This window comes from Pelodiscus sinensis, chromosome 1, assembly GCF_052426305.1.
Source record: "Pelodiscus sinensis isolate ZL-2025 chromosome 1, ASM5242630v1, whole genome shotgun sequence".
Lineage (NCBI taxonomy): Eukaryota > Metazoa > Chordata > Testudines > Trionychidae > Pelodiscus > Pelodiscus sinensis.
This window is the reverse complement of record NC_143052.1, coordinates 325,525,665-326,102,380: the sequence shown is the minus strand read 5'-3', so window position 1 is coordinate 326,102,380 and position 576,716 is coordinate 325,525,665. Positions and strand designations below refer to the sequence as shown.

Genomic DNA, 576,716 nt, shown 5'->3' with positions numbered 1-576,716 from the left:
AAGCGCTCAAGTAAGGAAATCCTTGCTGGGCATGCATACATAACTAACTTACCTGGATAATAAAAAGTAGTTCAGGGTATGTCTACACTACCCCGCTAGTTCGAACTAGAGGGGTAATGTATGCATACCGCACTTGCTAATGAAGCCCGGGATTTGAATTTCCCGGGCTTCATTAGCATAAGCGGGGAGCCGCCATTTTTAAATCCCCGCTGCTTCGAACCCCGTGTAGCGCGGCTACACGGGGCTCGAACTAGGTAGTTCGGACTAGGGTCCTATTCCGAACTACCGTTACTCCTCGTGAAACGAGGTGTACCGGTAGTTCGGAATAGGCACCCTAGTCCGAACTACCTAGTTCGAGCCCCGTGTAGCCGCGCTACACGGGGTTCGAAGCAGCGGGGATTTAAAAATGGCGGCTCCCCGCTTATGCTAATGAAGCCCGGGAAATTCAAATCCCGGGCTTCATTAGCAAGTGCGGTATGCATACATTACCCTCCTAGTTCGAACTAGGAGGGTAGTGTAGACATACCCTCAGTGTGCACAGGCTATCTATAAAGGTGCTAAAGGACTGAGGATAGGCTGCTGCACATTTTCTAAGCTGTGCTGGATGGAAAATCCCCCCGTGCTAAACCTGCAAAAATGTGTAACTCCTAAGTTTCACAAAGGAGAGGTTCTCTGCACCTCCTAATATGCTTCAGATGGGGTGTTCCTTTGAGGTCCAGCCAAAGTATTTCCAAATAGAAGCATTTATATATGGTACTGTCAATAGTCTGCAAACTGGAAGTATTTCAAACTACCGAAGAATGAAGCTCAGCATTATGGGTCAGATCCTTATCTGGCACAAATCAGCATAACTCCACTGGTTTCAGTAGAAGTGCTTTGATTTAGATCTGCTGAAGATGTGGTACTCAATGTCTTGTTTTCCCTTTTAAAGGAACCTAGAAAATTACATTAAAAACCACCATACTGAAAGCACATAAATGCTGAACAACTAAGCACTCAGGAGTTAGAAATTGTTAGATGAAGTTTGCAGCTCAGGATATGGATGTTTATATTATGAATAAAAACTGGACACAGTATCAGACAAACCAATTCTACAGATAAGGCTAAAATAAAAGGGCTAAAAAATTCTGAATTGTGGGGGAGGTTGAACCTTATATTGTATTGAGAGCAACAGCAAAACATGATTAAAGAATACCAGAATAGTAACTGGTCCACTGGCAAGCTTAGAAGCGGGTGTAGAATATAAGGATTCCATTCACAGCAACTTCAAACCCCCAAAGTCACCAGGTCAAACTCTGCTCCTGGTTACACTTGTACAACTTCAGTGACATCAAGAGAAGTGGGCATAGGGCTTGGCTATTTTGATAACATAAATACCCAACTTAAAGATTGCAAGCTATTGCTCACTTGGCATAAAAAAAGCTGGTCTAGAATTAAGTAACCAGCAAGCCAGGTACAGAATTCAACACTGTGATGATAAACAACTAGGCTACGTCTAGACTGGTGTGATTTTCCACAAATGCTTTTAACGGAAAAGTTTTCCATTAAAAACATTTGTGGAAAAGAGTGTCTAGATTGGCATGGACGCTTTTCCGCAAAAGCACTTTTTGCAGAAAAGCGTCCGTGCCAATCTAGATGAGCTTTTCCACAAAAAAGCCCCAATTGTGAAAATGGCAGTCGGGGCTTTTTTGCGCAAAACAAATCTGAACTATATACACTGGCCCTTTCGAGCAAAAGCTTTGCGCAAAAGGACTTTTGCCCGAACTGGAGCAGCATAGTATTTCTGCAAGAAGCACTGATTTCAGACAATAGGAAGTCAGTGTTCTTGTGGAAATTCACGCGGCCGGAGTAGACAGCTGGCAAGTTTTTCCGCAAAAGCAAGTGCTTTTGCGGAAAAACTTGCCAGTCTAGACACAGCGCTAGGGTATGTCTACACTGAAGAGTTTTTCTTATATCCGCAATGCAATTGTGTTCTTTTGACAGAAAGTTGAAAGAATGCAGGAGGGGGTTCTGACAGCGGTAAACTTCTTTCTATGAGGAAGAATCCTTTTTCTGAAAGAGCTCTTTCAGAAAAAGGCATCTGTGGACAGGGAAGAGGATTTGGGGTTATTTTCAAAAGAAGAAGCCTCCAGGAAAAAGTACAGGTGCCCTAGTGGCCACTCTGTCCATAGTAATCACAACTTAAATGCGAGATAGCATCCAATATATATGAACGCTATCTTTCAAAAAAACAGATCGCTTTTTCAATGTACTTTTGCTGTGCGGACGCTCTCTTTTGAAAGAAGTTTTTCCGGAAGATCTCTTCCAGAAAAGTTTCTTCCGAAAGAAGCCTGTAGTCTAGACATAGCCTACTAGAAACATAGGGAGGAGATTCCATTATACGTGATGGTACATACAGTATCCTGAGTGATCCAGAAACCTTTTTCAGAACAAATTACATTTAATCAGGAGAAACTAAAGGCTACTTCATATACCTTCTAAATAAAATTAGTATTTACATTTGTACGCCATGTAAAATATAAAAGAACACTATTTTAAATAAATTAACCATTCTAAAATGTCAGAAGGCTAAAATGTACCCTCTAAGTTAAACATGCAGTGCACTGGTAAAATGGGAAACCTGCTCAAGACAGATTTGCCTTTATTGGTGCCCTGTGCTGGAAAGCTACCAAAAGCCAGGAAAGAATCAAGCCCACTCTCTTTTAAGCTGTAAGCAATTATCTTCATATTGAGAATTCTTCCCTAGTGAGTCATCTAGTGCTTCCCCCTACATGTCAGGAGTAATTTAAGGGTCCCTAAGATGACCCTAAACATCTCTAGGAATGGGGATTCCCCAGGCTTACTTGACAGCTGGTTTAATGATGTAGATACAAATATAAGAACAATCTTTAAGAATATTCATCCTGAATTTTCTCTGATTCATTCTTCTTGTTCTGACCTTACAGACTAAATAGCGTGATTGGTACCCATCCTTTTTTTTGCAATCTCTTCCTCAAGAGATTTTTAAGATCTCTCCCATCTTCTTCGTGAGCCACCTTAAAACTCTCTGGATTAAATGCACTAGAAACACCAAACATATGACTGTGATACATCAGCGATATTTGCATCCTCTGGACAGACAAAATACAATACCTCATAGATTTCCACCACAACTACAACCACCACCACCCATCTCTGGAAAATTTCCACTCAAGCATCAACTTCCTGGACATCAGTATCAGCTTCAATAATAGAACCCTGTAGACAGCTATACACTTACTTTAATAGATCCTGTAACACATCAAAAAATCTGTCATCTATGGCCACACACTAAGGGTATGTCTACACTACAGCGCTATTTCGAATTAACGTTTTTCGAATTAGTCAATTTGAATTAAGGTAATTCGAAATAACACATCTAGACACAAAAACTAAATCGAAATAGCATTTTTCTAATTCGAAATAGCCTGTTCACATTGAGTGGACCCTGAATCGAAGGTAAGGCTGGCCAGAACTACTGCTGGCAGGACATCTGGGTCAGACTTAATGTGTGGGGCTGCTGCCTCTGGCTAGCTGAGGGCTATGCTTAAAGGGACCCCACCCCCACCCCAGAAAGACAGTTCTCAGGTTTCTCTGCTTGCTGGTCTACCTCGCTGAGCAACAGCAAAGCATTTGTGTCTTGGAGTGCTCTGCTTGCCCTCACTCGGGACATCACGGCACTCTGCAACATGGAACCAGACTTGCTCCTGGGGACTGAGCTACATCTCATGGACATGTTGCCAGCAGCCTGGCTGCACTGTCTGCAGGCTGCCATCCGGGAGGACCATCGAGGGACTGTCAGGATCTAGGGGACCCTGCGGGAGAGCTTCCACCCTGGAAAGCGCTAACAGTCTCCCCAGTCTGCCCCACTGGGGGCTTGTGCCTCATTCCTCCCTCTCATCCTTCCACTTACTCTTCCCTAGTTCCCCTTCCTGATGTCAAATAAAATATATGTATTTTCAAAAATAGAAACTGTCTTTATTTAACACAACTGGGGGCGGGGGGATGAACCTCTGGGGAGACTGGGAAAAAGAGGTGGGAGAGGGCAGGAGAAAGGGTAGGAGAGGGAAGGGTGAAAACTTGGAGTAGGGAGCTGGAAGGGGGAAGCAAGGGGAAGGGGGAGCGGAAGCTCAGCACTCAGGGGTGGGGGTCTTGCTGGGCCAACTGCCTCCCAGCACCATGGAGGAGGGGACCTCGGCGTCCCCGGGGGGATATGGAGGAGGGTGTGGAGGTTGAGGTGGGGGGGTGTGGAGATTGAGAAGGAGGGCGTGGAGGTTGAGGAGGAAGAGGTGGGGGGGCAGGAGTGGGAGGAGGAACAGTAGCTGGAGGGGCAGCAGGCGCAGGACCAGCATGGAGCAGCACACTCTGCACTAGGGCCTGCAGATGGTGACAGATGGCATGACCCTGGGCAAGCAGCTCCGGCTGGAACTCCTGGTTGTCCTGCACCCGCTGCTCCATGATCCGGGTCTGGGCTCACAGGTCCTGCAGGTGTTGCTCTCTGTACCCCTGCCGCGTGGTGGTGGTTCTGCTGAGGCCGCGGCTGCGGGAGCAGGAGCATGTCCCAGGTGGGGTGGTGCTCCCTGCATGAGCAACTGGTGCAGCTGTAGAGAAAGAAGAGAAGTGGTCAGTTCTCCCTGGGGACACAGTGGATGATGCCCAGCCCCCGCTGCGAGGTGAGGGTGACCGTACCCTGCACCGTTAGTGCCGATCGGCATGTCCAGCTCTGCTCGGGAGTGGGAGCTGCCCCAAGACTGCACCCAGACCCCTTTGCTGTGTATAGTGTGCCCAGGGCGGGGGGAGATGTCCCCTGCCCCGTGTAGGGGGGGCATGTGAAGGTAGGGCATCCTGCTGTGTCCCGCCCCGAGGTCGGGAGAGTGTCAGGTCTCTTCACACACGTGTGGCTATCGGGCCACGGTCCCTGTGTGGCACACAGCTGGAGCCACCTACCCAAGGGTGGAACAGCACGTGCCCGCACATGCACAGGTGGCTGTGTGCTCTGTGGGAGGCATGGCCCACGCGCGCAGTCCCTAGTCTCCCTCCCTGCCTCCTTGCCCCGAGTAGGGGACAGTGCTGGCACTTACCTGGTATGGCCTCCCCGGATGACCATGCTGACTCCGGTGCTGGGACAGCTGGTGGCGGCCCCTCTGCTGTGCCCAGGTCAGGGCCCTCAGCTCCCAGCTCACTGCCCCCTGGGCTGGTGCGGACTGCCCCACCCCCCAGGATTCGGTCGAGGGCGGGGAAGTAGGGGCAGGTGGCAGCCCCTGCTGCGGTGCCGCCCCTGGTGGTCCTGGCATACACCTGCTGCAGTGCCTTAACTTTCAGGCACACCTGCTCCTGAGTGTGCCTGTGTCCCTTGTGGGCCATGGTGGCCGCTATGTGGCCATAGATGGCGGCATTCCTCCAACTGGTGCGGAGATCATGGACATTGGGAGCATCCCCCCATACCTCAATGAGGTCCATGATCTCTGCACCAGTCCAGGTGGGCATGCACCGTCTACAGCCCCTGGCTGGCCCCTGGGTGCTGGGGGACTGGGCAGGGGATGGCTGGCTGCCACTGGCTGCCTTGTGTGGCCACTGGGTAAGGGTCTGCAGTGTCCAGTGACCCGACTCTACCTCTTTAAGGGCCCCGGGGCTGGGGCAGAGGAGAAGAGTTTTCCTGGCTGTGCCCAGAGTGGCCACTAAGGGAAACTGGGAAGGGCTGGAGGCCCCGTATTTCGAATTAAGTGTCTACACAGCACTTAATTCAAAATAGCTATTTCGAATTTGGTGTTATTCCTCATAGAATGAGGTTTACCAAATTTGAAATAAGCTCTCTGCTATTTTGAATTAAATTGGAAATATCGGTTTGCATGTGTAGACGCTATTGAAGGTAATTTGAAATAACTGCTGTTATTTCAAATTAACTTTGTAGTGTCAACATACCCTTTGATACTACAGAATATGCTCCAGAGAGAAAATCTGGGGTATAAACCTTAACATATTCAAAATTACATTCACCAAAAAGGACAGTCCACCATATAGGTAGATTTCATAATGAATCGGGCCACTCAAATATCTCAAAGTAACCTGCATCAATAAAGAAATAATAAAACCCCTCCAACCACAGGCCCCTACTTGTCACTTCCCATCTCACACTGGAACTCACAAGGAATACCATCAAACAACTATAACCCATACTTTATGGTGATCCCCTCCTGAAAGCAGTCTTTCCTGAACCCCTCTCTTCTGGCTTTCAAACAATGAAGCAACTTCTCCAAGCTCATTAACAGAAGCAAGCTGCCCAGAGTTCAGAACATATCAACTCAAAGTGGCACCCGACTGCCAGAACAACAGATGCAAAATCTGCTGACATCTTCACTGCTATGATGATCAACACCCCCACATGGTCTTATACATGCATATTACAACATGCGGTGTACCTTATCCAGCATGCTGGATGCCCCAAAACCAACAATTTGTGTGAAACTAATCACTATCCTCTCAAATGAACTCACACAGGAGAACGATAAAAGACAAAACCACATATCTCTTGTGGCTGAACACTTCATAAAGTGATCACACTACATCTGACTTCTCAGGCTTCATCAGCAAGGGAAACCTGCATAAAATGAGCCTGGAAGTTTAAATCATAAGTCTGCTAAACACCAAAAATCATGGAATGAACAGAGATACGGGATTTATGGTTTATTGTACCAATCTGTTACCCACCAACTCCTCCCCCTTTTTGTTCCATGACTGCAAGGATATTAATAAGCTGCTTTACCTTCAATGGACCCTTTGTTTAGCATAAGACATTAGCATAGTTTTTTACCATACATTTAGCTGTGACACTCTGGGCAAAACCACACTTAAAATGCTGCATTGGCACAGCTGTACCAGTGCAGCTGCGCCACTGTAGCACTTTAATGAAGATGCTGTAAGCTGAGAGGAGAGAGCTCTCCCATCAGAATAGTTAATCCACCTCCTCAAGAGGCTGTAGCTATGGCAGCGAGGAGAAGTACTGCATACACAAGGGTTAGGTGGGTAAAACTGTTTAGCTGGAAGTGTGTCGATTTTTCACACTCCAGAACAATGTAGTCATACCAATAACATGTTTGTAGTGTAAGTCAGACCGCTTAGTACATTTCTGAGATATAAGGAAGAGCTCTGTGCAGCTCCAAAACCAATGGAAGCTGGTCCAATAAAAGATAGTACCTCCTTCATCTTGTCTCCCTAATACTCTTGGACTGACAGGGCTACAACACTGTATACAATCTCTTCCTTCTGTCTTTTGTCTACATTGAACATGCCCCATTCGCTGAATGTTGTTTAATGCTGCACATTTTCAAATTGTTTATCATGTGTTCTCTTTGAACTCGCTCCAGATTGTTTAACCTGTCTTTTTCAAATCATGGTGCTCAGAGCTGAAGACGATACATTCCACTTTGTGCATGGCAGAATCACAAATATCTGGCATCTTTTCCTTGTAAAGTTCTTAACACTGAACTAATCAGCAAGATGCCTGTACAATGGATTTTCCATCAGTCTTTCTCTATGTATCCCCAAACAGAGCAGATGGAAGATAAAAAGCATAAAAACAAACTTCTGTGTAAACTGTCACAATAATTGAAAAATTACCTAGTGCCTTGCAAGTGAATTTCCATGACAATATATTATTTTGCTTCAGTTACCAGACAAGTTTTTCAGCACAATATAGTCAATTATAGATGTGCTTCTATTCACATAATAGGTAGAGATGGGTTTGAACCCAAACAGTGCATCCAAGCAAGCTTGATTGTGGGATATTACTTGAGAAAATTCTCCAATCTCTACTCTATTTCTGGTTTCTATTCTGAATAAACAAAAATCGCTCTACACTCAGATGAACGGTGCTGATCCTGAGCATGATTCATGAAAACCTTAGATTTCTAAAATGGCATTTGCAAGAAGGTTACTAAGTATGTGCATTAAGGGGTGAGTGAGGCTGTGTCTAGACTACAAAGATAAATTGGAAAAAGAAATGCAATTTGCAGGACACAAATTGTGTATCTTCTGCTTTTTTTTCCAAAACAGACTTTTCCGAAATTTGGCCCATCTACAAGGGACCAAATTTTGGGAAAAAACCCTCTTTCAGAACATCCCTCTTCCTAGTAAAACTAGGTTTGCAGGGATGCCAACAAAACACATCTCTGCTTTTCTGACATTCTTTTCAGAAAAGCGAACGCGTTCCTTGGATGCGGCAGAGCTTTTCCAGGATACCTCTAGTATCCCGGAAAAGCTCTGTAGTCGTACCCACAGAGAGATGACTTAGCTGAACAGCTACCCGCTAGCTGGTCAGAATCCACTCCTAATTGGTCACAATTTGTCAGAGTTGTCAGTCAGAATTCTGAGGTAGTGGTCAAGACTGAACATGTGCCTGTGAGGTAACTGTTTCTGAGAATAGCAAGGAATACAAAGAAAGAGCTACAATGTATCATAAAACGCCATCTGAGAGCAGCACTTTTGGAGTCTGGAGGCTGAGAAAGACAAGTGTGTGGGGAAAATCAAGAAAGCAGCAAAAGAAACAAAAGAAAAACTGCTGTGTAGAGCAAAAAGGAAACTGGAGTGGAACAGAGCAAGGGGAGCCGACAGCCCCAGGAGGGGTGGAGAGAAGGCCAGAAGGGGCAGGACAGAACACCACCCAGACCATGACACCCCCACCCCTTACTGTTGTTTGGAGTATGCCACGTGGTGTCCTTCTCTCTTCAGAAAACTCTCTGAGCTGCATGGAGCACCTCAGTGGTGCTCTGGGAGCAATTTAATGGTCTCCGGGCACTGCCACTGCTGCAGTGGCTGCTGGAGCCCCAGGGCCCTTTGAATCACCAGGCCCTGGGTCAATTGCTCCCTTTGCCTCCCATCCCTCTGTCGGCAAGCCTGAACAGAGCTGAGACCCGGAACTAAATGGCAGCAGCTGTGATTAAAAAAAACATAAGGGATTTACAGTCAGGAGAGGCCCTAGACAAACTGCCGGCAACTGGTGCCCTAGGCGAAATGCGCAGTCAATGCCCCCGCCTCCAAACCCCTCAATGACTGTTTAATTTGGCGCCCTAGGTGACTGCCTAGTTCGCACCTATGGACGGGCCATCAGTATATACAGTAATCTTAATATTCCTTTAAATATAGCTCAGTATTAGTTTAGTATAGGATAGGATTATATATAGACAGATAGATAGAGATAGAGATAGAGATAGAGATATATAGGGTTAGTTTGTGTATACTTGAAATGTGTGTGTGTGCATGTTTTCATTGTGTTTTATCTATGCAGACTTTAAAGCCATTTAAGATCTGCCATCAGCAATTTGTTGCAAATTGGCCACTTCCAACAATTTGCTTCACTTAGAATCATTTAAATTATATTATATTGTACTTTAAATACTATTTAATTTGCAGTAAGGGATTTGTGCCTCAGGGGTTTTATGCCTTGTTTAGGGTCTTTAAATCATATTGTGGTAGGGATTATTAGTTATTTTAATAACTTCCTTGAATTCTTTAGCGTGTCAATTGGCCTTGCTGATATAGTCATCGGCTGTGTCTAGACTGGCAAGTTTTTCCGCAAAATCATCTGCTTTTGTGGAAAAACTTGCCAGCTGTCTACACTGGCCGCTTGAATTTCCGGAAAAGCACTGACGATCTCATGTAAAATCATCAGTGCTTTTCCGGAAAAACTATGCTGCTCCCATTCGGGCAAAAGTCTTTTTCTGAAAGACTTTTGAGCAAAAGGGCCAGTGTAGACAGCATAGTACTGTTTTCTGCAAAAAAGCCCCAATCATGAAAAAGGCGATCGGGGCTTTTTTGCAGAAAACCGCGTCTAGATTGGCCACGGACGCTTTTCCGCAAAAAGTGCTTTTGCAGAAAAGCATCCTGCCAATCTAGACATGCTTTTCTGAAAATGCTTTTAACGGAAAACTTTTCCGTTAAAAGCATTTTCAGAAATTCATGTCAGTGTAGACGTAGCCATCATGTTTGAGAACTATCATGGCCACCCCCCTTTTCTGCTGGTTTTGTCACTCGCTTGAGGCTGCATTCAGGGCCTGTACAGTTATCTTCTTGGGAGTGGAAACATTGTGATGGATGTGATGCTTGCTAAAGATTTCACGTTCAGTTTTTTTCCTGAACCAATCAACATAATGGTGAAGAATGTGATCAGCCATGACAGTAAGCACTATACTTGGTAGTAAGTGCTTACACAGTTGGGTTTTTACATAGTTACATAGCTGAACAGAAACAGTACTAAACCATGAATTCCTTCACAGATGTAATGGTTTGATGACAGCTCTGTTATTCCCAGCTATAGCAGGTTCGACTCACTGTGGTGATGCCTCCTGCCTGCTGTCCTGCGAATTAGCTCTTTCCAGCTCCAGAACGCGTAATCTCACCCGCAATTACTTCTCCCCACCTCATCAATACCTGTGTCCATCTGAAATCCCTTTCTGACAGGGCCCACCCCTGGATTCTTCCCCTTTGGAGAACCAGCTATACCTAGTCCCAACGCTTGCCTCTGTGACCACTGCAGTCCTTAATTTTGCCCCATCCTGGAGGGGCAAACTGCCATCTAAATTGTCTACTGACATCATTGGCAAGGGGGAAATGTCTTCTATCTGCTGCCTATTTCTCCCCTGGCTGTCCCTATGAAGCCCTAGTATCCTCTCAGGCCCCTGTGTCAGGGCCTTAGCCTGGAATTTGGTCCATCTGGAGCTCTCCTGGCATCCGCCCCTCCCCCTCTGAATTTCCTCAGCATTGCTCTGTCCGTGGTACCTCAGTACAGGCAACAAGTCTGCCCTCCAGAGCTGGAGAGAGACTTAACTCCTGCTGCCCAGCAACCCTTCTTGTAGACTCTACCTTAGTCCTGATTGGTTGCCTTCAGCCTCCCACAGCCCTCTCAAGGGGTCTGTTTTAATCCCATATATTCCAGTGCAGGGCAATAGCCCTATCACACCAACATATTCATATATATGATTATATGATTTGATATTACAAGTTTTAAAATTTCTTTGTAAATGTTAAAAAAAACCACTTCCACAAAAAACGAACAGCCCACTCACCTTGAAAACCAAACAACTCCCATAGCTTTTAAAGATCAATTCCCACAGTTTCATCTCCCCAAACATCCCTATTATTGAAAGCATGAATTTCTTCTTAGAATTCTTGTGAATATCATTATTATTATTTGTATTATCATAGCACCTGAGGCTCCTAAATAAGAATCATCATGTCAACGTGACATGCTGAACCTCTTAGCTAGCTTCCAACCAATACATTCCAGCTGATCCAGGGCCCCTCATACATAGCCTGAGTAACAGGCAGTGACCTAGAGGGGACAGGATTTGGAAGCAATTTACAGGTAAGCAAGCAAAAAAGGAGGGGGAAAATTCTGTGGTTTTTATAATTCCTTAACAAACCAGCCAGAACATCGCAGATAATAAATGCACCAATCCTAAAACTAAATGTGAGTTGTATCAGGAAGTAAAACCTGGTACTAGCAGTACCCAACCATTTAAACATTGACTTTCAATCCCTGTGAGCACACTTTTACAATGAAAATGAAAATCAGATTAAAATTTCAGCAGTTACATGTTTACATGCACAGGGTAAGGGGGAGAGACCAGCTTAAAAGCTGGTTTCCCATGTGCACCAGCTCCAATTTTTTATAATAAATATTATTAATTTATATTCAAACTTAACTCCTTCATCTAAGCTTCCATACATTTCTGATAAATGGAAGAACAGAAGGAAGAAGGACGAGACAGAAGATTTGCATGGAAGGTAGCTTTCTGCCTGATTAGTATAGTTTTTAACTATGGGACTTTTGATTATTAATCTCAGGGGGTATGTCTACACTTGCCCCCTAGTTTGGACTAGGGAAGCAAATGAAGTATACCAAAGTTGCTAATGAAGCACGGAATATTTAAATACTCCTCATTGCAGTGGGAGTAACAGTTAATTCGAGGGAAGGGTTTTGGATTGGACTACCGCTTCTACACGCAGCAAGTTAAATCGGGGGACCGGCAATTTAAAATGGCAACCGGCCGTGAATATGCTAATCAAGTGCGGGATAGTTAAATATCCCACGCTTCATTAGCAACTTCGGTATGCTTCATTTGCCTCCCTAGTCCGAACTAGGGGGCAATTGTAGACATACCCAGGGTCTTTTTGACTGCAATTGCTGTTAAGCTGGTGCAACAGTTAGACCTGATTCAGATACAATTTAAATCAACCAAGACAAATTTCACTGAAGTCAATGGAGTTTTGCGAGAATGAAATTGTTGCATGAGCCCAAGGAAACTTATTATCATTTAGGATGCAATAATTTCCTATTGATTGGGGAATCATAAAAGTAGCTAATTTCTTCATTATAGTGATATTTTAAATTAAGATATTGGGGTTTCTTGGGGGGGGGTTCTACTTAATGCTGGGCCCCAGGAAATCATCAAGTGGACTCAGTATGCTCTAGATAAACCACAAAGTTAATACTGGATTGAGAAGAGAAATGCTACTGACAAAAATAGAGTAATGTTGCTTTCCACCTGGTTGAGGGTGTCATGGACAATGGAGTGAAAAAAAATAAATACAGCAGTTAGCTTACATGTTTGTTCTCTCTCTACCTAAAGATATAATCTGTCTGTATCTATTAGAGCTGCTTGGAAAAAACAGATGGAATGTAATAGCTTAAGGGGCAATTTCTAGAAAGACTGGAGCCATGGAATATTAATAACCTAGGCCATTAATAACACTAGGACATTATTTCAAATTTACTAACTTGGACTTATGGACTCCCAAATTAACAAATTCAAACTTGTGTGTCCTCGTTACAGGGAAGCATTGAAATTAGTCCAAGATAGTGTGTCCACATTGAGTGGAGCCTGCCTTGGATTTAGGACCCCTGGAAGCACTCTGGGGAGCATGCCAGGAGAGCAATACTTCCTGTGGCTGCTTGGTCTGGCAAACCGTGATGAGTGCTGACAGGGGCTCCTCTCCATGCCCATGTTTCACAAGGCGCTCCTCCACTGCCTCACCGCTCACGGGACAGAAAAGGGACACAGTGGGAGTATGCCTTGTCATGCTCTGGTTGCCCATGCAGATGCAACAGCACTGCCACCACGGAGCCAGAGCTGCTGCAAAGCAGTGCCATGCTCATGGCCCTCACGCTCATGCAGTACATCAAGAGTGCCCACATGTTGCTCCAACAGGAACAGAATGAGGGTGAAAAGCACGAACCCTGGTGGCAGGCCGTGCTCAGTCAAGTCTTGCTGTTCCTGCTGCTGCGCACACCCCTCAATCCTCTGGACACAGTGGAAAGCCACTTCTGGTGGAGGGAGACGAGTTCAGACTGGTCAGGCTGTAGGGGGAAAGTTTTGGTAATCAACAACACAGGTACTTCATTTTGGAAAAGTCCAAACAACAAGATGGACTCCATCTTGGCCACTGTTCTCCTTCCCACCCTGAGGGCATTTTCCCGCTCTTTTGACATTTTGGCAACACATGACCTATGTTCTTCCCAGCCACAGCAGCTTATTTAAGGGCTGCCTCTTCAGTTCCAAGGGGCTGCCCTTCTGAGCGGCAGAGTCCGGAGCTACTTACAGGGGTATGCCAGCACCACACAGATAGGTTTCGGTTGTGGGAGGGTGAACTTATCTGCATGCAAATGGTGTGTTACCAGCTGCCACCTCTCCTCACCAAGAACATACACACACCCACGATGGCATAAGGAGGGGATTTGGCCGACCATCACCAGAGCAGAGATGACACATCCTGATCGCTCATTACCTGTGATACTATCTGGAGACTAAATATGGAGCTGCATCACCGCCATGAGGGTCTGTCTGCAAGCTGCAGGATATGGTAGTGGTTTCATATCCGTCCATTTTCTTACCTGGGTCCTATCCTGAGGGAAGGGAACTCACCCGAGTTGCAGTTGTGCACCACCTTTGTGTCACTTTCCTTTAGTTGTAGGGATCCTTGTTATAGCTACGTTCTCAACTTTGTTTGAACTGTTAAATAAATAACTGTTAAAACAAAACAAAATAAAAATAAAAACTTCTACTCTTTTCATTAAATGGAATTGGTGCTTTCTAATCAGTCCTAATATCTATAATAGCAACATTTTAATTTGAAATCATACCCATTAATAATTAATCACAAGGCAAATGTATAGCCACAGAACTATTTCCTTAAGACTCAGAGAGATAGACCTCATAGACAGAAACAGCATGTGTGAGACATCAGCCCTGAGATAGAGTGTAAACTATTGCTCTCTTCAAACCAGCCAACGCTGCTGCTGGATCCTCACAAGTAGTGGCTTTTCAAATGAACCACTACAGGGAAAAAGTAGTGGAGTGTTGCTGACTCATGGAAGGAACAGTCATTAGCTGCATGAATCAGGAACTTACAGGATGCAGATACTGAACTGTCTCTTCTGAAGGTCTGATATAGGCACCTAGGGATAGAAATGGGACTATCTCGACTAAGGAAGCCAGTAGGGGCTAAAGAACTGTAACTGAGGCTACATCTAAACTACAGACTTCTTGCACAAGAAGATTTTTCAGAAGAGCTCTTCCAAAAAAACTTGCGAAAGAGAGTGTCCACACTGCAAAAGTGCATCAATAAAGTGATTCACTTTTTGGAAAGTTAGTATCCAGACTACCTAGATGCTGTCTCTCATGCAAGCAGTGATTGCTATAGGCAGAATGGCCATCAGGGGACCTGTACTTTTTCCTCTTCCCTCTGCTTCTGAAAAAACTCCCTCTTTCCCATCCACACACGCCTTTTGTGAAAGAGCTCTTTCACAAAAAGGCTTCTTCCTCGTAGAATGAGGAATACCAATTGTGCAAAAACCCTCTTTTCTTTTGATTTACTGTCAAAATAACATGTTTGCAGTGTGGACATAACTCAAGTTTTGTCAGAAAAACGGCTGTTTTTCTAACAAAACTCTGTAGTCTAGACATAGCTTTGGAAAGCAGGGGTATCAGCACTAGCAGAGAGGAACAGAAGGATGTCACAGGGCAGATAAAGTAAGCACATGAAGAGGACAGAGGATTAAAAATTAACTCCAGAGATGTTAAATAAAAATCCACCAAAACAATTATTGACTTATAGTAGAGGAATAGTGATAACATTTGTCACTGAGGCTGTGTCCAGACTCCATGCCTCCGTCGACGGAGGCATGTAGATTAGCCAGATCGGAAGAGGGAAATGAAGCCGCGATTAAAATAATCGCGGCTTCATTTAAATTTAAATGGCTGCCCCGATCTGCCGATCAGCTGTTTGTCGGCAGATCGGGAGAGTCTGGACGCGATGCCCCGACAAAGAAGCCTTTCTTCATCGACACAGGTAAGCCTCGTGAAACCAGGTTTACCTGTGTCGATGAAGAAAGGCTTCTTTGTCGGGGCATCGCGTCCAGACTCTCCCGATCTGCCGACAAACAGCTGATCGGCAGATCGGGGCAGCCATTTAAATTTAAATGAAGCCGCGATTATTTTAATCGCGGCTTCATTTCCCTCTTCCGATCTGGCTAATCTACATGCCTCCGTCGACGGAGGCATGGAGTCTGGACACAGCCTGAGAGAAAATAGTTCAAGTGACCAAATCTCATGAAAAGGTGTATATACAGGACTTCTATGTTAGATTCACCAAGATGATATTTTCACTAGCCTAAATCACTTCCGCGAATTATTTCTTAAACCTCAGCATTTCCAGTAAGATACTGGAAGCTGATATTTATTCAGTGATGATAATAATTATTTTTCAAATCTTTTAAGACCTGGATATATTTGATTTTAAATCTCTTAAAACTCTTGTTCTTGAAATATTCTTTTCCAAGTCAGCTTTGATAAGCTTGCTGAAGACTTTCATTCAGTGGTGATACAGGGAGAAGAACTAGTTTGTTCATGTAAAAATGTGGTATGCCTATTAAAAGTGGCACATCTTTTAGATACTGTTGGGCTACGTCTACACTGGCCCCTTTTCCGGAAGGGGCATGTAAATTTCACTAGTCGTCGTAGGGAAATGCGCGGGGGATTTAAATATCCCCCGCGGCATTTAAATAAAAATGTCCGCCGCTTTTTTCCGGCTTTTAAAAAAGCCGGAAAAGAGCGTCTAGACTGGCCCCGATCCTCCGGAAAAAGTGCCCTTTTCCGGAGGCTCTTATTCCTACTTCAAAGTAAGAATAAGAGCCTCCGGAAAAGGGCACTTTTTCCGGAGGATCGGGGCCAGTCTAGACGCTCTTTTCCGGCTTTTTTAAAAGCCGGAAAAAAGCGGCGGACATTTTTATTTAAATGCCGCGGGGGATATTTAAATCCCCCGCGGATTTCCCTACGACGACTAGTGAAATTTACATGCCCCTTCCGGAAAAGGGGCCAGTGTAGACGTAGCCTATTAGCTACTGTCCCAGGTTCCAGCAAGTGCCCTTCCTGACCACCGTGAGGAGAATACAAGCCTCTATGCTCTGGGTTCCTTGGGGTGTGGTATGATTTTGGAGCGTAATAGAGTCAAGCCTCGGCCCCATTTCTGGGATCCGTAGGCACACTCTCGGGTTGCAAAGCTTCTATCTGGCAACTCCCTCTCCACCCTCAATGTTGGAACCTGCTGTCCAGCTGTCTTGCCCGTCCTGGTGCAGCACTGAGCCTCCAGACTCCACAGTACTTAAATACATCCATCTCCCAAACTCCATCTCAAAGATGTGATGCCTCTGGTTTTCAGTTTAACTCTCACAGGAGCAAGCAGAAGTTGTAAATCAATCAATACATGCTCTCATATGTTGTGCTCAAGGTCTAACACTTTTCTTATACTTAAATTTACACAGCATCAACAAGGCTACTCAACATGTGGTCCATGGCTGGGATTCTTTGAATATGGCCTCCACTGGGAACATGCTCCACAACAGCGAGGTGTCTCCCAGGTGGGGTGAGCATTGAAAGACGCAGACAGGCTGGCTGGAACACATGGGTACAGGGTGTCAGCGTTTCTAGCCCCCATGAACGAGGTCCTGGGAGCACCGGGGCATTGTAGGAAGAGTTGGCTACTTAGCCTTGTGTGCAGAGCCTCAGAGGTACTGACTGGCTCACACTGGCCATGTTTGGGTCCGGTACGTGGCCAGGCAGCCCTGCTCCGTCCTGCATAGAATGATGGACTCCCATGTGGGGGCGTCAGCTTTGCTGGGTATCCAGGACAGGGCTTCTGGACACCAGTCCTTTTTTGCCTCTCATATACATCCTGATTCGCTCAGCTCCCCCTCTGCCACAGGTTGGAGCACTCCGGATTGGAAATTTTTCTTTTTACAGTAAAATCACTCCAAGAAACACTCAATCTTCACATTGATTGTACTTATGCTCCAGTAAATTCCAGTACTGTATTGGCAGTTTTTGTTTGATTTGTTAAAATTGTGAAGCCAAAATAAAAAAGCAGTCAATATAATGGTCTTCTGTTGATATGCGTTTTTCGTAATAATACTTCACAATAATGTGATAGATATGTTGCTCACTCATAACATTGGCTCACCACTTCATTTTATGTCTGTGTGTACTTCCCTGTATGTAGGGCTTTATATCTATTCACATATTGGATCTCATATTGTTATCTATAGCTCCTACTCTCACCTCTCCAAATTACTTGCAGTTTCTCTCTTCTTTCCCTGGTGTTTGTTAAGCCTCCAATCTTGGTGTAATTTGTAAATTTCAATGTAATTTAATTCATACTTATAAAATAACTTGGGGACATGATGAATCTATGTAGAGTGCAGAAGAATGCTTGATTTCCCTTTTTTAGTGTAGCTGGACCCCTCCTAAAATCAGGGGGACTAGGGTACCACTTGAAACAAATATTGCTTGAAGACTGATGATGCTTTTCCATTGTCTTAGAAGCTGTTCCACAGGTCATTCTCAAGTAATACAAACACTATTGTTTCCACATGGATGTCTAGAGGACTAATCTAAAATACAATACAATTTATTCTAATGTTATTATAGAACTACATTATGCTTTTTTAATCAATGGTTCATTTGGGCTTCAAGAGGAAATGTGTTCAGGCTGTGATTCAAAATCCCTCTTGGAGTTTCCAAGAAGGAATGGGGGGCATGCATGCTGTATCACCCCCTCAGGACCATAAATCACACACTCCCATCCAGGACTGAGCTGGAAATCCAAAGATATGTAGTATCTCAATACCCTTTCTGTTCCATGCTAGCACCTCTGGCTTGACAAGGCCACCTACTGGTCATAAGGAAGCAACATCCCTACTCTGAGGAGCGCACAAAGATTATATAGCTTTGGCTGCCCTGCTGAGAACGTAAGAAAGCTCTTCAGTTGCATCATGCACTTTCCAACACTGCTTCCATATGAGGAACAACAGAAAGCGTCCACTGATGGTTTTGACCATGACTATAGAACACATTGTTATTTTATGTATAAGAAATAAATGTTTATGGTACAGAAGACTCAAACATAAACAACTCAAATCTATCAAGCTAACATATTCAGCATAACATATGAGGAACACGTAATATGGTTACATGGCAACAGTGGTATTTATCCTCCATAATAAAATGCTAGAAAACTATTTTCTATACAGGGCAAAATGTATTCACAGAATTCTAAAATCTAATGTCTGTCAAATATGTTATTTCTGCTTTAAATGCAAATTTACTCTACTGTAATGACAAATGGAAACTTGCTTCCCTCCTTATTCCCTTGCTTTATGATGATGATGATGATGATTACTTGCTCTTTTGAGAAGGTATTTTCCCTTCTCTGAGCTTAGAAAGTGTCAGTCACATGTTGCACATTAATAAAACTTAAATAACAATAATGTGAAATTGTCAGGACTTAATTAAATCAATCAATGATTTATTTTTAAAGAGTACACCCTATTCTCAGATATCATTTGCTATGAGGAGCATAAAGTTTGAGTTCTATCCTGTACAAATTCTGTGTAACTAAGAAATTCCCTTATTCACCATGATATCCACTGACATTTGATATTTTCTGGGATGCTCAATCTAAAATTTTCCAGATATGCATGTTAAGTTCAGGGCATTTGCCATGGAGTGCTCTTCATTCTGAAGCACGTTTCCTCTTTGATCTAACAGAACCCAAAATTGTGGTCCTTCAGAATATGCTACAAGATAATTTTTAGAAGATCTCTGAAATGAAAATATTTAGTTTGTTTGGTATGTGTTTTTGGGGAGTTATTTCTTTTTCATATTTTTCACCAACTGTTTTTGTATGTACATCAAAATCAATAGCATTATTTTAAATAATTTGGGTATTTTAACCAAGAATTCATATGCTTATGTGGTACAAAAGATTAGTTCTGAAAAGAAGACAACATGGTCATGAACCAGCTTCTTTTCTTCACATAGTGCAAGCATATAATGCCATTACAGTGAAATATCATGATTGCTATGATTAGTGCAAATCTGTTGTTATTGTTAATAATATTTGATTTATATATACAGTAGTGAAAATTGTGTTCTAGTGTTGTATAGATGTACAAGAAAAAATATAAATTGGTGGGTTTATAATCTGGCAGCCAATATACATACAAAGATAAAGAATGGAATATAACAATATGAAAGTGACAAGACAGTCAAGGTATATGAAGTAATAGATCTCATTTGTCCAACTTCTGTTGATGAGAGAGGCAAACTTTCAAGCTTATGCTGATCAACATAGCTACAACATGGCAGATGATCAAATAATCATGCTCGGTACAGTGCCTGCTAGTCGTACAGGTACTATTTTAATGATTATTATTGTTTGGTGTTCCATACATTAACAGAAAATGCCTGTGAAATCATTATAAAAATATCGTACAAGCCCAAAATGTGAGGTTCTCCTGTCATTTTTTTAAAAAAATATTCATTAGAATCATGAAATTCTTGCAAAATGTTATTGGTTTTGGATTATAGCAGTAATATTTTAGTGTAAAAATGGTCTACTTTTAAAAAGAAATGGTTGCTTTTTTTAATGAAAACCTTTTTCAAAATTTCAGATTTTAAAATTCTAACTTTCATTTTTAATCAGTGATTTATTTAGAAAGTCCTTTTTCTTTTCCTTTCTTTTTTCTTTTCTTTTTTATCATAAAATAGCCTGAATCTTTCCCTAATCTGTAATTCCCTACATTCAGTATCCCAGCAGCAGTAGTGAGAAAGCATATCACACTGTGAACTGAAGTTTGTGAGGAACTAGCAAGAAACTCTGGAGTGAATCCAGGATGGAGGTGGGACTGTCTGCAACATGGAGAGAGGTGGTGGTTTTGTTTTGGTTTTTTTGTTTGTTTTTGGCAGATGTTAAAAGCAATCTGGGAAGGCTAGGGAGGAGGAAGAGTCCTCTTCTGAGAGAAAGTGGGGGGTAGGAGTGGGAGAGAGAACCCACTGTATGGGAGGCAGAGATTCAGTCAACTCCCTCCTTGCTGTTGTTTTCAGTATTTCTGACCTGATCTTTAGAATAGCACCTCTGAACAGCAACATCTTTTAACTGGTCTCCAATTCTCAATAGCCTTACTACATGTTTCATGTTAACCTTGTTAATGACAACCAATTCTTGATGAATGGGACAAGGCTTGAGAGGCTTGATAAACATGATGAAAGTGGATAAAATAGTAAATTAAAGCATGCACAAAGTGTTTGCAGGATCAAGGCCCTAGATGCAAAACATGAGGGGTGAAATCCTGATCCCCTTGGGTCAATGGCAGTTTTGAAATTGATATTAATAGGGCCAGAATTTCACCAAAGTACCTATGTCTGAATTTGGGAGCCTAAATATTATTGATTTTCAGAAGTGCTGAACATCCACAAAACAAACTGATGTAACTGAATGCTGCAATTACTCAACACCTTTAAATGTCAAGTCTTTTTTCTATAGATGCCTAAATAACATGCAAACTATTGTATACAATATTTTATATAAATTAAAAAGCTAAATAAAAGATTATCCACTCTATTGGGAAGGGAAAAATAGGGAGAATCCAGCAGCATCTAAACCTATGGTATTCTGCCCCTACTAAAGTAAAATGGATCCATAATATTGTATAAAGCCTACTTTACAACATTGCTTCTAGAAACTTGTCCAGTATAAAATCTATGTTAACTATGAGAATATCTGCATACCCTGCCATGTGAATAAATTAATTGGAATGTGTATTTTTTCCCATAAAAGACTGTTCTTCCCCAGTTGGAAGATACTTAAAAATAAGAAAGAATAGTTTTATAGTGTACATAGTAATCATGAAAGACGCTGGATTGTCTGTCCTTGAGGCTGTCCCCCACTTACTTACAGAAAAGTAACAACTTAGACAATAGGGGTATTAGTTTCTCCATGAGTCAATATCATTGTGACTCTCCCCAGGAAAAAGAAGACCCACCTCTAGAGGCAAAGACATAGTTTATTCTCGATATCTTTCAGTGCGTAGTTTCTCTGCTATGACTGCCACCAAGAATGTCATTTAGAGCAAAATATATTAGTGGGATTTGGGTAAAACCTTTAGTCTTATTGGAGCTGAATGAACATCTCCTAGCTAGCAGTGCACATACAGCAGCAAACTTCCATCAGATGGTAACAATCAAAACCAACCTGGGATTTATTTGAAGCTTCAAACTAAAGGGGAACCATTCACGTCCCAATGATTTATAACTGCCCCTCTTATTAGCTCAGATAAAAGATGGACGAAAATATCAAGAGGCAAAGAAGAATCCTCAGTGATAGCCTGCCTGCTCTGTGATTGTGAGATGAACAAAAGATATTTAGAGGGACATGAATGAGAGCCAATGAGTACTTTAAAGTTTTTTTACTTTTCACCATCTTGTGGTGAAATGCATAAATATTTACAAGGCTCTTGGGCCAGAGGTTACATTCATATTGTACTATTAAAGTTTGAAAAGGCATGAAAAAAGAGGGATGGGTGAACTATCACTGCCAGTAATTTAGTACTTCCTTGCTCTTTCCTCCAACCTGTGCATCCTGCCCTCCCATGAGTGTCCAGGAAAAAGTAACATTATTTAAAAAATGGGCAGTGCAGCGTCATAAATGGGAAATCACATAGCAGAAAACCGTGTGGGAAAAAAGGGTTACAAGCCAGAGAAGGAGAATTTAAGAAAAAGTGTAGAGGATGGTGGGATCAGTTGCCAAAGAGGCAGGGATAAAGGGGGAAAGAAGGGAAGAAAGGATGTTGCCAATTTGATCTTGGTGCATATGTCACAAGACCACTAAAATTTTCGACCCAGCTGCCCCTCTTCCTGCTGCAGCAGGAGGAGACCTGCATCTGCTGCCAGGATCCCGTGGGTAGACCAGGGAAGGCGCAGGGTCTTGCCCCTTGTAGGCAAGTCAAGACCTTGCATATGGGAGATCTGCTATTTTTGACACAAGATGTGAGCAGCTCAAACAGGGGCCTGGGAGGAAAAAAGGGAACTGGGGGAGAGTGGGAGAGGCCGGGCCAGGAGGGGCGGAGCTGGAAGCAGCAAGTGGGGGTGGATGGCCAGCTAAGGACTTGGCTGCCTTCTCCCTACACCGGATCGGTGCCTCCGCCCGGGAAACAGCGCCAGGGTTGGTGCCAGCTCCCAGCCGGGGAGGCAGAGCGGGTGCCGCAGGCAGCCAGGCGGGGAGAGGCAGCGCTCAGCCTGGGAAGAGCCCTCCTCGCCCCTTCCGACGGCGGCAGCTGGCGCTGAGCGCTTTCCTGTTCCGCGCCGGGGTCTGCCAGAGGCTGCAGCGGCTCCGCCCGCAGGGGGGACCTCGCCCGCCCGTTGCCTGCACCCGGCCGAGGCGCCTCCCGCCTGCTCGCCACTCGGTGGGAGAGAGATCGCGGGGAGCCGGGGGCGTGCGGACGCCACCGGCGGGGCTGGGGGGCGCGGGCTTGTGCAGTGGGGCCGGGCAGAGGCGAGGCAGCCGGCGGGGGCGCGTTGCGGGAGCTGGCCCCGCTCTCCAGCTAGTTCCACTCTGCGGGGACCTGCGCCTGGCCCGGGCCCTTGTCCCGCGGGGCAGGATGTGAGGGGCGGCCAGTCCCGACTCTGCCCGCGTCTCCCCCCAGCCCGGCGCCCGGCGCGGCTCAGCATGAGCGGAATGAAGGCGACGGACTCGAGGGCGCCTGGCTGTGCCGCGGACAGCTCGGTCCGGCTGCAGGGCCCGGAGCGGGACCCCTTCCGCGGGGGGGCGGGGACCGTGGACATCTCCCTGCACGGGCTGCTCTACCCCAAGAGCAGCGAGGAGGAGGAGGAGGAGGAAGAGCAGCGGGAGCGCCTGGAGAGGGAGGAGAGGGGCCCCTCCTCGCAGCTGGCAGGCGGCGGCTCCCCTGCAGAGAGGGATGCGCTGGACAGCGTCCTAGACACTTTCTTGGCTCCCCCGGCCCATGCCAGCTCGGCCGGCGCCCCCCAGAATTGGTGCCTCTTCGGGGTCGGGATCCCCGAAATCCCCAACGCGCTGATGAGCCACCGCTCCGAGCAGCAGCGGGGAGAAGCCGCCGCCGCCGGCCACCGGAGCAGCCCGGCTGCAATCCCGGGCCCCCTGCCGCCTCCGGACCCCCCTGCCTCCTTTTGGCCGGGCGAGGGGCCCCCGGCAGCCGCTTCCAAGCTGCCGCCGCAACTGGAGGACAAGGGAGCCGCGGAGAGCACGGACGGGCAGTGCAGCGGCCCCGCGGCACTGTCCGAGGAAGATCACGGCTTTGCCTCGGGGGGGGCCGCTGAGCAGGACGCCGGCTCCGGGAGCAGCCTCGCTCTTGCCCCTGCCCACGCCGCTGTCCCGGGGCAGGATTTCCTGCACGTGCCCATCCTGCCCCTCAACTCGGCCTACTTGGCCGCCAGGACCCGGCAGCTGCTGGATGTGGAGGAGTACGGGAGCAGCTGCTTGGACCGTCGGGTATCTCCCACCTCCGCCCCCCGGGACTTCGCGGACTATGGCTACCCCCAGCCCGACTCAAAGGAGGAGCATTACAGCTACGGGGACTTCCAGCCCGCTCTCAAGATCAAGGAGGAAGGGATCAGTGCCGCCGCCGCCCCCTACTTGGGCACCAAGACCACTCCAGCAGCAGTGTGCCCTGCTGAGTACACGCTGGCCCCTCCGCAGCCCAGAGCCAGCCAGGAGCCCTCCTCTCTCGAGTGCATTCTGTACAAAACTGAGTCTCCTGCTCTGGCTGGGTCCTATGGGCCGCCGCACTGTAAAGCCTCGGGGAGCACAAGCTGTATGGTCCAGCGGGACAGTCTTCCCTCCACATCGACAGCCCCTCAGGCGCTTTACCAGCCGCTCAACCTGAACGGCCATCAGCAGCTTGGCTTTCAGACAGCGGTGCTCAAAGACAGCTTGCCCCCGATATACCCTGCCTATCTCAATTACATTAGGTAAGATTTAAGGTCACACGCGTCTGGTCTTCTCCGGCAAATGCGCCTGACCTCTTTCTTTGCAGATGACCGTTAGAGGCGCACATATTACAGCATAATGTGTGGGGTTGATCTTTATTTAAAGGGGATGATAAATTGTGCTAATTTTTACACAGTCTTGGCAAACAGTTAGTGACAGTTTTAAAAGTCTTCTGAAGAAGTGGGCTGTGCCCACGAAAGCTCATGGTACCATCTACATGTTTTGTTAGTCTTTAAAGTGCTACCAGACTAATTGTTGTTTTTTAAGTTTAAAATAAGATGTTACTGGGCTAGAGATTCAATTGGTCAGTGTGCCATAACTTATTTCTGCTTGAAAGAGATGAAATCACAGAAGCTGTGAATAAAGCACAGACGAATGGAAAAATACAGATTTCACCTAAGTTTAATTAAAATGATTTGTACTGAAGGAATATTGCACAGATTAGAATAAGTTTTACGGTAAAAAGGAGAAGTTCTAAAAAAAGTGTGAGGCATTGAAACATGACAAAGAAGGAATCAAGAGAGCTTCACTTGATCACAACTCCAAAGAGCTTTTAAAATAAATACACATAGAAATAAGACACTTACATTTGTATTTGCTACATAGTTTGTGTCAAATTTGAAATCTTAGTTCTTGTCAGAAGAAATACACTTTGTCACATACTCTTCTCACATTGAAATGTTCAATGCTTTTGTAGCAAGTTTGACCTGTGAATCCAACAGCGGCTATATTTTATAAGGGATACAAAGTTGTTTATTATTGTATAATGGACTAACAGGCAATCACTTCTAAACTGTTTAAATGGTGAAAATGTCGTGGTTTACATGCAGGTAACTTCTGTATGAATTATGGCATATTTTACAAACAGATATTGTTTACATGTGCACATTTCTTTAAAATGCACATGCATGATTTTAGCTGGAAATCACTCAATTCAAAACAAAATTTAACATGGCAATATGTCCGAAATTCTGATCAAGCTCATATATTATCAACTCATTAAATAAAATGGCTCAATCTAATCTGATATACAGAAATATTATAACCTGAGAATATTTACTAATATGTTAAAGACACTTCCAATTTTTTGTAAATAGACACTTGTTTGCTAAATATAATTTCTTTAGATGGGCAATAAATGTGGAAACAATTCTTTACTGTTTTTTGTGTTCATTAAAATTGGTTAGAAATAAAAAATCTACCATTGAATTAGGAAATTTAATTTGATATGTATGAACTTTCTGCATAATGTGAAGGCCAGTTACATGTTGCCTAGGGAAAAGGCTGCTGAGTTAAATTAGTTGAAGTTCAAAACAGTTTATTTATTACTATTTTAATTTTAGCAACTAGAGAAACTTGCACAGGAGTGATTTTATTCACGAGTAGTCCCATAGAAGGATCAGGCATCTATTTTGAAGTCTCTTGGAAAGAACCTAGCTCTTTCTTGTCTAGTAGCTAAAACATGTTAAAATACTTGCCCTGTACACTAGAGTTTTAAAATTACCTAAAACATTTTACTTAAGGCGTTTTAAAGATACTTCTTAGCCAAGTCCCAAAGCAAAAACACATTCAGTGCTGCAGTGCCTTTAATCGCTTTTTTCTATCCTTATCAAATTTGCTTTCAGTTTTAAAAGGTAAGCATTAGGATTATCTCTTTTTCTTTAAAACTGACATCACTATAACCCAGTTCAAGTGTGAATCTTCTTCATGAGTCTGTTTCATTCCTGTTGATTTTCTTTCCTTTTAAAGGCCAGATACTGACGTTGGTCAGAGTCCTCAATACAGTTTTGAATCATTACCTCAGAAGATTTGTCTGATCTGCGGTGATGAGGCTTCAGGTTGCCACTATGGAGTGCTTACCTGTGGAAGTTGTAAAGTCTTCTTTAAGAGAGCGATGGAAGGTACGTCAGATGCCTTTGTTTCTAATTATTTGTAATTAGTACATTAAGCACTTTATTTTTATCTGGTTTTAAAATAGATCTTTTAAAATGTTATTGGAGCCATGTTTTGTCCCTGAGACAAAAATTCAGACACTTGCAGTATGTGGTCATTTTTCCTGGGTTATTTAATTTTAATATTATTTGCTTTACTTATAATATTATCAAGCTTGTTTTAGGTTATGGGTTTGGCAGAAGCTTATAAAAATCCAGCAATTCTTAATCTATTACTAACTTCATTAAATTTAATAAATACCAGCTTCATTTTAAAAATAATTAAATGTTGCTGTTTAGCAACAAATGGCCTCTGTATAAAACTACATTCTTTATGCAAATAAAAATTCTCTTGGCTTCCTTCTCTCTTCCTTTTAGTCAGGAATATATGATATATACTTGGTTATGGTATACAGAATTGGGCCCTTTAAATAATAGTTATTTTAAACTATTGGTTTTGTTTTCTATTCAGGACATGTATAAGAAAATCAAATCTCGGGTGCTAATAAAACAATTATTTCTTTTTAACTCTGAAAATAGCTTGGTGCCTAGTTGAGAATGTATGTTTGGTTTCTATAATTAAATCAAATGATATATGTGATTCTCCATTTCTTGTGTACCCAAAATGTGCATTTCTTGTGTACCCACTGAAATAATTGATGTGTACAAAATGTAAGATTAAACTCCATAGTTTTTCTGACACTTCCAAATACTAAATAAAGCAGTGTATTTTCAGTGGTTTAACCTTTTACATGTTTATCCTCATATCATGGCACACTAGTATACCAGAATATATATATAAAATAAACTTGATTATAGTATATTTCTCTAATTTGTATTTGTTTTCTGAAAATCAAAATTGTACAACATGTTTCTCTGGCATTCAATATAGTTTATTGACCTTTATATTGTTTAATCCTCAAGTGAAAGAACATCTGAATGTTGGGAACAAAAATATTAAAGAAAATAGTTTGGTAGATGTAACACTAATTTTTGTTCTATAATTTCTTGTTTAGTGTATGTGTGTATTATTCCGTAAATGTTATATATTTTAAAAGCCATTCATATCATAAAGTTAGTTGTAATTTACTAAGCTAGACTCCAATTTCAGAAAGTCCTAAAAATGTGTCTATATTTAGACATCTTCCTTGACTAAGTTATATAAACTAAGTTTTCTTTGGTTTTAGCAATATACTAAATACACCAAAAACTTTACAACAACAGCTTGAGCAAGTTAGTTTTTAACCTAATCTAATTTAGAAACAAAAAATGTAAAGAAAAAAATTGTTGTCACTGATATTTTTTCTTTGTTTTCTTTCTGAACCACTGGGATCCGCTGGGTACAAACTAGTTTCCAATTGTATTTTCCCAAGTAGCTATATCTACTCATAAATATAATATAAAAGCATTGCTGATAAATGTTATGAACACTTTATGAATAAAATATTAGTATGTATATTTTGGTGAAGTCTTCACAGAGTCATAGATTTTAAGGACAGATGGGAACTCTATGATCCATCAGATCTCTTGAATCATATAGGCCATACAACTTCCTGCTTCAAGTCCAAAAGCTGTGACTGAGTTGGAGCATACTGTTGAGAAAAACATTCAATCTTGATTTAAATATTTCCAATAATGATAAATCTACCACTACCCTTTGTAAATTGTTCCAATGGTTAATATCTCTCGTTAAAGTCACCTATCTCTCATTAAAAAGTCACCTTATTTCCACCTAGTTTAGCTTCCAGTTATTAGATCTTGTACTTTTGTCTGCTGGATTGAAGAAGATTTGTGTTCCCCACGTAGGTATCTGTAGACTGTGACCAAGACATAAGCTCTCATCTTGGACAAACTAAATAGTTTAAGCTCCTTGAGTCTTTTACTGTACGGCATGTTTTCCAGTCCTTTAATCATTTCTTGTGTCTCTTTTCTGAATTCCAATTTTCCAATTTATCGACATTCTTCTTAAAATGTTGATACCAAACCAGACAGTATTCCAGTAGTGATTATGCTAGTGCCAAATACAGAGGTAATATAATTTATGAACATCAGTTTGATATTTCCCTGCTTATATACCCCAGGATGGCATTTGTCCTTTTGTTCACAGTGTTGCACATGGATGGAGTTCATGTTCATATGATTATGCATCATGACCTACAAGTCTTTTTCAGAGTAATTGCTTTCCATATTAGGGTTCCCCCATCCTAGAAGTATGGCCAACATTTTTGTGTTCATAAATGTATGACTTTACAATTGGCTATATTTAACACATACAGTTTGCTAGTACCTAGTTTGCCAAATTGTTCTGAATCAGTTAGGTACCTTCTTCATTAATTACACCTCCCATTCTTTGTGTCATCTGCAAACTTTATCAGTAATTATTTATGTTTTCTTTCAGGTCACTGATAAAAATGTCAAATAGCATAGGGCCAAGAACTGATCCCTTTTGGACCCCTCTAGAATTGAAAATACTCAGTGATTATTTGCTGTTTTCAGGACTCAGAGAGGCACCCATATTAGTCTTCAACAACAAAAAATTGTTGTCACTGATATTTTTTCTTTGTTTTCTTTCTGAACCACTGGGATCCGCTGGGTACAAACTAGTTTCCAATTGTATTTTCCCAAGTAGCTATATCTACTCATAAATATAATATAAAAGCATTGCTGATAAATGTTATGAACACTTTATGAATAAAATATTAGTATGTATATGTTGGTGAAGTCTTCACAGAGTCTTCTTTAAAACCTTAAAACCTTCTTTAAAACCTTCTTTAAAAACCTTAAAAAAGAACAATGGTCCTGTAGCACCTTAGAGATTAATAACAATATATAAATAGTATCACGAGCTTTCATGGTGACTTGTCATCTGAGGAAATGGGTTGTACCCTCAAAAGCTCATGATACTGTTTGTATATTTTTATTAATCTCTAAGTGTGCGTCTAGACTACATTCCTCTTTTGAAAGAGGAATGCAAATGAGGGAAATGGAAAATGCGAATGAAGTGCTGATTTACAACTCTCATGCTTGGTTTACATAATCTCTTCTGATCGCTTTTTTGGAAGAGATTTTTTTTTTTTTAAAAAAAAGCAGTCTAGAGGGGGTTCTTTCAGGAAAAAAAAAACCCTTTTCAGAAGAACCCAGTAAACCTCATTTTTTTTCAGGGATAAGGGTTCTTTTGAAAAAGAGGTTTTTTTTAAAGAACCCCATCTAAACTGCTTTTTTTTTTTCAAAAAATTCTCTTCCGAAAAAGCGATCGGAAGATATTATCCAAATGAAGCGCGATATTTGTAAATCAGTGCTTCATTTGCATTTTCCATTTCCCTCATTTGCATTCCTCTTTCAAAAGAGGAATGTAGTCTAGACTCATCGAAAGGTGCTATAGGACCCTTGATGTTTTTTAAGGTTTTTTTGCTGTTTGCAATAACAGTTTGAGATCTGTCATAGATCCAGTCTTTAAATAACTTAATTTGTACCACATAGATTTTGTTTTGTTCTAGTTTTTTTAATCAAAATGTTTTGTAGTACCATTTCAATACTGTTACCTTTATCAACCAAACTTGTAACTTCATCAAAATTGTAATCTCATCAGAAGAATATCAAGTGAGTTTGGCAAGATTTTTTTCCCTTAAACCCACATTGAATGGCAAGTTAATTATACTACCTTCCTTTAATTCTTTATAAATCAAGTTCCATATCAGCCATTCTTTTATTTCACCCAGTACTGATGTGAGGCTAATCGGACTGTAATAAGCTTGGTTATCCTATTTATGTTTTTAAAATATTGGCATGGTATAACCTTTCTTCAAGTCATCCAGAACTCCTGCAGTGTTCTGAGGCTTACTGAAAATCAATATTAATGATCCAGAAAGCACCTTGGCAAACTCTTAAAAGCAACTTTTAAATCTGCTAATTTTAAAATGTCTAATTTTAGCAAATAAAGTTTTTAATATCTTTCTTAGTCATTGTTGGCATGGAAAGTATTTCACCATCATATGATATGAATGCTCCATTTGGCTTTATTCCAGTTGTAGAATACTTCTGTGATTTCGGTATTATCATTGACAATTCTATTATTTCCATCTAGTAATGGACAAGTAACGGTGTTAGCATATCTGTTGTACCCAATATACTTTAAAACTCCTTCTTTTTGCCCTTAGTCTTGCCAGCCATAAATTTCTACTTTTGTCTTTTTGCTTTCCATATCAGTTGTATACAGTTCATAGTTTCTGATTTGTATTCATTACTATGAACTTCTCTTTTTTCCATTTGTTATATATTTTAAAAATTTTATAGCTACTTTAATTTCTCCTATAAGTCAAGTTGTTGTTTTTAACCAATGTACTCCTTTCTTCATTGTGAATTTTTGGACATTTATCAAAATATTTGTAAACAGTTATCAATTTATCTTTCATATTGTGGATTGGATTTTATTCTGCTTACACGTAATATAATTATGTCATGATCACTGGTACCTAAACGACTGTTAATTGTAGTTCTGTTATCAACTGCTGTTTGCCAGTGTCATGTTTAATATCGTGTTCACTCGTAGAATGTAGTCTTTCCAGATTAAGAGAACTCAATATATATAAAAAAAGAATGAATGTGAAAAATAGGTGTCTGTCCACACTCAGATGAGGACAATGCAATGTATGTTTTATGTGGCATTTTCATATTTGATGGAACAAAATGCTTCATGAGAGCTTTTTTAACGATATTTCAGAGTGCAATGGTTACTCAAAATTGGAATGTTTTAAGTGACAGAAATATTTTGACTACTGAAATTAATGGAGGAGGAAGACAGAAAAGAATCAAAAGATGTATGTGTAAAGTGAACAGAATGGGCAAGTAGCTGGTTACATAGTCTGATATAGGTTGCACATTTATGGTAAGTCTTTAATATTAGGATTAGTCCTGAATTTGATTGAGAGCTGGATAGGCAGTCATTAGAGTTACTGAAGAAGGGAGTAATATGTTCCCATTTATGGGCAAAAGGATAGTACCCTGCTGTCTATGAAGCCTAGACTAAATGATCTATCTCACTAAATTCAGTTGTCATAAACCAGTATAGTAAAATAGTTTGTCAGTAAGAATGAACTTTCTAAATATTTTACTGAAAATACAATAAAAATAATATTTTGCAAGTTCACAAAATGGTAGGCATGTAAGTGGAAAATCCGGTAAGATTTTGGTGTAAAAATATGCTTGTTTCTTCATAGGGGATGTAGAATTATCTCTAATAAGTTTTATGTGCTGTAATACTATTCTAACATGTTATTTTGTTTTTAAAATAACAGTTTGTGAAAATAAAATATTGTTAGAATATTGTTAAAACATTTTTATAATAAATTAATGCATAAGTAGGAATAGGTAGCTTTATTTCACAGCTTTACTTTAGTGATATAACCTGATTGATATATAATGCTTGAAAATACTGTTTTCCTCTACAGAACGTGTGTACATAGCAACTGTATAATGTAGTACAGACATAAGGAAGCCTCTTAGAAAATATGGGTATGACTGTCTCCAGGGTTACTTTGTGTTCTAAAAGTTTCTGACTTAAAATATGTTGATTGCTTCATCTTTAATTATAATTAGAGGTATTTTTCATATACAAATCATCTCCTGCATGCAACATTTTCTTCTGAATCCAATCAATACATTGAAAGTCCTTTAAAAAACTTATATTCACTCATAGAAAATAGAGATCTATCTGTTATCTTCAAAATTCTATCTATTCAATCTTCAGTTAGCCAAAATATGTGTCTTAACATGTCTAAACATCAGTATGAACTATATTCTAGTAAATTTGGATATATAATAATTTTTTTGATGCTAGTGATATTTGCAGCTATATATTTTAGTGTACCCAGCATCTAGATGCATAAAAGTTATAGAAAAATTAAAACTGTATGAAGAGCCATACTGAAAAGACAATATAATGTAAATGTAGAATGAAACTGCTTTGGAAAGTATATAGGCGATGAATTGTTAAAATAAAAGTGATTGCTCTTTTACAGACTTTGAATCTTTTACTGTTTTTCATTTGTCAACTAATGATCCTGAAAGTTGGGCTGCTTTGTAGAATTTGTATGTTTTGTTCTTATCAGAGTTCCGAAGAAGAGTAGTCTAACAGTCATTTTCAAGGTCAGCCAATTAGAAAAAGAATTCCTTTCACAAACAGAAACTTCTTTGCCAGTCTGTGAAATAGTAAATTTTGTCCTGTTTTCATCATTGCCGGTAAGCAAAGTATCAGTCAAGAAACATGTAGCAATAGAACATTTTGTACATCATTTATACGTTACTGTGTCTGGAAGCAGGTATCCAGTTTTGGAAGGAATAATTCTCCTGGGTGAAGTCATATTGTAGTGCACTCCTTTTGGTCCAGCATTCACTGGTTTAAAACCTCCTGAAAATGAAAACTGCAGTTGGGAAAAAAGGTGCAACAGATGGGAACGGCTAGTTCTGATAAGGAGTGGCGAGAGGAGAAAAATATGTAAGGGTAGCCAAGGGTTAGAAGTAAAAAAAAAACCTCTGTAAGTTAAAGATTTTTTTTTCAGTTATTTGCCTAGAAAGGATTGATTCCTAAGATTTTTACTTCTCAGTGTAAAAACTTGTGACAATTTCAAGGGCTCTTAAGAAGTACTTTAAAAATAAAAGCCATAATCCTCCCAGCAGCAAGAAAATCACAACAGCTCAATTGCTTCCTGTCATCTAAGGAATTTTAAATGTAAAAATTGATATAGTGTGTCAGAGTGGCTGAAATGTTCTGCTGGTGAGCTTATAACCAACATATTTATCTTTCACAGTGAATGCTTGGAAAGGAAGTTTTGAATGGTATCATATAACTATGTTTAGGATATTTTCTAAGAAACTTGCAACTGAACAGGGAACTTAAAAGGTACTTGCCAAATGAGCTGGGTCTTTGGTTTGCAGTTGCGTGAAGATAATATTTCTAGTATGGAACAATAAAAACAATAAAGAGCATGTGGGCTAATTTCTTTCTTCAAAAACTTTTCAGGAACTGAATTGCCAAATTGAGACATTAACAATATCTTTAAAAATCTGTCTGCAGGCAGGCTTGCAGAAACCACAGTGATAGTGGAATGGGAAGTGTAGTTGAGACAGATGATTTGGAGAAGAATTAAATGTTTAAAATTTTTTTTGAATCCCAGACTTTATTGGCTGTTCATACATTGTCTCTAGGCAGCTTGCATTCATGCTTTTGAGTTCCAAGTGACCCCTTCCAAATGCATTATGGGTGCAAAGAGCATATGGCAGTGTCTAGACTGGCCAGTTTTTCTGGAAAATCAGCCGCTTTTCTGGAAAAACTTGCCAGCTGTCTACACTGGCCGCTTGAATTTCCACAAAAGCACTGACTTCCTACTGTAAGAAATCAGTGCTTCTTGCGGAAATACTATTCTGCTCCTGTTCAGGCAAAACTCCCTTTTGCACAAAGCTTTTGCGCAAAAGGGCCAGTGTAGACAGCTCAGATTTGTTTTCCGCAAAAAAGCCCCGATCGCGAAAATGGCGATCGGGGCTTTTTTGTGGAAAAACGCATCTAGATTGGCACAGATGCTTTTCCGCAAAAAGTGCTTTTGCGGAAAAGCGTCTGTGCCAATCTAGATGCTCTGTTCCGAAAATGCTTTTAACGGAAAACTTTTCCGTTAAAAGCATTTCTGGAAAATCATGCCAATCTAGATGCAGCCTATAAGTTTAGTTAAACTCCAAATAATATTGCAAGTTCTAGCTTTTCTAAGGTTATATCTAGACTTCAGGCGTCTTTCAGAAGAAGAATTTCTGGAAGATATCTTCTGAAAAAACTTTCGAATGAGAGCGTCCACACAGCAAAAGTGCATCGAAAAACCGATCTGCTTTTTTGAAAGATTGCGTCGATATTGATTGGACACTCTCTCACATTTAAGTTATGATTACTATGGATGGAGTGGCCACCAGGGCACCTGTGCTTTTTCCTGGAGGCCCCTTCTTTCGAAAAAAACTCCTCTTCCTCATCCACACATGGCTTTTTCTGAAAGAGCTCTTTCAGAAAAAGAGCTCTTTCAGAAAAAGGCTTCTTCCTCATAGAAAGAGGTTTACCACTGTCAGCAAAGCCCCTGCATTCTTTTGACTTTCTATTGAAAGAATGCAATTGCAGTGTGGATGTACGAGGAGTAACGGTAGTTCAGAATAGGAAGCCTAATCCAAACTACCTAGTTTGTGCCGCGTGTAGCCGCGGGCACGGAGTCTAAACTAGCGGACATTTAAAAATGGCGGCGCCCGGCAATATGCAAATGAAGCCCGGGAAATTCAAATCCCGGGCTTCATTTGCAACTCCGGTTGCCTACATTAACCACCCTAGTTCGAACTAGGGTGGTAGTGTAGACATACCTTGAGAGTGCTGAAATCTCCATGAACTAAATGCACTGTGCACCTTAAAGAGCAATGGTGCTTGTCATGCAATTGTGCAGTGGGTTTCAAAGTTAGTGTTGTAATTCATATTATTATATTTTGCAAGTGTCCACAAATATTCCAGACTCCTCATGAAAATTCAAATATATTTTAAGATCTGACAGGTTTAAAATCTTTAATTTTAAGTTCTGACAATCCAACCTTCAAATAGTAATCCAACTAAGGATAAAGAATGTCAGGGAAAGGGAGGGAAAGTATGCCAGTAACAAAGATAAAATCAACACTAAGACACAGATATACATCTTGGCAGTGTTGCTAGTTTTGTTGTTTACTTTTCAAACTCCCCAGTTTCTACAAGCAAGATGGCAGAAGTACAATTTGAATCAACAAGGACTTTCAGTTACATCACATTCAGTGTGAAAGTCTGATAGCCAATGTGGCTGACAAAGTTGAAATGCATAGTAGCATTGCATAATCTGAATGCTAATTTATTGCCAAAGGGTGTTACCGGTGTTAGGACTGAAAATAGCATTGATCCTGTTGTGACTGGTTGTTATTGCTGATTGATTGCTAGCTATTAAACGTTTTCCTGGGTCCACTTTGAAGCAGTATATGTAGAAGCAATGTCACCTGTTGTACTGCACATCTTTTTCGGATGGAACAGAAATAATCTTTGGTAGTAAAAAGCAGTTTGGTTTACAGAATTCAGACAGGCAACGCTAGTTAGATAATGACTAGGTTCAGCTAAAGGATAAAATGGCATCTGTCAAGCAAGGCTCACTATTTTTCCTGCAACATTGAGATGATAGTCTCATGATGGATATTCAGATGGTGCTTCCAAAGCTTCTGAATTGCATCTCTTTGCTGTCATATCAGCAGACTGCAGAGACAGCAATACAGATCTCCAGCCTCATGTTGGCTTCTTGACTATGTGTCTGTGTTCACAGTACCTATGCTTTTGCAAACAGTTGTTGCTTAATGCCAGTCAATCTCTCACCACTTACCGGTATACATTTGTCTTTACATTAAGTATTAAGTAGCCAGAAGACAAGCATTTGTTTGAGATCTAGTAGCTATCTGACTTTGATCAGACACAGATAACTACCCTCCCCACCTTCGTATCTGTACTAAAATTTATTTTTTCTGACTGTAATGTGCTGACTGTCAGTGTTATATTCCACCCATAATTTACCTGATGCCTAATGGGCAGAGTGAGTAAACCTGTGCTTCCAAGTCACTCAGGGCCACACAATCCCATGTAGTCTCCCTGAAAGACAGAGGAATTAAATAGTTGTATACTGTAGGGGTACGTCTACACTGGGCCACTTATTCCGGAAAATCAGCCGCTTTTCCGGAATAAGCTGCGAGCTGTCTACACTGGCCCTTGAATTTCCGGAAAAGCATTGACGCTGTACTGTACAAAATTAGCCACTATTCCAGAAACCGTACGCTGCTCCCACTCGGGCATAAGTCCTTTTTCCGGAAAAGCTTTTCCGGAAAAGGGCCAGTGTAGACAGCTTTTCCAAAAAAGCAGAAAAAACGGAAAAAAGCGGTTTGGACGCTGGGAGACCCCGTAGGAGCCGCGGACTTCCTGGTAAGCCCGAGCTGTTAAAGGGCTCTCAGGCTGCTGGGCGCACGTGCCAGGAGCCTGCCTGGGTCAGCTCTGACACTGCTGTGCTGCCCAACACTTCAGGCTCACCGCGCCATAGCAGCTCCTGCCGGAGAGCCACCTGGACCCCCAGCGGAGGAGGCCCCCAGGGGCCGCAAAAGGCGGGCCCCATCCTGGACCCCCAGGGAGCTGGAGACCCTCCTGGAGTTATGGAAGGAGGAGGAGGGTCTCCACGACCTCCATTCCCGGCGCCGGAAGGCCGATCTGTACACCCGGCTTGCGCAGAACCTGGCCCAGCAGGGACCCCCAGCCGCAATTGTGAGCAGGTCCGCTCAAAAGTGAAGGAGCTGCGGCTGGCGTACGTCAGGGCCACTGAGGGCAGGGGGGAGGACCCGACGCCTGCTCATACTTTGAGGAGCTCCACTCCTTTCTGGGCGAGCCCGCCCCACAAGCCCCAGTGGTCCCCGTGGACACCTGCCAGCGGCCACCCATCAACCGTCCCACCGAGCCGGAGGAGGGAGAAGAGAGCGGCAGTGCATCTGGCGAGGAGGCCAGCGTTGCCACCCAGCAGGCCCCCTCCAGCAACTCCTCCGAGGACGGGGAGGAACCCACTGGTGAGTCTGTACAGTTTGCACTCCCAAGGGTGGGGGGCGGAGGGCGGGAGGTGGGGAGCCAGATGCCCGGAGCGGGGAGGGGGAGAGCATGTCACTCAGGCCACGTGAGCTGCATGCTGCGTAGCATGAGGCAGCAAGCAGCAGGTGCAACCACGTGCAGCCTGGTGACCGATCGGCACGTGGCCACGGCAGGCAGCTGCAAGCCATGCCTGGGACCCTGCTGCTCACACACATTCGGCGGGACCAGGGGGAAGGGTGGATGCCGGCTGGAACTGGCCAGGGCCCCAGGGACTCAGCCCAGAGCCTGCAGCTCTGGCAAGGGTGCAGAACAGAGAACGGCACACTGTCCCATGCCTGGCTGTGAGGCACAGCCAGCTTCTAATTGGGTAGACCGCAGCATCACGGTCCTGTGAACGTGGCCCCCACCGAGCCCCTCACCTGCTCCCGGTGCCTTGGCTGGTTCCCCAAGGGAAGTCCCCACTGGGGCCACACATGTTCCTGGGCTACCGGGCTTGCGGGAGGGATCGTGGGAGGGAGAAGGGCCCCTGAGTTGTGCTGCAAGGATGGGACATCCCCCCACCCAGTCACCCTTCTGGTTCCGTCCAGGAGATATCCCACGCGAGGGGATCTGAGAGCCCAGACTGCCTCTGCCAGATGTGCTCCCAGGCACTGCGTGGGGATGCATCTCGCTCCCTGTCAAACAGCAGTGATTAACCCAAAAGCTTTTCACAGTCTCCACCGGCAGGGAGTTCCACAGGTGAACGCTGCACAAGCACCCTCCCACCCTGCACAGGGCCAGGATATAGACCGGTGCTTACAATACCCTGGAGGGAGGACCCTACTCCAGGGGCAGGCAGGAGGGGAACCGAGTGGGCCCAAGCCACACAACTGTGGGGTCACCTGGGCTCAGGGGTGGAGGGCATGCGGTGTGGGGACAGTGGACGGCCTGCCTGACTGACCCATCCTTTCTTCTCTTCCCTGCAGCGGGACCTAGCACCAGACCCTCCACTGCGGCAGCAGCGCCACCCCCAGCAGGCCAACCCCGGAGGCACAGGCTCCGGCAGAGGGAACAGCTGCTTCGGCGCCACGTCAATGCTGTGGAGGCAATCCAGGCCTCCATCGAGGAGCGGGTGCAGGGGGACCTGCAGTGGCGGCAGGATGCCTGGGCTGCCTTCCTGGCCGAATGCAGAGGGATGCGCACCACCATGGACACGCTGACGGCACATATTGTGCATGCCATTCACTATGGCATGGGCGGAGCCCAGGCCCCCGCCATCCCTCCCATAGCACAGGTCATGCCCCCTCCCATCCCAGCTCCTGACCCTGTTCCTGCTCCTGACCCTGTTCCTGGCCGTGCCCCTGTTCCTGGCCGTGCCCCTGCTCCTGGCTGTGCCCCTGTTCCTGGCCGTGCCCCTGTTCCTGGCCGTGCCCCTGCTCCTGGCTGTGCTCCTGCTCCTGGCCACCTCCGCGTGCAGCCTGCCCCGACGCGGTCTGCCCAGCGTGGGCAGGCTGGCCCCCGGAGGAGCATTCGCAGGGGCCGCCCATCCCAGTAACTGCCTCCCCCCGTCCCAGTTGAAGGTCTCCCCCCCTCTCCTGTCCCAGTTGAAGGTCTCCCCCCCCCCCCGTAAATAAACAGATCTCTACTTTGCTGTTCATTCCTGTGTTGGGTATTGTGTAACTCTAGGTAGTGTACGAAATGATGTGAGATGCCAAGTAGCCACTTAAATGTAACATGTTGGCAAACTGTGGAGAACGAAATCTGTACTCTATTCACTGGGGAGGGGGGCCCTTCGTAAGTGGTCAGTAGTTTGTGGTGCAGAAATAAATGCTGACACTTTTCAGTAACATGTAAACCACAAACTATTATTAACATAGATAACAAACTAGCAAGAACGGTTACAAGATGCACACAACAGAGATAATTAAACAAAGTCTAGGCACAGGGAGGACGATTGTGGTGTTGCTGGCCACCTCGATCCTTTGGTCCTTCCGGGCCTCAGGAGAGGAACAGCCAGGAGATCCCTCGACGGACGATGACGGGGTGTTGCTGGCCACCTCGATCCTTTGGTCCTTCCGGGCCTCAGGAGAGGAACAGCCAGGAGATCCCTCGACGGACAATGACGGTGTTGCTGGCCATGTCAGTCCTTTGGGCCTTCCGGGCCTCAGGAGAGGAAGAGCCAGGAGATCCATCAAAGATGTCACTGATGTGAGCCTTCTGCACAAGTCCAAAATCCTGTTGGCTGTTCTTCAGGACGGCGATGGTGGCCTAAACCCTAGCCTAACTTAAAAGAAAAACCCTAACTACGCCCGACGCACCCGACGAACAGACTCAATGACGGCCGCGATGTGCTGTGACCCGACGCTTTACTATACTATTGGGGGGGGGGGGAGGTAAGGAGAGGAGGTGGGGAAGGGTAGGAGCTGGGACAGAATACTCTGGGGTGATCCAAGCGACCCTGCTAGGGGGCTTGGGTAAACATGTCCACCAGGGCCTCTCTAATGCGCACCGCCTCCTGGCGCGCCTGGCGGATGGCAGCTGTGGCGGGCTGGTCCAAGGTCTGTGCCTCAGCTGCCACCCATGCAGAGAGGAAGGCCTCCCCACTGCGCTGCACAATATTGTGGAGCACGCAGCACGCGGCCAGCACTTCCGTTGCATTCTGCTCACCCATGTCGAGACGGGTGAGCAAACAACGGAAGCGGCCTTTTAAGCGTCCAAATGCCAGCTCCACTGGGTTTCGGGCCCGGTTGAGGCGGTCATTGAACCGGGCCCGGTTCTGGTCCAGCTGCCCTGTGTAGGGCCGCATGAACCAGGGCATCAGGGGGCAGACCGCGTCCCCGACGATGCAGATGGGCATCGGCACATCCCCAACAGTCAAGTCCCACCGGGGGAAGTAGGTGCCTGCCTCCAACCTCTGAAACAGTCCAGAGTTCCGGAGGATGCGGGCGTCGTGTGCCCGGCCGGACCAGCCGCCGTAGATGTCCAGGAAGCGGCCCCGGTGATCCACGAGGGCCTGCAGGACGATGGAGCAGTACCCCTTTCTGTTCATAAAGTGGGCTGCTCGATGCTCCGGGGCCCGGATGGCGATGTGGGTGGCGTCCAGGGCTCCCCCGCAGTTGGGGAACCCGAGGGCAGCAAAGCCGGCCATGGTCTCATCGACGTCGCGCAGGCGGATGATTCTCGGCAGCAGGACGTCATTGATGGCGTGGACAACCTGCAGAAGGGTGCAGAGAAACACAAGGGAACACATTACATACAACCAGGGGTGAGTGTGCGCTCCCTTGGGTCCCCCCCTTGATTCCCTCTGTCCACACACACACACACACACACACACACACACACCAGGGCCCCCCATGCTCCCCCCCACCAGTGGGCCTGTGCAAGGGAGGGACGGCCCAAACCCCTGGGCGACCCAGCCTGGAGTCTTGAGTGTCCCTGGGCGTGGAGTGGAGCACCCTCCCCCCATCCCACTCCCCCTGGGAGGGTATGTCTACACTACCCCGCTAGTTCGAACTAGCGGGGTAATGTATGCATACCGCACTTGCTAATGAAGCCCGGGATTTGAATTTCCCGGGCTTCATTAGCATAAGCGGGGAGCCGCCATTTTTAAATCCCCGCTGCTTCGAACCCCGTGTAGCGCGGCTACACGGGGCTCGAACTAGGTAGTTCGGACTAGGGTGCCTATTCCGAACTACCGGTACACCTCGTTTCACGAGGAGTACCGGTAGTTCGGAATAGGACCCTAGTCCGAACTACCTAGTTCGAGCCCCGTGTAGCCGCGCTACACGGGGTTCGAAGCAGCGGGGATTAAAAAATGGCGGCTCCCCGCTTATGCTAATGAAGCCCGGGAAATTCAAATCCCGGGCTTCATTAGCAAGTGCGGTATGCATACATTACCCCGCTAGTTCGAACTAGCGGGGTAGTGTAGACATACCCGGACTTACCTGGATGACGATCACTCCAACGGTGGATCTTCCCACCCCGAACTGGTGTGCCACCGAGCGGTAGCTGTCCGGTGTGGCCAGCTTCCACAGCGCGATGGCAACCCTCTTGTTGACGGGGATGGGTGCCCGCAGCCGGGTGGCGGTTCTCTGCAGAGCGGGGGTGAGCCAGGTGCACAGCGTCAAGAAGGTCCGCTTCCTCATCCGAAAATTCCGGACCCACTGGTGGTCATCCCATAGTCCGAGGGCCACACAGTCCCACCAGTCGGTGCTGATGTCCAAACTCCAGAGTGGCCGGTATACGGTGGGGTGCTGATGAGACAGGGTTGCCAGGGCCCCCCTGGTGAGGGCGTCCAAGGCGATCTCTGCCTCCTGGTCCATGAACAGCATGGCACCGGCCTGCAGCATGAGCTGCAGCCAGCGGAACAGCCCCAAGAGGGGCCCGACCAGGCACATGGCCACCCTTGGCTCCATAGTAGACAGAGCAGGGCAGAAAAAAAAACCACAGGGAAAAGCTGTTGGGGGCCAAAGGGTGGTGTCCCCAAAAGTCAAAGGGCACCCACAGACCTGCGAAGGGTGTCAGTCCCTGGCAGAGGCCCCAAGGCACGGGAGCAGGAGACCAACGGCTGCCCGGCGAGACCCCTTTAAGCATGTGTCTGAACGGCGCTCTGGCCCCGCCCCCGGAAAGGGCTGGTGGCCTTTGCCCTCTTCAAAATGGCTCCGGGCTTCTGCTTTTCCGGAAAAACACACCGCCAATGTAGACGCACTTTTCCGGAAAAGCACTTCGTTATGACGATAACTCCGGGGCCAATGTAGACGCGCTTTTCCGGAAAAACTGAAAACGGAATAGTATTCCGTTTTAAGCATTTCCGGAAAATCATGCCAGTGTAGACGTAGCCTAGCTGTCCTTGATTCTGCCCTGCAATCCACTGGTACAGACCCGGCTAGTTATGCAGAGTCCCCATTGTCTATTGGGCTGTTCTTCTCATCTGGAGTGGGAGCTGTTGTTTTCTGTTTGTTATTCTCTTCTATTTCTGGTGTATATTTTTTAAGTCTTTGTTACTTTCTGACTGAAGCAATCTGTCCCACTTTAGCCCACTAAAATTGCAGGGTGAAATTGTGGGTTATAAAGTTATAAAAAATAAATGAGAGATGGAAGGGTAGGAAAAGAATTAGGGATCCAGTTTTAGTATGAAATGGTTTATTTTAGTAATGTGGTATAATTTAAATATTTGAGATTTTTTTTCTGGGAGTTAGTGTGCACAGAAGTGTATCGGTATGTACATAAAACAGTTTAGATTTGCTGAACACAAACTGTTGATTCCATTGTTTGATGCACTTCGTCACCTTCATTAAAATTCTGTGACTACAGACCACTTACGATGCCACATAAGTGCCCTCTGCAAGTTATGTTGTCATAAAAAGGGCAAGAGAAGTTAAACTTAAGAAGCTAAAATAATATTGTCTCTTCCATTCAGCTGTACAGAAAGGTTTATAATTTTCAGAAGGTTACATTTCTTTGAGATTAGAATCAAGTAAACATCTTAATTCTTTATGAAAGTTTCTGCTTATCCTATTCTGCTTGATGAGACTTTCCGGGACACTGCAGTACTGTCCCACCTCCAGTCTGAGAGCCCCAGTGCTCTTAAGGAGGATGAAAGTCTCAAGGGAACAGAGCATTCAATGGGAGCAGAGGGAAACCATCCCGTAGTTGGGACTCTCCTCCCAGAGGATGTTGTGGTATCCTCTCGCACTGAGGATACCTCTGAGGGGAAGGGAATGCCAGTTAGGAAGAGGCAGGTGTTAGTAGTGGGTGATTCGATCGTTAGAAACATAAATAGTTGGGTTTGTGATGACCGGGAGAACTGTACGATCACTTGCCTGCCTGGTGCGAAGGTTGTGGATCTCTCGAGGCATCTAGATAGACTTATGTGTAGTGCTGGGGAGGAGCCGGTGGTCGTGGTACATGTAGGTATCAATGACATAGGGAAGGGTAGGAGAGATGTCCTGGAGGCCAAATTTAGGCTGCTAGGAAAGAGACTGAAATCCAGGACCTCTATGGTGGCATTCTCGGAAATGCTTCCAGTTCCACGTGCAGGGCCAGGTAGGCAGGCAGAGCTTCAGAGTCTCAATGCGTGGATGAGACGATGGTGTAGGAAAGAGGGGTTTAGATTTATTAGGAACTGGGGACACTTTTGGGAGAGGGGGAGCCTATACAGGAGGGATGGGCTCCACCTAAACCAGGGTGGAACCAGACTGCTGGAACTAAACATTAAAAAGGCAGTAGAGCAGTTTTTAAACTAAGAGATGGGGGAAAGCCGATTGGAGCGGAGATGCACGTAAATCGGAGGGAGACTTCTCTTAGAGGAGAATCCATTGATAGAGATTCTCTAAGCTGTAGTCAGAAAGAGAGGAGGGGAAAGGGCAAACCATGGGCCAGAGCAGACAAACAACCGTACACAAAGGAATCCAATGCATCAGGGAAGAGCAGACAAATAAGCAGTGGCAAATTTTTAAAGTGCTTGTACACAAATGCTAGGAGTCTGACTAATAAGATGGGTGAACTAGAGTACCTCGTATTAAATGAGGAGATGGACATAATAGGCATCACTGAAACCTGGTGGAATGAGGAAAATCTGTGGGACACAATTATACCAGGATATAAAATATATAGAAAGGATAGAGCAGGCTGGGTGGGTGGCGGAGTGGCACTGTATGTGAAAGATAATGTAGAATCAAATGAAATATAAATATTAAGTGAATCAACATGTTCCATAGAATCGCTAGGGATAGTAATTCCATGCTCCAATAATAAGAAATTAGCAGTAGGGATATATTAGCGACCACCTGACCAGGACAGCGATACTGACATTGAAATGCTGAGGGAGATTAGAGAGGCTACCAAAATAGAGAACTCTATAATAATGGGGGATTTTAATTACCCCCATATTGACTGGATACATGTCACCTCAGGAAGAGAAGAGGAGATAAAATTTCTCAATGGCTTAAATGACTGCTTCTTGGAGCAGCTGGTGCAGGAGCCCACAAGGAGAGAGGCAATTCTCAATTTAGTCCTGAGTGGAGTGCAGGATCAGGTCCAGGAAATAACCATTACAGGACCGCTTTAGAATAGTGACCATAATATAATAACATTCAACATTCCTGTAGTGGGAAGAACACCTCAGCAGTCCAGCACCCTGGAATTTAATTTCAAAAAGGGGAATTATACAAAAATGATGAGGTTAGTTAAACAGAAATTAAAAGGCACAGTGACTAGAGCCAAATCCCTGAAAGCTGCATGGAAACTTTTTAAAGACACCATAATAGAGGCCCAACTTAAATGTATACACCAAATTAAAAAACATAGCAAGAGACCTAAAAAAGTGTCACCGCAGCTTAACCACCATGTAAGAGAATTAGTGAGGGACAAAAAGGTATCTTTTAAGAAGTGGAAGTCCAATCCTAGTGAGATAAATAGAAAGGAACATAAACACTGTCAAATCAAGTGTAAAAATGTAATAAGAAAAGCAAAAAAAGATTTTGAGGAACAGTTAGCCAAAAACTCAAAAAGAAATAACAAAATGTTTTTTAAGTACATTAGAAGCAGGAAGCCTGCTAAAAAACCTGTGGGTCCCCTAGATGATCGAGCTATAAAAGGAGCAATCAAGGACGATAAAGCCATTGCAGAGACACTAAATGATTTCTTTGCTTCAGTCTTCATGGCTGAGGACGTTGGGGAGATTCCCGAATCTGCACCGTCATTTGTGGGTGATGAATCTGAGGAACTGTCCCGGATTGAAGTGTCATTAGAGGAGGTTTTGGAACAAATAGAAAAACTTAATGTTAACAAATCTCCGGGACCAGATGTCATTCATCCAAGGGTTCTAAAAGAACTCAAATGGGAAATTGCTGAGCTATTATCTGTGGTTTGTAACCTATCATTTAAATCGGCTTCCGTACCGAATGACTGGAAGGTAGCCAACGTGACACCAATATTTAAAAAGGGCTCTAGAGGCGATCCTGGCAATTACAGACCGGTAAGTCTAACTTCAGTACCGGGCAAATTAGTAGAAACAATACTAAAGAATAAAATTGATAAGCATGTAGAAGATCATAATTTATTGGACAAAAGTCAACATGGTTTCTGTAAAGGGAAATCCTGTCTTACTAATCTATTAGAGTTCTTTGAAGGGGTTAACAAACATGAGGATAAGGGGGATCCAGTAGATATAGTATACTTGGATTTTCAGAAAGCCTTTGACAAGGTCCCTCACCAACGGCTCTTGTGTAAATTACATGGCCATGGGATAAGAGGGAAGGTCCTTTCTTGGATTGAGAACTGGTTAAAAGACAGGAAACAAAGGATAGGGATAAATGGTAAATTTTCAGATTGGAGAGGGGTAACTAGTGGTGTACCCCAAGGGTCAGTCCTGGGATCAATCCTTTTCAACTTATTCATAAATGATCTGGAGAAAGGGGTAAGCAGTGAGGTAGTAAAGTTTGTAGATGATACCTAACTGTTTAGGATAGTCAAGACAGAAGCAGACTGTGAGGGACTCCAAGAAGATCTCACCAAACTGAGTGATTGGGCAACAAAATGGCAAATGAAATGTAATGTGGATAAGTGTAAAGTAATGCACATCGGGAAAAATAACCCCAACTATACGTACAGTATGATGGGGGCTAATTTGGCTACGACAAATAAGGAAAGAGATCTTGGAGTTATCATGGACAGTTCTCTGAAAACTTCCACGCAGTGTGCAGCGGCGGTCAAAAAGGCAAATAGGATGCTGGGAATTATTAGGAAAGGGATAGAAATAAGACCCAGAATATCTTACTGCCCCTATATAAAACTATGATACGCCCACATCTTGAATACTGTGTACAGATGTGGTCTTCTCACCTCAAAAAAGATATTTTGGCCTTGGAAAGGGTTCAGAAAAGGGCAACTAAAATGATTAGGGATTTGGAACGGGTCCCATATGAGGAGAGGTTAAAGCGACTGGGACTTTTCAGTTTAGAAAAGAGGAGACTGAGGTCTATGATAGAGGTCTATAAAATCATGAGTGGTGTGGAGAGGGCCAATAAAGAAAAGTTATTTATTAGTTCCCATAATAGAAGAACTAGAGGACACCAAATGAAATTAATGGAGAGCAGGTTTAAAACTAATAAAAGAAAGCTCTTCTTCACACAGCGTGTAGTCAACCTGTGGAACTCCTTGCCAGAGGAGGCTGTGAAGGCTAGGACTATAATAGAGTTTAAAGAGAAGCTAGATAACCAAACTGGGTGGGGTTGCGACTTCTTTGGAGGATAGGGACATAATTCAAAATGACCTTAGCAAGTTAGAGAAATGGTCAGAGGTAAACAGGATGAGGTTTAATAAAGAGAAATGCAAAGTGCTCCACTTAGGAAGGAACAATCAGTTCCATACATACAAGATGGGAAGCGACTGTCTAGGAAGGAGCATGGCGGAAAGGGATCTAGGGGTCATAGTGGACCACAAGTTGAATATGAGTCAACAGTGTGATGCTGTTGCAAAAAAAGCAAATATGATTCTAGGTTGTATCAACAGATGTGTTGTAAGCAAAACTCGTGAAGTCATTCTGCCGCTCTACTCTGCACTAGTTAGGCCTCAGCTGGAGTACTGTGTCCAGTTCTGGGCGCCACATTTCAAGAAAGATGTGGAGAAATTGGAAAGGGTACAGAGAAGACCGACAAGAATGATTAAAGGTCTAGAGAACATGACCTATGAAGCCAGGCTTCATGAACTGGGCTTGTTTAGTTTGGAAAAAAGAAGATTAAGGGGGGACATGATAGCGGTTTTCAAATATCTAAAAGGGTGTCACAAGGAGGAAGGAGAAAATTTGTTCCTCTTGGTTACTGAGGACAGGACAAGGAGTAATGGGCTTAAAGTGCAGCAGGGGAGGTTTAGATTGGCATTAGGAAAAAATTCCTAACTGTCAGGGTGGTCAAACATTGGAATAAATTGCCAAGGGAGGTGGTGGAATCTCCCTCTCTGGAGATATTTAAGAACAGGTTAGATAGAAATCTGTCAGGGATGGTGTAGGTGGAGCTTGGTCCTGCCTTGAGGGCGGGGGGGCTGGACTCGATGACCTCTTGAGGTCCCTTCCAGTCCTATTATTCTATGATTCTATGATTCTATGATTCATGGAGGTTAGGTCCATAAAAGGCTATTAGCCAGGGGATAAAATGGTGTCCTTGGCCTCTGTTTGTCAGAGGCTGGAGAGAGATGGCAGGAGACAAATCGCTTGATCATTGTCTTCGGTCCACCCTCTCTGCGGCACCTGGTGCTGGCCACTGTCGGCAGACAGGATACTGGGCTAGAAGGACCTTTGGTCTGACCCAGTACGGCCGTTCTTATGTTCTTATCCAATAACCTTTATAATGTTTTAATTTGCTTTTCTCCTTAATTCAATTTATCTACCAAGGTGAATGCTATATTAACTCACATTAGCAGAGTTCTTATTGCAGTTTAGTCTCTCCTTCCTTTCTCTGTACAATGATGAGATTACGCTTTAATTCTTGTACATAATTTCATATTAAATATTATAATTGTTAATTAACTAACTAAACAGTAGTCTAATTCTGAAGTTTTGTTATCTTCTTCCTTTGCCATATTTAATTGATCCTATGACAAATGAGACAAACTCTGGAATGCTTAACCATATTACCCAAAGAACAGCTATAGTTTAGTGCACTTGGAGACTTGGGCATTTAACAGATTCTTGTACATTTTACACACTTTATTTTGGCTAGTGAAAATGAAGGCTCTTGCAGAAGTACTGGAGAAAGTATATGGAGCAAAAGAGGATACTGTAAAGCTAGATGGTTGAAAAGGGAAGTAGAGGAAGACAAAGTCTATGACAGTGGTTCCCAAACTTTTCAGTCTCATGCCCCCTTTTTGATTTTTGAGAAACCCTCACACTGCCTCCACAAAAAAATAGCAGCAAAACTTGTTGAGAGAAAAAAAAAGAAAAAAAAGGAACCAACCGGGGCTGGAAAACAAAAATAGCAAAACTTGGGGGGGCTCTTGATGGGAGGGGAGGTCTGGGTCACCTCGTTCCCCCACTGGAATTTCTTCACGCCCCCCCCCCCCAGTTTGGGAACCCGTGGTCTATGAGATAAGCTGCAGCAAGCCCAGCAAGAGTTTAAAAAACAAAGATTAAAATCTTAACTGTATCCTGAAATGAATGAAGAGCAATAAAAGTGGGTGGGTATGTACGTACGATAAGGCAGGCTATAGCATTCTGATTATACTGGTGTCTGGAGATCTGGGATTTCGGAATGTTACAGATAAAGGAGCTGTGATTATCAAGACAACAAGAGGATATGAAAGTTTCAAGAAATTGGAGCTACGAGAAGGAAAGGAGAACAGAGTCAGGGATGATGCCAAGGTTGTGGACATTAAAGGCAAACTGGATGTTGGAGCCATGAAGAGAGAGAGAGAGAAGTAGTTGCTTCAGAATATTTCTCTTATTCTGGAGAAACCAGTCTTTTTTTGTTTTTACTGGTTGAATTAAGCCTTGAAGGCTTTATAGGAAGTGGCAGTCAGGGGGGAAAGAATATAATCACTTAGTGGCCTTGCAATACATGCTTTTATTATTTAGCCAAGTGTCTGATATCTTAAAGTACTGGGCTTTCATCATTTCCCTTAGTAAATGTTTCTAGTGCCAAATACATCCCCATGTTGGAATTTCCTGATATTCAGTCTGCGTCTTCCTACTGTGATACAAATAATTAATAATTACAGAGAACGCACAGAGTCAAAACAAAACCAAAAAACCATAGGGAAGTCCAACTTTAAATGTTGCAAATAAAATCTACTCAAGTAAATATTTTAGCATACTCACTAATTGCCCATGCAAGCTTTCTAGATGGTTTATCCCCTAATTTAGAATTAGCCAAATATCTTGCATATCTTTCCTTTCCTACTCACATTCTGTCCTTCAGTGAGATTCTGGAATTTAAATATAAAGGTCAAACAACTAGCAACATTTCTCAGTTTCTGTTAACTATAAAAGCACAAATATTAGTGTGAAATGATGATTTGGCATTTGTATCTCAAATTAATGTGTGTGACTGAAATCTGTGTTCTTTGGATAGGTATCAAGTTAGACAAAAGAGAACACATTTTAAGTAATTTGTGTTAACTCCAAATATATCAAATGTTTAGTGAGTTTTTTAGTATATTAATTATAGTAATTTATTGAAATGACCTGTCAAAATCCTGATTCAGGAGTTTATAGAAATACATGTTATAGCGGAATCTGAAATGTTTTCCAGAATGGGAGCAATAGAATCTGAAATTCATGGGTCAGACTTAAAGAACCTGGATGTTATTGGAGTGAAGAAATCTATTGGTACTTAATAGGAGGCTTCACTGAAGTTCCCTGTGTTGGTGTATCCATGTAGAATTCATATAAATTTAGGAAGGAAGGGTGCTCTTCAATCCCAGAACGTGACTGTTGCTTGTTCTGGGGTCTTGAAGATAAGGAAACAAAGGTTTTAAGACTGATATTAGGAAAATGTTATGGATAGTAAGAACCAATTGGGTGTGCAGCTCTAAATGATATGATAAAAATAATACCCAGTCATCAAGCACCAGAAGAAATTTCCCTAAAATTATCAGTGTAGGCAAGATCAAAGTGACTGTCCAATCTATAAAATAGATGTGTAATTTAAATACTATTAGTCCAGCACCTTTCTTTTGCGGAGTTAACACTTTTTCAGTTATGCCTTGTGTTCTACCTGGCAATCGTAGATAAATATGCCTATCCTGTCCTCTGGATACTTTTATCAGACATGAATACAAGACTTTCTCAAATCAGAAACCTCACCTCACTAGCCTCCTAGCCTCTTATAAATGAAGCATACCCCTCATTCTCAATTATATTAACACTGAAATCCCAGAGGATCTCTTTGCCATAGGCATGTCTTCCCTTCTCTATTTTGTTGTTGAAATTTTGGAGGCATAAGGGAAATATCTAATTAATTACATTGATAAAGCTGAAAATAAATGATTTACTATTCACAGCTAACACCCAATGGTAGTTAATGGGTTTTAAATTCTAAATCTACTTAAGCTTGTGAAAATGAAAGGTATTCCAGATGATATGCTGGTCAAATTGTTAGCCCTTATTGACAGCCCTGGAGTGCAAATCCATTCTCAGTGTCTTTTGAGCCACGTCTACAGATAAGATTGAGCCTTGACCCATGTCTACGGATAAGATTGAAGCAGCCGCAGTCGATCTTCTGGGGTTTGAATTAATGGGTCTAGTGAAGGCATGCTAATTCAAACTGAGATGGCGTGCCCGTCGGTGTTGGTACCCCTGCTTCTATGAGGAATAAGGGAAGTCAAAGGGAGAGTAAGCTCCCTTCGACTCCCCACAGTGTGGACGGTGCCAAAATTCAAGTTAAGATGTTTGGACTTAAACTAAGTAATTAAGGTAGCTGAAGTTGCATATCTTAGTTCAAACTTATCCCCTAGTGTAGACCAGGGCTGCGTCTAGACTGGCAAGATTTTGCACAAAAGCGGCTGCTTTTGCATAAAATCTTGCCACCTGCCTACACTGGCTGCGAGTATTTGCACAAGAACACTGACTTTGTACTGTACAAAATCAGTGGTTCTTGCGCAAATACTCCGACACTTCCACTCAGGGATAAGCCTTCTTGTGCAAGAGGGCCAGAGTAGACAGCCAAGTTAATTTCTTGGGCAAGAAAGCCCAATTGCTAAAATGGCCATTGGAGCTTTCTCGCGCAAGAGAGCGTCTGCACTGGCACAGATGCTTTTGCGCAAAAGATGTCTTTTGCACAAAAGCATCCGTGCCAGTGTAGACGCTCTCTTGCGCAAATACTTTTAACAGAAAAACTTTTCTGTTAAAAGAATTTGCGCAAAATCATGCCAGTCTAGACGCAGCCCAGGTGTTGGTGACCTCACATACAGATGGAATAGTAAGGATGGCTAAATAGAGAAACCCAAGAACAAACAAGCAATCTCTGAAAGTGTGTCTTTCTGTAGCAGTTTTCTTGGTACATTTCCATTTAAAAAAATTGGTTCAGCATTACCAACTTGAAGTTTTTGCATGATATGTAGACCAAGTTCTTGACTGCATTATATCAATTTTATGCCTCTGCAACTTAAATTTACATTGTCATTCAGTAGCAATGGAATAGTTTATATAGTGAGGGTGCTGAAACCCATTGAGCAAAACTGTAAACCTCATATATGACATAAACCACCTCAAGCCAGGGGATGTTACCACACCTCCTTCGGCCCTAGTTTTGGCAGACCTTGCTGTCACAAATAGGTTAGATAAATGTCTATCAGGGATGGTCTAAACAGTATTTGGTCCTGCCATGAGGGCAGGGGACTGAACTCGATGACCTCTCGAGGTCACTTCCAGTCCTAGTATTCTATGATTCTATGTAAATTGGGGTAAAATGAAAAGAGAACCTGGTCTACTATCTGTACCATAGTGGAGGATAACATTATGGTGAATTAAAGCCACTTTATTTCTAAGTGAAACCATCCACATAACGGTGCAGATGGAGATTAATGCACTTTAACGTATGTGTACTGGCTTCACACCGTTGCAGGAACTCCTCACTTAACCTTGTAATTATGTTCCTAAAAAATGCTACTTTAAACAAAGTGATGTTAACCAATTTCAATTTCCCCATAGGAATTAATGGAAATGGGGGGTTAGGAGATATAGATATAGATATAGATACAGTGATTTTTTTGTAAAAAAAAAGAAAAAAAGTTCTGGTACTCTGGGGCAAACTTATTGAGCAAAGAAAAAAAAAAGGAAAACTTGTTGAGCCAAACAAAAAAAATTCAATCGCGGCCACTTTAAGAGCCACAGTGCCATGCTGGGAGCTAGAAGAAAATATGGAAGCAGGCTTCTGTCAGGAGCTGAGCCATTCCTGGAAAACAGGTTCCGGTACGTGCAGGGGAAATCCCATTCCCTTTCTGTGGGCTGGGAAAATAGGTGACGGTAGGCTGTTCTGGGCAATACTGTTACAAAAAAACCACTATATATAATATATATATATATACACACAGTATTAACTTTTTAATACTACTCTCATCAATGATGATTGTGAATCTTTGTTGAGACAGGGATTTATGATGTCAGAGTGTGGTTGTCTGGCCCCATGCCACTCCTGGAAACGACTGGCTTGCTGAGAGCATTCATGTGTGGCCCCTAGGGAGAATGGAAGGAGAGGGTCTCCATGTGCTACACTGTTGCCCACACCCAGAAATGCCAACCCAGTCAATGGGAGTTTCTTGAACAGTGCCAGGTCAGCACAGAGCTGCCTCACACCTTTCCAGAGGTTACAGAGATGTACCTGCACTCAGCCAATCGACTGCCTCCAGGAGCAGCATGGGATCAGGCAGGCAGAAGCAGCCTACCTGAGGATCATGATCGACTTGCAGAGGCTCTAGATTCTACCAGTCAATTGCAATCAACATGTTGGTTATCACTGTTGTACTTGATTTGCCTTGACTTTCTTGAATGTTGCCATGTAACTAAACCCTAGATCTCAGACTTCACTTTTTGAATATATAGTCTCCAATTGGAAACATAGGAGGAACTTTACTTTCCCTTGTGCCTTTAATAATTAAAACCCCTCAGAACTGATGCGGTTAAAATGTCAAAAAAATTGCTTTTGGGTTGAGACTTAGCATGGATATTTAGACCGGAAAAGGAATTTAAGGAAGTACAGGTCTGTGATATCATAATCTTTTACAGGCTCTGGTCAGATTTCCCCAGGTAAGTGATGTCAGGCCACAAACTGGCTCAAAAACCCCCAAGGAACACTTACTGAAGATATTGGTAATTTGGTAGGTTGCACTCTTCTCTTTGGGTATACTGTAATTGAACCAGTGTTCTATCTGGCACTACAATCTTATGTATGAGACATGGTAACCGAGGCTTTTCTATCTATGTGGGTATAACATTTCTTTCTTTGAAAGTTATATATGCTAGTAACATGGATACATTTTAAACTTTATTCTGGGAATGTGTACCCAAATATATGCTTACGGCATGCTTGAAAATATAGTAAGATACTATTACAGTTATATAGAATTCTGTTCCTTGAAGTTTAACTTTCTGCTCCATAAAGTTTCATAATATAGCATCAGCATCTGCATTTTCTTGTTTATCTAAAAGACACAGCTTGGTGGCTTAAGGAATGTTGGAGTCCTACCATTGATTTTCTTACATTGGTTTGATCATATTTAGACGTACAGGCAGTCCCCGAGTTACGCGGATCCGACATATGTCGGATCCGCAGTTGCAAACGGGGCTTTTCTCACCCCGGAGGACCAGAGTGGCGGGATGCCCAGATGCATCGCGGTCCCGCCGCCCGCATCCTCCAGGGCGAGAAAAGCTGCTCCGCGTCTCCCTGGTCTGCTGGGGGGAGCCCCCCCCAGCAGACCAGGGAGACGGGGAGCAAAGCCTCAGAGGACACCGGCAGCGGGACAGCCGCAGCGCGTCTGGGCTGTCCTGCTGCCCGCGTGCTCCGCGGCTTTGCTCCGCATCTCCTTGGTCTGCTGGGGAGGAGTTCCCCCCAGCAGACCAGGGAGACGCGGAGCAAAGCCTCGGAGGATGCGGGCGGGACCGCGGCGCGTCTCGGCGGTCCCGCCACCCGCGTCTCCCTGGTCTGCTGGGGGAGGGGGGGCACAGCTAGTGCGCCCCTCCCCCCAGCAGACCAGGCTTTTCTTGCCGACGACGCCTGGGGTAGAGCAGCTGAGGCGCTGCCGGGTTGGTCCCGCAGCACCGCTCCTCGGAGCTACTGGACCAACCCGGCAGCACCCCAGCTGCTCTGCCCCAGGCGTCCCCAAGTCAGCCGCTGCTGAAACTGACCAGCGGCTGACTACAGGAAGCCCGAGGCAGAGTTGCTCTGCCCCGGCTTCCTCTAATCAGCCGCTGATCAGTTTCAGCAGCGGCTGACTTGGGGACACCTGAGGTAGAGCAGCTGGGGTGCTGCCAGATTGGTCCCTCCAGCGCTGAGGTGCGGCGCTACGGGGACCTACCCGGCAGCGCCCCAGCTGCTCTGTCCCAGGTGTCCAAATTCAGCCGCTGGTGAAACTGATCAGTGGCTGATTCCAGGAAGCCCAGGGCAGAGCAACTCTGCCCTGGGCTTCCTGTAGTCAGCCGCTGGTCAGTTTCAGCAGCAGCTGAATCTGGACGCCAGATTTACATACAAATTAAACTTACATACAAATTGACTTAAATACAAATTGACTTACATACAAATTCAACTTAAGAACAAACCTACAGTCCCTATCTTGTACATAACCCGGGGACTGCCTGTAATTGTTTGTCGCGTTTAAGAGCCAGAGGAACAATTATCATTGGTCAATATCAAAGCATTTGAATATCTAAGGAGCAACGTTGCCACAGTGAAAAGTGAGCCTGGAATTGTTTTATTGGTTGAAAGGATTATGGATAATTCTGTAGGTCTAGATCCTTAGTGTTACTTCATATGGCTTATTTATATCTGAGGGTATGTCTACACTACCCCGCTAGTTCGAACTAGCGGGGTAATGTATGCATACCGCACTTGCTAATGAAGCCCGGGATTTGAATTTCCCGGGCTTCATTAGCATAAGCGGGGAGCCGCCATTTTTAAATCCCCGCTGCTTCGAACCCCGTGTAGCGCGGCTACACGGGGCTCGAACTAGGTAGTTCGGACTAGGGTGCCTATTCCGAACTACCGGTACACCTCGTTTCACGAGGAGTACCGGTAGTTCGGAATAGGACCCTAGTCTGAACTACCTAGTTCGAGCCCCGTGTAGCCGCGCTACACGGGGTTCGAAGCAGCGGGGATTTAAAAATGGCGGCTCCCCGCTTATGCTAATGAAGCCCGGGAAATTCAAATCCCGGGCTTCATTAGCAAGTGCGGTATGCATACATTACCCCGCTAGTTCGAACTAGCGGGGTAGTGTAGACATACCCTGAGATTCCTGAAAGTATCAATATTTGAGACAGTAGGTAGGCTCTGAGGTCAGATCTATCGTAGGAGGCAATGCTGAACCAAGGTACAAAATTCCAGCTATGTATCTTAGTTCAAATTACTGCAGCGTCCCAATGTTGGGGGTGAATGGGAGAAACACTCCCATTGACTCTCCTTACTCTTCTTGAGCCGGTGGAGTAACAGAGTGGATGGAGAGTGATCAGTGGTTGATTTAGGGGTCCCTTACAGCACCAATCTCCCAGTAAGTATAGACAAGGCCTGACATATGGCTGCATGTAGCATGGTCCAATAAAATCTTTTCAAAATTAGATACATGCTGAGTATGCACTATTTATTGTCTTAAAGCCTCTGTAGCTTAAAATACTGAGAAGGCTTTCAAAGCTAACTAAGGCAAAGTAGAGGAGAGATCAACTAAATATTGCACAGATTATGTTAGAGAAGGCTATGGTTAAAAATAAGTATTCTACTTACTGGTCTGTTGCCAGAAATATGAAGGATTGGGTTTTTTGGGGGTGTGGGTGGGTTGTTTGCTGTTTGTTTTTTGGTTTTTTAATGTTTCACTGGGAAAATAATATGAATCATGGAGCAGATGTTATTGAAGAAGGCAACAATAACAACCGAGGAAGAGCCCCGTGTAAGCTTTTGTTTCTCACCAACAATACTTGGTCCAATAAAAGATGTTACTTACCCACCTTGCCTCTCTCATATTCTGAGATTGACATGGTTACAACATTGCATGTTAAAAAGGAATGTTGAAGATTCAAAACAAAAATTAGAAACATGCCATTTTGCAAGATTTGGCAGTAACCTTTGGCACCTTGTCAGAAGAAAATGCCATTTTTCTCATGAAGTAGGTAACCATAGCTGTACCTGTTACCTATTGCTGAAAGGACATTGCCAGATTGTCCTTGCTGTACATCTGTAGAACAGGTCTTGGCTCTGGTCTACCCCAAGTCTTTATTCCAAAATAACGCCCCCGCCCCTTCCCCCCACGTTCAAATTTATAAGCAGTGTGTCCACATTACCAAGCCCATTACTTTGAAATAACGGGACACAGAATTCAAACTCTGTGCTCCTGCTTTTCATGAGGAGTAACACTAATTCTGAAATAGTAATTTAGAAATAACAGTAAGGTGGACTTTCTGGTGCCACTAATTCAAATGTATTGGCCTCCGGGAGGCCTCCCGCAACTCGGGTGATTCCTGGGCTTCAGACTAATTTCAGTGCTTCCCCGTAATGAGGACACGATAGTCTGAATTTGTTAAACTGGAGTTCTTAAGTTGAATTTAGTAATTTCAAAATAGTTTCCTAGTGTAGACATGGCCTTGCTGAACACATACTTATTTTACCAAAAGTGGGCAAAGAGAGGGAATATAAAAAATAGCAGCAGAGTTACAAAATGACCATGTCAGACTTGTTTACTACCATGGGCAGTAAATAGCTAAATCAAATTAATACTGCTCTGAACATAATTGAAATGACATTTGCAAGTCCACACCAGATAGGAGACACACAAATGTCACAAGATTGGATGCTATTTAATACATACCTCCTTTGCTCTGCATAATTGGGGTTACAATGTCCAAGTAAGATATTTTTCTTTAGATACTTCCACTTAGAGTCCTGGTCAGAATTAGAAGGCACTGAAACATGGAGTGGGGAAAATTGAAAACAGTTTTAAACATCAAAAAATAAATTTGAGGTTAATTTGGACAGACAGGTAAAAGTTGGGATTGATGATTTTATCTAAACACTAATTCTGTAATTGAAATGACCAATAATACAGTCACAATCATATAATCAAGGGATAGAATTACAATATTTTAGGACATAATCCTTTCCCAGGAAAGTCAGTGGGAGCTTTGCTTTGACTTGAATAAGAAAAGAACTGGGCTATCATTATTATTTGTTGTATTTGACTACAACATTATCTCTTGGCAATGGAATGCTAATAAAATGAGAGCAATGCTGGAATGTAATACACATTAAAATAACATGAAGACAACAAGATTCAATTTAAACACACACAAAGAAAACCCAACATTCCAGTAATTGTACAACTTTTTCAATTTGACTGAAATTCTTTATGGTCAAATTTTAAAAATTTGTTTTTGCTAAGGAAAATCTACTGAAGCAAGAAAGTATGCATAACATGAGGAAGAATAGACAAATCCTAAATTACGGGACCAGTAGAGAGTTTGATTTACCTGCTTCTGCCTTGTTTGTACTAGCGGTTCTTAAGAATCTTCTTTCACTGTCCAAATGTACTTACTATTAAGAACTTTTTCATTATACCTAACTACACCTTTCCTTTCTTCATGTCAGCCTGCTGACGTTTATCTTACTATCTTTAACAGTTTGAATGGTTCCTGTTATTCAAGTATTCTGTTCCCATGTAAGGAATACCAGCATGTGAATAGAAATTGTTTAAAAATGTACAGTACTTGTCACTTGGAGATGATCTCCTTACTAAACACTCTTCACAGGACTGTGGAGCTGCTATAGTCTCTTAGCAAACTCTTGGTGATGCAACAAGTTTGTGCATTGTATAATCAGCTTCTGGCAGTTTCTTGATCATTAAAAAATGTGGTCCCCTGTATCATCAAAGCAGATAATTAAAAAGTTTTATATTTTTAATCTTAGGATATAGACAAGTGGCTGTTATGTTTAAAAAACGGCATTAAATTCACAGCATAAGGAGTATGGGAAATAAGCAAATAAATCAGACATGGAATCAATTTGAATAATGCATGGGATTGTAAAAATTCTGTAAAAGTTTTCCATAATGCATGTAGAGTTGCCAGGTGTCCGGTATTCACCCGGACACCCTAAAATGTCCGGTATTTTCTGAATTTTTCTCCGGCCAGGCGGCAAAAATGCCAGGCACCTGGCAACCCTACAAATACTCAGCACCCAGCCTCCCCCGAACTTCATCCCGGCTCCCAACACCCCCAGCCCTCCGACCCCAGCCTCCATGGTTACCTGGTTCCCCAAGGCTGCCGGCACAAAATGGCTGACGGCCAAAAGACCTAGGGGAAGCAATGCTTTCCCCTGGTTCTTAGTGCTCAATCTTTCTCCTTGTTCCCATCTATGCACTCACTTTTAAAGGGAACATGCTGTTTTAATGCTGTTTTATTTTAATTTTTGGATTTGGGGGCAGGGTAGATTTTTTTTTACTCAACAACTTTGTTTCCCCCCCTCCTTTTTTTCCCCTTCAACAGAATTTTTTCCCCGTTTTTTTGTGGGGGAGGGGGTTCGATATTTTTGTTTCAACCATCTGGCAACCCTAAATGAATGCACGTTATGGTCAGGTCCTATGTGTTCTGCAGCCATAAACCTCAAAGTAATTCCTAAGGGCGTATCTTTTAGAAAAACATCCAGTCTTGGTTTAATAGTAGTCAGTGATGGAGAATTCATTACAGCCCTTTGGTAAGTAATTTCAATGATTTCTTACTCTCATGATTAAAACTTTACACCTTATTTCTCATCTAAATTTGTCTATCTTCACTTTCACCTGGATCATTTTATATCTTTTGCTTCTGTGTTTGAAGAGACCAATATTAAATATTTGTTCCTCATATGGTTGCTTACAGACTGAAATCAAGTCACCTCACAACTTTGTATTGTTGACCTAAATGTAAGGGGACTGTTAGCCCCTTACTAAAACTCAGTGGGAGTTTTTGATTGGCCAGCTCCCAGTACCAAAAGGGGAAGCGTCCATGAGAAATCAGGGTCCTGAGATGGACAGAGCCCAGAGACAATGGAAAGCAGCCAACACTTCAGCTCAGCCTGATTGACAGGTTGTACAGGCCAGTGAGGAAAATCAGAGGCCAGGTCCCATCCTCTGTGTGAGCTGGGATTTTCTGGGTCTCTGAGAAAAGGAGAGAGAGCTAAGAAAGGCAGCAAGAAGAGCAAGCCGTGTGGAGAGACAAACGTGCAGTGCCAGAGCCCAAGGAGCCCAGACCCAGTGCTAAGGGGCAGTCCTGCAGCAGCAGAGCCAGGCACACACAGCCCAAGGAGCACAGACCCTGTGTTGAGCAGCAGACTTGCAGTGACCAGAGAGCCAAAGGGGACAGAGAAGCAACACAAGGAGTTGGAGACTGGCAAAGCAGAACAGTCTGCAGCTGGGTGTGGTGAGCAGCTGGGACCAGCAAAGTGGGGGGAGAGGCTCTGGGAAGGAAGACACCACAAGCCAAGAGGCCCTGCAGGCCAGACTGGGAGAGGGGTCCTGCCACCTAGAGCCTGAGGTCGTGTGGTCACTGCCAGCCTGCAGCCCTCCTAGAGCACAGCCAGGGCCTGAGAGAGAGCCCTGGGACCTATAAGGAACAGTCTGTGAACTGTCCTTACACTCTGCAGACTGTTGTTTGTGATGTCCCCATGCTACAGAGCAGGACTGTGTGTTCTCATTTAACCTTTTGATTTTTTTTATTGTTTTCTCTTCAAACAGTTGATGTTTAATAAATTGTGTTTGCTTTGAGCCATATGAAATGATCACTGGGTCGAGAAAGCATGCAGTATGAAGAGAGCACCCCAGAGTGGGGACATCTTAGACCCTACGCCAAGTGACTACAAGGTCAGGGATTAAGCCCCAGGAAACCTGGGCCCAGCCTTGTTGGGATTTCGAGGACTCTGCTACTCAGGAGAGTGGAAGGGGAGCCCTCAAGGTCAGGGATGCCATAGGGTAAAGGAAGTGGGAGCGGGGACTCAGATTCTTTCGTTGGTTTATTTCACCGGCATAGTATAGAAGCCAGGAAAGTTCCCCACAATAGCGGGACCATTCCCCCGCTTACATAAACAGATTGAGCTTATTGAGTCTGTCACTGTAAGGCAGGTTTTCTAATCATTTAGTCAGTCTCATGAGTCTTCTCTTAACCTTCTCCAAGTTATCATCATTTTTCTTAAACTGTGAGCACCAGAACTGCACACGGTATCTCAGCACTGGTTGACCCACTGCCAAATACAGAGATAAAGTAATCTCTTTTCCTAGCCAAGATTTCCCTGTTTATGCATCCCAGGATCCCATTTGCTCTTTTGGCTGTGACATCACCATCATGTGCCGGAAAAGCAGCCTGCCAATGTAGACACTCTTTTTCCGGAAATACTTATAACAAAAACTATTCTGTTTTAAGCATTTCCGGAAATTCATGCCAGTATAGACACAGCGGCTGTGTCTATAATATAAGTATTTCCGGAAAAGAGCATCTACATTGGCCACAGATGCTTTTCTGGAAAAGCCCTTTTTCCGGAAAAGCATCTGTGGCCAATGTAGACGCGCTTTTCCGGAAAAGAGCCCCGATCATCATTTTTGTGATTGGGGCTTTTTTCCGGAAAAGACTACTGGGCTATCTACACTGGCCCTTTTCCTGAACAGTGTTCCGGAATAAGGACTTATGCCCAAGCGGGAGCAGCGTAGCTTTTCCGGAATAGCGGCTGATTTTGTACAATAGAGCGTTGTTGCTTTTCCAGAAATTCAAGGGCCAATGTAGACAGCTCGCAGCTTATTCCGGAAAAGCGGCTGATTTTCCGGAATAAGTGGCCCAGTGTAGACACAGCAGCCTGTCAGTGGTGGTCATACAAATGTGTTAAAAGTTCATATGCTTTGCTTTCTATTCCCTTTGGATGTCACTAATACATATTTTTCTCTTAGAAAATGTTTGTTGCTACTATTTCTGAACTTTTATAGACAACGTACATATTTTATTTATTTTGTCAGGATTGTGCATTAAGCCTCCCAATATATAATGGGTTTGGTTAGTGTTTAGTTTGTTTGGTTTACAGTGAAACATGTGGGGCTCAAACAGTTTTCTTTTTTACTTTCTTAACTGACATGGCAAGCCAGCAAGTGCTTGAGCTATGAACATCCAAGTCTAGAATTCCAGGGCTCAGTCCTGGTACAAATTAAATACTAGGTTTGATGATGGTATCAGCTGTGAAATTTGAATGTAACAAATAGAATTGAAAATAGAATAGACATTTTCCAAGAGCAGTGAAAGGAATTGCAGGACAAATGTAACATACCAAGAGGGCCCATTCCTGGGATGCTACATGACCCAGCTTCTATGGCCTGAACTGGAAGTTGTGGATACTCATCCCCTTGCAGGAGGGCTGGCCCCTCAAAGGAAAGCACCCTTAATTATCCTGGGGAAAAGAAAAAAATGCTTTAAAAGGAGAGAAATAAAATCCAAGAAAAAAACCAGAAAAGGAGAAATCCCAAATTCTGGCCTATTACCTGGTTTATGCAAGAACTGTCAATTGCACAGTAACACGAACAGCATAGATTGTTCATGCCTATTTTGGAGCTATGGAAGATTGGTGAACCATAAAGAAGCTAAAACAATTACAGGTTGAACCTCTCTAATCCGGCACCGTTGCGACTTAACTGGTGCCAAGCCAGAGAATTTGCCAAACCATGGAAAGTCAATATTGTCTAGCAGCATTACCAACATTTTCACTGCTTACTGGGCTGTTAAAGGACATATAGGCGTAAATTGAAGCTAAATAACAGCAGAGAATACAGAGAGCAAGGACTGGTGGCTGTAAACAAACTTTATGGGGCTGCAGGAAGCTTAGCCATACTCATGATAAGTGGATTTCCAGCTAACTAAAATCATGCTAGTCCACAGATTTTGCCAGACCAGAGAGCGCTGGACTAGAGAGGTTCAACCTGTACTATAATAAAACAGTGTCATATGATAATATCTGAAAGATAATGTTAAAAAACTCTGTAGTGATTCCTGTAATATTTTGTCAGCCTTTGGTTTGAAGTCTCTTTAATTTTTAGATCATCATACACCAGTTCAGATACAGTCTTGACACAATCAGAAACATTGTGCTAACTCTGGTTTTCTCATTTACAGGACAGCATAACTATTTATGTGCTGGAAGGAATGACTGCATAGTTGATAAAATTCGTAGGAAGAATTGTCCAGCATGTCGCTTGAGGAAGTGCTGTCAAGCCGGAATGGTCCTTGGAGGTAAGATTCTTACAAAGCCTGCATTCTGGAAAATAACCACTCAGAATCTTCGCTGCAATACATTAGTGTAAATAATGCTACTTTAGAACTTCAGTGACTTAAAGGAATTTTTTTCTTGAGGGATTGTCTGGGAATTTTAAATAGTTTGTAAATTCAGTTTAAATTCTTCTGAATAGAACACCTTCACATGGAATTTTTTTCTGGAGTAAAGTTTGTCCCGTATTGCATATGTATACACTAATTTGCTCACTGATGAGGGCTGGTCTTGCTGGCTTTGGTTTATATTTATTTTATCATTTTGGAGTTGGAGAACTTGTTTTGGGAAATAAGTGAAATACTCTTTGGCTACGTCTAGACTGGCATGATTTTCCGCAAATGCTTTTAACAGAAAAGTTTTCCATTAAAAGCATTTGCGGAAAAGAGTGTCTAGATTGGCACGGACACTTTTCCTCAAAAGCACTTTTTGTGGAAAAGCGTCCATGACAATCTAGACGCGCTTTTCCGCAAAAAAGCTCCGATCGCCATTTTCGCGATTGGGGCTTTTTTGCACAAAACAAATCTGAACTGTCTACACTGGCCCTTTTGCGCAAAAGCTTTTGCGCAAAAGGATTTTTGCCCAAATGGGAGCAGCATAGTATTTCCACAAGAAGCACTGATTTCTTACATGAGATCGTCAGTGTTCTTGCGAAAATTCAAGCGGCCAGTGTAGACAGCTGGCAAGTTTTTCCGCAAAAGCAGCTGCTTTTGCAGAAAAACTTGCCAGTCTAGACACAGCCTTTGTGTGAAGGGAAATACTCTTGTGTGCTCCCCACCACTGGTCTGGGTGGGGGGCAGCAGCATTCTGTCTCCCCACTTTAGTGAGTTGGGAGCGGGCTTGTTAGTTCTGGCACTACATGGGCTGGATACAGGGGGAGCTGAGAACTAATAGAACTAAGCATTAATAGAACAGAGAAGTTGGTGTAGATTCTGCTTCTTCTGTGTAACCTCAGGCACAGCTAGTGGAAAGTTGAATAATGTGCTTCAACAGATCCATGGCATGGAAGCTACAGCCTTATAGTGAGACAGTTCGGTCACAGGATAAGTTTGGCGTGCTTACATGCAGAAAGAAAAAACCTTATCCTTGTATTTTTTTCAAACTGCTGATGTAGCATTTTAGCATTAACTCCCACTAACCTTGAACATTTAAAATTTATGGCTGTCTCGGAGGGGTAGCCATGTTAATCTGTAACTTTAAAAACAATGAGTAGTCCTGTGGCATCTTAGAGACTAAAAAAAAATAACAAAAATTACTATATATATTTTATTAGTCTCTGAGGTGCCACAGGAATACTTGTTTTTAATAGAAGAGAAGTAAAACAATCATTTCAAAAATACAAAGAAAGAAGAAATGGGATAAACTAGTAGATTTGGAATGGCATTCATTTAGTGGTGTAAACTAGCTTCAGTGTAAAAAAACCCCAAGATTACACACTGAGAGTGATTATAGTCTCTCCCACCTATGTCCTTTCATAATTGAAAGTATTTATGTAAAAATCTAGTTCAGACTAAAATTAGATGTTTATAACTTTGTATGCTTCTAACACCCTTTGGTGCCAGATATTTCTGAACTGAGGGTCAGTGTATTACTCTGTTTTAGCCTTTTTCAGTGATCTAAATGAATACAGATAAAAATTATCATTTTGTTTTTTCTTATGTGGTAAGGTACAACATCTTCCCATCCCTCTTCTTTTCATATTAGATCTTAATGCCCTTGGCACTTTGTTAATATCTTATCTGCACAGCTGGGGAACAGAAGAAATGTTTGTATCTCTTAAAACAATTTCTTACATATATTACATTATACTCTGTCTTCAGATTGTTATTCATGTGAGCAGGATTTTCTTTGGTGTTTGCTTTATGCACTTGGTCTAATCCAGATCAGTCTTGGAGCTGCTTATTGCACCAAAGCATAGAAGAGAAATGCCCACCTCAGTCATGTTTTGATTTGCAAATGCTGTAGCTGACCACAAATGGTAGATATTTAGGACCTAGGATTCCATGTGTCACCTTATACATGCACACGAAGGGGAGTTGGAGTCTGTGCCCACATATGGGGCTTGGGATTTATGGGCATGGAAGGGAAAGCGAGATTGACAGCTTGCTTCCCTATGTCCCATTCCCACTAAAGACCCTTTGGGGTTCAGGCTCTGCAGATGGAGCAGGATGGATGTGAGGGAGGAGCTGGCAGAGTTCCTCGAGATTCTGTTTCTACTCTGTAAAGAAACACCACAAACAAAAAAAGCTAAAATATCCAGGTGGCCTAAGAGACTCTTTTTCTTCTTGGTTTCCTCTTTAGTGGATGGTTGCCCCCTTTCTGTAGGCGAGCTCAGGAGCAGTAGCCATAATGGAAGCCCAAGCATGTGATTTTGGTAGTATGGAGTGGGGGGGGGGGGTGGTAAAAGTATCCACACGGAAACCTCTCACCTCTGGCAAACACCCTGGAATCCTCAGTTTACAGTGTGGATCACACAGCTTCTTCCACAGATGTGGCTGTTACCCAATGTCAAGAGGCACTGTTCATATGCATAAAGTTAAGTATATATTTAAGAGTGTGTAGGCTGGGGTCTAAGGGCTTCTCAACATATGGGCATACTTGGTAATAAATCAAGTGTGGACATACTTATGCTGGCATAAATGTGCCATGTTCCTGTTCAGTTTAACTTACTTTTGAAATACATAAGGGACCAAATGGCTTGTCATGAGCAGGGCAGGGGATAGCAGGAGAGCTTTGTTCAGTGGTCACAGGTGGGGCTGATCTGTCACCCCCAAATCTGATCTACTGAAGGTGCTCCCTATATAGACCACAAGGTGTAGCCATCTCTTGAAGGAGGTTGGCCCATGCTCCAACTGTGGCATCAGTCTGAACAGTTAACGAAGAAAAACGCAATTCAAAATTTGACTGTTAGCACCTTTAAATAAGTGAAACTCAAAGGCAACCACTTAATTTCAGTCATTGAGGACAAGGCCCGCACTGGACTCTGGGGTTCTGGGCTAGCACTGATGAGCTCTTATCCTGCACCTGTTTCACCCAGCACTGCTCCTAGGAGCTGAGAAGAAGCAGACAAGCTTGCTTGCTGGGTTGCTGGCTCTCAATTAGTCACTACCTTTTCCAAACTCTTGTAGCCTGGTCTGAGTGGGTTTCCTTCAGGTAGGGGTGTCCAGACACGAATACCTCCAGCTGAGGCTAGTAAAGTTCTGATAGATCCCATTGCATGGCCCTTTCAGGGCTGTCTAAATTATGTCAAGAACTGGTTTGGGCTTCTGCCTGGATGCAAAGGTGGCTAAAAGACCCTGCAATGTAGCCTCCTTGTACACCGAATTTGGTGTAGCACCGAGCCGCGCCTAAGGTCTTTAACGAGTATGACTGGTCGTGGTCTCTGTTTTTATGTCCTGTGAAGTGTAGACACCTACAGAATTCCACATGGTCCTAATATTGTGATTGGAGTATTGAGTTTGTACTTCTCAGCAAGGAGCCTGCAGCATGGTGAGTCATCAGCACTTAGAATTTCCAAAAAGTTCTCCTGCCTACGTACTCATGGGAACTTGGTTTGTTGCATGAGATCTGTCCGATCATCACAGCTTTAGGTGGTTTAGAAAGTTTTAAATCTGGGGAGCTGACTTTTTTCAGTACTTTGCATGGGTTTGAGGATGCCGGATTAGGGAAACATGCTTGGTTTTCCATTTATCTAATACTAGTGTAAGGATTTGAAGAAAAGAATGAGACATCCGGGCTGCTTGCTGCATATTATAAGAGCAAAGCAAACAGTGCTGAAAAATCATAAATTGTAGATTCTGACACACAGGATCTGGTCAAGAGGCTATGAAATAACAATCGTATCTCAAAATATAAGAAATTATAAACACAATTGAATTACAATAATCATTTTGTTTCCTAAATTGTATTAGATTGCTCAATGGTCACAGCAGCTAGTCATGTTTCATTTCCAGCTGACACTAACACACTTTAGAAGACAACGTATATTCACATTAACAACGAATGGCTTTCATTCCTTCAAGAGATTATGCTGCTGAAAATAAATCAGAGCCAACTGACCAGCTATAAACCTTCCTGCAAATTATTGTGCTTTTAAATCCATATTTAGTTCCCCTCCCCAGGAGAACAAACCCAGTGTTTTCCATTGTAGTAAAAAGAACCTCTTTGAAAATGCATGCTGGTAAATGACTGTTCCGAATACTTTCTGCAAAACATTGAGAAAACAAGTATACCGTTATTTTAAAATATGTAACAATCTTGTAGTTTCTTATGTACTTAAGTAAGTCTGCATGATTTAAACAATCCATATTCTTAGAGCAATAGTCCCTTTATCACTCTGGCATCTGTATCCGTGATGTGCTATTGTCTTCTGCTGAAGATCCATAATTCCCATGATAAAAGTACATTTACATGGTAGCAGTGTATTAGTGTCAAAATTCACCTTATATTGAACAAAAGAGAATGCAGAGACTAAAATGCTCTTTCCACCAAACAAATGCAAATTCACGTTCCCTTTCATGTTCACAACTTACTTCTCTAACTTTTAAACCCCCAGGCTACGTCTACACTGGCCACATAATCCGTAATAGCTATGGAAATGAGAGAAGTCAGAATAGGGAAATGCGTGGGGGATTTAAATATCCCCCACGGATTTAAATAAACATGGCCGCCGCTTTTTACCGGCTTGGGGAAAAGCCGGAAAAGAGCGTCCAGACTGGCGCGATCCTCCGGAATAAAGCCCTATTCCGGAGGATCTCTTATTCCTACTTGCTTTATTCTGGAGGATTGCGCCAGTCTGGACGCTCTTTTCCGGCTTTTCCCCAAGCCGGAAAAAGAGCGGCGCCCATGTTTATTTAAATCCCGTGGGGGATATTTAAATCCCCCGTGCATTTCCCTATTCCAAAGTTCTAAATTAGCATGGCTATTCCGAAGAAGGGCCCAGTGTTGACGTAGCCCTAGTGTATCTCCATCTGCCACAGCAGGATTGTTCCTTACAGTGTGTATTTTCTAGGGCACATCTAAACTACTTTTTTTTTTAAAGAGTCATCTCAATTTCAAAAGAGGCTCTTTCGAAAGTGAAAATAGTCTGGATGCATTTTTTTGGGGAAAAACCCTTTTTCGAAAAAACCGGATAAACCTCCTTTTTGAAGGAAGAGCGTTTTTTTCAAAACAGGATTTGTTTCTGAAAAAAACGCATCCAGACTACTTTCACTTTTGAAAGATCCTCTTTCAAAAGTGATGTCGGAAGAAGATATGCAAATTCCCGCAGAATTTGCATATCCTCTTTCAAAAATTCCATGTAGTCTAGACATAGCCCTAGAGTTTTGGCCATTCCTGTTCTAAATGTGCCAAAATAGCATGTCCCCTCCATTTATTTTAGGAGATTATTCCACATTAGCACAGTTCTCCGAGGTAGGAATTTTGCTTGTTACTGTATTCACAACCTGTGGAGGCACACGACTCAGCAGATCTCTCCTCCCAGGAGCACTCTATAGTCATGTTTCCCACCTGATGTCTTGGGAGAGTGATCCTGTAAGAATGTTTCAATATTCATCAGAAAGGAATATCCAGGAGCACACGGGGGCAGAGGGAAGGCGATATGATCCGGAGACAAGACTCCAGCAATCTCCGCCCCAGATGAAGTAGCTGCACTTTTACAGCTTCCGCAGCCAAATGAGGTCAGCAGTTCCAGATGTGCTGTTTATGGGGGTAGGACATTGCTGAGTGGGGATAGGGAGCAGGCAACTTCACTGCCTACCTGTGTTGTCATTAGAGCATGTCCTCCAAGTCTGATCAATGGAGTTTTAGTCTCTTGCGTCTGGCACCTACGGAGACCAAAGGCTCCCTCTTGTACAGCATGTGCTGCAAGGTTTTAAGAGCAAAGAGGCTTATGAGAAATAGGACTAAAAATCAGAGGGGGTAGCTGTGTTAGTCTGGATCTGCAAAAGCAACAAGGAGTCCTGTGGCACCTTATAGACTAAAAATACATCTATTAGGCTATAAGGTGCCACAGGACTCCTTGTCGCTAGGACTAAAAATGTTATAATATGGGAGTGGATTAAATCTATCAAGAAAGGGGGAAATAAATGAAACAACAGGAAATGAGATCAGCCTTAATATTTTACCAAGGGAAAGAATTGGAGGTTAAACTATTAGGCTACGTCTACACAGGCATGATTTTCCAGAAATGCTTTTAACGGAAAAGTTTTCTGTTAAAATCATTTTCGGAAAAGAGCGTCTAGATTGGCAGGACGCTAAAAGCACTTTTTCCGCAAAAGCACTTTTTGCAGAAAAGCGTCCGTGGCCAATCTAGACACGCTTTTCTGCAAAAAAGCCCCAATCGCTATTTTCGCGATCGGGGTTTTTTTGCGGAAAAGAAATCTCTGCTGTCTACACTTTTGCCCAAACGGGAGCAGCATAGTATTTCCGCAAAAGCACTGACAATCTTACATGATATCGTCAATGCTTTTGTGGAAATTCAAGCGGCCAGTGTAGACAGCTGGCACGTTTTTCCGCAAAAGCAGATGATTTTGTGGAAAAACTTGCCAGTCTAGACACAGCCCTGAAGTGGGCACCCAGTTGAAATACTGCTGCTCCTCGCCCACTGCTGGGCTGGAAGGCCTCCCTCCCTGCCTACTGCAGGTACAGGCTGCTCCAGCATCCCGGTCAGAGCAGTCCCTGTCTCCAGAGCATCCTGGCTCTCCATGGAGGGAGGCTGCTCTGGCCAAGACACCAGAGCAGCCTCTGCTTGCAGGGCGCCCGGCCCGCCACAGGCAGAGGTTGTACTGGAACAGCCCCTCTCTGTGGAGTGCCCCTGTGGAGCTGGAGTAAACTCCTGCCTGTGGCAGGCAGGGAGCTGCTCCAGTCCCACCAGTTAACTGGTAAAATGGTTAAACCTTCACGTCCCTACTTAATCATGCACTGAAATCTTAAATGCAGACACTTACTATTGCTTAACCAACCTGAGACAGGGAGCGAGGCTTTAGAGCTGTGGTGTCAAACCAGTTCTTAAAACAGTAGTCACTCTAGTGGCTATTGCTATAGCGAACTAGCCACACTAAACTGGCCAAATAGCCACATGAAGCTAGTGGCTGGCGTTTTGGACACCACGGCTTTACAGAGTCTGCAGACATTTAATAATTCCCCTTCTTATAGACTGCCATATATGGTTGTCTAGGCATTGGATTAAACTTACCACTGGGAGTAGCTAGCAGCACCTACTTAGCACAGTAATGAATTTGATTCCGTGTATATATTATGCTAACAACATGTTTCCAGAAACTAATTTCTAAGCAATTAAATACACCTGGCTGATTTGAAAATTAATTATGATGTGTTGTAAGTAAATAGGTGTATAGCGTACTCACAAACTCTTCTCTAGAAACACTGCAGCCTAATTTGCATTTGTAGTGCCCTAAGTAATAATTCTTCTTCCTTAATAATTACAAACTTGAAATCCTTGTGGAACTTTATATTCTAGCACATCTCCCCCTGTGAGGTAGTGGGGCATCGTACTAGTCGCTAGGCTTGGGCTGTCCCCTATTGGCCCTGTCTGTGAGAATGGCCCAGCAGGGGGGCCAGACACTGCCTTGACCGGTTCTGACTGGGGGGAGGGAAGGAGGTTGGAACAAAGGAAGTACTACATGGGGGGTGAGGAAGAGTTAGTCTGGGGCTGGAAACATGATTGAGACAGCCAGGGAGGAAGGGGGGCTTGGAGACTAGGAGCTCAGACCACCTGCTTTAAGAGTTCTGGGGCATCCTAGCCCCCCTCCTATTGACACATCACATCTATGCTGTGCTGTATTCTGGAAACTCAATAAACCCCTCTCTACTCTGCTGACTGGTGGAGACTTCTGGCTGCTGTGGGGGTGCAGGATTAGGGGAACCCCAACTGCGTCGTCACACCCCCTGAAGCTGTCACTCTCTCAGGGTATGTCTACATACAAAGTTACACTACAAAGTTAGTTCGAACTAATGGACGTTAGTTCGAACTAACTTTCATAGGCGCTACACTAGCGCTCCGTTAGTTCGAACTTAATTCGAACTAACGGAGCGCTTAGTTCGAACTAGGTAATCCTCATTCCACGAGGATTAAGCCTAGTTCGAATTTACTAGTTCGAATTAAGGGCTGTGTAGACCCTTAATTCGAACTAGTGGGAGGCTAGCCCTCCCCAGCTTTCCCTGGTGGCCACTCTGGCCGACACGAGGGAAACTCGTCTGCCCCCCTCCCGGCCCCGGACCCCTTAAAGGGGCACGGGCTGGCTACGGTGCCCATGCCAGGTGCAAGCCTGCCAGCACCTAGCCAGCAGACCCTGCACCTGGCACGGATCGAGCCACCCACCTGATGCCCCCCAGCCCTCCCCCTCTTCCCGGGACCAGGCTGGCGGCTCCCGGGAGCTTGCCCGGGACCGCAAGAGGTGGGCACCCGCCTGGGCTAGTGCGGACATCGTGGACCTCGTCCACGACCTCCACACTAGGCACAGGAAAGTGGCCAGCTAGGGCAGGAGAGCTGCCAGCCTGGCCACCCAGGAGCAGGTGTGCATGAAAATCAAGGTGGTCCACTGAGACCCCTGACCCTGAGCCCTGAGCTTACAATGGCCGTACTGGGTCAGACCAAAGGTCCATCTAGCCCAGTAGCCTTTCTGCCGACAGCGGCCAACCCTAGGGACCCTGGAGGGGATGGACCGAAGACAGTGACCAAGCCATTTGTCTTGTGCCATCCCTCTCCAGCCTTCCACAAACCTTGGGCAGGGACACCACTCCTACCCCCTGGCTAATAGCACTTCATGGAACCAACCTCCATGACTTGATCTCACGTCCCTTTAAACTCTGTTCTAGTTGTAGCCTTCACAGCCTCCTGCAGCAAGGAGTTCCACAGGTTGACTCTTTGCTTTGTGAAGAACAACTTTCTGTTACTAGTTTGAAGCCTGCTACCCATTCCTTTCCTTTGGTGTCCTCTAGTCCTTCTTTATGGGAACTAATGAAGAACTTTTCTGTATGCACCCTCTCCACCCAACTCCTGCTTTTAGAGACCTCTATCCTGTCCCCCCTCCGTCTCCTCTTTTCTAAGCTGAAAAGTCCCAGTCTCTTTAGCCTTTCTACATAGGGGACCTGTTCCCAACCCCTGATCATTTTAGTTGCCCTCCCCTCTCCCAGCCTCTCTCTTCCCCTCTCCCACCTCCTTTTCCCAGTCTCCCCCAGTTTTGTTCAATAAAGACAGATTCCATTTTTGAACACAATTGTCCTTTATTTTGTACATCAAGAAGAGGGGCTAGGGAAGGGTAAGTGGAAGGAGGTGAGGGAGGAATGGGGTACGTGCCCCGATGGGGAGGACTGGGCTGGCTCTGCGGGCTTCTGGGGGTGGAAGCTCTCCTGCAGCCCCCCAATTGCCCCCTCTCCCCAGATGGCAGCCTGCGGCAAGTGCAGCTGCCCTGATGGCCGAGTGCTGTGATGTGCCCAGTGTGGGTACTCCGGGCAATCCAAGCCAGGACTGCTTTGCAAGCGGGGCACCCCTGAGAACTGTCTTTCCGGGGTGGGGGTCGGGACCCTTTAAGCACAGCCCTCGGCTAGCCTGAGACAGCATCTCCACGCTCTAAGTCCTCCTCTGATGCCCTGCCGGCACTGCTTCCAGCCATCCTTAAGCCTGGTTCAGGGTCCACTTAATGTGGATGCGCTAGTTCGAATTAGCAAAACGCTAATTCGAACTAGTTTTTAGTTCTAGATGCGTTAGTTCGAATTAGCTTAGTTCGAATTAACTAATTCGAATTAAGTTCGAATTAACGTTGTAGTGTAGACGTACCCTCAGTTTTGTCATTAGCTTTCTGGTAATGTTGTTCCGGAACCAAACACTTTAATCTGTCACCTCCCTACACTTCTACATATTTGCCCTTTGTGAATGATACTTCTGCATATGTGATTGGTTTGCCTTGGTTTGTTTCTACACTGCATTGCAAATTGAATATTATCATCTCAGCTTTCTTTGAATGTTACAACTTTCTGGGGTTCTCCCTTTCTGTGCATCTATGTTTCTAATTATTTTTCTAAGCTGAACCTCATTTTATTTTTTCTTGCTGATATTTCCAACCTCTCTTGATCTCTATTATCTCTTTGTCTTTACTGCAGTTCACAGCACACCAGTTTGAAGTAAAATATTCCTAGCCCTTTCTTCCAGATCAGTAGCTATGGGTTTAAAAATGATTATTCTCTAACACTGATTTTTTATTGTGCCACACTGCTGGAAAATCACTTTTCTGTTAGCATTCAGTGCATTTGACAGTGCTGATATGTAATCAAATTTGAATGATTTCCCAGGTAATATTTCCTAAAACAGCAAATGCAGCAAATGTGTTAAAATCAACAAACCTCTACTTTGTTCCCTTAGCTTGTTTACAACCTTCTGAAGTGTATAGGACTTGTTCTGTCATATGGAACCACAGGAGCATAGTGACCTTGGAGTCAAAACCATGGTACTGTGTCAAGAGTAATGAATCATTGATAATTTCACCTACTTACTGGTTGTGGAGAGGGCAAGACATTTGTATCTAATGAGAAGACTATCTAATACAGAATGCCTGATGCACTATGGTGGGTGGTTTTATACACATGCTTAAAGGAAAAATCAAAGTGCAGAATTATGTACCACAGCAACTTCAATCTCACATATGAATGTTAAGCATTTATCATTTAAGTTGTTTTGCTTATGTTGTTGGTTTATGTTCACTAGTTGTACATAGTTCCCATGCCCCATTACTGTCCAATAATGTACAGGAACTGTGGGCACCTTGAAGCTGGCTGGTGTGACTGAACACCCTCGTGACAGACCTGTCCAAGCTTTGCTGGCCGTTAACGTTATGATGGGGGTAGGGCTGAAGTGATATTACCATTATTTATTTAGTATAGGACTAATTTGGGATGTTTGTTCATCTTACAGCAGGAAATAAATTTTAATATTTTGTATAATACAGTTTAAAAAACCAAATATTGTTAACCCTCTATTTTTTTTCCTGGGGCATTAAAATTCCAGCAACAGAGGCTTATTGTGGCATGACTAGCCTGAAGCAGGTACCAAGCTTTGCCACTGCTAATGTGAGTCTGATAGGACTCATATTTGCGGTCCTGTAAAGATCTGCAAATAGTGTGTACATTATATCGGAGGACACTTAACTATATTCCAAAAAACAATTTTCTGAGCACTTCTGTAAATTAGTCTTTATTTTGATGCATTCTAATTTGTTAGAAACGTGTGTCCTCCACTAGTGAAGATTCCTTGTGATTTCAAATCTATAGCATATCAATAAGATGAGTTGGAGTGGAAGTAACAGAATCCAATATATACTGTATATAACAGCAAAAGAGGCACCTATCAGTTGTAGGACCCGAGTTAATGAAGCTAATTCACAAAACGTGTCCAACAAAACAATGAACAAGAGGAAACGTCTGGCTATAAATCCACCTGAAATCACCTCAGGCACAGAGGTCTTTACAAGTGCAGCCACTGTGGAAAAGAAAGAACTAACGTGATAGGGCATGCAGAATCTCAGTTCCAAACTTTTGGGACTGTTTGGGCCTTTGTGTGGAACCAGAACAGATTACATTCCTCATGGTTCCTGAAACTATGGGATGCCATTCTGCAAGTGCCATTATTCAAAAGCCACTTTGCAGGTGAAGGAGGAAGATTTCAGGTAATAGAAACAGTAACAGTTGGATGGATGGATTATGCTTCAGACTTTTTGAAAGCTTTTTTCTTGTGCATTTTCCAATACCTATTTGCCACTGAAATCTGCAAGTGTTAATTTACCCTTTGAAATGGAATCAGTATCCCATACTTTAAGCCAGATGTTAGATCTCTTGGTAGTGGAGCAAATCATTCTGTAAGCAGAGAATTTGTTAATGGAATGTGTCGTTTCACAAAGAATAGGAAGATCTTTCTCCTGCCTCTTTGCCTTATTTTAATTCTGTTTAACGGTCTGTTAGTTAGATTGTTCAGGACCACATTCTTGCCCCCATTGCACACATTTTACCGAAGGGTAATGCCGTTATTTAAAAGTGTTACTCTTGAATCTGGAAGGAAGACACAAAACCTCTGATTTCAAATTACAGGGGATATAGGCAAGTATAATTATAGCTGAACTAAAACACAAAATTAGTTTTATAATCTCCTAAATAAGTTTTTCTAATTCTTCAGTATTATTCTTCCAAAAACTAATGCAGAAATATTTAGTATACCAAAAAAAAAACGTGTACAATTAGAAGTTAGATTAACACATTATCTGTGATCCAGTACAGTTGTTAAGACCATTGGGGAAGCATATTACATATTTTTCAAGAAAAATCATCTGCCAATATCAGAAATATGTAGAGAGGTATTTTCAAAAGAACTCAAGCAGTGATCTAACACTGCTCCTAGGGAAATGCATGGTAAGATTCCAGTGATGTGAGGGGTCAGATAACCATGATTTGTTAGACAAGTGAGACAATGGCTATGGCTACACTACAAAGAAAAGTCGGAAAAAGATACACAAATTGTGAACCGCAATTTGCATATCTTTTTCCACTTTTCTTCCGAAAGAGGTTTTTCCACCATTTGGCTCATCTACACGGGGCCAAATGTCTAGACATACCCAGTGTAGTGGGTAATACATTCTACATCCTAGTGACATAACTAGCCAAGTACCAGGTACTTAAGACTACTTAGAACCCGCTCTATCAGCTTCATTTATCATGGACATTGACATTTTCCCCTCATTTTTTCCCTTCTCTTTCCTTCCCCATCCTCTCTCTTTTTCTGCTATTTATTTTGCAACCTGGACTCCTTAACTCCATTCATCTGAAGAAGTGGGTTGTGCCCACCAAGGCTCATGGTACCATCTACATTCTTTGGTAGTCTCTAGGTGCTGCAGGACTATTAAAAAGAAGAGGCAAGTAGTCCTGGATAGTGACTCCTTAGTGAAGAAAACAGGGCTGGCTACAGACTTTGCCAAACCCTGAGCAATGGGGGGAAGGTTCAGCTCCAGGGTCCCTGAAAGGGGCAGGACCTCAGGCAGAAGGGATGAGTCTAGGGGCCTAGCCTCCTCCTCTCAGTCCTCAGCACCACCCAGACCACGTTGCATGGGGCCCCCTTAGCAATTTAAAGAGCCCAGAGCTCTGGTTGCTGCTGCTGCAGTAGCAGCCGGAGCCCCGGGCCCTTTTAAATCACTGGGCCCTGGAGCAACTGTTCCTTTTGCCTGCTCTCCCATTGGCACCCTGGCAGATACAAACATAACACTCGTACTGGGGTCATCGGTGACCCAGAAAAAGAAAAACAGAATGGTATGCTATTACCTCCAGAGTGAAATGATATCACAATAAAGATGCCTTGTATTGTAAAGCATGCTAGAAATTTCTCACTAATTATAGTCTACCATGTGTGTGGCTAGGGGAACCAGGGAGAAAGAAGGGGGAGAAAAAGCATCAAGATAAGTTTGCTAGTTCAAATATTACTTCATGGGTCTGGGATGAGAACTGAAGACAAGGTCAGCAGAGGTAATAACCCCAGAGATTCTTAAGATGTGGGTTCTGGGAGGGTGCTGTGACCTGGGGCAGTGGAGAGGGTGTGTAGAAGGTTTGGGTGGTGACTTGGGAAGGGAGTTGGGGTGCAGGAGGGTATGGGGTGCTAGATGCAGGCTCTGACCAGGAGGGGTTTACCTAGGCAGCTCCTGATTAGCAGCCCAGCAGGACCTTTAGGCAGGCTCCTTGCCTGCCACAGACCCAAGCTGCTCAAAATGGCTAGCTGCTCCATGTACTTCTGTGCGCCATGCACCAGTGAGAGGATGAGAGACCAGCCAATGGGAACTGTGATGGTTGGGTTGACCCTGCCTGAGGGTCCTGGTGGGGCGGAATATGGGGCAGATCCAAGATCTTAGTGTTCCAGATCCCTTGCCTACCCCTATCTAAGTTCACTTTACTAGGACTAACGTGGACTGTCTGCTTTCATAGTGGAGTTCTGTACATATGTTTACTTTGCTCAGCTTTCTTTGTTTGACATCTAGATCTAACGCTCATTTTCAGAGGGCAATCCTGTAATTTTTGTTTAAATAGCACTCATTGGTCCACCTTCCTAGGCATGGTGCTTAATTGGAAGTGTGGAAGAAGAAAGAAAGGTTATTCACTAATAAATGCAGTTTGTGTTGAGTGTTGTCTCTGTATATTCACACTATCTGACCCCTTCCTCGTATCCTCAGGGTTCTAGTCTCATACTCCATCTGCCTTAGCAGAGGGAACTATATCAGGAGTGAAAGTCAGAGAAGTCAGAAGTCTTTCTGTGTGGAAACGGGAAATAAGGAACTTCTTATTTATACCAGGGAACTATTTATATTTTTCTGAGGTTAGAGGAAAACAATGTCAACAGTATAATTGACTTACATTCAGCAGAAACAGAACTGAAGAATCAATTGGCTCAGCCATCCTCATGTGACAGGATAGTGGGAGGTGAACCAGGAAATACTTCATCAGGTTGCAGTAAGATAGTATATATGGTGGGAAGTTTCATCAGCATATTTTCATGTCTTTCTTTCTTTCCTGGTCCAAACCAGAACAAAGCTTTAAGAATTTCCTGTAAGAGTTTTGAATTATATGTAATTTGGAGCTGTAGAAGAAATAATCCAGGGTTAAAAGTGTAATCTAAGAGATGCTGAAAGAGTTAATCTGCTTTGTGGGAATCTGTTTTTTTATGTTTCATTACATTATTTTTCCTCAGGGCGAAAGTTTAAAAAGTTTAACAAAGTCAAAGTTATGAGGACACTAGATATTGTTGCTCTCCAGCAGCCAGTGACCCTTCCAGATGAAAGCCACGCTGTAACCCAGAGGGTATCCTTTTCGCCAAATCAAGAAATACCATTTGTTCCTTCACTGATCACCATCTTACAGGGCATTGAGCCAGAAGTGGTTTATGCAGGTTATGACAACACACGACCTGAAACCCCAAGTGCTTTGCTGACCAGTCTCAATCAGTTATGTGAACGGCAACTCCTCTGTGTAGTCAAATGGTCTAAATCACTACCAGGTAATAACATCTTTCTCTATATATTAATGCAAATAAGTGTCATCAAAAGTACCTAAAAAGTATTTAGTCCTCCCAGGCCCGCCGACAGGAGGAGGGAGGGAAAAGGTGGCAACTGCCCCGGGCCTGGCCATACAAAAAGGCCCAGAACCCTGGGTCTTTTTAATCATTGCCGGAGCACCAGGCGACTCACTGCAAGCAGCACCGAGGGTTGTCTGGGGGAGGCACGGCACTCTGGAGGATGTTGCTGTGGGCTGCCTAGCCCAGGCTTGCCCTTTCCTCCCCCAGCTGGGTTTCTCCCCTCCCTCACCTTGTCCAGGGGTCCAGCAAAGCTGTCGGCTCTGCTGAGACTGTTTACTTGCTGTGCACTAAAACAAGGCATATACGGAAATGGAATACTTTAATGAATGCATAATAATCCTCAATAAAGGAATGTAATTGAATAAGTAATAAAGCACTAAGTTTGAAAAGGGATAACACTGCCAGCTCACCACAAGAGTATAAAAATGGACTTTCTTTGTACCAGCGATCTATTTTAATCAGACAGTAGGGCCTTCTTAAAGGAATACCTCTAAATGAATACACTTTTAAAAAATATGCTGTATATTCTTTAGGTGTAAGACTATTTAGACTTCTATTATATGTTCATCTTATAGCTTGGATGGTTTTTAAAATAACAATGAAAAACAGAGAGCAACAAAGTTTGGTGTTAGAAGACTAAAGAAGTATTATGTATAAAAAGATTAAACAAATACTCTGATATCACTGAATAAGGAAAGATCCAGTGACTCATGGGCTTTGTCTATACTGTCGGCATTTGCCCGCAGAGAGTATGCAAATAAAATGCTGATTAGCATTTTGTCGTACTTCATTTGCATAATCTATTCAAGCCGGTTTTGCGCAAGGGGTTTTTGCGCAAAAACAAGCAGGGTACGTCTAAACTACATGCCTCCATCGACGGAGGCATGTAGATTAGCCAGATCGGCAGAGGGAAATGAAGCCGCGATTAAAATAATCGCGGCTTCATTTAAATTTAAATGGCTGCTCCACTCTGCCGATCAGCTGATTGTCGGCAGATCGGGGCAGTCTGGACGCGACGCGCCGACAAAGAAGCCTTTCTTGATCGGCACAGGTATGCCTCGTGAAACCAGGTTTACCTGTGCCGATCAAGAAAGGCTTCTTTGTCGGCGTGTCGCGTCCAGACTGCCCCGATCTGCCGACAAACAGCTGATCGGCAGAGCGGGGCAGCCATTTAAATGTAAATGAAGCCGTGATTATTTTAATCGCGGCTTCATTTCCCTCTGCCGATCTGGCTAATCTACATGCCTCCGTCGACGGAGGCATGTAGTCTAGACACACCCCTAGTGTGGACATTTCCTTTTTGTTCAAAACCCCCTTTTTGCGCAAGATCCGTATGCCTCTCCAGAGAGGCATAGGTAATATCTTTTATTACCTATGTGCAAAAATGGCTTGTGCAAAAACGTCTCGAATAGATTATGCAAATGAAGTGCACAAAATGCTAATCAGGTCTTCATTTGCATACTCTCTGCCAGCAAAAGCTGGCAGTGTAGACATAGCCATGGAGTAGAGGTGGATGAACAAATGTGCGACTTGTATCTTTTGCAGAAATTGATTTCATTTAAAAATGCACAAATAGTTTTGTAGCTGTTTTTAATGAAAAATATGTTAAGTGTTTTATGCAGTGTACCTGTGTTAGATGTTACAAAGTGAGTGAGGTAATATTTTTTATTGGACCACCTTCTGTTGGTCAGAGAGACTAGCTTTTGAGCCACACAGAACTCTTCTTCGGGTACTCAAAGCATCCCAACAAAATGCAAGATGGAACAGATTGTTTAGCATAAGTAGTTAGCACATAGTGTAAGGACCATTCAAGGTAGAGTGGCCTAGTAACACCTCTGCAGTCATAGAACTAAAAGAAGGGGCTTTGTGGGTTATAGATTCTTGTAATAAGACATTAATTCAGTGTCTCTGTTTAGTTCATAATTTTTAGTATCTAGCAGAGTAAAGAATTTAAGCTACCAGGCTCATATTCTGAAAGTGTTGTACAGATTTCCTTTGAGGATGAGAACTGTTAGACCAGATATAGAGCGATCACTTTTTCAAACGTGTTCATCCATAGTTGACAGGGTCTTTTTGTCTTTTACAATATTCCTGGATGAGTTCATTCAAGAGCGTAGTGATTGTCTGGGTTCATCCACACAGTTGTTATTATTGGGGCATTTAGTTGATTGGAAGAGGTACACCACATATTGTGATACATATGTGCTGGATCCAAATGTAGCTCGAAAGCTTGTCTCTCTCACCAACAAAAGTTGGTCCAATAAAATATATTCCTTCACCCATCTCGTCTCTTCAGTGTTTTATGTCATTTTTTAAAATTGTTTTCTATGGAGATGTATGAGAATATTTGGTATTTTTGCGAAATGAGCTATTTTGCATTTGTATATTTATCTTGTTTTCTTGTAAGTCTTGTATGCAGCTCTGTTTGGGAATGTAGTATTCTACACATTTGAGGTTGAGAAGTCAACAGCAGTGTATTTGCTCATTTCAGAATGAATTCAATCACAACTTCCTGCTTTTCATCATATTCTCTACTCCCTGCTTCATTTTAAATACATATGTTGATCTCCTGAACTCTCTTATATGTTCTGTCATCATTGGATGTATCTGGTCATTTACATTTTTGTAAGTTGAACGCGCATGAAGGCATAGGTGACTTGAGAGGGGCACAGCTCCCCTTAAGTCCAGTCAAAAAAGATGACAAGAAAAGACAAGCTCAGAGAACATTATGTGGAATAAGAGTCTTTGTGATTTCTACAAAAGAAAACTTAATTAATTGTGGAGCTCAGTACAGGAAAGAAAAATAGAAAAAATTCCTGTTCCTGTTTTTGGAACTAAGGTGGCCTGTGACTGCAATGCCACTTGTGCTGCAACTGTGCAATTCCAATCTAATTGAATGAAAAAAACTAGAGTGGAAAATATGAAAATTAACTCATTTAGGACACTTCCTCCATTTTTTCTATTTTCTTTCCTGTAGTTTAGACACGTTTCCCTATTTTACCAACTTAATATAGTTCCAAGCTTATCTGTAAATTGAAGGATATGAAATTTGTTAAATGTGAATGAGAGGAAACTTTAATAATCCGTTTTCATTCAGCCTATATAAACATCCAAAGTACATTGGTTCACATTAGCTAGGAAGCATTTTTATTGTGATTTTGACCTTATTGTGACTTGTTATAATGTTTTCCTATGCCTAAAATATAATATTAAGATGAATTGCCATCAAATCAAGTAAGTACTTCCTTTATAATATAAAACACTGTGTATGGCATGAGAATCTATTTGGTACACAGGGCAGTAAGTTACTCCAGTACTGCTCCATGCTTTGCATAAATCACTTTTTTCCAACATTCAAAGAATGCCACCAAGTTTTACTAAAACATCCATGCTTTTACAGAATGATGACAGAAAGAATTTAATGGGATTGTACAGACTGGTATCCACACCTTATACTGAAAATTGATTTTAATTTGTCAAACAAACGTTCCTTAGTTATCAATAATTATGGGTAGAAGTAGGAGCTCCTATTTACTTAACTGTTAAAGATTGTGGACCAAATTCAGTTTTGATGAAAATATGGTGTAAATTGTACGTTGAGTGAAATTTTAAGCTTCTAGATTCTATAATGGTAGGCATGATGAAAGTTTGCAGGATTATTGCCTTGCATATACTAAGCTTAGCCAATTACTATCATAAATGGGACTTCGATGTTGGTGTACTCTACTTTGTTTAAACTAATGACTAATTCACCTTGTACTGAATTGGGTCAGAGACTGATGCAGTCCAAGGTTAGAGGGAGTCCAACCTCCCTCCCTAGAAGCAAGCAGAACAGGTTAATAGTTTCAACCAGGCCCTGCTTCAAGTGGGCAACAAGTCCAGGTCTAAGCAGGCAGTACATACACCCCGTTTCTAGCTCAGGGCAGAGTAGCAAACAGTTGAGGTGCTCAGCCTGTGTTCAGGCTGGGCAAACAGTCAATGTGTACTGGTCCTAGCTCAGAGCAGAACAGCAACAGTTGAGGTACGTGGACCAAGTAACAGTCAATATGCCCAGGCCCTAATTCAGGGCAGGGCAGCAAACAGTTCAGGCACTCGGGCCTGTATTCAGGCTGAGTAAACAGCCAATACACCCAGGCTCTAGTTCAGAGTCGGGCAGCATACAGTTTGGGTATTCAGGCCAAGCAACAGTCGATATGCCCAGGTCATAGGGCAGGGCAGCGAACTGTTTGGGGACTCAGGCCTATGCTCAGGCTGAGCAACAGTTGGGTCTCCTAGCTCTGGTGGAGAACCAACAAGCGCAAGCATTTTGTCCAAAACCAGGGGGAGACTGCCACCCATGGATTGAGGTGTAAGGGGTGGAGGAGGGAAAGCAGGCCCATCCATTCCCCTGTGTCCTAGCCCAGGGCCCTTAATAGTGGCAGGTTCTGTCTGCATCACGCTGACTCAGTTCACTGGTATTCCTTCAGCCAGACAAGGGTCAGCTACCCCATTCCACCTCTGGGCATACCTGGCTTGGTAGCCATTCTTCTGGGTCCCTGGAGAGTGGAGCCTCTGTCAGGTCTTCCAGTTATTCTGTGTCTGGGATCTTCAGTGGTTCTGGCTGTCCTCTGCTTCCTAGGGGGTACATGCCAGCCTCCCACCCCATGAGCTCGGGAATAGCTTGGGGCTCAACTGGCTCTCACCTCCATCCTTTTTACTCCTGGCCCTTGCCCTCTGCTTCCTGGGAGCAGGGAAGGATTGGTCTGGCCCTGCCCACCAAGGTCCATTGGGCTGGTTTTCCCCTTCCAGGTTAGAGGAAGGAAAACCTGCCTCACTACTCACCTATTGACTGGTCCAAACACAAGCTTTTACTATTTCATACGAAAATCTATCTTGGCTATTGACCATTATCTTTAAAAACTCGTGGCAATCGGGGGAGGTCCTGGATGATTGGAATAAGGCAAATGTAGCGCCCATGTTTCAAAAAGGGAAGAAGGAGAATAAGAGGCATACAGACCAGTTAGCTTCGCCTCAGTCCCTGGAGAAATCATGGAGCACGTGGTTCTCAAGGAATTCATTTTGAAACACTTGGTGGAGAGGAAGGTGATCAGGAACAGGCAACATGGATTCACCAAGGTCAAGTAATTGCCTTCAGTGATGAGCTAATTAGCTCTGTGGTTACGGGAAAAATGTTGGATGTGATATACCTTGACTTTAGCAAATCTTTTGAGATGATCTCCCATAGTATTATTGGCAGCAAGTTAAGTGAGTGTGGATTGAATGAATGGACTATAAAATGGATAGAAAGCTAGTTTGGTCTTTGGGGTTAACGAACAGTGATCAATGGCTTGGTGTCTAGTTTGCAGCCAGTATCAAGTGGAGTGCCCCAGTATCCTGGAGTCAACAGGGTGCCCTTGTAGCCAAGAAGGCTAACGACATATTGGGTTGCATTAGTAGAAGCATTGTCAGCATGTTGACAGAAGAGAATTATTCAGCACTGGAGAGGCCACATCTGGAGTACTGCATCTGGTTTTGCCTTCCCCCTCCCAAATATAGAAAAGATGTGGACAAATTGGAGAGAATTCAGCGGAGAACAAAGAAAATTGTTAGGGGGTTGGGGCACATGACTGGAGAGGCTGAGGAAAGTGGGCATATTTAGTCTGCAGAAAGGAAGAGGAGGGATTTGATAGCATCCGTCATCTATCTGATTGGGGGGTGGTTGCAAATAGAATGCAGCCAGGTCTTTCTCTATGGTGGCAGATGACAGAATGAGGGGCAATGGACTCAAGTTGCAGTGGGGGAAGTCTGTGTTGGACATTAGGAAAAACTCATGGGTTTCCTAGGGAGGTGTTGGAATCTCTATCCATAGAGGTTTTAAAGGCCTGTCTTGACAGAGCCCTCGTTGTGATGGTTTACTTGGGCTTGGTCCTGCTTTGAGTTGGGCGGTTGGGCTATATGACTTCGTGAGGGCTCATCCAATCCTAATCTTCTATGATTCTTATTAAGTTATAGTTGCAAATTTAATCAGTTAGCCCTGATCTATACGATGGAGTTATTTCAAAATAAATAAGCAGAGCGTCCACACTACCAATCCCGTTATTTCAAAATAGCAACTCCTGCTTTCCATGAGGAATAACACTTATTTTGAAATTGTCATTTTGAAATAGTGTGAGTATAGTGGCTCAGCTGCTGCTATTTCAAAACCATTAGCTTCCAAAGACCTCTCACAGCTGCACTTCTGGCCGCACCTGCTCCCCTTCTCCTGTGGAGCCTTTAATGCAACAGGCTGCAGGAAAAGGGCTTGTAGCATGTGCAGACCTCTGCCAGCCCAGTGTCTCACTGCAGCAGCACAGGAGCCACAGCTGACCCTAACGTTTCCTGTGAGCCCCCCACGGCTGCCAACGCTCCCGCAGAAATTTTGGCTGTCCCTGGCCAGGGATGCAGAAGACCACCAGCCTGGACTGGTGTGGAGATCCTGGATCTCATCAAGGTCTGGGGCAAGGAGACCAACTGCCAGGATCTCTGCACCAGAAAGCACAACACAGAGAGGTCTACAGACAGATGGCCGCCAGCCTGGCCAAGAAGGGACACACATAGACCCTTGAACAGGTCAGCATGAACATTAAAGAGCTCAGGCAGGCCTACAATAAGGCTAGAGGGGTATGTCTATACTACCACCCTCGTTCGAACTAGGGTGGTAATGTAGGCAACCGGAGTTGCAAATGAAGCCCGGGATTTGAATTTCCCGGGCTTCATTTGCATAAAGCTGGGCGCCGCCATTTTTAAATATCCGCTAGTGCGGACTCCATGCCGCGCGGCTACACACAGCACGGACTAGGTAGTTCGGACTAGACTTCCTAGTCCGAACTACCGTTACGAGGAGTAACGGAAGCCTAGTCCGAACTACTTAGTCCGTGCCGCGTGTAGCCACGCGGCACGGAGTCCGCACTAGCGGACATTTAAAAATGGCGGCGCCCAGCTTTATGCAAATGAAGCCCGGGAAATTCAAATCCCGGGCTTCATTTGCAACTCCAGTTGCCTACATTACCACCCTAGTTCGAACGATGGTTGTAGTGTAGACATACCCGAGAGCAGTGAGGATGCTTTGGGGTGACATCATACATGTGCTGCTACTATGAACAGCTCGATGCCAACCTAGGAGTGGGGCCAATCACCTCTACCCCTTACCCTGCCATCATCATTTACTCTGGCCAGGACACGCCTGGCATCAGCCTTCAGGAGGGCGGGGTTGTGGAGGAGGAGGAGGTAATAAAGGAGCAGGTCAGCCAGTCCACCATATCTGCAAGCCAGGAGCTGGTTTCCCCATCACAGGATGTCTCCCAGGTGTCTCACAAACCTGGGGAGGGCACGTCAGGTGAGTTCCATAATTTTCCCTATAAACACATGGGGGTAGGCAGTGGGCTGCGAGAGGCTGGGTGCTCCTTTCTTGGTCTACTCAGCTTGGAAGTTGCACACCAGCCTGCGCACATATGTGTACATGGCATGCCAGTCCAGACCACTCAGCCCCATGATCCTCTCACACAGAAACCCCTTGCTCCTTTGTACAGGGTTCCTGGAGAGGCCTGCCTTAGTCCAGCCTCTGTGGTGGGACACCTTCCCATGACAAGCCACCACTAAGGAGGCTGGGGTCATGGAAACACTTAGCACTTGGGCAGCATCCGCTCCCAGTCAACAGCAGCGATGTGGAGGAGACCGATCCCCTGCATGGGAACTTGCTGGGGGAAGGAAGAGGAGGGAACCCCAGTAGCACTCTCCCTGGCAAGCAGAGCCTGCCAGTCACACACACCTCCCTTTCCTCCAGTGGGCAGAGATACAAGTTCCCTTCCTTCAGGATGCTACCAGTGCCAGATCCAGCATGTGTGGACAGAGAAGGAGGCTGAGCTGCCCTGTAGCCCCCCACCCCACCTGCAGGCACCTGGCCTGGCCAACATCTTCCTATGCCTGTTTGTTCCTGGGACATGGGTATAGCATTACTCCTCTGGGATGTCCGTGCCCCTTCAGGAAAATGCCAGCTGTGTAGGCAAAAGATGGCCGTGCTTGAAGCACATCTCCATCATCTGAACTGAGACCTTCTGTATCAGCTCAGAGATTAAGGCTAGGCTTCATACACAGTGTCTCCTGGGATGACTGCCCTTGTAACTTTTCTTCATAGCTGGGCCAGTTGTGAGCGTGGCATGTCTACCTCCTCCCACGCCATTCTTCCGTTTCTGCAGCATCTGCTGGAGAAAGAGAATCCACAAAGACCTTCTGCAGGAGGTCTGCCCCCAGTTCCTCATCAAAGGACTCAATGACAAGTGCCAGGAGTGGGCTGCTGACTATGAGGAGTGCTGGGCTGATGAAAGCAGAGGAAGGCCATGTGGGACTAGCTGTCAAGCCAGCACGAGGCCAGATGCTCCTCCCTCACCTTGGTGATGGTGCTCATGGCCTCGTGCATGCAGTGGGCCACCAGCCACCTCCCTGTCCCTGCCCTCTGGCTTCTCCTCCTCCCCCCTCCCTCCCCCAAGGGCTGCAGTGGCTCCTGAACATAGGGCAGTGGGACCTCCAGAGCTGCTGAGTCCTCCAGAGCTGACCTAGGTAGGCGCCACTCCCAGCCCCATCCCTGAGCTCCCCTCCCCCTCCTCCCTCCTCCTCTCACTTCCCCAATCCAGGTTCTTTCCCCAGTCCCTCCCCCCCCCCCCTCGTATTTTATAACCCCAAATAAACAGAGCTGTTTATTTTAAAAAGGGGCTTTTTTATTTGCTCTGCAGGGGAGGAAGGAAGGTGGGAAGGGAAGGCAGGGGAAGGGAGAGGTGGGGGAGGAAAGGCACACAGGGGCAATGCAGGTACCCTTGTGGAGAGTACTAGGGGAGAGTCTCACAGGTCGTCTGGGCTGAAACTCTGCCTCAAGACTTCCTGGGTGAGCACAGCCCCTTGATGTTCTCTCCTGAGGGCATTGCTGTCTGGCTGCTCATAAGCCCTGGCCAGCCATTCAGTCTCTACCCCCCACCCTAGCAGGAAATTCTCCCCCTTGCTCTCACAAAGGTTGTGGAGCACACAGCAGGATGCCGTCACAAAGGGGATATTTCACTTGCTGGGGTCCAGGCGGGTGAGAAGACTCCTGAACCTTCCCTTCAAACAGCCAAATGGGAAGTAAGGGGAAGGTAGTGTCGTCCAGGATGCACATGGGCATGTTCATGACCCTCACCCTGATGGTGCGGTCAGGGAAAAAAGTGTCAGCATGCATCCTCTGGAACAGGCTTGGGTTCCAGAATATGCAGGCATCTAGCACCTTGTGGTCCATGAGGGCCTGCAGCACCATTTAAAGTACCCCTTCCTGTTGATATAGTCTGAGGCATAGTGATCGGGGGCCATGATGGGTATATGAGTGCTGTCTATGCCCCCCACTTCTCTGAGGTTGAGGAAGCTCATGGTGGCAAAGCCATCAATCATGTTGTCAACATTGCACAGAGTAATGACCCTTCGCAGCAGGATATTGTTGATGGCCTTGGCTACCTGCAAGTTCATGGCCACAACTGTGGATTTCCCCATGTCGAACTGGTTCGTCATGGAGCAGCAGCTGCTTGACATGGCAAGCTTCCAGAGGGCAATGGCGACGTACTTCTGCAGGGGACTCATGGGTCACAGTCAGGTGTCCTGACACCTGAGGGCAAGAGCTAACCACTTGCAGAGCTCCCAAAAGGCCTTCCACATGCAGAAGTTCTTGAGCTGCTGCTGGTCATCCCATCGCTGCAGGATGATGTGGTCCTACCAGTCAGAAATGGTCTCCCTCCGCCAGAAGCAGCATTTGATGGTGTTCAATGTGTTTAGGGGCTTTTGCAGCAGCAGGAGTGCCACGACCTAGGTGGAGGGGTCCTCCAGTTGGGGCTGGTTGTTGTCCTGCTGGAGCAGCATGCGGGCAGTGTGGACGAACTGAGCCATGAGGTGCAGTAGGAGGTCTGTGAGCATGGCACTGCTTTGTAGCAGTTCCAACTCCATGATGTGAGTGCTTTGGCATCTGCAAGGGCAACCAGAGCACACAGCATTGGTTTGGTGTTCCACAAGGGTGGAGGCAGTGGACGAGTGGCATATGAGATGTAGCCATAGAGAGGAGCCCCTGAAAGCACGTCACAGCTTGCCTGAATAGCAGTCACAGGAAGTGTTCACCTTCCTGGTGCCCTCCCTGGAGTGCTTCCAGGGGTTCTAAATGCGAGGCAGGCTCCAATCAGTGTGGACGCTATTTCAAAATAATTCGATGCTATTTCGATGCTGCCTTCTAGTGTGGATGCGCTATTTTGATTTTGTTATTTCCGGAGTTGTTATTTTGATTTTACTTATTTTGAAATTATTTCCTAGTGTAGATATGCCCTAGTGGTCTAGAAATGTCAAAGTTAACATGGCATGTAACTGTTCTAAATGTGAGGTTCTAAATGTGAGGCAGGCTCCAATCAGTGTGGACGCTATTTCAAAATAATTCAATGCTATTTCGATGCTGCTTTCTAGTGTGGATGCGCTATTTTGATTTTGTTATTTCTGGAGTTGTTATTTTGATTTTACTTATTTTGAAATTATTTCCTAGTGCAGATATGCCTCTAGTGGTCTAGAAATGTCAAAGTTAACATGGCATGTAACTGTGGAAATGTAATGTGAAGGCATAACCTAGGAAAGATAAAGACCTAATGGCTAAAAGGAGAAAAAGGAAATAGCAAGATAATGCGGAGAACGTCCATCATCAAACAGCTGGGCCCAGCTGAGAAACAAAAGCTCAGACTGGGAGGCCAGAGGTACTCAGTGGGGATGGCATGTCTTTTTAGCCTGTCTTTTGTCTGTGTACTGATCACATACACATCTTAATCTTGTGCCAAAGTGATGGATGAAACATGAGACTTTAGACAGATAGAAATACTGGTCACGAAAAGACTCCCAATTGCCCTATGGAAATCCCAGCAGAAAATGGTATCAAAATTATTTAAAATCTGTTCTCTGCAGTAAAGACCAATGACATAAATAAAAGCACTTATGTATATTTCCAGTGAAGAATCATTTATCATTTCACATTTTTAGAATAACAGAAATGACTCATCAAGTCATCGCAACTTATTTTGGAAAAAAACTGACTGAACGTTTGATTATCCGGAAATGAAAAATTATTCATGTTGTATAATTTTGAAGAGTAATTGTTAGTTAAGAAATGCAGTCCTCTTTCTTAGATAACTTTATCTGAGTAAAAGAAATGCCATGATAGGGAGACATTACTGAAATTAAATTGTTGCAGTATCAGCTTTTTTATAAATTAATTGTTGTGATCCAAATATTTTACCCCTTTTGAAAAATAAAATTGTACTGGATGGAACGAGGATTTGGACAGATAGATATTTATTGGTGACTGTAGGTAAGGCACATCACCTTCCTGTGTGTCAGTTTCCCCATCTATAAAATGGGAATGATAATGACCTCCTTTGTAAAGAGCTTTGAGATCAACTGAGGCCTGTTAGTTTGACATCTGTAATATGTAAGATCCTGGAAAAAAATTTGAAGGAGAAAGTAGTTAGAGACATTGAGGCTAATGGCAATTGGGACAAATTACAACATGGTTTTACAAAAGGCAGATCATGCCAAACCAACCTGATCTCCTTTTTTGAGAAAGTAACAGATTTTTTAGATAAAGGAAATGCAGTGGATCTAATCTACCTCGACTTTAGTAAGGCATTTGATACAGTACCACATGGGGAATTATTGGTTAAATTGGAAAAGATAGGGATTAATATGAAAGTTGAGAGGTGGATAAGCAACTGGTTAAAGGGGAGACTACAGTGGGTCATACTGAAAGGTGAACTGTCAGGTTGGAGGAAGGTTACTAGCGGAGTTCCTCAGGGATCAGTTTTGGGGCCAATTTTATTTAATCTTTTTATTGCTGATCTTGGCACCAAAAGTGGAAGTGTCCTAATAAAATTTGAGGATGACACAAAGTTGGGAGCTATTGCCAATTCAGAAAAGGATCGGGATATCATACAGGAAGATCTGGATGATCTTGTAAATTGGAGTGATAGCAATAGGATGACATTTAATAGAGAGAAGTGTAAGGTTATGCATTTAGGGATTAATAACAAGAATTTTAGTTATAAGCTGGGGACACATCAGTTGGAAGTAACGGAGGAGGAGAAGGACCTCGGAGTCCTGGTTGATTATAGAATGACTATGAGCCGCCATTGTGACATGGCCATGAAAAAGGCTAATATGATCTTGGGATGTATTAGGCGAGGTATTTCCAGTAGGGATAAGGATGTGTTAGTGCCATTATACAAGGCATTGGTGAGACCCCATTTGGAATACTGTGTGCAGTTCTGGTCTCCCATGTTTAAGAAGGATGAATTCAAACTGGAACAGGTACAAAGAAGGGCCACTAGGATGATCCGAGGAATGGAAAACCTGTCTTAGGAAAGGAGACTCAAGGAGCTTGGCTTGTTTACTTTAACCAAAAGAAGGCTGAGGGGGGACATGATTGCACTTTTTAAATATATTATAGGGATAAATACCAGGGAGGGAGAGGAATTATTTAAGTTTAATACCAATGTGGACACAAAAACAAATGGATATAAGCTGGCTAGTAGGAAGTTTAGACTTGAGATTAGACGAAGGTTTCTAACCATTAGAGGAGTGAGGTTCTGGAACGGCCTTCCAAGGGAAGTAGTGGGGGCAAAAGATCTATCTGGTTTCAAGATTAAAATAGATGGGTTTATGAAGGGGATGGTTTGATGAGATAACATGATGTTGATAACTAATTGACCATTCATTATGGCTGTGTCTACACTGGGCCACTTATTCTGGAAAATCAGCCGCTTTTCCGGAATAAGCTGCGAGCTGTCTACACTGGCCCTTGAATTTCCAGAAAAGCAATGATGCTCTACTGTACAAAATCAGCCACTATTCTGGAAAAACTATTCTGCTCCCGCTTGGGCATAAGTCCTTATTCCGGAACAATGTTCCGGAAAAGGGCCAGTGTAGACAGCCCAGTAGTCTTTTCCGGAAAAAAGCCCCGATCACAAAAATGGCGATTGGGGCTCTTTTCCGGAAAAGTGCGTCTACATTGGCCACGGACGCTTTTCCGGGAAAAGGGCTTTTCCGGAAAAGCAGCCTGCCAATGTAGATGCTCCTTTTCCGGAAAAACTGAAAACGGAATAGTATTCTGTTTTAAGCATTTCCGGAAATTAATGCCAGTGTAGACACAGCCTATCAGTGGGAAATAGGTCAATGGAGGGATGATAGGAGTTACTATAGAGAACTTTCTGGGTGTCTGGCTGATGAGTCTTGCCCACATGCTCAGGGGCGAGGGGGGGCTGGATAGAAGGAGAGGGGGCAAGAAGCAGAGCTGGTGGGGGGGGATGCAGCCACTGGCCGCAGCTGGAATCCAACAGGCTGCGCCCGCGGCAAGCACTCCCTCCAGTTGCTAGTAGAAGCCGGGCAGGGGCGGGGGGAGTGGCTGGGAGCCACTCCCTCCGCCTGGCTTCTGCACGCAACCAGAGGCTCCCAGCTGGGAGGCGTGGCCACAATTGGCACTGGGAGCCTGTGGTTGTGTGCAGAAGCCGGATGGGGGGAGCGTCTGGGAGTCCCAGCCACTGCCCCTGCTCCTGCCCCACCCGGCTTTTGCACGCGACGAGAGGTCTCCCCGCACCAATTGTAGCCCCGCCTCCCAGTCACTCCCCCACCCCTGCCAGGCTTCTGTCCAGCGCCCAGCTGGAAATTCAGAAAATACCAGACATGTATTTTCTGAATGTTTCTACCGGACAGAGAGCACAAATACCAGACTGTCCGGTAGAAAATCGGACAGCTGGCAACCCTAGTATGTAAATACACATCTCTGCTACTTCTCCCCCCAAAACCTCTATTTAGTAGTATGAATGCCTATATAATGAATAGTAATAGCCATACAATGAATATAATTATACCCATCCCTTTTTACTGCACTTTTAGCTTACTCATGCAGTCTTTGCAGCATAAAGTCCCAAAGTCAGCAACTTACAGGGAGGGGAGGGAGAGAAAGAGCCACAACCCTCAACAAATATTATGTATCTGGGAAGGGAAACGGATGGGGGAAGATAATATTACTTTTACACATAAAGTATTCATTAGAAAGTTACAATCCTTATATCACTGCACACTCTTATCTACGCTAACAAACAGGAAGAGAAAGGGTAGCAAACTTTATCAAGCCTAAGAAATAGTTCTGTCTTTGCCATTCTTCCCTATACCAGGTCATTACTTAAACCTTACATACACCAACACTCCCCCACTCTCTTCAAAGAAGGGCCCAGGCGCTCCTTCCCGCGTACTTGCTGGCAGGGCCAGTTAGGCTATGTCTAAACTACATTCCTCTGTCGAAAGAGGAATGTAAATGAGCCTGACTGAAAATGCAAATGAAGCATGGATTTAAAAATCCCGTGCTTCATTTGCATAATCACGAGAGCACTTTTTCGAAAAAGGGTTTTTCGAAAAAGAAACTGCAGTCTAGATGGTGTTCTTTCAAAAAAAACAGCCACCCTTTTGTGAAAGACCCCATACTGCTGAAAAAATGAGTATAGATTCTTTTGAAAAAAAGGTGTTTTTTTTCTAAAGAACCCTATCTAGACTGCCGGGGGGGGGGGGGGGGGGGGGCGATTCAAAAGAAAAGTAATCCTGTTGATTACTCTCTAATGATGTAAAAAATTGCTAAATTATCCAATAAAGTTAGATACATTTGAATTGTCAAGTCAACGCTACCACCTACTGGAAGTTGTTACAATATTAGAAATGTAGATGTTTGCTATTTAATTAGTTGATCCAGGATTTTTAAAGAAAAATACAAAGTTCTACTCAGTGATCAAGAGAGGTTCAACAATTAAAATTAATGCCAATTTTTGTAATAGTAATGTAATTTTCAGTGGATGTTTCATAGGATTCTGTTTGATGATGTTACTACTCAGATCTTATTTTAAACATGCACAAAGTATGAAAGGAGACTGAATAGATAAGACACTGAAATACTACATATTTAATTTGATCTAAAAATAATGGATAGTTTGTCTGATACAACATCAAGAAGAAGTTACAAATATAAATTTCTTATTTTGAAAAATGTTTTATAGAGAAGTATTTGAGTTCTTTTAATTCTTCATATGATTTTCAGGATTCCGGAATTTACATATCGATGATCAGATAACCCTTATCCAGTATTCTTGGATGAGTCTAATGGTGTTTGCAATGGGATGGAGGTCATATAAGCATGTCAGTGGTCAGATGCTATACTTTGCACCTGATCTGATACTAAATGAGTAAGTAGACAATTACTGCTATTTACTAACCCTAAATCATGTCCCCGCTGACGTCAATGGAAATTTTGTTAGTGACTTGACTGGAGCCAGGATTTTGCCCAATGATTCTACTTTGTTGTTTCATAAAATAGTGTAAAATTAAGATAAAAGGAAAATGCTCTGGTAGTACTTTAGATCAGTTTCCTGAGAAGGATTGCATAAGAGTCCAAAGTATTCCATTGACATTGTCATGTGTAGAGTCATAGCAAAAGAGTTTTGGTGGTGGTTTTGTTTATCTGATGGAACATTTAAAAAAAGAATTATGTTATCACCACATTAGTGACAATGTAAAGTTCAGAGTGAAGGGTTAATCCCAAATCCTTGTAGCACGATACACGGGCAATCATATATACTTTTCCCCTTCTCCTTTTATAATTTATCCTTGGAAAGACAGGTTTGCCAAAACCTATACAAGGCACGATGAAAATTAAATTATCATTCAATTTAATACACAAGTAAGGGCTAGATCTCTGATTCTACTTCAGGATCTCAATTCACAGATCCTCTTGTCCTTGTGGAGTACTCTTGAAATCAGTGGAATGCCACACCGTCACAAGGGTCATACATTGGGCTCCCAGGGCACCCCATGGAAGTCAGTGGCAACATTCTAATTGATTTCAGTGGAACCATGATTTCAACTTCGTATGTTTATATTAAACACTGGGCATTAGAAAACAAAAGCTGAGTCATTGGTACAATAAAATACATCAGAGAGGTTAAGTATTCAGGAAAATACTCTGAAAATAATTTGTATTAAATTAACAGCTATCTCTGGTCTTTTTCTATCCCATTATTTAATAATTATTTTAGAACTGACTTGCCACTTAGACTTGATTTATCCAGAATTAAGTCCAAGTGCAGCTGGATATGCCTGCTATATCTGCATATAGCAGCACCAGCCTCAAACTAGCAAATGAGTAAAGAGCTGTTAATTTCCAGATGAATTCACAGGTTGTTTTTAAAATCACTGTAGGTATTTATCTACACCTGATATCTTCAAATATGGCTAAGGGTGAGATCCATAAAGGGACTTAGGAGTTGTAATCATCCTTCCATTGGTGCCTTGTCATCCAGTGGAATCCACTGTTCCAAATTAGGCACCCTATGCTCTCTATATAAGGAATGGGATGAATTAAGTGTCTATAAATGGGTCCCACAAAAGTCATCTCACTTAATGGGGAGTCGCCTAAGCTAGCCAGTAGGAGATATCAAGGAAAGGATCATGGCTTTGCACCTCAAAGGGATTTCGATATGCAAGCCCAGATTGTAGGGAACTGCATAGCTCTACTTTGGATTTTTAGTCATCAGACCTGCTCCTAAATTAGGTGCCTAAGCCTTTTCTTGAAAAACACGCCAGAAGGCAAGGTGGAGACCCCCACCCCACTTACAATTTTCTCCCAGAGATTAGGGCATTCACCTACCAGGTGGGAAACCCAGGTTCCAGTCCCCTGCCCCAATGTCCTAATAGTTACGTATAGCGTTTTCAACAAGAGAAATTGAATTGGGTCTTAAAATCCACTTAAAACAATAAAATAGTGATCTCTGTTCATTGAGAGAAAGAGCTTTTGGTCATACCAAATATATTTTGTTGATGATAGTACATTCAGCCAGACTGGAATAATAATTTAAATCACCTGGGTGGAAATCGTGTCTCCATTGAAGTCAGTATTAAAAATCTTGTTGACTTCAGTAGAAGCAAAATTACACCCCTGATTTTTTTAACTCACTGATTTAAATTAAATTGAGGCTTTGTAGAAATAATCTGAACTTTAAATTCAGTGTATAAAGAGCTAACAAATAATGGGCTTAAAATGTATATCTTAACTATATTTTTGTAAACTCCTGTAAGTAAACTCCTACCCCCCAAATATTGACAACGAAGACCCTGTTCCCGCAACCATTTCTGCAGTTATTTAAATTTACTGACATGATTAGTCTCATTGACTTTAATGGCACTTTTCACAGAATCATCAGACTCTAACATTTATTAAAAAAAAATTCTCCTTGTAAAATAATTTTCATCACTTTAAAACTATGCTTCACTGTTAATTATCAAAAGTGTTAGGTTATTAATTTCTGTTGAAATCAACAGAAGTTGGGATCTTAAATACTTTTGAAGATTTGGCCCTAAGTGACTTAGGAACGTAAGTTCCATTGACATCAAATTGCCTGGTTACAAGTATAGCACAGTCTCTTCATTAGTTTTATGCTCGTTATTTTCTGTTGTTTTCACAGTACAGATATTAATGAGCCTCCTATATCATACCTAACTATTTAATGTGTAAGTTCTTAGAAAAAATCTATATGTAAAATATGAAATTCCACTAACAATTAGAAAGCAAATTAAAGAAGCACTTGCAAAACATCTACTCTGCCAGTATAAGATTATAAATGGGAAGAAAGTAAAGAACTAGCAACATTTAAATTGAAAAAAAAATTTTTTTTAATTGTTGGGTTTCTTTAAAAAAAATCATGTTTTTTATTCACCTGTCATTTATGTCTTCTCAGTCTCTAAAATGCCTGTGTATACTGAGACACCACCTGAGGGCAATTAATTTACCTTTAGCATTCCAATCAAATGTCTAGTTATGATTTATGTGAAATCAAATGGATACACAAAAATTTCAGAAAATTGTTTTACTTCACATAGTTCTCATCTTAAATTCAAAAATATAGTAATTAATGAAACAGCAAGGCATGGACTGCAAAAATGTAGTGTCTGAGTCTTTTTTATCTTTACCTTTTTGGGGTGTAAGACAGAGGATGAAAGAATCATCGTTTTATTCATTGTGCCTATCCATGTGGCAGATCCCACAGGAACTTGTCAAACTTCAAGTTAGTCAAGAGGAGTTCCTCTGTATGAAATCATTATTACTGCTCAGTACAAGTAAGTAGAAAATTGATGTTTTTGTCTTTATAGCATTGTTTGTTATGTACCTCAAATATTAAAACAGTATAATGTTGCAGAGTTTCCCCCAGTGTTGCTTATAATGAACATTGTAGGCTGTATGCCTTGAAAAAGAGGAAAAGTCCCTTTAAGCAAAAATATTTCAGCATTCAAAACACTAAAATACTATTTATTTTTGTTACAGGGAATAAAATCAATGATATACATGTGAATATAAGTTGGCAGAGAGCCACAATTAAGCTGTACATTTTCAAAACAATTGTGCCAGGTTTCAGCCATACAACACTGAATTACTTTAATAGCAATACACAGATAAAGCCTCATGCAAAGCTAGGGAATTTATCACTAAATAACAAATACAAAAAACAATCGTTTAATAAAATGTCCAGTCTGTTGACGTAGGGGCCACACCCTGCTTCCGTGAATGTTTTGCTCATTGAAGCAGGGAAGAATGGACATGGCTGACATACCATGTCAGGTTACTAATATTAAAGGTTATTCAGGTATTTTTTCCTGGACAAAGATGGGCAAGTTTAGCCCAGGTGTAAGTTGAGGCAACTCCATTGACTTCAGCTGTCTGTTCCAGAACTAAATTTGGCCCACCACCTCTAATCTGATCCCAGCTCCATAGCACCCTTCCAAGTTCCAGTTTGTTCATTGGTCTTCCACTTTCCAGGTAGGTGGGGGTCTGGATGATTTTTTTGCCTATCTGTACTAAGAAATTAACCTGTAGCTGACCATAGTTGCCAGTAATGAATTCCCTAATCCAGTAATGAAAAGGACTGAGCTGCTAACATAGAACAAAAACTATCTTCAGATCTCTTACTGAAAGTATTCCTGAGCCTTGATTCCCCAGGAGCAGTACACCTACACTGAACAGTTGAGGTGACAGAATAGGCTCCTGTCACAAATTGCTTGGTTTCTCCAAGTGTCAAGAAAAATGTTAATTGAAAGCTTATTCCATCATGTGCTTTGCTTGTGACTCCTAAACTCAGCATGTGATATTTGTGTTCAACTTGACTAACTCATGTATAAACATAGATTAAATAAATAATTTCTTAGCACTAGAATACTGTATATTTTAATAGAAGTTAAGAATTCAGAGGACATCCATATTAGTATTGCCAGAAAGAGTTACATGAGTGAAAACAACAGCTTCTTGATAATAGTTATCTTCCTACAACTTTATATTTTGTATTTTTATGCAAAATTTAAATATCCATTTTAGAAGCGTTTTTTGTCTTGTACAGAGAATATTGCTGCCCTGTTAACACAGTTTTGCTGAAAAGTCTGTCCAGTTAAACAATAGCTGCATAGAATTAAGAGACAAAAAAGACCTATTGGGTCATCTAGACCAATGTTCCCTCTAATCTTTTCCAGCCATTTGCAGATTTTTTCCATCCATGTGTGGAATAAATGTATGTGCACTGAGGCAAAAGATCTAACTATGGGTGCTCTGCTCATCAGCTGGGTAGCATTTGAAACTCTCCTCAGTGGTCGCACAATGACGTAGCTTACAGGGAACACTGATCTAGACTGAGACATCTATCCCATGTGTGCTCTCCCCCACCACATTCCATCGACACCTTTATGGTGTGACCATCAAAGATTAAATGCTGACATATCAGTGTTGAATTTTTTTTTTTTTTAAAATAGCCATCTAAGAAACACAAATTCAGCTAGAGTCAACCATTGGGCAAAATTCATCTCTAGTGTATCTCCAGTTGCTCTAATGGAGTTTTATAAGGGATGAATTTGGCTTCTTTTTACGTTTTGATAATATGCAACTATTTATTTTCTTTCAGTATGACACAGTGATTATATACTTGTTTACAGTCAAAGAAAACATGTCTACATGCAACAGCTCTTTCAAAAACTGTACTTCCAAAACTCAGAAGTAGCTGATGTTTTGGCTTATAATTTTTATTGCATGTTAGGAAGGTGGGAGGGTAAAAACAATTGCCCTATTGGGAATTTTTGCTCATTTTCTATTTTGTGTATTTGTCTCCTGGAACATACTGAATAAGATTTGTGTATTATACCTTCATGAAATACCACTTCAGATATGCTAAATCATTGCCTCTCTTCTTTGCCTTGCCTCTGCTCCCTGCCCACATACTCACAGATGACTGTCACAGAGGTAAGATTTCAGTCATATGGTATCACATTCACCACCACCTCTGGCAGATTTTCCATAGCAGTGATCCCATGCCAGCATATCTGAAACCAGCATAACTGGTTGAATAGGACATGTGTATTCAAATGGCTATGTCAAATTACCATTTCTGCTCTTCAGTGACTAACTGGAAGATCACAGGCCAAGACAAAATGATTAACCAAACAGTACAGTGTAAAATTACCATATAAATTCTTTCTTGGTTGTCTTCATAATATAATGCAACGATCAAGAGTATTGCTTTCTCTTTAGTTCCTTTGGAAGGTCTGAGAAGTCAAAGCCAGTTTGATGAGATGAGAGCAAGCTATATTAGAGAACTGGTCAAGGCAGTTGGTTTGCGTCAGAAAGGAGTTGTGGCCAGTTCACAACGTTTCTATCAACTTACAAAATTTATGGACTCCTTGCATGATGTAAGTTTGTTTCTCTGGGGTGGGGATTATGCCAAAACAAGAACCATTCTTTAAAGTTAATTTTTAAAAAAATGCATATATTGAGGTGTTTGTGTTGTCCAAGCAGAATTGGACATCTCTCTAGGGAAACAATCAATGCACAGTCAACCAAATGTTCACATTTTTATTTATAGAGGATTCAACTTTATGGGAATCATATATTTGAAAATATATTTTTTATATTTCTGTTAATATTAGTTCAGAGCTGTTGTATATTGTATATATTACAGAGCAAAAAAAGCATAGTAAGAATATTATAAAAGTGTCAAAAGCAAGTACTCAAACAATGGCAAATGCCTAAATTAAGATTGTTTGTGAGAGCTACCTTAATTTGGCCTCATTGTGCATATGTATTACAATGCATTCTTTAATTACATGGTCACATACACGTTTTTCGAGAGGCCTTCTGCCTTAATTTTTATATTTCCTCATTTTTGCAGTGTTTGACTTTCAACACTTACAGTGTTTTTAAACATAGTTATATGTGTGTAGTTTCCCAAATTTTCAAAATGCTAGCTGGGAAAAAACAAATCCCACCATAATATTATTGACACCCACATTGTTCATCAGCAAGGTTGGAATTTTTATTCCCACCACAGAAACCTCTCCCATTTAGGCTAAGTGACATACTCTGTGGACCAGCACTAGAAGAGGATAGGGCTCATACTTTGCCAGTGAGTTTCACAGATACTTGTTTACAGCAGAACAATGAACAGACTCAACAGTTTTGGGTTCCAGTCCAGTCTTCGAGGGGAGAGTGTCTAGTGGATACAGATTCTTATGTTCATCCCTCCTCCCACCATTCCCATCTAACCTATCTGTGTCTCTAACCCTCTCCTAGCTTCCAATCCCAGTCTCCTTACCCATAAAATCCCCAGTGCACATCTGCTTGTCCAGCCACTCCCAGTTTTTCCTCCCCAAGTTCCTTGTTCCCTGTCTCTCATTGCCTAGTAGCCTCTCTTAATCCCACCACCAACTCCTTGTTCAAACTAGTTCTCGCTATACCATCCTCATTCCCTATCCCCCAGCTTCCAGTCCATCTCCTTCCCAGTCCAGTCTTCCCCAAACCTAACATTAGTCCCAGTTTCCCTCTTCCTCACCTGTCAGTCCCAGTGTCCACCTCTGCCGCTCCTTGTCCCAAGCCAGGGAGAGGGCCAGCTGGGTCTCAAAAAGGGTTGGGTGCAATCGGAAACTGAGGCTAGTTGGGCAAGGAGCCTAAGCTAGGAAGAGTGAGGAGACTAGGACTGGGAACCATTGAGGAAAAAGAGAAGGAGGATGGAGGATTGGGAACCAGTTAAATGAGGGGAAAAGAGTGAGCTCATATGAGGAGCTGGGAGGGAGATTGGAATTAGTCAAGGAGACTGGGACTAAACCAATAGAAGGGAATAGTGGTCAGGGGCAGAGGAAACAATTGACAAGGAGTGGGAGATGGAGAACTGCAACTAGCCTGGTGAAAAGGCTGCGATAACGAGCCAGTGAGAGTATGTGTGGGATGACTGCAATTGGGTGAGGAGTCTGGGAAGGGAGATGAAGACTGGGAGCAAGTGAAAAGGCACAGGAGTGACTGATCAGATGGGAACCCAGAGGGAGAATTGAGGCTGATTGGGAGACAACAGGGACTGAACATGAGGAGAGGGAGAAACAGGGATAAATGGGAAATTGGGGATCTGGCAGTGAGCCAAATGGGGAAACATACACAAATCCATGGGTCCGGACTTAATGCTTCCGAGGGTACTGAGGGAGTTGGCAAATGTCATTTAGGAGCCTTTGGCCATTATCTTTGAAAAGTCGTGGCGATCGGGAGAGATCCCTGATGATTGGAAAAAGGCAAATGTAGTGCCCATCTACAAAAAAGGGAAGAAGGACGATCCTGGGAACTATAGGCTGGTCAGTCTTACCTCGGTTCCTGGAAAAATCATGGAAGGGATCCTTAAGGAATCCATTTTGAGGCACTTGGCAGAGAAGAAAGTGATTAGGAATAGTCAGCATGGATTCACAAAGGGCAAGTCGTGCCTAACCAAACTGATTAGCTTCTGGCTCTGTGGACATGGGAAAGTCAGTGGATGTGATATACCTTGAATTTAGCAAGGCTTTTGATACAGTCTCCCACAATATTCTTGCCAGCAAGTTAAGGGAATATGGATTGGATAAATGGACGGTAAGATGGCTAGAAAGCTGGCTAGAAGGCCGGGCCCAGTGGGTTGTGATCAACGGCTCAATGTCAGGATGGCAGTCGGTTTCTAGTGGAGTGCCCCAAGGTTCAGTTCTTGGACCGGTTTTGTTCCATATCTTTATTAATGACCTGGATGAGGGGATGGATTGCACCCTCAACAAGTTTGCAGATGACACTAAGCTAGGGGGAGAGGTAGATACGCTTGAGGGCAGAGATAGGGTCCAGAGTGACTTAGACAAATCGGAGGATTGGGCCACAAGGAGGACACCAAGGACATTGTTCAAAAGGACAAGGGCAGAGTCCTGCACTTGGGACGGAAGAATCCCAAGCATTGTTACAGGCTGGGGACCAACCAGCTAAGTTGTAGTTCTGCAGAAAAGGACCTGGGAGTTACAGTGGATGAGAAGCTGGAGATGAGTCAAAAGTGTGCTCTTGTAGCCAAGAAGGCTAATGGCATATTAGGTTGCATTAAGAGGAGCATTGCCAGCAGATCCAGAGATGTCATTATTCCCCTTTATTTGGCTCTGGTGAGGCCACATCTGGATCGTTGTGTCCAGTTCTGGTCCCCCCACTACAAAAAGGATGTGGACGCATTGGCGAGGGTCCAGTGAAGGGCAACCAAAATGATTAGGGGGCTGGAGCATATGACCTATGAGGAGAGGCTGAGGGAGTTGGGTCTGTTTAGTCTGCAGAAGCGAAGAGTGAGGGGAGATTTGATAGCAGCCTTCAACTTCCTGAAGGGAGCTTCCAAAGAGGATGGGGAAAGGCTCTTCTCAGTGGTGACAGATGGCAGAACAAGGAGCAATGGTCTCAAGTTGCGGTGGGAGAGGTCCAAGTTGGATATTAGGAAAAACTATTTCACTAGGAGAGTGGTGAAGCACTGGAACGGGTTACCTAGGGAAGTAGTGGAGTCTCCATCCCTAGAGGTGTTTAAGTCTCGGCTTGAGAAAGCCCTGGCTGGGTTGATTTAGTTGGGATTGGTCCTGCCTAGAGCAAGGGGCTGGACTTGATGACCTTCTGAGGTCTCTTCCAGCTCTATGGTTCTATGATTGGCTAAGCAAGGAGATAGAATTCAGATGAGAAGTCTCCGGAGTGAGATTGGGACCGAATAGGCAGCTAAAATGAGACAAGGATGGACAGGGACGAGAAAAGACTGGGACGGACACAGCTGGCGGAGATGGGGCAGCAATGGCAAAGCTTACAGAAAGTGGTCAGACAAGTCAGTGCCCAGTAGCGTACACTCCCATTGAAAGCTTGGAATGGAACCCAAGATTGTCACTATTCTTTAGCTGTCAACAACAATCAGTGAAACTCACTCAAGAGCAGGGCTGACTCTAGGAGGTGTGGGGCCCAGGATGCCCCCCTCTTTACCTTGCCTCACCTATTCCCACCCTGCTCCATTCCCTCCCCACCCCCATTCCACCCCTTCCAGCAAGCCCTCTTTGCCTCCCCACCCCTTTCCAGATTCTGCCTCCTGCTCCCGAGTAATGCTGGGAGCTAGTGGGGCAAAGCACAGCAGGCTAGGGCCAGATTCCCTGCTAATCTCCCCAGGCTGCCCTGTACCTCCTGTCCCCCTTAACTGTGGGAACCCTCCAAAGCACAGGGCCTGGGGTGGTTGCCCCCTCTGTCCTTTGAATGGGATGGCTCTCACTAACAGTGTCCATACCCCTCTTATGCTTGTCCACATATAGGATGACAACCTGCTACTGCTATTACTTAGTCATTTAGCTCGAGGGGCAGACATCTGTGCTGTGGATCTAAACATTTCACCCATGCAAAATGAACCATGTTGCTGTCAATGTGATGCCTCATGATGAAATTTCCATATTTTCATTTTGCTGTTTTTAAAACCTAGGAAGTTGATTTAACACAAAAACATTAAAAGAACATTATTCTTAAGGTCAGAAAGTCAAGAATGCCAAAGTTAGGAAATACCAGAATTGCAGCTGCCTGTGCTGGTGTGCACATAGACTCATAGATTTTTAAAGTCAGAAGGGACCATCATGATTGCTTAGTGTGACCTACTGCACATTGCAGTCCACTGAACCTCACCCATTCCTGAAATAGATCCCTAATCTCTGTGGGTTTGTCTACACTACAGAAACGATCGAAGCTGCTGCAGTCGATCTTCCAGGGTTCGAATGAGCGGGTCTAGTAAAAACACACTAATTCAAATTGAGAGGGTGCTGTAGTCAATGCCAGTAGTCCTGCTCCTATGAGCAATAAGGGAAGTTGAAGGGAGAGTCGTGGGCAGGTCTTGCCCACGTATTCCTGGTCTAACGGATCGCCAAAATGTGATTTAAGATATTTCGACTCCAGTTACGTAACTAACATGATGGAGTTGTGTATCTTCATTTGAACTTATCCCGTAGTGTAGGTCTAGCCTGTCTGAGTTACTGAAGTCCTCAAATCATGGTTTAAGGGCTTCAGGTTAGAGAGAATTCATCATTTGCACTAGTTTTAACCTGAAAGTGACCAGTGACCAGGCTGCAAAGGTAGGTGAAAGCCCCGCAGGGTCTCTACCAGTCTCACCTGGAGAGAATATCTGTATCAGCCACAAATATGGTGATCTGTTAGACCAGGAATATGTAGGCAAGACCCACCCACAACCGTTTAAAGACATTTTTCTCTAGCAACTCAGAGCCCTCCCTGTCCACTGTCCTGTCTCCAGCAGTTGGGGTTTTTTTCTACTAGAGTTACCAATGAGCCATATGCTATCATAGGCAGCGCCATCTTACTGTCCCCTGCATAAACTTACCCAGCCCAGTCTTGAAGCCAGTAAGGTTTTTTGCTCCCTCTGCTTCCCGTGGGAGGCTGTTTTAGAACTTCACTCTTCTGATGGTTAGAAACCTTCCAGCCTAAACTTGTTGATGGCCAGTTTATAACCATTTGTTCTCATGTCTAAATTGGTGCTCAATTTAAATAATTCCTCCTGCTATGTATCCGTCCGATGTATTTATAGAAACATGCCTCCCCTCAACCTTGTTTTGGTTAGGCCAAACAAGCCAAGTTCTTTTGAGTCTCCTTTCATAGGCAAGGTTTTCTATTCCTCTGATCATCTTTGTAGCCCTTCAATGCACCTGTTCCAGTTTGAATTCATCTTTTGTTAATCATAGGAAACCAGAATTGCACATGACTTCCAGGTGAGGTCTTACCAATGCCTTGTTGTATAACATTACTAATACTTCCCTGTCTCACCTGGTGCAGCATAGGATTGCATTAGCCTATTTTTTTATAGCCGAATCACACTGACAGCTGATAGTCATCCTGTTATCCACCAATATACCCAGATCTTTCTCTTCCACTGTCGCTTCCAATTGGTAAGTCCCTAGCTTATCGCAGAAATTCTTCTTGTTGGTCCCTAAATGCCCAACTTTGCCCTTTGCACTATTTAATTTAATCCCATTTCTATTACTGCCGTTCACAAAGTTATCCAGATCTCTTTGTATGATAGACTCATAGACTTTAAAGTCAGAAGGGACCATTATGATCATTTAGTCTGACCCCCTGCACAATGCAGGCCACAGAATCTCACCCACCCCTCTTAGAATAATCCTCTCACATATATCTCAGATATTGAACTCGTCAAATGTTTTATTAGCATACTTTCACTTTTTGTGCTAAGGCCAGGATCAGGGGATCCTTGAGGAGCAACCTGTCTCTCCTTCATCTCACTTGCCTGGGCTGTCTCTTACAGTGCCTTACTAGTGACAAAAAGCAAACTCCTCTTATGCCCTAGCACAACCACATGAGTCTAAAACAAGTTTATTGACTACAAAAGATAGCTTTTAAGTGACTGTAAGTGAAAGGCAAAAAGTCAGAGTGATTACCAAAATAAAATAATATATAAACACACAGTCTAAATGTTCAAGCCTATTAGACTAGTAACAACTAGAGCAGAGGTCACCAACCAGTAGAGCAGGATCTACCGGTAGATCTTGGAGCCTCTGAAAGGGGATCCTGACTGTTTGGCTGGGAAGCTATCAAGCACTGGCAATTTAATTACCCCTCCACCCACTGTCATGCTGCTCCTGCCCTCTGCCTTGGAGCTGCCTCCCCCCCCCTTGGAGTCTCCTGCTTGCTGTGCAGGATGTGGGAAGAGAAGAGGGGGACACTGATGTCAGGGTAGCCCTCTAACCCCCTCTTCTGTACTCTATCCCCACACAGAGAGAAGGGGATGGAGGGAGCTTGGCAGTGAAAATCTCTGTCAGTCTCACACACTGTGCATCTCTATCATTCTCACAAACACACACTGTCCTTCACTGTCATCTCCCAACCCAACATGTTTGTGGGGGGTTGTTGTTACTTCCTTCACTGCTTGCAAAGTGTGTTGTTTGTGGTTTTTACCTGGTCTGTGCATTTCATCATTTTCATTTCTCTCTTACACTTAAATTTAATTCTTTGAGGAGTGAGTTCTCAAATCCTAACCTGTCGTGGCTGGAGTAGTTATCCCTATGGTAACTGCTGCTCCTGGAAGTGGCTGGCATGTCCCTGCAGCCCCTGAGAAAGACAGAACAGGGGGGCTTCACATTGATCAATAACAGGAAGCCATGGCCAGTAGAAGCTGTGGGTTCAGTGCCTGTAGATGAGGGGCAGCACATGACACCATGGAGCCATTGTTGCACATGCCAGCTGCTTCCAGGAGTGGTGCAAAGCTAGCTCAGCAGTAAGCCTTCCTTAACCCCGCTGCTTCACCACCCAGAAGCTGTCTCAGTTAAGTGGTGCCCATCCAGAGCCTGCATCCTGAACCCCTTTCTCAGACCTGAACCCCCTCCTGCACCCAGCCTCCTGCCCCTGACGTGAGTCCCCCTGCACCTAAATTCCTTTCCAGAGCTTACACACTGAAACCCCTCTTGGACCCTGATCCCCCACCCTGGGCTAAGCCTGGAGCCCTTCCCACACTCTGAACTCTTTGGCCCAAGTCCAGAACCTTCACCCCAACCTGTACCTCAGCCTGGTGAAAGTGAATGAGGATGGGGGAGGAAGGAGGATGAAGCAAGCAGGGTGAGGCCTCAAAGGAGGGGCGGGAAGGAAGCAGGTAAAGGTATTTGGGTTTGAGGTAGATCTTGCATTGCTCTTAAATTGAAAAAATGATTTCATGGTTAAAAAGGTTGGAGACCTCTCAACTACATTAAGCAGTTTCTCTCACCCCACTGGATTTTGCAGTCCCTAATATACAGGTTTGTCCCTTAAAACTGAGCCAGTCTCCTCTGTTGGAATCTTCAGTCTTCTCAGTGTCCTTGTTTGCAGCATAGGTGGGCCAGAGAAAGGTCCTGCCTGTGGCCACTGCGTTCTTTTTATCCCTTAGGCCCACATTATGCAGAGTACAGGCTCAGGCATGTCAGGGGGCATCGTTGAGTCCCCAGGCAAGATTGAACAATTCCCCTGGTGTGGCCTCATGCAGGTGAGTCATTGAATTGTAGCTCCCTTGTTGGACAGTGACTGTCCTTGGGTTGTTTGACACGCCACCTGGGTGTTAATTACTTTCCTTGCTGTTGCCTCTGCAGAGCTTATATCTTTCTGATTCCCCAATTTACGGCATGTTTTAGAGTCAGCCATACAACACAATTATCATAACTTCATATGCAGTAAAGATAAACATATTTAGATAAGGATTTCAGCAGTTCCCCTGATAACCTTACATGGTATGTTTTATATACAAGATCACAATTAAATACAAAATGGGATATATCAGGGGCTATAGGGTGTTTCCCTAAGATATACAGTGTCACAGTCAGCAATAAAAATGTTAAACAAGCTTGGTCCCATGACTGATCCCTGAGTAACTGAGGGTATGTCTAGACCACATAGCTCCATGTTGACGGAGCCATGTAGATGAGTGCACTAGACATAGGAAAATGAAGTGGCAATTTAAATAATCACCGCTTCATTTACATCAAAATGGCCACCGCGCTGTGCTAACCAGCTGTTTGGCGGCACAGCATGGTAGTCTGGACTCTCTGCGGTTGACAATGAAAGCCTTTGTCGACTGCTCCGGTAAACCTCACTCCACGAGGCATAGCAGAGCGGTCGACAAAGGCTTCTGTTGTCGATCACGGAGCGTCCAGACTACTGCGCTGTGCCACCAAACAGCTGATTTTCCTATGTCTAGTAAACTCATCTACGTGGCTCCATCAACCATGTAGTCTATACATACCCTGAATGAGTAACTTCCCTCCAGCCTGACAGTTCACCTTTCAGTCTGACCTGTTGTAGTCACCAATTTAACCAATTCCTTATCCACCTTCCAACTCTTATAATAATCCGAAACTATATCAAATGTCCTCCTGAACTCCAGGTTGATTAAAACTACTGTATTTCCTTTGTCTAAAATATTAGGTATCTTCTTAAAGAAGGAGAACAGGTTGGTGAGGCATGATCTACCTTTTGTAAAATCATGTATGTATTCCAAAAACCTTTCACCTTCATGTCATTAAATACTTTCTCTTTCAAAATTTGTTCCAAGTCCTTGTATACAATTGAGGTTAAACTAACAGGCTTGTAGTTTTCTGGATCACTTTTCTCCCTTTCTTAAAAACTATATTGGCGTCCTCTAGTCAAAGTGTATAAACCCCTGAGTTCACAGATAAATTAATAATTATTGCTGTCGTGCTTACAATTTCATATGTCAATTCCTTCAATAGTCTTTGATGAAGATTAACCCCCGTTCTCTAGTTACGTTCCATTAGATGTTGGAGTTTGACTTCTACTTCAGATTGGTAATTTGTATAACTCCATGTCCTCACTTCCATTAGCTACCCAGCCACTATCACAAAGATGTTCATTAGCCTCATTAAAATCTAAGGCAAAATATGCCTAGATAATCTTTCATCTCTACCTCATCCCTCAGTGCTTAGTGATCCCACTTTTTCTTTTTTATGTATGTGGCTATAGAATCTTATATTATTGGTTTTAATTGCCTTTGCGAGGTTCAATCCTGCTTGGCATTTGGCAGTTCTCACTTCATTCCTATCTTTTCTGACAGCCAAGTAGTAGTTTTAGTTGCTAATCCCTCCCATCTGCCATTCCTTGTAGACTTCCTCTTAATAACCTGTTGGAGATTCTTGTTCATCCAACTTGTTCTGTAACCCTCCCTGTGAATTTTTTCTCCTTGCTTGACATGCAAGCTTTGGATAGCTGCTGCAATTTTGACAGAGTAATTCCAAGCCTCCTCCACATTCAGAGCCTTGAATTCTTGAGTCCAGTCCACTTCCCTAATTCCTTTAATTTGTTATGTGATGAATCACATTCTGACTGTGTTTTCTATAGGATACAGAAAATGGATTCAGTGCACAAAATCGATCTGCTCTGGGAATGAACCAGGATAGTATATTAAAGGAGGTCCCTGTCTGCCTTGTTTAGTGCAAAAGTTGGAAGCAGAGTAGTGCAAAATCATTAGATCAAGATTATTTTTTGGTGAAAATGTAGATTTGGTGACACCAACATTTTTGTGAATTCATATAGATTTTGTTCGGTTGATCTGGTCAAACACAATCTAAAAAAAGCTAGTAAAATAGAAACATTTAGTTTTGAAAAATTTTAAACAAAATATTTAAAAGTTATTAATTAGAAATTACTTTTATTTTAAAAACATTCAGAATGCTCACATTCTAAACAAAATGTTTGGACCTGAAATTAATTTTTTCCATTTTTTGGAAATGCTAGAAAACCAAAAAAATAAATCCATTATTCGCCCAGCTGTAGTTTGAAGGTGTGCAATGAAAGAGTCAGAGGATTCCAGATTAAAAAAAGGATGGTCTTTGGATTAAGGCAGGTGGATGATGCCCTGGAGAAGTAGTGTCTATTCCTGCCTCTGTCTCAGAATTTCTTTGTGATTCTGGGCAATCCAGACTTTACACAGATGGTCACTAATTGTGTGTTCCTCATTTTCTGGCTGCCCAATTTGATGCCTTAGGATCTAATCTGCAGAAGTGCTGAGCACTTACTGCTGCAACTGAAGTTAGTGGGAGCTGTGTGCACTGATCATAGAAAGCCTCTTTGCAATGCTGCAGTGTAGCATTTGAAAAATCATGTTCTGAGTCCCTCAAATAAGATGCACAAAATTATTGTGCACTTTCCCCCTTAATCTCTGTGCCTCAGTTCCCTATCTGTAGTCTGAGGAATAATGCCACATGCTCACCTCACAGGGGTTTTGTGAAGATAAACTGGTATTAGTAAAGGATTCAGTTACAATACTGGTGAGCCACATAGAAAAGCCAATGAGGAAACTGATAATTCTATTTTCAGAACAGGCTTGTGTAACATGCAGTGAATAAATCACTGGACCACCTGTTGCACAATGAAAATAAAAACAGATTAAATAAGTATTGCTTTGTGCTGTCCACTGAATGAAGCTGGAGGTATTTGACAATGGAGGTAGCGAATTACCCCATTCTTTGTACAATGAAGTGTTCACTTAGGTATCTTTATGACTTCTGAAGTGAAAAGACCTTTTGGTTTGCAAGACAAGACTGATGTGATTTCATGGTGACAGTCAGATAGGCACCAACCCTGTGGGTGCTCTGGGGCTAGAGCAGCCACCAGCAGTCAGCGCCTCCCCCCCCCCCCCCCAACTACCTTCCTCAGTGCCTCTTGCCCACCAGCAGCCCCACTGATCAACTCCTCCCTCCCTGCCCCAGCTCCTTGTGCCTACTGCAAACATCTGTTTTGTGGAGCCAGGGGGCTCTTGGAGGGAGGAGAAGAAGTGGGGATGGGATGCACTGGGGGGAGAGGCAGAGTGGAGGTGGAACAGGGGCAGGAAGAGGCGTGGGTTGGAGCCTGCGATGAGGAGGGAGTCAAGCATGGGAGATGTAGGCTCCTATGGATAGACATGTAGACATTGAGTTAGGCATTTAAAATAAACAATCTGGTCATGTTTAGATAATATAGCATGTATTATCAGCCATCTAAATTCTCCCATTTGTATTTCATTAAAACCAGCTAGTGAAACAACTCCACCTGTTCTGTTTGAACACATTTCTTCAGTCCCGGGCACTGAGTGTCGAATTCCCAGAAATGATGTCAGAAGTGATTGCTGCTCAGCTACCCAAGATCCTGGCAGGGATGGTGAAACCTCTCCTCTTTCACAAAAAATGAAAATTTTTTTTTTCTTCCTGAAGAGACAGGCTTTTTTTATTTTGTGCCTTTTTTATTTCTTTGTTTTGATCAGGATTTCGCAGCATCAGGACTTTAGGATATTTGTTCTGTTTACCACACCTACCACCTTACTGTGTAAGTTTGATGTCCATGTTGTATGCTCCTGATTTATTTTACTGTTAAAATCACACCTGCTATTTGTCATAAGAAAAGTTTTGTAAGCCAAAATAGGTTGCTCCTTAGAACTTCACAAGAACAATACTTAACAAGGGAAATCTTTAGTAGTCTAAGAAGTTATCTTGTACATTTTTTCTTTCATATTCTTCCTTGAAAACTTCTGCTGTGACATGGAGTGTAATGGATGGGAGGGTCAGTGTGCATATGTATAAATATTAAAGGTCTGAGGACATTAAAATGTATATTAGACACATTTTCTTATGGAAATTTCCCCTTTTATTTTATTAACCTGCCTCTCTAAAGTAGCATTTCAAAGTACATTATCCAGGTTTAGGTTGATAGTGGTACAGTATCTTCACAAGTAGTTAGAATAGTGGCAACAAAATGCACATTTTGTGAGAGAGAGAGAGAGAGTGTGTGTGTGTCCATGCCAAAGAAAAACCGAAGCAATTCTCTGCGAAAATTAGGGACCTGTCAGTGTTTGCCTCCCACTGAAATCAATGAATACACACAGACACATCCTGCTGTTATTAGTCTCCCTAACAATATGACACTTATCTGTAAGCTAAACTACTTAACTCTAATTTTAAACTTGGAGATTTTAATTTTTTTCATTAGCCCCTACGGTATAGTTTAGACACTTTAAATACATTCTAGTTACATATCTCTCTTTAACATTCAGTAATATTTAATGACTACTTTGGTGATCTTAATGTGCTACTGGATTAACTCAGACACCCAATAAAATCAAATTAGAGAGAGATCAAATACAAAAAGAAATGGAAAGAATGATTACATAAGCTTTGATACACAGCAGTCTCGTTATAATGTCATTCAGTGGACCTAAGCATTGTGAGGTTTATAAAGACAAGTTGCTATAATTGGAATGATTATAATGGAGGTTAATGTGGGCTGTGAGTACAAGTAAAGTACCCTTATGTGATCAAAGAGAATGACTTAAATTTTATAATGGGAGTGAAAGGTTTTACTGAAGAATTGCTGTAATACTTTATATGAAATAGATATGAAACACCTCACATGCTTCCTTCAGGCACATTCAAGCTAGAGAGACATAGGTCAAGGGGAAACAAGACTCACTATTAGGCTACAAAATCATTACACGAATTAGTGGTTTTTATCTGCCCTTGTAAGCATGTCCTATTTCTCCAAAATCCCCCCCCAAATGCCTTCCCCAGGGGTTACCAACTAGTTACACAAACAGAACCAGCAGGATGAAGAGAAATGTTCCTAGGTAAGCTGGAACAATGCTACTTTGTTTTTTACCAGATTTGAAATTGTAACTTTCCATGGGCAAGTGATTTTGATTCTCTTTCCACCACAACCTGACTTTAACTCGGATTCATAAAGCATTTATATTTTAATAAATTACAGGTTTACACTGTAGAAAGAGTTCTTTGGTTTTGCATTACCAGAGTGCTGGTGGGGTGTTTTTATAAGTAATATTTGCTTTCACTATTTAAATTTGTACCTAGGCTACATGATTCCCACCCCCACCCCCCCATGTGCTCACTAATCCATGGTATAATACCATTTCTTCAAACTCATTGGGAAGGTGAACATTGCTGCATGTCCTGAAAAACTGGTGAGATTTATCCTTCACTAAATGCATGGCCAGTGAGTGACCTATTAAAACAAACATTCTTGCCATGCCATAAAATCACCCTAAACATCCCACTTTTGAATTTGGAACATGGAACAGTGAATATGAGTGCCTTAAGAATGCCCCTAAATTCAGGCTGTATAAATCTCTGTCTCTCTTTCTGCAGTATGTTCCAGGTGGTACCATTTTAATAATAATTTTCTATTGCTGCCTTCAGTGCTCTGGCAACACACTTTATATGACAGGTACCTCCAAAATAGCTTACACTTGCTTCAGGGGTGTCATCAGCAAGTGCCTAAGCCATCTTTTTGGAAATAAATGGTAAATAAAAAAAATCCAAACTAATGAACTTTTTAAGATCTTAGGGTATGTCTACATTACAAAGTTAATTGGAACTAACAGACGTTAGTTCGAATTAACTTTGATAGGCGCTACACAGGCAAACTGCTAGTTCAAACTTAATTCGAACTAGCGGAGCGCTTAATTCGAACTAGGTAAACCTCATTCTACGAGGACTAATGCCTAGTTCGAATTAAGTAGTTCAAATTAAGGGCTGTGTAGCCACTTAATTCGAACTAGTGGGAGGCTAGCCCTCCCCAGCTTGCCCTGGTGGCCACTCTGGGCACCATCAGGGAAACTCGCCTGCCCCCCTCCCGGCCCCGGAGCCCTTAAAGGCACCCAGCCAGCAGATTCTGCACCTGGCACGGCACGAACCAGCCACCCGCTGCCACCCAGCCCTCCGCCTCTTCCTGGGACCAGGCTGGAGGCTCCCGGGAGCCTGCCCAGGTCCGCAAGAGGCGGGCGCCCACCTGGTCTAGTGCGGAGATCGTGGACCTCATCCACGATCTCTGCACTAGGCACAGGAAAGCGGCCGTCTAGGGCAGGATAGCTGCCAGCCTGGACACCCAGGAGCAGGTTTGCATGAAAATCAGGGTGGTCCAGTGAAACCCCCGACCCTGAGCTTAGAATGGCCATACTGGGTCAGACCAAAGGTCCATCTAGCCCAGTAGCCTGTCTGCCGACAGCAGCCAACACTAGGGATCCTGGAGAGGATGGACCGAAGACAATGACAAAGCCATTTGTCTCGTGCCATCCATCTCCAGCCTTCCACAAACAGAGGCCAGGGACACCATTTCTACCCCCTGGCTAATAGCACTCCATGGACCCAACCTCCAAGACTTTATCTAACTTCTCTTTAAACTCTGTTCTAGTTCTAGCCTTTACAGCCTCCTGCAGCAAGGAGTTCCACAGGTTAACTATTTGATTTGTGAAGAACAACTTTCTCTTACTAGTTTGAAGCCTGCTACCCCTTCATTTCATTTGGTGTCCTCTAGTCCTTCTATTATGGGAACTAATGAAGAACTTTTCTTTATGCATTCTCTCCACACCACTCGTGCTTTTATAGACCTCTATCTTATCCCCCCTCAATCTCCCAGTCTCTTTAGCGTCTCTTCATATGGGACCTGTTCCAAACCCCTGATCATTTTAGTTGCCCTCCCCTCTCCCAGCCTCTCTCTTCCCCTCTCCCACCTCCTTTTCCCAGTCTCCCTGAGTTTTGTTCAATAAAGAGAGTTTATTTTTGAACACACGTGTTCTTTATTTTGTACATCAGGAGGGGGGGGCTAAAGAGGGGTAAGTGGAAGGAGGTGAGGGAGGAATGGGGTACAAGCCCCTAATCAGGAGGACTGTGGTGGCTCTGCAGGCTCCTCGGGGTAGAAACTCTCCTGCAGCCCCCCGATTGAACCCCTCCCCCTTACGGCAGCCTGCGGCAAGTGCAGCCGGGCTGATGGCCGAGTGGTGTGATGTGCCGAGTGTGGGCACTCAGGGCACTCCAAGCCAGGACTGCTTTGCAAGCGGGGCACCCCTGAGAACTGTCTGTCTGGGGTGGGGGTCGGGTCTCTTTAAGCACAGCCCTCAGCTAGCCTGAGACAGCAGCTCCACGCTCCAAGTCCTCATCTGATGCCCTGCCGGCACTGCTTTTGGCCATCCTTAACCTCGGTTCAGGGTCCACTCAATGTGGACATGCTAGTTCGAATTAGCAAAATGCTAATTCGAACTAGTTTTTAGTTCTAGATGCGTTAGTTCGAATTAGCTTAGTTCGAATTAACTAATTCGAATTAAGTTCGTTCAAATTAGTGCTGTAGTGTAGACATACCCTTGGTCTCAGAAAAGATCATCCATAGCAGTATGCTCACAGTTGTATATTTTGCAGGATATCATCACCTGATAAGTCAGTTGAAATTTGGTTTTCATGCCATTTGAAAATCCCTTATTCACTGCTGCATCATCTACATTTAGACAAAACAGCTTTGAGCTTTTCCTGTCCCAATCCCCATGTAATTTCTCAAGCTGTTTTTCCTTCCTGGTTTGAAACTATCATCTGTCTTTGATACCAACTGTTTTGTATCAGTAAGCAAAACACAGGTTTTTCCATAATGGACAGGTGTAATGTGCAGCAACTCTTGAGTGGCTAGAAATGTGTCCAGGAATCCAGCAGTAAGCACAGTAATAACCTTAGCTTTCTGGAGGATTTCTGTCTATATAAAGTTTTTCATTGCATGGATGGTTAAGATTAAGGTCATTTTTTACCCGCAAGCTGCAAGTATCTCTAAAACTGTCACTTTAATGATTGTGTAAGTGGTGTTAAACAAGGTCTCACAATTCTGGATCTCCTCATGCTGAATTTCAGCACAGTCTAGCAATAGGAGAGTCTTATGGGCAAAATGAGCTGTAGAACAACCACATACATGAATAAGCTACATTTAAAAAATCTTGCCTTCTTATGAGAAGACTGTACTAATTAAAAAATTTCTCATTCTATCTGCAAATTGCATGGCTCTTTTTCTCTTTCTACCATAATGCTACTGATTATTTAGTTTTCTGCAAAATTAGGAAAGTGAGTTTAGTCCATAACACTTACAGTTATTGGCATGCTGTTCTGTCTGCTTTATATTTTCTTGTCCCAAAGATTTTTTTTATTATCCTCTGCTGCTTCAGCCTGATCTTTACAACAAAAAAACAACTCAAAACAAAATCAACCTTCCCGGATCATTTTACCGTTACTGAAATTTTTCATCTTTTTTTAAGAGCTGCCATGTGTATTGGTTTGTACATGTGTATACATAATGCTTTTCAAATATATAATGATTTGCAAATTAAACTGCTCGGCTCCAGCAGAGAGAGAGAAAATAAGCATCCCAGGAAAGTTAGTCTGTGTGAGAACGAGAAGTCCTGTGGCACCTTACAGACTAAAAGATATATTGGAGCATAAGCTTTCGTGGGCAAAGACCCACTTTGTCAGATGCAGTCTTTGCCCACGAAAGCTTATGCTCCAATATATCTGTTAGGGTATGTCTATACTTGCGGCCTATTTCGGAATAGGGCTGCAAATGTAGGCATTCAGAATTGCAAATCAGGCCCGGGATTTAAATATCCCATGGTTGATTTGCATCTTCCCGGCTGGGCGCCATTTTTTGAAATTTACAAGCCCGGAATAACTGCCCATGTCTACACACTGCAGTGAAACGGGTGTTCGAAATAAAGCCCTAATTTGAACTACCTGTTAAACCTCATTACAGGAGGAATAACAGGTAATTTGAAATAGGGCTTTATTTCGAACGCCCATTTCACTGCCGCATGTAGACGCGGGCAGTTATTCCGGGCTTGTAAATTTCAAAAAATGGTGCCCGGCCGGGAAGATGCAAATCAAGCATGGGATATTTAAATCCCGGGCCTGATTTGCAATTCCAAATGCCTACATTTGCAGCCCTATTCTGAAATAGGCCGCAAGTATAGACATACCCTTAGTCTATAAGGTACCACAAGACTTCTTCTTGTTCTTGCAGATTCAGACTAACACAGCTACCCTCTGATACTTAGGGTACGTCTAGACTACAGGGTTTTGTCGACGGAAGTTTTGTCGACAGTATCTGTCGACAAAACTTCTGTCGACATAGAGCGTCTAGACACATTCAGTTCTGTCGACAAAGCAAGCGGCTTTGTTGACAAAACCCTGTAGTCTAGACGCAACCCTACAGGCAATAACACCTTCTGTCAACAGAACTCTGTCGACAGAAGGTGTTATGCCTCGTAAAATGAGGTTTACCAGCGTCGACAAAACTGCTGAGTTCTGTCGACGTTATGTCAACAGAACTCAGCGGTAGTGTAGACGCAGGTATAGTTTTGTCGACAAAAGTACACTTTTGTCGACAAAACTCAATAGTCTAGATACACCCTTAGTCTGTGTTCTGTATCTGGACTGGATCCAGAGCTGACTGAAGTCAGTGGCTATCTTTTCCTTGATTTCAGTGGGCTTTGGACCAGGCCTGCTGTTCTAACATCACACACTCAAGCCTATTTGGGTTATGTGGCTGTTCCTGGATCTCTTTTGCAAGCATATTTTCTAGTGCCATGGCTAAAAAAAGTTAAGGACTGAGTCTGTCATTTTAAAGAGCAGGAGACTGAGCAAAGTCCTATATAACTGAGGGGTGTCTCTGCCCTCCTTTGAACAGTTGAAACAAACCTGCCAAGTTAATACAGTTGGATAAAACAGATAAACCTCTCTACATCCCCCCCCCCAAAAAAAACCTTGTTGGGGCCGAAATCCAAGCTGCTGGTGGTGGGACAAAGCTCAACAATTTAACTTCATAGTTTTCAGCTTGAGCCTAATCTAAAAAACTTGTACCAGATGGAGAGCTTGTGGCATCAAAAGGTCAGTTAAGATCTTTTGACTGTTTAGTGGCTCTCATGTGTCCTAATCCAAAAGCATAGAAATGACTCAGCTGAGGATATAAACCAATGGCAGGAAAAAAATATTGTGAATAGTGAATCCCCTACTGCCCCAGGAAGCAAAAGTGATTGAGAGTGGGGGAGAGGAGACTTGCTGGTACAGTAGGTACCTGTGGGGGAGGGATGGGGCACATTCACAGCTTTAAGGGAAAGGCATGAGTTAGTGGTGGAGTCATTGTAGACCCTAGGATGGGATCACTGGAGATGTAAGCGCTGGAGGTTTGTGGGGACAGATCCTTTGCTGGGGTAAGGTGGTACTGGTTGAATTTCTCTAGTCTGGCACTCTGGTCCAGCAACATCCATGGTCTGGATGTCCTCTTATCATGGGTGTGGCCAAGTTGTCTACAGCCCCATAAAGTTTGTTTATAGCCACCAGTCCTGGCTCTCAGTGTTCTTTGCTATTATTTAGCTCTAATTTACCCCTAAATGTCTTCTAAGAGCCCACTAAGCAGTGGAAGTGTTAGTAATGCTGCTAGACAATATTGACCTCCCATGGTTCAGCAAATTCTCTGTCTCGGCACTAGTCAGGTCCCAAGGGTGCCAGACTAGAGAGATTCAACCTGTATATGAAAACAAATGAACAAGCATCCATTTACAGCAACTAAAGATCTGTCTCCCAATGTGCTGAATCTGTGTATTGAAAGCTTTATACTTGTAGGTGTATGTTGTAAGTAATGTCCGTTGGTAATACAACTGGGATAGGAGCCAGACACATAAATAAATACCTATTAGACTGAGCCAGATCCATCTACTCCCAAATCTTGCAAAAGAGAGTGGCTCCCAAAGGTTAACACAACCCCAAAGCTAGAGGATACAGGAAGTATGCTTACATTAACTCTCCTTTCTCTACACCTCGTAATAGATCTGAACAACATTAATTCTTCTTCCTCTTTGCCCCTTGGGCAGAAGGCTGACCCTTCTGTCCGCTGGAGAAGTCAGCCTGCTGCTGCAGAGTCAATACCCAAAGCCTTCCCAATTTTGCACGTCTCAGAAGCCTGCGGATATACTGGCAGACCCAGCCTAGACTGTCAGCCTTATTAGATTTACTGACTTGAGCTGCTTTGTGTCACAGTGACCTGAGTGCTGAATGTAGGGTTTGCTTTTAAGTTTTTCCCCTTCAAAGATAAAAGCGGGGAGGGAATATTTCTTTTGTGATGATTAAAAAAGCATATTATTCACTTGATAGCTCAGTTTCTCTGATTAATGTGTTGTGAATGTAACTGGTTTGTTTTGACATGCTATTCACTCAGTAGGTTGAAATGAGTAACATACAAAGTAGGAATAGTCCAATAGTAGTTAGACAGCTACCTATAAGAAAAAGGTAGAAAGAAAGTAACATATCAGTCATTAGAGGAACACTAAGGGACAGGTCCACTCTGAATTAATACTACTCATCTAGTAAAGCACATGCAAACCTTGTTCTACTATGACTCTAATCCTCTACTGTGACTCTAATCCAAGACACATAGCTGCAAGGCACGTCACTAAAATAAACAAGGCTCCAAACAGACAAAGGCACTTTCCCTTGCTGGATAGCTTGTGAACATGGACATGCTTGGATTCAATCATAATTGATTGTATTAGAAACCAAAGACTTTAAATCCCAGTTTACTAAACTGTCATCATTTAGCAGTTTTAATAGGCTATATGTGACATGCGTTTTTGTAAAATCCTTAGTTTTATAGTTGTAAAGTCTCTAAATGTCAATTGAGTGTTTAATTCTCATGAGGAAATCTAACTCAAAAAGTGTCACCTTATGGTTTTGATTTATTTTTAAAGCTTTATAAAAATCTTTAGAAGCCATAATCTATTTAAAAATGTTCTCAATTTCAGCTATTACTAAGAGTATCCAAATGCAAGATTAAAGCCCTCTCTGTGGGTAATGGAATTTCATGCAGTACTTGTTCTGAAAGATATGAAACACAAAGCTTGCATAATTGAAATATTTACTTGTTTTTATTTTAAAATTTCTCTCTCATACTCATTCTTGATACATAGATGTAGATACAATAGAATAGATGGTTCCCTTACACAATTCACACAGTTTTAGACTGCAGTTTATTTTGCCAGCAAAAATTAAATCAGGTACAGATTAGATGTCTTATCTTCATGTGCAGAAGTAAGTGCATGGTACAAGATCTCACCACCATCATTCATTTAACTCATGCAATGATACCTTTCAATTGCACTTTCAGTCCTAGGATGAGATTTCATCTGTACCTAACATGCACTTGGGATCACAACTTTAATCTTTCAGAATGGAAAGTGACATTTCAATGACAGATGTTAACATTTATATTGTGGTCTTTTTAATAATAAAACAGAGAAACTTTTTGTTTTCTATAAAGGTATATTTTAATTTGGCTCTTATGGGTTATGTAAAAATGTAATGTATTAGGACATAATGAGGTTCTTTTAAAGTCTCACCCTCATTAAAAGCTCTATGTGCACATTTACACAAGTTGAGTAAACAGGCACACCCCACCCCACTTACATTTCTTTTAACTCACAATTTACTGCTTACAATTATAGAGCCTACTTTTCCTTTTGCTCCAGCTTAACACACGTGCAACTTCACTGACTTCAATAGCTGCACTGTATTTGCAGTGGGAGGAAAGAAGGCTTGGCTCTGTTCAATTCTAATGGCATTTCTTTGAGCCAGATTCTGATCCCTTTACTCAGATTGAACAGCCCAAGCTACAGTGGCATTTATTGGACTGCCTATGAAGTAACTAAAAGCTTCAGAGGCCTTATAGACAAGTTAGTCTAAGAGGAAAACTTAAAAAACAACAAACAGTCTAGTAGCACTTTAAAGACTAACAAAACATGTAGATGGTATCGTGAGCTTTCATGGGCACAACCCACTTCACTCTGGGTAAGGTTATCAGAATCTAGCCTTTTATAAATGGAGCATCAAGGAAATTCTGAATGCATTGCAACATATTCTAGTATATATAGGAAGTCTTTACATTTGAAACATCCTGAATTTCTTTATACATAATAATAAAAAACATTGCCTCTGAGAAAAGAAGCACAATCTACTAATTGAAGTACAGACCTAAGAGTCATGAAATACTCCATTTACTTCCTGATCTCCATGTCACTGTAAACATTGTTTGTCATTTTCACTTCCGTAAAATGAAGATAATAATCCTTCCTTCCTTGTCTCACAAGATTGTTGGGAAGCTCAATGCACTAGCACTCGATGAGTGCTTTGAGATCCTGAATGGAAAACACTACAGAAGTGCTAAATATTTATATTTCATTTGAAACGACATTTAGATTGGTGTTAATAATTCTCTGTATTGAACAATCAGGAGTGTAAGTGATGGCCACAAATTTCCACTCTGTTCCTGTTATTTTTATAAAAATGCTGATCTAAGACTTGTATAAGATTTCTGTATTTTCCAGTGAAGAGAACTGATGTCTATATATTTGTAAGTCTAAAATAGAACTCAAGTATTTTTGTAAAATGTGTTGCCTAGCTAATGTTGTGTCATGTCCAATAAACTAGAGATGTGCATGTGCTTAACATGCAGGAATACGAGAGGTGTTTAAATCCCTGATTACAAGGGAATTGGGAGGTAACATGAACTATGTAGTATTGTGAGGTCATTGAACATTAATTTGTGACCACCAACATCATTCTTCCTATAAGGTATTAGCTGAGTCTGCAGCCATGGTGTCTAATTTCAACTTGATTGACCCTGTCGGGTCCAGTATAGCTGATAAAATGAACAGCTTCCTGACTGAAGAAATTCATTCACTGCTATAGTAGCCAGTGTTTTTCTTTGGTTCAGAGCTTGCATAAGTGTTGATAGAGTGGAAGCCACACATAATTTTGGCTTATTTGGATTCATGGGAAAACCCAGGGATATGACATGCTGGTAGTGATTTAATAAAATATCCTCACTGTCAAATAGTAGAATTTTTTTTTATCCAGCTCAGAATTTATTTAAAAGTTGAAGAAATCAAATGAAAAATGGTCAGCATTGTGGTTTCATGCATTTATCTGAGATTGAGGTCCTCATTATTTATATATGATGCTTGCAAAATTTGATTTTAATCAGCTTTTATACCCCTATTATGTTATAACTTATCTACTAGCAGGTGAGGCCCGTTGTTGACTGAGTAAAGTCATTTTTTGTAGATTACACTTAAAGGAAAGTTCAAGAAATTAAAGATACGTGATAGAATATTTTATTAATGTGCTTGCAAAAAGGAAGTAAAAGAAGTTTTAAATTTGTAGGATTTCAACTTCAAACATTATTCATTTTATTGAATAATTACTATAAACAGTAAATTTGAATCAGAAACTCAAAGTTTCCATTACACTTTCCGTAACAAATTTGAATTATTTTGTGATTTGTAATAGTAAACATTTTCTTTGCACTAAAATGACAGTTGAATAGGTGACTCGATTTTAATTTTGTAAGCAAATATTTTTTATTAACTCTCATCATAATAGTCATGACTTTTTTTTCTGATGAACAACAAGCGTACTGATGTAAGCCTTACACCCAGCATATTCTGGTGTAAAAAGTAGTGCATTCAGCTAATTTAAGTGGCAGGATTGTTTATGCAAAATGTGGTATTTCTAGGTAATTGCAAAGTATGACTTAATTTTGCCCAAAGAAATCCACAAGCTCTTGAAAATATATAATAGATATATAACAAATGCACATGTGTGGATGAAAAGCACTATATAAGAGCTAGGTATTATTGTTACTTTTTTTTTTTAGCAGAAGGGGCGAAGAGAGTTAAAAATTTAACGTCCATGATTTGAGCTGAAGAAGTTAAATCAATTGAGTTTGAAGCCTCTGGTTAAATCAATGGCTGATAAAAGGCCACATAATTGAAATCCTCATTATGTGTGACAGGACTATCAGACCCTGTAACACAAAAGCTGCTATGGATATTGACTTGGTTATCTTTTTGCATGAAGCAGATATCTGTTCACTTGATCATCTAGATGAACTGATATAAAGACAGACAGATATAAAGACGGAAAATCCCAGAAATCAGGAGTAAGTAGAAGAAATATAATCTTTTGTCTAAAACTCTCTCTCTAAAAAAAATCTGTAAACAGAATGGAGGAGATAAAGATGGAACACAAGAAACTGACCAAATGCAAGATAAGCTGTATAATCATTCTGTACTTATGTTGGCATTGTAGCATATACAGCATGACTGTTATGCTTTTGCTTTCTGTGCACTGCACCTTTAAATTATAGCAAGCCTTCTTTGTCTACAGTGATGGCAGAAACTTTTTTCTCATCATTGCTGCTGCCTATATTGGAGAAGAGACACATATGAATGTATTTCCCTGTACTGATTCAGTAAATCTTTCTCCCATGGAGGATTTACTTGTGCTCTTTCCTGGTGATATTTCTTTTATCTAAACTGATATTGTACACTGGGAATATGTGGGGCATCCTTCTGCTTTGAATTATTATTGGTGTGAGAACACCTCATACCCTTACACTGGCTCAGCTCCCAACTTTCCTCTCAATCTAACCCTAGCTGTGAAAGGAAACTTCCTTAGGCATTTGAATGGGAGACTAAGCCTTCCTCAAGGCCCTGGAGTGTGGGGGCTAATAAGAAATACTACATACACAAGGAGTTACGAGCACAATAGCCAAACAGACCAAGGCACTGTGTAGTCACCTGATGGCATCCAGGGAGAAAGGACGCAGAGCAGATTTTTGTGCTGGAAGGTGTTGGTGGCTGCCAGCCAGCATATCTTCAATCTGTGGGAAATCACAGACCAAGTTAGAGCTGATGGACTTTCATTCAGGCTAAACGTAAGGAGTGATTAAGCTCGTTCATGGATAATTGAACCAGAAACAATAGAAGCTACAAGGCCAGATGGAAAGCGCTGTGCAAGAATGCATGGAGAATAAGACGTGTTTCCAAAAGATGCATTGCAAATGCTGGGACTGGGACACTGACTGCTGGAAGTCCATGTCAAAAACAGACAGGAACAAGGAGAAAGCAAAAGCAACAAGTGGTCGATTGTCTCCGAGAGGCTGCAGAGACAGTTCCTTGGGCCATAAGACTGGCTGGAAAGGAGCTAGGATTTCTGAACAAGGAAACTGCCTGTTAGTTGTTTCTACTGTGTTCAGGGACATGGGATTTTGTGTCGTTTCTTTGTAAATAGGATTGCATCAAGGATGTGTACTACTCGTGTCCTCAGTTTCTCCTCCTAATAAAAACAACCTGGCCAGGCCATGAGTTTTAACAAAACAATTTCTTGAGCTAACTGGGCCAACAACATTCACTGGAGTGCCCCCTGCTCACTCAGTAACACATAGGCTACGTCTAGACTGGCCACAAATTCCGGAAAAGGGATGCAAATCAGGTAAGTCAGCATAGGGAAATCCGCAGGGGATTTAAATATCCCCCGCGGATTTAAATAAACATGTCCGCCGCTTTTTTTCCGGCTTGGGGAAAAGCCGGAAAAAAAGCATCTAGACTGGCGCGATCCTCTGGAATAAAGCCCTTTTCCAGAGGATCTCTTATTCCTACTTGACTTACCTGATTTGCATCCCTTTTCCGGAATTTGTGGCCAGTCTAGACGTAGCCATATATCCTGGAGATTTTGCTTCAGCGTTAATTCAGCCAGGATACATTTATTCCCTCACTAGCGAAAGTTACCCAGCATTGCTCAGGAAAGTGGAGGAACAAAATTTAGAAAAACTGTAGTCCACTATCGTTTTTTGAATGGTAGAAAAGTTGTACTGAGTTCTATAGGGATTAAAAAATATTTTAAAAAAGTATAAAACAACCAATTTTACATGTTATCAAAAACTTTATTGTAAACTATATTTTTTGTTTCATTATTCTTAACAAATATGTACAAATGTTTTCCACTTCCAACTCTTGAACACACAACATAGAGTTGTCTATGTGAAAAGCAAGATGTCTCCAAATCAATTTCAACTACTTTAAGTGACTGCACTTTGTCAGTATACATTGTTGAAATATAAGTTGACAGTTGATATAACCGAGGTGAGGAGCCTGAGGGGAGGGAGGGGGAAGGGAGCCAGCCTTAGTGAGTGACTGCCCTCACCGCTTCCCCCGGGAAGCCGCTCCTCCCTGCACTGCCAATCTCCGTGCAGCCCAGAGGAGAGGCGTCAGTCTCTCATCTCTTCCCTCCCACAGTACCTTAAAACCTTCTCCTGGATAAAAAGTTATCCCATGCAAAGTTTGGTTACGGTAGCTCTTATAGTGTCCAAGTTATTAGCGCACAAACATACAAACATTCTCCTTTATATATTAGATTATCAGGAACTAACTCCAATGAGAACGTAAAGAGTGAAATATGCTGGAGGGGGGGTTATCAACAGTGTAATGCTGACAATCCTCTCAGAACTTGATTCTTTCTGTGAAAGCCAGATATTACCAGGAGTATAAAAATAATAGGTATTGTTTAGCTAGTGGAAAAACATATTATGTATGACAATCAATTGATATATTGAGACAGACTAAGCAAAGGGCCCCAATTTCCAAATGAAGGCCTGCATGGGAAGGATGGGGTAAAATTTTAACAAGGCCTCTGTACTGCTAAAGAAAGATGCAAGCCATTTACAGTTTAAGTCAAATGGCATGTAAAATAGGCCTTTGAATTGGTAATTAAAAAAAACAAAACCAAGGTGACTTGCCTGCCATAGATTACAGAATATTAAAGGTGAAAGCGGCAGAAACCACCCCCTGCTGGTGTCATTTTTTTAAATGGTAGGATTTACTGAGCCTAAGAAAATGATGTGGGAACCAAAAAACAAAGGGCCCACGTCCCTGGGGTTGTGAACTGAAAGACTGAAGCCAAGTTTACGTCTCCACCTGTTTGGGAGGCAGTCAGGACTTTATGCCAGACCCAATCTTGCTCTGTCATTATGTGCTGCTTGCACCTTGCTAGATCTGGGCCTAAGTGAGGAATTGGCAGCAGGGAAAGGTGAGGCATAGTGGGAGGCCAAGCTAGGAGGGGAAAAGGACTGACTGGCCAAGGAAAAGAAGAACCTGTTTGCACTGTCCTTTAGATAAGTCAGCCCAGTAGCTAGAAATGCTCTCCTTTTTCCTGCCTGAGTGACACCTAATGGTTCTAAACAATACTTAGGAACTGAGCAATTTCCAAAGCCTTAAAAACATAGGGCCACTGGTGTAAATCAGTGTTGCTCCTCTGAAGCCAATGGAGTAATGCACATTTACACAAGCTGAGTACCTGGCTATGAAGATTGTAATTATTTGTATCGTGTCAGCACCTAGGACCAGGACCCTAGGTACTGTATATAAAAAAGTCTGGCCTAAAGACCTTACAGGCAAATCAGTTTAACCAGTACCACAAAGCCAGGACCACAGAGAGGAGGAGGAGAATGACTCAGAAAATGGTTTCACATCTTAACTTCCCCTGTTCACTGTGGTTCGTGTGAGATGGATGTTTCAGTGAGAGCCCTCTCCCTCCACTCACCATATGGCTACCAGGTAAGCCAGACTCTTGTGATTAATAATAATGCCTGTTTCTTATGCACTGCTTTTTGCCTGGAGATGTCAAAGCCTTCACCACCTGTTGTAATGCATGTATTCTCACCCTGCCCTGCAGGGGTAGGACAGTGCTCTTATCCCCATTTCACAGATGGGGGACTAAGACACCGAGCAACTAAGTAACTTTTCCCTGGTCGCATAGGAAATCCAGGAGACAACAGGGAAAGGAATGCAGGTTTCCTGGGTCTTAAACCAGAACCCTACGGATTGCATCAGTCTTCCCCTTATTGCATCGCTTGCTCTATAAAAATAATGGCACAGGTGCCAGCATTTGAAGGTTTCCAGGGACAATTCCCCAACCTGAGATTGGGTTGCTGCTTGACTTGCTCTTTCGTCTTCTCCTGCAGCAGCCTCACCATTTTGGATAAATGCTGAGAAGTTCAACTATTTATCTAAATGTATAGTGCCCTCACCCTGGGATTTTCCATTCATTCCAGTATATTCGCTTGAGTAATGGCTGTGCATGACATTCCTATCGGCCTGAGCCATCATGCTAGTTGTTCATGCTACAGCTTGTTTTCCCAGATCCCACACAATCAGAAGAAGGGCCGTTATCGTTACCCCCCTGAACTGGCTGGGTTTTTTTTTAAATGCCCAGCTTTCACATGATTCTATAGTAAATATTTATACGGAAGCCACCTGAAAACAGGCAGAGCTGGAAAAAAGAGACAAGGGCTTTTTTTGGTTGTCTGATTGTGCTGATGCTGTCTTTATTGTGGTGTGGTAGCTGGTTCATTACACTGATTCTTACGTTCACTTCTCAGATGTACCTCCCTGCATGGCTGGGAATGCGGAGGGCAGGCACAAGGAGAGGCATATTTGCTGAACTGTTTTTGAAACTAACTACAGCTAAGATAAGCAATTTTTTTCCATTTGGATCTGACAAAACCAGACTGTTTATTGCAGGAAGGAAACAGAAGCAACAACAAAAATAGATGGCCAATGTTTCTCACTTGGACTGGACTCTAATCCCTTATAAGGCTACACCAGATCCATGTCAGTAATGACAAGTGAAATATACTGCAGCTAAGTAAATCTAGCCAATCAACTTCTCAGTTATGCTGGCAAAAGCATTTACCAAAGCATTTTCAAGTGAATAAAGACTCCTTTCTTTACTGGCTATGTAGCTTACTGTATGCTTCTATGAAGCCTTGCATGTTTATATTAAAAAACACACCATGATCTTTGGCAAAGGCTGTGGCAGTAGGTTAGTTATGCATTTCAATTTGTTACTGTAAGTACAATGGAAAGCCAGTGGACTTTACATCATTGCTAAGGAATGTAAAGATATATTTCAATACCCATTCTTTCAAAAACCCCAAACAAGTTGCTACGTCTAGACTGGCATGATTTTCTGCAAATGCTTTTAATGGAAAAGTTTTTCTGTTAAAATCATTTGCGGAAAAGAGCGTCTAGATTGGCATGGACGCTTTTGCGCAAAAGCACTTCTTGCGGAAAAGCGTCCATGCCAATTTAGATGCAGTTTTGCGCAAGAAAGTCCCAATAGCCATTTTCACCATCGGGGCTTTTTTGCGCAAAACAATTTTTAGCTGTCTACACTGGCCCTCTTGCGCAAATACATTTGCGCAAGAGGGCTTTTTCCTGAACGGGAGCAGCATAGTATTTGCGGAAGAACTTGCCAGTCTAGATGCAGCTGATAAGTTGGAAGCACAAGCATCTTCGTCCTCATCTCAAATAAGCAGGGGTGATGTCTAAATTCTGCCACATACTTTCCATGTGCAGAATGACTTATGTGATACATCACCTCTATATTGGTGCACATAATGAAAGTCAGTTCTGCCTGTCCACAGACAAGCAAGATTAGAGCAGTTTCTTGTCCCCAGGTGCTAAGTTTCTTCTTGTTTCCCTTCTCCAGGTGATAAGCTGGGTGTTAACTTATCACAGTGTCACCATATCAGCTTTAGTTCCCTCTGTGTTGGTCTTTGGCTGCTTGGTCATGCCTAATTATCAGAGCAGGAGTCAGCCTCTGTGGTGAGAGCAGTGGTTCTCAAAGTGCAGCTCGTGGACCACTAGTGGTCTGCAGTTGCCTTGCAGATCGGCCGTGGCTTGAGGCTCAGCCTCCTGGCCCCTACAGCAGGAAAGCCCATGCTGGGGCTCCAGCCACGCTTTCCCCCCTGAAAGTTTGGAGCGCCAGCACCAGCTTCCTGCTGCATGTGTGGGAGCCCTGAGCCTCGCAGGCTGGATCTGATCTGCAAAGGGAGCAAGCAGCTCCACGTGCTTCCGTTCCTCCTTCCCCCCCATCTGGGGAAATGACAGCGCAGGGAAGGGCTGCCTGGAGCTTTCCCCACTGCTTCCATTGGCCAGAATCACAGCCAATGGGAGCAGTGGGAGGCTGTGCTTGGGATGCAGAACCATCCCCATCCTCTCCTTGCCCAGATCCCGGACCCCCATCTCCCGGATCCCCATCTCCCTCACACTTCTTCTCTGATGAGATCTCACACTCCTATGCCACTTCTGCACCTCCCTCCCACCCAGACCCTCTACCCTCAGCCTGCTCCCGCACCTACTGAGGCTGACAGCAAGAGGCAGGATGTGGTGGAGTGGGGGCAAAGCAGGAGTCTGAAAAGGTGAGGCATAGGTGGGGCCTTGGGTAGAGCAGGGGTTGAGCACCCTTTGCAATATAGAAGAGAGTAATTATGTAGCAGAGCAGAAGCCTGCCAAATGTATGTCACCCTTATGCAACAAATGCATTTGAATTTATTTTTTTGAACAAGTCTTCTGAATTATGACTGTATTTTTCAGACACAGATATAAATATATATGTTCAACCAATCACTTCTGTTTTTTAATCCTGTCAAGCAAAAGGTGCTGAAGGAAAAAGAACCTAGTAGCATTTCCCTGGAGCAAATAAGACAGACCAGCTCTTTGTAAAGGAGTAAGGTTAGTAAACTAAAACTTCAACTAATTGTGTGTTGAACTACATCCTTACAGTACAAGACAGGCTCTTCTTTTAGCTTTAGACGTAAACAAAGACCGAATTTTCATGCAAAACTGTGCCCTGCTGATTCCTGTATTTTTGCTGCCGAGGATGTGTTTACTTTACTTTGTGACTTACCCCTTTAAGCTTATGTTTAGTTTGAGATGCAGAAAAAGAGAGGCGATTGTGTAAGAATCTTATTTTGGTTAGAAAGGGGCTTTAGGGGCACGTCTACACAGCAATTAAACACCAGTGACTGGCCCACGCCAGCGGGCTTTCTCTTGTGAGGCTCAGGCTGTGGGGCTGTTTAAATTGCTGTATAGACTTCCAGGGTCAGGCTGGACGCTAAGTTTTAGGAACCTGTTATGTGGGAAGGCCCCAGATCTTGGGCTACAGCCTGAACCACTACACTGCAATAAAACAGCCCCCAGGTTGAGTCAGCTGGCAAAAGGTAGTCACAGCTGTGCTATGTAAATGTAGCCTAATAGTCTATCCTCTTGCAGGATTGATCTTATGCAAATCATCCTTCCTGGATAGGTATCTAGTGTAACCTCGAGCATCTCAAATGACTACAGCTCTTTTTCCAAACATACTATAGTTCTACTGACCTTCTCTTCTCAACTTATTACCCCATACAGAGCTTTGATCTACTACATCTCTGTCTTCTAGACTGAGAATTGTATCATCTCCTCATGAAGCTTTGTAACCTCTCTATCATCTGCACACTAGACTCACTATGTCCAGTTCTAAGATCTTATTGAAACAGCACTATTGTTGCTCTCCTCTGAACTCTTTGTGACCAATGTGATCAAACAAGACCTAAACAAGGTCTTGAACTTCAGTTTACCTTCCACACTCATTTTACATCAGATACTGCCTTTTTGTGAGAGCCTAGTAACACGGCTGACTCATCCATTATAAGATCTGCTAAAACCACCAGCTGTGACAATACTTTCTAGAAAATAACCCTTCAAAGGATATCAACAGCCAAGACGCATATTCTTGCAACACATATCTGTGATGTACTTCATGATATACAATCACTTCCCACTCCTTCATTGCTGGGATTTGAAGAGGGATTTGGTAGGAACAACCTCACTAGTTTGCATTTTAAATACCCATTTTAGTACTTCATCAAAAAAATGTCTTTTCACAGACATAAGATACTGGAGCCCAATTCTCCTCTCAGTTACACTGGTATAAATCAGGAGCAACTGTACTCAAACCAACACCAGAGGTTCATCAGAGCACAGATTCTCTGCACTCTACTTCCCGCAAAACTCAACTCACTCCTCATTTCTACTATTTCACTCTTCCACTGGAATTCACTTTCCTCTGCTAATGCTTCTAGGGTGTTAATTTAGGTGCTGAAAGCACCATCAATTCAAAATCCAAATTCTCACTGACTTTAGTCAATGCGAAGATGGCATCAAGGCCAAATACCCTTGTGAAAATTTTGAGGCATGTGAGCCCCCAAGTTGTTATATGACTTGCTCCTCTATAGGAACTTCAGCTAGTACCAGGTCACCAAACACCTACATGCCTATAATCATGAGAGACACTAAGATTTCATTTGCATTATTACTTGTTATGTGCCAATGCTGTGCTTCTCTGTTATGTGAACTGCCATTTTTCTCGTGTTCACTTTAGTCACAGCTTACAGATTTCTTAGTTAAATTCTATAGTCAAAAAGATACTTGCTGAACTATGAATACAGAATTTTACATAGGTCCATTGCTTAACAGTCTGAACACGTTTGTAAATGGCCACCTATGTCAAATGGCTACATAAATAATATTTACGCAATGTTCAGTCATTGTGGTATCTAGGCAAGAACAAAATAGCATTCCAACATACAATACAAATAAATGGAATGAATAGCAATAAGAAATGGAATAAAATAAGAGACTAAATAGGAATATAAATGCAAAAATAATATAGAAAAGTGTGTGTAGACAGGCTTTTTATTTTTAAAAATATTTCTTAATTTCATGAAATATATGTAAAGTACAGCACAGGTACGATATCAAGTCAGTTTACAGGTAACATGCCAATTATTTACATGTGATATATGTACAGAGTGCAGATAACTGAAATCCCACTACAAAATAAACAAAAAGTTCAATATGATAATTTACTACTAGTAACTTTTTAAATATATTTTACTTTCTCATGTTATTGATTGCATATAAATTCCTGGTATTAAAACACAGTATAATATCTAAGAATTCTATAAACTCTAGTATCATCAAAATAATCATCATAAATATCTTTCAGAATTGAAATAATAAATGTATGATCTGCCAAACGACCTTTACATTTGCTGCAGTCCAAACCCTCAGAAGGCTGGGAGCAAATCCTGACCACCAGTGCCAGAATATTAATGCTGATTCCCAGCATTACCTTTACAAGAAGCTCAGATACACAAGGACTTTAAAATAAAGTATCCAAAGAGGAAATCACCATTTAAAGCAACAAAGACACTCAAATAACCCATGATATGATGCCACGTACAGAACAACAAATACTATATTATGATCTTTAATGGCTGAAATACAGAGGATCCAACATATTTTGATTATCCTGGTTAATAGTTTGGTCAACAGTCTCAAGCCATGTCTTCACTGAGTGGAAGATCGATGCTGCCACGATCGATATTCTGGAGTCTGATTTAGCAAGTCTAGTTAAGACACACTATTTCAGACTCAGAGGATGCTTCCATCAGTGGCTGGTGGCAAAAGCTCCCATCGGCCTCCCACAGTGGGGATGGCAGGGAAACCTGAATTACAGGACATCAACTCCAGCTACGTAATTAACGTAGCTGGAGTTGTCTGTCTTGATTCGACTTTCCCCTTTAGTGTAGGCCCATCCTCAGTTTTGCATAAGCAATACCGAGAGGGGTGTTACAGCAACAATCACTAGAGCTGTGTGGTCTGGAGGAAAATGACAATGCCCTGTGTTTGATCCCTGATGGGTGGGGTGATTTACAAGGGGATCCTTTACTAGAGAAAACAAATGTTAGAAACTTTAAAGATAATATTGGGCTATATCAAACCTTCTCCTTTTAGGCAGAACACCTATTGATTTCAATGGACACTTCCTTTAAATACTGAGGGGCAGATCTTCAGCTGGTGTAAATTGTCAGCCCTTCATGTTTATGTCAGTGGAATGATGACAATTCACACCAGCCGAGGATTTGCCTTATGATTATATGATAAGGTCTTTGATTAGGAGAGTCGTCTTCTTGTCCCTTACCCAATAAGTGCTTGAATTGGTTTTTAACACAAGAAACATTCAGATTAACGTGTTTTTTTAATATCACTATTTATTCTGATGCAATATTACTAAATAGAAAGTAAAACAGGCCCCAGTGCACAAGTATACAAATTATTCCTGTGTTATAATGCTTTTTTGCTGTTGAATTACTCACTCTGTTCTGCACGCTTAAATTTTACTCTCACCCCTGCTAAGATTACTTTCCTAAAGGAAATCAAAACAAAACCCTGATTCCAATTACAGACAATAAATAGGGAGTTTGAAGGGAAAATAAAAGGAATGACGTGTTACTTATTACTACCAAGAATTAGCTCGTGAGTAATTCTCTGTATAATTTTCTCCAGAAATAATTCAACAATGCACTTGTGGGTTAGTTACATTATTATAAACAGCACCTGGGAGAATAGAAAAATTTATCAGGGCCCAAAACTATCATTTAATTTAAAAGCCATCTCACATAGTATTCAAAACTCCAAAATGTGGCAAGAACATTTTAATGCTGAACTTGTAGAAATGATCATGAAAACTAATTTTTCATTCTGACCAACTTTAATAAAAAGTTTGGCTATAGAATACTTTACAGATTTATCATAAACTATAAACAACCTTTCAACAAATTTATTTGTGCATGTTTGATTGCGATAAGTAACAAACGGTTTAACAAAGAAATACACACAAATAATTAAACTGTATACACAGACACGGTTTTCACAAGTCACTAACATCATTTTGAATATGCTAGCAAATGTGATTCTTACCCAGATACATTTGCAAACTGTGGTATGCTTGAGAAAATTGCTACATCTTTTCTAGCGGGATAATACAGAAGGCTTACCATAAGCCTGTAGTGCTTGTAGACTGAATCCAGGGCTGATCTTAAAAAAATAATACAGGGATCCACTCAATCAATATTTTAATTGACTAATTTCCTGATAGAGCAGCCTTCACACACTGTCTTTAAAAATCCTTAAAACAAACAAAAGACAAAAAGGAAAAAAAATAATACAAATCATTTAAAGAACCCAAGCCCCAAAACACCTGGAAAGGTTTTCTGCTCTGGGAAGCAGTGGGCGTACCACTACCAAAAAGCTCAGGTCCAACACTCTCTCCTGCATTCATGTGTCCCTAGGTACATGGCTTCCTGATGTCTCTTCAGTGCCAGTTTTGCTACTTTGGCTACTGGTGAGTACCTTCTTGCAACGCTTGAAGCTGGATGTGCACCATCAGCACAACAGAGAAACTGACTGCACTGGAAGTGCTCACTCAATGCACCATGTAATAGAGAGAGGAATAAAAAATTAACAAATATCTTTCATCTCTTTCAGCTCAGGTAATGTGAGAGTCACTTGTAGCAAACCACAGGAATCACATTTTCAGATGGAAATGTGAATTAAAAGGAGGCATTGTCCCTTTAAAATTATATGCAGGATGCAGAGTGGCTGATTGACAGATTCCGTATGTACCCCATCCATGCACTACTGAGGAAAAGAAGGAAAATGCTCACACAGTATATAGGCTTAAGTTTAAAAAAAAAAAAAAAAAAAAAAGCAGCACTGATCTTCCTCTTCAGAGTTCCAAGACTGTAACTCACCCAAAGGGCTCTAAGGAATTGTTCGACTCCACGGGATTCACAAAAAGAGCCAGACTGTGATTGCCCTGATGGAGAAATCAGGGTGGGGGAAGGATAACTCAAATAAGCGTTTTGCCCCCGCCCACTGCACCCCTGTGCAGAGGCCAGATAGTATGTCTCAGGATACTACTTCACAGTAGGGTCACTGATAGTTCTAGGCTTCTGAGCAGGGTCTTGCCTCTTTCTGCACTCACTACCACCAGGAGTACAGATAGCGCCTCTCCTTGGATTGTTGTGAGGAGGCAAAAGCTTTGTTACCCCACCATCTTAGGATGGAGCCGTCAAGCACAGCCCAAACATCGGCAACCAACAATATGTTAACGCAGCACGAGATAAGAGAAGTTAAAATCGCAGAATTAATTACATAGCTCTTGACTCAGAGGAAGTGCCCATTGAAGTCAACATGAGTTTTATCAAATTTAAGAACTCCAAGCTTTGAGCAGCTGAGGAGCCTCCTTCCTATTTTACTTCGTCTCTATTGGATATTTGTCTTGACAATTCAAGAGGACCAGCTTTGGAATTATCCATCACAATGTACCGAGGGAATGCTCTTCATGACACACGGGGGGGGGGGGGAGGTATCACCTACTGATAGTGAACAAGGAGAGTATGAAGCTGTTGATAGTGAAGTAGAATTAAGAGCCCAAATTATTGTGAGTCACTTAATTATGCAGTCATGGATCTCATGGTCTATCCTCCAGTACCTGGTTCCAATCTGCCTCTTACTAGCTTACTTGAAACTGGTGAGAAGCCTCTATCTGTGTCATACAAAGGATTCCAAGAGTCTTCTAGCTGAGCTCCATCTGGTGCCCTCATCACCGCAGAGATGGCTCTTGCCACCAGCCTAAATTTCAGCACTAAAATTACTTTGAAGAAATGACTCATTATTAGCAACTCCCACTGCGTTGTCCAGCAGGCTGATTCAGAAGCTGAGAGAAGTACACTACTTTTGAAAGATGGCATATATTGGCTATACTTAGCCTACTAAGACCACCAAGGAAAGTATCAGAAAATTTGGCAGTGATAAATAGGTTTGTAAAGTTTTCAGCCTTGGGAAAAACTCTTATTTAACTCACTGGAAAGCGGTGCCCACTGTTTCAGTAAATAAAGGTTTAATATATTTAGCAGAGCTGGTAGGAAAAATGCTCAGAAAAACGTGTTGCTGGAATATGTGGCTTTGTCAAAATCAAATTGTTACATAGAGAGAGTTTCATTTCAACAAAAGTCTGACGGAACCTTGCCTGGTGGGCTTCCAAGGGCTGCAGCGCCAGGACAGCACGGCAGGTGTTGTGCCTCAGAGCTGAGGACCCCTGGGCTTCCAGGGTCTGTAGCTCTGGGACAGCCCATGAGGCAGTACGCGCTGGAGGAGAGTGCCATACCATTTTGCAGAAAATGTCAAAGTTTGGGGTTTTCTTTCTGAATCAGAACAAAACCAAATTTAGAAATATCTAAATCTGTGGCACAATGGAATTTCCTTGTCTTGCCCACCTATAATTTTAATACTGTTGCTGGAGAAACAGCTAACAAGCAAAAGAGTTTGTGTGCGAGGCAATTCTTCCCATAGCATTAACACAGGCCAGCCAATGGAGAGCTGGGGGAGTGCAGCGCGGAGGACAAAGAGGACAGTTGCCCCAGGAGCACAGCAATTCAAAAGGGCCCCAGCCACCATAGAGTGGTGTGGCTGGAGCTTTGGACCCTTTACATTGCCACCAGAGGGCCTCGCAGCATGCTCCAGGTGACTCTTTGGGCCACCTGGGAAAGTGGGGGAAGGGTGCGCTGCCTTCCAGTCAGCACTGGCTGCCCTCAGCCCTGCCCCTTCTGGGAGTGTGGAGCCAGCCTCCCCTCCACTTTGCCCAGGAGCCCAGCAAGTCTGTTCCCTTCCCCGTCCCCCCGGCACTAACAGCACTGAGCTCTGCTGGCAAGGTTTGAATGTGGTGCTGAAATGGTTTTGCTTTGAATCATACATGATGACTAGCCATGCAGTTACTGCAATTTTACTGGAGCAATTCAGTAAAGAGCTACACCCTGATTGAGTGCGTTGCTTAAGCACATGTGAGATTCTGTTGACATCAGTGTAGAATTTTGAGGCCACTATGTATTGACTCTCAAGAATGGATTCACCAGGTTAGCAGCTCTGTTGATTAACTAACTTGGGATGTCCAAATTCAAGGGGAGTTTTGCCAATAAAGCCTTCAGGCCTGGGCCTTTGGTAGTTCTTTAAGCAAGCCCAGTGTTTACCTTGGACATATACTCACTGTTTACTTGGTTTCTGATATTTGTATTTTGTTCTCTCTGTAAAGGATTGTTATTCCATTATAAAGTGCCAGTGCCCTCACTGTTTATTACAGTCTTTTATCAATACAAGCCACTGAACTTTGATGGGAAAACTTACACAGAATTTAATGCCAGTAGTTACAAAATGACTGCATTTTAGTTGCAGCTGTTATTTGTAAATATCTACACCAAGCAGTTTTATTATCATGTTTTGGAATGGATGTCAAATTGTTCAATGAAATTCTAAGGAAACGATATTTCAAAAATTACCAAAATAATTACATTTTGTCTACTTCGGGTATTTTTTTATAGCTAAAAGGCGCCTTTAGAATTCATAGCTTATAAAACTAGGTACTTCATAGATAATTTATCTTGCAGCAGTGGAAAATCTGAAAAACAATTAGATGTCTGATGGCACTGTGTGACTCTGCTGGGTTTTTTTCAGGTTTTTAGATATCTTTTCATTCTTTGTTGCTAACTTCACATATTTTCCCATCATTTTAGTTTCAGGATTTCTTTTGTTTGTTATGGTCATTTTTGTGAGACAAGCTGAGAATCCCTTAGAAAAGATGGGTGCTAGAAATATAATTTATTATTAATATTAATTATATTGATAAAACAAACTGATGAAATATATGAGGAAATAAAATAAAGCTGTACAATATGTGAATTAAAAGTTGATTTTAAAAATATCACATTTTAAAAGAGAACTTCTTGCTTAAACAGTGTACAACCTAATTTGGTTATCAATTATATAAATTACATACATTACTGCATCTGTATATTGTGATCTCATTGCATAACAAGAGGTTCAAAACTTTGCTTCATGGCAGATTAACTTCTTCCTTGAAATGACTGGGACCAGTCTCACAATCAAGTTTTCTAATCCAGAAGACAGCTCATAGAAATATATTTTGCTTTATGAACTAATATATAATTTTTACATGTAAAACAATATAATTGTAAGCATTGTCAGAGTGCATTGCTGTAAATTTCACACCAGTTGAGCAATATCTCAGGTGTCATATGTTTAACAACTAATTTTCTGATTTTATTGCTCAAATGTTCCTTAACTGTAAAAGAAGTATGCAACATGCTTGTGTTATAAACAATGGAAATTATTTAAACAGAGTACCATCTGCAGTACAAAAAACTGTGAACTATTTCATTACATCCTGTTCCATTTATAGGGAGCTACCTAATTTGCCCTTACAGAATTTGAAGAAAAACTAACATTCTCTGCTAGTGGGCTGATCCCCATATCTGTGTCAGATAAAATCATAGTGCTTATTATTTGTTACCATGGATACCATGAAGATACTGCTGTCCACTAAAGATTACTAGAGGAAGACAACGTAATTCTCAGGAACGAGTCCTGTTTTGCCTTCATAAGTTGCTTTTAACCAGCCTGGTTCCACTGATGGGTACACTGCAAAAAATTATATATAAAATATATACATTAAATTTGTTTTAGTTAAATTTAACTCTTATCCTATATAATTACATTGTCTGATTTTAAAAGAGCAATACCGTTATAAAAGAACAGCATAAGATTGATGGAGATGTAAAATCTTAAATTGAAGTGAAAATCTCTTGACTTCATCTCAAAGATGCAGTTACATTTAAATATTGTGTATAAAGGTAGACACTCTACTACAGCTTACCATTTGAAAATATTGCCCCCTGTGGGAAGGAGAGCTCATGACTGTGCTCAGCTTTACAGGAATACATGGCTTTGGCTTGTCTGAAAGAGATAAACAAGAAAAGGGGGAAGAAAATGTATTTACAAATCTGAGAAGCAGTCTGATGAGCACTGAGCTAGGAACCAGGAAACCTTGACAAAGTTCTAGAGAAAATGCAGGAATCCATTCTAAATTAACTTCAGATTTGCACATGATGTTCTGTAAGCCCTTGGGCAAGTCATTTATCTTCTTTGTACTTCATTTTCCCTAGCTTTAAGTATAGATATAGAAATTTACAGGCACCATACCACCACACTGAGGTTAGGCGAGGATACATTTGTTCAAGGAATATATTAAGTAAAAGTATTGCAGTTGTAATGCAACTGGAGATTATCAGTACCAATTTCTTCCCAATCAGGATGTTAATCTGATCTAATATACCATCTATGGTAGATTTTAATTTTTCAGCATATTATTTTATGTATAGTACATAACTCTCCCTGACTTCCCTCCTATGAAATAAAATTAGTGAACTCAACCTATTACATTAAGATGGACAAAATTTGCACACTAAGGACCTCTCCACTTTACCCTGTGTGCTAGTGCTGCCATGAAGAATGATGAAGAAGGTTGGTTCAGTCATTCCCTTTCCTTCTCCACACCCACTTTTGGAGCTCCATTCCATACACTCCTGTAGGCATTAAGCGGGAATGGAACCGCCCCACCCCAATGGGGTTCCAAATAAAATACAATGTATGGGTGGTAGTTGCTGATATTATGGTGGAAATCTGAGCGTTTAAGCAGTCTGTCTAGAGCATCGGTTCCCCAATTGGTGGGCATGAAGAAATTCCAAGGGGGGCACGAGGCGACCCAGCCCCCCGTCATTCCACCCCACCCTAAGAAAGAGTCCGCATTGGTGCTACCTCCTGCAAAAATGGAGGTAGCACCGGCTTCCTGCGGCATGGGCGGAGGGGGGAGGGAGGGAAAGTCCCGCAGCTGCACACCAGGTCCAGGTCTCACGAAGAACATGAGCTGCTTTCCCCCTCCCCAAACAGCTGGCGCGTTTCCTGAAATGCCGGGTCTATTATGCCGCCAGGGATTTCCTTCCCCCTGTTTCCTGCCTGCGTGGGGGGAGGGGTGGAGGGCGTAGGAGTCCTGGGACTGTACCAGCTCCAACTGCTCAGGCAGCACACACTTTTTGTTCCACTATTTCTTATGTTAAATTACATTTATATTAAATTTTTGTGCCAAGAAAAACTATTTGTGTTTATTTTTAATTTTAAATAAAAATGTTTATACCAAGATTTTGTGTTTATTTTTAATTTGAAATTACGAATTGAATTTGTATTAAAAGTGGGGGTTGGATGATGGTAAAGAGGAGGTGGGCAGGCGTGAGCATTTCTCAAAAATCAAAAAGGGAATGTGATGCTGAAAAGGTTGGAAACCACTGGTCTAGAGGATTCATGTATTATCAATGTGCCTTAGATACATCATTGGTTTCACAGTGCATTTGTCCAGAAATTCTTCTTCAAGGTGGTTCATGAAGAGGTTGGCATATTTGGGAGACATTTTAGTACCCATGGCTGTTTCCATGGTTTGGGCAAAGTGCTCGTTGTTGAATGTAAAAATGTTACAGGTGAGGATGAAATGGATTAGTCTGACAATGTGTTCATGGGGAACAACTGAGGATTATCCACTGTCTTGTAAACATTTGAGGTAGGAAACTATCATGTCATTGTGAGAGACATTGGTGCATAGTGAAGTGACATCCATGGTAGTGAGGCTGATGTACTGAGGGAGGATGCTAATCTCACGGAGTTTATGGAGGAAGTTGGTTGGGTCTTGGAGGTTATGTCTTGGCCCTTTGTCTGGTGAGTGGTTTGAGGATGGTTTCTGTGAGCCCTGATGTTAGTTTATGGTACTCTTGCTCTCAGGAACACTCCTACACTAGCAAGAACTTTCTAAAAACCATAATCAGCTCCAGTAATGGAGGCTTATAGACAACTGTGTATCAGAAATCCATTGATCATCACATGGACTTTCACAGACCCAGAAATTACCCCAAACAAACCAAGAAATCTGTTATCTACAGCCATGCAATCAGATACCACAGAACATGCTGAGGAGAAAGTCTGAGATATTCATTAATGCAGGGTTTTTCAAACTTTGTGATACTACGACCCCCATAAATGCTAAATTAATTTGTGTGATCCCTCCCCACCCTCACTGCCCTGGGTTGCTTCCTCCCCCCTTCTCACCAGACTCCTTGCCCTCCTGGGGTTCCTTGAAGGCATTTGCAGTCCTCAACGCCCTTGCCCCCTGCAGGTCCCTTCCCCCCCGTCTCTTTCTTCTCTATGCCTCTTTTCCGCTCCGCATCCCTCTGGTTCCTCTTTTCTCCTCTCCGGTGTCTCCTCTGCCTCCTCTTCTGACCCCCACATGCCCTTAGGGTACATCTACACTAGCTCATTAGTTCATAGGGTAACGGTAGTTCAAATTAGGATCTTTAATTCGAACTACCTACTCCATGCCGCATATAGCCACGGGCACGGAGTTCAGACTAAGGGGGATTTAAAAATGGTGGCGCCTGGGAACATGCAAATGAAGCCCGGGATATTTAAATCCCGGGCTTCATTTGCAACTCTGTTTGCCCTAATTACCCTAACTAGCTCGAACTAATGAGCTAGTGTAGACGTATCCTTATTTACCTCCGGGTTCTCTGCCCTGACCCAATCCCCCTCAGGCAGCAGGCTGGGAGCCCACCCCCTCCCAACTTGGGAAGAGTTCGGTCGCCCGGCAACCGTGCCCCAGCTGGCCCCTTGCACATCCGCTCCTGCGCCGGCGCTGGCATCACTCTCCCACCACCTTCCCTCCTGCTGCATCCGAGCCTTACTCTAGGAGACCCGTGGCCCTGGCCATGCTGCGCAGCTTGCCGGCGGCTGCCTTCTGCCGTCCTGTCTCTCTTCGTGGCTTGGGGGAGAGGGGTCGCAAGTGAAAAACCAAATCCAGCTGCGACCCCCCTCTAAGTTGCTTGTCACCCCCCTGAGGGTCATGACCCACAGTTTGAGAAATGCTGCGTTAATGAACTTAAAAGTATCTTCACCAAATAAGGACTCTCCAGAGAAGTAGATTGCACCATGAAAAGGGACACTGAAATACCCCCAGGAGAACCTGCTACAATACAGAAGTAGAACCTCTTCTGCCCACACATTGGAACTAGGGATGTAAGCAACTAGTTGACTACCCAATAAGCATAGGCTTATTGGGTAGTCGAGTCACTACTCAACTAGTCGCTCCCCCCAGCTTACTGCCTCTGTATCAGAGGCAGCAAGGGGTTGGAGCAGGAGCCAGTGCTGGGGGAAGCTGGCTTAAAAGCCGGTTCTCCCCAGCACCTTCTCTGCAGGGGAGAATTATTTCAAAATAAGGTGCTATTCTGAAATGTCCCTTATGCCTCATGCAATGAGGTTTACAGGAACATTGGAATAGTGAGCTTGTTATATTGAAATTATAAGACGCGGAATAGCTTAAGACGTGGAATAGCTATTTCGGGATACCGGAGATAGATGTAGTCTTCCAGAACAGCAAATGCAAAACCCAGACATATTTCCAACAATATAATGGTCAACACACACTGCAACATAACTTTCAATATCTATGGATCCCATGCACTCCTATCACCACTATGTGGGTGAAACCAGACAATTACTACAATCTCAAATCAACTCACACAGGAAAAGGATAAATGACAAAAATGTCCTATCACCTGTGGTCGCATGAACACTTTTGATAATGCAATCACATAATATCTGACCTATCAATCCTCCTGAGCAAAGGGAATCCACACAACACACACAAAATGCAAGCCTCGGAGCTTAAATTCATAACTCCACTAGACACTGAAAACCATGAACTTAACAGAGATACTGGATTTATGGTTTATTTACAATAATCTGTAGTCCACCCTTCTTTTTGTCCTATGATTGCAGAGATGTTAATGAGCCACTTTCCCTTGAATTTCCCTTTGAATATATGTGAATTACTTATGTTAAATAATCCATTCTACCTTGCATTTAGATGTGATGCTCGGAGTACCTGAAGAAGAGGTCTTTTTTGTGTCTCAAAAGCTTGTCTCTTGCACCAACAGAAGCTGGTCCAATTGAAGATATTGCCTCATCTACCTTATCTCTCTAATAAACTCCAGTCAACACAGGCTTAGATTTTCACAAGGCTCATACTTCAGTTTTTGGGTCTCCTCTTAAACATACCTTAAAGTGGCCAGATTTTCAAATTTTTCTGATAATTGAGCCCTTTTAAGGGGACTCAAGATGGATACCCAATAGCACTAGATACCTTTGAAAAGCGTGACCAAGCGTATTTTGTGTGGTGGTGGCAGTGTTCCGAAGGACAGCTCACCACTCCAGGAATTTATTATTTCTAGCTGGGAACAGAAATCCTGAACCCAATCCCAAGTAAGTAGACGGTGCTTCCCTATTGATGCTACTAGTATGTGGTGTTCTAGTAGCACTTAGCAGAGCCAACTTTGATTGGTGTTTCCAAACGTGACAGGCACAATAAAGAGACATAACAGGCGACTGTAAGCCCCTCAGGGCAGCGACTATCTAATCAGACATTTTGTTACCCCCTTGTATAACTGGAGAATTAATGGAAAGAGAAATTAGATTGCCTGTCTAAAGTTACACAGGAAGTCTGGGACCAGAGACCGAACCCTTACCTACTGAGTCTCAGTCTGGTGTCTTAGCCCCAACCTCCCTCTTTAATTTCCTATGATAAAAAGCTCTATAATCATTTACAATAAGTATGCCGACATAACCACAAAATATCTATTTGCCCTATTACTTAACCATAAACCCACAAAATATCTAATTCCCCATCACTTAACCATAAAACTATACATAATACATGAGACACAAACCCAACAGATAATACAAAGTATTCTGTACTGAATTTAGTAAACCACAGAGATGATTATAAACAGATGGTTAACATATAGTACCCCTTGCTATTCAGTAAGCTTGTACAGTCAGGCTGTGTTCTAAATCAAGGTTGAGAGCTGAAATGCTAGTGATAAGCGGACACTAACACCGCAGAGAGAAGAAATGATTTTGTGTGTGTGTGTGTGTGTGTGTGTGTGTGTTTTATTAATATCATTAAAATCAGATAAGAGGAATAAATGCAATTCTTTCTTCTTCTAGCACTTTCTTAAATTCAGCGAAATATACCAATTTCAGCTGACTGGTGGCTATTTATCACCAAAAATGAAATACATTTGAAGAAAAATAAGGTCTCGGTCTTTCATTCTCTAATTAAGAGAAAGTTTGTAAAGACCAGAATCTTTAAGCCATTGCACCTATGAGTGAACGAAATGCAGTGATTAACTGTCTGCACAGCAATATACATGCTCTCCAGTTTGCTAGAATTAACAGTTTCTTCAAGTGATCTTCTCATTACTTTAATTTGTTGTTACTGTTCTTGACATACAGAATAATTATACCCCACTGACTAACATTATGTACAAATAAAACGGTGTGCGTGTAACAGACCTATTCTAAGAATATACGCTCATGACTTTTTGTCTCATTTTCAGGTTCCTAATTATTCCCTCCATCTCCATCTGCCTTTGTGATTTTTAAGATATAATTTTCCTAGGTTGGTACTGTCCAGCCACAAGTGTTATCAAGTTTTCGCAGCTCAAGGCAATCTTATTGTGTGCAACTGTGCAGAGGGACATTTTCTCTTGCGGTGCTAATGCTTTCTTTCAACCAATGCTGCCAGTAGAAGAGGGTGTGAAATAGCACTATCATCTATTGTGAGGCTCTTAAAATGACTAACATTATTTTGAAGAAGAGAATTACTCATGCCATTCAGAACACAGTAGAGTTAGATAATGGCACCTAAAAGCTCAGTCTTTCTTTAACTTTTGATGAATTGGTTACTTCTCATGACAGGGTGGCTGGCCTCAGTAATGAAATAGGTCAGCTCCCCTGTGCCACAGCAGATGCTCCCATTTAGCTAATGAAGAAGGCAGGGCAGCACCTGAAAGATAAAGAATCAGAGCAGAGCAAGTGAGAGGAAGTCTCAGGAAGTCCCAGCAGGTTGGTTCGGTTAGAAATGGAGGTAGCCTCTGTCAAAGACCATAGGGCTGGAGTGTGGAGTGGTCCTGGAGGGAAGCAGAAGATGGCTCCTGGGTGAAGGCTGAAGTCAGGAGAGCAGCAAAAGTGGCTTCCTGGCTGGCATCCCCAAATCAAAGAACCAGGGCCAGAGACCTGGAGAGGGCTGATGGCAGGAGTTGCAGCAAAGGGCGTTGCCTCTTGGCTCTAAGTTGGAGAGCTACAGCCAAGGTAGAAGAAATAAAGGAAGGAGAGCAATGGAGGAGCTTGAGTTTTGATGTCTCCAGGGTCAATGAGCTGGACCCATAAGACACATGAGGCAGCCAGGGTACTGCGGGATATGCCCTTGGCAAGGATGCTCCCACAAGAAAGGCTGTGGAGATTCCCGATTGGAAGAGCGGACAGCTGTCCTGGTATGAGAACTAGAGAATCCACCACGGCCAAAGGCATATGTGGCATGTGAAGCAACAAGGCATGGAGGAGGTGTCTTGAGTTTCAATGAACACTTGTGCTCTGGTGAAAAACTGGAGAGAATTAGTGGGTTACCTGGGAGGTAAAACTGAAACAAATGTACCTGTCATGCAATGGCCTGCCACAGGAGAGTACCCTAGGACACAACCTATTCTCAGGCCTAGTTTTACATTTTTCCAGAATCCCCAATTATGAGCTTATGATTGTTAGCATCAAAACATTTGGGTGATTATCTAAATTTCAGCAGATGATCAAATATTATTGATTACTGCATGGAGTCAATAATGTGCCAGGCACTTCAGATAAGACTCCCAGCCTCTCCAAGTTCACTATCAAAAGCAAGCCCTCCACAGAACAGGTCTCGCCAACTGAAAAGGGCACCAGACTCTAGCAGAACAACAAATGTAAAACCCACAACCTATCTCCACTGCTCCAATGACCAACACCTTTCAAGATCCATTGGTTTTAAATATGTCTACCATAACATGTGGTGTACCTCCCTCAGTGCATTGAATTTCCCAACAACTATGTGAGTGAAACCAGACAATCACAATGTTCTCAAATAAGTTCACAAGAAAAATAATGAAAGACCCTCTGGGTAAACAAAGCAATCACTTTCTATCTGATTTCTCAGTCCTCATCTGCCAAGGAAACCTGCACAACTCCTTCAAGAGAAGCTTGAGAGCTTACATACATAACTTTGGCTGACACTAAAAAAAAATGGAATCAACAGACACACTGAATTCATTGCTTATTACAAAAATCTAACAACCAAAGCTGCCTCCCCTCCCTTTCTTTTACTTACTTATGCTAAACAATCTGTTCCACCTTGTAATTCTCTGACACACTGAATAACCTTCCCATACCTTAAGGAGAGCTTTGTGTGACTTGAAAGCTTTTGTTTCACCAAGAGTAGCTGGTCTAATAAAAGCTGTTAGCTCACCCATTTTGTCTCTCTAGACCCTTTATAGGCATCCTGAAGGTTAGATTCCTGCTCTAAAGAATGTAGTCTCGATAGCCAACGTACAAATGAAAGAAAGGAATGGGATGCAATTGTTAGTGCCAGAGAATTTGTTTGGATTCTTGTAAAGTTTTATGCTTTGTATATGGTGGTCAGACAACTGGTTAGGTAACACTCCTCTGCATGGATTTATAGACCTTGAGGTTCAGTGAAGATGGCACTTGAAGGAGAACAGAGGATTCCAAGGGTACATCCAGACTATATTCTTTTTTTGAAAGGAGATTTGCAAATTTGGTGCTAATTTGCATATCTTCTTCTGACCGCTTTTTTGAAAGTGTTTTTTTTTTAAAAAAGAAAGCAACTTAGACACGGTTCTTTCGGAAAAAAAAAACCCTTTTTCAAAAGAACCCTACACACCTCATTTTTTGAGGAAGAAGGGTTCTTTTGAAAAAGGGTTTTCCTCCCCAAAAGAACCACGTCTAAACTGCTTTCTTTTTTGAAAAAGCAACCAGAAGATATGCAAGTTAGCACTGAATTTGCATATCTCCTTTCGAAAACAGAATATAGTCTAGATGTACCCCAAGGCTGTGTCTACATTGGCACCCCTTTCCGGAAAAGGGATGCTAATGAGACCAGTCGGAATTGCAAATGCCGCGGGGGATTTAAATATCCCCGCGGCATTTGCATGAACATGGCTGCTGCTTTTTTCCGGCTCGGGGTTTTGCCCGAGAAAAGCGCCAGTCTAGACGGGATCTTGCAGAAAATAAGCCCTTTTCCGGAAGATCCCTTATTCCTACTTGAAAGTAGGAATAAGGGTTCTTGCGGAAAAGGGCTTATTTTCCGCAAGATCCCGTCTAGACTGGCGCTTTTCTCCGGCAAAACCCCGAGCCGGAAAAAAGCAGCAGCCATGTTCATGCAAATGCCGCGGGGATATTTAAATCCCCCGCGGCATTTGCAATTCCGAAGTGTCTCATTAGCATCCCTTTTATGGAAAAGGGTGCCAATGTAGACACAGCCCAAGTGTATAAGGACATGTGCAATAAGACACAGAAGCAAGAGGAGAAAGATGACCAGATGGATATGTTTAATCACATAGTCCGGGGAGGAGTCGGGGGGAAAGAGGGGAGCAAGAAGGAAGCAAAGGGAATGTAAGACATCCATCCTCCCCTATACATTATAGTATCAACCCCCATGGATTCAAATCCTGAGCCTATTTCTCTGGGACCTCTCTGTCAACATAGATGAAATCATGGTCCCTTGTTTATTCTTTTGTGCTGTTCCCTTAACTCTGGTAGCCTCTGCTATGGTGTTCACTCCAGTCAGTGCTTCCCATTTATCTCAGCCCCCAAGAGCTGTATGCCCTTAATGGAATACCAGAGATCAGGAAACCTCATGTTTCTCAAACTGTAAGCTCTTTAGGGCAGGGCTATTTTCCGTGTGTTTCTGTACAACATCTATCACCATGAATCCCCACTGGAGTTGCTGGGCAGTAGAGCAATATCTGCATAAAGAAATAATTATGCTACTCTGTTGTGGGTGTTATCCATGAGTGACAGGGAATCCAATCCAGTGAGAAGCAAGGGGATATATGATGTCTTTTGGCTTGAGAGAAAGGAAAAAGCAGTGAGGAGATGGGGAGGCAAAAATGACACTGGGATTGGAATGAGAGAAAAAGCATGATCAAAATCTGAGTAAAGATCTGGCAACGGGCATAAATTCTGGTCTAACCTTTTCTGCCTAACAAGATGCACAAATTTAAAACACTGATTTTGTTCTTTTCTGAATAAAGAGATCAAATCTAACTTAGACCACTTCAGATAGGGTGAACAGATAACAAGTGTGAAAAATCGGGACATTTTATTTTTCCGGTGTGGGACGAATAGTTGCATATAAAAGACAAAGCCCCTAATATTGAGACAATTCCAACAATATTGGGGCATCTGGTCACCCTCGCTGCATAAGACTCACATTCATGTACAACTGAAAACAGCACACAGGTTTAAGATAAAGGAAACACGAAACAAAGAGGTTCGTGGATGGGAGTACATAATAACTGACTAAACTAAGAAGAGGTGAAAAAGACTTTTATACAGAGGGCATTAAGTATGTCCAGCTCAGAAATGTGATAATTTTAAGACAATCTCTAGACAGCTGTTAGAAATGAAAGTTAGGTGCTTTTGAAAATGCCACCCATAGTGTAAATAACAATGTTTCATTTCAGGTGGTAGAATCTACAAATCGCAACCTAACTATTTAGAGGCTAGATTCTGAATAGAGAAAAAGCAGTTGAAAATCTGAAAGCAAGGGACACTGGTGGTTTCAGGGATTAGTAATAGAATAGAGGCCTTCCTCCAGGATGCTGGCTCTATCTCAGCAGGACCAAAAGCTCTTACTATCTGACAACTGTTTGTTGGCTTATGTGAAGTGAGTTGTCAGGAACTGTCCAACTTCTTCCTTCGGTGCTCAATGACCATAGAGATTGAACTATTCTATCAGCTGGGAAACTCTGCAGAATACAGACTTAATTCTCTTGGGCTACCGCAACCTGGTGCTATGCACAAACACTAAATTCAACACCGTGTTATTTCTCATAGCCAAAAGCACTTCTATTTGTTTGAACTTTGCAGCAACGGTGAGGAAATGGAAAAAATCCTTGTTTTAGATCCTGATCTTGGAAGCTGAGAACACTTCCCATGAGCCCCACTGCCTTGCCAAAGAATTGAGGTCTATCTGGGAAGAGCAGCATGAAGGGCCAAAATCTCACGGTGTAACATATTTGGCGTAGTTTTAGTTGGCAGACAGAGATGTCAGAAATGGAATTACACACTGTACTGCAGCTTAATTTATAACAAGAGTGAACCGTGCCACTCTAACACTGCAACATTTACGTGTGTGAGCTAACTACATGGGTTCCGCTAATAGAAGGGCATCAGATCTCAAAGCTCAGATACCAAGAAATAGACACTCCAGAAATAGCTTATATAGATGAATGGATGAAAGTGGCAGCAATACAGTAAAGTTAGTGTTACCATACTTTTACTATTGGACTTTCCTGCATATATATATGAGCGAGAGAGAGAGAGAGTATTTCTCTCCATCTCTGTTAACATTTACAGGTTAAACCTCTCTAGTCCGGCAACATCAGTGGTCCAGCATGATTTTAATTAGCTGGATGTCCACTTAATCATGGGTATGGCCAAGTTTCCTGCAGCCTCATAAAGTTTTACAGACACCAGTCCTGGCTCCCAGTGTTCTGCGATGTTATTTAGCTCTAAATTACCCTTAAATGTCTTCTAAAAGCCCAGTAAGCAGTGGAAGTGTTGGTAATGTTGCTAGACAATATTGACCTCCTGTGGTTTGGCAAATTCTCTGGTTTGGCAATGGTCAGGTCCTGAGGGTGCCAGACTAGAGAGGTTCAACCTGTATTTGTATTTTTATGAATATACATACCCTTTCTAATAGGCTATTGTGGAGAGATAAAAAAAAATCACTTTGTGGAATGAGACTGGTCACATTTACATTAATTTCAATGGAGTAAAGGACAGAGGAATGCTTAAAGGGCTCGGACTGGCCCTCTTGTGCATGTATGCTGGCTAAGCAAGAATTGACAACGACTGCTCCCTTGCTGCAAAAGCTGGCCTGACTCACACTGCCCTGCAAAAACACCTGAGCCACCTTTTGTCTCTTCTATCTTCAGTCTGTCTGCAGACCCTTTCCTTCTTGTTACTGTCACTATTCTGCTTTCTTATGAAGACTGCACAGAGGAGCTATTAAGCCTGTCAAGCCTTTCCTCCTTTGCCATTTATCATCTGCTCTTCATCCCCATTGTGAAGCAGTACAGCTACTTTCTTCTTTGTCAGACTCTTGCATCATATGTGTTTTTTATATACAAGTGCAACAGAATGGGTGCTGAGAAGGAGGAAGGGGCGCATCAGACTGTGGGAAGGAAGAGGAACAGAGTATGGAGGGGGAATCGAGCCAAAGAACAGGAGAGGGGTCTCTATCCACACTCCCGCAGCTTATGTGCCACATAAAACAAGCTATGTGCCCCCTCGTCTCAGACATGCTGCTGCCTCCTCCCTCTCTCATGTAACATCATAAGGTCCTGGCATCTCCAACTGATCAGCTTTCTCTTGACCTAGACTGAGAGTTAGGAAGCATGTTTGTGCCTGCCTGCTTCCCAGTTTCATAACAGCCCCAGTGGTTCCATGGATTATTGTTATTATTAGAGGTTATATGTCTGTTACTCTATTACTTAGAGGCCCTATTTGACTCAGGTTCTTGCTGTTATTTAAGCTGAATGGATCGAGTGCTTGGAGTCTCACTATCTGAAAGTTCTTACAACAGTAAGCCTCTTGTGCAGGAGCAGCTGCTAGCCCCGTGTATTTTTAGTAAAAGTCAGGGACAGGTCTCCGACTTCTGTGAATCTGTGTTTTTTGCCACGACCTGACCGTGACTTTTACTAAAAATAACCATGACAAAATCTTAGCCATTTTTTGACTGTGCTTGAACACTCTTCTGGTGCAACTACTTATTTGCCTTTAATCTAGCTTTTTGCTGGGAAACGTACGGAAGCCCACAATGAAATATGTTTGAAAGAAAAATAAAGCAGAATGGAAGGAAGAAGAGGCTGGACAACATAAAGATAGTTCCACTTTCTAGAGGAACTCCATCCAGCAAATGGATGTTTGTACTACTACAGTTCAAGTGACAAGACAAAAACAAATCCCAATGATTGTGTAAACAACTAAATGGCCTGTGGGAAGATCACAGAATTCCCCATATGGGAACTGAAGCAAAGGAGACATAGTGGGAAGAATAGTAACAATCCTGAATATCATTAAAGTAGCCGTGTTAGTCTGTTTCAGCAAAGACAACAAGGAGTCCAGTGTCACTTTTAAAGACTATCAAATGTATTAGGATATTAGGGCATAAGCATTTGTAAGCTACAACTCACTTCATCAGATTGTGATGTTCTCACATTACAATAAGTAATTTCCCATCAGGTACTCTCACCTTCTCATCACTGCTGGAAATGAGCTACATCCACTCTAATTTAATTAACACTGATATCACACTCCCATCTCTGTATCCTTTTTCTTTCTGTCTTCTTTAGATGCTGATGAAGAAAGAAAAAAAGAAAGAAAAAAAAAGGATACAGAGATGGGAGTGTGGTATCAGTGCTAATTAAATCAGAGTGGATGTGGCTCATTTCCAGCAGTGATGAGAAGGTGAGAGTACCTGATGGGAAATAACCTACTGTCATGTGAGAACCCTCAGGCTATGTCTACACTGCCCTCTCTTGCAAAAGAAAATATGCAAATGAGGCAAAGCGATGAATATTGCCACACCTCATTTGCATACTTAATAAGCCACTATTTTTGCCATCTATACAGCTCCTTTTTGCGCAAAAGCCCCTCTTGCGCAAAAGCTGTTCTTCCTGAAAAAAAGCGGCAGAATGGCTCTTGCACAAGAGGGGGTTTTTGCACAAAAGCCCCTTGCGCAAAATGGTGGCTCATTAAATATGCAAATGAAGCACAGTAATATTCACCACTTTACCTCATTTGCATATTTTCTTGCGCAAGGGAGGGCAGTGTAGATGTAGCCTCAATTTGTCTATTTAAACCTTGGTTTAAAGTGTCAAATTTGCATATAAATTCTAGATCAGCATTTTCTCATTGCAGTCTGTTTTAGATCGTTTTTTTTGCCTGAGAATGGCAACTTACAAGTCAGAAACTGTGTGTCCAGGGAGGTTAAAGTGCTCCCCCATAGGTTTTTGAATGTTGCCATTCTTAATGTCTGATTTGTGTCCATTTATTCTTTGGCATCGAAACAGTCTGATCTGTCCGATATACATGGCAGAATGGCACTGCTGACACATGATGGCTTTGATGGGATGGCTGATATGGTAAGGCCCTGTGATGGTGTCACTAGAGTAGACATGTGGACAGAACTACCAACAAGGTTTGATGAAGGGATAGGTTTTTGTATTCTGTGTGGGGGGAGAAGTTGGTGGTGAATAGTATTTGTATCTAAAGCCAAATTTTGGAAAGGGCAATTTCACTAATGCTACACTATACAGCTTTTAGTGACAAGGCTGTGTTGGCACAGCCCTGTCACTAGAAGTCAATGCATGTGAATACAGTTTGTTGGTACTTTTGCTGACAAAATACTTCTAGCCCCCAAAAGTGGCTTTTGTTTTGTCGGCAGGAGAGCACTCCTAGAGACAAAGCAGTGTTCACACTTGTGCTTGCTGCACCAAAACTTTAGTTGATAAAAGTGTTGCTGATCAATTGCAAGCATAGACAACATCTAAGAGGCAACCTATTGTCATCAGCTTCTATACAGGTACTGTCACAGCTGATGGATGAGAAAATCAATAGTCTAAAGCTCCCTCTGAGAAATGTATAGAAAGGATGAACCTGACAAATGGTGGCATGTTTGCATGGAAAGGGATACTTCTTTGGACGGTACAAATCATTGTTTCCCACTCCTCCTGTAAATCTTTGAAAGCACATGGCTTTAATTTTAACTAAAATAAATAGTGTAGGGTACTTACCGTCCTGAAGAAGTTTGCTTAAGTGAACCAGCACTTTCGAACAACTGGGCTCTTGCAGCCACTCTGAAAATTAAGTTAAGAGGCATCTGGTATTAAACATGTTCCTTTCAATGAACTGCAGAGTTATGCTGGTGTTAATAAACTAAGGTTTTTTTCAGTTATATAGACTTGAAAATATAATTTTTTATTTTATTTTTTTATTTGATTCTTAAATTGTCGATGCTCTTTTTTTAACCTGAAAAATGTAGGAGCAGTGCAAGAAACGAAGAAGCAAGTAATGCTTAGCTTAGGTCTCAGTTCAGCAAGAAATTTACATATGTGCTAAATCTGAAGGAGCCCTGCTGAAAATGTAACACAAACATTTGCATATTTTGTAATTCGTATTAATGTCTTGCTCCTGAATAAACCTAAAATGAGGGATATATAGTGTCTGGAGAGGGAAAATGAATGTTATCATTTCTGGGTTCTAATCCCAATGATCTCACTCATCTCCAGTTCTGGGCTATAAATACTAGACAATATTTTTAACCCAAATCTTATATGAAATTATTTCCATCCCGAGAAATAACTAGCTACAAAGAAATTATCTAATAGTGTGTGCAATGGAACACATCAATTTCAGAGAAGAATTGCATTTGTCTTGTTCTGATTCTGATGGTCAGGAAAAAGAGGTGATGAATAATAACACTTTATTTTTGACATATTGCCTGGTCAGTACATGGCATTCATATCTCTTAAGATAAATAAACACAGAAGAAGCAGAGACACAATGTTAAAGCTGGCTGAATAGTATTAATCAAATAATTTATTTCACAGATTTTCTCTGTTCATTACTGGCTTAATCCAAAGCCCAGTGAAACTACTATGACTAGAGATGGGTGAAATTTTTCAGGTGAAACTTTTCCATCAATAAGTGAAGATTTCGACTGATCAAAAACATTTAAAGAATGAATACTTGTCAATTTCAGCAAACTGTTTTGGCCAAAACAAAAAAAGAAAGTGTTTGGAAATGTCAAAGCAGACCTTATGAACATTGTCACAATGAGACATTTTGATTTTTCAGGCTACTATCACAAAAGGATTTAGGCATAATTTACAAGCTAGTAGAGGAGGAGGTCATGGCAGTTGTGTTGCCCCATCTTATAATGTTTAGCCCAGTGGTCTCCAACCTTTTTACACCCAAGATCACTTTTTAAATGTCAGGGCAAGACAACATTATCCGACCCCTTCCTTAAGACCCCACCCCTTCCTTGAAGCACCACCCTCTCCGTTTCCCCTCCTCTCCATTACTTGCTGTCCCCAGCCCTTACTCGCTCTCACTGGCTTGAGGCAGGAGGTGTGGGCTCTGGGGTGGGAATGAGGGATTTGGGTGTGGGAAGGGGTAAGAGGTGCAAGCTCTGGGGGGGAATCTGGATACAGGAGGAGGTGGAAAAGGGGATGCTGGTTCATGGTGGGGACTCCAGGCTGGAGAGTGTTGGGGTCAGGTGGAGGTCTGAGCAAGGCGCAAGCTTGTGGATGTGAGGGTGCAGGAGTTTGCGTTGGAGTGTATGAAGGGCAGGGGATTGGGAGTATGATGGGCTCAGGGCACAGATTTTAAGTGTGTGGATGGTGTAGTAGTGTTGTGGCAGAAGACTGGGGATGTGAGGGTGCAGGAGTTGGGGATGCGAGGGGCTCAGGACAGATGGGCTCAGGGTTGGGGCCTGTGGGAGTGCAGGAGTGTTATGATGCTGCAGCCAGATGGGGGCTTGGCCCTAATTAGGGGCTAGTTGGCCAGGCTTCATTTTTAAATGAAATAATATGTCCAAAACAAAATGTTTCAGAATTGTCTTTATTTATGGGAGGGGCAGGGAACCTGTTTTGGGTCAGAGGTCACTGACCCACAGAAAAAAATCAGTCAAAACCACACAAGTGAGATTTAAAAAAAAAAAAAAAAAAAAAAACCACACAACCCTCCAGAAAACCCCAAAACTCAATGATTTTGTGGCCCCAACTGAGACATGTTATTCCTCTGGCATTCTAGCCCCATGGGCAGGGAGCGAAGGAGGGAGCAAGGAATAGGGTAGGTAGGACTGAGGTTCAAGGCATCCAGCCAGATTAACTTTTCTGGGGTTCTACGGTCAGTAGAATTTGTGGGACCCACTACAATCTCAGATGGGGTCAAAAACGAGGGATTCAGTGTGTGGGACAGGGCTGCCAGTGAGTGGGATAGAGATGGGAGGGGCAGAATCTGGGTGGAAAATAGAGTACAGGAGCAAGCTGGGGGTAGGATGTCCAGCCAGGAGGGAGGGGGCAGGAGCAGGGTGCTGGTGGGTGTCTGGCCAGGAGGCAGGAACAGGGTGCTGGATGGGGGTCTGGTTACGGGATAGGAGCAGGGTGCTGGTGGGTGTCTGGCCAGAAGGCGGGACAGGGTGCTGGTGGGTGTCTGGCCAGGGAACAGGGTGCTGGATGATGTCTGGCCAGGGGGCAGGAACAGGGTGCTGGTGGAGGTCTGGGCAGGGGGAGGGGGCAGGGTGCTGTTGGGGGGCGGGTCTGGGCAGGGGGCAGGGGCAGAAACAGCTCGGCCATACCTAGGGATCCCATGGCATGCGTGGCTCCTCCCCTCCTCCAAACAGCCGGTGTGCTTTCTGAAAAGTCGGGGACTTCCTTCCCCCTGCTGCCTACCTTCCTGCGTGGGTGGTGAGGGAGGGGAAGTCCTGGGCTGCGCAATGAAGCCGGCATCTCAGGAAGCACGTGGGCTACTCCTTTCCTCTCCCAAATAGATGGCGTGCTTCCTGAGAAGTTGGATCTGGCGCATAGCTGGGGACTTCCTTCCGAATGCTGCCTGCCTTCCTGAGCCAGCTATTTGGGGGAGGGAGCAGCCTGTGTGCTTCCTGAGACATTGCATCTGGAGCGCAACTGCGTGACTTCTCTCCCCACGCCACAGGAAGCTGATGCTACCTCCATTTTTCCAGGAGGTAGCACCAGCACGGGCTACTTCTTGGGGGTGGGGGTGAATGTGGGGTGGCAGTGGGAGCTGGAATGCCTCGTGATTGACTGATCGTGCACTCAAAATCGATCAGTCGATAGTGATTGATGGGTTGGTGACCACTGCATTAGCCTATAAGTTAGGGGCCTTCCTTTTGGTGTTGGAAACTCGGGCTTAAATCCCTGCTTTGGAGGAGGGGTTTGAACCCAGGTCAGCCCCTCCAAAGTGATTATCCTTGCCACCAAGAATAGGGTATTTTACAGTGGGCATCTCTCAGTCTCTCCAACTGAAAGCATATTATTTTGTGCAAAATACTTGAAGAGCCATTGGAAGAAAGAGAATGGTGTTATAGCCAGTGGCTTGGGCATTCCCTTAAGAGGGATGATACCCAGGTTCCAGTCCCTACTGATGACTTCTTAATTATTTAGACAAAATGGAACAGCTTCAAATGGAGAGACTGAGACACCACCGTGCTAGAGTACTCTATAGTCTGGTGGTTAGCACACTTCCTTGGAAGGGGAAAATTTGCATATAAATCACTAGTCCAACATTCAATACTGGGTCTTTCAAATCCCATTAGCGAGTAATAATTATAAGGAAGGTATCAGTTACTTGTCCTGTTCCTGTGAATCTAGCTCTTCAATTCTTTTGCTTTTATTAACAACACATGAAATGAAATGTCTTTGTTTAATTCAAACCAATTAGCCAAAAATTAAACAAAAAAAAATTGATGTCAATTCAACTTACATCTCATTTTTTATTTATTTTTCAGAACTTCCAGTAAATTGTTCTGAGAGTTCTGCTATTAAGTTCAAGACACTTTAGGGAAGCCCCCATCTGCCTAGTTTTCAGAGCTTATGAAGATTAATGAATAATTCACAAATATGACAATTTCATCTGATTTATCTCATCAAATATTCATGAATACTTTTTCCATCATTCAGCCCACTGTATAGGATAGTTTATGTGGGCACATAACGCAACAAATCAACTCTCTGCTAAGTCTGGATGACTTACACAGATCCTGGTCTCTGATAGCCATTACTCGAAGCCGTATCCAATCTTAATCTCCTGCGCATTTTGGGAGGCAGTTCTGGATTTGGTAGAGCCTTTGGTGTGTCTTTGGCATCAACTGAGGCTAAGCTCTGTACAGATCCACTGCGGCTTTTGTTACCTATAAGGAACAATCAGAGTGCGTGGACTATAATAAGATTTCAGTGTGCCTTAATAACATTTCTGTCATACATAACAAAGCAGGATTTTAAAAAAGAAATAAAATAGCTATAGCCAATAAAAAAGACTGCCTATCAAAGATAGCTAGGAAATTATTGCTACCAAAAATTGAGAGAATTATACTAGAACTCTGAAGACAGCAGACTGTTATGTTGCACTGATGATTAGAACATGTTCTCTGAACACTGATGATACTAAAACTTCATTAATAAAATACTACACAAGCCAGTCTCCTGTGCTATGCAAACTAATAGCCTCCCCCCTAAAAATCAGAACAAACAAACAAAATCAGGTTTATGCAGTTTATGCAGATGAAAATTAAAACTTGTTTAAATGACTATTCTGTTACCATATCTTCTTAAAATAAAACAAACTGTGCACAACTTGGATTTTATCTGTCAGAAACAGAAGGCCCTAATGTAATATTATAAAAATATTTAGTAATAACATCCAGGAAGCCTTCACAAAAGATCTGTCCATGTACTGCTCTATTCTTATATATGACTTCCACATGTTTCTAATAGGATTGATGATAATAATAGAATGGTTGGCATTTTCAGAGCACTGTATAAAATCTAATGTATTTCATACATTTCTTGCAAGACAGGTAGACTGTACTTTAATAGGACCCCAATTTTTAGATGGAAAACAATTACCCACGTTGATCTATTTATTTGTACTGAAGCAGCACTTAGGCATGCTAGACCACAATCCCATTGTGCTAGGCACTATACAAATTTACATAGCAGATCAGTGGCAGAACTAGAGGTAGAACTTGGGTCCATGGTTCTCAATCTCATGCTCAGTCCATTAGAATGTACATCTCAGTGACTGTGTAACCTTAGTAATTCACAATCTTATATATAAAATGGACTTCTTTTGGTACTAATTTTTAAGGGCAATGCTGAGTCAATTATCAAGGTATTACGAAAATCATCTCAATAGCTTCCTGGATTCAGTTTCTGGATTCTAAAACAAGAGAAGTGGCAAGAAATCTCGTCTTTCATCCCATGTGTGCACACAGACATGTTCAGCCACACCTACCTACTGGCTAAACTATATGCTATACTTGGGTTCACTCAAAAGAAAAGCCATCTTCTAAATAAGACACGCTGACTAGCGCACATTACAATAGCATTTATTTAGCCTTCTGCACCATTTGCTAATTTACCTTGCCGTTCAAGGTATTGTTCGTCTTTACAAAAATCCTACATGATCCATTTATTGTAGAAATAGTCTCAATCTTTTATGAGATGCAGCTAAAAAAAAAAAGCCAGCACATAGCCTGATGAAAGCGAGGGTGCCGGGAACTGGCTGTCTAAGTCTTATGTTCAGTCATGGTGCAAGACTAGCCTCAGAGAGAATGCTGAACCTTGGCTAGCTACTCCAACCTTTCATGTAATTAAGCAGTGCTGGAAGGTAAGACAATTGTTTCAAATTATGAGGAAGCTTGATGCCTTAAAAGCAATGCAAAGGGCACAAAGGAAAGGCACCTTCAAAATATTGCTCAAAAATGTCTGAACGAATGAACACGTTGGAAAGATTGGAAGTAAATTAACAAAATCAAGGAATTTCAATAGCCTTTTGAATGGACTTACATTTTTCGGGTGCATCATGTTAAACTAGTAGTGCCCTGATAGAACAAATTAATACAACACATAGGACCTACCTTCTGCTGAAGTGATTGATCTGAGGGATGGAGCTGCAGATCTTGTCAGCCCAGACAGACCATAAACACTTTTTTTGGTCAGATCTACTGGTGGAGATGTATTCTCTGGGCTAGTGACAGAAGCCACACTTTGACAGTCTGACTCCACATCTGTTTTTGTAGCATCCTCCTTAGAGGAGGATTCTGGACTTGTGGTCCAGAGGCCAGAGCTCTTCTGTCCATTGGAAGACGGTGGAGAGGCAATCCATGGAATTCCTCCTGATTTCTCCCTGGGTTGGGATGAAGCAGACTTTGTGGTGCTGTTTTGTTCTGACGAATGAGAAGAGAGTGATTCTATGCTGCCCATAGGAGTGCTGTCTGGGCTACTACTGTATGAATCACCTGAAGAGGAGGGGGAAAAGAAGAAAAAATGATCTTTTGTGTGTAAATTACACTTTCTGAAAGTGTCCATTTTCCTAATACACGTGTGGTCTCTGGGGCCTTCAAAAATCATCACAATCATAAGTATGTGGCTTTTGCAGATAACAATTTTCAAGGGAGACTGGGTATTTGGTTAATTTGCATATCAACTGTTTTATGCCCCTCTTATGTGAAGGATGCAGTCACAAATTCCTCTGATGACTGCTCCAACTATAGGCTACCATGACAATGCATGTGCCTCATAGTGATGCCAAAGTCCCTGGTTTTATTGTTTCACAGCTATTCTGTCCTTTATTTTGTTTTAATTTGAATTTTCAGTCTCTTTGCTGATTGCATCCCTGGAAACCTTCTACTTCTGGCTCCCTGTTCTCCAATCCCACTGGTGAAGATTGAGGGGATATAGCTTTTGGATCGTAGGGTTAACAGGAGGTGCACCTTTGCCTCTGTAGATTCAGTTCTCAGAATGCTTTACTACTTAACCTGAAAATGATCCTGGAATTAGGCCTCATTAAAACAAGTTAAATAATCTTTATTGGGCACAACGGGTTGATTTTATATATGGTCGAATACTGATGCTAATTATGGCATTGTTTTAAGGATCAGAAGGGACCTCTCGCAGTAACAAAATTTGTGCTATTTCTTTACACAAGGGGTGAGATGGCAGAAGTCCATGGGCAGCCTGATCATGGAGAACAATTCCCTATAGCTTTGCTGTGTGGAACAGAGACCACCTAATTCTTTTTTAAACAAAGGACACTGAAATTACTTTAGCCAGTATGCTGGAGTAACAACTAAGAAGTTCCATATGTTAGAGGTGGTTCCTAACTAGCACTTAACTTGCCATCTGTGCATGCAGACACTCAATTGGAGTGCACGTTAGGAACACATAAGCATTTGCATGTTTGGAAAGTTGAGGCTTAGGTACCCAAGACCTCCTATTCTTTGGAGACATGTACAACAACTAGACACAATAGATACATTTATTTACAGATTTAAGTATGAATTTACTTTTTTTTTTTGCAGTATCGTAAAGGCTCCTACATTAGCAGATTAAATTTAACCTTGGCTACAATTTGAACTGAAACCCAATCACTCTTAATGGTAATATTAGAAAACAAAAACGTGAGCGATAATGACTCAAGTGGGACCTTTTATTCTAGTATTTATATGAAAATGATGAATAACTTTAGGTGGCAATTTACTGCTAATAAAACCCTCTACTTTTAATTATAAATCCATATACAGGACTAGAATAAAGTTCTGTCTCCATGCCATCCAGTGCTTGGCCTTTTTGTTAAGACTGCCAACATGGGTATCAATCAACGACAGCTGTGTAGTGGTTTTGGAGGTATAGATAGTTGTCTACTGGAACCCTGACAGAGACCACACAATTTATTTCACACACATGGAAGCGCTGCCTAATGGTAACAACTTTTGGCCAAGACAAACCACAACTGGATTGACCTTATTATGGATGAGGTGAAATGCTCTATTATACCATTTCTAATCTTAAAGATCTTATTAAAAGCAAACAAGGTGAAACTTGTACTCTTTGTAGTATTTTACAGTCTGGAGAAGGTCATTTCAAATCACTTAGTGGTTACTTTGGAATAACAAATAAACCACAATGTATTTTCAAACACTTTATGCTGCACAAGAGCTGCTTGACAAAGCATGCTGTGAAAGGAGCAAGGAAAGCACTAATTAAACACCACTGACATCTGATCTCTTTATTGTTTCCTCTAATAGAACCACTGCAAATAAGCACCCAATGTGCTTGGAGCACAACAAGTACCACTGCTTACCAATTAACAACCAGAGAACTAAAGAAAAAGACATGAACAGAGGTAAATAGCCATTAGTATGAATAAACTTACTATCAGGGTCTGCCAGACAGGGGGTGTATCTGCCTTTGGGTTTGCGTGAGCCTGTTGAGAGGCAAATTGCTCTTGTTCTCCTGGAAGCTGAACGGGATTGAGGCTGGGGAAGAGGAATGTTGGGGTCTGGAGCGGTGTGAAATATCTGTAAGTACAAAAAATTACCATAAATAACTTCCATTTTCTTCAAAGCTATGATTAACAATCACCCACTTACAGTTGCACCTGACAGGTTTGTTGTAAAAACATGTAATCATGTTAATAGGAATTTTTTGCAATGAAACTAAAATGAAAGTTGACAGAAGAAAGATTTTTGTTTTGATTTGATTTTGCCACCTAATAACTACAGCACTGGATTAGTGCATCACAACATGCAAGTGAAACTGACAGATACAAGACTATAAAAGAAATTAACTGAAATAGTTTACTTTCAATGTTCCTATTAAGAGAAATAAAGTAAACAGAGCACAAATAGTAGAAAATACTACAGCTGATTAACATGACATCCATTCCAATAACCCAACATACTATTAGTAACAAAGTAAGAGCTGGGATTTCAAAAATCTTGATTTTTCATCTGAAAACATCATTTGGTATAATGGATGGTGTGGGAAAAGAGTTGGGGGCAAGGCCATCATAGCCTGTGTTCATTCTGCCTGCTTCTAACCAAAAGGAGGGACTACATTTCCCAATACGAGTCTGGACAGCCTCTGCACAGAGCGGGTTGGCTGCGGCTTGTGCGTACACCTTTCATTTCCCATATGCTAGGCCACATATGGCCCGTAGCTTTGATAAAGAAGGAAACATTCTGTCTGAAGCTGGTCTTCTATAACTGCAGCAGCCTCTTTTCTTATTTGTAGGAATTTGCTGAATGTAGTGAATAGGAGATCCGGTAGCATGTTTAATTCCAGTTGCATCACAAATTAGATTAAAGTAAAAGGTCCCGGATAAAGGTTTTTTTGTTGTTGTTTTTTTTTACCTTTTCATAATGTTCTATCAAAATTTCAACTACAATATTCTGAAACTTAATGTTCATCATTGCAGCCACCGTTTCCTCCTGAGCTCTCATCAGAGTTGGTCCAAAGATAACACCAAGATTGGAGACGGTCATGAGATTTTGCTGACTGTGCAATGATACCCTGCAAAGGAAAGTTTAAAAAAAGGCAAATTAACCATTCCCTAAATAGCGTGCTTATCTCCCATTCCAATAAGGCATACGACACCATAGGAGTGGACTTATTTTTTCTCCGTAGCTCAAGAGTCCCTTTCAAGCCTGTCAATGAAAAATTGGCCCCAAAAGTTAGAAAATGCTCTTTTTTTCTTACTGCAAAGCATAATCACCTCACAAATAGCACACAAATGATTCACACAGTAGAGATGATGGGGACAGGCAAATGCAGACCACATCAGCAGGTGGAAAAAGATGATTATGCAGGACAGAGATTAAAACTTGGTCTGCACATCCAAGAGAAAACTATCAAATATGAAATTGCAGAACTGCTAACTGTGGCATGTAACGTATCACTTATAACAGCCTTTGTAGTAGATTGCTCTTATAATGCCTGTTCTTTAAAAAAGGCTCCAGAGGCAATCCTTGCAACTACAGGCCAGTAAGCCTAACTTAATTACCAGGCAAATTGGTTGAAACTAAACTAAATAACAGAGTTATCACACAGATGAACATGATGTGTTGAGGAAGAATCAACACAGCCCTTTGTACATAAGAATGGCCATACTGGGTCAGACCAAAAGTTCACTTAGTCCGCAGTGGCCAATGCCAGATGCCCCAGAAGAAATTAACAGAACAGGTAATCATCAAGTGATCATCCCATCACCCATACCTAGCTTTGGTAAATCATGTCTCACCAATCTATTAGAACGATTTGAGGGTGTCACCAAGTACCTAGAGAAAAGTGATTTAATGGAGGCAGGGTATCTGGACTTGAAATTCCGAAAGCCTTTGACAAGGCTCCTCACCAAAGCTCTCAAGCAAACTAAGCAGTGCAGAGCTTGCCCTCCCTCTGTGCACAAACACACCAAAATGAGTGCTTGTATTGGAAAAGCATGTGGAAATCAGTGTGTGGAATCTGGCAATTTTAGATTGCTACAAGTCAGACACAAATCAGTTTGGAGTTGGGAAGTCGATCGTTGGGGCTGCAATTATGCAAGTGTGCAGGGCCATTAATCATGTCCTGCTATGAGCGACTGTGACTCTAAGCAATGTGCAGAAAATAAGTGGATGGCTCTGCAGTAAATAGTTCTGTAAGTGCATCAGGCCAACAGATGACATGCACAATATCGCATTGGGGTATATTAGGAGGAGCACTTCCAGCAGATCCAGAGATGTCATTATTCCCCTTTATTCGGCTTTGGTGAGGCCACATCTGGAGTATTGTGTCCAGTTCTGGGCCCCCCACTACAGAAAGGATCTGGACGTATTGGAGAGGGTCCAGCGGAGGGCAACCAAAATGATTATTTTTTTAAGAAGCACAAGTTACTATTCTGCACAAAAAGTTTTAAAATCTTTTAAGCAAACTACATCATCTCAAAATACAGACTACAGAACACAAAAAAGTAATGTTTGCCTTATACTTGGGTTTCCATGGTGATAAATTGGTACATTTAAGCTAATAAACAGAATGCTGTTATTTAATATTATTCTGACAACAAATGACTAGGCAGAAATTTGGCTATCGCATCAAAGGGTCACTCTGTTGCAAAAGGAAAAAAATTGCTGTTCAGAATGCTTATAATATGGAACATTTTGATAACCAATTTTCTCTTCACTAGTCCTACTTTTGCTGGGGTACTGAATAGATACAGACCCATGTAATCATACATTTCAGGTGGCTGCCTGTCTCATTCATCTAGGCACAATTGCTTTCTCTGGAAATCTCACTCTTTAGTGTATCACAGGTGACAGTTAAATTCGGATATTGCCACTTTGGAGACTCCTGGCTACTTGTATCATGGGAGTGTAGCGTTACTATATCACATTATGAAATGATTTAACTCTCAAGGAGGCAAATATGTAATTTCCATGGGAAGTTTTTCAAAGAGGAAAATACACGTTTTTTTGTTTTTTGCAAATGTCATGTCTCTATGTTTAAGTGTCTGCTAATGCATTATGTATTTGCACAGCATTGTAACTTTGCCTGCTCTTTTTCAGAGGGTATCTTAAAAAAAGTCTGTCCCAAAAGGTATGAAATCTGGGATTATACAAATATCTGAAGACAGATACAGGGAAGAGGGCTACAAAAAGAAAGCACAGAATTGGACTGGTTACAAACCAGGGAATCTCAATGCCGTGCGGCTCCATAACCACCCTGTCTCTTCCTCCAAGCATCCCCCTTGTCCCTGCGCCTCCCCATCACTCCGTGTGTTCGATCTCTGCAAATGAACTATTTGGGGTTCTGGGAAGGAGGGGGAAGAGTTGCTGAGCATGGGGCCTGATTTTTCCCCACGGGAATCCATGGGAATGCTGGATCACAGATGTTGTCAGACTATTGAAGGTCTGGACTACAGAGGTCCAACCTGTACCAGAATGAAAACAAATTAAAATAGCATGACTTATATTACATAGCCAGCAAATCACAGTGTGGGTTTTTTTAAACAAAAGCAAGAGAAGAATAGACAGCACAAGAATGGATTTAATGGTCAAATCAAGACAAAGGAAATGCATTTTGAGGAGGAATTTGAAAGCGGAAGTGAAGACATTAAGGTAGTTATTTTCAAAGGCACAAGCTGACTTTTAATAAGAGCTGAGAACTTCTAACTGCCAGGGCCATGGGTACCTAGAGGGAACTACCAGCAGTTTTCTTGGGGGGGGGGGGGAGGGCAAAAACTTTGCACTTTCTCCCACTCCCAGGCCAATCAGGCTTTGTGGGTGGGGAAGCACGGAAGTGTCCTGGCCCAGCCCATTCCACCTGAGGCCCTGTCCCTTGTGGTATGGCCCAGGACCACTTCAAACATTTCTGAAGTGGCCCCTGGTCAAAAATTATTGCCCACCTCTGGCATAGATCCAGCGGGGAGGCTCGCATGCCACTTATGGGATGCATGCCATAGGTTGCTGACCCCTGGTCTACCGCATCTTAGTTTAAAAATAGCTTTAAAACTATATCGTTCCCCATCCCGGCTTCCATTGGACATAGGGGCACTAGTTTATTAATACTGCATAGGGTCCCATAAATCCTAAGGACATTCCTGCATTTGCGCTTTTGAAAATCTCTACCCCAACCTGAAACAGCAAAACCCACAAGCATGTGTTTCAACTTGAAACAGATGAACAGTTCCATTCAAGTCAATGGGTCTTTGAATCTTACTGCACAGAAAGGGGGATGTAACTTCTGATCCAGACAACCTCTTGTAAAATGACACTAGGTAGGAGGATGAGGATGACCATGCAATTTGTGAAACCAATAAAAAGGAGCATAAATTACAGCAGACAAGATATGAGAGGTGACATTAAAAGGTTCCAAATAGATTTTTGATGAGCAAATAACTAATAGTGTAAAATTAAAAAGGCAAGATTATTTAAGTAAATAGAAGCAGGAAGCTTGCAAAAGAACTATTAGGACTGCTGGGTTCTCAGGAGTTAAAGGGAACAGTTAAGGATGACAAAATTATGTCATAACAAAATTATGACTGTGCATCAATCTTTACTGCAGAGGATGCTGGGGACAGAGACCTGTTCTTTTCTAGTAGTAAATATGTGGTGTTACTAGAGTTTGAACAGTCAGAAGAACAGTTGGAACAAACAGACCACATAAAAAAGCAGTGAGGTCAGTAAGTCCAGATGCTATATGCCCAAGAGTTCTGAAGGAAACTATATAGGAAGCTTCTGAATTACTAACAAAAAAAGGTAATTTCTCATTAAAAATAGCTATTTTTTCCAGGACACTGGAGGGTAGCAAATGTTGTACCTTTATTTAAAAGCTCCTACAGTTGATCAGGAAAATTAAAGACAAAATAAGCCTTCCAGCTGAATCTAGCATACGGACTGAAATGATAACTTACAACAGGCTAAAGAACACCTGAAGATCATGATATGATACAGCAGAGGTCAGCAGCCTTTCTAAGAGGAACCATTTTTTGTTTTTGTCTTTGACCAAAATAATTTGAGAGTCACAGCACAAACAGAATAGGTGATGGAATAAACTGGTCTCTGGGAGGGAGTCTTGGTGCAGGAGGGCACTCTGGACTGGTGCAGAATATTGGCGAGCATGAGAGATGTAGGCTCTAGGGTGAAGTTTGGTGCAAGAGTCCAGACTGAGGCAGGGATTTAGGGTGTGGGAGGGGATGCAAAGGTGCAGTCTCTGGCCAGGCAGGGTGTACCACAGGTAGGCTCCTGGCCAGCGACACAGCATGGCTCAGGCAGACTGCATGCCTGCTATGGTTCAAAACCATGTCCCCTCGCTGCTTTTGGAAGCATCTGGCTGCTGGCATGTGTCCACTGGAAGGAGGGGAGCAGGGGATCTCCGTGTGCTGCCTGCACAGGCAAATGCTGCTCCCACAGTTCCCGCTGAAGGAGAACTGGCCAAAAACATCCTGTGAGGATGGTGCTCTGGGCAAGTTCAGTGCACGAAGCTAGCTCACCGCTGCCAGGAGTGCACAGAGACCCACCAGCATCCAGGAGCAACACAGGGCCACATCAGGCAGACAGCGTGTATGAGCCCAGTTTGCTGCTGGACTTTGAGTGGCCTGAAGATCTCGATTCACTGGCAAAGGCTCCAGTTGGCCATGAATGATGGGTTGGCGACCATCGCTTTAGTGTGCAAAACAGTAAATACAGTAAATTCAGGTTCATTTTCAAAAAACAGCTGCCTGCTAGGGGCAGCTAAAGAGCCACATGCAGCAGCTCCGGAGCTGTGGCTGCTGAGCCCTGTGACTGTGTTTAATTAGCATGGTTTCTGCATGTATAAGGACTTCAAAAGAGGCTTTTGCCAAGATCCTGCCCACAAGGCTACTAAAGAAGCAAAGTAGCCCTGGGGTGAAACACAAAGAATTGCACTGCATCAAAAATTGGTTAGAACACAGAAAGCAAAAAGAAGGAACAAACAGTCAATTTTCATCCTAGTAAAGGGTTAACAATGAGTGCCTCAGGGTCCTGTGTGTGGTCTTGTGATGCGTAGCATATTTGTTAATGATCTGGAAAGGGTGAATGAACTGAGGGGTAAACAAAAATGTGCATAGAGCAGTTATTCACATTAGTCAGGACCAGAGAGGATCCTTAGGAACTTCAAGGGGGCATAAACAAGGCTGCGGAACAGGCAACACAACAGCAAATGAAATAATGCACTTTGGGGGAAAAAATTAAATTACTCATTTATCTTCCCATGTTCTAACTTAAGTATCAACTCAGGAAAGGGAGGCTGGGTATCACTATGGATGGTTCAATAGAAATCTCTGCTCAGTATGCAGCTGAGGTGAAAAAACAAAGATGATATTTGGATGCATAAAAATGGGATGGAAAATAATCAAATGTTTTATATAAAGCAATGGTATTGCCTCAGCTGGAATACTATGTGCAGTACTCATCACCTTGTGCTGGTGTTAAGAGAAAAGCAACATGGAAAAACTATCATCTAGAAAGAGATTGAAAAGATTGGGATTATGAAATTAATATGCAGCAGGTTTAAAACAAACCAAAGGAAGTTATTCTTCACTTAGCACACAGTCAACCTGTGGAACTCCTTGCCAGAGGATGTTATGAAGACTAAGACTTTAACAGGGTTCAAAAAGCAGCTAGATAGATTCATGGAGGTTAGGTCCATCAATGGCTATTAGCCAGGATGGGTAGGAATGGTGTCCCTTGTCTCTGTCTGGAAATGGATGACAGGAGAGGGATCACGTGATGATTACCGATTAAGTTCTCTCCCTCTGGGGCATATGGTATTGGCAGTTGTCGGCAGACAGGATACTGGGCTAGATGGACCTTTGGTCTGACCCAGTATGGCCGTTCTTATATTCTTATATGAAATTGCTGATGACAAGCATCTAGCAAGGCCCAGGAAGAGACTTAGAATTTATATGATTATCAAGAATACCCAGACTTATCCTAATTAATGATACATATTTTGGAAAGGATATAAAAATTCATTCTTCAGAGTAAAGCCAGTGTCTATCCATTAGAGTCCAGAGTGAGAATTCATTTAGGTATGAGAGAAGGAAGGATATGCACATATATTTTGTATCTGCTACGGCAGGGTTCTTAAACCTTTTCTCTGAAGAATCTGATACTGCTCATTGGGACAAGATTAAGGACTAAATTGCTCTCAGGTCACAAGTTATGGATCAGTTTGATTTATTATATGAACATTCTGGGAACTGTACTTATTAACTCAACTTGCATTGAGTGAAATCATAAGGATGGCTTTTATCATCAATTCATTTTTTGGTGTTCATTCATGTACTGAGAGTTGGATTGAGAACAGCTTTACGAATCAGTCACATTTAATAAATATAATCACTTCCTGGGAACTTCAGGGCTCTGAGTTATGATTCTTTTACTGCTTAGTCGTAATTTAGTTACAAATTTTTGTCCTGCATTTTGCAAGTGTGATGTAATTTACAAGAATTTACATTCTCAGGTAAATCCAAACCAAACTAACCCTTGAACAGCCAAAACTGAGCAACAAAAAGGGGAAAAATAAGCCCACATACATGTCCACCCCCCCAAAAACCAAATAGACAAAAGTAATGTTGGAATTACTTGACCAAATGCTTGATTAGGATGTCCAGCATCTCTCTGTTTTTCTCTGGTAATTTATGAACAAGTGCATGCACTGCCTCAACCCTGTAGTTTTGGTCATCAGATTCTGTTAAATAAAAATAAGGAGAATGTTACTAAATTAAGGTGCACCCACAGATGTGTGTACGGTTGGTATCACTAATACTACATCAGGGCACACTACACACCGCAAGGCAAACTATCTGTTGTTAAAATAGCCTTTCAAAAATCTGAGAGCAATATAGGTATGCTGATCATATGAGCATTCTGGGAATTGTAATACATTCAGTTAAAACATAATGACCTAAGTCAGGATTTGACCCAATGATCCTTTAAGCATCTAACCTCGCCCTGCTTTTTATTTATTCTTATGGTGCTTTGAGGCGGGATGGGGATAATTAGCACTTTATGCTTTGTAAGTATCAGAAAAAAAATAAAAAAATTAAGGTTGCACAAGCACAGAGCCTTGATTCTAGCATTTATTAACTTTCATGTGCTTAACTTTGCAATCTTGACATTCTTTTCACAGACATTGTTAATGTGAGTGTGGAGGAGGAGCGAGAGAGTGAGAATATCGTGTCAATACATACTTTGATTTTTAGTTCCTTGGGGCCAGGAACTGTCTTTTTGTTATGTTAGTAAAGAAACCAGCACAGTGAGCCCAGGGTTTCTGACTGGGCCTGTTGGTTCGACAAATACAAAATAATGTCTCTGTAAGTATAATGTCATATCTCTTGAAATACAGCAACTTAAATCATTGTCTGAGTCATTTGAAACAAAAGTAGGCAGGACAAAGGAAGAATCATGGTAGGGAAAGTTCTCTAGAAACAATGGGTAAGAGATGGATCAAAAAGAGTGTTACTTTCCAGAAGATTTACTAATTTCTTTAGTGGTTTACTTACTAACAGCAATAATGAAATCCTTGTGCAACTTGAAGGTCATCAGTGGTTCTGTAAGACACCTGGTTATAAAATTAAATATATATATATATATTTAAAAATGCATTACTTATTAAAATCCTCTCTCATGTTTTAATGCTGTTACTACTATTTCAATATGCTTTTATATGATGCCCAGCACCTTAGCGTCACGGTACCAGATAGTTATGTCCAATGAAAAAATTCACTGTCTATGGACATAGCATCACATAATCACATGCAAGGTCTGATGAAAACTTTCTCTAGCTAAATCCATCTCCACTCTGAGAGTAACTTAAAGAGGAATATTAGTACAGAACAAGGGCCTGACTGACTGCATTTTCACTGTAAGATCAGGAATAACTCAAGTCATCAGCAGTTTTGCTGAAGGAGCAAAAATCAGGGGACAATTAGGCTTTATGTTTCAGCATATGAAATCCAAATATATCATAAAGACCCTGGTCTGGCATTGAAATCCTGATGTGTAGTGAACTGGAGAGACTCTTCATTCTAAAGGTAATTTATGAAATGTCTGCAGTCATAAAATATCATCATTACTTCCATTTCTTATTTTAAAATAGTAGAAGTAACAACAATCCTGTCAACCTTACTGTAACCAAGACTTTCAAAGGGATTAGTGATGTTAATGCTTCCATTTCTGGACAATCAACTTTACTGAGTTTAGGAGCTTTGGGTTTTTAGGCTGAATACCTCATCTCTGCAAGCTTGAGCCCTTTACAGTATCACAAAATGTCCCTCCCCCAAAATTGAGGACCCCCAAATCATGAATCATCTCTTGAAAATCATAATCTTTATTTTGAAAGGGTTTCTAAACTGCTGAAGGTTTAGTATGAATTTGCTAATTCTTCGGGGGATATGTTTATTCACAATTCCTGTAAAGTGATATGTATCGCAGGATAGGAAATGAGAATTAACATTTATGCAGGGAGTCATGATTTTACTCTGCTCTGACAATAAATTAGTGAAGTATCATGCTGGGAAATTTAATAAAGGGTTTAACAAATGTGAAAAATATGTCTCATAGTGTGAAGTTCAGATAAATAATTTAAAGATCAACAAATGCAATTAATTTATCCCACTCCAAATGTAGGATTTTATAGAGTGCAACTGATTCAATAGTGAGGCAGACAAAATAAATAAAATATAAATAATTACTGCAATATTATTATGCTAGCCAATATCTCTATATATTTAGTGTTTAAGGGTATGAAAGAGTCAATACAATATTGATAAATAAGGATAAATGGGACATGAAATGAATTCCATACAGAGCAATATACTCACCTGAGGTAGTTTTTTAGTCCACTTGTTATTGTTTTATTGTCCCAAAGGTCCATATCAATATCCATATCAGGAGGAGATTTAGGAGCTGGTAGAAAAGTGAATTAGGAATGTGTTATACTTTGACTATCAGACTAGTTCAGAAAACAGCATAGTACTTAAATTAGACATACAGATTTGGTGTTAATTTCTTATTGCTACTTTATTACTCGCTTAACTAACAATTTGAGCGTACGTTGAAAACATTTCATTTTTGGATAATATCAGAAAAATGAACTAGCATCTAGTATATGGACATTTCAACTATGTGCCCAACTACAAAGAACAAACTAACTCCAAGGTGATACAGGGGTTGCCAGTTCCTTTGGTTCTGATGTACAGCAGTTTTGGTTATATCAAGATTAGCAATAAAAGCAAAACCCTATGCTCCAGAAAGAAACATGTCATAAATAAACTGAGCACTGAATTTAAATTAAGAAAGGGATTATGCATTTAAATAATCCCATCTTCCCTGCTCCAAAATCGAAACAAATCCAATGGATATCATTTTTCTCAACTGTCTGCCTGTGCCACCTTTTCTCTATAATTTGCATTGACTGCCCATTTTGTTTTGGAATTGAATTTAAGGTATTGTTTTGACTGGTATAGCCTGAAAGGTCTTGGGGTGTTCTAACGGAGGACACTACCTCTCTCCTTGCGTCAAGTCACCTTAGTCAATAAATATACTCCAGGTCGATTCCCCTTAAGAGAGAGGATTATTACCAGAATGTTATCACATCAAGACCCAGTTTTGCTGAAGTGGCCTGGATTTTTTGCCCAGTAGGGTACAATGCAGTGTACATCCATTTATAATGGCTGCTGCAGGATTAGTGTTTGATTAAATGGGAGAAGCTCAGAATTCTGTATTTCATAGAGGACTAAGTCCTGTTGATAATTGGAAGGTAAAACTTTTTTCACCTTGTAATTTGTGACAGGACTGTTGATAGCCCTTGACGGATGTCCTGTTTTGTTTTTGAATAATTCAAATAAATAAATTAAATGTGAAAAATGCATATCTATCCATAGTCTGGGTATACAATGTCAGTGATTTTCTTAATGCACTGAGTAACAATGTATGCAAGTAGCCAGTTATATACATAGCCAGGGCTTGGCGAATGGCGGCAAAAACCACTCGCCAGCTCCGTACTGCGCATGCGCAAGAGCCGCATTTCGCATGCGTGCGCCGCAGATAAACAGGGCGCGCGGCCTATGGCGAGTAGATTGTATTGTTTGTCGAGCCCTGTACACAGCTAATTATTTGCATGCTTACTCACTTTATTTGCCATCTGTGCAAATGCAAGTGCAAACTAAACTTACTATTGTACGCACATTTTTGAGCAGAGACAGTGAAAGAAATCATATCCATAATGTCCTTGGTGGCTATTAGAGCTTTTCATGCAAAATATTCCAAAACTTACAAAAGATGGTATTCATCAGCTTTTGCACCTTGGAATTTACACCTCCTATTCTGTACAGCCCCAAGATTGTGATACCTAGGTGGAAAAAATAGAGGATAACGAATTGAATTAGGGCACCAAAAACAGAACATGTTCATATAAATGGACACATAGGGAGACATTTGAGTGCAAATTTTCTAAATGGTTTATGAGGGTTTAATCATCCATTAATTTACAGGAAGTTATGCAAGTAATTCCTGTACAACATTTTGGATGCGTTAATTGCATTTTGAGAAATTACCAGATATAATTCATTGAAATTATACCATATTATAAACAAACAAATAAATAAATCTAAGCTACATGTTAATAATTGGAACCCTTCCACCCCCAAAAAGCCCACCATTTTGTCTGACTGATTCACGGACAAGTGCCATGACAGCAGACACTAGAATGATGTCTGAGAGGTGAAGAGTAAGACTCAGAAGCACTCTAGAGGCATGTCCTCAGTTCTTAGCCCTCTTCTTGCTTAATGGGAAATTTAAACTTGTGTAGCATAGTGTTTCTGAAAACGTTCCGCAAAATCACTTTGAGAAACACATTAACTGGCTGCCCCGGTTTGTTTATTTACTGGTACTGCAGCCATGGAGCCTCGCGGCTCCCATTGGCTCCGTTTTGTCCTTTGTGTTTCTCAAAGTGATTTTGTGGAACACTTTCAGAAACACTGGTGTAGCACAAGAGCCTTCAATGGAGCTGTTCTGCATTTTACACAGTGCAAATGAGAACAGAGTAAGATTCTCCATATCCAAATGTGGCTGACAACTACAACAATTACTTTTGTACAAAATTTATTGACAAAGCAAAGAATTCTACTTAAAATTAATGCACAATCTAATGTTTTCCTTGTTTATCTGCAGTACTACAGCTACTTTGTCAATGATGAATGATAGCATTGTTTTAATTTGTAGAGCTCCAAAACCTGATAAAGCAACAGCCTTAGGTACTAATTGCCCACAAATGATTGAGAAAGGGATAGCCCAATAAAAAAAATATTTGTTATTGCTTCTAGATAATATTATTATTATATTTTAACATTCAAATGATGGGAATTTTATGAACTGTAGCCCAATTTTCAGAGTAATACTGAGCTGTGGTAAAAAAATCAAGTTAGAAACAAATCTTGATTTAATCTCTTTTTTTTATCCTTAGCACCTTTAACTATACAGAGATGGCAAAATTCTTTTCTGAGGATGCTTGAGGAAAAAAAAAAGATAATTTATCACAATTTCAAAAGCCTAAACAGAAGCATGCTTCCTAATTTCAGCCAATGTAAATTAAATTTCATCTATTTGTCATATCAAGTTTTACCATTTAAAATACTTGTATTATTGTTGCCCATTTAAACATAATGGTCCAAATTCTGTATATCAGCAGTAGCTGGACTTGTATTTTGTTGTTTTCCCATACAGAGCCTATATTTCTTACTATTGAATTTCAGTTATTAAATACAAACAATGAATATACATTGGGTGAAATGTAGCTTAAGGGAGTATGCTAGGGATAGGATAAATTTGTCCCAAGGTGCATTAATTATAACTGAGCATTAAATTGACTAATAACAGAAAAGTGTTATTTTTTTTAAACAAGTCGCTATTATAATTTACACTTAAAAGATAAATCAAAGAGACAATCTTCACGAAAATTTTGGCAACAGTATTTCAGATATTAAAAGCTGTGAAAAATACAAGTTGAGTGACACATCGATTCCAAACTGCACTTAGAAAATATTTGCTGTTTAAGAATTGTAAAATAACCTGCCAGAGAAAAATATATGCAAACTATGTAATATATAGAATGTAATGTAATACATACCCCTTGTCTCTACAGCATGAATACATTTCCTCACAAAGTTAAAACCTGCTTCATTTAAGAACACTATAAATTGAAGAAAAATACATTATTTATTTTAATCTGATTTTGTGGTTAGCTCCATATGCATGGTAGGATCAGATGTGCGCGCTATAACATTTGTCCATAAAAGTATAGCACCTAGAGGTAGTAACAATTGTTTAAGTTATTGTTTAACTACATCTTTAGTCAAAATCATGCAATCAAATGTTATGCTCATTAGTATGTTCATGTATATTTGCATGTATTTTTCAAAACCAGAATTCTTTAACATCTGATAGAAATAAAAGTGTGGCATACTAGCACCACGCTATGCATGGCAAAAATAAGCCCCAGTATAAAGAATGCACATTCTAAGTATACAAAAACAAAACACTAAGGCTGTGTCTACACTGCACCCCTTTTCCGGAAAAGGAATGCAGATTAGACACTTCAGAATTGCAAATCTGCGGGGGATTTAAATATCCCCCGCGGCATTTGCATTTACATAGCGGCCGCTTTTTTCCGGCTTGCGGATAAGCCGGAGAAAAGCGCCAGTCTAGACGCGATTCTCCGGAAAATAAACCCTTTTCCGGAGGATTTCTTATTCCTACTTTCAAGTAGGGGGGAGAAGGGAGGTGGCTTTCACTAATACAGCAGTGTAGGAGACAGTATGGACAGAAAAAGAAAAGGGGGCACAGTGATTCCACAGTCCAGACTGCACCCAGGGGCATGTCACAACGTAAAACAATATAAACATGGAATTACAAATGCAGCTGAACAAGCATTGGGCTATGAGGCCCAAAGAGACCAATGTGGATAACTAATGAAGTGCTGCAGCTGTGGAACAAACATAGAAAGCTGAAGGATAATAAAAAATAAGACTAAAGTCTTAGAGCTAAGTCCAATGGGCTGCTTAGAGAGAATAGCACACAACAAACGACAAACAGTTGGATAAGCGAACAACTAAGACAGAATACGCAAAATATGGCACAGGAGTTGAATGGCAAGATGAGAGCACCAAGTGGGACATATGAGTCGTAGATGTTGGCAGTGAAATACAAATATGGAGAAATAAATGATCAAGAACAAGCAAACAATAAGCCATGGAAATAATATTTTGAAGAGCTGCACAGTGCAGAAGACAGTAGATGAAACTATTCGAGAAAAGCTTCTTAACACAAATGGGGGAGAAAATATGCAGTAAATTTTTAGACAAAGAAATAAATTTTTGATAGGAAGCTAGAAAAAGAAATAGGCAACATGTAGTGACAATGCAACTGCACAGCCACTGCAAGCAGGGAAGGAACACTTGCTAAACATAACGCACAAACTATTCCACAAGATTTATAAACATAAGCAAGTGCCCAGCAAATGGGGGAAAGCAATAATAGTACTGCTCTATAAAAAAAGGAGACTGAAGTGAGAATAAGAAATTAGAGGGATCAGCTTATTCAGTGTGCCATCATTCACCAAAATGTTGCGGAGGAGAATGAAGAGGTATACGGAAGAATTAGCTGGGTTTAGTCCAACAGGAAGTATAATAGATGATGTATGTGTGATAAGATGTTCAGAGAAGTACACACAGAATATAACTGAACTTGTTACAATGAATTTATAAACTTCAAGTGGGCTTTTGATAGCATTTACCAGGCAGTTTTGAGACTGTATGGTATCCACAAGATCAATCAAGTTTATAGAAAACATCTACAGCAAGTCAATGAGTGTGGTGAGAGTAAACAATATGCTAAGAGAAAGATACAGGATAACTGTAGGAATATGACAAGGATGCAAGTTATTTGCCAGTTTTTTTCAGCTTAGTACTGGAAGCAGCAATGGCTACATGACTGAGAGGTGAAATGGGAGGAGTCACATTACATTATAGCAGGGGTGGGTAATAATTTTTGATGGGGGCCCACTCCAAGAATTTGATAAATGGTTGAGGGATCCAGTATTAATGGAGGGGGTGCAGGGTCTACCAGGGGGTGCAGGTTGAGTGCAGAAGGAGATTGGGGGGCAGAAGAGTGTGTGAGGTCTGGCAGAGAGTTTGGGTAAAAGGAGGGGGTTGTGACCTGAGGCAGGAAATTGGGGTGCAGGATAGAGTGCAGAGTCTGGGAGGGGTTGTGATATGGGGCAGGGGTGCAGGAGGGGAGGCCGAGATTTGGTTTGTGACCTGGGGCAGGGAATTGGGGTGCTGGGCCTGGGAGGGAATATGGGTACAGGAGTAGGGGTGCAGTGGGATATGGGTGTAGGGGAGCTGAGGGTTGGAGGGAGGGATATGGGGTGCCAGAGGCAGGCTCTGCTTACCTAGGTGGCTTCTAGCCAGCAGCCCAGGAAGCCCCTCAGGTAGGCTCTGACTTCCACCCTCCCTCCCACACATACCGCTCAAAGTGCCCACCTCTGCACTACAGGATGTTTAGGATAAAAAATGACATACAAATGGTTTAAATATAAAAGAAACTGAAGCTAGATAGAAAGTATTGGATAGACTTCACTTGACCCATTATCACTGCTGAGCAGATGGGTGGGAATAATAATACTAATGAGAGACCTGCACAGATGCAAAGAATATGGAGTATCTGCAGGATAATGCCATATTTGCCTATCACCACAATAAAAGCTATAATGTCCATATGTCTGAAGACCATGAGCATGTTATCACATGTAGGGATATTATGTCAGAGTGCAGGCAGTCCATTTTATTGCATTTATATATAGAACTATGACTATATTGACTGTTATCTAGAGTGACATTATGCATAGTGCACAGTTTTGGAACCAGGTTAGCCACAAGCATGACTTATTTTATTTTCCCCCAGTTTATATTTCATTATAATACAAACATCGAAGCCTTTTTCACATCTGATGTAGTGACCCTTAAAACAGGGTACACATTCTTGCAACTTGACAGAAAAGGTAATTCTTGGCAATGCATGAATATACAATAATGTAATGAAAACAATCCAGGCATATTTAATAATTTTACATAATATAAAAACTTACTTTCTTCCTTCTTGCTAATAATGGCTGGCAAAGTATAAATCTGAAAAAGAAAACACTTCAATAAGAATGCTTGTTGCTCCAGTGTTAGATGTCCTAGTGCCAGGCAAATTGAGAGCGCTCAAGCCAGTGCAAAGACATTTTGCATTAGCAAGTTGCTTTTGGCAAGCCTTGCTCCTGCTTTTTCTTTAGTCATTGTACATGAAGTTAACAAGCAATGATGTTAATATGTGGCTTCTAGCAGGCAGTCTCTCTTACGTGTGTTCAATTCAAGTATGCATTTGGGTACCTGAAAGATGTTAGTGAGTACCCAGAATTGTAGACTTCATATGGTTGTATGTGAACCAGTTCAGTGAGATTGTCTGACATCCAGCTCACAATTCTGATCATTTTCATCCTTTTCAGTCTACATGTGGTGCTGTGTCATTTGTAGTTAACGGAAACCTCAAGTGCAGGTTAAAGATACGATTAAATCTCAAATGAGCTTTGCTCATGATCACTTATCAGGTCCCAGCAATCCCTTTTTCCCTGAAGCACCTTTAAGGTGGTGATACTACTCCTCAAAGGCATTAGTACTGAGATGACTTGCTGTCTCCAGCACAAATTTGCAAGTTGTGCCTTTGCACATGTACCCTGTATGCCAACAAATTATGATGTTAGCTGGACTATCAAAATCCCAATTAACGTAAGTGACTCAGAAAGTGAATATAGATTGAGATAGACTATTTTTTCTGCTTCACTATTATTTTAATGATTATCTTATCATTCATGTTGATCGTATAATAGCTTTGTCCATACAGCACGTGAAATACACATGCATTGAGTTGTCAAAGTTGGTGTAAATTGTTTCTCTGACTTGAGAGATATTTTGAGATGCACAGTAATTTGTTCTTTTCACTTCTGTATATAAGACACCTGAATGCATAATAAATAATATAACAAATTTCCTTACTGGTTCCTTTCCGTCCATAGCTTCCAGCCAAAGTTTCCTGTTGGACTCTGAAAAAGCTTGGAGTGTTATGATTCCATGTCTATTAAAACAAAATATATATTATTTAAAACACATTAATTATTTTTTCCAACCAATGATATTTAAGGTCATTTTTAACAGGAACTAGTCTAAACATAATTATTTACTTTTTTTTTGTAGTGTTAGGCATGTATCTTGACCTTTCTGTGTCTGTTTTTTGTCTCTGTGAAACTACGATAATAAAACTTAGGACTTGTCTACACTGGCAAGTTTTGTCACCAAAAAGGGGATTTTGGTGACAAAACCTGGAGAATGTCCACATTGCAATGTGATAAAAGTTGCGAAAAATGCCCAGTTTTGGCAACAAAAAAATTGTACCTCCGTGAAGGACTTTTCCCCTTCCCATACCTTTACTGTCGACAATCATGCAGTGTGTACTTCAGGAGGCTTTTTTTTTTGGGGGGGGGGGGGGGGGGGAGTCTATTCAACTCCAGGATGTTTCCTACAATGCCCAAGTAGCCACTCTGGCCAGCACTCTGAACTTGTCTGATCTGCAGCCAGGTAAACAGAAATGTGTCTCTCCCCTTTGCAAGCCCCAGGAACTTTAAAATCCATTTCCTGAAGGCTGGTTCAGCGTGGAGTGCTCCTCATGGTGGCCTCTCAGGGAAACAGGGGTGGCTATTGTTCAAGACACTCTCCTGCTTGAAGAACCCGAGAGATTTTGGATCTTATCAGTATGAGGTGAAGAATCGGTGCAACCACAACTGTGTGACCAACCCCTGGGCACATTTCTCGATCCGTGTGAGCAGGAATATGAACAAGACACCCTGAAATGCAAAGCCAAGATAAAGGAATCCAGCAGTCGAACCAAAAGGTGAAGGAGGCAAATTGCTGTCTTGGTGATGCACCCAATACATGCTATTTTTATAAACAACTGGACACAGTCTTAGGTGGGGACCCCACATCCGCAGGCAAGGACCCTGTGGATACTTCCCATGGCACAGAGTTAGCAGAAACAGGATTTAACCTGGAGAAAAAAGGTGCTGATGAAGAGGTGGAAGTGGACAAGGAGCAGAGGCTCACTGCAGGGTCATCTGGTGTGGCAAGAGGCCAGGAACTGCTCTCAAGTCCTGAGGCTCATGGTGAGTCTCAGCAGCTGGACATGGAGCATGAAGCAAGAGAAGAGATGAGCATAAGTTGGTCTCTTGTAGTGGGAAGGGGGCAGGAAGGTGCTCTATTGCAATGGCAGTGTGGGAGACAGTGTAGGGTGACTAAAGGCTGTTTTTCTGTGAGCTGGCTAAGCCCTGCCCAAGACTGCATTATCTCGAAACAGGGCATTGATGCACACAGAGATATCAAAAGACTCTTGCAGGAGATGGTGTCAAAGCTTTTCTTGAGGCAGCAGCCTCAGCCTCAGAATCCTGTTTACTTGGTTAGCTGGTTAAATGTTTAACCAGTTAACTGATTAATTAGGACATAAGTCGGATCCGCGTAACTCGGGGACTGCCTGTAGTGTTCTTTCAACTTTTTTAGTCTATGCTTTCAGAAAACATTTAGTCGTACGCTTTATGCATTTCAACTTAAGTCAAAATGAACAAGTTTTACTTCAAAAGCGCATAACTCCTTTTAAAGAGAACTGAAAGAATTTAAGATCTTTTTAAATAATTTGAGGACAAAACTCACTTTTAACTATCTTACAGTAGTTCTTCAACAAAACCAGAATAAGAACATCTCAGTTTTGCCCATATTTCTGAAACTGAAGGGCACCAAATATTGAGTAATTTATCCCAACAAATTCCCACACCAAAGTTGCAGTGCTAATAATGGCATTTTAACTATTCTATTAATAGAGTAGTTCAGATTACAGAAATATTTATATTTCACAAGCACAAAAGTCACTACAATACAAAATTACCATGTTATACAATAGTGACACTTCTGTGAATACTCTACTACTATTACTGTAGTCATAAAAATATTTCTAAGAGAAAGACCAGGAAAGATTTTTATTTATAGTGTGAATTTACTACAGGTTGCACGTCTGTGTTCCAGGACTCTCTGGTCTGGCAACATCCATGGTCCAACAGGATAACGGATGTTGCAGGACTAGAGGGCCCTAGCATAGAGGCTGTCGATGGCTGGGCGCAGAGCCAGACTGTGGGGCCAATGGGACCTATGGGGCAACAAAGCCTGCAAGTGGTGGGGGCACTGGAGCCTGTGGGGAGCAGTACAGCTCGCAAAGGCAGGGCCGCCAGAGTCCTTGGGGAAGAGGGGCTACAGAGCCTGCAGCCAGAGTGGCTGGGGTTGGCGGGTGGGAATCTAGAACCCATAGCTGGCGTGGCTGTGAGTGCTGGCAGGGTTGTTGAGGCCACGAGTGCCTATAGGGCTTCTGCCAGAGCTCATGGGGCCGCAGAGCCCGCAGGGCTACCACAGCCAGGGGGCCAAGGGCAGTGGTAGCTAGGGAGAGGAGGTCAATAGAGAGGCTGGATGTCTTTCTCTCACAACCTTCCCTAGTCCAGAAAATTCCCTTGTCTGGGACGAGTCAGGTCTCAAGGGAGCTGGACCAGGAAGGTCCAACCTATAATTCTGTTTATTTCATCATGATTTTAAAGCAGACGTTCACCTACTGTATCTCTCATGTCCATTAGCCCAAAATTGTTAAAAAATTACAAAATTTCACTCAGTATTTGCATTTGGCTCCCAAAATATAGCAAAACTGTTTCTATTTATTTAATAAAATTCCATATTTTCAGTGGTGCCTGCAGAAACACTTAAAAGGCATTTTAGCATATGGGAAAATACTCTCTTTACATTAACTTGAATAAGCAAATCATTCACGTACAGAATGGAGTATAGCTATGAGAGAGAATGTATTTTTTTAGACATTATATGAGTCAATATTCTAATATCAGCTTCCTCGATTGCACTATAAGTTTTCAACAACCTCCCCCCCTTCATATATACCTATTCAATATGGTTAATTATGCAAAGATAAAAAAAAGTATCATGCTATTTATATTGTGGTCAGAAAAATAATTTTTAAGCAATTAGAAGCATACTTTTAAAAGTCTGGCCTACATGCAGTTAGTTATTATGTAAACATATTTACAAACACCTTTTTAAATAATAAAATATTTTGAAAAGAAAAATTCAAACCTTTCATATACTTCAATATCAAAACAGAAACGCTTGTCAATTGAATCAGTTTTTCTCCGGATGCAAGATTTTAGCTTGAATATTTCTGGTGAGCTTGTGACAAGGCCATTCTGTAACACATGCGAAAAAAACATCAGGATGAAGAAACTACAGTGTTATAAGGAGGCCTGTGAATATTTATGCACGTGTTTTAACCCCTCTACTCTGCTTAAATTTAAGCACATTGGTAATCACTACAAACCCTATTTAAATGTAAGCATGTGTGTAAGTGTTTGCAAGCACATTTCACAATGATCTCTTTATGTCAGATTTGTGTGTGTGTGTGTATATATGTATATATAGTAAGAGACAACATTGCTAAATGTATTTTCTCTCACACATAATTGTTTACCTTTCTTGCAATAGTTCCACATATATAATAAAATGTCTAATTGTGAAAGTTTACTTTGAAAAATGTGTCTACATAAAACTAATGGTATTTATCAAGTCTGAAAATGGCCCAACATCTACATCTGTAGATATGATATGATTAAATGTCAGTCAACTTTTAATCAAGGAAAAAGGAACATACCTACCTCATATTTCTGTGCAAAGTGCTGTAGGTTTTTTTTGCATATTCTGAGATGCCATAGAAAATGATAATATTGTATTTACAACATAAATTAGTTATGGAAAAAGTAGATATTTTCATTTCAAACTGTTAATATGACTTTTATTTTCATAAGTAAAAAATATGTGCTAATCATTTTGTGGATCCATGAAAACAAAGGTCATTTTGTTTACCATACATTATTTTCCCCCATAAATATGCTGAGTGGATAATATAAAATAGGCAAGCCAAATCTCATGTATATACTAAGAGATCTGTCAAGATAATACTCACAACTTTCCCACCAGACTTTGTTTCAGCTGCACTCATTGTAAATGTTTTTGTCCCTTTATCGTAAGTACAGTAATGTTTTATCCAGGTAAATCCAAGAGGTCCTAGATTAAAGAAATGTAACTGAAAAAAAAAATCTCTGGACATTTTATCATGTTAGAGATACATTAAGTGGTCTTGTGTAAATGAGCACAGGACTGGGAATCAAACTTCACTTTTCTACTTCAGGCTATAACACTTGACTCATTCCTGAAACTTAGTCATGTCATTTATGTCTAATTTTCAAGTGCCTCAATTTTGGGCTACCCAATTAAAACTTGAGGGGTTGGACTTTCCCTTTTGGCTGGATGGAGAGAGTAAAGAGCCTAACAAGTTACTCTTCTCCATGGTATGTGTAAGCAAAGACACTTGACCCTCTCTTCCTTGGGTATCAGTAAAGATTTTTACCACTGGAGAAAGAGAGGCAGTATTCATTCCATTCAAACTCAGAATGGTCCTTATCTGCTTAAAAGATGGTTGAAGACCCAATGACTTGAACACATGACTCAAAGTCAGGGCATAGTTCCTTAGAGCTCCTTTCTCAGCTCTCAAGAGTGTTGGTCCAACATACTGCTTGGGAATTGAGAATACAGATTGAATCTCTCTAGTCCAGAACTCTCTGGTCAGGCAACATCCATGGTCCAGCATGATTTTAGTTAGCCAGTCGTCCACTTATGTGTGTGGAACTTATCATGGGTTTCCCAGGTTCCATAAAGTTTGTTTACTGCCACAAGTCCTGGCTCTCAGTGTTCTGTGCTGTTATTTATCTCTAATTTACCCCTAAAAGTCTTCTAACAATCCAGTAAGCAGTGGAAATGTTGGTAATGTTGCTAAATAATACTGACATCCAGTGGTTCAACAAATTCTCCGGTTCGGCATCAGTCAGATCCCAAGGGTGCTGGACCAGAGAGGTTCAACCTATATCATAAAATATCAATCTGCAAGAAAAGTTGCCATGACAAACTTAACTCTAGTAGCTGGTTTACTTTTCAGGGATGTCTTTGCAAAGAAAGGGGTTAGAAATATTCTTCTTTGTAAAAGGAAAGCATAAATTAGTATGGCATATACAGGGAAAACTGCCAAATTGTCCGCTAATTGATAACTACATATATTCAAACAGAACCACTAAGCAATGGCCTGAGGGCCTCACAGACATATTGTTTAGTACTGCTATGTATGTCTTCCCAATAATGGGCCTGAGGCACTGGTTCATTACTGACTCAGGGGACTTCTTCATACTGCAGAGATAATCTAGCCTCTTGTTCAAGTTGTTCAAACACCTCCAAAACACCTCACACACTGCTCCATACAAATAAATCCTTTTACAACAGTTAGTGATGCTCCTGTAGGATCCACATGAACTTCTGACACCTCTCATCAAAATATTGTGCTTGATGGGGATTGCAAAATCTAGTGGGACGAAGGACAAGGAGCTTCAGGTTTGCTCATGCACAGATTATTAAGGGAACTAGAAAATAGGAACAGATTGGATGGCATCCTGGAGCAACATATGCAATTCCAATTAATTTCAGTGAAAATTGCTGAGGCACAAGGAGGGCAGAATATGACCCTTTGTTTTTTAAATTCAATGTGCATCAGGATACATGCTTTTGTTTTTAAATTAGGGTAATTACTGAAGTAAAAATGTGATTGTTTTAACAGAAAAAACCTAACTGCTGAAATCATAGATATTAAAAGAAAAAAACAGTAATTTTATTCTGATTACCATAGATTTGTCTTGAAAATGTGGCCATCCACAAATGCAGCAATATTTTCCCGCAATATTTTCTGTGACTCTTGTACATTTCAAAGGCAGAGGCATAGTGGAGAACTGGAGCCAACGGGAACTGAAGCAGTCCCAACACGAGCGGGATCCCAACTGCTGTGCCTCTCCCTTTCAAATGTACAAGAGACATGGGCAGTGCTTATACATTTCAGAGGGAGAGGCACAACAATTAGGACCCCACGCAAGTGGAGACTGCTTTGGACCCCACTCACACTGTTTCCCCACTGTGCCTCTGCCTCCCCAGCACCCCTGTGAAGACGGTTCTGGCGGGAATAGCTTTTAAGCAGGTTCTGTCCCCCCCAGCACTGGCTCCTGCTCCCCCCACTTAGTGCCTCTGATACAGAGGCAGTGGGAGAGAGTGACTAGTCGAGTAGTGACTCGACTATCCAATAAGCCGAGGCTTATCAAGTAGTTGACTAGTCACTTACATCCCTAGTGGGAAGCTAAAACCATCATGAAGAAATAAATAATTAGTACCTCTATCTCTGAGGCAGAGATTATAGACCTTCTGACTTTTCCCCAAAATAAACTACTGACCAAATCCTTTTTCAATGATAGAATGTCACGTTGGCCTCTCACTACTTAATGAATCACTTCATGTGCCTGACATTTCACTCCTTTCTTGTTCTCTCATTAATAATGCCCAGTGTAGTTTCCACTTAACACTGGTTATTATTATTAGTATTATTCGATTAAGGGGTACATGCTCTGCTCAAACCTCATCAATGCTATTGCTGCTGGTGCTAAAAACCAGCAAGGTTAACTGAGAACAGAACATTGGCTCTTCTTTTTACTCATATACCGTAACAGGAATTAAGGCCAAGATTTCAGTGGGAAAATCAATTAGCTACAACATTCTACAGTCTCTGGAGAGGGTTCAGGGAAGGTAGATATCCTCATGCTCGAATCTATGCTAGTCTTTGCATGAGACCAGGTATGATACAGGAGATTCTACTGCCAGATTCTATGTTTCTGAATGTTAGACTCAGAAATTAGGAATTGGTCAAAACTGAATTTGTATTCAAATAAATACGAGCATTTTATCATTATTGGTATTCGTTAGAACACCACATTTGCACACAAACAAGGTGTCCCTATTTCTACAAATTGAGCCAGACCCTCAGAGCACTGTGTAGCTCATAGCATTGAAACTCTTTTAACAATAAACTTGGTGCAACTCACTCAGCCTAGTTATTTACATTTAATTAGCTTTGAACAGTGTGATTTGATACCGCAGATCTCACAGAGTTTTTAATGTCTCTTCTGTCCTCAGTATTTGGTATTCAGGACTTTGCACTCTTTCAGTTTGGGTCAAACTGCTCTATGGTTCATTTCTCCTTCCCATTGATATGTATTCGTTGGTTCCTCCCGGTGTTCTTTGTTAAATCTATTTACTTTTCATTCTATTTACTTAACTTATTTAGAACCTGCTTAATTCCAATGGCTTTTCTTATCACTTGTGTATAGTTGAGCTATAAATCTATAACTCTTTATCTGGGTTCTCCAATTCCCTTTGCTTTTGCCTATCATATTGTTTCTTTTACATATTTGCTTCTAAGTCTCTATATCCTATATATAGGAGTGACACTGGCCCATTTGGGAGCATGTGGCTGCTGATATTCAAGCAACAGAAGTGGTGGCAGGGAGTTGCTGAGACACATGAAACTGCTAAGAGGCCAATCTGTCAGTTTTAAAGAAACAGCCTCTAACAAATTCGGAAGCTTTTTTCCAGCTTGTGATTAGCTGGGGCCAGATATCTCCTAGGGCAGGCATGTCCAAAGTCCGGCCCGCGGGCCAATTGCGGCCCGTGTTCCAGTTTAATACGGCCCCACAGGTAATTTGGCAATATCTATCTTTAATGGCCCCCAACGAATCCAAATGTATTGAGATGAATACATTGTAAAATCTCAGTTAATGTCAGTTGGTCTAAATCAGTTATAAATATATTTGGACACAACATATATACTTGGTGTTATGTTCCTGTTCATATTTTTTGAACTTAAAAGTTGACAGACAACCTTTATTACCAATAATATGTAATGTACTTTACAATGTTCCTGACATATATTTCAGCTTCCTGGATTTTTTTTTCATCTGGCCTTCAGATATGAAAGGCAGAGTGATTTAACACCTGTTTAGATTTGTCATCCATGTGACGAAATGAAAAGTATGCTGTTTGCAATAAACTTTGCATAAAATAGTTAATTTGCATTTAATTTTAATGGTTCAAAGAATGTCAGGCAAAATGGTCGGCCCTCACGCATGTTCACTTCATCAAATCTGGCCCTCTTTGAAAAAAGTTTGGACACCCCTGTCCTAGGGGAATTTCCAGCATCCCTGTGGGCCAGTCTGACCTTAAACATAAGCAAACAAAACAGACATGAAACCTGCCTTACAATTCACCCTGAACAATTTATTGGCATCTCCTAAAAGCTGAAATGCAATAAAGCAATCTTCAAATACTGCCTGTACACAGATGTATTACTCACGTTTCTCTTGCACATATAGATAGCCTTCCATTGTCCATTGACTTGGTGGCTGGTAATCCTGGCTGGCAGATTTCATTCTCTGCATCAGTCTCTCTACTTCCTGCCTGGTACTTTCAAAATTATTTCGTGTCTAAGGAAAATAAAAAGAGCAAAACCACAACAGGAACTGACTACCTCTAAGTACACATATTATTACTATCGCTTCTATTGCATTAGATTATGCTAGTACATTCTCATTTAAACAAACAGGGATGCAGATCCAAAATAAGTTATTAGCTCTTGATGTACCCTAATCTCATTACTATACTTTTAAAACTGCCATCGGAGTACTGAAAGTCTTGAATTAAAACTAGAAAAGTCAAGGAAATTTAGAAGGTCACTAACCGCAGAAAGAACCTTATTTCATCTCTCAGTCAGCCCCATTGCTCTCCCATCCACACTTAGGCTTCGTTTAAACTGCAGTGCTATTTCGAGATACCGGAGTATCCCAAAAAATTATCCTATGTCTTCACAGCAAACCCGTTATTTTGAAATATAGTGGGCTCGCTATTTTGACGGCCCTGAAAACTTCATTCCATGAGAAGTAAGGGATGTTTCAGAATAACAGGTTATTTTGAAATTTGGTGCTGTGTAGACAGTGCCAAAGTACAAAATAAGCTATTCCAAAATAAGATTGATATAAGATATCCAATTTTCATAGCTCAAATTGCTTATCTTATTTTGAGCTATGATACATTGTAGATGCACCTTTACTGACCAAGAATATTTTATTCTGAAAACTCCATTGATAGGACTATATTAACAGTAGAACTAGGTAAAATGTATTTATTTAAACACGGATAAAGCCAAGTTTACTGTGGTAGAATTGTGTCAAGAGAACATGTGGTCCAACTGCAAGGATCTGTGCATACATCCTAGCATCTGTTCATAAAACTGCACAGTTTATGGGGCACTTGCATTCAAATGCATATTTTTGCCATTGAAATTGATGGGGTCAAGGTTTGTTCCCCACATATCTAGTTTGTGTTATTTAGCAGTTCTAAATTATGCTAGCTTGCTGCCTATACTGGCCTGCTACTACTAGGAGTTAAGCGCCCTCCCTTGCACTAGACCAATGGCTCTCAACCTTTCTAGACTACTGTATCTCTTTCAGGAGTCTGATTTGTCTTGCATATCCCCATATTTACCTCACATAAAAACGTACACAATCAGACATCAAAATACAGAAGGGCCACAGTACACTATTACTAAGAAATTGCTTTCTCAATTTTACCGTATAATTATAAAACAAATAATAGGAAAATAAATATAATTCTCATATTTCAGTGTATAGTATATTAGAGCTGTAAGAAGAACTCGTCCGTATAAAATTTTTGTTTGCACTGATTTAGCTAGGGCTTTTAATGTAGTTTGTTGTAAAACTAGGTAACTGTCTAGATCAGGGGTTCCCAAACTTTTTGACACGGGGACCAGTAAATCCATTCATGAACTTCTGGAGGACCGGTAACATTCATTTGCATATTCATTAATCAAATGATGAATATTCAAATAAGTTGTTTCTGGTCCTCCCAAAACCCCCAGTGCCAGCTTCAGCAAAGCTTTTGATACGGTTACCCACAATATTCTTGCCAGCAAGTTAAGGAATATGGATTGGATAAACAGACTGTAAGACAGACAGAAAGCTGGTTAGACCAGGGTTTCCCAAACTTTTTACTTTAGTTGGAACCCTTTTTTTTCCGTACTGTTTTTTGCAGCCCCAAAATATAAACACATAAAAAACAAACTGAGAAAATACCAGACATATGATATGTCTGGTATTTTCTCATTAGGTACGTTTTATTATATCTAGATGTATCCGTTTGTAGTTTCGAACTGCCTGGCTGGTAAATGTGCTCAGGCACATGAGGGGATGGGGGGTGGGGGAAACAATAGAATCCCCAGGCCGGACTAACTCGTGCTTTGTGGGGGGGGCAGGGGAGGAGAGGGAGGAGAGGAAGCGTCCCGAGATCTGCATATGGCCAGGTCAGTCCCGCTCCCAGCCGGCCAATTCACTCCTCCCCACCCCCGCTGCGCCGCTGGCCAGCCCCACTTCCCCCAACTCTCTCCTGGAAAGCCAGTTGTCCCCCCGCTTCTCCTCCCAATCTCCTTTGGCCAGTCCTGCTGCCCGTGTCCAGCCCTGCTTCTGGCAGCCACTTCTTCCCCACCCCTCTCATCTCCCCGGCCTGATCAAAATACACAATCAGATATTTGGAAATTTGTGAAAATTAACCTTTGTTCTGCAGAAAATTTTAAAAGCTCAGTAAAAACAATCCCAATACTTAACAGTTAATAATATAGCTTTATATTTTCATGTAATGACATTAACTAATTAATCCTCATAGGGTCCCTATGAAGTAGGAATAGTATATACAAAACTTAAAAAAAAATAAAAATTAGTAGCCCATGTCTGTACTAAGGATGTTAAAATGTGATTACTTTCCTAATCAAGTAGTCGATAGATTATTTATTAATTAGTTGATTACCTGATAAGGATCGGCAGTTACAAAGCTTAGTGTGGCTCGTGCCGGGTGCAAGCATAACCTCCCCCCACTGCTGCTCTGCATTACAAAGAACAGGGGAGCTGGTACATGAAGACACTGGTCCCAGGTCTCTCAGGAGTCAGCATTAATGCCCCCGCTTTCCCACTGCCACTCCACATTACAAGGGACAGGGGACTTGGCATGTGAAGACACTGGCTCAGTCCCTGGTCCTGGGGAGATGTGACTAGTTGCTAGTGCTAACCAATAAGCAGAGCTAACTGATAAGCAAAGTTGACTAGTCGTTTAGGGTACATCTACATGCACAGCTATTTCAGGATACTAGAAGTATCCCAAAATAGCTACCCCGTCTCTACACAAGCTGCCTGTTATTTTAAAATGCTTTTTAAAATAACAGGCATGCTATTTCGTCATCCCGGTAAACCTCATTGCACGAGGGATAAGGGATGGCTCAAAATAGCGCGTTATTTAGACATCTGTCTCTGTGTAGGCACGCCAAATTTCAAAATAAGCTATTTCAAAACAGTTTTGAAATAAGATATGAAATTTGCATAGTGCAAATTGTGTATCTTATTTTGAGTTTAAGGAGTTGTGTAGACGCGCCCTTTACATCCCTCGTCTGTACAGCACTTTGAAGATGTAAGTACTTACTAACACTCATGCTACTGTAATTAGAAAACAGTAAGTGATTTAATTGACAATAAAAATGTAAACCACACACACTTATGGCTTCAATCAGCAGTATAATCACCTGGAGGTTGAAGTGTTCTTCTTTAGCAATTATGTTTAGCAAGTTTTCTCCAAGAACTTTTCAAGATAATTTCTTCCTAGACCAAGGGCCCAATCCAAACTCCACTAAAGTAATTGGAAATCCTGTCACTGACTACTTCAATGGGCTTTGCATCAGGGCCCGTGTCTCTGAAAACAGGAAGGACCCTGTCCTCATCCATGTGTCATTACTGATTTTTTTTTTTAAAACCAAGATAGCATTTTGTCTCAGCTCTTATATGACTGAGCAGAGTGGCCCCTTGAAGAAAACTGTCAGTGAGCTGAGCCAATGAAACTGACATTAGGCTGGGTGAGAACATGTGAACCTTCCAGGACCAATCACCTGTGGAAGGTCACTCATGTTACGGCCATCCTGCCCTCTATCAAGTCACATAATAAACAACTCTGTGGAGACAGCCTTCCCTCATGTGTAAAGTGTGAATCCCGTTCAGCCTGAGCCTGGGCACTGCTATAAGGGATGAATCTACAGGCAGTTGATTCATGCTTCTGCTTAACTCCTCTGCACTATTGGTGAGTACTGGCTACTAGGGGGAGAAATAAAATGAGACAAGGAAGCAGATGAAGGACAGAACAGAGGAGATAGAGTGAACAAACATTGCAGAAGGTGAGATACAAGGCAAAATGCAGGGAGGAAGGATGAAAGAAGCAGGAGATAGGAAATCAAAAAAGAGGGAAAAAACCTAAAAAACTGAAAATGTAAGAAAGTATTCAACACATTTTTTTCCTCCTTTACTTCCCCATCTCCTGATAGCTTCCTATATGCGTTCCTGATCTCCACCACACCCAATTCACTCTCCTTTCTCTCTCCTGAAGGAAAACCATATCTATGAATTCACCATTCTCTTGCTTCCATAATGTTAAGTTTCTAGCTTTTGCATGTTTGGGGGGGAGGAAAGGAGGAGGGAGACAAAAGGTTTCTTTTCTATGCCTGACTCAGAGGTGACCTTCTGTGGCTCTGCAGATGTCATCCTCAAAGCAATTTTTTAAAAGGCATTAACAATTATTTAAAAAAAAGAAAGAGGTGAATGTGTTTTTACCCAGTGGTGAAAGAATTGAAACAACACAGTAATTCTGATTTTCATGGCATATTTACATAGACACGGGCCCTGATGCAAAGCCCATTGAAGTAGTCAGTGACAAGATTTCCAATTACAGGCAGTCCCTGGTTTACGTACAAGATAGGGACTATAGGTTTGTTCTTAAGTTGAATTTGTATGTAAGTCGGAACAGGCTCCAGATTCAGCTGCTGCCACTGAAACTGACCAGGGCCTGACTACAGGAAGCCGGAGGCAGAGTTGCTCTGCCCCCAGCTTCCTGGAATCAGCCTGATCAGTTTCAACAGCTGCTGAATCTGGAGCCTGGGACAGAACAGCTGGGGCGCTGCCTGGTAGGTTCCCACAGGACCAACCCGGCAGCACCCCAGCTGCTCTACCTGAGGCGTCACGCAACAAAAGCCTGGTCTGCTGGGGGGGGGGTGCACTAGCTGCGCCCCCTCCTCCCCCCAGCACACCAGGGAGACCCAAGCAAAGCCGCACAGGCGGAGGAACCCCGCCGCCCGTGTGGCTTTGCTCCTTTGCCCCCGAGCAAAGCCGCTGGACCCCCCCCAGCAGACCAGGGACACCAGAGCAAAGCCGCCACCTGGACGGCTTTGCTTGTTTGCCCGGGAACAAAGCTGCCCAGGCAGTGGGACCCCCGCCACCTGGGCGGCTTTGCTCCTGTCCCCCTGGTCTGCTGGGGGAGGGGGTCCAGCGGCTTTGCTGGACCCCCCCAGCAGACCAGGGAGACTGGGAGAAGCTTTTCTCGCCCCGGAGGACACAGGTGGCGACCCACCGCCCGTGAGCTCCGGGGCAAGAAAAACCCCGTTCGTAAGTGCGGATCCGACATAAGTCAGATCCGCGTAAGTTGGGGACTGCCTGTACTTTAGTGGAGTTTGGATTGGGCCCTTGGTCTAGGAAGAAATTATCTTGAAAATTAACACTGTCTGAACTTATATTTTCTATCTTTGGTCCATATTCCTAGACCTAGATTGGTGGAGAAATTGCATGGCTTAAACTACTTAAATCAGGCATGTCCAAAGTCCGGCCCGCAGGCCAATTGCGGCCCGTGTTCCGGTTTAATACGGCCCCACAGGTAATTTGGCAATATCTATCTTTTATGGCCCCCAACGAATCCATATGTATTGAGATGAATACATTGTAAAATCTCAGTTAATGTCAGTTGGTCTACATCAGTTATAAATATATTTGGACACAACATGTATACTTGGTGTTATGTTCCTGTTCATATTTTTTGAACTTAAAAGTTGACAGACAACCTTTATTACCAATAATATGTAATGTACTTTACAATGTTCCTGACATATATTTCAGCTTCCTGGATTTTTTTTTCATCTGGCCATCAGATATGAAAGGCAGAGTGATTTAACACCTGTTTAGATTTGTCATCCATGTGATGAAATGAAAAGTATGCCGTTTGCAATAAACTTTGCATAAAATAGTTAATTTGCATTTAATTTTAATGGTTCAAAGAATGTCAGGCAAAATGGTCGGCCCTCACGCATGTTCACTTCATCAAATCTGGCCCTCTTTGAAAAAAGTTTGGACACCCCTGACTTAAATCATTACACTGGAACATTTTCTCATCTCTGTAGTGAAGCAACAGTGACCCCTTGTGCCTGTAAGTGAAAGATCCTTTATAATGAAAAGTGGCAATTATACAATTTGGAAGAAGAAATGACTGTGAAGCTCTGTGAACAGAGAGGGGACTTCCACATGCAGACCTGTGTGTGAAGTGAGGGCACAGTTACCACAGCCTTGGACCATGTTCCACATGGGTTCCAGGTTCCACATGTGGGAGCAGGCATAATGGAAGGCAGAAAGATTGGGGCCAAGTGAGATACATATTGTCTCTCACATCAAACTCACACTAATACAGTCCAGCGCAAAACCACCTACATGTTGTGGAGCCCCTCACAACTCTACCTCTGAAGTGAAATGGGTGGTTTCAAGGGCTGCAGCTAATGATAAAAGTCCTGTCAGCACATCTCCCCTGAAGCCAGGAAGAGCAGAAACTGGCCTGTAGATTAAAAGATGGCCTTGTGCCTCCAGAACAAGGGTGGGCGATAATTTTTGCAGAGGGGTCACTTCATGAATTTTTGCATTGGTTGCAAACCACCCCCCCAAAGGGGTGGGGCGTTGGGGGCAGGTCATCGGGCAGAGAGGGGCTGTTCCATCTAGGGGCGGCTGGCCCCTAGCAGTGACATGGCAGGAAACTTCCCATGCTCCTTTGCCCCCAGGCCAATCAGGACCTAGGGGTGAGGGATTGTTCAAAGTCTCTCTTCCTGTTCCTGCCCTGCCAAGGCCGCATGGCAACTAGAGGGAACTTCCAGCCATTTTCAACAGCTGGCGGTTCCCTCTAGGCACCCCGTACCCCTGGTAGGGGCAGGAGTTTTTGCCCACTCACCCTGCCCAGGCCAATCAGGGCCTGAGGGCAGGGAAGCACGCAAACTTTCTCACCCCTCACCCACGCCCTGTGTGGGACATGCGACCTTGAGGGAACCATCAGCCATTTTAAACAGAGGGTGGTTCCCTCTAGGTGGCGCATCCTCTTGGTGAAGGGAGGAGACCTCGCGTGCTCCCCCATTCCCCGGTCTTGATTGGTCTGGGGTGGAGGAGCAGCAGAGCAGGCCACAGACCAGATCAAAAGTCTTGATGGGTCAGATTTGGTCCACAGATCCTATCTTGTTCACCCTTTCCCCAAAAGATATTCTGAGATCTGCAGGCTTGGGAAAGGTGATCTCTCAGGTAACTAGAGCCATTCCCCTGCGTGGCTTTAAGTATCAGGACAGAGACTTGAAAGTAAATTTTGTGTTCAATGAGGAGCCTATAAGAGACCAGAGCAGCAGGATTGGGATTCATGGAAAATAGTGATGCTAAGCAGATGAGCTGTTGCATGCAGAACCACTTCAAACATTTTCAATATGTGTTTCTTCATTCCCGGACATAAGCCCTGAATCAGAAAAACACTTAAGTGTGTGCTTAAATCTCTCCTTATTCAAGACAGAACTTTAACATTAATTTAAAAGCAAATGCTTAAATGATGTCCTGTACTTTATATTGCATCCTTTGTTAACAGAGACAATGAGTTGCATTAGTCAAACCTGGAGCTCATGGATCAAACATCTGGAAGCTGAATTTCAAAGCCTTCTGGTAGAAAGAAGCTTGAAGCCATACTTTTCATTCAACAAGTATCTTTCAAGATTTAGAGTTACAATAAAGCATTTCTACTCTCTCTCTCACTCTCATTATTTTGAAATTCAATTAGCTAAGAAATTGTAGTAAATACTGTTCAGTCTTACATTCTGTAAATTGAATTGCAACTGTTGCTTGTATGGGGTAAACTCCTGGGCCAGCTCATATCCCTCATGGTAAAAAGTAAACAGTCCCTGAAGAAATGCCAAAAGCTGAAAAGATAAAAATAAAACGTTAATGTCAAAACATGCATTACAAATATCAATCATAAATCGAATACATGCTGATTAGAAATGACATGGAAAAGGTATTAACTGCAAAAAAGAAAAAAGTCATTACAAAGCACAAATGACCTATTGTCCTTATATATAGGTGAATGCTAGGATACTGGAAATAAAATCTTATTTTTTTATTCCTTCTAATTATCAAAAATATGATCTTAATACTTTTGGTGCTCATGCTTGCATTCCCGGAATAATCAAAACTCCCAGCACTTTTAATGCATGAGCAACAAATGGAAACTCAAAATTCAAGGTAATTTTGTTTTGTTTTGATTTTGGATCTATGGCAATTCAGAACATTTTTCCACCTTCCTTGTTCCAAAATCTGTCTATGACCTACTTTCTCCAAATGAGACTCCTGAAAATAAGTGTTGGACAGCTTAACTAAAATGAAAACAAAAAGTTCCAGACTACTTCTTCCTGAACTAAAGATCAAAATATAAACTCTAATGAACTTTGACTGGTATGTTGCTTGTAGGATCATGACTGGAAATTTTGGGGGGCTTTTTATTTTTATTAAATTAGCATTTAAGCAGGAAGACTGCCACTGAAGTTTTCAAAAGATTACTTTTGGACCCTCAATGAATAGAATCTTGCCATCTATTTATGTTTAAAACCTTTGTGTTGAGGTAGATGTTTTTATTCTGTGTCTATTGATAATACAAAAAGAGGCTGACTATTGCTGACACAGCAAGTTATATGACTATAAAACCATTTATACTTTTTTCTTGTGGAATATTTTATTATATGGCATCATTTAGTTTACTATTTTCTAACACAAGAGCCTGAAAATGAAACCACTAGCGACACAAAGTATTATTAGTACTATTATTATAATTACAGTACTTTATATTAGAAGTCAAATCGGCAATAAGGATGTTTTCCACTTGGATACATAATTGAAAAAGTGGAAATCACATGCTTAATGTATTTTTTCTTTGTCTATGTTAGCAATACCACGGATTTATGGAAAATGAAACATGTTTGAAGTACTGATTTCAACACTAATGCAATTTATATAATAATTTTTGCCCTTCTCACAGCTCGGATATAGAAACTAGATTGTTCTGTCTCATTATCTGGTTATCACGTGCCAACAGACTGCATTGTAGGGTGGCGAACAGTGCAGAGGAATATCTGAAATATGGCCCCAAAACTCTTCTATGCCCAGTGGCAGAGGTCCCATTATACTGTGACTCATGTCTGGCCTGGCACAATCACTACCCCCAACACATTGTTATAATATGTAACTAAAAGGTGTCTGTCATGTAAACTGGTGATATGTTGGCAACTGCGCTGGAATATTTCTAATTGTGGAAGGTGTCGAAAGTTAGTCCCCTTATCTCTGTCCACCCCACCCCCTGAGCTGGGGCCAGGATCAGGGCTGTGTCTCTGGGAGGGGAGGAACCCAGACAATTAAAAGGGGGCCTAAGGCTGGAGACAGCCACAGAGTCCTAGGCAGGGGGCCAACAGCTGGCACCCCACGCAAAACATGGGGTGGCTGCAGCATCTCTCACACCCCTTCTTCCCACGTCTATGCACACTGGTCCTGAAAAATCACTGTGAAGTATGTACTGTGCAAAGAGTAGCATGTGTACAGATACAGGTCCTTAGAATGTGTCTGGGAGGTAGTGCATGCATGGAGCCTGCCCTTGACAAGGAATGTGGATTGCCTCTGTCTGGTTGGAATACAGGCAGAGGACAATAAAAGTATACTTTCATGTAAGATAAACACAGCAATCAAGTTAACAAGCAGTGGAGGAAGGAGCTAAGAGAGTGTGTGGTCTTTAGATGATATAAGGGAAACAAAGAGACATTTTAGTTATCAATCACTTAGGGAACAGAGGATAGAACACTGTTTGAGCCTCTGAGGCCAGGTCTACATTAAACCTGGAAGGTTGGCTTAAGCCTAAGGTATGCAACTCCAGCTACGTAGTCTATCTCCACAGGGGCTTGGGATGGAGTTTGCTGGCTGCTTTTGAGAATGGTGCAGGGCCAGGATGGAGTGAGCCTGCCTTAGCCCCACTGCACTGACTGGGGTAAGCAGTGTTCAGCTGGAGCCTACATCCTGAACCCCCTGCCCTGGTCATAAACACCCTCCTACACCTCAAGCCCCTGCCTTATCCCTGAGCCCTTCCTAGACCCAAACTCCCTGTACCCTAAACTCCCTCCTGCACCCCAACTCTCTGCCCCAGGATCAGTTTGGAGCAACTCCAAATTCCTTAACCCAAGACCAGAGCCTGCATCCCATACCAACTCTTTGCCTTTGCCTGATGAAAAGGAGAAAGAATGGGGGAGGGAGGACGGAGTGAGCAGGGGTGGGGCCTGAGAAGAGGGTTGAGAAGGAGGTGGGGCAAGGGTGTTTGGGTTTGAGGTAGATCCTGGATTGCACTTGAATTCGAAAAGTTATCTCAGGCTTAAAAGGCCTGCTTTACAGGCTAGTACCTATACCACTTCCTTGGAGGCAGGAAACTTTTGAGTGTGTCTCAGTGGGAGGCACTGCAGAGAAATATCTACAGGGTACTCTGTATCTGGAGTTCACTGACAAGATTTAGATTGGCAGTCTCAATGAGCTTGCTGGTAAGGTAGACAGACTGGTGTGCAAGGAGCTGACACACTATCTAGTAATCAGTGAAGCTCCACTGCTGAGGCAGATGAGTAACAAAGTATCTTGAAGTTTTGGGTGTCCTAAGGAGAACATCGTAGGCTCTTCAATCTGTGGATCTCAAAACTCAAATAATTACATTTCAGAATACTCTTTTCTATGTCGATAAGTATTATTATCCTTAGGCAAAACAAAAACAAAGAAATAAAGAATTCGTACAGCAAGTCAGTAGCAGAGCCTGAGATATAAAATAGGCCTTTTGAGATACAAGCTTTTTTAACACCTCATGTTTATTTTACATATATGGCTCTGAATTACATGGCAATGTCCATTTTAAAGCAACTGCAGATTACACAGCCATAGGAAATTTTTTCAGTTCCATTGATTTCAACTGGGCTATGGCAAGTTACATAAAACATTTGTCCCTTGCAACTTCCTCTTTACTGAAGTTTTGCAAATAAAATATGAGAATTTCTCAGAAATGAATAAGAAATCCAAGATCTGAGAATTGACTTTACTGCTCAATAACTTAGGAATTTTTAAATTTTGACTTTCTTTACCCAAAGTATTTTTAGGAATTTTTAAAGCTACACTGCAACACAGTGTACACAACACATAATGCTTTTTAATATAATAAACCAAAATTAGAAGAATGTACTCTATGTTTATAGTGGGCTTTCTTAAATGACCTATTAAAATGCACAAAACCATTCTTGCTATATCAATTTGTAAGTGTTTTAAAGATAAGTTTAAGACCTGTTTATGAACAGCACGCATTTTTAGCTGTTTAATCCATAACTCTGAGAAAGATGTAATAAAAAAATCAACCAACCTCCTTTATATATCTTATTTACATTTTCGGGGTTTTCTCCTAATACAAATGACTTTTGTTAAGATTTGAGCATACTGTGAAATAAGAGAAAGTAACAGGCAGTAGATGGCAGCAAAGTCGCATGTATAAGAAAGGATAAACTATCCGGGTAAATAAAAGTATAAAATGCTTTATGTTTTAGTTATGTTTTAGTTAAGTTTATTTGTTTTAAAGTAGCGATTCTTCCTGTAGAGCAACTGCACATTGCATGGGCTCTGGCATTCAGAATCTCTTGGCCAAGAGCTCCATAAACACCCATTCCACCTATCCATCCCCTAAAAATGTTCCTGTGTCTCTCTCATGAAGTTCCCAGGGTGATGTATTCATGCCTTGTATAAAAATCATGCACATTGAGGATGCAACTATGTATGTATGTATGTAAATACCACTGATGGCAGAAGGAAACTCTATTCTGAAATGCCCTTCTACAGCTCCTTCAGGAGAGACTATGGCATGGCCTAAGAAGATCTGTGTTTGGAGAGACAAAATTGAGGGGAAAATTTTGTCCCTGGCTCACGGTGTTGGTGGCTTTTTGCTGGCTATTTACAGACCACTTACAAGGTAGGCCAGAATCTAGCCCATTATGTGTACATTTAGAGAAAAACATTCTGAATGTTTTTTAAAGATGATTCTCACTATGTATTTTTTAAAGGTGATCTTAATTTGTTAAGTGATTGGTTTCACCAAATGTTACACACAATCCCCCATGTGTTTATATGATCAATTTTCCAAGTTCCACAAGCACTTTACTGCTACTTCACTCTGAACACCTCATCAGCCAGATCAATAAAGAAATCAGACTTCTACTCATTTAACCCAATAATCTGGCTGCATGCTGCGAGAGCTGCCAGGATTTCAACAAAGAACCTGAAACAGAATCCAAAGACTGCTTGGGACTTTATTTATTTTTATGTAAAGTTTGTGACCCTGAGATTGCTTGGTCATTTCATTCTCACAGGAAGAAGATTGTACTTAGGTTCTGGACAGAAGAGGAATTTAACCTTTAGCCTGCAGGGCATCAGCCAGAAGTTACTGTCTCCTTACTTCGGCTTATATATGCATAAAGTAAGGTACTTAGCTATCCAGTTTAAAATGCCTTTGGTGAATAACGTGGGAAATGCAAGAAAAATAGAACTGGTTTTTGAGGTTTAATATCTAGACAAAATGTCTTTCTAAAAAACAACAGTATTTATTTTAGATAGCTCAATGTAGACCAAGACCATCATCAAAACATATGCAATTAGAATTAGTGGGGTTTTTTTGTATCTTTGGTGACCAGTTAATGATTTTATTTATCACATAGGGCAGATTTTAATGACCTCTAAGGATCATTAAAACGATCCTTTTAATGATCTCTCCTATTCTGTGGAAATCAGTAGGTGTTTTGCTGTAAAAAGAGGGAACTGGACCTGATTCTAAAGAGGCAATAAGAGAAGTCTAAATTCAGCTTTCCATCAAACCCATGTAAATCTAGAGAAAATAGCATTGGTTTTGCTGTGGATTCGCACTGGCATAACAGATAGCAGAAGTTGTTTGATAGGTTGTTTTCATTTATTTATTTGCTTTTGTTTTCAAATGTGTTGTAAGGTTCATTGTAGAATTCACTTAAATTGTGCTTCAAAATTCAGCTCAAGACATTATTTATCCTGCTCCATGTAGATCTTCACTGTTGTTTTCCAAGAAAGAACAAGTTTAAAGGAGTCACATAATATGGTAGATTGCACTATGTTGATAGCTGTGTGCTATAACATATATGCTGAACAGAAAGTCTGGGTTACACACCTGAACACACTTGAAACTGCCTTCGCTAAAGAAAGACACACCACCAAAGAAGTATGTTGTCTCATAGAAAGGGCCACTCCAAAACTTCAGGAGAATCTACTTTGGCGGTGGGGGGGGGCAATAATTTTTGATGGGGGACCACTCCAAGATTTTGGAAAGTGGTTGAGGGCTGTACTCTCCCATGTATTAATGGAGGAGGTGTGGGGTCTGGGATGGAGGATGGATGCTGAAGGTAGCTTAGGGTAAGGGATTGGGATGCAGGAGGGAGAATGGAGTCTGGGTGGGAGTTTGGGTGAAGGAGACAACTGTGACCTAGGACAGGGAACTGGGGTGCAGGGTTTGGGGATGTGACCTAGGGTAGGAGGAGATTGTGATCTCAGGAAGGAGATTTGGGTGCCAGCTCTGTGAGGGAGAATGGGTGCATGTGGAGTAGTGGGGCAGGAGTGGGAGGCAAAGGGTTGGGGAGGGGACGGGCTGGGGTGCCAGAATTAGGTTCTGGCCAGGAGACTTACCAGCCAACAGTCAAACCAGCCTGCCTGCCTGCCTGCAGAGCTAAAGGCTTGCTGAGCTTAAAATGTTTCTGCCTCCTCGGTCATATGCTTGAGTGAGTAACTGAGCAGAAGGGGGGGGGGGGGGTGCTACATGGCTGCCTGTTATTTAAACAAGCAGCTCCCACTGACCAGTTTCTGTCCAGAAACTAGCCAATGGGATTTTGCTTGGGGTGGGAGCAGCATCTGAATCTTCTCCCTTCCCCTCTGGACTCAAAGAGAAAGTGCCCCACAGCCGCGTTTCTGAGTGGCATGCTGAGCTGGCAGGGGAGCCTGCATGGGGGTTCCCACTGTCTCCGCAAGCCAGATACGATGGCTTGGCGGTCTGGATCCAGCCTATGGGCCATACTTTTCCCAGACCTGATCTGGGAAAAAACTCACTACAAAGTGCACACTTCTAGTTATCACCTCCCACTCTACACCAGAATCCATATGGGGAATCAGAGAGGACCACATCTTGAAATAAATCTTTCCCCTAAGCCCTCTTCTTGCCTTGAAACAACACCACACTCTCCAATCTCATCATCAGAAACAAATCTGCCATAGACCAGAACATACCAACTCAAAGCAATACCAGGCTGTGGTAGAGATGTAAGAGAATAGTTGACTAGTACTACTTTTGCTTATTAGGTAGTCAACTGGAGTATCGACTACTCGCTCCCTTCCACCCCTTCTGCCTCTCAGGGTACGGCTAGACTGTGTTTTATTTTTCGGAAGAGGTATGTAAATAGTGCTCGCATTTGCATACCTTCTTCTGTTTTTTTTCCTGGAAGAGGCTTTTCCGCCCTTTGGCCCCATCTAGATGGGGCCAAATGTGGGGAAAAAACCTTCTTTCGAAAGCCCTCTTATTCCTCCTAAAACAAGGCTTACAGGGGCTTTCGAAAGAGATTTTTTTCCCCCTACATTTGGCCCAGTGTAGACAGGGCCAAATGGTGGAAAAGCCTCTTCCAGAAAAAAAATGGAAGAAGGTATGCAAATGCGAGCACTATTACTAGCTATACCCTGAGAGGCAGCAAGTGTAAGAGTGTGTGTGTGCGTGCATGCGTGTGTGTGTGTGGGGGGGGGGGTTGGGAGACACAAGCTGATGCTGGAGGGAGCCAGCTTAAAATCCAGTTCCTCCCAGTACCATCTCCATGGTGCCACCTGCCCTCGCCTGCTGCCTCTGGCAGCATACCCTCTCCATGGCCAGCCCTGGCCACCGTGAACAGGGGCTGCTGGATTCAGAGCGAGCAGTTCCAGCTTGAGTTCCAGCTCGAGCTGGCTCCTGGAGCTACCCCTGCTGTGGCTATGCATAGTGATCCTTATCAACTAGTTGTGTAGTTGATACAAATTGTATCGACTACACAATTAGTTAGATAACCACAATTTAAAATCCTTAGGTTGTGGTAGAAAAACAGATACCAAACCCACAGACAAATCTCCATTGTTATGATGATCAATACTCCCACAACACTCCTTTCAAGATTCATGGGTTCTATACATACTTATAGATTGTGTATCTTATCAAGTGCACCTCACACCCAATAACAACCGTGGGAAACAACACAATCATTGCACTACTGAACGAACTTTCACACACACACGACAATTATAAAAGACAGAAATACTTTGTCACCAGTGAGCAAAACACTTTCCACGAAGTGATCACTCCGTATCTGAGCTCCCAGTCCTTATCCCCAAAGGAAACCTGTGCAACACTGTCAAAATACAAGCCTGGGAACTTAATTTCATAACTCTGCTGCAAACTAAAAATAATAGACTTAACAGAGACAATAGTTTTATGACCCACTGCAATAATTTTAACATCCTCCCTGCATTGCCTGCTAACCCTTCTTTGTCCTAAAACTGCAGATGTGTGAATTATCCACTTACATTTGTGTGTCTCGTATAAGCGTGCGAATCTTTTATGCTTAACAATCTATCCCACCTTATATTTATCTTGGACACTATGGTGACCTTTTGCAGACCTCAAGAAGTAGTCTGTGAGGCTAGAAAACTTGTCCTTTTCTTCATCAAAAGCTGGTCCAATAAAAGATATTACCTCACACGCCTTGTCCCTGTAATACAGTAGAGGCTACCCACGCACTGCATTGTTAATATAATATACTAAAAAAGAGAGTCCGTAAAAACGTTACTGATGCAAACACATTTTCTAACACCTGAATTATCAACAACAGCAAAAAACAGAAGAGGGACTTCTGCATCATAATTCTATAAAAATCTATGAATACGGCCGATAAATACAAAACTACACAGCATACAAACAAAAACTGCTTTAGCCAGATCTATATATCTAGGGTTACATTTATCCTCAAAGGTTACATTCTTCCACCCAGCAACAGTGTTCAAGAAGGGGACAAAGCAAGGCAGCTAGAGAATACAGTGATTCAGTTTCTAGCGGGCAGCATTCACTGCAGTGCTTCTACAGCCTCCTCTCCTGGTAGGATCACCAAAGTCGGGGCATGAGGAGGAGGGAGGAAGTGTACTGCAGATACCTCTGCTATCCTTGCAGAATGAACTCTCTTGACCTACAAAAGCCTTACCTACAACCTGGGTGACCAAGTTGCCTACAAGGGTCATTGTCTCCATTGAAATTATTATTCCCAAGGACAATGGGTTTTGAAGACTTCAAGGCCAGGATCTTGGGACATGGCAAGCATAGAAGTAGATCCTGGCTTCTAGCATTGGATACATATGACTTTGGAAAGTGTTACTGCCCCCAGTTTAGAGATAATCCACTGACCATGATTCATCCATCCTCCTCCTCTCACAACTCTCTTGTCTACCCCTTCCCCCGCGCCCCGCCAAAAGAAGACTATCCTCTCACTTTACAATTCCTTCCAATGCACTAGTGTAGGCAAGACTAAACTTGGGTAAACACAGGTTAACAAACTGAACTCCATATTCCCCAAGTAAGAAGTGATAGCTTACCCATTTCTTTCCCGCACCTCGCTCCTCTATGGGTCCAGTGGATATTACACACCAGACAGGATTTGCTGTTACTTACCTCACTTTGTTTACATAACATCAAACATTTCCAAGACTCAATAAGCAGCAACATTACTAGTGAATGTGTAAGAAAGTTAAAAGTGACCGAAGTGAAGAAAGACCCGGGTATACTGGTTGATCACAGGATAACTATGAGCTGTCGATGTGATGCAGCTGTGAAAAAGACCAATGAAGTCCTAGGATGCATCTGTTGAGGTATTTTTAATACAGATCAGGAAGTGTAAGATAATACCTTCATACAGGGCACTGATCAGACCTCATGTGGAATATTGAGTGCAGTGCTGATCTCCCATTGTTAAGAAAGATTAATTCAAACTGGAACAGGTGCCGAGAAGGACTAGTACAAAGAAATGGAAAATCTATCTTATGAGAGAAAACTCGAGAACTTGGTTTGTTTAGCCTTATCAAAAGAAGGCTTCGGGGAGATATGATTGCTCTCTACAAATACATCAGAGGGAAAAATATTGTGGGGTGGGAAGAGTTATTTATGGTAAGGGCCAATGTTGATATGAGAACAAATGACTATAACCTGGCCATCATCAAGTTTAGGCATGAAAGTAGACTAAGGTTTTTAAGCATCAAAGTGAATTTTTGGAATAGCTTTCCAAGAGGAGCAACGGGGACAAAATACTTAATTGGCTTCAAAATGGAACTTGATACATTTATGGAGGGTACAGTATGAGTGCCGCCTACAATGGTATGCAGGCAATATGTGGTTACTAGCACCAAATATTTCCAAGGGTTGGTGATGGGACACTAGATGGAGAGGGCTCTGAGTTTCTGTAGAGAATTCTTTCCCAGTTGTCTGGCTGCTCAGTCTTGCCCGCATGGTCAGAATCTGACTGACCACCATATTTGAGATGGGGATGGAATTTTCTCTTGGGTAAGATTTGCAGAGACTTTCGTGGTTTTCCACTTTCCTCTGCAGCATGGGGCACAGGTCACTTGAAGTTTTAAACTACAGTAAATGGTGAATTCTTTGTTACTTGAAGTCATTAAACCCCATGATGTGGAGACTTCAGTAACTCAGCCAGAGGTTATGAGTCTATTACAGGAGTAAGTGGGTCAGGCTCTGTGACCTGAAATATGAAAGAGGTCAGACCAAATGATCATGATGGTCCCTTCTGACCTTGAAGCCTATGGGTATGTCTACACAGCGAAGTTATTTCGAAATAACAGCTCTTATTTCGAAATAACTTTCCTAACGTCTACACAGCCAAACCACTATTTCAAAATAAATTCGAAATAGAGGAATGCTTATTTCAAATTTGATAAATCTCATTCTACGAGGAATAACGCCAAATTTGAAATAACTACTCCAAAATAAGTGCTATGTAGACACTTATTTCAAAATAGGGGGCCTCCAGCCTTCCCAGGGTGCCCTAGTGGCCACTCCAGCCTCAACCAAAAACACGTCTCTCTTTCCTGCCCTCCCCGGAGCCCTTAAAGGGGTAGACTCTGGCCACAGTGCCTGTGCCAGCTCCAAGCCTGCCAGCTCAGAGCCAGCAGTCATTGCCCCTGACCCAGTGGCCCCAAAACATGAGCCAGCAAGCCACTGGCAGTCTGCCAGCTCCCAGGAGCCTGCCAGCACCCAGAGAAGGCGGGCACCTTCCTGGTCCAGTGTGGAGATCATGGACCTTATTCAGGTTTGGGGCCCCCAATGTCCATGATCTCCATACTAGACAGAAGAATGCGGCATGTGTTATGAATTACATTAAGCCATCAATTGCATCATAGAATAAACATCAGACAATTATTTAAGATGACATTGGTCAGTACTCAAAATTTTCACTACACTTGCCTCTCCACCCCCCCCAAAAAAGTAGTAACAACAACATAGAAATAGCTCTGTAAAGCCTAATGCTCTCCCAAATCCCTACTGAAATATTTAAAATAAGTGACTTTATTTGCGATTTACCCTTTGGGTAAGTGTTAACCGTATGATTTTTTTAAATAAAATCACATTAAACCTCAACACGCCCCAACTATTTACTGCTAGTTTGCTGCTTTCCAGGAGCTAAGTGGGGAGAAAAAGCCCAGAAAGGCAGTCTCCGTTATTCATTCCATTGATTTCAAATGAAAAAAAAAAAAAAACCAAGACTCTCATTTAACATTTAGTTGTTAACTTCCCACTTGTATCCACCTTAAAATGCACTTGCAACCTGTGAATAGCTTCCTCTTGTGTTCAGTTATAAGGAAAAGCCTTACAGAAGAAAAAGTTACTGGAAAGTCGGTGCTTTGGACTTCCTAAAATCTTCAGGTGAGATTAAAGTTTTATTTTCTATCTACTGAATGTGCTTGACACTACAATAATATTTTGCAGTGGAACAGTAAATCTTCACCAATGAACATTTCTATTACTTTTGTCCATGCTTCCTCTTTAGCTCGAAATGTCCTTTCAAAAATCAAGGTATGTTGTACCTGTGTCAGTCCCAGGATATTGGAGAGAAAAGATGGGTGAGATATTTCTTCTGTTGTACCAAACTTCTGTTGATGAGAGAAACTTTTGAGCTACACATAGGTCTTCATCAGGTCTGGGGAACTCACTTCACATATCACAGATAGATATAAGATGGAACAAAGTGTTCAGCGTAAGTAGTTAGTATATTTCAAAGGACCATGCAGGCTGAAGTGGCCTTTCACATGTCTCCAGTTATAGGGAAGAAATGAGGGAAGGAGGAAAAGCAGGTGAGGGGTGTTAGTGAACTATAGATTGTTTTAACAAGCCATGAATCCAGTGTCTCTATTAAGACCACGATTTTTAGTGTCTAGCAAAGTTATGGATTTGTGGACACTGGAAAAGCCCACACCTCTGAGCAATGCAGTTATACAAACTAATGCCCCATGTAAATAGCACTATGTTGGTAGGAGAGTTCTCCTGCTGACCCAACTGCCTCTTGGGGATTAACTATGCAGAAGGGAGAGCTCTCTCTCTCTCTCCTCCTCTTAGAGAGTCTTCATTAAACTGCAACATTAAATAGCTGTGTGGATGCAGCATTTTAAATGTAGACTTGCTCTAAGTTTCCCAGCCTGTAGAAGAGCTCTGGGTAATTTAAAAAAGTTTGTCTCTTTCACCAGCAGAAGTTGACCCAATGAAATATATTACCTCACCGACTCTGCCTCTTCTGAAATCTACTCGGCAATTCCTTTCCTCGTGCTTTTCAAATCTTTCCTAAAATTCCATTTCTAGAGCTCCAGTATGAAATGAGGGTAAAATCCTTGCTCTGATTTGCAGCTTTCCTTACTTCTCCCTATTTTTGTCCGTGTTATAGCCCCAGTGATAACAAGCCCAGAATATAAATGATAAACCCTCTGATTCAGAGTCGTGTTTTTTGTCAGAGATAGCATATTGGACTAAACAGATCACTGATCCAATTCAAAACAACAAACACTGTATTATAATCGAATTATATTTACCAGACTCTTAAGCCCTGGTATAGCAAAGCAGTGCAGAGGACCATAAAAGCAGCTCTGTTGCTGTGCAGTAACCACATTTGGGCCCCAGCACAGGGGGGTAGGGTCAGAGACCCCTGCATTCTGGCAGTCACCAGTTGCTGTAAAGGCTGGTTGAGGTCATAGAGGCTGGGTGAAACCCAGAGCAGCCTTTACATTATAATAATATACTGACCTGGATCCCTACTGGCCCCAGGAACTGAAGACAGAGGCAAAGATGTCTTTATGCCAGCTTTGTATTTCCCTCCTTTTTCTGGGCCAAGTACAATTAGGCTGGATATCTGGCTTGATATGTTCAGACAAGGTACAGGCAGTCCCCGACTTACGTGGATCCGACTTACGTCGGATCCCTAGATACGAACGGGGTGAGGCAACTCCCGCACATGCGCAGCAGCATTCCCGGGGCTCACTCACCTGGGTCCTAGGATCCTCCTCCTCCTCGGGCCAGCTCCGACTGGGGTCCCGCAGAGCTGCCGGGCAGAGGAAAAGTGCCTCCCCACGCCCGCTGCCCCCCCCACCTCCCTGCCAGCAACAGGCTGCCGAACAGACAAAAGCAGCCTCTCCGCCCCTCCTCCCCTCTATACATGCCGGGCTCCCGGAGCGCAGCAGCGTCCCCGGGGCTCGCTCACCTGGGTCCTAGAATCCACCTCCTCCTCCTCTTCGGCCGGCTCCAACTGGCCTCTGCCTGCAGCAGCTGGCCACAGGGACAGGGATCCCGCAGAGCTGCCGGGCAGAGGAAAAGTGCCTCCCCACGCCCGCTCCCCCCACCCCCCCCGCGGCCTCGCATCCTGCACGCCTCCCCCCTCCCCCCCTGCCAGCAACAGGCTGCCCCCTCCCCTGAGCAACAGGCTGCCGAACAGCAGACAAAAGCAGCCTCTCCGCCCCTCCTCCCCCTATACATGCTGGGCTCCCTGGGCAAACAAAGACTCCACCAAAACAAACAAAGTGCTGGCCTCATTGTGTTAGCAAAAAAAGGAACCCTGGGTGTTGTGTGGAAATAAAGCTATTAGCTCAAAGCATGGTGCAGAGCTGTTTGGTATTTGATGAGTTACTCCTTTAGTCCTGAGTTTGTCACAGGGACAGAAATAGATGTGAAATCTTCTGAACAGGGGAATAGACAGCAAAACAAACATTAGAGGGGAGTTAACCTTTCCCTATGCTATCCAAAACTAAAAAAAATGTTTGGCTAGAGTTTCCCCTACAATATGTACCAGTTCCGACTTACATACAAATTCAACTTAAGAACAAACCTACAGTCCCTATCTTGTACGTAACCCGGGGACTGCCTGTACATGCAATGAAATGCACTATACTTCTCATATCTTTCATTTGAGACACATCATGAAATTTACCCTGAATTAAATATATGCCCGCTGCCGCCTCCCAGCCGGCTTTCCCTGGCCCCTCTGCACACAAGGCGCCTGACCCCACCAACGCTGCCCCGTGGCGCAGCCCCCAGGTTGGGGTCTAGCTGTATCCCGCTTGGGCTTCAGCCTCTGTCGGCAGCCCTGATGTCTCCCAGCATCACCCAGCAGATCCACAGGCAGCAGCAGGACTGCTGGGCAACAGCCCCTCTCCTGGGTTCCTTGCCCCATCTCCAGGCAGCCCCGTGGTAAGGCTCCCAATCCCGGGGGGCAGCCTCTCTGCCTTCTAATCCCACCGGGCAGCTGCACCACTTGGCAGTAGTGGGGCTACCAGGCTCCTGGTTGTGCTGTTAGGCAGTCTCACTGCTTCCTGGTCTTGCCAGGCAGTTTTGCTGCTGGATTCCAGCCCCACTTCCACCCCCACAAGGGAGGGGGAACGGGAGCTGGAGCTGGGGGAACCCATGCGGGGACAGGGCTGGCTTCAGCATACAGGAGCTGCTGGACTCAGTGGGAGTCGGGACCAAGCAGTCCCTGATGGGGTCTTACCACATTTAAAATGCAGAGCCACAGTGTAGGTGACTCCTGGAGCTATCCCCGTTGGGGCTCTGCATAGCAGTCCTTATTGACTAGTTGTGTGGTCAGTACAAATTGTATCGACTACATGATTAGCTAGATAACCATAATTTAACATCCTTAATGCTAATATTGTTTGGTTATCTGTTAATAGATCAGAAAAAAGGAAAACACGCTGTCCACTTGAAATGTTTCACCACAGCTGGGAGGTATCAGGATTCTGTCGTATCTGTTTTGTATGTGGGGGCTCTGACAATTGAGAGGAACAGAACACTTCTGGCACTCATCCAAATGATGTGGGTCAATAGTTGCAGAACTAGTAGCTTAAGGACTCAATGGACACTGTAGTGTCCAACAGTCTGTACTATCAGGCCACGATAAGTCCTGATACTTATAAACCTATACATGTACTGAACTTTAAGTGTAAGAGTAGTCCCACTGAATTCAGTAGGCATGCTTATATGCAGGGCTCGACAAATAATACAATCTACTTGCCCGTGGTGAGTAGATTGGAACGTGGAGGAGCCGCTGGCGAGCAGGGCTCGCCATGGTTCGGCGAGCCCTGCTTATATGCCTAAAATTAAGCGCATACACACACAAATCTTTGCAAGTCGAGGGCTGAATTAAGTGTCTTAGCTAGGTCTACACTGCAATTAAAACCCTGCACCTGGCCTACACCAGCTGACTCAAGCTCATGGGGCTCAGGCTAAGGGTTGTTTAACTGTAATGTAGACATCTGAGCTTGGGCTAGGTGGGTCTAGGATTCTGGGGCTCCTATCTGAGCCTCATCTACACTGCAGCCCGAGCCTCAACATCTACAGTCCACCAACCTGAGTCAGCTGGCAAAGGCCAGCCCTGGCTGTCTATCTGCAGTGCAGATGTATTTTAAATATGGACTAATTTAATGGTAGAACCCTAATTGGCACAACTTCTGCCAGTCACACAGTCATCTGAGACATGTTCTGCTACAGATATTAAGTAACTTTACAAAAAAAAACCTTAATAATTATACAAATACATTTTTAATGTTATATTCATGTGATATCATATTGACAAGTTTCAGCGGGATAGCCGTGTTAGTATGTTTCATTAAAAACGAGAACACCTGCAGAATCTTAACGAATCTTATGTTCTTATGACTAAGAAATTTATTTGGGCATAAGCTTTTGTGGGCTGGAGCTCATCAGATACATCAACAAAGTGGACTGAGAAAGTGGGTTCCATCCCACTAACGCTTATGCCCAAATAAATATGCTAATCTTTAGGGTGTCACAGGACTCCTTGTGTTTTCATATGTAACTTAGCAAAATTAAACATGAGGTAAACTGTATATACTGAGCACTTAAACACTACTATGCCTTTAATTTTGTTCCCATCTTTATTTTAGGAAATCTCTGTTATGTATTGCACAGCCACAATCTTTTAAGTTCAGTCATTAAAATATCATGTAGGTTTCAGACGTATTTTATTTCACATTAGACATGAAAACTTTTGTGCAAAATGGGGATAGGCCCCAAGGAAAGAACTTTCTTCCTGTTTGCTCATGAACTACTTTCAAGAACTCCTTTAGTTAAAAAAGAGACCAAAAATAAGAACTTTAAACAACATTTTCATCTTTAAATACATTCACTATAATAAAGGAAGTGAAAAATAAATATAAAACTTACTGGTTCAACAAATTCAAATTTCTTTTTCTCCTGTACTTCCTGAATTTTAAACACATATTCCAATGATGCTTCATAAAAGTTTTGATGCTCTCTGTCAATCTGCGTATCTGCCTAAAAATAAAAATGAAGGGTATAAAATAAATATCAATTTATGGTTATGTTTGGTTCAATTAGAGTTTCCATCATCATTTATTTAAGAGTCCCTCAGATTTCAGTTTCCTATTTTATTTCCTGGTCCTATATACACTGTCCCTCCTTTTGACAGTGAAGGATTGGGATATTTGCAGCAGCTAGAGGAGGGTGCTAAAAATGATGAAATGCCCTCTATCAGGTGTTACAGTAAAATGTTTCTACAATGTTCTCAGAGCAGGGACCTGTGTCCCAAGAGATCGCTAGACAAGCCAATGTTTCTCTTTCTTGAACAACCAACTTTTCCATGAGAGCAGTGTGAAATGTATTCAGGGACCTTTTATTTGCCAACGTTTTTTAACTACTGAGCCATTTGAAAGTGAACTAAGATGAAAGGTGATACACAGTGCAATTCACCAGTCCAGATATTAGCCCACCAAATACCACGTGTCCTGGCACAAGTTCAAGGAACACAAAAGGATGATGACAAGCAACCAAGGACCAATTCTGCAAGACTTAAAGCAATGAACATTATTTTTTTGGGCATGTAGAAGTGTTTTTAGCTGCCATAGAAACACAAGTAGAGACAGTCCTCATTATTTTGCTGTCTAAATATGTGACAAGACAGAACTGGCCAGTGTCTTAAGCAGACAAACAGAAAGTGAAGGGGAGAAAGAGAACAGGACATCAATAAGATCAGATGGTTCCTAAGTAAGGCAGGGACATATGGTGCCTAAACCAAACCTGCATGCCTAAAGTAAGGCAGCTATGTAAATGGCTTCCCACCCAGAGCTGCTGGGCATTCATTAAGGTCAGTGGGAGTTGTGTGTACTCAGAACTTCTGAAAAGTACCTTAAGTTACTAAATACAGATTTAGGACCCTAAGTTTTTAGACATCCAAGCTTAAAATAATTGGGCCTTAGCGTTCCCCCTAAACATGCTCCTCTTTCTTTTTCTCTCCTTCCCTGGGTTTATTCTATGTGAGTTTTAGCGGAGCCTAGCATAAGGCAAGGAGAAGTGGCTTGGGGGAAGGTGCACCACAACTTTGGAACAGCATGGGAAAAGGTGCAAAGGATGGAGTGGGACAAGAGAACAACAAGGGGCTTTAATAGCTGATATGCCGTGTTAAGGATTCCCTTGAATATTATCATGCATGATCATCTGTTCATGATTTCCACCATGAGTAGTTTCAAATGCCCTTTCCACAGCTTTATATATCAGAGAGAGAGAGAGAGAGAGAGAGAGAGAGAGAGAGAGAGAGATTTGTAAACACAGAAATTTTGCAGCTTATCATTTCATAACATGGTCAAGCAATCTGAGATTATACAAATATTATATAGTTTTTACATTTGCACAATAGCTAATCTTCATGTTTTAGTTTTCCCAATGTTTTACTGAAAGCACAATATGCAGTGCTTCCTGGAAATTTGTTGAGTAATGGGTTATGAGCAGGGACTGAACCTGGAAGCTTCAGCACCAAAGTAAAAGCTCCTGGCACTAGAAATGAAGAATTTACTTCCCCTATTTATACAATTAGTAACTACACTAATTGATGAGAGTAGTAGGCTCTTCTCCTCCATTTAACTCATTTTTTTCAGTTATCTTTCCTCAGAGAAGAAGTTCCTTCTGGAATTATGTCTGGTCCTAGCTCTAAGGGATTTTTTTTAAATTGTGGAAACTTTCAGTTACATCAATTCAGTCATTTCTGATTTACGTGAGTATAAAAATAATACATTTTTTCTAATGTTCTGATTAAATTTTGAGACTCAAATAACAAACATATGCGAAGCTAAAAATTGGAGATGGCTTGTTTTATAGCTTCCATCAATCCATAGAAAGAATATTCATTTTTAAAGAAAACAAGCTTAATTTTTTTAAATCATGTATCTATATAATCTGTATTTGCCATCAGTTAAAGATTCTGCCTATTAATGGCACCTCTAATTAATACTGCTTCAGTTAAGAGTGTGAATATAATCATTTAGTAGCATGGAAACATTTAACACTGAACCACTTCTACAGTACTCCAGTAGCACTTTAAAGCACAAATATTAGCTTTAGCCATATCTTTAAAGTGAATCAGTAGCACTTGTTCCTTTTTAGGTCTACAAAAAGCAAAACAGGAAATTAAATGCAAAAGCTAACGTTAAGGATAGGAAATCAAGCACCCAAAAGCCTTGAAATTCCAAAAATTAAGACTTCTACCACAAAGTTAACTTGTCCATGTGGCATTTTTGTTGTATTTTGTATTACTAGTTTCCTTGATGAATCTAAAACTTAGTGTATAGCGATGTTATAAAAAGTATATATGATAGGATATATAGGGTGTGCAATTTGGCAGAATTTAACAAAGTTTTACAACTTTAGGGTACAATCCTGCAAACCTTTATCCACTGGAATGCAGACAATGAAATTTGCATAATACGGGCTTCATTTTTTTTAAACAATAAGCTCTTTCAGGACTCAGTTCAGGAAAGCACTTTAACCACATGCTTAAACCATCCCCATACTGCAAAGCACTTAAGTGTGTTTAATTTAATGGGTCTCAAGAATGTAAAGCCCAAAATTTTGGTCACAATGATCATTTGGGTACAGGGATCAAATCATACTTTCCAAGAGCCATCTTCTGTGAATACTGTTGAGTTTACTTGATCAATGAGCATTCACAGTTGTAAGAATCAATTCAGAAGTGGTTTATTTAGACTTTTTCAAGGCAGGGAGGATTTTCACACCTTTTTATAAACTGCTCAGCTTTTGGTAAAGAATGGCTTAGTATACAATTAAATATAGCAGCAGCTTTTATGATAGACAGTCAGAGTCAGTATTATTTTGACTGACTGGCAGTAGCACTAGAATGCGCATCAGAACATGAGCTGTTGTTACAAGGTGGACATATCTCCGTAAATGAGCATGATTCTGAAAGCTCAAATTCATAGATCTGCATTTAGTGATGTGTATGGGGCTTCCAAAATTGACCCTTGATACAAAATTGTCCCCCACTACAATTAGGTCCTGTCTTGCAGAGTCTGCCTGCCCACACCTGGTGCACTTGGCCCTTATGGTCAGGGCCCTAGGGTGTTTCTGGAGCAGGCAAAGTCCTTGTGATGTGTCAGGGTTGGGGTGCAGTCAGTCTCACTACTGAGTTCACAGCCCAGCAGAGGGGGAGCTACACAGTGATCTTCCACCTCTGTGCAGCCAGTGGTCTGTGCTCCCCGAAGCCATGCAGGAGCCTCTGCATTTATGTAACAAATATAATTTTCAGAATTTGAAAATATTATATACAGAATTTCTGGCGTCTTTTGGCACAGAATTCCCTCAGGAGTACAAAATATATGCCCAATATTAAAAATGCACATTTTGAATCTAACTCAGAACTGGAGAAGCTACCTCATTCTTCATGTAACCGAACCAAAATCAGCTTTTATAATTTAAATGCCTAATTCTCCACTGTGCTTCCTCCAGTTTTATGCTGGAGTAACTCCCATTGATTTCAATGCAGTTATATTAACATAAATCTGGAACAATGTAATGGTGAGCTAGGACCCATATGTTCTACAATCATGGCCCTCAGAAAAATAGACTAACTAGCATCTCCTATAAAATTCAAGTATCTAGACATGAAGTGGTCATTTAAGGACAAATGGAAAACTTTTACTGTTATTTTCTATTAGTTTGTATTCTCAAGTCAAATCCTCCATGAGTCTAAGACAGTTTGTTTAATTATATTCACAGTTGATGCATTATATGCAATTTTATTTAGTTTTTAAACTGCAATATAATAAATAGTGAAGCATACCAGCAAAATGTGCTCTATTTAAACCAATCAGTAAATTAGCATTTAACTTGACTTAACCAAATCTTGATCTATAGGTAAATACATCAAGAACTGTTTTCTGACTTTCTGTTTAACCTCTAATGGAACTATTTTCCCATTAAGGCAAGGGGAATTTATGAACCTGTCAGAGTTGTGAACAAGTAAATTTGGCCCGTGAATAGAACAAAAAACTCCTGCAAAATTAACGTTGTTTTCTTTACACTTGATTCATCATACTGACATCTGTTTGGCAAGTACAATATAAAATAATAAATGTTTTGAATTTGCCCTGCTATATCAGGAAAACATAAAAACTGCACTTTGTGACTTTCTGAGAGATAGGTCTTGTGTGTAGAATTTTGTCAGCCAAATACTATCCAAGATTTCAGAAATTATTATTTACAGTAATAATGCTTCTAAAATAGTGCTCGTCTTTTTTGTAAAGTTTCATACAGTGTCAGTAATACTACTGAAAAAACAACTTGTCATTTGCTTCACAGAAAAACAAACTAACAATGCAGCTAAAAAGGGAATCTTTCTACTAAATTATATCTATGTATACTTTTTAAAAGTAAGTAATAGTTACTGTACATACTCTTTAAAATGGACAATTTGGCTACATCTGATGCTATGACCCTGGTAGAAGTCCTAATGAAATCCAATGAGCGCCACATAATAAAATGCATGGTTATATAGAATTGATTCAGATTCCAGGATCAGGCTTAAATCCAGCAGACACTTTTACTATGTATAATTAGCGTTTTGTGATCATAACAGAACAATCCTTTTTTTAAAAAAAAACCACTGTAAGTCAATCAGCACAGGTTACAGCAATTAAACTCTATACACTCTATTTGGAAGTACGGCTAGTTAATAGGAAGTAAAAGTAATGCAAGAAAAAAATGTGTAACTCTGTGTCCAATTATGCAAGCCTCTATGTATGCAACTAGTCTCGATGAGACTCAAGAGTCATTGCCTTGTATCTGTCTAATCATTGAAACTACAGTCAGTCCCCAGGTTACGTAAAAGATAGGGACTGTAGGTTTGTTCTTAAGTTGAATCTGTATGTAAGTCGGAACTGGCATCCAGATTCAGCTGCTGCTGAAACTGACCAGTTTCAACAGTGGCTGAATCTGGACACCAGTTCCGACTTACATACAGATTCAACTTAAGAACCCCAGGCGTCCCCAAGTCAGCTGCTGCTGAAACTGATCAGCAGCTGATTCCAGGAAGCCCGGGCAGAGCAACTCTGCCTCGGGCTTCCTGTAGTCAGCCACTGGTCAGTTTCAGCAGCAGCTGACTTGGGGACACCTGAGGCAGAACAGCTCGGGTGCTGCTGGGTTGGTCCAGTAGCGCGGCCGCTCCTTGGCGCTACTGGACCAACCCAGCAGCGCCCCAGCTGCTCTGCCCCAGGCGTCCTGATTCAGCCGCTGCTGAAACTGATCAGCAGCGGCTGAATCAGGACTCCTGGGGCAGAGCAGCCGGGGTGCTGCCGGGTTGGTCCAGTAGTGCCAAGGAGCGGTGCTGCGGGACCAACCGGCAGCGCCCCACCTGCTCTACCACAGGCCCCGGGCTTTGCTCCACGTCTCCCTGGTCTGCTGGGGGGGAGGGCACTAGCTGCGTCCCCCCCCCTGCAGGCCAGGGAGATGCTGAGCAAAGCGGCGGAGGACCCGGGTCCGGACCCGCGGCGCTTCCAGATCAGCTGGAAGCGCCGCGGGTCCGGCCCCGGGTCCTCCGCCGCTTTGCTCCCCATCTCCCTGGTCTGCTGGCTCCCCCAGCAGACCAGGGAGACGGGGAGCAGCTTTTCTCGCCCCGGAGGAGGCGGGCGGCGGGACCAGGCGTCCCGCCGCTCCAGTCCTCCGGGGCGAGAAAATCCCCGTTCGTAACTGAGGATCTGACATAAGTCGGATCCGTGTAACTCGGGGACTGCCTGTACTGCAAAATGCTACAGATGTAAAATGCTATCAGATAAAAATGGCACTGTTTACAGGCATTAATGGCTACACTAGGTACAAGGCAATGCAGAATCGGGCCCACTGACTTTTGGTGAAACCGCTGGGGCAAAGGAGTACTACTCACAAAAGTTTGAACCAACCATTATTTGTTTAAACTAAGAATCTCATGAGGTCATAAATTGACTACATTTTGTTAAGACAAACACAAGTTTACTTGAAGATCACATGCACAAAATCTGTCAAAAACTTTTGGCAATCTATTATTTCCTTGCTTTATGGCCACTCATTTCAATTTCATAAAATATAACCATATAGTTACATAATGGAACAAATTTTTCTCTCCGATTAAAGGAGAAAACATGGTATGCTGAAAAGCATAAAAAGCACGATTAAAATGCTTCAGATTCAGTTATCTAGTTATCTTATGCAAAACACCATTAATTAAGCAACAAAAAGTCAGCAGAACCCTGATTATATTAATTCTAAATATTCCACGTACACTTTGCCAATAAAGGTCATCCATTTTTATTAGTGCGTTACAGATATTGTAAATGGTAAAAATTAGGTATGCAATTTAAAATATGGAAGAGCACTTGGGAAATACTGCCCTTTTAAAAGTTTTATTTCACATCAGAATAGTATCAATTTCATATAGCCTGTGTATGAATTTATGTATAGGTAAACAGCAATAGGAACTGGCAGAAATCATAATCCATTTTATAACACGGAAAATAAAGAATGTCCTACAGATAACTCTTTTTAAAAGATAAACGTATGGTCTAGTAAAAGAGTAAGAGCTTACATCTTGCAACTGAGATTCTTTTTTCTTTGCTGATAAATTTAAGTGCTTCTCTAGAATGGAATAATATTTCTCGCTTTCCTTGTCAAACTTTTTCTTCCCATCCTGAAAAACAAAACATTACAAAATAAATAATTTAATAGAACTGCAAAGCCAACAAAAAGGAAAAGCTAAAATATTTCCTAAAAAGACTGGTTGTACAATTATGTTTGCTGATTCTACTGGTTTTAGAGCAATAGACTAATATATGAATTGGGAACTAAAAGTTATTTCATGTTATTCAGTGAGACATTAATTATATGCTTGTGTTCAATGGAATTATATGTTTAGGCACCTTTCTGAACAGAGACCTAAAATGGTTTAACTTCCACTTTCTACTTGCTCCATAAATGTGTGTGTCTCAGATCATTCCCACTTGCAAAAAACCTATGGGGGTGAGTTCTCATGGGGAAAATTCTTTGCAGCAGTTCCTTTGTGGAACTCTCATCTTATCTTTTCATTTAAATTGAGGTTTGCCTGACTTGTGTCCACAGTGCTGTGGGGGTTTTAAAATCCATATTAGAATATGACAAGGAGGAAGGAACAGCATATACAATTCTATAATAGATGTAAGGGGAGCTAATGCAGGCAACTCAGTTTTCCAGCAAAACCTTTGTATAGTTTTGAATTTTAAACACGTATTTCTTGGAGTGTTTCTCCACAATCCTATCTATCCTCTTTTGAAAGATTTCCTCATGTGGAATCAGGTATCTCACATTCCCATCAGCCAAGTACTTTCATGTATAACAAATAATCCAGAAGGGAAATTATTGATTATAAACAATGCAGTTTGAGCTACACTCTTCTACTTTTTAAAAAAAATCTGATGCTTATGTGCTGTAAATGTAAGAAAAAGACATCTCTCTCTGTGTTGGGATCTCTCCCATCATTCTAGAAGAGACAGCACTGGGAAGGAAGGGAAAAAAGGGGAAATCACTAAGTAGCCACAGCATATTAAGGATTAAAAAGCTCTTGTTACCGCATTGTATTATTGCAATAAAGTGTCTATCCTGTGGTTGGCTGTGGTTCCCAACAATGTGTTTTATAAGCCCTGCAAAATTCCCTATAATGACTAACAAATTGAGTATTTTGAGAAAACAAAGGAAGGCTAACAGGACTGGTCTGTTGAGCACATATGCAAAAGCTATTAATGGTGGGAAACCAATCACTAGATATTATGGAATAACATTAGGTCATGAGCGGGGCTCAATGATCCTTTCCTTGTGCTCCTGTTCTCTCTCTACAAATTAATGGTTTATATTAAACAAGTTACTGTAGTACATTTTAAACAGAGGATTTGAAAATTCTCCCCAATTTATTTTTTGTCATTATTCCATGAGAAAGTCATATCAACAGTCAAACAAATAAGAAATAGCAGGGAGAGGTTAACACCATACACAATGAGCTACAACAGCTAATTATTTCTAGCAACACTAATTTCACAATGACAATCATACCAAAATGGAAAAAGAAAACAAAATTTCAACTATGTGGAAGGTTCATATGGCACATAGATTATTAATTATTATTATTATAAGCATATTTCTAATAGCACTAGTCCACATCAGAAGGGTGTAAATTCTAGAGCACACTAGCATGTTGTGCATTAAAAATTGCCTATTGATCATAATGTAGTCCAGTTTTATACAGTATTGCACTAATAGGCATGAGGGAACTTTTAGTGCATGCTCGCAGGGTCCATGTGGGCCTCTTATTGAGCAACACATTCTAGGATGTAGTAGAATATACCCTCTTCTAGTGCAGACTGAGGTATACAAGACCTAAGATGTTCATCATCATAACCAAAAAATCTGGACTTAAAAAGCAATTGACTATCCCTGTGTTAAATGATCAGATCTGAAATCCAAAACATCTAAACCGGGGTGGGCAAATTATAGCTCACAGGCTGGATTCAGCCTACCAAACTGCTGGATCCATTTTTCATGGCTGTGAATTTAGTAGGATCCTTATTCATTCCCCATATCCTACATCAAACACTTACATTTTGTTCTGCAAATTACAAAAAAAAAAAATCACTTTATGAACTTTTCAGTTTAGATGTAGAAGTACATAAAGTGAGTATTTTTTTTTTAAATTTGGAGAACAAAATGTAAGTTTTTGATGTAGGATATGGGGAATGGGTAGGATCCTACTAAATTCACAGCCATGAAAAATTGATCAGATTTATCTACTCTACTGCCACTATTCCTAGCCCCTTTAGAAAATGCAGGAAACTGACCTGTTGGGTGTATTGTAATGATCCACCCTACCTGAAAATTGATTCTTTAAACACCTCTTAGTTTAAAAGAGAGACCTAACAACTGGAACTCCCTGTTACCAGGGTAACTTCTGATCTGACTGCAGCCTTCATGGAGATGTCTCATCAATCAGCTTTTTATTTTGTTTCACAGTTTAGAGCTCGACAATTTCTCACTCTAAAGACAAGCAAGAAAAAGACAGCAAAACAAAGTCGACTGAGAAGAAAGGCAATCACTCAGACATTTCAGCTGTATTTGTATCTTTATTTTAACTCAGACTTTGATGGTGGTTCTGGGAAGAAGACTACTGTGTCAGTAAACCAGTTTCCGGCACTGTAAAAATCACTCTCAGAAGTGCTCCTGGGAATAGTTTAAAAAGTATTTGGCTGCTTACACCCGCAGATCAGTAAGTACCCGTCTATTCAAAAGTTCCTCTGATACTGCCAGCAAAAACACATATTTGACTTCAATGAAACCCCCAAATCTGTTTACTTAATGAGAAGGAGAAAAAAAGACGTACTCAGCAGCAGGTGATTCATTTTCTGGAAAACACAAGACACATCTGGGAATGCCAAGTAATACTCACCTCTCAAACATAGCGACTCAGTGTATAAGAGCATCCTACAGAGAGAGTTTTCTTTCACTCCAATGCAGGCCACCTTTCCTTCTGTAATCTCCAAAGTCCTATTTTGTATAAAGGGGCTGCATACTCTCAATCAGTCACAAAAGGATTATAAGGAAAATTTTAGATACAAAAATCACTCTCTCTAGAGAGTTTAGGAGACAGAGGGTTAGCTCTCTCTCTAATTGGAGTCTGTATCTGGTTCAAAATACAGGAGATGTGAGATTTTTCATGGAGACAAATCTCAGGTCTGGTATTGTTGTCAGGTCACTCAGTGAGACAGTTACACAAGAAGAAACAGAAAATAGATTGTATGCTGACACTGATACTCTGTATTCAGGACACAAACAAGTTTGAGAATGGAAAAATATGTTCATAAAGCCATTTGCCCAAAATATCAGATACAAGCACAACAGCTATACACAGGAGTTATCAGCTTTATATCTGGAACAAAAATAACACCTATGTTCAGTTCTCACAGACACCCCCTGACAAAGCTGGTTTAACAATTCTGTGCCTCAGCTCATCACCTGTAAAATGGAGATAACATTGTTCTACTTCACATGTGTGTTCCGAGTTTAAATCCAATCATTCCTGTGAAGTTCTGATATATTATGATGACAAGGGGTGGGCCACATAAGTACTGACAGTTATGAGGAAAACATTGTTGATTTTTAGATTGATATTATTAGGCTTTAGTGTTAATACCACATTGGGCCACATAGCGGTTACCTCACTCTTGTAAGCTCCTATTTTACAAGCTCAGGAAAGGAACTCTGCACATTCATATTTTTTTCTTTATACAACAACATAGGGTATTAACAGAGGGCACCAACACAGTTAGTCTTAATGGCCCTGTATAAATATAAAAACTCATGTTCTCACCTAATATTTTACTCCAGCAATTGGACACGTGGTTTTGTTGTCTGACCTTTCCTTTGAGAAGTGGGCCAAGCGGTTCTTCATTTCCTAACTTTGATGGAAAAACTGAAGAAATCTAACTTCTTGTTTCTTCAGTTGATAAGCTGAGGTCATACAATACAGAATGGACTCCAGCTTGCTCTCCCACACCTGTACTGAATTTTGGAATACAAAAGCTTGTGCTAGTAACAAACCCACGTGTCTTGAATAGAGAGCTGATAGCAGATTGAGAGCTGTCTGCACTCCATTGTTACAGTGGCACAAGCAGTTGCATCTGTACCATTGTAGTGCTTCATTGTAGACACCATAGCTGTGTCCACACTGTGGAGCTATTTCGGGATATGGGAAGCATCCCAAAATAGCTATTCTGCGTCTTTAAAGCACCCCGTTATTTCAAAATAGATTTTGAAATAACAGGTGTGCTATTCTGACATCCCTGTAGCCCTCGCTTCATGAGAGTTAAGGGACATTTCAGAATAGTGCTTTATTACAAAATTTGGCACTGGCAGAAAGCACCACATTTATAAATAAGCTATTTTGAAGTAAGGGTGCAGTGTAGATCCACTCTATGTGTGGACTTCTCCCATCTGCATTAGAATGAACTTCTCTGAATGGTAGTAGCTAGATCGATGGAAGGATTCTTCTGTCAAGCCTGCACTGTCCATACTGGGGATTTGGCTGGCTTATCTGCATCTTTCATGGATGTGGATTTTTCACACCCCAATTAAGCCAACTTAATTGTCTAATATAAACCAGGCCTAGCTAATAAGATGTTATTTCTACTAGACACTTTTCTGACCATAACTGTACTAACATTTTTTCTTAAATGGAATTAAACATTGGGATTTTGACAGAATTCACATGTTTAAATATTTAATCTATCTATCAATCTATCTACCTTACCCAGTCACAATAATATCCAGGTTTTTTAATTATTTTTTTCCTATAACACCTCTTTGAAGAAGACAACTATTATTGTATCCATTGAAGCCTGTTACTTCAATGTAAAAGATTAATGATTTTGTGAGGCCTGAGATGTCAAAAGTCAGAAGACTTACTTTTCTTAAATAAAACAATTTAAAAAATGATGATGGGTAAAAGAATGGAAGGATTTAAACAGGGGATGCAAGCACAAGTAAAAAATCCAATAAGTGTGAAGCTTTAAGTAAATTGCACAATGCTTTCAACAGACCAGATCACTAATCACATGGTTGAGCTGACTCATAGTAAAATAAAAAGACTTTTTTCACATTTTACCAGCACTTAGCAGCTTCTGACAAAAGCATAGTTTCACCATCAAAATTAGAAATGTGGAATTCTCTAAAACTACAAAAGAAGATCCATGGGTTATTTTTAATTTAATCAGTGAATTAATAATCCTTTGGTCTAAAATTTATATGCGGATTTCCTTGGCAAGTACTTAATAAAAATATATCTTACCTCTCTTTTTGTCCACTTATAAAAGTCACACATATTTACTAGCATACATTGACACAGATTTTGCTATGAAGAATGAACGGGCTTATGGAATTTAGATTGTTTTATTTTATTAAATAGAATAGTTCAGAAATAATGCACCATAACTTGACCTGAATGCTACTGTATTTTAAAACAGAAGCTAATTTAAAATCCCTCTCCACTGGGTTTGTTGCTACTTTTTTATGCAATGCTCACTGGAATTGTACAGTCCTTGAAATCTTTGTTCCAATGCTAACCAACAATAGATCAAGAACATTAGTGACATGTTTGATTTTACATATTTTCCCATGAAACTTTTTATGTCATCACAGTGTGAGTTTAACCCTTGTCTAAGGAAGAACTAGATTCATGTTATGAGAAAGCTTTCAATTAATGTGCAAAACTATAACACTATTGTTTACAGAAGAAAAAAAGGTTATTATGTCACGTGTTAATGGCAGCAGTGTCAAGATTTCTTTTTTTACTCACTGATGCTCTTTTAAGAAATTATGCTAAGTTGGCACCTCAGTATGCAGGAAAGCAGAATATACGGTCTACTTTTCACTAAAAGATATGTCAGTTGATGTAGGTTGGTCCTCTGGTGGCACTCTTTTAAAGATGCTGACCGGTACAAATTATGTGTTGTACAAGAGGGTAGGATGGATCTAATCCTTAAAATAACTTTGTCTCCATTCTGCAAAATTAATTCTGAGCTCACAGTGGAGATGTGTGCTACTCAACATCTCTTATGCATTGCAAAGGACCGTTGATGATCATCCCAGCAGCAGTGTGACAGGCAGTCCTGTATGAGGCTAATGTCCTTCATCTGAGAGTTATGATGATGAAGGAAGTTCTGCAGAGATATGGTTCATGGCTAAAGTACTCACATGTTGAGTTTAACGTGAAGTCATGCTCAGGCTGCACAATGCTTAGAACTACTCTCACACTGGGGCCCTTTGAAAATAGTAGCTGTAGACAGACCATGGCAGAAAATTGCAGTGGCAATTATTGGCCCCTCAGTTGCATTGCACAGCTACACACTGTTAACTGTTATAGACTTTTAAGGGTGTGTCTAAACAGCAGGATTTAACTTGAAATAAGCTATTCAAATTGAGCTACATCAATTGCATAGCTTATTTCGAAGTACAGGCAGTCCCCGGGTTACGTACAAGATAGGGACTGTAGGTTTGTTCTTAAGTTGAATTTGTATGTAAGTCGGAACTGGTACATATTGTAGGGGAAACTCTAGCCAAACATTTCTCCAGAGCTCAGTTTTATTCTCCCACACCTCACTTCCCTCAGTCCTTTATTCTCAAGCTGAGGTGTCTGCTGAGAAAAGCCGCTCCACGTCTCCCTGGTCTGCTGGGGGAGGCGCTAGCTTCGCGTCTCCCTGGTCTGCTGGGGGGAAGCAGCTAGTGTGGGGTTGCCTCACCCCATTTGTAAGTAGGGATCCGATGTAAGTCGGATCCATGTAACCTGGGGACTGCCTGTAGCTGATTTTGAAATAGGGCGCGTCTGCACAATACTTATTTCGAAATAGAGCACTCTTCCTCCTACTTTCCCTACTCCGCATAAATTTAAGGTTACAGGAGACGGAGTTAGAAGTCCTCCAGCTTGACAGTATTTTGACACTATTTCGAAATAACTGCCTGCTGTGTAAATGCGGACTACATTATTTTGGAACAGTGCTGGTTATTTCAAAATAGTATTGCAGTGTAGACGTACCCTTACTCGTGTTACCCTTCTGCATTCATAATTTCACAAGACACCTACAGGGAACTAATTTCTTGTAGCCACTTTATTCACAGGCAGCCTATCAGAGAGTCTCATTTCAGCCTTTTGTATCAAGAGTATGAAGGTTTTTATGACAAATATTGGTACAGTACATTACAAATCTGCTGAGTACCATCACCAAAGAAATGGGGCAGCAGAGAGATTGCATGTGGCTCTGAAGGAGAATGTAATTCGCATACTGGAGGAAAGTCAAGATGCACCCTTTCTTATTGTATTAAGTCATGCTTTACACGATCTAGATAAATTGTATCAAGTATACGGTTAGCTAGGTAATCGCAATTTAACATCCTTCCTCCTGCACCCTCCCAGCCTTCCAGACAAACTACCCTCAGCCCACTCCTGCACCTCCCTCCCAGCCAGACCTCCATAATGCTAAAATTGCACACTTGTCAATGTAGACAAATAATACATTTCTGTAATTTGACTCTTGTATTTGATTTGGTCACTGTTTAGTTTTATAAATGAAAACTGACTACATTTAAATTCCAGATTTGAAATATAAACGTATAGTATGTGTGTGTGTGTGTATATAGTATATAATACTCATACAAGTATTGTGGGTGTGTGTGTGAGAGAGAAAGAATAATGGTACCCTATGGTATATCTTGGGTGGTTAACTATAGATTTCCATAGGACCTATACTTTTTACTTCTGGATACTTGAATACAATTAAGATGTGATACTTTTGTGCTTTTGTACTCAAGTAGTTTTCCAGAAGGATACGCTGTCTTTTACTTACCATACTTACATTTTTTTCAAAGCAGCAGTACTTTTACTTAAGTAACTTTTTTGGGTACTTTTTCCCCACCACTGATATTACCCTAGCAAGACTATTGCTATAAGCATTTTCTTGCAGGTCCAGGACCATCAACAATTCTGCCCCTAAAGAATTTAATTTCTAACAAAAACAAATGAAGGTTGAGGATGAGAACTGGTGCAGCTTTGTTATTTATCAAGTTTTTAGTTCTTTAGTTTTTTTTCAATTGGTGATAGATATAGAATGAGTAACGGCTGGAATGAGGAGTTAGTGAGAATATATGAAGGCAGGAAGAGGAAGAGAGGGTGAGTCAGAACTCTTCATCTATCAAGCCATAATGAGAGATGACTTTTGTTTCCCTGACTCCTCTTTATGACCTACATTTAGGCACCTTCTTGCAGACACAAAGAAGCAGAATCGTGCTACTACAAAGCTGTTGTTGCTGTTTGTTGCTGCTAATGCACAGCATTAATGACTGATCAGGACCATCCATTTCAATTATTGAATTAAGTAATTACATGAGCAAATGCTGATCTATGTACATCGGCTGTCATGGATACATAGTTTGTGTTATGCAACCATAGGTGCATGTTTTGCACTCGGAAAAGAGATAAATTTATAAGTTTGGATGACATTGGCAAGCTTGTTGCTGAACAAGTAAGCCTATGTGTTGAAATTATTCCAGGCTAGATCATGTGACGTGGTGGACAACTCCACAGTGAACAAGGGCCAAAATAAGTTAATCGTCTGTCCTGAATAGAGGTGGCAAAATCAGTCTTACCTGGCACCTGCCACCAATATAAAGCCTGGAAACAGAGCCCAATAGAGAGAATAAAAAAGCAGGACAGAACAAAAGACTTGGAGGAAACTGACTGAGCAACTCTGAGCTAGAAAAAAAAGCACAGGATTGGATTTCAGATTGCCTTATTGTTCATGTTTGTTAAAGCAAAACCCCAGGAGACTGAGTTTTGGTGCTATGAGTTTGTAAACTGTTTCAGAGTAGGTGGGAAAGTGCCCCTCCCCTCAACACACACATCCACACAAGACAGTAAGGAGTTAATTTGTATTTCTTTCCATAAATACAGGAGGTTGATTTGAAACCACTAAGCACAGACCAAAGACTCGCTAAAATCACAGGACACCTCATACCATATCAGCTACCTATAAAATCGTGTAAAGGATTTATACACTTTATCTCTTGTTCATCACAACAGGAATATTTAAGAAATCTGAAACAATCCAGCTTTTAGAATACATTTGTCCTTGCTACACAGATAACAGCCTTCATCTGAACAGCAGACATTTAAAGTCTAGAAAGAGGAACAACAGTAGGCTTTTAAAATACATATGTTAAACTCTGCAGTCAAACTTTAGACATGGATTGAGTTACCTGAATGAAAAATAACACTCAGCTGCCACACACAGATCAATGGAATTTTACCAGAGAGAGAGAACAAATAATCTGTTCGGTTTATTTATTTCTCTGTCAATAAAGACATTATCCAAAGAATGAAATCGTTGAAGTGAATAATATTTGTTACTATCCAACAACTGTAGCTAGAATTTTTTAGTCTTAAAAGTCAGTATCTTTTATGGGTGGCAAAAAATGAGGCTTTCCCTTAGATAGATAGATATTATTGGGTAAGAACACAGTTACTTTCTCACAAATAATATTCAGATTTTCAGTGGAATCTTATTGTTTGAACCTTCCAATCACTCTGGGCATTGTACTATGGATAAAACTGGAAATCTGGTGCAAAAGCAGGAAAGTGGGAGGAAAAAATCTTTTCTGTAAAAATACTGGTATTGCCTTTTGGACTCTTTCCCTCAACTCAGGCCCCAAGTCTGTTATGTATTCAAGTCCTACCTTTTGGGGACAGTTTATTCTTCAAACACAATGAAACAACCCAACCTAAGTTCCTTTGTCTGGGCCAGCAGAGGAAAGAAAACTCCTGGCCCCTTTAAGGAGTGGTCCTCTTCTGGTGGGTATTTAGCCTTTTCATGTTCATGGGCTTGAAGCAGGGAGATGGGGGAGGGGGGAGGAGGTTGAGAGGAAGGATCCACTTTGGTGATTAGCTGCATAGAAGGGTGCAGAGCACCTGAGCGTCATATGTCCCTCTCCAGTGTTCATCTGCTTGCACCTTCTTCTGAAAGAGCTCCTCAATCAGATTTTGTTTCCTCTCCACTAGAGATGTTAAATTGCAGGTAACTGACTAATCAAATAGTTGATGCATTTTGCATCGACTATTCAACTAGCTGATAGAGCTCTCTAAAGTGTGGAAACAGCCCTAGGACCATTGCTACACTCTAAAGGTAAAAGCACCACATGGAGCCCGATTCTGGGCTCTCGTGGCAGCATTTCAAAGCTGTCAGTGGGAGAGTACCCTGCTGACCCTGGGCTCCAGGTGGTGCTGCTGCTTTGAAACTCTGGGAGGAAACCCTTTTCAAAGTACCCTCTTTTCCCGTCCCCCCTTGCTGCCGCTTTCTGATAGAAGCTTGTCGACTAGTCCTTCACATCCCTACTTTCCAGAGATAACCAGGGGAGCTGCTGTTATTGAATGGTGAGGAGAGTGGCTGGAGCCCTTTTCCTGTTTCCTTCCTGTCACCTCCTCGCTAGCAGAGCCGAAGATGCTGGTGCTTAACGGCTTATTTTTCCTGTATCCCAGTTGCCAGATGAGCTGTCTCTACTCCATTGTGCTGCTCTGTTGTTTCCAAAGCCCACAATGGCAGGCTAGGCTAGGAACAGGGTCAAGAGGCAGCAACTACTTGGCCATTAAGGGGAACTCAAAGAACCCCAACTTCTGTCCCCTGGACTTCATATCAAGCACAAACTAGGGCAAGTCAAAAAGCTTAAAAAGCCCCACAGGGACCTGGCTTAGGGCTACAGTGACAAAATAATGATCAGCTTAAAACACCTAGCAATTGCTTACAGCCTTACAGGAGGTGACATGCACTTTTTGTTTTATAATATGGCAGCTAGAGATGTTAACATGTAGTCGACTATATCATTAGCTAATTAAGCCCAGGCTTATTGGTGAATCTTGTTGACTACATGCATTCTGGCCTGTGTCCATGGGGAGCTCAGACCCCCACACAGACAGGGGCAGCTGCTGGACCAACATCTGTCCGCAGCCAGCCCAGGTTGCCACAGACCGAGATTGCTTTGCAGCAGCCTCTGTCGCACACTCTCCCCCCACTCCACAGCAGCCTCAGTCCACAGGGCGCATGGACCCTCCGCAGACAAGAGCTGATGCCAATTTGTGATGCTGCCTCTGTATCTGTGGCAGCAGGCAGCTGAACTGTATGGAGAGCTGGTTTTTAAACTGGCTCTCCTTGCGGACCAGCTCCCTCCTGGCACCCCGCACTGCTCCCTCAGTATTAGAGGCAGCAGAATGCCATGGCAGGAGGCTCCCCGGGAATGGGGCTGGAGCGCACTGGCTGCTGGCCCTGCCCCCCAGGACTATAGAATAGTTGAGTAACCAATAAGAATTCATGCAGTTATTCGACTATTCGATTACCCAATATCTAATATTCCTAATAGCAGCTCAGATTGATACCGATACTTGAAAGGTTTCAAAATTGGTGATCTTGTGGACTCAGACTATGAATCAATATAGAATCACAGGGTTGAAAGAGACCTCGGGAGGTGCTCAAGTCTAATCCCCTGCTAAAAGCAGGACCAATCCCAAGTAAAGGCCCAAAGTTGACCCTGCTCAGATACTGGCTTACAATGACACATTTACTTTGCCCAGTTCTCTCATAGTAAGGAGCTCTTCTGTTTACCCCAATGAAAAAACAATTAGCATTTATAATGAATATTCTTTATGAAATCATAGTGGATTTCCAGCTGCTATAAGGTGACTCGCCAAGAAACTCTAATAACTTCTGCATAAGGTAACTATAAAAGCTATATTTTCATTTTGTTTTATGAGCTTTACATTGTTGGGCAACACAAATGTGACAGTTACAAACTACACTGTACCTTCTGTGGCTAGACTAAGTGAACTGCTGTGAAATATAGCTGGGGTAAATTAATCCCAGAAGTGAACATGCATTTGTTTTCTAAGTTAAAAAGAATACTTCTAGCTAGGAATGATTTAAAGTAAAAAGCAACAACAGAATATCTCCGGGGACAGAAGTAATAACAATCTTCTGAAACACAAATTTTTAAAAAGGGTAATAACACTGTTCTTTTAACTCTTACAAAATTATGTTTGTTTCTTTTCTCTTTGATCTGATTTAATCCATAGTAAAAGCCAATGAACATTTGAACAAACATTGCTAAATACTGTACTTGATGGATAAAGAGAAACATGAGAGTTTGGCCGTAGCGCACACAGCACATCATACAATGATCTCACCAACATTACCAGCTGGGGACCAGCAAACCACATTTACCAAATAAGGTAAGTTGCTTCGTTCCTGAAATTTTTTCCCAGTTATCTCACTCCTCTTTTCCTAGGATTTATACAATAATTACAGAGGTCATTTTTTCAACTCAGATGGAGTAAATCATCGGGCTACCTAATGCAAGACTGAATTTGTGTAGTCTCTGGAGAACTCTCTGTTTTACTGAAACTGAGTGTGCACAAAAAAGGAAGAACTGAAATATGTGGAATAAAAACAAAAAAGCAAGTAATATAAATAATCAAGAAAGTGATGCAGATAGTGTATTGTTAGTTTGCTTACAAACATGAATATTTTATTTCCAAGATCTATGGGGACAGTTTTTGGTTTTGGTTGTGTACCTGCATATCTTGAGCGCTTACAAAGGATTATTCTTTATTACTGGACCTGTACTCCGTGGGTTTATGATGACACTGAATATAAAATATGATGTACAGTTTTGTACTATATTTTGGGTATAGTTTATCCTCAATATCCTTTCTGAAAAGTGCAACTGCATTATTACAATTCTATCAGAAGTCCTCTTCCTAACTCTTATTTTTAACTGTTTGAGCCTATATCTACTTTAAGCAACTCTAAGTACTCCAAATTCTTCCTCACATCCTTTCCTTCCCTGCTGAAATTTGACAAAAGCTCATATTGATATGTATAAATGACACCCATTATATACATATCTGATGCAAGGTGTTACTTCAACAAAGTTCATGCTATATTTTAAACTTAAGTTTAAAATAAACAATTAAAACTAAAAGGCTGATAAAGAAGGAAAATAATACAATATTAAGAACAGTTTTTTAAAAAGATGTAGGTGCAGAAACTATGGTCACAATTTTGGGTTGTCGGGTGTCCAGTTTTCTACCCGACAGACCGGTATTTGCGCCCTCTGTCCGGTAGAGAAATTCAGAAAATACCGGACATGTGCAATGTCCGATATTTTCTGAAACTCTGGCTGGGCGCCGGATGGAATCCTGGCGTGGACGGGGGAGTGACTGGGAGGTGGGGTCGCAATTGGCGCTGGGAGCCCTGTGGTCACATGCAAAAGCCGAGCGGGGCGGGGGCCAGGATTCCCAGACACTCCCCCCGCCCTGCTTCTGCACACAACCAGAGGCTCCCAGCACCAATCGTGGCCCCGCCTCCCAGCTGGGAGCCTCTGGTTGCATGCAGAAGCTGGGAAGGGGGCGTGGCTCTCAGCCACTCCCCTTGCCCCCGCCCGGCTTCTACCAGCAACTAGAGGGAGTGCCTGCCGGGGGCACGGCCTGTTGGACCCCGGCTGTGGCCAGTGGCTGCACTCCCCCTCCGCCAGTCCCGTCTCCTGTCCCTCTTCCTCCCGGCTGGTCCCACCCTCCCCCACCCATGATCAAGTGTGTCCGGTATTTTGAGGGGGGTCTACCTGGTAACCCTAGGTCACAAAGGCTGATAAACTTTGACTGATTCTTGAATTGTGCTTACAAGTTGCAAGAACTATGCATGAAAACTAGGTGCACAATTCAGCCTACTTTTGCATACCTGATTTCTCAAGAAAAAAAATCAGGCAAAAATCACCTCCTAATATATTACTTTTTTTCTGGTTTATTCTACATAGGTTCTTTACCACACTCACAGATTTACCATTCTTGTTAGAGGCTTTTAGACTATTGGAGTTTATTTTTAAGAATTTTAAGTATTATTAACGATCACCTCTGTGCTGCTCTTACTTAACTCAATCCCCTTCCCAACTATTTCATTTGGCAGATCCAGCTCTGATTAGCTCAAACTAGACCCAATCAGACCCTAAGTTATGTGTGTGGTCTGACCCACCTAGTGCTGAAACTGACACTGAACTCTGGCAAAGCGGAATAAGAAAAGACAAACATATTTATTTTGGATTTTTCTAAAACACTCAACTAGCAGAGCTCTCATTTGGTGGCTGAACCTAAAAGGTGTTAACCTAAGAACCTAATGATCCAAAAGTGAGGCAACAAGGTCTAATGGGGCACAGGATTGAGTTGGACAATCTCGGTTTGAGTCTTAATTCAGCCACTGAATTATTGTATGGCTTGAACATGTTCCTTTTCCCCCAGTTATGCACCAGCAGGGATTAGGGATATTAGACAGCATATAACTGAACAGTCATGTAACGGCATCAGATTTAAGCAGTTACATGACTATTTGATAGACCCTGTAGGCTAGGTTGGCAGTCAGTATGCTCCCGGCCCAACTCCCGGGGAGCCCCCTGCCACTCTGCACTGCTGACTGTCTATCAGAGGCAGCAGTGCAGGGTTGCAGGCATGAGCTGATCCATGAGGGAAGCCGGTTTAAAAAAACAGCTCCCCATGTAAACCAGCATCATCATGTTGCTGCCTCTGATACAGAAGCAGCAGCATGAGGTGGCAATAGTCTAAAAGCCTCTAACAAGAATGGTAAATCTGTGAAGTACAATAAAATGGCTTAGTAATAAGGGTATACAAAACTGAGGTTATGTCTGCACCACTGTTTCCTTTGTGCCTGGGGAGTCCAAGCTCTGTCCGAAGCGGGCCCAGGATTACTGGCGACAGAGGCTGTTCCAAGGGATGTCTGATAGAGGCAGCAGCGCAGCGGAGGGGAGAGGTGGCACCCCAGAGCCAGTGCTGGGGGAGAGATGGCTTTTAAGAGATGGCTCCCACTCATCACCAGCTCCTGCTCCCACATGCTCCTGGGGCATATGAGATGGGCTGCTCCAGCACTCCACCTCTGTAGGAGAAAGCAAGGGGGAGCAGCCGGTCCACGGAGCTGGCATGCATGGAGAACTGCTTAAAAGCCAGCTCCTGGCAAGTACTGGCTCCTGCCTGCTCCCTTCACCCTTTGTGCTTCTGTCTCTCTATCACAGTCAGCAGTGTGAGGGTGACGGAAGGGCAGGCGGATACCCACTGGCTCCTGCTTCCTCTGCACTTGCTGCCTCTAATATAGCTGATAGAGAGGCAGCTATGGAGTGGTAATATGTGTAATCAATAGGATTAACCAATAAGCCCAGGTTTATTGTTTAATTGTGTAGTTGTCTACAGGTTGACATTCCTAGCAGAAACATGGTAAAAATTAATGTTTGTAAAGTTCTCTGCCCAGGAAGAGGCTTGTACAAAGTGGTTAGTGTTACTGTTAATAGAAACAGAAAAACGGAGGGAGCAATCTCCAAACACAGAAGTATTAACTGTCTAGCAAATCGATGATTTCATAAATCTAAAGGGGGACAGTGAGTGCTGCAAATTGCTCTGCAATGACTTCTGCACCCGAGGAAGAAGCCATGTTAATGACCTCTGGATAGAGTCTTGTTTAGCCTTTCCAGACAGAACGCCTGTCAACAACACAGTGAGTCTCTACAGAAAATGCAGTTACATCTCTGAGGCTCCATTATTACAAAAATTAAATAGGAACACAAACAATCAAATAACTTCCAGTACATGTAGGAATGAAAACTGCTAAAAATAGAAACAATTTTTAGATGACATTAAACTCTATTATTTGCAGCATAGTTAAAAACAAATTACCATGTTCTGTCCTACCATAGTAGGACATAGGTGCGGTGAGAAAAGCATGCAGCTGCCAATATATCAAATACAAGTGAAGAAAAAACATCCTCTTTGTCCACAGAAGTATGACCACAAGTTCACAGCAGGAATTTGCTCCAAACATGTGTTTAGTTTCTGTACAGAGGATTCTCCATCTTTGTACACTCATTAGAGTAGTACACTCAAACATTATCACTCATCCATTTCTCCTCTCATCATATTTATTTCGCCTCATGTGACTCTGCTCTGATGCAGGAAGAGTGCAAGCCCTTCTGTCTATTTTCTTGGCCCACCATGTCATGCTGTTTATATAAGAACTAAACTTAACTAGAATGGTTTCCTGAAACTAAAACAAGATTTAAAATGGAAGGGTTTCCCAGATAATCTATTGGCAAAGTTTTAAATAAAGGTGGCACTATTTCAGAAGCAGTACATATACTCAGACACCAGTGGCTTGTACCAGAATTATGCATATTATGAGCTCCTGTACCCTTTAAGACTCTCCAAAGCAACTATTCAGCAGAGTTCCTGTTTGCCTTAAGAATTCTATCTAGAATTGAGCAAGAAATAGGACTTTCTAGGCTGAGAGCACACCTAGGACACTCCTTTCTTGAATATGTCCCCACATGGCCTAAACTCAATACTAAGCTTTGCTGCAGCCACTATGTACTACTCTGATAACTATTTAGCTAGCCTAAATCATTGACAAAGGCAGAACTGTCCCATCCAATGGATGGTTTGGGGCAGCTGATCTGGGCTCTGTGCTTCAGGGGAACATGAGCCCTGGATGGCATAGGGGCTGGCAGCAGCTACAGGCCCCATTCTGCCTAATGGCTCCTGGTGTCACTTGGAAGAGTAGGGGTCAATGGGGAGGGGCAGAATGGGGACTGGGTAGGGGCAGAGCAGGGGCAGGAAGAGGCAGGATGGGGGCAGGGCTCCATTGTGCTAGGCTCTGTAAAAACTCCATAGTAAACAGTCCCTATCCCAAAGAGCTTGCAATCTAAACACAGACATTGGGAGTAAGAGGACAGCAGCAAACAGATAACGAGCACAGAACAGACGAAAACAGCAGGAAGTTTTGTCAAGGTCTTTGGAGATGTTCACAATGCATATAAGAGAGTGAGCAAGTCAAAACTGAATGATTTCAATTATTTCTCAGTTACTTTTTTGTTTTCCAGATGGGATTGAATTAAACCTAAATATCTAAAAAATAAGGTAACTAAGGATATGAAAGATTTGCTGCAACAACTAGGAGTTCTCTTAGTGCCTGAGGTATGCAATATATCCAGAACCTTAAAATGTCACTTCTAAAATGTTCCGTTCCACTGAAGCAAAGAACTAAGTCCAATTTACCACTACATAAATTCAATGAGAACAATGGAATATTTTCTTTAAAATGTGTATAACCTATCAAGTGACATAGTATGAACTTCAAGCAAATATCAAATAAATAAGAACTGGTTCCTTACTTTTGCTGCACCTATTTGTTCTTTACGAAACTTTTCCAGAGGTGCTATTAACACATCATTGGCGTTCTGGATCTGAAAAGTCGAACATAAATATTCAAATTATACCTCTTTTCATATATAGTATTTGCAGAAAGTTGGGAGTGAAAGTACTATAGTAAATCAAACTTTGCTAATCTACAAACTTGATAAAAACCCAAAGGTTTCATCACACTTGTCATTGAAGGTTTCACAATAGAGTACAGGCACGGATACACCTAAAAAAACTTCTTAACATTTATAAAGTATACTATAAAATATTTCCCCAAATATTTTGAAGCATCATAAATAATAAAAACTCAGTTATATTTGTCAGTTTAAAATAAATAAAAAGGACTAGTGCGGGATTCCTGGTACTTGTTTTTCCTGGAACTTTAAGTTTACAATCTATTTTCAGACAAGATGCCACAAATGGAAGTAAAACCATCTGGTGGAATTAGGGAGAAGACAAAGGTAATAATGGTAGGAACCTGTTTACATAGACTAGTTATGTGTACAAGTGAACAGTAATCCCCTCTGAATATCTAAACATGCTAGTGATAGCTTTTTTTTTTTGCCCCCATTGTTTGTTTATTCAAGGCAAAACTTCCCCACTGCATAAGGCAAGCAAAAATGCCTGTGCAAGATTTAAATCTTATTTCACTTCAAAATTAAGGAGTTATGTGGCAAGTAAGTCACTCATTAAGCCTTGCCTAAGAAAGATAAATTCATGTTTTTACCATCTTTATTCATTCATCTTTTGCCATGTAATACCGCTTAGAGGAAAAAGGCTATACTCAATCTTAGATACATCTCATCATTTTTATAAATTATTCACATCAGAAATACACTAGAATCTGAGAATTATGAACACCACAATTATGACCTGACTAGGCAACCAAATTTGGAAGCAGGAGTACACAATCAACAGTGGGAGAAACAAAAAAATACAGTTCCGTTCTATGTCAAATGTAAACTACTAGAAAAATAAAGGGAAAGCAGCAATTTCAAAGCTGTATTAAGTCAGAGTTTAAACTTCAGAGATAAGAACATTGTAGAGTTACAAACAACTTTTATTCCTGAAGTGTTTGTAACTCTGAGGTTCTACAGTAAAGAATAATAAAGCTGATTACACAAAGTTATTTTTTCTAAAAGGAATTAGCAGCAAATTATTTTCTGCATAAATAATTGTTTGTTCCTCCCATTTCTACTCCTTACCACTTACATCCATTCCACGCTTGGATCTTGGCAGGTTGGGAGATATGAGCAGAGCTTACATGAATGAATAAGACAGATATGAACGTGGAAAGTTGTGGTAGCATTTACATAATAAGCAACAAGATAGTGCTTTTACAGCATGAAAGCTTCCCAAAAGGCTATAATTGCCCATACAAAATAATCTGTATAATAAAAAAAAAATCCAAAAAACACATTTTTTCAAAACTAAGATGTTATTTCTGAAGCTCAGTCACTCAGGCTATGTCTAGACTATGGAGTTTTTCCTGGGATACCGGAGATACCCGGAAAAACTCCACTGCGTTCAGGGAACGCGTCTGCTCTTCTGGCATTTTTGCAGAAGAGCAGACGTGCTCTTTCGGAAGCCCAGTTTTCCTCATTTTATGACGAATAAGGACTCTTCTGAAAGAGGAGGTTTTTCTGAAATTTGGCCCAGTGTAGCTGGGCCAAATTTTGAAAAAGCCTCTTCCAAAAAAAATAATCAGAAAAAGGTACAAAAATTGCAGTGTGCAATTTGCATATCTTTTTCCGAAAGAAAGCGGCAGTCTAGACGTAGCCTCAGTCAGGTGGCCCCTGTGGACAGAAGGTGGCTTGAGGAAAAAAAGCAAACCCTCATTGCCAGAGCTACTTCTTAGAAAAAGTAAGGCAATACTAGCTAGCTGCATTTGATAAGTTTGAGGAAGCGGTAGCCCAAACTGACCAAGTTGAAAACTATACAGAAATTGACACTACAGTTGATAAGGTTTATGACAAAGACTAAATAATAAAATCTAGCCCATGAACGTTTATGCCCAAATAAATTTGTTAGTCTTTAAGGTGCCATAGGGTCCTTGTTGGTTTAACATAGGATAGGCTGTCCTGCAAACTTGTTAAACATAATAGAACTAAGACAAACAAAAATAGGAGTCTTAGGCATCAAACATCACCTGCATACACTGTGCCTTGTTGATCATCAGGGTGCATTTCTATGCCACTGAGCTTTTATTGAATTAAAGATGACAAGCAGTACTATAAAATATTTTTATCTTATTAGTTTTGATATTGAATTAAGTGTTATGCTGTTCCCAGCACTATCATTTTTCACTGACTTTCTCATTTATTATTTGTATTTAAGGTATTAAGTACTAAAGAAGTTAAAATGCATTTAAGTAAGTAATTGTGTAACTGCTGGGGAAAAAAAGTCAGTGGTTGCATGTGGGGGCAGGCAGCTCCGACCTGTCCCCAATGATGCTGCCTTTTAGAGAGGCAGCAATGCCGGGGGAGGGGTGGAAGGGAGCACCTCCGCCAGAGCTAGTCGGCTCCCCGTGCTGTTGTCTCTGATACAGAGGCAGTAGTGCAGGGGGTGGGCCTTGTATGTAACCATATACACAATTACATTTTCACATCTCTAATAACTACAGAACTGAACTGAGACTGGCTCCTTATGTGCTAAGCAATGTGCAAACACACAGCCAGAGAGACCAAGTCACAAAAATCTTTCATTCTAATTAGACAAGACACACAAGGGCAAAGCGAGGAAAGAGGTGAAGTGACATGTCCAAGGTCACATAGCAGGTCTGTAGCCCAGCCAGGAACAGAACCTATGTTTCACCAAACCCAGTTCAGGGACATAACTTATTCCATGCAATTTGTGAGGAGGAACCTAGAGGTCTTGACAGCTGGGCAGAACACGCCTGGAGCTTTTTTAGCATCTATAAAAACAAGGAAGGTAGTTTTAATTTTGGCACAAGAGGAGCTGTTGAGATTTTTGGCACTTTAGAGTGGATGTATCTCTTGTTCTCCTATTCTCACAAGGAAGGAAATTGAGATTTTGAGTGAAGACTTGAATTACTGTCTAACAACCATTTGCAACATTTTTCCAATGTCTCAATATCTTTTGCAGCATCCAGCAACTATAAACACACAAGATGAATGTTTTTCTTTATAACCATCAGTAAAAATGTTAATATTGACATAAATGATCACTGTTTGTCTTCAGCATTAATGCTGAACTGCATGAATGAGGAGATTGTTCCCAACACTCAAGAGCTGTCACTTTCATGTGGTTTGCGTGCAAACTCAGGAGAACTCAGGAGACCACTTCAAGCAGTTCATATTTTAAAGGCTTCCTTCACAACCTTCAAATGAGAGAAACTTACTTTTTACTATTAACCGACAGTTTAACTTATGAAGCACAAATCATTTGCTGCAAATTCTGTGCTGTGAAATCTCAGAATACAAAAGGGTCCCAGCAGTAGACATCCTTAAAGAACTAATTTATATACAATCCTATGGCATTCTAAGGAGATGCCCAGGAAATAGAGTCATAAAGAAGGCATTTATTATTTGAAATGAGCAATAGGCATAGTCAGAAATTAAAATAATATTTTCGTTTAAATAAATATACAAATAATTTCCAGGTCTAAGTTGAGATGTATAGACAGAATGCTGCACGTTAGTCCCAATGGAGAAAGCCTCTAATGACAGACAACTGATGTGGCAATCCTCTTCCTGGCAAAACTATGTATTAGAGAAGCCCAGAAAGAATATTTAGTTGGGGAGAAAAAGCCTGCCAATGAATTACTGGAGAAAATCCTGGAAGATGCAATTCAACAGACCTCATTACAGGAACCAGGCATTTAGCTGTGTAAAGATTCCCTGTCTATCTCCATTGGACTTTGCTGGCCTAGCTTTGATAAACCATAAATATACAGCTGGTAGAACTTCTGCCTTACACATTTATTTTCTTTTCATTACTGATTCCTATCACTGGAATTACACTATGTTATAGTTGGCTTGTTTTGGCGTCTCATTTCTTAGTTGCATGACTAAGCACTGGATAATCTTTACAGTAATCCTCCAAAATGTGTCCCTTTGCAATAGTAATGCCTATATGACATGATCTGTACAAATAAAGCTCTGGACCTTTCTTTGAACTTTCCTTTACCGAGTGGCCAATATACTATATTACACTATACTGAGAGAGAGGAGAAAAAATATTCTTACATTACCATCTATCTCAAACTGTCGAAATAAATAAATATATGTTCTAGCTAGGGATGTTAAATTTTGATTAACTAATCGAAAAGTTGATGGAATTCCCATCGACTAGTCAATTAGTCAATAAGAATTTCAGCATTCTACCTTTGAAACGTACATTTCAAAGCAGAAGCGCCTGTGTGGAGCCCAGGTTCAGTGAGACTCTCTGCTGGCCCTGGGCTCTATGCAGCATTTCCAACTTTGAAATGTACAAAGGTCCCCCGCGGGGGCTCAAAGGTGAAGCACCCGCATGGAGCCTAGGGTCAGTGGGGGAATCCCCACTCGCCCGGGGCACCACGTGGTGTTCCAGCTTTGAAACGTACAAGAGTCCCAGAGGGGACACCTGTACATTTCAAAGTTGGCTGCCGTTGTGCCCCTGTCTCCTCCCATGGACCTGGAGCTGAGGGGAGCCGACTTTTAAGCTGGCTCCCTCCAGTACCAGCACCCCCTCTCTTCTTCCTTCACCTTGCTACCTATTTGTGATAGAGGCAGCAAGAGGGGGAAGTGATTAGATGCTTACATCCCTAGTTCTAGCTAATGGTGAAAACCGATGGGAAGTGCTTTGAGCATCTAAGATTTATTCAAAGAATGTTTCTTAAAGGATTTTCCATGTAATAATCTTGTATTTCAAAATGTAATCTTTTGAAAAAGTAATCTCTTTCATTTTGTAGAATGAAGCCAAATTCTCCTTTTTGACTTCTAAAATTACTTCACTGATTTGGATGACCTATCACTGTAACAGGTATGTCTAAAAGCTATATATAGAGATGTATTGTGACAAAGCCAAACCAGACAGGCTACAATAGACAGAGTAGGAAAAGACAGCCCTAGAAGGGTAAAGGGCCTACTCCTCAATTAATGAGAAGTAGGTTACTGCTGGTCAATCAGGATCAGTTAAAAAGGGATTGGCTCAGATAGATTAGGATCATCCGAGACAGGGCTATACCTCGGACCAGCTAAGATCAGCTGATTCCATTTGAGGGCTGCCTGAGATCTTTTTAAACCCTTGCCTGTTGGGGGAGAGTGGGCAAACACACACACGGAGATGCAAAGCTAGAGACAGCAGGGGAGTGAGCAGCTCCAGGAGGAGAGGCTGGGCTCCCTGATTTAAGGGAAGACAATGAGCCTAGAACCTCTGCTAAGGGGAAGGCTGACTGCCTGGATGCAGCAGCTAGGGGGTGCTTTACCTGAGGCCCATCTCACTAGGGAGGAGAAGTACAATGGCTGGCAAGGGAAAGATGGGTCCTTGCCACAGTATGTATACATTAATGGACGGAATACCACCAAAAGACTGAACACCCATAAATCTGAGATTGAGGGTACAGTAATTTGATAATCTAAATTATCAAATTAAAACTATGAAGTCAATAATTATTAACATCCATATAATGTTTTTAATTCAAGAATGTCAAAGCAAGTTGCAAACAATTCATTCAACACCCTTACAAGAAAGGCACAGTTAATATACTCATCTAGAAATACAGGCATCTGCAGACTGAGTGGCCCATCATGTCCACTATCTTATCTTTGATAATGTCAGGTACCCCATGGTTCATGGAAAGAGGCAAAAAATGCAATAGTAGGTAGTTAAGGAATAACTTGAAGACAGTTCTCACTGATTCCACAGGTAAGTCTAATAGCAGTACCAGGCAAATTAGTTGAAACTATAGTAAATAATAAAATTGTCAGACACATAGATGAACATTTGTTGGGAAAAGTCAACGTGGTTTCTATAAAGGGAAATAATGCCTAACTAATCTACTAGAGTTCTTTAAGGGGAGGGGTCAACAAACATGTGGACAAAAGGGAAGCCAGTGGATATAGTATCCTTAGACTTCCAGAAAGTCTTTGACAAAGCCCTTCACCAAAGGTTCTTAAGTAAAGTAAGTTGTCATGAGATAAGAGAGAAGGTCCTTTCATGGACTGATAACTGATTAAAAGACAGGACACAAAGGGTAGGAATAAATGGTCAATTTTCAGAGAACAGAGCTGTGTCCTCTAAGGATCTGTCCTGGGACCAATCCTATTCAATTTATTTATAAATGATCTGGAGAAAGGGTTAAACAGCGAGGTGGCAAAATTTGCAGATGATACTAAACTGCTTAAGACAGTTAAGACCAAAGCAGACTATAAAGAGCTTCAAAAATATCTCACCAAACTAACTGATTGGGCAACAAAATGGCAAATGAAATTTTATGTTAATAAATATAAAGTAATGCACATTGGAAAACATAATGCCAACTATACATACACTGTAATGGGGACTAATTTAGCTACAATTACTCAAGAGAAAGATCTTGGAATCACTGTGGATAATTCTCTGAAAACATCAGTGTGTAGAAGCACTCAAAAAAGCAAAAAACATTAGGACTCATTAAAAAAGGGATAGAAAATAAGACAGAATATCTTATTGCCTCTATATAAAACCATGGTATGCCCACATCTTAAATACTGCGTACAGATGTGGTTGCCTCATCTCAAAAAATGATATATTGGCATTGGAAAAGGTTCAGAAAAGGGCAATAAAAATGACTGGGGTTTGCATTTTTCAGTGGAAAAAGTGAATAAAGAAAAGTTATTTACTTGTTCCCATACTATAAGAACTAGGAGAAATGAAATGAAATTAATAGGTAGCAGGTTTAAAACAAACAAAAGGAAGTTTTTCTTCACTCAGCACACAGTCAACCTGTGGAACTCCTTGCCAGAGGATGTTGTGAAGACTAGGACTTTCAACTGGGTTCAAAAAAGAGCTAGATAAATTCATGGTCCATCAATGGCTATTAGCCACGATGGGTAGGAATGGTGTCCTTAGCCTCTGTTTGTCTGGAAATGGATGACAGGAGAGGGAATCACATGATGCTTACCTTATGTTTACAGCTGGTGATTGTTTATGCTCTGAAGCAAGAAGGACAGAGGCATTTGGTTAAAGTCAATCATTTGAATAGGTAGAAACAGAATTCAGTGGTGAAAGAGCTGGTTCCCCTGAAATTAATTGGGAGTACAATGGCATCATCATGCAGTAGAGCCATGGTCCCCAACACGGTGCCCGCGGGCGCCATGGCGCCCGCGGGGGCATTCGTGTGCGCCCGTCACGTGCTCGGAGCTGGCCTGGCCCTGGGCATGTGGCGCATGCACAGTGCCGGAGCCGGCTCCAGGCGCATGGTGAGCGCCGGCCCCGGGCGCGCGGCGCTTGGGGGCGCCGGCCCCGGCCCCAGGCGCTTGGAGGAGGGGGGCGCCGACCCCGGCCCCCGGCGCTTGGAGGAGGGGGGGCGCCGACCCCAGGCCCCCAGCGCTTGGAGGAGGGGGGGCGCCGACCCCGGGCGCACGGCGCTTGGAGGGGGAGGGGGCGCCGGCCCCGGGGGCGCGGCCCTTGGAGGTGGCCCCGGGCACTTGGAGGAGGGGCGGGGGGTGCCAGCCCTGGGCGCGGCTATGGGGGGGCGCGCGGCTATGGGGGGGCCCCGCCCCTGTCCCCGCCCCCTGGCGCCCGGCGGGCGAATGGCCACACCCCCTGGCGCCCGGCAACCTCCACAGGTTGGGGACCACTGCAGTAGAGTACAATGGCATCGGGGTTTCATAGATTCCAAGGCCAGAAGGGACTGTTGTGTTCTAGTCTGACCTTCTGAACATCACAGGCCATAAAACTAAGTGCCTAACTCCTGGTCCCCACAACATCTAGGGGTATGTCTACACTACCACCCTAGTTTGAACTAGGGTGGTTAATGTAGGCAACCGGAGTTGCAAAGGAAGCCCGGGATTTGAATTTCCGGGCTTCATTTGCATATTGCCGGGCGCCGCCATTTTTAAATGTCCGCTAGTTCGGACTCCGTGCCCGCGGCTACACACAGCACGAACTAGGTAGTTCAGATTAGGCTTCCTATTCTGAACTTCCGTTACTCCTCGTGGAAGCCTAATTCGAACTACCTAGTTCGTGCTGCGTGTAGCCGCGGGCATGGAGTCCGAACTAGCGGATATTTCAGAATGGCGGCGCCCGGCAATATGCAAATGAAGCCCGGGAAATTCAAATCCCGGGCTTCATTTGCAACTCCGGTTGCCTACATTAACCACCCTAGTTCGAACTAGGGTGGTAGTGTAGACATACCCCTAGATAGAAACTCTTCCCAATTACTGATCAACTGCAAACATTTACAATGATCCAAAAAGATTTCAAGTTTTGCATCATTTAGGGTTTTCAATGTGCCAGTTTAATAATAGCATCTCACTTCCTGGAAAGCTCATATGCCCTTCCTTGCTCAGGTATGGTGCTGAGGTTGAGATAAAAGAAATGCAAAGAGAGGGATAACCTCGTAAGGCTATAATGGTTTGCTAAGAACATTAGATTAAAAAGCAGGCCTCTTTTCCCTAAGCTTTTAAATCTTTTATTGATTGGTTCTTGAGTATTGTGCTGTCTATTCCCCATTAATATTTAGTAACAGCTCCCCTAACACAGATCAAACAATACAGTTTGGTTTGTGTTCTGTAGCTAAGCACATTTTACACAAGAGAAGGAAATTTCACAGTAACCTAGGGTATGTCTAGACTACATGCCTCTGCCAATAGAGGCATGTAAAATAGGCTACCCGACATAGTCAGTGAAGCCAGGATTTAAATATCCCCGACTTCATTAAAATAAAAATGGCTGCCACGCTGTGCCAGCTCAGCTGATCGTCGACACAGCGCGCGAGTCAAGACGCGGATTGGTCGACAAGGGAAGCCTTTGTTGACCGCTCCCTTATGCCTCATGAAACGAGGTTTACAGGGGAGGTCAACAAAGGCTTTCCTTGTAGACCGATCCCCGTCTTGACTCGTGCTGTGCTGACGATCAGCTGAGCCGGCACAGCGCGGCGGCCATTTTCATTTTAATGAAGCCAGGGATATTTAATTCCTGGCTTCATTGACTATGTCGGGTAGCCAATTTTACAAGCCTCTGTCGGCAGAGGAATGTAGTCTGACATACCCCTACTGTACAATAGTCAGAGATAATAGGGAAATGATACACTGGCAAAATTTTACAGTTGTACTAGACGTATCAGAAAAAAAAAGGATGAATATTTTACCCCAAAAAAACCCACCAAAAATTCTAACTGACATTTTTGATAGCCTCTAGTAAACAGCACAGGTAAATGTGTGTGTATACACATACACATGCACAAAATCATTTAATCATAGTTATTCTGGTAATCTACGCATGTAGTTATTGTTACTAACCTCTTCTATTCCAACCTTTTCTTTTCAGTTTTTCACAATTTTTCAAAAATTCAGATCAGAAGCCATTTAGGAAACTTACTTTTTAAGACACACATATACATGAACACATTATATATCATTCTATAAATGCTGGTCATGAATCCACAGAGGAGTTTTGCACTTAAATGAAGGATCGATCATTTTATTATGCAGGAAGAACACAGTATATACTGCCCAAAAATTAAAGCACTGATTACAGAATTAATCTTTAGAAAAGGTACTTAAATTAATTTTTATTTACAAAGAAAGAGCAAGTAACTACATAAGGTAGACTCTTAAAACTTCCTATATATTTAAACTCATTAAAACCATTGCATCTGGTAATTGGCATGGTCACAGCACAAGCTGTACTCTATCCGCTTCCAGTGTGCTCCCTCAGATGTTAGACCTAAGGCTTTTACCACTTCCTGCCTTAGATCAGGCCCTGACCTACACTATCCTGTGAATAAATCATGCTTACCCAGCAGATTCAAATGGTTTCAGCACCTGCACTACTTAGAGCAGGGTTAGCAACCTATGGCTCACTTGGGAGCCAAACATTGCTCATGGTTCGAGGTCGAACCCCCCTTGCTCCCTCCCCGCCCACAATGGGAGTCTGTGCTGGTGATCCAGCATCGTGGTCCCCCGCAAGACTGGAGACAGCACTGGCTTCCTAGGGGGCAGGGAGGGAAGCCCTGAGGCTCCATGCCGGATCTGGCGTGAGCATGCTGCTCCTCCCTTCCCCACAGCAATGCACGTTCTTCCTTATCCACCCTACCTTTCCCTGTGCTCCGGAAGGCAGGGCACAGGAGCTGCGAGGCCTCTCCCTCTTCCCCCCTGGTGATCACCTGAGTGACTAAGATGACTGTGGAGCATCTGGCCTTTGGGGACTAGGAGTTGCACATACGCTTCTTCCAGCACTGCCTGCAGATCCTGCCTAAGAGATACTCGACTCTGGAGACCAGCAGGTACCAGCCAAGTTGGGGAGGCGATGAGAGCAGGATGCTGCTGTTGTTTCCAGGCTACCGCCAGGTGGTGGATTCAAGGCTGAGGGGGCCCATTGGACATGTCTCAGGGCCCATCCCATTGAGGCACCTCAAGAACGGGTTCTGTTTGTGGCCAGATCCCAGGCTGGGGATCCCACTGCTACTCCACTGGTCAGAATCTAGCCAATGGAGCAGCAGGAAGCTATGCTTGGGACAGAGAGCCTGAGAGCAGTGCTGGTGGAAAAAGCAAGTAAGTGCTGTCCAGACCCTGCACGCCCTGCAGCCCCAGCCTGCTCCTGCCATCCTCCCTTGGCCAGACACCCACCTGCACCCTGCTCCTGCCCCCTCACCCTTGGCCAGACACTCACCCATGCCCTGCTCCTGGGGAGGAGACGTCTGCAGCGAGCTCTGCAGCTGGCTCTTTGGGCTCAGCAGCCCAGGAGCAGGTCAATAATCTGTGCCGGCCCTGCACCTGGGGAGCTAACATGTAACCTGCAGCAGACAGGCAGGGAGGCTGGACTAGCCCTGTCACAGATAGAGGCAGCTCCAGTCTGCCTGTGATGGATCCCACAGGACTGGAGCAATCCCTCTGCTCTGGGTGGGAAGGGAGAGGCTCCAGATCCTCACTCAGTTAACTGAAACTATTACCTATTTAGGGTGATGCTTACTGGTTAACCATTCACATCCCTAATGGAGAGGGGGAGAGAATGAGAGACTTGCCCAAGAGCACACAAGTCTGAGGCAGAGCAGGGAACTGAGCCCAAGTCATCTCAGTTCCAGTAAAATGCCATGAAATTAAACTTCTTATGCTTTCTTCATGTTTAACAAAAAAACTTTCATTTTTTCCTGAGATATGCTACATTATATTGCATCATATTATCCACTTCCTGTACAAGAAAGGAAATCTTTATCTGGGACTTCAAAACAGAGATTTTCCCTGAAGAGTTTAATGACTCATGCATCCTGAATTATGACAAAATATTAACTTGCTTCAAATTTATTTGAGATGTCTAGAAAAAGGTAAATTTAAATGCATTTCTCAGACAAGGCCATGCATTTCTATAAAAATACTCTCATTAACAAAAATACTTGTCACTAAAATGGATGACTGTGGCAGAAAACCAAATTAAAATTTACATTATAATCACTTAGGGAAGAATCATCTTTCTGTCAGCTTGCACTGTGTTTGAACAGCAATTCATCAATACTTCCTGAATGTGTTAGGGAAATAAAAATAATGGGTTAACATGCAAGTTTTTCATGTCTAATAAAATTACACACAACAGTATTATCATGAAAATGCGGCACTCATAATATAATCTTATCTATATTTTTGCCTTAAAAGTTACAGAAAAAAATATTATAATGAATATAAAAACCTAATTTTACATCATCCAGTAGCGCTATAAAATGTCTTAAATATTTTTCAGAGACTTTAAATGTGAAAAATTGCATACTTGTCAAACTGTTACAAACAGAATTTACATATATCCAATCTTTATCATAAGCGTTCTCATAGCTGCAAATAGATAATATCAAGCAATACATCATTAACATAAATGTTGTTTAAGCTTCTTGGAAAAAATTATAAATGTTACCCTTTATTTCAGCTATGTTTTGAGAAGGGAAAATCAGATGATGTTGAAGTTAAACACAGTTTAGAAGATAAACACAATTTTAGGCAGGACTTAAAAATACCACACAAGGTCAAACACTTCAATATACTAAATCTAGCAAAATATTAAGCTGCCTCTCACTCCCTTTTTGCTATTTCAAGTGGGTCCTATAAATTGCCACAAGAGAGTGCTCATAAATCACTCACAAATGAGGGGTAGAAATGTTTATAAATGGCCCAAAGACCAATTTTTCCAGTACATGTTTTACAAGTGCATATTAATTTTAATTTTCCATCTACCATGACTTTTAATGTGGTGCTGAAATAAAATATTAGATGTTTTAGTTTCTTACATTAAACAATTTTTTTAAAAGAAAGAAAACATGTTATGACTACACTGTTAAAAATTACAGATAGTAAAGAAATGCAAGAGATAATGTTCCTTCACCAACATTAACTAGCTACATAACATAATATGACATAGCAAGCCAGTTATTAATATATACCAGGTGTGGCCAAACTTACTGACCATCCAAGCCACAAACAACAATTTTCAGTTTTAGAATCAGAGCAAGCCTGCCACAGCTCAGGAGTTCAGTATCACTGCAGGGTGGTGGGACTAAAGACTTCAACTCTGGAAGGATGGGGGATCTTGTGGCTTCAGCCCTGTGGGAGATGCCTGCCCGGGGCCTTACCTCCACTCCTGCAAAATTCTGAGCCCTACAAGGTTTGCCCCATGGACCTTAAATCCCAAGAGCACCCCCTTGCTGGACAGAAGCCAGAAGTAACATGTTAGGGGGAACATGTAACTCCATGTGTCCCCCTCAATTTTTGCCAGGACTCGCCAGCCCCAATCAGTCACATGGTGCCACCAGACCCCCTTGATGCACAGCAATAGCTAGAGCCCACAAGCTGAGAGCTTGGGCCATGGATAGAGGCAATGGCAAACAGCTGGGAGCGGCAAGCACAGCAGCTGCTTTTGCTGCTGCTTCTCCTAAGGAGCTAAAGCAGCAGCTCCTTCCCTGCAGCTGTTTGTCCTGGCCTCTCCATAAAGAGCTAACATTTGGGAGCTGCAGGGCAGGGTCACCAAAGGTGAGTTTGGAGGCGTGCCTGGGGAAGGCATGACTTAAGCTATTGGGAGGGCTTTAAATTATACAACCCCTCTCTCCCCTGCCCTCGCTCCCCTGTAGGCACCAGTTGTCTCTGGCAGAAGTATTTAGCCTCACCACCTGCTGCAAGGGCAGAAGCAGGGCCAGATATGAGAGGCCTAAGGCTAGAGCCTAAGTATGAACTGCATATTGAAAAAAAAAAGAAGTAATCATACTTTATCTAGGTACTTTTTTATGTAAAATTAACACATTTATTCTACTCTCACTAGATTTGAACAATTTTTTCCCATGTTAGCTGTGGCAAAGTCACGAATGATGTCGTCATAGTTCAAAGATCTGACCATTTCATTCTCAGTGTTCCAAAGGGAAAAAGCACTGAGATGCTCTTGAGCCATGGTGGATGGGAGGATATTTTTGTCCCTTGTTGGAAGAGAAAAGAAACAGTTGCAGCTATAGTTAGTGATTATTAGTGACAAATACAGCTGTAATGCAGTTTCAATATCTGGGAAACACTCTGTCACATTGGATTCAGTGATAACTTGGTGCATCCGAATAGAGAAGCCTTTGTTATCTTTACTCTCTATATCTGAGAGTGATATGAATCCAACAAACTGAAGAAATTCTATAGTAAAATCTAACTGGGAGATCATCTGGGTAATTCTTACACAGATGTTTGACAAGACCCGGGGCCCGGTGTGGGAGTTCTGGCTATCATCAAGTGGCTTTCGGATAATTTGGGAGCTAGAGAGCCAGGGGAATCTACGGCTGTGTATTCATTAGCTATTCCACAATTCGAATCATAGAATCACAGGACTGGAAGGAACCTTTAGAGGTCATCTAGTCCAGTCACCTGCACTTTCAGCCTTTAAATGAGTAAGACATAACAGAGCTATCCCTTGTTGTGTTCTCTGTCCCCTTAACAAAAAGATTTAATTGAAAATCAAGATCTCAAAGGAAACATCAGGTTTGAATGGGGTTTGTTTACGAGGATGAAGGATCAAGGGGATGCATACAGACCTTGCTTCTCCCCAGCTCCCTTTCATGTGTTCACCAGGGAGGAAAGTAAAGAAGATTTTGCTTATCCAGGTGTGAAAAAGCAGAAGGAACCTAAATCTATTCTTGTGCAAAAATTTGTTCTCCCCAACCCTGCCCTGAAGTCAGCAAGGTTACAAAAGTGTAACTATCCCCATGGAAGTTGCCTTTGTTCTCATTCCCTTCTCAAATCACAGTCATTCCAAACCAAACACATCAGCCACTTGATCAGGGTCTCATTTAACTGCACATCCACTAATTTGATCTATGCCATCAAATGCCAGCAGTGTTCCACTGCCATGTATATTGGCCAAACTGGACAGTCTTTATGGGAAAGAATTAATGGACATAAATCTGATATCCAAAAAGGCAACACAGAGAAACCTGTTGGAGAACATTTTAACCTGCCCAGGCACTCATTAATGGATCTCAAAGTCACCTTGTTGTTCCAGGTCAATTCCACAAGCCAAATACACAGGGTAGCCTTAGAACTTAACTTCATTTACAAGTTTGATTCCCATCAGAGAGGAATGAATAAAGATATTGGCTGTCTCCCACACTACCTTCCACATCCTAATGACTTAACCAAACAAACAATGGGTACTTATAGAGGTGCTAACTGCTCTTATCAGCTTCTTGTTAACTTGAACAATCCAATTCATATTTTTTTCTTTTTTTTTCCCTTTTCCCTCCACCCCACCCTTCCCTTATTTATTCTTGGATCTGAACTTTTAATACTCCAGTCAGCTGAAGAAGTGGGTTGTACCCACAAAAGCCAACTGACAGCTTATCCTGCATTAATTAATTAATCCACTTTAGCTTAGTTAGTCTGTAACAGGAAAAACTTAAAAAACAACAGTAGCACTTTAAAGACTAACCAAACATGTAGATGGTCTTCCACTACTATCCCGCATAGCATAGCAGCACACCTGGACTAGCCTCTGTTCTCCTGCACGCTCTGTACTTCTCCAGATGTCACTTCCTCATTTAAATGCTGATGCATAGATGTTCCTCTTTATAAGTCCAGTGTGAAGTGAGTTCACACATCATAAGACACATACTATTATAATACTTACGGCTTCTGTTTCCATATGGTCCTAGCAGTAGGTCTTAGACATCCTTGCCCTCCAGGAAGAGGAGTGGTCACTGGAATGCCACGATCTACAAATGTTCGGCAGAGCAAATGCAGAGGAAGAAATCTTGGGTATGGATGTAGAGGGGTAACTGATTATCCAGTCATCCAGGAAGCATTGCTTTACCAGTATGCTTACTAGGGTAACTGATTAACTGGCACCCTGCTGGTGCAACAAACTGGTTAACTGGATAAACACATAGGCTGTGTCTACACTGGGCCACTTATTCCGGAAAATCAGCCGCTTTTCCGGAATAAGCTGCGAGCTGTCTACACTGGCCCTTGAATTTCCGGAAAAGCAACGACGCTCTACTGTACAAAATCAGCTGCTATTCCGGAAAAGCTTCGCTGCTCCCGCTCGGGCATAAGTCCTTATTCCGGAACACTGTTCCGGAAAAGAGCCAGTGTAGACAGCCAAGTAGTCTTTTCTGGAAAAAAAGCCCCGATTGTGAAAATGACGATCGGGGCTCTTTTCCGGAAAAGCGCATCTACATTGGCAACAGATGCTTTTCCGGAAAAAGGGCTTTTCCGGAAAAGTAGCCTGCCAATGTAGACGCTCTTTTTCCGGAAATACTTATAATGAAAACTATTCTGTTTTAAGCATTTCCGGAAATTCATGCCAGTGTAGACACAGCCATAGTTTAACCAGTTAACATTTGAAAAGGGATTATTTACATCCCTACTCCTGGGACCGGGACCAGCACCTCTTCAAAGCAAAAGAGGGTAGAGTACAGGGGTGTGAGGAGGGACTCAGAGCTAGACTGCGGCAGGGTGGCTTTAGGGTTGAGGTGGTCTGGGATGTGGTAGAGAGGCTGCCTCATCAATGGCAGGTGGGGATCCAGGCTGCCCTGGCTGATCAAGCCGCTCTAACTCTGGCAAGGGTGGTGGTTTGGGTACGGGTGGCAGAGGGGGCGTGCACATGCAATTACTATCTCTACAACATTTTCACACATCCATCCCTTCACGCATTGGAGAGGATCCAGCGGAGGGCAACTGAAATGATTAGGGGGCTGGAGCACATGACCTATAAGGAAAGAGTGAGGGACTTGGGCTTATTTAGTCTGCAGAAGAGAAGATTTTATAGCAGCCTTCAACTACCTGAAGGGAGCTTCAAAGAGGATGGAAGAGAGGCTGTTCTTCGTAGTAACGTATGGCAGAACAAGGAGCAGTGGTCTCAAGTTATAGTCGGGGAGGTCAAGGTTGGATATTAGGAAAAACTATTTCATGAGGAGGGTGGTGAAGCACTGGAATGGGTTGCCTAGGGAGGTGGTGGAATCTCCATCCCTAGAGGTTTTTAGGTCCCAATTTGACAAAGCCCTGGCTGGGATGATTTACTTGGGGTTGCTCCTGCTTTGGGCAGGAGGCTGGACTCGATAGTTTCCCAAGGTAACTTCCAGCCCTAGGATTCTATGATTCACTTACCACTAATCATCTTATCCCATCACCTATGCAATACTGGTACTGGAGTCTAATAGAGAGGGGAAGTAAGGTAGAAAGTGTCTTATCTCCCAATGCTCCCCAAAATGGTACAAGCAGATGTAAATGTCTGAAAAACTGAAACAAAAAGCAACACTGTGCCATTGTTGGCATGGTCACCAGTATTGGAAAAATGACAAACAAAAACAAAACAAAAAAAGCCACATAGCACTTTGATGCCACTGACAACTGGTGACCAGGTCAATCAACCTGCACACCTGCCCCTAGACCTGTTCCCGCTTGATAGACCCCAGATGTTGCAATCCACTGAATGAAGCTATGCTTGTAAAATATTTTTCAAGAATACTGGATTTTATCCTCTTCTATCTGTATTTACACAGTATCATCATGGCTGTGTCCCAACCCATCCAAAGCTATCCAACAGTGGTGGTGCAGCCTGTTTGTATTATTAACTGTCAGGATTGTGGCATTCAGCAGCGCTTCATCCGTGCAACCTGACAGCAGTTTAAAAATTATGCTGGCATTCCTAAAGCCGATGATTTATGGTATGCTAGGAAAGGAATCATGCCAACTGTTTAGTTTGTTCTCAAGACCCAGAATTCATTAGACACCCAAAATTGTACCATAAGAAAAATTCCAGAATGCAGAAAGCCTACTAGTGGAACATTGCATCACGGGATATCCACCCATTTTCAAACTGGTATGTGGTTATCTTGAAAAAGTGATGATCTGTGTAGAGCAATAATTCACAAATGAACTAGTTCAAGCCAGCATCTGACTTATGTTGGATCCGCACTTACGAACGGGGCTTTTCTCACCCCGGAGCTCACGGGTGGCGAGTCGCCACCCGTGACCTCCGGGGCGAGAAAAGCTTCTTCCGGTCTCCCTGGTCTGCTGCGGGGGGGGGGGGGGGGGGTCCAGAAAAGCCGCTGGACCCCCCCCCCCAGCAGACCAGGGGGACAGGAGCAAAGCCTTGGAGCATGCCTGCAGCGGGACAGCCCAAGCGCGCCCGGGCTGTCCCGCTGCGGGCGTGCTCCAAGGCTTTGCTCCTGTCCCCCTGGTCTGCTGGGGGGGGGGGGGGTCCAGCGGCTTTTCTGGACCCCCCCCCCCCCCAGCAGACCAGGGAGACCGGAAGAAGCTTTTCTCGCCCCGGAGGTCACGGGTGGCGACTCGCCACCCGTGAGCTCCGGGGTGAGAAAAGCCCCGTTCGTAAGTGCGGATCCAACATAAGTCAGATCCGCGTAAGTCGGGGACTGCCTGTACTAGCATGATTATTACAATATTACCATCTGAAGCATGTGTGGACACCTCAGACTGACACTGAAGAAATATAACAATAAGTTATTTGTCTGACCTAAACTGTAATGTATATCAACCACGAGTCCTGATATATAATTTCAGAGGGGTAACCATGTTAGTCTGGAGCTTTAAAAATGAGTAGTCCTGTGGCACCTGAGAAACTAATAAAAATATATAGTATCATGAACTTTCTTGGGCAAAACAAACATATATAGTATGGGTTTTGCCCACATACGTTTTTCCAACAAAAGCTCATGGTACAATATATTTTTGTTAGTTTCTAAGGTGCCACAGGACTACTTGTGGCTGATACATAATGTCTCTTTAATATGAGGCTTCATCAAGTCTTAGACATAAAAGCTGTGCTTTCCACACGTATTCCATTACAATGTTATTTATTGAATGTCTGACAACGATAGGAGTTATGATTTATTTTAAAAGGAAACCACAGTAAGATCTGAGCATTCACAACACTTAACTAGGCATACAAAATGGAAACAGAATTCAAAATTAGTAATCCGCCAAAAACACGACCTTCTACCACTCACACTTAATTCAGCTCTCTTTCCCGGAAAAGACCTAGCACAGTTGTGTGACCTGATGGTCAAAAGAGGCAGGTTCTTTTGTATCAACAACGGAAGCTCACTCCTGAGACAAAGCATGCTAGGAACTTTGTTTAACATAGTCCTCTGGTTCAAAATACGGACAATCTTAGGGCATGAGCCACTTCCCACAGTAAGTAGTCCCACTGAATTGGTCGACTCTTCATGAGTCATAAGCAACATCCATTGTGGTAAGCTGCAGAATGGACTTTAATTTCAGACAACATGAGAAATGTGATGGAAGATTGGAAGTGGACACAGGTGAGAATAAGCAGCTCACATTTCTATTATAGGATAATTACACATGCTTCCTTATCATCTACATAACAACACAAGCATTAGATTGAAGTACAACAGAATTATTATAATTAGTGAGTAAGCTTGTAGAGGTAGTAGGCAAGGTCGAGGCTAAAAAAGGCAGAGGCAGAAGAGTTGCAAAATGCCCATCTTCTCTCTCTCACTTTTTTTTTTTTTTAAATAAGGCTGTTGGAAGAATTGACATTTTAACACATCTGGATAATACATATTTAGTTGCATGTTCATGTACTATTCCTTTCTAATATGATTTCTTCTCAACTATCTTGCTCACTCTCATTGTATTCATTTCTCCTGATGCCTCTGGAGAAGAAAGCTAAATATTCACTCCATCTGTTTTAAATTCTATATTTGCAAATTCACAGTAAGCTTAAAACAGTCTTTGTTGGCTTATAAATATTTAAAGAGAAAACATCATTACACTTAAACTCCCAGAACTGCAATTATTTTACAGTAATTAAGTTTTAATGTTTGAATGCTAATCTATTTCAGTCATAACTGCAGAAGTTTTGAGTAGCGCCAGTTCACTAATATTTGAAGTGTAATGTTAAACGCCATCAAACCTTAACTTGTTCATTCAATTAGTTACTGCTGTTTGTATCCAGAGCAGAATTTGCATCCATTATATTCACAATTTAAGTGCATCTGTGTTTGACAAGTCAAATGAACTGGTAAGGATATTTTGAAAGCTGGTGCTTAAAACTGTCCTGATGAATTGGAGAAAAGTTGTTAATAAATTTTACCAGTCTTTACATCTAGCAGTAAGTTAAGAGGTTACATATCTTGCACGTAAGAGAGCTATTCTGGATAACATGCTGTCTGGTTGGTGGGTTTTATTGGCAATCTTAAAATGTTTTTGCACCACTTAATATAGTGTCATCTGTATGGCGAATGTAGATTTGTCCTTGGAAGGATACCATCAATCTTTTCTGCACTGTGACTTGCTCAAGTGGAATACCTGGAAACAGTTTCAAATTAATTCTACATTACATTTAAATACATCACAACAATTTCTGAATGAAGATCTTTAGATCCTCTATGGTTTTTTGACATTGTTTATTCTACTAAAATATTTGTCCAAAGTTTGCTTACAGAAGATTAAATGAATAAATACTGCATCTCAAAACTTATCAACTTGGAGGGTTAAAGGGTACTTTTCCTTCCATCCTCTTAGTCAATGGGATTAGATGAGCTCAAGTTATGGCTGGAAAAATAAATATAGATGCTGACTTTTTAAAAGTTTTTTTTTAACCGATTTTATCTAGAAAGCCCACAATATGATTTTTTTTTAAAACAAAATCAGGCTCAAAGTAGTACATATCTCAAACAAGATTATTTTCAAATTGATTTACAGTATTTATAGTACACAGGATATTACATTATGAATTCAGTTTTTTCTCATTTAATACCACAATTATTCAGCATACATGAATAAATATATTAGAAAAATATTTAGCATATTGATGAGTTAAAGATTTGATTTAAATATTCAAAATGATGAATGGCAGAGTGAAAACTGATCACTTGCTCCTTTTACTGTGTGTCTTACAGCACACAAAAGTAAAAGGTCACATAATTCTTGACATAAGTGCTGAAGGATCCGACCAGCGCCGTGCGAAGCTTGACCTTGTGCTCACAAACAGGGAGGAACCAATAGGGGAAGTGGAGGTGGGTGACAACCTGGGAAGCAGTGATCATGAGATGGTAGATTTCAGGATCCTGACTAAAGGAAGAAAAGAGAGTAGTAAAATACACACCTTGGACTTCAAAAAAGCAGACTTTGACTCCCTCAGATATCTGATGGGCAGAATCCCCTGGGATGCTAACATGAAGGGGAAAGGAGTCCAGGACAGCTGGCAGTATTTTCAAGAAGCCTTATTGAAGGCACAGAAACAAACCATCCCGACGCGTAGCAAGAGAGGCAAACATGGTAGACCAGTTTGCCTTACAGGGGAAATCCTTGGTGAAATTAAGCACAAAAATGAAGCTTACAAAAAGTGGAAACTTGGACAAATGACCAGGAAGGGGTTTAAATGTATAGCTCAAGAATGCCGGGGGGCTATCAGGAAGGCGAAAGCGCAAATGGAATTACGACTGGCTAAGGATGTGAAGGATAACAAGAAAGGTTTCTACAGGCATGTTATCAAGAAGGTGATCAGACAGGGTGTGGTGCCCCCACTGGATGTAACCTAGTGACAGATGATGTGGGGAAAGCTGAAGTACTCAATGCTTTGTTTGCCTCTGTATTCACGGACAAGGTGGGCTCCCGGACTACTGCGTTAAGTGACGCAAGATGGGACGAAGATGGACAGCCCTTGGTGGGTAAAGAACAGATTAGGAACTATTTAGAAAAACTAAATGTACACAAATCCATGGATCCGGACTTGATGCATCCGAAGATACTGAGGGAGCTGGCAAATGTCATTGAGGAGCCTTTGGCCATTATCTTTGAAAAGAGGTGGAGATCGGGAGAAATCCCGGATGATTGGACAAAGGCAAATGTAGTGCCCATCTTCAAAAAAGGGAAGAAGGACGATCCAGGGAACTATAGGCCAGTCGGTCTTACCTCGGTTCCTGGAAAAATCATGGAAGGGATCCTTAAGGAATGCATTTTGAGGCACTTGGAAGAGAGGAAAGTGATTAGGAATAGTCAGCATGGATTCACAAAGGGCAAGTCGTGCCTGACCAATCTGATTAGCTTCTATGATGAGGTAACTGGCTCTGTGGACGTGGGAAAGTCAGTGGATGTGATATACTTGACTTTAGCAAGGCTTTTGATACGGTCTCCCACAATATTCTTGCCAGCAAGTTAAGGGAATGTGGATTGGATAAATGGACGGTAAGATGGACAGCCCAGCGGGTAGTGATCAACGGCTCCATGTCAGGATGGTGGCTGGTTTCTAGCGGAGTGCCCCAAGGTTCGGTTCTAGGACCGGTTTTGTTCAATATCTTTATTAATGACCTGGATGAGGGGATGGATTGCATCCTCAGCAAGTTTGCGGATGAGACTAAGCAAGGGGGAGAGGTAGATATGCTTGAGGGCAGAGATAGGGTCCAGAGTGACTTAGACAAATTGGAGGATTGGGCCACAATAAATCTGATGAGGTTCAACAAGGACAAGGGCAGAGTCCTGCACTTGGAACGGAAGAATCCCAAGCATAGTTATAGGCTGGGGACTGAATGGCTAAGTAACAGTTCTGCAGAAGAGGACCTGGGGGTTACAGTGGATGAGAAGCTGGATATGAGTCAACAGTGCGCCCTTGTAGCCAAGAAGGCTAATGGCATATTAGGTTGCATTAAGAGGAGCACTGCCAGCAGATCCAGAGATGTCATTATTCCCCTTTATTCAGCTCTGGTGAGGCCACATCTGGAGTACTGTGTCCAGTTCTGGGCCCCCCACTACAAAAAGGATGTGGACGCATTGGAGAGGGTCCAGCGGAGGGCAACCAAAATGATTAGGGGGCTGGAGCATATGACTTATGAGGAGAGGCTGAGAGAGTTGGGTCTGTTTAGTCTGCAGAAGCAAAGAGTGAGGGGGGATTTGATAGCAGCCTCTGACTTCCTGAAGGGAGGTTCCAAAGAGGCTGGAGAAAGGCTGTTCTCAGTAGTGGCAGATGGCAGAACAAAGAACAATGGTCTCAAGTTGTGGTGGGAGAGGTCCAGGTTGGATATTAGGAAAAACTATTTCACTAGGATGGTGGTGAAGCACTGGAATGGGTTACCTAGGGAAGTAGTGGAGTCTCCATCCCTGGAGGTATTTAAGTCTCGGCTTGACAAAGCCCTGGACAGGTTGATTTAGTTGGGATTGGTCCTGCCTAGAGCAAGGGGCTGGACTTGATTACCTGCTGAGGTCTTTTCCAGCTCTATGGTTCTATGATTCTATGATAATAGAAAATAGCATAGCAAAATGTAACTAAAATAAAAAGTACATTATATGTGTAGCATATAACCAACTTGGGAAATTCAAATATTCCAGCTGGAATATTAAAAGGGCTTGGTAATTTTATGATCATTAATAACTAGGCAGTTGCAATGCTTGCTAAAGTCAAGCTAATCAGATCTCAGGCTTCCAGGGACTTGCCGACCGCATCTAGGGGGGAGGATGTACATTTCTATCATATGAACAGCATTATGCGTTTGCCAATGAGTTGGGTATGCTCTTCCTCTGAAGCACTAGCTATTGCCGAGAGGAAAGATTTATGTATCAATTGCCTAATCTAAAATGGCAAGTATTTTCAAGCTGCAGTGTCATCAGTATGAGTCAAATATAAATAAATATGAACACTGCCTAGTCAGACTCATGTAACACCTTCCAACTGAGGCTTTCACAGCGCTTTAGTTAATAGGCCATCATGGGAGACCAAGACACACAGAAGTCAAATGAAGTGATTTCCCCAAAGCTTATCCCAGATATGCCTCTGCTTTTTAAATGTATTAAGAGCCAATAGGCTCTTAATACATTTAAAAGGCTAAAGCACTGCAGGTGGGATCCAGCGCAAGCCGGGATAGCTGATCCCCGGCTTTTGTGGGTCCCCCCGCTGCCATTTAGCCTTGTAAATGGATTAAGAGCCGACTGTCAGCTCTTAATCCATTTAAAAGGCAGAGCAGCAGAGGGTTTAGCTCCTGGGTAGGAGCTCACCCCACTGCAACCCCCCACTTACTGACTAATTGACTAGTCAATTGAAAATCCATCAACTAGTTGATTAGCTGACCACACAAGAGCCTTCCATACTTCGCAACATGTTTGTAGCAACAGAGTGAAGCAAAGGGAAATCACTTTCTTTGCAATGAATCTCCAACATCATCGTTTCCTATATTAGACAATCTTACTCTCTACAACACAGAACACTCCCTGCTCCGCCTAGAGCACTTTCCACTAGAGCAGGATCTATATCCATGGCTTTCCTACAAGGCATTCCACTTTGGGATATCTGCTTGCTGTGCTATTCTTCTGCATCTTTCCAAGGATGCCTCAGTAGCCACTGCCGTACTATCCACTGCCAACAAATAGTGACTCTAAAGCCCGCCATCCTTATCTTACCTGATTACTGCTACGAAGTCACCTACAGTTGAGCACTCAGGGAAACATCCCTCGCAGAAGAAAAAGAAATTACTTACCTTGTGCAGTAATGAGGGTTCTTTGAGGTGTTTCCCCATGGGTGTTTCACTGCTCACCTTCCTCCCCTCTTCTTCTGAGGTTTCTTTTCCTCTCTTTTCAGATACTCAGGCGCACATGAGGAACTAAAGGAGGGGTCGAGCTACACACATGAAGCACAAGGCACAAACGGCACGAGACACTTTGTGTGCATGCACAGCCCAATCGGCTACTGCTACAGAAAATTCCCATCTGTGGTGCCAGGGCAACCTGACACCTACAGTGGAGCATCCACTAGGACACACATCTCGAAGAACCGTAATTACTGCACAAGGTGAGGAACTTCCTTTTCTTTCACCACATGGTTCTCCCTGGAATTATCACAGCTTCTGGGTTTCTATATAGTCATAAAGACCATGATGTCTTATCTGTGGTGGTAAAGGTGGTTGCAGCCTTTCTTCTATAATGCAAACCTTAATGATTATTCCCTTTTTAAAACCTCTTGGCTAGACTATAATGGAGAACTGAAAACCATTTAGAGGCTTCAGCAGATACAGAACACTCATCCCTGTCCCCTGACTGCTACAGTAGGCACAAGACACCAATGCTCAGACCTTTTCACTAACTCATTGTTCTTTTCAATTAAAAATGGGGTGATGCTCTCAAATATGGTGGCGATGGACAAAACAGTGCCTGACTAAGGGTGTGTCTAGAATACCTAGTTTTGTCGACAAAAGTGGACTTTTGTCGACAAAACTATACCAGCGTCTACACTACCGCTGAGTTCTGTCGACATAACGTCGACAGAACTCAGCAGTTTTGTCGACGCTGGTATACATCATTTTACGAGGCATAACACCTTCTGTTGACAGAACTCTGTCGACAGAAGGTGTTATTGCCTGTAACATTACGTCCAGACTACGGAGTTCTGTCGACAAAGCAGCTTGCTTTGTCGACAGAACTCAATGTGTCTGGACGCTCTTTGTCGACGGAAGTTTTGTCGACAGTATCTGTCGACAAAACTTCCGTCGACAAAACGCGGTAGTCTAGACGTACCCTAAGAATGACACCGCTTTATTCAAGAGATCTGCTCTTTTTCTGTGTGCAGTCAGAATTAGTTACTTTAGTGACAAGGATGAATGTTAGTTACATTTGACTCCTGACCACTGCACAGCCAATGCTGCTAGGGGTGAAAGAGTTGGCTTTCCCCTGTACCCGCCTCCTCCCAGGATTCCCCCTCCCTCCGAGGAAAGCCGGCGCATGCCTCTCCCGGGCCCGACCCCCTCTCCCGCGGCGCAGGGAAAGCCGGCGTGTGCCACTCCCGGGGCCGACCTGCTCCCCCCGCAGAACAGGGAACCCCGACGTGCTGCCTCCCCTGGGGCCAACTCCACGAGCTCCTCCTCTAGGGCCGACTCACCCCCGAGATGCAGGGAAGCCGCCGCGTTCCTCCTCCAGGGCCGACACCAGGCATTACAGGAAGGGGAAAGGGAAGTGGCAGGGAATTTGGTGCCTTATTTAACTTGGCGCCCTAGGTGGTTGCTGAGTTTGCCTATAGGCACGGATGGCCCCTACTTCCAGCAGCTGTCCTGCACTGACTGCTCTGGTCGCCATGATGAATGCCACTACCCAGAGGTCCGGGAGACTGGAAGTTACTCCTGGTATTTAAAGCTTTGCGAATTTTTGAAATTCCTTTTCCTGATTGCCCAGCTTGGTGCTCCTAGCAGCTCTCCATTGTCAAATGCAACTGCCCAGCTAACCACACTGCATATACATTCTGGATGTGCTTCTGCCTAGAGTAGATAGGAGACCGTGGATCTCCTAGGTCTGTGGTGGTGAACAGGCTGTGCAGGCACAGCTCTGAACCAGCCATTGGAATGCTGAAATCTATGAGTAGATTACTCAGAGAAGGCAAGAGAAAAGGTAAGAACATAAGAATGGCCATATGGGGTCAGACCAAAGGTCCATTTTGCCAAGTATCCTGTCTGTCAACAGTGGCCAATGCCATATGCCCCAAAGGGAAGGATCACAACAGAGAAACAGAGGCTGGGGACACCATTCCTACCTATCCTGGCTAATAGCCATTGATGGACCTAACCTCCATGAATCTATCTAGCTTCTTTTTTTTAAACACTGTTAAAAGTTCTAGCCTACCCCACATCCTCTGGCAGGAAATTCCACAGGTTGACTGTGCGCTGTGTGAAGAAAAACGTCCTTTTGTTTGTTTTAAACCTGTTGCCTATTAATTTCATTTTGGTGACCCCTAGTTCTTTTATTGTGGTCATAAGTAAATAACTTTTCCTTATTCGCTTTTTCCATATCAGTCATGATTTTATAGACCTCTATCATATCCCCCCCACTTAGTCTCCTCTTTTCTAAGCTGAAAAGTCCAAGTCTTTTTAATCTCTCTTCATAGGGGACCTGTTCCAAACCCCTTATTTTAGTTGCCCTTTTCTGAACCTTTTCAAATGCCAATATATCTTTGAGCTCTCTGAATAGCCCTTGTATCCAACTGTTCAAATTGTCCTCCATGCAGTGGAAACTTTTCCACCTTTCCTTTACAGCTATTATGCAGGACACTGGCAGGCAGCTATAATCATTGGGATATTTTTCTGACTAAGGTCCACTCATTTGAGTAAACAACAGCAACCCTTCAGATTAGGGATGTTAGATGTTGATTAACTGAATAATCGTGTAAGATTATCCCTGGAAAGGGATGGCAGGAGACAAATCGCTTGATTATTGTCTTCAGTCCACCCTCTCTGGGGCACCTGGTGCTGGCCACTGTCGGCAGACAGGCTACTGGGCTAGATGGACTTTTGGTTTGACCCAGTACGGCCGTTCTTATGTTCTAACTGCATGACATTTTAGCAGTTACACGACTATTCAATAGTCCCCGGTGGGGATGGGGGGGGGGGAAGGAAGGGAGGCTGGCAGCCAGTGTATTCTCACCCCACTCCCAGGGAGCCCCCTGCCACTCCGTTCTACTGCATCTCTATCAGTGGTAACAGTGCAGGGCAGCAGCACACCTGTCTGCCTGGGGCCAAAGCTCCCTGCAAACAGAGGTTGTGCTGGCATTCCACAGAGCAGCATGCCCTGCTCCCTGAGCACCAGCTTCTGCACACCCAGTCTCCATGGGAGGCAGCAAGGAGGCAGCTCCATGAACTGGCATGTACATAGAGCCAGCTTAAAAGCCTTCTCCATGCTTATCAGCTCTGCCTGCTTCCCCTCCCTAGCACAGCTGCCTCTGAAAGAGAGGCAGCAGTGTGGAGGTGCAAGTGTCTCCATGGGAGCTAATACATGAAAGGCAGCCGGCACGAGGGTTGAGGTTGGCGGCTTTGCGGGATCCGGTGTTCGTGGGGAGCTGGTTTAAAAACCGGCTCCCCACAGGCATCTCCTCCTGCCTCCTCTCCATGGCCTCTGATGGAGAGGCGGGGTAGGGGGTTGAATTCGAGTAGTCAGCAAGATTAACTGAAGCTCAGGCTTCTTGGTTAATCATTTAGTTGACAACACATTGACATCCCTACTTCAAAATAACCAACAATACAGTTAACTATCATTCTGCGCCGACTTAGCAGATAGTTGAATCATTTCTTAGTGCTGCGAGGTGGACTGCGTAGAGCTTCATAAGAGAAGGGACAAGGGGGTATGCAGGATCCCCAAGAACTATGGGAACTTCAACATCCACAATGTTAATCTGCTGGCAAAGAAAGAAAGTCCATTCCTGCAGCTTTCTGAACAGTGCTGTGTTCTTAAAGATAAAAGGATCATGCACCTCCCCTGACCAGACAACACTGATATCAGCGACGTGTCCCCAGTGACCCACGAATGCTTGCATAACCATAGAAAAGTCTCTTTTTCTGTTGATGTTCTCAGTGGCAAGATGCTCTGGGGTCCCAGTTGCTCCATGAAATAGGGATGTAAGCGATAATCAACTTGTCTAGTTGCTTCCACCGCCCCTCGCTGACTCTATCAGAACGAGGCAACAAGGGGGGGGGACAGGAGCTGGTGCTGTGGGGAACTGGTAAAGCTGGTTCCCCCCAGCACCATCTCTGTGGGGACCAGAGGAGGCAGAGGCATAGCAGGAAACAGCACTAGCGGGGACTGCTTGAGTCCCTGCTCACACTGGTTCCCACTGCAGGACGTAAGCAGGCCATGCTCGCCCTGTGCTCTCTGCAGTGCCTCTCCCCTTGCTGCCTCCCTTGCTGCCTCTTGTTGAGAGGCAGCAAGAAGGGGGGTGGGGACAGGAGCCTGTGCTGGGGGGAGCTGGCTTAAAATCCAATTTCCCCCAGCACAATCATTGGGGTGCCACATCCTCCCCCCGGCCCGTTGCCTCTATCAGAGGCAGCAGGGAGGGATAGAGGAAGCAACCCCTGTCCGCAGGGGTCCCAGCAGAAAGCTGTCCCCTCCCCACGGACAGGGGCTGTTGCCACCAAGCAACCCCTGTTCACAGTGGACAGGGCTGGCCGCGGGCCGAGGCTGCTCAGGCAGCAGCCTATGTCCGTGGCCAGCCCTGACTGCCATGAACAGCAGCTGATGCCAGAGCAGTCTCTACTCATGGTGGCCACCGTCAATAGAGACTGTTCCAGCACCAGCATCTGTTCGTGGCAGCCAGGGCTGGCCACAGACAGCAGCTGCTGCCTGAGCAGCCTCTGCCCACGGCCAGCCTTGCAGCCCCTGTCCTTGGTGGATAGGGCTGTCTACTGTGAGCAGGAGTTGCTGGACTCAGTGCAAGCTGTGACTGAGCAGTCCCGGCTCGTGCTGCTTGCTGCACCTCTGCATTCTAAATGTAGTGAGAGCCCAGAGGCTCTCTCTACATTTAAAATGCAGAGCCGCACCGCAGGTGGCTCTGGAGCTGGCATAAGCCAGGACTGTCGGTCTCGGCTCAAGGCAGCTCCTCTGGATCTATCCCTGCAGGGGCTTTGCAGAAACGCTTACTGACTAATTGTATAGTTGATACAAATTGTATCAACTATGCGATTAGCCAAATAATCACATTTCAACATCCTTACCATGGAAGCCACCAACCTTGAATTGGTTTTTGCTATGTCCCACAGCTACGTGCCCTCCAAGAAAACGTCACGTTCCCCACTCTTTTGGTTATTCTTCCAGCTCTGCAAATACTCCAGCATTGCCTGTCATGTGCTTGCAATGTTCAAGACAACAATGCTGAGCTGTGCAAGCTCCATGTTTTCATCACAGATGATGGACAGCAAGGAGAGCTTCATGGATTTGTGGTATTTTGGGGGAGGGGAGAGGGAGATAGGGAGGAGACAGAGCATTACGGGATGGAGACAGCTGGAAACTAGAGAAAATCAACCTCGTGCTTCCTGTGATCTTTGTGTGACTCGTTTCAACCCCATAATGCATTACCAAAGCTTCCCCAAAAGACCAGAACTCTCAACTGGCAAGTTTCGCAGTGGGATACCTACACATGGTACACTGCACTATGCACTGATACAAGCACTCCTGCTGAGTATGTATTACACCAAAACAAGGAGCCGAGCATGCCTGCACACAAGTGGCTGTATGTTCAAATAATCTGAATAAACCTGTTTAGACATAATCCCAGTTTTTGATTACATAAGATTCACCAGCTCTTACTGATTTCAGTGAAATGAGATATGGAGGGGAAAAGAGCTGAAACGGGGACTATTTTTATGCTGTAAACAGTTAATCTCTGCCATCATCCAGCTACAGCCAGACAGTCAAACAGAAATGCCACGGAGTTGACTATAAGGGCTTGTCTACACTGAGAATGCTACAGTAGCACACCTGTGCCACCATAGCTGTGCTGATGTAGTGCTTCTGTGTAGACGCTATCTATGCCAATGGGAGAGGTTCTCTCACTGGGATACATAACCTCACTTCCTGAGAGGCTGTACAGATTAAACCTCTAAAATACATGTCTCTCAGGACCATGGATATTGCTGGATCAGGGAGCCCCAGCTGGACAGGTTCAGGTGCTAGGCTGGTAAGTACAGCCCCAGCAGCAGCCTTGGCTGGAGCTGGTGCGGAGGGAGTGGGGAGTGCAGCTGGAAGGGAAGCCTTGACCTCTCCTGGTCTAGCAAACTCTGTGGTTTGGGACTGCTCAGGTCCCGAGGGTGCCAGGCCAGGCCTAACTTGTAGTTAGGTCAACAGAAAAATTATTTTATCAACTTAGCAACTTACATGGGGACTTTGGAGGCTTTCACATCATCACTCATGGTTTGGAGTTTTGACATTCTTGCCCGACATAGTTTTCTAGTATAGATCAGCGTTAAGCCCTTTCAAAATTGACTAACAAAAGTAATGCATGCAATGGATTCCTTGTCGCGTTTTATACTGTACAGGTAACATTTGTATGATCTGATACAAGATACAGCTTGCCAGACAAATTGCCTGCTTTTTATTTAGATTGGGGGCTGAAAGATAGTTTGGAATAGTTAAATGACTTGACAATGGATATGTTCCATGTTAAACACCTAACAAAATTAGCAGTTTCACTTGAGAACATTTTCCTTTCCTGGTGAGTGTTTTTTGTTTTGGCTTTAGATGTGAACTGCCTGATTGTAAATAATAAAGATGAAGGAATCACAAGCATGGTTGTAAAGGAAAAAGTGAACAACTACGTGCTGGGAAATTTGAATTTTTGTTTTCTTCCTTCTAGTTCTACTACAGGTTGAACCTCCCTGGTCTGGCACCCTCAGGACCTGAGTTGTCCTGGACTATAGAATTTGCTTGGCCAGGGGAGGTCAGTGGTCCCCTGCTGGCTGCCCTCATGGTTCCTGTCCTTGGGGCTCCTTGCCCTATCACTGGCCCAGTCCGGCTCCCCATCCTGCTGCCCACCCAGTACCGTAAGATCTCCAGCGGTTCCCAACTAGACTACTTGGCTGCTGCTGGCCCCACTGCTGCAGGGTGTTCCCTGGAGTTCCTGGTAGGGGCCACCAATCCACTCTGCCCTGCTACCGCTGGGGATTCTGGGGCTTCCCCAGCTGGGAATATCTGCGTCCATCAGCCCTGCTGAAGCCGGGGTTCCGTGGCAGAGTCTATCTGGTCACTGACAGCCCTGCTGAAGCTGGGGGTTACCCAGCTGGAGCTGGGGCCAGGACTTCCCAGCCACTTGACCCTGCTTATGCCGGGGGTTCCCTTCCTGGGGCGGGAGCTCCCCAGCTGCCAACTGGCCCTGCTGATGCCAGGGGCTCCCCAGCTATTGCCTGGCCCCACTGATGCCAGGTCTCCACCTGATCGTTGATGCCAGTGGGTTCCCTGGCCAGGGTGGGGGCTCCTCAGATGTCTCCTGGCCCACTGGGGCTCTCCTGCTACTGCATTGCCTCAGTTGGCTCTAGGGCTCTCTGGTGCAGCAACATCAGATGTTGCAAGACCAGAGAACCCCGGATTTGGGAGGTTCAATCTGTACTGCAGCAACCCATGATATGGGCTCTTGGTTTAGATAAAAATGAAAGCAATAGAAACAGAATGAGCTCAAGAATATTCTTTCAGATAAGCAATCTATGCAAACTACCCCCTCTTGTCCTTTATGGCTTCCTCTCAAAAAACCACAACTCTTTAGCAGGGCTGTTTACACAACGTGCTATCTAGACACAAGCTGCTACACAGACACAGGAAATATCGTAATTAGAGCACTGATCTCATTAGGAAGCAGAACGGAAGTTAAAGTATAGCTACACTTCCACATCTTTATGGTAAATTACTCCACAGTGTCTGCTTTTGTAAAAGTAATGTAAGTATCTTCAGAAATTGTAATGCCATAGTAAATCTCTTTCACTGCTTAATCACACTGAAACTTCTCAAGCACAGCGAGGACATATTTAATTTTACTTCATTTATGAATACAAAAGGATCTGTCATTATACAAATATTATCTAAATCTATAATTTAACAAACACATGATATGATTTTTTATAAGGTCTTCGTTTTAAACTTTCCCAGGCAGTTCTGTGCTGGCTCTTAGTTCTAGTTAAGAATTATCCAAAATAAGTTCCACGTGTTGTTACTCTGTCTCTTGTGCTTTTCCAAATTCAGATCTTGCCACAAACTCTACAGGCCAGTTTTCCACACTGTTCAGATGTCAACAAACTTTACACAACGGAGTAATGCACACAAAACAGTCCTCCCTGTGAGCTCTATTACATGTGAAGGAAAAGTTAGACAACAAGGAAAAAATAATAAAACATTTGGCTAGCCAAAATGAAAAAAAACAAATCTCCTAGTTTTTGTAACAAGTCAATAAAAATGAGCAGTGATGTTTAATTATCACAGTCACCTAAGGAGAACTAAGCTGTCAGATTCACCATAGCATTTAGTTTAAAATGTCATTTGTCAAACTGCCTTGACACTGACATTTCAAATACTTCCCTCAATAAGCAGAATGTGTGAAAGAAGCCCCATTCCTTAGAAACAGAGGTTAGCTGGATGAAAGAGGCACACAGGCCAATTGTTAACAGAACCTACAGAAGTCATCTGGAACTTGCATAATAAATGTGTAAATGCCTTTTTCTAGGACACCCACTCTTGGAACTTGGGGTACCCTGGTTACACCTAGCTACTAACATTGGATCTACTATTCAGTCAGACTCCTGCCTCTAAGCCTTTGTGGCAGGCTCTACCACCTCTCCCCTCATGTCTGCCTGCAGAAAAGAAAAACCGCACAAATATTCTGACATTCCAAGAATCAACCCCTCTCCTGGGAGCTACAGAGCAGGGCAAAGGTCACTGGCATTTTCTTACTTCAAGGCTGGTTGGATAGCAACTTCATTTGGGATCTCCCCAACCACGTAACCCCGGCAGCCACGTCCAGCCACTGACTTCACTAGATGCCTCCTGGCATCCGTGTAAATTGGTGTCTTTCTATCTTTAAAGAGTCTTTTAAAGCCCTCTTCCTACCAAAAGCACAATGGGCAGGGATGCTGTCGCAGGTACTACGGCACACACAGCCTCCCTGCCCCTTCCCTGTCAGAGCGGGGTTTAAGAACCCCATCACATAAAGCCTTCAAGTCAATTTGAGTGAAGAGGCAATTCTAAGAACAAAATGTGTCACTTACATATCTGTTTGTAAAAGAACCACAAGCTAAAATATTTTTGAGTTTCAAGAACATTGCACTGAAGAGGAAATTTACACAAAACTGAGTTGGTTGGTAGAAACAAATGTATTAGAACTAGTCACATTTTTTCAAAATGTCTTTGTAACTTGTTACATAAAAAAATAATTTTACTGGTGTTCTGATCAGTTCTCATATTTAGCTTTTCAGGTCTCCTAGTCATGGTTGCAGGCCAGCTCTAGACCCCCTCCCCACTCCCAAAAAGGAGCGGAGCCTTGGGCAGAAGAGGTGGTTCGCTCTAGCAGCTGCACTCCCCTGGCGGGGGTGAGCAGACTTTGTACACTCCCCTGCCCCGTGCCAATAAGAATCTGGGGGTGGGGGAGCATGCCAAGTCTCACGCCCCCACCCCACTTGTGCTCTGCCAGGGCACACAATACCTGGAGGGAACTGCCACCCATTTCAAACAGCTGGTGATTCCCTATAGGTGCCACGTGCCCTTGGTGGGGGGAAGCGACTTTGCCTACTCCCTTCCCCCTAGGCCAACCAGGACCTGGGGGCATGGGAGCGTGCAAAGTCATTCGCTATTCAAAACACCTGGTGGCTCCTTCTAGTTGCCACATGCCCCTGGTCAGGGGAGAGAGCTGACAAGTACATTGAACAGTGTATGACTTCGCACATTCCCCTACCCCACGGTTTGAGCTGGCCTGGGGACATGGGAGAGGTGTGGCAGGCTGAGGGCCAGATCGAATAGCTTGGCAGGCTGGATCTGGCCCGTAGGCCGGATTTTGCCCACCCCTGCTTTATGGCTTCTGGCATTTGTGGGTTACACAACTAATGAGGCTACTCTTAATTACTATTGGAAAAACAGCTTAGTGCTGCAACCAGCGATGGGGCTAAAAGGTTTTAGTCGCAACTGCACATTCATTATTCAATAGCTCATAAGTATATTTTCAGTGCAAACCTCAATGAGCTGGTATCATAACTATCTGAAAGGTCACCTCTTACTCTGCACCTCATTATCACAGCTACATTACAGAGCCACAAGTGTAATTTTGCATTTATGGCCAACTTCCACAAAGGGTGTAGGGGTATATTCTAATCTAACACGTTTTTATTGCTATTATGGATATGATTATTAACAATATATATTTAAGAAGGGGCCAAAACATCCATCTCTTCCCTTACTATATTAAAGCCATTTACTTAATGTGACTTAAATCTAGACATTTTATATTTTAGAACCCACAGTAAGGGCCATTTTGCAGTGGTCCCAGCTTTCGCTGATCCTTTACTTTTAGCTAAGGGCTCTTCTGTATTCAAGTTCTGCAGCCTGCCAGGAACTCTTGGAAGAAAATATTAGAGGACTTGAGGGGCAAGTATCGACCCTATGTTCTATCAGAGAGGATGAAGACTTCCTCGATAGAAGGCAGCATTTAATCCTGCAGGCACAGCAGGCTGAAGAGCCAATCAGGACACTACAGGATAAGGAAGAGAACTGGGGGCATGTAACCTCTAGAAGGAGAAGGTGGCCAACTCAGGTAACCCCCATTCCTGTAGAGGTAAGTAACCACTATCAGGATCTCTCCACAGGCACTGCAGTGGAGAATGCTTTGGCAGGGACCTCTCAGGGAAAAAATCAGAAGGGAGCACCATCTACTGGAAGGCATGGGATCCATAGTCCTAGGGATGGGGGTTCCACGACCACCACCCCCAAAAGAAGAAGATGGGTGGTGGTGGTCGGGGACTCTTTTCTAAGAGGGACTGAGTCATCCATCTGCTGTCCAGATCTGCAATCTCGAGAAGTGTGCTGCTTACTGGGAGCTCACATTCAGGATGTGACCGAGAGTCTTCAAAAAGTGATTAAACCTTCGGACCGCTACCTCTTCCTGCTTCTCCATGTAGGAACTAACGATACAGCCAAGAATGACCTTGAGCGGATCACAGCAGATTATTTAGCGCTGGGAAGAAGGATCAAGGAATTTGAAGCGCAAGTGGTGTTCTCGTCCATCCTTCAGGTTGAAGGAAAAGGTCCTGGTAGGGATCGCTGAATTGAGGAAGTAAGTGCATGGTTACGCACGTGGTGTCAGAGAGAGGGCTTTGGTTTCTTCGACCATAGGACTCTGTTCCAGGCAGGATTGTTAGGAAGAGATGGGATCCACCTAACCAAGAGAGGAAAGAGTATCTTCGCGGGCAGGCTTGCAAACCTAGTGAGGAGGGCTTTAAACTACATTCGTTAGGGGATGGTAACCAAAGCCCTGAAGTAAGTGAGGAAGTCGGACACCGTAAAGAATCTCAAGGAGGATCAAGCAACGAAGGAGGACCCCTGATTTGGATGGAGAAGGTAGGGCGATAAACTGGTTGGAAAACAAACAGGAAAAATTAGAAGCCCTGGCCCAGTCGAAGAACTATGATTTGACTGGAACAATGGAGACTTGGTGGGATGACTCACATAACTGGAGCACTGTCACAGAAGGATATAAACTGTTCAGGAAGAACAAGCAGGGGAGAAAAGGAGAAGGAGTTGCATTATATGTAAGAGAGCAGTATGATTGTTCGGCGCTCCAGTATTTAGAAGGAGAAAAGATTATTGAGAGTCTATGGGTTAACTTTAGAGGTGGAAGCAACAAAGGTAATATTGTGGTTGGTGTCTGCTACAGACCACTGCATCAGGTGGATGAGGTAGATGAGGATTTCTTTGGACAACTGAGAGAAGCTTCCAGATCGCAGGCCCTGGTTCTTATGGGCAACTTTAATCACCCTGATATCTTTTGGGAGACCAATACAGCAGTACACAGACAATCCAGGAAGTTTTGGAGAATGTTGGGGATAACTTCTTGGTACCAGTGCTGAAGGAACTGACATGGGACTATGAGCAACTTGACCTGCTGCTCAGAAACAGGAAAGAACTAGTAGGGGAAGTAGAGGTGGGTGACAACCTGGGAAGCAGCAATCATGAGATGGTAGATTTCAGGATCCTGACCAAAGGAAGAAAGAGTAGCAGCAAAATACACACCCTAGACTTCAGAAGAGCAGACTTTGTTTTCCCCAGAGAACTGATGGGCAGGATTCCCTGGGATGCTTACATGAAAGGAAAAGGAGTCCAGGAGAGCTGGCAGTATTTTAAAGAAGGCTTATTGTGAAGGCACAGGAATAAACCATCCTGATGCGCAGTAAGAAAAGCAAATATATTAGGCGACCAGATTGGCTTACCAGGGACATCCTTGGTAAGCTTAGGTTGAAGACAGAGGGAAAGGAAGCTTACAAGAAGTGGAAACTTGGGACAGACGACTAGGGAGAAGCATAAATATATTGCTTGAGAATGCAGGGGAGTTATCAGGAAGGCGAAAGCGCAATTGGAATTGCAGCTAGCAAGGGATGTGAAGGATAACAAAGGTTTCTACAGGCATGTTAGCAAGAAGAGGGTGATCAGAGAGGGTGTGGGGCCCTTACTGGACGGGGGAGGTAACCTCGTGACAGATGATGTGGGAAAAGCTGAAGTACTCAATGCTTTCTTTTCCACTGTCTTCATGGACGAGGTCAGCTCCCAGACAAAAGCACTAGGCAACACACTGTAGGAAGGAGGTGGACAGCCCTTGGTGGGGAAAGAACAAATCAGGAATATTTAGAAAAGCTAAACATACACAAATTCATGGGTCCGGATTTAATGCATCCAAGGGCACTGAGGAAGCTGGCAAGTGTCATTGCGGAGCCTTTGGCCATTATCTTTGAAAACTTGTGGAGATCGGGGGAGACCCCGAATGATTGGAAAAATGCAAATGTAGTGCCCATCTTTAAAAAAGTGAAGAAGGACAATCCAGGGAACTACAGACCAGTCAGCCTTACCTCAGTCCCTGGAAAAATCATGGAGGGGATCCTCACAGAATCCATTTTGAAGCACTTGGAAGAGAGGAAAGTGATCAGCAGAGCTCGACAAATAATACAATCTACTCGCCCATGACAAGTAGATTGCAAGCCGGAAGAGCCGGGTTCGGGAGATCTGCGCATGTGCAAAATTATCTGCATATGCGCAGATCGCCGGACAGCGCGGCTGGCGAGCGGGGCTCGCTGCAGTTCGGCGAGCCCTGGTGATCAGGAATAGTCAACATGGATTCACGAAGGGCAAGTCATGCCTGATCAATGTGATTAGCTTCTATGATGAGGTAACTGACTCTGCAGATATGGGAAAGTCAATGGATGTGATATACCTTGACTTTAGCAAACCTTTTAATACGGTCTCCCACAATATTCTTGCCAGCAAATTAAGAGAATATGGATTGGCTACATGGACTGTAAGATGGCTAGAAAGCCAGCTAGACTGTTGGGGCCCAACGGGTAGTGATCAATGGATCGATGTCAGGTTGGCCATCGGTTTCTAGTGGAGTGCCCCAAGGACCTGTTCTTGGACCGGTTTTGTTCAACATCTTTATTAATGACCTGGATGAGGGGATGGATTGCATCCTCAGCAAGTTCGCAAATGACACTAAGCTAGGTGGAGAGGTAGATACACTGGAGGGCAGGGATAGGGTCCAGAGTGACCTGGACAGATTAGAGGATTGGGCCAAAAGAAATCAGATGAAGTTCAACAAGGACAAGTGTAGAGTCCTGCACTTGGGACAGAAGAATCCCAAGCACTGTTATAGGCTGGGGACTGAACGGCTAAGTAACAGTTCTGCAGAAAAGGATCTAGGGATTACAGTGGATGAGAAGCTGGATATGAGTCAACAGTGTACCCTTGTAGCCAAGAAGGCTAATGGCATATTGTGGTGCATTAGGAGGAGCATTGCCAGCAGATCCAGAGAACCGATTATTCCCCTTTATTCAGCTCTGATGAGGCCACATCTAGAATATTGTGTCCAATTATGGGGCCCCCACTACAGAAAGGATGTCGACACACTGGAGAGGGTCCAACGGAGGCAGACCAAAATGATTAGCAGGCTGGAGAGATTGACCTATGAGGAGAGACTGAAGGATTTGGGTTTCTTTAGTCTGCAGAAAAGAAGAGGGGGGGGGGGGGGGGTTGATAGCAGCGTTCAACTTCCTGAAGGGAGGTTCCAAAAAAGGATGGAAAAAGGCTGTTCACAGTAATGACTTGTGGCAGAACAAGGAGCAATGTTCGAACTAGGGTGGCAGTGTAGACATACCCAGAAAGATTAAGTGGCTTTCTGAAAGTTAACAGGATAGTGGCAGAAACTTAACCCTGGTTCTGAATCTCAGTCCAGTGCTTTAACCAGAAGACCATCCTTCAGCATTCCGTCACTTTCCCCAACCATCCATTTCAAAATCCAACACTGGCCCTGGCTCTACACAGAACATTATAGACTAGCTTCCTCACTACCTTACAGCTAATTGCCCACAAACCGTGCAATTCATTGCGCTAATGTTGGCTATTGCCCCTTAGCAACCTATATTTGTGAAGTTTGTATAACATTCTACATATATCTGCAGCGGTCTCCTTTCTCCTTGAATCAAGTCCAGCTCTTTTTTGTAAAACTTTCTTAATACAACATATGAAGAGATTGCAATCACTTGTACATTACTGCCCTTGGGAGCTGTCCTGGCCCAGATGGTCTCAAGTGCTCCCCGCCCACAGCATGGTGGGCCTAGCCAGGCAGGGCCCACTGCACTGCATGTGGGCAGGAGGCTACTCCAGACCAGCTGGTTCCACCGCACCTTGCCATGGGCAGAGGATGCTTCAGCCCAGCCATGGCCTGGTTAACTGTTTACCCCTTTAAATTCCTACAGAAATTCATTTCCATCACTACAGAAGCTTCATATTCTTATGTATGGACTCAAATAACTGAAACCATATGGTTTATGGCTTCACAATAAATCTCTACTGTCTAATGTTTACTGCGAGTAGAGGCATTTTGAGATATACAGTACAGTTACAATAATATAAGATGTTCTGATGCATAGACAGTTTTAAAACCCTGTTTTATATGTTGTCTTGTTCTTGATACAGAAAAGCATGGCGAAACCTTAATCACCTAATATTCATTATTTCTACACTTTTAACATCATTGACCCATATAAAATCAGTGATACAAAATGAGAGCTAGCTATGAGGAAAGTAACTGTTCCAAGAGAAGAATGTAATTGGAAGTTGTATTTTGTTTTAACAAGTTTTTTTTTTATGAATGAACACGTCCAGGCAAAAAGCCAAGGTCAACTTAGTGGTTTGCAGCAGTATTATGCCCAGGATACTTTAACTCTTAGATTGAAAGATTATGTGTAACTCTATATAATTTTAGGAAAAGCAAGAATACGTATGCCCAACATACTGAAAGAAAAGGTTTCTAGAGAAATGCAGGTAATTTATAGATTCGACCTATCCAAAGATAAATGAGCTGCTTTAACTGGGTACAGGATCTTTAGAAAATCAGGAACAGATACTTTTAATATTCATGTTGTTAATCTATGTCTACACAGCATATCTTACAGTGGCACTGCTGTAAGGTATGCTATCTAGCTGCTCTGCCAACAGAAGATATCTCTTATGCCTGCTAAATAAAACCACTCCCAATTAGAGGCAGAAGCTTTGTCAGCTCCTCCACCGACAAAGCACTATTCACATGGGTGCTTTTTTATTCTCAAAACTTTTGTCAGTCAGGTGTCAGAGGGAGAGGGGGGTGTTAGAGAAAAGAAACTGCTCCCCCAGTAAAAAAAGTTTGGCCAGGCCGCTCTTGCTATAGTGGGCTGCAGTACTCCTTGGGAGAAACCGGCCACACCCTTCCTGCATACCATTGCCTTTAGAAAAAGGGAAGGTGTGAAAAGGGGAAAATAGCCTCAGAGTCTCCCACCCGTCACGTTGGCATGAGAACTGAGGGGCTTACCTGGTCGCATGAAACCTGCACAATTTTGGCCCAACCCCTGGGACACAGACCTCCCACTTGGTGACCATTGGGCCATATATGGTAATATGCAAGCGCGGGAAAGCGATGTGCAGATTTGGGGATAAATACCCATCGCACAGTTCGCTCTAGGAGGTCTTCGCAACACACGTACCACCGTGCGTGTGCCTTCTCGTATATTCAAAGCGCTGCCGACCTGATCAACCGACCAGCCACCTCCCCCGACTCTCGGGCGTAACCAAGGCCTTCGCAACCGAACCGATATCTGTGAAATGTTCCACGGGCTGAGTAAGTTGGTATGTATGATTTGATTTTTTCTTGTTGTATAAGCTTAGTGTTGTAGCTGTTTTGGGTAGTACATAAGAGTTTGTAGTTATCACTGTTATTTAATTAGTGTAGCTGGATATTTTTAAACTAGAGACTATTCCCCTTGCCATTCCCTTCCTTATATCTCTGACACGTTTAACTAGAAATCGTAGAATAAATATAATAAATACTGTAAATTCATTATTAACACGGTCTATTAAAAATCTTAGAATAAATACTATAAATTCATCACTGTCATAAATAAATATTTTATTTGATAAAACGGTCCACCTGGTTCTGTCCTTCCTCCCTTGGGTATGCATCTTCGGACCTGTGATTCTCGCGACAGGGGGAAAATTGTTCTCGCTGGCTCGGATGATAGGACAAGAAGCAATGGGCTTAAACTGCAACAAGGGAGATTTAGGTTGAATATTAGGAAAAACTTCCTAACTGTCAGGTGGTTAAACACTGGAATAAGTTTCCTAGGGAGGTTGTGGAATCTTCATCGCTGGAGATATGTAAGAGCAGGTTAGACAGACATTTGTCAGGGATGATATAAATTGTGCTTGGTCCTGCCGTGAGGGCAGAGGCCTGGACTTGATGATCTCACAAGGTCCCTTCCAGTTCTAGAATTCTATGATTCAGGAAGGTGTTTTTCACACCCCTTACTAACAATTTTTCTAATGACAAAAGTACAGTGTAGACATAGCCAGGAGAATATCTGACCCAAAAGTATTGTGTGGTTTACTTTTCTTCTTTTCCAGCAAAAATTGACAAAGTACATAAGAACACATGAACAACATGAAATTCTATTTTCTGGACCATTAATTTTAAACAACAACAACAACAAGCAAGGAACTACTCAAGAAGAGAGATTGTTTTACCTAGCCACAGGTCATTCCTACATATCAGAATTATTCATGTAAAAATAAAACATATAGGACAATTTTAATGCATTATTTAAAAAAAACCTAAAGCTCCACATTTTAGCCTTCATATTAAGGATTTAAAGATGTTGGTATTGCCTACATGATTAGTAGGGAGGACGATCTGCAGAGCTGCAGCGGAGCTGGCTCAAGCCAGAACAGAGCAGTCCTAGCTCATGCTAGCTCTGGACCACTGTGGCTCTGCATTTTAAACGTAGTAAGAACCACCGGCTCTCAGAGATGCAGCAAGGGGGGAAGCGAGTAATCAAGTATTCCATTCATCTATCCGATAAGCTTATGCTTATCGGCTAGCTGAGTAGCTGACTACTCACTTACATCCCTACTTCATATGGTGAAATGCAACGTTACATAATTTTATCTGAAGTCACATTATACGTACAAAGCTTCACTAATAACTGACATAGTGAATGTTGTTTAAAAATTTCTTAAACCCAGATGCCACAATTATCCTCCTTGTGAACATCTTACCACTGATAAGTAGTAAGAAATTTAAATAATTGGGTGATACCACGCACAATTTTCAAAAAATTATGTTGGAAATGGGATAAGTGGTATTGTGGGAAAAAAGTTTGACATATCAAGGCTAGGCTTAGTGGCAATTTACATCCTTCTCAATCTCTTTCCCACTCTCTAGCGAATGTGGCAGGCAGCACTGCTTATCCATTTTGGAAAGATTCTGGTTGGCTTTTAAATAGGATTCCAGCATACAGAAAAAAAAAATCAGTCTAGTAAGCTTTTTCTTTTACAAGCAGTTTTCTTACTTCAGTATCTCTCTTTGGAAAGCTATCACACTTAATGCTTGTATTTTTAAAATGACTGGAAATATACCTGTTCTGAGTCCCTTCAATATAGGTATACTAAAATGGGATTCCAATGCATTAGTATCTCTTTCAATTTCAGGAGACCTCTTTCGCCTCCACATTCATTGGCAATGAATATAATAGGTCAGAGTAGGCTCTTCCACCAGAACCCCGGTTACAGGGTTTGCCGGGGAAGCTCCATCCACTGCCCATGTCCATGTCTATATAAATTTATTTTTAAAGGAAATTGCACTCAACCTGGAGACGTAACATAGGTCTTGTCTGCACTACAGGAGAAAATGGATCTAAGCTACACAATTTGAGTTTCATTAGTAGTATTGCTGAAGTCGATGTATCTTAGATCTACTTCCTGTGGGGTCCACATCAGTGTTCCCAGTAAGCTGCATAGCAGCACAGCTTCACAGGTGATTAATCTGCCCCTCCCAGTCAGAGGCTCAGGGCTCTGTGAATGGAGCTGACTGACTGGGCAGGGCTGATCACCTGTGAAGCTGTGCTGCCATGCAGCTTGGAGGGAACATTGGTACACACTATGCCAAGCCAATGGGAGATGCTCTCCCATCAACTCCACTTACTCTTCTTATTCTAGTCAAGTACCGGAACCAACAGGAGAGCAATCTATGGTCAATTTAGAAAGTCTCCACTACAGCTGCTAATTCAAAGCCCAGTGCATTGATTTCCACCGGATCAACCCTGGGTAAATGTAGACTGGTGCAGATTAAAATCACTTGCCCTACGGATGCACCTAAGAACACCTATTAAAACAGGACTTCTTTCTTCAGAGAATTTCCAAGGCTTTACAGTGATAGAAATGCTACACAAGGCTTTACATGCATTAAGAGTTTTAATACCCCACTGAAATAGGGATGTTTTATTTTAAAATATCTGTAATATAGGTAAAAAACACAGAGATTAAATAACTTGTCCGAGTGAGTCAGTAGGAGAGCCAAGGTTATCTAGCAGTCTTGACTTTTCAAAAGCTGGTTTAACCACTTCTCCTAAACATAATCCTTTTATAAAAACAGAAAATATTTGTTTGCACAAACATAGAAGACCACAGGGTTCTTGTACCATTTGATTCACAGATGCCAAGGCCAGAAGAGAACATCGTGATCATTTAGTCTTGATTCTAATGCTACATGTTTACCTTTGACTTTATCACTGGTATGGTAATTGCTAGACTACTTTGTCCTGTTCTGGTGTCCACAGTTCAAGAAGGATGTTGGAAAAGGGTCCGAGAAGAAACATGAGAATGATTAACGGATTAGAAAACACAGGTAAGGATTTCAATCCATTTAGTTTAACAAAGAGAAGATTACAATATGTCATGATTACCATTTATATGTATCTACACAGGAAAACAATTCTTTAATAGTAATGAGCTTTGCAAACCCAGAGACAAAGATGATCCAAAAGCTGCAGGCTGAAATCACATACATTCAGATAAATTAAGGTGTTTTTAAGAATAAATGAGGTAAATGTTAAGGATAATTAACCATTGGAACAATTTTACTAAAGGGCATGGTGAATTTTTAAAATCAAGATTTTAAATTTTAAATTTAAATTTTTAAACCAAGTTTGGATTCTTTATTAAAAACAGATATATTTTAAGAATACTTTGGGGAAATTCTTAAAAACCATTTTATACATGATGTTGGACTAGATAATCACAATTTTCCCATCTTCCTTGCAATCTAAGACTCATTCTCGTGCATCTTCTCTATATCTGACCTGATTTATAAACTTCCTTCTGGAATTGTGGACATCATAACTGAACACTGTATCCCCCAGCAGTGGTTGCATCAGTGTCAAATGCAGAAGTAAAATGATACGTATCCTTCTGGTCAAGCATTCCCTGCTTACGCATGCAAGGATCACATTGACCATTTTTGCTAGAGTGTTGCCCTGGGAACTCATATTCTCCTGATATCCATTGCAACTCCCAAATCTTTTTCAGAGTAACTACTTCTCAGAATAGAGTCCCACATACTACAAGTTTGGCCCATGTCCTTTGTTCCTAGTTTTAATATGTTCAAATGTAAATATATGCAATACATATTGTTTATTTCAGTCCAATCGATCAAGTGATCCAGATTACTCTGTACAAGTGACCTACCCGTCATTATTTACCACTACCCCAATTAGAATGTCACCTGCAAATATCAGTGATGTGTTGTTTTTTTGTTTGTTTGTTTGTTTGTCTGTTCTATGTCCCTGAGGAGCTGAGACAGAGAATAAATAAAATACTAGGGGCTGAAATACCTCAGGAGACAAAACTGCAAAATAACAATCCCTAACAAGAAGTTCATGGGTCACTTACATAAGAATGAAGATCTCTTTCCTGAACAACCTGGAAAAGAATAGACTAATTCAAAGCCCATAAATAAATTTCAGAAAGTGAAAGATCATCAGGTAATGGCCTATTCTGACATCAGTACATATGAGTTACCCAAATGTCCGTCTGGTGCAAGCAGATACTCTTCTGAAGTCACAAAAGAATAATCCCTACTATTGAAGGGTTGACAGGTTACACTTCATCTTCTAAACTCAACATTCTTTATGGCTCTATTTAAGAGGCACATACCTATATGTTCTTTTTCTCTATCAACAGTCATCTAAGCAGAAGATCAGTAAGTGTGGCAGCATTGAAGGCCAAAATCTCTGCAAGCTGAAACAGCAACTAGAGACTTTTGTACACAGACAAGAATTACATTTTCCAAATAAACCCATCCTATTTAGTAGCAAGTGAATTCCTTTCAAAAACATTTTGAAATGTTTCAGAAGGGTAGCCGAGTTAGTCTGTAACAGGAAAAATTTAAACAACAAATAGTATGGTAGCACTTTAAAGACTAACAAACATGTAGGTGGTATAATGAGCTTCTGTGGGCACACACCCCTTCTTCAGATGACTGTCACATTTTAAAATGTGACAGTCATTCAGTACAAGACTGCATTCATTGCAGTAAAGGGGATAAAAGTGATCTTATGTGAAATTGAGAAACAAATTACATTTATAAATGAGAAGTCACAAACAGTTTCAAAGTTACAACCCTGTTACAATCATTTTGCACTTTTATTGCACTTTTACAATCATTTTGCACTTTTACAATCATTTTGTACTTTTATTGCACTTTTATTGCCTGGCAAGATTTCATCTCACTCTCATGGCTGATGCTTTTCAAAATTGAGAGCAGCAGGCAGTGTCATTTATGTGATCCTTATTTTTAGTGTGAGCATAATGCAATTTAAGCAAAAACAGCCATGGATTTGATTGTTAGCTTTTCAGTTTTACTGAAAGATTTTAAGTAATCTCTATTCTTATTTGCATTAAATGCTGATTATTAAATCAAGAGCAGCAAAGAAACCTATTAATGCATCATGTTAGCCATTCAGGAAATTGGAGATGTTGTGGGACTCTATGCAGCAAGCTGTTAAATGACTTAATAAAATGCTCCATAGCCTGAAAAGCAAAGTTTCTGGCAAGTACTTTATGTTGCTAGGCTTTCGCTGTAATAAGTGAAAACATTCTGGTAGAAGAATAAATGATCAGAAGGTATTATTAGCCATTTGAGTTTCCATAAATGCTGACTCCACAGATACACAAAGATTCCATGCAGTAAAAATTTGACAATTGCATACTGTCATTGTGTTATTTTACAGTGTATAGTTTTGTTTATACAATAGAACTTTCCTAATTTACACCCAGTAATTCACATAAAAATGACACTCTCCCCCTCTCCCCAATTCTCTGCAAATATTCAGTGGCAAGTACAGTGCTATTGTCAGGTCCTTTATTATCACTGGCAAAATGTGCTAGAGATGCACTATCATGATTACATACTAATATACTATTACATTAAAACATTATGATGTACCTTTAAAAACTGTTTATGTACTCTCTAGTTTGCAAAATTCAGTTACTTGCTAAGTGTTTTCAGGCCATCTGTGCAAATAAGTAAGTGTTTTCTGTGTTACAAAAGGATTCTGAATAGTTTGAAAACTTTTATTTGTTTGAGAAATAAGTTAGTAATGATTTTCTAATACATTATCTTATACTATTAAATTATTGCCCAAACTCCTGTCAGATGCTGGCTGATTTCCGTGTGCAGATGTCTGCATAGGCCTATGAGCCTTTAGAGCTTTCCTCTCCTCATGCTTTATCACCAGCAACCATGACTCAGCATGACATTTTATATCAAAAGAACTGAAAATTGAACTTTGCTTCCTATTAAAAGAGGGGAAAATTTAAAGATGGAGAATGTAGTCCCCACTCTATTGCTGAGGCTATAATGGGTCCAGAGATTAACAAACAAACAAAACATTTAGGGTATGTCTACACTACAAAGTTAATTCGAACTAACAGACATTAGTTCAAATTAACTTTCATAGGTGCTACACAGGCAAACCACTAGTTCGAACTTAATTCGAACTAGTGGAGTGCTTAATTCAAACTAGGTAAACCTCATTCTAGCCTAGTTCGAATTAAGTAGTTTGAATTAAGGGCTGTGTAGCCACTTAATTTGAACTAGTGGGAGGCTAGCCCTTCCCAGCTTGCCCTGGTGGCCACTCTGGGCACCACCAGGAAAACTCGTCTGCCCCCCTCCCAGCCCCGGACCCCTTAAAGGGGCACAGTCTGGCTACGGTGCCCGTGCCAGGTGCAAGCCTGCCAGCACCCAGCCAGCAGACCCTGCATCTGGCACGGCACGAGCCAGCCACCCGCTGTCATCCAGCCCTCCGCCTCTTCCCAGGACCAGGCTGGCGACTCCCAGGAGCCTGCCCAGGGCCGCAAGAGGCGGGCGCCCGCCTGGTCTAGTGCAGACATCATGGACCTCATCCAGGTTTGGGGGGAAGCCTCCAACGTCCACGACCTCCGCACTAGGCACAGGAAAGTGGCTGTCTAGGGAAGGATAGCTGCCAGTCTGGCCACCCAGGAGCAGGTTTGCATGAAAATCAAGGTGGTCCACTGAGACCCCGACCCTGAGCCCTGAGCTTAGAAAATAAAAACATAAGAATGGCCATACTGGGTCAGACCAAAGGTCCATCTAGCCCAGTAGCCTGTCTGCCGACAGCAGCCAACACTAGGTACCCTGGAGGGGATGGACTGAAGACAATGACCAAGCCATTTGTCTCGTGCCATCCATCTCCAGCCTTCCACAAACAGAGGCCAGGGACACCATTTCTACCCCCTGGCTAATAGCACTCCATGGACCCAACCTCCATGACTTTATCTCACTTCTCTTTAAACTCTGTTATAGTTCTAGCCTACACAGCCTCCTGCAGCAAGGAGTTCCACAGGTTGACTATTTGCTTTGTGAAGAAGAACTTTCTGTTATTAGTTTGAAGCCTGATACCCATTCATTTCATTTGGTGTCCTGTAGTGCTTCTATTATGGGAACTAATGAAGAACTTTTCTTTATGCACGCTCTCCACACCACTCATGCTTTTATAGACCTCTCTCATATCCCCTCTCAGTCTCCTCTTTTCTAAACTGAAAAGTCCCAGTCTCTTTAGCCTCTCTTCACATGGGACCTGTTCCAAACCCCTGATCATTTTAGTTGCCCTTTTCTAAACCTTTTCCAAGGCCAAAATATCTTTTCTGGGATGAGGAGATCACATCTGTACACAGTACTGAAGATATGGCGTATCATAGTTTGATACTTCCCCTCCTCCTTCTTCCTCTGGCTTCCCCCTTCTAGCTCCCTCCTCCCAGGTTTCCTCTTCCCCTTTCCCACCCTCTCTCTTCCCCTCTTCTACCTCCTTTTCCCAGTCTCCCCAAGTTTTGTTCAATAAAGAGAGTTTCTATTTTTGAACACACGTGTCCTTTATTTTGTACATCAGGAAGGGGGGCTAGGGAGGGGTAAGTGGAAGGAGGTGAGGGAGGAATGGGGTACGAGCCCCCGATGGGGAGGACTGGGGTGGCTCTGCGGGCTCCTCAGGGTGGAAGCTCTCCTGCAGCCCCCTGATTGACACACACCCTCCCCCCCCGGATGGCAGCCTGCGGCAAGTGCAGCCGGGCTGATGGCCGAGTGCTGTGATGTGCCGAGTGCGGGCATTCAGGGCACTCCAAGCCAGGACTGCTTTGCTGTCCCTCATCGAGGTAGACAAGTGAGTGGGGAACCCCTGAGAACTGTCTGTCCGGGGTGGGGGTCGGGTCACTTTAAGCACAGCCCTTGGCTAGCCTGAGACAACAGCTCCGGCCAGCCTTAACTTTGGTTCAGGGTCCACTCAGTTTGGACATGCTAGTTTGAATTAGCAAAATGCTAATTCGAACTAGTTTTTAGGTCTAGATGCACTAGTTCGAATTAGCTTAGTTCAAATTAAGTTAGTTCAAATTAGTGCCGTAGTGTAGACATACCCTTAGAGTTGTTCCATATGATCAGTCATCTGTGAGGCAGGATGGTAGCCTGCTTTTTCACTTGAGACTCGGAAAAGAGTTCCTGGTTATGTAGTTTGCCATATGTTCCACTGGATTATAACAGAATGGGAGCCAGGAGGTCCTGGATTGTCTCACTATTACTTCAGTTTGACAGATGGGAAAAATTAACCTAAGAAAAGTGAAGTGACTTGCACAAGGTCATACATTTTAAGGCTTGCCCACATTACACTTAAAATGCTACAACAGGCTGTGGTCTATGGTAGAGTTGCGCTGCTGTAGTGCTTCAATGTGGACACTACTGTTAGGACACAGATATTCAGGCCGGCCTGTAAAGGCCTATACTCTAAGAATTTAGGTATATTCTTAAACTTAGCTAGTTACAGGGGTATAAAAACAAAGAATGACAAAGTCCCTCTGTATATGGACCTTCTCTCACTGTGACCATGTGATGCCTTGCTCTTAAGCAAAGGCCTTTGGTTAAACAGTGGGTGCAGCCATAAGCTGGAAATCTATGGTCACATCCTCACCAATCACACTGAAGTAAGGTAATATTCAGCTATTAAGAGGATCATCCAATCTAACATCTTCCAGTAAAGAAAAGATCCCAGAATGTTTAAACAAAACATAGGTAGATAGCTTTCTGTTTGGCAACATTATCAATCAACCTCTTATCAATCACTGGTGTTGTGAAATCCTAATTTCTTTATTATTTTGTCATTATGGCCTCACACATCTCTGTTTATCTGTAAGGTGAGCAGATGTCCTGTTTTTAAAAAGACAGCTCTATATTTAAACCCTCCTGAAGGTGTCCCGTTTTTTTCTTAAAAATAGGCAAATTGTCCTGTATTTTGTGTCCCCTCTCCATCTGTAGTGGCAGGTTTTGCTGCCTGCCCACCAATGTTGACTGGGGAGGTCCAGTGACCAGGAACGTACTGGCAAACAAAATAGGCCCGGGAAATGGGTTGAGAACAGCCCTCCCCATGACATCAGCCCCTGCATGCCCTTCAAGCCCTGCCCCCTGCGTCATGTCCGGTACGTGGTGCAGGTAGGTTTGCCAGACGGTTGAAACAAAAATACCAAACACCCTCCCTCCCGCTCGCCCCCAAAAAAATCACTGGGAAAAAATTCTGTTGAAGGGGGAAAAAATGGGGGGGGGGGGGGGGAGGGAGACACCAAAGTTATTGAGCAAAAAAAATTAAAATAAAACAGCATTAAAACAGCATTTCCCCTTTAAGAGTGAGTGCAGGGATAGGAACAGGGGAGCGGTTGAGCACTACGACCCAGGAGAAGCATTGCTTCCCCTTGGTCGGCAGCCATTTTGTGCCAGCAGCCTTGAGGAACCAGGTAAGCATGGGGTCTGAGGTCAGGAGGGCTGGGGGTGTCGGGAGGAGGCTCTGGGGGAGAGAAGGGAGGGAGGGAAGCCAGGCGCTGAGTATTTGTAGGGTTGCCAGGTGCCCGGCATGTTCGCCTCCTGGCCGGGGAAAAAAAAATTCAGAAAATACCAGACATTTTAGGTGTCCAGTATTCTCTGAATTTCTTTACTGGACAGAAGGTGAAAATACCGGACTGTCCGGGTGAATACCGGACACCTGGCAACCCTAGGCACAGGTGGCAGATCAGGCTCTGCATGCTCCATACAGCACGGATACAGAGCCGCTCGCAGTGAGGGGCAACGGCGCGCATGCACAACTGCCCAGCAGACGACGGCCCACCGGGAAATTCCCGGTATCCCGCCGGGCCAGTCCGCCCCTGCCAGTGACCAATGAGGAAGATGGTGTGCAAGGCTAGTGGCAGGGCACTCAGCTCACCAACAGCCTGAGTAGCAGACTCCTTCCTTTCCCACTGCCACTAGCGGGGTTCGCACCCAAGGAAACCCCAAGACCCTCCGACTCAAGACACTGACCAAGAGGAGCCAAGCCCTGCATCTGCCAAAGTCCCCCACAGTACTGGCATAGAGAAGCCTCTCTGCCCCTAAGCTAAGCTGTGGAGTGGGGAGGCTGAGCAGTACTTTCCAGCCTGTTTGTACCCCAACACACAATGCTGAAAGGCTGCTGCCAGCCATATTCTGGTTAGAACCCTAGTAGAAATCTGGAGGTGAGGGCTGTGACCCTGCATTACCGTTACCCACGTGTTGCCTTGGGAAGACACAGTGCCAGGTTACTAGGAGAGAACGGTTCACCCAGGGAGCCCAGTGAGGCATTGAAGGCAGAGTGTGCCAGGGAGGAATGGCTGGATCATATAAGCTGGGCACCACCCCCCATGGGAGAGAGGTATACAGGAGTATGTGTGTACATGAGTGTCCTCTCCCGGTGTGAATCCTAAAGCCTTTAAGATAAGGTAAATACCAAGGCTTCAGTTACACAGTATCTTTTTAACAGGGGCTCAGTCAACTTGATGTTAATTTGAATGTTTGTTCTGAACAGTTCTGATTTCAACAGCAATCACTCATTTGAATACAAGTAATTTTATCGGGTGTCTTGGATTAAGCATAGGGAAATATGGGTCACCCTATTTACTTGTATGGTCTCTGTCTGGTTCTTTGATTTCTTCTGTCTGCTGTATAATTAATTAATTAATTTTGCTGGTTGTAAACCAATGAAGGCGGTGAGATATAATTGGGTAGATGATCATGTTACAATACATTAGGATTAGTTACATTTCAGTAAAATGATTAATTTTGATTAGTTACACCTTAACCAGAGTTTTACCATATAGACTGATATCACAAAGGAAGTAGGGGGAGGAACCGTATTTTGCTAAGGGGGAATGGGAACACAGAGTAGGGAAAAGGGCCATAGGCAAGACACTGTAGTGTCAGAGCCAGGAAAGGCGACATGGGGTAGATGCTCTGATGTATCAGAGCTGGTAAGGAAGGCAGTGGGGAGCAGACTATCAGCATATAGAGAGAAATTCACTGGGTGTGAAGAGCTGTGGTATCATGCTTGCTGGAAATTAACTTCCCTAAACATCGATTTTTCTGCAGCTCTGGACTTTGAGTCCATACTTTACCATTATTTCAGAAAGGAATCTGAAATGAGTGCACTATCATATTCGAGTACAGGTTAATAACATTCAGTTAACACCTTGTGGGCTCAGGTTGTCCAATTTTTTTGGTCCTTATTTCTTTCTTCCCCGTTTGAGAAACTCTCACATACCTTTGTTTAAAAATGCCTTCCTAATTTAAAATAATTTAACATAACCAGCCTGTGAAAGTGTTCAATGAGAAGATGCAATAAACTTGTTTATTTTTACCACTCTGGAATGTATGTATTGTCTTTTAAATTCTCCGTGCTATTAAAAAAAAAAAATCACCAAGCACATGCACATTTTTATAATTCAATGAAGCAGAAAGACAGCAAGAAGGATAGCGCCTAACCCAATAGGCTGCCAACAAAGGGATGAGGGACAGAGAGAGTACATTATTTATTGTATTTTCTCTCTCTTCTGACCCCCCAAAACAGGTGATACTGCCAAACAGTGACGTACAGGACAAATAGTTCTCCAAGGGAAGATTGCACAAAGATTCATAAGGCATTTGTTAATTCCTTTGAATTACAAAATGTAGAATACAAATAGCTTCTGCAGACAGTAAGAAATGTTCTGTGACTAAGCATCACAGATTGAATTTAATAGCCACCAATTAACTTGGACTGAAATATTTATTTTATTGTCACTAAACTTTCCATTTTCGGTTTAATGCAGATTTTTGTCCTGACAATAGTTGGTAGAGTAAATTGGAGTTTTCAACTCATGAGATTCAGGATACCGCCTAAGTGTTTCTGCATGTCAAAACTGTTTGACTTAGGCTTTGTCTACCCTGCAGAGTTTACAGTGTGGTAATGGCAACAGCTCTCCCAACACTGTAGATAAACCACCTCCAGGAGGGGTGTAACTAATAGTGCTGGAAGCCTGTTTACACTGGCGCTTTGCAACTCTGGAATTTGCTACACTCACAGGGAGGGAGAGGATATTTTTGGTTTCATACCCCCGAGTGAGAAAGTTACACTGCAGTAACTTATGTGTGTAGACAAGCCCTTAGACTCTGGTTAAGGCAGAGCAGGGAGGGTCTCCAGGGTTGTTGATCAAATTAAAAACAAACAGTGATTAATCACACATACTGATACACACTGTTGATGAACATTCATATCAGCTGAATTTACAAATAGTATTATGTCAGATTTAACCATAAACCCAGAATCACTGTTAGGGTTACAAAAATCTAGTTTATCCCCAGTTCTTCAAAAACAGAATTAGCAGTAAAATTCTTCCTCACTTCAGAAATGTGGCATCTAGCCTTGTATTTGCCAAGAAATCCTTCCAGGTGTGAAATATTTTAGAATTAATGCAGCAGGGTTGCAGGGTACACACTCTCTTTTCCGGTTTCATTTCAGTAAGGTACAGACTGAATGCAGTTCAAAAAATTAGTCAGGATGATATTTTTGACCAAAAAAATGCCCGTTTTGTGTAACCAACATTTTTGGGGAGAAAATTTCAATTCTGGGGAAAAAAAACCACCAAATCAAAACAAAACACACTAGGAAAATCAAAACAATAGGTTGCCTAGCTGCTAACTTGGAAGGCTAGCCAAAGTCACATTGGGAAGTGAAAATGACAGAAGCGTCTCAGTAGAGAGCGATCTGGCAGACAGAACCTCATCCTATGCACTGGTCCTAAGGCCTAGGACCTCAGTCTTCCAGGTACAGCCCAAACATCCCTGGGAATTCTGGCTCTAACCAGGGCTTCAATCCTAGCTCCACAGCAGGGTGCTTAGAAGCTGAGAGAACATCTGCTGCTGAGTTGAAAGCCACCGACTTTGATTTTTATCTACTCAGGTTTAATACCCTTTCTCCAGATATTTTATGCATAGAGGTAGGGGGGTGGGTGACAGAACATCTTTCTTTTCCCTCCCCCCTTTCCTTCTCCTATTTAGTTCAAGTTTTCTTATCCTCTAATCATAACTCCGGTCATCTGAAGAAGTTGCCCACGAAAGCTCATGATACTATCTACATGTTTTGTTAGTCAATAAAGTGCTACCAGACCATTTGCTTGGAAGTCTTTGACTAAGTCTACATTGCCACTTTACTGCACTGCACCACCTTTCTGACTCAGTGGTGAGAAAAAAAGCACACTGCAAGTACAGCAAGTTACAGTGCTGTAAAGCACCAGTGAGGTACTCCCCTCATGGAAGTGGTTTCCTAAAGCACTGGAAGAGCTCTCTTCCAGCGGTCCTCCTGTGGCCATACTGCACTTTAAAGCACTGCCCCAAGTGCGCTTTGAAATTTCAAAATTAGATGAAGCTTTTGTCAGTTTCGTCTCTGCAAATAGCACTCAGCAGCTTCTGGGTTTTGGAAAGTAGATATACAGGCAGTCCCCGGGTTACATGGATCCGACTTACATCAGATCCCTACTTACAAACGGGGTGAGGCAACCCCGCACTAGCTGCTTCCCCCCAGCAGACCAGGGAGACGCAAAGCTAGCGCCCCCAGCAGACTAGGGAGACGCAGAGCGGCTTTTTTCAGCAAACACCTCAGCTTGAGAATAAAGGACTGAGGGGAGTGAGGTGTGGGAGAATAAAACTGAGCTCTGGAGAAATGTTTGGCTAGAGTTTCCCCTACAATATGTACCAGTTCCGACTTACATACAAATTCAACTTAAGAACAAACCTACAGTCCCTATCTTGTACGTAACCCAGGGACTGCCTGTAGTTCTAGAAATACATGTCAATGTTTCGAAAATAATTTTTTCCCAGATTTCTGGTTTCAAGAAATTTTGTAAAATGCAGATTAGTTCCAATTCAGAACCAAGTCAGCTTTCAAACTCACTGCATTTCTTGAAAACCAGAAATCCTTCATTTTGGCCAGATCTAGGGTTGGTTATGAAGCCTAATGATGACATTTTCACTATAAGCATACATCTGTACTTGCCTGAAGTAATGACATCATTAGATCCATTGCAATGAATACTTCAGATTGTTAATCCAGAGCTGTTACTCACTGGCAGGAAAAGAATAATTTCCCTCTCCCCAGCATCATTTCCAGTTGAGAAAAATTCCACAGGCAGAATTACTGCATCCTATTTTCCTAAATTACTGATGCATTTATATATACTCTAAAAAAGCATAATAACTACAGTTGCAGATCATAAGGAATCCCTCGTGTACCCAAAGTTGGCATGATTCGTAGGCCTTCTTACACTAAAAAGAAATTTTCAGGTAAGTACAGATAATTTTTTCATTGCATTGTCCTGAGGGCCAGACATTAGGTACATAGGAATTTTCACTAGACAGGAAGTAAGACTATCCTTTAAAAATGGACATCCAAAATGAGACATAATTTACAGCAATGGTGGGACAACCTGCAGCCCATCAGGTTCTATATAGAATCATAGAATCATAGGACTGGAAGGGTCCTCAAGAGGTCATCGAGTCCAGCCCCCCGCCCTCAAGGCAGGACCAAGCTCCATCTACACCATCCCTGACAGATGTCTATCTAACCTGTTCTTAAATATCTCCAGAGAGGGAGATTCCACCACCTCCCTTGGCAATTTATTCCAATATTTAACCACCTTGACAATTAGGAATTTTTTCCTAATGTCCAATCTAAACCTCCCTTGCTGCACTTTAAGCCCATTACTCCTTGTCCTGTCCTCAGAAACCAAGAGGAACAAATTTTCTCCTTCCTCCTTGTGACACCCTTTTAGATATTTGAAAACCGCTATCATGTCCCCCCCTTAATCTTCTTTTTTCCAAACTAAACAAGCCCAGTTCATGAAGCCTGGCTTCATAGGTCATGTTCTCTAGACCTTTAATCATTCTTGTCTCTCTTCTCTGTACCCTTTCCAATTTCTCCACATCTTTTTTGAAATGTGGCGCCCAGAACTGGACACAGTACTCCAGCTGAGTGGCCCATGAGACATTTTCATAGAATCAAAGAATACTAGAACTGGAAAGGACCTCAAGAATCCATCAAGTTCAGTCCCCTGGTAGGCAAGATATGGCCCACTGCCTAGATTTGGCCCACCAAGCCATTTGATCCAGCCTGCACTCTACCCTGCCACTCCTCTGCCCCCAGGCCAATCCAGACCCAGACTTGGGGGAGTGTAGGAAGTCATTCGCTGTACAAAGTGGCTGGCAGCTCCCTCCCCCTGCCAGGGGTGTGCAATGCCTAAAGGGAGCTATCAGCTGTTTTGAACAGCAAATGACTTTGCACACTCCCCAACCCCAGGTCCTGATTGGCCTGGGGGCTGGGGAGGATGCAAAGTCATCTTCCATCACCAGGGACACATGGCACCTAGAGAGAACCACCCCTCCCACTCAAGGCTCTGCCCATTCCAGGGGGAGCATAGCTGGCCTGCAAACATAAACCAAAGATAATGAAGTGTCCCCCCTGCAAAAATTATTGCCCATCCTGATCGATGTCCGTCTAACCTGCTCTTAAATATCTCCAATGATGGAGATTCCACAATCTCCCTAGGCAATTTATCCCAGTGCTTCACCACCCTGACAGATGGGAGGTTTTTCCTAATGTCCAACCTAACTTTTGTTTACTGTTACCCATGCACAGGGTTAACAGATTCTGCTTGTTTCCATCCACGTAAATTTTTCCTATCTGTATTACAAAAGTGACACACACATAAAGCAAGGGCACGTGAAGTGAGATGTACACCATTGCACACAATATTACCTAGGAGAGCCATGTGCTCCCTCTGAATCCAATCAAAGCTCTGCTATGGTTCAATTTTCCTTTTCCGCAGAGACATAAAGAAGACATCTTTCAGAAAATGATATTGGTTAATGTCAGATGATGGACAGATGGAAATTGGTGAATACTGGCCATGTGGCTGCCTAACATAACTTCCCATCCCTATGACTACCAGTGCTCTTTCAACCACTCGAGTTTGACATTAATCGTGGAAGAACAGTCCCGCAAACCTGAGTATGTAGAGGATGGATCTCCATGGTCCAGCACCCTGGAATTCTGACCTGAGCTGAAAGAGGGAATTTGCCAGATCAGGGGAGGTCCGCTGCCACAGGCCTCCCAGGATGCTCCCCCTCCCTGAGGCTGGCTCTCCTTTAGTACACTGCCACTGGGCTCCAGCCTGCAGGGCTTGGACTTGGGCTCCAGCCCTCAGCCTCTGGTTTGCTGGGACTCCCCAGGGACGGAGCTCTCCAGCTGCTGTGGCCCTGCTTCTCCCCCACCCAGTCAGGAATCCCCAGCAATGGATCTCACCAGCTGTCCCGCCTCTGTTTTGCCCTGCCAGAGCTTCCCAGGGACGAGGCTGGCCTGCTTCCCAGCTTTTGTCATGCCTCAGGGCCGGGGCTCACTGGCTGCCCTGATGCTGCCCCGCCCAATCAGAGCTCCCATGGGACTGAGCCTCCAGCTCCCGCTGTTATCCAACCCACCCGGGGATGGGGCTCCCCAGTGCCACAGCTGTCCTGCCTGACTGGGGTTCCCCAGGGACCGGGCTCCCAGCTGGTTCACACTCCTGGTCACCAGGGCTCTCTGCTCTTGCCACATCCGTGGTCTGTCAGGATGCTGCTAGACCAGACAATCCCAGATTTAGGAGGTTCAACCTGCACTAGAAATTATGCAGATATTTCGGAGCCCAAATGTCAGTTACATTTAAAATAAAGTTTGGAATTCCTCTCAGAACAGCTCTGCAGCTCAGAGGTCTACTTAAGATGCTAACTACAGTGAGGCATCAAAAAACTGGAAGGAAGTTTAGGAGGTGAGGCATGCTCTTGTTGCTACTGACAGGTTTGGTTCTGTTCCCAAGCAGCAAACAAACTGACCTTAGCTAAAAAAGGGAATTTGCCAGATCAGTGGAGGTCTCATCAATACCAATTTCATTGCGATACCCTATGCAAAAGAATCCAACCCCTGTGCTACTCTGCTGTATCTGATGCCAAAACCAAAATTCCCATACCTCCAGCCAATTAAAAAATTGGCCGTAGCAATGAAAATGAAAATGCTAGGGGCATAGTAAAATAAATTTAATATCAAACTAACAGAATAATTCAGTACTGGATTTACTATTCACTTTCATGGTGAGCTCAATAAAAAACTCAATTATTTAAATGAAACTATCTAAAATTCCAGTCTCCCACAAAAACTCTAGGGTTCTTGCTACAAAATTTAGGTTCAACTAGCTGCTCAGTGCACGGTATACCCTACAGAAAATGTGTTTAGGCCTTTAACGAGGTGCTAACTATGAAATCTTACTTCACCGTGTGTTCTTCCTTAAGCACTTTTATAAATCTAATGATCTTACAGAAATAAAACTAATTTCCTCAAGAGTAATTGTTTGGTTCTTGTTGCAGCTTCACATGTAGCTGTACGTTTGTAAGCCAATTCCTAGCAATTAAGAATTGAATTCATGATACACAGGCAGAATGAGAAGTGATGAGCACAGAAATCAATAGTAGAATATTTTGGAGCATTACCATAGACTACAATATCTTAGTTACTTTAATAAATAGACCTTTTTTTTTGGTTAAATCCAATGCCAGATGTGTGCTTTACAGTCTCAGGTTGCTAGTAGGTGGCATTTTCCACTTTTAATGCTGAGCAACACACGCAGTGTGTATGGAAAGAACAGTAAATAACCTTCAGACAGAAACAGCAGGCTGTGTCAAATATAGGGCTCACTTTACTATTCTGGGATATGCTCTACCCTGTGGTGCCTGCTGTTATGCACCGATGCATGGACAACTGCTTTTAATAATTCATTTACTTTGTCAAGTGCAGTTCTTGATATTGATGAATAACCCAAAGCCTTTCCCTTGCTGGGATAGAGATGCCAGCAGGTCTCTTGCATCAGTGTAGTTATAGCAGCCTAATGAGAACATTCACAGGTAGGGGTTTTTTATTTACTTTTTAAGCTGCCAAAAGCCCCGAAGCATAAAGATTATGGGAGGTATGGATCAGCACTCACATTGCCCACCCTCATCAGTATTTGGCCTGAATGGAGGAAGCTAATGATACAACCATGGATTAACTCTGGTGATGCGACCGGAGACCAAGTTGTGCAGACATTAAGAAGATGAAGATTATCCATCAGCCACTAAAGGAGTTAGGAAGAAGCTTCACCCTTTGGGGAGATTATTCCATAATTCTCCACCATAGGGTTATTTGCACCTTTCCCTGAAGTATCTCATGCTGCCCATTGCCAAAGACAGGATCCCTAACTAAATGGATGCTTGTCCTGCTAAATCAGATCTGTCTTCTATTCTGTAATTTCTAACATCAAAGTGGAAAGCCATATCCCCCCCTCCACACACACACACACACACACACACACACATTCATCTGCATTCCAAGATCGTAGGATTGATGGGTAAATGGCAAGGAATTTCACAATTAGGGAAATCTTCTGCATTAGCATCTGGTAACCTTTCAGAAATAATCAGAGGTTTACCCTGACAACACAATATAATCTAATCACTAGTTCAATTGTCAAAGGAATTAATGAATGAGGAGTTGCATGCAGAAATCAGCCACATGAACCAACCTACTGTTCTTGTGTAAACATAACATTAATCCCACAAAAAGGGGGGAAGGAAAGAATTATAAATGAAATAGGAGTAAATAAAACACTATTTGTTATAAATTATAACAACATCAAAAGAAAAGGGAAGCTTAAATAATGAATGAATATCTTACATCCATGATGTCTATCATTTACCGACCAGAAACACACCATAGACACCAACAGTAAAGTTCATAAAGTGGAAAGAAATTATTTAAAATGAATTCCACAGAAATAAACAAAGTACTCACATGAAACTAAATTATTGCAACTCTCGCATTCTGTTATGATTCATTGGGAATTGGAAGCCACTATTTCATAAGTTCCATATGTCAGTGGAAAAACAGTACAGATAAATTAAGATTTCTTATTAATAAGGATGGACAATTTGCAGAAACTAACGCTCTTGGAAATATAGGTTGAACCTCTTTAGTCTGGCATTTTCAGGTCAGCAAAATCAGTGGCCCAGCATGATTTTAGTTAGCCAGATGTCCACTTATCATGGGTGTGGCCAAGTTTCCCATAATCTTATAAAGTTTGTTTATAGACATCAGTCCTGGCTCTCATTGTTCTGTGCTGTTATTTAGTTCTAATTTTCATTTAAATGTCTTCTAAGAGCCCAGTAAGCACTGGAAGTGTTTGCAATGCTGCTGGACAATATTGACCTCCTGTGGTTCAGCAAATTCTCTTGTTCAGTACCAGTCAGGTCCCAAGAATGTCAGTCCAGAGAAGTTCAACCTGTAGTCAAGATTCTTCCCGGTATGACAGGATGGATACCCTGCTAAGGTTGTATACTATAGAAAGTGAAAAATTGATTTTTAATTTTTCGGAGCCTGCTAATTAGTCTTCCTGACAGCAAATGAAAGACTAAAGGAGACAAAAGAAACTTAAGGATAGCAGTTACTGCTCTATTCAAGTGCCAATTAAAACAGCACAACTTTAAATGCCAGAATCTCTCCCTTCTGTAAGATACATGTTTTCTTTCATCCTAAACTCCAATATATCAAACTAAAAATCTTTGCTAATCGTGTTGTTCTTTATGCATTGTTTCATTAGCTAGTTAAAAAAAGAAATGGGCTTCTAAATTATTTTTTATTTCTGAACGTAAAATTAGTAAAATAGAAGTTTGCTCGGGTGTCCCTCCGTAACAAATCATTTTATTGAAAATTAAAGTCATTAATATACATGTTCAGCTACAACACCTCTTCAACATACCAGGTACTTCTTTGTGTTCATATATACAAAACTATTTACTTTCCTCATAATGAGTTAAATATGCAATTATTAAAGTGTCTGACAAGATGTAAAAGTGTGATATGAATGCCTGACTTTCAACATGAAAGTGTGATTCACATACACTTGCTTGTTAGTACTTGCCATTACATAATAGTCGTATAAAATACAATACTAAAGAAAATTAAAATGCTGACAAGTTAAATGTTCATGTACAAATCTAACATCTTTTATTCTATAGTCCTATACATTGAGCATTTAGTGTTGCAATATTGTCTTTTAAGGGTGATTTGCACATTTCACAGAATTAAAAGGAAGGTGTAAAACAACATGACAAGCTTCTCCATAAAAAGTCGTAACACTGGACTACTATAGTCACAACAATGTTCTTAGAATCACAGAGCTGGAAGAGACCTCAGGAGGTCATTAAGTCCAGTCCCCTGCCCAAAGCAGGATCAATCCCAACTAAATTAACCCAGCTAGGGCTTTGTCACGCTGAGACTTAAAAACCTCTAGGGATGGAGATTCCACCACCTCCCTAGCTAACTCATTCCAGTGTTTCACCTCCCTCCTAGTGAATTAGTTTTTCCTAATATCCAACGTAGACCTCCCTATCCAACCTAGCTAACATAGCTATGTCCCAGATAAGATTTTTTTGTCATGTTATAGCGATCACCTTCTTTTTGGCCTCCCACTGACCAACCATGGTTACGCAAAAATGGCAAGGAGTCCTGTGGCACCTTATAGACTAACAGAAGTGTTGGAGCATAAGCTTTCATGGGCAAAGGCCCACTTTGTCACATGCAGGTCTTTGCCCATGAAAGATTATTCTCCAACACTTCTGTTAGTCTATAAGGTGCCACAGGACTCCTCGACGCTTTTGCAGATTTAGACTAACACAGCTACCCCTCTGATACTTGACATCATGGTTATGCAGAGGCACACAAAAAAGGGAAACTCTTCAAGAGTCTCATGCCTGACCTGAAGTTTGTTAGGCAGCTGGCTCAGCCTTTTCTACAATCGTTTCATCAGTAATCTACGGCTACGTCTAGACTGGCATGATTTTCCGGAAATGCTTTTAACAGAAAAGTTTTCCGTTAAAAGCATTTTCGAAACAGAGCATCTAGACTGGCACAGATGCTTTTCAGCAAAAGCACTTTTTGCGGGAAAGCGTCCGTGGCCAATTTAGACATGCTTTTGCACAAAAAAGCCCCGATTGCCATTTTCGCGATCGGGGCTTTTTTGCAGAAAACAAATCTCAGCGGTCTACACTGGCCCTTTTGCGCAAAAGTTTGCGAATGGGAGCAGCATAGTATTTCCGCAAAAAGCACTGATTTCTTAGAGTAGGAAGTCAGTGCTTTTGCGGAAATTCAAGTGGCCAGTGTAGACAGCTGGCAAGTTTTTCCGGGAAAGCGGCTGATTTTCCGGAATAACTGGCCAGTCTAGACACAGCCTACTTGTCTTGCCGAATTCTGTGAACATTTTCCAGCAGAGCGACCACAAATATACATCCTCAACATAATACACCTTGTTTCCTCAAAAGCTTGTTAGCTTGTAAGGAGTGGAGTCTCTGACCAAGTGGTTGCTCAGAAGCTAGCCCAGTTGGACCAGGAGCCTGATTGGGACCTCTTGCTCCTACCACAACAATTATTACAGCAGGGGTTCAGGCAACATCCAGAAAAACTAACAAAGTACAAATCAGTATTTTTAAAGACAAAGTTTATGTGCAGGGCTGGATTAAGAAAGGGGGTTTCAGTGGCTGCAGCCCAGGCAGCTGCCTAACAAACTTCAGGTCAGGCATGAGACTCTTGAAGAGTTTCCCTTTTTTGTTCCACGAGGAGTAACGGTAGTTCGAACAGAGAGCCTAATTCGAACTACCTACTCCGTGCCGCGTGTAGCCGCGGGCACGGAGTCCACACTAAAGGGGATTTTAAAATGGCGGCGCCCGGCAAGATGCAAATGAAGCCCGGGATATTTAAATCCCGGGCTTAATTTGCAACTTCGAATGCCTACATTAGCCACCCTAGTTCGAACTAGGGTGGCAGTGTAGAAACACCCACAGAGATATCTGCCCCCATTCCTCACTGTGGCATAAGTCAGCATAAGCCACCATGAGCCACCAAAAGGAAGCTTCTCCAGGAAAGCAAACCACACACCCAACCCCCTGCCCCATCCCTGAGCTCCCTCCACACCCTAACCCCACCATATCCAATAACGCCACCCTCTAATTCACACCAAGAGCCTGCACTCCCAACCTCTGCCCAAAGCCCTCTCCTGCACCCTAACTCCTTCCCACACTCTGCACTCCCACATTCTTCCCTCAGCTCCCTCCCATACCCTGCCTCCCAAACCTGCATCCCCACCTCCTGCTTTCAGCCCTCTCACACATTCCAAATTCCTTGGCATCAATTGCTTCATCCCCAGACTCACCCCAGAGTAGGGATGCTAATATCAGTTCATTAAATAGTCGATTAACCTAATGAATTCTTATTGGTTAGTTGAATATTCTGTAGTTCCCGGGGCATGGCCCGCAGCTAGCGCATTCCAACCCCACTCCTGAGGAGACCTCTGCCACTCCATGTTGCTGCCTCTGTTTCAGAGGCAGCAGCAGGGTTGCCAGGTGGGAGCTGGTCTGCAAGGGGAGGCGTTTTGAAAACCAGCTCTCCTTGCGGACCAGCTGCCTGTTGCCCCGTGTTGTTGCCTGTGATACAGAGGCAGCAGCACAGGATGGCAGAAACCCCTGTTTGGGTGAAGGAGCGGGATGATCTCCAGGACTCGGTGCAAGCCAGAACTGGGTTGGGCTGCCTGTTGGCCTGGCTCCTCATACATTTTAAATGCAGAGCCGAAGCGGGGGTAGGTCCCAGACCAAGCGCAATCCAGGATTGAGCCAGGCTGCCGGCTAGCCTGCTAAAAAATGTACTGGTGTGTGTGGGGGGGGGGGTGTGGGAATGCATGTAGTCTATAACATTAACGGATAAGCTTTTGCTTATCGGTTAATCAGACATACTATTACATCCTTACCCCAGAGCCCACACCCTCAATCACAATCCCTTCCCACACTCTGAACCTGTCATTTTGGTGCCACCCCAAAGCTTAGGGGACCTCACAAAATCTAATAGCTCTGGGCTCTGAGAAGAGTTAATCCAGCCCAGAATTTTTGACACACTCTTGATTTTATTTCAGCAGGTAGCCATGTTAGTCTGTATTTACAAAACCAAGGGGTCCTGTGCTATCTTAGTGACTAACAGATTCATTAGGGCAGGGGGTAGGAAACCTTTTTTGGGTCAGGGGCTGCTGACCCACAGAAAAATCAGTCATGGGACACACAAGTGAGAAACAAAACAACCCTCCCCCCCGACGTAACCCTTGACCGAAAAGCAGAAATACACTCCCTATACTCCCCTCACACACCACAGCCTAGGGAATCCCAGGCTTGTGTGTGCTCTAGCCCTAGCGGGGAGGGACAGTCTGCAGTGTGCTCTAGCCCTAGCGGGGAGGGACAGGCTGCAGTGCCAGTGTGAGCTCCTCTCAGGGGCCAGATCCAGGCAAGCCAGGGGCCACGTCCAGCCCCTGAGCCTTAGGTTCCCCACCCCTGCATTATAAGGCATACGTTTTATTCGGTAAAACCCAATTTGTCAGATAGATTCAAATGGAAATTACAGAGGCAGAAAAGGATCTGGGGATTACAGTGGATAAGAAGCTGCATATGAGTCAACAGTGTGTCTTGTAGCCAAGAAGGCTAATGGCATATTGAGTTCATTGGCAGGAGCACTGCCAGAAGATCTGGGGAAGTGATTAGTCCTCTTTATTCAGCATGAGTGAGGCCACATCTGCAATATTGAGTCCAATTCTGGGCACGCCATTACAGAAAGGATGTGGATGCACTGTACAGAGTCCAGGGGAGGGCAATACAAATAATTAAGAGGGCTGGAGCACATGATTCATGCAGAGGCTACGGCAGGGGTGGCCCTGGGCCGCCCCAGAAGGGGCAGGGCCAAAAACAGAAGGGGAAGGACTGGGCAAGGATGCTTCTGGGCTTCCCCATCCCCATCCCCAGATCATGATTGGTCTGGGAGTGGGGAAGCCCCTTTGCCCCCCTTTTCCCACTAAGCACCCAGGTCCCTGGCAGGGCAGGAAGAGGCTTTTCACACTTCCCCACCCCCAGGCCGATTAGAGTCTGGGGGCAGGGGAAGAGCATGAAGTTTCCTCCGCCCTGCCAGGAACACGTAACACTTTGAAGTAACACACACTCCTGGCAGGGTGGGAGAAGACTTCACACGCTCCCCCGCCCCCAAGACCTGATTGGCCTGGGGGTAGGAGGAACGTGCAAAGTTTCCTCTGCCCTACCCCTGCCCTGGGCAGGGTGGAGGAAGCTTTGTGCACTCCCCACCCCCACGCTCTGATTCAAAGTGCCAAGTGCTCCTTGCAGGGCGGGAGGGGGCTTTGTGCACTCCCCACCCCTAGGCCAATCAGTTCTTGAGGGCAGGGGAACACATGAAATCTCCTCCTGCCCTGCCAGGAACACTCAGCACTTCAAAGTGCTATGTGCTTCTGTCTGGGCGGAGGAAACTTTGTGTGCCCCCCCGCCCCAAGGTCCTAATTGGCCTGGGGGTGGGGGAGCAGCAGGACCTCCGCAGGCCAGATCCGGCCCGCGGAGGCCCTTTTGCCCACCCTTGGGCTAAGGGATTTGAACATATGTAATCTACAGAGTGAGGGAGGATTTGATAGCAGCCTTCAACTACCTCAAGGAGGGTTCCAAAGAGGATGGAGAGAGGCTGTTCTCAGTAGTAACAGATGACAGAATGAGGGACAATGGTTTCAAGTTACAGTGGGGGAGATCTAGGTTAGTTTTGCCTAATATCCATCTCACTAGGAAGGTAGTGAAATACTGGAATGGGTTACCTAGGGAAGTGGTGGAATCTCCATCCCTAGAGGTTTTTAAATCCTGGCTTGACAAAGCCCTGGCTGGGATGATTTACTTGGGAATTGTCCTGATTTTAGCAGGGGGTTGGACTCGATGACTTCATGAGGTCTCTTCCAACCTTATGATTCTAGGATTCTGCATAAGGGGGAAATTTCAGATAAAGCTCATGTTCCTGCACTGGAATCTGCTGACACAGCTTATGAATCTACAGAAGGCCCTGTGGTGCCATACTAACAGATTCCATTGCACGAATCAGAACCATATATTCTGATTCTCTATTCCACTAACCTTTCATTTGTTTAGCCTACACAGAATCATAAAAATACAATTTCATTTTTATGTAGTATCCTACCTATATGAAACACTTTATGGGAAGAGCCAATCATAAACTAGAGATACCAGGAAGGTTTTAAGACAAAAAGATATGATTCATTTGGAAAGGGGGATAAAAACCAGTGAAGGCAGCTTTATGTACTACGAAAGATTAACCAGTTTTAGAAATAAAACCTTCATTTCTCTTTATTGTTCTCTCTCCTCCTACAGGATCACCTTACAAGAATCTTTAAAGTATTTTGTAAAGTTATTCATGCAGGACCCAGTTTAAAGAAATAATTCAACATGTGGTGAACTGGTAAGCTGATAAATTCTTAACATTCACCTTTATTCTTCCTCCCAGTTCACTCCTTGACAGAGGAAAAAATACTTTGCACTATAATTTTATATTCAATTTAACACTGCACATAACACTGATATTTTAAAATGGCAAATTCTGATTTACAACAGATGAACATTCAGAGCCAATTTTTCTCATTTCCTCTTGAGAATGATAAAATCCATTACAAACCTCTTCCTGGGCTAATAATTTCCCAATTTAAATGGGAGGTTTTTTCAAGATAGCATAATTATTTCTAAGAGAAAGGAAAACAAAGAGACAAAGTAGATGAATATATCTGGAGATGGTTAATCTTTTGATACATAAAAATCCCTTCATTGAATTTTACATTTATTTCCGGAATGTGTCACTTTTTTCTCAATTTAAAATGAGTTTTCCTTATTTTATGATTAACTTCAATGAAAATAGAATAGAATCTGACCTCATGTTCTTTTTAAGCTATTCACTTGTTTTATAAGCTGTGCATTAAACTAACATACGTGAAAAACACTAAGTGAATAGAGGTGTATTGGTAAAATGTACAAAGTATACTGTAGACCCTAAACACCGGTGAATAAAGGAGTTTTGCATTAAATGTTTACCCAGAGGAAAACTACTGTCGGGGCTATGAATCATGAAAACTCACTCAACTTACTGTATGATTACTTAAATTATTATTACATTAGTTAGCCAGTACATATAGAACTTAGTACAGAAAACATTTAAGCATATGCTTAAGTTTACCTCTGCTCAGAAAAAGGAAACTAAATTTCTATAATGAAATCTGATTAAGTCCTCTTGGTCATAAAATTATCTCCTACTATCTATACACTTCACAATTACTAATCAATTTTATCATCATAACATCATCTGAAACAAAATAAGTATTTCTATCGTACAGCCTGAGAGAACAATTGCTGCAATGATTGTGCCCCAGACAACGTCTGGGTACCTTTATTCCATACCCATGCCAAATAAAATCTTATATTCACTTAATTTTCCTGACAGTACAAAGAAAGCTAAGTAGAGCGACTGTTCTCTATTTTTAAATAAAATCAAGCATCAAAACTACAAGAGGCACAGATCTATCTTTTAAAAAGAAAATATAGGTTGTCATGCAGTATCACATGGTACCAATGGACAGTATTTTGTAAGAGGTGGTTACTAACCTGTAACTGGAAGTCCTTTGAGATGTGTGGTCCCTCACTATATTCCACTGAGTGTTTATGCACACACACCAAGTGTCCAGAAACAGAGAATTAAAAAGTACCGTCCATTGGTCTGTGCATGTGGCCTGGCTCTCCTTTAGAAATACATCAGAAGAATGAATACCAGGGAGGGAGAAGAGTTATTTAAGTTAAAAACCAATGTGGACACAAGAGAAATTGATATAAACTGGCAATCAATATGTTTGGGCTCAAATTCGGACAAAGATTTCTAATCATAAGAGAAATAAAGTTCTGAAACAGCCTTCCAAGGGGACCAGTGAGGAAGGGGAAAACCCTCACTGTCTTCCAGACCGAAGTTGAGAAGTTTATCTAGAGGATGGACGATCCGGACTGTTTACAGTGGAATGTGGCCCACCGTCAACTTCCAGTAGAAAAAATCTCCAATGGCTGAAAAGGGGATAATAGATGGGGAGAGTGCTGAGTTTCTGCAGAGGATTCTTTCCCAAGCTCTGACTGATCACCGTGTTTGATGTCAGGATGGAATTTACCCCTGGGTCAGATTGGCAGAGACTCTGAGGACTTTCCACTAGGGATGTTAAATTTTGATTAATCACCTAATCAAGTAGTCTATGGAATTTCCATTGACTACTCAATTAGTTGATAAGGGGGACACTCCCTATCCCACTGCATCTCTGCCTTTGAAATGTACAAGAGCCGCAGGCTGGAGAATGTCCAGGAAGTGGCTGGTGGCCATGTGTATGGAGTGGGCTCCCACCCCCAACTCTCAGCACTCGCACCTGCCCTCCTGGATTCTCCTCCTAGACACCCCCCAGGGGACCTCATGGGCAACCAAATCCTCCCAAAGTACCCGAGGCAGGTGCCATTCCCAGCGCCATCTCTGAAACCCTCTCTCCTCTCCCCCATTCCAGGTTCTTCCCCCCACCCAGTACCTCCCCTGTTGTATAACCCCCAAATAAAAATTCTGAGTTGTTTTTACAAGCAAAAAGGCTTCTTTATTTTGTCTGCAGGGAAGGGGTGAAGGTGGAAAGGGAGGACAGGGGAAGGGAGGTGTGGGAGAGGAAAGGCATGGAGCAGAGGCAATGCAGAGGTCTTTTGTGGAAAGGCATGGGGGAGAGTTTCACTGATGGCTCTGGCTGGAACTCTACCTCAAGGACTCCCAGATGATTACAGCCCCCTCATGTGCTCACCAAATTGCACTGGTGTCCGGTTGCTCGTAAGCCCTGGCCAGCCATTCAGCCTCTGCTCCCCCACACAAATCATAGAATACTAGGACTGGAAGGGACCTCGAGAGGTCATCGAGTCCAGTTCCCTGCCTTCATACCAGAATGTCCACATCCTGGTCAACCAGGGCCTGAAGCACTAAGGATGTTAAGAAGGGGGTATTTAATCTAGTGGTCAACAGAATTTTTAATCGACTAGTCGATAAGGGAAGTCTGCCTGGCTCAGTCCCAGCTTGTGCCAGGTACAGGACCTACCCTCGCTGCAGCTCTGCAGTTTAAATGTACTAAGAGCTATGTGGGAAGGCAGTACATTTAAATTGCAGAGTCTCAGCAGGGGTACATCCCACACCAACATGAGCCGGGACTGAGCTGAGCTGCTTGCCTGGTTGGAGCAGTCTTTGTCCATGGCCAGCTCCTGTCTGCAGGGGTGGGGGATTGTGGGGGTGTCCAGTGGGGAGCTGAGCTTCCCGCCATCCCACCCTGGACAGGGATTGCTGCCATAGCAGCCTCTGCTTTCAGCCAGCCCAGGCCACTGTGGACAGTGGATGCTTCTGGAGCAGCCTCTGCCTGTGGCGGGCCTGGGTTTGCTGTGGACAGAGGCTGCTCTGCGGGATGTGGCAGCCTCCCCTACCCCCTGTGCTGCTGTCTCTGGGGGGGAGCAGGCAGCACCATGGAGACAGTGATGGGGGGAACCGGCTTTTAAGACAGCTCTCCCCAGCACCGGCTGCTGCTCCCTCCTCCCGGGGAATGCAAGTAACCAACTCAACTACCTGATAAGCCTTTGCTTACTGGGTAGTCAACTGCTCCCTTACATCATCATGCAGCACCATCGAAAAGTACCCCTTCCTGTTGTTGTGATCCAAGGCATGGTGGTCAGAGGCCAGGATGGAGATGTGGGTGCCGTCTATGCCCCCACCCCACCCCCACAGTTGGGGAAGCCCACAGTGGCAAAGGCAGTAATGACTAGGTCAACGTTCCCTAGAGTGACAACTCTGCACAACAATATGGTGTGGATGACTTTGACTACTTGCATGAGTATGGCCCCAACCATGAATTTTCCCATGCCAAACTGGTTACCCACGAAACAGCAGCTGTTCGGCATGGCGAGCTTCCACAAGGTGATGGTGACATACTCCTGCAGGGCGAAGGCGGGCCTCATGGGAGTGTCCTATGGCCTGAGGGCAGGCATGAGCCATTCACAGGCCTCCAAGAAAGGTGGCCTTCCACATGTGGAAGTTCTGGAGCCACTGCTCATCCTCCCATCGCTGCAGGACTATGCGATCCCACCAGTCGGAACTGGTCTCCCTCTTCCAGAAGCGACATTCTATGGTGTCCAGGGGATTAAGTATCATTTGCTGCACTAGAAGTGCCAGGGCCTAGGTGAAGAGGTCCCCTGGTCTGGGATGCTCTTCATGGTCTTGAATCAGTATATGGGCAGTGTAGATCAACTGCCCCATGATGTGCAGCACAAGGCCCATGAGCCTGGCACTGCTTTGCATCAGCTCTGGCACCATGATGTCAGTGCTGTGGCATCTGCAAGGGCAACCAGAGCATATAGCGTTTTTGGTGGCCCGCGAGGGGGTAGGCAGTGGAGAAGTGGTGTGTGAGAGATGCGGCTGTAGGGAGGAGCCCCTTTAAGCACGTGTGTTAGCTAGCCTCAGCAAGAAGCTACAGGAAGTGTCCACTGTCCTGGTGCCCTCCCCAGACTGCTTCCAGGGGTTCTAAATGTGATGCAGGCTTCAATCAGTGTGGACACGCTATTTCAAAATAATTCTGCACTATTTCGATGCTGCCTTGTAATGTAGACACCCTATTTCAAAATAGTTATTGTGGGAGTTATAATTTAAAATTAAGTTATTAAGAAATAATGTCCCTAGTGTACGCATACCCTATAGTAGCTACTCTTCAGAACTGGTTAGACAGTACAGAGCTAGAGGAAATGTGCATCAATGTTCAAAGATATTTTGAAAAAATTGAATTATAGTAGAACCTCAGAGTTGACCAGACAACCACACAGCTCCATTTGGAACTGAAAGAATATAATCAGGCAGCAGCAAAAACCAAAGAGGAGAAAGCAAACAAACAGTACTACAATAAAGGGAAAGCAGAATATAAAGGGAAAGCAAAATTTTATTTCTGCATAGTAAAGCCTCAAAGCTGTATCAAATCAATGTTCATTTGTAAGCTTCTGAAAGAATAACTATAATGTTTTGATCTAAGTTATGAACATTTTAGATCTATGAGGTGTTCATAACTCTGAAATTCTACTTTTGGTGGAAATAATTTTTAAAACGAGTCACAAAATTTGGCTACAAAAAACCATTAACATTATTGGGAGTTGCACAACTAAATTCTCATGCATAAGTCTGAAAACCTAGGAATGCTGCTCATCATCAGAACTGATTGGGAATATTTTTACAAAATGTTCATTCATCGTAAAACCCTACTTTCTTGACATGATAAAACTTTCCACAGGAAATGGTCTATTTCCACTTTCATTGGGAAAGTATCTTGGGTCCAATGGACAGTGCACTCATCTGGGATATGGGTTTCAGTTTCGACTCCCTGCTCCAGTGAATATTTGTATATATTTACATGAAGTTGAACAGCTTGAATAGGAGGACCCACCCAAAACAGCCAATACCCTAATGTACAGGGCACTCACCTGGGGTACAAGAAACTTTAATTCCATGTCCCTGCTTCAAATCTGAGCTTTGGAACCTGACTATTCCATGTGCCAAAAGTGAATGTCCAGATAGCTGGGTTATTGTCTATCAAGCCCTCTCTAAAAATTCCAAAAGGCCACTGTTTTGTCTGTCCCATTGCAAAATGAATTTTTGTATATATCTCCAAAGATTTTGCAGGACAGTAGAACCATTTCCTGGCTGGTTTTCGTCAGTGCGTTCTTGAGTTTTGAAACACAGCATTAGCACTTTTCTCAGGCTATTCAAAATGAGGAAGGTGTGGAGAAATAGGCCTGACTACCAATGTGATTTTTACACTTAGCTATTTCCATAAATAAATTAGATAAACATATTAATGCATTTGAAGCTTTCTGAAAACAGGAAACAGAACATTTCTCAGGACTTTTATTAAAAGAAAAGAAGACATCAAAAGAAAAGAAAAAAATGCATCAAATTCCCTTCCATAAATCTTGTAGGATTTCCATAAGTCATTTTAAAAAAATCTATACAGCACCACGAAGAAATAGACAAGATTAAACCAAAAATAATGGAAGTATAATCTTCAAGGGCAGATCCTCAGCTAGTGGATAAATTATTATAGCTCCACGGCAATCACCGGATCTATAACACTTTAAACTGTTTGAAGATCTGTTTTCTAGGGACAGTTCTCAAAGCATCATTTTCAAAAAATCCTTTCTAAAACAAATAAGAGGGGTCATGTTCACCTGAATTCTATTTATTCTCTTCTACGGTGTTGCTATTTCTTTCAGTATCCATTTGGGATGGGCTGTGTTCTCATAATAGTAAAGAAGCTACTTTTAAAGTAGTACCCTTACTATGCTCCCATTTGTGATAAAGAGCTTTGCTATGCCTCTTTCAACCAAGTGAGGCTGATCTTGGCAGTCTAAACAGCAAAAGTACACCAAATTTAACAGATGCACTACTGCAAAACTGTTACCAAACCAAATTAAACCAATATTTTAAGTCAAGTGTTTCATTAGCAAAACTGCAACAACATCTTGCAGCTTTAGCAACACAGAGAAGCTCAGAATGTTCTCTCAGGACCTATAAGCAAATGTTTGTATTTTCAAAAAATTAACAACACAGTATACTGTATCAGACTTACAAGTCGTCTTCTCTCCTCTTCTACAGCTATCAGTAGCCGGGCAAACTCTTTCAGTGACTGGGCTGTGAAACAGAAAGATCAACTCAATATTAATCTCATGAAATTCTGTTAATTTGAATGGAGCAATGATACATTTTCACAAACAGATCTACAAAGTAGGGAAGAGAGGGATAAGCTAAAGGTAAGAGCAAGGGAGAGGGCCAAGGATCCTCTTATGCCAAAAACTAGAATTCCACTCCTTTCACATCCTTAAAAACAATCAAAAGATTCTAAAATGAGGAAAAACTATTTATTACAAAGCAAGAGAGAATTCTTTAAACATAAACAAAGGAAGGCACCTCAGCAAAGAAAAATCCTTTGTTCCTTGTGTAAATGTGCAGCGAAAAGTTACTGCACAGGAGCACGGGAAATATTAAGTTAAAATGCCAGAAGTCAGAATGCAATGTTAAGTCTGCAAAAAGTCCATAATTGGATCCATTTTCTTATGGTTACAGATTGTCCTCTTTGGGTTTTTGTCCCAGTAGGTGTACTTTCTGAGGATTCATCTTGTCACAAAAGGATGGAAAGTGCAATTTAAAGGTAACATTAAGAGGGCTAGGTATGTTCACGGAAAGAAGAAATTACCTCTTCTTTCCTCCCTCCCCCAATATTAGTGTAAAAAAGTATATTAAATTCCCTGAAAAGTAGAATTACCCATTCTTCTAACCAGAGGTCATTATTGGGAAGTAAGGTCACTCTCCATTTGCCATCAACCTGGCAATGCTGGAAGTTGTGCATGAGCAATGAAGGACAGGATAGGACCCAAATGAGGGCATGTTTATAACTACCAAACATCAATTAAGTATCTTGACTGGGGAGAAAAAAAGATTTTATTGTTTTGCCCTTCAACTGTAGACTACACAGTTGGGTAATTCCAGGTACTCTCTTTTGTGAATAACAAAAAAGTTAAAAAAAAGAAGTGTCATGAAAGTTAAGCATCTTGAAATGTCACTGGTATAATGATCTAAATAAAGTCTGTTTAGAATTAACATAAATCAAAAGCTTATTTTGGAGGTAAATAGAAATATGAAAACATTAAGCTGTAAAACAGAACAACAAGGAAAACATTCCAATACTGCAGGCAATAGTCTGTCTAGGAAAGTGTCCAAATTTTGATATGCTTTTGGCAGAAGACTAGGGTAATCAGAGAAGATACATTTACATCCACTTGTGACAACACTGAACAGACAATTTTACACTTTGAGCATGTTGCAACTGGAATTTGAGAGAATAATCTGCATACTATAAAAAGTTATTTCTATTTTCTGTTTTAATCAATTGAATCTTTATCTTTCACTTCTTCCAGAAGACTTACTACCAGTAATGCATAACTGACTTCCCAAACATTTGTTTACACAAAATTTGGCTCACCTTCAGAGAAGAGATCTTTAGAAAATTTTGTTGTACCAGCTGCAGGGTTAAGAAGCAAGGACTTTGTGAGCAAGTGGTGGGAAAACTTAAAAATCCCTTTCCTTTGTTTATTCAGGTTGAACCTCCGAAATATGGGACTCTCTGGTCCAGCAACATCAGTGGTATAGCAAGGCTGCTGATGTTGCTGGACCAAAGAGCCCCAGAGACAGGAGCAGGAGTGAGCTGAAAGAGAGCAGGGGTTAGGGAGCCCCAGCTGGGCCAGCAGCGGCTGGGGAGCTCCTACCCTGGCTGAGGAAGCCCTGGCATTAGCTGTGCCAAGTGGCCAGGGAGTCCTAGAAGTGAGCCTGGCAAAGGTGGCTGGCCCCAGCTGGGGAACCCCAGTGGCAGTGGCGCTGGCCCTAGAAATAGGGTGATGTCCTGGCCAGGGAACCCTGGCAGCATCATGGCTGGTGGTGTGTGGCTGGGCGGCCCCAGCCAGGGAATCCCAGGGAACACACTGTGGCAGCACAACCAGAAGCAGCCAGGTTCTCCTGGCCAGGAACCCAGGGGACCTTGGGGCAGCAGGGTGGGGAGCCTGTGCCATGCCAGCGTTAGTGGGGCCAAGTAGCCGGGCAGGGAGACACGGAGAGAGGAGCCCGATAGTGGGGCAGCCAGCAGGGGACCACTGACTTTCCTTGGTCTGGCAAACTCCCTGATTTGGGACAGCTTAGGTCCCGAGAGTGCTGGACCAGGGAACTCCAACATGTATTATTATTTTCTAAGAACATAAAGAGCCATTAAGGATTTGCCACCAAATTCAATGGACAGCACTGCATAATTAGGACAGGTATATAATAATTGTTGAAGGTGGGTTATCCTCCTTTGAAGCATCCACTATTGGCTGCTGCAAAGACAGAATGGTGAACTTGATGAATCAATGGTTTGTCTTACACAAGACCTACATTCTTATACCCTCAGAATCTCAAAACAGAGATGAAAGTAACCTAATCCATCCCTTCCTTACAGTACTTTTTCTAGAGCTTTGTACAAGTGTAATGAGGGGGAGCATTTGAGCCTTATAATAAATTTAGTAACCACAAAGAACAGCAATTCCCACGCTCAGTTTGCAGAAGTGCCAATGGAAAAAATCATTTTGTACTTATAAACTGAGCGCAGGACTCAGTAAGGCATAGAAACATGGAATCCCACAGAGCATTTTTAAAAATCAAAGCAAAACTGACCTTTAAGCCGACAGACAAAATATCCTTTAACTGATCTGGGTGTCTCAGAACCATGCATATACACACTCTGCAGATCAGCTCCACAGACTAATATGGAAATGATAAAAAACAGTCCAAGCTTGACAATTGTACATCCAGCTAGGGGGTTTAGACACACAATTTAGTTAAATCCCCTAGTCACCTTCAAAAATATTATCCTTAGTGAATTTAAAAAGGTTTTATGCTTCTTGAAAGGTTTTATGTGTTTGATACTTTTGAATAATCCACAACTCCATCACTGAAGTCGATCGATGGGAACTTTGTATGTGTGTGTATGGGGTGGGGGGAGATTAAAGAACTCTTCCCTCTAGGCAGTTCTACCTTCTATCATCCCCTTCCCAGCCAAATGTTACAAAAAAGTTATTTGCTTTTTAGCTCCAGTATGCCTCTTTACTGGTATTCCTGAGTAAGCAAATATTTGCAAACTCTCACCATGCTGCTAAGGTGACTGTTGACATAGATCTTTTTCTAACTCAAGATCTGTCCATCCCTCCTGCAGCTTCCTACCTACCGCTTTGGCTGACCTCATTAGCTTCTCTCTGCTCCTGCTTCACCAGCTACCTGTCCTCTGTTACTGCTGCAGCGGTTCAGCTCCTGCACTTACCTGCCTGACTTATCTCCAACTAGGTCTCCAGTTCTTCGTGCTTTCTTTCTAGGTTCAACTGTCTCTCTTTTCTTCTCACACAAAAAGCTAACTGGCAGATGGCAAATTACAGAGGGTCAGTATTCTCATATTTATATGTCCAACAAGTTAGCACAATACCACTTTTTCCTATAAAACAGAGTAGAACTTTTTTATTCCTGGCACTGCATGTTGAAGTGATTCTCCATCTATTACTAAATGATACCCTATTTTGTAGAAGGACATGAAACACTCTACATTTTATTATATATTCAGGAAACGAGGACGTACTTTATAGAACAGTTAAATTTCTAGTTCAGTCAGCAACATAAATTGTTTCCAGATTATTTCCCTGAAATAACTGGTCAGTTTTATCCATATGATAAGTTACAGTTGCCATATTAAATTTTTACTTTTGAGCTCTATTTCTATTTTATTTTTGCTGTGGAGTCATTTTGCCAGTGACAAATTTATTTCAATTGAATAATATACAGCACCCATTGTACAGAGCACTCTATGTATCTAAGCGTCAGATCCAAACCCATTGAAATCAATGAAAGTCTTTCCATTGACTTGAGTCTTGCCCCATATTGCATTCTTCACCCCAGGATCCAAACTCCTCATAAATGGCTACGCTCACACTACAAAGGTCCATGATATTAGTACTACTTTAAAACATGGTCAAGAAGATGAAAAATGTGAGCATCTCTGATATATAGCAATGCTCACCTTTTATCCGTTCAGCCTGGGGGGCAGCATTCAATATACATAATCAGAAACTTATGGCCTCCCTATTGCCTCAGGACAACTCCTCTCTCATCCATGAAATAAATTAAATAAAAATAAGTAAAAACTGACCTCTTAGCTGTACAAAAGAAGGCATCATAATCAATAGGAGAAAGAAGAGGAAGTTACTCACCTTGTGCAGCAACAATGATTCTTTGATGTCTCTTTCTGTGGGTGCTCCACTGTAGGAGAATCTGAGCCCCTGAGCCTCTAATTCAAGATTTTAGGTAGCACTGTCCATTCAGCCTGTACATGCACTCTCCTTCTCTTGTGGTCTACCCCCAGTTCCTTCTCTACTGCAGAGCCCTGAATTGAGAATTCCAAAGTAGAGAGAATTGGAGCAGGTTGTAGAGCAATCATAAGGACACAAAATTTAAGAGAATCATCATAATGGCACAGGTGAGTAACTTCCTCTTCAAATAGCATCCTTATGGGTGCTCCATTGTAGATGACTTCACAATAATTTTGTGAGCTGGGTCTTCAGAGTCTGTTAGTGCAGAAAGCAATGTGGAGCCAAGCATGGCACTGAAGGTCGAGGCTCCAGTGAACACGTAGTGGTCTATGAAAGTCTGAGCAGAGATCCAAGTCACTACTGTATGAATTCCCAAGATAGGGACATCTTTAAAGAATGTGACCGAGGTATAGACTAAACTCATGGAGTGCATACAGACTCTGGAAGGAGAGGATAAGCTGTCCTTTAGTAAGAGTGATGAATACTAATGGAGACCTATTTGTATAATCTTTGAGCTAAAATTGCAGAACTGTTGGATCTTTTCACTGAGGAAAGAAAAAGGTTTAGGAGACCTTCTGAAGTCCTACGTCTTGTCCACATAAAACACCAGCAATCTTCTAATATCCAGTATACTAAAAATTGCCCCCCTGTTGTCTCAATGTGGGTTTATTTTGGGCGGAGGGTACGGGGAAGGGGAAGACTGAAGATGGATTTGTTAATTCAAATGAAAGGCAGAGGCCATTTTAGGGAGAAATTTGAGGTGCACCTCAGTGTTACTGTGTATTTTAAAAAGCCTGTGAATGTTTTTTTCCTATGTGTCTAACTGAAGTGATGGAAATCAAAAATGCTGTCTTCGTGGACAGGGTAAGAGACAGAAAGTTGCCATGGGCTCTGTAGTAAGATGAGGGCCTGAAACAAAAGCCCATGTTGCACAGGCTTGGTTTGAGGCCTGAGGCCTAACTAATAATGGACAACATTTTGCTAATATAAAGCAAAGCTAAACTGTGAGCAAGTGTCAGGCCCCTAACTCACAGAACTTGGCACAAACAGAGCTGTGTGTGCAAAACACTAATTGGTAGTAGGCCCTGGTGTAGAATAGTAATTGGTACTGGTCATAGGTTAAAAAAAGCACATTCCAAAAGGATGGTTACACCAGCTTATTAAAAAAAAAAAAATCTTGGCACATACACTCCCCACAGATACCAACCCAGATTCAGGAAAGGGTCTAAACTGACAGCATGATGGATAGAGATAATCTAATCAAACCATGAGGTACAGGGTGATGGGTGGTATCTAATTAGCGGGAGGGAGGTAACCTGATGTCAGAGGGTGGTAACCTGACATCAGAGGGGGATAACCTGAAACATAAGGACTGATGCATAACTTGTTTGTACCTGTATATAAAGTGGGCAGTCTTGTGGGAATAGTCTTTGTCCAGCTGGGGCAAAGCAGTGGAGGGGGAGCAGTGGAGTCTCATTTTTTGAGGAATACAGGATCTTTCGAAAAAGGGTTTATTTTCGACTAGACTGCCGTTTTTTGCCCGAAAAAACTCTATTTTGGAAAAAAGCGGTGGGCATGTTTATGCTAATGAAGCTTGGGATATTTAAATCCCCACTTCATTAGCAATTTTGAAGTGCCTAATCTATATCCCTCTGTCAACAGAGAGGTGTTAGTCAGGTGAGCCCACTGACTGAGCTGAGTCCATTGTACGGAGAACATACGCATAGTGGTTCAATAGAGTCTACTGATGACCAGGGCTCGACAAATAATGCAATCTACTCACCCGTGGTGAGCAGACTGCAACCCAGAAGAGCCGGGTTCAGGCGATCTACACATGCGCAGATCGCTGGACAGCGCGGCTGGCGAGTGGGGCTCGCTGCAGTTCGGCGAGCCCTGCTGATTACTATTACTGTACTTCGCTTAAGCATAAACCTTGTTGGGTGCCTTCAATCTTTATCTGATTTATAGTCTTTGGGAGCTCTCTCAGAGTCTCCTGTGTTGACTAATTGTGCAAGTCAACATGGCACAAATTGAGCACACACGCATGCAGCCTTCTGGTTATCATCACTGATGGAGTAGGAAACCTGTTACAACACCATGTCTGTAAATCCTGATCTACTACATTGATGACCCTACTCCAGGCTCCAAGGGCCACGGGAGAGTGAAGAGGGGGGGAGAAGTACATGGCACTTCTTTAAGCTGCATGGCAGCACAGCTTCACAGGCGATTAATTAACCCCGCCCAGTCAGAGGCTCAGGACTTCATGCACTGAGCTGATTGGGTTGGGGTGATTAATCACCTGTGAAGCTGTGCAGCCCCCCAGTTTAGTGGGAACACTGGGGGAGGGGGGTGTCTAGTTAATACTCTCAGAACTAAAGAAAGATAGAAGGAGGTGGTCTCACATGCAGGAAGAGATTTCCAGTGCTCTTAACGAATGTACATGTCTGTTGGCCAGTGAACGCAGTATCTGTCTACTTGACAGTGAAAAGCTGTTATAGCTAAAAGATGTTTCTTAAAGGCGCTGATAGAATTTTGACTCTTCATAGTCTAAAATGAGAAGAAGTGAGGAAAATATTGAGTCTGTGTGCCTAGAGTAACACCAAACTTGGGACTGCTTCCATTTCTGTAGACACATACATCAAGTGGTCAGTTTTCTTCTTTGTAGCAATATGTCCCTTTCACCTGTCACAACATTCCACTTCTGCATCTTGAAACCATGAGAAAGCCATGCCTGGAGATGGTGGATCCAGAAACCGAGGTGAAGGATTTCTCTGATGAATTAAGAGAGCAGATGATGAATGGGCCAAAGAAGAACCAGAGGACATACCAACATCTGTGCCAGGTAAGGGAACCAAACATAACTTGGTCAGTAGGAGGCAGTCAGATTGACATTCTCTGTCTCCTCATATTTCAACAGGCCTTGGATAGCAGAGGAAATGGGGTAGAGGTGTATTAAACGTCCCTGTCTCAATGGAGTTGCACTCATTGAAATAAGGACTGAACTAGGTTATTTGCTTACATTGCATTTATAATCCTTACAATGAAAGGATTTTTTTAAAAATTTCCAACAAACAAGATACATTATATTTGACCAAAATAGGTTTCTATGAACAAATAATAACTCTGGTGAATATGATAAAGATTTTGACTGGGTCAGTAAAAGATGCAGCTTAAAAAAAGTCTTCATATTACTGTTTGGATCAAGTCAGTGTACTTCATGCAAATTAAATACCAAGAGACACTAAAGCCATTTGTTTTCTGTATGACCTACTGTACTCTGTCAGGAAATCTGAATTCCACACAAGTCATAACCTTTTCCTACTAATTCTACAGTGTGTAATGCACATTCCTTATCAGACAAGACATACATGAACTAGAGTAAATCAAAAAGAAAAAAAAAAGGAATTTTTACAATAGAAAATGTCTTGGGTCACTGAACAGTACATTATAAAAAATTATACCTGAACAAATACTGGAAAGACAGAGGAAGAAAATGTAGAATTCAATTTGTTTACATTATTTTTAATAATGTTTATTTATTTTTTCTGAATCCATCTTCAGATAAATTAATTCAGCAGAATAAGGAAATGCATTATTGTTAGGTCATTTTTAGTAAAACAGAGCAAATACTTCCTTAATTAGTTTATTTATATCCAGTCAAAGTAGTTAAAAGGTACTAGTTTACATTATTGGAATAGTTTTACAGTCTGCTTCCTATGTAAATACTATTGAAAGAGTTTGTAAGATAACACTTCACATTATGATGGGAAAGATGTCTACAAGACACAAGTTTTAACATGCAAAAACAATTTTGAACATACCCCTACTGTTTATTTGTGGCTTTGTTCGTCACAATTACAGCAGGTCTCCAGCTGTTTTCTCTGGAGCTTTCAAAAATCCAGCAATAATTTGCTGGACAGTTTCTTTTTTAAAAGAAACAGCTCCATCTTTTTTATTTTTGAACTTCTACTCTTTTCATTTAAATATTCTTTCTTTAGTTTGCCTTGTAAGGAAGCAAACTAATGTTAGTAACAGCTTATTCTGAGGAACCATTTCACATTATATATGCCAAGAAAAAACTTTTCTATAGTCTTTCAGAATGTGATCTAGGATGGATTTTGTCGTTCATATGAACAAAAAATGAAATCATAACTGACCTTAAGAAGTTTTGTTGTATATTCATGTATATAGAGTTTACTTCCTGGTATAAGATGTATACCTATTTTATAATCTACTGTAGATACTCTATAAAACACTTTAAAATTAGCCTTATATTGTATTAACATTGAAATTTGACAATAGGTTAAAGATAAACATTACTGAGCTGTTTTCCGCAACTTATATCAAAATAATCCAGATTTTATATAACCTAGCACTAGGTACATTATTGTTTTGTATATGAAAATGAGTGAATTTAAAGATAGAAGATGAAATTAAATGATGGGTTTCAATATATGACTAAAGCAGAATTCCTTACATAAGAATAAAAGGCAGAACAACAACAATAAAAAAACCAATCATCCGGACCCTGTTTCTGGCAAGTGGAGGTTTAGCAACACTGATAGCACTAGGAAGAAACATTAACAGACCTACCCTCCAATTTATCTAATTCTTCTTTTAATCCAGCTACATTTCTCATTTCCACAACATCCTCTGACAAAAAGTTCCACAGGTTGCCTGCGTACTTTGTGAAGAAGCTCATCTTTGTTTGTTTTAAATCTGCTGATTATTTATTGTCATGGATGATGTATTATTTCACTAAGGATTAATAACACTTCCCTATTCCTTTTTTCCCACCCCATTAATGATTTAATAGACCTTTATCATATCCTCCCTTAATTGTCTCTTTCCTAAAATGAATAATTTCTGTCTGTAATAGCTCCTCATACGGAAGCTGTTCCATAACCTTAATAATTTTATTGCTCTTCTCTATACTGTTTCCCATTTTAATGCATCTTTTTTGAGATTGGTTGACCAGAAGTGTGGGGCATACCATGAATTCAAATAGTGACATGGCATTTTCTGTGTTATTAACGATCTCTTTCCCAGTGATTCCTAATCATATAGGATGATAAAGCTGCTTTTCTGAAGGAGTAAATTCATTAAAAAAAAAACACACACAACAAATAAGTTTAGACAAAGCACATGCCAGCTAAAGCTTATGAGTTATCTTTCAAGGCTTTCATTTCCTTTTTGAGGGTTGAGGGAGTTTCCCTGCCACTCCCACAGTAATACATCCAGAAGGAGTAGGGAACAAATTACAACATTTTATGGAATGATTTCATTTTAGATTGTTTTTCTGTTACTAGTCTTACAGGTGTATGTGTGGGAGGGTGGGGGTTGGTTGGTTTGTTTTGCAGGGCAGGAGTGGAGTGAGATGGGAAGATTACAAGTCATGCTTCCTCAGTTTCCACAATGAGTTAATTTAAATCAAAATGATATAAATAACCAGTTATAGTATAAATCAACGAGCAGGAAACCTTGATTTAAATAAATTATTTTTATCATGATTTGCACTTGTACTTTGTTTTTCTCTCAAAGAAAAGTTGATTAAAATGGCCATTGGTTGGTAGCCATTAATACATGCTGATTTGCAACTAAATACAGCTTTCACATGAAGCTTGATACATACATACGTACGTTCGTGTGTGTGTGTGTATGTGTATGATAATAAGCCTTCGCTATGTCTCTATTTATTTAAGCAATGATATAGTTTAACAAACATTCATATAAAGTCTTAATTTTTACTTTGTTTCTATTATAACATTGTGAATGATATATATTTTAGTTACTAAATGATTACTTTTACTTGTGACATATCAAGCTCTATTTGGATGGAATTTCAAATTAATGAAATATGCACAAGAACAGCATTTTAATTTTTATTAAACTATGTTAAGTGGGCTAGATACATAAGGAAAAAATTATGGGTTTTACATTTAAAACTGACTGATGTATTGAACAAAGGAAGAATTAAGTATAGTTAGTGAATTGAATGGATTTTTTCCGGTCACCATATCCTTCAAGATTTTATAACTAGTAGATCATATCTTATCATGCCTAGTTTTTTATTATTATTATTCATAGAGAGAAAGAGGAAAACAAGCTTTCATGCTTTTTTCTATTCCCAAATGATTTAACTTTGAATGAATTAGTTGAATCATCTGAAATTATGAAAATATTCTCTCTACCTCTTCAGAAAAGGTTACTACTGTCAAGCAGTGTTTCAAAAATTCAGTAAATGCTAGTTTCTGATGTTCAGACAATAACTTGTATCAGCTTTGTTATTTGACCTCATTTGAAATTTTGTAACAAGCTTGTGCTGTATAATTTACATTATTTTAATATATTATAATAATTTTCAGCTTACACAGATTGCCAATTACACATTTAATTTAATTTATTAAAAATAAACCATTTAATTCAAATCTGATTAAATTAAAAATCCAATTTGTTATTTAAAATCAGCTATTTTTATTCATCCTCAGGGGAAAAAAAGGAAGAAAAAATGTCTGCGCAAAGTCACTGGCATTTACTCCCAAGATATTAGAGGAAGCAGACTTACTGATCACTTTTGGTTCTACTGTCAACAAGATAACTTATACCCAAATTTCAGTTTACACAGCTAAAAGGTAAGGTATAACAGACACAGATACTTTGGTTCTTCCCTTATCCAGACCCGGTCTCCATTGCCCCCCCTTTACAATTAGGTCTGAATTCTAATTTTAAAAACCCATACATTATTTTTAACTTCATAGCATTTCAATTTTGTAATTTATATCAAACCAATTATTTTGGACAGAACTTCTGTCTGTTGATTTTGGGTCAGAACTTCTGTCTTTTTCTTCCTCTGTGTTTTGAAGCTTATTTGTTTAAATAAAACCATTGGTCATATAACCCAATACAATATTAAACCGGAGTGAATAAAGTGTTCTGCGAGTAACCAGTCTGTCCATATTTCCAGTTATAGACGAGAAATATTCAGCCTCAACATTCCATAACAGATGAATGGGAAGGAAATTGTGCAAGACACTTCAGTGTTTGTCAGCTCACACAATTTTCACTGAGGTACACACACTTAAAATGAGAGAAAACACATGCTATTTTAATTTTCACAGCTGTATAATCATTACATGTAGATGGTTCTGTGTGGGTGCCGAAATAAAGGGTGGTACAAGGAAATGCAACAGACTTGAAAATACAGCTGAGTGTCATTAATATATTTTCCTTAATAAAATGTAATAAAAGATATGGCACAGTATCTGCCTGAATAAGTTCAGCATTGGAAAACTGAAATAGAGTTCATGATGTATTTGCTCTTTTCTTCTTAAGGAAATGTATAGCCATAAAGTGTTTGTAGTTATTAATTAATCATTATTTCAAGTGCTCGAACCTAAGATACTTTAAAGGAGCCTCATTTTCAGGAAGTGCTAAGCACCTACCTTCTTAAAACCAGGCATAAAATCATAGAAATTGTAAAGCTGAAAGGGACCTTGAAACAGCATCAAGTCCAGTTCCGTGTGCAAAGCCAAGACCAAGTAAACCTAGTATTTACACAAGTTGGGCACCCACAAATTGAGACATCAAGAACCTCTAGACACCGCTGAAAATATACGTTACTGCCCATGAAGCATGCTATGTTGACAACCCCAATAGTGTCTACTTCCCAAAACACTGATCATCAACAATCCTCATTCCTGCTCTGTAGGGATGCTAAGATTGTAGGTATTTTTTTCTATGCAGCCATCCATATTGATTGTTTGACACCTCTACTGAGACTGTCCGCACACCGCCTATCATAATGGTGTCTGTGGGAGCAATAACTGAGCTGGGAAAGACGTGGGAGTCAGCAGGGGAAGGTGAGTTAATGGGAGATCTCAGAGTTCGTCAAGTCCTAGGTTTGGGGGGAGAGGACAGGAACAGAATAACCAAATCGAACCCTAAGGTAACAGGGAAAAGAACAAAGAGCCCCCTCCTCTGAAAACATGAGGGTGAAGGTAGCTGAGAAGAGGCAGAAGCAAACCCTCCAGCTCCACATTTAGAAAGGCCTTGGCTACTGCTCTGTCGCCCCGTTCTCCCTGCTTCAAGAAGAGAAGTCCCAGCATTTCTGACTACCACTGTGGCAGCTTCCTTTGAGGCTCCAGATGGAAAAACAGAGCTGTGGGCCAAAGCCCTCCTCTCCACTCCATTCTTCTGTTGTGGGCATTACACAAGATATGCATCCAAAGGCATCTGAGTGCTGGATTTATCTGCTTCAAGAAAATCATCCTAAAATCCTAAAGAAACACAACCATCATTTGATCACATATTAACTGGTCTAAAATCAAACATGGCAGTGATGGAAAAGAACTTAATTAAAATTGTGTTTTAAAAACATTATGAAACACACACACATGCAGATTACTTGCAACACATTTGTTGCTGTTTATTTTCTGTAGACTTTAAGCATCCTGGTAGAAGTTACCAGGAAATCCATGTCATGATTCAGATGATCTTTTGTCAGCTTCCTGCAAGTTCCCTTTAGTTCCCTTTCCTTAAGATATCTGCCTTACATTTAACTCATTTCCCCCCCCCCCCCCACACACACTTCCTTACAAGCTGCACTTATCAGCATAACTAGGCAGGTGTATTGTGCATAAGAAATCACATCCTATAGAACGGTTACTTACCTCGTAACTGCTGTTCTTCGAGATGTGTTGCTCATGTCCATTCCAACTGGGTGTGTACGCGCAGCGTGCACATGCCATCAGAAGTTTTTCCCTCAGCAGTATCCTTAGGGCCAGCAGGGGAGACCCCTGGAGTGGTGCCAGTATACAGGCCCATATATACCCCTGCTGGCCCCCTCACCCACTCAGTTCCTTCTTACCGGAATACTCCGGAGAGAGGGCAGTGGGTGGGGATTTGGAATGGACATGGGCAACACATCTAGAAGAACAACAGTTACAAGATAAGTAACCATTCTTTCTTCTTCGAGTGATTGCTCATGTGCATTCCTAGGTGACTCCAAAGCAAAACCTATGGAGGAGGGCCAGGTACTGAAGCTACCGAGGAGTGGAGAACTGCCAGAGCGGCGTCCACTCTGGCTTGATGCATTAGCGCATAGTGACTGACAAAGGTATGGACTGAGGACCATGTGGCAGCTATGCAGATGTCCAGTATGGGAACCTGTGCCACAAAAGTGATGGAGGAGGCCACAGTCCTTGTGGAGTGCACTCTAAGGGGAAGAGCTGGCACCCCCACCAGGGCATAACACTCCTTGATGAATGCGGTAATCCAGGAGGAGATCTGCTGAAAAGACACGGGCTTACCCCTCACCCATTCCGCAATGGCCACAAAAAGTTGTGGCGATTTTCGGAATGGTTTTGTCCTCTCTAAATAAAAGGAAAACGCACGTCTAAAGTGCATAAAGCCTGTTCTTTCCCAGACGCATGCTGCTTAGGGTAAAACACTGGCAAGAAGATATCTTGGGAGGTGTGGAAGGAAGACACCATCATGGGCAAAAAAGCTGGGTGTTGGCAGAGCCTGACCTTATCTTTGAAATACACCATGTAGGGGGGATCTGAGGTGAGTGTCCTGAGCTTGGATACCCGCCTAGCAAACATAAGCGCTACCAAGAGGGACACCGTGTATGATAGTTACAGGAGGAAACATGTCGCTAATGGCTCGAACAGGGGCCCTGTGAGCTTAGAAAGGACCTACCGAGGAACGGGTTGCCGAGGGGAACGTGCCCCGCCCTGCCCCTGCTGTCGTGTTGTCTGACAGAAAAAGGACAGGCTTGCCCTTGAGGTGGGGCAGGAAAACTACACAGGCTAGTCGGACTGCCCAGAGCTCCCTGATATTCATATGCAGGGAGATCTTATCCACAGATGACATACCTTTTGTGTGCATGTCCCCCAGGTGCGCTCCCCAGATGGTGTCCGATGCGTCTCTGACAAGGCGGATGGAGGACACTGGTCTGGAGAACGGAACCCCTGCACAGATCACCACCTGGTGGGTCCAGCAGTCCAATGCAAGGAGAACGGGAGCAGGAACCATCACCACCCTGTCCCATTAGTGGATGACCGGGTTGTGGACTCGCGATAGCCACATCTGTAAAGGGCGCATATGCAGTCTGGTGTGCTGCACTACATAAGTGCAAGTGGCCATGAGGCCCAGGAGATGCATGCAGGTCTGGGCGGTAGTCACTGGAAAGTTCTGGAGCTCCCTGACCTCCATTTCTTTTGTGAGGAACTAGGAGCTGGGTAGAGAGGCTCTCGCTGATGAAGAATCCAGAGTGGCACCCCCAAACTCTATTATCGGGGTGGGAGTTAGGGTTGATCTGTCCAGATTTAGAAGAAGACCTAAGTCTTCGAAGAGCCCGCGGGCTATGGCAATGTGAGCTCTCACCTACGACTTGGAGGCCCCCCCTCAGGAGCCAGTCGTCGAGGTAGGGGAACACCTGAATGCCCCTTTTCCTGAGGGTGGCGGCCACCACCGCCATGCATTTGGTGAAGACTCAAGGGGCTGTCGAGATTCCAAAGGGGAGGCCTGTGAATTGATAGTGGTCTGGGCCCAAGTAAAACCAAGGAAACTCCAATGGTGAGAGGCGATTGAGATGTGAAAATAAGCGTCTTTTAAGTTGACGGCAGAGTACCAGTCTCCGGGGGCTAACGAGGGAATTATGGACACCGGTGTCACCATTTTGAATTTTGCTTTGGTGATGAAGGAATTGAGGGTTCTGAGGTCTAGGATGGGACGGAGGCACCCTTTAGCCTTTGGGACCAGAAAGTAGCAGGAATAGAACCCCCTGCTCCGAAACTTGGGGGGAACGCGCTCTACTGCCCCTCTCATAAGAAGATGTTGGACCTCTTCTTGAAGCAGAGACTCATGAGAGGGGTCCCTGAAAAGGAACGGGGTAGGAGGTTGGGAAGGAGGAGGCGAGTGGAAAGGGATTATGTAATGCCTTTCCACTATCTCTAGCACCCATCGGTCCGACATAACAGACCACCAGGGCTTGGAGAAAGTGGGATAAATGGTCCCAGAAAGTTAGTGGGGAGACTGATAAAATGCCCTTGGGGTCCCATCAAAACCCCCTGATGGGGGCTCCAGGGTTTGTTGGGGGACGGGCACGGGCACGGTTGGCATCTGTTGTTCCTGCTATTGCCACTACGACGGGAGAAGTCAGGACATGGGGCCTGAGGGGGCTCTCTAGGAACATTCCTATTTATGGAAGTGAGCCTCTGGGTAGCTAGAGTGTGCATGCCCAAGGATTTTAGGGTAGCCTGGGTATCCTTGAGCCCACGGAGCCTCTGATTGGTCTGCTCAGAGCAGAGAGAAGGGCTCTCAAACGGGAGGTCTTGGACAGTGTTTTGGAGCTCTGGAGGAACCCCAGAATCCTGGAGCCAGGAACTACGGCATAGGACCACACTTGTGGCCATCACCCGGGCAGCGGCATCCACCATGTCAAGAGCCACCTGGAGTGCTGCTCTGGAGATCGCTCTCCCCTCCTCGTGGAGAGACTTAAACTCTGAGTGGGAGTCCCTGGGGAGCAGGTCCATGAACTTGTCCATGGATTCCCAGATGTTCTAGGTGTAGCGCGACAAGAAGACCTGCTGATTGACAATGAGGTATTAGCAGGTCAGTCTTTTTGGTCTCTCTGTTCTTAAGGGTGGCAGCAGACTAGCCTTGTCTTTCCCTTTGGTTGATGGCTTGTACCACCAGGGAGCCCAGGGGAGAGTGAGAGCTTGTTGCTCTCTTGGAGAACAAAGTACTTCCTTTTAGCTCACTTATCAGTTGGGAGAATAGATGCAGGGGTTTGCCACAAGGCCTCAGAAATTTTGGCTACAGTTTTATTAACCTGAAGAGTCACTCTGGAGGGGGCATCGGAGTGTAGGATGTCTACCGTAGGGTCCAAGTCTTCGGACACCTTCTCCACCTGGGCCCCGAGACTTTGGGCCAGGCGGCGGAGAAGGTTCTGGAGATCCCTACTGTCCATTGAGGGCATGGGTGGTGCGGAATTGCCTAAGGCCTCGTCCAGAGAAGAGGACAATGACCCCTTCTGGACCTCTCCTACAGGGGCGTACATGTGGGGTGGATCTTGCGAGGAACCCAGGAACGAAATTGGGGAAGGTTGGCTCACTGGAGCCACGCTCCCCGTGGGGCCTGGAGACGACTCACTTTTGACATCCATGGGGATTTTCACTCTGATTTCAGTGGAAATACGATCATCCCATGAACTCTTTAGGACAGATTGGGAGTGGAATTTTCAAAAGCACTTAGGTGACTTAGGAGCAAAGGTAGAACAAAAGGCTCTTCAGCCCCCCCTAACCTTCTCAGTTTGAGTACCGTAAAGGGAGGAGCAGAGGAACCAGCTGGTTCCTAATACTCACAGAAGGGAAGAGGCGGGGTGCAGCCTCCCTCAACTAGCTGGCTTTTTATCTCCATCTGCTAGCCCTCTCCCTACCTATGAGAACCGATTTGGATTACTATGGAGAAAGGGGGAAGCTCTGCCTGCAGCAACTCTGATTATTCTACCCAGGAAGCAGGCAAGTGGGACATGCAGCCAGAGGTATCAAATTGGCCAGAGGGCTGGAGCTACATGCATCATTGCAAGATGGCATGATTTGGGGGTAGAACCAGAGCTCTCACATGCACTAGCACCGCTCAAGCCAACATATAAATATACCGTATTTTCCGGCGTATAAAATGACTTTTTATACTAAAAAATATCCCCCAAAAATCGGGGATCGTCTTATATGCCGGGTATAAACATACTGTAACTTCGGCTACATACAGAACGTCACTGTGCTGATACTGTATGTACCGCGCTGAGCCAATCCCGGCAAGCGGTGTATTCAATTAATGCATACAAAACCTGCTCGGACTGGCAAAGGTTGTAATAGCCCACCACTGACTCAGCCAATCCGAGCAGGCTTTGTATGCATTAATAGAATACACCGCTTGCCGGGATTGGCTCAGCGCGGTATATACACTCTCAGCACAGGGACATTCTGTAAGTAGCCGAAGCTACAATACTGTATTACCGCACATCCAGCGGCCTAAAAGATTAGGGACGTTCTGTAAGTGGGTGTACAACAAATGGCTGGTAGAAAAGACCCCATCGTGGCTCCAGCAAGAAGAAGGAAATCTGAAGCCAGTTTCAAGCTGAAAGTTGTAAACTTTGCCAAGGAACATAATAACTGTGCTGCTGCAAGTCAATATGGAGTAACAGAAAAGATGGTCCGAGACTGGAAAACAAATGAAGATGCTTTAAAGAGTATGCCAAGTAGTAAGTGTGCATTAAGAAGAGGCACCCCACATTGGTCAGAACTTGAAAAGCACGTAGCAGACATGGTGCATGAGCATCGTCAAAATGGTTATGTAGTGACATGAAACAAAATACGTATGTTTGCACTTCAGTGGGCCAAATCTAACCCAGATCACAGCAAAGGATTTAAGGCCACTGTATCCTGGTGTACTAGGTTCTTGGAAAGGCATAATCTGGTACTGAGGCAAAAGACCAAAACTGCACAAAAATTACCTGCAGATCTCGATGGCAAAGTAAGTCTTTTCCATCGATATGTATTACAACAGCGCAAGAAACATGGCTATGTGTTAAGTCAGATCGGAAATATGGATGAAACTCCTATGAATTTCGATATGGTTGGAAATAAAACTGTTAATCCAAAAGGTGCAAAAACAGTGTTAAAACAACAGGACATGAGAAGTCCAGTTTTACAGTGGTACTAGCATGTACAGCTGATGGCGCCAAACTAAGACCAATGATTATTTTTAAAAGAAAAACAATGCCAAAAATCAAGTTCCCTGTTGGAGTTTTTGTATATGTGAATGAAAAAGGCTGGATGGATGAAGAAGGGGTAAAGCTATGGCTTGATAATGTATGGAGTAGGCGACCAGGTGGACTTCGTCAAGAACGTAGCCTACTGGTGTGGGATATGTTCAGGGCTCATTTAACTACCAGCACAAAGAAAAGGCTGGCAAGAATAAACACATATGCGGCACTTATTCCTGCAGGATTGTCATCATTGGTACAGCCACTGGATGTGTGCCTAAACAAGTCATTTAAAGATCGCATTCGAGAACAGTGGAATGAGTGGATGGTTAGCGGCGAAAAGTCATTCACAAAAGGAGGAAACATGCGTGCACCACAATTGGATGTTTTGTGTAACTTTGTCATAAAAGCCTGGAATGATATTGATGCAGAAACAGTAATCAAGTCTTTCAAGAAGTGTGGCATATCAAATTCTTTGGATGGTATGGAGGACGACTTCTTGTGGCAAGATGAAGGGGAAGCCGAAGCTGAAGCCACACCATCTGATTCGGAATTAGATCCATATGATGACTGTCTTACAAATGTACCACAAGATGTCATTGATGAACTTATGATGTCAGAGGATGAACATGATGAGGATTTTGAAGGATTTTAAGTACCGGTAAGTCAAAACCATTTTAATTAAAATTATTTAAATCAAATCTGATGTTATTAAATGGTGTTGCCTCGGAAGGGGGGGTAGTCTTATACGGCAAGTATAGGCCAAAACCTATGTTTTAACTGGAAAATTAGGGGGTCATCTTATATGCCCAGTCGCCTTATACGCCGGAAAATACGGTAGCTGTGTAGCCACATGGCAAGAGCAGCAGCTCAGACTAATCACCCAAGTCCAAACCTAGAATCTCAGACAGGTTAGAACTTGGGCAGCCAGCCCCATCCATTGCCCAAAGTGCCGTAGCCCCTGCCACAATGATTTCAACTTGCTAGCTCAGTAGAGCTAGTGCTTGTGAGTCTACCAAAGATGGGAATTATACAGCCAGGCTGCAGCGTAGACAGACCCTTAGTATGCAACACTCTGTGCACACAGTCATTTTGACATTAGCAGAATCATGAGGCATGCCTAAGGTACAACCGATCTCAATGTCGTTCATTTTCACTTTAGGTCCTTAGAGCAGTATCTTTAGTTCAAAGGTAAATGGCTATTACAATGTGTGTAAGATGATGCATCTTCAATATCCAAGATTCTTGGTTCTTTACTGTCCTGTGTTTATCGAAATTTGGAAGATGAAAAAATGCAGGTGTCACATTATTGGATTTTGATGTGGTTAGGCAGATCACTATTGCACCCACTAGTGAGAGTTTGCCCCATATTCAGTGCAAAGCGGGCCATGTGAAGAGCCGATGAAAGATTATGCTATGCTGACTTTGTCTAGGCTACTCATATACTTATACAATCTGTGTGTGTAAAATTATGAATGTACACTTCGTATTTATATTTTAAATGTTTTATACTGGCTGGGTGGTTCCTCAGTACTCACGGACAATGACTCTTAAGGGTTGCCAGTTGACACGGGTGGAACACACAATGGCCCCTTGCCTGCGAAGGATACACCTGGGTACTACATGGCTCCTTGCCTAAAAAGGACAGAAACTGCTTGTGGGTCATGTGATCAGCCTATTTTGGGAGGCACTAGCACCCAGAAGATGAATGGGTTTTCCCTCCGCAAAGGTAAGATTATAAAAGTACCATGTGGGTGCCTCCATCTTGCCTTCACTTCTGCCCTCTGCTCCAGAAGCAACACTGGTAAGGACAGAAGGCCCAGAAGGATTTGTTGACCCATCCTGACATAGAATGTACTTCAGAGACTTTTAAGCTGGCAGTTTGTTACATCACTGCTAAGAACCTACATCAAGAACTTGGTGATTGATGTATGTAATGCATTCTCTTTAACAATTTCACTCACAACCTTTTTTTTCTTTTTTACTAATAAACTTTTTAGATTTTAGAGCATTCTCTTTTTGGTAAGATCCAAGGTATAAATTGACCTGGGACTGTGTCTGGTCCTTTGGGACTAGGAGAACCTGTTCTGAGTTGACGAGACTGGTTTTATAACTTCTCATCTGTATAATAAGGTGTTGTAATAACAGGAGAAGTGTTGACCAGCACCCTGTGACCAAAGGGTTCAACTCAAGTAGCTAGCAAAGGTGTTGGCCAGGGGGCCAGGAGAACCAACTGAGATAGAGGGATGAAATCTGAATTGTATAGAATTCCTTGCCTGCTTTCTTTGTGGGGGAAAAAATTAAACCAGGAGTTGAGGGACAGAGAATGACTTAAACCCATGAAGAATTACCATACCTCCAAGGAATCTGGTGCATGAAAGTGGACTGAATAAAGGGAAGATTGAAAGTAGGTAAAGGGGAAAAGTGACTCTAGTTGCGTTCAGGGTATTTTTTTTTCTTTATTTTGTGGTTTGGTTTGAACTGTTCTGTATGAATCTATGCCTCCCCTCCTCGTTTATCATCAAGCATTGTGCCCAGAGATTTTTTTCTGTGTTTTAATTTGTTTTCCTTAGTTACTCTGTAACATCTAGCTTTATCAAATTTATGCTTTATCAAATTTATATTTTGTTTAGTAATAAAAATCACTTTTTTAAAGGGGATAATTTGATTATTGTGTCCTGGAAGATACAGGAAGTCTATCTGTCTGCTTCAGACAGAGGACAGCTACTACAGACTGCAACTTGTTTTTCTTTTCTTTTTCCAAGCTCTTTTAGGGCAAAAGAGCTTGGGGAACCCCTGTGGCGGGAGTTCAAGTGTTCACCCATGGTTTTTAGGGATAAAAATCACTTGATGGTGGCAGGAATCCCCAAAATCGGTGTATTATGATGGGGGGGGGGGTTTGTAACCAGTGTCTGTAGAGGCTTGTGGGTTTTGTTTTGTTTTTTTAGCTTTGTAGGTGCCCATCTTCTGCACTAGGAGTGTCAGAATGTGACTTTCCTCCCCGCCCCCCACAAAGAAAGCAGGCAAGGAATCTTATACAATTCAAATTTCATCCCTCTATCTTGAATGGTTCTCCCGGACCCCTGGCCAACATCTTTGATAGCTACCTGACTTTAATCCCTTAGCCACCAAGTGCTGGTTAGCACTCCTCCTGTTCATTACAGGTCTGGTGCTGACTGTGGCACAGGGAACGCTGAAGTGTCGAAGGGGATTTGCTCGTGAGACTTCTTGCTGGCCGGAGTGGCAGCTGGAGTGCTCTGTGTGACTTATAGGGAGGACCCCAGCCTTGGGCTCTTAAGTAGCCCTGGTTTTAAGCATTTTGACTTGATAATACCCTCATAGTGGTGCTCCAGACCAACCTGGTATATTACAGCAGCCATTAAGGGAAGAATGACTTATACTAAGCCACCAATCTAATGCCTTTCTAGGTTACATTAACACACCAGGATCATCCACTGTACTATTTGCTCCTGCATGCAAATGTAATTTTTTGTAAGACTCAGCTTTTCAAACTGTACAAACTTATATTGTAATTTGCATGTCACTGTGATCAATATCCATACTGTAATATTAATTCGTAATATTATGGCTCTTGTAATACTGCAGGTGCTGTCACTGCATTTCAGAACAAGATAGCAATGATCAATGTTTTTAAAATAATTTATTTTCCAAATAAAAAGAATAGAATTGGGGAGCTTTATCACACAAATACTATTGGATTTCAGCTTTAAATAAAAATACTTCAAATTTCTACTGTAGGAATCCTTTGCTATTTAGCACTTTAAAAATCAGATTATCTTTCATTTGAAGAACAAATTATTCTATTTATTTGAGAGAGATAAGAACACATTTTACAACCTGCAGATAACATGCCTAAGTGATCCTGAACTGGCACCTGGTAACGTAAAAGTGGCTGTGAAAAGCATTAAATTGTGTTTAATACTCTCCACAATAATAGGCAGAAATGAAAATGGAAGCCTGGTAGAAAGCCATAAATAGACATATAATTTTAGTGAAAAAGTCAATTGATTACAGCACTACAGTCAGATATTTGTAGCTAAACCTACAGTGTCTTTAACATGTAAGAAATACAGTAAGATGTACAGTAAGTACTCTTAATAATCCATTAACCAAAGTAAAATGAGCAGCTAATGAGAAAAATTGTTTGGCTCAAACATAGTACAAGGGAATGTTATCCTATTTCTAGCTTATGAGCTAAAACAGGACTGGGCAATAATTTTTTATGGGAGGCCACTCCAAGATTATGGTAAGTGGTCAAGGAAAGCACTTTTCTATGGAGTGAGTGTAGGGTCTGGGACAGAGGTTCAGTGCAGAAAGGAGCTTGAGGTAGGGGATTAGCGTACAGGAAAGGGTGTGGGGTCAGAGTGAGTTTAGGTGAGGAAGTGGTAATGACATGGGGCATCACAACAGGATCTGGAAGCAGGCATGGGTGCTGAAGAGGATTCTGACTTGGGGCAGACGCATAGGAGTGGAAGTAAGGTCAGGGAGAAAGCTGTAATTTGGCAGAGGGGGATGCAGAGGGTTTGGGTGATGACCTGGGGCAGTGAGTTGAGGTGTAGGAGAGGGTGAGGTGCCAGAGGCAAGCTCTGGCTGGGAGGTGTTTACCTAAGCGGCTCCGGCCACAGCCCAGCAAGAGCCTCAGGCAGCCTCCCTGCCAGCCTCAGCCCCAGGCCACTCAAAGCAGCTGATTGCTCCCTCCACATGTGTCTGTGCCAGGTGGGGGCAGGGACAGACTTCACATGCTTTGCCCTGTTTCCAGCCCAAAAATAGCAGCTCCCATTGGCCGGGAGCTATTTATATGGCTCTATATACTATCTATAGCCATCCCCTCTCCTCTTAGTATCACTGAAGTACAGTTCTGCTTGAGAGTATATAGCTCCAGCTCTCCAAAAGAAGCATCCTTGGTATCAAACCTGCACCATAGCCAATATATCCTATCAAGGATAGATTGTGGGATGCTTTCATTTCAAATGGTCAACAACTTTACCATTTGTAAGAGATAGAATAATCAAAAGCCTTATCTATCCATCCACACATTTCTTAGTCAAAAAACAAGTACTCTCCATACGATAGTATAATCAAAGTCAAGATAGTACTGAAGCCTATATGAAGACAATAATGACCTGCTATTCTACTGTAAGTTTCAGACTGGACCTCCCTGATCCGGCACCCTCAGAACCTGAGAGATCCCGAACAAGGGAATTTGCTGGACGGAGGAGGTCAGGCATTGGGGCTCTCCCAGGGCTCCCCTTCTGGGGGCTGGCCTGGCCAGTGCACTGCCCTCCAATCCAGACCGCCAGCTCACACAGGACCAGCGGTTCTTGCCCCCAGTCACTCAGGACCTTGTTAACCCTATCAGATTTAGTGTGGGGTGCACAATGCATTCCTTCATAGGAATTTTCTTGTGTTTTGCAAAAAGCAATTCTACTTACAAGATCTCCTCTAAGAAAAGTACATATATAATGAAACGGATACTTTTGACATTTGATGACCGAACGCGTATTTGAAGACCGAAAAATTGGTAGTTCTTCCAATTACGTTTTTATTTAAAATGGCTTGTTCAACTCAAATCTTACCCATGCTGTCTTCTTTTCTACAACATACACAATGACATTTTGACAGTAAAAAGCTTTGTTTAGAAGGTTTCCAAGAATGGTCTTACAACAGACATTTTTTCATTTCCTTAACAATGGAGTCACTACCGATATAATTATCGGACAATTGATATTCTGATAAGTGTTCAAAGACTTTAGAGTTAACCCTCCCAATAGCAATAAACAAACAAAATTGAAATCTCAAGTCATAACAGCTTGGCAACTGTAGACACAATAAAGCAGCAATTCTTACCAAAGAGACAGGGGAGGGAGGAGGCAAAGACAGGAGGATTCATCTATACAAAGCTGTCTTTGATGATCAGCAAACATTAAGCTTGTAGTGGCATGTAAAGATATGGACCAAATTCTAGGTCACTGCTTTAGGGAGATCAGAAACTGAGGCTTATTCTATAAAAGTGCACAATATCACCCGAAGCTCTATTAGACTGAGATTCAATTCTTGCCAGTTTACCTTTTGCTCCTGTAAGCTCCTTTGATGCACATGACAATCCACTAGGAAATGGCTGCCTTGAAAGGTAAAAATCCCATCTTTGAAGCGCAAAGCAAAATAAATCAGCTGTCAAACGTCTTGAACTCTCTGGTTCTTCCTAACCAGTTTTAAATGCCTGTTTGACATCCAAAGAAAATGTCCTTTCCTCAACACATTTAGGATCCAGACTACAACCAGTCAAGACCTTCTTTTTATCACTTGAGGCTAAAGTAATTCAAATTTATTGATTTGGAGTTTGGTTTAAGTTAAGTTAAATACTTACTGACTTTGAGGTTATATAACTTTTAGGGGTACTGTAAACTTTAAATACACAGACTACATATCATACAAACCCATGAGCTAAACTTATCAACTCTAGGAATATAACTCAAAGATAGTGTGAGTGGGGGGAGGGGGGCAGGAGGAAGAGGACAGACAAAGTAAGACAAACAGACAAAAGACCAAAAAAATGACAGACAGTGAGTGAACCTCTAGCTTACACCCTGCCCTTGCCACTCATGACTCCCGTGGGAACTAAGCGCACGCACTGTAGGGCAGTCCCCCCGAGCACGGGCAGCACCTGGCCCACTCCTCTCCCCCAAGTATGGGCACTTTGCAACCGTACCCAGCTTCCCCAGAGCCTGAATGGACTATAGCCCCGCCTCTCCAGAGCATGGGTAGCCTGCGGTCCCAGCCTTCCTTCCCCTTCCCCTAGCATGGGGAGGGGGCAAGAGGCGCATGGCCCCAGCCCTCCTGGAGCATGGGGCAGTTGAGCGAGCAGGCAGGCAGGCAGTCCTCCCCTGTCTCAGCCTCCCCAGCTCTGGAGCAGGACAGGAGCGTGGGGAGAGTGGGATGGGAGTGCAGTGCTAAAGCCCAGGCAGCCCTAGCGAGCTGGGCTGAATGGGAGGCTTGAGGGTGGAGTGTGGTTGGGGCCAGCCAGGCAGTTTAGGAAGGCTTTGTCTTCCCCAGTCTCTTATACCCGCCCTCTAGGCCACAATTATCAATGAGAATAACCATAAATCATGGCAAGAGTGAAAAGAAAAAGAGAAAAATGCTTGTTGGTTATCAGGGACACCGTTTTCTTCTTTGTGAATATATCAAAATGTATAAAGGCACATAAAATTCAAACTTGAACATTTATTTCAAAGATTCATTTGCCTATGTCTCATTCTCAGGGCTCGCCAGCCGCACTGTCCAGCGATCTGCGCACGTGCAGATCGTTCTGCGCATGCGTAGATCGCCCAAACCCGGCTCTTCCGGGTTACAATCTACTCGCCACGGGCGAGTAGATTGTATTATTTGTCGAGCCCTGTCATTCTCATATATTTAGTCATAAGTATGGCTCTAATTCAACTTTATGTTGTTCTATCCTGTAATTTCTGTAAGCGCATTCCATTGGGATACTGAAAATCTGTAAGGGATGGTCATTTATCCACCACGTAAAAAGAAATTAGCTACTTATGCAAGTGTTAACCTCAAAACCCCCTTTTTATGTAGCTCATTCTCAGGCTTCAGCCATCCAGTAAATTTTGCAGATTAGACCAGTTAAGAAAGATTTCAAAACCAGAGGTGCCACATCTATCTTAGTGATAAATAGCAAGCCATTAAATAGAGACACTAGCTGGAAGTGGTCTGAATTGCATTCCTAACTTTCAGCCCTCTCAGGATTCAAAATATTTTAATATTTGGATAGCCATCTGCCACCAGAAGATGTACAGAATCCAAATGTTCGGCTTAATAACAACAGCGAAGCAGTGGAGGAGCTAATAAAAGGATGCGAGTGTGCTGGGGGGAGGGATGACACCTCCCATGGGAACTTTTAAGTGTGCATGTGACACCTTTTCTCATGGGTAGGACCATACCAAATTCATAGTCCAGTATGATCAATTTCACAGTCACTGAAATTTAAAAAGTGTAAAAATGTTATGATTTCAATTATTTAAGCCTGAAATTTCACCATGTTGTAATTGTAGGGGTCCTGGCCCAAAAAAGAAGCTGTGGGAAGGTCCACAAGATTATTGTAAAGAGTATTGCAATACTGCTGCCCTTACTTCTACACTGCTGCTAGCAGCAGTACTGCCTTCAGATCTGCACAGTTGAAGAGTAGTAGTTGCTGGATGCCAGCCCAGTACTGAAGGCAGAGGAGCCAACAGCACCAGTGAAGAAATAAGGATGGCGTAACAGGGCAGGGAAGGGCATGGTCACCCTTGCTTCTGCACTCCTGCTGGAGAGGTGCTACCTTCACAGCTAGGTACATGGGCAACAGCTGGTGCTCTCTGGCTGCCCAGCTCTGGAGATAGCCTGAAAGTAAAGGTGGCAAAGCTGTAACCCCTTACAATAACTTTGTGACCCCTTCCTGCAACTCCATTTTGGGTCAGGAGTCCCCTTCTGGTCTCTCCTGTGAATTCTGCATAATATAGGGTAAGAACACACAAAAGACCAGATTTCATAGTCCGTGACCCATTTTTCATGGCCATGATTATGGTAGGGCTCTAACTCATGGGAGCTGGCAATAGTGGCTCCCTGCTCTGGCTGCTGCAACACAGCACACAGGGTCATCTGGTGCTGTGACTCTGTATGCTATGTCTCAATGCCTCTCACTTAAATGTGGCCTACCTGCCCACCAGTCATGACAATCCACAGCCAGGCCAAACCAGAACAGCACTGCAACCTCATGCTCAGAGTTGGAAGGCAGGCCCGGTTCCACAGGACAGGAGCTGTTGCTAGTAGGCGAATGTGGAGCAGACTCACTCTCTAGTCCCCACCTCTGTACCACATTGGGCAGAGGGTGATGCTGCAAGTGGCTAGTACCCTGATTGCAAAACCTGGGGCTGTCACTGCTCTCAACACCACCTCTAAGATCAGGCACTGCAATATTTCACACATTCACTGAGGGTCCTTTCTGAAGCCTACTAGATCACAATGAAGAGTTGATCCAATCTGAGATTCTGAAAATAAGGGGTACCTAAAGACATGGAAAGATGGTATAACTGGGCTGTGACTATACACAATTGATGTGAACTGTTTTTTTTTCATTGACTTGAATGGGAGCAGAATAAAACTTTTACTAAAGAAATTATCAGAGCTTACTGAAATCAACGAGCAGCTGGGCATGATCTGTGCAGGAAAGTAAGTCCATGTGAAGTTACACTCATTCTGACAAACAAACAGTACACTTTCTTACTGAACGATAGAGGAAAGTACAGATTGCCAGACCAGATGTAAATCTAAGATTAATTTTCTTCCTCTCAGAGTTGCTGGTAGTAGATCCTGAGAAGAATATGAAAGAAATTTCAAGGACCATTATAAATAACTTCCCATAAGGAAAGTTTCTCTCTAAGCCCTAGTGGATGTCTTATGTCTGAATCAGGATTTTGTTTTATATATAATTTACACTGAATGTTATAATATAACTGGCTGTATAAATGTCAAATACTTTTCAAAATTCTATTAAGCCTCTATCCTCAACAAATATCTTGCAGCAATGAGCTCCTCTAATTAATTAGGTGCTATGCAAAAAGAAGTATTTCCTTATTATTTCATGTCATCTGCAAGTTTTCTACCCAATTTTGCAGTCCATCACCAAATCATAACTATGTCTTAGAACAGAACATCAGGGCACCTACTCCTGACCTTTTCCCATGCTATAAACTGATCACTGTCCCCATTTTTTGTTTTCTGTCTCTTAGCCAATTTCCAGTGTATGACAGCTTTTTGTCAGCACTATGAGTACTTAATAGCCTATTGCGAAGGACTCTGTCAAAGGCATTTTGAAAGTCCAAGCAGAGGCCAGGGGGTTCTTCTCTATATGTACTTTTACTGACACACAAAGCAGGTCAATTTTTATTAACAAAACCTGCACCCAAGTGAGCAAATTATTATTTATGCTATTGTGCAGCTACCTGAATCACCATTATTTCAACAGGGTTCTTTTTAGACAACTTCATTAGAATATGAGCTTTCATTCCTAAGCAGGGCTACCACTTGCATGAAGCACATTTTAGTACTTGTGTAATTTATTTTGTTGTGAAGAAGGAATTGCACTGAGGAAGAGAAAACTAAGCCATGGTTTCTGATTTTGAGGGGAGACTGCCTACACTCCACATGTACAAAATGACTGATGGTTATTTAAACTTTAAAGTGTGCCCATCCTAAACCCTATTAGAAAGTAATAGAAATGTAGCCGTGTTAGTCTGGTGTAGCTGAAGCAAAATGCAGGACTATGTAGCACTTTAAAGACTAACAAGATGGTTTATTAGATGATGAGCTTTCGTCGGCCAGACCCACTTCCTCAGATCAAATAGTGGAAGAAAATAGTCACAACCATATATACCAAAGGATACAATTTAAAAAAATGAACACATATGAAAAGGACAAATCACATTTCAGAACAGAACGGGGATACGGGGGAGGGGGGGAGAAAGTTAAGGGTCTGTGAGTTGTTGATATTAGAGATTTATAAATGCTTGGTAGAGATCCTGAAGCTTCTGGTCTCTGTCAGTGAGATTAGAGCAGATGCGGTTGTATCAAAGGGCTTGGCTATAGACGATGGATCGTATGATGTGTTCTGGATGGGAGCTGGAAGCATGCAGGTAACTGTGTGAGTCAGTGGGTTTTCTGTAGAGAGTGGTGTCTACAGAACAATTTTCCATTGTTGATTTGTACTGTGGTATCCAGGAAGTGGACCTCTCATGTAGAATGGTCCAGGCTGAGGTTGATGGTGGGGTGGAGGTTGTTGAAATCTCTGTGGAATATCTCCAGTGTTTCTTGGCCATGCGTCCAGATCATAAAGATGTCATCGATGTAGCATAACTAGAGAAGGGGTGAAAGGGGACGGGAGTTGAGGAAACGTTGTTCTAGCTCAGCCATAAAGATGTTAGCATACTGTGGGGCCATGCATGTACCCATGGCTGTGCCGCTGATCTGGAGGTATAAGTTGTTCTCAAACTGGAAATAATTGTGGGTGAGAACAAAGTTACATAGCTCTGCTATCAGGTTGGCAGTGGTGTCCTCTGGGATAGTGTTTCTAATTGCTTGTAATCCGTCTTCATGTGGGATATTGGTGTATAGAGCTTCTACATCCATGGTGGCAAGGATGGTGTTGTTGGGGAGGTTATAGATGTTTTGTAGTTTCCTTAGGAAGTCAGTAGTGTCTCGGAGATAGCTGGGAGTGTTGGTTGTGAAGGGTTGCTTTTTTCGCCGCCTCCACCTCCGAGAATATTTCCAAACCACCAATGAACATCAATCTGACCTACCAGATCCCCCCTATCAACACCAAAGGAAAAATAATTCTATATGGACTCCCCCTGACGGTCGGAATTACAATCTGGATTTCTATATACAAAGCTTCCGCAACAACGCACAGACTGACATTATTCGCAAACGACAACAAGCGACACACAATCTTAGCCGAGCTGAACACCATGCCATCCAGAGACTCAAAAACTGGACATTATAATCAAACCAGCTGACAAAGGGGGTGCTGTGGTCATTATGAATAAGGCCGACTATAACCAGGAGGCAACCAGACAACTCTCGAACACCACAGTTTACAAACTTCTCTCCTCTGATCCCACCTCAGAATACCAAAAGAAACTACACTGTCTCCTTAAAAGCCTCCCCACAGCTACTCGGGACCTAATCCACACAGAAATACCTTCTGACCTCTGATCAGGATTGTTCTATCTGCTTCCCAAGATACATAAACCTGGACACCCCGGACGTCCCATCATCTCTGGTATTGGCACGCTCACTACTGGTCTATCCAGCTATGTAGACTCTCTTCTTAAACACTTCGCAACCAATACCCCCAGCTATCTCCGAGACACTACTGACTTCCTAAGGAAACTACAAAACATCGATAACCTCCCCAACAACACCATCCTTGCCTCCAAGGATTTAGAAGCTCTATACACCAACATACCACACTAATACCAACTCTGGTACCTTCCCTGTAACAAACCCCGTTGCCAGCTTTGTCCACATATTCATTCTGCTGATATCATTATTGGACCTAACCAAGTGAGTTATATGATCAAGAACACATATTCCTGCGCATCCAGAAATATAATTTATGCTATCATGTGCCGAAAGTGTCCGTCTGCTATGTACATTGGACAAACGTCTCAGACACTTCGCCAAAGGATTAATGCCCACAAAACAGATATCAGACAAGATCACAAAGAAAAAACTATTTCTTGCCATTTCAACCAGAAAGGACACTGTCTCAACAACTTAACCACCTGCATTCTGCTACAAAGACCTTTTACATCTGCACTTGAAAGGGAATCCTCTGAACTGTCATTCATGTTAAAATTCGACACTCTCCGGGAGGATTGAACAAAGACCCCAACTACCGTACCCATTACCAAGATAGCTTCCCTAATTATCACCTCTAATACCATTAGCTCACATACATCTAACTTTCCCCACCTCTAATATCATTAACTCACAGACCCTTACCGTCCTTCCTCCCACCTCTCCTCCCCCCCCCCCCGCATCCCCCTTCTGTTCTGAAATGTGATTTGTCCTTTTCATGTGTGTTCATTTTTTTAAATTGTATCTTTTGGTATATATGGTTGTGACTATTTTCTTCCACTATTTGATCTGAGGAAGTGGGTCTGGCCGACGAAAGCTCATCATCTAATAAACCATGTTGTTAGTCTTTAAAGTGCTACATAGTCCTGCATTTTGCTTCACCTATTAGAAAGCAGCTTGTAAAATTGTTTTAATCACTTCCTTGGGGCTGAATTTTTTCAATCCTTATGTTTGCCTGAAGCTATTTATTTATTTTGTTTTAGCTTGAGAAAAATCAGTTCAGCATTTTTATTTTTCGGTCTTTGTGTGTAAGGAAAACACTCACTGCATAGTTTTCCCATAAAAAAATAAAAATAAAAATTTGTCCTTTATTTGAACAAGTCTAGTGCCAAACCAATAGCAGCAAGAAAACTGAAAATGGACAGGAAGCCTGTTCCTAGGGAATAAGGGATGCCTTTCAATGGCCCACAGAAAACTGGTTTACATTTAGAAGAATTAGCAGGATTTGAAACAAATCTTACTTGACTCTATAGCATTCTAAAGGGGCTGAGCTACATTTTGCATGCACACATCACATTTTGATATATGAAGATATGAGGGGGCAGCACCCCCAGCTAGCTGCACTCGCCAACCCCCATCTCAGCTGGGGAGGGCCCAGACCTGAGCCCACCTCTCTTGCCCCCCCCCAAGACAGCGGGGAGGGCCCAGTTCTGAGGCCGCCCTGGCCCCAGCCCTCCCCTCTCCCCCAACTCTCTACCACATTCCCCCCCCACACACCAGCCCTGGCTCTCCCCCCCCCCCCCACGGGCCTTGCTGCCCCTCTCACAGGCTTCACTGCCCCCCCCAAGCCTGCCATGCAGTCCTGATCCCCCATTCATCCCCTGCCCAACAAACCCAGCAGCAGTAGCATCTTACCTTCAGTGCTGCTACTCCAGAGTCATAGGATGCTGACCCCTGCTGGGTTAGCAGCAAGGAGGAAGGGAGGAGGTGGGGCGGCTGAGGGGGAAGGGAAGAGGCTGTGGGAGGCAGGAAAAGGTCATGCAGGAAAAGGTTTTTTTAATATATAGAGAGAAATAAAGTGTTCCAACAACTTCCGAAGGTTTTTCCTCCTCGATTCACAATTAAGCCCTGGTATCTATATAAAACGTAGATCGATGTAGCTATGTCACTCAAGGATGCAAAAACTTCAAACCCCTGAGCAATACCATGCTTAAACTGACCTAACCCCTGGTGCAGACTCAGTATAGGGTTAGTTACTGCTGCCCAGAGAGATAGATGAACTACAGCAACGGAAAAACCCCTGTGCTGCTGCAGAATCTGTAGTACAGACATACCGTAACTGCATAAACTGACAGAATTGGTTGTTTACACCTTCATTTTATAATCACATCTTTTAAATGTTGTAAAATGGGAATATTAGTGTGCTGGAACATGCTTACCAATATTAATTTCATCATCTGTTTCAGCATCTCCAATACACTCAAACTGGAAATCCTGTAGTGACTGAGAAAATTTCTGCACTGCCATGGATAGGTCTGCAATAAAGAAAAAAGGAAACAAGTCTTAGAGATATTCCAGTAACTATAACACAGTATATGCAAAGTTTCATATGGTACAATTATACTTTGCTTACTAGATTTCCTTTCTAGAAAAATAACCTCAAAGACACACACAAAGAGAGTCAAATCAAATTCTTGCTAAGTCTCAAAAAGTCACTGAAGCAAACTAAATTCCTAAATCCCAGCCAAATCTAAGAAAATCGTATTCATACTGATGAACAATCCTCAGTTCTCAATTTCTTGAAGCAAGATCTGATGCTTCAGTTCATGTAATGGGGCTACTTACATACAAGAATTGTACCCAAAGGATTGGGCCCATAGGATACCACATCTTTTATTTTAATATATTTCTCTCACAGTTAAAGTTTTCCACAGGGGCTTAAGAGCTGTTTTAAAAATAACTAAATATACACATAATGTTCTAGAGAGACTTTAAAAAAAGATATTGAAAACCCATGTATTTTCAGTTACTTGCTCAGTATGAATGGATTACTTTAGTTGAGTGGCATTTAAAGCAACAATACATAGATCTTCAGTTTTAAAAAAGTCAAAATAAAACTTCACAGCCGAAATCTGATCTCAGCAGTAAGAATGTTCCAATAGACAGCATTCATAAACATGGAATACCAGTGTGACCAAAATACTCCCTCCTTCTCTTTTACAAAAATACATAACAGTAAACGTAAGAAGAAAAGTGAGAACACATGTATGAAGAACGATCAGCATTCTATCAATCTAGACAAAACACTGCTCGAGGACTACCTTCCACAGACCTCATGAGATATTTGTGGCATCAGATTAGAGGATAGAAAAACAAACAGATAACCTAACTGATATCTGCAATATCTGGACAGATGTCTCAGTATGGAAAGGGAGGAAAAGAGTTTTATCAAAACCCAAGCTAATGATTCACTGGAAGTAGTCCTTAGAGTATACAAATCTGATTAGAAGTTTTGTCCTAACGTCTTGTATAGGTTGAACCCCTTGGGACTTGACTGGTGGAGGGTTGCCAGGTGTCCGGTTTTGAACCGAACAATCCAGTATTTGAGCTTTCTGTTTGGGAAACAAATTGAAAAAATATAAATGAGAAAATATAAATGTCCAGTATTTTCTAAATAAGATATAATGTAGATTGTGATGTAATATCAAGTGTGTCCAGTATTTTTGCTGAAACCATCTGGCAACCCTAGACTGGTGCCAAATCAGAGAATTTGCCAACTGACAAGAGGGCAATATTGTCTAGCAGCATTACCAGCACTTCCACTGCTTACTGGGCTCTTAGTCATTTAGGGGTAAATTAGAGCTAAATAACAGCACAGAACACTGAGAGCCAGGACTGGTGGCCAGTGGCATAGTGAGGGGGGGAGAGAAACAGAGGGGGACAGTTGCCTCCGGGGTGCCATGCTACGGGGGACACCAATTTAGCTGCCAAAAGTTATATTGTTAACTTTTCTCTGCCCATTCACCTCCTCTGTAGAGCCGCACAGCAGCGTGCAGATGGAAGGTGAGCTGCTGCTGCGGGGAGGGGACAGGGTGTGGAAGGCTCAGCTGGCCAGCTCTTTGCTGTCCCCGACTTCCCAGGGCTGCAGCAAGGACCATATAATAATAGCCAAGCTGCTCCGGGATTGGAGGGAGCAAATGACTGAGGCGGGCAAATTTTCCCTTTGCCCCTGGGCACATAACACCCTCGCTTCGCCACTGCTGGTGGCTGTAAACAAGCTTTATGGGTCTGCAGGAAACTTAGGCACACCCATGATAAGCGATAGAAATGTAGCCGTGTTAGTCTGGGGTACCTGAAGCAAAATGAAGGACAATGTAGCACTTTAAAGACTAACAAGATGGTTTATTAGATGATGAGCTTTCGTGGGCCAGACCCACTTCCTCAGATCAAATAGTGGAAGAAAATAGTCACAACCATATATACCAAAAGATACAATTTAAAAAAATGAACACATATGAAAAGGACAAATCACATTTCAGAATTTCTCTACCTACGGTACATCGATGACAACTTTATGATCTGGACGCATGGCCAAGAAACACTGGAGATATTCCACAGAGATTTCAACAACCTACATCCCACCATCAACCTCAGCCTGGACCATTCTACACGAGAGATCCACTTCCTGGACACCACAGTACAAATCAACAATGGAAAATTAGACACCACTCTCTACAGAAAACCCACCGACTCATACAGTTACCTACATCCTTCCAGCTCCCATCCAGAACACACCACACGATCCATCGTCTATAGCCAAGCCCTTCGATACAACCGCATCTGCTCTAATCCCACTGACAGAGACCAGAAGCTTCAGGATCTCTACCAAGCATTTATAAACCTCAACTACCCACCTGGAGAAATAAAAAAGCAAATTGAAAGAGCCAGACGAATACCTAGAAACCATCTACTTCAAGACAGACCCAAGAAAACCAACAATAGAACACCACTTGTCATCACCTACAACCCCCAACTTAAACCTGTCCAACACATTATCAATAAACTACAGCCTACACTGGAACAGGATACCATACTCCAAGAGGCTCTGGGAGACAGACCCATAGTCTCCTATAGACAACCACCTAACCTCAAGATGATTCTTACCAACAACCACAGTACATACCACACTAATACCAACCCTGGTACCTTCCCTTGCAACAAACCCGTTGCCAGCTTTGTCCACATATTCATTCTGCTGATACCATTATTGGACCTAACCAAGTGAATTATAAGATCAAGAACACATATTCCTGCGCATCCAGAAATATAATCTATGCTATCATGTGCCGAAAGTGTCCGTCTGCTATGTACATTGGACAAACATCTCAGACACTTCGCCAAAGGATTAATGCCCACAAAACAGATATCAGACAAGATCACAAAGAAAAAACAGTTTCTTGCCATTTTAACCAGAAAGGACACTCTCTCAATGACTTAACCACCTGCATTCTGCTACAAAGACCTTTTACATCTGCACGTGAAAGGGAATCCTCTGAACTGTCATTCATGTTAAAATTCGACACTCTCCAAAAAGGAATGAACAAACACTCAAGCTATCTTACCCATTACCAAGATAGCTTCCCCAATTATCACCTCTAATACCATTAACTCACAAACATCCCACTCTCCCCACCTCTAATATCATCAATTCACAGACACTTACCTTCCTTCCTTCCCCCCCCCCTCTACAACTCCCCCCTGTTCTGAAATGTGATTTGTCCTTTTCATATGTGTTCATTTTTTTTAATTGTATCCTTTGGTATATATGGTTGTGACTATTTTCTTCCACTATTTGATCTGAGGAAGTGGGTCTGGCCCATGAAAGCTCATCATCTAATAAACCATCTTGTTAGTCTTTAAAGTGCTACATTGTCCTGCATGTTGCTCCATGATAAGCGGTCATCCAGCTAACTCAAATCATGCTGCACCACAGATGGTGCCAGAGCAGAGAGTGCCAGACTAGAGAGGTTCAACTTGTATTGACAATCATTGTCAGTGCTGTGCAGCATAAAGGCCTTCCCCTGAACAGATTTAAAGTTAGAAGACAAGTGCACACAAAATTAATCAAATTGGGAAACCCAAAAGACAGGGATAACTTTGCGGGTTATCACTGTTTTTAGCTAACTCTTTTGGGTCAACATAAATAGAAGTGCCTCCTTTAAGACAGACTTGAATAAAGAAAAGGTTTGGGTCTTGGCAATTTGGAACTGAAGTAGATGTATTAAAACGACAGTAAGAGGAGAGGACATAAAAGAGGAATAAAAGAGGGCTAGGGAGGATCTAAGCATTAGTACTAAAATTTTCTTTTGAATTCTATTTATGTATCAGTTCATTTTAATGTGCCTCAGTGATAAAGAAGATTCCAATATATTCACTGAAATCAGGACTTAAATTCCAGACATGTACAAGCCACTGATCAAGCAAGGATGCCAATGGATGGAAATATTAACTTTGTCCCAGTTGCTGGAATTCCTGCTCAGGCCTTGCCCTAATCCTTGGTCAAATTCATCAGATGCCACTCTTACACTCAACTTTTCATTATTGCTCACAACTATAGTGGGCATCAGCCCTAAAGAGAATAAAGGGCCTTTTTTAGAAAAGACAGACATGAATACATTCTCTGCTGTTAGCAAGGAATGAAATATGGTTGTCTAATGTGCAGTTGTAGATACAGAAGTTTTTCATGCAAGTTATCTTTGTAAATAAAAAAAGTTTTGGGATTGTTCAATCCTCCTTTTGGATAAAATATTTTCCCTCTCCTGGAAGATTTCATTTGGTATATTTAAAAAACCCAACAAAACAAAACACCCAGAAACTTGGAAGTGAATGACTTTACAACAGTTCTATCCTACTGAAATATATTAAATGTGTTTTCCCTAGTCCTACGGTTTATTTCAAAAACAAAAAATACAATTGCTATGAAATAAAACACAAGCCAATAAATCCAGATTATTTGGCCATTATTTAAAAACTGTTTGGCAAAGCATTTTCATTAAGCACTTTTTCCACTCTGTAGCCATATTGCCACTATGTATGTTTGCTTTGGATTCAGAGCTATTCTTATTTATATGCAGTGTAAAACACCACAGCTTGCACTTTCCTTCAGTGAACAAAAGAAATTTTTCTACACATGAAGTCTCATCTTTTTACAAATTCTATTTTCTCTTCTGTAACTGACTCTTTCTCTCTTTCATAGCTCTCTGGCACTTGTTGCTCAAAAAAAGCATATCAGAAGTAGAATTACAGTTATTAAAAACAGTCGCTCACCCAAGCAACTGTATTGTCTCCATAATGCACTGCATAATTGATGTTTTCTATTAAGAACAAAGTTAAGTATTTACTTGTGAATATACTGCAAACTTACTGAATAGTCTTGTTCCTAGGTGTATGAAAGTAACCTATCAGTAATAATGTATTATTTTAACAACTTACAAGTATCTCTGCTTTGTGCATCTGACAGTATCTTGTGCAGTTTATACAGTAAAACAAATCTATTTTAGCTTTTTTTTTTTAAAAAAAATCTGCTTCTGTTAAATTAACTTCTGACAGTTATTTAATCTTATGAGTCAGTTGTTCTGTAGCGGCTAGAAAGATCTATGCAGGTAGTTTATGTAAGAGCAAAGGACAAAGACAGAATTGCTGGGTTCTTCCACCAAATTACTATTGGGATTAAAACCAGGCATCTCAAATTCAGGCCTGCAGGCCAGTCTCAACAGGAGTGATTGCGCAATCGGGCCCAGGACTCCCAGCAGGGCCTGTCTGTTATTGGCCGTCAAACACTGCCTCTTACAGCCATCTCCCCACACTTTTTCCCCATAGCACCCAGATCCCCAAGCACACAGCTCTGGGAATTAGCAGGAGGCACTGACATCATGTGGCATCAGTGGTTGCATCCCATACGACAGCGGTTCCCAAACTTTTTGACACGGGGACCAGTAAATCCATTTATGAGCTTTTGGAGGACAGGTCATGTTCATTTGCCTATTTGCATATTTACATGCAAATGATTATGCAAATGATGAATATGCAAATAAGTTGTTTCTGGTCCTCCCAAAGCCCCCAGTGCCAGCTTTAGCAAAGCTTTAGATACGGTCACCAACAATATTCTTGACAGCAAGTTAAGGGAATATGGATTGGAGAAATGGACTGTAAGATGGATAGAAAGCTGGCTAGACCACGGTTTCCCAAACTTTTTACTTTAGTTGGAACCCGTTTTCTTTTCGGTACTTTTTTTGCAGACCAAAAATATAAACGCATATAAAAAAAGAATGAAAAATGAATAAATGTTCACTGTTTCACCCAGCCTGGGCCAGGACTTGGGGGACCCAGCACCGTATAGGCACTCTGGGAGGCAGGAGCAGGAGCAGACTGGAGGTAGGGTATCTGGCTAGGAGGGAGAGTGCAAGGAGGGGACTTGGGTATGAGTTGGACGTCCCTGGTCTGGCACCCTCTGGACCTGACTGGTCCCAGATGAGGGATTTTTTGGACCAGGGGAGGTCATTTCAGGGCTCCTGGTTCCCCCTCTCCCCACTAAGCTGGGTTACAGGGGAGGAAGGTGCAAAGAAGCTTAGTGGGGAGAAGGGGAACCAGAAGCCCTGAAATGACCTCCCCTGGTCCAAAAAATCCCTCATCTGGGACCAGTCAGGTCCAGAGGGTGCCAGAAAGGCAGCTCAGCTGGGTTGTGAGGGGCTGCAGGGAACTGGTTCTCTGCACCTCCCCCAAAATCATCCCCCACAATCCAAGGGAGTGCAGCACCAGTTCCCTGCAGCCCCTCACAACCCAGCTGAGCTGCCTTTCTGTTCCCTATGCCTTCCCCCATCCACCTCAGCCCAGTTGAGCCCCGCACTGGTTCCCTGCATGCCTCTCCCACAGCACAGCTGAGCCCCGTTTCCCTGCACCTCCCCGTCAAGGCCCGCAGAACTGCTGAGCCCAGCTCCGATTTCCAGCCCCTCCCTCCCCTTGAGTCTAGCCCTGGTTCCCGGCACCTCCGTCCTGCAGCCAAACTGAGCTCCGCACCCTTATCCCCCACCCACAACTCCCCCCCTTCCCCGCAGCCCAGCCCATCTCAGCTCAGCTCAGCACCACGCACCTCCCCACTCCCGCAGGCCAGCTGAGCTCCATTTCCCTGCACCTCCCCCCAAACCATGCAGACATGATGAGCCCAGCGCTGATTCCCTGCCCCTTCCTCCTTCCCTCCCCTTGAGTCCAGTGCTGAGTTCCTGGTACCTTCCTCCTCCTGCAGCCCAAATAAGCCCAGTGCCCTGCACCTCCCCACTCCCGCAGCCCAGCCCGGCACCACCTAGTGTGGCGACCAGGGGCAACTGCCCTCCCCCTGCTCCCCTCTGCCTCTGCTGAGAGCCCAGAACATCCGGTTGCACCTTCCGACCAGCCCAGCCCAGGGGTTGGGGGACTCGGCACCGCATGGGCACTCCGGGAGCCCGGAACACTGCGGCAGCCATGCTGAGGCCCGGTACTTTTTTCCCGCGGCTTGATACCAGGCTGCAGCCCATAGTTTGGGAAACGCTGCCCTATGCGCTTTGGGGGCCAGAAACAGACAGGCCCCTCCCCCAGCACGCCAGGAGCCCTTGGCCAGATTGCGCAATCCCTCCACACAGTAGAGTGGACCAGTAGTGTGAGACCCCTAATTAAAGCCATCCTAATTAACAGCTAACTAGTACTGAGGCACGATGTGAGGCTTAACTTGTACCTGTGTAGTCGCCATTTTCCTACATGAGCCTCTGGCTTTTACTACTTAGGGTTGCCAGGTGTCCGGTATTGAACCAGACAGTTCAGTATTTTCGCTTCCTGTCCAATACAAAAATTCAGAAAATACAGGGCACCTAAACCGTCCTGTACTTTCTGATTTTTTTCCCCAGACAGGAGGCAAAAATCCTGGGTTGTCCAGCTCAATATGGAGGCAGTCTGGCAATTACTGGGTTCCACAGAGGAGCTGTCCAACCCCGTGCAGGAAGGCAAGATGGCAGGTGGCCATCGCCAGCCTGTTAGGACCAAAAAGCCTCACCACACGTTTTTTAAAGGGGCCACACCATTTTTTCTGACTGGACTGACATACAATCTGCATAGTGCTGTGTCCACTTCAGCTGCAGATCTTCAAGCTCGTCCATGCAAGCAAGTGTCTGGGAGTCTGAATCCAGTGGAGTACAACACAGGGGTGGGATAAATAGTGGCAATGTAAATGCCAGATATATAAGTTTCCTTATTTCTGTGTACTTTGTTAATTGATTTTATTCACTTTTAATCTGTTAAACTCCATGTCTTTAAATTGTTAAGTAAAGGTGTGTTAATTCTAATATAGTCATATTATATTATATCATATGTATATTATTTATAATTGTTGTTTTGGAGTTAGATCCAGATTATTACTGGAATAATTTTATTCCTGGCAGCACCCGAGGCACACCATTAAGTGTGTGAGAGTCAGCCAGGTGGAGGCACTGCCATTGTTCCTTTAGGAGCAAGGGACTGCAGCAAAGGGGTGGAAAGGGAATCCCCAACTAAATAACATCATCACTGGAGTACTCTGGATCTCCTTTTATGTTAAAAACATCAGGTGCCCAGGCACACAGGTGAGCGTGGCCTGCTCCCAAGTAACCCAGGGAGAAAAAAGGGGGTTACACTTGTAAAGGACTAAGATTCTAGATTGTACAGTGCTACAGAATTGCAAAGGATTAATCATTACCATTAATATATGGAATAGTAATAGAAATGTAGCCGTGTTAGTCTGGTGTAGCTGAAGCAAAATACAGGACTATGTAGCACTTTAAAGACTAACAAGATGGTTTATTAGATGATGAGCTTTCGTGGGCCAGACCCACTTCCTCAGATACTTAATCTGAGGAAGTGGGTCTGGCCCACGAAAGCTCATCATCTAATAAACCATCTTGTTAGTCTTTAAAGTGCTACATAGTCCTGTATTTTGCTTCATTAATATATGGTGTGTGTAAATTCCCATGAACCGAGAGAACACAATGCAGTGTTTGACTTGGATCTGAGTAACACAGGGCATATTTTTAGGACTAGACTGTGACCAGCTGCGGTGTGGATGTGCAAAGAAGGAAGACAGGGTATGGAACTTCCCTCACCCCTTAGTCCTCCTAAGAAATTCCACTCTGACTCCTAGTTGTAGTTCCCAATGTTTCAAGACTATTCTACCCCTTTCAGGAGTCTCATATGTCTTGTATACCCCCTAGATGTAAAAACCTACAAACTCAAACATAAAAATACGTAAGTGTCACAGCACACTATCACTGAAAAATTGCTTACTTTCTCACTTTTACCATATAGTTATAAAATAAATCATTTGGAATATAAATGTACATTTCATGATATAGTATATAAAGCAGTATAAATAAATCATTTTTTGTGTGAAATTTTAGTTTGTTCTAGGAATGTCAACGTGTAATCGACTACATGATTTATCAATAAGCCTAGGCTTACTGATTAATCCTATCAGCTACACGCATTTCCCCCTACCACCTTCTACTGCCTCTGTAGAAGTGTGGAAGGTAAGGGGGGGTGAGATGTAGCAGCGTGGAGGGCGAGGGGGGCAGGCAGGAAGCCGCTTTTTAACTTGGCTCTCCATAGAGCCTCTGTTGCCCCACCCACCTTGCTGCCTCACACAGAGGCAGCGGGGGAAAGGAAGGCAGGAACCGGTGCTCAAGGAGAGCCAGCTTAAAAGCTGGTTCCCCATGAGCACTGGTTCCAGAGAGACGCCTTCCCCCACCTATGTTGCTGCCTCCTACACTGCCGCAGTGTGGGGGTGGGGGCAGTGGAGGCTGCCATGGAGCAGCCTCTGTCTGCAGCAGGCCCAGGCTGCTGCCACGTCACGCTCCTTCCTCTGACACAGGCAGTAGCATGGAGTGGCAGGGCCTCCCTGGGAGTGGGGCCAGGAGCACACTGGCTGCCAGCCCTGCCACTAAGGACTATTGAATAATCATGTAACTGCTACTTTTGGATGCAGTTACATGATTATTCCATTATTACATCCCTAATTTGTACTGGTTTAACCTCCCTAGTCCGGCACCCTCAGGACCAGTGCCGAACCAGAGAGTTTACCAGACCAAGGGGCTCAATATTGTCTAGCAGCATTACCAACTCTTCCACTGCTTACTGAGTTTTTAGAAGACATTTAGGGGTAAATTAGAGCGCTTTTGAAAGTGCTCTTTCGAAAAAAGGCTCTATGTAATGCAAATTGTGCTTTTTTGAAAGAGAGCATCCAGATTGCCTGGGTGCTCTCTTTCGAAAAAGTGGCTTGCTTTTTCAAATGTACTCGTTGTAGTCTATACACTCTTTTTCGAAAGAGGCTTGCAGTCTAGACGTAGCCTGGAAGTCCTCTGCGTGCACCCTGGTTGAGAACTGCTGTCGTAGAGGACAGAAATAACTCCCACTAGAATTACTACTTTCCCTCAAAACAGAAAGACTGGATTTTCAGGTACAAGACATGCAGCATTGTTCACTTTAAATTAGGGATGTGTTAGTGTATCAGAGGCAGCATCATGGGAGAGGGGTGAGCAAGCGGGAGCCAGTGCTCGTGAGGAGCTGGCTTTTGCCATTGCTAAATTGTGCAATACAGAACAATCTGATTAATAAATCAAAGACAACTGAGAACAGGAAAATGTATCCATACTTGGCTGAAAATGTCCTTTTTTAACAATAAGGTCCACAGATCCACTAGGATGGTGCTTCAACTTGATTTTGCAGCTTGGGGACAGAAACTGGCAGGAAGGAATTAAAGTTCTTGAAAGTTCCTTCCAGCTAAGATAACTTCTACTGCCAGAGAAACTAAAATCTACTTTTTGAAATTATAGATTTTATTAAATATACTTTGAGGGAAAAGGACAATTTCTTTTAGGGCAGGGCACGGCATATTCCACCTGATGACAACAAATCTTACTCTATGGATGTCAATCTCCATCTCTATTCTGGAGGATCTACTTGTATCCAGGATCTCTGAACCTAATACTCAAACAAAAGGAATTTTTCAGGTTATCATAGTCAGCATGAAATAGAAGAAAAAGATGTTCATAGCCTTCAGGGCATGAAGCATGATCATCCTTTAAATGTGAACATCCAAAATGAGGTACATTGTATATAAGTATTCCTCCCGGACCCAATTTTTCCCTTGACACTAAGGCATGGAGAAGACTTCTACCCAAAAAGAACAAAAGAGGAAAGGACACTGGCTAAGTCTGAATGAATTAGAAGTACAATACTGGTTTCATTAGAGAAAGCTCCCAATTTTTAATTTAAAATAATCCTCATCTGATTGGTGGTTATAGCCTGAAGGTGACCTGCTCTAATGAATCAGAAATACACTGATGACCCTTGCAGCAGTTCAATCCATATAGAGCCACTAAGATCAGAAAGATTCCAAAATCATGTTCTACAACCTTGTGGTTCTAGAATAAGGGCAGTCCTTAGAGAAAATATTAATGCTGGTTTTGTACAAAACTTCTTTGTCTTGAAGATGCTGAGAAGATTGTACTGTAGAGAGTTGATCTTTCTGCCTGGACACCCCTATACATCCAGAATAAAGCTCTCCTGGAGGAACTCCAGGTTCGGTATCACTAGTGTAACAAGTACTGACTTTGAACCAGCCAACAAAATAAATGTGATTTGCTGACTTCTCTTTGGGGTCCACTGTAGTAATTACAACTTCATACAACTTTTCTGGTCCCTGGCGCAGTGTGAGTCTGCAACAGCAGGCCTCTTCTGTGCGAAAAAGACATTCAAATACCCAGGTCTACATTAATCAGGCATGACAGCCAAAGCCTCTGCAATCAGAAGGGCAACAGTAGCATTGCCTCTTTCACTCCTATCATTTGTACTGTCCTTAGGGAAGCAGTGGAAGAGAGAGTAAGACAGACAGCAACCTCACTTTGGGGAAATATGTCATTTGCCACCTCACATTCCAGATGCCGACAAATACTGAGGTTAGAGGGCACACCATTATACCAGTGTTTCTCAACCAGTGGTACAAGTACCCTCAGGGATACTTGAGAGAAGTCTGAGGGGGTATGTCAATTTGGAGAAAACTGAATTTTTGTTTTAAGTTTTACAGCGCTTTATTATTTTTGTACTTTTTACAACCCCAAAATGTAATCGCCCGCCCAGCTATGACTAAGTTGTTTAAACAAATGTGTTGCAATGGTAGAAAATAAATGGTGTGTCTGAAAACTAAGTACTGGGGATATTTATAATTTATTTTTAAAGGGGTACTTTATAAAAAAAAAAGTTGAGAAACACTGCTATATACTAGTTCCAGATGCAAAGAAGCAAATCACCATCCACCAAGTTGAGTTACGAAAGGTGAGATATTTGGGAGTGGAGGATACAATTTGCTAATATACCAAACCCATCATTTAAGTCCTGGTGTTCATCTCCCCCTATGGTATGTTCACTTAGCATTTGGAGCCTGTGAGTGCAAGCTTACTGGCCTGAATCAACAGACTCAATTAGCAGGGCTTGTGATAATGTTCTAAAAATATTTATTTAAAGGTTGCTTTGAAGTTGGGGCTAATTCTAGCACTAGGCTCTGAAGACTAGATAGTGAAGAGGGCTTCAGAACCCATGGGAAAGCACTAGCACAAGCATGGCTAACCTAAGTTTGTCAACCGAGGCTAGGAGGTTCATCACCATCAGCTCCAAAATGCTGGAGAGCCATAAATCCCTTGTCCGGGCAGTGCCCATAAAAATAGAACACACTGATGCATCTAGGACAGGAGAATTTTCTCTGGGCTAAGGCTGATCATGATCTTTCTAGTAATTATAAAAACCCTATCAGACACACTGAGAACTACAACCTGAAAAGATCCATTATCCATGGAAGAAGCAGTGTTTCAAGACCTGAGTGAATCACTGTTTCAACTGGAGGGATGCTGTGCTCTCCTTTTAGTTCCTATTGTATCTGGACCTTGCAGAGAATAAGATGGAGACAATGCCGTTTGCAGTGCTTGTTTTATTGTTTTGGCAGCAAAACCTGAAATTAATGTGCAATTGAGGCCTTCCCCTGGGAAGTGGAGAGTGGTCAAACATTTAAAGGAACAGGACCCCCTTTCTGAACTAGATCAGAAAGATCCCTTTGGGGAACCAAAACAAAATAAAAACAGCCAACCCACACACATTCTCTGCATTCAGGAGTTGTGGGAGCAGATACTATACAATTGGAGCTAGGCCTGCCAAGAGTTGTGATGAAGAGGGAATATCTAGATTTACTGGATAGGTGCCATGTAAACTCCAGATCAGTGAAACATGCCTCTGTATGAGATCATAACTCCCCCAAAAGACTCTTAAAGAATTGGATCTTTGTTTTATGTGACACCACTTGTTTTCCTTTGTGGAGGTCTTCTTTTAACATTCTACTAAGATGAAATCTTGTATCTGATGACATTCATTATAAGTCCATGCTTATGAGCAACTTCCCTGGCATCATGTGTCTGCATTTGTCCTAAATCCAAGATATCTGGGAACCATCTCACTTTGCGTTTGCATAGAATCCTGATCAGAGAAACTGTCCAGGAAGAAAAGTGAATTTCCTTCTTCCTTAAAGTAAATACTATTGCTATCAGAAACAAAAAACAGGACTATGTAGCACTTTAAAGACTAACAAGATGGTTTATTAGGTGATGAGCTTTCGTGGGCCAGACCCACTTCCTCAGATCTGACCCACGAAAGCTCATCACCTAATAAACCATCTTCTTAGTCTTTAAAGTGCTACATAGTTCTGTTTTTTGTTTCAGCTACACCAGACTAACACGGCTACATTTCTATCACTATTGCTATCAGGATACTGGAGAGATAAATGGTAACAACTGACACTGAGGAAAGAAAAAGGCTACCATCCAAATGGAAAAAAATCAAAGGTATCTGAAGATGGTAAACTAGTAATGTTTTAAAGACAAACCTCCTTTAGCAACTTACTTAGATGCTTTAGACAGGACCTTGCATTGCTTGATTCTGATTTTCTGAGGCTAAAAATAGGAGAGTAAATTATAATCCTCTGACTTGAAATAGATGATGATTTGTCCTTTCAATGGATTGCTAAAGATGTGTCTACAATTAAACTGCTGCGGTGCTTCAGAGAAGAAACTCACTATAGCAAGGGGATGGAGTCTCCCATCATTGTAGTTAAACCACCTCCCCAAGAGACAGTGGCTAGCTCAACAGAAGAATTCTTCTGTTGGCTACACCAGTGGTTAGCCTAGAAGAGCTACATGTCATTAAGGATATTGACTTTTTGTCTGCTCACCAATATTGTCCAATATTGCCTGGCTGCTTTCCTGCCAGAGGTAAAGGTGCTGAGGCAATCCTGCCCAGCCTCAGCTGCCAGGACTATGCCAACCATTTATAATCATGGAATGAAGAGCTGATACCGAAGTGCTATATTTTCTCCTTTCTGTCCCACTTTGTATTAAGTTGCCTATAATACCTCGCTATGATTTATAATAAAGTATACAAAATACAGAATCAAAAAAAGAATACAAAGAAATGCACGATTAGTGATGTGCTCTAGGTAAGTAAATGATATGGGGGGTGGGGGGTTGAGTGATTAGGTTTGAGGAGGCCATAGTACAGGGTACAGTTTGATACTTCTCTCACTGAAGTATCTTCGGAACTGCTGCTCTAGAGACAGAATATCCAGGAAGCCTGAAAAGCTTCCAGAAGTTAGCAGGCACAGAGTGTTTTCTACATGTCTGACTTCTAGAACAACCTATGGGTCATGACCCAAATATGGGTCACCATTACTTTTCAAAAGGGTCGCCAAGCGTCTCCCCAGGTGGTGCTCTTAAGGAGCCAATCACACATTTGAAAAGGTCCAGGCCAAGTCTCCACAGCTGGCTTAGTCTTAAGGAGCCATTCCCCTGGAGTAGTACTCAATTTAATTGGTTTAACAACCTTCAGGCAGTTAAACCAATCAATTGAATTGAATCCCATTTCAGCAGAGTAAGGCAGGAGTCTCCAACCTTTTTAAGCAGGAGCTCACCTTTTGAATTTAAGTGCAATCCAGGATCTACCTCAAACCCAAATACCCTTGCCCTGCCTCCTTTGTGCCCCTTCTCTGAGGCTCTGCCCCTGCTCACTCCGTCCTCCCATTCTCCCTCCCTTTCACCAGGCAGGGGCAGAGGGGGTTGGGGCACAGGATCTGGTCTTGGGCTAAGGGATTTGGAGTATGAGGGGGCTCTAAGCTGAGCCTGGGGCAGGGAGTTGGGATGCAGGAGGGGGTTCAGGGTGCAGGCTCTGTAAGGGAGTTTGGGTTAGGGGGCTCAGGGCTAAGTCAGGGGCTTGGGGTGTAGAGGGGGGTACATGACTGGGGCAGGGGTTTGGAGCTGGCTCCAGCTGGACACAGTTTACCTCAGGTGGCTCCTGGGTGGCAGTGCAGTGGGGCTAAGGCAGGCTCACCCCTGCTCTGGCACTGCTCCACTCTCAAAAGCAGCCAGCAAACTCCTTCCATCCCAGGCCCTGTTGTCCCCCTCTCCCTATTCTGTGGAGATAGAATACAGGGTGGAAGAAGGGGCACCCTGACTTCAGCGCCCCTCCTCTCCTTTTATTGCTCTGTACCACAAGCAGAAGGCTCCAAGGGGAGAAGGGGAAGTTCCCAGACAAAGGGCAGGAGGTGCGCAGCAGTGGGAGGGAAGGGCAGCTGAAGTACCAGCACCTGATAGCCTCTTAGCCAAACCAGTCAGTATCACCTGTCAGAGGCTCCAAGATCTACCAGTAGATCCCGATCTACTGATTGGTGACTACTGGAATAAGGAAATATCCCTGGACATGGGCAGGGGGAAGAAGTTAGAATGCTAGGGAACTCAGAAAAGAAGCAGTACCCAGCTCAGGTAAGTGGGAGTGGGGGGAGGGGGGGGGCAGGTGTCCAGTTGAGAGGTTTCCAGCCACCCCAGCCAGGGTTCCTGCAGCTGTCCCTGGCCAGCCAGGGCAGAGTCCTGTCCAGCTTGCAGCCATGGGGGGCCGGGGAAGGAGCTAGGACTGTGTTCAGGAGCCTGGGGGGAGAGGCTGGGACTGTGCTGGGGGGTGCCACAACAATTCTGAGGATACAACAGTTAGCAAAGCAAATGTAAGCGCAACCATCCCATTAATTCAAGTTCAGGTGAAACTGTTTGGTAAAATACTGTTTTACTGTTTTTTTTAATAATGTGTATTATGTTTCTAATATTTTTGTAACACCTGTGTGACTCCTCCAGCCTCTGAGTGTGGAGTTTAAGCAGGCGGGGGGAGAGCGGTTTGGGGATGAGTGTCTTTCCCCCACCACAACTCAAATAAATGTAGTGTTATTTTATTATTAGTGTATTTTCAGTTTTTCTATGAAATACCTACTATGACTATATAAACAGGAGGGGGCACAATTTTATATTTTTCCCTTAGGCGCAAAATTAGCTAGTTATGACACTGCCTCTTCCCCCCCCCCTCCCGTTTTTGAATTGCCTTGGGTCACCAAGTCTTCCTGAATTGTCAAAATGGGCCCCCATCTGGAAAAGGTTGGGAACCGCTGTTCTAGAAGAACAAAGAAAATCCAAGGCAATCTAAATGGGAGTCACACTGATTCTAACACTCCACAATAGTTTCATGTACAACGTAGCCACACGCACACAGCAACAATCCACAAGAATCGATCCCCAGAACAAACATTATGAAATGCAAAAGGCCCTACGTCCTGCCCACTTGATCTAAAGGAGAAACTCCATCAGCTGCCAGTAACAGATCATTTGTCTGATGAAAGTCAGTCAACAGATAAACATTGTGTAGTGCAAAGGTCCCAGAAAAAAAAGAGAGAAACTGAACCTGAAATCTTAACAAGAGGCCTGGGTTAAACCACAATGAGTAATACAGAGGCAGGAAAAGGTGAACTGGACTACTAAAAAAGGAAGCTCTGGCTGAAACAGTCTGGGACATGCAGACACGACAAGGGATTACTGAGGGGGTGGTAGAAAAGGAAAGAGGAAGGCATTCATAAGCTTAGTTGTAGATATGAAGCAAAAACTTAGTGACCTTAGTAGGGCTGTCAATTAACGCGCGTTAACGCCTGCGATTAACACAAAGTACAATTAACGTGTTAATTTTTTTTAATGTGTGTTAATCACAGGCGACTCCATGGTGCTGGCCCTTTGAAATGCCACTAGGGCATTTCAAAGGGGCAGCACTGGGATTAGCTGGCTTCCCCTGCTGACTCCAGGCTCTGTGCAGTGCTACCCCTTTGAAACACCTCCACGTCGTTACATATGTCTTCTATTTTACAACACTCTATTTACTGCCCGCTCGTCCCTTCCTCTTTCTCTCCCTTTCCCAGTTTTAATTAAGACAAAACAAATTGGTGACATTCTGGGGGAAACACACCTCTTGCCTTAAAGAAAGTAGAAGCTGAACATAAGTAACGACTTAAGCTCTTCATTAAAAGGGCAGAGGGCACCAATCCCCTATTGTTGCTACAATCATTAGCTGCAGTTAGTTGAAATTGGGCAAAATCCAAAGACCAAGAGGAGTGAGGACAGTTAAATCTGCTACTTCACGCTTTTGCCACTGGTACTCCATGCACCTCTTTTCCATAATGAGCCTATGCATTGTGGTTCAGGGCTCTCATGAGCTGCCAATGCCCCTCTTATGTTGTATGTACTTCTCATGTACAATTAACCTTAGGCAGCTCCAAACTGTAGTTTCCCTAGTTGCGAGACTGGAGCATGAAGCAGCCCCAAGTGCACAATTAGAATAGCTGGTACTGGCTGAAAAAAAAGATAAAGTGTTGCGCAAACCCTAAAATTCAGGGAGCATGTGTCTGCTTCTGAAGACTTTATTGTTTTGCTCTGTGACAACTTAAGATGGTACCACTGATTTTTAAAAATTCTATTAAAAAAAAAATCAGTGTCTTGCTGGCCTACTATGAACAGGGCTCAGTCCACTGAGGATCTAATGTTTAGACTATACACAACCGCTAGAAAAGAATGTATAATGGGAATGTTGTTGTGACTATAAAACAGCAGTTAAAGGGATGCCACTCTAGCATTTGAATTATGCAAAAAAGCAAGGAGCAGAGACGAATTTTAAAAGATATACATATAAAGTGATGAGTTTCAGTATCGTAAACCCAAATCTTAAAAAAACAGTTTATATGAGATAGGAGTTTTAATTTGTGTGTAATCAGCTAATCCATTAATTGATGGAACTTCCATCGACTACTTGATTAGTTGATAAGGGGGGAAACTGCAGAGCCACAGCAGAGTTAGATCCCAGGCCCGGAGTTAACCCTGCGGTGGCTCTGCCTTTTAAATGTGTTAAGAGCCACCAGGCTCTCAATATATTTTAAAAGCAGAGGTGCAGCTGGGGGAACTGTGAACTAGCTGGGAATCAGCTAACCCAGCTCGCACCCTGCCTCCCAGACTGTGCTGAAGGGAACCGGCTTTTAAGCTGGCTTCCCACAGCACTGACTCCTGCTTGCCCCCTTTGCTGCCTCTCTCTGATAGAGGCAGCAAGGGCGGGGAGAAGGGACTAGTTGAGTCACTTACTCAACTACCCAGTAAGCATATGTTTATTAGGTAGTCGACTAGTCTCTGACATCCCTAGTCTGAAAAAATAATCACACGAGGTAAAAGGTCTTAAATTAAATACTGTATGTTCTCCCGTATACTTTTTTAAAAGATAACCTGGGAATTAACTTGACTTTCTTATTTCACAGCAAAAATAAAATAAAACAAAACAGGCAAATTATATTGATAGCCAGAAATATGTGGCAGCACCAAGAGTGATACTCTAAGAAGTGCTGAATTTCAACAGTTGATGTGCTTTCTACAGTCAATTTGATTCTAAGTAGAACATGTCTCAGAAATAAAACTTTTCTACCTTGTAGATTATACACACAGCAGCAGGCAATATGATTATGCTTAGGAAGTATGAAAGATTAAACAGTAATAATAGAAGAAAGTATCTATCAAAATAATATCTGAAATTTCTGTCCCTACCTTCTGGAGCTTCCCATTAAAAAAAAAATCCAGATTCACAGTGACTGACATCAATCAGTTCTGGAAACCAGCAAAAGACAATGTTTTCTTCCTACCATTTCACGAGCAATTCTCCTTTTTCTATTCTGCATCTTATTTCCCTCTCCTGTCATATTTATGCACACGTGTACCTTTGAGGTTCAGGGCACCTTCTGATATCTTCAACATCACAAAAGACTGATCAGAATGACAGCAAGTCAGCCCACCCAAGAAAATCTTCAAAGGATTTACATTACAATCCCTCATAGTAGTATAAAAAAGGATAACACTGAGCGTGAGAATATTGCCATCATATATCACAGGGTGAGAATCCTTCCCTTTAATGGTATTTAAAAACAGCCCTGTGTTTTACCAGTGGAACAGGTATCTAGCTGGTGATTTACAGATCTGCAGAGTAGTTAATCATCTTTCATGAGTTTCAAAAAACTAGTCCTGAGGCTACTTAGGGACTGAGTGTTTCGCAGAGTGGATAGCATGCTAATGTGCACTTTCAACACAAATAAAAACTTGCAAAATATAGTTAGCCAAGTAGATTATGAATTAAGCTATGCCAGCTGATGAAGCATGGTCTTCTACATTGTAGCTATTTTTAATAGCACATTTGTATGTTTTATTGATTTTAGACTTTTATAATTCGACTTTTTTCTTTCAACTGATTTACTTTCCAGGATCAAATTAATGTTAATGGTCATACCAAATTAAATACATATTTCCTTCTTATTTTAACTTCTTCAAAGTTCTGAAACAGTAATTCATTCGCTATAAAAACAGGGATCTGGCAAGCTGGCTTAGAAGAGAGACTGTGTGCATGAACAGATGGAACTAATTCTGATTGCTTGCCTATCCCTTCAAAACAAAGACACACCACTACAGGAAGAACTGCACTGTGATACAGGGTTAGGTGTATACACTGCCAAGACTTAAGGGCACAAGGATCATTATCTGACTCAGCCTTTTGTTGTCATCTTCAATAAACTCTTTATCCCACTCATTTGCTAATGTCATCATACTGCTGGTCTTTGCCAGCTTGCAACCAGTGGAACAAGAATGAAAAGTGGTACAACATGAAAAGAATTCAAGTGGTTTTCTACGTTGCAGCTCAACATTTCGGGACACTAACCTCTGTTTCATTATTGAGAAGGAGAGGACATCACAGTAGGGATGTAAATACCTCTTTAAAATGTTAACCAGTTAAACAATATAATTTTAGTTGGTTAACCAGTTATCTGGGGCCAAATAGCCTGCAGTGGATGGGGGACTCCTCCAGCTCGGCCCTCCTCGGGTGGTGGGTCTGCTCCAGCCAGCTAGGGTCCCACAATGCTGCGGGTGGCAAGGCTGCTTAGGACAGCCAAGGTCCTGCAGCACTGTGGGGCATGGGGGGAGGGGAGGGAGATGGGACTGGAGTGCCTTCTTCCTGCCAATGTTGGGCCATTGGTTAACCAATTCCCTAGTAAGCATCACCCTTTATATCCTTACATGAAAGAGCAGATACAACAAAATTACACTTTATAAATTATATTATTTTGGGGCCAAATGCAGCTTCAAAGTTGCATGAAATTATTCATAAACATATTTAAGAGATCTTTTCACTATTTTAAGTCATTTTAATAAGCATGTACAAATCCTCCTGCTCAAACATTAACAATGTAACTGTAATCAGTCGTAAAAATAAAATCTCATGAAGACATCAAACTTGCAATTCCTTATTTCTATTATTTTCACATTCCCCTTCACTCTCCTTATATTAGTCATTTTAATTTTAAATATTGGATATTCTAAGTGGCTAAATAATGGATAAGTATTCTTGTACTTAGGCATAGTCTTGAGATATCTAATATGAGATTTTTACTGGCTGCAAATTTTATCGAAATATACCACCATTTTAAACACACGATGCCACAGCTCCCCAGAGTTTGGCTGTTAGGAACTAACGGTATAATACAGGAAGAGATTAAAGAACTACAATACTCTATCTCTCTTCCAATGTTTCTGCCTCTTATCCACTTTATGTTTTTTCCATTCTATTCTTCTAATTCTGCCAATAAGATATTTTTGCATGTCTAGGAAAGTTAGTTTAGAAAGCAGAAAGTAGTCACATTCAAAGTTTAACCCACTGTGACTCTGACCAGCATGATAATAAAAACTCTAAAAGACCCTTAAAAGTCCAAATGTTTGCCAAAATTAAGCCCTCAATATAAACTGTAGCTCTGATCTTTAGGGTATTAACACACTCCTACTAACACTGCTTATCTGAAGTTTTTTGTTTGGCAACTAATTGTGAAGGGTTCCATCTGGTATTAAGTAGTAGCTCTCTCTGGTCACAGACACTCCCACATGCTCATTACCTCATCGCAGCAAAGAAAGAGTCCTTTCTTCACCTGATTTCAGGTGTCTGAAAACAATAGGGGATTCCACATTTAATTAGAAAGCAATTAGGCTATTCTGGGAATGATTAAATCACTGTCTACTCCTATCAGTTACAACTCATAAACAACATCATAATATGAAGAGGAGAAAAAAAACTTAGAAATGAGCAAGTGCAAGATCAAAGACAAAAAGGGAGAATGCACTCACAGGCCAACCTTAAACATGTGGCTATTTTCCTTTGTGATTGAGACTTCCAGGATCAGAGGGGTAGCCGTGTTAGTCTGAATCTGCAAAAGCAACGAGGAGTCCTGTGGCACCTTATAGACTAACTGAAGCGTAGGAGCATAAGCTTTCGTGGGCAAAGACCCACTTCGTCATCTGCATCTGCATCCCACATGCATCTGACGAAGTGGGTCTTTGCCCACGAAAGCTTATGCTCCTACGCTTCAGTTAGTCTATAAGGTGCCACAGGACTCCTCGTCGCTTTTGCAGACTTCCAGGATACACTCTTGTGCTACACTTTAAAGGTAACCCTTGACTCTTGTGTACTATAACTACTCAAGTAAAATCAAGAGTTTTATTATTTTTAAATAAAATTAATAATTCTACACCACATAAGCCAATTTAGTGTTACCAATATTCTAACTGCAGAAAACCTGAATGACCCTGCCCCGCCCCTTGCCAAGGTCTTGTTTTGCCTCATCCCTCCTCTGATCCATCCCTTCTCCAAGGTACCCCTCTTTCCATCCCTCGCACTCTCCCATCCTCACTCATTTTCACCAGGCTGGGTCAAGGGCTTTTACAGTGCAAGAGAATGTGAAGGCTTTGGCTGCAGCCAAGGATGAGGCTGTCCAGGCTGGGAATGAGGGGTTTCAAGTGTGGGTGAGGACTCTGAGCTGCCGCTCAGGGTTGGGATGTAGGAGGAGTTAATGCTCCAGCTGGGTGTGTGGCCTCTGAGGTAGAACCAGGAATGAGGGATCTGGAGTGCAGGTGGGGCTCTGGGCTGGGACGGGGGAAGAGGGTGTAGAATACATGAGGGTACTAAGGATTGGAGTGCAAGAGGGGGTTCTGAGCTGGGGCAGGAGGTTGAGGAGGGAGGGGAGATCAGGGTGCAGGCTCCAGGCAGCATTGATTTCAGCCAGCTCCCATGAAACAGTGCATATCCTTCTGGTTCCTAGGTGGAGAGGCAGCTAGGGGACTCCATGCATTTCCACATCCTGCAGGCACTGCCCCTTGCAGCTCCCATTGGCAGTAGTTCCTGGCCAATGGGACCTGCCAAGCCAGTGCTTGGAGTAGTATCTGCAAGTGAAGGAAGTACATGGAGTCCCCCTGGCCAAACCTCTGCCTAGGAGCCAGAGCGACATGTCATCCACTACTCAGGTGCTGCACAGAGCTGGTCACAGGGCCTGCCTGCCTTGCTGCAGCCAACTGGACTTTTAGCAGTCCAGTCGGTTGTGCTGACCAGAGCCGCCTGAAGTCCCTTTTCAACAGGGCATTCTGTTCGAAGACCAGACTCCTGACAACTCTAAGCCTGCTACGGATCATTCAATGATTTAAGGGTATTTTGAGAAGTCTCAGAACAACTGCACTTCCCTGATCACAACTACCGAATTCCACAGGCTCATATCAGGAAATTAGTTTTACCCTCTTACTTTTTAATCCAGTTACTTCTGCTTATGGCTCCATGCTAAATAATTCCTCTCCTTCTTCAGTGTTATCCCCTGAGATAGTTGAAATTATAGCCCCTTGGCAAGTGCTTACCAAGTTAGATTTATATTTCAATTTCTTCTCACAAGCCAATCCCTCTAATATTTTTGTTGCCCTTCTTTGCACTTTCCAATTTGCCAATGTATTTCTAGTAAGTTAGTTTACAGGACGGAATGCAATATTCTACTTCTGGGTGGCACTAGACTAGAGAGAGAATTACCAACTGGCCCCATGCCATGAAGCCTATGCCTGAAACACCTCTGGTTATTAATGCAAAATAGTAACTCTTCCCTATGTATGTATGCCTTGGGGTAACCATTGTCTATGTTGTATCATATTATTTATTAATTTGATATACTGTACGCCTTCTCTAAAACTTTAAATAAACGTGCAACATTATTATGTATTCTGTACCACTATAGTGTATGCCGAAGAACACTGATCAGTATCTTCATAAAGAAATGAATAATCGCATGGAAAACTGTTTAATGCACATGACACTACTCTAATGAAGTGGGTTTTACCCATGAAAGCTCATGAGCTAATATATTTGTTAGTCTCTAATATAGGAATGTTAGATATAATGGTTTTTATTAATCATGTAGCCACAACAATTTTTAACAGTTACATGGTTACTAAAATACTCCCGGGGTGGGGCCAGCAGCCAATGCACTCCCAGCTACTAGCCCCACTCTCAGGGAGCCCCCTGACACTCCAGACAGAGGTTGCGCCAGCATCCCACAAAGCAGCCTCTCCTGTGCCCTGTGCTGCTGCCTCTGATACAGAGGCAGCAATACGGGGCGAGGGGGAAGGAGGCGCCGCAAGATCCAGAGCTCATGGGGAGTTTGCTCTCCAACCACAGCTCTGCCTCCCACCTCTCCTGCCTGCTCCCTCCCCCCACGCACTGCTGCCTCAAAAGCCAGCTCCCCACTGGCACTGGCTCCTGCCTCCTGTGATACAGCAACTACAACTGGGTAGTAGTTAAAAAACAACAAACAGACTAGTAGCACCTTAAAGACTAACAAAACATATAAACGGTATCCTGAGCTTTCGTGGGTGCAACCCACCTGAAGAAGTGGGTTGCACCCACGAAAACTCATGATACCATCTACATGTTTTGTTAGTCTTTAAGGTGCTACTAGTCTATTTGTCTTTTGTAAGTTTTTCCTGTTACAGACTAACTCAGCTACCCCTCTGAAGCTTTTGGGTAGTAGCTGTTCGGATTTAATCAATAAGCCTGGTCTTATCAGTTATCATTTAAACATCTATACAGACATCCCTACTCTAAGATGCCACAGGACTGTTAGTTATTTTTAAAGTTACAAAGATGGCTACTCCTCTGACAATAATGTGTGTGACACCCAGCAGCTCTTTCTGCAAAAAAACCAGCCAAACCTCTAAATGTATAAATAAAACATTAGGTAGTTAAAATTAAAACTCTTCACATATGGGAAAGGGAGATTAATACATACATTATGTACTGGAAAAGCTACCCAAGCTTTTTTTTAATTCTTTAAATTGCTAAATTTCTCCTTTTTCCCTGTTTCTTTTTTCCATGAGTTCAGTTTTGTCACAAAATTTTTCTTTTTTTCTTTTTTGCTAAGTCTGTATATTTTTCTGTAATTTCATTACCATCTATTTGTTCGGAGAGTCCCTGGCCACTCTGCTTTGTCCATAGATAGTCTGTAACACCTTCCTTCCTCTGCCTCACCCCTCTTTTACCTGCTTTCTCCCACCCCTAGAATCTTTTTCCCCATTCCAGGGATGTCTCCTTCACTGAATACTGTCCCTCCAGCTCTCTGCTTTCTCTACTAACCCCCAAGATTCCTATCCTTTCTTTGAAACATGGCTTCTCAGGCCTGCAGCTACCTCACTGAGAGTGCTATTGTAGAACAGTTGAAGCACCACAATGGGTAAAGGGAAAAGAAGAGAGAGTGTGTGCATCTTATTTCTTGTCTGGGAAACTGGGAGTTTCCAGAAAAACATGGAAATGCCTGGATTTTTCACTGTAACGTAGGATGGCTATATGCCCATCTTTGAACATCATTTATATATTTAAAGCATGCATGTTAAAGTGTTAGTACAGATTAAGTATAATCATAAAAATTTGTTCACCTATTTCTCTTGCAGCAAAGACAGCTGTGCTGCCGATTGAAAGTAAAGTTACACTTCATGAGTATTTTTATATTTCAGACTGAGTTTTCTCTGTGTTTTCTTAGCCTGTGTAGGGATTTTTGGCAATGTTTCAGGGGAAAAAATCACCATGCTCAAGCACAAAGGGTGAAAAGAAAACAAAAATAAAATATGATCATATAATTAAAGACTGTGCTGTAATGCAGACTCACACGGGGCCATAATTCTGATTGTATGGGCAACTTTTATTTTGCTGTTTCCTGCCAGTAGTAAGTACAGGTTAGAGCTGTTCTTTTTTCAAGGACACAGTTTTTAAAAAGCATGCTTAGAGTTGATCAGTCAGAATCAATGTGAAGCGGCAATGAACTGCAACTAGACAAGAGCATCCACAAATGAGTGCAAGAGTTCTTGTGAGTATCAGGGAATACACAGAGGCATATTTATGTTTATCCACTCAAGAGATCTCCAAATATGCTCATTTGTAATGATTTTAAGGATAGGTAACGTCTCCAACAGTGGTAAGAAGCTGTTAAAATGAGGATCACAGAGATTTCACTGCAAGTAGGGGGAGGGGTATGAAAGGAATGAAAGCAGTTATCAAGACATTTCTAAGTAGTGAGCCCTTGGAACAACATTAGAGTGAAGGTCATGGGAAACAGAAGCTTTGCTCACCCTTCTTCCGGGCAAAGTTTTCTGCTCTTGGGTGGTGAGCAAACGGTTTTGCAAGAAGGGGGAGGGAAAATAGAGGAGGCACAGACAGCAAAGTTAAAACTGTGTATATTTAGCTCGTTTTTAAAAAGTATTACAACTTTGCTTTAAAGGAAATGAAACACATTCTATAAGCAATTCCTTTAAGCCCTAGCACTTAGACATACAACACCTGATTAGATTCTTTTGATCCCATGCAAGCTCACACTCGTATGAACTTCAAAACTGCACATTACAGTTAATTATTCTTAAAACACACACAAAGAAACTGATGTGATCAACAGCTGTTTATACAATCATACATGCACTCCATTCTGGACATTAAGGGTCAAATTCGAAAAGTTGGGCTTTATCCATTGAAATCAATGGCATTGGCACCACTTGCCCCAGCACTGATTTTGGTCTTAAAATTTCTTTTAAAATAAAATATTCAGCACTAGAACTGACCATTGGCTACTAGAGAACTAGATGCTGCCACATAATAGTGTGAAGTAACAGAACACAATTCTTATGTTTCATGTTCTTATGTAACATCCAATTTAATCAGTTAACTGGTTAAATGTTATAGCAGGCTCGGCCTCCCCACTACAAGGCAGGGGCTGCTCCAGCCAGGGCGTGCCTGCCATGGGCAGGCCTGCTCTGTCCAGGCTGGAGAGCCCCTTACCCACAATGCTGTGGGCTGGGCTGGTCCGGCTGGGCCCGATGCACCAGACTACTAGTTAACCATAACCGGTAAACAAGGCAGAAGAGTCCCTCAGCTGTACACCACAATTAAACAGCCCATTATCCAGAGCCCTACAAGTCCAATTCAGCTGGCACAGGCCAGCCATGGGTGTTTCATTGCTGTGTTGACATGCTCATCTAACTTCATAAAATAAAGACAGCAAGAAGCATCAGTAATAGAGCTAGCCTACTTCACAAGTTGTTGAAGAAAAAAGCCATTAATACCTGAAAGGTGTTAAGTAAAGAATAAATGACTAATTGTGTATTAAATATAATTTGTATCCAGTACACAATTAGTCGATAAGGGGCCACTACGGCTTTGCAGTGTAAATGTAGTAAGAGCGTGTGTGCAGGTAGCCCAGCTCCTACATTTCAACTGCAGACCCGCAGTGGGAATAGGTCCTGGACCGTGTGCGAGCTGGGACTGCTTCAGTCTTGGCTCACGCTGGATCCGAAGTGCTGCAACTCTGCCCTTTAAATGTAGTAAAAGCCAGGTGGCCTCAGCCTCCCCTGCCCCCCTCCCACGTTTCGCCTGCTTTTGATATAGAGTCAACGGGGGGGAGGGATAGAGAATGAGAGTAGCTGACAACTATTAGATAAGCCTAGGCTTATGGGGCAGTCAACTATTCAATTACACTTTTAAATACCTAGTTCAGACATTGTGGTGATGGAACCACAGGAGAACCTCAATAGAGGCGTACACACCCTCCAGGAAACTAAAAGTACACATCAGAAAGTTGCGTAGGCAAATAATTCATTTTACCGAAAACTCTAAAGTTACTAACTAAAGTATGCATAATTTTGTATAAAGGGGAAAAAACATATATGATGACATTTAAACTGTCAAATCTAGTCCTAATTATAGTAAAGAATAAAATTGTGAGACACATGGATGAACATAATTTGTTGGGGGAAAGTCAACATGGTTTCTGTAAAGGGAAATCATGCCTTACTAATCTACTAGAGTTCTTTGAGGGGGTCAACAAACACGTGGACAAAGAGGAACCAGTGGATATAGTATACTTAGATTTCCAGAAAGCCTCTGATGAGGTTCCTCGCCAAAGGCTCTTAAGTAAAGTAAGTTGTCATGGGATAAGAGGGAATGTCCTTTTATGGATAACTGGTTAAAAGACAGGAAACAAAGGATAGGAATAAAAGGTAAGTTTTCCGAGTGGAGAGAGGTAACTAGTGGGGTCCCAAAAGGGTCTGTCCTGAGACCAATCATATTCAACTTATTTATAAATGATCTAGAGAAAGGGGTAAACAGTGAGGTGACAAAATTTGCAGAGGATACCAAACTTCTCAATATAGTTAAGACCAAAGCAAACTGTGAAGAGCTTCAAAAAGATCTCACAAACGAAGTGATGGGGCAACAAAATGGCAAATGAAATTTAATGTTGATGAATGTAATCAATTGTAATCAAAATCATTAGTGGGCTGGAGCATATGACTTACGAGGAGAGGCTGAAGGAGTTGGGTCTATTTAGTCTGCAGAAGAGAAGAGTGAGGGGGGATTTGATAGCAGCCTTCAACTTCCTGAAGGAAGGTTCCAAAGAAGCTGGAGGGGGCTGTTCACAGTAGTGACGGATGGCAGAACAAGGAACAATGGTCTCAAGTTGTGGTGGGAGAGGTCCAGGTTGGATATTAGGAAAAACTATTTCACTAGGAGTGTGGTGAAGCACTGGAATGGGTTATCTAGGGAAGTTGTGGAGTCTCCATCCCTAGAGGTGTTTAAGTCTCAGCTTGACAAAGCCCTGGCTGGGTTGATTTAATTGGGATTGGTCCTGCCTTGGGCAGGGGGCTGGACTTGATGGCCTTCTAAGGTCTCTTCCAGCTCTATGGTTCTATGATTCTATGAAATGTAAATTAAAATGCACATTAGAAAAAATAATCTCAACTATATATACAAGTTGGGACTAATTTGGCTATAACTACTCAAGAGAAAGGTCTTGGAGTCATTGTGGATAGTTCTCTGAAAACATCCACTCAGTGTGCAGCAGCAGTCAAAAAAGCTAATAGAATGTTAGGAGTCATTAAAAAAGGATAGAGAATAAGACGGAAAATATCTTATTGCCACTATATAAAACCATGGTGTGTCCACATCTTGAATACTGTGTGCCAACGTGGTCACCTTATCTCAGAAAAGATATAATGGCATCGGAAAGAACGATTACGGGTTTGCAATGGGTCCCATAAAAAGAAAGATTAAAAAGACTTGGACTGTTCAGCTTAGAAAAGAGGAGACTAAGGGGAGGATATGGTAGAGGTTTATAAAATTATGACTGGTATATTAAAAGTGAATAAGGAAAAATTATTTACTTATTCCCACAGTATAAGAACTAGGGGTCACCAAATCAAATTAATAGGTAGCAGGTTTAAAACAAACAAAAGGAAGTTTTTCTTCACACAGTGCACAGTCAACCTGTGGAACTTCCTGCCAAAGGATGTGGTGAAAGTTACACTTTAACAGGATTAAAAAAAGAGCTAGATAGATTCATGGAGGTTAGGTCCATCAACGGCTATTAGCCAGGATGGGTAGGAATGGTATCCCTAGCTTCTGTTTCTCTGGAGGTGGGTGACAGGGGAGGGATCACATAAGGATCAGATATTGGCCACTGTCGGCAGACAGGATACTGGGCTAGATGAACCTTTGGTCTGACCCAATATAGCTGTTCTTATGTTCCAATTTATTTTAGCCTATATTTTTTTTAAATCTTTTATTTTGACTAATTAAAAATATAAGTGGAGTGTGTACAGTGAGCACAGAATATAGCAGCAAATAATCTGATTTGCATTTTAAGAGAGCAATCCGAGCACTTTAGGAAATTAATCCAAATGATGACGGTATGTCTGTAACACAAGTGGCTTAGGAGAATCATATATCCAAATGTTTAATAACCAGGTGATTAAAGCCATGAGTGCAGCACTGCACTTTACCATAATAACACATGCTCCTTCAAACCGGGAATACAAGGATTCCGAGTGCTGTTGAATTAGCAAAACAAGTTTGCAGGTATTGTTGCCTCCTTTCCATTCTTTATTTCTCTTTCTCAATTTCCAAATTCTAAGATACTGAAAAATTATATGCACTTGCAGAGAGAAGTCAGATTAAATTTCTCCCCACAAGGAAGAACTAGTTCATAAGAAGTGTTTCAGAACACATGCTATACATGGTTCAGCAGGAGTGTCTTTCAAATTCACTTTGCTTGAAGGTTATTAATTTAGCCTGTCAGACAAAATACAGAGGACTAGTGTCCTCCTCTTGTGCTTAAGTTAATGGAGACTTTCCTCTTTCAAGTTCCTTAGAAGCAAGAGAAAACTAGACTTCAGCCCACTCCATTTGTGGATATTTAGTGTCACTTCAATTCACTGAATTTTCTCCTACTCTCCCCTCCCCTTCCTTTAAAAAAATCCCACACCATTCAGGTATGTATTACTGCGTTCAGTGGTGTAGTCTCTCCCCAGTTCTGCGATCCTTGCATATTACTTTCCTTTGACACTATATGTTGAACCTCTCTAGTCCCACACTCTCTTGTCCAGCAACATCCATGATTTCAGTTAGCTGGATGTCCACTTATTATGGGCGTGGCCAAGTTTCCGATGGTCCCATAAAGTTTGTTTACAGTCGCCAGTCTTGACTCTCCTGTTATTTAGCTCCAATTTATCCCTAAATGCCTTCTAAGAGCCCTGTAAGCCATGGGAGAGTTTGTAGTGCTGCTAGATAATATTGGCCTCCTGCAGTTCAGCAAATTCTCTGGTTTGGCACTGGTCAGGTCCCAAAGGTGCTGGACTAAAGAAGGTTCAGCCTAAAGTAGTAACATACCTTAATTTGATATGGGTGACTTGCTCAGCCTCACATGGAAAGTCTGTGGTAGACTCCTCCTGTGAGGCATTCACATGCATGAAACATGAGACCATTATTTTTCTTCCTACAGTCCCCTGCCTCATTCAATTCACAATTTCTGACTTCTGCAACAAGCGAGGCAGGAGTCCTATAGACAACAAAGACAGCACTCCACAACTGTCATTCCCAGAGCACTGCCCTTCCTGTGCTCTGAATGGGGCAGGGATCCTGTGAAAAATGTGGTATGTGATCCTCAAGGCTACAATTTAGTCATGGGTATTTTTAGTAAAAGTCATGGACAGGTCATGGATAACAAACAAAAAATCATGGACAGTAACTTATGTATGACCTTTAATAAAAATACCCCTAACGAAATCTTAGGTGCTTGGGGAAGGGAGATGCGCCAGTGGACACTGCTGTTGTGGGGGGAGAAGAGTGCTCCAAGGCTTGCTGCTGTTATTATTGCAACTGCCAGCACCACTATCACTCCTCTGGGTAGGGGTGCCCTGGGGCCCTGCCGCCACTGCTCATGGGGGATGGCAACCCAGAGCCCTTCTGCTGTTCCTGGATTGCCACTTCAGGGGCAACACCCAGGATGAGCTGTCTGGGGCCGTCTGAGCAGTGGCTGGTGTGGCTGGCCCTGGGGCAGCCAGAGCAGTGGCCAGGACTGCTGTCCCTAGGGCGGCCCCAGCTGCTGAGGCAGTCCTGGGGTCAGATGCACCAGCCGCTGCAGAAGTCCCAGAAATCACTGTGACTTCCATGACCGCCATGAAAGCCGAGCAGCCTTAGTGATCATTTAAAGATTATCCTAATGGACACATATGAGGGGAGCAAAATTAAGGTTTTCATGGTCAACTTACATGCTGGCATTTCCTAGCTTCTAAGTGCTTAACATTTCATTCTGAAAAACATCATTAGTTTTGTACGCTATTTCCTAGGGCTCTTTTTGTTTGGTTGGTTGGTTTTGTTTTGTTTTTAAAACATATAAATAAATAAATCCCATTAAATGCAACTGCAACCATCCCTCTCGCCCCCCCTCCCCCCCACAGCCCAATAAAGCCTTCGTAGTAGGATATGAACCTTGACCCTCAGCACATGTTGAGTTACAGTACTATGTGCATTATCTGGCAGTAAGACAAAGTTGTTGTGGGAGAGGGCAGCAGAAATGGACCTTTGGGGCTACATGCTGGTTCCAGGCAGAGTCTGACTAGGATTTTTCTCCCTTTTACTGGGGAAGTGGGTAGGATAGGGGAACTTCTTCCCCATACAACAGAAGTGGTGAAGCAGCTTGCGGTTTGTCAGCTAGCCGCACGGATTGTTTACCTGAGCATCTGCAGGCACTGAATCCCTCAGTTCCTACTTGCCACAATTCACCATTCCTGGCCAATGGAGTTGCAAGAAGCAGTGACCCAGCCCATATTGCTCCCTGCAGCTTCCACTGTCTGGCAACGGCAAACCCTGGCCACCAGGAGCCGCAAACAGACGTGCCTACAGATGTGCAGGTAAACAAAGCATCTCCCGGTCTGCAAGTAGCTAACCCTGCCAAACCGCTTGTGGTTGGTGCACCAGAGATTCCCCACTCCTGCCACACAGTACCCCCAAAGTGAGGAATGGGGTCCTGGGGCCATGTGCTGAGATGGGCTGTATAGTAAGCAAATAATCTTGTATAATTAGAGCCCTGCAAATCCGCTTTATACCACAAGTATCTGCATTCACATATATGGATGCAAAGCTCCATGGTTAGTTGGATGTGGACACACATTTTGTCTCCAGAACTCTGCAATTTTGTGGATATCCACAGGTATCTATCTACATTCTATCTGCGGATCATTTTTACAGATGAGGACATCAATTTTGCATCTGAGCAGGGCTCTATTTATAATGGAAAGAATTACACAACCAACTACGAGCTCCTTTTATAATAAATGGTCATTAGGGCTTGTCTGCACTAACAGTTACATGCACCAATATACTGCACTGAAATTCCCCTACCATTGATGCTGCAGGAGTGAATCAAAAGGTTCATAATTCATATTAACAGAATTCTCTTCCAACAGGACTGTATTAACATTGACCAGGAACCTTAGATCATTCTCACAGAGTGCCAGCATTGTACTATTTACACGAGAGGTGGGGCATCTAAGGCCCAGGAGGAGCGGATGTGGCCCCTGGCTAGCCTGTATCCGGGCCCCGAGGCTCAGGGTTCCCCCCCAGCATTGGGGAGCCAATGTTGGTGCTTCAGTCCTCCCCACTCTCCCCCCTCTACAATCCACCCGTAAGACTAGAGCACACAAAATCTACTAGTTTGGCACCCCCAGTTTGGCACCCCCTAAGCTCTAGTGTGTGAGGGGAATATCTTTCTCCTTCTAAGATAGGGGACACATAAGTGAGGGTTTGGTTTGTTTGGTTTTTTACTTCTTACTTATGTGTGGCCCCTGACTGATTTTCCAGTGTATCAGCAGCCCCTGACACAAAAAAGGTTCCCCGTACCGGATTTACACCATGTAGTCCAAACCTCATGACAGTAAAGACACAGCCTTAGTTCATGCAAAGCTGCAATCCTTGTCTCACTTCTGAGGAAACTGATTCTGACACAAAATATTCCACATTTCCCATAACAAGCTGGGGCTATTTAGGATGTTAAGAGGAAGGTAAATGGCTAATCGTGTAGTTGATACAATTTGTATCAACTACATGATTAGTTGATAAGGGAACTGCTCAGTCCCAGCTTGAGCCGGGTCTAGGAGCTACCCCTGCTGTGGCTCTGCAGTTTAAATGTAGCAGGAGCCAGGAACGCAGGGAGGACCCCCTGCAGACAGGGGCTGCTTCATAGCAGCCTCCCCACCGCTACCCCTCACTGCTGCCTCTATCAGCAGGCCGGTGACACTGTGGAGACGGTGCTGGGGGGTGGAAAGGAAAGCAAATAGTTGAGTATTACTTGCTTATATCCCTACCACGAAGCAGCCTCTGTCCATGGTGGCCGGGACCGACCACCAACAGAAGATGCTCTGGCAGAAGCTCATCTGTGGGATGCGGAACAGCCTCTGCTCATGACAACGCTGGGCCCGCTGCAGCCAGAGGCTGCTTCACGGCAGTCTCACCTGCCTCTGCCTCACCCTACCCAGTCACTGCCTCTATGCAGCATGGGGAGGGGACACTGTGGAGACGCTGCTGGGGGGATCTGGCTTTTGATACAAAGGCAGCAAGCGGGGGAGGAAACATGAGTAGTCAAATAATCAACTTGACTAGTCGCTTACGTCCCTATTACTAACAAGCATAATTAAAAAAAAAAATTCTGTCAACCACAATACAAGTTCACAATCAAAGTCAGAAGACAGTTCAAATTCTGTATATAATTAAAAGAAAGAGTCAACAAAATTTTTAATTTTTACATTTTTAAAATATTAATTATTCTAGGAACCAATCTACAGAGGTACAGTTGTACCAGTAACAATCAGGGTACGATCACTGTCTGTACAGTCAGTAACAATCAGTCAGTAATGTTTAGAACTCAGGCATGTCTGTCAGAACTCCTGGATTCCATTCCTAGTTCTGTAACCTTGGTCAGAGACATGCTCCTTGGTTGATCTGTAAAAGCATAACACGCACTTCCTCTCGAAGGACAGTTTGCCTACTTTACCAGTGTTGTATTCTGATGGAAAGGTCCCATTAATGACATATGTATTTCTATTTTAATCCACTATGTGTTTTTTTAAAAAACATAAATTAAAATTGTTAACTATTAAACCATAATCTGTGTGTTACTGAGGAGGTTGCAAAAATAAAATATGCTATTCCCAGAATGTTCAAGAATTACATCAACGAATTTAACATCAACATGACTTTCAGAAAGAGAAAGAGAGAGAGATCACACACAAACAAAAACAAATAATTATTTTGAGAGACTATTGTAAATAAATAAAAGCAGATAGTTGAATAAATCAGTGGATTTAAAGGTATTGGCTGCATACACTCTGTATACAAATGCATAGCCTCTCCAAAGAAAGCATTATGGTTTATGTCAATGGTTTTTAAATTAAAGACTCCCAATCTACAGATTGAGAAGATGGATCGTAATGGTCCAGACTATGTAATGGTCCACTGATTAAGGGTTCCCTAAATATGCAATGTCATGACATAACATCTTTGAGGAAGCCTATTGTCCACAAGAAAGGACTGCAAGATCCCTATCAGAGGCAGCAGCCCAGGGAGGGCAGATGGCTCCGTGGGATCCTGTGCTTGTGGGGCACCAGCTTTTAAGCAAGTTCCTTCCCCCACTCCGAGTGCCAGCTCCCGCTCCATGGGAACCAGCACATGCAGGGAGCTGGTTCAAAACTGTACAGGTCAGATACAGAATAGTCACTTTGTGAAAATTACTGATCCACAGATGGTAAGCTGTTGTTTTATTTTCCTGGAGAATTCATTCAAGAGCATAGTGATTGTTTGGTTTCTCCCACATAGTTGTTAGTGAGGGCATTTCATGCACTGGACGAGGGACACCACATGTAGTGATAGGCATCAGTAAGATCCACAGATTTTGAAAGTTGTGTTGATCCTTCTAGCAGTGGAGACAAATCCACAAATCCATGTGCTGCTATGGAGGGGTCTGGTGCTACTTTCAGTTGGTGCATCCTTGTCTGTGGATAGTCTGCTTCTGATGATGATGAGCTTGGAGAGTTGAGGGGCTGTTTGAAAGCCCAAAGACGGAGGTTCAGGAAAGATTTCTTTCAAAATGGGGTATCCATGGACTATGGATTGTAGTATTTTGATGGTAGGTTTCCACTTGGGGTAGCGGTTGACAACTAGGAGTGCATGGTTGAGGGGTAATTTCTATTTTGGAGCAGGTTCTCTCAGCATATCTGGTTGGCCCATTCCATTTTACGATCTGTTTCTCTGGTGAAATATCCTTGTTTGGTGAAGACAGTTTGAGCATGGTAAAATATATATCCAATTCCTTTTCCACTCAGCATATTCTGTGGTATCTAAGTGCCTGGCTAAAGATAAGACTTTTCGGTGTGTTTGGGGTGGCTTCTGGATCTTATGAACAGGGCTCGCCGAACCGCAGGGAGCCCCACTCGCCAGCCACGCTGTCCGGCGATCTGCACATGCGCAGATCGCCCAAACCCAGCTCTTCCGGGTTGCAATCTACTTGCCATGGGTGAGTAGATTGTATAATATGTCGAGCCCTGCTTATGAAAGTAGCTGTGGTGATCCATGCATGCATTTCTTGTTCATAGTTGTCAGAAGCTGATTATGGTATCCAGTAAGTTACTAATATGGGCATGCTCCAGAGAGAGTGTAATGGATGGTGCTTGTTGAACTTGTGGTGGGGAAATCATGAGGAATTTTAAGTAATCTGTCCAGAGGATGGAAATATCAATGATATACCTGAGATAACTTGATGGTTTTGTGGGGCATTTGTCCTTCTTAAAGGCGGCCCATGAAGAGACTGGCATAGTGGGGAGCCCTCCTAGTACCTATGGCTGTTCCTGTATTTTGGATAAAGTGTTTGTTGTTGAATGTAAAATTGTTATGAGTGAGGATGAAATAGGTAACTTTCGTAATGTGTTTGGGGTGGATATAAGAGAGTGGTACATTGTCATGTACATTGTCATTTACAACCCCCGCACTTCAACCTTTTCCGTAAGTGCAGAAGGGGCCAAAATCCCCTGACTTATGTCTTCGGCCCCTCATCTACAATGGCGTACCACACTCCCAACCTGCGACACTATCCCTGGAGCTGATCGTGTCACAAGTCAGGGGCAGCCTGTAAATATTTTAGGCATACAGCTATGCTGTCAAACAAGAGATGTTGGTATTTATGGAAGTAACATTTATGTTAGCAAGGATAGTGTTCTAAAGTAGATTATTAATGTTGCAAAAGCTGTAGAGAAAGTTGCTTGTGTCCTGTAGAAAGTAAGCCCTATGTATGGTGGATGGTTTGAGGCTGATGGGTCTGCCCTTGTTTGTCTATTTTAAGAAGCATGTTGAAAGTCCCTCGGGTGGATTCATGGGAGATTTGTTTGTAGAGTTTCTCTTTGAGATGTTTGGGGAAGGAATTGATACTATCCTTAAATTTCTGGGTCAACTGTGATGTGGGGTCCTCTTTAAGTAGGTGGTGTCAGAGCTGTCAATTGGTCTCAAACTGTTATGCTTATAAGAAATATAATTCAATGTTAATGTGTTGTATGTGTAGTTAAGTAAAAAATTGTTTGTTAAATTACAACCACAAACTCAAATTGCCTTTAAGTATATTGCTTTAAAATAGTTATATAAAGTGTGACTAACTCAAGAAGTATTCTTGAGAGGTCAAAAGGGGGATAAATGTAGTAAAATTATGCTAATTTAGGCTACGGGTAACAGAGAAATTAACAAAAGTGGCAGTTATAACAGTTTGTGCCCTTTTAATTTTTGGTAAATAGTAAGTGTGATTGCTAGTATATTGTACGCTAGCTTCTTTTTAGAACATTTAGTCTGGTGATGGATGGCCTTCACACTTATCTTCCAACACACATTCCTCATTCACACACACAACATTGATTTCTTTGTTACACAGACAAAATATGAATATTTAAGCAGGAACATCAAATTACAATTTAAGGAAAACAATCATCATACCCTTTTATTTATTCCACAATACTAATTTTTAAAACTTAAAACAAAAACCATAAGAATCTATTCCTGCCTTAAAATTAATAACAAACACAAACAGCCTGCTTAATGCATCTCTACCAGCAGCACTAGACTGTTCCTTTCTGCAAGTCAGAAAGGATGTCTGGCAAGGTACACTGAGGCACATTACATTGCATAATGCTAAATTTTAGTTACATGACTACAATACTCCTCACTGATGAGGATGATGACGATACCCTCTTTGTCTGATGTTTGATCACTGTGGTTACATTTCAGGAACTTGTATAGCTGTCCTCTCCACAAAGGAGATATTATGGCGGATATCAGGTTTGTTAAGAATGTCATACACCAACTTAACCGGCACTTAAATAGACGAAAAACTAAAACCAATGGCTTCAACAAGGGTAAATGGAATAGTTTTATATTGAGGTAATATGTTTTCTTCTCTGTCTAGCTAAGTCCTATTTTGGTTCAGCCTCTATTGCTGCCTTCATTAGCCTGTTACCTATGTTAACACCTTCTCTTAAGAATTTTAAATTTAAAGCAACGTAGTACACCTGTTCTAAAACCATGCATTCCCTCCCACAGTTTAGCATACATCTTGAGAAGTAGACAAGCACCAGGCACCGGGAGGGCGGAAATGGGAGGGTGGGGGGGTTAAGATTCCAGATATTCTAGCAGGGAGAAAGGGAAAAGAGGAAGATTAATCTCAATGTTCTTCATTAAATTTTCTGAAATTTTTTTTTAAAAAGGCAACAAAAACAATAAAGAAACATTTAATTTCCATGACTGTTCTTCAGGAGATCACACTTGGTGTAGCTTTTGCCAATATAAATTCACTAAAAGAAACAGGGAGTCCTGTGGCACCTTATAGACTAACAGATGTATTGGAGCTTAAGCTTTTGTGGCCAAAGACCCACTTCATCAGATGCATGTAGTGGAAATTTCCAGAGGCAGGCATAAATATGCAGGCTAGAGATAACGAGGTTAATTCAGTCAGGGAGGGTGAGGCCCGCTTCTAGCAGCTGATGTGAGGTGTGAACACCAAGAGAGGAGAAACTGCTTTTATACTTGGCTAGCCAGTCACAGTCTTTGATTAATCCTGAACTGATGGTGTCAAATCTGAAGATGAACTGTAGCTCAGCAGTTTCTCTTTGGAGTCTGGCCTTGAAGTACATACATCTGTTAGTCTACAAGATGACACAGGACTCCTTGTCACTTTTGCAGATCCAGACTAACATGGCTACCCCTCTGATAATAAATTCACTAGTCACAGTTTTACATAATTCATAGAGTCAATCTCCCTGCTAGTTGGGAATAGTTCCTTACATTTTATTGTCTACCAAAAATTCCCACGTACAGTTCAATTCTGGTAAATGCTGAGCACAATTGCCCTGATCCAACAAAGCATATAAGTTACTGCATTATCTCGTGGACTTCAGAAAAGACTGCTCAAATGTTGAAAGTTAAAAGTAAACTTATGCGATTTACTGGATCATAGCTTCAGCACCCTGTAAAACAGTCCTTAAGTGGTAGTTAATACCTCAAAGCTTAGACTAGCTGTACTGGTTGTTAACTCAATTGCAATCACTGGGATTGTAACTAGGGCTTAATACAGCAATGCAAACTAAAGTCTTACTTGGTATCCAATATCAATACTACTTATTTTTTCATGTGCCCTACAGCACTGATCCCTGCACCTCATCTCATTACAGTGCTATTTATCGTTACCTTCTTTTTTTAAAGTCTTCAGACATTAGTAATACCCAGTGTTATTTATCAACCTTTGTTAGTGGTCCTTCAGCCATTTTTTAAACACAGAGAGCTCAGGTCCAAGCCAATGTGAATTAGGGATGTAAGCGACTAGTTGACTATCCGATAAGCAAAGGCTTATCAGATAGTCGACTAGTTCCTCCACTAGTCACTCTCTCTCCCCTTGCTGCCTCTAGCAGAGGCAGCAATGGGGGAGAGCAAGAGCCGGTGCTGCACCTCCCCTGCTTATCACCTAGTAGATTGAAAATCCATCAGCTAGTCAATTAGTTGATTAAACTAAATGTAACATCCCTAATATGATGTATGTAAAATATTAGACATTAATCAACAAATATACAGTGTTACATTTGCTATAGTCCCACCATTGACTAATTCTAAACACATTTGTCTGGAAAGATTTGTCTTTATAAATCCATTCAACTCATGATTCAGTTTTTATTTAAAGACTCAGAGATTCTATTAAATGTACACTGTCAACTTGAAAAAAAACACATTTTAAAAAAGTGTAGCACTATGCAAGATTTCTGTAACTTAAAATCACATATGAAGCTATTGGAAAAAAGACAATGACACAACATACAATAAGGTATAACTCTCAGAGGGGTAACTGGGTTAGTCTGTAACGTTAAAAACAAGTAATCCTTTGGCATGTTAGAGCAGTGGTCTCCAACCTTTTTAAGCACAAGATCACTATCTGGATTTAAGTCAATCCAGGATCTACCTCAGACCCAATTACCCTTGTCCCTCCCTCCTTCTCCATCCCTTCTTTGAGGCCCGGACCCACCCTACTCCTTCTCCAAGGCTCTGCCCTGCTCACTCTGTGGAGATGGAGTTCACGGGTGGGAGGAGGAAGACACCCTGGCATTAGTGGTACTCCTTTTCTGCTTCCCCACCCTGCAGAGAAAGCAGGAGGCTCCCGGCGCCAGCTCCAAGGCAGAGGGCAGGAGCAGCACAGAAGTGTGTGGGAGGGGCAGCTGAAGTGCTGGTACTTGATACCCTCCCAGCCAAATCAGTCAGGATTCCCAGGCTCCAAGATCTACCAATAGATCCCGATCTACTGGTTGGTGACCACTGCCTTAGGGACTAACAAAAATACATATAGTATCGTGAGCTTTCATGGGCAAAACCCACTTCTTCATACTCAAGCTCATAAGAAGTGGGTTTTGTCCATGAAAGCTCATGATACTATATGTATTTTGATTAGTCTCTAAAGAGCCACAGGACTACTAGTTTTTAATATGGCATAAGGGAGAACTAAAGACATGCCTTTTTTTACATTTTTCCTTTTACTATTTCACAAACAGCAGCTCCAGGTCTATGATTATTAACAGGGCTCGCCGAACTGCGCATGCCCAAAGTCAGCTCTTCCAGTTTGCAATCTATTCGCCACGAGCGAGTAGATTGCATTATTTGTCAAACCCTGATTATTAAAAACATAACCAACCCTGTCAGAAATCCAAGATTAAGGATGTTAAATTGCAGTTAACTAACTAACTGTACAGTCAATACAATTTATATCAACTACACAACCAATCGATAAGGACTGATATGCAGAGCCGCAGTCACCTGTGCTGTGGCTCTGCATTTTAAATATATTAAGAGCCATTGGGCTCTTAGTACATTTAAAATGCAGAGGTGCAGCATCCCGCACCAGAGCGAGCTGGGACTGCTCGGTCCTGGCTCACACTGAATCCAGCACAGCAGCCCCTGTTCGCAGCAGTCCAGGCAGGCTGCAGATAGGGGCTCCCGGCAGAGCAGCCTCTGCCCACGGTGAGTCTCAGCACCTTCAGCTTCCCTTATGCCCCCTCTGCTTCCTCTGATAGAGGCAGCAGGCCCGGGGGGGGGGGGGAAGGGGGAGGAAGGAGGGGCAGGCAGCGGCACCGCAGACAGTACTGGCGGTAAGCCAGCTCCCCCTAACACCAGCTCCTGTTCCTCCCCCCTTGCTGTCTCTTATGGAGGCAGTAGGGAAGGGGAGCAGTTGATACTCCAAAGCTTATCAGGTGACTACTCACATTCCTAATCAAGATTATTTGTGCATACACATCTTCAAAAAGGATTTTTTGTGGGCTGAAGTATTTTAGTGAAGCCATTCCTATTCCATATTCATGTGACAAAGTAATATTTCACTCCAGATCTGTGCCTCTGCCACGATGTAAAGCCTATTTAGTTTAACAAAAAAGGATGTACATTTTAGCACATTGCACCACATAACAGTAGTCTACAGTACCATCTGAAAATTGATATCCTGATACTTCAGCATGAAATTCTGGCCCTCTGTAATTCTAATAGAGATCTGTGATTTAAGCACATAAATATTAAGTACATGAAGAATAATTTTAAATACCCTTAGAAAATTAAAGCTAATTTTTGGTGTACTAGTTGTCTTACTAATACTGGAACAAGCTTCAAGATTAATTTGTTTTGCATGAAGTTACTCAAGTGTTACTGCAGTCAAACAGGACTCTATAAAATTATGAGCTCATATTGCAACTGGAAACTGATTTTTGAAAAGATATAAAATTATAAACTAGCATTGTGCATCTTCTAGTTAAATTTAAAAAATCACCAAGAGACCTGTTGACTGGAATGAATGGACATTTCTGGAGTATCAAAGAACATGAAGAACCAAAGCAATTTTTAATTTAATGAGGATTATCAAAGCAATTGGTAGCATACATGTTCAGCTATAGAAACAAGGTAGCTCAATATGTTTCAAATGTGTTATATGAACAAATTTATTAGAGTTAACAACCCTACTTTCTTTCAGCTCAGCATGAATAATTAATCTGGCTGTGCCGTGCAACTTGATGAACTACTTCTTTGCTATAAACAAAGCAAACGATGAATGGCAAAGCATCTTTTGTTTTATTAACCTAAAGGCGTTTCTGCCATGTAAAAGGCTATTTAAATTTAAAAAAAAATAAAAAGCAGTAACAATCCCAGTAAAAAGGAATAGCAAATATTTTAAAATAATATAACTCACGAACTATATATAATTCATTATTTTAAAATAAAGCCATATATAAGCACACAAATACTGAATTTATATTTGTAATGCCTACATGGCCCCAGTCAATATCAGGGCTCCATTGTATTAGACAGTGAATGAACAGATAATAAAAGACCATCCCTGCCCTATACATTTATAATCTACATAGACTAGGGGAAAAAAAGAAAGTATCACCATTTTACTGATGAAGAACTGAAGCAGAGAGAGATTAGGAACTAGATGCCAGTCAGATGTAAAACTATTTATTCCAATTGAAGATCTAGCCCTAAATGCCCTCCCCAAAGTTACACAGGAAGCCTGTGATACAAGCAACATCCAAACCCAGATTCCTGACCCTGCCCAACGCTTTAAAGATAAATCTTTCTCTTGGTCTGCAGTATTTTGGAATTGCTTCTACAATCTCACCAATGCAATACAGAAAATGATTTTTTTTAATAAAGCAGCCAAACTGAAGCTTTGATACAGTGTCAAATAACTGCAGCCCCTCTCATAATTGCATAGCCCATGCAGATTGAATTATTTAGAAGAGCAGCTGCTCAACTGGTATTGTAGGACCACACAGACACGAGTCCTGTTTGCCAGGAAGTTGAAGAGTTGCTCTTAGGAGTGGCTGTGAGGGAGTGGTTCTTGTTTAAACAAAAACAATAATAAAAAATTACTGTACAATCCACAACTCACTCCCTCTCTCCAGAGGGATTGCAGCTCAGGCTTTCAAAATCCTATTTCCACAGCACTTCTGCCACATAATCTACACCCTCTACACCCAGGCAGCAAAAAGACAGCATGTGGGGCTTGGCATGTTGGAAGAAATGAAGCGACTAATCACAGGTGCGGTATGTGATTATTTACACAGTAACTCCTGAAACTGATGTTAGCAGCACATAGTCAAACATTTCATTCCATGGCTATTAAAATTAACTGTGCTCTTCAAAAAGAGAGTTATTTTATTTATGAAGGAGGATAAGAGGTGTTTGCCATATTACCAATAAATTCTTTGTGTGCCGTAAACAATATTAGGACAATAAGGCAGGATGTTCAATCAATGCATCGTTTGTAAGACAAGAGGAACAAAAGCAGACATAAACATGGGGTTTTATTGTAATAGCATGGTATACTGACAGCTATATTTTGCAAGGAACCACAAAGATGCTCTCCAGGACAATGATGACAACTGTAACAGCTGAGTATAAGGTAACTTGTACTCCACAGCTTTTTTAAAGATTTGGAAGTTGTTAGAAAAATGGTAAGAATAAAAGACTTTTTGAGTTGATATTAAACTTATCTAACTATAAGGCACCCAAAAAGGAGAGAATGCTATCAAAAAAGCTCAGTCTGTGCAAGAATACAATTGCTGAAACAACAGCAGAACACATAGGATGACTACTTTGTAGTACTGTACAGGTAATGGCAGTGCAAATAAAATAAACCAGCTGTATTTACCTTTCCCTAGGAAGAGTGAATTACTGTGATTCAGCAGAAGGCCCTCTGCAAAAAGAGTGGCATGAATTATGAGATGAACAATAAATCCTACCAAACAGGATTAATAAAGACAGCAAGCCTTCCCTCAGGCTCTCTGGAACATAGAGGGTGCTATAGCAGCAAGGGAGGAAAAGAAAAGGCAATTTAGGAAATATTGAAGAGCACATCTTCACTATAGTGCTAAATTGGTACTGGTCCAATAAATGCAGCAGCATTGATTTATTGGGTCTGGTGAAGACATGCTTAATTAATGAGAGAGAGCTCTCTCATAAATTTCTGTATTCCACCTCCTCGAGAAGAGTAGTATAAGTTGGCAGGAGAGCATCTCCTGTCAACACAGCAAAGTGTAGGCACCATGGAAAGTGGATCTAGCTACGTCAGCTTCAGTTAGGTTATCAACATAACTAAAGCAGTGTAGGTTACAGCAATGTGCCGTTGTAATGTACATCATGGGGCTATCCATATTCTTTATGGAAATATGCTTATGAATATTAATATGCATAACTGGAAAATACATTATGCAAAATGTTTCATGTAAGGTTTCATTTGAAAAGGTGTAATTTGCTCAATGCATGTATTTTATTTATGTGCATGTTTTATTCCTGCATTTGAAATTATAAATAAAAATATAAATCCCTTTTATTAATATAGACATGCTAAGTGAGGGCCATTAAGGATATCAAAGAAACTTGATGGCTCATGGATAAGGATAATGATCTGTAAATGGGTTGTTTTTTCCATCAACCAGTCTACTGAAGGGGGTGAGAGTCTCCCCCCCCCCCCACCCCCCACCCACCCAGAAGACATGCCTTTAGGTTGCTGTGACCCACCTTGGTCCTTATACTTTTTAAAAGTGAGAAAAAGTTTAATTTAAACGCCAAGGATTCCTCTTTTATGCAAAATCTATATAAAGGTGGGAAGCCAAACAATAGGGGCTGCTGCTAGATGTCAGGACACCTCTGCTTACCACCCAAGATGACAGCTGGAAACATCTAAGACTGAACAGGGGAATGAATCAGACCAGGAGGCTATCCAGCCTGTCAAAAAAATTATTAGAGCAAGGCAGTGGTCACCAACCAGTAGATCGGGATCTACTGATAGATCTTGGTGCCTCTCACAAGTGATCCTGACAGGCCTGGTCAGGAGGCTGTTATGCCTCCCCCAACCCTGGGAGCCTTTTGCTTGCTGTGCAGGCCACAGAAAGAAGGGGAGAGGGAGCTCATGTCAGGGTGCCCCTTCCTCCACCCCATCTCTGCAGAGCAGAGGGGGCAGGGATGATGAGAGTTTGCTGACTGCTTTTGGGAGTGGTGCAGGGCCAGAGTAGGGGTGAACCTGCCTTAGTCCCCTGCACCGCCACCCAGAAGCCACCTGTGGTAAGCAGTATGCATTCCAAACCCTGGCCCCAGTTCTGAACCCTTCCTGCACCCCAAACCACTGCCCTAGCCTTGAGTCCCCCTGCACCCAAACTCCCTCCCAGAGGCAGCACCCTGAATCCCTCCTGAACCTCAATTCCCTGCCCCAGGCTAAACTCAGAACCCCTCCCACACTCCAAATCCTTTGGCCCAAGATCAGAGTCCACATCCTCCTAGGGTTGCCAGGGGTCTGGTTTTGAACCCGACAGTCCAGTATTTGAGGGTTCTGTCCAGGAAACAAATTGAGAAAATACCGGACATATAAAATGTTTGGTATTTTCTAATTAGGTAAGTTTTATTATTATTAGGAGTATCAGTACCTAGTTGCGAACTGCCTGGCTGGTAGACACGTTCACACTGGATGAGTGTCAACCACCTAGGCAGTATGCAGCTATGCGAGGGAGGGGCGGGGGCAGGCCAGGAGGGAATCCCCAGGATCGGACTCGCTCGTGCTTCTCCGGGACCGTGCGCAGGATGGGCAGTGCCCCGGGATCTCCATGCACCCAGGTCAGTACAGCTCCTGCCAGCAGATTCTCTCCCCCTCCTACCCCCCCCCCCCCCAGGCCATCCCCACTGCCCCCAACCACCCTGCTTTCCGCAAGCTGGTTCTCCCCCCTCTTCCTCCCAATCTCCCCAGGCTCCCCCCCGCACCACCAACCCTGCTTCCTGCCAGCTGGTCCGTCCGTCCCCCATCTGAGATCAAGTGTGTCTGGTATTTTTTTTTTGAAGCCGCCTGGTAACCCTACATCCACCTCCCCCACACCCCAGCCCTCTGCCCCCATCCTGATAAAAGTGAGTGAGAGTGTAGGAGGGAGGATGGAGGGAGCAGGGGCGGGGCCTTGGAGAAGGGGCAGGAAGAAAGTGGGGCAAGGGTATTTGGGTTTGAGCTAGATCCTGGACTGCATTTAAATTCAAAAAGTGATCTCATGCTTCAAAAGGTTGGAGACCACTGGAGTAAGGTATTGCATGTAACAAGTTTCTTAGCGTATTACGTTTAATTGGTGTGCTTGGTTTTAATTTTCCTTAATAACTTTACTTTTCTTTGTGTGCTATTACTTGCTGCCACTTAAATCATACTTTTTATACTTAATAACATCACTTACACATTGTAAATAATTGTTACCTGGGGAAGCAGACAAGTAGCTACGCAAAACTCTCTTTATGTAGGAAAGAGGGCAGACAATATGAACTTGCTCTATATGAAACTTTATACAGAAGAAGATGAATTTATTTAAGGATTTGGTCCCACTGGGATTCTGCACGTGGGTGTTGTGGCAAGTCCCCTTAACTGAGCCCTCACAGAGCTGAGTTGATCTCAGTATCTGTATTAATCTTCATAGGGACATGGCCCCACTTTTATGTCACTGCTAGAGGAGGCCAGAGGTCCTGGCTCAGCAAGACAGAACGAAGGGGCACCCAAAAAGGTTGGCTCAGTGGTATTTCAGCACATCAATGACAATCTGAAGGGATCTCTATGACCAAAACTATCACAAGACCTGGCCTAAAACTGCACATGGGGTCATCCTGAGGGTTAGATTTGCTCTGTTATAAGTTTTGGCTACATTCTGTTCCCAGTTTCTCGAGTTTTTAAAAATATAACTGAAAAAAAAATCCACGCTACTCTCAGAAAGGTATTTTCTTACAACTTCCATCTAATAGTGATGATGGGTGTCTTCCGAATGTTGCAATAGCAATCACTCAAACACTGCATAATGGGAAAGCTTTGTTTCTATCTCATTTCAAAGAGGCATAATTTATTATAGAATATCTATCGTTGAAGCATGCTTGTACTTTACTTCAAAGACAAAATGTTTCAGAATATGATCACTCATTAATATTGTGACTGGCATGAATCTAATGTACTGTGACAACCTCACCGCCATATTGGATACAGGTATGGTTAGGTATCATAAGTGCGAGCTTCTACACTAGTTCACTCTGGAAAGGGCAAATTGTCCTTTTGTTTACATAGGTCCAGAAACTCCTGATATAAAACACAGTTACACATGGAGGTGTTTTGTAATAATTCACATAAATGAGTGTTAAACAAGGGAATGGGTACAGAGCCCAATGTGCTGGAAGAGGATGGGAAACGAACGGAATTCAACAGCAATGGGGAATGGAGATGGCTACAGACAATCAGTATTCTACATTCAGTGACAGGGAAACAGATAAATATTTCCAGTGTGATCACCTATTGAGGAGACCACCAAATTACTTCAAAGACTATGTAACCAAATAGTCTGTGGTAATGACAAAACACCAATTCTTTGTATTAGCTGAAAGCATAAAGATGGTGGGGGGAGAATCTGGGCATCAATTATTTGTAATTAAAATGTTTGTCAGATAATGTCTGACTCAGTGGAGTTGGAGTCAGAGGGTCCATGTTACCTGGAGGCTCTGTGATTGATAGGACAGCAGGTGATCAGGAAACAGATGTAGTAAGACTGAAAGATGATAACTAAAAAACAAAGATGCTTGCAAGGCTCTGAAGAACACTAAGGCTATATTTACACTACAGCAGAAAGTCAACTTAAGCTACACAACTCCAGCCATGTGAGTAATATAGCTGGAGTCAACTTACGTAAGTAGAGTTACTGTGGGGTCTACATCGGAGGTGGGCTATCTCCTATCTCTTCTCATCCAAGGTAGAGTAACAGGGTTGACCAGAGAGCAATCTGTTGTCAATCTGGCAGGTCTTCACTAGACCTGTTAAATCGATCACCAGTGGATCAATCAATCACAGCGTGCCAATCCAGGCTGTAGTGTAGATGTAGCTTAGTATTATTTAAAACTGGAATGGAACCACACCAGAAGATATGTTTTAAGGGAATCCTTAATTGGCAGGATGATGAAGCAAATGATCCAGCGGATCTCTCACCCCTTCGTTATTTTATAATGTGCCATCAGTATAGAATAAGTGTGGGTTTTTTACCCAATAGGGCAGGAAGGAAGAAGAGATGTTAGTTTATAAAGGAACCTGGTTTTCCAAAGATATATTGGAAGAGCATAAAATTCAGTCCTGTTAAAATATGTTACATGGTCTCTGAAATATCTTGTTTATTTGCAGTTTTCTACTTTGTAATTCTACTAATAATTTCCTAGATTTTAGGTACACATTACCTCTTTATTTGAACAACAAGCAAATCTGTTACATCACCCAGCAAAGATGCAGATAAAGGTACCTTCAGAAAACTACATGAAGAGTCAAACTTTAGCACAAACTCAAAATTCTAAATTACCAGGTAAATCGGGAAATCCCTCAGCATAACTACAGAAGTTCAGGGCTGTTTAAACAGGAAACATTACCAAACTGCCTTCACCCATGCTCATGAACTATATTTTGAACTTATCATTTGACCTCAGGATGCAGAGCAAAATGCAGATTCAATGACTAAAATATAGAGGCTTGCAAACAGCAAGTTGCACTGTTTGTATGTCTGCATAAAAAAACTATGCTCCCTAATATAGATCAGTCACTTAGGGCATGTCTACGAAATAACTTTACAAGAATCTACACAGCAAGTCCGTTATTTCAAAATAATTTGGAAATAACAGGCAGCTTATTCTGGATCCTGTTACCCTCATTCTATGAGGAATAATGCCTATTCCTAAATAGCTATTTCAGAATAGTGTGTGTGTAGACAGGGCGGCTGGAGTTATGTTGAAATAAGAGACCTCAAGGAAATCCCACAGGTGCCCTGCTGGCTGCTCTGTCCACACTCATCACAACTCTATGGCTTCCCTTCCCCTGCAGGACTTAGAGCTACAGGCAGAAGGGAAAGGGCTTGTGGCAAAAAGCAGGCCCTGCTCACTTTGTGCCACACACAGCAGGATCCTGCACAGCCTTCCCTGCTGCCATGTCTGAGCCCATCATTCCAGTCAAGCCTGCCACAGCTGCTAGCACTGCCTCAGGCAGCTCCCAGGACCCTGACAGGGTCCGAAAGAGAGGTGCGTCTTCCTGAGCTGGTACGGATATCCTGGACCTCATTGAGGTCTGAAGTGAGGAGGAAAACCTCCAGGATCTCCACATCAGGCACAGGAATGCCGACATCTATGGCTGTATGACTGATAGCCTGGCCACCAATGGCCACAGCCACACGCAGAAGCAGGTGCAGATGAAGGTTAAGGAGCTGAGGCAGGCATATGCCAGGGCCAGGGAGCGCAGCTCCCACTCCGGGGTGGCACCTCAGACATGCCAATATTACTCCCAGCTCCATCGCATCCTGGGGGCCAGTAGTCCCTTCCCTCCCCATAGTGGACTCAGGTGTGGAGACGCCTATCATCGCCCTCCCAGGGGGGCACAGACAGTGAGAAGGAGGAGGAGAAGGAGCCCGACGAGGCCAGCACCATTTCCATGCCCGCAAGCCAGTTACCTCATGCTTACCCTGAAGCAGGTACCTGCACTCTGTGGATATCTCCCAGGCATCATCAGAGGCCAGGAAAGGACCATCGGATGAGTGTCATTTTTACGCACACGCACACGCAGAGGTGGCAGACTGCAAAGGGCTGAGGTGCACTCCTTGCTCATCCTTCGTAACCTGGGGATCGCACAGAAGTCTGTGCACATGGGTGCCCTGTAGCCCCAGAAGTATTGCTCACAGGGTCTGGGGGGGCCTGCCATATTCCTGACATCGGAGTGGGACACCCTCCCACCACAACCCACCACTAGAAGGTGGCTGGGGACTAGGAGAGACACAAACACACTCAGGAGTGCCGCACACAGGCATACCCACACGCTTCGGGCAGCACCCTTCCTGGGGACAGCGTGCTGAGGCTCAGAAGGGTCGGCCACTCACACACATCCTCCCTCTGCCCCCAACAGCCTACCCCCGTCTCCTCCAGTGGGCAGGGATGCAAGTCCCCCCCGTGGGACACCATCACTGTGGGACAAATTATGTGCACAGCTCAGAGGGAAGCCCAGTTGCTCTGTAGCCCCAGAAGTAACTGCTGTCCTGATGCCATACCTGAAGTGCTTCCAGGTGGCCTTAAATGCGATTCGGCATCCAGTGAGTGTGGATGCTCTATTTCGAAATAGATCAGCGCTATTTCGATGGGCATTTGTAGTGTTGACATGCTCTTTTGAACTAAGCTATTTTGGAGTATTTCTTCCGGAATAGCTTATTCCGAAATAAGCGTGCAGTGTAGACATGCCCTTAGTGAAACACAGTTATCGAAATCATCCTGACTTTTATGCCCATATAGCCTCATTTAAAATGGAGTTTTTGAACTTTTAACAAATGTATAAAATAATATCTAATTTGTGAAGAAATCAGAAACGTAGTTGTTTTGCTATAAGTTACCAAGAGGATAATCTTCAAATAAACAGAAGAATATAAAAAAGTCGTCCCAAAACTAAATACAATATTTAAGCATGGGTCTAATTTTAAGCACATGGCTAACTTTAAGAACACAAGTAGTCCCATGGATTTGAACGAGACTACGTGTGTTTTATATTAGGTATCTGGTTAAATGCTTTGCTGAATCCATGTCTCTCAACGTGATCATTTAATAAAACACATGTAAAAGTCTTCTGTTTGCTGATTACAGGGCTGACAGTGACTGGGAATACTACAATACTCCAGTACCTCGCTCTCCTCCGCCATGTTCAATCAGCAGGCCATATTGCTGCTCATTCAATAATGTTGTCAGGCTCTAAGCAAGTTCTTGTCACTTCACCTAGAAGAGGTCATCAAAATACACACAGCCCGATTCACAATGGCATTTCATTTATTTCAGTGGAGTTACAGTACTGTGTAAAATCTGAGTGACATAGAAGAAAATCCCAAAAGAATGGATGCAGGGAGCAGAATACACTCTTCAGAGTGTCAGGGAGGATTCCAAGGATGGAAATGTAACTACTTAGATTCATATTTTTAGTCACTGCTAGTATTCGTTCATTACAAATTTTAGGATTCCGTGTTCAAATTCTGACAAGTGGCATATTTTTTAGAAGAGAAGTCCAAGTAATATTTGATCCATACAAATTACCAGTTACGCAATTACCCGCTTTTTAACATCACTAAATAAAGACAGCAGTAACTGACTTTTTGGGGAACAAAGAAGCAGCAACCCGAGATGGACTAGAGCAGTTGTTGCTGTAGTTAATGTCCCATCCCTTTTTCTTGAAGGCAAAGCAAAACAATATATAGAGAGGAGGGGAAATAAAGGAACAGCAAAGATAAAAAATAATGCAGTTTCTGTCTCTTTTGTAGTCTCTCAATTGCAACCTCACTGCTGGAAAAACACAGGCACAGCCCATAGCTTTATTAGCCACTCCAAAATCTGTCAAATTAGTATTAGCACTAAACTCTTTTGCATTCAGTTGCCTCTCTGATGACAAGTTTACAGCACTGTTGTAAAAATATGCAGTCTAGGCCAGCTAAGTCAGACTTTCATTAGACAAAAGGAAAAAGGAGAGACATAGGAAAAATAAAAAAAATAAGGGAAGGAAGGAAAAGGACACATGAGGGCTGGGAAGTAGAGATGAAGTCGCATATCAGGTAGTGATCAGGATTTAGCAATGGCTGGTATTGTAATCTGGTCTCTCTTTCTGGCCCAATCTGGTCAGAACTAAGGATGTTAACTAATGAGTAATTTACTAGTCGAGTAGTTGATGGAAATTCCATTGACTACTCGACTAGTTGTTAGGCACTTCCGCATTTTTCCTTTGAAATGTGTAAGAGCCTCTTCTGCCGCCCCTCCCAACCCCCCAGTGGCTCTTGTACATTTCAAAGGAAGAATGCAGAATTCCGCATGCAGCCCAAGGACAGCAGGAAGTCCTGCTGACTCTGGGCTCCACAAGGGCGCTTACCCTTTGAAATGCACAAGAGCCCTAGAGGCCAGCTTTGAAACTTACAAGAGTCCCCAGCGGGGGCTCTTGTGCATTCAAAGCGAAACTGCCCTCATGGAGCCTGGGGTCCATGCTGCGCTGCTGCTTTGAAATGTCACACAGAGCCTGGGGTCAGCTGGGGACTAATCCCAGGCTCCGAGCAGCATTTCCCCAGAACCTGGGGTCAGCTGGGGAGTTCCCAGCTGATCCCTGTCTCCGCTCGGCATTTCAAAGTGGCAGTGCCGCGCAGAGCCTGGGATCAGCTGGGGACTCCCCAGCTGACTCCAGGTTCCACGGAAATGCTGCAGGGAGCCTGCTGTCAGCTAGGGAATACCCAGCTTAACTCGGTCTCCACATGGTGCTGCTGCTTTAAAATGTTGCAGCAGCATTTCAAAGGGGTAGTGCCGCACAGAACCTGGGATCAGCTGAGTGGCACTGTCCCTTTGAAATGGCAGTGCCACACAGAGCCTGAGAATAGGCTCCATGCTGCGCTGCTGCTCTTAAGTAGCCCTTCCCCCACTCCCCCCCCCCCCCCCCACACTTTGCTGCCTCATATAGAGGCAGCAAGGACGGGAGAGAAATCAACTAGTTGCCTCGACTATCCGATAAGCATTTGCTTATCGGACAGTCGACTAGTCCTTAACAGAACGAGTTTCAGGATTAAGACAAGAATGGCCAAGAGCCAGTGGAAGCCATTACGGTCAAGCTTGCTGATTCCCTTCTCTTATCTTTCAGTCAGCCACTATTTGCACCCCTTCCTTTCAGTCAGCCAGCATCATAGTATCCAGCCCTCCCCCAAGGTCTCTGTTTTTTAAAGGACCCCAAAAGAAGTGAGAGATGGACAGAATAGTCCATCTCCTCATTATCTTGTCCATCAGTTAGACCTAATTTCCAATAAACCATATTTAATCTCACACTGTTCTTGTTTACCAGACCTGATCTTAACACAGTCCTTGAAATGCATTTGTACAATTATATTTTTATTTGTACCAATTCAGTCCATCTCTTTTTTGCATTTTCCCAATGAATATCTGTCATTATAGGTTATTGAACCTGTAAAGTTAACAGCTTTCACACAGTTTTTCAGTTAAACTGACAATTAAGGTACATTTGCAGGCCCAATAATTGCTGAACCACCCCTGAACCACCTTCTTAATAAGATAAACCAACCGATCTCATTGAAGCTCAGCATCCCCTCTCCCGCCCCAGCACTGGGGAGCCCATGCTGGTGCTACCTCTCTGGGAGCTGAAGTGTACAAAATCTACTAGACTGTCTTTCTCCTTTTCAGTCTGGGGGCCACACCATTGATTTTCTATGGGTTAGTGGCCCCTGACCCAAAAAAGGGTCCCCACCCCTGGTCTAAAGGTTTAATCTAAAGCTTTAAGTTCTCAATCTGCATTTTTCTTAGTTTACCTACATGTAGATTTTGATCATCAGGGAGAATACTGCTTTGTTACTTTGTGTGATGAAGTTGGTGTTTACTGACATACAAATCTAATCCTTTATGCCTAAAAATGACTTTCCTATTGCCATTATATTCATGTACCACTTTTACCCCTTAGAGCTGACTATCCACCATGACTCCCCAACAGTGTTCCCTGTAAGCTGTGGGCTTGTGCAGCCACTCAGGAGAGATTCAAATGTTGCCCAGCTGATTAGCAGAGTGCCCAGAGTTATGTGTTTTATTTGTACTGGTGGTACACATTCACACATGCCTTAGTGCACATAAAAATTTATTCTGCACATGGATGGAAAAAAATCCACACCCAGATAGGGATGTAAAATCCCATTTAGTTAATTGATTTAAACATTTTTTAAGCAGTTAACCAATTAAACAGGAGCAGTTGGAGGTGACTGCTCCAGCACAGCCGGGCTGAAGCACTGCTGCCTGCGACATGCCAGGCCAGGCCCACTGCAGATGGATGCCCCACCGCAGATGGATGCCCCGCCGGGTGGAAGCAGCCCCTTACCCGCAGGGGGCTGCTCCAGTCCCTTCCAGTTAACCAAATAACTATTCACATCCCTACATACAAATGGAAAAGTTTAGCAGAACATTTCTCCCCATGCCTTTTTTTGGAATCACTGTTTCCCAGACAACTTATTTCCCTATGCTATAAATACCAGCCCTATCTTGGTAGAGAAGGCAGCTACACAACTGCATGAGGTAAAAAACATGCCTCCTACTTTTCCAGTCAGCAAGAAGGGCAATGCTGTGTTGCTGATCTGGCCAACTGCATCCTGCTCTTTCTGTCCATTCCCGTAATCTTTCCCCCTTTTCTTCATTCTAGCAAAGAAGCCCTTCAAGAAGCCTGTCACTTTTCTTCCAGCTACCACATAAAAGACACATTCTCATAAAGGCTGCAGTGGGCATAGTCTCTTTCTGGACGTGTGGCTGACACTGAAGCAAATTAGCTGAAAAGGACTGCAAATTTAAAGTACACACATTTCATTAACAATAATATTTTAGATAATGAAAACTAATAACAGAACTGTGGAATATGGGAACTCTCAAAATGTGCTGCTAGCTATCAAAGAGAAATAAATTTGAGAAGTTGCATTACATCAAGTTGCGTAGTGTAATCCAAGGAAAAGTGGATTTGCGATATTAGTGCCATATTATAAAAACACACCCACTCAGTAATACCTGCACAGAGTTACATAAGCCAAAATATCTGTTTTTAAACATTCTCTTAGCTATGAAAATAACTGCAGTAGCTTTTGGTTCTCTTAGAAGGCATGGATAGTAAGGTGCAAAAAATAATAATGATATACAGCTTTCACTCTACTGGATTTCATTATTTTTTGATAAGCCACATATACTTAATAGTAAAGTATTACTATTTTTCTTCCTGATTTTGTTATTGTTTAATCCTGACTGACACAGCAAGAAGTCCTGTATTGCTCTTTGCACAGCAAATGGAGAGCAGCACTTTTGGAGCAGATCAGTTTCAAATCTGTTCTGGGCTATGTAACGAACATTGCAACCATCAGCATAACAACCAAGGATATTTCACAGACAAAGGACAAATCTAATACAGTTCAAAAAATCCTGTGAGATGGCATGCATCCTCAATTCTCAATAATTGAGAGTAAACAGCTCCTCAAAGAATTAGGCCTCATATTTGAATATGTCACCAACCAGACAGGGGTTCTTAGAAGCAGTAAGTTCTCCCACAGAGCATGTCAAGTCTTCTCTAATTTTCCACAAAGAAGCACTACTTTTCACACATCTCTCACTATGATAAACAGGCATAATTTCCATACAAACTGAAACATGCTAAATAACTTGCATGGATCATATCTGAAAGAATAAACTTGACACTATTTTATGTATTTGGACATATATATTTTATACAAACAAGTTGGTTTTACATATATTCCCTTTGTACATTGCAGATTCAACTATACAAAAAGACTTGTACTTTGTTTTTCAGTTTTATGACTTCTATTCCTTCCCAAAGATAAGGAATTTTACACATTTCCTCCAGTAAAGCTTCACTGTAGCTGGAGACCTAGTTGTTTCAAAATTCCCCAGAGGACAGCTTCCAAATCCTTCCCTACTTGCAACCCTTACAAGTAATTTTACTTGATGGACTCTGAAGTCTAACTAAAGTATTTCTTCATGCACTAGTGAAAATATTCTTTTCATAGAGCTGCATGACTACCTTGAATATTTTAACAGGGCAAATAGACAACTAGGGACTTTTTTAAATTAATTTTTAACATTAACTGTGTGCTTAGAGCAATCTTTTTCCAGAACAGTAAGTCACCAGCACACTTGCTAGCAATTTATGAGCCAATTTAGTCTTTGAAGAAAGATGTCCTTAGTCCCCAAATATCAGAGCTTTAAGCCAATAGTTTCCAAATCAGTAAACAGGAGAGTGCCTCCCACATTTTATCTGAAAAAAATAAATGCTTCTGGTCCAGTGCGGATGGGGGCAGGGGAGAAGAGAATACAAAAAACACCATAAGTTTTCTCAATTGTCTTATCTCAGCCAGAGACTACCTGCCAAGCAAGGCCTTGATTAGCTGGGGATTTCAAATACCATCAGTGCAAACCCCCAGCACAGAGAGACAAGACTGCTATAAGCAGCAATTTGACGGGACACAACTCATCTCTGCTTGAAGCCAATTAGCCACAATGGTAAGAATTACAGTTTAGCTAGTGTACATTAGGCGTATATATTAAAAGTCTGGCCACCAATGGCCATAATTGTAACTGAGGCAAATCCCCAGCACAGAGGAGACCTATAATTTACTCATTCATCATTACTGTGTTTGGTCCTCTGCTGGAGATGCAGATAACTTGTTTCCCTTAAATGGTAATTTCGTTTTCCAAGCAGTCCTGCTCCATGCAATTCTTGTTTTACCAAACAGTGGCTGCTCCTAAATTACATGGTCCTTTCTGTGAAAAAAGCAAAACTATTTGCTATGGTACTTAGGAAGGATCCAAAATCTCTCTCACCAAACAAAGAGGGGCATTAGATTGGGGAACCTCAGTATACGATAATTTTATTCTCTATTCAGCTTCAATTTCATCCTACAAGTTATGGAATCAAATCATTACATTTTAAACACTTGATCAAATGGTATTTTCCCCCAGCAACAAAGGATGTAAAAGTATGACCATTTAAATGGTTAACCAATAAACCTGGGCTTATCAGTCACTGTTCACAATTACATGCAGGCTCCCAACCTGTGCTGCTGGCTCTGTATCAGGGCGGGACTGCAGGAGCCAGCTGCACCTCATGCTCTATATCAGAGGCAGTGGCAACCAGATCCCCAGGAGTGGGGCGGCTGGCGGAAGCCAGCTGCTGCACCTCACTGTGGGTGCATGTAACCAGTGAGATTTTCAGAGGTTATACGTGTGGCGTAGTGGGGGTGCTATCTGCTCTGTGACCCGGGGTCCCCCTGCGCTGTGATGGGAGAGTCTCACTGACTCTCCCAAATGTGTATTAACCCAGACACCCAGGCTCAGCCTCCCAGGGAGGGAGACAAAGGAAGGAGAGCGGAGACCAACACCTAGCTGGGGGGCAGGGCTGGAAGAGAGGGGTTTTAGTCGCTGTCTGGAATCGTGGAGGAAACAGCCTGAGCAAGGGGGCTGGGATTTAAGGGCCCAGTCTCCCCCATCTCAAGGGGGGCTGAGGCATCACAGGCCTAGCCCTGTAACCGAATTACATTTATGCTGTGCTGTATCCTGGAAAAGCAATAAACTCCCTCTATTCTACTGGCTGGTGGAGTCCGTTCGTGCCACTACGGGGGTGCAGGAGGTGGGGGATCCCCGACGCGACGTCACAATACGATTACCCAATTACGAGCATTTTTAACATCCCTACCTGAAACAAAAGAAAGTTCCTTAGATCTTGAACTTAATTTTAACTAGGGATGTTAAAATGCATTTATTCTGGTAAATGTGTAACCATTGACATTTTTAGCGGTTACACATTTACACACAGCAAGAAGTTGGCTCCCTGAATGTACCAGCTTCTGCGGAACCGCCTTCTAGACCCCCACACTGCTTCCTCTGTATCAGACCGACTTTCCTCAAGCACCAGCTCCCACTTGCCCCCCTTTCCCTGTGCTGATACAGAGGCAGCAGCGTGGGGAAGAGGGGAAGGTGGCTGTGTGGGAACTAGTATGCGCAGGGAGTCGGTTAAAAACTGGCTTTTTCAGAGTTTTAAGCATAAAGAAACCCACCATACAGTAAGTGCAATATGTAATACAGTTCCCTCGTCTTTAGCAGATTTGCAACCTGAAGTGACCCCAGGACCCAGGACAAAATTCTTCATCTTGATCCAATCAGAGAACATGCTGCTCAAGTTGAATTATTGCCTGATGGGACTGATGTTCAACATGAAGTGGCAGATTAGCCACTGGGCTGACGGAGTCTGTTCCCAAGAACCCTGAGAAAAATCCATCACCAAGCAGCAGAAGGCATCACCGCCACCTACCAGACAGCAGAAACCCAGACCTGAGGCCATAGGGAGGCAGGCAATACCAGGAAATTACTCAAATACCAACTCTGCTCCCTAGCAGCAGCCCTGGGCAGCAATGAAAAACCCCAGTATCTCCCACCCTCATTCCTCACAGAGGGCAGCAGGGGAAACCCCCAGCATCTCATCCCTCTCCCTGCAGAAGTTGTAGCAGGATGCCCTACCTACTCTGCTCTCCAACTCCAGGCAGTCAGCATGAGAGAAGCTCGTGTCCCGACCATTGTATCCTTCAGAAGCATGGCTGGTGGCAGAAGAAGCCCCAGCACCCTGGATCCCTGCTGTGGCACTGGGACTTGAGGAGTTCTCACTATATGCCGCAGACACAGGGCTGGGAGAGCTCTCACTGCCCGATGTAGCTCAAGGCCACAGTGGGGGACAGAATTTCTCCAGTCTCAGGGTGGAGACAGAAAGAAGCAAACAGGTAACTGGCTGCAGAGAAGGGATAAAATAATGGGAGAATCCTAGGTGGAACCGGGGCAGGATAGTGGATGGAGCTGCAGGCAGAAGGAGAAGAATAGGGGTGGAATCACACACAGTAGGGGTGAAGAGAACCTCACTTCTTGCTTCGACCCAGGTACCCAGGAAACCGTGGTCCAGCTCTGTCTGCATGTATCTTCTATGAAAGAAGAGGACACATTCTTCTCTGCCATATTTGTATTTGAGGAGTAATCCTCAAGCTCCTGGAAGTTGAATCTGTGGGAGATTTTGGATGCCAAATCTTCAGTAAAGTGGGGGGAAGGGAAGATTGCTAGGTCAGGATTCTTAGATACTCAAATCACAGCATGTAGTACACTCAAATTACATCATTTTAGCATAGTACACTTTTACACCATGGAGGAATCATTCTCTCCAAGACTGAAAAACTGACATTGTGGACCTAAATGTTGATTATTTTATATAAATCAGATTCTTTATTTAAATTAAATGTATAGTTTAATTCTTTAAATAAACTTATTGAATGTAAAACTTATTTGAAATTTAAAACCTGTGCAAGGACCTAAACTTATTATGGATTTATTAAAAATTCATTTAAATTAAAAAATAGTAAGCAGTGCAAAATTTGCTGCCAAGTAGCAGCAAGCACCTAGAATCAGTCTGTTGAAGTACTAAACTACATTTTACATCATAGCATTTTTTGAAGAAGAGAGAATAGCTTCTTCATTTCAATTTATTCAACTAGTTAAGTTCAATGACTAGTTTGACCAGTGTTAAGAAACCAATTGGAAATGTAAAATAGCTAGTTTTTCCTCAGCTGCTCCAGAAACTCTCTAAATGTGGAGGGAGCCACAGGCACCTGAACCACAGCCCCATATCTATGTAGAATCTTCTCTTTCCCCCCGCCCCTCGGGCTACCTCTCCTCCCAGAGCCTCCAGGCCCCACCTGCTGCTTTCCATCCCCACACATCATCACTCATTTTTACGACCAGTAAAAAGTGGAAGGCCTTAGCCTTGGGTCGATGGCTCCCTGGTTTCCCATGTTCTAGCATCCTTTGCGGAGGATGAACTCTCCTAGTTCTAAAATTCTGAAGGATATGATGCCCAGAAACAATCAGTTCACTTCACTAGCCACAGTTACTTCCTGTGTTTAATAAATCAGTTACTGACATTTTAAATGCTAAATATACTTTGCTACACTTTTTTCTTATGTATCCAACACACTTACGATAGTTTAATAAAAAAATACTTTGTGCACTTTCAATTAATTTTTCATCCATACAGAGTAAATCCCAAGTTAAAATTACTCATCATCTAGTAAATAAAAAGTGTATAATTCAATATATTCTAACACAACGAAAGATTTTAAAAAATATGGATATGACTAAATTAGGGATGCAAAGGAGTAGTCAGCTAGTTGACTACCCAATAAGCACATGCTTACTGGGTAGCTGAGTCAACTAATGCACTTCCCCTCCTTGCTTCCTCTGTGTTAGAGGCAGCAGGAGGGGGGGAGGGCAAGGGAGCAGGAGCAGGTGCTGGGAGGAGCCAGTTTAAAAGCCGGATCCTCCCAGCACCATCTCCGCAGTGCAGGGGGGCAGGGCAGGAGCAGAACTGCAGCATCCCAGTCCCACTTGCACCACCCCTGGGAGCTAACCCCACTGCAGCTCTGCATTTTAAATGTACTAAGAGCCTGCAGGCATGCTTTATCTGGACTGCCAAGCACAACCTCCATGGGGCTGCCCAGCAGAGCCAAGAGCCAGGTGCACCACAGCACGTCTGCCCGGTGTGACCAGGAGCCCAGCATGCAGAGAGCTGGGTTGCCCAGCATAGCAGGGAAGGGGATGTGGGGATCAGCAGGGCAGCGGGGCCCAGGGAGAGCTGGCCAGGAGGCCAGCGACTAGTTCAAGGCTGGGAGGAGGGCCAGTAGCAGGGGGCCAAATATGACCTCCACTTGTCCAGCAAAATCCCTCATCAGGGACCGATTAGGTCCTCAGGATGCCAGACCAGAGAGGTCCACCCTGTCCTAGCAGACAGTAAGTCATATGTTTGCATTATAAATACTTTAACGAAATAAGACTCTCTAGGGAAACCTGTTTATACACGTCCATATATATTATTTTTTCCAAATCTTCTATCAAACAGAAGTCATACATGATGCTTTCAGCAACAAAACTAAAATGAGTTGAGGAAAAAGCCGGGTGTACCATTGCTACACTAACTCTCTCATAGAATACTAAGTATCAGTGGACCAAACATTTGCTTTAAAAAACCCTAAAAATAATAAAAATAAAAGACTGCTTCCAAAGCTAGTAAGTATAACTTGCTGAAATCATTTACTGCTTCTGTAGCTAGAATCTAGAAATGAAGTATTTAAACATCTCTTGGCACCAGAAGCACACATATCATTATACATGGGAAAATACAATCATTGTCGAAAAATATAAATCTTTAAAAAAAAATCTCCAAGGGAGATAGTGACCACTTTGTTAGTTTCAATTTTGTAATATTTTGCTCAAGTTTTCTCCAGCCTAATAATCCCACTAAGCTTTTCACATACAAAGCTAAATTCGTCACTGCGTTTAATTATTAGTTTGTACAACAAGGAAATAACTAGCTGTGTGGCATGTACTCTGCAAGGGTTTTGAGGCAGAGACTTGTGGGTGGAAGATACATAAAATTCCAGTCCAACAAACAAAAAATGCATCTGAAGGAGCTGGCATTTCCATTTATGGGCCAGTTTCTTTTCAGGCTAAGTAAGCCTCCACATCAGGAAAATTATACTACTAATGGCCTTTCCAAGATGTATTGCTTGTTAAGACTACTAATTCTTCTAAGTGGAAGACAAGACTGTTTCAAAAACTTTAATATTTTTCCCACTGGTTTTCTGAATTCATGAGTCAGTTGGATAGTATTATTTCTACTGGATTACAGGAGCAAATTCAGAGACATTTGTTTAAGAAGGTGAAACTCCATTCAAGTCAGCTGCAAATCTACTCAAACTGCACACACTCAAACCAAGTAAAATGTAATCCTAGCTCTGTCTGCAAGTACTTATAGCTATGTTAATCAAGGCATGAGACAGGTAGAGTGGCACAAGTTAAAGGGATAGGAATGGTAGAGAATTTACTCAGCAAGAAGTCATTACTTGTATTTTATGTGTGTCAGTTGCATAAAAATAATTAAATTTTTATTAACGTGCCATAACAGTAGATTAGTAATAGATGTTAACTAAGAATGTTAGTGCATAGTCATTTAAATGATTAATCGATAACCCTGAGTTTATCAGTTAATCCTAATGTGTACGTACACACACACACACACACACACACACACACACACTCACTCACTCACTCACTCACTCACTCACTCTCCCTCTGGGGCGAGGCGGGGCGGGACCGGACCTGCTACACAGAGGAAGCAGGCTGGCTCCCTGCGCATATCACCTCCTGCGGAGCTGCCTGGCGCCCCCCACTGCCTCCCACAGAGGCAGTGGGGGAGAGGGGAGGAGAGAGAGGCAGGAGCAGGTGCTCGGAGAGAAGCACCAGCTTTATGGAGCCCCTTCCCTCCCCTCCCCCTGCAATGCAGTAGTTGGCAGGAGCAGGCGGGATGCCGGCACAGCCTCTGTCCGCAGAGAGCTCAGGCCCCCCCACAGACAGGGGCTGCTGCCGCCCTGCACTGCTGCTTCTGATACAGGCAGCAACAGTGGAGGGTGGAAGGGGGCTTCCCAGGAGTGGGGCCGGAGCACACTGGCTGCCGGCCCCATCCCCCAGGACTACTGAATAATCATGTAACCACTGGGGATGTTAAATTGCATTTAATCAACTAATCGACTAGTCGATGGATTTCCATCAACAAGTCGATAAGGGTGGAAACTGTAGAGCTACAGCAGGGATAGTTCCTGGCCCCAGGAGCTAACCTCTCTGCGGCTCTGCCTTTTAAATGTATTAAGAGGTTTGAGGCTCTTAATACAGTTAAAAGGCTGAAGCGCGGCAACTGGGACCGAGCGCAAGCCAGGAATCAGTTGATTACCGGCTCATGCCCAGTCCCCTGCTACGCCTTTACCTCCCCTGTCCCCTACAGAGATGGTGCTGGGGGGAACCATCTTTTAAGCCAGCTCCCCCCAGCACCAGCACCTGCTCCCCACCCCCTTGCTGCCTCTGATAGAGTCTGGGGGGGGGGGGGGAGCAACTATTCGAGTCACTACTTGACCATCCAATAAGCTTATGATTATTGGATAGTCAACTAGTCACTTACATCCCTCATAACCACTAAGATTTGGTGTGGTTACACGTTTATTAAACTATTCGGTATCTAACATCCCTAATTTTAACATTAAACAACTTAATCTTATATTCACTGTCTTTTGAAATGCTTTACTTTAGTAAAAATTAAGTAGACTATATATTGAACTTACTGAAAAGAGAAGCATGAAGAAATATTGGGATTGAGATCCTTATTTTTTCCCCCATAAAACCAATAATTAAGGAAAGAAACTAAGAGGTATGCAGGGAACAAAGGGGGCAGGGAACAAAGGGGGGGGGGGAATAGATGATATTTTTCAGTTGAAAACAAGATAGAATAATTGAGAAAGGAAGATTTAAACCTCTGCTCAGCAGTCCACCTTTGCTTAGAAAAGCACTTAGGTACATGCTTTATAGTTAAATATGAGTTTAAAGGCTTTTCTGAATGGGTGCCTCAGGAACACATCAGATCAAATAAACCATGAGATTTATCAACTCTAGTTGGACCAGAAACAGAGTGGGTTCCCCTCCCCCTAAATTACAAGATAAATAAGTGTCACTTCAATTCACAAGTTAGCAGAAAGGATAAAGTAACCCTCTATCAAAGAATAGTGCATGTTGAGCCTACGTTATCTTTATTGTCAATATATAAAAAGTTAAATCTTTGGAAAGGTACCCTTCAAAGGAGTCTATTATCTTGACAACAGAAATAGTCATATGCATATAAAGTGAACCCTTACAAAGGGAACAAAATGAGCTGCAGCCCTAGGTAAACTATGATAATGATGGAGTAAAATATCCCATTGTACTGAAGCCTCAAATCAGATTGTAAAATAATTCTGAAATTAGCTTGAGGACTATAAAACAGAGCAGGGGTCTGTTTTGGCTCTAGTTCTGTTCAATATCATCATCAACGATTCAGATGGTGGCATAGCGAGTACGCTTATTAACAGGGCTCGCCGAGCAGTGGCGAGCCCCACTCACCAGCCGCGCGGTTCTGCGCTCTGCGCCTGCGCATATCGCTCTGCGCCAGCTCTTCCAGGGTGTAATCTACTCTCCACAGGCGAGTAGATTACGTTGTTTGTCGAGCCCTGCTTGTCGAGCCCTGCTTATTACGTTTGCAGATGATACCAAGCTAGAAGGGTTTGCAAGTGCTTTGGAGCATAAGGTCAACATTTTAAATGATCTGAATAAACTGGAGAAATGGTCTGAGGTAAATAAGATGAAGTTTAATAAGGACAAATGCAAAGTACTCCACTTAGGAAGGAACAATCCCTTTCACACATACAGAATGGGAAGTGACTGTCCAAGGAGTACTACAGATAGGGATCTAGGGGTCATAGTGGATCATAAGCTAAATATGGGTCAACTGTGTGACCCTGTTGCAAAAAAAGCAAGCATGATTCTGGGATGCATTAACAGGAGTGTTGTGAGCAAGACACAAGAAGTCATTCTTCCGCTCTATTTTGCGCTGCTTAGGCCTCAGTTGGAGTACTGTGTCCAGTTCTGGGCACCGCATTTCAAGAAAGATGTGGAGAAATTGGAGAAGGTCCAGAGAAGAGCAACAAAAATGATTAAAGGTATAAAAAAGATGAACTATGAGGCAAGGCTGAAGGAATTGGGCTTGTTTAGTTGGAAAAGGAAAGACGGAGAGGGGACATGATAGCCATTTTCAGGTATCTAAAAGGGTGTCAGAGGGAGGAGGGGGAAATTGTTCTTGTGGGCCTCTGATGATAAAACAAGAAGCAACAAGCAACAGGATTAAACTGCAGCAATTAAACTGCAGCAAGGGAGGTTTAGGTTAGACATTAGGAAAAACTTCCTAACAGTCAGGGTGGTTAAACACTGGAATAAATTGCCTAGGGAGGTTGTGGAATCTCCATCGCTGGAGACATTTTAGAGCACATTAGAAAGACATCTATCAGGTAGATCATGCTTCATCCTGCCATGAGGGCAGGGGACTGGACTTGATGATTTCTCGAGGTCCCTTCCAGTTCTAGTGTTCTATGATTCTCTGGAAATACAATATTCTAGTATGCAAGCTGCCATATGCAAGCTGCCATCAAACTGAGCTGAGCTCATCAGCAAGGTTCCCTGTAAGCTGTGCGCCTGCATAGGCACACAGCCCTTTTCTGAGCCCTGCGCAGAGGTTCAGAGCTAGCTACACAGTCAGGGAACTCAGCTGATTGGCTGGGACCGTGGGGGCGGGGAGGGGGAGGCACATTGCAGTCACTGTCTCAGAGAAGCAGAAGCAGCAGCAGCAGCTGCTACCTGCCATAAATGGAGAAGCTGGCTCCAGCCTTTACTTCAGGGTTGGGCAAAAGATGATCTGCAGGCCGGATCCAGCCACGAGAGCTTCAGCCAGCTCCCTGCCTGCCCCACGCCATCCCGCCCAGCACTCAGGAAAGCCAGGTGCAGGGCCACGTGTGTGTTTATGAACACTGAGAGCCTGGAGAGAGGGGAGACAGGCTTCTCATGTTGCCCCCACCCCCAGCTGCTCCCATTTGCCAGTTTCAACCAATTGCAGCTGCCTGTTTGCAAGACAGGTAGCATGTGATATGCCCCTCCTTCCTCATCCCCGGGGCTCACAGTATTCAGTTTAGAGCAATAAACATGACTCCTGCAGCTCCTCTGCGCACATACAAGGGCTGGAAGTCAGGGACCCTTGTTAAGGAACCTGCTGGGCTCTGGCTGGGAGCCAGATAAGATCTCCCAGCCAGAGCCTGCCTCTGGCACCCCAGCCCTTCCCTTCCCCAACCCTCTGCCCTCTTACCTCATGTAACCAAAAACTTCTACACCCCTGCTCCAACCCTCATATACTTTCCCAGACACTGCATCCCCTCCTATACTCCTCCTCAGGTCACAACCCCCTCTCAGACCTTGCACCTCAATCCACTATCCCTGGTCACCGCCCAAATCCCTGCACCACCTCCTGCACTCCTGCCCCATGTCACAGCCCCCTCTCAGGCCCTGCACCCCCTCCTCACTCCAGTCCACTGCCCCAGGCCATGATCCCCTACTTCATTCAAACCCATTCCCAGATCCCAAACCCCAATCCCTTACCCCAACCTCCAGCCCAGAGCCCCGTACCTCCTCCATTAATATGATGGAAGAGTGTGACCCTCAACCACTTACCAAATTTCCCATCAAAAATTATTGTCCAACCTTATGTTCATGGCTTAAGGTACGAAAGAAAGATTCTTTTAACAGTTGCATGAGGCATAAAGGATCTGACGACAAAGCATTATGGGGTCAGCTGATCCCCGTCTAGACTACCATGCTGTGCTGACAATCAGCAGATCGGCACAGCGCGGCGGCCATTTTGATGTAAATGAAGCGGCGATTATTTAAATCGCCGCTTTATTTCCCTTTGCCAAATACACTCATTTACATGGCTCCGTCGATGGAGCCATGTAGTCTAGATACACCCTTAGAGTTCCTTCTCTTATGAGTCAGAAGCAGCAAGTACTAGGTGTGATGCTAGCTGTTTTGTAGGATGAAATCTTATTTGCAAGATTTTCAAAACATGAATCTGTCTGTTAGAAAGGATACTGATACATGTACTCCAAGGTCTCAGAGGCATAGACGGGTAAGACCCGTACCTAAAAAAACCAACAATGGTTCTGTAGCATCTTAGACTAACAAAAATACATAAGCAGAATACAGGTAGTCCCCGGGTTACGTATAAGATAGGGACTGTAGGTTTGTTCTTAAGTTGAATCTGTATGCAAGTCGCAACTGGCATCAGCCGCTGCTGAAACTGATCAGTTTCAACAGCGGCTGAATCTGGACGCCAGTTCTGACTTACATACGGATTCAACTTAAGAAACCCAGGCGTCCCCAAGTCAGCTGCTGCTGAAACTGATCAGCGGCTGATTCCAGGAAGCCCGGGGCAGAGCAACTCTGCCTCGGGCTTCCTGTAGTCAGCCCCTGGTCAGTTTCAGCAGCGGCTGACTTGGGGACGCCTGGGGCAGAGCAGCTGGGGTGCTGCTGGGTTGCTCCAGTAGTGCAGCTCCTCCGCGCTACTGGAGCAACCCAGCAGCACCCCAGCTGCTCTGCCCCAGGCGTCCTGATTCAGCCACTGCTGAGGGGGGAGAGGGGGCACTAGATGCACCCCCCCCCCCAGCAGACCAGGGAGACGCAGGTGACGGGACCGCCCGCGTCCTCCACGGCTTTGCTCCTTCTCCCTGGTCTGCTGACCAAGGAGACGGGGAGCAAAGCCTTGGAGCATGCCCGCAGCGGGACAGTCCAGGCACGCCCGGGTTGTCCCGCTGCAGGCGTGCTCCGCGGCTTTGCTCCGTGGCTTTGCTCCGCGTCGCCCTGGTCTGCTGGGGGGGCTTCCCCCCCAGCAGACCAGGGAGACGTGGAGCAGCTTCTCTCGCCCCGGAGGACGGGGGCGGCGGGACTGCAGCGCCTCTGGGCGTCCCGCCGCTCCAGTCCTCCAGGACGAGAAAAGCCCCGTTCGTATCTGCGGATCCGACATAAGTCGGATCCACGTAACTCGGGGACTGCCTGTAATGAGCTTTCATGGGCACAACCCACTTGTTCAGCCAAGGATAGTGTTAATTTTCTTTGTATTTGATTTCATATTAAATAATCATAAGCATTGTTGCTTGTTAATTATCCCTGTTTTAATACATTTTCTTCCACAACTATGGGCTACTTAAAATATATATTTATATCTACGGTTTTCGTTTGTACTCGTGGGTACACATCCACATACTACCTCAATATTGGTGTTGCACACAAGACTTTTAAACTTGCCCAAAAGAAAATTCAACCTGCCCAAACATGGAAAATCTTAGAGGGAACACTATTCACCAGCAACTTTATGCTATTGGAGGAAAGCCTCAAGAAGCCAGGTTTACGTGCAGGCAACGGAATGTATCAAGGGATCAGGAGAAGTTGCTAATGATATGACATCTATCCAGATAACACCACTCTAAGGGTATGTCTAGACTGCGGCACTATTTTGGAGTACCAGAGGTAACTCAAAATAGCTATTCTGGATCTTTTGAACCAGCCCGTTATTTTGAAATAGATTTTTAAATAAGGGACTCGCTATTCCAATATCCCTGGAACTCGCATTCCATGAGGGTTAAGGGACATTTCGGAATAGCAGTTCATTTCAAAATTTGGTGCTGTGTAGACAGTGCCAAATTTGGAAATAAGTTATTTCAAAATTAGATCAAAATAAGATACGCAATTTGCATAGCTCAATTTGCATATCTTATTTCAACCTACAGGTGCAGTGTAAATGCACCCAAACAGATTTTCCAGACCTCATATACTAGAATATTAGGGACCTTTGCATTACTTGGGAAATCAGCACTTTTCAAAATGACAGAGAACACAGCCGTGTTGATGGCTGTAATAAGAAATGTTAACTTAAGTCAGCCTCAGAGCACTCCATGATTACACAAAACATTCATTAAAAGCTAAACTCATTCTTCCCACCTTTAACATTATACAGGCATCCTACCAGAGATTTTCTAAGACTATGTTTTTACAGTTTATACTAGTAAGTGATCATTCTATGACATTTTAATCATGGGAAAGGACTTAACTTCAAAATTTTATTTCCACGTGAAAATTGTATATCTAGACTTACAAGCAACACCTAGGATTTAGATAACTGGAAAATAAGAAAAAGGATGATGTATTTCTATTCTTTTCAATTTAAGAAGTGCTGTGTCTCCTGCATATTGTTAAGGAAGGACCTACCCTAAAACCCTGTGAAGTCTATGAAAAGATTCCCATACACTTCAGTAGGCTGTGCATTGAGTATTCATTTTTCTTCCTTCCCAGAAAGGACCCTATTAAACAACAGCAAGGCAACATACAGATCCACATGCAATCTACATAATTTTAAAAGATTAAAACAAAAAGCAAAGAAGAGGTACATAAACATTCATTGAAACTCTGGAAATCCAAAGTTTCTGAGTTTCATATAGTTCTACTTGTAAGCAATTTCTTAGAAAATATCTAAATATCAGAGAATATTAATACAGGTTGTACCTCCCTTACCCAGGACTCCCTTGTCCAGCAACATCCGTGGTCTGGCATGGACCACAGATGTTCCTGGACCACAAAGCCCAGGAAGCAGGAGGTCTGGTGGGAGGGCAGGATCACCATAAGCCCACCGGCGACTCAGCCCGGAGCCCAGAGTTGGGGAGGGGGGTGCAGAGGACGGGTGGCATGGGAGGGAGTTCTGGCCCCAGCCGAGCTCCCTGGCCCCAGCAGCTGAAGAGCTGTAGCCTGGCAGTGGCCGTGGAGCTCTGGCCCTGGCCAGGGTGCTCCAACCCCAGCGGCAGCCAGGGTGCTTCCAAACCCATCCCTAGAGCTCTGGCTGCTTTCTGGCTCAGTGGCTGGGAAACTCCAGTCCCAGTGGCAACCAGGGAGCTCTGGCCTGGTCCGCGGAGCTCCAGCCCCAGCTGCCGAGCCAGGCGGCTGCAGAGCTCTGCCCCAGCTGCGCGGGTCTCGCTGTGGAGCTCCGGCCCCAGCAGTAGCGGGGCTGGTGAGAGCCCCGGTGGACTTAGGCAGCAATGGGGGCAGGCTGGAGCCCTAGACTAATCGCAACACGGTCACAAGGTGAAGGACCTTCCCTGGTCCAGCAAATCCCCTCATTCGGGATCTGTCAGGTCCCTAGGGTGCTGAATCAGCAAGGTCCAACCTGAACTAGTTCAGCAAAGAAACCATGGAGCAAAGTAAATGAAAATTTCTCCAAAATTGCATAACAAACTGTTAGGGCTTGAAGACCAAAACAAGAGTCCATCATTACAATAATTTATTTACTCAGCTGTTTGATTACATTTTTTCAACTTGTACAAAACAGCCTTGCAAAACATTGCTTTGATTTTAAAAGCTAAGACAAAATAGTTAATGCATATAACCAAGCCAAAAGACCTCTAAAGAAATATTCCTTCCACATGAGAATTTCAGTTCTTGTAAACTGGTATTTGTCAGAGTAATAGTAATGCTTTTGCAAGCTCTCCATTATATGAAAATCCACACAGGGGTACTATGACAAATTTTGCCCCTCTCCCCCCAAGTCAGTGATGAACACAGACACTTTCTAAGTCAACTTTTGTTTTAAGTTATCCTGGCACTACTCTCCTGGAGTCCAATATCTCCACCTGGTCAACAACAGCAAGCTATTTGAATGAGAACCAGGAGGAGAGTGGTAATTCTTTCGAGAAGATAAAATATCTCAGTTATGGAGGACTCAGCAATGCTACAGCAAGGAGCACTTCCGGAAAGTATATGTACCATGACTAAGTGATGTCAAACAAGAAAGAAATTCTTAAATAAGGCTCTTAAGCTAATTAAGACTTGTGGAACAGATATAAATTTTAATCTTGTATTTTCCCCCTCAGAGAATAGCAAAGTGGCTGAAAATGTGTGTGTAACATGTCAATCCTGCAAGCACTGAACTTGTGCGACTACTAACGTATGTGAAGTTTAAAACACTAATTTTGGCCTCTTGCAAACATTTATGTATCTAAATAACACCATCCACTTCTGCCCTCATTAGATCATCCAGATAAGGAGAAATTTCTTCTTCACATTTTATTTAGTTTCAAACAAGCTAGGGATGTAATAATGTAACTGTTTAAATGGTTAACCGAGAACCATGAACAATAACAGTTACATGACAGCTCCCAGCTCCACTCCCAGGAAGCCAGCTGTCACCCCGCACTACTTGCTCTGTATCAGAGCCTGCAGCATGGGGTGGCAGCCAGCTTCCTGGGAGTGGGGCCAGGAGCCAGCTTAAAAGCCTTTTTATCAGTGGTTACACTGTATCAGAAGCCTGGAGTGGCAGCGGGAGCTGGTGCATGAATGCAAAGGCTACAAGTAAGCCGGATGTTGAACCTTGCTGCTGCCTCTAATACAGTAACTGCTGCTATGGAAGCAGAGGCATGGGCTAGCAGCTGGCTCCTCAGGAGCTGGGCAGAAGGCGGGAGCCAGTATGTGCCCGGAGCCGGCTTAAAAGCAGACTTCCAATGCACACAAGCTCCTAGGGAACAACAAGCTGCTCCCCATGCAGAGCAAACAGTATAACCACTAAGATTTTCAGTTGCCTAATTAACTGCTTTTTAACATCCCTAAAATAAGTAGGAAAACACCTGGCAATTCCAGATGTGAACACAAATTAACCTGGTTCAGAAATTCACTAAACACCCACTGATACAGAAAGTTGTATCAACATCACACAGGATCGGGGCCAGTTTGGTTTTGCCAGGTTTACTACTTCATATACTTTTATTTACCTAGCTGTGTCAAAGCCATATATAGAGAAAAAAATGATATGCTGACAAGAAGTAATACAACCTTTGCTCTCTCTCACTTTTAGAGTCTATGAAACTTATGACTGGTGATTTATTTCTTTGAAATTTCCTCTTTTAAACACAGGCCAAATCTAAAGTTAATCTATAAACTAACAAAATAAGCTTTAGCTAATCTGTAGCATCCAAGTTCCTGGATATATATACCTGCACATTCTTCTACATAAATGAAGATAGAGCATTTGAGGATATGCATTTCAGGCATTAAGTGTGGCTGTAAATTTAGCTCAGCTGTACATGCATAAAATTAAGGGTTTAGATACAAACTAATCCCAGAAGTAGATGTGTGTGCAGTATTTAGGTGTATCTGTACATATAACCAAAGCTTCTGATTGTTTTATTTATATAAATACAAATATCTTACCTATATTATACCTATAATGAGCAACAGAAACTGTCAATAACCCTGTTGCCCACCTACAATACTTGAAAGTTAAAATCCTGCTTTGGGCAATGAAGCAAAATGTCATCTCGCTAGAAACAGTGTATAGGAAGCTTCTTATAACACCTGCTCACAGCTTGCTAGATTCAGTGATACTGCTATTACTTGCTTTTATTAATATTAAATAACCATTTTGAGAAAAAATGTATGTGAAGACTTAGTGCATCATGATGGAGATGTGACATTTAAGAGAAAAAACTGTATGACATCACCTACTCTGGTTAAGTAATTTCTCTGACTAAATATGTCTCTGATCAACAGGCAAAAGGGATCATGCGGTCTGACTAAATGATAAGAAGTGGATGACAATGGCTGGGAGGATGCAAACTTGAAGCAATAACATCAGAAATAATCTTTAATGTTCATTTTACATTCTTCAGACTCAGCTCTAGCAAGAGGCCCATTTCCCAGATCCCATCCAGAGCACCCTTCAGCACTCAAAGTACCCACAGAACTTCAAGGAAACTGGCATATTAAACTATTTAGTTGACTACTTCCTTCACTATCTTCCTAAAATAGCTATGTTGAAGTAAAAAAACTATACAGATTACATTTAATAAACAAGCATCCATTAAGAAATATACCAACAAAACCAGAAATAGTACAAAATATTCAATTTGCTAATTTGGCCATTTAATATAAAAAAATGTCCATTGCTGTTTAGAACCACCACTTCAAAATACCCGTTACCTACTGATGAATGCAATTACTGAAAAAATCATTATGAACTCTCATCTATCACACCACCTAAATTTTGATCCCCACAAGCCCAAGCTGGACATAGTCCCCTTACTTGTTGGGAACATTTCCCACATAGCAGCCTTACCCATGCATGTTTTAAGTGCTGCACACAGATGCAGCTTTAAAGGAATCCAATGGTTATCTAAAGTGCCTTTCTGCTCTTAAAGCATTTTGAATTAATCGGGAATGAGCTGAGTCTGAAATCTCCAATTATCACCTGGTCCTAAAACACACCTGTGCAAAAAGACATAAAAAGTGTCAAGGGAGACTGAAAGTCTCACCCGCATTTTTTGATCTACCTCCCTGAAGATAAGGAGGTGGGGGACAAAAACTTTAGCAAACTTTCTGTCTTGGCTGCCAGCAGGGGAGCCCTTTCCCTACATCCATTCAAACAAAAGAAGCGTCTCTCTCTCATACACACCCCAGTCTCTCCCCGCCCCAGATATGCCCTGGCTTTCCCACTTTCCCCCTTCTCAGGGCTCGCACTGCCCCCTACTCACTCCGGAGGGCCCCGATGAGCAGGCTGCCGTCCTTGATCAGCTCCTTGATGAACTTGTTGGTCCTCTCCAGCTCAATCTCGTGACACTGCAGACGCTCTCTGAAATCCGGGCTGTCCAAGTAGGAATCGCTGAACTCCAGAGTGGGCAGCCCCATGGCAGCAGCAGCCCCGCTGCCAAGGGGCGGAGAGGGCAGGCGAGGCTGAGCAGAGAGCAGGCTTGGGGGGGGAGCAGAGGGGAACGTGCAGCCAGGAAAGCGCGTTCCCCTCTCCACCCAGGGGAAGTTTGTTCTCGCAGGAGCCGGCCCCTTTGAGTCTGGCCCGGCCGCGGAGCAAAGCGGGCGGCGGGTACAGCAGCGCTTCTGAGGTGCTGTCAGCTGCTCACACAGTCCCTCCAGGGCATTGCGGGCTCCCCCGGGCTAGCGCCACTGCTGTCGCTTAGACGCTTCCGGCAGCGCTCGGCTCCGTCTCCTCCTTGAATCTGAGCCTCCCCTGGCCCGGCCGGGGGAGCCGCCTCCCAGCCCAGCATGCACACACGCCGGGGAGGAGGGACGGGGGCTGCGCCGCCCGGCCAGTCAGTCCCCGCCCAGTCGCGCCGAGGGCGCCCTGCCCTGTGTCCCGCCCTGCCCGGCAGGGAGAGCGCACGGGCTGCTGCGCGGAGCAGGGCCCACGTGGCCAATGCAGACGCGGCCTTTGGCCTCGCGCTTTCTGGGCCCTCTGGCAAGGCAGGAGAGGGCGGGAGCCAGGGACTAGGGCAGCCGTGGTAGAGTGGTGGGCAGGCCAGGTATGAGTGAGCGGCCTTGCACCCCAGCACAGAGGTTGCAATATCACGTCCAGGCATTCCTAGGAAAAGGAGCTTGGGGTGCTCCTGCACTCCCTGGCTAGAAGTGAATTCAGTCTATACAGGGCTTACAGTTTGGTGCAGTGCTTCTCAGCACCCCCATTGTGCAATGGGTCCAGCACCCCCAGTCAGATATAGCCCGGCTGCCCCTCCACCAAGCCAGTATAAAAGAGGGGCAGCCGGGCTATATCTGAGAAGCCACCATTTACACTAATTTAAACCTGAAGTGACCCAGGCTGCAGAGGAAGACCAACCCCTCCCTCTCCAGGGTCTCTGCCAGTCTGACCTGGGAACGTTCCTTCCTGACCCCAAATATTTCTGATGATCCAAAGAAGAGACTAGTATAAGTGGGAATAGCACACTCTGCCTGCAGGTGAAATGGCTGAGGGCTCCTAAATTGGAAGGCACTTACCTGCTGTGACTATAGGAGCAGGCTCATGTACTAATCTTCAGGCTTAGGCATTGGAGCCAACAGCTTCTGCAGGCCCCCAAGCAATATGTGGAGGGTGGCTCTGTGCCTCCCTCCAGGGGTAGGGCCTCAGCCACCCCTTAGCACCACCGAAGCTGAGGTAGCAGCTGTGGCAGTCAGGAGCTCTGGGCCTCTGAATAACCAATCTCCCCCACCTCCTTCCCCCCATTCATGGGTCTATGCTCAGGCAGCAACATGCCACCACAAGGTTGCTTTCCTCTAGTGGCACTCATCAAATCACTATCTAGCCTTGTGGGAGAATATGGAGGGAGATCTGAGCTACTGAATGAGGAGGGTCAGTTAAAAAAAAACTACAACTAAAAAGAGGTAAAAACAAGGCACAAATGAGAAAAACAGAGGGAAACAGCTATGTCAAGACTTGGTATTTTAATGGCATGACAGACACCCATCGGCCAATCCCCTTCTGCAACTCTTCTTCTGGAACACTCAGCTCAAACATCCCTCTCCCTCCATCCTCTGTACACTCCAATGTTGCCCATGTGGCCAGCCCAGTTCCCCAAACTCCCTGTTCAGCCCCTACATACAATCCAGTTCCTCACATGCCACACACCCCACTTAGCCCATAGCACCCCACTTGGCTACAACTCTGCCCCGTGCCCTGTGACTGCCCTATGCTATAGCTCTGAGAGGAAAGTTCGGGGCAGGGCTGCACAGGCAGCAAGTGTAATGCAGAGAGCAGGTGGTGGTAGGGTTGCCAGATGGTTTCAACAAAAATACCAGACACGCTTGACATCATATCTCAATCTACATTACATCTTATTTAGAAAATACCGGACATTTATATTTTCTCAATTTGTTTCCCAAACAGAAAGCTCAAATACTGGACTGTCTGGTTCAAAACTGAACACCTGGTAACCCTAGGTGGTGTGGGCTGGGTGCCAACATGGAGCTGAAGCAACAGCAGCACCTACGGTGCCAGCAGGAGCAGTCCTAGCTGCACAGTGCCTTAGCCACAGCCATGAACTCACTTGTGGTGCAGTCAGGGAGTGGCTGAGAAGCAGAAGGGAACACTTCCCTGGCACTTCAGCGGGAGGCCACTTTCTGCTCCTTGCACCTCCAGCTGGTTGACACCCTTTCTCCCAGGCGTACCACCATCCTTATCCTCTGCCAACCCAATGGGGAGTTACCAGCATCTGTGGCCCTAAGAAATCTGCCTCCCCAGCACAGATGAAAGCAAGCAGGTGTGTCTTGGTGCACAACTCCAGCAAGATCTGGCTGAGCTGCAGCAAAAGCCAGCAGGTAGCTATTTAAAGAGTTGGCAGGAACCTGGGTTACAATAGGACAGTACCGGTAAGAAATTTTAAGTTACTTTCACTGCTGCTCCCTAGGCAGCTGCCTAGCTTGCCTATGCCCAGAGCAGCCTCTGGGCAGGAAGGCTGAAGCTCCAGTACTCTTGACATTAGGCTGGAGCAAGAAATGCAGTAGGGATGCAGAAGCTCAAGTCACGGAAACACATCAGCTGCCAATACAGTGGCTGTGGGCTGCTACTTAATACTCAGTGGCTCAAGGGTTCTTTCACAGGATTGTTTCTATTATTTAAGGTTCAGGTTGAACCTCTCTGGTCTGGCAACATCCATGTTCTGGCATGATTTTAGTTAACCAGATGTTCACTTATCATGGGTGTGGTCAAGTTTCCTGTGGTCTCATAAAATTTGTTTACAGCCACCAATCCTGGCTCTCAGTGTTTTATGCTGTTCTTTAGCTCTAACTTACCCTTACATTTCTTCTAAGAGCCCAGTAAGTGGTGGAAGTGTTGGTAATGCTGCTAGATAATATTGACCCCAATGGTTCGGCACATATTGACCTCTGATGGTTCTGGTTTAGCACTGGTCAGTCCCGAGGGTGCCGGACTAGAGATGTTCAACCTGTAGTACACTCAAGTTCAAGTTAACCTCATTCAAACTAATTATTGAAGTGAAGAAGTGCCGCTGGAGAGCAAGCCCCTTATGTTGAAGGACTGCCCTGCTGCTATGGCACATGCTGTAGACACGCACACATGGTTAACAGACAAATTTGGTTTTGAAAATTAAGCTGCTTCCTGGACACATCTCCATAGTATTCATGGCAACCCAGTCAGATCAGAGTGTCATGAACTGATTACAAATCCATTTGTACTTTAGCACAGACAAGGCTGTTAATAGTATTAACTTCTTCCCACCAAAAGTGCACTTGAGAGACTCTCTTCCTTCTGCTACTAGCTTCCCATACTACACAGCCTCCTACAAGATCCACTCCACTATTGAAGTGTTAATAGCTGCAAGATGGGGAGCAATTCCGAAGCTGCTACGCGTCTCCTGGACTATGCTTCCTCCTCCAATCCTCTGCTTTACACGCACACAATAACTGCCCTGTCAACAGAGGGGTGCTGTCATTCACATCCATTGAATGTGCAGAGGGTGAATGTTCCCACTCAGTCTGTAGAGAAATTTGTAGCCTCCCCATACTTAGGCCTCCTCCATGCTACAATTTATCCCCATATTTGTGCATGCTTTTCAAGAATTGGAGACTAGTCCAGACTGCCCTCCATCGTTATGTCATCTATCATGATTCTTGACACAGTGTACTATGCTGAGCATGGTCGCTACAAATCATGTTAGCTGGCCCTATGCTGAACACGTTTTAGCAGCCAATGTAGATCAGAATAAATTCTGTGTGTCTCTACTCCATGAGGAAATTATGACTCTTTTAAAATAAAGAGCCTAATTGCCTTGTTCTAGTCTGCTTTAATTTATATCTTGGAGAACATTACGTAGAGAGCCTCATAGCACCATTCCATCCTTTGAAAACTTTTGCTCTTACTTGAGAGAGCAGGAAATGTTCAGATATGGGGTAAGATGGCCAATGACACTGTAGAACTAATGCTAGTATAAATCCATTTGAACTACTCAAAGATTCAGGATATGCTGGTTGTCCCTATGTCACAGGAAACATTAATTGCATAGAGAACATCCCTATCAAGCACTAACTTACAACATTTATGAACTTGTTTTAGCCCCTTTAAAGATCTGTTTTCCATTGGTTTGTCCACTTAAACTGTTTGTTAAAAAACTAATAGTCAGTTCAGGCCAGGGGGGAGGGGAGAGGAAGAGAAGGGGGAGGAGAGGAGAAATGCCATGAAAAGCTTTTATATTCATCTAATTTAATTAGGATTCTATACTGTAGAATTTATATTGGTTACAAGTAATATAAATATTAGCTGAGTTAGAAACAAACATACAACAAATGAAATGGGCTAGCCATAAAATTAAGAGTCTCAATTTGTATTCTTTTGCATGTGATATTACTCTACCCTCTGAGCGGATCTCATTACTCCCATCAAATAACGTAGCCAATATAGCTTGCCATCAACACAGTAAGGATCATCAGAAGTGGAGGATAGGGAGTAATAAATATAGATATTGTAATTCAAAAAGTCTGACCTAGAGCTGTATAGACTCTCCCCTGTAAGACTATCCTGTGATGACCTAAGACAGTTTTAAAAGCTGCTCTGATCAATTGCAAGGTCTCAGTGCCATAGCAGACTTCTAGGGCTACCTGAATGGAAACTTATACATTATTTTATTGGTTAAATCATGTTCTTGAAAAATCACAGCTTCTGAAGGCATATTTATCCCTGGGATTTTTTATATATGTTTTTTCTTTTTTGTACACTTGTATTTTTTCTTTCAATTTTAAAAAATTCTGTAGAAAGCTATATATTTACAGGGTTGCCAGGTGTCCGGTATTCACCCGGACAGTCTGGTATTTTCGCCTCCTGTCCGGTAAAAAAATTCAGAGAATACTAGACACCTGAGATGTCCGGTATTTTCTGATTTTTTCACCGGCCAGGAGGCGAAAATGCCGGGCACCTGGCAACCCTACAGACACTCAGCACCTGGCCTCTGCCCCCGAACCCTCTCCTGGCGTCAACACCCCTAGGCCCCCGACCTCAGCCCCCATGCTTTCCTGGTTCCCCAAGGCTGCTGGCACAAAATGGCTGCCAGCCAAAAGACATTGGGGAAGCAATGCTTCCCCTGGGTCTTAGTGCTCAACCGCTTCCCTGTTCCTATCCCTGCACTCATTCTTAAAGGGGACATGCTGTTTTATTTTATTTTATTTTGCTTAATAAGTCCTTGGAGTGCTTTTTTTCTTTTTCTTTTTCTTTTTTTTTCCCCTCAACAACTTTGGTCTCTCTCCCTTTTTTTCCCCTTCAACAGAATTTTTTCCCGGTTTTGTTTCAACAATCTGGCCATCCTACTTACTCCATGTCTATCTTAGAGTTAAGGAGAAACAGATGGCAACAGAGCCTCACTATGGACATGTCTTCCCTACCTGCCAGGTTGGCGGGCAGCGATCAATCAGTAGGGCTTTATTTAGATTCAATAAATCAACCGCTGAATACTCTCCTCTCTACTTTAGTACTCCACCAATACAAGAAGCATAGGTGGAGTTGACAAGAGAGTGTCAGCTGTCGACTTAACTGCAAGGAAGTTACCGTGGTAAGTAGATCTAAATACGTTGACTTTAGCTATATTATTCACATAGCAGAAGTTGCATAACTTGATTGACAGCCCATGGAAATATAGACTAGGCTTTTTTCATACTTCAGTCATCTCACAGAATCACTCCAGAGTGATATGAGGCACTCCACATACACTCTACTGGCTGGAGAAAATGGGCCTGATTCTCTATTGCCTGGTATGTTGCGTACTCATTTACACAACCGCAACATGAGTGCAAGTTAGAAAAACAGCATTTCACTTTGCATAAGTGTAATGGAGACCACAAGGTGAAAGGCCATGGAGAGTGAGACATAGAGCCTTTGCAGCACTCCTAGGAAGTAAGAGGTCAGGGCGGAGAACAAGATGCCTTATTGTAGTATCACAAGGCCACTAGGTTGGTTCCATTTTCTCTTATCTATGAGCAGTACACTTTCATAGATAATCTCTTTAACAGAGTTCAAACTCTGCTAACAATTTCAAAACTGATACAGTGTACTACACGTGACTTATTCATTACAAAACCCAAAAAGAGACATGATTTTGCCGCATCTAGTACTCACTAGCTCTCCTCTATTTCTCTCTTCTGCCACAAAAGCTAGTCTCAGGAGCTCCTGAATCCTTCAGCTCAAGTCTTCAATTATTGGCAGATTCAGCTTCCAGTGAACTCAGACGCTTAATTTACAGAAAAAAACAACAAATGGTCTGGTAGCACTTTATAGACTAACAAAACATGTAGATGGTATCATGAGCTTTCGTGAGCACAGACCACTTCTTTTGACTCCGGTCATCTGCTACCAGACCATTTGTTGTTTTTTTCTGTAACAGACTAACTTGGCTACCCCCTCAAGCTACTTAATTTACACTTCATCATTTCACAGACGTATACTAGATAAGAGAATCTCATAGACAAAAGATAAGACAATCTTCTCTATATGAGACAACAGAGTCTGTTAACTGTCTGGCTGGAAAAGCTAGGATCTCTACGGTCAGCCACGAGAGAAGCAAAGACGGGAAACAAACTGACTCTGATAACAGCAATTCTTGAAATGTGGGCAAATGTAGAAAATGGGTTTGGCCCGTTGTCGTATTATCAATGTTTTTGTTGCACAAACAGAACACAGTTGACACTCCCATTTGAAGGGCAGGTCTGATAACCACACTGACACTCATAAGGCAGACCTAATTCAAACATGATTCCAAATAAAAGCAGATTGAATCCAGTGCTTAAAGATAATACTGGAATGAGCCAAGAAAATAAGGTGTTTACAAATGTCAGATGACCAACTCATGCACTGTTAATTCCAGATTTGGTGAAAACCCACTTAATTCTAATTCATCTGCAAAAAAGAAAGCTCAGCAAATAATGCAATTCAAGTTTGATGAAAGATATTATGTAGTCGGAGCATAAAAAATCAATAAGTATTTAGGGCACTGCTCATATACAGATATCAAATAGTCTACAGAAGTGGGTAAGCATGTGAGGCAGAATTAATGATCTGATTGTTTATCTAAGCACTTACATGGCCATCAGTATTAAAGTACTTGATTATTTCATAAACTGTGAATTTATGTTTGCAACACTTCAATAGGGTAAGGAAATAGTATCCCTATTATACAGATAGGGAACCAAGGCAGATTATATGATTTTCTGAAGGCTGCACAGGAAATCTGTGGCTGAACAAGAGCTGAACTCATATATTTTCAGTTTAACTACTCTCATTTGCAGAAGGGCGGTATGCATGGTTGAATTTTGTTATGGAATTGGGTTGGTTGGACTGACCTTCTGTATTTAAATGTGTGTATGTAACATTGAATGTTCTTAAGACGTGCCAAAGACTATTGGATAAGCACAATGTCATTTTTGTAATCTGAAATAAACAGATAGGGAAACTGAGGCATAGAGCTGTTACGTGGCCAAGAATTATTGCTTTTATAGGCCAACACCTAGCTTCCCAGGCTCCCTCCAGTCCAAACATGTTTTCTCTGGGTATGTCTATACATCAAAATTATTTTGGGATACCAGAGTTATCCAGAAATAGCTACCCTGCGTCTTCACAAGCCACCCGTTACATTGAAATATTTTTGAAATAACAAGCATGCTATTTCGGCATCCCGGAAACCCTCGTTCCATGAGGATTAGGGGATGTCTCGAAATACCACTGTATTTCAAAATTTGGTGCTGTGTAGATAGCACCAAATTTCAAAATAGCCTACTTTGAAATAAACTCGAAATAAGCTATGTAATTTGCATAGCACCAATTGCATATTTTATTTCAAGTTTAGAGTGCAGTGTAGACATAACCTCTGTATCTGGATAATCCTGACATATGCCTGGCTTTTTTTCTTAAATGTACTGCAGTATTGAGAGTTGTAGGTAGGGACCAAAATAATTCTTTAAATCTGGGTATTTTATCCCCTTCCTATCCTAAGATATGTAAGTTGCACTATAGCATGTTAGTACTGGAGGGCTACGCCTACACTGGCCCCAAATTCCGGAAAAGTCATGCAAAGCAGGTAAGTCAGAATAGGGAAATCCGCCGCTTTTTTTCCGGCTTGGGAAAAAGCCGGAAAAAAGCGTCTAGACTGGCGCGATCCTCCGGAATAAAGCCCTTTTCCAGAGGATCTCTTATTCCTACTTTCCCTATTCTGACTTACCTGCTTTGCATGACTTTTCCGGAATTTGGGGCCAGTGTAGATGTAGCCGAGATGAGTACAGATAAAAAGGTAGAAAAATTATTCTCATTCTGTTAGTTAAAAAAGCAAATCATGCAGAAAATAAAGTCTGGTTTCCATGGCTTCATCTGTGAATGTGAATTTTGATGTGGGAAATGCCTTTCTTTGAACTCTATTCCCCTTGTACTCCATGTTTTTTGTTTGTTTGTTTGTTCAATTCACATTGTTTTTAATGCATTAAAGGGACAACAGAGTAGCCTTTCTGTAATAGCGAAATATTTCCATGGACAATAATCTAATGGGTAACTTCTTTCATTTTCTGATTTCTAATCCTGGCTGATTTATATTATTATTAAAAAAAATCATACCATTTTTACCTTTTGAATGCAGCATTTTCACAGAATATATGGATATAAATGCCGCCATGTGTTGTAATTCAAAACATAGCACCTATATTATAAACCCAGTTTTTAAAAGATCAGTTAAATCATCTAAAACAGTGGTTCTCAAAGTGTGGTCCATGGACCACTAGTGGTCCACAACTGTCTTGCAGGTGAGCCATGGGCTTAGACCTCTCTCCCCCCAACCCACATTGGGGAGCCCTGTGCCCTTCATCCCGAAAGATTGGAGAGTCAGTGGAGAGTCACAAGATTGGAGAGTCACTTCCCGCTGTGGGGGAAGTGAGGCCAAGCTTCAGGGGCTGAATCCAGCTTGCAGGAGAAGGAAGTGGCTCCTCACCCTGCCTCTCCCCTTTCCCCCACTGTGGGAACAGCTGTGCAGGAAATTGCTCCCCTGGAGGAATTCCCCGCTTCTCCACAGGAGGTGGGGTGGGTTCTGGTGTGAGCAGTGAGGGGCGGTGCCTGGGATCAGCAGGAGGCACGGATCCAGGTAATCGCCTCCCTATCCACCTCATGCCCAGACCTCACTCACATACTCTTCTGCCAAGGTCACCCCCCTACACTTTGCTTATGCACTCTCCCTCCAATCCAGGCCCCCATTCTCAGTCCGCTCCTGCACCCAACTTCCCAGACAGATTCCTTCTCCCAGTCCTCTCCTGGACCCACTTTGTCATCATGGGAGGTTTACTGGTGGTCCATGGAAAGATCTGTGTTGAGCAGTGTGGGCTGCAGGCCAAAAAGTTTAAGAACTACTGATCTAAATATATTAAGTAAGACAATTAGAATTAATTTGTTACCCCCTCCTAAAGTTTATAACCCCACTGTAAGAAAAGCATAAGAGCTGTGGGTTTATGAAGAACAGCACAGAATGCTATGATGTCAAATAATCTGAACTATGCTTGGTATCTTTTATTTATATGTCATCTTATAATATGCAAAGCTAAGAAACCTACTAGATATCTAGAAGGGGAAGATCGCTATATGAATGACCTAAAGAAACTTTATCTAGAGAATGGAGACCATCTAACACATGGAGTTGGAGATAAAAAGAAAGCTTATTTTATGTACTAGGAGAAATACCCAGCATCACTCGGGGAAAATATAGTAAAAGATGTGATGAATGAACTACGTCAATTACATTAACATTGCATATTTTATTGGAAATACTTTTCTCTTCTATATTACTTTAAGAAATTAACATAGCTGGTGATGTGCTTACAAAACGACAAATTCCACAGGGTCTCTTTTCTCAATTTCCACAAATCAGGAAGGCCCATCTTCCCTTAAAGACTCTATGCAAACCAATGCCTGCAGCCTCCTTGCCAGAAGCCCTGAGAAATAGAAGGGTTGTCTCCTGGGCTCTGTAGCAGCAGCAAATCACTGCTCCCCAAGTAGCCACTCCCTGAGTGCCTTCAGTGCACGCTCCATGGGGCAACCTGAATGGACTTCCTAGTGGCAGCTGGACGGGTTGCATTGATCAGACAAAGCAAAACACCTTCAGACCAGGTGCAATGAGTGATATTTAGATTATCAGAACATGCAGCACCTGAACGTACCTGTTCTAATGAGAATAGGCTGTTCTGAGCGTACTGTGTCCTCCTTAGGGTCCACGGTGCTCAAAGCTTGTCCTCCTACCCACCTCCCTTTGTATTGTGAGCTGAATCCTGCAAAGTGCATAATGCCCGTGGCACTTGCTGATAACACACACAGCCCTACCAGGAGAACGAATGCAGCCTAAAGGAGGGTGAGTGGTGGGATGGCTCATTAGGGTGTGAGGAGAGGGAACTTTAATTTCCAGAAGGGGTTCAGTCGGAGCCCAGCTGTGTGAAGTTGTTGAGAGGCTGTGGTAGTTGGAGGCTTCTCTCAGCCACAATTAGCAAGGCTAGACCCCAGCCAGCATCAGCCACATTTGGGTCTGTCCTGGAGACCTGCTGGTGCCCTAGTATAGGGGAGGTTGCTGATTCTCTGCCCAACTGCAGCCTCTACCCCATGGGCTTTCCCTTGAGGGTGCTGCAGGTGCCCACATGCTTTATCCATTGGGGCATGTCTAGACTACATGGCTCCGTCGACAGAGCCATGTAGATTAGGGTTGTAGGCAAAGGGAGAAGAGGCAATTTAAATAATTGCCACTTCATTTAAATTAAAATGGCTGCCGCGCTGTGCCAATCAGCTGTTTGGCGGCACAGCGCTGTAGTCTGGACGCTCTGCGGTCGATATCAAAGGTATTTGTCAAGCTCCTCATTATGCCTCATGGGGAGGTCAATAAATGCCTTTGATGTTGACCGCTGAGCATCCAGACTCCAGCGCTGTGCCGCCAAACAGCTGATTGGCACAGTGCGGCAGCCATTTTCATTTAAATGAAGTGGCGATTATTTAAATCGCCGCTTCATTTCCCTTTGCCGAGTAAACAAATCTACATGGCTCCGTCGATGGAGCCATATAGTCTAGAAAAGCCCCTCGATCTTATAGTTGCAGTTTATGTGACATGCTTAACAGAAGAGTCCAGCAAATGCCTATGGTCATGTGCTATTAAAAGCTAATTATCAGCGGGCCCAATTGAGGCTCTGGGGGACCCAGGGGAACCAATTCTGAGATATAACCAATCCAGTTATTGAAGTTAAGAAATCAGTAGTATCTGTTCAAAATTTGGTGTTTCTAGCTCTTACCATTTTGGAGATCTTTCGGAATTATCATTGGGCCCAATTGGGGCTGTGGAGGAACCAGGGGAACCGATTTTGAGATATAACCAATCCAGTTATTTAAGTTAGGAAATCAGTAGAATCCGTGGAAAATTTGATGTTTCTAGCTCTTACCGTTTCGGAGATCTTTCAGGACAAACAAACAAACAAACTTTCAGAAATATTAATAAGATTTTCCCAACGCGCTCTGCCAGTGCAAGACTGAGCAAGAAAACACAAGTTTTATCTTGTGTCATTTGACCATTTCACTGACTCTTTCTTCCTTCAGCCCACTAAGTCAAAAGAATTTGACTATCTTGTAAAACAGAGACAAGGAGAAATATCTGTACATAACATGTTTCTAATTTATAACTATAATTAATAATACCGCAGCTGAAATGCTAGCAGAGCTTTCCAGATTGTGAGTTCTTTGGGCCTTCTGTGTCACTATTCTGTGCTTTTGGCAAGATTAGGCAGATTAGTCCTGATTTTAAATTCCATTCAAGTCAATGGAAAGATTTTCATTGATTTTCATAAGCTTTTGAATCAGATCCCTTGTAGACTCTTGTACAGTGATGATTAAGGATGTGTAAGTGTGCCAATTAAAAACCATTGTGCTTCTTGTCTTTGCACAAAGATTATTTTTATTTTAAAAGTTAGAAGTGAAACTATAAACATTTATGAATATGACAAGACTGGAAAATACATATTTCCCTCATAAAAATATTCTTACAACATTTTTTTAAATCTCTCTAGGGTTGAGTGTCATTGACTGTTGTGGAGAAAATTGGTTTTCATTTGACAGAATTATGAGATTTAGAAAAAGTCACACTTCATGCAGGCACACTACAGTGAGTGATTAGTTTCTTTATTTTTAAGCAAAGGCCTTTGCCTCATTCAATACATGTTTTATAAGGTAAAAGCTGCACAGCTCTTATCATCCACCAAGTGGGCTTTCTCCTGCAACTCATTGCACCATGCAGGAGAGGGACCTGTTGATCAGTTATGTTTATACTGCTGTGCATGCCCTGTTTTGAGCATTCAGATAACCAATTCTGTTTAATGCAAAACATTATTCTACAAGCATGGAAAAAGAGCCATAATCATACAGTACTGAGATAACAGCAGCTTGAAAATAGCTTGAGGTCTAAGTGAAGCAAAAATGGCCCTGACTTAACAATGTTCTGTAAGAGGAAGGATATTCTAACCACGTAATTTAGATGTTTCTCAAAAGAGAGGGTAGAATATAAAATATTCTCATGGTTCCATGTTGCTGAGGCAGAGAGATATGAATCCAGACATGGCAGACATACCAAAACAGTATTTAGAACACAGAAACAATATTTCTGAATTAAAAGTTTTAAAACAGCAATATTCTCCACTATCAATGATACCCATGAGCAGTAGTGCTGTCTTACTTGTATCTTTAAGGAATAAACACCAAGATCACGTGTTTCTATCTACTCTGCGATGTTTAGTATACACAGTATATATATTCAGATGCTTATGGTTCAGTGCTGAATGCTATGAGTATTGTGGGCATCAAACTTAACATATCTTCTATATTGCACCCCTAGCTGGTGCATATCACACATTTGTCCTTTTTAACAGGAAACTTCCATCCATCGTCTCCTTTGAATTCTTTCATAAATATTAGTTTGGGCTATGTTATCTATTAGCCTCCTTCTTCCCTGTAAAACTAACCACCATGCTTGCACCCCACTTGTTATGTCATAGGAGTGTGCTGTAGTTTATATCTTGGGCCTTTGAGATAGGGGACCACAAATGTATTGGATCCAGCCATGCTGGCTCTTTAGCTAGAAGGAAATTACTACTTCTACATGGCACTTCCACAGAACTTTTCATCTATTATCTACCTTCCCCACCTCCTCCCATCTTTCTTTCAGATTCTGGCACGTTCTGTCTTCCTCTCCTGACCATGCATCCTGATCCATAACCTCAATGACTTCAAATTACATGTTCACAGCTAGCCAAACCATTAGCCTCCCACCTCCTCATCCTTCTTCCCCCCCTCCCCCTCCCAACTATAGGCATTGTAGCATAATGGATAGACCATTACACAAAGACTCAGGAGACGCAGATAGTACTTTCAGCATGTCTAATGGCCTACTGTTGGAACTTGGGCAAATGGTGCTAATGATGCTTATCACCTTTGTAAAGGCTGCATAAGAGCTAAAGATTATTTATATTTCACTTTTGCACCTAGGTTGTAAAGTCTCTGGGTCAAGGACCATATTTTTGTTATGTGTGTGTAAAATAGATAGCACAATGGATATGGGGCCTGTAATTACTGTAAAGACACACATTTTAAAAAACACTTAACATCAACCCATCCCCTCTACCATGTCTTTACAAAACACTGCACCTTCTCCTGGATTGGGCATGAATTAATAACCTATCCTACTAATGGTAATCTTTGTGCTACAAACTAGACTTAATCTAGTCTTCGATATTCAGAAATGTTTCATTTACCCAGAAGAAAGTGTCACGTACACCCGCTTTGAAAAAGGTTAGAATACACAGTGGTGAACACCTGAAAGACTGGTCTACAATGACATTGCCACTACAGAAGATTCAGGGAGTAGCCGAGTTAGTCTGTACAGGATAAACTTAAAAAAACAACAAATGGTCTGGTAGCACTTTATAAACTAACAAAACATGCAGATGGTATCATGAGCTTTCGTGGGCACAGCCCACTTCTTCAGATGAGAAGTGGGCTGTGCCCACGAAAGTTCATGATACCATCTACATGTATTGCCACTACAGTGCAGTTGCACCAGTTCTAAACTGATGATGAGAGAATCATTAAATATTATTATGTTGTCTACAAGCATACAAGTTGTTAAGTATCTCTGCCTCTGCCAATTCAGTGAAAGCATGGGGTCTATGTGATATAAGCTACCAATTTAAAAGATAATATGCATTATTTTTAATGTTGTGATGCTGTCTGATTTAAATGTGACCATGTATATTGTTAATATTGTCATTGTTAGATGCTGCAACAAATCTTATACAAAGCATATCATATGAGGTATCAATGGAAAATTTAGGGTTTGCGAAATATGATTATCATGTTTATATACATGTATTGTTTTTGTATCAGAAGTTACAAATATTGGCTATACTCATGGATCACCTGGGGCAACAGCTACGATAGTTTACATCCAGTCTAGCCAGAACATTGTGACTAGACTTTTCAAGCTTGATTACCCATTAAGGATACTTCACTCTCACAATGGCCCATAGAAGAAACTCATTCCTGTGGATGTCTTCACACAGATAAGGCCAACCACTGCCCTGTGAGTTAGCAAGCCATGTCACATACTCATATGACCCTGGACTCCATCTTGTACCAGTACCTCTCCACAGACTGTGCTCTGAGCATTGTCTGGGAAAGTATAATGCCAAGCAGATGGCAGAGGATATAAAAGAACCATGAAAGGTCTCCATGGTGTCTCTTTCCTGTTCTGGTTCTCTACACTGTGCATTTACAACTAAAAGGAGCTTATTGACTTCCAATATTTTGGAAGTTACCAGCTGTCTAAAACCTCACTGCTACACACCTGATGTAAGAACATTGCCATTATTATATGTATATGAGCTATTAACCATTCTTGTCTCTCTTATTCTTTTTTTTATTAATACACTTTTATATTTTAGTTACTAAAGGCAACAGTATGATTACTGGGTGAGATCTGAGTTACATATTGACCTAGTTATGTAGCTGATCTCTTGAGATCAGAAGAACTCTTTGATGAAATTCATTTTTAATAACCACTCATCATAAATAGTGTTCCCTGTAAGCTGAGTACTTGGGTGGCCACCCAAAAGAGATTCAAATGCTGCCCAGATGATTAGCAGAGCACCACAGCACCCACAGCTGGCAGCATGTCTTTCTACTGATGATGCACACCCACACATGCCTCGGTGCACATAACAAAATTTATTCTGCATATGGATGGAAAAAATTAGAGGGAACACTTGTCATAAAGTTTAGTGATAGTGAAATAAGGGCTGGAAAGCCTAAGGAGTCTGCACATTGACTCCTTGTTAACCTGAATGGTGAGACAGAAGTTTACTTTTCTTATTGGGCTGATATAATCTAAAAACAAAATAACCACAGGTTTGTCCTGACTTTGCTGTGATGAACTGAGACATGATGACAAATGTATCCATCCTTTTTATATAATCCTCTCCCATTTATTGGATGCAAATTAATCATTTTATAGGGCTGTCAATTAACATAAGTTAATGCCTGTGTTAACTTCTGGGGAAGTGCTGTGTAGAACCCGGGGTCAGCTGTGGAAATGCCACAAGGAGCCCAGGATCAGCTGGGGAGTCCACACCTGCCCCCGGGCTCCAGGGCTGCCTCTTTGAAATGTGCGTGCAGGCAGCGTTTCAAAGAGGCAGCCCTGGAGCCTAGGGTCAGCTGGGGACTCTCCAGCTGATCCCGGATTCCACTGCCACAGGTAGCCCAGGATAAGCTGGGAACCCCCAGCTGACCCTGGGTTCTGCTGCTGCGCAAAGCCCAGGATCAGTTGAACAGTCCCCAGTGGTCCCCAGTCTCCATGGCAGCTGCCCCTTTGAAACAGAAAAGGCGGCATTTTAAAGGGGCAGCCGTGGAGCCCTGGGTCAGCTGGGGCTCCCAGCTGATCCTGGGTTCTCTGTGGCAGTGGAACCCAGGGTCAGCTGGACACTCCAGCTGATCCGGGGCTCCTAATATGCTGCCCCTTTGAGGCACCAGGGCGGCGTTTCCAAGGGGCAGTGCAACACAGAGCCAGGGATCAGCTGGGCATTTCAGCTGATCCCAGGCTCCGTGTTGCGCTGCCCCTTTGATGCTCCACCATGGCGCTTCAAAGGGGCAGCACTGCATGGAGCCCAGGGTCAGCTGCAGACTCCAACTCACACTGGGCTCTGCCTTGCATTGCCCCTTGGAAACGCTACCCTGGCATTTCAAAGGGGCAGCACTGCATGGAGCCAGGGGTCAACTGGAGACTCTAGATGATTCCTGGCTCCATGCAGCAGTGCCCCGTTGAAACGCTGCAGCAGCATTTCAAAGGGGAGGTGCACACGATTGATCTCAATTACATTTTTTAATTGTGCGATTACATTTTTTAATTCGCTTGACAGCCCTACTTTTTTTTCTTTAATCTGAGTGAAGTCTAAACTTTTAGGACTTCCAACAGAAACTTAATTATCAAAGCAATCTAAGCACGGCAAAGCCAATACTCATGTAGTGTATCACATGGGTAAAATTGATATCACAGCTTCCAAATGTGAAACTTAAGATAAATTAAAATAAAGAAAAAGCATTGTTTAAATTGTTTTCTTTTTGAAAATGCATGTGTGTGTTTAATGCCCTGGAAACTTAAATGTATTTAGCTACAAAACACGTACAATGTTCAGTGACAGTGATTTATTCTTTGCTCCATTGTGCCTGAGCCTAGATGTGAGACAGTGTGTCTTCTGAAATAAGGCATTGCGATGGCCAGCCAAGACTGAGTATTCCAAAACAATGCCAGAATCTTAAAGCATTGGTGTAACCATCAAAACAGCACTAGAGAATTTTTAAAGTGAAAAGACTAAAAGGATTGCTAATCAAAGATGACATCTTAGAATGATTTCCAGTCCTCACTGGGAGAGCGTCTTTTCTAGACTACTCAAATTTAATTAAAAAATATGGGTTGGGGTTCTGCTCTCCCTTTCACCAGACACCACTGAAGTCAGTTTTACTCTAGTGTCAACCTTGTATAAGCAAGAGCAAAGTCTATTGTTCTGAAAGGTATGCATTTATTTCACCAACTTTGAAAGAGTTGTTGTACATAAAATTCTTTGCAGAAAGTATAGTTTATAAGTGTATTCTTATAGTCTTTGTGCATGTTATTGCAAGAGTTTCTGATCCTTTGCAGCTTATCTCTTCTTAAAAATTTCAACAAACTAAAGAGATCGCTAACATAAGACTGATATTAAGTGAAGGGTGAGCAAATCTAGGAGGAGAGAAATATATGATATTGAAGTAGAACTGTTACTAAACACGGTTGAATATTTTTGCAAGGTTTCTCTGAGGCATAATCAATTTGAGATGTTTCTTTCATTAAAAAAGGAATGTTGCATGCGTAATGCTACTCTAAATTTAAAATGTTTAATTCTCATTATGGAGGTACAGAGTATCTGAGAAATTCGGATACAGGCTGAACCTCTCTAGTCCAGCACCCAGAGAATTTGCCAGACCACAGGAAGTCAGTATTGTCTAGCAGCATTACCAACACTTCTGCTGCTTACTTGGCTCTTGGAAGACATTTAGGAGTAAATTAGAGCTAAATGACAGCACAGAACACTGAGAGCCAGGACTGGTGGCTGTAAACAAACTTTATGGGACCATGGAAAACTTGGCCACACTCATAGTAAGTGGACACCCGGCTAACTAAAATCATGTTGGACCACAGATGTTGCCAGACCAGAAAATGACAAACTAGAAAGGTTCAACCTGTAATTCTTTATTACTTAAGGACATATTGTTCTTTACACATACTATAATTTACAAACGCTATGAATTTATAAGTGTCTGTAGTGGTTAACATTAATAAGAAAACATTTCTCTAACTACCACATAAATATCATCTGAGATAAGTATAGAAATAAGTATTGCAGTAGACATCTGTTGCTTTTACATTTATTTATAGGCATTTTATAGTTCTTATCACAATATCATGCCACTCTTGTATTATATATTCACATCTTTCTGGAGCATTTGCAACAAAGAATGGTGATTTCACAGTGAAGCAGTACACAGCTAGTGATTTAGAGAATATTCAAAAGAAAGATTAACATACCAAATAATTATTCTTTTTAGTAGTATGTTCTTATTTGTTTTACCATATAAAATAAAAAGGTTGGAATCATATAATCAGGGCACATCATACAATTAAAACATCCTCAATAACATGCTTTTTGGTTGTCTTCACTAACCAATGTTTTTGTAGATATTTTTTAAAGCCATTCATGGGTAGTGAGCGAGTTCTACAAAGACCCACGTTTCTTTGGTTTCCATCCTAAATCTCTGTCGATTCAGCTATGAAACTTGTAATATTCTGTAGTAATTGTATATAAAAATGTGCTGTGCTAGCAAGATTTTTACTGCTTTTGGTTTATGCGCTTGGAGATTTCAGTTTTCTTTGGTATTCCAGGGCTATATTTAGTCTATGAAACTATTATTTCACAAACTCACACACCCAAAAAACAATGCAGTCCCAGTTACATTATTTCTAGCCTTAGAGAGTTCTGAGCTATTTTACCACTAGCACATTACTAATTCATTAATACCTTCTTCTATATGCCACACTGAGCCACATTTTTATATTCTGCTTGCCACTTTCCCCTAGTGACTTGTTGCTCTTCTATATTACCTTTCCTCTGTTGCTACTTCCTTTTGGGCTGTTAACATGTGCAGCCACTTGTAATTATGCCACTTACACAGTCTTATTTGCTTGCTCTCAGGGTATGTCTGCATTGTAATTAGAGGTGTGACTGCATCACCGGCAGACACACCTAAGCTGGCTTTGAGCCAGCTGGCTAATAAAACAGTAGCAGTGAAATCAGGGCAGCACAGGGTACACAAGGTAGTCTGGAATTCTGGGTACATATACTTGAGTGGCTAGCTCATGCTGACAGCCTGACTAACAGTTTCATTGTTCCAAGTGAATGCTCCTGTCATAGGAAGATTATAGAGGGTCAAGTGGTCTCTCAGGGTATGTCTACACTACCCTCCTATTTCGAAATAGGAGTGTAATGTAGGCATTCCGCAATTGCAAATGAAGCCCGGGATTTGAATTTCCCGGGCTTCATTTGCATAAAGCGGGGCGCCACCATTTTTAAATCTCCGCTCGTTCGAACCCCGTGCCGCGCGGCTACACGCGGCACGAACTAGGTAGTTCGAACTAGGCTTCCTAGTTCGAACTACCATTACTCCTCATTCCACGAGGAGTAACGGTAGTTCGAACTAGGAAGCCTAGTTCGAACTACCTAGTTCGTGCCGCGTGTAGCCGCGCGGCACGGGGTTCGAACGAGCGGGGATTTAAAAATGGCGGCACCCCGCTTATGCAAATGAGCCCGGGAAATTCAAATCCCGGGCTTCATTTGCAATTGCGGTATGCCTACATTACCCCGCTAGTTCGAACTAGCTGGGTAGTGTAGACATACCTTCAGGTAGTTGGGCCAGTCTCATGAAGGAATCTAAAGAGGGACAATCAGTACTTTGATTTTGAGGTGGTATTCAATGGAGATCTACTGAAGCATGTGGGACCCTACAGAGATGGGTTCTCAGAGGCTTCTGTTGTTCAAGGGATGGGTTGTTCCATACTGAACAAATTGCAGCTATTTTTACGCTGTGTGTTTTAGCACTTAACCATAGAGAATTTCATAAGTATGGAGGTTGAGAATGGTTGGATCACTGTAGCCAAGTCTGTTTGAGTGCCCCCAAATAGTGATGCATCTCAGTGGACACCGTTGTGTAGGAAGGGAAGGATGGGACCCAGTGCAGATTTTTATTATGGGACCCCTTCTTCAAATGTTAATGAATCTAACACTGGCATATAAAAATCACAAATGCAACAGGGTAGGGGTGGAGCTCACAGCTAAGATTCCAGATGCTACAGCTAGATGTGAACAATACTTCCCGCCCCCCCCCCCCCCCACTGCCACTCAGGGGATGAGTATCAAGCCAAGCCACCCCCCAAAACATGTTTCCACCATAGCCTACATCAGGGCAAAGAATAAGGGGGCAGAAGAAAAGTGGGAAGATTAAGGATACTGGGATGTAACAAGGAAGGGACTGGAGGTTTGGAGGGGGACTAAAAAAGGAACTAGAGGGCAGAGGGGCTTGGGAGTGCAGTGAGGGGGCTGGAGGAAGGATATGGGGAATGGAGGTCTAGGAGAGGGACAACAAGCCAATAGTTTCCCATAAAATATGCATCCACCACATGGTCAAAGAGGTGTAAAGGGATGGGGGAATTTGTGGCTCCGTGATTGGGGGAAGGAGGAAGGGGATAGAGATCGTAGGGGCTGGCACTGCAGTGGGAGAAGATCTGAGGAGTTTGTATTCAGCATGGGTGATGTGACAGGGGGATAATTGCCCAGTTGTGGGGCAGTACATCAGGGGTCCATTCTGGGGCGAAAGGGGGTTGGAAGTCGGTTCTAGGGTTATGGAAGATGTGTTGCCCAGGTGTAGGGTATATTGTGGAGCTGGTACTTACTGTAGGATGTGATATCAGCTGTTCTCTTCTGGCTCTTTATTTTGTAGAACTGGGTGGGTTTCTTTAGCTCTGGGGTCATAGCACTACTCAGTTTTGGCCTAGTCCAAATTTGTGTGAATGGTCTCAGGACCTGACGCACGGCATCGCAGTGCCACACACTCATGTTGGGCTTGGCTGGCCACTCTGTTCAACATAATGTTGGGGCAGCTGAGCCAAACCTGAATGGCGCTGAGACCCTGTGGACCAGGTCATGACAGCTGGAGTGGGCTGCTGAGCCCAGCAGCTTCCTAATCCTGTGATGCATTCCGGTGAGCCAATTTTAGGTTGCAATCTAGAGATTCCAAAATCCTGATCTAAGTGCATGGGTCCCATGCATCTTCACTGCCTTTTTTTTTCTAGTAGCTGAATGTTTGTCTTTGGACTATCTTCATTTGAAGCGCCTCCCCCATCTCGCTTCATAGAATCATAGAATACTAGGACTGGAAGGGACCTCGAGAGGTCATCGAGTCCAGTCCCCTGCCCTTATGGCAGGACCAAGTACTGTCTAGACCACCCATAGACATTTATCTAACGTACTCTTAAATATCTCCACAGATGGGGATTCCACAACCTCCCTGGGCAATTTATTCCAGTGTTTGACCACCCTGACAGTTAGGAACTTTTTCCTAATGTCCTACCTAAACCTCCCTTGCTGCAGTTTAAGCCCATTGCTTCCTGTTCTATCCTCAGAGGCCAAGATGAACAAGTTTTCTCCCTCCTTCCCATGACATCCTTTTAGATACCTGAAAACTGCTATCATGTCTCCCCTCGATCTTCTCTTTTCTAAACTGAACAAACCCAATTCTTTCAGCCTTCCTTCATACGTCATGTTCTCTAGACCTTTAATCATTTTTGTTGCTCTTCTCTGGACCCTCTCTGATTTTCTTGAAATGTGGTGCCCAGAACTGGACACAGTACTCCAAATGAGGCCTAACTAGAGCAGAGTAGAGCGGAAAAATGTCTTCTCGTGTCTTGCTCACAACATACCTGTTAATACATCCCAGAATCATGTTTGCTTTCTTTGCAACAGCATCACACAGCTGACTCATATTTAACTTGTGGTCCACTATAACTCCTAGATCCCTTTCTGCCGTACTCCTTCCCAGACCATCGCTTCCAAATTTCTCCAGAATACTTTTTCAGCCATTTAGATCTTTGGGTAACTGGGAGATGGTGCTTTTTGCATCTGATGTGAAAGTGGAGTATAGCTGAAGAGCATCTGCCTATTGCTGGCATTTTAGCTAGTGCTGTTTCACACTCTGGCTTGTAGATTCACATAGCTGAATGACAGGATGGAGGAGAGGATAGATTCTTGTGGGACTCCACAGATGAGAATTCAAAAGGTGGCAAAGCATCTGTTCACCACAATTCTCTGGGTGTGGGTTTAGGAATAATTGATACCATCTGAGCAAAATCCCATTACCCTCCCCCCAACCCTCACACACACACACACACACACACACACACACACACACACACACATATCTGTGGTGAAATAGCAGGATTACATGGTTGCCAGTATCAAATCTATGGGAGAAGTGAATGTGGACATATGTCCATCGCCAAGAGGGGATTCATCAATGCCAACCGCACTAATTCTGTTCTGTGTCCTGGCCTAAAGCTTGATTGGGAAGGGTTCAGAATACTGGCAGTGGTCAAAGGTTTTAAAAAATGTAAGTCTTGGGGTTCCTAAGTGTATATTTAAGCATATTTTGACTCTTGGGACATAGTAACATCTTCTAACCTACAAATGCAATAGTTATTTATGTACTCCAAAATTACTTAGCACTCAGGACCCAACTAACTTGTTCTCTGGTCACTATCAAGTTCTTAATCATATATATCTTTCCAGGATTTGGTCCAGTTAGCTGCTCCATATCCTGTAGTTTGAAACTTGTGTTCCTTAATCACTCTAGGTACTTTTGAAAATGTCAGCTACAAGCACTTTACTATGGATTCAAGAGCTTAATTTTGGGTACTTATTTCTGAAAATTTTGACTACTTTTAGGTGGAATTGGAAGTGACCGTGGGCAAGTTTCCCAGTTAACTAGATCACCCTGAAAGTGAAACCTGATTATCAGTCCTGCATTGTATTATCTACCAGCAACCACTTTTTGACTCTCCTTTGGCCCTGTCATCATAGTTTTCTTTTCACTAGATTAATATCACCCCACTTAATTCACTGTGAATTCCCCACTGGAAGATACGTTGCCAAATGTAATATTATTTCAAGACAGTTTTACATGAGAACCAGATAGTCAGGTTCATGGTACTAAGTGATTTTAGAATATGTAAGAAGTCTATAAGATTTGTAGTTTGAAAAATTATATAATATCTTAAGGATCAAATTCAGCAGTGTTGCAAACTGTTCTCTAATTTGTTTAGGTTCTTATACCGCATCCATTGTTTTGCTAGCTGAATGCCTTCCAATTATGCATTAAGATTTGCAATTGGCAATGTCAGCTGTGGTTCTTGCTTTATTCTTGCCCCACGGGCAAAATTCCATGGTGTTTTTTTGTTGGTTGGTTATTATAAACGGAGGTTTAACTTACCTATGGGGTATATATTCAAAATGTTTTCCCATTTTTATAGAAGTTTCATTTAGGAAGACTGCATCTAGCTCTAATACTGTTACCTATATATTAAAAAAAAACTAAACCCACCCCACCCCCTTTTTTTTGTTAAAAATAGCTTGTGGGACTTATACTCACTATAGTACAGTAAGTCATAAAAATCTAAAATATGTAAGACCACTGACAAGCAGTATCCTAAGCAGTGGAAGGTAGCTGTCAGGTGTAAAAGCTGAGACTTGTTTACACGGCATAGCAGTGCATGCTATATAGAGTGTGAATTTTAGTGCACAGCATGTTGGTGTGCTTTAACAGACCTTGTGAACCCTGCTGGTGTGCATGAATATTCTCTAGTGTGAACTGATGTGTGTTACAGTATCCTGTTAATGTGTGTTAGGGAAAGGGCCACCAATGTGGGTTTGGGGGAGAAGAGGCAGCTACTTTGGTGCCTAGTGATTTAAAAGGGCCCAGGCTCCCAGTCATCACCACTCCTGGGGCAATGCAGCAGCCTGAGCCCCACGTAACACACTCCAGGTGTCCCTGAAGAGCTGGCTGAGAGAGGCCTGCCTCAGCCCCACCCCTTTTGCCTGAGGGCCCTGTCCCTTCTGGGGGCATAAAATGGGCCCCCTCCCACTTTGCCCAGGGTCCTAGCAAGTCTCTCTGCAGCCCTTATTAAGGGACTTTTAGTTGTTTTCCACCAAGGTCAACGTGGATCAGTTAGTGCACAACTCATTGGTGCACGTTCATTCCCTTGTAGCATGCATTGCCATGCCATCTACAGAAGCCCTTGATTATACTACTGTGATTAAGTTTTGCTCAGGACAAGTGTGATGAGACCACCTGGAAAACCAGTTAATTAGGCACAGATGCTTTAAGCCCAGCTCCCTAAAAGCCAACCACACTGTGTGACAGCAATCCTCATTGGAAAGATGTTTAGGACTTGAGTTTCAAAACTGAATGTAGGCTGGCTTAGAAGTGTAATGAGTTTGTAACCTATCCTTTAAATCTGCTTCCGTACCTAATGACTGGAAGGTAGCCAACGTGACACCAATATTTAAAAAGGGCTCTAGAGGCAATCCTGGCAATTACAGACCAGTAAGTCTAACGTCAGTACCAGGCAAATTAGTCAAAATAATAGTAAAGAATAAAATTGTCAGGCACGTAGAGGAACATAATTTGTTGGAAAAAAGTCAACATGGTTTCTGTAAAAGGAAATCATGTCTTACTAATCTATTAGAGTTCTTTGAAGGGGTTAACAAACATGCGGACAAGGGGGATCCAGTAGATATAGTATACTTAGATTTTCAGAAAGCCTTTGACAAGGTCCCTCACCAAAGGCTCTTGTGTAAATTACATTGTCATGGGATAAGAAGGAAAGTCCTTTCATGGATTGAGAACTGGTTAAAAGACAGGAAACAAAGGGTAGGAATAAACGGTAAATTTTCAAAATGGAGAGGGGTAACTAGTGGTGTCCCCCAAGGGTCAGTCCTAGGACCAATCCTGTTTAACTTATTCATAAATAATCTGGAGAAAGGGATAAGCAGTGAGGTGGTAAAGCTTGTGGATGATACTAAACTGTTTAAGATAGTCAAGACAGAAGCAGACTGTGAAGCACTTCAAAAAGATCTCACCAAACTGAGTGATTGGGCAACAAAATGGCAAATGAAATTTAATGTGGATAAGTGTAAAGTAATGCACGTCAGAAAAAATAACCCCAACTATACGTACAGTATGATGGGGGCCTATTAGGCTATGACAAATCAGGAAAGAGATCTTGGAGTTATCGTGGATAGTTCTCTGAGAACTTCCACACAGTGTGCAGCGGCGGCCAAAAAGGCAAATACCGTATATTCCGGCGTACAAGACGACCTCTGAAGTTAAAAAACATCCCCCAAAAATCGGGGGTCGTCTTGTACGCCGGATGCCCCGCCGCCGGAACCCCTCCGCGGCTTTGAAAGCCTCGGGGGAAGCCGGCGGCGGGGCATCCCATGCGCGCCTGGGATGCCCCCCGCCGGCTTCCCCCGAGGCTTTCAAAGCCGCGGAGGGGCTCTGGCGGGGGGGCAGCCCATGCGCGCCTGGGATGCCCCCCCGCCGGCTTCCCCCGAGGCTTTCAAAGCCGCGGAGGGGCTCCGGCGGGGGGGCAGCCCATGCGCGCCTGGGATGCCCCCCCACCGGCTTCCCCCGAGGCTTTCAAAGCCGCGGAGGGGCTCCGGCGGGGGGGGGGGCGGGAGCCCAGGCGCTCCTGGCGGCTTTGCTCCCGGTGCCTCTGGTCTGCTGGGGACCATCTCCAGCAGACCAGGGACACTGGGAGCAAAGGAGGCGGAGGGGCGCTGGGGTATAAGATGAAACCCTATCTTTTAATGAAAAAGATAGGGGGTCGTCTTATACGCCCAGTCGCCCTATACGCCGGAAAATACGGTAGAAATTATTAAGAAAGTGATAGAAAATAAGACACAATATCTTACTGCCTCTGTATAAAACTATGGTATGTCCACATCTTGAGTACTGTGTACAGATGTGGTCTCCTCACCTCAAAAAAGATATTTTGGCCTTAGAAAGGGTTCAGAAAAGGGCAACTAAAATGATTAGGGGTTTGGAACGGGTCCCATATGAAGAGAAGTTAAAGTGACTGGGACTTTTCAGTTTAGAAAAGAGGAGACTAAGGGGGATCTGATAGAGGTCTATAAAATCATGAGTGGTGTGGAGAGGGCCGATAAAGAAAAGTTATTTATTAGTTCCCATAATATAAGGACTAGAGGACACCAAATGAATTTAATGAGTAGCAGGTTTAAAACTAATAAAAGAAAGTTCTTCTTCACACAGCGTGTAGTCAACCTGTGGAACTCCTTGCCAGAGGTGGCTGTGAAGGCTAGGACTATAACAGAGTTTAAAGTAAAGCTAGATAATTTCACGGAGGTTAGGTCCATAAAAGGCTATTAGCCAGGGGATAGAAATGGTGTCTCTGGCCTCTGTTTGTCAGAGGCTGTAGAGGGATGGCAGGAGATAAATCGCTTGATCATTGTCTTCGGTCCACCCTCTCTGGGGCACCTAGTGCTGGCCACTGTCAGCAGACAAGCTACTGGGCTAGATGGACCTTTGGTCTGACCCAGTACGACCATTCTTATGTTCTTATGTTATGTTCTTAACCATATATTCAAATCAAGGTTTGCATGTTCAGACAGCCAGTTTGGAAAACCGAGTGTGGTTGTGTTTGCACCCTTTTAAAACCAGGTCATTAAGGGCCAGATTTTTAGCACTTGACTCCATTTATACCAGTGGAAAAGTAGGAAATAGAGAATAAAGTATTATAGACAGACCACTTATAATTAGCCATTAATTAAATATGATCATTGGAGAAGCAATCTTCTGATCTCTGGCCTATACTTCATAGCTTTCTTCCCTTCAGTCTAACAGAGCTTCCTTCTACTACTCTGAAGCTTCTAAAATCCTTTTAGTGTTTTCAATGTTTTTTCAACACCCCATTCAAATGTCACATTTTCATTTTCAGGGGTTCACACAACTTTGCCCCTGTTCATATTTCCACCCTCATTTTCTCCTATGCACTCTCTCTGCTCTCTTCAGGCAGTATACAATTACAATTCTGCAGCAATGCTACCTATGTGGAAAGGAGAACTCCCGTCAGCCTAGAAACTCTACCTCCTTGAGAGATGGTTGTTACATGGATGGGAGAAGCCCTCTAGACATAGCTCTGGCTAGACCAGGGGTTAGGTCAGTGTAACCATATCACACAGGGCTGTGGACTTTTCCACAACGTTGAGCAACGTGGTTACACCAGCCTAAGTTTCAAGTGTAGACAAAGCTTCCATTTTGGCACTTCTCACTCTTGGCTTCTCTCTTACGAATTCATGCCTGTAGGTCTGAAACAGCCTCCCATTTCTTATGCTCAGTATACTTTCTTTGTGCCTTCACATTCCTCTTTAGAATTTACTTCCACGAAGCTTTCCAGCTTTGATCATCTCTATTTCTACATGCCCAGTTCATTGTGAATAATCACTTATCTAAACTATATTGACTATTATATTGACCCAGTTTAGACTACATTATTCAGAGCAGAGACATTGGGCCACATCCTCAGCTGGTGTAAATGACTATGGGTCCATTTAAAAAACTGTGCCCTTTACAATGAGTGAGGACCTGGCTCATTGTCTTTTACATGAAGGTGAAACACCATACATATCTCTGCTGATATATAAATGATCCTAATGTGCAACTGCATAACATGCAATTACCTGGTTAACGATGTTGAAATAGGCCTTTCGCTCATTATATAGTGCACATAAAACAATCATTCCCACAAACCTTCATGTTATTTTCTGTTCTCATTTAGCGATGCAGTAAACATTTTTTAAAAGGAATTATGCATCAAGTTTAAGGTACATACCCATTTTCATACATATGCATCATTTTCATAATGTTTTTGAATATACCCAATAAACAAATGCCAATTTTGGAAAGGCAGCTGTGAGTTGAGTAAATGTTGCATGAGGCATTTAATTTAGAGATAAGATATTATCTGTTTAAATGTCATGTCTTAATCTTTATACTCAAGTTATTAAATGTAACTCATAAAGATTCCTTCTATGCCAACAATTTACTCTTTTTGATGGAAATGCTCATTTTGTTTTAATTGTAATTTATGTGTATTTACATAACTCAGTCTTGACATGCCCTCTGCTGGTTGTAGAAAGAAGGCAACCGGTTAAATAAAACAAAAAACAGGACTATGTAGCACTTTAAAGACTAACAACATGGTTTATTAGGTGATGAGCTTTCGTGGGTCAGACCCACTTCCTCAGATCAAATAGTGGAAGAAAATTGTCACAACCATATATACCAAAGGATACAATTAAAAAATGAAGACATATGAAAAGGACAAATCAAATTTCAGAACAGAAGGGAGATGGCGGGGGGGGGGGGGGGGGGTGGTAAATGTCTGTGAGCTATCTTTGTAATGGGTAAGATAAAGTCTTTATTCAAACTTAGTAAAGTGTCAAATTTAATCATGAATGACAGTTCAGAGAATTCTCTTTCAAGTGTAGTCTTAAAAGGCCTTTGAAGCAGGATGCAGGTAATTAAGTCGTTGAGACAATGTCTCTGAACTGTCATTCATGCTTAAATTCGACAGTTTACGCCTAAGTTTGAATAAAGACTTTAATAATCTTACCCATTACAAAGATAGCTTCCCCAATTATCACCTCTAATATCATTAGCTCACAGACATTTACCTCCCCCCCATCCCCCTTCTGTTCTGAAATTTGATTTGTCCTTTTCATATGTGTTCATTTTTTAACTGTATCCTTTGGTATATATGGTTGTGACAATTTTCTTCCACTATTTGATCTGAGGAAGTGGGTCTGGCTCACAAAAGTTCATCACCTAATAAACCATCTTGTTAGTCTTTAAAGTGCTACATAGTTCAGTTTTTTGTTTAGCTAAACCAGACTAACACGGCTACATTTCTATCACTATTCTAGTTAAATAAAAGTCTGTGTCTGGTCATGAGTATATGCTTGAAAGAGTTATATAAAATAGCAAGTTTTTGACAGTTTGGTGTCTACACATTTATTCAAGGGCATTAAAATTGTAGCTCTGTCGAATGCAGAATAGTTTAAAACATGGAAGATGTAACTGGCACTAGTTAGATCTATAAAGGAACTGCTTCAAAACAACAAAAATTGTTGTTTATTCTTCATAGCTGTGGTCAGATACTAATTTTTAACTGACTCACCCCCTTTACTCTCTTTTATAGATACAGAGATAGGTAGGTATCATTTAGACTTGTAGTATAGGAAGGAAAAAGCAACAAATCTGATTGATTTTTTTTTTAAATCATGGAACATGAGGGAAGAAGGAGTTCTCAAAGCTACAAACCTAGGCAAAGAGTGCAGTGAAATATATGACCTAATACATCATGTAGCAAATGCACAAAGTGTGTTAGAGCCAAGCAGTAGCTATAAGAAAGTGAGGAATTTCTTTTTTCTCCCACCACCTCTCACAGACCAATTAAGTACCCCCTCAATCTGTTTAAAGCAACCAGCTCAGGTAAAAGATAGTGGAGATAGTCCTGAGATGCAAAGGTTGGTCCTATGTCCAGTCATGGATTAATTCTTCTCCTAAGTCTTCAGAGTTCAGAACTAGTAATTTGCTTCATTATAAAGCAGAATAACTATATTAACATGTACTGATTTTTTTTTATAAAGGTAAGGCTGTGGGGAACTGGTTAGACCAAAACCTCAGCGACGCTGGAGAGAAAAGTCCAGGGTACATGTGCAGAGGTTGTTTCTAGAAGGGAAGAAAAAGAGAAAAATTGCTCTTTTTTCCTTCCTACCTTCTCATTAATTTCCTTTATTCCTCACCAATACACTTCTTTGACCACAGAATTCCAGATTTTTTTGACAATATGGTCAACTTTCTGTATCTGTATTTGTATGCATTAGGGATGTTAGCGAATAGTTGACTAGAGTATCAGCTACTCACTTTCCCCTCCTTGCTGCCTCTATGAGAGGCAGAAAGTGGGGCCGGAGGGGAACAGGCGCTAGTGTTGGGGGAAGTTGGCTTAAAAGCTGGTCCCCCTCCCCCGCGCTGGCTCCATGATGTCTCCTGCCCTCCTACCCCTCCCTGCTGCCTCAATCAGAGGGAGCAGAGGGGATAGGGAAGGCTGCTCTGGAAGGAGCCCCTGTCCACAGGGATCACAGCGGGGAGCTGGTCCCCCCATGGACAGGGGCCACTGCTGCTAAGCAGCCCCTGTTCACAGTGGCCTGGGCTGACTGTGCGCAGGGACTGCTCTGACAGCAGACCCTGGCTGCAGCCAGCCCTGGCTGCTAGACTCAGAATGAGCTGGGACCAAGCAATCCCAGCTCATGCTGGTCCAGAATGCTGTGCCTCTGCAGTTTAAATGTAGTAACTGCCCAGCAGCTCTTACTACATTTAAAATGTAGAGCCACAGTGTGGGTGGCTCCCAGAGCCAGCACGAGCTGGGACTGCTCAGTCCTGACTTAGGGTGGCTCCTGGAACTACTTCCGCTGCCGCTCTGCAGAGCGGTCCTTATCAATTAATTGTGTAGTCAATTCAATTTGTACTGACTACACAAATAGATAACTGCAATTTAACATCCCTAGTGTGCATGTGCCAATTGTTGTCTGTAGCACCACCCTTGATTTTGGGCATCATTTGTCACTGGGTTGGGGGTGAAGAGGTCAGAGTTGTCATTCAGACATATTTGACAACAATGTGGGTTTCAAATTGTGACATGGTAGGGTCGTATCACAGCACAGTAAGTTCATGATACAGTAACTAATACTATCCCGGAAGGGGAAAGAACTTGTGAAAGTGCATGGTGGCTGCGAGCAGGATATGAATATACTATGTATTTATGCTGGCTCCTCTCTAATCTACTGATATTTCTCTTCTCATACCATGGAGCAACAGTCAAGGAGAGCACCTTCCAAAGACACAGTGGGTACATCTATACTACACCTCTCTGTCGACAGAGAGATGTAGATTAGGCACGTCGAAATTGCTAATGAAGCAGGAATTTAAATATCCTGTGCTTCATTAGCATAAACATGGCTGCTGATTTTTTTCAAAACGGAACATTTAAAAAAAAAATGGCAGTCTAGCCACGGATCTTTCGAAAAATAAAGCCTTTCTGAAAGATCCCGTAAACTTCATTTTTTGAGGAATATAGGATCTTTCGAAAAAGACTTTATTTTTTGAAAGATCCACATCTAGACTGCTGCTTTTTTCGAAAAAGCTCCGTTTCGAAACAGCCAGGGAGTAAGTATCCGAGGCTAGCAGTTGCTTCTCTCTGTGCATGACAATCTGTCATTTTTACCCACCTTCCCTAAGCACAACTGGAGGAAAGCACTAGGGAGTATGTCATTTTAAACTTCCCCCAAAAGATCCTGCAATATTTATGAAAATAATGTTATTTGAATAACTTCATCAGAAATCCAGCAGCATGAATCTGCTCATTTGGATTACCTGTGATTTTGTTGTTGGCCTCCGTCGGTCAGTTGACCATGGATGACGTATCCTAGTTCTCGTCTTGGTTCGTGTCGGATTGTCTGGGACAGCGTCGGGGACAGCGTCGTTGGTGGCTGAAAAGGCCAATCCGGGACAGGCATTCTTTGCTGCAGAAGTCGCAGCTGTAGGTGGTTCCCTGGCTGTTGTTGTTGCGTAACTTCCTGCGGGCTCGCTTTTCTTCTGATGCACGCATCATGTTAGTTTCGCCTGACTTGAGCTGTGTGGTCAGGGTGCCCCTCCACTTCGGGCGGTCTGCTGCGAGGTCTTCCCAGGACTGCGTGTTTATGTCGATGGCTTTCATGTCCCTCTTCACGACATCTTTAAATCGCAGGTTCGGGCGCCCTGTGGTTCTCTTCCCAGATGCCAGTTCCCCGTAGAGGATGTCCTTTGGGATCCTCCCATCCTCCATGCGGCGTACATGGCCAAGCCAACGCAGGCGACGTTGTCGGAGCATGGTGTACATGCTGGGGAGGCCGGCTCGAGTCAGAACTTCGAGGTTGGAGACTTTGTCTTGCCAGGTAATGCCCAGGATGCGGCGCAGACCTCGTAGATGGAAGGCGTTCAGTCTCCGCTCTTGTCTCGCGTATGTGGTCCATGTCTCGCTCCCGTACAGCAGGGTGCTGATTACCTGTGATTGGAAGATACTTATATATCCTTATACTAGATACTTATATGTATCTTTAGATATATAAGTAGAAGATATAGAAGATACATATACTTATAGATCTATACTGTATACTATACATACTTATAGAAGATACTTATATATCCTTAGATATATCCTTTCAACGACTGGCGAATTAATTGTCTCCTAAAACATATTACCATTCAAGTTGATTTCAGATCCATCTCCGAATGAAATAAAAGCCGACAAAAATACAGACTTGCTCTACAAGATTGCCAATTCTATTTTTCAAACAGGCTGAATAGATTGTGGATATATACTAAGAAATTAAGTCTTACAAGCTAGAAATTAGCTTGCTTGACCACAGGATGTCACTGTTGCAGCAGAACAACAGGGATGCAGGTTTATTTATCTGTCAGTGCAAGTAAAACATAAATTGTAGTCTGGAAACTTCAGGTGTTTGAGCCAGGCACAAATCAACTATATAATCATGTCTGTCATATTTTAATCTTAACTAAATGTGACTTACCACCTCTTTAAAGTGGCCGTGAAGGCTTGCTGGAGTCACAAGTTTTAAAATGCTAACACTCAGGGCCGGATTAAGACCTTTAGAGGCCCTAAACACTGAAAAGATTATGGTGCCCCCCCCCCCGTATGTAATTCAAAATAAAAACAATACTATACCATAAAATAAAATTTTATTTTTCAAAATGACACAAAACTTACATGTATGCTGAAATTAAAATAGCTTCTTTCTAGATTTTCTGATTGCAAAATTCTGGATAAGTTCATCGAAGCTGACTCGACAAAGCATGTTTGCTTCCATACACAATAGGGAAAGTGAATCAAGTCTGTCCTGACACATTGTTGTTCTCTGAGGGTTTTTTATTCTTTTCAGCTGAGAAAAAGAGCGTTCTGCGGAGTTCTGATTTTTCCCTTGATGACTACTTCGATGCTTTTTTTGAAATATCAAATATCAAATTTAAAAAAAAAAAATCTTTTTTTTTTGGTTTCCCTGTTTTTCTGGTGCCCTAAGCACATGCTTAGTCTGCCTATTGGATAATCCAGCTCTGCTAGGGGCTACGTCTGGACTGGCAGGATTTTCCGCAAATGCTTTTAACGGAAAAGTTTTTCCGTTAAAAGCATTTGCAGAAAAGAGCATCTAGATTGGCACGGATGCTTTTGCACAAAAGCACTTTTTGCGGAAAAGCGTCCATGCCAATCTAGACGTGATTTTGCGCAAGAAAGCCCCGATCGCCATTTTCGCCATTGGGGCTTTTTTGCGCAAAACAGTTTTTAGCTGTCTACACTGGCCCTCTTGCGCAAAAGCATATGCCTTTTTCCCGAGTGGGAGTAGCTTAGAATTTGCGCAGGAACACTGACAATCTTACATTAGATCGTCAGTGTTCTTGCGCAAATTCAAGCAGCCAGTGTAGACAGCTGGCAAGTTTTTCCACAAAAGCGACTGCTTTTGCGGAAAAACTTGCCAGTCTAGACGCAGCCTAGGAGTTTATATCATCATTGGTTCAGGAGCCAAATCCACAAAGAGTGCTTGGCCTCAGTATTGCTGTACTATGCTTAACTTTTAGGCATTCTGCTACAGAGTTAAATCCACAGGCCTGGGTTAGGCTTTATGTCCTGGCCCTCAAAGGGAGTTCTGGCTTATCTACCCTGAGAATCCCCATGAGGTAAGCCAGGATGTGAATCTGGAACACTCTAGCTTGCTGTGCTGTAAATTGCCACATGAACATTTTAATCCAGACACTGTCTTGGACAGACTATCATTTCTCTGTTCTCACCTCATCCAGGTAATATGAGGGAGGACATAGTATGATGATTCAGCCCGAAAGCAGCCTATCACATTCCAAAACATGCTCCAGAGCAATAATAGGCCACTCAAAGAATGAGAAGTATGGATTTGCCTACTCCTTACATCTCTGTAATCATGAGCATTAACAAATTGGTCCCTGTAATGGAGTTCCACTCACTTCACATGAGTGCTCCTTCGCTGGCTGACTGGCTATGTGTGTGGTGTACGTGTGTGTGTGTGCCTGCACTCCTCTCAGCTTGTGCTGCTTGCAGTTCCAACTGTTAGTTGTTCTGGTCTTCTCAGCCTCCTGCCTCGTCATACACAATCTGATAGCATATAGACAAATAGACCCCTTCCAGAGTGTAAGTCCAACAGGGCCTTTCATGGTGCCCTTGACAATGTCTTTGTCTGCAGCCCTATCCCTGTTCTCAGTCAGTCCTCCTCTACCTCCAGGCAGCAACTAAACACTCTGATTGTCTGTTTCCTGTAGCTTCACCTGACTGACTAGAAGTGGGCCGTGCCCACAAAAGCTCATGATACCATATACATGTTTTGTTAGTCTCTACGGTTCTGCAAGACTCTTTGTTGTTTTTTAACTTTTTCCAGTTACAGACTAACACAGCTACCCCTCTGAAACTTATGATTCCCCCTCAGTCTCTCTATGCAGTGTAGAGGAATCACCACTACTGCTCTTTCTGGGGTGGGGTGTAGGAGGAGCCCTGCAGGCCCAATACATCTCAATCACGGTACCTAACAGACATTTTTCTTCTCCTTCACCATACTGTGATCCTGCTTCTCAGATGTCTTGCACCAGATTGAGGGATGGATTGAAAATTAAATGATGGTGGAGTCTGGAGTCTGGACACAATAATGAGACAGACAGCACATATATATTAGAGTGTGTCTGTCTGTGAGTCATTTTGTTCAAGAACTCCTCTTAAACAGGAAGAGCTGGGGCCACCAAATTCGACATGCAGCTTCCTCTTATCCTAACCTAAAGCAAGGTAAGGGTTTGGTTGTGCCAAGAGAATCAGAAACCCCAAGAAAAGACTTTTCCATAGCAGGCAAAGGGTGGGGCTACTGTTCCAAGAGACATGATATGAGAGTGTCCACTGGGGGCAGTGAGCCTGCAGGGGAGAGCTATCCTGCAGTGTCCACTAGGGGGGTAACCGTGCCATCAAGGGAGTGGCCAGCAGGGCTTGGGCTCCATTTTGCCTGCCAGCACACCAATAAGTAGCTCCCTTGCCCCAAACCCTTTACCCTCCCTCCCTGGCATTGGTTGCAGTGCCGGAAAGGAGGGGGGAAGGGGTGAGAGCAGGCACTGGTGGCTGAGGAGGTGGCCTGTGAGGTAAGAACAGGCCCGGGTGGGCTGGGGGGGACCAGGAGGGCTGTGTATCTACAAAGCTATATCCACCAACCAATCATTTTGAGCATGCCTGTTATTAGCATGCATATACTCCTATATGCCTCCAGACACCTTCCATTCCAAAAATGCCATAAGCTGTCCTCTGTGGATGTGTGTTAGAATAAGCTCCACTCTGGAAATATGAACATGCTTTTTTGAAAATGGAGCCCAGGCAGTGTTCAGTATCTAATGATTGTCAGTACAAGGAAGAAGTGTTCATGTCAAATAACTGAACTAGAGTTTTTGGCAGAACAAATCCCAATAAGCACCCAAGCTCCTGCTGTGAAAATGTATCTATGGTCTTTTGATTCTGTAGCACTTTAGCAAACATGAGGCTGCTAAAGAAGGCTCTACCTGGGTATTATGCAGTCAGACACTAGACTTTTCCCCATTTGTTATTCAAATGCTGTCCTGTTGCCCATCATAAAATATTTAGATTTACTGAACCAAGTAATGATGCATCGTGCTTCTTGGAAAGAGTGTAACATTGATTAGAGAGGGCTGTAAAAAGATTGCCATTGACCATAGTGCCTCAGGATGTGACTGTTTTGGCAACTGAGCAAAAACAACATTGTCTGCTTATCATTGATCAAATTACTTCCTCACAATGTTATCCAACACAATCAGTATTTGGCAGAAGCTGCTTTTTACTTCCTCAATGTATGAATCAAAATCTGAGCTCCTTGCTAGTATATCTGAGTTAGCAAAACCTCCTTGAGAAACTCTAAAAGAAAAATGGAGTAATTTTATGTTAACGATTATGACCTAATCATCTACCTCAAGCCTCCTCAAATGTGAAGATTGAGCTGATGTTCATGTTGTGAAAGTGAAAATCCTCACATGGGAAACCTCAACTTTTTCTCCCCCTAGAAGCAATTCACAGAGTTTTCCCATGGGAGGAAGCAATCTGACCCCTATTGTCTTTACAGTAGATGCACTTAAATAGTTTATTCTGGCTTTAGAGATTTCAGAGCTATTTATTTCCTGTACTTAGTGGGGAACATTTTAAGTGTGCCCGCAGTTTTTGCATTTATATAATATATCTGTATTTAGTCTTAGAAGGGTTAGATTTTTAACAGTAAATGTTGGTAATTGTTAATTTCAGTGTACACACAAACTAACAATGTTTTTTCCTTTCAATAATAATAAAACATTATAGATAAACAAATAAAAATATTCCTCTTGAGAACTTATTAGAGTTTGATTTAAGGATATTTACTTTGTATGTTTGGACAGATGATGCTGACAATTTGTGTTTTAAGGGTTATAAATCTTTAATTGTTTGAATATCAGCATCTATTGTCATTAAGTAATTATTGTTCAAACCCTGAATTTTCTGATGCCTCCATATTTTTGCACTACTCTGAAAACTGAAATTGATAAATATGCTTAAAGAAAACACTGATGTTACCTTTTGCAATTATTTAAAAAAAATGGAATTCTGCCAAGCATAGTATGCACATTCCTCTACATCTGTCATATTCATCCTTGACTTGTGACCCCTATAGCATTTTGCCTAAAAAGAAGATACACCATGTGGATATTTTCTCAAAAAAACCCTAATTAAATATGCCAAACACTCTAAGGGTACATCTACACTAGCCCCCTAGTTCGAACTAGGGAGGCTAATGAGGGTGACCAAAATTGCAAACAAAGCACGGGATTTAAATAGCCCGCGTTTCATTAGCATGTTCCTGGGCGGTCACCATTTTGGAAACTGACTAGCTTGGAATAATTGTCCGCGTCTACACGTGGCAGTGAAACGGGAGTTCAAAGTAAACCCCTAACTTGAATTAGCTGTTACTCCTCATGGAATGAGGGGGGCTGTGGAAGAGGCTAAGAGAGGCAGACCTGGCTGCAGGGGAAGGAAGGGGAGGGGCTGCCTCTCCCCAGGGAGGCCAGGGGACAAGGTTGGGGCAGCACTACCTCTTCCCATAACAGGGCCCATTGAGGAGCCTGAGCCACGCCCCCGAGGGCTCCTTCCGGGGGGGGGGGGGTGCTATGTGGAGGGAGGGGATGTCAGAGGGGAGTCAAGGGTGCCTTCCTGATGATCCAGGGTCTCCCTCTGGGTGGTAGGGTCCTGGAGGTGGAAAAGGGGCCTTCCTATGGGGGACCTTCAGTGTGGAGGGATCACCCCCATGGGGAGTCTGCTGGAGGGGAACCTTTTACCATGGAGGGCAGGGGAGCGGGGGGGGGGGGGTAGGGGTAATTTCCCACAGGAGGCATTGGCACATGTAGGGGCCACAGGGGGGTAGCGCATGTAGCAGCCACAGAAGGGGTGGTTGGTGTGCGTAGTGGCCATGGAAGGGAGGGGCAAGGGGTTGGTGAGCGTAGTGGCCACAGAGACGGGGGTTGGCAAGTGTAGCGAGCAGGAGGCACAGCCCCTTAGTAGATCTTTAAAAAGATAGAAGTTATCAGCTCCAACCAATTAAGTAACAATGTTTGATTTCTTATTAAACTACAGCATGTTACTGCCTGGCACGGCAATTTAAAAATATAGCTAAATTTTCATCACTGCAGAAATGGATTCCTCCTGACCAACTATAATCTGGGCAGCTGCTAAGTCTCTTTATGATTCTGAATAGCAATACTTAGATCCTGATATCTTCTTTCCATGCTGCTCATTGTCCTCAGGATTAAACCTTTGAGTCAGATCCTTGGCTAACTTAAATAAGCATTGTGACAGCTATGACAGTTTCTTGAAATATTCTTGAAAAATCTTGAATTAAGTTCAAATTGCTTTAGAGTCTATTGTATTAAAAATAAAGTTTATGTGCTCTTGTAGAATTATATGTAACTTCTTTAGGGGAAAGTGATCAGTGTTAGCTCTCTGAAGTGTTGTGAGCTTTAAAGGTTTATTTGAAACAAGATGCCAGACAAGGATGAACCTTTGGAACAAACAAAGCTCAGTGAGTTTCCTGGCAATTGTCTAGGGGGAGGCAAATATAAGTGTCCCACTTCTGGTTATGCAAAAACTCAGCCTCTTCAAGCTGCATCTTGAGGAGGGGCCAATTGTCTGCTGATTATGTTTCCAGAATCCAAGGTTCAAAGCCCGAAGCTGTATAAAGAAGGATAAGAGACTGCAGGCAAGCCATCTACTCCCGCATTAGGTCCTCATTGTTAGAGAAGAAACAGGCAGCCCAGGAGCGGATGGGATAAAAGGAATTGCTTTATTGCCTATGCGCATTTACCTCGGACATTCAACACAATGTCTAAGTGGCCATAGCCTGGCATTAGTCAGACCCTTTTATCTATGTTAGTATGTTAATTCACATATCTATCACTAAATTTCCTAAAGCCTTATTTAATAATGTTAACTCCCATAACATGAATATTAATAAGCAAATAATTAATACAATTATACCCGCCCCTAATTACTATTTACAGAATTTCGAATTAAATCAACACATTTCTCTGATACAAACTAACAGGTTACAGAGATTACAAGGAATTTGACCCTGAAGATATGTTATGTAGAGCCAAGAATAAGCAAGAGACATAATAAAATAGAGCAACTTCATACTTATCTGGTTTCCTAGGCTACAGAACAGAGAGAAAGAGAGAGAGAGAGAGCATGTTTATATATCAAAGGATAATAATGGTCTCGACTGGACCCTTAATCTATTTTCCCAAACTACAAAACAAAAGGTAAAAGCATGTTTAAAAGGTAATGCTGTGGCTGACTGCTGAACAACTAATGTAGAACCATTTCAGATTTATTAATTTTTACATATCCCAACAATCGTGGGTTCTTTTCCTACTGCGGGTCCTGTGGAGTTGTGCAGATGGTGTGGGGATGCACCAAGGTGGGGGATGCACCAAGCTTGCACCTGACCCAGCTGTGAAGAAAAGTTACAAGGGCAATCATTCCAGGAGACACTGTGTATGAAACCTAGCCCTAATCTCTAAGCCGCCACCAAAGGTCTCAGTTCAGACGATGGCAATATGCTTTGAACAAGACCATATGTTGCCTAGACAGCAGGCACTTTCCAGCAAGGTCACAAATGTCCCAGGGGAGCATTGCAACACCCATGGCCCGGGGACAAGCAGGCATGAGAAGATGCCAGCCAGGCCAGGAGCCTGCAGGCGGGGGGAGGACGGGGCAGCTCAGCTTCCTTCTGTGTCCCACAAATGCTGGGTCCAACGCTGAGTCTATCCCTGCCACCTGGAGGAGGGGCCAGGTTGGGGTGGGTAGGTGTGAGCAGTAGAGGCCTCTTTCTGGAGAAAGTGCTACTAGGTTTCCCTCCTCTTCCTCCCCCTGGCAGGTTCCCAAGCATGAGATCAGTATCTTCTGCATCACCACATTTGACCGGGAGCAAATGCTGCCTGAGTGCAGGCATGAGCCTGTGCAGTCTGTGGCACTGCTGGGTGTTTCCATGACCCCTGCTTCCTTAGTGGTGGCTTGTCATGGGAAAGTGTCCCACCATGGAGGCTGGAGTAAGGCAGGCCTTTCCAGGAACCTTGTGAGAAGGAACGAGGGGTTCCTGTGTAAGAGTGACATGGGGCTGAGTGCTCTGGATTGGCGCTCCATGTGTTCCCATGTGCACAGGCTGTTATGCATCCCCTGGCCAAGTAGACCAAGAGAGGATCGCACAGCCCTAGCAGCCTGTTGCCTGCCCCTGCACGAAGATAGAGGTTATAGAACTCACCTAAAGTGCCTTCCCTGGGTTTGTCTGAGACCTGGGAAACATCCTGGGAGCGGGGAATTGGCTGCAGGGTGAGGAACAGATCCTGGCTTGCGGACATGGTTGCCTGACTGGCCTCCTCATCTGGAATCCCAGCCCTCCCAGAAGCTGACGCCAGACTTGTCCTGGCCAGACTCCATGATGATGGGGGTGCCTCCCAGGATGGCATCCAGCTGCTCAAAGAAGTGGCAGGTATGCAATGCAACCCTGAAGCATCTGCTGTGCTCCTTGTGGTAGGGCTGCCAAAGCTCCTTGACCTCCATGTGGACTTGGTCCAGGCTCCGGTTGTGGCCTTTGTTGGCCAGGCTGGCAGTGATCCAGCTGTAGACATCTGCATTTTGCTTTCTGGTGCGGAAATCCTGGAGGTTGGCTTCCTCTCCCCAGACCTCACTGAAATCCAGGATGTTTGCAGTAGTCCAGCCTGGAGCTCTCCTGCATCCCTGGCCAGTGGCAGCCAAGGGAGCAGCAGGAGTGCCGGCAGCGGTGGGAGGCTGTAATGCAGCATTGGGGTAGTCATGGCTCCTGGGATGCTGCTATTTTGCATGGGGCTGGCAAAGCTGGCCATGTGCGAGAAGCCCTTCTGCTGCCTGGAGTTTTAAGTTCTGCAGGAGAAGGGAATCAATGAATAAGCATTATTCCCCGAGGAAAGCAAGAGTAAAGGTTTGAAATAACCAGCTCATTATTTTGAAGTAATGGGCTTGTTAGCGTGGACGCTTCACTTATTAATTCGAAATAAGGGGGGTTATTTTGAAATAGTTCCCTAGTGTAGACCAGGCTTAGAGATTAAGGGTATGTCTACACAGCAAAGTTATTTCGAAATTATTGATGCTAGCATCTACACAAACCAACTGTTATTTCGAAATTATTTCGAAATAGCAGAGGGCTTATTTTGAAATTGGTAAACCTCATTCTACAAGGAATAGCATCTATTTTGAAATAGCTATTTCTCTATTTAGCTATTTCAAAATAGGCACTGTATAGACAAGGAATAGGGGCTATTTCGAATTAGGGGGCCTCCAGCCCTTCCCAGGGTGCCTTGTTGGCCACCCTGGCCACAAACAGGAAAACTCCTCTCCTTCCCCCGCTTCCCTGGAGCCCTTAAAGGGATAGAGTCTGGCCACGGTCTTTGTGGCTAGTACCACGCCTGCCAGCCCAGAGCCACTTTGCTGCTGCCTCTGAGCCAGTGGCCCCAAAATGAGCCAGGAACCCAGTGGCAGCCAGCCCTCCACCACTTCCCGGGAGCAGTCCTCCAGCTTCCAGAAGCCTGCCAGGGGCTGGAAGAAGCAGGCGCCTTCCTGGTCAAGTGCGGAGATCATGGACCTTATTGCGATTTGTGGGGAACCACTAACCTCCACGAACATACTACCCAACCACACCCCCCCCCGAGGACCAAGGACTGAGGAGAAGGTCAAGCACTCAGGTTGAACCCCGTTGGGGGTACCGCCCAGAGAGACAAGGGGAAGGGTCCGCCGAACCCCCTCGGCCGTCAAAGGCAAAGGGTGATCGCACCCTACCCAGGCCCCTTGAACCGATTCCTGCGGGGGCCGAACAAACAGAGTAAGGCGGTGGGTCTGCGGAGCCCCCCCCTTCACCTGCTTGGGAGAGCGGGGGTGCGGGGCTTGCACCCATTAATCCCGCCACACGCCTCCCAGATGGCAGCCACGTGGGGTTGCGTGTACAGGCTGGCCAAGTGTTCAGCCTCTGCCACCCAGCCTGGCAGGAAAGCCTCCCCCTTACTATCACACACATTGTGCAGCACACAGCATGCTGCCACCACGTGTGGAATACTCTGCTGCAAGAGGTCCAGGCAAGTGAGGAGGCATCTAAAATGGGCCTTTAGCTGTCCGAAGGCACCCTCGACCACGATGCAGGCCCTGCTGAGTTTGGCATTAAATGCCTGGCGGGAAGGGTTGAGGAGTCCAGTGTATGGCTTCATCAGCCAGGATTGTAGGGATAGGCCACATCCCCCACCAGGCAGACAGGCATGTCCATGTCTCTGACCCTGATGTGGCGGTCGGGAAAGAAAGTCCCAGCATGCAGCCTCTGGCAAATGGAGGAGTGGCAGTAGACCTGCGCGTTGTGTGCTTTGCCTGATCAGCCCACATTAATGTCCACAAAGTGGCCCCGGTGGTCAGATACAGCCTGCAGGATCACAGAAAAGTATCCTTTGCGGTTGATGTAGAGGGAAGCCTGGTGGTCTGGGGGCACTGATCGGGATGTGTGTTCCGTCAATAGCCCCCCTGCAGTTGGGGAAGCCCAGGGCACCAAACCCCTCAATGACCGAGTCCACATCAGCGAGGCAGATGACTCTGCGGAGCAGGACTCGGTTGATGGCCTTGACCACCTGCACAGGGACACACAAAACTGAGAGTCACTGGGGTGACAAGGTGGCTGAGAGTGCCCCCTCCCTGCCACTGCCCTGCTCCCCCACTCCTCAGGAGCACCCCCCCCTGCAATCCTAGCCACCGTGGGCAGTCCTTAGTGCCGGCAGGACAGAACAAACCCTCCCAGGGAGGGGACTTCCACTACCTCCCCTCCCCTTTTCCCTAGGGCAGCCCATTCCCTCCTTGCACCCCCCGCCCGGCACAGTCGCCAGAGATTGCCATACCTGCATGAGCACCACTCCAACAGTGTATCTCCCCACTCTGAAGTGGTTCGCCACGGATCAGTAGCTATCCGGCGTGGAGAGCTTCCAGAGGGCAATGGCTACATGCTTCTGGAGGGGAATGGCGGACCTCATGTGCGTGTCCCGTCGCCTCAGAGCAGGGGCAAACCACTTGCAGAGCTCCAGGAAGGTGTCCTTCATCCTGAAGTTCTGGGTCCATTATTGGTCTCTCCAGCCCTCCAGGATGATGTGGTCCCACGAAACAGTGCTGATCTCCAGACGCTGGATGCGGTGGGGCATGCTGGCATCCAGGAACTTCAGCTTCTCCTCCACATACCCCAGGAGGGTGTGGAAGAAGGCCTAGGGTTTGGGTTGCTGCAGATCCTGCGAGGCAGCCTGCAGAAAGTGCTGCCAGACTTGCAGCAACATGTTTAAGAGCAGCAGAGTGCTCAGGGGCAGCTCCAGCTCCATGCTGCAGAATGCTGTGGTGTCTTGAGTGAGGGCAACCAGAGCACGCAGAGAACAAACGCTTTGTTATTCCTCAGCGAGGTAGGCAAGCAAGAAGGGAAACCTGAGAACCGGCTGTCCAGGGGGGTCCCTTTAAACACAAGCCTCAGATAGCCTCAGGCAGCAGCCACACAAGATAACTCCTGACCTGATCCCCTGTCAGAACCAGTTCTGGCCGGCGTTAAATGTGATTCAGCATCCAATCAGTGTGGATGCACTATTTCAAAATAGCAAAACGCTATTTCAAAATGCATTTTGTGTCTAGACGCGTTATTTTGAAAGAAGATATTTCGAAATAACACTGTAGTGTAGACATACCTTACCAGATGTATTAGGGCATGAGCTTTCATCAGTAAAAGCCACTTCATTGGATGAGTTGGAGTGGAAATTACAGAGGCAAGTGCATAAGTACTTGCCTTCAAAATTATTCATAAATGTTTTAGAAATAAACATTATTTGCATGTACAAAATTGCCTACTCTTCTGCAAGTTTTGATACAGATCATTAAAAAACCAGATTTATCAGATACAACAAATCTGATAGGGTACGTCTACTCTACAACGTTAATTCGAACTAACTTAGTTCGAATTAGTTAATTCGAACTAAGCTAATTCGAACTGACAGATCTAGACTAAAAAACTAGTTCGAATTAGCGTTTTGCTAATTCGAACTAGTGCATCCACACTAATTGGACGCAGGGGGGCATTTAAGGGCAGCTGAAACCGGTTCTGGCAGGGCATCAGGTCAGTAGTTGCTTTGTGTGGCTGCTGTCTGAGGCTATCTGAGGCTCGTGCTTAAAGGGACCCCCCTGGACAGCCGGTTCTCAGCTTTTCCTGCTTGCTTGCCAGCCTCGCCGAGGGACAGCAAAGCGTCGGTCTCTGTGCCCGTCTGTGTCGGTGCTTCCCTTCGTGGGGGGACCGCCGCAGGTGGCAACATGGAGCCATGGCTCGCCCTGCACCTTCTGGTGCACTTTCTGGACTTGCTGCTGCAAGCCTGCCACCAATGGCTCGAGGCTGCCTGGCACCACCTGGGGAACGTCAGCCCCCTGCCTCTCCGCCTGGCCGCCCTGGGGGCCGTGGAGGAGCCGCGGCGGCGCCCCGGCACCGGCGTGCCCCGCCGCGTCTGGCGTCTGGACACCAGCAGCGACTGGTGGGACCGCATCGTCCTGGAGCGCTGGGACGACCGACAGTGGACCCAGAACTTTAGGATGAGGGGGGACACCTTCCTGGAGCTCTGCGAGTGGCTCGCCCCTGCCCTGCAAAGAAGGGACACTCTCATGAGACCCGCCATCCCCCTCCAGAAGCGGGTGGCCATCGCCCTCTGGAAACTCTCCACGCCGGACAGCTACCGATCCGTCGGGAACCAGTTCGGCGTGGGGAGATCCACCGTCGGAGCGATGCTCATGCAGGTACGGCGCTCGTTGGCCACCGAGCCGGGGGGGGAGCGGGGCTGCGAGGAGGGATGGGCCGCCCCAGGGACAAAGGGGGGGGCGGGAGGAGGCGAAAGCGCCCCGCACCAGAGGGGTCGGGCTGTCCCGGCTGTACTACACGCCGCCAGGGGGGTTGCTTCCGGGAGTGGGGTGCGGGGCACTGCCAGGACACGCACGCTCCCAGCCACCCGGGCGCCCCACTGATTGGTGTTTTGCTGTGTCTCTCTCCGCAGGTGGTCAAGGCCATCAACCGGGTGCTGCTCCGCAGGGTGGTCCGCCTCGCCGACCCGGACGCCGTCATCCGGGGATTCGGTGCCCTCGGCTTCCCCAACTGCGGGGGGCCATCGACGGGACGCACATCCCCATCCGTGCCCCGGAACACCAGGCGTCCCGGTACGTCAACAGAAAGGGGTACTTCTCCGTGATCCTGCAGGCCGTGTGTGACCACCGGGGACAGTTCACGGACATTAATGTGGGCTGGTCCGGCAAAGCACACGATGCACGGGTGTACCGCAACTCCTCCGTGTGCCAGCGGCTGCAGGACAGGACCTTCTTCCCCGACCGCCACATCAGGGTCAGGGACGTGGACATGCCTGTGTGCCTGGTGGGGGATGCCGCCTACCCACTGCAGCCGTGGCTCATGAAGCCCTACACGGGGCACCTCAATCCCTCCCGCCAGGCCTTCAATGCCAGGCTGACCAGGGCCCGCATCGTGGTGGAGGGGGCCTTCGGGCGACTGAAAGCCCGCTTTCGATGCCTCCTCACCCGTCTGGACCTGGCTGAGCACAACATCCCTCCCGTGGTGGCGGCATGTTGTGTGCTCCACAATTTGTGTGAGCGGAAGGGGGAGGCTTTCCTGCCAGCCTGGATAGCTGAGGCTGACCGCATGGCTGGACACTACGGTCAGCCCCGCACCGCCGCCATCCGGGAAGCCCAGCGGGGGGCCATCCGGATCCGTGAAGCCCTGCGGGAGAGCTCCCAGGTGGAGGAGGAGGAGGACTGACCTCTCCCTTGCATGCCCCACTGGGGCCTTCTTCCACCCTACCTCCCCCTTCCCCTTTCCCCTCCCTACCTACTGTCAAATAAAGACACCTGTTTTTCAAACAAAAACGTCTGTTTATTTCACAGAACTGGGGTGGGGGGAGGGAGGAATGAAGGTGGGAGAAGGGAGGGGGAAACCTGGGACGAGGGAGCTGGAAGGGGAGGGGAGGGGAGGGAAGGGAGGAAGGGAAAGGAAAGCTCAGGGGTGGGAGTCCGGCTGCCTCTCCCATCTCGCCACACTGCAGGTCCGGGGGCGTCAGTGGGGAATGGTTGTGGAGGGGAGGGCAGAGGGGACAGGGGGTGTGGAAGAAGCAGGAGCGGAAGCAGGAGTGGGAGCAGGGGGAGCAAGAGGGGGAGCATGAGGGGGAGCAGGGGGAGGAGGAAATGGAAAGCGGTCCAGCAGGCTCTGGAGGTGGCCTTGCAGGGCACGGCCCTGCTCCTCCAGGGCCTCCAGACTCCTCCGGTGCAGCCTGAGGTCCTCCTGGACCCAGTGGTCCTGGAGACGGAGCTGTCGGTCCAGGAACCGGAGGTGCCGCCTCTGGTAGTCCTCCTGGTTCCTGGCTGTCCTGCTTGCCCGGGCGCAGGCGGCTGCTGCAGGCGGTGTGGTGCGCCCTGCAGGCCCAAGTGCTGCAGCTGTGGTGCAAGAAGACCAGCGTTCAATTTCCCCAGGGGCCCAGGTGTGTGAAACCCAGCTCCCCTGTGCAAGGTCAGGGCCCCTGCAGGATCCCCAGCTACTGCTCCGTGGTGGGCAAGGCCCAGGCGCACGGTCCCGGGGCTCCCTCTCGCCCCAGCCCCCCGTACACATAAGGGGAACACGAGGGTACTCACAGGTGGACGCCTCCCTGGCCTCAGACGACACAGGCGAGCGGGTCTGTGGCGTGCCTCGGGGGTCCCGGGTCCTGGGCAGGCTGGCGGCAGGCTCCTGGCTCTCAGAGCCCTCTTCCTCCTCCTCGGTGTCCAGGAGCGGTCCCTCTGCCCCGGGGTCAATCACGTCCCGGGGGGCAGGGATGACTTGAGCCCCCAGGATGCGGTCCAGGGCATGGAAGTGGGGGCAGGCCTCCGGGTCGGCCCCTGGCAGGCAGGCCCGGGAGTAGGACTGCCGCAAGTCCTTTATTTTGCAGCGCACCTGCTCCCGGCTGCGCTGGTGGCCCCTGGCGGCCAGGCTGGCAGCCATGCGTCCATAGACGGCCGCGTTCCGGTGGCTAGTGCGGATATCGTGGACATTGGAGGCTTCCCCCCAAACCTCGATGAGGTCCATGATCTCCGCACTTGACCAGGCGGGCGCCCGCCTTTTGCGCCCCCGGGCAGGCTCCTGGGAGCCGCCAGGCTGGTCCTGGGGAGCAGTGGAGGGCTGGGAGCCCTCGGATGGCTGGCTCATGGTGTGGCAGGTGTAGGCTGTGCAGGCACGGGTGCTTGCAGCCTTGCAACTGGCACAAAGTGAGTAGCCAGCCCGTGGCCCTTTAAGGGCTCCGGGGCCGGGAGGGGGGCAATAGAGTTTCCCTGGTGTTGGCCAGAGTAGCCACCAGGGAAACCTGGGAAGCCTTAGCCTCCCACTAGTTCGAATTAAGGGTCTACACAGCCCTTAATTCGAACTAGCTAGTTCGAACTAGGCGTTAGTCCTCGTAAAATGAGGTTTACCTAGTTCGAACTAAGCGCTCCGTTAGTTCGAATTAAGTTTGAACTAACGGAGCGCTAGTGTAGCGCCTATGAAAGTTAGTTCGAACTAACATCCGTTAGTTCGAACTAACTTTGTAGTGTAGACATACCCATATGGACTAACATGTCTACCACTCTCAAACTGTTTCATCATTGTTCTTGTGTTGAGCTCACTCTCTAATGAAATTGTAGTCATGGAGAAAGCCCCTTTATGGGTTTTAAGGGATTGATTTTGTAGTATGGGGTGATCTTTGGTAAGCTGATTAACACGGATGTTAAGGTTCTTTCATTGTGTATGTTTTCTCTGTAATGCTCTAAGAATAATAATACACTTGCTTAGAAAGTGCTGTGTGAGGACTTACATATGCAGGCTCTTAAACTGTTCATAGCCCCTGCAGGGAAAGCAAAACACAGACACTGGCCTGGTTAGGCTGTCTGGCTTGCTGGGACTAATATTTTGTATGTAGGGAACTCTTAAGTCAGGAAGAACCCTAGTCAGAAGGAAGATTGATGTGGGTCTCCCCCAGGAGAGGTGATGGATGAGGAACTGGGGGCCTAAAGTGGGTGACTTTGCTGATTATGGAGTACAGGTGCAGATACCATAATTGAGACAGGCATAGCTCCTTTTAAATCAATAGAGGTATGTTGATTTTAGTTCCAAGGTTGTCATAGCCAGGGGTGGTAGTGGGGATAAGCTCCCACTGTCTATAAAGTACCCCTATACGGCGTGCGTCTCCAATAGCCTCTGATAACCAAGTCCAGCTCCTGGCCTTCACGTGCGGTTTAGCTTGTAAACCCGGCGGAACTGTTTTAACTGACAGGAGAAGGGGCGCAGGCGGGTCACTGGCGCCTTATAACCAGTTGCTTCGGGGAGATGATACTCGTCAGCCTAGGAAGGCAGTTCATCTAGGGGAAGGAAAACCCTGATTTTAAACCTCCGCTGCCTTGCGGCTATATTCTTCCATGGAAAAGGCTTCAGGAGTAAACCTCGAGGAAAAATCCGGAGTCGGAGTCCCTAAGGCAGTTCGACGCTGCTTGCAGCCTCGCTCTGGCAACTCCTGCGACGGCGCCGATGCCAAACTGTAGCAGCCCTGCTGTTCCTTTGGATCCATCGACGACGTGGAGAGGGGGGACCCGCTACGTGGGCAATAGCCTGTTCCTCCATATTACATTGCCCTGGCTAGTATCCAACTACCAACATATCTCGCAACCCTGGAGAGGACACTCCAGCCTCGCTAGCGTTACTAGCGCGGAAACAACACGGGGAGCAACAGTTTACCGGTTAAAAGCCACAGCTCAATTGGCGTAGAGCATGGCGCCAGGGGTTGTTCCCGACGGTGGGAGGGATCTTCGGGTCTCACTGGGCAGTTACCGCCCGCCTCAACAGTTACCCCCCAGACAGTCAGGTACTGCCCCTCCACAGTCTGCTTTCCTCACTGGGTGCATGGGGATTAGGAACATTCCGAACGGCAGGCTGCAACCATTGCACCAGGCAACAAAACACTGAGAAAGAGACCACCTCTTAAACTGGGATGTTGGAATGTCGGTACAATGTTGACGGGCCTCTCCGAAGACGTACGGGACATTGACGACCTACGAAAGAAAGCAGTCATCAACAACGAACTTCTGAGGCTGAACGTAGACATCGCCGCCCTACAGGAAACACGACTGGCAGACTCAGGCATTCTGAAAGAAAAAGACTATACCTTCTACTGGCAGGGAAAGGCCCCAGACGAGCCTAGACAGCATGGCGTAGCTTTCGCGGTGAAAAATAGCCTACTGAGTATGGTAGAACAAGGCAGTAATGGCTCAGAACGACTCCTCACCCTTTGTCTCAACACCACCACAGGCCCTATCACCCTCGTCAGCGTATACGCCCCAACTCTGAACGCAACATTGGAAACTAAAGACCGGTTCTATGAGAACCTAACATCTGTCATCAACAGCATCCCCGACAAGGAACAACTCATCCTTTTGGTGACTTCAATGCCAGAGTAGGTGCGGACAATGACTCATGGCCTTCGTGCCTCGGAAAATTTGGCGTCGGCAAAATGAACGAGAACGGCCAACGCCTGCTCGAGCTCTTCACAAAGTGCTCTGTCAGTGCTGGAAAGAAGGAGCCGTACCGCAGGATATGCAGGATGCTAAGATCGTCACCCTCTACAAGGATAAGGGCGAGAGAAGTGATTGCAACAACTACAGAGGCATCTCCCTTCTTAGCATCGTAGGCAAAGTATTTGCTAAGGTCATCTTGACCCGACTGCAGAAGCTGGCTGAACGTGTCTACCCGGAGTCACAGTGTGGTTTCCGCGCAGAACGGTCAACCGTAGACATGATTTTCTCCCTACGACAACTCCAGGAGAAGTGTAGAGAACAGCAGATGCCCCTGTACGTCTCCTTCATTGATCTCACCAAAGCCTTTGACCTGGTCAGCAGAGACGGACTCTTCAAAATCCTTCACAAGATCGGCTGCCCACCAAAACTGCAGAGTTTGATTGAATCCTTCCACACAGACATGAAGGGAACAGTACAGTTTAACGGCAGTTGCTCCGAGCCTTTCAGCATCAGCAGCGGCGTCAAGCAAGGCTTGCCTCCACATTGTTTAGGATCTTCTTTGCCCTGCTCCTCAAGCATGCCTTCGGCTCAGCAACGGAAGGAATCTACCTCCGCACCAGATCGGATGGCAAGCTATTCAATCTCTCTCGCCTCAAAGCCAAGACGAAGATACATGAGACGCTGATCAGGGACATGATATTTGCCGACGACGCAGCAGTCGTCACACATACCCAGGAAGAACTACAGTCACTGATGAGCCGTTTTTCCATGGCCTGCAAAGACTTTGGGCTGACTATCAGTTTGAAAAAAACAAACGTCCTAAGCCAGGACACTGTCACTCCACCAGCCATCACAGTAGACGACTACCAGCTTGATGTCGTCCACCAGTTCACGTACTTGGGCTCCACCATCACCGATAATCTCTCCCTTGATGCTGAGCTCGACAAGAGGATCGGAAAGGCAGCCTCTACTTTAGCCCGCCTGACAACCCGAGTGTGGACCAACCCCAGGCTGACAATCGCAACAAAGATGGCAGTGTACAACGCCTGCGTCATCAGCACCCTGCTGTACGGGAGTGAGACATGGACCACATACGCGAGACAAGAGCGGAGACTGAACGCTTTCCATCTACGAGGTCTGCGCCGCATCCTGGGCATTACCTGGCAAGACAAAGTCTCCAACCTCGAAGTTCTGACTCGAGCCGGCCTCCCCAGCATGTACACCATGCTCCGACAACGTCGCCTGCATTGGCTTGGCCATGTACGCCGCATGGAGGACGGGAGGATCCCAAAGGACATCCTCTACGGGGAACTGGCATCTGGGAAGAGAACCACAGGGCGCCCGAACCTGCGATTTAAAGATGTCGTGAAGAGGAACATGAAAGCCATCGACATAAACACGCAGTCCTGGGAAGACCTCGCAGCAGACCGCCTGAAGTGGAGGGGCACCCTGACCACACAGCTCAGGTCAGGCGAAACGAACATGATGCGTGCATCAGAAGAAAAGCGAGCCCGCAGGAAGTTACGCAACAACAACAGCCAGGGAACCACCTATAGCTGCGACTTCTGCGGCAAAGAATGCCTGTCCCGGATTGGCCTTTTCAGTCACCAACGATGCTGTCCCCGACGCTGTCCCAGACAATCCGACACGAACCAAGACGAGAACTAGGATATGTCATCCATGGTCAACTGACCGACGGAGGCCAACATGTTGATTTATGCTACAAGATGATCCAGCCTTTAATTCTTTGTGCCTCAGTTTACTAGATTGTAATATGGGGGGAAATCATAATTACTCCTCTTTGGAACATTGTAAAATTTAATGAATTACTCTTAAACACACTCCTTTGGGATCCCCGCCTGAAGGACACTACAGAAATGTAGAATAAGTTTCATTATTTATTGCATAATGATAAATGTGAAATGTTTTAATGTAGTTCCTTGAAATGATGGTTCTTAAAGAAATGTATGTTACTCTAGCACTGAAACTCTTCAGCATCTATACAACTCCTTTCTGGATTTTTGCAAGTTTTTAGGTGACATAATGGTACTTCATAAACAAAATGGCCCATTCTATTAAAGCTCCAGCTTCAAGCCTTAGGCCCACTCTTTACTTAGTATTGTAATGTTGAGGGTCCATTTGTTTCAGTATGTTCTCTCGCTTGCATTCTAAGCTCCTTTAACTCTGCTGACAATATAGTTGTCTTTTTTTTAAACTTTTCCCTGCAGTATAATTTCTTTGCAGTTCCACTTTCCTGCTCTTATTTCTCTATGTCATCTAGTTAGTTTTACTTCTGCTTTAATCAGGACACAGCCTCCTAAATTAGGACTGTCCTTATTAAAAAAAATGAAACTACGGTAATTGCATATTTCAAGGGGAAAATTATCTCTAATATTCCAAGGAAGCTGTCTTTCAGTAGCATTTTGATTTGACAACGGTTTGATGCATGATCATAATACTGTGAGCCTTATTAGATAGACCACATTGAGCTTTCACTAGATTCATATAATGAGAACAAAAAGACAATCCATATGCCCTTTATTTTTTAATTGTTTGGGTCTTATTTATCTTGTTTTAAAAATATTACAGGAGACAGTCTCAGAATTCTCATTCTCCCTCTGAAGTTGGTAGGATTATTTTATCTAGTGATTTTGAAGCTCATAACTGTGGTATATATACTGGAATGACCTACTTCAGCAGAACCTCCTAATGATCAGTTGATTCATATGGTTTATAATTATTTGAACTTTGATACTGCTTTTTACTTAGTTGGAAGGTTATATCAAAAGTATATATATTGGCCCAAATCAAAGGCCTTGTCCTGTTCCAGTGTCTGCTGATATGAGGATTGAACTGTGGTCCATTTTGAATGAATGAGACTCCTCCACAGGGGATCCTCAACTTTTCCTCCCTCTAGAACAGTGTTTCTTACACTTTCTAAGACTGAGGAACACCAAAACAATAATTTTTTTTATGAGGAACACCAAGGATTTTTTTGTTGAAGGGGACAAAAAAAAAAAAAAAAAAAAAAAGTGCTGGGGGGGGGGGGGGGGGGAGGAATTGAGGGGGGGAAAAAGGTGTCTGCCTCTTTAAGGGTGGCCATTTTGAACTCTGTTGTTCTCCGCGGCACACTTCTGACTGCCTCGTGGCACACTAGTGTTCCCTAGAATGCAGTTTAAGAAACACTGCTCTAGAAACTGTTCCAGAAGGGGAGGATAAGTTCTCATGGGTGGGAGGCTATCTGACCCCTCTGATATTTACAGTAGATGCATTTAAATAGCTTATTCTGGTTTTATGTGTTTCAGAGCTTTTCCCTATTTGGAGTAGGGCACACTACTAGAAGTGAATGAATGAATAAATGAAACAAGCTTTTGAAGTTTGTCTGTTTACCTCTCTGCCTCAGTAACTGTACGGTCTACACCACCATAATAACAACAGGAATTTTGCCAGATTAGGCACCAAACACCCCCAAAATTGAACCTTGGATCTCAGCTCGATAGCCTGGACCATAAGGGCTAAATGACCTTTGACACCTGATTTCAGGACCCTAGCTTTTGGGATGTTCCTTTCTGCATCATTACTTTCCTGTTGAATAAGCATCATCCAGAAATTCCTCCCAGTATGGTTCTGAAAGAGACATTTTCCTAAAATTAGTTTTTTATTTTAAATACAGTAGAGCTGGGAAGCCTCAGCATGCACTTCAAAGCAATTCAAATTTGAATGTTCACATACTTCTTGATCACACTGAATTTTTTGACGACTTTGGAGTTTAAGGGTGAAATATATTGTAAAATAGTAATTTTCTACTAGTCATGTCATTGAGAGTCACCTCTTCTTTTGCAGGATGAATGATGGGGTGCTGCATAGAACTTGCTTATTTTTTGTTGATCTTTCTGAATTTTCAGCATCCTCTCCTACTAAAATGCATGTGACAGTGGATTTGGGAATATTTTCCATACTGCAGCCAACCCACACAAAGACTCATTTCTAACACTCATGCTCTTCAACTGGCAAAGACTGCAACTGAACAGAGACCTAAAGAAGGATAGTACTATTGCCCTCTTCTTTCTTGAAATTCTTGGCATAGTATTTGTCACGTTACTGGATCTTGAGGGGAGCAGCCAGATCACTGATGCACCCATAGGTGGGGGTGTTGGCCCCAAAAATGGTATAGAAGGGGGCCATGTGAGGTATTGAATAGGAGCTTACTGTCTGCTGATCCTATGTACACTAGTCATGTGATTGTATAATGTCTGTGTGTGTAGTTAGGAATCTGTGTAGATACTGAATATTTCTCTGCATGTAATTGAGCAGTGGGCAGAGCCCAGCCTATGGACATGCTAATCAGCGAGGCCCTGTGGGACAATGGCCCTCAATGGGCCAAGGACACACCTAAAGAATGAGTGGTGACTCATACCTAAAAGCTACCAGCAGAGGTCACAGGAATAAGCCGTGGACCAGGTGACCTGCTGTAGCCAAGAAGAGACGAGGAAGGAGGGATAAATATGCCATGTGATGGTCTCCATCTTGTTCTTAGCTCAGCACTTCATCCCAGAGGCAGCAATGCAGGGATCGAAGAGCCAGAAAGACCTGTGAACCCATCCTGATCCTAGGATGTGCAACAAGGACTTTTAAACCAGCAGCTGTAACATCTCTGCTAGAGCCTGCATCGAGACCTGGGAGATTCGGTGCATGTAATGTACTATTCTTTAACAACCTTACTCTCAGGCTTTTCTTTATTGTAATCATAAACCTTTAGATGTTAGATGCTAAAGGATTGGCCCAGCGTGATTTGTGGGTAGGGTCCAAAGGGTAAATTGACCAGGGATCTGTGGCTAGTTTCTTGGGACCGGACAGAACTTGTTCGGGGTAGGTGGGATTGGGTTCTAAGACCCCCCCCCCCCACCTGTGTATGAGGCCCGGGGCCATCTGGGGCACGGATTTGCTGGGGTGTCGGAGGGGTTTTGCTCGTGAGGCTTCAGGCAGGCAGCTGAAGCACTCTGTGGGACTGGTTTGTGGCCTGTTTGGAGAAGTCACCAGTCTGGGGGCTGTAAGGAGCCCTGGATTTGAGCAATTTTCCCTGAGCGGATGCCCTCAGCTGTGCCCAGACACGGCCTGGTCCATCATAGTATTTATTAAGCAAATTGCAGGTCTCTAAGATGAAATATTAACATTCTAAACAGAAGTTGGTCCAAGCATTGTAATTAAAGCAATACCCATCAAGGCTTGTACTGTCATGCCATTTTTTAAAAACAATATGCCTATAGCACTCCTCTCATTCTATTACAACTCTAAACATGAAGGATATCTGTTCTCTTTCTTGGGGAAATTCATAAGGTCTGCCCATATATAATGATTGATCTGCTACTACATCTTTGCTGGTCACACCAGAAAATGTGGAGTGATTAACTCTGACTGGTAGTGTAACTTGTAAAAGGTTGGTTTTGTATTTTCTCACAGACATGATTTTTGGCTAGAGGATTATTATTTGTTTGCAGAAATGTCTCTAGTATGTTTCTTTTCCCTTTTAGAGCAGATTCAAGCCTATTTGTAACATTAAGCATCTATTCGTCAAATCTGATATTGCTTTTGTGCACTCACATTTTTGCTGATGTTGAAAAATGATCTCATGTATCAACTTCTGCATTGGACTCAGAAATTTTAAATAGCAATTTTCTTACAAAAGACTGTGATATTACTGCCTCTTGCTGCTTCAGCAACACCAAGCAGGATATTCTATTAACCAGCATTTCTGATTAAGGATGTTAAGTAGCGTGTAACTGACTTATTGAATAGTCGATGCATTTTGCATCGACTATTCAATTAGTTGATAAAGTGCCTCCTCCTTTAAAGTACAGCAATAGCCCTACATCTGTTGCTACACTTCAAAGGCAAAAGCAGTGTTTCAAAGAAGCAGCGCCGCACAGAGCCTGAGGTCAGCGGGGGAGTTCTCAGCTGACCCTGGGTTCCATGTGGTGCTTCTGCTTTGAAATGCCGCAAGGAGCCTGACGTACTCCTCTGGTCCAGGCAGCCTCTGGCCATGGTGTCTGCCTGGGACACCAGGCAGGCAGGGTGGCTGAAAGTTGCTTGAGAGAGTGCATAGTGGTTCGGCGAGCCCTGCTAATAGCCATTGACAAATCTAACCTCATTGAATTTATCTGGCTCTATTTTGAACCCGATTAAAGTCCTAGCATTCACCACATCCTCTGGCAAGGAGTTCCTCAGATTGACTGTGTGCTAAGTGAAGAAAAACTTCCTTCTGTTTGTTTTGAGCCTACTGCCTATTAATTTCATTTGGTGACTCCTAGTTCTTATATTGTGGGAATATGTAAATCACTTTTCCTTATTCACTTTTTCCACACCAGTCATGATTTTATAGACCTCTATCATATCCCCCCTTAGTCTCTTCTTTTCTAAGCTGAAAATCCAAGTCGTTTTAATCTTTCTTAATATGGCACCTGTTCCAAACCCCTAATAATTTTTGTTGCCATTTTCTGAACCTTTTACAATGCCAATATATCTTTTTTGAGATGAGGCAACCACATCTGTATGCACTATTCAAGATGTGGATATTCCATGGTTTTACATAGAGGCAATAAGATATTATTCTTCGTCCCTTTTTTTAACGATTCCTAACATTCTATTTGCTTTTTTGACTGCTGCTGCACACTGAGTGGATGTTTTCAGAGAACTATCCACAATGACTCCAAGATCTTTCTCTTGAGTACATGTAGCCAAATTAGCCCCCATCATATTGTATGTATAGTTGGGATTATTTTTTCTAATGTTGATAAATGTAAAGTAATGAACATTAAATGTCATTTGCCATTTTGTTGCCCAATCACTTAGTTTGGTGAGATCTTTTTGAAGCTCTTCACAGTCTGCTTTGGTCTTAACTATCTTGAGCAGTTTGGTATAATCTGCAAATTTTGTCACCTTACTGTTTACTCCTTTCTCTAGATCATTTATAAATAAGTTGAATACGGTTGGTCCCCGGATAGATCCTTTGGGGACCCCTAGTTACCTCTCTCCATTCGGAAAGCTTGCCATTTATTCCTATCCTTTGTTTCCTGTCTTTTAACCAGTTATCAATCCTCAAAAGGACCTTCCCTCTTATCCTATGAACTTACTTTGCTTAAGAGCCTTTGGTGAGGGACCTTGTCAAAGGCTTTCTGGAAATCTAAGTATACTATATCCATTGGATCCCCCTTGTCCACATGTTTGTTGACCCCCTCAAAGAACTCTAATAGATTAGTAAGGCATGAATTCCCTTTACCGAAACCATGCTGCTTTTCATTATTTTCATCTATGTGTCTGAGAATTTTATTCTTTACTATGGCTTCTGCTAATTCGCCCAGTACTGACGTTAGACTTACCGGTCTGTAATTGCCAGAATCACCTCTAGAGCCCTTTTGAAATATTGGCATCACATTAGATGCAGAAGCTGATTTAAAGGACAGGTTACAAACTACAGTTAATAGTTCAGCAATTTCCCATTTGAGTTTTTAGAATTCTTGGATGAATGCTATCTGGTCCCAGTGACTTGTTACTATTAAGTTTATCAATTTGTTCCACAACCTCATCTAATGAATGGGACAATTCCTCAGATTTGTCATCTAAAAAGAATGGCTCAGGTTTGGGAATCTCTCCAATATCCTTAGCTGTGAAGACAGAAGCAAAGAATGCATTTAACTTCTCTGCAATGACTTTATCATCTTTGAATGCTCCTTTAGCGTCTCGATCGTCCAAGGGCCCCACTGGTTGTTTAGCTGGCTTCCTGCTTCTGATGTATTTAAAAAACATTTTGCTATTACTTTCTGAGTTTTTGGCTAGCTGTTCTTCAAACTCCTTTTTGGCTTTTCGTATTATATTTTTACATTTAATTTGACAAAGTTTATGCTCCTTTCTATTTTCTTCATTAGGATGTGACTTCCACTTTTTAAAAGATATTTTTATTGGTCATTGCTTCTTTTACCTGGTTGTTAAGCCACGGTGGCACTTTTTTGGTTCTCTTACAGTGTTTAATTTGGGGTATACATTTAAGCTGGGCCTCTCTTATTGAGTCTGAAAAGTTTCCACATAGCTTGCAGAGATTTTACTTTTGTCACTGTACCTTTTAATTTCTGTTTAACTAACTTCCTCATTTTTATGTAAGTCCCCTTTCTGAAATTAAATGCCACAGTGTTGGGCTGCTAAGGTATTTTTCCCCACCACTGGGATGTTACATTTTATTATATTATGGTTCAGTTATATTTACCTCTTGAACCAGATCCTGCACTCCACTTAGGACTAGATCAAGATCAAGAATACCCTTCCCCTTGTGGGGTTACAGAACCAGCTGCTCCAAGAATCAGTCATTTAAGGTATCAAGAAATTTTATCTGTGCATCTTTTCCTGAGGTGACATGTACCCAGTCAATATGGGGATAATTGAAATTTCTCAACTTTTCATAGATATCTCACTTGGACCATTTTGTACAAGATGGGGTGCAAACATATAACAGTGGTTTTAATAATGCTTTGTACATTAACATGAGAATTCAATAATGTCACAGTGTCATTAGTTTTTAAATCAGTGCACATGTCCAAGCAAAATGCTGAGAACTTAAGGTAAAGAAATACTGTGAAGAAAAGTTTTATCACTGTTCTCTTTATCAGTATATAGTACACTTTCTAGTCATTCAAAAAGGACCTCTGAGGACTCAGTGTAAACGGTAAGTTTTGCTAAAACTATATCAGTAGACCATGGGGGGCATGTATTAAAGTATCCTCCACTTGGCAATGACCAGTATCTGATGCTTCAGAAGAAGACAATCCCTTCTCAATAATACATCTTGAGAAATGTGCATTGCTGTTCTGAATGAGAAAAAAAATCGTTCCTGAACTCTGAAAGGGATCAATTTATGCCCTGAGCATGAGATGTAGCCTGCCAGCCTGCAAACGGAGTTAATTCAAGTGGTTTTGCTGTTGGCAGTTCCTGTGGGCATGTGAACGCAGGTGAACTAGGCCCTCCATCTCTTTATCTACCAATGAGTTTCTTGACATCCTCCAGAGGGACCAGGCAGAATCAAACTGGAAACTTTTGCCTTTTTGTATATGTGAATGAATGAGACATTGAACATTTGGACGTAATGCAGGCAGCCGCAGCAATCATGGACATTGGTGTACCTCTGAATAGTATTAGTGGAGACAGCACCACCAGGAGCAGTCCACTCATTTGGCCTACATTTCCCACCCAATGCAAGTATCCGTACATGGACATTAGAATATTTGAAGGAAGCCCTGTGCTGAAATCCTTCCTGATATTTGTGTGGGGGCAAGGTTGCAATATTCCCAAATCAGCCAATTTATTTCAGAATGCTCTGTCCTTTGGAGAACTCAGTCCCTGAGAACTAGGCAGCAGAAAGTTAATCAAAGGCTGGAGGCAAGGAAATAATGATGGCTGTTCTTCATTCACAGCCCTCCAGCCTACTCACCCACTCAGTAAACTGCAGAGTGTTGAAGGCAGCCATACACCTTGACTCACTCTATTCTTACCAGTGTCTGTGTGTTGTCTGAAAGATAACTGTGCTATTTAAAAATAAACAATTATCTCTGAGCATGAAAAGCCCCTGGACCTCAAACCAGTAACTTGCATCCTAAATTATTCTCTTTTTGACCTTACAACAGGATAATCTGCTGAAACAGCCATCCTTTTCGGGGAAGATACTGTGGCATTGGCCACACAATATGGATATGCCTTCAGCCCCAACACTTTGCCAGGAGACCTATAAGTGACAATGTAATTTATGTTTAGGAACTGCATCCCATTTCCTTTTATTTTGTATGGTTATGGTACATTAGAGAGCAAAAGCACTGTACCAAGACCAATATATCTTACTGTTCTTGAGATGAAGGAATAATCATGTTTTGTAAATGGTTGCAGTATTCTGAACACTTCAGAGTTGTTTAGATTTGTTGACTCAGGATAAATACATCCTGTTTCATTCCTAATTACCCCAGCCCTTCATTAGTCTTGTGTGTTTTTATTTCTTAGTTTGACTTAACTTAGAGAACCTCTAGCCTCACACTAATTAATACTCCTTTATACAATTGTTCTAGGAGGAAAACCGGTCTCTGTTCTTTCGTATCTGGACCCTGGTTTGTTCAACTACATTTCTGAATAGTAGTTTAAAACAGGGACTTGACACAGTCAGGAATGGAATTTGATTGCAAGTGGAGGAGAAGATATGGGGCTTTATTTGATACTATGCTCCAAAAGGATCACCATGGTATTTTGTGGGAATAACAGAGTGGATCATGGTGTGTAAAGGGACTGCACATTTCTCCTCCAGAGCTCTGTATGTGTTCTCAGAATTGGCTTGCTGCAGGGCTTACAATATCCCTCTTACGTCTTAATTCCTAATTACTCTAGTTCTTCACCAGCCTGTGACTGGGCTCATCATCTCTTCTTGTCTGTTTTATTTCTTAGTTTGAGCTGACTTGGGGCTTGGAAACTTCTTAACTGGGTTAATTAGGAATGAGTCAAGTAATTGATTAGAAATCTGTTTCTAAAATTTGGAATCTGAACCTTGGTTCAATCAAGTAAGAATCCTAGCAAACATTCTCAAGAATGGAAGCTGTCAGGAAAGTGGCACATAAGGAAGTGTTGGTTGCGTGTGATACCTATAGCCATGTATCATGTAAGGGACAGAGAACATGACAGCTGTAGGCATAGTGGCAAAATGATGGTATATACAACAGTCCTAATAATCTCCTGGTGCCAGGTTTCACTCCATGGTAGGTAGCGGGGCCAACAGCCACCATGGGCCCCAGGGCAAAGTGTACATGTGGGCCCAGCTCCATGACCCTGAAAGGGGTGGGGCATTGGGAGGAAGGGGTGTGGCCAAGGAAAGTCAGATCTTAGTGCCACCCCAACTGTGGTGCCCCCCTAGCACTCAAACCTGCATGAAGTGGCACTCTGGTGGCAATTCAAAGGGGCCCAAGGCTCCAACCAATGCCGCTGCCATAGTAGTAGCAGCAGCTGAGATCTCTGGGCCCCTTCGAATCTCTGAGCCCCGGTGCAATTGGCCCCTTAGCCCCCTGTAAGTGTGCCTGAAGGTAGGGAACATCTGAATGGATTTCCAGTCTCCTCAGTTCTATTCTGGAATTCAATTACAAGATAAATAAAAAAACCATTCTGCAAAATGTTATTTTTTTCCCTGATTTGTGACCAAAATAATCCTACATCATTCAGAATTAAGTGAATATCATGAAACCCTATTCACAAGAAACCTTGATCCTGATGTTTGCAGTTGATGCTCAGGTTGGATCAAGTAAAGATCCAGTCGCTAGTCTTAAAAGGAAGTTAAATTGAATTTGAAAAAAAGACTGAATCCTAGTTTCATCAGTTATACTTAGTAACAGTATGATAAGGTCAGAGGGAAAACTTTCAGAGATGGACCTTATGAGGTGGGATTGGGCAAGATGTTTTTCTGACTTTTTTTAATGCAGTTTCTATACTACACTATGGCTGTGTCTACACTGGTGCGATCTTGTGCAAAAGTGACCGCTCTTGCGCAAAAACTTGCTGCCTGTTTACACTGGCCGTGTGTTCTTGCGCAAGTAAACTGATGTTCTAATATATGAAATCAGGGCTTCTAGCACCAGAACTCTGATGCTTCCGCTCAGGAATAAGCCCTTTTGCGCAACTGTTCTTGCGCAAGAGGCCAGTGTAGACAGGCAACATGAATTTCTTGCGCAAGAAAGCCCTATGGTTAAAATGGCCATCAGAGCTTTCTTGAGCAAGAGAGCATCTACACTGGCAAGGATGCTCTTGCGCAAAAGCACATGCCAGTGTAGACACTCTTGCGCAACTACTTTAACGCAAGAAAAGGAGGGAGAAAACTTGTTCTATCCCTAGAGGCCAAGATGAACAAGAAGCAATGGGCTTAAACTGCAGCAAGGGAGGTTTAGGTTGGACATTAGGAAAAAGTTCCTAACTGTCAGGGTAGTCAAACACTGGAATAAATTGCCCAGGGAGGTTGTGGAATCTCTCTCTGGAGATATTTAAGAGTAGGTTAGATAAATGTCTATCAGGGGTGGTCTAGATAGTATTTGGTCCTGCCATGACGGCAGGGGACCGGACTTGATGGCCTCTCGAGGTCCCTTCCAGTCCTAGTATTCTATGATTCTATGATAAGAACTCTTGCGCTAAAGAGTTTTTGCGCAAGATCACGCCAGTGTAGACATAGCCTATGGGTGGAACCCATTATCATGTCTATTTGATAGGAACATCACTCCTCATTTCTATTTAGCTCAATATTATATAGTAATTTTAGAAGGAGAGGTAGTGCCTGACTTTTGAAATCTCATCCCTGCTTTGGTCAACTGTGGAACGCATCAACTGCATGAGCGCATGAGGGACAAGATCAGGAATGGAATTTGTTAAGAGGAGTGAGATAGGATGAGTGAGAGAAACTGCATGCCACACATACCTCCAGCTTTACAACCCACCATGGGAATCTACATCTGGACACAATCTGGGAATAAAGAATCAATTAGTTTATATTAATGTGTTCAATTTTTAGGCCTTCTGCATTTTATATATCAATTATTTTAAAGTTGAGTGGACTTGGATCTGGAAACACCCTGTCATAATTGCAAATAGAACCTTTGTTCACAGCCAGAAGAAAAAGTGTAACACCTGAATTTTAGAATCTAAACCATAGTGTCATCAGTTACAGATCCCAGCATTATTCTCAACATTGATGTAACATTTTAAAGCAGGAGTCAATTATCAGAGTTGGGATAAGAGGTGGTTTTGCCTTCCTGTTTACCCAGTTTCTTCACCAGACAAGAAAGGGGGCCATTATCATCCCAGTACTACATGCATCTGACGAATTGAGTCTTTGCCCACAAAAGCTGATACTCTAATACATCTGTTAGTCTATAAGGTGCCACAGGACTTCTCGTTGTTTATGCAGTACAGATTTATTAGTTTTAATTTGAGCTGAGTCAGAGATGCATCCTGTTATGCTTATAAGAAGCACACTGGATCTTTTTAGGGGAAAAAGGGAGTATGTCATGTTCATTAAGAATACAATAGTAAAACAGCTAGCATATGCTTATATAGACACCACATATACACTGTTCCATCAATTGATTTTAGTTACCAATCTAGGGTCTGGATCCTTTTGGCAGGTAACCAGATTGATCATGGATAGGACAGAGCAGGGATCTATGGCTACATCTACACTGCAATGCTATTTTGGGATAGCAGAGTATCCCGAAATAGCTATCCCATGTCTTAACAGCAAGCCCATTATTTTGAGCTTGCTATTCCAATGTCCCTGTAAAGCTCATTCCACAAGGAGTAAGGGACATTCTGGAATAGAAGTTATTTTCAAAATTTGGCGCTGTGTAGACAGCACCAAGTTACACAATAAGCTATTTTGAAATAAGACACACAATTTGACCTAAACAAATTGCATATCTTATTTCAAACTTTGGTGCAGTGTAGACATAACCTATCAGCCCAGATCGATTCTCCAGAATGTTGGCAAGATGTATCCAAAAACTGTGGCAAAACAGCCCCTTTTCATAGCAGCTTTCCTTCATTGGGATCAGTAACTTTCACACTGAGTTGTTCTTCTCACATCACAGCTATCTTGTCCCAACTGATAGGTGCTTGCCTTATCTTTTAGGGTCGTCAATCATCCAGATCTCACTAGGGGTATACAGCAATCTTCTGGCATTTTTACATCTGTTCTCAACTCCTCACTAAATTATCTGGTCCAGTGATGGCCTTCACATTTATCTTCTAACACACATTCCTAATTCTGCACTCAAACAAAAATTGCATAGCTTCATTTATAAAAGCAGATCTAGTACAAAAAACGTACACTCTTAAATTTAAAAAAAAATCCTAACGATAAGAGAGTGACAAGAGTGACCCTTTTGCTCTATTTCTGCTTTAACATTAATAACAAATACAAATGGCCTGTTTAATGCACTTTAGCCAACAACACTGGGCTGTCCCTTTGTGTGAGTCAGAGAGGATGACTGGTAAGGTACACTGAGGCACATTGCATTGCATAAAGCTACATTTCCTTCCCTTTCCTAAAACCACTGAATAAACCTGGATAATTGGGGTTTAGGTAGCATCTCAGGTTTTGAAATCTGATTCCTGGTTTGATCAGTTAAGAAGTCTCATTTCTGTGAGCAGAGAAGGATTCTATCCCTGATGTTGTCATATCAGAAAGGGAGTGACAGGAGCTGGAGTTGACTGAATGCTACTCATATCCTTCTAGCCTCACACCCTGACATTTTTTGGGAATAAAAGACCTTTTGTTTTGTTTAAGTTGAATCCATCTTTATGCTACATGTTTATTTATTAGCTATTGCAAAGTAATGTCCTTACCTCTAAGGCTCCCTCTTGTGCCCAAATGTGGTGTTGCAGTTGACTTTGCTTCCAAACCACTCCCCATGGCTATGTCCCTAGCCACACTATTTATAGCCAGCCAGTGCCTACTTCATCAGCGAGTTTTCTGTGACCAAGAAATGTAACAATTTGTTCGCCTTCTAGGGCAACAAAAGTTCAAACATGAAGTTCTAATCCAAGACTCAGCCTGATAGCTTTTCTGCCTCTCTCAGGTGCCATTGAAGTCCTCTGGTCCTTGGCGCCTTCTCCTCAACCCTATAATGGTTTTTGCTTCTTCCTGAGTAGGATCCCCCATTGCTTCCCTTCAGCAGAGGCTCCCACAGTTTATTTCAGAGGATCTTCCTGCTCCTTTTAACCCAATGTAACTGTGAACTTTGGTGAGATAATTGAGAATGCCATACTCAGGACAAACTGCTGAGAAATAGGTTATATATCCCCTAAATGCTTGTCAGCCGACGGTCAGGGCAGTGTGTGGGGGTATGTCTCCTAAGTCTTCAACTGCTAAGACACGAAGTCTCGTCGCAGCAGGCAGCCCAGAAGGCTGAAAGGAGCCCCAAGTGTTTAACGTCCGTGACTTTACTGCTAGGACCGAGGTCCCGTCACAGAGGGTAGCCAAACAGGCTAACAGATGCCCCAGTGTGTAGGAAGAGCTTATTACACCTTAGATTTTAACTGCTAGAACACAAAGTTCCTTCGCAGCGGGCAGCCTGGGAAAGGCTGGAAAGGTGCCCCAACGGATCTTGTCACCTGGGAGTGACACGGATCCAAACGCCCAAGCTCTCCCTATGTCTGTCCCTTTATGACCGGCTGAAGTTCTTTTAAATTGTGCTTGGTTCTATTACAGCAACTGAAGGAGTCAGGGTAAAACTTAAACAGTTACAGGTTTATTAAAGGAACTTATAAATCATATGGTTACAATGGCTATTGCTCTATTTCATAATTATTAGCAAAATATAGATCTTAAAATGGTTACAGGAAAAAGGTAAAGATAGAAAATAGAAATAATGGTACTAAATGACAGCTTAATCTTTAAAGAGCTCTAACACTATGTATATATACTTAAACAAAGGACCACATCCAGATACAATTTTACCCCCTTCTGTGCCTCTCAACTCCAGTGTGTCAGGCCAGGGCCGGTCTCTCAATTCCTCGGAAAGACGAATACGAGGTGGGCGTCCCCTCTGGAACTTCGGGAGGTCAAACACCAAACCCGACCAGCAGATAGATGGTAGATTGACACACAAAGCAAGTATGCTGCTGGACTCATCTTTATACCCCTGGGGGACCGTATTCTCTTTCTTATCTTAAGAGGCCAAATTTTACTGGTCCGTTTTGTGGTGCCAGTTCTTACAAGCAGGTTACAAGTTAATTTACACTTGTAAGAGAGGAAGATAACTAAATTAGGACTGCCGGATGTTCTTGTTGGGCGGGAGATTCCTTCCCCCGTGGACGGGTATGTGTTCGTATCAATATGGGTTAAGTCAAGGGCACGATGTACAGCCTCTTGGTCAACAATTAGTTTGACCACCCTCCTATCTCTGCTTACAGTTGGTCACGGTCACTGAGCCAGCATATCTAAACCTCCTGCTCCAAGGTTTTCAAAGAATATGCTGTTTTCCTGCTCTTATGTGCCCTGCATGGTTTTAAGCAGACAAAGATGGATGTTAAAATGGGGGTTCATGTCTGGCTACAATGCTGTTGATTATTCTCCCCATTGAAATATCAAAGCAGCCTCAAAAGTAAATTTCTGTCATCACAATGGCCAACAGGATGTCATAAAAGCAGTTTCTGGGGGTAGTCCAGTCCAGAAACACTGGATTCAGAGATGAATGGCTCTTTACAACCAGTCTAATCAAATTAGAGGTTCTTCTGATCCCAAAGTGCCAGCCACACACACACACACACACACACACACACACACACACACACACACACACACAATATATAAATTAGATCTTACTGAACAATCATAACATACATTCTTTAGCATTTATAAAAATCTAAAGATTTATTTATAAAAAGAAAGAAAGTTGAGAGTTAAAATTGGTTAAAAGAATCAGATACACACAGGAATTGAAAAGTTCTTGGTTCAGGCTTGTAGCAGTGATAGAATAAACTGCTTGTTTAAGTCAAGTCTCTGGTTGCTTTCAAATCATTTGAAGAACCTCAGTCCCTTTTTTCAAATCCTTCCATTAGTATAAGGCCATAGTCCAGAGGTTTCAGCAGGAAAGACATTAGAAAAGGAAAGAGGCAAGTTACGGATGACTGCAGCACCTTTTATAGTTTCTGCTCAGGGGAGATGGATCCTTTGTTCTCCCTATGGGAAAATTACAGCCCCCAAAATAGTGCCCAGTCACAAGAGCCGTCACATGCAAATCACCTGTCCATGCAGGATTCAGTTCTTTACAGGTAGATCCTATTGCCATACTAGTTTGAACATTCCCAGAAAGGCTCATTAGGTATGGATTAACATCTCCCAAGGTCCATTGTGAGTCAAGTACTCCTTGATCAACTATTCAGCTTGAATAGTCTCTTCACAAGATACTGTCCAAATGTTTCACTGATACTACTCAGAATCAAACACAGGTACATTGAATCTATAAATATTAGCTGATACCAAAATGATACATGCATACAAATAGCATAATCATAACCAACAAATTATAACCTTTTCATAGACATCTTGCATGCTACATTTTGAACAAGATTTGTTGCAGACCTAGAACAGTGGTTGCAACAATGATCTATATGTTCATCTTTTAATCAGATAACATCACAGCCTGTCCCATGCCTCCCCTCGACATGAGCCTCACATCCATACCATTCTCTCTGTAGGCGACTCAGCCTTCCTTGCTCAGGCTCTTCCCATAGGGGAAAATCCTTGCATCTAGGATCTTCCTGCTTCTCCTACATTTCCATTTCAATTTAAGGAGTGCTTGCCTCACCTCACCACTGCCCCTGGGGTCAGTCTTTCTAGTTATGCTTCATTATACCCAGCTGAAATCACTAATTAGCCTTTATGTTGGCAGGTCATCTGGGAGATAGTTGCTAAGTCATCCCCCCAAAGGCAGGGAGGTGGCTGGGTTCTTGTGTGGATCAGGATATAAAGCACTTACCTAAGGAGAACAGGTTGGGGTCTCTACCCAGCAGCCCAAGCCTCTACCCACCCTGAGAACAACCAGACAGCCAACATAGGATACAGAACCCACCAGAGGTGAGGTGAGGTGAGGTGAGGTGGACTCAGTTCTGGAGTGGTTCAGTCTGAGCCCATTGTACTTCAAAGGGCCAACCAGCCTGGGACAATTACTATTATATTGGATTCAGAGTTAGAAACATCCTATTTTATTGCACATTGCCCTCTATGATTTACTAAGTAGTAAAGAAAACTTTATGCCTTGACATTTGGAATCTATACTCTGGTCTACACACTTAATGGAATGCTAGAATTTTTTCTCAGCATAGAGATAATATTTTAATGTTCTGTCTGTAAGAGGCAGTCCTGCATTCCTACTTAACCCAGTTTCTGAACCAGACATCCAGTTAGTATTTCAGTATAGGTTTCTTAGCTTATATTTTAAACAAAGTCAATGATGGAAATATCCTGCCAGTTTTCAATTATCAATTTATTTGCAGCAGTGTAGGAGTTAAAATAGCAACTGAAGTTTGAAACCTCACCCCTGATTGATCAGCCAAGCAACCTATTAAATATATGGAAAAGATCATGGATAGACTGTTTAGAGGTGTAAGTCAAGAAGCAATACCACTTATATACCTCAAGCATCATACTCCACCATAAGATCTACACCCTAATAGTCTGGGACTAAAGCAGTGGTCTGCAAACTTTTTACACCCAAGATCAGGGTGTGAATGTCAGGGCAAGCCAGAATCTACTCCATCCCTTCCCCAAGACCCCACCCCTTTCTTGAGGACCCACCCTCTCCAAATCTTTCCACGGACTACCCACTGTGAATGGAAACTCACTGTTAATTACATAATTATGCCTGAGCCATTTTGCTAGTGCTACAGCCTGTGAGAACGGTTTAATTTAAATTATTAAACAGATTAAGGACTTTAACTTTCTCATGTTAGTTTATCAAACTTCATTTTAAATAGAGAAAAATATTAATTTATATCCAACACAAAAGGTTTCAATGTTTTCTTTATTTATAGCAGGGATGTGGAACCTTTTGGGAGTCAGGGGCCCCCGACCCACAGAAAAGTCAGTTGAGGACCACACAAGTGAGAAGAAAAAACCCCTCCCAAAATCCCAAACCCACACTGTGGCACCCAACTGAGACACCACACTTTTATGGTGCTCCAACCCCCACATTGTGAGGGGAAGGGACAGGGAGGACTGAGGTTCAGGGCTTCCCATAGGCCGGATTTACTTTTCTGGGGTTCCAGAGTTAGTGGATTTTATGGCCCCCATTAGGCTCTGGGGTGGGAACAGAAATGAGGGGCTCAATGTGCAGAACAGGACTGTCATTGAGTGGGATAGGGATGCAGGATCTGGGTGGAAGGTGGGCTTAGGATTGCCAGATACTTTCACAAAAAATCCCAAACATGGTGGGGAAAAAAATTGCTTGAGGAAAAACAAAAATCCACAGGAGACTAAACTTGTTGAGCAAAAAAAAAAAAGTCACTGCACCTTTAAACAATGCACTCCGCTCTCCCCTCACCAGCTGCAGGGAAAAGATGTCCCCACCGGCCTTCCAGCCAAGAAAACCAGAAAATACCGGACATTTTCCATGTCTGATATTTTCTGGTTTTTTGTTTTTTTTTTTTAATTACAGGACAGGGTCCACAAATACCAGACTGTCTAGATGAAAACTGGATACGTGGCAACCCTAGGCGGGGTGCAAGATGGGGTGAGGAGGGTAGGGTCTGGAAGGTAGTTTGGTCCTAGGAGAATGTGTGGGGTGGGGCCACGAGAGGGCGTTTGGAGGCAGGAGGGGTTTTGGCGAGTAATGCAGAGAAGGTGAAAGGGTGAGAATGCAGCCAGATAGCTAGCTGGGGAGGGAGGCAAAAAAGTGGGAAGTAAAGGAAAGTGCAGCTTCTGCAAAGTAAAATTGTATCCCCCTCACATCTTCCCTCTGCTCCAGCCTTGCTCTCCTCAACCCCATGATCGCCCCCCCCCCGCAGCATCCTATAACCGTAAGTGCAACCCCTTCCCCCTTCCATCCTGTCCCCACATCCTCCTTCATCCCCCCTTGCTGCCCCCATATCCCTTTGCCCCCACTGCACTCACTGGCAGGGCAGAAGCACTGGGACTTGCAGCCTCCCAGAAGCGGTGCTGGGGAGATAGGGAGAGAGTCTCTTCCCTGCCCAGCCCAGTCCTTTGCCTTCAGCCAGTGACTCGGGCTAGGGCTGGGGCACGCAGAGCCCAGGGCTGGCTGCAGACCAACCAGGCACAGTGGAGTCCTGGGGAAGAGGCTCCCCGACCCTGCACACAGTCTGCAGGGAACAGCATGCCGTAGCCCAGTCCCTGGCTCGCCAAGTGTGCTGGCCACCGAGCCCTGGCTCTTCTGAACAGGCCCATTCCCACTCACTCCCAGAGGAGGAGACAAGAGACAGGGATGCATGCATGCCTCTTCCCCGAGCCAGCAAGTTAACAAGAGATCCCGCTGCCCCTCTTTACTCCAGCCCAGCTGAAGCACGGCGCAGCCTTGGGAGGTTGAACCCGCGGCCAGGTGGCTGCCCCTCTTTGCTCTAGTCCAGCTAGGCTGGATCAAAGAGAGGAAGCTGCCCAGGCAGTTGGCCACGGCGATCGTCTCCTAGGGAAACCATGATCAACCAGTTGATGGCGATTGACTGGTTGGTGACCTCTGGACTAAAGGATCAATTTTTTTGTATAAATAGGCTCTATATTATACTGTATGTCTATACATTAATTGTTCAACACTGAAAGTATTCTGATCTAGAAATACTAGAAAGTATTCTGATATAGACATAGCCTTTGTTATAGTAAATTACCCAAAATTACCCTGTATTATTTCCCAATTGGAGGAGAAAATGCAGTGCCAGGCATTTAAAATCTAAACTCTGGATTATTCAATTATAGATCCTAGCATTACTCTCAGCATGGACATAACAATTTAAAAACAGGAGTCTACCAAAAGGGGTGAGATAAAAGGTGGCACTCCCCATTTATCCACTTTCTTCATCAGACCATTATCTTCTCTGTGTGGGTTTATTGCTTTTAAATGTGAAATTAATTGGAGATAAATATATCCTACCTCCTTCCCAGTTATCCAGATTGAGTCAGTGGTTTTAAAATGAGAACTATCACCTGAGTTTTGAAATCTGATCCCTGGTTTGATCAGCTAATGTGAGTAGGGAAGGGGCAAGCTTAGGGCCAGACTCCGCTAGGAGAGGTGAGACAGGAGGCAGTGGTCTCTGCATGCCACTCTGCATACCTCTAGCTTTGTATCTTACCATACCAGAAATTAAATATTTTATGTGTGTTTCCCAGGAGAAGCTGGAGGTGGGGTGCAGGGAGAGGCTCGAGGGGAGCAGGGAGAAGAGAAGCGCTGGGTGGGCTGGAGCAGCTGGTGAATAGTGGTGGATGGATAGAGACACTAGAGAAGCGGGGGATTCACCAGTGAGGAGGGGAGGTAGTTTGAAAATAAAGGATTAATATTTTGGTATAAATCAGTGTTTCTCAAAGTTATCCGTGAAACCACTTTGAGAAACCTGCTAACGGGCCACTCTGGTGTGTTTACTTACTGGCGCCGTGGCCACAGAGCCTCACAGTTCTGTTTCACTGTCTGAAGCCAAGGGGAGCCACAGAATATTGTGTGGACTGGGCTACCACTTCCTGTGTCTCCCCTTGGGTAAAAGTGATGAACCAGAGTCAATGGGAGGCTCTGGGCACAGGTAAGTAAACACACTTGTGCAGCCAGTTGGCAGGTTTCTCAAAATGATTTTGCAGATCACTTTGAGAAACACTGGTATAAATGATTCATATCTTTTTACTCTGTGTATGTTAATTTGTTTGTTATTTTTAAGCTTAGTGGGCTCAGAGCTGAAGACATCCTGTTTTATTGAAAATACTCTTCTCTTTGGTATTAATTAGATGAGAAATCTTGATGACTGAAATTCAGAATCTAATCCTTGTTTAGGTCAATTATGGGGCCAAGCACTATTATAAGCTTAGAAGTAAAATTTTAAAGCTGACATAAAATGTGGCCTAATTATTCATTTTTTACACCAGACCTTAATGGTATAAAACAGTATCAACTCTGTAAGTGTTTTTTCTTCTTCTTCAGTTTTATTATTGTTATGAGCTTAGGAAAAGGAAACCTTCTAAAATTTGGAATGTGGGCCTCTTCCTTTTATGCATGCAGTTGGCTCAGCAGGGATGTGACAAGAGGTAGTATTGGTAACAGGACTCTCATATCTCCAGTCCTGCATGTAGGTATCTACACAATGATATCCCAGGACAGAGTTCAGGTAGATTTGTATTTCTCCCAATACTGCCACATTTTTTGCTTTTGATACTCCAGTGTTTATGCATTTGCTATTTTGGAAGCCATAAAGACTCAGATTGCAACCTGAGGCCTGATTAAATAAAACATGCAAATCCCACTTTTAACATTGGAAAATTACATACACCAGGCTCAACATTGAGTTACAACTCTGGAAAACACATCTCCAATGGCTCTAGGCTTACTATCCTTTTAAATATTGAAACTGCGCTCTTGAATACTATTAATCATATTCCTGGTAGTAGGTGTGATCAGGGCCATTCTTAGGAGGTGCAGGGCCCAGGACAACCCCCCCCCCCACACACACAGTTCATTCCAGGTCCCGCCTCCAACTCTTCCCACCCCTGGCTCGCCCCCTCCACCCTCCCCCTGCCAAGTCCCCATCTCTGCTCTGCCCCCACCTTGCCCTTCCCCTTAAACTCCCTCACCTGGGGGACTTGGAAGGGGCATCAAGGCCCCTGCTAGTCACCTGGGCCACCTGGGGCTGCAGAACTCCCGAAAGTGTGGCACCCAGGACGGCTGCTCCAAATACTTCTGTGGATCCACTATTATTGCTTTTACATGGAATTCCATTCCCCCCACTCGTTGCTATGGAGCAATTGCAATTAAATTAAATAGATCTATATCTGAATCTATTATTTATTTTGTAGTTACTAATAAGTTACTTTCATGGGCAATTATTTTTAATCCTTCTAATAATTCATACTGCCACAATTCTGTTCTAACTAGTCTACCACTTATGATGCCTGTACTTCCCTCTGACTTCCATGCACAGTTTGAGGGTTTCAGTGACTTTTCCCCAGATCTTTGCCACATTAAAATTCCTTTTCCTTGATCATTAAATAAAATATCATATTTGTGGCCATCAGTATAAGCATTCTTCCCATATGATTTCAAGCTATACATTCAGTCATTGTAGCAGGTCCCATAATTATCTGAATTGCTGTTTTCTAGCTTCTGGAATTTCTAATATATATTCCTTTATATGATTAGCAAAGGTTTGCTGTTTGATTGGGATTTAGCCCACTGGATTGAGAGTGATTTTCCTGAATTTGCACCCACCAAGGTTGTTCCCCACTCTGGCACTTCAAGTGCAGAAAGTGAGGGTCTGCAAGAGACCTTAAATATACCTTGCCTATATAAGCTTCTGCTTAAAAATTTGCCAAGATTGTAGATTCCCTGAATTTGGGAGGTATGCTGCCGCCACCCATGTGCAAATCCCTTTTCTGAACCCAAGAAGACTCACTTGGGAACTTCTTCCTGCAGGGTACCCTAAGCTCTTTTATCCTCCCTCAGGAAAGAGCTTGAAAACAGTGTAATTTCTAATAGCTGACCTTTCAGTCTCAGGTATGTGATATAGATCTTCCTTCCTTGTAGGACACAGGAATAAGATCACAGCTTTAAAAAAGATGGATTTTATTAACAAAACAAAACAAGCATACTTGGTAAAGCATACCTAGTTGCCAGATTTTACAGAGCAACTGAGAAAACAGACTGAAACACAGAAAATGGCTAATCTGGGAGTTACAGCGCATGGGGGGAGGGAGAGTTACACGGTCTCAGCAAAGAGGAATTTAACCAAACAAAAAAAAAAAAACAAAGAAAATAAGCTGTTTGCATCTTAACTAAAATATTTTCTATATACTCACACATCCATCATTCCAAGGTTCAGTCATTTTCTAGGCATTGGTATTCCTTTTGTAGGCATGGATATCCCTGCTTAATTCAATTAATCTCCCCCCCGCTCCGGCTCTTGGTTTGAACTCACAAAGAACTTCAGCAGGCAGATTCCCTTTCAATTCAAATCTCACTGATTCTCCTGGCTCTCTGCCAACACTTCCTGGATATTCACTGTTCAGGAAGGTACCTCGAGAGGTCATCATGTCCAGTCCCCTATCCTTACGGCAGGACCAAGCATCATCTAGATCATCCCTGATAGATGTCTAACATGCTCTTAAATATCTCCTAAGATGGAGATTCCACATCCTCCCAAGGTAATTTATTCCAGTGTTTAACCACCCTAACAGTTAGGAAATTTCCTAATGTCCAACCTAAGCCTCCCTTGCTGCAGTTTAAGCCCATTGCTTCTTGTCCTATTGTAACCTTGGGTGGGCTAGACTTCAGTGCCCTTCTCCAGTGTCTTTAAAAAAAAATCCTACAGCAGTACTGGAGACCCAGAGTTCAGTCTAAGGAATTTCAGCAAGGATTGCCCAGTGTCAGCCTCCCTACATTGAAGTTCAAGAAGAAACTGAAGAAATGAATTTAGCTAAATAACTTAATAAAATCTTATGAAGAAACAAATAATCTAATTCATACCACAGAACACAGGTATTTTATAACCCACAGATACTGTCCACAGTTACAGTAAACATAAGTAAAGAGAAAACTAAAAGTAAAATTTGAACAGTTCAGTCCACACAAACACAATAAGGAAAAAAAACTGAATGGTCCCAAAAGCTTAGATTGAGTTCACCAAAATCTCAGTTTGTGCCTCTGATCATCAAATCTGCACCATATGCTGATTTTGAACCATCTCTCCACTTGCTTGTAGAAAATTCCCAGTTGGAGTCCAGGCAGACTCTTCCTCTGCTGTGGTAACTGTTAGACAGTCAGCTAACTGATTAACTAGTCAGTTAATTCCATGTTTCTCAAACTGTGGGTCCCGACTCCCCGGGAGGTCAAGAGCAACTTGGGGTGGGGGTCGCAGCTGGATTCAGTTTTTCTCTTGCAAAAATGTGTGTGTCTCCAGCATCTCAACTGGCAATCCATTGACACTGATCACGTGATTACCGATAATTGGGCTCGGCTTCTCTCGCAAATGTTCATGTGTCTCCAGTGTTTCCAGTGACGATCTAAATGCCGATCCCATGATCTCAGATGATCAGGTTCGGCTTCTTTCTCAAATATTTGTGTGTCTCTGGTGTCTTTGCCAACGCAGCATAATGTTTACTAGTACAATGTCTTTAGTAGTCCTTGGAGTGTGTGTGAAGTCCCATTCTTTTATCAATTATTATAAATCTATAAAAACATTTATCTGTTATTTTAAATTTTTAGCCTTACAGCATGGAAAGTGAAGATGTGAAATTTTGTATTTTAAAATCGCCTTTCTTCTTTAAAATTTCACTTTAAGAACTATTTCTCAGATATGGGGTGCTGCCGGGTTGGTACAGTAGCGCCGAGGAGCGGCGCTGTGGAACCAACTCGGCAGCGCCCCAGCTGCTCTACCCCAGGAGTAGGCAAGAAAAGCCTGGTCTGCTGGGCGGAGAGGGGGGGCACTAGCTGCACACCCCCCCCCCAGCAGACCAGGGAGATGCAGGTGGTGGGACCGCCCGCGTCCTCTGTGGCTTTGCTCCTGGTCTCCCTGGTCTGCAGGCGTGCCCGGGCTGTCCCGCTGCGGGCGTGCTCCGCGGCTTTGCTCTGCATCTCCCTGGTCTGCTGGGGGGGGCTCCCCCCCCCAGCAGACCAGGGAGACGTGGAGCAGCTTTTCTCGCCCCGGAGGATGGGGGCGGCGGGACTGCAGCCCATCTGGGCGTCCCGCCGCTCCAGTCCTCCGGGGTGAGAAAAGCCCCATTCGTAACTGTGGATCTGACATAAGTCGGATCCGCATAACTCGGACTGCCTGTATAACAAAATAGAAATGACTCCTTCCCCCATTGCTACATTAATAGAGGAGATGCAGAATCACACTGACTGATTTTGAACCATGGTCTCTGGCTAAGCTGAGGCAAAGGCTGAGGCCTAGCCAGTAAAAGGAACGGGCCCTAGGAAAAATACAGAAAAACAGCTTTGCCTGCATATCATAAATGGAAGTAGCCGAAGTAGCATAATAATAGGGGGGTAGCCATAATTGAACACCCTTATCATGAGTTTCACACACACAAACAAGGCCAAAGCCTTGAGAGAGGCCTCATAGTCTGGGAAAGAGACAACAGATGCCTTCCACGAATTGTTACCAAGGAACTAGAGATAGCACCCCCCTCTAACGAGCCCAACTCGCAAATAGGGTTGCCAGGTATCCAGTTTTGAACTGGACAGTCTGGTATTTGAGCTTTCTGTCTGGGAAACAAATTGAGAAAATACCGGGCATATAGATGTTCACTGTTTTCTAATTCAGTAAGTTTTATTATTATCAGGAGTATCAGTACATAGTTGCGTACTGCCCGGCTGGGGCAGGATGGAAACTCTGGGGCTGGACTCGCCCGTGCGCCCCGCTGGGACCATGCGTGGGACGGGCAGCACCCCGGGATCTGCGTGCACCTGTACCAGCCCCGCTCCCCGCCAACTGGTTCCCTCCCCATTTCCCACTCCCCCCCGACCTCCTCCCAGCCAGCCCCTCTCCCGTCCTGGCCCGCCCTCCCCCCATCTGATATCAAGTGTGTCCGGTATTTTTTTGAAATCATCTGGTAATCCTACTTGCAAATCTACCAAAGGCATACTATAAAGCAGTGTTTCTTAAACTTTTTAAGACCGAGTAACACCAAACACATTTTTTTTATGAGGAACACCAAGGATTTTTTGTTGAGGGGAAAAAAAAAGGTTAGGGGGAAAAGGGTCGGGGGAAAGTTATTGAGGGGGGGAAAAAAGGTCGCCTGCCCCTTTAAGGGTGGCCATTTTCAATTCTATTGTTCTCCTTGGCACACCTCTGACTGCCTCGCGGCACACCAGTGTGCAGCAAAACCCTGCTAAAAACAATTGCTTTTTGCGTACCTTACTCTGTCTTTGTTTCTTGTTTTTACCTCCAGAACAACACCTATGGACCACACCTGTCACCTATCGGGAAGACACCATCATCACTTCTATACATCCCGATCAGAAACTAGCCATGCATTGCCATTCTTGGAAGGGGACATATCTGTGTTTTGGAAACCATGGGCGGAACTACTATGTAATCTTTTACCCTATTGGCTTACTGTGCTCATGATGCCTTGCTGCTAGAACCTATCCAGGGGCTCGGAAACTCCCACCCCGTTGCTTTCCTCTGCTCATCAGCTACCTATATAGTCTATTGTAATTATTTGCTTGGCAGTGTTCACTGAGCCCAAGTGGCAAGGTGGCACTCCACCAGCTGTGTGTAATAAATCCTCCTGCTTGAATCTATATGGTGTCTACATTTTAGTTTCCAACAATGACTTCAGAAGCACAGGGCTACTCCTACTAGATATTCCCAATGTTTCAATGCCCAAACTAATGCCAATAACTCCTTCTTACAAGGAGTAAATTCTTGTCCTACTCCATTCAAAATCATATTGGTATATGCCACTGGTTAAAGATCAGTACCATGATCTTGGCTTAAGACAGAATTGATTCCAGTATCAGTGGTAGCCAATTAAAGAATGAAAGGTTGTCCTACTTCAGCGGGGTGTGCTAAAGCTGGAGCTTGTGCTAATGCCTGTGTCAATGGAACAAAAAGCTTCTTCCTGTTCTAACCCTTATTTCTATTTATTGCCTTTCTTTAATAACTGATATAGTGGACTGGCTATTTCTACATAATTGTTTATAAAATCTCTTGAGAAATTAGTCAGTCCCCAAAATGACTTCAAGGTGGACACATTTGTTGGAGCTGGTAACTTTTGTTATCACCCTATTTTTTATCTGGTGTCCGGCTTTCTTGTCCTACCATTATTCCCAGGTGATTAATTTGATATTGGCATATTTGAGCTTTCTCTGAACTAATCTTAAACACTGTTTTATTTATCTTCTGTAGAACCTGACTGAATATTTCCAGATTTTCATCTTTAGTTTTTGGGCAAATAATGATGTGATCCACATATGATATGATGTTATCCTTATTTAGCATTTTGTCCCACATTTTGTTCACATGTACATGACATATAGCGGGGCTGTTCTGAAATCCTTGGAGAGAAGGGTGTGAGTGGAACAGAACTGTCTTTTCTGGAATGTGAAGACAAATATGTACTGAGTCTGGGTGCAAAGCATGAATTGTCTAATCCAGGACAGTGAACCATCCTTATCCTCCCTAACTGTCTGATGTGAGAGCAGGGCCCTTGACTGCTAACTACCCTGCCCTGCTTGAAGGCCAGGAAATCTTGACTGATAAGAGAAATGGTTCAGTCTGATTGAAAGATCAGAGCCCTGGGTGCAAATCACTCCACCCTGCTTTGGGAAAAAGTAATTGACTATTACCGTGTCTGGCTGAGAGATCAGGGTATGGATTATTGGTGGCCAAGCCCTGCCTGGAGGCCACAAAGACTGGTGGAAGGGCCGAGCTTTAGGGGACTGATTCCCCTGTGCTGTTGGGAAGGGGAGGGCAAAACCCAACTATTGTATAGACTGCTAATTCCCCTACTAGAAGACAGATCCAGGAACAGTGTAGCAACAAGGCATGGCCTCCTCACATACAAACACTAACAGGAGGCTATTAGCATCATACATGGTCTCCAATATTCTTTTGGTTTTTCTTTGGAGAAATTGTAGAATTCTGGAATGGGTTCCTTTGGATAATCATCATAGCCAGAAGGACCTATATCTTTATCAGCTTCCATTTGTTCCTTACTCAAGGGATTTTATCACTGCTATGGCTTCTTTGTTAGCCTTCAGCTCTTCTTTTAATGAACAAGCTTCATGGCTTATTCATTTCTCCTTTTCAGTTTCTGAAATAACCTCGTTCATAGCAGCTTGTCTATCTATTGCCTTCTGTTTCCATTCTTCGACTTTTTTTATTAATTTATCTTACACTTTTTATTTTAATATATTCTGTCTGTGACTCAACAATCTGCACTCTTTGAGTTAGAAAAGTGGCCTTCGATGTATCAGTTTCAGCCTTCAGGTTCACTAGTTAATGTTCTTAAAGTTTTTTTTTCTTTTCTTAGCTTTCTTATTTCTTCTAAAGCTATCTCTGTTTCTTTATCCAAGGTTGCAGCTCCATGCCTCAGTTTCCCCTTTCTGGTAATGTTACAGTTGTTATCCCTCTTATCATTTATAGTTGCCTCATAATAGAAATACTGATACATCAGCAGGACTGCCCTGTCTCTTCTGCACCAGCTCCTATATAAGCTGCACTTGTGACAAATTGCACTGCCTCTTTGACCTTGTTTCTTTTCAGTAATGTAAGCCAATCACAGCACAAATGAAGACCTTTTCCTTTCTGCCCAACAGACCAGGGTGTGTCTAAACTACATGGATTCATCGATGGAGCCATGTAGATTAGGCTGATCGGCAGAGGGAAATGAAGCCGCGATTTAAATAATCGCGGCTTCATTTAAATTTAAATGGCTGCCGCGCTAAGCCGAGAAACAGCTAATCAGCTGTTTCTTGGCTCAGCGCACTACTCTGGATGCTCCCGCGCCGACCTGAAAGCCTTTTATCGACCTCCCTGCGCCTCGTAGGATGAGGTTTACCGGGGAGGTCGATAAAGGGCTTTCATGTCGACAGGGGAGCATCCAGACTGCCCCGATCTGCCGACAAACAGTTGATCGGCAGAGCGGGGCAGCCATTTAAATTTAAATGAAGCCGTGATTATTTAAATCACGGCTTCATTTCCCTTTGCCGAACAAACAAATCTACATGGCTCCGTCGACATGTAGTCTAGACGTACCCCCAGAGTGCAACTCCTTACCACTAGTGAACTGACTCCCTTTCTCTTGGAAGCAGGCAATTCTTTCTTCCTGCAGCCCACCACAACATTCCTACAAAAATAATTATCCTACATCCCTGCAGCTTCTTCAATCCCTTTTAATGATAGCTCCAGGGGTAGATGGGCACCTCTGCTTTTTCGAAGGAGATCAACCCTTTTCTTTTCACAATCTCCATTTCTTTCAAATACTTCTTCATGTTCTTCTATTACCCCAGACTTCTAAAGCCTTCAGAGCCTGTGTGCCTAGACTTCTATAGACTTCAGAGCTGGGTATTACACAGGAAATGCCTCCATTAAGGGATCCCTTCTTATTAAACCAATTCTATCATCAAAGTTTAGTTGTGTTTCCTTGAGCACTCAAAATATTTTTTACTAAAACCTGTCCTCTGAGGCTTTCTGTTTCTTCTTTACTGTACAGAAATTACTTTTGAACAGAATATATCTTGATCTTACTCTAGTTCACTTATGTTCTAAACAGCATTTCCTATGATCACAGATTGATTTACTGTACTCAGATGACCCTTCCCCTGGCCCTACTTATTATTCTAGGCTCCTTGATTTTATTGAGCTGTTGGTTCTAATAAACAGTAATTCCTGACAAAGTACCTTTTAGATCTTGTAACTGAAATGTTTCACTTACTTTTCATTGTGATGTTACTTACCTTTAGAATGCTTTAGTAAACTAAACTAATTTTGAGATAATCAAGATAAGAAGAAAAAAAAAGTAGAAAGAAGGAAGATGAAAAAGAACATTTATTGCCTGAAGTCAATCATCCTCCTATCCAATAGGGCAGGGCTACTCAACTTTGGAAGCTCCGGGGGACCACAATGATACTCACAGCACACGCTGAGGGCTGCAACTTAAGTGTGGTTGCATAGACTTTAGGGCTATCAAGCAAGTAAAAATTTTAATCGCGATTAATTGCGTGATTAATTGTGTGTAATTCCAGATGATCCCCGGCTCCACTTGCCCTGCCCCTTTGAAGTTCAGGAACGGCACTTCAAAGAGGCAGCACAGCATTAATGCCTGCGATTAACATGTTAATCCTGTCCTGCACTAATTGCAAGTGTTAACGCAGGTCAATTGATAGCCCTAATATACATGCAAATGTATATGCAAGTATATACAAATAGCTTCTTTCACACCGATGCATGAATACAAAGATTAAGCCTTAAGCCATAGCACCGGATCCAAACATTGCCTGTGTGAGTCAGTTAGCACCTCTCAGGCTCTGCCCACAAGGCTAAACAGCCAGCACCTCCCACAATGCCCTGGTGCTCCCAGCACCTCCTCCCTGGCGACTAGAAAGGCCGATACCCTGTACGCATCTGTTCCAGCCAGCCCGGCCACATGCATCTTTCAATGCTCACCCCACCTGGGAGATGGCTCGCCATTGTGGACCATGTTCCCATTGGAGGTCGGGTTCAAGAGATTCCACCCATGAGCCGCGTGTTGAGTCCCACATAAACCCAAACCGTATTGCAGGCCACAAACAAATGGGCCATGGGCCTCGTGTTCAATAGCCCTGCAATAGGGGGTGCTTTTATCCAAAATGACGCTTTTCCCAGCCTGAACATGGCCCTATTTATTATGTACAAATTGGCATGGGGCTCTTAGTGCTTTGAGTGCAATGCCCATCCAGGGACACTAATTGCAAACCTACTAATTTGTGACTCAAAGCATCCCAATAGCATCCCATAAATTAATTACCAGTTTAGTTGGTCGAAATGGGAAAAAGGAGATGGCCTGCTCTATGGGAATTACCAGGATACTACCAGGGGCTTTGTCTCTGACTCACAGACCCCAGAGAAGGCTAATTCAATCCCCTTGGAGGGTACATAAATAGCCCTCCGCTTAAGAGTGGGCTGGACTGCCATTTTCCACAGTTCCTCTTGACTGTAAGTGGTGAATCACAGCCAATGGGAGCTATGAGGATCCATGCCGATGGACACTTAGATTCTCATGACCCATGAGCAGATTACTTGGGTGCCCAACCCAAGTTTGAAAACCTCTGATATACAGAGAGATCTTTCATACAAATCCATAGGGCTCTAGCCTAATGACTCAGTATCAATGATGAAACATACAGAGCTTCCATAAATAAATATGAACAAGAAAGAATTACAGAACAAAAACATTTACTTAACACTAACATTCTGTGAGTGTTGACCAACATTCCATCCAGGCGCATAGAATGGATGAGGTGAAGCAATTAAAATGGCAAGTAGAGGCAGTCCCCGAGTTACGCGGATCCAACTTATGTCAGATCCGCAGTTACGAACGGGGCCCTCCCTCTCCCTGGTCTCCAGCAGACCAGGGAGAGGAAGCAAAGCGGCGGAACACGCGGGCAGCAGACAGCCCAGACGCGTCTGGGCTGTCTGCTGCCTGCGTGCTCCACGGCTTTACTCTGCTTTGCTCCCCGTCCCCCTGGTCTATAGACCAGGGGGACGGGGAGCAAAGCGGCGGAACACGCGGGCAGCGGACAGCCCAGACGTGTCTGGGCTGTCAGCTGCCCACGTGCTCCGCGGCTTTGCTCTGCTTTGCTCCCCGTCCCCCTGGTCGCAGAGCAAAGCCGCGGAGCACGCGGGCAGCTGACAGCCCAGACGCGTCTGGGCTGTCAGCTGCCCGCGTGTTCCGCCGCTTTACTCCCCGTCCCCCTGGTCTGCAGACCAGGGGGATGGGGAGTAAAGCAGAGCAAAGCCACGGAGCCTGGGGTTCTTAAGTTGAATCTGTATGTAAGTCAGAACTGGCGTCCAGATTCAGCTGCTGTTGAAACTGATCAGTTTCAGCAGTGGCTGAATCTGGGCGCCAGTTCTGACTTACATACAGATTCAACTTAAGAACAAACCTAGAGTCCCTATCTTGTACGTAACCTGGGGACTGCCTGTATCCAACTTTTTTTTTAAACAAAAACATTCTCTAAATAAAATAGAAAAGGCAAACTAAACTTTCACAGGATCTTTCAGTTCTCTCTGGCCTATCTCGGGCCTTCTGATCTGTCAGGTATGTGCTTGCTGCTTGTGATCTTTTTGCTGCTGCTGCTGCTGCTGCTCTTCTCTGGTCTTCTCATTTCTGTCTTTTCCTCTGATCTCCTCCACTCATATTCATTGCCATAGCAGAAAACTGGCCAGTTGCCACCCAATAATCAGTTTCTGTCCTTCTCTGATTGGTTGACCTTTCTAGGCTGAGTCCTCTTTGCATATGAGTGGCAATGATTCAGCCAATCAGCTTTACTCTGACATAATTACTCACCTCCTGCCTTCAGGTAGTTTAGAGTGAGCTGGCTTAAGCTGCCTGAACTTTGTTTCTTGCTTGCATGATTCAGTTTGTGTCCTCCAATTTTGATGATCTCCAATAGGAAATAATAGAGGCAGACATGTTGGAATTTTTACAAACTATCATTAATTGTAACATATCTAAAACCTTAAATCTAAAACTAACTACAGTTTTATGCAAGCCAAAGCATCATGATGTGTTCACCAACCTTGCTGTGCTGATTAAAGAAAATGATTTTTTTTTTTGTCATCTGAGGTTTTTCCTCTCAGGCAGATACATTCCTATGTTTCTATCCTGAGTGATGCCAGTCATTGCTTATTGATTAGAGCATTTTAAAAAAAGCCCTTGACATCCGACAAGGCCCTCCATCAGTGGTTGTAGTTAAGTTATACTGCATTCCTGTTATCCTTGGCAAGTGTGGCAATGTAGGGTGAGGGGAGAAGGGCCTCTGTGAGTCTCATTCCACTTACCTGGTAATTCCAGATGCAAGAAGCATCCCACACCATGGACAGGAGATTCTTTTCCCTCAAAACGATGCTCCCTCAGCACCTGAGGTTTTTGCTATAGTATCAGAGGTTTTGGAAACATTTGGACTAGACTCCCTGGACTACACTTATCTAGACTCTCTCTCTGGGTATGTCTACACTGCAGCTTTTTTCCAGAAAAATGGCTGTTTTTCTGGAAAAACTATACTTATGTCCACACTGGTGTTGCATTCTTTTGACAGAAAGTTGAAAGAATGGAGGGTTTTTTCCAACGGCGGTAAACCTCTTTTTACAAGGAAGAAGCCTTTTTCTGAAAAACTTTTTAGAAAATAGTCATGAGTGGACACAGAAGAGGGAGTTCTTTTGAAAGAAGAGGCCTCCAGGAAATAACACAGGTGCCCGGGTGGCCACTCCATCCATACTAATTGCAAATTAAATGAGAAATAGCGTCCAATCAATGTGGACACTATCTTTCTAAAAAGCACATCGCTTTTTCCTTGCGCTTTTGCTGTGTGGATGCTCTCTTTCAAAATAAGCTTTCCTGGAAGATCTATCTACACTGGCCGCTTGATTTTGCGCAAAAGCACTGACATTCTACTGTCTGAAATCAGTGCTTCTTGCACAAATGCTTTGATGTTCCCGTTCGGTCAAAAGCCCTTTTCCAGAAATGTTTTTGCGCAAAAGGGCCAGTGTAGACAGGCAGCTAAGAGTTTTGCGCAAAAGCAGGCTAAATGGAAAAAAGCCCTATGGACGCTCGGAGGCTCAGTAGCCACAATCAGCTCTTGGATTTTCTGGTAATCTGATCCCTCTTAAAGCAGGCACAAGCTGCTGAGATAACCAGGCAGGAGCCCTCTGGCCACAGCTCTGCCACGTGGCCCCTGCCATCCAGCAGACACCCCTCCCCCCAAGCACAATGGCAGCTCCAGGTGGGGATCAGCCACCTGCCCCCCCAGCATAGGAGGCCCCCAAAGCCAGAAAGAGACGGGCCCCATCCTGGTTCCTGGGGGAGCTGGAAGCCCTCCTGGACCTGTGGCAGGAGGAGGAGGCCCTGCACGAGACCCACTCCTGGCACCGCAATGCCGAGATCTTTTCTAGCATCGCCCAGGCACTCACCCAGCAGGGCCATCCAGCCTGGACCCTCGAGCAAGTCCAGTCTAAAGTAAAAGAACTGCGCCTGGGCTACGTGTGGGCCAGCAAGGGCCAGGGGGCAGGAGCCGACACCTGCCCCCGTTACCAATGGCTCCACGCCATCCTGGACGAGCCAGCCCCGCAAGCCCTGGAGGTCCCCGTCAACAGCAGCATGCGCCTCCCATCACCAGGACCACAGCGATGGGGGAAGGAGAAAGCAGCAGTGTGTTGGAGGATGAGGCCAGCACTGCCACCCAGCAGGCCCCCTCCGGCAGCCCCAATGTCTCCCGCGCATCCTCGGAGGCCGGGGAAGGATCCACCGGTGAGTGTTGCACTTTGCACTCACAAGGGCGGGGAGGGGGAACCAGGCGCCCGGAGTGCGGAAGGGGAGAGCATGTCACTCAGGCCACGTGAGCTGCACGCTGTGTAGCATTAGGCAGTAAGCAGCACGTGCAACCACGTGCAGCCTGGTGAACAAGCGGGATGTGGCCGCGGCAGGCAGCTGCAGGCCATGCCTGGGACTGTGCTGCTCACACACATCCAGCAGGACCAGGGGGAAGGGTGGATGCCGACTGGAACCAGCCAGGGCCCCAGGTACTCAGGCCAGAGCCCGCACCTCCGCAAGGGTGCAGCACAGAGAACGGCACACTGTCCCATTCCTGGCGGTGAGGCACAGCCAGCTGCTCCTGGGAAAACCACAGTGTCACAGCCCTGTGAACGTGGCCCCCACTGAGCCCCTCGCCTGCTCCCGGTGCCTTGGCTGGCTCCCCGAGGGAAGTCCCCACTGTGGCCACACATGTCCCTGGGCTACGTGTGTGAGGGCTAGTGGGAGGGAGAAGGGGGAGAAGTGCTTGGGCCGGCCCTAGGGCCGCCTGAGTTTTGCTGCAAGGATGGGACACTCCCCAGTCACTCTCCTCGTTCCGTTCAGGTGATATCCCATGCGATGGGGATCTGAGAGCCCAGACCACATCTGCCAGATGTGTTCCCAGGCACTGTGTGGGGATTCATCTTGCTTCCTGTCAAACACCATTGATTAGCCCAAAGCCTCACAGCCTCCACCAGCAGGGAGTTCCACAGGTGAACACAACAAAAGCACCCTCCCATCCTCCACGGGGCCAGGACACAGACTGGTGGTTACAATACATGGAGGAGGACCCTACTCCAGGGGTGGTCCTCTATGCAAACATACAACACGGGGGGCAGAGGGGTAACCGAGTGGGCCCAAGCCACACTACTATGGTTTCACCTGGGCTCAGGGGTGGAGGGCATGAGGTGTGGGGACAGAGGCCGGGCTGCCTGTCTGACCCATCCTTTCTTCTCTTCCCTGCAGCGGGACCAAGGACAAGCTGGGGACCCTCCAATCTGGCAGCAGCAGCACCCCCAGCTGCCCAACCACTGGGACCAGCTCCTTCGGCGCCACGTGCAGCGTCGAGGCTGCCATCACTCGGAGCATTGAGGTGGACCTGCAGTGGCACCAGGAGGCCTGGGCCGCCTTCCAGGCCCAGTGTGTGAGGATGGCTGACTCCATCGCCACCCTCACCACCCACATTGGCCATGCCATACATTACGGCATGGCCTTGCCCCACGCCCCTGCCACCCCTCCCCTAGCACTGCCCCTGCCCCTCCTGCAGTGGCCCCTCCTGCCCCTGCCCGTTCCTGCCCCTCCTCCTTCTGCTCCTCCTGCCCCTCCTACCCACTTCCCTGTGCAGCCTGCCCCAATGCGGCCTGCCCCCTATGTCCAGGTCTGCCCCTGCAGGAGCGGTTACAGGGGCCACCCCTCCCAGGAGTAGCTCCTCCCCCTCCCAGTTCAAGGTCTCCTCCCCCTCTCTCCCTTGTAAATAAAAAGATATAAGTTTTTCTGTTGAAAACCAAACTGTGTTGTTTTTTATTGGGAGGTAAGGGGAGGGAAGTGGGAAGGGATGGGGATGGGAGGGAGTTGTATGGGGAGACCGAGGTGACCCTACTATGGGACCTGTGCGAACATGCCCATCAGGGCTTCTCAGATACTTAGATTGGACATTAGGAAAAAATTCTTAACTGTCAGGGTGGTCAAATATTGGAATAAATTGCCAAGGGAGGTGGTGGAATCTCCCTCTCTGGAGATATTTAAGAACAGGTTAGATAGACATCTGTCAGGGATGGTGTAGACGGAGCTTGGTCCTGCCTTGAGGGCGGGGGGCTGGACTCGATGACCTCTCAAGGTCCCTTCCAGTCCTATTATTCTATGATTCTATGAGATGCGCACCCATCCTGGTGCACCTGGCGGATGGCAACTGTGTTGGGCTGTTCATAAGTCTGTGCCTCGGCTGCCATCCATGCAGCGAGGAAGGCCTCCCCACTCCGCTCACACAACTTTGTGGAGCACGCAGCATGCGGCCACTACCTCTGTTGCATTCCGCTCACCCATCTCGAGACGGGTGAGCAAACAACGGAAGCGGGCTTTTAAGCAACCGAAGGTGCACTCCACTTGATTCCGGGCCCGGTTGAGGTGGTTGTTGAACCGGACCTCATGCCTGCTTCCTTAACCATACCTCTAAAGCAGCAGTTGAGCTAAGCCCCACAGTCAAGTTACAATTTTTGGTTTTTCCTATCTCCTACCCTGACAAAAAATGCTTGGCTGGATGGCCTGCTGAGGTAACTCAGGGGGTGGTGTTTGTTCTCTGAGCCCTGCCCCATGGAGCCAGCCTGTGCCCCACTATGTAGGGCAGTGTTGCTGCTTGACCACTCAGACATTCTTCTATGTCCCATTAGAGGTGTGTGCCTCAGAGTTTGAAAACCTCTGCTCTAAACCAGCAGACAGACTGCAGCATTGATCCTCTACCCAGGAGAATGAGTGCCCTCTTCTGAGATTAGTGTTTCCTTGCAGCCTTACTGACATTTTGGAAGCATAGGAGAAAGGAAGAGTTTTAACTGGCTTAGATTGGGAAACTTTCACAAGACAGTGCATCAGCCAGTTTATTAGAAGCTCTTGAAATCTGTTGTATACCAAAGTCAAAGTCTTAGAAAGCCACACTCCACCTCCTTTATGCGCTGGAAGATAGCTTGGAGGTATTTTAAGTGTTCTGCCCATGAATCTGAGAATACAGCCTCATCATCCAGATAGTTACTGCAAATTAGCCATATTCAGCTAGCCGGTCATCTACAAGTCTTTGGAAAGTTGCAGGTGCACAGCCCGAAATGGAGAACATTAAAATTATATAGCCCCACAAGTGTGGGACTGCATTAGAAGGCTGAACTTTCCTTGGCTAACTCATCCAGAGGTACTTGCCCATATCCCTTGATTAAGTCTACGGTGGAGATGAACTGTGAGTGTCCCAGTTTCTCCAATAGCTCAGCTGTGCATGGCATTGGATAGTTGTCTGGGTGAGTTATAGCATTTAGTTTATGGTAGTTCATGTAAAAATGAATTTCTCTATCCGGTTTGGGAACTAGGACCACTGGAGAGGCCCATGTACTTTCAGAGGTGGGAATTACACCCATCTAACATGTCTTTGATCTTCTCTATGGCGCCTTTGGCTGAAGAAGCCATCTGGTAGGATTGGGCTTTGATTGGGTGAGCTTCATCCATGTTAATGGAATGGTATGCCTATTCAGTCCATCTTGGCTGGGATGGCTGAAAACATTGGTGCAAAGCTGGTACATAGTTCCTGGATCTACTGTCACTGCCCATGTCTGAAGCTCAAGGAGAGGGCTATCTCTTCAATGCCACCCTTGCTTTTCTCATTATCAGGGCTTGACAAATGGTGGCAAAAACCGCTCGCCAGCCCCGTACTGCGCATGTGCAAGAGCTGTATTGCACATGCGCTAGCCGTGAATGAACAGGGCGCGCGGCTGAAATCTACTCACCCGTGGCGAGTAGATTGTATAGTTTGTCAAGCCCTGCCCATTATAGTAGGCTCCTTGAGGCCACTCAGCATCATCTCTCTCCTGGGCTGTGAACTGAAGAACCTTGAATTCTCAGGAATAAAAAAGCTTTAGAGCAGGGTTTCCCAACCTATGGGTTGGGACCCAAATGCGTCGCCATTACATTTCAAAAGGGTCGCTAAGTGTCCCCAGATAGCTCTTAAGGAGCGATTCACACATTTTTTTAATTGCCCTGGGTCACCAAGTCTACCTGAATTGTCAAAATGGGTCCCCATCTGGAAAAGGTTGGGAACCACTGCTTTAGAGGATTAACATGTTATACCTTAGGCTTAAGGTTAGGATCTGGGAATGCTATGAGGTAATTACCTGCTCCTATGTGCTCTCAGACCGTGAATGGTCCATCTCAGGATGCTTCCATCTTATTGGCCCAGAGTGCCTTCAAAACCATGACTTGCTCTCTGGCATGTTTATCAGTCCAGGCCTTCTGTTCTTGCTGAGCGTTTTGCAAGTGTTTTTTAGCAAGAGCTAAAGAGTCTCTGATGGTTTTGCAGTTTGCCTACAAAATCCAAAATGTTAGTTTCTGGAGAAGGGGTAGCCCCCTCCCATTTCTGCTTCATTAATTGCAATGATCCTTTAACCTCATGGCCATAAACAAGATCAAAGGATGAGAATCCAAAATTGGGATGTGGTACAGCAGGTCCCAATCACTGGAGTGTTCATTCATGAATTTGCAAGTCATGGCTCCTAAAGTTCCATTAAATTTCTCCACCGAGCCATTTGTCTGGTGGTGAGAGATGGTGACCAAGTGGTTCCCTGCGTGAGCTTCCCAAAAAAAGGTTCATGGTCCCAACCAGGAAGTTAGTTCCTGAATCCATAAGGATTTCTGAGGGCCGGACTACCCTGACAAAAATATCTGTTAGTGCCTGGCACAAGCTCCTGACTATGATGCTTCCTAGAGCTGCTGCTTCAGGTCATTGGGTGGCAAAATCCATGGAAGTAAGTATATACTGTTTTCCTCGGGGTGTCCTTTTGGGGGTAGAACCCAGAATATCCACAGCCACATGCTAGAATGGAACCTTTATTATAGGGAGTGACTAGAGAGGTGCCTTGACCTGGTCTTGAGGCTGTCCCACCCACTGGCATACCTCACAAGACTGGACAGAACTAGACATATCCTTGCCCATCCCCTACCAGTGGAATTACTATCCCAATCAGTCTTTGGTTCTGTTTACCCCAGGATGGCCAGTAGGGCGTTCATGGGCTAAACTCAAGAGTTTTTTCTTGTACTTAGTTGGACCTACCAATTGTTTCTGAAGATGACAGTCCTCCTTGTGCCCACCAGAAAAACTCTCTTTGTATAAAAGTCCTACCACAAACCTGGACCTGTTAGAAGAGCTGAGAGGCAGTGGGTTGCTCTGGCCACCATTCAAGACCTCCTGAGGCTCTCATTTGCTTTCTGCTCTGCCGAGATCTGCTCCCTTGAAGCTGGAGACATCATCACCCTGCTGGGTTGTGAACTTGGGCTTTGTCCCTCTGGAAGTGATGCAGGAGATGTGAACCACTCTCTGCTGGTGCACTGGGTTGCATTGCAGGCTCTAGTGATGCCTCTTGCACAGGTTCAGTTGCTGCTGCAAGCTCTGTGGTGCCCTCTGCTCCACCTGTTCCAGCTCTTGGGCTGGTTCCATCTGGATTCCATGAACTGGATCCACTGCTGCTATTGTAGATGCCGGTCTGGGGTCTGGGTCTGCTGTCTCTGTCTGGGCCTGCTTATCCTTGCTGTGAGTGACCATTCCCACCTTTTTAGCTTGTCTCACATAGTTGGCGCAGTCCTCTCCCATCTGCATAGGAATGGGATAATCATCATAGATTGCAAAAGTTCAAATTCCTGACCAGCCTTTGTATGTAACAGACAACTTGGCTTTAGGCAGGTCAAAAGAGACTGCTCTGAAATGTTGAACAGTTTCTTGAGCCTCTGGCTTGATGAGTTCAGGGTCCACTAGGAACTGGTGGATCGCGGACACTTATGCTCCAGTGTCTCTCCACACAGTAACCTTCCTGCCCACATTCACAGTTTCCCTTTGCTCTGTGGGTATCTGAGAGGCATCTGGGCCTGAGGACTCTTGGTGTGACCCAGTGCAATGAAATGCACTCTGCTGGTACTCTTGGGGCAGTTGGCTGTCACATGCCCCAGCTGATTACACTAGGACACTCAGACATTCAGGAAAACATCTGCAAGAGTGACAGAAAATAGACTCTAGAGCAGGGCTACTCAACACACAGCCTGTGGGGTAGTTTGGGTTTATGCAGGGCTCCACACGCTGCCCACAGGTGGGATCCTTTGAACATGGCCTCCACTGGGAACACGCTCTACAACGGCGAGGTGTCTTCCAGGTGAGGTGAGCATTGAAAGACGCAAGCAAATGGGCTGGCTAGAACAGACTGGGTGCAGAGTGTCGGCATTTCTAGCCCCCAGAGAGGAGGTGCTGGGAGCACTGGGGCATTGTGGGAAGTGCTTTGTATTTATGCCCCCATCAGGATGAAATAAGCTATTTGCATATATATTTGCATGTATATGTAACTACACTTAAGTTGCAACCCTCAGCATGTGCTGTGAGTATCATTGTGGCCCCTGGGGCTCCCAAAGTTGAGTAGCTCTTCTCTAGAGTTTCTCATTCAATGTAAGTTTGTGTCTGTGTCTTGAAATAATTTATGATGAATCCTCTAACACACTGTGACCTGAGCAAACTCAACTAATTGTAGTTATATTTGCATTGCAACTAGAGATGGCTAAAAATGTCCAGATGGAATGTTTTTCTGCATGTGCATATGTCAATTTTGATAAAATTTAATTTAAAAAGAAATTGAAACTAAGAGTTCCGAGAAGGACCTTTTCAGAAAGGAATGTTTTGACTTTCCATTTCAAAATGACTTTTCATTTTCAAATTGATTTATTTTAAAATTTTACACCAACTATAATAATATCTAAAAGAAGAAAAAGCTGAATTCTGAAATGAAACATTTTGATTGAATGAAACATAGTCCTTTGATCAAACCAAAATATATATTTTTCTGAAAATTCCATTCCAGGGGATTTTCAAAATATTTATTTTCATTCTGGTTTGGAATAAAACAAATGCTGAAGTCATGGAATTTCTTGTAAAATGGAAAATCCAGTTCCCAGACAGCTCCGATTCTAACAATTTCAGTTTTTCTCTTCATTATATTGAATGATATCTGTTGCTGTGACAACCTCACATGCTGTGGTGACCCCTGGAACCTCATTTAATATTATCTCTGAGCATTATTAAGTCAATGTCAGAGTTGTCTCCTAAGTAATACAAGGAAAGATGCCAGTATAATGAGTCAAGTTAGGAATAGGAAATTGCTCTCACTTTGGTATGAAACGCATGTATTCCTTGTCAGCCTGAAGGTCAGTCGTACAGGTGACAAGCAATAGCCTGGAACAATACAGAAAACAGAGTGTCTTAAAGACAGTTTCTTTCTGAGTTTAAAGGTTCCTCCTCTACTAGGCTGTGTCCAGACTCAGGGGTTTTTTCGAAAAAACTTCATCTGCGTCTAGACTGCAGCCGCGTTCTTTCGAAATTAAATCGAAAGAACGCGGCTTTTCTTTCGACGGTGATAAACCTAATTCCACGAGGAAGAATGCCTTTTTTCGAAAGTGCTCTTTCGAAAAAAGGCGTTCTTGAAAGCAAACAAAGCTTTTTAGAAAGAGAGCATCCAGACTCACTTGCTGCTTTTTTTTGAAAAAGCAGCTTCCTTTTTCGAAAGTCCGGCGTGCAGTCTAGACGCTCTCTTTCGAAAGAGGAAAGCCTCCCCCTTCCGCTCACACAAATTGTGGAGCACACAACATGCCGCCACCATGGGAGGGATGTTGTGCTCGGCCAGGTCCAGACGGGTGAGGAGGCATCGAAAGCGGGCTTTCAGTCGCCCGAAGGCCCCCTCCACCACGATGCGGGCCCTGGTCAGCCTGGCATTGAAGGCCTGGCGGGAGGGATTGAGGTGCCCCATGTAGGGCTTCATGAGCCACGGCTGCAGTGGGTAGGCGGCATCCCCCACCAGGCACACGGGCATGTCCACGTCCCCGACCCTGATGTGGCGGTCGGGGAAGAAGGTCCCGTCCTGCAGCCGCTGGCACACGGAGGAGCTCCGGTACACACGTGCGTTGTGTGCTTTGCCGGACCAGCCCACATTTATGTCCGTGAACTGTCCCCGGTGGTCACACACGGCCTGCAGGATGACGGAGAAGTACACCTTGCGGTTCACGTACCGGGACGCCTGGTGTTCCGGGGCACGGATGGGGATGTGCGTCCCGTCGATGCCCCCCCCGCAGTTGGGGAAGCCGAGGGCGCCGAATCCCCGGATGACGGCGTCCGGGTCGGCGAGGCGGACCACCCTGTGGAGCAGCACCCGGTTGATGGCCTTGACCACCTGCGGAGAGAGACACAGCAAAGCGCCAATCAGTGGGGCGCCTGGGTGGCTGGGAGCGTGTGTGCCCTGGCAGTGCCCCGTGCCCCACTCCCGGAAGCAACCCCCCTGGCGGCGTGTAGTACGGCCGGGACAGCCCGACCCCTCTGGTGCGGGGCGCTTTCGCCTCCTCCCGCCCCCCCCTTTGTCCCTGGGGCGGCCCATCCCCTCCTCGCAGCCCCCCTCCTCCCCGGCTCGGTGGCCAACGAGCGCCGTACCTGCATGAGCACTGCTCCGACAGTGGATCTCCCCACGCTGAACTGGTTCCTGACGGATCGGTAGCTGTCCGGCGTGGAGAGCTTCCATAGGGCGATGGCCACCCGCTTCTGGAGGGGGATGGCGGGTCTCATGCGAGTGTCCCTTCTTTGCAGGGCAGGGGCGAGCCACTCGCAGAGCTCCAGGAAGGTGTCCCTCCTCATCCTAAAGTTCTGGGTCCACTGTCGGTCGTCCCAGCGCTCCAGGACGATGCGGTCCCACCAGTCGCTGCTGGTGTCCAGATGCCAGATGCGGCGGGGCACGCCAGTGCCAGGGCGCCGCCGCGGCTCCTCCACGGCCCCCAGGGCGGCCAGGCGGAGAGGCAGGGGGCTGACGTTCCCCAGGTGGTGCCAGGCAGCCTCGAGCCATTGCTGGCAGGCTTGCAGCAGCAAGTCCAGAACGTGCACCAGAAGGTGCAGGGCGAGCCGTGGCTCCATGTTGCCACCTGCGGCGGCCCCCCCGAAGGGAAGCATCGACACAGATGGGCACAGAGACCGACGCTTTGCTGTCCCTCGGCGAGGTTGGCAAGCAAGCAGGAAAAGCTGAGTACCGGCTGTCCAGGGGGGTCCCTTTAAGCACGAGCCTCAGATAGCCTCAGACAGCAGCCACACAAAGCAACTGCTGACCTGATGCCCTGCCAGAACCGGTTTCAGCTGCCCTTAAATGCCCCCCTGCGTCCAATCAGTGTGGACGCGCTAGTTCGAATTAGCAAAATGCTAGTTCGAACTAGTTTTTAGTTCTAGATGCGTTAGTTCGAACTAGCTTAGTTCGAATTAACTAATTCGAACTAAGTTAGTTCGAACTAGCGCTATAGTGTAGACGTACCCTCACAGTCTGCTTCTGTCTTGACTATCCTAAACAGTTTGTATCATCCGCAAACTTTACCACCTCATTGCTTACTCCTTTCTCCAGATCATTTATGAATAAGTTGAAAAGGATTGGTCCCAGGACTGACCCTTGGTGGACACCAGTAGTTACCCCTCTCCACTCTGAAAATTTACCATTTATTCCTACCCTTTGTTTCCTGTCTTTTAACCAGTTCGCAATCCAAGAAATGACCTTCCCTCTTATCCCATGGCCATGTAATTTACACAAGAGCCTTTGGTGAGGGACCTTGTCAAAGGCGTTCTGAAAATCTAAGTATAGTATATCTACTGGATCCCCCTTGTCTGCATGTTTGTTAACCCCTTCAAAGAACTCTAATATATTAGTAAGACATGATTTCACTTCCCTTTAGTAAGACATGATTTCTTTACTATTGTTTCAACTAATTTGCCCGGTACTGAAGTTAGAGTTACTGGTCTGTAATTGTCAGGATCGCCTCTAGAGCCCTTCTTAAATATTGGTGTCATGTTGGCTACCTTCCAGTCATTAGGTACGAAAGCCAATTTAAAGGATAGGTTACAAACCACAGATAATAGTTCAGCAATTTCCCATTTGAGTTCTTTTAGAACCCTTGGATGAATGACATCCGATCCCAGAGATTTGTTAACATTAAGTTTTTCTATTTGTTCCAAAACTTCCTCTAATGACACATCAATCCGGGACAGCTCCTCAGATTCATCACCCACAAAGGACGGTGCAGATTTAGGAATCTCCCTAAGGTCCTCAGCTGTGAAGACTGAAGCAAAGAAATCATTTAGTTTATCTGCTATGGCTTTATCATCCTTGATTGCTCCTTTTATATCTCGATCATCTAGGGGACCCACAGGTTTTTTAGCAGGCTTCCTGCTTCTAATGTATTTAACAAACATTTTGTTATTTCTTTTTGAGTTTTTGGCTAGCTGTTCCTCAAAATCTTTTTTTGCTTTTCTTATTACATGTTTACACTTGATTTGACAGTGTTTATGTTCCTTTCTATTTATCTCATTAGGATTGGACTTCCAGTTCCTAAAAGATACCTTTTCGTCCATCACTGCTTCTTTTACATGGTGGTTAAGCCACGGTGACTTTTTTAGGTCTCTTGCTATGTTGTTTAATTTGGGGTATACATTTAAGTTGGGCCTCTATTATGGTGTCTTTAAAAAGTTTCCATAGCAGCTTGCAGGGATTTGGCTCTAGTCATTGTGCCTTTTAATTTCTGTTTAACTAACCTCCTCATTTTTGTGTAATTCCTCTTTTTGAAATTAAATGCCAGGGTGCTGGACTGCTGAGGTGTTCTTCCCACCACAGGAATGTTAAAAGTTATTATATTATGGTCACTATTTCCAAGCAGTCCTGTAACGGTTATCTCCTGGACCTGATCCTGTGCTCCACTCAGGACTAAATTGAGTAAGCAGAAGTTATCAATTCATACTATTTTTCCACATTTTGAAATTAAAGTGTACTAATAAACTTGTTTTTCACTGAAATATACCATAGAGTTGACAAAATAACATGAAAAGCCAAACTTCTTCCAAACTTATTTAAGGTAGGAATATTAGATTTTATTAGTGCTTCACCACCATCCTAGTGAAATTGTTTCCCTATTTTCCTGTCACCAATCTGAAATTAACTTTGAGCTGATTATTTTAAAATATGACCTCTCTGCAAAATACAGTGGTGGAATAAACCTCTATTTGTTAGAGGTGGACTTTTATGGAAAAGCCATATTAAATTCATTTCTGCTCAGTCAAGGATGTCCAGTCTTAGCTTAGAATGTTTTAGCTCTTCTGGTCTTATGTTTCAAATTTGGTGCTGACTCTGTGGGTGCTCTGGGGCTGGAACACCTATGGTGAAAAATCAGTGGGTGCTGAGCACCCACTAGCAACCAAACTAGCCCTCAGCCTCCCTTCTTCCTGTACCTCTTGCCTGCTGGTGGACCTGTTGATCACTTCTCCCCCTGCCCTCCCAGGACCTGGGGCAGAGTGGGGATCCAGCATCCCCTAGCTAGAGGGGAAGTTGGCACTTATGGTTTTAAATGTACGGGCCTGCTGGGGGAGAGGGATGGCGGGAAGCAAAGGGTGCAGTTTCCCCAAAGTCCCCTGATTCAAAGAGGTCTGGGACTCCTGGCCAGCACCACTATGACTATTGCAGCAGTGGTGGCAGCTGGGGCCCTAGGCCCTTTAAATTGTATCAGAACACCTTGCTGCACACTGTGTGTGTCCCTGAGGGCTGGGGTAGGGCCAAGTGCTGTGGTCTTGGCTGCGCTCAGGGCTGACTGCCCCCATCCCTGCTCTTTCCTCCTAAGGCCCTGCACCTTATGGTGACTTGGAGCTGGGACCACCTCCCCCACATGCAAACCTTGACTGGGGGCTCACAAAAGCTGTTGGGCATCCTGCAGATGTATATTGATGGTGTATTTTTGGAGACTAATGTACTTGTAATGGTAGTACTGTTTGTATGGATTTGTGTATACAGAAAAATCTGTCAGTTGATTATCTCTTCTTGACTATACTACAGGCCTTATGGAAAACCTACTGAAGTCAATAAAACATTGCTTCTTGATTTCAAAAAACAGGACAGTGTAGCACTTTAAAGACTAACAAGATGGTTTAATAGGTGATGAGCTTCCGTGGGCCAGACCCACTTCCTCAGATAAATAGTGGAAGAAAATTGTCACAACCATATATACCAAAGGATACAATTAAAAAAATAAACACATATGAAAAAAACAAATCAAATTTCAGAACAGAACGGGGATTGGGGGGGGGAGGTAAATGTCTGTGAGCTAATGATATTAGAGGTGATAATTGGGGAAGCTATCTTTGTAATGTAAAGAGTACCCATTACAAAGATAGCTTCCCCAATTATCACATCTAATATCATTAGCTCACAGACATTTACCTCTCCCCCTTTCCCCTCCTCCATCCCCCTTCTGTTCTGAAATTTGATTTGTCCTTTTCATATGTGTTCATTTTTTAAATTGTATCCTTTGGTTTATATAGTTGTGACAATTTTCTTCCACTATTTGATCTGAGGAAGTGGGTCTGGCCCATGAAAGCTCATCACCTATTAAACCATCTTGTTAGTCTTTAAAGAGCTACATAGTCCTGTTTTTTGTTTCAGCTGCACCAGACTAACACAGCTACATTTCTACCACTACTCTTGATTTCAATGGGCTTTACTTTGGACTTGGGCCTTATCTTTTGCAGTTTGTACTGCCATAATTTTGGTATTGTGTTAGTATCACACAATTTGCTCCAGAGATCTACATGTATATTACTATGCAGCATGATTTCATTCTCACGGACTGTCTTCTGTTATCATAGTTATGCTTGTGTGCATGATCTCAGCACAGAACTCAATGCCAGGAAGCCCTCGCTGATGCTAAGGGCCAAATTCTCATGAGAGCTCAGCATGCAATAGTTCCTATTTAGACACCTAAATAAAAGGTTCAGATTTTTAAAATGGTTTGCAACTAGTAGCTCATTGCTTTAAGTGGATGCTGAGTGCTTCCAGAAGTCTCACCACTTCATTTAGGTGCCTAAATGAGAACTGAATATTTCTGAAAATCTGGCCCCAAATATGGGTGCATAGCAAATTGGAAATCTGGCTCAAAATCCCTTTGTAGCTTTTGGAAACCACTTAATCTATTTGCCTTCCTTTCACCACTTAAAGTTCTTGCTTATTACACCTAATGCATGTGTTGAGGGGATTCATTAATATTTGTAAAATGTTTTGAGGATGAAAAGCTCTGTATATATTTTCTTTTGATATGGAAGTGTTCGACTTCATGGACTTCAGTTAATACAGATCTCTGTTTCTCAAAGACATTCATTCCCCAAAATTCTGAAAGGACATACATTGTCCTTATTCACCTAAACAGTTGAATGGATTTATGCCAATTTTTCAAATTAAAAAGTAGACATTAATTCTGATGACTTATATATCAAATTTCAGCTACATAAAGTTTTGAATAGCTATGGTACTAAATCAGAGATTAGTAAAAAAAAGCCAACTCATCCTTATCTATAGCAGAACTGAGAAGCATGCTATTACATGCTTCTTTATGCAGTTCTTCATTCTCAGATAAGTATGTATTGGTTCAAGTTTATTTGGTCTTAAAATAGACTTTGATATCCTCTATTTAATGGAGTTCTCATCTGGTTCAAGTTGACATTTCACAATAGATATTTAGTCAGATTGATTTTTGCATAAATGATACATCTTGATTTTTTTTTTGCTATTGTCATCAACAAAATGTTTTTCGTGGAAATATGAGTGTGAAATGTTCCTCAAAACAAGATGACCCCAGGGAGCTTTTGAGACCATTCTGTACAAATATTTTATCACCTCAATCTTTTATTTTAAAACGCAAATGAAGGATTCATTGGTATATGGCAGTAGAGCCATCTGGCTCTTATAGCTCAAGAGGATGATTTGCCTCTCTGCATTTCAGTGGTATGCTTAAATTGTGTCCCAAAAGGGATGCTTTTGTAAAGTGATACAAAAGTCTGTTTAATTAATAAATTGTAGATGGTAAATTGGTTTGGCTGGGGAAGGGTATTGGTTGGTAAAATCCATCAAAGGTCATATTTTGTTTTAATTATGGTGTAAACTGATTATTTCAGTTCAATTACATTGATTTACTGATATAAATCATAGCAAATATGGCCTCACGGAACAAGACGAGAGGGACATAGAATGAAAAGCAATTCACGGGAATGTGAAAGAGGGAATAAGTAGGTTCCACCACAACTCTAATTTATACTTTCTTTCTATTCTAAATATAAATATTGCATGATATAGGTTGACAGATAATACTTTATACTTATTAGTATAAATCAAGGGTAACAAACTGGATTTAAGCCCATGGAAATATATAGGTGTAAATGAGATCAGAATCAGTCCCCTAAGTCCATACATCCAAGAAGGAGCATGATACATTGAGGTGTAGTTCATTTTACAAATCCAGTTATTCCTTGGCCTTGCTGCTGAGTGTGTTTATTAGGTGCCACTTAGGGTGTGTCTAAACTATATGGCTCCATCGATGGAGCCATGTAGATTAGGCTGATTGGCAAAGGGAAATGAAGCCGTGATTTAAATAAGTGAAGCTTCATTTAAATTTAAATGGCTGCCGCGATGAGCCGACAAACAGCTGATCAGCTGTTTGTCGGCTCAGCGCGCTAGTCTGGACGCGCCCGCGCTGACCTGAAAGCCCTTTATCGACCTCTCTGTTATGCCTCGTAGGATGAGGTTTACTGGGGAGGTCGATAAAGGGCTTTCATGTCAGCAGGGTAGCGTCCAGACTGCCCCAATCTGCCGACAAACAGCTGATCGGCAGAGCGGGGCAGCCATTTAAATTTAAATGAAGCCGCGATTATTTAAATTGTGGCTTCATTTCCCTTTCCTGAACAAACAAATCTACATGGCTCCGTCGACGGAGCCATGTAGTCTAGACGTACCCTGAGTTCCAAATGCGTTGGAACTAAGTGAACTGAGACCACTAATTCCTTTTTATACAGACCATGAAACAGTCACTAGAAAGGAGTAACATCTCGTCACTATCAATTTGTGCAGGATTTAAACCTCCCCTCTGCCAATGATGCCAGCCTTCATGGCCCACTTATTTAATTGTTACATTTTTGTACAAACATCTTGGTGCTTTCTCCCATGCTGTACCTCGCACAGGTGAAAAGCTCCCCATAAACACATTGTCCTGCTTCAGGTCCCTTCTTAAGCCTCTCCTCTGCAATGGTGCTTATCAAAAAACTTGCCAATGGTTAGGCAGCTGGTGTGCTGAGATGACTGCTTATCATGCTGGTCAGTATTGTTTACCTGTGCTTTGCTGTCTGTCTTTATCCATTGCTTGTTTTATATGTAGATTATAAGCTCTCTGAGCATGGACAGTCCCTTTGCTCTGTGTTTGTACAGGACCTAGAAAAATGGGATCTTGATACATGACTGGTTCCACTTGGTGTTACTGCTAAGCAAACAATTGTAAATAAACTAGTGACTTGTTTCATAGGCCAAGTGATGCTGAGTTTAAATTTTAGGCACCTGGAAAATCGCTGTGATGCACAAAACGAAGGTGCTGACTAGGGAGCTGTATAAGCCAGCCAATGAGAGGTGTCAAGGAAAGAGGTGAGTGCAAAGTTCTGCCCCTCACAGGGAGTTAGGTACAGAAGTCCAGGTGGCAAGGAGGTGCCTATCTCTATTTGAGACTCATAGCCAGGAGCCCTCACCAGGCACTGAAGGCGTACAAAAAAACAGTGGAGGAGGAGGATCTATCTTCTAACTGCTAGCTCAGTGGTTAATGTAATTGCTCAGGATGTGGGAGACCCCCAGGTCAAGCCTTCCCTTGCTTGATGAGGGGGAAAAGGATCTGAAACGGAGTAAACTGACTTTGTACAGGGAACTTATGGGGGTTTGGAACATGGAATTCACCTTTCCACACTCTGGAAAGGTGTAGAATTGAAGCACAAACTTCCTTTCCAGACTAATATTGCATCTGCTGGGCTGGAAAAATGGCTGTTGCCCCTCTGAATCCCTTTTGCAAGGGTTCCCAAGCACCGGATTCATGTCAGGGTGACTCCTCCCCAGATTTTCCAAATGCTCACCAGTGCCTATTCAGAGCCAGAACTATCCTAACATAGGCTACCAAAGGAGTTCAGAAGTGTGAGATGTTCACTCTTAGCATGAGCGTGGACACTCTGCTGCTGCTATTTTGAAATAATTGGCCTCCAGAGGCCTCTCAGGTCTGGCCACACCTGACATCTCTACTGCTCCCTGTCTTCTGCAGAGCTTAAAGCAACAGGCTGAAGGAAAAGGGCTTGTTGCATGTGTGGACCTTTCAAAGACTCGTGCCACATAGCACCCATCCAGGAGTCATGTCAGACCCTAGCACTCCCTCTGAGCCCCCCACAGCTTCCAGGACTCCTGCTGCTCCCTCAACTGCCCCGACCAGTGACAAAAGAGGTCACCAGCCTGGACTGGTGAGGAGATTCTGGACTTAATTGAGGTCTGGTTCAAGGAGACCAACCTCCAGGATCTCTGCAACAGGGGGAGAAATGCGGACATCTACAGCTGGATGGATGGCTGCCTAGCCAAAAAGGGGCACATGTAGACCCTTGACCAGGTCTGCATGAAAATAAAGGAGCTCCAGCAGGCCTACAACAAGGCCAGGGAGGAGAGTGGACATTCTGGGGCAGCTCCTTATATCTTCTGCTATTATGAACAGCTCGAGGCCATCCTGGGAGGGGTACCAGACATCATTGTCGAGTCTGGCCAGGACACGCCTGGCATCAGCCTCTATGAAGACAGAGTTGCAGACAAGAAGGAGAAGGAACCATGCCTGCCAGCCAGGAACTGCTCCTCACCTTGGATCCAGTCCCTCTCCTCCTGCCCCTCCCTGCAGAAAGTCTCCCAGGCCTCAAACAATCCAAGCGAAGGCACTTCGGGTGAGTTCTATAACTTTTCCTATACACACAGGGGGGCAGGCAGTGGGCTGCGAGGGGCTGTGTGCTCCTGGCTCTGCTTACTCAGCCTGGGAGTCACACAACAGCCTGTGCATGTGGAGCACAAGTCCAGAACACTCAGCTCCCTGATGCTCTCGTACAGGAACCTCTTGGTCCTTCTCACAAGGTTCCTGGAGAAGCCTGCCTTACTCTGGACTCTGTTGTGGGACACCTTCCCATGACAAGGCACAACAAAGAAGGCTGGGGTCATGATACACAGCAGTGCCTCACACAGCACGGGCTCATTCCCGCATTTGGGCAGCATCTGCTCCTGGCCAAACATGGTGACACTGAGGACACTGATCCTGTGCAAAGGACCCTGCTGGGGGGACAAAGAGGAGGGAAACTCTTTAGCACGCTCTCCAGCAAGCAGCCTCTGCTGCTCTCACACACCTCCTCCAAGAGCTCATCTCCCTCCAGTGGGCAGGCATAGAAGTTCTCTCTGGGTATGTCTACACTGCAAAGTTAATTTGAAATAATAGCCGTTAAAATTAACTTTAATAGCGTATATACATGCAAACCGCTATTTCAAATTTAATATAAAATAGCGGAGCCCTTAATTCGAATTTGGTAAACCTCATTCTATGAGGAGTAATGCCAAATTTGAAATAGCTATTTTGAATTAAGTGCTGTGTAGACACTTAATTCAAAATAGGGGGCCACCAGCCCTTCCCAGGGAGCCTTGGTGGCCACTCTGAGCACAACCAGGAAAACTTACTCTCCTGCCCCCTCCTCCCCCCCGGAGCCATTAAAGGGGTAGACCCTGGCCACAGTGCCTGTGCTAGCTCCAAGCCTGCCAGCCCAGAGCCAGCAGTAGCCACGAGGGGCCCCTGACCCAGTGGCCCCAAAACATGAGCCAGCAAGCCACTGGCAGCCAGCCCTCCATCGCTCCCCAGGAACAGTCTGCCAGCTCCCAGGAGCCTGACAGGGCTGGAGAAGGCGGACGCCTTCCTGTCAAGAGTGGAAATCATAGACCTTATTCAGGTTTGGGGGGATGCCCCCAAAGTCCATGATTTCCACACTAGACAGAGGAATGCTGCCGTCTATGGCAGCATAGCTGCGAGCCTGGACACCAAAGGCCACATGTGAACCCAGGAGCAGGTTTGAATGAAAATCAAGTTGGTCTGGCGAGACCCCCAACCTTGGGCCCTGAGCTTCTCCTCCCCCTTCTTCCCCTTGCTTCCCCCTTCCAGCTCTCTCCTCCCAGGTTTCCCCCTCCCCTCTCCCATCGTCTCTCTTCCCCTTTCCCACCTCCTTTTCCCAGTCTCCCCAGAGGTTAAGCACCCCCCCAGTTTTGTTCAATAAACCCAATTTCTATTTTTGAACATACATGTCTTTTATTTGACATCAGGAAAGGGGGCTAGGGAGGGGTAAGTGGAAGGATGTGAGGGAAATATGGGGCACAAGCCCCTGGTGGGGAGGACCAGGGAGGATCTGAGGGCTCCTCGGGATGGACGCTCTCCCTCAGGGCCTCCTGGATTCTGACAGCCTGCCGATAGACCCCCCAGATGGCAGCTTGCAGCAAGTGCAGCCGGGCTGATGGCAACGACCCCACAAGACGCACCGGTGTGCCCAGGGGCAGCTCTGGCTCCATGTGGCCGAGTGCTGTGGTGTCCCGAGTGCAGGCACTCAGGGCACTCCAAGACAGGACTGCTTTGCTGTCCTCATCGAGGTAGACAAGCAAGCGGGGAACCCTGATAACTGTCTGTATGGGGTGGGGGTAGGGTCCCTTTATGCACGGAGCTCAGTTAGCCTCAGGCAGCAGCCCCATACACTAAGTCCTAACCTGCTGGCACTGGTTCCGGCCAGCCTTAACTTCAGTTCAGGGTCCACTCAGTGTGGACATGCTATTTCGAAATAGCAAAACATTATTTTGAAATAGTTTTTGTGTATAGATGCGTTATTTCGAATTAGCTTAATTTGAATTAAATATTTTGAATTAAGTTAATTTGAAATAGTGTTGTAGTTTAGACATACCCTCTCTGAGGGACACAGAAGGCAGCTAAGCCCCCACCATCTCCTCCTCCTACTCGTAGGCTCCTGGCTTGGCCGACACATTCCCATGCCTGCTTGTTCCTGGGCTGTGTGTGTAGTGAGGCTCCCCTGGGACATCCATGTCCCTGCAGGAAAGTGCCCCTTGTCTAGGCAATAGATGGCCTTGCTCGAAGCACATCATCCTCATCTGAACCGGGAGCTTTGGTGTCGATGCAAATATTAGGGCTAGGCTTTATACACAGTGTCTCCTGGGATGACTCCCCTTGTAACTTTTCTTCAGAGTTGGGCCAGCTACAAACATGCTGTGTCCATCACCTCCCATGCCATCATCCCAAGTCTGCGGGTTCCACCAGAGGAAGTGAACTCAGGAAAACCTGCTGTGGGACCAGATGTCCTGCCTCTAGTCCCTTGTCTGGGACTTGACAATGAGTGTCAGCAGCGGGCCCTGACCAGGAGGAGCGCTGGTCTGACTGGGAGCAGTGGAAGGCCTCTTGGGACCAGCTGGTGCACCAGAACGTAGCCATGTGCTTCTCCCTCACCTCTGTGATGGAACACATGACCACGTGAATGGAGCAGGCCACCAGCCACTTCCTCCACCCCAACTCCTCTCTCCCACCCCCAGGGGCCTCAGAACATGTGACACCTGGAACCTCTCAGGCAGCTGAAGCCTCCAGACCTACCCAAGGCACTCACCAGTCCCAGACCCATCCATGATCTCCTGCATCCTCCTCCCACATTCAAGGTTCTTTCCCCAGTCCCTCCCCTGTTGTATAACCCCAAAATAAACACAGTTTTTTAAAAGGTATCTTTATTTGCTCTGCAGGGAAGGGGGAAGGTGAGACAGGAGGGCAGGAGAAGGAAGGGGTTGGGAGAAAAGGCACAGGGGGGAATGCAGGTCCCCTGGTGGAGAGGCACAGGGGAGAGCCTCACAAGTGGCCTTGGATGAAACTCTCCCTCAAAGCCTCCCAGATGATCACAGCCCTTTGATGTGCTCTCTGAATGGCACCGGTGTCCAGCTGCTCATAAGCCCTGGCCAGCCGTTCAGCCTCTGCTCCCCATTCTGACAGGGAAGTCTCTCCCTGCTCTCACATAGGTTGTGCCACCATATAGGGGATGTTGCACATTCTCATGTCCAGGTGGGTGAGGAGAGTACTGAACCTCCCCTTTAGGCAGCCAGAGGCACACTCTACAACCTGCTCAGCCTGGAGTTGAAGTTTTCTTTGGTGAAACTTCAGGCTGCTCGTTGTCGTGCTGAAGTAGCAAGTGGGCAGTTTGGATGAACTGTGTCATGAGGTACAGCACAAGGCCCATGAGCCTGGCACTGCTTTGCAGCTGCTACAGCTCCATGATGTCAGTACTGTGGCATCCCCAAAGACAACCAGTACACACAATGTGAGTTTGGTGTCCCACAAGGGAGTAGGCAGTGGAGGAGTGGCGTGTGAGACACGGCTATAAGGAGGAGCCCCTGTAAACACTGTAGTCAGTCAGGATTTATTGCCGAGTTGTCCTGGCTCTGTCAATGATGATAGCCAGAAGGCTGCTGGCATGTGTGCTCAATGGTGTGTGCCGTGTCGACTTGTGCACTTACTTGCCATAACAGACCCCAAGAGAGCCCCCAAAAACCACAAATCAGATGTGTCTGGCCAGGTGTATTGTTAAGCAAAGTACAGTAGTAGTTGTCAGTAGACTCTACTGAACCACTTTGCATATGTAATTCGCAACAATGGATGGCTCAATCAGAGGGTGGTCCCAGTGCCCTATAGATCATTCAAAGACTGTCTCCCCAAAACATCACTTTGTATACAGGTACAAACAAGTAACATATCACTCCTGATGTGTCAGGTTGTCACTCTCTGATGCCAGATTATCATCCTCTGATGCGACATAGATATCACCCATTACCCTGTACCTCATGGTTTGATTGGATCATCTCTATCCCTCATGCTGTCATTTTAGACCCATTCCCGAACCTGGGTTGGTGTCTGTGGGGAGTGTGTACCAAGGTCTTTTATAATGAGCTGGTGACACCAAGTGCTTACAATTTATGACCAGTACCAATTACTATTCCATATCTAGGCTTATTACCAGTTAGTGTTTTGCACTCTCAGCCCTGTTCATGTCAAGTTCTGTGAGCAGGGGCCAGCTCTAGCTCACAACTTTAGCTTTGTTTTATGTTAGCTATGTTTTTTCCATTGATAGCTAGGCCTCAGGACTCAGACCAGGCCTGTGCTACATGGGTCTTTTTTTAGGCCTTCATCTTACTACACACATGTGTCTCAGCTAGCCTCAGCAAGCAGCCACAGGAAGTATCCTCTCTCCTGGGCTGTGTCTAGACTACATGGCTCCATTGATGGAGCCATGTAGATTAGGGTTGTAGGCAAAGGCAAATGAAGCCGCGATTTAAATGATCACGGCTTCATTTAAATTTACATGGCTGCCACGCTGAGCCGACAAACAGCTGATCAGCTGTTTGTCCACTCAGCGCACTAGTCTGGACGCTCCTGCGCTGACATCAAAGCCCTTTGTCGGCAGCCCCGTTATTACTCGTGGGATGAGGTTTACCGGGGCTGCCGACAAAGGGCTTTGATGTCGGCAGAGGAGCATCCAGGCTAGCGCGCTAAGCGGACAAACAGCTGATCAGCTGTTTGTCGGTTCAGTGCGGCAGCCATGTAAATGTAAATGAAGTCGCGATCATTTAAATCGCGGCTTCATTTGCCTTTGCCAAAAAAACAAATCTACATGGCTCCATCGACGGATCCATGTAGTCTAGACATACCCCTGGTGCCCTCCCCGGAGTGCTTCTGGGGGGCTTTAAATCAGATGCAGACTCAAGTTGGTGTGGATGCACTATTTCAATAGAATTCTGTGCTATTTCAATGCTGCCTTGTAGTGGGGACATGCTATTTTGATTTTGTTATTTTGGGAGTTATTATTTCAACTGTATTTATTTCAAAATTATTTTGTAGTGTAGACATGCCCTACATGTTAATTTGTGTGTGTCTGTGAGTAACAGAATGTAATAAAAATAATGCACAACAGTTACGTAGTGCAGTCTTTATTAAGACTCTTAAATATAGCTGCTCAAATATATAGTTGCACACAACAGATCTCCTACCATATTTTGCATAATGGCTGTGAGGCCTGACACATTTAACTAGTCCTCTAGGGTGTTACATTCACATTAGGAAATAAGAAAAGGATCACCTTTGTACAAACTCAGAGAAACACCATTTTCAAAAACTTCAGACTCTACAGCAGGGCTACTCAACTTTAGAAGCCACCGGGCTCACAATGATACAGCACATGCTGAGGGCCACAACTTAAGTATGGTTGCATAGACATGCAAATATATATGCAAATGGCTTCTTTCACACTGATGGGCACGAATACAAAGCACTTCCCACAATGTCCTGGTGCTCCCAGCATCTTCTCCCTGGGAGCTAGAAACGCCGACACCCTGTACCCGTCTGTTCCAGCCAACCTGTCCTCTTGCATCTTTCAATGCTCACTTTACCTGGGAGACGCCTCTCCGTTGTGGAGCATGTTCCCAATGGAGGCCATGTTCAAAGGATCCCATCCGCAGGCCGCATGTTGAGCCCTGCATAAACCCAAATTGCACTGTGGGCCACAAACAAATGGGCCGCGGGCCACATGTGGCCAATGGGCCATGTGTTGAATAGCCCTGCTCTAAAGTAACAAAACTGGAAAGCAGCATCAGCATCCTTAGTTTAGCCATGTTTTTCATATTCATCCATCTACATCTAAGCCACATTTTTTTTTGCTCTCTCTTTCTTGGGTGTTTGTGGGGACTCTTCAGTGTTAATGGTGAGAAGACTTAGTACATTATATCTATACTCATTAAAATGAGTAACACAGCAGTTCATGTTTTCAACTCACTTTGAGGCCAAATGATCACATCTTTCATTCTTTCATTTTTTCTTATTTGCTGAATTTTGCCATCACCAAGCATAGCATCTTACATCTTTAAAAACAGGCATGGTCCTTTCCCCAAGGTGTTTACAATCTAAGCATGAAGGTTTTCAAATATGGGTGTGTAAAATTAGATTCCTAAATCCATATTTACCAAAATTCAGTGTAACCCACATACCCACTGGGTGTGGTTCACTGTCCCATATAGTAGCGGTTGGACCACTTACAGAAAAAATGACTTTGCTCTACAGCCTTAGTTAAGAGCCAGCTGGCTTTTAGCTCAAGTGGTAGAGGCTCATGCACTAAGCGTCAGAAGTCCTATGTTTGGTTCCACCTGTCAGGGTTACATCACATGCTCTTTTGAGTCATGATGCATTTTACAGATGTGATGTTTCCCTTCACTTCAATTTGAGAATTGAATATGCTGCCTTCAGTGCCTTGAACTCCACTGCCATTACCTGATCCATAATTTAGTCTTTAATACCAGTACACACATACACTAGTGCATGTATAATATTTTAGTATACAAATATACATTATATTCTTCTCTTCCCTTGATTTCAGTGAACAAACCCTTTCAGACTGTGCCCTGTGGATATATGGTGCTTCTTTAAACTGCAGCATCTTTATATTCTGATGAATATGCACTTTTTGCCCTCACATTTGAATGAAATTAAATTCACAAGCAGCTGGATTAAAATTACTGTGAGTGATAAAAGCCAGCGGGATTGAATAGATTAAGGGTAAGTAATGGAATGTTTTGAGGGGATAACTTACAAAGTGCAAACATTGATGGTATAATGGACAGAACCTGTTCCAAATTCAAAACATTTCTGAACTATAAAGATATATCTCTTTAGTGAAGGTCTCTCTGACTTCAAACTTGCTGTCTGTAACAGCAGCATGTACATAATAAAATAACATAAATTAAAAAAAACTACCCAAACCTGCCAGTTACATAAAGAGAATGTGCAAAGGATAAGAGAAAGAACAAATTATTTCTGACAGATGTTAGTCACGTTGCTTAGAGCAGTCCTGGAAGGTGCGCAGATACTATGGTGATAAGGGCCGTATAAAAACCTGTATAGGATACAATAATCTCATTTGTTAATACCCAATTGTATTAGGTGCTATTTCTGAATGAAGAAAGAATGGATTTGGAGATCAAATATGAAGTTAAAACTAAGGGGCAGACAGGAGAAGAGTAATTAGTAGATACACATGGAGGGGTGGAACTAATGGTTTTTACTTTGTATGTGACTTAGGCTATGTCTGCATTGTAGCTGGGTGTATGCTTCCCTGTGTGGGTAGAAAGACTGGCACTAGCTCTGCTTGAGCTACCTCACTGCAAACAGCAGTGCAGATCAGGACAGCTTGATTGGCACCCAGGCTAAGCTGCCAAGTATGTTGCAGGGAATCCCTGTGGGTTTGTACTCAGGGGGCTAGTTTGAGTCACTGCCTGTGCTACTCCTTGCTACAATACTATTTGTAGCATTCTAGCTAAGGCGTATGTGTCTATCCATGTGGGGAAGTTGGTTCCCAGCTGCAGTGTAGACATACCCTTAGAGGGAGATACCAATAATGAAGTGTTTCAGTTTGTAGATATCAAAGACCATGAAGTTTTGGCAGCTATACAAACTGCTCTTGAGTTGTATCTTAAATCTATGTAATGGCATGTAGGGGTCAATTGCGGAAGAACTCTGTATGTGTGAAGTATAGGGGTGGTGAGGCCTGCATTCTCCCCCCTTTTTTATTCCCTCCCCTTTCCCTACTACTGATGAGCCTCTAGGAACATATGCCATTGTAGCAAGAACGAATTGTAGATAAGGGCGGGAACATAAAAATCTTGTTTACCTAAATGTACTGATCATGTAAACAAAGTCAAAGGACAAGCAATACAGATGCGCCATACTGTAACAAGCAATGAGTAACCCCTGGAAATTTACAAACTGCCACAAACAAGGTAGAGACACAGTATTTAAAGCTGCACCAGAGCACAGCAATTTGGACCTCACCGTTGGGCTTTGGGTACCAGTGCCTCGGAAGCTGAGACAGTCTCCCACATCATCTGCAGCCGAAATGGGTTCCCCGGCTAGCTAAGAGATGTAAGAAATACCGCTTTTCCTATCATGTTGTTCTTTTAGTTAAGGGGCACAGTTGATAGCTGTCAGGAAATAAATTGCTTGTGTTTGACAGATATCTGTGTAGCATTTTTTGTACTTTGAGAACCCAGTGTTGGACCTAAGACTCACTCTTGCTGGCAACAGGGCAGCAAATTTAGTAAATTTAGAAATATACATAGTGAGGAACGTGAATGAGCAATGGATGCATATTGTAGAAAACAGAGCAGAATCTTTGGAAAATGGTAGCACTTTAGGCCAAACCATAAAACATTCTTGGCAATTGCTGGTCAGTATGTAACCACATACTCTTTCTATAGAATTTTAGGCTATTTTGACAGTTACAGAACTGTGGACACTATGGAAGAATGTAACTCTGGCAGACTGGTATTTGCCCACCTCTATCCAAGAGGCACTGCCTCTCTGAAAATACATCTCTTGGAAAATCAGCTGGAATTGGTGCACTCTGTTTCCCATAGGAGGTAATGCCCCATAGGCACAAGTTATCCCTGAAAGCATAAGACATGCTCCATAAGAAACACAACTATTTTAAATTAGAAGATTAAAATTCCAATTTGTGATTGGAATCAAAAGTGTCCATAAACAGAGTGAAAAAGCTCCCAGTGGTACTTTTGGTTGGGAATAGAATTGGATGTTCCAGTCAGCTCATGAGAGAACCTGAAAATGCAGAATTCCCTGCCTAATTTTGCACATTCTGAACATTTGGATAATTTGTATTAGCACCCTGTGACAGAGCGCCTGCCCTGCACTGGCCCTTTAAGAGCAAAACTCCGGCCCAGAGCAGGGACTGAAAGCAAAGACTCAGCTGAGGCCATTCAGGCTAATGAGAGCCCAGCTGGGGGCTATATAAAGAAGAACAGTTTGCTTCAGGAGGGAGAGAGCAGTGAAGACCTGGCAGTGGAGGAAGCAGGAGGTGCCTAGGAGGGAGAATAGTATTGGGGTGGCCAGAAAGGGCTAGTGGAGTGCCAGCTAAGGGGCTCCCTGGCTGTAGGGCCTAGGGCAAGGCCCGAGGCTTGGAGGGTGGTAGCAATACAACCCAGGTAAGTGGGGCAGCAGAGATACACCCAGTGCAGGTGATGAGCGGCTTGTACAGACTGCAGCTTGCCCTGAGATGGGCTAGATGAAGACAGTCGGTGGATAACTGAGGCACGGTGGGGAATATGCACCCTAACACACCCTAACAAAATACAAATATTTACAGACTGTGTCCCTATATGTAATACATATTATGTAGCATAGTATATCATTCTCGATGTAGTTTTTCTGTTTGCATCAAAAACATTTTTGAGTTGTTGTTGAGTTGCAACAGTCACAAATCCAAAATCTTTCACAGTTATAGTCTCTCATCAGGTTCCATTTAGAAATAGTTTATAAACGGTTAAAAATGTTTGATAATTATTTTAATAAATGGTTACTGAATTATTATAGATTGTTGTAGAGTCCATGAAATCCACGACAAGAACATATTATACCAATGTGCTTCTAACCTCTGTAATACACACTGTTCATGCCCATAACCTGCTTATAATATTTATTAATCACTTAGTTATTCTTTGGAAGCCATTTAAAAATAGTGTGTTATAAAGTGTGAACCATTTCATAAATATTCCCTCTTTACCACAAAACAGTCCTGATTATAGTTATCACGCATGATGGTCACTCACAGAAATAACAAAATGTAAGTTAAGTCATCCTCTTTATTATTAGATAATTAACAGAATGAATAAATAAATGGAGCAAAATGTGTCTCTGGTATAAGAGCATGGAAGCCAATCTAGTTAAATTAAGAATGACTGGCACATTATGCTGAGAGAGATTTATTTATTCCATTAACTGAATAAAAAACAAGCAGCACACAATTTACAACTATAAACAAATGAACAGGATTTGTTATGTTTGTCTGTTTCTTCTCTTCTTTTGTCTATAAAGACAACCTTCAGAAGTATTTTCTCCCAAAATAAAGTCCCTCCACTTTACGTGTGTTTTCTCTGAAAAATATCAGGAAGATAGGGCCAGTTTCTCAGTAATGGGTCCAAGTGCTGAAGGAGTAGTGGCTTTAAATAACCTTTGTAGGTCTCAAGCCTGGTGCTTGATTATTACATAGTGCAGATAGAGCAGCTCTAGGGCTAGATTAAGATGAACAACTCTCTCAAGTCTCAGTTGTAATGATGGCTTATTGAATCTTTGAATCTACTTTCTATGGATGGTTTATAAAGTGTTGTTAAAAGACGCTTCAAGCATGTTACAGACATGAATAGTATGTGTAATAGAGGATTTATAAGCACATCAGTAGAAAGTCTTAGAACATAAGAATGGCCATATTAGGTCAGACGAATGATCCATCTAACCCAGTATCATGTCTGTCAATAATGTTGGTGCCACGAACAGGACAGGGCAATTACTGAGGCTTTGTTTACACTGCAGGGTTTTTGCACAAGAAGCCTTTTGTGGAAGAGTTGTTGCACAAAAACTTTTTGCACAAAAGTTCGTCCAGACCTCAAAGCGCATCACAAAAGCGATGTGCTTTTGTGCAAGAGAGCATCCACACTGCATGGATGCTCTTGTGCAAGAAAGCTCTGATGGCCATTCTTAGAATGGCCATCAGAGCCCCTGTGCTTTTTCTGATAGGGATTTCTTGTGCTAAAACCCCTGTGGAGCATCCACACCTGCCTTTTTGTACAAGAGGTGTAGCGCAGAAATGAGTTATTCCTTGTAGGGAGAGGAATAACTGTACCAGCAAAAGCCCTCTGTTATGTCGATTTTTTTTGTGCAAAAACGCACTTGAGGTGTGGACACTCTTCTTGTTTTGCGCAAAACCAGATTTGTTTGCACAAAAACCTTGTAGTGAAGACGTAACCTGAGTGATCCATCTGCTGTCATCTAGTCCCCAGGTTCTGCCAGTCAGAGGCTCAGGGTGATCCAGAGCATGGGATACATTCCTGACCATCTTAATAGTCTTTATTTCCTGTCTTTTTACTAGTTACTGATCGATGAGAGGACCTTCCTTCTTATCTCAGTGCAGCATATTTTGCTTAAGAGCCTCTGGTGAGGGACCTTGTCAAAGTACACTGTATCCAATCTGTCACCCTTCTCCAAGTTTGTTAATTCCCTCAGAGAACTCTAATAAACTGGTGAGGCATGATTTCCCTTTACAAAAGCTGTCTTTCCCAATATATTGTGTTAATCTACGTGTCTAATAATTCATTTTTTTACTATAGTTTCAAACAAATTGCCTGATTCTGAAGTTAGATTCAATGGCTTGTAATCGCCATGACCCTTTGTTTAAGAAATCATCATTACCTTAGGGTACGTCTACACTACAACGTTAATTCGAACTAACTTAGTTTGAATTAGTTAATTCGAACTAAGCTAATTCGAACTAACGGATCCAGACTAAAAAACTAGTTCGAATTAGCATTTTGCTAATTTGAACTAGCATGTCCACATTAAGTGGACCCTGAACCGGGGTTAAGGATGGCCGGAAGCAGTGCCGGCAGGGCATCAGAGGAGGACTTAGAGCGTGGAGCTGCTGTCTCAGGCTAGCCAAGGGCTGTGCTTAAAGGGACCCGACCCCCACCCCGGACAGACAGTTCTCAGGGGTGCCCTGCTTGCAAAGCAGTCCTGGTTTGGAGTGCCCTGAGTGCCCACACAGGGCACATCACAGCACTCGGCCATCAGACCGGCTGCACTTGCCGCAGGCTGCCATCTGGGGAGAGGAGGCAATTGGGGGGCTGCAGGAGAGCTTCCACCCCCAGAAGCCCACAGAGCCAACCCAGTCCTCCCCATCGGGGGCTCGTGCCCCATTCCTCCCTCACCTCCTTCCACTTACCCTTCCCTAGCCCCTCTTCTTGATGTACAAAATAAAGATAACATGTCTTCCAAAATGGAATCTGTCTTTATTGAACAAAACTGGGGGAGACTGGGAAAAGGAGGTGGGAGAGGGGAAGAGAGAGACTGGGAGAGGGGAGGGCAACTAACATGATCAGGGGTTGGGAACAGGTCCCATATGAAGAGAGGCTAAAGAGACTGGGACTTTTCAGCTTAGAAAAGAGAAGACGGAGGGGGGACAGGATAGAGGTCTCTAAAAGCAGGAGTGGGGTGGAGAGGGTGCATACAGAAAAGTTCTTCATTAGTTCCCATAATAGAAGGACTAGAGGACACCAAAGGAAAGGAATGGGTAGCAGGCTTCAAACCAGTAACAGAAAGTTGTTCTTCACAAAGCAAAGAGTCAACCTGTTGAACTCCTTGCTGCAGGAGGCTGTGAAGGCTAGAACTAGAACAGAGTTTAAAGGGAAGTGAGATCAAGTCATGGAGGTTGGGTCCATGGAGTGGTATTAGCCAGGGGGTAGGAGTGGTGTCCCTGCCCAAGGTTTGTGGAAGGCTGGAGAGGGATGGCACAAGACAAATGGCTTGGTCACTGTCTTCGGTCCATCCCCTCCAGGGTCCCTAGGGTTGGCCGCTGTCGGCAGACAGGCTACTGGCCTAGATGGACCTTTGGTCTGACCCAGTACGGCCATTGTAAGCTCAGGGCTCAGGGTCGGGGGTCTCAGTGGACCCCCTTGATTCTCTTGCATACCTGCTCCTGGGTGGCCAGGCTGGCAGCTCTCCTGCCCAAGCTGGCCACTTTCCTGTGCCTAGTGCGGAGATCGTGGACAAGGTCCACGATGTCCGCACTAGCTCAGGCGGGTGCCCGCTTCTTGCGGTCCCGGGCAAGCTCCCGGGAGCCGCCAGCCTGATCCCGGGAAGAGGGGGAGGGCGGGGGGGCATCGGGTGGGTGGCTCGAGCCGTGCCAGGTACAGGGTCTGCTGGCTGGGTGCTGGCAGGCTTGCACCTGGCACGGGCACCGTAGCCATCCCGTGCCCCTTTAAGGGGGCCGGGGCCGGGAGGGGGGCAATAGAGTTTCCCTGGTGTTGGCCAGAGTGGCCACCAGGGAAAGCTGGGGAGGGCTAGCCTCCCACTAGTTTGAATTAAGGGGCTACACACCCCTTAATTCAAACTAGCTAGTTCGAACTAGGTTTAATCCTCGTGGAATGAGGATTACCTAGTTCGAACTAAGCGCTCCGTTAGTTCGAATTAAGTTCGAACTAACGGAGCGCTAGTGTAGTGCCTATGAAAGTTAGTTTGAACTAACGTCCGTTAGTTCGAACTAACTTTGTAGTGTAGACATACCCTGAGCTATCTTCTAGAGGCTTATTTATGCAATAGTTTAAATACCAGTTAGTAGTTCTGCAACTCCATATTTGATTTTCTTCAGAATTCTTTGGTGAATACTGTCTGGTGACTTCTTATATTTAATTTATCATTTTGCTCCAAAACAGTTTCTATTGACATATGAATCTGGGACAGTTCCTCAGATCTGCCACCTAAGAAAAATGTGGAAATCTCCCTTACGTCCTCTGCAGAGAATAATTTAGCTTCTCTGCAACAGCCGTGTCTTCTTCGAATTATTCTTTAGCACCTCAATTGTCCAGTGGCCCTACTGATTGTTTGGCAGGCTTCCTGCTTCTGATGTAATTTAAAAAATGCTCTTATTTCTTGTGTCTTTTGATAATTGCTATTCAACTTCTTTTTCAGCCCACCTAATTATACTTTTTACACTTGGTTTGCCAGAGGTTATGTTCCTTTCTATTTTGCTGAGTAGGATTTGATATCCAATTTTTAAAAGATGCCGTTTTACCTCTAGGAATTTCTTTCACTCTGTTGTTTATCCATGGTTGCATTTTTTGGTCCTCTTACTCTTTTTTTAGGGGTATTCATGTAATTTGTGCCTCTTTATAGCATTTTAAAAATATTTCAGTGTAGTTTTCAGGTTTTTCATTCTTGTGACTGTTCCTTTTAATTTTTGTTTTACTAGCTTCCTCGTTTTTGTGAATATCTGCTTTTTAGATGCTTCTTTGATATTCTTTCCCACCCTCCAAGATATTAAATTTAATTTCTTTATGGTTGCTATTGTCCAGGGGTTCCACCATACTTACCACTTGTACTAGATTCTGTGTACCACTAAATCAATAATTGCTTCTCCCTTTGTGCTTCTCTCTAGCTGCTCCAAGAAGTAATCATGAATGGTATCTAGAAAAATTATCTTCACCTCCTGTCTTGAGGTGATATGTATCCAGTCAATACTGAGATAGTTGCAATCACCCATCATTATTCAGTTTTCTATTTTTGTAGATTCTCTAATCTCCCTGAAAATTTCACAATCACATTTGGGCAGATGGTTGGTACAGGTTGAACCTCCTAAATCTGGGACTCACCCAGACCATGGATGTTGCTGGACTATAGAGCCCCAGTGCCCAGGTGTGTCAACTGGTTGGAAACCCCATCCTTAGGGAGACCTGTCCAGTCATGGCAGCAGCAGGCCCAGGGAGTCCATACTCAGGGAGCCCTGGCTGTGTGGGGCAGCAGCAAAAGTGGAGTAGCTGGCAAGCCTCATCTCCGGGGAGCTCTGGGTAGGGGAGAAGTGGGTCCATGGTGGCAAGGGAACTCTGTCAGCAGGTTGGAGCCCAAGTCCTGTGGCAGCAGAGATAGAGCCCAGTGGCAGTGAGGCTGGATCAGAGCTAGCTGCAGGGAGGGGCGACGTCCTGGGTGGCTGGTGGCAGAGGACCTCCCCTGATCCGGCAAATTCCATCATTTGGAATGGGTCAGCTCTCGTGGGTGCTGGACCAGGGAGGTGCAACCTGTCATATATTCCTACTGCTAACTCTTATTATTCAAGCATGAGATTTCTATCCATATAGTTTCTATGGTATACTTGGTTTAATTTATTATTTTTACTATATTTGACTCTATGCTTTCTTTCACAAATAGTGCCACTCGCCCACCAGCATGACCTAATCTGTTGTTCCTATATATTTTAATACCCTGATATTATTGTATCTCATTGATTATCATCATTACACTCCATGTCCTATTTCAATATTCTCATTTAATACCAAGCACTCAAGTTCACCCATCTTCGTATTTAGACTCAATAGCAGTATTAGACTGTTACAGATTTATTATAACAATGGTTTATAACAGGTATCTCTTCGATTCTATAATGACACAAGCTTTTATATCTTAACTCAAGCTTAACACAAGCTTTTACAAATAAAAACCTTATGTTTTATATCTTACCACAAGCTTTTACACACACAATTTTTCTGCTGATGTTTGTAAAATGTATTTAAATAGGAATTAAAAATAAATGTGACAGTAACAAATCGTAATAGTTTAAAGCAATCTCTCTAAAAATCCCATCCACTTTCAGTAGCTCTTGTTTTAGTCTTAGATGTTGTCATGGATAGAGAGCACCAGTCTGTAAAACCAAGGAAGACAAAACTTGATATTTCTAATGTCAATTAAGTTCAGACTAAATTAAATTAACATAAATTAAATAAAAGACTATCTTCCTGGCCTTTTTTACATATATAAAAACAGATAAACTATTTTTTATTTTTCTGCTTTCCGTACATCTTTTAAGGGAAAGAATGCTTTGTTTCCATTCCATAAAGGAGCAAATGTAGTAGATAATGAGCTATTCAGTGGATTTTACAATATAACTTAGCTAATTTCAGTACAAATCTATGAACTATTACAAATGGACTTGCAGATATCAGATGCATTTAAATGGCATGCCTCATTTTATGCCATCTATCCATGTTATAGTCACTGAACTATACAGAATCTGTTCTTTGTTGATAATTCCAATTAAGCAGGTGTGCTGCATTTCAAGCTGCTTACCATAATGGGAATTCTTATTCAACTTCTACCAATTGTTGTAGGAGGCGATAAACTCATTTGCATGATTCTCCTTCCAGTGGTGCTGGTTTTATTTATAAAGCTATAAATCCATTAATTTCCTTAGGTTAACTCCTTATTTATGATGGGATAAGTGAATTTAGAGTTAGCCCCTAGCTGTTCTAGGCTGTGTCTAGACTGCAGGGCTTTTTAAAAAAAAGTAGCCTTTTTTCGAAAAAACTTCACCTGCGTCTAGACTACAGCCGCGTTCTTTCAAAATTAAATCGAAAGAACGCGGCTTTTCTTTCGACGGCGGTACTCCTCATTTCACGAGGAAGAATGCCTTTTTTACAAAAGTGCTCTTTCGAAAAAAGGCATTCTTGAATGCAAACAGGGCTTTTTCGAAAGAGAGCATCCAGACTGCCTGGGTGCTCTCTTTTGAAAAAGCGGCTTGCTTTTTCGAAAGTACTGCTTGCAGTCTAGATGCTCTTTTTCGAAAGAGGCTTGCAGTTTAGACGTAGCCCTAGAGTGGTATAGAACAGAAGTTCAGCATATACTTTTTTTTTCTTTTGACTGTTGGAACTTACAGAAATTCAAACCTTCTCCAAAATTTTCCATCTTGCCTGTTCATACCTCAAATTAGACATCTCCAGTGCTGAGACAGGAATAAAAGTGTCAACATTTTAAAAGGCTCAGTCTTCTGAGACACATAGGTTTATATTTTGTGTGCTAAAATGTTCAACCTAGCCTTATAATTTTACTGAGGCCAAATAAATCAATAAGAGAGCACTTATACAAGCACTTAAAATAGGTTAGATCATAAAAAGTGGATAGCTAGTTTTAGCATTTTATTTATTTTGTGATAAACTTTTAATGATTTTTGTTGATTTAAGTTATTCTGAAACATATCAGTGTTGCTCAGCTTCTCCCTGTTTGTAATCGAGGCTTAGTGAGTTGATTGTAGGGTGTTGAAACAGAAAATGTGAGCTAGTGCTTTAATTTTAAAGAAAAGTGACACAAAATAAATCAAGTCTATAGAGAATCTTTCAGACAACAGCAACAGCTGCTACTATTCTAGGAAAATAAATCATCACCATGCTTTCTGTAATAAACACTATTTTATTTTTCTTGGGAAGTTGTTGAGTCTACAACAATTAGATGGGTTAATCACTTGTGATCCAGGAGTTTCTACTGACTTGATTAATTTGATTGTGTAGTTGCAGTGCTAAAACATTCACTATGAAGACAGCATATACATTTAGGGTTGACTTAGATTATTTACAATTATAATCCATTAGTAGTTTGTTCTCCTAATTATCATGTTCATAATATTAAGCACACTAATTACTTGATGAAATAGCTAACTGAACATTACTTCATGTCTTATGTATGCAATGGCTGATATATGCTGCACTTCAATGATTTAGCTGGCTATGCTGAGAGAAGTGCAAAGGGATATTGTGATTAAGGATGTTAATAGTGAGTACAATTTATCTGCTTCCTGTCTAAACAAAGGCATTTTAGGTGGGGCAGTTGCAATTTTAGGAACCACAAGTAGTCATGCGGCACACCTGCTTTTGCAAATTTATCCACAAAGTATATCACTGCAGCTAAAGCTCCTACTGCTATGCTGTACTCTTTGGGTATGTCTAGACTACATCCCTCTGTCAGCAGAGGGATGCAGATTAGGCAGGTCAACATTGCAAATGAGGCAGGGATTTAAATATCCTGTGCCTAATTTGCATAAAAATGGCAGCCGCGTTTTGCGGACTCAGCACTTTGTCGGCAAACAGCAGCAATCTAGAGGGGGATCTGTTGAGAAAGAAAGCCTTTTTCGGCAGATCTCTTATGCCTCCTGCAAGGTACAACTTGTCTGTTCTCCTGTGACTCGAATTTATTGATCAGTCTCCAGCATGAAAGCCATAATATTCACACAGATTTCCAGGCTCACATTAATTATAGAAATAGGCGCATTAATCATATGGGCTTTAAGAATGAGAGTAATTGGGGTTAGAGGAACTCAGGAAGGTCTCCTCTGCTGAAGAAGCAAGTATTGTCTTAAACAAGAAACTACCACTGCTCACGCAGCAATTTTTAATATTACTCCACCCCCTAAACACCTGACCCAGTGGCTTTTGAATGAATTTTTGCAGACTAATAGCTTGAATCACTTCTGACACAGGAAAAGGTTATCTCTGAGCTTTGGCTTGTTTACAGTAGAGAACATAAGTGTTTATTTGGTCTAAACTATATTGCACTGTGGAGATGTAGGGCTAGATCTTTAGCTGGTATTAACCTCCAAGTTTGTTGAAGTCAGTGAAGTTACTCTGATTTACATGAGTTAAGCATCTGACCTTAATCTACTGAAATCTACCTATCTCAAGTTTCCTGCCACAGGAAATGGGATAAATCACAACACACTAACCTTTTTTTTTAAACCTAAAATGTGTTTGGAAAGGGGTCTAAATTTTCCCTGAATCATACTGATTAAAGTAAATCATCACAAAGCTGAAAATGGCAGCAATAGTTGTCCTTGATCTGCAGCCATATTCTATTAGAGCTTAGGGATTCAGAAACCTCAAGACTATTAAATAAACATGATACTCAATCTCATGGAGAAAATACTTGCTGTGCATAGAACCATAACAACTCCATAATCAAAGCAGAACTTGTTCTTAGGGTTGCCCGGGATAAAGTCATACATTTCACAGCAAGCAATGGCAAGCAACCAAATGATCATCTATTGCATTATTGTGGATTTCAAAGAAGATGTTCCTTGCTTGGCAGCTGAAGCATGCAGGCAGTTGTCACTGATAAAATCACAGAGTTTTATTAAAGTTTCTCCTTTCAAACTCTTTCTCTCCATACCACCTAAAAATCCAGCCACTTCTAGGATCAAGCTAAAATGACCAAATCCTTTAAGAAAAATAAATTGTTAACCTTTCCAACACTTATGTTAACCTTACATAATCTCCACACTCTGACCCTAAAGGTAAAGTTTTGTTTTCTAGGACTAATTGTATGCAGTTTTTTCCCTAATATGTGAACTTGTAAGCCCATTTTCACATATGGCTTGGAAATTCAGCCAGTTTCAGTTCAGGTAGTCAAAAGTTAGGTGGGCAGCGAGTCTTGGGACCTTTGAATTCCCCAGATCCTGACTACAGATATCTGTATCTGGTATAATGATTCTATTTGACACAGGGAGTTAGTTAGTATATTGACAGAGAGGCTGGACATGTCAACTACTTAGTACTGAAATATTCAAATATTGCACAAGACTGGTGCCTATGGGTCTTGTTTGTTTATTGCCTAGAATGATGTTAAAAGGGTCATGGTGAAACAAATAAATACCACCAACACCCTGCTACATATATTTTGTTAGCATACGTGCCCTTTGCACAGTCACCCGTCTGTTGAAAGTGAAGCTAATCATTGGGTGCCTTGAATTTCTAAGCTAGCTGGTTCTGGGCTTTTCCACATCACTCTTCCTATCTCTGGGTCTATAGAATACACTCCCAAGCTCAGCCCTTCTGTCTGACCCCTTTTCCATGGGATGAGCATGCTATTCAGCTGTTCTAGATCCTGACCCCATTGCTTCAGATATTTGAGCCCTCCCAGTTGCTCACTACACTCCTTCAGAAACCCCCTGCAGGGTGGCTCTCTGGTTTTGTTTAACCTCTTTCCGGACAATGCAGCAGGAAAGCAAGCAGCACGGGTTTAGCAAAGGAATTTCATAACCACAGTCAATATACTCTTAAAAGCTCTTGAGAGTTACAGGTCTTTGAAAAATAAAAGAAGTTTTGGCATTCACTGTCCTCTTATGAAATCTCACTCTCCTCTGAACCTTCGGTGGGTCAGCATTTCAAGCTGGGTAGAGTGCTTCCTGCCCTTTTGCTCCTGCATATTCTGCTCTCCCGTGGCAATAGATTGCACCCTATTAAAATTGGCAACCCACTTTAAGCACAGTCTCCATCTTCTTTTGCCATGTTCAGTCCTGGGGCACCCCAGCCTCTCTAGTCTTGCTTATCCCACCTGTGTAGAAAACCCATTGTTCCACAGTGGAGTGTCAGATGTTGAGAAATAAAGTTGACAGCCCCGATTCCCACTTAATGGTTTTTATGTGATGGTACTTCCAGAGGGTGTCAAACCTTTTCTGGGCTTGGCATTTGTCTGGGATGCTAGAAAAACCCTCCTCAGGAAAGTTGAAGCATATCTTCATCACAAAATACAATATGGAGATCACAATTTGATGCAGACATATCCCCCTCTATCACAATAAGATTTAAAAAGTCCTGACAAGTGATTTCAAGTAGTAATCTAGGTAGCTAGTTAATGTAGTTACTTTAACTGTTGGACAAAGTTAATTGAACAATCTTGATAAAGGATATTCTTATAATGATATTAATTTACAGTGAGATATTTTGTACAGTCTTTCTATATCTATCTCAATACTTTTATTTTAAAGGAATAAACAATTAAAATGAGTAGCCAAGGGGAAAGAATATATTTCTAAAATACTGGATGATATCAAGTCTGGTTAGAAAGCTATTCTGAGCATCTTTTCAAAATCTCGCTACCACTCAAGGTTTTGGAAATGTGCTTCTATGTATATTGTTGGCAAAAGAAAAATTCAGTACAATCTAATTTATTTTGTTCTACAAGGGTAAGAACATTTCACATTAAACCTTTTTTATGCTTACTTTTGATACAGATAATTTTAGTATGCCACCAGCTTTTCATAAATGAATCAATTTGGGAAAGTATCTTCAATATAACAATAATTAGATACTTAGATTATCTGTAAATTCTACCCAGACACTAAGGTCACATAGTTTAAACATGTTTAGCTAATGAATAAAATTCCTGTAGTTTAACTCATTGCTCAAGCATATTACAGTGTTCAAAATGTCTTTATTACTCACTGCAAATTCTTTTGCCCATGAAGCCCAAGCATAACATTAAAATTACATGAAATCTTGATTTTGTTCTCCACTAATCAAGTAAGTTGATTACATACGAGCCTGCTTTTTTATCATAAGGGCAATGGTTTTCTGTTCCAGAGAGAAAGCTGAGTTGAAGGGATATAAATTTAGAGTGAAAAAATTGTATTGTGATTCAGAAAGTCTGAAAAATATGAAATTTTACAATCCTTTTTCATTGTTCCTGTCTTGAAAATTACTCACTAAAACATTCAAAATGCTCATAAAAGTTTAAGAGATAAATAAAACAAGTAAAAGTTTATCTTCAATTTTTCTTTGTTAATTTAAGCAATTTGTTTAGTGTACCTTTAATTATTTTAATCTCATTTGATGCCTAGAATACATAATATATTCCATAGGAATTCTGAACTAAAAAAAAATCTGTACACAATATTTTAAAATTCTTCAAATTTTATTTGCCAATAAGGGCATGTCTACACTGCAACACTATTCCAAAATAACTAGCGCTATTCTGAAATAACTTAGTCCACATCTACACAGCAGGCAGTTATTTCAAAGTAGTGTTCAAATACTGTCAAGATGGAGAACTTCTTAATCTGACTCCTTTAACCCTCATTGTACGAGGAGTAAGGGAAGTGAGAGGAAGAGTGCTCTATTTCGAAATAAGCTCTTTTGAAATACAATATTCAATTGATGTAGCTCAATTTACATAGCTTATTTCGAGTTAAGCTCTGCAGTGTAGACACATCCCAAATGGGGCACACTGGCCACTGGCTATATTGGGTGGAAGATCACCATGAAGTCCCCAATTCTCCCTTCCTGGTATAGGAATTCAGTTGTGAGGCTATACCTGACCCAGGCACAGTGCAAGGGATGGGTTGTGCCAGAAATACCCTGGGGCACTGCCCCTCTGTGCCAGGTACACCAGATGTGGTTAGGCGGGCACGGCCCAGCACAATCAAAGTATGGAGGGGATGTAAGCAAAGGGTGAGAAGTTTCTGTGTGATGCAGTCTGGGTGCAGGTGGATGCGCAGAGGCTCACTGCGGGGATGGTTATCGGTGTAGAGGCACTGAGACTTCAGAGAATCTAGGTGAAAGTGCCTGGGGCTCAGCAGAGTGGGGCTGAGTTTGGGGAGATAGGGCTCATTTTGAAGTCTGGGTGTGGAATGGAAACCACTTTAAGCCAGTGGAGTCCATCTCTGCAGCACTGGTTCCAGCATTTATGCTTCATTTCCACATTCCCTTTTTCCTGCCCTATTTCACCTCCTTCCTGATGCACTGCCTCTTCCCCCAGTTCCACTGTGGGCACTCACTATTGCACAGAACACAGGAAGGGCACAGTATGGGAGCTTGACTAGCATTAGGACCCATGAGACAGCATGCAGCTGCAGAGTCAGTGGAGCCAAGACACAGCCTAAGTCAGCTGGGCAGCTCGCGCTTGCAGAAATGTGTGTGCGGGGGGTTGGAAGGGACAAGTGGCACATAACCCATTTGACCCCAATGCCTTGTCTCTGTGGGGGCAGAGCAATCCCCTCCAAAACTGTGCCCTTGGTCATTCTCCTCCCCCTGCATGAGCTTCCCTTTATTTAACACTGACAGACTCCTGTTGTTATTGGGCAGGATCAAACCTGGGACCTTGGGAACTAAATGCATGAGCCTCTACTGCATGGAATAAAAGCCACATGGCTTTAGCTAAGGCTGCAATAGATTCTCATTACCCTATACATGGTCTCAGTGCTACTACCTGGGAAAGAGTGCCACATTCATATGTGTGGGGTACTCCTGCTGTTTTCCTCAGGGAAGCAAAGGAATTCTGCATGGTATGTGCACATGTTTTCTACTGGTGGGCAGTCCCACAAAATTACCTCAGGAGTGTTATTAGAGATTAAGAAACAGTACTACAACAGGTGATAGGAACACGGTTCAGCAATGTGGCATTCAATATACATTATTAATTGACTGTACTAACACAAAGTGAATTTCTAAGGCCCTGAATCAGTTTTTTTGATTGGGTCTTACTCAGGAAAAGCTCCCAGGGCCCAATCCAACAGCCACTGAAGTTAATTGAAAGATGCCCACTGATTTCAATGCATTTTGGATTAGGCCCCCGCTGAGTAAGAAATGGAGGACTTTTACTGATTTAATGACATTTCAGATTAAGAAAAACAAAGAACTAGAAAGAGAAAAGAAAACCTACATAAAAGAATGAGAGGGAGTATTGGGGGTGGAGGGAGGAATGTGGAGATTCCCCCATACTATTTTTCATCTGATGTCCTTGAAGCAAGCAGGGAATCTCCTGTGGGTAATCAAAAACAAAATGACCACATCTTCTCTGAATAACTTTGTGACAGATACATATACCAACTTTTCCTCTATTGAGAAAGTAGTTGTCTTTTAATTCTATCCCTGTTATTGAGTAAAATTTACAGGTCTAAATTTTTATAGAACATAGATTCATAGAATTATAGAAGTGTAGGACTGGAAGCGACTTTGAGAGGTCCAGTCCCCTGCACTCACATCAGGACTTAATATTTTTTAGACTGGGGTGGGCAACCAAATGGTGGAAGCACTCCAGGCTTAGCCCTTGGTAGGCTGCTGCCATGATGTTTACTTGTGCCTCCACAGGTATTGGTGATCTTAGCTCTCGTTGACTGTGAATCATCTCTCCTGGCCAATGGGAGTAGTGGGAAATGGTGTCCCAGTACACACTGCTTCATGTCACTTGCATTGGCTGGGAATGGCGATCCACGGCCAATGAGAGCTATGATTACTGATAGCTGAAGAGATACAGATAAATATAGTAGTGGGACTAACCCAGATGGACCAGACCAGGCTGATATTTGCCCACCCATGATGTAGACCATCCCTGACTGGTGTTTGTCTAACATGCTCTTAAAAATCTCCAGTTATGGAGATTCCATCAGTCTCCCTACACAATTTATTCTGATGCTGAAGTATCCTGACAGTTAAGAAGTTTTTTCTTAATGCCCAACCAAAACCACTTTTCCTGCAATTTAAACCCACTACTTCTTGTCTTATTCTCAGACATAAAAGAGAACAATTTTCTCTCTCCTCCTTGTAACAACATTTTATGTACCTGAAAACTATTATGTCACCCCCACCCCAAATTTATCAGATTGTGTCTTAAATGTATGCCCCAAGTTAAAAAACACAGTAAGAGAACCAAGAAAGTGCCACCATGGTTTAACAACCAAGTAAAAGAAGCAGTGACAGATAAAAAGACATCTTTTAAAAAGTGGAAGTCAAATCCAGCGAGGAAAATAGAAAGGAGCATAAATTTGTCAAACTAAGTGTAAAAATATAATAAGAAAAGCAATAAAGGAGTCTGAAGAACAGCTAGTCAAAAACTCAAAGTAATAGCAAAATGTTTTTTAAGTACGTAGGAAGCAGGAAGCAAGCTGAACAGCCAGTGCAGCTCTTGAACAATCAAGATGCTAAAAGAGCACTCAAAGATGATAAAGTCATTGCAGAGAAGCTAAATGAATTCTTTGCTTCACTCTTCATGTCTGAGGATATTGGGGAGATTCCCAAACCTAAGCCATTCTTTTTATGTGACAAATCTGAGGAATTCTCCCAAACTGAAATGTCAGTAGAGGAGGTTTTGGAACAAACTGATAAACTTAACAGTAACAAGTCACCGGGACCAGATGGCATTCACCCAAGAGTTCTGAAAGAATGTGAAATTGCAGAATTATTCACTATGGTTTGTAACCTATCCTTTAAATCAGCTTCCATACCCAATGATTGGAATATAGCTAATGTGACACCAATATTTAAAAAAGGCTCTAGAGCTGATCCTGGCAATTACAGACAGGTAAGTCTAATGTCAGTACCGGGCAAATAGTTGAAACTATAGTAAAGAATTAAATTTTCAGACACCTAGATGAACATATTTTTTGGGGGAAAGTCAACATGGTTTCTGTAAAGGGAATTCATGCCTTACTAATCTACTAGAATTCTTTGAGGGGGTCAACAAACATATGGACAAAAGGGATCCAATGGATATAGTGTACTTAGATTTCCAGAAAGCCTTTGACAAGGTCCCTCACCAAAGGTTCTTAAGCAAAGTAAGTTCTCATGGGATAAGAGGGAAGGTCTTTCATTGATTGATAACTGGTTAAAAGATAGGAAACAAAAGGTAGGAATAAATGGTAAGTTTTCCAAATGGAGAGAGGTAACTAGTGGGGTCCCCCAAAGGTCCGTCCTGGGACCAATCCCATTCAACTTATTTATAAATGATCTGGAGAAAGGGGAAAACAGTGAGGTGGCAAAATTTGCAGATGATACCAAACTGCTCAAGATAGTTAAGACCAAAGCAGACTGTGAAGAGCTTCAGAAAGATCTCACCAAACTAAGTGATTGGGCAAAAAAATGGCAACAAAAATGTTAATGTTGATAAATGTAAAGAAATGCACATTGGAAAAAATAATCCCAACTTTACGTACAATATGATGGGGACTAATTTGGCTAAAACTACTCAAGAGAGAGATCTTGGAGTCATTACGGATAGTCCTCTGAAAACACCCACTCAGTGTGCAGCAGCAGTCAAAAAAGCAAATAGAATGTTCTGAATAATGTAAAAAGGCACAGAGAATAAGACAGAAAATACTTAATGCCTCTATATAAACGCATGGTATGCCCACATCTTGAATACTGCATACAGACGTGGTCGCCTTATCTCAAAAAAGATATATTGGCATTGGAAAAGGTTCAGAAAAGGGCAACAAAAATGATTATGGGTTTGGAACGAGTGTCCCATATGAAGAGAGATTAAAAAGACTTGGACTTTTCATCTTAGAAAAGAGAAGACTAAGGGGGGATATGGTAGAGGTTTATAAAATCATAATTGGTGTGGAAAATGTAAAAAAGGAAAAGATGTTTACTTATTCCCACAATTTAAGAACTAGGGGTCACCAAATGAAATTAATAGGCAGCAGGTTTAAAACAAACAAAAGGAAGTTTTTCTTCACTCAGCGCATAGTCAACCTGTGGAACTCCTTGCCTGATGATGTGGTAAAAGCTAGAACTTTAACAGGGTTCAGAAAAGAGCTAGATAGATTTATGGAGGTTAGGTCCATCAAAGACTATTAGCAAGGATGGGTAGGAATGGTGTCCCTAGCCTCTGTTTCTCTAGAGGTGGGTGACAGGGGAGGAATCACATGAGGATTACCTGTTGTGATCCCTCCCTCTAGGGCATCTGGTATTGGCCACTGTTGGCAAGACAAGATACTGGGCTAGATTGATCGTTGGTCTGACACAGTATGGCAGTTCTTAAGTTTTTATGAATAGAGACAGGGAGTGGCCAGTTCACTACAAAATATAATTTTCCTCTTTTCATATTCATACATTCTCATCAACTGTTGGGAGTGGAACACATCCACCTTGATAAAATTGATCTTGTTAGATCCTGTTGTCTGCATACTAATGTAACACTCCTGTCTTTGTGCGTATATATAAACCTGCCAAATGGAACTTTCTACTTTATGCCTCTGATAAAGTGGTTTCTAGCCCCCACAAACTTATGTCCAAATATATTTGTTAGTCTTTAAGGTGCCACAGGACTCCTAGATTTTATGAAATGGACTAACACAGTCATCCTTCTCAAACTTGTCACTCTCTATGCCTTTATCTAATTGAGAGATGAATATATTAAACATAACCAGACCCAGAACTGATCCTTTGGGGAGCCCTCTTCATGTGCACTTCCTGCTTGACTGTAGATCACTGATAAGCGCTCTCTGTAAACTGAGTGGAAAATTGTGCACCACCTTATGCTCCATCTTGGTTGTTTTTCTTCAGTTTGTTTATAAGAAGATAATTTTAGACAATATCAAAAGCTTTAGTAAAGTCAAGATATACCACATCTACCACTCGCCTCACCTGCATCCACACGGCTTGTTGACATAATTTGTTCTTGACAATTCCATGCTGACTGTTACTTACTAGCTTATTATCTTCTAGGTGTTTGGAAAGTCATTGCTTATTTGCCCTGTTATCTTTCTTGGTACTAAAGTTAAGTGGATTGGGCTGTAATTTTCTGGGTTACTTTTATTCCTCTTTTTATAGAGGGGCACTAGGTTCACCCTTTTCGGGTACGTCTACACAGCAGCGTTCTTTCGGAATAACATCTGTTATTTTGAAATAACTATGCAAGTGTCTACACAGCTAGCCTATTGTTTTGAAATACTTTTGAAATAATGGGCAGCTTATTTTGGTATTTGTAAACCTCATTCCATGAAAAATAATACCTCTTCCAAAATAGCTATTTTGGAATAGCAGTAGTGTGGACGCTCCACTGATGCAATTTTGAAATAGTTCCTCCTCCAGGCCATTCAAAGTAATTACTCCCCAGTGATTCCTGGGGCTCTAAATTGAAGTAGTGCTTCCACATTAGGGGACCCTTGTCCTGTAGTGTAGACATGCTATTTCAAAATAAGCTATTTTGGAGTATTTCTTCTGCAATAGCTTATTCCAAAATAATTGTGCAGTGTAGACATAGCCTTCCAGTCCTCTGGAATTTCTCCCATCTTCCATAACTTTTTTAAAGTAATTAATTGCTAACTGCTCAGATTTCTCCTCAGGCAGCTGCTTAAGGGTGCGTCTACACTGCACCGTAACTTGAAATAAGCTACGCAATTTGAGCTATGCAAATTGTGTATCTCATTTCGATGCTATTTCAAAATAGCTTATTTCGTCATTCAGCACTGTCTACATAGTGCCAAATTTCAAAATAAAGCATTATTCTGAAATGTCCCTTACTCCTTATAGAATGAGGTTTACAGGGACATTGGAATAGCAAGCCCGAAATAACGGGCTTGCTGTGAAGATGTGGAGTAGCTATTCTGGGATACTCACCTATTCCGAAATTGTTTTGCAGTGTAGATGTAGCCTAAGTGTTCTAGGATATATTTTATAAGGCTCTGGTGACTTCAAGACATCTAACTTGTCTCAGTAATTTTAACTTGTTCTTTCCCTATTATAGCCTCCAATACTACCTCATTTTCACTGGCTTTCATTATATTAGGATGCTTATGTATAAATATAGGTATAAAATTAGCTTTCCTCTAGTTCTATCATATCATGTTTCCAATGAATTTTAATATTTATCACTTTGCTTCTCAACTCTGGGATACATGCTCACTAAAATCCGGAGTAATGTCCCATACACATAAAATTAGCTGATAAAAAGATCTTCAGCAAGGGATGGATGACACATTGAAAAGAAAGTTAGCATTAATGCAAAAAATAAAAATGAAGAGTGTAATTAAATAAAAATGATATGGAATCAGCAAGTGGCAGAACTGCTCATTAGCTGCAAGAAGATGTGATTTTATTCATAGCCGTCGGCATCACTCAGCACCTCTGATTTGTCACCTGTTCTGGCCTGACTTTTCTTATTTCCTTGGAACATGAATTTCTGTTTCTCATTCTCTACCCTCCCTTGTGATCACCAAGGAGAAGGATTTTTGTTTCTAGGTTTTATAACATCTATCACCTAATTACTCTTTGATGTATTAGTCCTTACTCTTCTTTTGAGCACTTATCATTTATTTGGAACTATGGTGTACTCTTAATAATTGTTTGCACTTCTTGTGCAATTGTCATTCCACCAGTACTTTAACAGTTCTTATGCTTCTGACAAACAGTCTTCATTTTTCACTGTAAGCGTTCCCATTCTCCTCTCTTCCTGATGCTGTGTATCTCTAGTGGACATTTCCTCTATCTTTGATTGCTTTTTATTCCTATTTTTCATCCATGGTAACCTTTTTCTATTCCTTCTGTGCTATTCATTTCTTGCTAGGAAGACTAATTATAGGATAACCCAGGATGCCAAAATCCTTTTCTGGAGATACGATGTACATTGTGGTAGACACTTCAAGAGTAAGATAAAACACGCAGATAGCTGCAGCATTAGTTGATGGCTGATCACTTCACTGATAGTGAAAGTGCAACTGTTCACACTCCTGCTGATGTCACCAGCACCAAGCCTGTCCAATGTGGTAATACACAGTTCTCAGTTGGCTATTAAAGCTTTCATCCATAGTGGAGAGACCTCTCATAGCCCCTTACCATTATACAAGCTCTGGGATTTACCCTGACAACATTAAAAAAAATCTCATATTCTGCCTTCTCTGTTTGTGAAGAATTTGGCTGCTGAAGCAATGTTCCCTGTTATCTTTTCCAGCCATGTGCAGAATAAATGTTTATGTGCAAATGTGCACTACCAACAGAAACAAAAAGCCTAGCTGTGAGTGCTCTGCTTATTAGCTGGATGGCATTTGATCCTCTCCTGAGTGGGTGCATTAGCTCACAGCTTACAGGGAACACTGCACTGAAGACAAGGTCCCATTTGTGCTGGATATCAAAGCTCAGCTGTAATCCTCACTCCTGATCCTAACCTTCCTCACGCATAGACCTTTGCTTAGGACTGGAAAAGTGAAAGACCTCCAGTAATGCTCCACTATGGCTGTGGAGTCCTGCCAAGCAAAGTTGTGATAAATGTACACCCAGAGTCAAATGTAACTAGCTTGTAGCTTGACTGTCCTCAAGTAAACGGCTGCAATTTTCCTGTAATCTATAGACCAACTTGCAAAGTGCTGGGAAAATGTGTAAAAATTTAGTTTCCCATGTCAATACTCAGTAGAAAAATCCCTTCCTCCACAGAAGGGAGAGCCAGTGTCATTTGAAAAATACGGGCATTTTTGCTATTGCTCATCTGAAGTCATTGAAAGGTTTATTGCTGATGAACAGGATCCAGCCTCCCCAGGAATATTGCAAACATTGTTACATTTTAAAGATCTGACATTCTATCAGTAGAACCAAAAACCTCACAAACTCCTCGGCGGGAGAATGATAATAAAAGTAATGAGTAACAAAATACACTAGTACTAACGAGAAAAATGGTGACATTTTAGCTGGTGGTTGCTGGAATGGCACTCTTGATCTTCGCTATTATACCCCATTGCCAAGGTATGAAAGGACTACTAATGCATCTGGCAGCCTTTCTGTTAGCAACCCCCCATAACGGGGTATGTGACTGAGAAGCAAAGGGAGCAGGTTTCAGGGCTTTGGGGTACCTCTTCCTCTACTGATCCCATCAAAGTCCCACCCTGATGCATCAGAGCGGGCATTTGTATTTGATTTGTACGTGTTAGTGGCAATAAATTCAATCATATCTCTCCACAGGCAACAGTACACAAAGTGTACACACATGCATTTCCACAAGCAAAGTTCCATATGCTAACTGGAGACTGTATTCTGAGAACTGGGCCCTTCAGAGATGTCCTCCACTGCCGCCTGCCCATTTCTTTTTTATCTCATGTACAGAGTTTTTGTATTTATGAGTATGACTTTAAGAAAGCTGAAATAATTTTAAGACAATCCCCCAAATAGATAAATATGCCTCCCCTTTGTTTTAGTGTTATATTATTATGTATTTATATCACTGCAGTGTTTAGAGGATACACCTGCGACTAGAACCCCGTTGTTCTAGGAACAGTTCAAATTCACCATGGCTACGTCTCCACTGGCATGATTTTCCAAAAATGCTTTTAACGGAAAAGTTTTCCGTTAAAAGCATTTTCGGAAAAGCACGTCTAGATTGGCAGGATGCTTTTCCGCAAAAGCACTTTTTGCAGAAAAGCGTCCATGGCCAATCTAGATGCGGTTTTCTGCAAAAAAGCCCCGATCTCCATTTTCGCGATCGGGGCTTTTTTGCGGAAAACAGTACTGTGCTGTCTACACTGGCCCTTTTGCGCAAAAGTCTTTGGCTACGTCTACACTGGCCCCTTTTCCGGAAGGGGCATGTAAATTTCATGAGTCGTCGTAGGGAAATCCGCGGGGGATTTAAATATCCCCCGCGGCATTTAAATAAAAATGTCCGCCGCTTTTTTCCGGCTTTTAAAAAAGCCGGAAAAGAGCGTCTAGACTGGCCCCGATCCTCCGGAAAAAGCGCCCTTTTCCGGAGGCTCTTATTCCTACTTTGAAGTAGGAATAAGAGCCTCCGGAAAAGGGCGCTTTTTCCGGAGGATCGGGGCCAGTCTAGACGCTCTTTTCCGGCTTTTTTAAAAGCCGGAAAAAAGCGGCGGACATTTTTATTTAAATGCCGCGGGGGATATTTAAATCCCCCGCGGATTTCCCTACGACGACTCATGAAATTTACATGCCCCTTCCGGAAAAGGGGCCAGTGTAGACGTAGCCTTTCGGAAAAAGACTTTTGCCCAAACGGGAGCAGCATAATATTTCCGGAAAAGCACTGATGATCTTATATGAGATCGTCAGTGCTTTTCTGGAATTTCAAGCGGCCAGTGTAGACAGCTGGCAAGTTTTTCCGCAAAAGCAGATGATTTTGTGGAAAAACTTGCCAATCTAGACACAGCTGTTAATAAGAGATGCTCTGTGTCCAAAGAACGCAGACAAGTCATACAGAGGGCAAAAGGGAAAATAGAGGCACAGAGGAGAAAACTACTTGAGCAAGTTTAGCACTTCCTTTCTTGGGAGAAGGTTTGAAGTATGCTATGACAATATGGAGAGAAACAAGGAAATAGAGTTATCCAGCTAGTTTGGTAGTTGAAGAAAGGCAGAACTGGGTTTAAATACCAACATCAGATAGTTCTGGTTTTACCTTTAGCAGATGTACTCTTAGTATTTGTCTGGCTAGATAAATGAAATAAGTGTTAATGGTACCAATTAAGAAGTAAGAATGTGATTTATTGCTCTTTGTTGCTTTCCAGGGCAGTAAGGATGCAATAGGAAAATACACATTCAGCAATCTAAAGACAATTTAAACTGAACGGTTGTTTTGTAATATAGGTATGCAATTAAAAGCTTTTAAAGTTTATTTTAAAAAGTTAAATCATTTGTCTATTTCTGAAAAAAGGTGCTTTTGTTTTAGGGTCCATTATATAACACAAAACATCATAAGATGTGTACACTATTTTCTGATCTAGAGCTTAGCCTTTTTCATGCATAACAGCACAACACATAGAAATATATTCAGAGAGCCGGAAGCAAATAGATATATTGTTCTATTAAACACAGTGTGAAGAATAAGTTTTCAGTGTATATATTTTCGTTTCTGTCTTTTCCAAGAATCTGAAAAAAATCAGGTCTTTAAGCACTAGAATGGAGAGGGAAAACTAAGACAGTTTCTCAGTGTTCTTTAAACAGTTGCAATAGCAGTGTTTTGCAGTTATATAGTGGCAATAAATAGCAAGGCAAATATAACCCAAGAGTATTAGGGAAATACTCTTATAATTTACTTGCCAATTTTTATGAGGTTGGAAAATGTTAAATTAACTAGTGGGATTTTAAATGCAGGAATATTTTTCTATCATTGTTCTGTTCCTACTTCTCAAAAGGCCCTTTTTTGTGTCTTTACATTTTCAAAAGTGCTCAGGTGACTCACAATAATGGCCAGAATTTCAACAGAGCTCAGCTCTCAATTAGGCAGCTGATTTTCATCAGGATTCAGCAGAAGTTTAAGTTTATGTGCCCAGCAGAATTAAAAATGTAAGCTCCTAGATGTGTCTTTTGAAGGTGTTGAACAGGTGTCCTTTAGAAATGAGGACAGAGAGGTCAGATATGGTGTGACTGATTTGTGAAAATGTTTGCCCATGAGAGAGAGAGTGTTTTTGTCTTTTATAATTTTACTGTGTGAATTCATTTCAGAGTATAGTCATTGTCTGTTTTCAGCTACATTGTTGTTGTTGGGACAATTGGTACACTGGGTCAGGTAAACTGCATATTGTGATAGAAATGTGTAGGATACCTCAATCTAAAAAGTGTTCTGGGAAGTATGAAGACATGTCTGCAGGTTTTGCATCTATTGTGCCAGGACCAGCACAGCTACAACACTGCAAACAATGATATTATTAGGACAATAATAAGAAAGGACAACAACATCTACAAAGGGGCCAAGTTCAAGTTTCAGAAACAACTTTAATTCTGGGTTGATTTTGAGTGCTCGTGGCTTTATTAGTGAATAAATCTACTTGCTAGAGAATTATTGATTTTATATTTCAGAAGAGTGTCAATCCTGAATTAATAGTAACATAGAAGGGAAACAAATAATGCAAACAATAGGTTTTATTATCAAAGACATAGACATATGCTTGTGTAACTTAGATTATGAAACTTTGTAGATTGGTCTGCAAAATGTACATTCCAAGAATAGCTTTCTTATATATGAGCATATGCAAAAATATAAGAGAAGGCAATCTTGTCAAAGTGATATAAATAGGGGACAGTATTAATATAGCAGTTCAAGATCATGCACATTGTATAGAATTTAGAAAATGAACATAAATGAAAATGAAGAAAATGAAGATAAAGTAAATTACCTATTTAATTTCATTCATTTTCAAATCAGGATTAAAATGTTGGTTTTAAATATTCTTCACTATAAAGCCTGATACTATGCGACTGGAGTTATGTTTTATACTTTCCTATTTCTTGCTTCTTTTCCTTTTTTCATGCAGGTTAATTATATGCATAGACCTTTGTCATATTATTCATCTGAAGGGCCCCGATTATGCGTTACACATCAACATTCATAACTCACAAAGCCCAAGATAAGCACTTCTCAAAGGTGAGACAATATTATAAAAAATCCTAAAACTATAAAAACATGGATGAAATAAAACAAAAGGGTTTACATAGTGGATAATAGTGTATTCAGTACACTGCTAGACTTTGGTTGTATGTTGATCTGTAGTTCAAGAGTTAGTGTACATAAATAGGGCTTATGGCAGAAGTGATAATAAAATGCATGTTACAGATTATTCATATGTAAGTACTTGATATGAACCTCTCCATTGGAAAAGTTATCCACTTAGAGCCTTGCTCAAGGGCTTTCATACAAGCTAGCTAGAGCAAACATCTGGGCAATTGTTAAGGGAATTCTATGGATTAAGCCCTCTCTCTTCTCTGTGTAGTGATTTACAGGTTATCCAGCTCACATATAGATTAGTTATAGTCAACTCATATGAGGACTTCCTTTATGTTTCTGAGCAACTGAAGTAAAAGGAGGGATAAATGGGAGGTAATGCTCAGATTCAACTCAATCTATGTTCTCTGCTGGAAACAAAGAGGGAAGGGCTGGATGAACTAAAGGAGTTCCTGTGTCTGGCACTTAAATTCCAATTTTGGGAATACTGTGATCCCCAGAACTCCTGCTCAATTCTGTAAATACTTGAATTCACTTGGCTATCTACTTCTCCAGTATCAGAGGGGTAGCCGTGTTAGTCTGAATCTGCAAATGAACAAGATAAAGTAAATTACCTATTTAATTTCATTCATTTTCAAATCAGGTTTAAAATGTTGGTTTTAAATATTCTTCACTATAAATCCTGCTACTATGTGACTGGAAAAGTGACGAGGAGTCCTGTGGCACCTTATAGACTAACTGAAGTGTAGGAGCATAAGCTTTCGTGGGCAAAGACCCACTTCGTCAGATGCATCTGACGAAGTGGGTCTTTGCCCACGAAAGCTTATGCTCCTACACTTCAGTTAGTCTATAAGGTGCCACAGGACTCCTCGTCACTTTTGCAGATTCAGACTAACACGGCTACCCCTCTGATATGTGACTGGAGTTATGCATGCATCTGAGAAAGTGGGTCTTTGCCCACGAAAGCTTATGCTCCAACACTTCAGTTAGGGTATGTCTACACTACCCCCCTAGTTCGAACTAGGGGGGGTAATGTAGTCATACGGAGTTGCAAATGAAGCCCGGGATTTGAATTTCCCGGGCTTCATTTGCATAAAGCCGGACGGCGCCATTTTTAAATGCCGGCTAGGTCGGACCCCGTGCTGCGTGTAGCCGCTTTTACTTCTCCAGTGTAAACCCCAGAGCAATATACATACTGGAAGTAAACAGGCCACCTAAGTCACATAATTTGATCCTGTAAGTGTACTCAGAAGCTGCCTATGAGATCGGGTCCATTTAAAAATACAATCAGAGGAGAAAAGTGATGCCAACCCTGTGATTTTTAGCCACAGGGTAAAAATCACAGGGTTGGTATGGGTATAATAGACTGGTGGGGGCTAAGCCTTCCCTAACCCTGGCCATAGCTTCACCCACACTCTGAGCCTGAAGTCCTGTCCTTGGTTTCCCTCTCTTACAGGCAGCTCTGGTCAGCGCACCCATGTTCTCTCATTGTGCTGTTAGAGCAGCTCTCTCTCCTTTTCCAATGGAATGCCCTCTGTCTTTTCCCTCAAAACAAGTGGGCAGGGTCTGGTTATAAAACTCATCATAGAACCCTGGCCTACCCGTAGGGGTATGGGGACACGAGGGGGCAAAGAGGGCAGTTGTCTCAGAGCCTGGTGATTCAACGGGGCCCAGAACTTCTGCTGTGGCAACTGACGGAGCCCTGGGCCCTTTAAATGCCGCTTAGAATGCCTCTGAGTGGCTCTGAGGGCTGGGGGAGTAGTATGGCGACAGCTGGCTGATCCTCTCCCCGTCCCTTCCTCCCAAGGCCCTGGTTTTTCCTGGAGCATGAAGCCACCATCTCCTTTGCAGAGGGGCCTGCAGAGATTGTCAGTGCTCCTGGTAGAACCACTGGATCCCCACTTTGCTACTGAGAATACTTTGTAAGCCTCCCTGCAGAGGCCCTCTTCCCCCACACTTTATTAGCAGGGCTAAACATTTTTTTTATTATAGCACTAATGTAATGCAGTTGGCATGTCATTGATTGAGTGTGCCCTCCTGGGCATTAGCCAGATAGCAGAATTGTGGCTAATGCTCTGTGGCCTTAAGTCTACAGTCACTCATTTGCAGAAACTCAGGCTAAGAAACTAGGGAATAAACCTGGAATAAATAGTTTTGTATTGGAGGTTGGGGACTAGAGAATTGATCCTCATTCCCCTCCTTAGTTATAGGCCTGATTCCACTGTGGATCAATATTTAATAATCATTGGGCCAGAGAGAGACCAAGTATGAGAGTGACTCCATATTCGAGAGGTTTTGGAGACCAGGTGTCCATTCCCCAGTGCTCCAACATTTATCCACAAGTGGAACAACTTCAGCAGGAGAGATGGAGGGAGCACACTCTAAGTCACTCAAAAGATTCATGATGTTCTTTTTTGCACAGTGACTCATTGTCAGAACAAATGTGCATTTGCATGCTGTGTTTCTGATTGCACACTGTGCTCATCTTGCTAAATAACAACTTGTATCCCAGAGCAATAACAATAATACTATACCGACACTACCAGTGATTCTCCATGAGCGCAATTAGCCACCTAGTGCACAGCTGAGCAATCAAATTATAGACCCACATAACTGTTCCAATACATAATCAGGTGTCCTATACACTGGTGCAGTCTTCGCTTGGGTTAACAAGGAGTATGTAGTCCTCTCAGCAATTAGGTCACACAATGATAAAAGACCATATAAGCAAACAGTAAATGTGGGATGTTAGAACAGGTATTGGAACAGTAGAAAGGGAGAATATTAATCATCTCACAATTCATGGGGAAATTTGTGAGAAGATACTAAATCCATACTGATAAGGAGTCCTGTAGCACCTTATAGACTGAGGGTATATCTACACTACAGCACTATTTCGAATTAACTTAATTTGAAATAGTTAATTCGAATTAAGCTAATTCAAAATAACGCATCTATACACAAAAACTATTTCAAAATAGCGTTTTGCTATTTCGAAATAGCGCGTCCACACTGGTCCTCCCCACCAGGAGCTCATGCTCCATTCCTCCCTCATGTCCTTCCATTTACCTCTCCCTAGCCCCCCTTCCTGATGTCAAATAAAAGACACGTATGTTCAAAAATAGAAACTGGGTTTATTGAACAAAACTGGGGGTGGAATGGACCTCTGGTGAGACTGGGGAAAGGAGGTGGGAGAGGGGAAGAGAGAGGGTGGGAGAGGGGTGGGGGGAACCCTGGAAGGAGGAAGGTGGAAGGGGGTAGCAAGGGAAAGAAGAGGAAGAGGAAGCTCAGGGCTCAGGGTTGGGAGTCTTTCCAAACCAACCTGACTTTCATGCTAACCTGATCCTGGGTTTGCATGTGGCCTTTGGTGACCAGGCTAACAGCTATCCTACCGCAGATGGCTGTGTTCCTCTGTCTAGGGCTGAGATCATGGAAGTTGGGGTCATCCCCCCCAAACCTGAATAAGGTCCATGATCTTCACCCGCCTTCTCCAGCCCCTGTGAGGCTCCTGGGAGCTGGCAGACTGCTCCTGGGGAGCGATGGAGGGCTGGCTGCCAGTGGCTTGCTGGCTCATGTTTTGGGGCCACTTGATCAGGGGCCCCGGTGGCCACTGCTGGCTCTGGGCTGGCAGGCTTGGAGCTGACATAGGCACTGTGGCCAGGGTCTACCCCTTTAATGGCTCTGGGGGTGGGGAAGAGGGGAGTAAGTTTTCCTGGTTATGCCCAGAGTGGCCACCAGGGCTCCCTGGAAAGGGCTGGAGGCCCCCTATTTCAAATTAAATGTCTACACAGCACTTAATTTGAAATAGCTATTTTGAATTTGGTGTTACTCCTTGTAGAATGAGGTTTACCAAATTCAAAACAAGTGCTCCACTATTTTGAATTTATTTTGAAATAGCAGTTTGGCTGTGTAGATGCTATTAAAGTAAATTTGAAATAACTGCTGTTGTTTCGAATTAACTTTGTAGTATAGACATACCCTAACAGATGTATTGGAGCATAAGCTTTCATGGGCAAAGACCCACTTCGTCAGAAGTATGCTTTAGTACTTCATGCTTCTAATGAAGTGGGTCTTTGCCCACGAAAGCTTATGCTCCAATACATCTGTTAGTCTATAAGGGTATGTCTACACTGCCACTCTAGTTCAAACTAGTGTGGCTAATGTAGGCATTCGAACTTGCAAATGAAGCCCAGGATTTAAATATCCCGGATTTTATTCACATATTCCTGGGTGCCGCCATTTTTAAATGCCCCGTAGTTCGAACTCCCTGCCCACGGCTACATGCAGCACGAAGTAGGTAGTTTGAATTAAAGCTCCTAATTTGAACTACCGTTACTCCTCATTGTAGTAGGAATAATGGTAGTTCGAATTAGGAGCTTTAATTCGAACTACATAGTCTGTGCCACGTATAGCCGCGGGCAGGTAGTTCAAACTACGGGGCATTTAAAAATGGCGGCACCCGGGAACATGCAAATAAAATACAGGATATTTAAATCCCAGGCTTCATTTGCAAGTTCGAATGCCTACATTAGCCACCCTAGTTCAAACTAGGGTGGCAGTGTAGATATACCCTAAGCTGCTACAGGACTCCTTGTCGCTTTTGCAGATCCAGACTAACACAGCTACCCCTCTGATACTTAAATCCATACTGTAGAGACACAAGCTTCAGAATGTAACTTTGAAAGTCATCTTTGGGCCCCTCTTACTACCATACATAGGTTCAGCACCTCTTCTCTTTTCATAGTCCCATGTTGCTCTTCTTTTTTTTCTTACCATTGTTTAAATGACAGAAAATACCTCTTTTCTCTGTAATAACCTATTACGCTATTATTTTTATTTCTATTGCAGAAGTGCCTAAAGTCCCCAAGCAAGCTTTAGGGCCCCATTGTACTATGTTCAATACACACAAATAACCCAAAGACATTCCCTGCCTCTGCATCCATGTGTAACTATGTTAAAGTCAATGGGACTTTGTGCAGATGACAGAGCTATCCTGTCTACAGGATGGTTTGGGGTAGCTGCCCCAGGCCTAGTGCTTTAGGGGTCCCCATGGCAGCGTAGGCTGCCTCAATTGTCCTAAGGATGGGGCCCAGGTAGGCCCAGGGGATTGCAGGGTGGGGGCTGGGATGGGGCAGCAGCAAGGGTCACCACTCACCACACTTACCTTGGTGGCTGGAGCTGGAGTGATCTGGCAGCCTGCTTCATTCTGGGAGAGGGCATAGGGTGGAATGTAGTAGGTTGCTGGGTCACTCCAGCTCCTGTTGCTGTGGTGAGTGTGTGCGGGAGGTAATCCCTGCTACTTCCCCATTCCAAGCCTTCTGATAAATCCCCTGGCTTGCATTGTGCAAGGGAGGGAGCTCTGGGCAAGCGGGTGGAGCAGGGGTGGAATGGTGTGAGCTGTGGGCAGGCCTTGTGGAAAGGGGTGGAGGTGGGGACCCTAGGCGTTGTGCCTGTACGCACTGTGCAGGGGGTGTGCCCCAAGCTCCACACCCCTTTAGGGATGGCCCTGGTGGATGCAAAGGGTCTGCTTGCTCAGCCACTGACTTCCTGTGTAACTGAACAAATCCCTTTGTTTGTCAGATCTGTAAGTCAGGGTTAGCAGTACCCCCCCGGAAGATAAACACATTCACAATTGTGAGGTGCTCTGATACTACATTAATGGGAGCCATCTAAGTATCAAAGATAGGCTTTGATCTTGCCAACAGATATCTGAGCATGGTACCTGGTGTGCACTTCAACGGGGCTCTGCATGATTGCAGAACTCTGTGCTATGGCATCTGCTGTTCCCAGCTGTAAATGCCTCATGTTGACATTTGTCTGAGAGAATTCAAACATTCAATTACTCCAGTTGGGAGCCAAATATCTTTGGATGATGACTGGCAGAGGTTGCCTCTCCTGAAAGAATACTAATACTTCGTTGTTTTTCCTGAGTTTCTGATCAGACGTTGCTTTTATTTATAAGTCCACAAAGTAAATTTTAAAACATTTAAAAAATAAAATGAGAAACTTAAATAGTTGGAAAATTAATACGATAGATCTTTGTTTTTATGTGAATATTATTTGTGTTTTTCTTGTTCAGGCAAGCTTCAAAACATTTGAATATTGTTCAGTGTGTATAAGGTGTGTGGCCATTTGTTACATTGGTATAATCACACAGTGCTGAAGACCACAATTTTAGAGTGGGACTTCCAAATGAAATCTAACCATCACAATAAAGTCTGAGGGTATGTCTACACATCAAAGTTAATTTGAAATAACAACCGTTATTTTGAATTAACTTTACTAGCGTCTACACAGCCAAACCGCTATTTTGAAATACATTCTAAATAGTGGAGCACTTATTTCAAATTTGGTAAACCTCATTCTTTGAGGAATAACACCAAATTCGAAATAACTAATTCGAAATAAATGCTGTGTAGACACTTATATCGAAATAGGGGGCCTCGAGCCTTCCCAGGGTGCCCTGGTGGCCACTCCAGCCTGAAACAAGAACACTCCTCTCCCTCCCCGTCCCTCCCTGGAGCCATTAAAGGAGTTGACTCTGGCCACAGTGCCTGTGTCAGCTCTGAGCCTGCCGGCCCGGAGCCAGCAGTCACTGCCTCGATCCAGTTGCCCCAAAACATGAGCCAGCAAGCCACTGGCAGCCAGCCCTCTGCCACTCCCCAGGAGCAGTCTGCCAGCTCCCAGGAGCCTGCCAGGGCCTGGAGAAGGTGGGCGCCTTCCTGGTTCAGGGTGGAGATCAGGGTAGACCTTATTTAGATTTAGGGGAGATGCCCCCAACATCCATGATCTCTGCACTATATGGAGGAACGCGGCCATCTATGGCAGGATAGTTGCCAGCCTGGCCACCAAAGGTGACACGCACGAACCCAGGAGCAGGTTTGCATAAAAATCAAGTTGGTCCAGCGAGACCCCCAACCTTGAGCCCTGAGCTTCCCCTTCCTTCCCCCTTCTAGCTCCCTCCTCCCAGCTTTACCCAAAAAACGCAAACATGATTCTGGGATGCATTAACAAGAGCGCTGTGAGCAAGACGCAAGAAGTAATTCTTCCGCTCTACTTTGTGCTGATTAAGTCTCATTTGGAGTATTGTGTTCAGTTCTGGGCATCACATTTCAAGAAAGATGTGGAGAACTAGAGAAGGTTCAGAGAAGAGCAATAAAAATGCTTAAAGGAATAGAAAACATGACTTATGAGGGAAGACTGAAAGAATTGGTTTTGTTTGGTTTAGAAAAGAGAAGACTGAGTGGGGATATGATAGCAGTTTTCAAATATCTAAAAGAGTGTTACAAGAAGGAGGGAGACAAGTTTTTCTTCTTTACCTCTGATGATAGGACAAGAAGCAATGGGCTTAAATTGCAGTAAGGAAGGTTTCAGTTGGACATTGGGAAAAATTTCTTAACTGTCAGGGTGGTTAAACATTGGAATAAATTGCTTAGGGAGGTTGTGGAATCTACAACACTGGAGATATTTAAGAGCAGGTTGAATACACATGTATCAGGGATGATCTAGGATTGTGCTTGGTCCTTACGTAAAGCAGGGAACTGGACTTGATGACTTCTTGAGGTTCCTTCTAGTTCTAGTATTTTATGATTCTATGAAAAGAAAAAATCAGAAATTTATCACAAACCCAAGTTCTTTGGCAAAAGAGAAACAAATGGTCAGTAGTTTGATCTTCTAGACAACTTACCATTTACCTTCCTATGTTCACTCGTTCTTGCGCAGTAAAGGAGGAGTAAATGCCACTCAGTTTAATTTGTTACTATTAGTAACCAATTCCTGTATACTTTGTGGGCTCCTTATGAGTCATAATGCTCCACACTGTGACCATTCTCTGAACTTCAATATAATAGGAAGAATAAAATGCAGATTATTTGCCTCTCATTAGTTGTGCAGAACATATAGCTCAGAAATGCTCGATCAAAGCCAGAAGTGAGTCAAATTATTCCTCAAGGATGATATGTAGAGCATAGGAGCATCCTTTCGTACTAGATGGAATAAAAGGGCAGAAAGAGGAGATCTTAGGGTACGTCTAAACTACATGGCTTCGTCGACAGAGCCATGTAGATTTGTTGTTTTGGCAAAGGCAAATGAAGCCGCGATTTAAATGATCGTGGCTTCATTTAAATTTACATGGCTGCCGCGCTGAGCCGACAAACAGCTGATCAGCTGTTTGTCCGCTCAGCGCGCTAGTCTGGATGCTCCCCTGCCGACATCAAAGCCCTTTGTCAGCAGCCCCGGTAAACCTCATCCCACGAGGAATAACGGGGCTGCCGACAAAGGGCTTTGATGTTGGCAGGGGAGCGTCCAGACTAGCGCGCTGAGCGGACAAACAGCTGATCAGCTGTTTGTCGGCTCAGCGCGGCAGCCATGTAAATTTAAATGAAGCCGCGATCATTTAAATCGCGGCTTCATTTGCCTTTGCCTATGTGTCTAATCTACATGCCTCTGATGACAGAGGCATATAGTCTAGAGACAGCCTTAGAGGTAAATTGTAGTGATCCAAATTTAATGGTTACTCAGCACCTCTTACAAAGATATAAAAATATATGTTTCTATAACTATATCTGAAATTATGAACCTTAAATTACCTGTGCCTTAGTTTTCTCATCTGGCAAATGCGACTAGCTGCCATACCACAAGTAATGTATGAGCGTTATTTCTTAATTTCTAAAATGCTAGAGCTAAGATGAATCATAAGTTCAAAGAACAGAACCAGTCAAAGTGAAAAGTATTATTATATGAATGTAATATAGCTAGTTTTAATCCCACACATGATATTCAATATATCTTTGCAATTTTGTGGATAATTTACATATTTATAAAGATAGAAATCAGCTAGCTTAGCACCTCTGTGATTAAAGACTAGATTGTAACTACACATACTTGCAAGAAAGTAGTAGGCAATTATCTTCCCTTCCCTAACACTGTACAAGCTACTCAGACCTTTTCTACCTGCGGGGGCAGGGTGTTAATGAAATGAATAGTATCTGGGCTATGCCCAAAGCCACAATCTGGCTCTCAAATACTGATCGAGATAATGTTATCACTAGTTTGGGTTTTGTCACTTTTAAGGCATGATCAGTTTACTTTCACATAAAACTCTGATGAAAATTTATGGACACACACACGCACTAGCATATCAAAAGAAGGGAGTTACTTATCATGTGCAGGACCAATGTTCATGAGGCCAATTCAGCTAAGTTGCATGTGGTTCACTTCCAGTGACTGATGGGAAGGTATCAATATCAAAAGAGGGGAAACTGCCTTTGTAGTGAGATAACCATTCTAACTCCATATTCTTTCCTAATTTGGTCGTGTTAAATTTGCCAATGAATTGCAGCTCTGTGGTTTCTCTTTGTAGTTTGATTTTGAAGTTGTTGTTTTGTTGTTGTTGTTTTTGTTTGTAAAAGGATGGCTACTTTTAAATGTGGTACTGAGTGTCAAAAGAGGTTGAAGTGTTCTTCTACTGTTTTTTTTTTGTATGTTACTCTTCTGATTTGTGTCCATTTATCCTTTGTCACAGAGACTGTCCGGTTTGACAAACATACACAGCAGAGGGACATTGCTGGCACATGCTGGCCAGGATAAGCTAAAACTCCTCTAGCACATCATTGACAATCTACATTCTTCCCTGGAAAATGATACCTCATTCTTGCAGCTCCTGGGAAGCAGGCCTGTCCTTGCCTACCGAAAGCCCCCCAACCTAAAGCAAATACACACCAGTAGACACAAAGCACATTACAGAAACACTAACCCAGGAACCTATCCCTGCAACAAACCCCATTGCCATCTCTTTCCGTATATCTATGCAAGCAACACCATCAGCCATGCCATTAGGGGCTGATCCACCTGCTAATATGATGTATGCCGTCATGTGCCAACAAAGCCCTTCTGCCATGAATATTGGCCACATTGGACAGCCACATTCACCATGATAGAATGATGGTCCTATACTTGATAAGTAATTCCCTTCTTTTGATATGCTAGTTGAATCTATATATCCCTACCACTCCAGGCATCTGACAAAGTGTTTTTTACCCATGAAAACTTATGCCCAAATAAATCTGTTAGTCTTCAAGGTACCATATGATTCCTCATTGTTTCTCCATGCTGTCTGTCATTGACCCTCCATGCCCACTGTTCACGATCTGATACAACACTGGCTTCCAGGATTTCACAGAATGTGTCCTCCATAGTCCTCTTCTTTCTCCTCTTCCTCCTCAGTGTCAAACATTGTGTGAGAGTGTAGAGGGTATCACTCAAAGCCAACACACTGGAAATTGCTGATGTGCTACAGGATTTACCGTCACAAGGGAAAGAGAAAGCTAAGTTTCAAAGCTCCCTTCCCTTATTCCCACAAATACTTTAAATGAATAATGCTTTGTGACACTTCAGCTTTGGAGAGTCTTGGCTCAGCACTACATCTCTAGCCTCAGCAGTGATGTGTAGACCTGCCTACCACGGAGAATGGGGGAAGGCTTCACTGTTACATCAAGCTGTAAATTGTTGGCCTGTATTCCATGGTTATTAATGTAGAGCAATGGCACAGAATACTGTTTTCCATAGATGACTGTGATTTTAGTTCATCTCACTCCTGAAGGTCATAAACACACTTAACACAGATACTACTGGTATCCTAAAGCCGTCTGAGTTCATATGCCATTAGCTTCTTTACTGCATTGGTGTCAGATGAAGTCATTGTAAAGTGGTGCAGGAAGAAATAATATTGTAAGGAAAAATGCATGCATATGCTTATCCAGATTTCTTTCACCTTCTTCTTTGCCCCTTCCCAAGCTCATCCATGCTCACCTGTGGACTGATTAGTCTATGGCGGACTCTCAGTTAGGTCTTCCTCTCTACTTCCTCCTCCTTCCTGCTGTTCAGGACAGGGCCTTTTTCTCTGGATCCTCCGAGAAATCTATGGCAGTTTTCAGGGTGCTAGTGGTGTATCTGCCAAATATGGCGTGCAGTTTGCTGTAAAAGCAGCAAGTCTGTGGGGGCAACCACTCTTTGGCCTTATAGTTTCTCTGGTGAAAATCCTTCATTTTCATGCTGAACTGCTGTTGAGCTCTACCATACCTGAATCCCCTATGCATTCTACTCGTAGATGTCCATGTTTCTATGACTGGTTTGTGACTGTGCTTTCACAGTCTTTTCTCCTCACAGGCCAAAGAGACTCACCTCTCTATTCCTGAAAGGAGTACACATATTGTACCTATCGGTCTGCATGGAGATGATATGGTTGTTTGGGCAATTGCACACAAAGATGAGCTACTAGGTGTGATTGCCAAGGTGAATAATCAGGAACAGGTATTTTAAAAAGATGCAGGTGTTTTAAGGGGATATATGGGTGGCTTCTGGTCTTTGTGACCCTAGAGCAGTGGAGTTTAAGATTGTTACTGGAATGGTCAATGTCTCAGGGAGTGGGGCATTGTGTGGACTGTAAGGGTTGACACAGACTATGCAGTATCTACAATTGCGTTATGTTGACATTGATATTTGGCCATGGCTGTGTGCTTCTCAAGGAGGAGGTTTTACTGTCTTGTTGTAATTGGATGCTTCCATTGTCAGGAGACAAATTTGAATGTAGACCACAAATACCTCAAGACAATTTCAGAACAGAAGGGGGATGTGGAGGGGGGGAAAGGTAAATGTCCGTGAGCTAATGGTATTAGAGGTGGGGAAAGGTACCCCCCCTCCCACATCCCCCTTCTGTTCTGAAATTTTATTTGTCCTTTTCATATGTGTTCATTTTTTTAATTGTATCCTTTGGTATATATGGTTGTGACTATTTTCTTCCACTATTTGATCTGAGGAAGTGGGTCTGGCCCACGAAAGCTCATAATCTAATAAACCATCTTGTTAGTCTTTAAAGTGCTACATAGTCCTGTATTTTGTTTCAGCTACACCAGACTAACATGGCTACATTTCTATCACTACTCCCAATGAAAGTATTATTCATAGGACAGTGAAAAAAACCTAATGTTATCTCTTGGATTTTGTGCTATTTTTTCATGCAATCACGGAACTGGGCTTACCCTGAAATTTAAATATCTTGGTAATAATGAACTGCTAAATCTTCTTATAGCCTTCAGATGAAACCAGGATAAATGTACTAATTTTCTTCTGTTAATCCTCAGAGCTTCCAAAAAATCAAGCATAGACAAATTATCATTAACTCTCCCTCTCAATATATGTTGGATTCTCAATTTTTTTCAGATTGTGACTGATTCATAATCATTTTCAAGCATTAAAAAGAAAAACACTCCCCTAAACTGCTTTCTGAAAAAGTTATCTAAAGGAACAAACACAGCTGCGGATTGCAGAATGGGAAGACATGGACTCAAAGACAGGAAGGAGATAGCAAAGGGCTGCTGGCACCTGCTTTTGTGCCTCTATTTGAAGCCAGATTCATGGAGAGGCATCCAATGTCATTCCTAATTAATCAGGGTGACTTGTTTAGAATAAGGAGATTGTTAGTAGAAATGATTGAGAATGGCTGTGCAGTTCTGCTCTGCAGTTCTGCTCTGACAGGATTTGCACAGAACCTCTAGTTAGGCAGAAAAAGCCTCTCAGCTATTAAAAACAATACAGAGGCAAATCAGGATATGTGGATTTTTAAAAAGGGAGAGTGCACATTTGGATGACCTATCTTCTCTCATATATATTTAGAAAAATCCAGGAAATTCTTTATGAGTTTAATTCTTCAAGGTGCTGAGCAACCCTTGAGGTCCTATGAGTATTGTATTCATGCACAGATAACTGGTGCACTGTCCCTTTTAGAGCAGCACAGGAACCGAATCTGATTTACAAGTTCTGGTTGTGTGTGAACAAAAGCATCCTCAACACCTAGTTCCCTATTCACCACGGCACTTAAACGCATGCTTGCTGGGACTTAAACACATATTTATGTGCCATACTGAATCAGGGAACTTTTGGGGTCAATTGAAACTGAAGGTATTCAGGGGCTGCTAAGTACCTTTTAGTATTAAGATCCATCAATAGGCTTTACAAACAAATGCTGTTTTTGCTTTTGCTTGTTTTTCTAACTATATGTCACAAAATTATATGGAATTTATCAGTTTTAGATAAGTAGCATATGTTTATTTTGTGCAGTTGCATGACAAGATGCCCTATTGGCTTATGATGAAAATGGACTGTTTCACTTATTACACTCAACATCCATGTAACATACCAAGGGTATATATCCCAGGTACTTTCTTTGCATAAAACACATCTTTTTCAATAGCATTCAGATGAGAAACCTGGAGGCAACATACCATCATATGTCACCAGGATAGGAAGATATTGATAAAAGAAAAATCCTGCTTCTTAGTCAGCAATGAAAATCATGTCTCTATTTTGTATATATTTTAAAGGGTCCCCAAACAAAGCTTCCCATGAAAATTGATGACCAACTACAAACTTCCCAAGAGTAGTTAGAAAAAAAGAATAGAAAAACTTACCTTAAATATTATGAATATACCTTTTGGCAATCTCCTTTCAACTCAGACACTTACATCTATAAATAAAAATGACACTTACAGCTATATCTATATTAAAGTGTATCTGTTTTCCTGTCTGTCTTTGAGTCTGTTTATTCAAGAATTCCTCCTTAATGGTAAGAGCTAGGGCCAACAAATTTGGTGTGCAGGTTCCTCTTCTCCTAACTTACAGCCAGGTAAGGTTTGGTTGTGCCAAGACAACTGGAAATCCTGGGGAAAGGACAGTTTTCCATAACATGAAGAGAGGGGCTGCTGTTCTGAGGGATGCAATATGAAGTGGCCACTGGGGGCAGTGAGCCCACGGGGAGAGCTGTACTGCAGAATGTTCATTGGGGTAGCTGTACCACCAAGAGACTGGCCAGCAAGCCTGGAGCGCCACCATCTTTCCTGTCAGCATACTGGTAAGTAGCCCCTCTTGCCCCAAATTCATTTCCCACTCCCAGCCTTTGGCCACAGCATGGGTGGGAGGACAGAACAGACTTTGTGTGGGCTGTGGGGATGACCATGATTGGGGAGAAAACAGACCCTGGGTGGCCTGACAGGAGGGATAGAACAGGCCCTGGGTGGGCTAGGGGGAGTGGCCTGGGTGGGAGAGAACAGGCCCCCAGCAGGCTGGAGGGTGGCCTGAGGCAGGGGAGAGAACAGGCCTTAGGTGGGCTGGAAGGTGGAGGGGGGGAAAAGAGAGCAGGTCCCAGGTGGGTGGGTGCAGTCTGCATGGGGGGAGAGAACAACCCCTGGGCCCCCAGCCTCTTGAACTCCCCCACCCCCCACGTCCCTATGGCCCTGCTGTGAAGGACCTGGGCAATGCTGGGTAAGTATGCTTGTTTTAAATACGAGTAGTTATGTGTGGGTCAGACATATTGGGCCGTCAACTTGAAGTGGTCTAAAGCAGCCTAATTTTCAACAAGCATTGAATACCTGCTTTCTGAAAAATCAGGCCCATTTTAAGGCACACAAACAAGGAGCCCAAAAATGAATATTCACCTTTGAAAATGTTGGCCCACCATATGCTGCTATGTAGTAATTTTGAAATAAAAATTCACATATAGGAACTCTTAAATTGAAATCAGCATTTACATGAGCTTACTTAACTTGAGTTTCTATTTAAAGTGGATATACAAAGAAAAATCAATAAATGTCACTCTATCCCCTTGTCTTCTTAAGTTTTGTACAGAGCTCAGACAAAAAAGATTTTTATTGCCATTGGATCATATTGGTGTAAAGCATATAATTACCCTATTTTGGAAGCATACACTGTTCTAGGTCATGCAAGAGTTTAAATTAATTTAAAATTACACTATCCGCAAATTATAGTGTTGATTGCAATGTTATTAGATGTCACTAGTTTAGCCAACAATCCAATTATTGCCAAAGATTTTTTTTCCCAGAGCAGCTGGTCTGAACATATAGTATATTTGTACTACAACACTTTTGTTTTAATAGAATGCTATTCTGGCAAGTACCACAGTAATATACACTCCCAATTCCAGGACACAGCCAGACATGTGAGGGCATATTCAATGTTAACTATGAAGTCTTATGAAGCAGATTTTTTTTTCGGGGATGGGAAGAATTTAGTGGTTCAGTGGTAACTGGCATCTTGCTAAATCTGTCTTGTTTGCAAATGTTAAGTTAATGTGAACCCTTATTGCACTTTCATAAAACATATCTTTGGTTCCTTTGATAAAGTCCATTTATATGGTATGCTTATCTAGAGCTTATTTTCTGGCACACAGTGATTTTGTGACAAACAGGGAGGCAGAATACTATAGCTTTCTTGTCTTTGATCCTAACATCAACAAAATTTGACAGAGGAAAGCATGGTATTGCTGCAAAGATATGACATTTATGCTTCATTATTCCTTCTAGCACTCTCTTCATTGACTCTAATATTAAATGCACAGCCTGCCAACATTCTCACCCATTTTTTGTGAGCTACTCACTCATAATATCATGGAAAAGTCTCAGGCTGTGTCTATACTACAGGGTTTTTCCGGGATATTGGAGATACCCTGGAAAACCTCCACAGTGACCAGGGAATGTTACTGCTCTTCCGCTTTTTTTTGCGGAAGAGCCGATGCACTATTTTGGAAACCCTGTCTTCCTTCTCCCATGAGGAAGAAGGATTCTTCTGCAAGAGGAGGCTTTTCCAAAATTTGGCCCAGTGTAGATGAGCCAAATTTCAGAAAAGCCTCTTCCGAAAAAACTATCGGAAAAAAGGATGCAAATTGCGGAGTGCAATTTGCGTACCTTTTCCCAATAGATCAGTGTAGTGTAGGCATAGCCTCAGTATGATCTAGAACCTAAAGAAAATAAAATAAAAACAAATCCAGCTGTCCAGATAAGAACATCTCCTTTCATCATTTCATTATGCTCAGAATCCATGGGAAGGACAGTGATATTTTATGCTGGAGTTTTGACTTTTAAGTATTACAAAATTAGATACAAGTATAGTTCCTGCAAAACCAAAGATTATTTCTGAACGTGACATAAAGGCTATGTCTAGACAGCAAGCCTCTTTCAAAAAAGCCTCTTTTGAAAAAGAGCATCTAGACTAAAACCAGTACTTTAGAAAAAACAAGCTGCTTATTCGAAAGAGAGCACCCTGGCAGTCTGGATGCTCTCTTTTGAAAAAGCACAGTTTGCATTACATAGCACCTTTTTTCAAAAGAGCACTTTCAAAAAAAGGTGTTCTTCCTCATAAAATGAGATTTTCCATGGTCAAAAAAACTGCCACGTTCTTTCGATTTACTTTCAAAAGAATGCAGCATCAGTCTAGATGCAGGGGAAGTTTTTTCGAAAAAGGCCACTTTAAAAAAAAAAAAAACCTGTAATCTAGACACACCCAAACTGTATACGTGCGGGAAGGGTGGAACCAGTGACAGTCATGGTTACATGTTTATAAGTCAGGAGAGTACATCAGGCTCGTGTAACAATCCCTGAAAATGTCAGTGTCTGGAAAACTGTACTTTTTGTGTCAATGATTTGTAGCTTTGGAAACACTGGCAGGCTGCTGCTGTGATATCACTCATGGAAGCACTTCTAGGGTATGTCTACACTGCCACCCTAGTTCGAACTAGGGAGGCTAATGTAGGTATTCGAACTTGCAAATGAAGCCCAGGATTTAAATATCCCGGGCTTTATTTGCATGTTCCCGGGCACCGCCATTTTTAAATGCCCCGTAATTCGAATTTCCTGCCAGCAGCTACATGCGGCACGGACTAGATAGTTCGAATTAAAGCTCCTAATTCAAACTACTGTTACTCCTCCTGCAATGAGTACTATAGACTACATGAATTCCATCCCCATTGCCAGTAAATTTTTTACCAGGCTGGCCAGCAGACCTGGCTCACGCTGTGTCCAGGACCTACCCCTGCTGCGACTCTGAATTTAAAGTTTATTAGGAACCAGGCAGGTAGGCAGCCTGGCTCAGTTCCATCTTGTGCCGGGTCCAGGAGCTCAACCCTGCCAAACAGGGGCTGCTGCCTCTGATACAGAGGCAGCAGAGCAGGGTGACAGGCAGCCAGTCTGCGAGAGGAGCTGATTTTTAAACTGGCTCCTCTTGCAGACCAGCTCCCTCCTGGCAAGGGCCTCCTCAGGAGTGGGTTTGAAGTGCACTGGGTGCTGGCCCTACCCTCGGGAACTATAGACTACTCGAGTAACCGATAAAAATGTATGAGGTTAATTGACTATTCAGTTAACAGATATTTAACATCCCCAGCTCTACTCCATACAAACAATAATGGAATTTTTGAATATAGCCCATTTGAGAGCTAGGACCTCAAGATTTTTCCACAGGATAATCTCATTTCATTGCACTCAGTCCTCAACTGGCATATGCATCTACTCTGAGTCTTCCTTCTTGTTCTTAATACAATGCGACTCCCAATCTTGTCAAGCTGGCATCCACATGCAATATATATGGAAGATTCCTGTTGGCAAACCCCAAAACTGGTGCAGTTGTTTACAATTTTTTTATGGTTTCAAAGGCTTTTTAACAGCCATCAGCCCACTGAACTATTAACTTTTGCCTGTACCACAAGATCTCCTCTTCCATCCTTCCACTCTGCCTATCAAGAATGATGTCAAGGGCTTAATAATAGCTGAATATTTCTCTACAAATCTTCTTGAGTATCTATGAATTCTAGGATAGGCCTTACTTCTTGCAGAGCCTTTGGTCTTGGCCAATCCTGAAAAGATAAAAACTTTTCATAGTGAGGTGTTGTCTAGACTGCAGAGTTTTTCCAGGAGGTATCACGGAAAAACTCTGCCATATCCAGGGAATGTGTCCACTTTTTCGGAACCAGGAGAAGGGCTTGTGCCACATCGAGAGTTGTGAAAGCCCCATGCTACACAGCAGCCAGGATACAGCCAGTGATGGAACTGGCATTTGCAGGACAGAGAAGGAAGCTGAGCTGCCTCATTCCACCCTTCCACCTGCAGGCTCCTGGCCTGGCCAGCACCTTCCCATGACTGTTTGTCTCCGGGCCATGGGTGTAGTGATGCTCCCCTGGGATGTCTGTGCCCCTATAGGAAAGTCCACTGTCTATGAAAAATATGGCCTTGCTCAAAGCACATCACTATTGTCTGAACCAAGACCATTGGTGTCAGCTCAGAGATTAAGGCTAGGCTTCAGACAGTGTCTTCTGGAATGACTGCCCTTGTAACTTTTCTTCACAGCTGAGCCAGTAGTGGGCTTGGTGTGTCCCCCACCTCCCATACCATCTACTCGACTCCATGGGATCTGCAGAATGAAATACACCTGGGAGGACTGGATGTGGGAGCAGATGGCCTGCCTGCAGTCCCTTGTCTGGGGTCTCGAGGAAGAGCACTAGGAGTGGGCTGCCAACCAGGAGGAGCACTGGGCCGACTGGGAGGAGTGCTGGGCTGATGAGGAACAAAGGAAGGCTGCTTGGGACCAGCTGGTAAGACAGGATGATGCCATGTGCTCCTCCCAGACTGCTGGGAACCAGACTGGTAGCAGTTAACATTAAAAAAGGTTGTAGAGCAGTTTTTAAACTAAGGGCTGGGGGAAAGCCAACGGGTGCAGACGAGCACATGGATTGGACAGAGACATCTTTTATGGGAGAGTCTATTAATAGAGATTCTCTATGGTCCAGTCAGGAGGAGAGGATGAAAGTATGGGTCCGATCAAATGAAACACAATCGAATGAAAAAGATTCTAACACATCAGGAAATGGCAGACAGAAAAATAGTGACAAAATCTTAAAGTGCTTATACACAAACAGTATGGCTGTGTCTAGACTGGCCAGTTTTTCCGGAAAATCAGCCACTTTTCCGGAAAAACTTTCCAGCTGTCTACACTGGCAGCTTGAATTTCTGCAAAAGCACTGACTTCCTACTGTAAGAAATCAGTGCTTTTTGCGGAAATACTATGCTGCTCCCGTTCTAGCAAAAGCCCCTTTTGCGCAAAACTTTTGCGCAAAAGGGCCAGTGTAGACAGCTGAGATTTGTTTTGCGCAAAAGCACGTCTAGATTGGCCACGAACACTTTTCTGCAAAAAGTGCTTTTGCAGAAAAGCGTCCGTGCCAATCTAGACGCTCTTTTCTGAAAATGCTTTTAATGGAAAAGTTTTCTGTTAAAAGCATTTCCGAAAAATCTTGCCAGTCTAGACGTAGCCTACAAGTCTAAATAATAAGATGGGTGAAGTAGAGAGCCTGGTTTTAAAGGAGGATATTGATGTAATAGGCATCATGGAAACATTAATGGGACACAGTCGTACCAGGGTACAAAATATATCAGAAGACAGAACAGGTCATGCTGGTGGGAGAGTGGCATAGAACAGGAGACAGACTTGGGAAACAACCTGAAATGGGAGGGGGGGGATTGAAGCTCTGGGATGGGGCTAGAACTGGCACCTGCATCTGGGTGGTCAGGAGGCATCGGCTTCTTGAGAGGTTCCACCTCCCTGTGTTCTGGGGTCCTGGCAGCTGCTGAGTAGAGATTAGGAGGGGAAACCATGGGTGGAGAGCGGTAGTGGCTGGTGGCCCACTCCATGCACGATGCCATGAGATCCATGACCGAGGTGAGGGAATATAAGAACAGCCGTACTGGGTCAGATCAAAGGTCCATCTACCCCAATAACCTGTCTTGCTGACAGTGGCCAATACCAAATGTCCCGGAGGGTGGGAACACAACAGGTAATCATCATGTGATCCTTCTCCTGTCATCTATTTCCAGACAAACAGAGGCTAGGGACACCATTCCTACCCATCCTGGCTAATAGCCACTGATGGACCTAACCTCCATGAATCTATATACAGTAAAACTCCATTAGTCCGGCATCCAATGCTCCAGGGCTCCTGATGGTCCGGCACCATCAGGAACCCGGAAGTGCTGGAGCAGCCAGACAGGCTTCCCCCATTCAGCTGCTGCTGAAACTGACCAGCAGCTGAATCAAGGAAGCCGGGAGCAGAGCAGCTGGGGTGCTGCTGGGTTGGTCTCGTAGCACTGCCCTTCGGGGCTGCGGGACCAACCCAGCAGCACCCCAGCTGCTCTTGGGGACGCCTGGGGCAGAGCAGCTGGGGTGCTGCCGGGTTGGTCCCGCAGTGCCGAGGGGCGGCGCTACGGGACCAACCCCGCAGCACCCCAGCTGCTTTGCCTTAGGCGTCGGGATTCAGCCACTGCTAAAACTGACCAGCAGAGTCAGTTTCACCAGCAGGCTGAATCCGGATGCCTGGGGCAGAGCAGCTGGAGTGCTGCCGGGTTGGTCCCGCAGCGCCAAAGGACGGCGCTGCGGGACCAACCCGGCAGGACCCCAGCTGCTCTGCCCCAGGGGTCCCCAAGAGCAGCTGGAGTGCTGCTGGGTTGGTGCCATAGCGCCGCCCCTCGGTGCTGCGGGACCAACCCGGCAGCACCCCAGCTGCTCTATTGCAGGTATCCCCGATTCAGCTGCTGCTGAAACTCACCAGCAGCAGCTGAATCAGGGACGCCTGGGGCAGAGCTGGACTATCATAAGGGGGGGCTATGAGGGGTCTGGGGTGGCATCCCCTCCCACCCCACTCCAGACCCCTCATAGCCCCCCCTTCTGATAGTCCGGCATATCTGATAATCCGGCACCTCCTGGGTCCTAAAGGTGCTGGATTATCGGAAGTTTACTGTAGCTCTTTTTTTAACCCTGTTAAAGTCCCAGTCTTCACAACATCCTCTGGCAAGGAGTTCCACAGGTTGACTGTGTGCTGTTTGTTTTAAACCTGATGCCTATTAATTTTATTTGGTGACCCCTAGTTCTTATGTTATGGGAACAAGTAAATAACATTTCCTTATTCACTTTTTACATAATAGTCATGAATTATAGACCTCTATCATATCCCCTCTTTTCTAAGATGAAAAGTCCAAGTCTTTTTAATCTCTCTTCATACGGGAACCATTCCAAAGCCCTAATAATTTTTGTTGCCCTTTTCTGAGACTTTTCCAATGCCAATATATCTTTTTGAGATGAAGCGACCACATCTGTACACAGTATTCAAGATCTGGGAGTACCATGGTTTTATAGAGGCACTAAAATATTTTTCTCTATTCCTTTTTTAATGATTCCTAACATTCTATTTGCTTTTTTGACTACTGATGCACACTGAATTTTTGTTTTCAGAGATCTATCCACAATGACTCTAAGATCTCTCTCTTGAGTAGTTGTAGCTAAATTTGTCACTGTCATATTGTATGTATAGTTGGGATTCTTTTTTTCCAATGTTCATTACTTTATATTCATCAGCATTAAATTTCTTTTGCCATTTTGGTGCCCAAATACTTAGTTTGGTGAGATCTTTTTGAAGCTCTTCACAGACTGCTTTGGTATTAACTATCTTGAGCTGTTTGGTATCATCTGCAAATTTTGCCTCCTCACTGTTTACTCCTTTCTCTAGATCATTTATAAATATATTGAATAGGATTGGTCCCACGACAGACCTTTGGGGGACCCCACTAGTCACCTCTCTCCATTCTGAAAACTTACCATATATTTCTACCCTTTGTTTCCTGTCTTTTAACCAGTTATCAATCTATGAGAGGATCTTCCCTCCTATCCCATGAAAACTTACTTTACTTAAGAGCCTTTGGTGAGGGTCCTTGTCAAAGGCTTTCTGGAAATCTAAGTACACTATATCCACTGGATCCCCTTTGTCCACATGTTTCTTTACCCCCTCAAAGAACTCTAGTAGATTAGTAAGACATGAATTCCCTTTACAGAAACCATGTTGACGTTCCCCCCGAAAATTATATTCATCTGTGTGTCTGACAATTTCATTCTTTGCCATAGTTTCAACTAATTTGCCTGGTACTGACATTAGACTTATCTGTATGTAATTGCCAGGATCACCTCTAGAGCCTTTTTAAAATATTGGCATCACATTAGCTATCTTCCAGTCATTAGGTTCGGAATCTGATTTAAAGGCTAGGTTACAAACCTCAGTTAATAGCAGTGTTGTCTTCAAGCTGTCATTGTCAAGTCCAAGTCGAGTCTCAAGTCAGTACAGGTCAAGGCTCAAGTCAAGTCTCAAGTCCCTAAACTCACTTTCGAATCAAGTCCCAAGTCGAGTCTCAAGTCTTAATTTAAAAAATGTCAAGTCACTTTTGTACAAGCTGTCAATATCGGCATTTTTGGACAATTTTTTCACCAAGTCGATTTAACAAAATTAGCAAGTCTCAAGTTGAGTCTCAAGTCACAAACAATGAGCCCGAGTCGAGTCTCGAGTCGAGTCACCTAGGCGACTTAAGTCGGACTCGAGTTCAAGTCATGGGACTCAAGTCAACAACTCTGGTTAATAGTTCCGCAATTTCACATTTGAGTTCTTTCGGAACTCTTGGGTGAACGCCATCTGGTCCCGGTGGTTATCTGTGGTTAGTAGGGGAATCTGAGCCTGACCACTAGTCCAGGTTCCTTGGGTACCCTACACACAACAGAGATGTACTGCTTACTCCAATTCATCATAGTTATTTCCCTAGGATTTCCCAAGTTCCTTTTATCTCCATCCCTATCTCAGGCCCAGCATCCTCAAATTCCTCTCTGTCTCCAGGCCATTCTTCACCTCTTTGGTCCTAGCCAGGAACTGACTTGGTTAGGGTCTGCAGCTCCTTTTAACTGAGTCTGCTGAGTTCTGATTAGCCAATTTTATAAGGCATCTCTAGACAGGCCTGGAGAACCCACCTTTACTGTGACTTTGCTGCTTTGTGGAATGGAAACTACCAAGGCCAGGTAGATTAATCACAGAGATATTATAAATATCAAAGGTTTGCAAATGTGGTGAATGTCTGCAAAGAGAAAAATGAGGTGTGTTAAATGTGGAGGAGAAAGATCATACGGGAATTGTATGGAAGAAATGGGAATAAAATGCAGCAATTGTGAGAATAAACACAGTATGGCATACAAAGGATGGGTGATGGTAGAATGAGCTAGAGAGATACAGAAAATAAAATATCTTATGAAGAAGCCGCAAAAAGATATTCACAGTGAAAATAGAGAACAAGGAAACCACAAGGGAGTGAAAAGAACTACTAGTACAACAAAATGCAGTTCAGGGTAAGAGAGATAATATAATAAGAATAGAAAAAATATACTCTTTGTAGGCAAAGAGAAATTTGTAGCATTTATGATAGAAATGATTAATTACACTTTATGAATAGGAAAGCCTAAAAGAATTTTAAAAAAATAACAAAAAGTGTCAGAAAAGTATTTACATATAGGCAATTTCTCAATAGATTGTAATCATGCAAATTTAAATAAAGGAAATTAAGTAATTTAGACATCATCCTAATGAATTCTTGCTGAAACACACATAGTTATTAGGACTTGAATGCATAAGAATGTTATGAACGAAAATTATTTTTAAAGTGGAAAATAAACTTGAACTGTGATATGTGTACCAGAAACATGGTTGGTTAAAAAAAATGTTTAGACTTCCAGGCTATGAAGTACTCATCTGTGACAGAGACATAACAAGAGGGGAAGAGTCTTGTATCTTGATAAAGAAAGGTCTTAATTATTTCCAAGTAATCATTCAGAACTTAAATTCTGACTACAACACTGCTGAGATTCCTCTGCAGAATAATAATACCTTCATACAAATGTGTAAAGTTCACAACCCATGTAAAAAACCTAGACAGTCTAGAATTGGAAGAGTTAGTTAAGGTTGACAAGGAGTCTACATTATTTGTGGGTTTCTTAACTGCCATAATGAATTATGGGGAATCGGGAAAATTGATTATAATGGAAAATGTCTGGAACAGTTCATTGACATGAACAATGTGGTAGTACTAAATACGGGAGCACCCGCTAGGTTTAATTTGGTGGATGGAGCCTTTTCATGTTTAGATCTGGGAATTGCAACAAGCTATATATCAAATAAATGCAGCTTTGAAATTTACAAAGAAAACAGAACGTGAAATGATCCTTTTCCTCTGCTAATTGCATATCAAGGAAGAAGTCATGATGAAAACACTGCTGGAATCCCTACCTGGAGCCTTTTGAAAGCTAACTGGGGTCTGTATTTTGAGTAACTGTGATAAGTAGCCATTGTATAAGTGATAATTTAGAGGATAATGGAAGGAGTTGCAGCAGCAGCAAATCTAGCAATATGTAAAATATCAAATGTAGGACTGTCTTAAAAAGAATAACTAGATGTGGATAAGTCTACATTTTTCAGAAAGCATGACTGTGGATGTAAATGGATCAGTAAGTTAGAGATAACATGTCCATGGTAGTTAAGGGGGAACACTAGTACTAGTCACAATGGACAAAACAATAATACATAAAATCAGCCTGGAATGTAAGATGTGGTAAAGAACAGATCATCCATAGACAGTGGAATGGCAGAATATCTTGTGCAGGGATTGGTTCCTACAAATTAAGCAAGCCAATCCTGAAATGTGTGATGTAAGAAGTAGTAATGCAATGCATGTGTAAATATCTGTAAAGAAAATGGCTTATTGTGTAACTTGCTTCAGCGGGGTTGACAGCCATTACAGGTCCCCGGACAAGATTGGGGTGGGGTGGGGGGGGGGGGGGGGGCTGGCTCTGGGCCCGTAAAAGGGTAGGGCCTTGAGTGGAAGAGCAGGACTGGGACAGCTAACTCTAAGCACTGCGGCACACACCCCTAGCTCTCAGAGCATGTGGAGTGTCTGGCATGGCACTACAGTGATAATTTAAAGAGCCCAGAGTTCTGGTCACCTTTGAATTTCTGGGCCCTGAGGCAATTGCCCCTTTTCTTTCTGATTGGCAGTCCTACTTGCATTTGTGATGTATTCTGCACCCACTCCAAGTTTTAATTCTGAACTTTGCATAGCTTTGTTGTGTGTCAAATAAAGATACCCAATGGAATCTGGAGTTGAATTGAGATCTTGAGAAGCCAAGTGGAAAGAGGTTTCAGAGTGATTCTTAACACAGGATTCCATTAGTCTGGAGCAGCTAATGCAGGGGTCAGTAACCTACGGCACGTGGAAGCAGGGATTATTGAAGTCGCGGGTGGGGTGGGGACAGGGGTGCGGTGTTGAAGACTCTAGGTGCCTGAATGGCAGGTATCATTGCCTAAACTTACAGGCTACGTCTAGACTGGCTCAAATTCCGGAAAAGGGATGCAAATCAGGTAAGTCAGCATAGGGAAATCCGCGGGGGTTTTAAATATCCCCCGCGGATTTAAATAAACATGTCCGCCGCTTTTTTTCCGGCTTGGGGAAAAGCCGGAAAAAAAGCGTCTAGACTGGCGCGATCCTCCGGAATAAAGCCCTTTTCCGGAGGATCTCTTATTCCTACTTTCAAGAGGATCTCTTATTCTTACTTTCAATAAGATCTCTTATTCCTACTTGAAAGTAGGAATAAGAGATCCTCCGGAAAAGGGCTTTATTCCGGAGGATCGCGCCAGTCTAGACGCTTTTTTTCCGGCTTTTCCCCAAGCCGGAAAAAAAGCGGCGGACATGTTTATTTAAATCCGCGGGGGATATTTAAAACCCCCGCGGATTTCCCTATGCTGACTTACCTGATTTGCATCCCTTTTCCGGAATTTGTGGCCAGTCTAGACGTAGCCACCGAATGCACAGTGGCTTAACTCTGACTGTTACATGACAATAGGCCTGCCTGGTGTTGGTACCTTGTCAACATGGGCCATAATACACAGTGGTGTAACATTGTAGTATCTCTGTTACCAACTGTTAGAGCTTCGTATTTGACAATAAACCTGCTCGATTGATTTCAAACCTCGCCTGCATCTCTCATTTCCAGGGTCTTTCAGAGATCTCCTGTGTTGACCCTAGTGCACAACACTATCTAAAAGTTCTAACACTTTAGATAAAGGAAGCACCGATGGTTACGCATGCAGCCAAAAGTTTATAATGTCAGTAGAGATCCTATCAGGAACGTGCCAGGACAACCCGGGCCAGACGATGTCAGGTTCTTGTGAGATACTGTGCCTCAGACAAAGTTTGAGAAGAGCTCTGATTCCTAAAAGCCATGTATGGCACAACAACAGGGAAAGATTAGTGAAGATGTTTGTTAATCATTTTGGGGAAAGAGGAATTGATATGAGAAAAATATTTTCTGAGACAGCTGACCCTGCTTTTGGTTGAAAAACAGAAGGAATTTGTAAAGATAATTGAGGATGAAATTGGCCACCCGACAATACATTTTCATTGCATTATTCACCAAGAAAATTTTTGTGTCAAGATTTCTAACTCTGACGTAATAATGTGATGACTACAGTGGTGAAGATAGTGAATTTTCTTGTTGCTCAAACTGCCTTGATACATCGGCAGTTTCAAGCTCTGCTTGAGGAAATGGCCCGGGAGTACAAGGGCATTCTGCTTCACAGCAGTTTTCATTGGTTAAGCCGTGGGAAGGTTTTGACACACTTTGTGGACTGTCTTGAGACAATCAAGATCTTTTTGTCAGAAAAAGGTCAAAACTATCCTGAACTGGATGATGACAAATGGGTCACATAAGTAATGTTTCTAACTGACATCACCATGCATCAAAACAAACTCAACCTCCATCTGCAGGGTGCAGGCCAAACTGCCTTTTTCAAATATGGAAGGCATTTGTTGCAAAACTTGACGTTTTTTCTTGGGACATTAACACCTCAACTTTCCGCTATTTCCAACATCTTAAAGAACTATTGAAATATCACACCATCAGTGTTGCTGATATTAGAATGTACATTCAAGAACTTGCATCAGAATTTTCGGACAGATTTCAAGATTTTGAACGTTTCGGCCTGATGTTTTCCTTTTTAATCAAACCAGACAACTTTGCTAACAGCAACATGGATTTGACAGTGTTTCAGTGGATGGGTGGTGAGGATTTCAAAATGCAGCTCATTGAATTATAATGCTCAGACTTATGGGCCTCAAAGTTTAGGGATCTGCAGTACACACTTGAAGCTACTGAGAAAGATCACAGGGTCTCTATCATGGTCTGTTGGAATTCCCCGCCTGTGAAATTTGATTGCTTGAAGAAAGTGGCATTTTCATCACTCTCAGCCTTTGGCTCTGCATACCTCTGTGAACAGATATTTTCAGATATGAAGACAATTCTTTGTTCCTCCCAGAGCTGGTTAATGACCGAACATGCATAGGTTTGAGTGCTGCTTAAAGTATCAAACTACGAGCTCAATAGCAGAGAACTCAGCAAGGCAAAACAAGGCCAAGGATCACACAAAACAGTAAGATCTGCATCTTTATTTATTTATTAATGAAGCTGCTGAAAGTAGAACTATTAGGGTATGTCTACACTACCACCCTAGTTCGAACTAGGGTGGTAATGTAGGCATACCGCACTTGCAAATGAAGCCCAGGATTTGAATTTCCCGGGCTTCATTTGCATAAGCCGGCCGGCACCATTTTTAAATGCCAGCTTGTTCGAACCCCGTGCCGCGCGGCTACACGCTGCACGGGCTAGATAGTTCGAACTAGCAAGCCATTCCGAACTATCTGTATGCCTCGTGGAACGAGGTGTACAGATAGTTCGGAATGGCTTGCTAGTTCGAACTATCTAGCTCATGCCGCGTGTAGCCGCGCGGCACGGGGTTCGAACAAGCCGGCATTTAAAAATGGCGCCGGCCGGCTTATGCAAATGAAGCCCGGGAAATTCAAATCCCGGGCTTCATTTGCAAGTGCGGTATGCCTACATTACCCCACTAGTTCGAACTAGCGGGGTAGTGTAGACATACCCTTATTGACTTTAAAAAGTATCTCTGGCACTCGGACCCATAAATAGAGGTGAATAAATTAAATCTCGGCACATCATTTCTGAAAGGTGGCTTACCCCTGGACTAGGACTATAGGAAAGGGTGGGGGAATCTGGGCCCTTCCTTTCCACTGGTTCCCTGTCCAGGCTCCCAACAGGGAGTGGTGGAGGGTGTTTTTCTCTGCTCCTGCTGATAGTCCAGACTCATTGCCCCTGACCGCTTTCTTCCCACTGATTCTCATTTCTGTTTCAGGCATGGCCACAGCTCTTGGTATCCCTCCTAACAGAAGCCTCAATGATTCAGACAGTCAGTAAAGGCTTCCCAGATCCCTTGACAGTGACAGGAAGAAGGGAAGAGGAAAAACAAATCAGGTCCATAGCTGCTCAGTTGGGCCCTGCTGACAGTTTAGGTCTTTCCCTTTTAAATATCTCTAGCCCAGAAAATACAAAATGGATCCCTTGTTGTAGACAGACTCTCCTGCATTCTCCTGAATTGCCAGAGTCCCCTTTTTAAGCAGGTGCTCCATTTTGAGCTTGCCTTTCAGCTGCTGATGGGTGGGATTTTCTTGGTTCAGTATTTCTCCATTACTTCTTTATTCTTAGTGAAGGGTGCATAAACCAAATCACAAAGGACAACTGTGCTATATGGGCCAAACACAGAGGGCACATCTACACAGCAGGGCAAAAGTCAAATTAAGCTCTGCACCTTGAGCTACGTTAATTGCGTAGCTTAAGTCAAAATAGCTTGTTTTGGCTTTTGGCTCTCTCTACAGAGCAGGAAGTCAAAGGAAAAGCACTCTTCCTTCGACTCCCATTACTCCTCATAAAATGAGGGTCAAAGAGTAAGAAGTCCTTCAGCTTATTATTTAAAAATAATGGCTTGCAGTGTTGATCCACTCTTTGTTATTTCAGAATAACGTCAGTTATTTCAAAATAATGCTGCTGTGTAGATGTACCCAGAGGAACTACAACATCTGTGGGGGAAAAAAAACAGTGAAACACTCAGGGAGATTTCAGACTGGGGAAATATGTGGGGATATATAGTCTCACGTGATAAAACCAAAGGAATGATCTTCTTAAAAAAGAAGAGTTGAGAAGAATGGAACCTGTATCTCTATGTGTAGAAAATGCAGGCAGTTAAAATTGTTGCATTCTAATGAGTTGTGATTGATAAGAACCTAACATAACAAGATCATATAGATAATATCAAGACTAAATGTAAAGATAGGATAAATATGCTTAAAAGTATTGCTGGGAACAACTGGGGTGCAGATTGTGATCATACTGTCTATGCTGATAAGACCAGTTACAGATAATGGATGCCCAGAATTCAGTTGAACTTTTAAATCAACGGTTAAAAAGTCAGAACCAATCCACGGCCAAGAACTGCAAATCTCATGTGGAGTGTGGATTATTATATGACTGTGTATGACACAAGTTGTTACCAGACAGAAACACTGATAAATTTAAGAGTGAAATTGCGACATTTAATATTTTGGGTTAATGGAAATAGTGAAGATAAGAATACGAAACAATTATACAAGTATTTCTGGGAATTAAGAAGACAAGATGTCTAGGCATCACAGGCTCACACATCAGGGTCAAAAGTTGGAGAAAAGAACAGCGAAAAGGAAGAAATGGAGAAGTTTAAAATTTTTAATCATAGGAAATTAAACTATAGTGGAACTGATGTCTCTTCAGTTGGGGATTTGGAATTATACATGACAAAGGGAAGAGCAGGATTGTAACCAATAAAACTTATTAATTTATACATAGAACAGTGGGTTAGCACTGCCAAATCTATACTGATGGATCTATGGATGACTACATGGATAGACTGGGAATGGCCTTTTATATTGCAGAATTTGGAATGAAGAGATCTGTAAGACTATCCAATTTTGTGGCCATTATGACAGCTGAATTGTTAGACATGAAGTTGGTACTGACCTAGATAAGTGATGCATACCCAACTACAGCTAACCTATTCTACCTGATTCTTTATAGTGATCAGAAAGGGCATGTCTACACTAGGAAATTATTTTGAAATAATTTATTTTGAAATAATAACTCCTGAATTAATAATTTTTAAATACCATGTCCACACTATGAGGAAGCCTTGAAATTAGTTGGAGACAGGCTCTATTAATGTAAATGACACAGAGCCCCAGGAAGCACTGGGAAGCAATTAGTCTGAATAACTCTGGGGAATTTCAAAATAGTGGCACTGGAACGTCCACACCACCGCTATTTTGAAATAACTATTTCAAAATTAGCATTATTCCTCGTAGAAAGCAGGAGTTATTATTTCAAAATAACCAACCCATTATTGTAAAATAACGGGCTTGGTATTGTCGACTCTCCGCTTGTTATTTCAAAATAAGGGGAGTTATTTCAAAATAATTCCCTAGCGTAGACCAAGGCAAAGGGAGCTTCAGAAGGCAGGAATAACGTAATCAATTAAATATGGTTATAAATTATGGTGAGTGTACAGTTAAGTGTACATATAGTAATAGCATAGATTCCAGTGCTTGTTGGTTTATCTGGGAATGAAATGACAAATAAAGTAGTGAAAATGCTTTTAACTCTCCTTGTGTAAATAGGAATTCAAAAGTTTGGTTAAGAAAAAAATCAAGAAGGAAGAGCAAGAAATATGGACCAAAGAGAAGAAAAGACGAAAGCTCTAAGAAATATGTCCAAGGCTTAAGGATAATGTTCTATTTCACAGCTTTGATAGATGAAGTGAAGTAACTGTACTTAAGAGTGCTAAGAGGTCACTGTGACCTGAATGGTAATTTATATCTACTAAAGCACAAAGACAGGATGTGAAAAACATTCAAAGTTAAAAAAACAGCTGAGCCTCTGCTATGGCAATGCAAGAGGAATATTGCAGAAAGACAAATTCTTTGTGAGGAATTCATATGCCTCAAGGTGAAAGAATATAGTCTGAATGGATTGGTGAGAGTACTGGGAAAACGAGGTAGCATAAAAAAGGTCTTATTATGCTTTTCTAAGCATGCAGAGGAGGATGAGAGTTATAGATTATGATTATGGAAAAACTGCATTAGGTACTGGTCATGGCCTCACATGCTGAGTCTGCTGCACCATAAGAAAGAAAGAGAGAAAGAAAGAAAGACTCTCTCATTGACTCCTCTTTCCTCATGTCATTCTGGTGGAGTACTGGAATGAATGGGAGAGTGATCAGTGGTTGATTTAGTGGGTCTTCACTAGACCCGCTAAATTGACCCATGGTGGATCGATCGCCACAGCATTGATCCACCCCATAATGGATACAAGCCCTGAGAAAAGGGAGGTCATTAGGAAAAAGAAGGAAGTCTGGGAGGTAGGTAAGGCCTGTGATTCTGTCGTGGAATGAAGAGTCTAGCAAGAGGCTAGAAGGTGTGAAATAGCCCTGGAGAATACAGTAGGCTCCCATAGAAAACCCAGAAACTGGTAATGGAAAGAGAAAAGCTGTGTAGAAAGCAGCCCAGGGAAATAGCAAGAGGGATGTGGACTGAGCAGTCCTTCATTGCTGGTTATAGGGTTTCTGGGCTGCTGTAGAGGATAGGCCTGTGGTCCCATGCCAGCCACTGTTTTCATGGCACAGAGCCCCAAGTGGAGACTAAATACCATCTGGAGAAGATGTTTGGCAGTGGTCTTCATAATCCTGGAAAGGGTGGACTAAATGATTCCCTGGCTGGAGGGCCAAATTAACAGAAGACAGACTATTGCAAAAAGAACAAAGCACAGATGGGGGGCCGGATGCTGTGAAATCTACTTTCCCAGATGTAGACAGCATCAGTCTCAATAGCGGTGGGTGGGATTCGCATTACAGTTGGTAGAGAATATAGGCCAATGATCAAAAGGTGGACACGTATCATTCTGTTAAGAAAATGGATCCAATGATTGTGGAAGCCTTCTATGCTGAAGGGAGGTAGGCACTGGTGTAAGGAGGGACAGATCTGGTCACCTGAATTCCCCCATTAGTTTCAGGGTCAGTGAGGCAGCCAAAGGACATCCAGTCAGCCCTCCAGCAACTTTTGGGGAATCAACAAAGGCAGAAAGGGATGCATGTGGACCAGTTGATGCACCTGGTTATCTTGAAAGGCAACAGCAGTACCTCCTAGAAATTTTGTGAAGGCAAGCCATCAGCAGTCACAGGAATCAGAGCAGGAAGAGGTAGTCAGAGGCCTGGAAACCAGCAGCACAGGCTAGGTGCTAGAGTGTGGTTTTTTGTGGCCAAGAAAGACACATAAGAAGGGTCTGCCCCATATGAACTGTAAGGAGGAGGCTAGTCCATTAGAAGGATCTAGACGGAAAAATACAGATCCATGGGCTACCAACAAGTCAGAAACAAGGTTTTGTTTTGAGTGTTGAAAAATGTATAAAACCACATTGTCAGGTCAAGAAATTGTGGGGTAGGAAGGGGAAGGTATGGGTGTGACAGATCTAGTTCTGGGTACAAGCGTGCAACCCCCGATCCAGGGTTATGCCCCAGCAAGCCCTCCATCTGAATGCTATCAAGACACCAGTAAATGGGCGCGAGCTCCTGTGCCACCACAAAGGGGGGAGGGGGGGGCATCGGGGCTCAACGAGCCCTGCGTCTCTGATTCCCCCACTTGGGGCACACTGTAAGGTCACTACGGTTCTTGTGGTGGCGGTCCCGACCACCTTGCACCCGTTCACTCCTTTCCCACGGTGTGAGCTACCCTGCGGGATGAAGGGGTGGCTAGGGGGACCCAGACCCTCCCTCTCCACCTGGTCCCAGCCCCGGGCCCTAAGGGTGACGGTATCGACCTTTACCCGGCTGACGGGGTCCCATCCTGTAACGCGTCAGCCCACGGGTGCCAATACGTCCTTGCCCCGGGCTGCTTCCTAGCATCCCCCGAGTCAGTGGTTTGCAGTCTTGGCCCAAAAAACCATTTGCGCAAGAGGGCTTTTGCCCGAACGGGAGCAGCATAGCATTACTGCAAGAAGCACTGATTTCAGACAGTAGGAAGTCAGTGTTCTTGCGGAAATTAAAGCGGCCAGTGTAGACAGCTGGCAAGTTTTTCCGGAAATGTCTGATTTTCCGGAAAAACTGGCCAGTCTAGACGCAACCCCAGTGTACAGCTACAGAAGACTAAGAATTCCTGCCGGAAGACATAGTTATGGAGCTATGGAAGAAAAGAGCCAAATGCTGCTCACCTGGAAAAGGAGTGAGGTCACCAGCATGTCCAGCTCCTGCAACTCCAAGGCAGAAGGCATCCGTGTTTCTGTTACTCACTCAGGGTATGTCTACACTACAAAGTTAATTCGAACTAACAGCCGTTAGTTCGAATTAACTTTCATAGCGTCTATACATACAAACCGCTAGTTCGAACTTAATTCGAACTAGCGGAGCACTTAATTCGAACTAGGTAAACCTCATTCTACGAGGACTAATGCCTAGTTCGAATTAAATAGTTCGAATTAAGGGCTGTGTAGCCACTTAATTCAAACTAGTTGGAGGCTAGCCCTTCCCAGGTTGCCCTGATGGCCACTCTGTGCACAACCAGGGAAACTCTTTTGTCCCCCTCCCGGACCCAGAGCCCTTAAAGGGCCATGTTCTGGCTACGGTGCTTGTGCCAGTTGCAAGCCTTCCAGCACCCAGACAGCAGACCCTGCACCTGGCACAAGATGAGCCAGCCACCCGCTGCCACCCAGCCCTCCGCCTCTTCCCAGGACCAGGCTGGCGGCTCACAGGAGCCTGCCCGGGGCTGCAAGTGGCGGTCACCCGCCTGGTCTAGTGTGGAGATTGTGGACCTCATCGAGGTTTGAGGGGAGGCCTCCCATGTCCACAATCTCCGCACTAGCCACAGGAATGCGGCCATCTACAGCTGCATGGTTGACAGCCTGGCCACCAGAGGCCACATGCAGACCTGGGAGCAGGTCCACTGCAAGATCAAGGACATGCATCAGGCCTACTCCAGGGCCTCCCAGCCAGGGGCCGACCCAGAGGCATGCCCCCATTATGAGGCCCTGGACCGCATCCTGAGGGTTCACGCAATGCATGCCCCCCCGGGTGGTGATCGACCCCGGGGAAGAGGGACCCATCCTGGACACGGAGGAGGAGGATGCTGAGAGCCAGGAGCCTGCCCAGGACCCAGGACTCCCGAGGCACCCCACAGAGCACATCGGCTGTGTCGTCCAAGGCCAGGGAGGGCTCCACATGTGAGTGCCATCATGCTCCCCTTATGTGTATGGGGGTGTGGGAGGAGAGGGAGCCCAGGGACCATGCGCCTGGTCCTTGCCCACCATGGAGCAGCAGCTGGGTGACATGCAGGGGCCCTGACCCGTTCCCCACACGCCAACCTCGCCTTGCAGGGGGGGGGGGGGTGGGTTTCACCCACTGTGTCCCCAGGGAGAACTGACCACTGCTCTTGTTTCACCACAGCCGCAGCACCTGGAACTGCAGGGCGCACCACCCCACCTGCAACAGCCACCCACACCCGGGCCAGCAGGTGCACCAGGAACCTGGAGGACTACCACCAGTGGCACCTGCGGCTACTGGAGCACCAGATCCACATCCAGGAGCACTGGGTCTGGGAGGACCTGTGGCTGCAACAGCAGAGCTTGGAGGTGCTGGAGAAGCAGAGCCGTGCCCTCAGAGGTCACCTCCAGATCCTGGTGGACAGGTTCCTGCCTCCTCCTGCTCCAGCCCCTGCGGCCGCCCCAGCTCTCGCTCCTCCTCCCACCCCTGCTCCCCTCCTGCTTCCTCCGCACCCCCCGTCCCTCCTGCCGCACCCTCCACATCCACTCCTCCCCGATGTCCCTGCTCCTGCAGTGCTGCAAGACTGGAGAGCCAGCAGGATGCCCAACCCTGAGCTTTCCCTTCCTTTCCTCCCCTTCCACTCCCTTCCAGCTCCCTCCTCCCAGGTTCCCCCTCCCCTCTCCCACCCTCACTCCTTCCTTCCCCACCCCAGTTATGTACAATAAAGAGAGATTTTTGTTGGCAAAACAGGTGTGTTTATTTGATGTTAGGAAGGGGGGTTAGGGAGAGGAAAGGGGAAGAAGGGGAGGGTGGAAGAAGGCCCCAGTGGGGCATGCAGTGAGAGTTCAGTCCTCCTCCTCCACCTGGAAACTCTCCCACAGGTCTTCTTGGATCCAGACGGCCCCCCCACTGGGCTTCCCGGATGGCGGCGGTACGAGGCTGCACATACTGGCCAGCCATGCGCTCAGCCTC

At 43.2% G+C, this 576,716-nt stretch overlaps 2 protein-coding genes across 6 annotated transcripts; one reads left to right on the top strand and one right to left on the bottom strand.

The window, feature by feature from the left end:
* The first annotated feature begins 22,476 nt into the window (after positions 1 to 22,476).
* PGR (progesterone receptor) lies at positions 22,477 to 114,255 on the top strand. 5 transcript variants are annotated; one of them, XR_003088120.3, is made up of 8 exons: positions 22,478 to 24,353; positions 26,122 to 26,273; positions 61,739 to 61,855; positions 76,624 to 76,929; positions 92,147 to 92,291; positions 95,087 to 95,217; positions 95,825 to 95,914; positions 97,667 to 97,803. XR_003088120.3 is itself a non-coding variant. In XM_006110833.5 (8 exons), the coding sequence occupies exons 1-8, from the start codon at positions 23,074 to 23,076 to the stop codon at positions 109,130 to 109,132; spliced, it is 2,445 nt and encodes an 814-aa protein (XP_006110895.3). In that variant the 5' UTR covers positions 22,482 to 23,073; the 3' UTR covers positions 109,133 to 114,253. The 5 variants fall into 5 exon arrangements, 4 of the variants coding, with proteins under 4 accessions (XP_075775393.2, XP_075775394.2, XP_075775392.2 ...); XM_006110833.5 differs by lacking the exon at positions 95,825 to 95,914 and adding an exon at positions 108,977 to 114,253 and having other exon boundaries at positions 22,482 to 24,353; positions 97,667 to 97,824; XM_075919278.2 differs by lacking the exon at positions 95,825 to 95,914 and having other exon boundaries at positions 22,477 to 24,353; positions 95,139 to 95,217; positions 97,667 to 97,806.
* Positions 114,256 to 129,145: 14,890 nt separating this feature from the next.
* On the bottom strand, positions 129,146 to 408,332 carry ARHGAP42 (Rho GTPase activating protein 42). Its single transcript, XM_089775741.1, has 24 exons — positions 407,731 to 408,332; positions 335,770 to 335,865; positions 303,609 to 303,670; positions 231,603 to 231,674; positions 214,360 to 214,461; positions 207,660 to 207,770; positions 191,614 to 191,718; positions 183,931 to 184,060; positions 179,620 to 179,720; positions 178,737 to 178,846; positions 175,563 to 175,641; positions 174,614 to 174,653; positions 171,596 to 171,658; positions 169,745 to 169,819; positions 168,291 to 168,375; positions 166,971 to 167,029; positions 166,051 to 166,156; positions 159,319 to 159,478; positions 158,340 to 158,484; positions 156,043 to 156,423; positions 154,158 to 154,314; positions 150,176 to 150,238; positions 136,042 to 136,121; positions 129,146 to 135,806 (listed from the first exon to the last, which is right to left on the bottom strand). Exons 1-24 carry the CDS (start codon positions 407,882 to 407,884, stop codon positions 135,718 to 135,720), a joined length of 2,625 nt encoding a protein of 874 aa, XP_089631867.1. The 5' UTR covers positions 407,885 to 408,332; the 3' UTR covers positions 129,146 to 135,717.
* Between the last annotated feature and the right edge of the window lie 168,384 nt (positions 408,333 to 576,716).

Coding starts and splice junctions, on each gene's coding strand:
- PGR (XM_006110833.5), top strand. CDS start 23,074: ATGAGCGGAATGAAGGCGACGGACTCGAGGGCGCCTGGCTGTGCCGCG. Junction 24,354..26,121: donor GCCTATCTCAATTACATTAG/GTAAGATTTAAG, acceptor TTCCTTTTAAAG/GCCAGATACTGACGTTGGTC. Junction 76,930..92,146: donor ATGGTCTAAATCACTACCAG/GTAATAACATCT, acceptor TATGATTTTCAG/GATTCCGGAATTTACATATC.
- ARHGAP42 (XM_089775741.1), bottom strand. CDS start 407,884: ATGGGGCTGCCCACTCTGGAGTTCAGCGATTCCTACTTGGACAGCCCG. Junction 178,847..179,619: donor CAAAGTCTGGTGGGAAAGTT/GTGAGTATTATC, acceptor CATGTGTTACAG/AATGGCCTTGTCACAAGCTC. Junction 136,122..150,175: donor AAGCAAACTTCTTCAGGACG/GTAAGTACCCTA, acceptor TATCTCTTTCAG/ACAAGCCAAAGCCATGTATT.